The 576,716-nt window shown below is 37.7% G+C and overlaps 1 protein-coding gene and 1 pseudogene across 3 annotated transcripts; both read left to right on the forward strand.

The window, feature by feature from the left end:
• The first annotated feature begins 33,182 nt into the window (after nt 1–33,182).
• On the forward strand, nt 33,183–422,536 carry PRIM2 (DNA primase subunit 2). 3 transcript variants are annotated; one of them, XM_044004351.1, is made up of 14 exons: nt 33,183–33,270; nt 35,941–36,103; nt 38,106–38,209; nt 41,554–41,633; nt 45,051–45,171; nt 103,003–103,098; nt 113,147–113,284; nt 269,330–269,397; nt 298,698–298,770; nt 300,715–300,900; nt 377,152–377,278; nt 383,861–383,943; nt 401,608–401,676; nt 420,729–422,536. In XM_044004351.1, exons 2-14 carry the CDS (start codon nt 35,950–35,952, stop codon nt 420,957–420,959), a joined length of 1,530 nt encoding a protein of 509 aa, XP_043860286.1. In that variant the 5' UTR covers nt 33,183–33,270; nt 35,941–35,949; the 3' UTR covers nt 420,960–422,536. The 3 variants fall into 3 exon arrangements, with proteins under 3 accessions (XP_043860286.1, XP_043860283.1, XP_043860285.1); XM_044004348.1 differs by having other exon boundaries at nt 33,193–33,323; XM_044004350.1 differs by having other exon boundaries at nt 33,208–33,319.
• A 77,946-nt stretch (nt 422,537–500,482) lies between these two features.
• Nucleotides 500,483–503,389, forward strand: LOC122755024 (annotated as a pseudogene).
• Nucleotides 503,390–576,716: the final 73,327 nt, after the last annotated feature.

Consider the following 576,716-nt stretch of genomic DNA (forward strand, 5'->3'; position numbering starts at 1 on the left):
ATTTCACTCAGGCCAAACCTCAGCCCCAGGAGGTCCTGTCTTTCCTGAGGTCCTCACTAGTTGTCTCAGGAGGGCAACTGCTTTATCCCTTTATTTTTGCTGCTCAATGTTCATTTTGAGGTAATGTTCTGTCTTGTAGAGGAAATTTGGGGAACCTAGAATTTTCTGCCATCTTCCGTTTTGTACATATTGAGTTTAAGAGATCTACTGGACATGCAAATCTACAACTTTCTTGGTGTACTGACATCGCTTCAATATAAATCCTTTTTACAATTGCTCTTGGGATACAAGGAAATACAAAAAATGGACCCTGTCCTCTAGAAGCTCACACTCCAATGGGAGAGACAACATGTAAATAACTAGCAGAGTCCTGCAGAGTCCTGATACTTGTGTTTTAATTAATCAATCAATCAACATTGAATCAGTAAGTATTTATTAATTATTTACTAGATATCGGACACTGTGGTAAGTGGTGAAGGTACAAAGAGGAAGCAAAATTTGTCCCTGTCCATTGAGCTTATATGTATAAACAAGTTATTTTTGTTTTGTTCAGGAGTTCTGACTTTTCATGACTTTGGGATTTTCTTTGCAAAGATACTGGAATGGTTTGCCATTTGCTTCTCTAGCTCATCTTACAAGTGAGGAAGCTGTAGTTAAGTGACACAGTGGATAGAGTTCTAGACCTGGAATCAGCAAGACCTGACTTCAAATCTGGCCTCAGATACTCACTGTGTCACCCTGGGCAGGTCACTTAACCCTGTTTGCCTCAATTTCCTCATTTGTAAAATGAGCTGGAGAAGGAAATAGGAAACCACTTTAGGATCTTTTTGCCAAGAAAACCCCAAATGGGGTCACAGAGTCAAACATGACAATGATATTGAACTTATATTTTAATGGGGGAGGCAGCATGTATATAAATAAGCATATATAAGGTCCATATACAGTAGATGGACTATGGGGGCAAAAGGTAAGTACATTTAAACTATAACATCAAAATGGATGCAACTAGAACTGAGATAGAATGAGATGGGATTAAGAGAATCTGATATAGTAGAAATAGCTCTTGAAGTTTGGAATGACCTGGTTCAGATGCCACTTCTCTGAGTCTTCTCAAAGGGTTATTGTAAGGAGATATTGTATGTAAAGAACTTAATAAACCATTAAGTATTAATATCCATTATTATTATTGAGAGCATGGGAAAATAAATCTTCATTAGAAAAATTGAAAAGAATGGTTGAGATTGCTCCTCAAGAGGAGAGGCTAGAAAATAATGAGATAATGCTCTTGAAGTTTTGAAAACCTTGGGGGCAGCTAGGTGTCGCAGTGGATATAGCACCAGCCCTGGATTCAGGAGGACCTGAGTTCAAATCCGGCCTCAGACACTTGACACTAGCTGTGTGACCCTGGGCAAGTCACTTAACCCTCATTGCCTGCAAAAGGAAAAGAAAAAAGAAAAAAAAAGTTTTGAAAACCTTCACATCTGTTGTAATTATTATTTTAAGGAAATAGCAGGGTTTTCACTAGCCAGAATTCAGTGTAAAAGCTAGGGTGATTGTTTTTGTGATAGGTCATTGTTGCTGGCAAATTTTTATAAAAGGAACGTAGACCTGGAAGATGAAAGGCAAAAACTCCTTCCTCTGTTCCTAGCTGCTAAGGTGTAGGAGCAAGAAACTCTCCCAGACAAGAGCAGGCTGACGGTTCTTTTAGTCTTTAGCTAAAATAATGAGCTACCAGGCCTAGATAAGGGTAGCCAACAAAAACCAGTGCAAATGCCCCAGGCTGGGATTAAGACTATTCTTTTAATTGCCTCTGTCTGGTACTGTTTCAAAGTCTGTGGTCTCAGGCAATTTTTTGGCAGGATTAGAAAATTCTTTGTAACTTCCAGTTAGACAATAGGGTTCTGGTGTTCAGCGCTTTGGGGACTTTGACAAAAAACAGTAACAAAAGTAACAAACACCTCACAGGAGCTATGTGTCCTCCCCAGTTGGCAAGCAACCAAAGTTGACTAGAGACAAAAGCTAAGAGAATAATTTAAAATCATTACTCTCCACCCTCCTTATCCACATTGCTGTGAAATTATGTCTATCGGCCAAGGACAAATAACTAACTCTGGCTTTGGCCCTGTATTCTGGTCAACACAAAACCTTTTTGTCTACTTACCTTATTATTATTACTGGGGAAAATCTAAAACGTGAAAATAACAATTTGTAAAAGGTACTTTAAGGGGTGAATATGTGTTTACTAAGTACGTGAAATATGCTGGCCATGTTAGAAGACTGCTTCCTAGATAATCTAGTTAGGTCAACATTAAATGAATCATTTTTTCTTGCGTTCCCGCCTGTTGGGTGCCCAAGAGGGCAAGGAGAGTCAGAGAGAATAATTGTATCAGGAAGAGGTTTTAGGACCACATGTTTGGGCTTAAGAAACTCCTGTGATTGCAGTAATGTATTTTGGTGAAAAACTGGGAAAGTTTCCCGTTATAGGGTTGGGACATATCAAGGGATTTGGGACTATTAAAGTTTAAACTGGCCTGTTAAACTAAAGGACAGACACACCTGGAGAAGCAAGGGAGATAAGCCTATTAGGCATGACTTCTGCCTGATCAGCGCCAGGGGACAGAGATGACTCCAGAAGTCAGGATCACAACCCCTCACTCAAGCTTTCCCCATGCCCAAAGGGAACTTCCCATAGTCAGGTGGTCACCCCATTGTCCTGACACCATTCATCCTCTATAAAGGCTTTGTCTTCACTTGGAGGAGAAATACATTTCAGAGAATCATATCTCTAAACCATTTTCTCCCCTAGAGAGTCTATCTCTCTTGGTCCCCTTTCTCTAGCACCTAAATACACTACTATTTTAGTCTAATTGGATTTATGTGCAAGAGGATATAATTCTTTAAAGAGGAATTCCTAAGGACCCCCACAACCAATTTCCCCCATGACAGTTCCTTTGATTGCTTTGGTCCTTTTATAACCGAAATGCTGATGACCTCTTTACTTATAATATAGGCATACCTCATTTTATTGCATTTTGCAGATATTGTAGGTTTTGTTTTTGTTTTTTGTTTTAATTGAAGGCTTGTGGCAAGCCAGTCTGTCAGCACCATTTTTCCAGCAACATGTGCTCACATTGTCTCTGTGTCACATCCAGGTAATTCCCATAATATTGTATATGTGCTCTGGGACACCACTAACTTCACCCATATAAAAAGGTGAACTTAATTAATAAATGATATATGTTCTGACTGTTCTACTCCATGAGCCATTCCCCATCTCTCTCCTTCTCATCAGGTCTCTCCCTTCCTTGAGACATAACAATAGTGAAGAATATCACATAAACTTAGCTGACAAAATATCAGTAGGGTTTGAGAGGATTGACTCCGATTTTGAAAGAGGTTCTACTGTGGGTAGAATGCTATCAAACAGTGTTGCATGCTGCAGAGAAATGTTTTGTGAAAGGAAGAGTCCATTGAAGCAACAAACTTCATTGTTGTCTTATTTTAAGAAACAGCTGACCTTACCTTCAGCAACCATCACCCTGATCAGCCAGAATCCATAAACATTGAAGCAAGACCCTCCAAGTCACTGAAGGCTAAGATGATAGTTAGCATTTTTTTTGTAATAAAATATTTTAAAATTAAGTTACGTTCATTTTTAAGACATAACACTATTGCACACTTAATATACTACAGTATAGTGCACACATAACTTTTATATGTATTGGTACACAAAAAGAATTCATGTGATTTCCTTTATTGTGATATTCACTTTATTGTGATGTTTTAGCACCAAAACTGCACAATCTACAGTATGCCTATTGTAAAAAAAATATATTAACTAACTGGTGGGCCTAATCTGTGAACTCCTGGCTGACTGACTGCTTTTAGTTGGTAAAGCTATAGCTGGCTATTAGCTGCCTACCTGCCTCGGGGTTTAAAAATTCCCCCAGGTTCATTAAGCAAAGGCCTGCCTCTTCCCCCACTGCCTCTCAGACTGATAAGCAAACACCTTTTTTTAAAAAAAAAATAATCAAAGCAGGGTTTATTTATATGAATAAACTTAAAGATAAGGATAACAAGAGAAGTAGGATAACAAAAGTAAAATACGACCTGTCTGCTTTTTAAACTTTCTCTCCTGACTGCACATCTCTCTAGACTGAAGGTATGCTGGCCACTGCCACTGCAGCCTGCAGCCATGCCTTGCTCAGACTGGTTCGCCTTCAGTCCTCTCTAACTTTCTCAGTTCCTCTCTCTGTCTCTGTATCGTCCTTGTAGCATCCCCCCTGACTGTCTAACTACCCCAATATATAAAAGGTCTCTCTCCTTGGGAACCCTGGGGCCTAGCCCACACACACATTAAGCTAATTGGTTAGCCGCCCTAGGGCCACTGCAGAGCCCCGTCATGCCTGGCACTCCAGGAGCTGGGGGCTGGGCGAAGGAAGCTCTGGCGTCCCTCAGGCCTCCAGATCACCTCCCTGCTGTGCCGGGCTTGGGCTCCTGGGGCAGTCTCAGGAGAGCTGCTGCACTGGGGGAGGGGCAGCCCATTCAGGGCATCTGAAGCTAATTTCTAGTCCCTCACACTATACTTTAGGAAGAGAAAAAGGAAACTTTAGGAAGAAAAAAGGGAAACATCAGAAAGAAGTATACTTAGCACCTAAAATTTAAAAACTCCTTCATTAAGGTTCTAGTCTAATGCCTCATTGTTGTATAGCAATGACTCTGGATTCTTTCTCTAGCAGGTTCTACAAAGTTAGGAAGGCTTTGAGTATGAATTTGGGGAGAGACTATATGTTATTCAAGGATCAACCTGCTAAATTCAGAAAAGCCCATCATCAAAAGAGTGACCATCAGGCAATGAATTTTTTGACTGTAACAATTGGAATGATGCCACCTGCTGGAGACTTACTGTAGAAAAGTTCCGCCATGAAAGGAAGGTCTTTGAGGGCAAGAATGTGCGTCTTTTCTTTGGCATCAGGAAGTGACGTTTGCTAGTGGGAGGAAGAAGGAAGAGCCAGGCGCTCTGACTCGCTCTCTTTCCTTTGGACTCTGGTGGAGAGCGGAGCTAGAAATGTGCTCTCCCTTTAATAGATAGATGAATGTAGACTTTTCTCTCTCTCTTTACCAAATTCTTATTCTCCTTAATAAATGCTTAAAAGTCTAACTCTTGCTAAAGCTTATAATTTATTGGTGACCATTCATTAGATATTTTGGACAGACTAGCTAGAATTCTAGCCCTTAACATGACCAAAGTGACTCACACACATTTACACAAAAATCAACAAAGGTATGGTCTAGTTAACTTCTGTGTTGGTAAAACAAGTATCAACACTGAGGAAATAATGGATATTTTGAAGTGATGTCATATTGAATAGGGCCAGAGAAAGGGTGGAAATTTTCATGTTGCCCACTTTCCCTTTTTCCCCCTCTTTTTCCTGTAGAATCATAGAATCTCAGAGCTGAAAGGGATCCCAGAGATTTTTTGTTTTTGACGAGGCAATGAGGGCTAAGTGACTTGCCCAGGGTTACACAGCTAGTAAGTGTCAAGTGTCTGAGGCTAGATTTGAACTCAGGTCCTCCTGAATCCAGGGCCAATGCTTTATCCACTGTGCCACCTAGCTGCCCCTGGGATCCCAGAGATTATGTACAGATACAGTAGTCTGTACTAAAAAAGAATCCTCTCTATGAGATTCCTGACAAATAGTCATTTGGACTTTGCTTGAAGACCTCTAGGGATATGGAAGCCTTCACTATCTCTTCAGGGAGCCTATTCCACTTTTGAATAATTCTAATTATAAGTAAATTTTTATTCCTGATATAAAGGTAAAATTTGTCTTGCTGTAATTTCTACCCACTGCTTACTGTTCCGTTTTCTGGTGTTAAGCAAAACAAATACAAAAATCCTCTTCCACATGCCATACCTTCAAAATTTGATTACAGGTTTTCTACTGTTGTGTTTTCTCTAAGTCTTTTCTTTGTCAGGCTATCTTCATTACCCTTCATTATGCTTCATGGACAATTCTAAAATGGTTTCTTGGATAGTGGAGGATAGAAGGGCCTGCCTGTTATGCTGTTTACAAAAAATCAGACATGACTGAATGACTAAACAACAACAACATGTCCCCTGCAGCTATTTCTATTGTCCTATTATTTTTTTTTTTTTGGTGGGGCAATTGGGGTTAAGTGACTTGCCCAGGGTCACACAGCTAGTAAGTGTCAAGTGTCTGAGGCCAGATTTGAACTCAGGTCCTCTTGAATCCAGGGCTAGTGCTTTATCCACTGAGTCACCTAGCTGCCCTCTGTCCTATTACTTATTTTTGAGCCCTCTTTACTTTCTTCCTCTCCTCTTGAAGCTTTCTTCCTCTTCTCCTATGTTCAGTAGACAATTCCAGCAGAGCTTTTCTACCCCCATGTTTCTAAACTATGGGAAATGGCCCAGGTGAAGTTTCATAAACATTTCTGTGTCAAGGTCGTAAACAATCTCACAGGATCCAACATGAATCAGTGAACAACATACTGACTCTAGACTGTAGAGTCAGAGGACCCGGTTTTGAATCTTGGCTTTGCCCCTCAACACATGTGTACCCTTGGGCAAATCACTTCACATTTCTGGGCCTCAGTTTCCTCCTCTGTAAAATAAAGGGATTGGACTAGATGGATGCTGAAGTCCCTCTCAGCTCTAGATCTATGATCCTATGGTCTTTCATTCCAGTGGTATTTTTTTCAGACCTCATTCTACCTTATTTCTATGCAGCTTTGGATAACAGTTGACCACCATCTTTTCCTGAATATTCTCTTCTCTTTCTTCTCCTGACACTGGTTTTTCAGTTTTCTGCCTACCCTTCTGGCCACTCCTTGAGTTCTCTTGCAGGGTCATTATTCATTTCCTGGCCACTAACCTCCACAACCATGGCCTTCCCTTCAGTTTCAGGGTCATTATCCTAATTCATCCTTTCATCATTTCCTAGTTGGCCTTTTTGCTTTGAATTTCCCACTTCTCCAAGATATCCTCCACATAGCTGCCAAATTTATATTCCTAAAGTGATGATATAACTCTCCTACTTGAAAAAACTCAGGGGCTCGGCATTGGTACCAACCAAGCTTTGAAGATATGTTTGTCATTTGGGATTTTCAGAACTGTAGGTGCCATCCTTTCTTTGTGAATTTTAATAAACAGATATTGTTTGCTAGGGAATATTCACCCATATACAGCTATATTGAAAAGATAAGGACTTTTCTCCTTAATATTAAGATCCTGCTCTCCTACAATTTATGCCAGCATTCATTTGTACAATCTCAAGAGAAAGTACTTAACCCTTTCAAGTAAAGACTCTGTTCTCTTCTATGCTGGAACAGTTCATCATTCCATCTAACTAGTCACTGTTGTAGAACCCCTGGGAACTTGAAAATCAAGTCATGACTGCCATGCCTCAGATAGGAGACCCTTTTTGGGATACCTGGTGATCTCTTTGTGGTGCTACTTCCCCATGGTGGGTGTTACAATCCCTCACCAACCATTTGGGGAGCTGTCATACCTTCTGTTCTCCCCACTAGCCCAAGACTATGGATACCTTGCACTTTACAGATCATTTGGTGGAGAACTGACTGGAGGCAAATCCAAGAAATGTCGCCTCATTTCCAGTCCTCTAGAGCCCTCTACTGGCTGTAAAGGGTATCCTTCAATAAACCTTGGCAGACAAATTCAGTACCTGTGACCTATTACTTTCCTCCTTGGGCTTGGGAGGTTAGTTTATCACAAAATCACTCATTTATAGAAAGCGATTACCTTGAATTAATGAATTAACTAGTATCTATTAAATACCTGCTGTGTCAGTTGCTATCCTAGGCACTGGAGATAAATGTATAAGGAATGAAAAAAACAGAAATAATATGGACAGGAAAATTTTATCAAATTCCTTTTTTGATGATGTCTTGTGGATCCTCACAATAACTCCAATTCATTGTACTTCTTTGTTTGACATTTAAACTATCTACAATTTGGCTCCAACCTCATTTATTACTCCTTTTTAAGAAGCAAAATTATAGTAATAATTGTGCCCAGACTTGGAAACTTCATTTCTTGCATTGATCTCCATGCTTTTGTACAGATTGTCCCTCATGCTGGGAATTCAATCCCTTTTCACTTCTGCCTCTTCTATTCCTTTGAAGTTTAGCTCAATTACTCAATTACCTCTCTTGTGAAACCTTTTCTGATTCTTCCTTTTTTTTTTTTTTTTTTTTTGGTGGGCAATGGGGGTTAAGTGACTTGCCCAGGGTCACACAGCTAGTAAGTGTCAAGTGTCTGAGGTCGGATTTGAACTCAGGTACTCCTGAATCCAGGGCCGGTGCTTTATCCACTGCACTACCTAGCTGCCCCTGATTCTTCCTATTTTTAAAGCAATCTCTCCTTCACATTATCATATATTTACTTGTCTGCTTGTGTTCAAATTCTATTCTCCCAGTATCATATAAGCTCCTTGAGGGTGAGTGCTATTCATTTTTGTCCCTTTATATTCCTAGTACCTATCACAGAGCCTTGAACTAGTTGTTACAGAATTTTTGTTGTTTTGTTGTTGAGTCGTTTCAGTCATGTCTGACTCTTCATAATCCCATTTGGGGTTTTCTTCGAAAGGATACTGATGTGGTTTGTAATTTCCTTCTCTAGCTCATTTCACATATGAAGAAACTGAGGCAAACAGTTAAGTGATTGCCCAGAGTCACACAGCTAGTATCTGAGACTGGATTTGAACTCATGAGGATGTCTTCCTGATTTTAAGCCCAGTGCTCTATCCACTGCACCTCCTAGCTGCTCTTGCTACAGAATAATAGTAAATATTTATTAAATGCCTACTATGTGCCAGACACTGTGCTAAAAGCTGGAGATACAAATGTGAAAAACGAGAGATAATCACTGTCATCATTTCTTACCTAACAGTACTACTTTGTGATTTCTCTGACTGACTGAATAAGTGAAGGATCTGTGATTTCAACAGTGTGGGGAATTTTTCTGTTTGCAAACTGTCTTTTCCATATCAGATCCCAACCCAATGCAGATCACAATTTAACATGGATAAGTCCTAGGGAGTTCCCTGAAGCCACATAGATAAATAACTTGCCCATTGCTGAATGGATGAATGAAAAAGCATTTATTAAATAATCACTTTGTGCTTGGCACTGTGATGAGTGATGAGGGATACAAACACTGAAAGCAAGATGATCATTCTTGGAGCTCACTTTGTAATAGGGTGAAGACCATACATACTGGGAATGGTGGTCAGGGAAGAGCATTTTAGTCTGGGAAGTCATAGGGCATAGTGAATGAAACCACTGGGCAATTGATTGACTGGCCCTATCCAGGGATGGTAATGTTGATTTGATTACTATTCCCATAGCTAGAGATAGAAAGAAGGTGGAAAGTGGGGAAAAGGCATGCACCCTCATTCAGTATGATGATGGCTAGAGGGGTTTGGGTCTCATATATGGAGAAAGCTCAGCAGAACTGGTTGCTGAAGATCTGAACCTCAGTCTTCTTTGATCCATGCCCAACACTTTATCCACTATGCCATATTTTCTCTGTGCTTTTTCTATATTAAGTGAATAATAAATGTTCGTTAAATTAAATTGGTTTCCTGCCAAAAGAGTCTGTATTACTGGCAATTACTCTTCTAGAGCCCCTAGTCCGCTTCCTGAAAGGCTTTATAATTTCCCTCCAGTGTAGCCAGGTCTGTAATTGTCTGGCACAAGTGGACAGAAGGGGCTGGCCTGACAAGCAATAAGCAATGCAGTCTCTGGGAATTCTGGGTGTTAGGCTTGCTGGGTGAAAAGCAGTGAAACCATTATCTATGAGCAGGTTGTTTTTGTTTGGGTGTGAGACAAAAAGCCATGGAGTCCCCATCCACTAGGGAGTGATTTGTGCCATTGGTTATAGAGCAATTAACAAGGCCCAAGGGGAAGGAACCTCCTGGGGGTGGGGGAAGGGCCAGGTAGAAGTTATCTGAGAGTAAGCAGATTCTGTCCCAGGATTCACAGGGGATGAAGTGCAAGAGGTAGGAAAAAGATTGGAAGATTTAGAACTGAAGCAGACTTGAGAAGCTATCTAGGTCCAACATTCTCATTTTACATTTAAAGAATCGAGGTTCAGAGAGGTTAAGTCACTTGCCCAAGGTCACACAAGTTGGAGGTGACAGGGCTAAGATTCAAACCCAGGTCCTCTGATTCTAGACCCACAATTCTTTTTGCTGTCTAATTTGTAAACCTGAGAAATCAGAGCAGAGGTAGAGAAAACAAATTATGGGGGGAGTAGTAGGCTTCTGGGGGATAGCAACCCCTCTCAAGCAGCCTCTCCATCCAATACATCAATCTTTAGTGGAGGAGGCAGGACTAGCTGGATCTTTAACTGAGTTAGTCATGCTCCTTGATTAATGGAATCAGCCAGGTAGGCTTTATTTGCCTCCTGTTGTCAAAATATGATTAGGAGATCCCTTGTTTTCCATGGCTAAGGCCCAGCAAGCAAGCTGTGCCCTGAGCTTGGCCTAACAACAATCCTTTGCACTCACCCTCTAGATGAACTCTGCTGCAACTAACTCACAGAACTGATGGTCCCTGAGCTTGGGCAAGCACCAGCAGGCCCAGATATGAAACCCTGCTATGAGCAGACTGTCACTAGAAAACCTTGCTTCACTGTTGCTGTTGTCCCTCACCTACAGTATTCTGTTTGACTCTTTGTCTAACTACATGTATATAAATCAAGGTTTAGCCACACTAAAGTGGGTTCCCCCCACTAAGGATGGTGCCCTGGCATATGTATTCTTGCTTACAAGCCATTCCCCTCACTTTGAAATTAAACTGTTTGATTCCTGACTCCTGTCTCTAACCTGCTCTGTTTGGTTCCGGCCATCCATAGATTAGAGGCCGGTTCTGTCCAGTTGACACTGTCAAAATTGGTTTATTTGTTTTAGTTTAATATTAGAGGAGGGATAGTAGCCTTAAATAAGGGCTTTGAGCCTGCCCTGTTTTCTGAGCCAACCAGTCTAGACCTAAATGTGAGACTCTTTCTTGATTACCCACCTGGTCTGCTCATTCTTGTATTGAGCTTGGCCAATTGTCTGTCCCTATTCTTTACTTTCTGGAGCATGTCTCTATTTGCATTCAGTTAGTGTCCCAGTTAAGACTAGGTTCAGTGATGCACTCCATATTGCACAGCCCTGGGCAACTAGGTAGCTTGGTGCACAGAGTGCTAGACTTGGAGTCAGGAAGACCTGAGTTTAAATTCACCCATGGACACTTACTAACTATGTGACCCTTGTCAAGTCACTTACCCTCTCTCAGCCTCAGCTTCCTCACCCTCAATATGGATATAATTATAGGACCTACCTCCCGGGATTGTTGTGAGGATCAAATGAGATAACATTAAAAAACCCTAAAGCACTTCACAAATCCTGGCTATTATTATTATTAAAATAGAGCAATATGGTTAGAAAGGTAGCTTAAGGTTCAATTTTGAAGTGGGAATGGAAAAGAAAGAGGGAATAAGCATTTATATAGCATCTACTACATGGCAGACACTGTACAGCCTTTATAAATATTTGTAAGTACTTTACAAATATTATCTTGTTGGGTTTTTTTTTGTTTTTTGTTTTTGTTTTTGTTTTTTTTTTGTTTTTTTGCGGGGCAATGAGGGTTAAGTGACTTGCCCAGGGTCACACAGCTAGTAAGTGTCAAGTGTCTGAGGTCAGATTCGAACTCAGGTACTCCTGAATCCAGGGCCGGCGCTTTATTCACTGAGCCACCTAGCTGCCCCTACAAATATTATCTTGTTTAATGCTCACAACACACTGGGAGGAAGGTGCTGATATTCCCATTTTGCAGTTGAAGAAACTGAAGGATCTTAAATGTCATGCTGAGGAGTTTATTATTATAGAACTTTATTCTATAGATGATAGGAAAACTTTAAGCCTTTGGGGCATGGAAGAAGCAGGGGGAAAGTGGGATTTTTAAGATCGTAAAGTTTACAGTAGTGGAGCATTGTATTAAGATTAACTTGGCACACATTGATGGACCCTGAGCCCTTTGACAATGCAGTATTATGCGTTGACAAAATGAGGCAAGATGGGGGAAAAAAGCTTTCCTCAGAATCAGAATTCAACCCTAGTTATTAGTGCTACATTCTTGGTGACCCTTCTGTCTTTCTATATTGGAGACCCTTCTTGATAAGACCTATGGTGCCTCCCTGTTCCATCCTTCCTTAGATGATTTCTCTAGTCTTAAAGCCTTAAATATTTCATTTATGATATCTTCCAGATCCCTCTTGCTTAGCCTGGAAATGAACATATGATTGAAAAAATTGTGTTGGGCAATGAAAATTGTGTTTCTGGACTAGATACTAAAATGATGGACTCCTTTTCAGGGATGGAGTGCATATAACAAGGTTTTGGAAAAACACATTTCCCTCAAAGCTTGTAGATCAAGGAAGAGTTATTTATTTATTTATTCATTTTTAGTGAGGCAATTGGAGTTAAGTGACTTGCCCAGGGTCACACAGCTAGTAAGTGTTAAGTGTCTGAGGCCAGATTTGAACTCAGGTACTCCTGACTCCAGGGCCGGTGCTCTATCCACTGCACCACCTAGCTGCCCTGGAAGAGTTATTTTTTATTTAAATAATAAAAATTTTTGTTTATAGTTTTGAGTTCCAAATTTTATCCCTATTTCCCTCCCTCCCTGAAGCAGTAAGCAATCAGGTATGGCTTATACATGTGCAATTATGTAAAACATTACCATATTTGTCATTTTGTATAGGAAAACTTGAATAAAAGAAAAACATGAAGGAAAGTAAAAAATAGCATGCTTCAATCTGTGTTCAATCAATATCAGTTCTTTCTTTGGAGGTGGATAGTATGCTTCATCACTAGTCCTTCAAGATTGATTGTCTTGGATCATTGTATTGCTGAGAATAGTTAAGTCATTCACAGTTCTTCATCAAACAATATTGCTGTTTCTGTGCACAACATTCTCTTGGTTCCACTCATTTCACTATACATCAGTTCATATATGTCTTTCCAGGCCTTTCTGAAATCATCCTGCTTGTCATTTCTTGTAGCACAATAATATTCCATCACCATTATATAGCACAGCTTGTTTAGCTATTCCCTAATTGATGGGCATGCCTTTGATTTCCAATTTCTTTTCTTTTCTTTTCTTTTCTTTTCTTTCTTTCTTTTTTTTGGGGGGAGCAGGGCAATGAGGGTTTAGTGACTTGCCCAGGGTCACACAGCTAGTAGGTGTCAAGTGTCTGAGGCTAGATTTGAACTCAGGTCCTCCTGAATCGAGGGCCAGTGCTTTATCCACTGCGCCACCTAGCTGCCCCCTTGATTTCCAATTTCAAGGAAGATTTAAAACAAAATAGAGGAGGGAGAAAATTGCTTATTTACATTTATTAATTACCACAGAGGGTAGTAGGTACAATGCAGGTAGAAGAATATCAATAAAGAGGCCCTATTATTCATAGAAGACAACTTCCATAGAGTTAATAATGAGGCATAAGGACTCAGATGTCTATTTACAGAAGAAGAGAATATGAGTAATAATATAAGACAAAGATTTTAATGCAAAGTGGTAAATTCTACTTCATAAGTATCACTGAAACATGCCGAGAAATAAAACAGGGGTGGAATATGTTAAGGGAAGGATACACTCAGTAGTGTGCTGGGTAATGTTTAACAACTAACTCCCCAAAGCTAGGTATGTTATTTATCCTCTTTGGATAAACAACAATAATATATGCATGACAGTGTTAAGACTTTTTCCATCACTTTCTTAAGTCTAGATAATCAACAGAGCAACAAATCAAGCCCTGTTTTCTAATGTTTGTCAATTTCTTAGATGTAAATGCTCATTTTGAAAATTTAACAATTGGATCTCATAAACCAGTTGGAGCTGGCTCCAGCACACCCACATACATCTTATTCAAAATGAATAAGCTGGTGAAAGGCAGAATGGGGTGGAAAGGCATTGTATATGAAGAAGACATACTATTATGAAGAAATCCATAATTTTGGTGGAGTAGTTTTGGTGAAAAGTAGTAAGGATCATAGAATTTATACCTGGAAGGGGTCTTAGAGATCTTGTCAATGCCTTCATTGTACAGAAGAGGAAATTGAGAACCAAGGAACCTAAGTGACTTGCCTGAGGTTATAATGAGGGAAAAAAAGAGTTTAGAATTTAAACTCAGGTCCCCTAACTACAAATTCATTGATCTTTTTACTATACATCCACAATGATTAATGAAAGGTAAAAACATTATTATGGGAGTGCATATTATAGACCACTTAGCCAGAGGAGGAAGTGATGGCGAATTCTGAAAGTGGATCACAAAGCTGGGGCATGATAGAATAGTGGTGAGGGGCGTCAGCTAGCTAGAACTCTAACTTTCTCTGGGTTTTCTACCTAAGTACAATGCTGAAAGTAAAGAATATAGGTGTCTTTCTTGTGTCAAAGGTCCTGAAGACCAAGAAATCCAAGTGTTGAAGGCTGTCCACAGTGATGAAAAGAAGAAAATCTGAATGTCCCTCCTACTTTGGGTGGCCCAAGTTATTTCAGCTTTGTGGGCAAACAAATTACTAAGAACTCCTCTGGCTGGTGTATACCAGCAAATATACCCCTATGTGTATGTGTCTTATGGTTGTGCTTTTTCCTCCTTATCCTCTGCTTCCCTTCCCGGTGCTCAAATCTGCTCTCCTGGCTATGCCATTCAGCATGTGATTTGGATAGGCTACGTGACTTAATTAAGCTATGCAATATCCTTTTCTATAGTTGTCCAGATAACCTCTGATATTAAGAAAGTTGAATCGGAAAAAGCACTTTGTTGAGGAATGGATACCATATGAGGGATATTTGTAATACTGTTGGGTAATTTTCCTCTTACTTGTTAGGATTTTAAATAAGACAAACCAAATGGACTTCATTGTAATACTGCCAAGCATTTCCCTTCTGGCAGATTCACTTGAACTGTGTAAAATCCAAAAAAGCTTTTAATCCTATACTTAAAACTTTCCATTCTTTAAAGTTGAGTATAATTTACAAACTGAAGGTTGGGGGAGAAAAAAATGAAGATGTTTAGACTCTTTTAATTAGTCAAAATAATTTTTTAAATAGCAAAACATTAACTGGACCCTAAGAACCAAAGTCATCTAGTCAATAATGCAGATTTCAGTTTCCTACATAGTCATGTGGCTGGTGGGAAGGAAAGGTGCCAAAACACTGATGCCAATACATTGGTGTCAATAATTATCCCATTTCTACACATTAAAAACAAGACGTTAACTTTTGTCAGAAAGAACTGCATTTTGTGGAAGCTAGCTGTAAATTTACTACATGAAATTTTATTCTGTGCTACCGTCTGTTTGCAAAAGTACCACAATGCTTATTTAATGTCTGGTTTGTGTTACTCTTTCCCTAATAGATATAAGGATATGCCTGCTATTTAGGACTTTTAAAATGTCAAATTCTCTCCTAGAGAAATGAATTGACGTTGCTTGTTAGAGATGTATCAAGGGAAGCTGTAACTCCTTATCCTGTATTAAGGGAAGCTGTAATTCCATAAGGCAAAGACTTAAGACCTCTGACAGCAACCAGTATTAACCAGGCCTTTCCATGCAGACTGGGATAGCTTTTTCTAAGGTCAGGCTAGTTTTTTTCCTTAGGTGATATTAAGACTCTCCTTGAGACTTGATTGGTTCAGGTTGTTAATGTGTTTTCCTGGCTGATTGAATATAAAAAACTGAAGAGCTTCAGTTCCTTCTCTGAGACTTCTGACCACGGGCCAGCAGCATGACTAAATACCAAGAAGCTATGCTCAGCTGAATTAATCACCACCATCATCATAATAGCTAGCATTTATATAGCACTTACTATGTCTCAGGCACTGTGGTAAATACTTTATAAGTATTATATCATTTGATTTTCATAACAAACCTGGGGAGGTAGGTGCTGTCATTATCCACATTTTACAGATGAGGAAACTGAGGCAAACAGATGTTAAATGATCTGCCCAGCATCATTATCTAGTGATAGTATCTGACATTTATATAGTGCTTACTGTGTTTCAGGCACTGTGCTATGAGCTTTACAAATATGATTTTACTCATTTGATCCTTACAACAACTCTAGGAGGTAGATGCTATTATTATCCCTATTTTACATATGAGGAAACTGAGGCAAACAGAGAGTTAAGTGATTTGCCCAGGATCACACAGTGAATAAGTATCTGAGGCCAGATTTGAATTTAGGTCTTCCTGACTCCAGGCCTGGTGCTCTATCCATTGGACCATCTAGCTGCCAACACAGTGTCCTCACTGAACATCCTTCTGCTGTGGCTAAGTAAACCTCCTTTTGTTAACTGTTATATGGAAGACAAATTCTAATTTCTTTCCAATATGAGACCTAAACTTCTGGGGGACCAGGGGAAAAGAAAGGGAACAAATATTTATTATTTACAAATATTATGTTGTTTGATCCTCACAACAACCCTGGGATAAGTGCTATTATTGTTCCCAAGTAACAGATGAAAAAAAAAAAAACTGTGGCAAACAGATTAAATGATATGCCCAAAGTTACATAGCTAATAAGTGTCTGAGGCTAGATTTTAACTCAGGTCTTCCTGACTCCAGGCCCAGTGCTCTATTCATTGGTCATTTAGCTTCCTCTATTCAGTAGAATTTATTTCATTGCAAGGCCATTACTCTTGGTAGTAATTGAACTACCTGTGGACTATTTGTGCCCATCCTGTGGTAGCGACTTCTGAGCTCATATTGGTCTGATTAGCCACAGTCTGACACACTGTACTTTGATTCCAACATAGTGATGTCATTTTGGTCCTCTTCAAGAACAGAGGACAACAACCAAGTTGAAGTACCATGTTCAGTTCAAGTGAATTTTTAGTGCATCCTGCTTCCTATAGATAACAGATTGTTTCTTCCCCAACAGAGATAAAAAGGTAAATTTTCCTATGTTTCATTAGCTATTCTATCTAGTTAATCACTGCCCTAGAATTCCTGGGAACTAAAAAGCTGAAACATCTTGGATATGTATCATAGATGGGACCTTTTCTGTGTGAAAATGGAAAGCTGTGAGCATTCTTTGGTACTAGTATTCTAAAGTTCTGCCACCCCAATTTTGGTGTTACAACTCCTAATTAGCCATCAAGAGAACTAACTATACACCTTACCCTCACTGATCTGAGATTAAAAGCCTCTCTATTGCCCAAATGATTTGTGGAGATCCACACTGAGACCTAGAGGAACCACAATACTTCTGTTTTATCTGTAGGCCCCCGGGTCAAACTCCAGCCCTTTTAAGAACTCTTTAAGGAATATTTTTCAAGAAACTGTCTTACTATGATATCTATTTTTTGTGTGAACTACTTCTTTCTTCCTTGGATGTAGTGGATTCATATATCACAAAATCACTAACCAAGATGGCAACTGTAACTAAATGCAGAAATTAATGTTGATAGGAGAATATGGTCAATTCCTCCCCTTTTAATATGTGTTTATTTTATTCTGAACATAAGAAATAAAACAAGCATTTCCATAACAGTAGAATAGAAAAAAAGATGATTGTACATGAAATTGCAAATTTATTATGTACAACTTGTTATCCCTTTTAAGTATATAATAAAGTTATATAACTTCCTTACCCGCCCCCCCTTTTTTCTCTCACCCTCCCTATGGCTATCATTATACACAAATACATATATATGTATATATATATGTAAAGTCATTCTATATATACTTCTATTTTTCAGTTCTGTCTTTGGATGCAGATAGCATCTTCCTTCATATGTCCTTTGTAGTTAATTTGGGTATTTATAATAGTTAAAATGGGTCGAAGAGAAAGCGGCTGTGATTACTCACAAGCCAGGCAGGCTGAGAAGAAGCCCAATCACCCCCTGGGCCACACTGTAACACGAACAGTGTGTCCTGGAAGCAGCGCTACACTTTAAGGAGTATAATAGTTAAAATGACTTAGCTACTCAAAGTTGTTCTTAAAATAATATTGTTACTATATACAACATTCTCTTGGTATGCACATTTTGCTCTTCATTGTTTCAGGCAAGCCTGTCCATGTTTTTCTAAGATCATTGAGTTCATCATTTCTTTTTTTGTAGTATTTTATTTTCCAATTATATGTAAAGATGGTTTTAAAATTCATTTTTGTAAGATTTTGAGTTCCAAATTTTTCTCCCTCTCTCCCTTCCCTCCCCTCCCAAAACAGCAAGCAATCAGATATAGGTTATATATGCAATCATGTTATACATATTTCCATATTAGTCATGTTGTAAAAGAAGGATCAGAACAAAAGGGAAAACCACAAGAAAGAAAAAATAACAACAAATAAAGCGAAGATAGTGTATTTTGATCTACATTCAGACTCCACAGTTCTTTTTCTGGATGTGGAGAGCATTTTCCATCATAAGTCTTTTGGAATTATTTTGGATCATTGTTCTCCTGGTTCTGATTACTTCACTCAGCATCAGTTCATCTAAGTCTTTCCATGTTTTTCTGAAATCTGCTTGCCTTAAGGTAGATCAGGAGAGGCTTCTTGAAAGCAAAGATTTTAGCTTGGATTCAAAAGAATCCAGGAAATCCAGGAGGCAGAAATGAGGAGACAATTCCAGGTCATGGAGGACAACCAATGAAAATTTGTGGAGTGTGGAGATGGAATGTCTTATTCAAGGAACAGCATAGAGTGTTGCTGGATCTTAGAGTACATAGAGGGGTGTGTGTGTGTGTGTGTGTGTGTGTTATAAGAAGACTGGAAAGGTAGGAAGGGACCAGGTTATGAAGTTTTAAAAAGCCAAATAGAGGGGCGGCTAGGTGGCGCTGGGGCAGCTAGGTGGCGCAGTGGATAAAGCACCGGCCCTGGCGTCAGGAGGACCTGAGTTCAAATCTGGCCTCAGACACTTAACACATACTAGCTGTGTGACCCTGGGCAAGTCACTTAACCCCAATTGCCTCACTAAAAAAAAAAAAAAAGCCAAATAGAAGATTTTATATTATATGATCCTGGATTAAAGCATATGCAAAAATACGATATAAATATGTCAGTTTCTTGGATTTAAATGGTGGAATTGGATAATTATATATGAGGGAGAAAAGCAAAGATTAAAAACTTTGTTTTCTCTAAGGGAGCCTTAAGAAAACATAAATGGATAAAATCTATGTGTTTTGAAATATATCTGTTAAGAAATCTGTTATCTTGCTATGTGATGTAGAGGAAAGAGCCCCAAATTTGGAGTCAAGGGTGTTTTAATCCTAATCTTATTTTTGCCACTAACTGGCTATGTGATTTTGGATAAGTCATTTAATCTCTCTGGGCCTCAGTTTCCTCATCTGTAACATGGGGGTTGGATTAGATGCTCTTTAAGGCACATCATAACATTCTCATTTTATATTAATGTTTAATGTAGCAAGATGAAATCTAAACTATAGTAATAAATATTGAACTTCAGTTTGATTCAGATTAACTTCAGAAATGGGAGAGCTCTAATCAGAGTCTAGTCATTGGACAGGAGTTTGTGCGCGTGTGCGCGTGTGTGTGCGTGTGTGCGCGTGCGTGCGCGTGCGCTCACTTGTGCACCTGCAATTACCAAAAGGAAAATTAGTTTTCCTGTCCACATAAACTAAACTAATAAGTATGTGTTTATATAGAGGGATTTCTGTGCAATGTTATTTGCCTGAGTATTGAATTCAGGAATAGGTTAGGAATTTAGTATCCAAGCTGTAACGATTGGAATAACGCCACCTGCTGGATACTAACTGTAGAAGAGTTCTGCCCATGAAGCGAAGGTCTTTGAGGGCAAGACCAGGAGTCTTGTCTTTGGTATCAGGAAGTGACGCGGACTAGTGGGAGGAGGAAGGAAGAGACTGGCGCGGAGTCTCAGGGCTCTTTCCTCTGGACTCTGGCGGAGAAGGGAGCTAGAAATGCGCTCTCCCTTTAATAGATAGGAATCTAGGCCTTTCTCTCTCTCTTTACCAAATTCTTATTCTCCTTAATAAATGCTTAAAAGTCTAACTCTTGCTAAAGCTTATAATTTATTGGCGACCACTCATTAAATATTTTAGACAGACTAGCTAGAATTTTAGCCCTTAACAGATGGCTGACCACGAAGAGGAAAGCTGAACCTCACTTCTGATCTTCTGGTTGGGTAAGAAATTTCCCCTCCCTCTCCCTTTAACTGCTAAGTACTGGCGTACTGGCTGTGTTTTCCCTTTAAATTTTTTCAAATGGACCTTTTAAACTCCCTAATTACCCTATTTTTTATTTTAGTCTGTTTAACCAGACAAATGGGAGATAAGATCATGTTAATGCTTTGTTTTTGTGGATTTTCTATTTTTCTTTTTATTTTTGTTAAAAGAGCCAGCAACTTACTCACACAAGGAAATATCTCTCCCTCTCCCAACCATGCTTTTTCAGAGAAACCTGAAGAGATTCCTGCAGCTTTTCCCAATTCTAACACTAATTGTTGCTCTAATTTTGCATGCCTGGAGGCAATGACCCACCCTCTAGAAGCTTTTAATCCCCTAGCACCTGGAGGCAAAGTGGGGGAAGAGGAATCCAGGCCTGAGTTCAAAATCAAGTCTGATTCAAATTGCTCTGGTCCCTCCCCTCCTCTCCAGACCCCACCCTCTACTCCTCCCATGGCCAAGCCCATAGCTTCCCCTGCCTGGGAAGTCCAGAGATCTGATGCGCATGCTCAACTTTTTCTACCTGCATTTGCAGCTTCAGGCTCAGCCCTTCCCCAGCCTGGCTGTGCTTCTAAGACAACCTTAGAAAACTCTTTAAATTCTAGATATGCTCGTTTTGTTCATAATTTTGCTAACCTGCTTTTGTCTTTAATTAGTAATCTTATAAAGCATTTGTATGGTGAAAAGCCTGACAGACAATATAGAGGGGTTAAAGAAGAAAAACTTATGGTGAATAAGAATGACAATCATCAACATAGTTCAAGACTCCACTTCTTTTGCCATGGAAGGGTATATATTTCACAGAAATGTAGCAGTAAGCAGCAAGGTATTGATATGAGTATTGGGGATTTTAGATATCGGAATCAAAAGTGTTCTGAATTCACTCAGAGTAATAGTATCAGTTCAGAGGTTACATAGGATTTCTATGCTATTACATATGCATTTTGAAATTAATGGTATAGGTTTATTTTCATAGAGATTTTAATGCTTTTGAGATTGTGTCTTATACTTAGTTTCTAAAACAAGGAGAATATTTGTAAAAGCTTTTTATAGTCATGTGATCAAGTTTATATTTTGTAATACTCTTATTAATATTAAGTTCATATTCATTTAGATTTCCCTAGTTTGAATTTCATTGTCTTTTATTATTCCACGTGTATTTTCTTCTGTTCATTCATCTATCTAATTTTGAAACATGGTTTTGATTTCATAATACAATGTTAATTCTAGGAGTATTGTGCTCCCATATTCTGAGTTATTTGTTTTTGCTATTTTTTCTCAACTGATTATTTGATCAAACTCTTTAAAGCATTTCCCTGGCAAATTGTTTGCCATGGCAAGTGTAAATTGATTCTAGAAGTATTATTTTTGATAAGCATATTCCAAAAAAAAAAAAAAAGAGAGGAACATTTGTAAAAGTTGTCTTTGAGATTGTGTTGTGCTTTAACTTGTATTTAAATATGTTCAGATTTTTCAAAAAAGTAATTGTATACTAAGTTAAAAAAAATGGGTATTATTTGAAATTGTTGCGTAATTATATATTGTGTTCTGAGTCAAGATGTATTCACATTTTTTGCAATCATTTATTATCCTCAATTTTAAATCCATATGAGACTTGGATTATGGGAACTTATCATTTAAGACATTAATTGCCTTTATTCTGAGTTATCAGATGCCAGTTGGCCAAGATGCCATCCAATCACAAGAGGAATACATGCAAGAGCAGACACTGAACTGTCACATGAGGGGAGACATGCATGAAGTCAAGGTATGGCCGAGGGAACGGCTTTTGACAAATGTTGAGGTTGGATTCTCTTGGTTTAATATTTTATTTTATTTTTCCCCACAATATTGTACAGATGGCTGGAAGTATTGATCCCACCCATCTCACTTCTACACCTGGCTTCTATGCTCCCTCCTATATGCCTGATGCCATGGACATCTCAATCCCATGCATCTGATTAAGTCTGACTCAGTTTCCTCTAATATGTTTGGTGGCATGGACATGTATTCCATCCACCTATTTTAAGCCTGGCATACTGTATGGGCAGTACATATTGCTCAAGTGTGGGAATGTTCATATCCCATCATTTCTCTGTTCTTTTATGGTAACCCCCATAATTATCTCAGGTGTCATGATAAATACAGTGTTGAATTTGGCCTTGACACCTGTTACCAATTATATTAGATTTTTTAATTTCTCATAATGGCATGAGGATAATTAGGCAGATGATGCAAAAAGTGATGAAACAAAGATAAAAAATTATTTTTAAAAATTAATATCACAGCAATTGTCTTCTCAGTAATATTATAATTTTAAAGAATGTTTCAATTTTGTTTTATTATATGTTTCATGTGTAACAACTAAGATTCTGAATTCCCTTAGACATGTTTTTGAGAACTTTCATTGTTTGATTTGATTATTGACAAAGCTATTTTAAAGTTGTGTTAAGCTCAATTTTGTAGGAAATTTCCTGGCTGATTACCAGCATCCACACATCAACCCCTGAAAAGACTTCCATTCTACGACTACACCTAGAGGACATCTGAGAAAAGACTTTCAGAGACTTTAAATGAACAGTTTTGATTTGTTGTTTTTGTTGTTTTTTTTCTCTTTCTGTTATAATATACACCATCTGTAACATGTATTCTCTGCAGAGGCCCTCCCTTTGCAAGACTAATGTCAAAGCGTCAGTTCATGAGGACAAAAAATCGCCCCTCTGGACAAAACTTTCCTCTCTTCCTTTTCTATATTGTTGTTCACATATTATTAGTTAGCAATAGTTATTATATTCTTTTTACTGTTCCGTCAAGGAAACATTTTGTTTCTTGAGGAACAACAGGGGGGACTGTAACGATTGGAATAACGCCACCTGCTGGATACTAACTGTAGAAGAGTTCTGCCCATGAAGCGAAGGTCTTTGAGGGCAAGACCAGGAGTCTTGTCTTTGGTATCAGGAAGTGACGCGGACTAGTGGGAGGAGGAAGGAAGAGACTGGCGCGGAGTCTCGGGGCTCTTTCCTCTGGACTCTGGCGGAGAAGGGAGCTAGAAATGCGCTCTCCCTTTAATAGATAGGAATCTAGGCCTTTCTCTCTCTCTTTACCAAATTCTTATTCTCCTTAATAAATGCTTAAAAGTCTAACTCTTGCTAAAGCTTATAATTTATTGGCGACCACTCATTAAATATTTTAGACAGACTAGCTAGAATTTTAGCCCTGTAACGATTGGAATAACGCCACCTGCTGGATACTAACTGTAGAAGAGTTCTGCCCATGAAGCGAAGGTCTTTGAGGGCAAGACCAGGAGTCTTGTCTTTGGTATCAGGAAGTGACGCGGACTAGTGGGAGGAGGAAGGAAGAGACTGGCGCGGAGTCTCGGGGCTCTTTCCTCTGGACTCTGGCGGAGAAGGGAGCTAGAAATGCGCTCTCCCTTTAATAGATAGGAATCTAGGCCTTTCTCTCTCTCTTTACCAAATTCTTATTCTCCTTAATAAATGCTTAAAAGTCTAACTCTTGCTAAAGCTTATAATTTATTGGCGACCACTCATTAAATATTTTAGACAGACTAGCTAGAATTTTAGCCCTTAACAAAGCCATCCTGGTTCCTTTTTTTCTTCTGACTTCTCCCCATTCATACAGACAATCCTGTTTTTGCCAGACCAGATGCTTCAGAACACAGTTTCACTCTACCAGAGAACAGTTAGAATGTTAGAAGGGGAGGTACGAACATTCAGCCTACACCCTTCAGGATTATAGGAGAAGATACTTCCAAAGTAGCCTTAGTCTATTTTATAAATTTGAAACATCTGCTCACTCTGGCCTTTTCTACTGAGGCTAGGAAATGTTTACAGGAAAATGACACAGAAGTAGTACCATGAAGATGATGGAATGAGAGGCCTCAATAGAGCTTATTTCTCAAATATCCCCCTCAAAATTTATAATACAAATGCCAAAAAAGAAGTGGGACTACTAGTAAGACTTAAAAGAAAATTTAATACCTAAAATTTATGCAAACTGACCTCATATTCAAGAAGGCCTTGGTTCAAGTACTGCTCTTGACACATATTGGCCATCATTTAACCCCTCTGTAACTCAGGAAACTCTCTAAGTTGCAGAACAGGTGTTGATTGACATTGGTAGAAGTAGTTTTCTTCTTGGGAAGTCACTTAACTTTTTTCTGAACCAGGCAACCTTCTAAGATTATAAATTGCTGAATATCTGCTGTTCTTCATTGATTGAGGAGGGGTCCTCAATTGGAATTCTTGACACCAATGAAATCATAATTTCTTCCTGATCTTCCACAGGCCCTCACAACTGACAGTATCAAAGGCCTTGGTCAAGTCAACAAATGTTGTATAAGACCTCTGTTTGCTCCTGGCATTTTTTCTGGAGTTGTCAGGCAGCAAACACCATGTTTATCATTCTGCAGTCCTTTTTTAAAACCACATTGACTCTAGGGTATTTGACCATCTTCTAGATGATTAATTAGCTGATTAAGGAGGACACTGGTAAAGATCTTACCGGCAATGACTAGGAGAGAGATTCCCTTGTGGTTGTCACATGACAGCCTGTTTCTTTTCCTTTATAGCTTAATGGCATTCAGTAACTCTTCTTCAGTTGGAGGTTCAGCTAGAGAGGAAGTGATTACAATGTGGGGCATATGATTAATGGCTTCAGCAATGGTTGATGATGGTCTTTTAAGAACACTATGGAAGTGTTCAGTTCATTTCTCCAAGATCATGTCTTTGTGGCTCCATCCACACTGAGTCTTTGGCCCATAATAGTTTTCAGGGAATCATAGAATCTCTTAGGATTATTGCTGCCTGTAGAATTAAATCTCTTCTGCTTTCCTGCTGAGTCAAGAATCCTGCATCTCTATAAGCTTCACTTGCACTTTGTGTTTGATGGACTTAAATGCTGCCTTCTTAGAGACAAACTATCCTGCTGATAAATCCCATAGAGTTTTTCTTTCTTGTTCAGTATCTTCTGAATTTCCTCTGACTGCTTTTGGGAAAAAAAGCAAAAACAAAACTTCTGATAAAATAACAAGAAGTAGTTATCTGTAGCATAGTAATACTAACTTACTTTTTTTTTTCTTTTGGCGAGACAAAATTAGGGCTAAGTGACTTGCTTTGGGTCACACAGCTGGTAAGTGTTAAATGTCTGAGGCTAGATTTGAACTCATATCCTCTTGACTCCAGGGCCAGTGCTTTATCCACTGCACCACCTCCCTGTCCCAACTATTAATATTTAATGTGAGAAAACTTATAAAACTGAAGGATCAGAGGTCTTGCTCATAGTTATTATAGAAGGTTGCTGCATCTATCATCCCTACTTTTTCACCAATCTCCAATCTCTCCCTGTCTATTGGCTATGTCCCTGATGACTATAAACATATTCATGTCCCTCATTTTTAAAAGCAAATAAACATACAATAATAATGATCCTTTCTTCATCCATCCATCCATCCATCCATCCATCCATCCATCCATCCATCCATCCATCCCCAGTAGCTATCACCCTATGTCTATCTTCCCTTTTATGTCTAAACTCCTTCCCATTCTCCTTTGCTGGATTTTCGTTCAGATATTGCTCATTAATTATGAGCATCCTCCATGGCTCTGTCCTGGACCCTGTTTTCTTCTCTCTCTATGCTGCTGCAACAACTTTTGGCAAGTGGTTGACTTGCCACAAAAACCCTGGAATTTGTACTTCCTCCTAGTTTGGGAAGAGAGGAAACATGAGAGATCAGCCCTTGGACAGAAGAGTGAAAGTTTTTTTATATAAGGAATATTGAGGGAATTTTGGGATTATTGAGGAGAATGAGGAGAAAAGGGAGAAGTAGCATGGAAGCAGCATGACATATGTATGCAGAATAAATTGGAGGTAATTTCTAAGCATAAAGAGAGACTTGTAAAGGCATCTTGCAGAAGGTGAGATTTTAGCTGAGACCTGAAAGAAGTTATGGAAGCTTGGAGGCAGAGGTGATGAGAGAGAGCTACTGATAGTGAAAATTTAGCTCATATCTGCCACATCTGTAGTTCTTTTCTTTAATTCCATGAGAGATGACTTCTAAATGGACCAGTGGAGAACTGTGTGACTGTGTTTTTAAATTTTAGTTTAGAAACAGGAGTGCTAAAGAAAAAAAAAACCCACTACAACAAGGAACATATGGTCCCTATCCTGTCCCTACCTTATTTCTGTTTGTTTGTTGTTGTTTTTTAAAATTCTGTTGAATAACACATTTTCCAGATTTAATATTATTTCTCATAAACACCTATGGTCATCCTTGTTTATGTTGCCTAGTGTCCCTTTGATTATAGCATGAGGGTACAATGGGAGCCACAAAGGAAAATTACTTTCCTAGCATAAGGTTGACTGCTTAACCCCATTCAGTTCCTTGTTAGAAAGTTTTACTTTTTAACTGGGGACATGTACAAGCCATTTCGAAATTACACTTTATGACGCAGCTAGGTGGCACAGTGGATAAAGCTCCAGGCCTGGATTCAGGAGGACAATTCAAATCTGGCCCCAGACACTTGACACTAGCTGTGTGAACCTGGGCAAGTCACTTAACCCTCATTGCCCCCTATATATCTATATCTACATCTACATCTACATAATCTATATCTATATCTATATCTAAATCTCTATCTCTATCTATCTATCTCTATCTCTATCTCTATCCACATATACATATACATACACACATTACCCTTTCAAATGCAGAATTACTATGAATTCAGGCCATTAAAAATATAAAATCTTCCCCATATAAAAGATCCTAAGGATAACTGGATGTTATATGTTTTCTCTTGGTGATCTCATTAGCTACCATGGATTCAGTTTTCATTTCTATGCTAGTGATTCTCAAATCTACTTATATATAGCTAATCTCTCTCCTGACCTCCAGTGACATACATCCAACTGCCTATCAGACATTTCAAACTGGATGTCCCACAGACATCTTAAATTCAACAAGTCCAAACCTGAACTTGTTATCTTTCCACCTTCAAACCCTCCCTTTATTCTAACTTCCCTATTACTATCTAGGGCATCACCATCCTCCCAGTTACTCAGGCTTGAAACCTAGGTGTCATTCCTGACTCCTCATTCTCTTGCCCTCCATAGCCAATTTTTTGCCAAATCTTATCAAATCTATTTTTTTTTTTGGTGAGACAATTGGGGTTAAGTGACTTGCCCAGGGTCACACAGCTAGTAAGTGTCAAGTGTCTGAGGCTGGATTTGAACTCAGATGCTCCTGAATCCAGAACCGGTGCTTTATCCTCTGTGCCACCTAGCTGCCCCACAAAGTGCTCTTCTTAAAGCACAAGTCAGATTATATTATCCCCCTATTTGATAAATTCCAGTGGCTTCCTACTATCTCCATGATTAAATATAAAATCCTCTATTTGGCTTTAAATGACCTGCACAACCTAGCCCTTCCTACCTTCCCATTCTTATAGTCTACCCTCCTCCACATTGCATACTCTGTAATACAACTACGGTACCCTGGCCTTGCTATTCCTCTCACAAGAACACTGACTCTACTGGTTCAGTGCCAATTTGCTGGCTATCCTCTTTGCCCAATAGGTTCTTCCTCCTCACCTCAGCCTCCAAGCTTCCCTAATGTCTTTCAAATCTCTGTAAAATTCCCACCTTCTGCAAGAAGCCTTTCCTGATCTCCTTTAATGCTCATACCTTCCCTCTGAGATTGCCTCCAGTTTACTCTGTATGGTTTTTTTTGTACATAGTTATTTGCATATCTCCTCCCTTAGATTATAAGGTTTTTTTGTTTTTGTTTTATTTTTTGCCAGGCAATAAGGTTAAGTGACTTGCCCAGAGTCACACAGCTAGTGTCAAGTGTCTGGGGCTGGATATGAACTCAGGTCCTCCTGAATCCAGGGCTGGTGCTTTATCCACTAGATTATAAGTTAATTGAGAGGAAGGGCCATGGTTTGTTTGTTTGCTTGTTTTTTGGCCTATCTTTGTATACTCAGTACTTAGCTTGGTGTCTGGCACATAGTAAGGACTTAGTAAATGCTTGTTGACTGACTAGTAGGTTTGTGAGAAAGGGCAGCTATGTGGCACAGTGGATAGAGTGTTGGGCTTGGAATCAGGAAGACTCATCTTCATGAATTCAAATCCGGCCTCAGATACATACTACCTTTGTGACCTTGGGCAAACCACTTGACTCTGCTTGCCTCAGTTCCTCATCTGTAAAATGAGCTGGAGAAGGAAATGGCAAAGCACTTCAGTATCTTTGCTAAGAAAAACCCCAAAATGGGGTTACAAAGAATTGGACATGACTGAAATGACTGAACAAAAAGTTCCTTAGGAAGGATTAGAATTAGAAAGAATTCCTGACTACAAGTCCAACACACTTCCCACTAATCCATGCAGTCTTTTCTGATGAATGATATAAGTGAAATTGAATATTTGTAGTATAGGAAGGTTTGGAAGATCCATTTCTCTGTCAAACCCTGGACAGTACTCTGTGTCCTTCTCACCACAATATACAGAATAGAACACAAAACATAACTGAATACGCCAAATACATAATGTTGTAGAATTTCTTTCTCTAGCTCTTTTTCTGCCTAAATCTTTTGGAAAGGTCTTAATTGATTAGTCATCTCAGAATTAGATATTGTTTTAGTAACCAAATTGTTTTTACACCTTCTTCAGTTACAGGATAACATTCTACTAAAACAGAGTTCTTTGAAGCATTTCAAAAGAAAAAAAACTACAATGAAAATAAATCATCTATGATAAATTGCATCATGAAGCACAGGAAAGCCTGTCTTCTGGCAGGGAGAAATATAGAACAGAGGATAATTAAAAAGCCTAATTTGGAGAACAATTTCAACTGTGACAGAATAGATAACTATTATCAGAGCCAAGTGAAATTCATGTGGCCAAACCACATTAAAATTCTCTGTTTAGTGGATATTGAAATACTGTTCTCAGTTCTGGGAGCCATGATTTAGTGGAGGCATTGACAAGCTGTGCTCCATCAAGGAGAAGATCACTAGGATGAGAAAGGGACTTGAAATCATGCCATAATAATTCCATTTAAAGGAATAGGGGATGTTTTGTCTGGAGAACATAAGACTTGGGGGATATGACTCCTATCTTAAAAATTTAGAGTTGTTTTTTGGGAAACATTTTTTTGGCCAGCTATTTGTGTGACTGTTTTAATTCATTTCATGAATCATGGTTTGTATCTAATATAATTCAGTGCATTGGGGTGAATCCTGTATATAAGATTATATGTTTGTTAAGATTTTTGTACACACAGGCACTATCTTTGTGTGAATGAATCCTTGACAATGACATCAAATCCAAATGTGGTGACTCCACCATTCTTGAAGGTGGTTTCTTATAAAAAGCTTCACAGACCTTTTCCATGCATATGGAATGTTTATATCTTATCCCTTACTCTTTTTTTTTTTTAGTGAGGCAATTGGGGTTAAGTGACTTGCCCAGGGTCACACAGCTAGTAAGTGTGTGTTAAGTGTCTGAGGCCGGATTTGAACTCAGGTACTCCTGACTCCAGGGCCGGTGCTCTATCCACTGCGCCACCTAGCTGCCCCTATCCCTTACTCTTTCTCTTGGTGATCTCATCACTTCCCATGGGTTTTATTATAATTTCTATGAAGATGACTCACAGGTCAATATATCCATTCCTAGTTCCTTCTCTGAGCTTCATTGGCACATTATCAGATCATAAATTCCTTCTCTGATCTCTTTTAGGTATCTTAGAGACTGACTTCAACCTTCTTATTTTACATATGAAGAAGGCACAGAAAGGTTAAATGATTTGCCCAGTGTCACATAGTAAGTGTCTGAGGCAGGATTTGAACCCAGGTCTTCTTGAGTCTATGTCAAGTATGATATTCACTATTACCAACTTCTAATTGGACTTATCAAACTAGATGGAGGAGAGTGTCAAGATACTATTAGGAGATACCCTGTTTTCCAGAGCTAAGGCCCTGCAAGCAAGTTAGGCCCTGAGTTTGGCATAACAATCCTTTGCACTCATCCTCTGGATGATCTCAGCCACAGCAAAATCCCAGAATTGTTTCACATAATTAATGTATTGCTTTGACCAATACCAGGTGTTCTCTGAGCTAGGACAAGCACTAGACAAGCTCCGACAAGTTCTGGTCTTGAAGCCCAGCTATGAATCAAACTTGTCTCTTTATTCCTGTTTGTTACCCCTCACTGTCAGGGCTACAGCTGACTGTAAAGCCATTGGTATAAGTATTGAGATCTGCCTACACTAAAGTGGGTTTCCCCACAGCCTGGCACATGTGCCTAATTTGCCTCCTTGCTTGCAAGCTATTTCCCTCACTTTGAAATTAAACTGTTTGATTCCTAACTCTCCTGTCTCTAGCCTGTTCTGTTCAGTTCCAGCCAGCCACAGGTTAGAGGCTAGTTCTGTCCAGTTGACAAAAACATCTAAAGAGGTAGCTTGCTCTGCTGAATCAAATACTTTTTAGGGCCAACAATACCAAAAAAAAAAAAAAAATCACTGTGGAACCTTGTATTCTAGTGTTTTTTCAACTGAGTGATAGTAAAAACAAAAAGTAGTCTACTTTGGAATATCATTTGCAAAAACTAATCTCTTTCCTTCTCATGAATTCCCTTATCATTGAATTTATATAGGTTACAAAGGTAAGCACATGTCTAGGAAGTTACTGGTGTTCCTTTTTTTTTTTCTCCTGTACTAACAAAATCTGAGATTTTTTTTTCCATTTTGACATTTTCCCCTTTTCCAGATACCTTGAAAATCAATCCCTTAACACCCTCAAAACTTCCAGCACAGACTTCCTCTTTATATCCTTGGTCTAGTACAGTTACTTTTTCCATTTTTGTTTTTAGTGCTCTTTCCATTTCCTCAGATAGCACATTTATGACTGATGTTAGAACCCAAACTTCATTGTCCTTGATGTTGAAAAGAGTTTGTTATTAAAAAAAAATGCAGATCTTTTCCACAGTTGTGTGTCATTCTTCAGATCTTATCTTTTACTTCTGCCATGATTTTAATTTTAAAAATTATTTTGATTTTTATTGACATCTTTGGTTTTTATAACATCTTAAGTATTAATATATCTATTCCCTTTCTCTACCAAGTGAACCATCTTTCCTAACAAAGCATGAGGGGAAAAAATTCATCAAAACAAACCATTTAGTCAACTCTCTATATCTATATGAAACAAGTTTTAATTGAAGAAACAAAAAACAAATGTGAAGCAAACTATCAACACATTTTCAAGCTTTGTGGACTTCATAAGGGCGAGGGCCTGGAGTCTGCTTTGGTAGGGAGAAAGGGAGGACAAAAAGAACGAAGAGATACTCCACCTCCAGAGTTTATGAATCCCAGGAAAAGAGAACTAAAGGGTAGCAGCAATCCCAAATGAGTCAGAGGATCCTTGATTTAGAAGGTACCTAGAAGGTATCTTTGAAGTGGTCAAGTCCAATTCTCTCATTTTACAAAGGAAGAACTGAAGCTCTCATGGATTACCCTGACTTGCCCAGGTTAAATGAGTACAAAGTAGTCCCTACCCCAAAGAACGATTGGGATTTGAATCCTGATTTTTTAATGTAAATCCAGTTTTCCCCACTGTATCTGTCAATGAGTCCATCACAGCCAGGCCCTGAAGGATCTCTTCTTTAGCTCTCTATATTTAGGGTTCTACAGCAATCAGTGACCACCTTCCCCTTGAGGCCCAAATATAGAGTCATTCTGATGCTCCAAGAGCTGCCCAGAACTTTAGAGAATCTTAAAAAAAAAGAGACCAAATGAATGAACTTCTTTGGTGGACATTTTCAAGCTCATATACCCACATTGTGTCAATTTCTGGCTAGGTCACAAACTCTTACCCTGAAGCACTCCATCATTGCTAGGGTTGCAATCAACACTGAACTGCCCACTATCTTTTTACCTAGAGGCACATCCCAATTTCCATTATAAAGAACCCCTGAGTCCTAATCAATCAACCAATAAGCATTTGTTAAGTACTTACTTCTAGCCAGGAACTGCCCTATGCATTTTTTTTTGTGTGTGTGTGTGAGGCAATTGGGGTTAAGTGACTTGCTCAGGGTCACACAGCTAGAAAGTGTCAAGTATCTGAGGCCGTATTTGAACTCAGGTCCTCCTGACGCCAGGGCCGGTGCTCTATCCACTGCAGTGCCACCTAGCTGCCCCCCTATGCACTTTCTGTTTTTTGTTTTTGTTTTGTTTTGTTTTGTTGTTTTTGTGAGGCAATTGAGGTTAAGCGACTTGCCCAGGGTCACACAGCTAGTAAGTGTTAAGTGTCTGAGGCCGAATTTGAACTCAGGTCCTCCTAAATCCAGGGCCGGTGCTCTATCCACTGCGCCACCTAGCTGCGCCCCACCCCCCTGCACTTTCAAAGGCAAAAGCGGTCCTTGCCCTCAAAGAGCTCAGTGTACAAATACTATATACTCAGGATACATTAGAGATAATCGTAGGGGGAAGGCGCTAGCATTTAAAAAGAATCCTTTCCTCGGCCTCCTTAATGTTAGCGCCTTCCCCCTAAGAGCATCTCCAATTCATCCTATAATACATAAAGGCTTCTTGATGAAGGTGGGATTTTAGAGGCGACGTGGGGAAACCAAGAGGAAAAAAACAAAAACCAAAATGAAAACCAGGAACAATCCGTCCTTCCCTTCAAAGAGTTTACATTCTGACTGGGGAGAGACGGCGTATATAAATCAGAATACACTAGACGAATGCAGAATAAATGGGCCCGCGACTGGCGTAAGTAAGTCCCACTTCCCTGGATGGGAGACCAAGAAGAGGAAGCGCCAGAATCTGAGCCGGGGAGACCTTGACCTTCAGGGGCGGGGCTGGGCCGGCGCGGAGGCAGAGGGGGCGGGACCGGGGTCGGCGCGAGTTGTGACGACTTCCGCCTCCATCCGAAATCTCCCGCCATAGAGAAGGGCTGAGTCCTGATTTTAAGGGGAAGGGATCCTTGCGCTTTTAGGTGACTCGGAGCTGCTGCAGGTGATAACCTCGCGTGGGCATCTCACGGCTCCTTTCCTCTTTCCAGCCTGTAGGTGGGTTTTGTTTCTCCAGGGGTTGTGGAGCCTCGGGGTCTGTGCCTGGACTCAGTTACCCCTTGCGGAGAGTTGGCCTGAGAAGCAGGGCTGGTATTGGGGGGGACAAAGCGAGGGGTTTCTGGGGATGCAGTCTTGGGGGAGAGGGAGAGCTTGTGTCCGGGCGTGTAGTTCATGGGTGCGGCATGCTTAGCTTCCCCAGAGCTCTAGGTCAGGGAAGTTTGGGAAGATCGACAACTGAAATTTACACGCTTGCGTTCTTACACCCTGTTCGACTTCCCTCTTACCCTCGGGGGTGGGGGGTGGGGGTGGGGGTGGGGGGCTACTGGGAGTAGGAAGGCCTCAGTCCCGGTTGGGGAATGGCCCGAAAACCGAGGGATCTGCCCCCAGAGCCACAGCATGCAAAGTATTACTATTTTGGATCACAGGCAGGAAGTGCTTAATAAATGTTTTTGACCAGGAGTGATGGACTTGAGATCCCCTGAGATCATAGTTTGAATTCCACTTTTCTGCACTTAGTAGCCGTGTGACTCTAGGCAAGTCACTTAACCTCTCTTAAGTTACAGTTTCCTTGTGGGGCTAATAAGTTATAGTATGAACATAGTGAGAAGCGACTGTCTCTTTGTCATTGTTGTTCAGTCGTTTCAGTCATGCCTGACTTTTTCTGACCTCATTTGGGGTTTTCTTGATAAAGATAATGGAATGGTTTGCCATTTCCTTCTGGTTCTCATTTGACAGATGAGGAAACTGAGGCAAACAAAAGGTAAGCGATTTCCCCAGGGTCACACAGCTAGTAAGTGTCTGAGGCTGGATTTGAATTCAGTCCAAGTGAGAGTTGATGAGGGCCTGAACTAAGGTGGCATCTTGTGTGAGTAGTAAGGGGATGGATAAGAAGTATGCTGTGGAGGTAGAAACAAAAAGATTTGGCAGATAATGATTTGTAGAATAAGAGTAAAGAATGGCAGATGTAACCAAAGTTGTACATTTCAGTGACTGGAAGGATAGAAGAGCCTTCAATAGAAATAGGTAAATTCAGGAAGGGGTTGGTTTGGTAAGGGGAAGCTGAGTTCTGTTTTGGACATACTGTTCTTGGGATGCCTGGGTGACATCTAGTTTGAAATGTCTAGTAGGCACTTAACAAAAACAGAGCAGGTATCAAATTTAGATATGATAGGGGGCCTGTTGGACTTGAAACACAGAAGACTTTAGATTCTCAGGCCAGTTTTGTTATTTCACTAACTGTGTGGTCACAAGTAAGTAAAAGTTCCTTGACCACTTAGGGCCTCAGTTTACAGTGATAGTAATTATCGGGGACAGGTAGGTGGCACAGTGAATAAAGTTCTGGGCTTGGAGTGCCGAAGACCTGTGTTCAGATACAGCCTCATACACTTACTAGCTGTGTGACTCTGGGCGAGTCACTTCATTTCTATTTGCCTTAATCCATTGGAGAAGGAAATGGCAAACCAGTCCATTATCTTTGCTAAGAAAACCTCATGGATGGTATGGTTCACGGAGTGACAAAGAGTTGGACAAAATTGAACAATTGTATTTAAAGCCCTATATGCATCGGTGTTATTAACTTGGGATTTGTGAACTTATTTAAAAAATATTTTGATAATTGAATTTTTTTTTTTTGGTGGGGCAATGAGGGTTAAGTGACTTGCCTAAGGTCACACAGCTATAAGTGTCAAGTGTTTGAGACTGGATTTGAACTCAGGTCTTTCCTGAATCCAAGGCCAGTGCTTTATCCACTACGCCACCTAGCTGCCCCTGATAATTGAATTTCAATATAATTGGTTTCCTTTGGAATCCAATTTTATTTTATGCATTTAAAATTATTATGAGAAAGGGGTCCATAGACTTCACTAAATTGCCACAAAAGGAACAAAAAAGGTTAAGAACCTCTGATGTAAGTGATAATTCGGAGCATTCTCATTCTGTTCCTCACTGTTAAGAATCAAAATTTGTGAGTTCTGGCTGTCAGTATCATGCCATTTATCTATTTACACTATTGATTTTAGTGTTACAGCTGTGCAGAGCCTCACTTTGAATCTGGAGACTCTAAGGATTGTTGGACAGTTAGTTGTATTTAGATAAGCTATGTATTGGCAAGGAGTGTTGCATGATCATTAAAACAAAAAACAAAAAAACTGGTTCTGTATTTTTATTAGCAAAAGGAACTCCTAGTGAAGAAGTTCCCTCTACCTGTACAGGTATCATCTTAGAAAGTTGCTGGGACACTGAGATGTGAAATTACTTTTTTTGAGGTCACACAACCAGAATGTGTTAGGGGTATAATTTAAAAACCTATGTCCTCCTCACTTTGAGACCAACCCTACACTGCCTCTTTTTTTTTTTTTTTTTAGTAAGGCAATTGGGGTTAAGTGACTTGCCCAGGGTCACACAGCTAGTAAGTGTTAAGTGTCTGAGGCTGGATTTGAACTCAGGTACTCCTGAATCCAGGGCCAGTGCTCTATCCACTGCGCCATCTAGCTGCCCCCCCTACACTGCCTCTTGATATGTATGTTGGTGAGAATTAGGAACTCCCCTCAAGTGGGCAAAGTTGAAAGCTTATCTTGATAGATTTTCAACTAATCTTTTTTTTTCTTTGCTTAAGGTAACAAAGATGCAGTTTCCTGGAACAAAGAGAAAGAAATTGAGTCTGGCAGGTGACCAGAGGAGTGCTTCCTATCCTCATAGCCTTCAGTTCTACCTACAACCTCCGTCTGAAAACATATCTTTGTCAGAGTTTGAAACTCTGGCCATTGAAAGGCTTAAACGTGAGTGGTGTTTTACATTCAAACTGTTAGACTGTTTAAGGTAATTTTGGATCATTCATTTCTTTGCAATTCAGGTACATGTTAGCCCTGAATTCTAATTTAGTGTAGCTAATGACTTGAAGTGGGCTCTGAAATGGTTAGTTCTATTGGGAAAGATGGATAAGTTATTCCTTCCTTCCTTCCATTCATTTTCCCCCCAATTGCATGTAAAAACATTTTTTAACATTTGTTTTTTAAAAATGTTGAGTTCCAAATTCTATCCATCTGCTCCCCTTCCTTTAAATGATAAGCAGTTTGATATAGGTTATTCATGTGCAGTCATGCAAAACAAATTCTCATATTATTCATATTCATATTGTGAAAGAAAACACAGACCAAAAAAAAAGCCCTCTCAAAAAGTAAAGAAAGAAAAAAAAATAGCATGCTTGGATATGCATTCAGACTCTATCAATTCTTTGGAGATGAATAGCATTTTTCATCATGAGTCCTTTGGAATTGTCTTGGATTATTTTTTTGCTGAGAATAAAAAAGTCCTTCACAGTTGATCATTGTATTGCTATTACTGTATACAATATTCACTTTGCATGAACTTACAAAAACTATAAGTCTTTCCAGGATAAGTTACTTTCTTTTTTTCTTTTCTTTTTTCTTTTTGCGGGGCAATGAGGGTTAAGTGACTTGCCAAAGGTCACATAGCTAGTAAGTGTCAAATGTCTGAGGTCGGATTCGAACTCAGGTCCTCCTGAATCCAGGGCTGGTGCTTTATCTACTGTACCACGGAGCTGCCTGCCCAGGATAAGTTACTTTCAAAGAACCACTGATCTCTAAGTATAGTAATCTCCTTATGGCAATCATTTTGGTGATTTGGTATCTGTGTTTCTTCATCTCCATGGTATCTCATTTTATGTTTGCTTGCTTCTAACTTGCCTAGTTTATGCCAGGAAAATGACGTTGTCTGGTCCACCTATTGTAAAATACTATTTGGAACTGTGACCCCAAAGCTATTAAATTGTGTTTACTCTTTGACCCAGTGATAATACCACTAGGTCTATCTAAAGACATCAAAGAAAGAAGAAACAAACCTTATGTACATATGTACAGGTATAAAAACTATTTATAGTAGTTCTTTTTATGGTGGCAGATAACTGTAAATTTAGGGGATACCCATCAATTGGGGGATAGCTGAATAAATTATGGTATGTGAATATGATGAAATACTATTGTATGAAGAGGATGGTTTCAGAGAAACCTGGGAAGCTTGCATGAATTGATGAAGACTGAAGTACACAGAACCAGGAGTATAATTTATACAATAACAATAACATCATAAGGACAGGTAACTTTGAAAAACTTAACATTGATCAATGCAATGACTAATCACAATTCCAGAGGACTCATAATGAAATATGTTATCTACCTCCTGACTGAGAAATGATGGACTCAAGGTACAGATGAAGACATTTTTTGGATGTGGTTAGGCTTTTGTTTGTCTTTCTTTTTCTTTTTTCTTTTTTTTTTTTTTTTTTGCGGAGCAGTGAGGATTAAGTGACTTGCCCAAGGTCATACAGCTGGTAAGTGTCAAGTGTCTGAGGCCGGATTTGAACTCAGGTCCTCCCGAATCCAGGGCCAGTGGTTCATCTACTGCACCACCTAGCTGCCCCTTGTTTTTCTTTTTCAATGGGGAGGTGAAAGAAAGAGAAGGTGGATTTTCCTTAATTGGAGAAAATAATAATGTAGCACCATATTTGAGTTACAAATGCTGAATATAGAATACGAAATGGATAGAGAGATAAACTGAATTTACTAGAAAATTAAGGAAGGAGATAAACCCAAACCTGATCTGCCAAAAATATGCTTAATTGCTGCTTTTTCTGTTAACTATATGTTATTAGTTCTAATAGGGCTAGGTAAAACAAAAGGATTTTTACTCCTCTTACTACAGTTTTCAAAAGGCAAAATTACTTGATTATTTTCTCTCTTTTTTTTGCTGTGATTTTTATAGTGCTCAAGACAGTTGAAAATCTTGGTGTAAGCTATTTGAAAGGGTCTGAGCAATACCAGAATAAGTTGGAGAGTGAGATTCGAAAACTCAAATTTTCTTACAGAGTAAGTAAAAACAAATTTAAAAATCATTTGCATAAATTATTATATAACTCTGTGTGTGTGTGTGTGTGTGTGTGTGTGTGTGTGTGTGTGTATAAAAACAATTAAGTCTTCTCTCACCCTTAAAATTCTTCAGTAGATCCTACCATCCCCTCAAACTGTTGTCTTGGGTCTCTTTTACTTTTATCTGCCAAACTCTTAGGGGGAAAAACCTGGCCATAGTCATTACCTTCTCTTCCTTTCCTCTTACTCACTCCTCAACCCTTTGCAGACTGGCTTCCTACTCAACTTAAAAGCTGCTTTCTCCAACTGACCTGAATTACAAATTCTGATTTTTTTTTTTAGTCTATAAGCATTTTGACACTATTGATCATTTTCCCTTCTTAGATGCCTTCTCTCTGAGTTTTCCTTATACTCCTCCCTCTCAGTTCACCTCCTATCTGCCTGTCCTCTGGTTCACCATCTTATCTGCTGTTTCATCATCCCCGTCATGTCCCTCACCTGTAGGTATTCCTCAAGGGTCTGTCCTGGCCTCTCGTCTTCTTTAGCTACAACCTTTCATGGCTGTGTCCTTAGCTCCCATGGCTTTAAAAACCAGCTCTACAAAGATGACTCCTCTATCTCTTCACTGAGCTTTCAGTCCAGTATCACCAAAAATCTAGTGGACATTTCAAACTGGATGTTCCAGAAATATGTGAAACTCAGCATATCAACCAGTTGCTAAATCTTACCATTTATATTTACACACTATTTCTTGAATCTGACCCCTTCTCTCTACTCACACAGTATCTATAATTCAGGCCCTTATCGTCCCTTGCCCAGATTATTGCAACGACTTCTTAATTGTTCTTCCTGCTTCAGTTCTCTTTTTACAAACTAAGATTTTAAGTGTAGATCTGACCATGTTACTTTTCTACTCAATAAACACCAATTGCTCCCTTTTGCTTTGAGGATAAAATATAAAACACTCTGTTTAGGTCTGGAAGCCTCTCTCAGTTTGGCCTTGTCAACAGGTAGTCACAACATCCCAAGACTTGTGTGAAAACCCGGTTTATTACAAGAGAAATGGACATGGCACGTGGAACCCAAGGGGTTCCCAGTCTTTAATCCCCCATGGGGAGTGGTCTTGTCTTTTTTCCCACCTTTGCTGCATTGCTCCCCCAGCCCTATAGGTTGTAGGCACTTAATAAATATGTGTTCAGCATTGCATTTTAAACTCACTTTATTTCCAAACATTTTGTTTAATTTTGCCTTTATTAGGAGAGATGGGAGTGGGATCACATCTTGTGATTTCATTGCTGTAGATAACGTCCAGTGCAGAAATTTGCTTTTCCAAAGTCGATTGCCACCTTTCTGTAACTTTCTTTCTTTCTTTCTTTCTTTCTTTCTTTCTTTCTTTCTTTCTTTCTTTCTTTCTTTCTTTCTTTCTTTCTTTCTTTCTTCCTTCCTTCCTTCCTTCCTTCCTTCCTTCCTTCCTTCCTTCCTTCCTTCCTTCCTTCCTTCCTTCCTTCCTTCCTTCCTTCCTTCCTTCCTTCCTTCCTTCCTTCCTCTCTTCCTTCCTCTCTTCCTTCCTTCCTTTCTTTTTTTTTTTGTTTGTTTTTGGCGGGGCAATGGGGGTTAAATGACTTGCCCAGGGTCACACAGCTAGTAATTGTCAAGTGTCTGAGGCCGGATTTGAACTCAGGTACTCCTGAATCCAGGGCCGGTGCTTATTCACTGCGCCACCTAGCCGCCCCCCCCCCCTTTCTTTCTTTCTTTCTTTCTTCCTTCCTCCCTTCCTTTTTTCTTTCCTTTCTTCCTTTCTCTCTTTCTTGGCAGTGAGGGTTAAGTGACTTGCTCAGGGTCACACAGCTAGTAAGTGTTAAGTGTTTGAAGCCAGATTTGAACTCAGGCCCTCCTTAATCCAGGGCCAGTGCTTTATCCACTGCACCACCTAACTGCCCCCAACTTATACTATGTTTTCAAGAGTTCCTTGAAATCACTATGTGGTTAAGTTAATGTGTCATGCAGCCCATATATTTCAGAGGTGGTACTTGGTAGTGATAGGTGAAGAAACTGAGGCCCAGAGAGGTTTTGATTTTCTCAAGGTCATAGTAAGTATCAGAGGTGAGATTTGAACCCAAGTTCTCTTCCCTCCAGAGCCAGTGTACTTTACTTGTCCCAGGCTGGCCTTGGTTTGCTTTACTTTTCAGTAAAGGCCAAGATTCCTTGGCCCTCTAGCAAAGGGATAGGGTTTTGTGCCTTAGTTAGGTTACCCTGCAATCCTTCCATGTTCCTTTTCATGTAAGGGCAAGTTTCTTTAACTTGAATTAGGCTTTCCCAGGTCACAGAGTGATAGGAACATAGATGTAGACTTGGAAAAACTCATCTGATTCAACCCCCTCAATTTTATATATGAAGAAACTGGGGCCCAGAAAAATTGGCATCCAACTAATAATTACCTGAGGATATATTCAAACCTCAGCCCTCTGACTCCGAACTAGGGAGAGCTGCCAGTGGTTCTGTGGGATCAAGTACTAGGCTTAGAGTCAGAAAGACAAGTTTAATAACACCCTCAGATAAATGCTGGCTCTGTTACTGTGAGCAAGTCACTCAACTTCTGGGTGCTTCAGTTTCCTCAGTTGTAAAATTGGGGCTAATAATAGCTTGTATCTCTCAGGATCTCTGTGAGGATCAAATGAGATAATATTTGTAAAGCATTTAGCGTAGTGCCAGGCACGGAGTAGGTACAGAAGTAAAGAGGAACAAAAGAGGTCATATTTTGTAAAGAGCTTAGGATAGTGTGTACACAAGAAGTTTAGGGTGGCAAAGTGGTGCAGTGGATAGAGTGTTGGGCCTGGAATCAGAAAGACCTGTGTTCAGATCCAGCCGCAGATGCTTGCTAGCTGTGTGACCCTGGGCCAATCACTTAACTCTGTTTGCCTCAGTCTCCTCATCTGTAAAATGTACTGGAGAAGGAAATGGCAAAACACTGCAGAATCTTTGCCATGAAAACCTCAGTAGAGTCAGGAACACTTAGACATGATTGAACAATAAAACAAGAAATTTAATGGTGCTTGTTTCCTTTCCTTCTATGGTTATTAAACTTAGCATCTTTTCCATTTTACTACCCTGCCTCTTCAGGTGGTCTTGTGTCCTTGGGGGAGGGGGAGCGATTGAATTGTTCCATGGTTTACTGTCATGTGAAGATAAATATATCTCTTTAGCATTCACTAAATATATTTTCAGTTAGAGCATGAGTGAATTTTGTGGACTTTGAAGTTTTATTGTCTTCTGTTGCCTCAGTATATTTTTATTCCTTACATTTTTTTTTCTGGTTAACTTAAATGCATGTTATTACTTTGTAGGAAAGTTTAGATGATGAATTTGAAGCACGAAGGAGAGATCACATATCTCATTTCATCTTGCGTCTTGCTTATTGCCAGTCGTAAGTATGCACTGGTTATATTTCTGGTTCATGGATTTCTGTGTAGTTCATATTGGAATTTGAAATCTTGGCGTGTGGGTTGGTATACTGGAAACTGAAATGTTTTATTGTATGTAGAACTTCCTAGGTCAGGGTTAAATAGACTATAGGGCCATTCATGCCACAGACTGAACATGGGTCAACTTCAATAGCCCCAGCTGTCTGTCAGGGCCATTGCTGCCTATGAGAATCCATGGTCAGTTTGTGCTCTCCTCTCTACAAGGAAGAATTGGGATGCAACATGTGATCACCTCCTCTCTTCCACCTCTACTCCTTGGTTTGCACTCCTCACTCTGATGTGTTGAAAGGAAAGGGTTTGGGATGTTGCTTTTGAAAGGTGCTTTTCTTTTTTAAAAATTTCTTTCTTTCTTTCTTTTTTGCTGTTCTTTTTAAGATATAGTTTTGTATGATATCAATTTTATAAATAACATTACACAATTTAAAAATGATTCGGAATTTTGGATTCTTATCTCCACCCCTAAATCTGTGGGCCTCTTCTCTTTGAGTTTTGAAATATCAAAATAATAGAATTTGAGTAGAAAGGGACCTTCCACACCCCTCATTTGAGGTCATTAAGATGAAAAGGTTACAGAGCTAATTAGTGATAGAACTGGGTGAGACTAGATCCTAGATAATAGGATCATATGTTTAGAGTTGGAAGGGACCTCAGTGATCATCTTGGCCAAATCTTTCCTTTTACAGATAAAGAAACTGACCTGAGGTCCAGGGAAATGATATGACTTACCCAGAGTGATATAATAATACGCATCAGAGGCAGAGTTTGATACTGGGTCCTCTGATGACAAAGCTGGTGTTCTTTCCACTATAGGAACAGGAACAATGCTCTTGTCCTCTGCGTGGCCTCTCCTGGTGATCTGCTTAGCCATTTTTTGAGAAACAAATTCATGATGATGTCAGTGATTCTTTTTTTTTTTTTAAGGCAATGGGGGTTAAGTGACTTGCCCACGGTCACACAGCTAGTAAGTGTCAAGTGTCTGAGGCCGGATTTGAACTCAGGTACTCCTGAGTCCAGGGCTGGTGCTTTAACCACTGCGCCATCTAGCTGCCCCCAATGTCAGTGATTCTTAATTGTTTATTACTGATGAATTTCTGAAACAATTTTTTTTGTATCCTCCTGAAACATAAAGTATGGCATACTGGTATATTTGAGGGGTTTAGTTGAGGGGGGGGTACCAGAGTAGAGGGAAGATGAAGATGGGTCATAGCTAGTTTGAAGTAGGTGAGATAGAAATGAGAATTAGGAAGGAGGCAAGAGGAGGCATGAAACATGATGCTAAGCATAGACATTTAATAAATACTTGTTGGTTGAGAATTTAGCATCAGTGAATTTTGATGTAGTAAAAGTGGATGAGACTGATTTTTTTTTTATGAGATACTTTATTTTTTCCGTTACATGTAAAGATAGTTCTCAACTTTTGTTTATACATGCTTTACAATTTCAGATTTTTCTCCCTCTCTCCCCTCCCTCCCCCCTCCCCTAGAGACTGATTTTATTAGCACAATTAAATTAATTTATATTACTATTTTCTGTGGAATCTATTCTTGGTTTACACTGGTCATGGGTAGAACAGAATAAAAATCGGAAAGGGCTATATAAAGTGTAGGAGGGTTTCAATAACCTTTACCCCCAGAAAAAAAACCTGGCATACTTAAGAAAAATACCAAAGAAAGCCCTGTCACTCAAATGTGATATGAATATTTTCATAATTTTAAGGGAGATATGTCAGTATTTTCTAGTTAATCTTTTTCTTGTAATAATATTCGGATAGGCTGAAGTATGTTTATAAAGTGTGGTTATACTTTACACTAGAGCAAAACTCTTGCGTTTTAGTAAGTCAATAGTGCCACCTACAGGTTGAAAAGTTAGCATTGTTATCTTTCTTTTGTGCATGACTTTCAATATTATGTTATTCTGTTAAATGTTCATGCTCCCTTTGATTTTTAGATTGGCTGGAAGATGATCTAGAAATGTGAGCAAATGAATGTAAGGGAAATTACTGTGAGATTCTTCATATGTGACAATCAGTGGTCCAAGTGTATTGATCTTGTGTTCAAAAGATACCCTATGGCACTTTGCTTTAAATTGTGAATGTGTTTCTGTGAAAATCAACTTTATATAAGTTGAATCATAATTTTTCTAGAGTAGTTTAATATTTAAAGTAACTATCTGGTGAATTGTTTTTATAAATGGATCATTTTGTAGTACAAATAATTACACAATTTATCTGCTTTTGTGAATGAAGGTTTTTTTTGTACATTAGCTTTTTTTTTTTAAAGTGAGGCACATCTGTACCTACTTAATATTATGACTTTATAAAATTTAATACTATAAGCAAAACTTTTGACTCATTTAGGAATACCTAAAGAAAACATAGCATTATCATGTTATTTATGATATACTTTAGAATATTATACTATTTGGGGATGAAGTCTAATTGTTTAATCATAACATGTTTAGTTCATCAGTTTTATCTTACATTTATTTATTTATTTAATCTTATATTTAGTAGTTAGTTTTTTCTTTTTAGGAACTCATAGTCTGATGGGTGAGACAACATGCAAACAACTATATATGTATGTATGTTTTATATATATGCAACTATGTATATATGTGTGTGTGTGTATATATATATATACATATATATATATACACACCCACACCCACGAGACTATGAGCATTCATTCATATATATGTGTGTGTGTATACTGGTTTATATATACACACATATACATACATATGTATGATATCTATATCTATATATATCATATAACTCACATATATGATAGATTTGGGGGAAGGAAGTAAAGGTCAGTAGGGATCAGGTTATAAAGGGCTTTAAAAGCCAAACAGAGGATTTTATATTTTATGCTGGAGATAACAAGAGGCTAATGGAGTTTATTGAAAGGGGGAGGGATGATATGGTTAGACCTGTACTTTAGGAAGAACGGTGTGACAGCTGATTGGAGGATGTAAGGAATATGGAGGAGTACAGAGATACTTTAGGTAAGGAGATCAAGCAGCAAACTATTTCAGTAGTGCAGGTGATGAGAGTATGCTCAAAATTAGGGTTTAAAGCAGTTTCATTTTTACCAGGAAAGCTTTATTTTCTTAATTTAGAATAATCAGTTTTTTATACTTAAGAGAATTTTAGAATTTTCTTCTTTGGAAAATTTTAATTTTAATATTTGGTAAACTTATTGTCTTTATTTTTAAGAATGCATATACTTTTCACTGGCTGTCTTGCTGTAAACATCCTGCTTTGTGTTTGGCTAATCTTCTTAAATATTCTTTCATAAAAATCACCAAGAGTTGCGATCTTTGGGTTTGTAACCTATACTTCTCTTTCTCCGTCTCAGAGAGGATCTCAGGCGCTGGCTCATTCAACAAGAAATGGACCTGTTTCGATTTCGATTCAGCATTCTGCCTCCTGACAAGGTCCAGGATTTCTTAAAGGATAGCCATCTACGGTTTGAAACTGTAAGGATATTTTAATCGTTTTATTTTCTTAGTATCTACATTTGGTTGCTTTTATTATTATTTATGTGATTTAATTCTTCCTTCAGTACATCAGGGAGCTTCTCTTTCATCAGTGTGGGAATGTTTTCTATAGACTCAAATTATAACACCTCACTAGGTCTGTTATGAATTACTGGGCTGAAAAAAATCCATCACCTGGTTACTATTCTCTCAGATGTAAGACATTTACCTTATCTCCAGCCCCACCCTCAAACTCTAGCTGTGACCTAGGTGGCTTAGAGCATAGGTCCTGTAGTCAGGAAGGCTCAGTTTTGTGAGTTCAAATGTGACTTCAGACCCTTACTAGCTGTGTGACCCTGGGCAAGTCACTTAACCCTATTTGCCTCAGTTTCCTCATCTGTATAATGAGCTGGAGAAGGAAATGGCAAACCACTCCAGTTATCTTTGCCAAGAAAATCCCAAATGGGGTCATGAAGAATTGGGCAGGATTGAAACAACCAAACAACAGATGACCTAAGAGACCTTACATGGCTTTGAGAGCCCAAGGATACCAAACCTTGGAATTGAGGTTTTCGGTTAAGAGGATTTTGTAATTTAGAGAGGCATAATGGAAAAAGGATTGGATTGTATCAATGCATATGTATCAGGTTTATGATCTGTTTGGGGGTTGATTGCTATGAATATGAACTTTAGATTTAGGTTTTTGAAATCTTAGAACAGATATTAATGAAGCAAAGCAATGTTTTTTTATTCACAAAATATTTTAATTCTGTATATTTTATAGTAATTGTCACATGAAAGGAGAAATCAGCTGTTTATGATCTGTAGAATCATTAGATATGGGTTAAAGGGCATGTCCCTTTAGATCAGAAGTTCTTGGTCTACACTTATTTTAATATTTTTTTGGTAACTGCATTTTAGTGTAATTGATTTCTTCTGTAATCCAATTTTATGCATTAAAAAAAGGGAAACACTCTGAGAAGGGGTCTAGAGGCTTCACACTGCCCAAGGGGTCCAGGACACAAAAAAAATGAAGAACTCCTTCCTTAGAGATATATGTTTCTGTTGTCTTATTGGTGAACACATGCTTACAAGGATGACTGGTGTAGGCTGCTGTTGACTCTTCATTTTTTGGGAATGGTTGCCCTGATCAGGCCCATGACTCCAATTATAAGTCAGAGTATTTGCCCATAGTTACTGCTGCTTGGTGCTCATGCCCCTAGACACCTGGATTGGCCTAAAAAAAGTCCTCAGAGAGACCCCTCTACTAGTCCTGTGCTGGTCATTTTCTTATGTCTTCTTATGGACATAAGAGCAAGAGGTCCCAGACAAAGTTATTGATGACCAAATGATAAACTGCTGATATGTCCTGAAGACATTAAAATGATGGTGGATACAATTTTCCCCAAGAGGAATATGGGTATGTTAGTAATAGATAAAGCCACTGTATACTGGTGAAATTTCCAAATGTGCACATACCAGAGGTGGCTAAACAGTTGACAGCACAGGACGTTAACTCTCCCTTTTCTGACACCCTTTGTTCAGTGTTGCTTCTTATCTGTGGGATTCTTAGGCAGAAGAAGCTTGAGAATGTTTGCAGGCTTCAGGCCTCAGTCTCCCGTTTAGAGGTGTTTACCTGGGTTCACACAGTGTTAGGGAATTTAGCTGTCATGTAATCCAATTCCTTTGTCTGATAGATCAGGAAGTTAAGAAATTTGTCCAAGATCACAATGCTAATGGTTGATGTTAGACCAAAATATTTTCATACCACCATGTGTAGCTTTTTATTTCCTAGAAAGATGATCTAACTTTGTATTTGATTATTCTCTTGAAAAATAGAACTTCTAATTATGTGTGTGACTTTTAGTAGATTGATGCAAATTATGTTTTATTTACTGTCTTTGAAGAAAGTGTAAAGAAATAACAGAATTATAGGATATAGAGTGTTAGAGGCCATCTTGTCTAGCATCATTTATTTTTCATTTAAAAAATTTGTTTATATATTTTGTTTTTTAATCTTCTTTAATTGTCCAAATTGATTTCTCTTCCTTCCCTGACCCCAGAGAGCCATTTGTTATAATAAGAATATAAAATGAAGAAGAAGGGGGGAAGCAGTTTATCAGGATTAAACAGTCTGTCAGCCCATTCTGACAGTACATGTAATGTTTCACTTCCATAGTTGCCCACCTTAGCAAAAAAGGGAAGGAGTGTATTTTCTTTTTTTTTTTGGAGCCAATCTTGAAGCTCTTCACTCAGTTCTCCTGGTTCCAAATCTGTTGTTTTTCTCACTACACTGTACCTCTCATTTCTTTTACTTAGCCTTTTCTTTAATTGTTTTTTGTTTAGATTCTCAAATCAGGTAGAATTTTATTTGGTAGTGGTCCCCGTGACCCAGTTATTAGGGCTGGTATTCTTCTGAGTTTTATTCTCGACCCTGACTGCTTTAGTGTAATTATGCTGTCAAAGTTTCATCTCCTGCCATGTTTGATTGCATCCGTATACCAATGATAGTCGAATCTGAACTTGATAAATCTTAGTCTAAAACATAAAGCATCAGAAATTATATTTTTTGTAAGTTGGCACACAACCGTTTATACTTTAATTTCTTAAATTGCCAAGAAGGTCTGGAAATGGATTAGACACTATCTTATTTATATTCATGCCCAGTAAGGGCCATTTTGAATCTTTGTGTCTAGTTCATTGACTTACCTTGGTTATGTTACAGTACAGGGTGAATGACCAAGGCTATAGATGGTATTAATGCTTATTCATTTAGATGTTTAGGAAAAGGTAAGGACTTTGATGCTTGTCAGTTTGACGGACAAAGAACTTCCCTGTTGCTTTAATTCACAATCTTTGACAGTTGCCTTGAGGCCTTTTAAAAATTTCATTCCAAGGACAGTGGAAAAAATACTGTATTATTCCTTTAAAAATATTTTTTAGGGTAGTCATTGCTTTTGCACCAAATAACTTTTATTTCAGTTTAGAAATATCTGTATTGGGGCAGCTAGGTGGCGCAGTGGATAAAGCATCGGCCTTGGATTCAGGAGTGCCTGAGTTCAAATCCAGCCTCAGACACTTGACACTTACTAGCTGTGTGACCCTGGGCAAATCACTTAACCCCCATTGCCCCGCAAAAAAAAAAAAAAAGAAGAAATATCTGTATTTCAAGTCTTATTTAAAGCGAGTCATAGACTATTTCTCAAAATGTTTTCACATGTGAGCAAATAACATGATGAAGAATATGATAGTTAATGTTAATTGTGCAAAGGACTTATTTAAACAGATGCCTCCTGATTTTTTGAATCCGAACTATACTGCAACATATATATATTACTATATGTGTATACATGCATACATGCATGCATGCATGTATGTACACATACTTGTTTTTTTGTATAGATCTGTGATTTTTTTTTTTGGTGGGGCAGTGAGGGATAAGTGACTTGCCCAGGGTCACACAGCTAGTAAGTACCAAGTGGCTGAGGCCGGATTTGAACTCAGGTCCTCCTGAATCTAGGGCTAGTGTTTTATCTCCTGCACCATGAAGTTGCCCCTATGATTTTTATTAGTGTGGGAAACTTCTGGCAAGGAAATTTCTTCCACTGATAGAGAACAATTAATCTGTAACTTAGAAAGTTCCCTGGGGACCTTAAAGGTTAAATGACTTATTCATGGCCACACAGTTCCGACCATATATTAGAGGCATGTGTTCAATTCCAGGCTTCCTGATTCCAAGGCCAGCCTTCTATTCATTATGCTATACTGCCTCTCTTTTTCCATTCCTATCAGATATTAATAGAAGACCATATTGTGTTCCCTGTATTCACATTTCTTAAATAAGTAATATATATTTTGTTTAAATCTGTGTAGGATTTGTAATTGAGATTGACTCATAAGTTTGGTGTTGTCCAGTTTCATCAGTGTTAGAAAAATTGCCAATGATGATTAAAATGATGTGGGGTACATACAGAATCATTCAGCTTTCTACCTCACCTAGTAATTTATCCTTTTTAAATTTTTTAGTGAGGTAATTGGGGTTAAGTGACTTGCCCAGGGTCACACAGCTAGTAAGTGTTAAGTGTCTGAGGCCAGATTTGAACTCAGGTACTCCTGACTCCAGGGCCGGTGCTCTATCCACTGTGCCATCTAGCCACCCCTAGTAATATATCCTTGATATGTGGTTATCCAGGTCTGACCATATCACTCCCCAACTCAATAAACTCGTGTGGCTCTCTGATTTCTTCAGGATCAAATATAAAACCTTCTGGCTTTTAAAGTCCTACATAACCTGAGCCCATTCTACTTTTCCAGTCTTCTTTTTTCCTCTTCACATATTCTGCTATCTGGTAACACTGGCCTTCTCATACTGTTCCTTGCACACAACATTCAATCTCCTGACCCCACCCTGAGTCTGGAGTGCTCTCCTTCCTCACCTCTACCTTCTAATTGCCCAGAATTTCTTCAAGACTCAGCTCAGATCCTGATTTCTTGTTTTAAAAAATCCTTTCTTTTTTTTTCCCTTGTAAATTTCATATTAATTTAAAACTTAAATACAAATGAGAAAAAAAAGAACATTGCCATGTACACAGCAGAACATGAGAGAGGATTCATTATAAAACAATGACTTTCTATTTTTTTTGTAATAAAATTTTTTTTTTTGTGGGGCAATGAGGGTAAAGTGACTTGCCCAGGGTCACACAGCTAGTAAGTGTCAAGTATCTGAGGCTGGATTTGAACTCAGGTCCTCCTGAATCCAGGGCCAGTGCTTTATCCACTGCGCCACCTAGCTGCCCCCAATAAACATTTTTATTTATAGTTTTGGGTTCCAATTTTTATCCCTCTTTCCCATCCTCTCATCCCCCTCTCTGAGGTGGCAAAAAATCAGATATGAGTTATACATGTATGATTATGTAAAACATTACCATATTTGTCATTTTGTACAAGAAAACTTGATTAAAAGAAAAAAATGAAAGAAAGTGAAAAATAGCCTGCTTCAGTCTGTGTTCCATCAATATCAGTTCTTTCTCTGGAGGTGGATAGTATGCTTCATCATTAGTCCTTTGGGATTGTTTTAGATTATTGAATTGTTGAGAATAATGACTTTCCATTTCAAGAAAACCTATATAATAAATATTACATGTTGTTTTTCAAGCTACCCAGATTTGCTTCCTTGTAGGTCTTCTTTTGTGTATGTATATATATGTATGTGTGAATATTGTATATGTTATACACATGGATATGCATAAAATTACAAGTGTTATATATGTGTTCAGAAGATTGCCTTGCATTTCTTTTGTATGTACATATGTATGTATGTACAAAATTCAGGGTAAATTTAATTTTTTTTTGGTGAGAGGACTAGTAGCTAGAAGGATTGGGAAAGGTGTCATGTAGAAGGTTGTATTTGAGCTAAGTTTTGAAGGAAGCAAAAGATTCTCAGGGGTAGAGAGGTGAGGAGGGACAGCTAGTGCAAAAGGCACAGAGACAGGATGTGGAATGTGCTGTGTGAGGAACAGTAAGAAGGCCATGCTGGCTAGACTGTAGATTGTGGGGAGGGGATGAGATGTGTTAAAAACCCTTGACTGCTTGATAGAGAGCCATTGGAATTTGAGTAGGGGACTGATTTGGGGAGGGGATGAGATGTGTTAAAAACCCTTGACTGCTTGATAGAGAGCCATTGGAATTTGAGTAGGGGACTGACATGGTTGGTTTTAACTTTTGGAACACCACTGTGGCTGGTGTATTTTGGATGGTTTGAGGCATCCAACTCTGAACACGTGGTAGCTCAGATTTATATGGTGCTTTAAGACTTAAAAAGTACTTTCACAGGGCTGTAGGGAGGCTTATACCATCCATGATGAGAATGATTTCTCCTATTTTACAGATGAGAAAACTGAGACTCAGAGAGGTGAGCTAACTGATCTAGGATTTGGACCCATGTCTTTAAAAAAAAAATATTTATTTAGAATTGGCAGGAAAACCAATGAGGAGACTGTTGCACAATTGTACAGGGAAGAAGTCATAAGGGTCTGACCTAGGGTTTTGGCCATGTGAGTAGAGAGATGGGCACAGACAAGAGAGATGTGTCGGTGCAGTTGGATAATTAGGTGAGGGACAGGGAAGATTGGAGAATAACACAGAAGGTGTATCACAGGTAGCATCAATACTTAACTGACTCCCTTTTTCTTTAGTGATCTCCTAATGACTCTATTATATTGGAAGTTTCAAGGCAGGAGGTGACCATGATAACAACAAATACAGGTTTGAGAAATATTTTAGAAGTGTCAAATTTTTCAGTATACTTCAAATTATATTATTATTTTTTTTTGTGTGTGAGGCAATTGGGGTTACACAACTAGTAAGTGTAAAGTGTCTGAGGCCAGATTTGAACTCAGGTCCTCCTGAATCCAGGGTCAGTGCTCTATCCACTGCGCCACCTAGCTGCGCCTCAAATTATATTATGAAGGTGGTTATCTAAATGCCCTGTGAGTTGTGGCCTCCTCAGGGGTAGGAACTATGTCTTGTCTTTCTTTGTATCCCCTGTGGTATCTGGGGCAGCTAGGTGGTGCAGTGGATAGAGAACTGGCCCTGAAGCTGGGAGGACCTGAGTTCAAATTTCACCTCAAACACTTACTAGCTATGTGACCCTGGACAAGTCACTTAACCCCAGTTGTCTTAAAACATCAGGGACCATCTCCAGTTATCCTGATATATCTGTCTATATCTATCTCTATCTATCTCTATCTATCTATCTATCTATCTATCTATCTATCTATCTATCTATCTATCTATCTATCTATCTATCTATCTATCTATCTATATCATGCCACTGGAGGAGAGAGTGAGGTTGGTGACCTTACGCAGCCATCCCTCACTTAAATCCAATTCACTGCAGATCATGACATCACCACGGTGTTATGGTCCTCTTTGAGAACTAAGGACAAACAAGAGCAACAATCCCCTATAGTATATATTTAATTAATATTTGTTGAATCAAAGACTGAATCAGATTTCCTTGGTAAAGAAAAAAGATAAAGGACAAAAGTTAAGAAGGCTTGTTAGTAGTTGGATCAACAATATGCCTGCTTTATAAATTGAGTCTTATTTTGAGAAATAATTTTGAGGTTTATGATGGCTAGCAAATATAAATATGTAAATAGGGCATCTAGGTGCCACAGTGCATAGAGTTCTGGGCCTGGCATCAGGAAGACCTAACTTCCTACGATTGTTGAGGATCAAATGAGATAATAATTGTAAAGCACTTAGACAAAGCACTTAGAAGGTACTATCTAAATGTTAGATATTATTATCATTGTTTTAAAAATTAAATATGATAGAAATGTGGTAAAAATGAAGAAGTAATTTTTAGAGCCATCTAAAAAAGGAGCAGGCTTTCTTGGAAAGTAGTGGATTCTCTCTCACTAGAGGTCTTTTTAATTTAATTAAATTTTATTTTTACTAGAGGTCTTCAAGCGGAGCCTGGGGAGACACTTGTCAGGGGATATTATAGAAATCATTCTTGTTTGTGTGTTGTTCAGACTAGGTGGCCTCCCAGGTCCTTTCCAACTCTGTGAACACTTAGCAGCTCAGATTTATATGGTGCTTTAAGACTTAAAAAGTACTTTCACAGGGCTGTAGGGAGGCTTATACCATTCATGATGAGGATGATTTCTCCTATTTTACAGATGAGAAAACTGAGACTCAGAGAGGTGAGCTAACTGATCTAGGATTTGGACCCATGTCTTAAAAAAAAAATTATTTATTTAGAATTTTCCCTAAGTTACATGTATAAACAGATTTTCACATTGATTTTTTTTTAATGTATGAGGTATTTTATTTTTTTCCATTACATGTAAAGATAGTTCTCAACTTCTGCTTATACATGCTTTACAATTTCAGATTTTTCTCCCTCCCACCCCTCCCTCCCCCCTCCCCCTAGACAGCAGGTAATCTGATATAGGTTATATCTATATATCTCTATACATATACATATACATATATATATATTGTGAGATTTAAAATTGGATATTAGATCATAAATCTCCCCTACTTAACCCTTCCCTTAATTTATCTCCCAGACTAGTAAATGGAAGAAGCTTCTGGTTTTCTAGATAGAGCCTTTATTGTATATAAGGTGTTGTTGATTAGAAGAATAGGAAAATAGAAATACAGTACAAATCGTCTTAAATCTAGGCTTAGTCTATATTCCTTATAAAAACTCACCAAACCGATTTAGGCCACCTTTGGAGTGAGTCAGACCGTCAGTCCCGCGCCGCCAGGAGTCCCGCCAAGCCGGCAAAAAAGGCCACTCCCCTTCTCTCCACCCCGGAAGTCAAAAAAAACCCCGGCAGGCCGTCTGACATGCGCAGCAGGCGGACTGTACCCAGCAGGCAGTCTGACATGCGCAGCAGGCGGACTGTACCCGGCAGGCAGTCTGACATGCGCAGCAGGCGGACTGTACCCGGCAGGCAGTCTGACATGCGCAGCAGGCGGACTGTTCATCTCCTCCCCAAAAGGGTGGTCCTTGAAAAACTGGCGTCTTTCAGTTATCCTAACCGACTGTTAAAAACTTTCATATTTTACCACATTTCCCCCCTTTGCTTCCTCAAGAAATGGAATGTTTCCTTGATGGAACAGTAAAAAGAATATAATAACTTCTGCTGACTAATAATATGCGAACAACAATACAGAAAAGGAAGAGAGGAAAGTTTTGTCCAGAGGGGCGATTTTTTTTCTTTCCTCATGAACCAACGCTTTGACATTAGTCTTGCAAAGGGAGAGCCTCTGCAGAGAGTACATGTTACAGATAGTATATAACAGAAAGGAGATAGTAAAAGCTAATAAAGCAAAACAGTTCATATAAAGTCTCTGAGTTCTCTTGTCTTCTTGAAGTGGTAAGATGTCATCAGGAGGAAACTGGATTCTGGTCTGGAAAACTGGATTCTGGACTCTGGACTCTGGTCTGGAAAGCTGGATTTCTTCTTTAACTGTTTGAATTGCTGTATTTTTTTTTTTTTACTAAACCTTAGCATAGCATTTTGCAATCAGTAACACTTTTTACCACCATGTGTCTGGATCAAAGTCAAATTTAGTATGTGTTCATGACACCTGAAAATGTTATGGAAAGGTTATCATACCATATCTCATGGTTCCGAGACAGCCAGTGATTGTGCTAGGCCACAGGTGAATTCAACTGAGTGAGATAAAAAGATAAGTAAGTTCAGTTAAATTAGGTTAAATTAGGAGGGAGAGAGGATGAATACTGGACTGTGCCTAGTAATTGTGCTCTACATGGTCACCATCATAAGCAAACCATGGACTTATGTATACCTGTCTCTCCTTTTGTTGCACATATATTCTCTCCAGGGCCTGCATCAGAGTTCACAGCAAGTTAGTCTCTGAAATGATAAGTTTCCATATTTCTGAAATCTCATTAATTTCACCAAAGACAATATGATGGTAAAAATGTGTGCTATGCTGCATAACTGAGAATATATTAGTGATATATACAATAATTCCAAACCATACCCAGAGTATAATGACATATAAATAATAAACGAATGTAAATAGCTGATTATATTAGACATTGTTACATAATCTTCTTTTAGACATTATTACATAATCTTCTTTTAGCAAGTAGACCACATCATCTTATACATGAATTCTCTAGTATAACAGTAGCAGATACTTAAAGTGGTGATTAATTCATCAAAAAGAAATAAGACTTCAATAAGCAAGATTCAATATTCAATAGCATATACTTAAAATGCCTTTGAAAAGTCACTTAGTTCACAAAATCGGGTTTTTAAAGAAAAGCAAAAGAAACAAAAGTAAAAAAAAAAAAAAAACAAAGCAAAACCAAAAACCAAAAATAAAAGGCAAAAGATTCGCTAAGCACCCTTTTGTGCTCTTAAAGAATTTAAAGGTGTGGTGAATTCCAGGTCTTTTCAGTGCCTTTCAAAAGTCAAAACAAAACAAAAAGCAAAAAGGATTAAAAAAAAAAAAAATAGGTATAGGGTAGGGAAAAGGGTGGGAGAAATTGAGGTGGGCCAGAAAACTAGGCCATGTGCTTCAGTGCTTTTGCCTGTGGAAGGAAATGCTTGTTAAATTTTAAGGTATTTAAGCTGCTAGAGTTTGGGGTATGCCACATTGTTTTAACTGGTTCCCCAATTCTCTGCATGCCAAAGTGGCAGGGGTTTCTGAATTGTCATTGATCTTTCTAATGCTGTCATAATGTTCTTTATGGTAGAAAATGTGGAGTTCTCTAGCATCAGTTTTGTCTGTGCCACTGATTTTCAATAAAGGCTGATTTAATTGATGAACCACAACATTCAGCTGATGCTGCTTAGCAAATGCTACAATTGTATCATTTCCTCCCCACTTTCCAAATTTCTTTAATTCATCAACATATTCTTCAAAAGGGGAGTCATTTACTATAAAAGACTCAAACTCTTGTCTATGGTTAATCATATAAGAAGCAGCTTCTTGTCTGTGTCTGAGATGATTTCTACAGTGACCTTCTAGCTGGTCTGCTAAAGCCCTAAAAAGGCAATTTCCGTCTCCTGATACTTTACGAAGACTGAGTCCCAAAGCATTTAACTGATCAGTGGGATTATTAAATGGGAACTGCCTTTTTCCTCTGAACTCTCTTTGCTCTTTAACAGTTGCTATCTTTAGGGTTTTTACCTCTTTAGCGTCTACCTCAGGTCTATCTGAAATCTCTTCACCTATGAATGGTGCAGGCTTTATATGAGAGCAATGAATCCATGAGTCTTTTTCACCAATTTTAATGGCAGTAGGAGTTGTCAATAATACCTGAAAAGGTCCTTCCCAGGCAGGTTGAGTTCCACTGGTTTTCTGAAAATTCTTTACATATATTTTATCTCCTGGGTTGAACTTATGCAATGAAAAGTCTAATGGTCCTGCCTGGACCACAGCTCCTGCCTCATGGAGTTCACGTAGCCTGGTCTGTAATTCCTGTATATAGGAAGCAACAGAAGTATCACCTCCCACCAGTGATGTATAAACTGGGGAAAAAGTTTTAGCTTGGATAGGAGGGTGACCAAAAAGCATTTCATAAGGAGATATATGAAGTTCTCCTCTTGGTCTACTTCGTAGATAGAATAATGCCAATGGTAGAACATCAGGCCATTTCAAATGGGTTTCAGTACATAATTTGCCAATCATACTCTTAAGCTCTTTATTCATACGTTCGACTTGGCCTGAACTTTGTGGATGGTAGGGCGTGTGGAATTTTGGAGTCACTCCCAAGAAAGAGTAGATTTGGGATAAAATCGAATCAGTGAAATGTGTGCCTTTGTCAGAATCGATGCGGGCTGGTGGGCCAAAACGAGGTACTATCTCTTTAAGAAGAATTTTGGCAACAAAGGCAGCTGTGGCTCGGGGGCTGGGAAAGGCCTCCACCCACCGAGTGAGCTGATCAACTATAACAAGGCAAAATTTATAATGTCCTGCTTTTGGCATAGTAATATAATCAATTTGTAAGTGCTCAAAAGGTGTATATGCTAGAGGACGCCCTCCATAAGCTTTGGCCTTAAAAGCATACTGATTATAAGACTGACATGTGGAGCAGCCCGAGCAGATTCGAGATGCTGTATTAGTCACACCTGGTGCTATCCAGGTTCTCTTAATAGAGTCTACAATGCCTTGTGTACCAAAATGGCCTTTTCTGTGAACAGAGAGGCATACCTGGTGGTAGAATTTCCGGGGAAGAAATGGCTTACCTTCCGGAGACACCCAGATGCCATTGATCTGTTTCGCCTTAAATTTCTTTTTCCACTTTTCTACTTCAGAATCGTCATAGGTTAGGTTGGAAGGAATATCCTCAGAAGGTGAAAGGTTAAATACATGTTCAGGAGCTTCTAATGCAGCAAGCTTGGCTGCAGAATCGGCTCGTGCATTTCCCTTTGAAACAGGATCACTATTCCCTGTGTGTGCAGGGCAATGTACAACGGCTAGGGAAGAAGGCAGTTTTAGGGCATCTAAGAGGTCCTTGATAAGGTCCCCATTGGCAATAGCCTTGCCCGAGGATGTTAGAAAGCCTCGTTGACGCCAAATCATACCAATAAAGTGGCATATGCCAAAGCCATATTTCGAGTCAGTAAAAATGGTGGCACTCTTATCTTTAGCTATATTACAGGCCTGTGTAAGAGCCACAAGTTCAGCAGCCTGTGCACTAAAATGGGAAGGCAGAGAAGCTGCCCAGAGGGTGTCATAATCAGAAACTACAGCAGCTCCAGTAAAACGGGTTCCCTCTCTCATAAATGAGGAACCATCTGTATAGAGGACAAGATCAGGATTTTCTAAAGGTGTATCAAAAAGATCGTCACGGGGTTTTTCAGCCATATCAACTAAAGAAGCACAGTCATGCAATGGTTCCCCCGAGAATGGTAAGTTAGGGAGTAGTGTTGCTGGATTAAGAACTGTGCAGCGTTTTAAAGTGATATTCTCATTACCTAACAGGGTTATTTCATACTTAGCCAGCCTTTGATCTGAAAAGGCTTGTGTCCTGTGACGTAGTAAGAGAGCCTCCACTTCGTGAGGGCATTGCACAGTTAGAGGGTTACCTAGGACCAAATCAGAGGCTTTTTCTACCAAAAGCGCTGTGGCCGCCACTGCTCTAAGGCAAGGTGGCGCTCCAGCCGCTACAGGGTCCAGCTGAATTGAATAGTAGGCTATAGGACGTTGGTTAGGCCCCAGTGACTGAGTCAGGACTCCAGAAGCCACCCCCCTTTGTTCATGCACAAAGAGAGTGAAAGGCTTACTATAATCTGGCAGTCCTAGGGCAGGTGCTGATAACAAGGCCCGTTTTAATTCTTTTATGGCTGAGAGATGCTGGGGATCCAACTGTAAACTGTCTGGAACAGAACTTTTTGTAAGAGCTATGAGGGGTTTAGTAATTTCACCAAAAGAGGGTATCCATTGTCTACAGTACCCAGCTGCTCCCAGAATGGCTCTCAACTGCCTCTTAGTAGTGGGGGCAGAGAGTTGTTGAATGGCCTGGACTCTCTTAGAAGAGACAGAGCGAGTTCCAGCAGCCAAAATAAATCCTAAATATTCTACCTGGGGCAAACACCATTGTACCTTTGTCTTGGAAACCTTGTGTCCTCTCTTGTGCAGCTCCAGCAGTAAGTGACGGCTATCTTCCTGACAAATTTCAGCATTAGGAGAGGCCAAAAGTAAGTCATCTACATATTGTACTAGTATGGAGCCCTTAAAGGTAATAGAGGCCAGATCCTGCTGTAAAATTTGGGAAAATAATGTGGGACTGTCTACAAATCCCTGTGGGAGTCTAGTCCAGGTCCACTGTCTATTTTTCCAGGTAAAAGCAAATAAATATTGGAAGTCCTCATGTACTGGTATGGAGAAAAAGGCAGAGCAAAGGTCTACCACTGTGAAACATGTAGATTCATAGGGAATCGAGGAAATTATCGTAGCCGGGTTTGGAACTATGGAATGTCTAGGAATAACATAATTATTAATCGCTCTAAGATCTTGCACAAAACGATAAACAGGTTTACCATCTGGCCCAGGCTTGGGTTTTTTAACTGGCAAAATGGGAGTATTGCATGGAGAGTGATGACATGGAATAATAATACCCTGGCTTTTCAAAGCCTCAATTATAGGGGTGATCCCTTCTATTGCTTCCCTAGACAATGGATACTGTGGAATGGAGGGGGGTGGTCCCCCCTTAACTTTAAAGGTAACAGGCATGGCAGACTTAAGGAGCCCCACCTCATTAGGGGATGAGGCCCATAAAGACTCAGGAATGTCAGAGGGGATTTTGGATACCTCCCCTGCTGTTCCTTGAGCTTCTGTAAGTAAAATTGGTAATAAATGAACAGTATCCTCTGGCAATTGTAAGGAGACAGCCCCATCTGGAGCACAAGATATGGTTGCTCTAAGCTTGCAAAGGAGATCACGACCTAATAAATTTACAGGGGCATCAGGCATGAGTAAAAATGAATGTTCCACTGTTAAGGGCCCCATAGATACCATGCGAGGATTCAATTTTGCCACTCTCTGGCTCTTTCCTGAGACTCCCACTACATTCAAAAATCCTACAGGTCTACACCCAGCATCTGGTTTGCTTACTAATACTGATTTAGAGGCTCCTGTGTCTAGCAGACAATCATAATAAGTCTCCCCCACTTTTAAGGTGACATGTGGTTCATTACTCTGGGGAGGTGAATGGACTGGCACAAGTGCATTCAAAAAATCCGGATCTGGGAATATATGGCTTTCATTATCTATGTTCCATTCCTCCCCAAGACACCATCATTCCTGTGTCCTCTTCTGAGGGGGGTCTTGGTTACCATTATTCTGGTACTGCCTTTCTGTATTCCTCCAAAAGGATCTATTTCTATTTTGATTTCGCCTGTAATTAGAATTAGAATTTCTTCTCCAAGTCCTACATTCTCTCAATTCATGCCCCTCCTTACGACAGTAACAACACACCTTAGTGTCCTTGTTCCAGTGTCCACATGGCTGACTAGGAATCGCTGGTGCCAGAATGCTCTGTTTAGGGTGATCTGGATCTTCCTCACGTGAGTCAAAGACATAATTTGCAAGTTCCTTAATTCTATCTACTGAGAGATTTCTCCAGTCTGGACATTGTTTCAGAAAGTATCTGCGTATTTCTGGCAGTGAATTATAAACAAATGTGTTGAGAATGATACAGGAATCTCTTAAATCTACTGGATCCAATCTGGTGTACTGTCTAGCGGCCTCACAAAGTCTATCATAAAATCTGTTTGGTCTTTCATTAGCCTCCTGAGGTAGGCTTAAAATTTTCTGCCAGTTTTCCGGTTTTCTAGAGCAAGATTCCATTCCCTTCAGAAGTGTTTCTCTAGCATCTTTTAATCTTTGGAAATCCCTATCATCATTATAATTCCACTCTGGATCCTTTAGAGGCCATTCCACATCGGCCTTACCTTTCGCAACAAGGGCATTTCCTGCTGAGATAATATCTGTAATCTCAGTTGGGGACAGTAAAGTTTCCAAAAGGCAAGTAACATCAGCCCAACTGGGTTGATATGCATTAAATATAGTCCTTAACTGTGAAATTACAGTGTTTGGATTTTTCTCAAAACTAGGGATGATTGATTTCCATGCGCTCAAGTCACTTGGTCTAAAGGGGCTATATTTTCTGACTTGAATTGGCACTCCCTTCTTACTATGTTCTATAGCTTCCTGCAGAGGGAGTAGTTTCTGCTGATCTGATTCTGAACTTGGATCATCTCTAGTAGAAACAGCCATTTTGAGGTCTCTCTCCATATGTGAGAGTTTCCCCCACATCATAACAATGATAATAACAAAAACAATGATAATAACAAAAACAAAAAAAAAAACAACAAAAAAAAATAAAATCCTTAGTCGTATGAACTATGGATGTGGTATTAAAAGGTATTTCAATTGCAGGCATAAAATTTCTACTTATATTAAACGTATTTTCCCAAAGATTCTCACGTATACTATTATACAAAAAACTTTTTGCTGCCTGAATGAGGAAAAAACCAATAATGTTATGAAGGACCATTGAGTAAACTATTCCTCTAAGTCGGGATGTTATGCTGTCCCAATACATTCCGATGAGAAAAATCAAAGGGATGGTAGAATATTCAAGCATCTTGCCCTTTAAACTGGGCTGGCTTTTCTGTTTAAAGCGAGACTTTTAGAGGCTTAAAGTCTTTAAGGGAGATTAGACAAAGGGAAAGTCCGCGGGGGGGGGGGGGGGGGGATTTGGAAAATCCACCGAATTAGCCGGCTTATGGCCAAACTAGGGAGGGTGGGAGGGTCCTTAAGGTCCCTTCGGGGTCGCCAAACTGTGAGATTTAAAATTGGATATTAGATCATAAATCTCCCCTACTTAACCCTTCCCTTAATTTATCTCCCAGACTAGTAAATGGAAGAAGCTTCTGGTTTTCTAGATAGAGCCTTTATTGTATATAAGGTGTTGTTGATTAGAAGAATAGGAAAATAGAAATACAGTACAAATCGTCTTAAATCTAGGCTTAGTCTATATTCCTTATAAAAACTCACCAAACCGATTTAGGCCACCTTTGGAGTGAGTCAGACCGTCAGTCCCGCGCCGCCAGGAGTCCCGCCAAGCCGGCAAAAAAGGCCACTCCCCTTCTCTCCACCCCGGAAGTCAAAAAAAACCCCTGCAGGCCGTCTGACATGCGCAGCAGGCGGACTGTACCCAGCAGGCAGTCTGACATGCGCAGCAGGCGGACTGTACCCGGCAGGCAGTCTGACATGCGCAGCAGGCGGACTGTACCCGGCAGGCAGTCTGACATGCGCAGCAGGCGGACTGTTCATCTCCTCCCCAAAAGGGTGGTCCTTGAAAAACTGGCGTCTTTCAGTTATCCTAACCGACTGTTAAAAACTTTCATATTTTACCACAATATATATACACACACACACATATATATACACATAATAACATTAATCCTATTTCTGCATTAATCCTGTTACAAGAGAAAGAATCAGAGCAGTGATGCAAAACCTCAAAATAGAAAGAAAAAAAAAACCAACAGCACCCAAAACAAAAGAAATAATATGGTTCAATCAGCATCTATACTTCACAGTTCTTTCTTTCTTTTTTTTTTTCTTGGATTTGGAGATCCTCTTCTATCATGAGTTCCCTGGAACTCTTCTGTACCATTGCATTGGTGAGAAGAATATAGTCCATCACAGTAGGTCAACACTCAATGTTGATGATACTATGTACAATGTTCTTCTGGTTCTGCTCATCTCACTCATCATCAGCTCACGTAAGACCCTCCAGGTTTCTCTGAACTCTTCCTGCTCATCATTTCTTACAGCACAATAGTATTCCATTGTATTCATATACCACAACTTGTCCAGCCATTCCCCAATTGATGGGCACCCCCTCAACTTCCAATTCCTTGCTACCACGTAAAGAGCAGCTATAAATATTTTTGTACATGTGGGTCCCTTTCCCCCTTCCATGATTTCTTTGGGCAAAAGACCTAAAAGTGGGATTGCTGGGTCAAAGGGTATGCACAGCTTTATCGCCCTTTGGGCATAATTCCAAATTGCTCTCCAGAATGGTTGGATCAGCTCACATTTCACATTGATTTTTTTTTTTTTGCAGGCAATGGGGGTTAAGTGACTTGCCCAAGGTCATACAGCCAGTAAGTGTCAAGTGTCTGAGGCCGGACCTGAACCCAGGTCCTCCTGACTCCAGGGCCAGCGCTCCATCCACTGCGCCACCTAGCTGCCCCCCACATTGATTTTTAAAACCTTGTGTTCCAGATTCTCTTCCTCCCTCCCTTCCCCGACCCCCCCCCAAGAACTCAAGCAATTCAATATAAATTATACATGTGCAGTCATGCAAAACATTTCCACATTAGTCAGGTTGTGGAAGAAAACAGACAAAAAAACTTTAGAAGGAAGAACTAGCAAAAAAAAGTATACTTTAATCTGTATTCTGATACCATCATTTCTTTCTCTGTAGATGGATTGCATTTTTCCTAAGTCCTTCTGATAACATCCTGTTCATCATTTCTTATAGCACAATAGTGTTTTATCCTAATCTCATCCCACAATTTGTTCAGCCATTCCCCAATTGATGGGCATCACCCCAATTTCGAATTCAAAATTTATTTTTTTAAAATCTCTTTTAGGATATCAACCTAGTAGTGGTATTGCTAGACCGAAGAGTATGCATGGTTTTATAGCCCTTTGGCCATAGATCTAAACTGCTCTACAGAATGTGTGAATCAGTTTACAACTTTACCAAGAGTGTATTAATTGGACCCATATCTTTTGTCTCAAATTCTAGCACTCTTTCTACACCACCATATTGTTTCCTAGAGCATGTTATGTGTATACATGGGAAATTTCATGGTTTGGGAACACACTTTGTTATTCACTATCTAGAGGCAGCTGGTGGTACAATGGATAGGGCCCTGAGGGGAACAATATCTTTAAAAGTGAGGGGACACAGGGCAGCTAGATGGCGCAGTAGATAAAGCACCGGCCCTGGATTCAGGAGTACCTGAGTTCAAATCCGGCCTCAGACACTTGACACTTACTAGCTGTGTGATCCTGGGCAAGTCACTTAACCCCCATTGCCCCACCAAAAAAAAAAAAACCAAACCAAACAAACCCTGGAGAGGGGCCTCTTGTTAAAAAAAAATGCAGGAGGGCGGCTAGGTGGTGCAGTGGATAAAGCACCGGCCCTGGATTCAGGAGTTCCTGAGTTCAAATCCGGCCTCAGACACTTGACACTTACTAGCTGTGTGACCCTGGGCAAGTCACTTAACCCCATTGCCCCGTAAAAAAAAAATGCGGGGAGAGGTATGCATGTGCTCAAATGTAGAATTGATTGTCTACCAAAGATGGAGAGAGTGCTGGACCTGGAGTTAGGAAAACCTGAGTTCAAATGTAGCTACAGAAATTTCCTAAACTGTGTGACTCTGGGTAAGTTGCTTAACCTCTATTTGCCTCAGTTTCCTCAGCTGTAAAATGAACATCATAATAGTACCTACCTCACTAGGACTGTTGTGAGGATCACAACAAATGGGGGTAATACTTTTAAAGCACTTAGCATAGTGCCTGGCATTTAGTAGGTAGTGTGTAAATGCTTAGTTTCCTTCCTTTATTCCCTGTTAACACTGGTTACATTTAAATAGTATTCAGATGCTTTAAACTAATAGGGATTAGCCTTGATCTTCCTTCCTGGAATAAGCTCTTCATAGTAATGCCTTTCTATTGTTTGATACTAAGCAATATTTATAGGATGCAGCATTTGCACTCAATAAATAATTTATGAGTATTTGTAGAGCAGTGAAACTGCTAGGTGCTGTGCTGAACAAACATATTGCTGTGAAAGCTTGACCAATGGCTCAGTTTAAAGAAGTGGAAAGACAGATTAATTTGGGGCTAGTCATTTATGACCATAGTTGCAAAAATACAACATGACAAATGGTCTCCAGTGGCAGTATCTTAAAAGTCCTCAAGATGGGGATATTTATTCCTCAGTGAAAGGAGACTTTGTAAGGTATACAGTGAAAGCCATTTCTTTATAGGATATCGGCATATACCCTGAGGTTCTCTGATTAGTGAAGTTTTAAGCTATATGGATTTTGAGGGTTGTGATTATCATGTAAAATCTTTTTGAATGACATTTGAAGCTTATCACATCTCATCTGAGCACATTGATGTGATTATTTAAAGAATTAGATCAGGGCATCTTAAACTTTTTCTACTCTCCAACCCTTTTCGCCAGAGAAATTTTTACGGGACCTCAGGTTTATAGGTATATGAAGTAGGTATGCATAGCTTTACTGTTGCCAGATTTTTGGGACCCCCACATTCAGTTATGGGATCCCATATGGGGTCATTACCCACAGTTTAAGAAACTTTGCCATAGAGCACTGTCTCTGGAGTCCAATGATCAGAATTCAAATCCTGCTTCTGATACTTACTGCTTATGTGATCTTGAACAAATCATTTAATGCCTCTGGGTTTCATTTTCCTTTTCTAGAAATGATGATAATAATAATAACTAATATTCATAGGTCACTTTAAGGTTTGCAAAGTGCTTTATAAATCTCATTTTATCCTCAGAGCAAATCTGAGAAGTTGGTTAGCCCTATTTAACAGATGAAGAGGTGGGCACAGAGAGGTACATGATTGCCTGGTGTCACACAGCAAGTAAGTGTCTGAGGCCTGATTTGGACTTGGGTCTCATTGACTCCAGGTCCAGCCCTCTATCCACTGTGTCACCTAGCTGCCTTTGTAAAGTGAGGGGGTTGGATTAAATGAACTCTGATATAATTTTCAGCTCTAAATTGATGATGCTTTTGTCTGTGAATGGTAATGCTGTGGTCTACATCTCAAGCCTGAGAGGCTTAGCAGTGAAAAGAGGAGGTATGGGAGAAGGAAGAGAAGCTACTGAAAAGAGGAAGAAAAATAAGGCACATATGGAAATAAGGTTGCTTAGATTGCAGGCAGGAATTCGGGACATAGATGGAAATCAACTTTCAATGAGAAAGACTTATTTCTCTGTGTAACTCATTGCCCCCCTTTTGGTCTCAGTGTTTTTATTCGTAAAATCAAGGAGCTATTTATTCATGATGTCTAAAATGCCTTCCGCCTCTGAGACTCTGTGACATCTGAGGCTTTTATATGACTTCCAAGAATGGTAGTTAGCTTTTTCATGCATGGGCTGATTCTTCAGCTTGTAATAAGTAATAAGTTAGACCTTTCTTCCCCCTGGGGCAGAAAACCTTGGCCTGATGGCTTGGAATCAGAATGAAAACCAGGGACTGGGAGACATAATGACTCTGTAGGAAGTCATCAGTCTGGATACAGTCAATGAGTGAGCTGGATCCATGATTCATATAATCCAGTTGAAGGATCAATAGTTGTAGGATCAATAATAAGAGCCATAGAGAGCTAGCACTTAAATTGTACTTTATGGCTTCTAAAGTATGTCATTTTGATTAATTTGATCGTCATTGCTGCCCTGGGAGGTAGGTACTATATTATTCTTGATATGCATATGAGAAAACTGAGGAAGTCAGAGGTTAAATGACTTGCCCAGGGTCACATAGCTAGGATGTGTCTGAACTCAGGTCTAATCTGACTGTAGGTGTGTTGCACCATCTAGCTGCTAATTAGGATCGACCTGTTAGGGGTGTCCTTGAAATTGAAGTACTTCTTCATTTTTTTGCCAACTTTAGAGGATAGCATCAGGCCCTTAGGCATGTTTGAAGGTAGGGTTAGGCTGCTTATGGGTTTTTCATACTTGCTTATGAGTTTAGAAAGCAGGATGGAGAAGAATCCTGACAAAGGATAGCCTGATAAAGAAAGATTCGAAACCACCTTCTATACCAAAATTTATCGTGAGAACTATAAGCCACAGAGTATGTTACTAAATCCATGTGTAAAATTTCCCCAACATGAATATAACTAGGCCTTAAATAGCACTTAAGTAAAATGAAATAACTGCTGACATTTAAGATGACAGGGTCTATCAAAAAAGACTGTAAACACAGGTGTGTAGTATTGAATTTTACATTAATTTAGGAGATTAAAACATTAACAATAAACTTACCAAGATGATTTGCTGCAGGTGACTGAATTGCTTGACAGTTCTTGACAGGAATGGAAATTAGAATGCTTTCATAGACTTTTCCTGAAAGTACTGTTCTGGAGGTCTTTTGTAATATAGTGATTCTGTGAATGAAACTTAGAATTAGAAGGAACCTTACAGATCATTTGAGGGACTTAGACTGCATGGAGTGGTGGATGTGGAGTCAGGAAGACCTGGCTGGAAATCTTGTCTCAAACACTTATTGCTGAAGTCACTGGACCTCTCTGAGTCTCAGTTCCCTCATTGGTGAAATGAGAGGTTTGCACTAGGTGTTCTCTAAAGTGCCCTGTAGCTCGAAGCCTGATGATTGAGATGATCAAGTTTTTCATGCCCTACATGATACAAGTGGCCACATGGTAGCTGGATCACTTTTCCTGTTCATTTGTCTTCTCTGAGGCTCTTCTGCTGCAGTCTGAATACCCATTTGGTCTTTCAACTGTTTCTTGTATATGTTTTCCAAGATGCCATCATCCTCTTCTTCCAATAAGGGCATTGATTAGTCCACATGTGTCAAACTTGAGGCCCACCGGCCGAGTAGGCCCTACTCGGCCCTACTCCTGAGTAGGGTTCAAATAGATTAAAATATAATTTTAATTAAATAATTAAAATATAATTTATTTAACAAACACCTGAAAATACAAATAAAACAGAAACAATCTTAACTTGTGGTTTTCTAAGTCATTATGTGGCCTGCAGGGTTCTATTTCTATTTGTGTTTGACATCATTGGCTCACTGAGTCCAAAATGGCCCTTTCTTGTTCCACAAAGATGTCAGACACTCAAGTTTTATCAGTTGTAAAAGTATAGAGGTTGGGTCCTAGATACTGGAGATTTTTTGGGGGGGTATGTGAGGAAATTGGGTTTAAGTGACTTGCCCAGGGTCACACAGCTAGTAAGTGTCAACTGTCTGAGGCTGGATTTGAACTTGGGTCCTCCTGACTTCAGGGCCAGTGCTCTATCCACTGCACCACCTAGCTGCCCCCTGGGTTCTAAATACTAGGTACCAGTATTCCAGAAAGGCAGGCTTCTTGTTCTACTTCTCTTAGAATATTAATCACTGGCTCCTGTGGAATGGCTAGTATTGGGGATGCAACTGGTGTTACCTCCCTAGGGCTATCCTATTTCTCTAAGACCTTAGAGGAAAATGTTTGGCTTGTTCCCTTAAGATCTATGCCACTACTAGCGACTTATTCAAAGTGATATGGGTTGGGGACGCTGCCTCTGAAGAAGTGTTTGCTGGGCTATGTGGACCTAGTTCAGGTACTACCTCTTCTACGAAGATGACATTGATTCTTCTAGGTGTTGCCGTTCTATCTTTCCTGAAATCACTTTGTATTTACTTAATTGGGTAAATATAATAGAGTCTAAGCTTCTAAGTTCCATCCCTTCTTTATCAGGAGGTGGGTAGCATCTTCTTCCTTGGTCTTCCGGAATTGTAGTTGGTCATATGCAGAATGTGATATATATTTTTGGATGGGGCTAAGGAGGGAATTTATTTTGCTTGACTGTGCATATTTGTTACAAAGGTTTTGTTCTTTTTTCCCATGAAGGATAGGGAAGTGGGAGGAAAAGAAAAGATATTTGTTTTCTTTAAAAAAAAAAAAAGTAAGCTTCTTGCAGGCAAGGTCAGGTTTGTCTTTGTTTTGTCTAACCCCAAAATATGAGACTTTCCCTTTTGGTGAATATATGATGGCTTTATTACATTCTTGCAACAATGGGCACACTATAAAGAAAAGTGGCATGTTTTGCCACAGCAGATTTCTCTTTTTATTCCTGATCCTAATGCAAAGGTCTCTCTCCTCTTCACCTTATTGGTTGAGGGCTTGTGGTGTACAATCTTCCTGAAATATCTCTACATATTTCCCCTTAACATGTCCCCCTTCCAGTTACATACATTGAATATTTGAAAATGGTAGCAGTTTTAGAAATGGTGGAGATCTTTGGGGTCTTGGCAGTTAATATGCATAAGCTAATTAAGCAAGCTTAGTACAAACTAGCTTTAAACATTGGCAAACTTGGACTAGCTAGACTACTGGCCTTGGGGCCCCTTTCTATAATCTACTTCTGGCCATCTGCAGGACTCCTTTCTCAACCTTGAGGCCTCCTTTCTGTAATTCTCCTTGCTTACCCAGATTCCCTCTCTGTCTTGTTTTTTTCTGAGATAACAGCATTTTTCTGGTGTGACACTGTTCATTTATCTCAGTCTTATGCAGAATGAGATATACATTTTTGGACTGGGCTAAAGAGGGAATTTATTTTGCTTGACTATGCGTACTTGTTACAAAGGTTTTGTTTTTCTTTTTTTTTTCCCCATGGAGGATAGGGAGGTGGGAGGAAAAGAAAACAGATATTTGTTTTTTATTTATAAAAAAAGAATTTAAGCTTCTTGAGGGCTGGGACAGGTTTGTCTTTGTTTTGTCTATCTCTAGCACCTTGCATAGTACCTTGCAAACATTAAGTACTTAATGAATACTTATTTGAGTGAAATTCATGACTAATGTATCTCTTGTACCCTTCCTCTCTACCCCATATTTAGTATTTAACTAGTTAGTCACCCAGCATTTTTTAAGCACCTAAATATGTGATAAATACCATGCTAAATACTGTGGATACAAAGAAAGGCTAATGATAGTCCCTGCTTTCAAGGAGCTCACAGTCTAAAGGGACTAATTTCCTTGTATTTATTCTGTGTATGCTCATATTAGGTACATATTGTCTCCCTCCCACAGAATGAAATAATTTTTATTATTATTATTTTTTATTATTATACATTTTTTTTTAGGGCAATGAGGGTTAAGTGACTTGCCCAGGGTCACACAGCTAGTAAGTGTTAAGTGTCTGAGGCCAGATTTGAACTCAGGTACTCCTGAATCCAGGGCCGGTGCTTTATCCACTGTGCCACCTAGCTGCCCTGAAATAATTTTTTAAGAACAGGAATTGTTGTATTTATCCATGTTAAATTTATTTCTCATTACTACTGACTTAAATACTATTGGTTGTTTAATTGTTAGATTTTTTTTTTTTTAGGATAAGGCAAAACCAATTTCAAGTGAATTCATCTAATGTTGTTGGCATTAAGCAAATAAATATGCTTGTTTTTCTTTCTGAAATATTTAACATTATAATAGTAATAAATAACATCTATATAGTGGTCTAAGATTTGTAAAGCGCTTTACAAATATTATCTCATTTGATTCTTCTAATATCCCGTGGAAGGTAGGTGCTGTTATTATCTCCATTTTAACAATGAGGTGAGACAGAAGTTAAATGACTTGCCCAGGGTCACATTAAGGGTCTGAGGCTAGATTTGAACTCAGGCCCAGCTCTCTATCCACCTTCTTGGAAAACAGTAAATCTTACGTTTCAGGACATGCCTCTTCCCCTGTTTTTAAAGATTTTGTTTATATCACCAAGCTTATTGTTTTCATAATACAAATGATATGCTAATATCTTCCTTTCCTTGCCAAATAAAATCCTCTTAAATTAGGCCACATACTCCCAGAACTCACAAGAGCTTTGAGCAAAGCAGATGCAGGAAAATACTAAAGCAGCATAATAAAGATGTTATTGTGTAACTCTTTTCTTAAGGGAGTTCATAGAACTTCATCTATAATGATCCTGTAACAATTTAGAATCTGAGGCAGTGTGGTGCAGTGGAAAGAGCACTGAATCTGGAGTTAGAGAGTCTGGGTTCATATTCTGCTTCTGACACTTAACTGAGTTTGTGATGTTGGGCCTTAGTTTGCCCATCTGTAAAATGAGGGAGTTGGATTAGATAGCTTTTGAGGGCCCCTCTAGCCCTAGGGGTATCATCCCGTGATCCTTTGAAGGAGAGTATGTACATTTTCTTCCATAATTTCCCTTTGGGTTGTTAGAAAGTGCAAACTGGAGATCTGTTGACTGATATTGTATCATATAGCATAGCTACCAGATGTGAGGGCCCTTCTTTCTGGTTGGTAAGCTACTTTAGTGGGTCAGAAACCCTGGGATTCACCTCTTCCTTCTGCTGATTGCAATTATAATAATTATCCTACAGGATTGTTGCTTGTTAATGCACATGCATTTAAAAAAATAAAGTAACTTATGTTTTTTGAAATGTTAACATCCCTGCATATTTTACTCTGTTTAAAGAAAAACGATTCAGGTTTTATGTGTGTGTATACACACACACACACACTCACTCACTCACTCACTCACTCACTCACTCACTCACTCACTCACTCACTCACTCACTCACTTACTCACTCAATCACTCACTCAATCACTCACTCAATCACTTTGGACCATCTTGGGGATCAGAGTCACAGAATTGAATTGAAGAGCTGGAAGGGACCCTTAGAGACCATCTAAGTCCATTTTGTAAGAAACAACAGTTTTGCCAAGAACTTCAAAGGCCAGTGGTGAAGCAAGGAGTATTTATTAAAGCTGCAGTCTTGAGTAGGCACACAGGGAAGCACAAAAACCACAACTTTTTGTTCCCTGTCCCCGAATTGCAGGTCCCTCTCCTGATTCCCCATTGGCTGGGTACTACGGAGGTTACAGCCTATCCCAAGTGCCTGATTTTTACGCCTGAGCCCCGCCCTTGATGACATCTCCCATGCTCCACAATTTAGTGACCCCAGCCCTTATTTTCTTTTGCCCTATTTTGGGGCCGCAAGCGCTGCTTTTGCCTGCATATACAGATATGTTAATCTCTGCCTAACCTCAGAACTGGTTCTCATCAGCTGACTTGCTGGTTTACTAATGATATGTCTTTGTTCTTATCTTGCGGTTTTTCTCCTTAAGTCTTTCCTTTGCCCCCCCCCCCCCATTCCTTTAGCTCTAGGGTTACATGGGACCTTGTGGGAATGATACTTTATTCACTTCTCACAATCTCTACCTTCCAAGGAATTTCTTGTACAAGTCCAGACCCTATCTACAAACTCCTTTCTTCCTTGGGTACATTCCCAAGCACAGCCCTTCCTAGGAGCCTTTCCCCTGATCTGGCTGGTTTTTGTTTACTCCCCATCCTCCCCTCTGAAATTTCTCGGTATATATAGATTATTTTGTATGTACCAGTTATCTGTTTTTACTTATTGGGGTTTTTTTGCCTTTATCCATGTACATAGTGTGTTTCCTTAAGGGTAGGGACTATTTATTTTTTTCTTTTTTGTGTCCCCAGTCTAGTTTTGTTGTCTCGTCATTTCCAATTCTTTATGATCCCATTTGGGGTTTTCTTAGCAAAGATGCTGGAGTGGTTTGCCATTTCCTTCTCCAGCTCATTTTATAGATGAGGAGACTGAGGCAAACAGGGTTAGTGACTTAGCCCAGGGTCACAGCTAGTAAGTGTCTGAGGCCAGATCTGAATTCAGGAACATGAATCTTCCTGACTCTAGACCCAGCACTCTATCTACAGTGCCACCTCTTGTGCCTGTTCCTCCCCTAGGTGCGTCCCCCCCCTCCTCCCCATGCTAGAAAGGCTTTGTATAGCAGAATGTCTGCTTCCTTGAGTTGGGGAGGGGGAGGGAAGGGAACGGAACAAGCATTTATTAGCAACTATTATGTGCCAGGCACTGTGCTACATACACGCTTTACAAATATTATCTCATTTGATTCTTATAACAACCCAAGGAGGCAGGTGCTATTATTATCATCATTCCCATTTTACAGATGAGGAGACTGAGGTCGACAGAGATTAAATAATTTGCCTAGGGTCACACATCAAATAAGTGTCTGGGGTCATATTTGAATTCAACTCTTCCTGACTCCAGGCCTAGTGTTTTATCCATGGAGCTCACCTACCTATATCAGACTAGACAAAATAAGTGCCAGGAGGCTTATTAACTATAGACTGTCTACTTGGTGCTAAATCTTTGGTTGTAACAACTCTTGGAACAGAGAAAGAAATGAATTTGATTTTAGTATTCAGTCCATCTTATTGATGGATTTTCCAGTCCAATTATTATTCAGTCCAATCACCAGTTAATCCGTCTTATTGGATACTCCAGTTCATTTCTGTGATTCCTATGTTACTCTTACTGCTTGTCATTAGATGTCTGGCAAAATGTATCATTGGAACATAGCCTATTTATTAACAGTGATTTACTATGGTGTATTTACTTTTGGAAATGCACCTGGTACAGGGTTATTAGAAACATAGAAAGCATTTCTAACAGCACAAACTAAATGTAGTTAAAATATTTTTCTTCTAAAAAGAAATGTGTTTTTTAAATTTTTGTTTTTTATCCTTTAAAATATATTGCTAGTGATAATTTTAGATATGTTAATTTTTAAAAAAAAATGAGTCCATACCCTCTCTTTTTGCTGGTTTTCCATGCACCTACTGTTATCCCTTCACCTTTTTATGGGGAGGAGAGAAACCTGCTGTTTATTTGTAAGTTTGGATTGTCCAAGGTTACAGAATTTATAAATAGCAGAACCTGGACTAAAACTCAGTTCTCCTTCACTATGACATATGCATATTAATTTTTTTTATCTTTATAAATCAATTGAGCATTATAGCTCACATGTTAGGTTTGTTGTTAAATTGATTTGTTAAAGTTAAAAAGTGTGTGCTCTTGACATTTAGAATTTCAAACTTAGTATATTGTTTACTGTTCTGAGTTTTTATTTGGGGATACATAAAGGTCCCTGATTCTCTCCTATTCATTTTCTTTTTAAGGGAAGGAGGACTGGGGGAACAAGCATTTACTAAGTGGGCTGTATTGTGCCAAACACTGTGCTAAGTGCTTTACAAATATTTATCTCATTTGATAAGGAAAGCCTTGTGGTTTGTACTTCCCTGCTGGAATTGCTGTGAGAGGATCGTGATGTCTTGAAAGTATTCAATAGGGGGCACCAAAGATCTATAATATAACTGGTTTATGCTATATAGAAAAATGTGGAATGAATTGATGTTCATGTTTTTCAGTGTGTGTGTGTGTGTGTGTGTATTTTTTGCTTCTGCTTTAAAAGCAGAACAGGCTGGGGGGGGGGGGAGCTAGGGTTTGTTAAACCACATGACTAAGTCCAAATGTTGATCACACACTCGCTTAGAGCACCCTTTTTATGTTAGTCTTTCAGTTATCCTGCAAATGTATAATTAGAGAGGTAAGAGAAACCAAGTTCTTTTTGTGTATGTTTTCATTTATCACAGAATAAATTTAGTTGTTTTAAATAGGGCTGCAAATTCCTTATGTATTTAATAGGGACTCTGTAAAATAAAAAAAATTTGGAAAAAAAGGTTCAATTTTTGCAATCAACCAACCAGTATTTGCTGAATGCCTGTTGTGTAAGGCACTACATTTAACGCTAACACGTATGCTACTTGACTAAATATTAAGAGCACTTTGGGGTTTCTGTTCCTTGATTGCTAAGACATCAAAGAGGTTGTTTTGGTGCTTTGAACTTGCTGTTTGTCAAATCTGCATGAAAATGATAGGTAGAAACTTTGGTTTGGGGTTATTTCCTATAATAAGAGAATATTGGACTGCTTGCCAATTTCTTCATTTGCAAAAGCCACCAGAATGTCCAGTTGAGTCGAATGCATTTGGATTCTTCTAAGTAACCATTTTAAAAAGGAGGTTGTCCGTTCAGTGTCATGCAAACAACATGATATTTTGGACCACAGGATAAACTCATTCATCTGACTTTCAGTTTTCAAGAGGGTACTTGTAGTCAGTCATGAGAAAACTGTAGTCTAGAATTTTATTGCCCTTTTTCTTTATGTGACGATTGATTTTAGGAGGAAAGGGCATTATATATACCTTTCTCCTTTCTTTACAGAGGTTGGGATGGGGAGCTTTGTGTGTTATATGCTGTTAGACAAAGTTGATGAGTTGGTTGGTTTTAATGACTTCTTTTTCTGACTCTTTTAAAAATCTTTGTTGCAAGAGAGAGTTCTTTGAGTTGGGTAGAGTATTGGAAATGAAGGTGACATAAAAAACAAAGGATATTCCTAAAAATAAGATTATAAAGAAAAAGAACGGTAATAATTGTGAAATGGTTCTGAAAAGCTTAGAAACTGTGGTTATGTGTAATAGCAGTCACGTGATTCAACTCCTCAACTTCATGACACAGGTTAATTGGTCTTTTATGATCAACTCTAAAGTGTGCTCTTGTTACTTTTGTAATAGGACCTTTTAATTTTTTTTTTAAAGTAAAGGGGATTTTGAATAGGTTGTAAATTAAAAAAAAACACCAGCCAATACACCTCTTAACCTTTGTGCTTATAAATATGTGTGTGTGTGTATATATATAATATATATATATGTATATGTATGTATCTACACACTTGTGTCTCTGTATGTGAAAAGATGTAGTTTTTTGGGAAAAAATGACTTAACAGTTTGGTGTGTTCAAATGACAGCTCTGCTCCTTTATTGTCCTTGTGTTTTTTTTATCTTTATAACCAAGAAAATTGACAGGTTACCTTTTTCATGAACAAATAGTATGATGGAAAACCTTTTAAAAATAATACTGTCTTTTCTACTACTTAATAGCAAAAGGACATGAAACTTTGTTTTCACATGGAATTTGTTTTTTAAATAATAGCTCTATTCATCCATTCCTCCATTTATTTATTTATTCATCATCCACTCATTTATTAGTCTAATTGATTTATTTGTTTGTTTATTTATTTATCTATCTATCATTCATTTATTCATTTATTTCTTGTTATTCTTTTTTTGGGGGGGGGCAGGGCAATAAAGGTTAAGTGACTTGCCCAGGGTCACACAGCTAGTAAGTGTCAAGGCCGGATTTGAACTTAGGTCCTCCTGAATCCAGGGCCAGTGCTTTACCCACTGTGCCACTTAGCTGCCCCCTATTTATTGTTATTCTTAACTAATACCAGTTAACATGAGCATTTCCACATACAAAGAGAGGAAAAAAAAGGTGATTACATATGAAACCATGAATTTCTATTATACACAGCTATCCCCTTTTTTGGGGGTAAATTTTTTATTCATTTAAAATTTAAATACAAAAATAGGAAAAGAAAACCAAAAAAAAGACCATATTCATATACTTAGCAGAACATGAGAGGATTCAATATAACATAATAAGTTTCCATTTTGAGAAAACCTACATAATAAATACTACACATTATTTTCAAAGCTACCCAGCTTTTCTTTGAGCTTTCCTTTTTTAAAAGCTTGTAAGTTTAACATGTTAATTTCAAAACTATCCTGTCTTTTTGTGTTTCCCCCAACCCCTGCTGAACTTCTTTTTCTCTTTTGTATTCTTTCTAAATGCTTCTTCATTTTGTGTGTGTGTGTGTGTGCGCGCGTGCTCCCTGGCCCTCCAAATCCCTTCCTATAAATTAAAAACTAATTAAAACTTTAAGCCTTTCCTGTGTCAAATAAACCGTATTAAGCAAAACAAATCCACATGTCGTTTATGTCCAAAAATGTGTTTCTCATTCTACATCTCATGGTCAATATTTCTGTGCCAGGTGTGTAGCATTACTTCATCCTTAGTCCTTTGGAATCATTTTATAGGTCACAGTTTTTAAGTCTTTCAAAGTTTTACATGGTATTTAAAGAATACTTGGTTATAGCTAGTGTTGGGGGAGCTGAAGAAGAGATGAGAAAGAGGTCTTAGTAGTGGGCATATACCTCAAGGAAGTAAAAGAAAGAAATAAAATTCCTTGGGATGGTTCCTTGAGTTAGCCAGGTGGTTCAGTGGATAGAGCACTGGGTCTGGAGTTGGGAAGACCTGAACTCAAATCTGTCCTCAGATTCTTCCTAGCTGTGTCATCCTGGCAAGTCACTTAAACCTATTTTTGCCTCAGTTGCCTCAGCTGTAAAATGAGGATAATAATAGTACCTACTTCAGGGGTTGTTGTGAGGATCAAATGAGATAATATTGTTAAGTACTTAGCACAGTGCCTCGCATGTAGTAGGTGCTATATAAATGTTTATTCCCTTCCCTCCCTCTCTTTCTGTAGGGAAGCATTATAGTACAGTAGAAAGAATATTAGCTCTAGAGTCAAAGGACTTAAGCTTAAATCTTGCCACTGATACTTACTGCCATTGTGACTGTAGGCCAGTTACTCACCTTCCTTGAGCCTCAGTTTCCTCATTTGTAAAATGAGGGGCCTGGACTAGATAGCCTTCGAAGCCCTTCTAGCTTTAGATCTATGATCTTATGAATTATATGCCATCAAAATATGCCTAGTAGTGGTAGCAACAAAGAACTTTTTAACATAGTGGGTGCCCATTTATTGGGGAATGACTATGCAAACTATAGTGTATAAATATGATGAAATATTCTTATGTTGTAAGAAATGATGAATATGAGAAATTCAGAGAAGTATAGGAAGATTTATATGAACTGATGCTGAGTGAAATAAACAGAACCAGGATACATGACTTCAGTAATATTAAAGGATCATAGAACTATAACTGGAGGGGACCTCAGAGGTCATTAATCCAACCCCCTTATTTTTTAGAAGAGGACATTGATTCCCCAGATGAAAAGTTCACTAAAAGGAAGTTGAACTATGAAGATTCATTATTAGTACCAGAAAAATAATGAGACATTCTTCTTTGTCTCTGTCTCTATCTCTGTGTGTCTCTCTCCCCTCTCTCTCTGTATCATCACTCTTCTCTCCTAATGTCTCATCATTTGCCTCTCCCTTTCTCCCCTCCTTCCTCTTTTCCTCCTACTTTGTCTTTCCCTCTTCTCCCTTTCCCTCCATTTTTCCCTTCCATTCTCTCTCTTCCCTTTCCTTCCTTCTTACATTCACTCTCCCTCTCCTTCCCCCTCTGTTTTCTCTCCCTCCACATTTCTGTCTCTCTCTACCTGCCGCCTCTCCCCCCAATCTCTGTTGTCAGAGGTCAAAGACTACAAGAGAAAAAATATTAACTACGTTGTCAGATATAGTCACTGGATTAGTTTTTTTCCCTGAATTATTTTTCTTTGTTAGGAGGGAAAGTTCAGTTTGAGGTTGAAGCAAATGATGTTAAAAAACAAAAGATGTCAATTAAACTCTTTAAAATATAATATATTATTGATATTCACTGTATTTTCCCCTTCAAACATAAGCATAATTTGCCTAAATTATGCAGAATTTTAATTAAATGTTTTAATTTGCTAGTGATCTCAGTTTGATTAGAGGCAAATGTTGATTAGCTACAGAAGTCTAAATGGAACTTTTAAAGATGACTTTTATTTTTAAAAAGTCAACCTAGACACCTGAATGAGAAGAACCAAATTGGCCAATCTAATCGGCTTTTCTGTCTCTCTGAATCTCTCTTGCTCATTGGCTATTCTCCAGATTTTATGCTTAAAGTTATGATAAGAAGGCAGTATTAGTTCAATAAGTGCTTGAAATTTGTATGAATGACAGACTGAAGAAACTTTTATATATCTGGTATAAGGTGGAGGGCTTGGGGAAGATATCAGATACTAAAGCCAAAGTTAGGAGTCTTCGGGGCTGAGTCTGAAATTTAGGAGTCTAGATAGAAGGTTTTGAGAACATGTATTTCCCCTTTCTGCTCTTAGTGGCACAAAGTAGGTGCTTAATAAATATTTGTAGCAGCTAGGTGATGTAATAGATAGAGTGCCAGGCCTGGTGTCAGGAAGACTCATCTTCCAGAATTCAAATCTGTCCTCAGACATTTACTGAATTATATAACCCTGGACAAATAACTTAACGCTGTTTGTCTTAGTTTCCTCATCTGTAAAATGAGGTGGAGAAGGAAGTGGCAAACCACTCCAGTGTCTATGCTAAGAAGACCCCGAGTGGGGTCAGGAAGAGTTGGACATAGCTGAAAACAACTGAACAACAATGATAAATGCTTGCTTATTGGCTGACTGACTTGTAGAATCAGTCTAAAGTTTGTGGTTCCCAATTGCCCAAGTGAGGCCAATCTAGTTTTCTGCTTTCTGAATGAGATTGAGAAGGATAATAAGCTTAGAGAGAAAATCAGATACTATATTATTTGTTGATAAATTTTAAAAAACCTTAACTTTTATTAACCTAAGTCTAAGCACAGACACTAAAACTTTTTCAAGTTTATCACTGAAATGGCAAAAATCAATGCTGACTTGAAAACATCTCTTCAGGCCTTAAAATTGTCATATAATTATTATTCAATTACTTCATATAGTATAGTAACTTCACACTTGCAAAAAGTCTTAATTCTTCATTATGGATTATAGGTGATGTTGAGATCTTGAAGTTTATGCTGATGGAATGTATGCTTTAGCAGGTTCTACTATGCTAGAATGGCTTTGACTATGGTCCTGGAAACAGACTGAGTTTGCTTTCTGGGAACCACATAGCTAAGTATGGTTAAGGAAGATAGGGAGAAGTAGGGAGGAAAGAAAGTGAGCTTTTGTTAAGCACCTACTATGTGCCAGGCACTATATTAATTACAAATATCTCATCACCTGTCAGCTGGTCTCTTGGTAATGAATTCTTTGGCTATGACAGCCCATGGAACAAGAATCAGTAGATGCCTGTCATGATGAACACTGAATAGCATCATATAAATTATATGATTATATCAGACAGGAAAAAAGACTAATTACTGATGTGGGAGTCATTCCCGAATCAGATGTCTGTGTATAGTCAGACAACTAACAGAGCAAAGATCAAATTAGTATAAAGCTAGAAGAGTGATAAAGAGAAGATGTCATACATTTGAAACAAATCAATCCTGATATATTCAAACAAGTTACTCCAAATAGGTAGTAGGAAGAAGAGTAGGACGCCAACAGCAATTATAATAATTTCATATTCAAGTTTAATGATATCCATTAAAATCAGTTGCTATACAAGGAGACTAAAAGAATCTAAAAACCAACTCAAGTCAGTCATCTAACACTTGAATTGCTTGCCAGATGGAGAAAGATGGCAGCAAAAGGCAAAAAACCAGTTTGGAATATGGATTTATTGGTAAAATCTTGTCAGTAAAAATGATAGACGTTTATGAGAATCATTGCTTAATAAAATGAAGAGAAGCAGTGAAGGGTAAAACCAGTTTAAAGAAAACTCAACAAGACACCTAAATAAGTAAAGTCAACCTATGGGCATTTAAGGATGAAAATGGAAGGAGGACAACAAACAGAAGCAAGATGGAAAAGATCTGCAAAGATTGTTACAGTAAACTTCACCATGAAAGACAGTAGAATCACTGCACTTAGACTTGAATATCATAGTCTTGAATGTACCTATAGAGAAGGTGCAAATGGCTATAACAAGAACAAAGACAGTGAAAAACAGCTGGATTAGACCGAGCATACATTGGAGCATATCGTTGGCAGCATAATTGCTAGAACATTGAGGGATTGATGATTCACTGGGCATCCGAAGGAAGGGGAAGATAAAAGAGGCAGTTTGTATGAGACTAATCTACATATACATTGAAGGCATCTTTAATGAAGGTATTAGAAGTGACTAGGCTGGCTTCTGCAAGTGATATTTCACAGTGGTCTACATCTTTGCTGTCACACAAATAACTAAGAATATAAGATTTATTATTTATTTAAAAATTGATTAAATAAGGTAAAGCATCACCCTTAAGGCTCTCATTAAGAAAGTCTCTCTCCCATCCACACATTAAAATAAGTCAAGATTCCTTGAAAAATATAGCAGTAGAGAAGACCTTTTTCCATGGCCATTTGATCATAAACATTAGGTGAGGTATAAGACAGCAATATGCTTATCAAAGGTGTTCACCACAATAATAGAAGAGATCCAGCATGAAGTCCACATTGAATAGCAATTCCCCATGGATAATGACTTTTTCCTTTTTGTAGATGACATGTTGGTTATATCAACCAGGAATGTTGCAGAGCCTCTTAGAAGTGCTCTGCACTCTATAACAATAGAAAAGAGTTTTCTTTGGCCATCCATATAGAAAAAGCAAAATGGATGAAGACTGTCTATTGTCCAGGTTATGACATGCAGTTGGATGAACAACCCTACAATCCTTGTCCATCTCTGTGTATGTGTATGTGAATATATATATATATATATATATATATATATATATATATATGCATATATACGTATATAAAATTTATATAATAGTATAAATAGACAGTGAGCTTGGTCTAGGTAAATACAAGGTAGGGAAGATTGGACTGTATTGTCTTTAGGAAATGTCAAAATGCCTCTTTTTATTTGACCAGTGATGTTGTATGGTTGTGAGACATGGCACACAGCAGTCTGTAAAGACTTGAAAGATAACCTAATATAGATAGAAAGACATGTGGTAGGTGTGAATAGGCTGTTAGGGATAACAAATAAGGAACTTTGAAGAACTAGAGTAAAGGATGTCATTAAGGAAATGTATAATGATTATAGATGGGCTAGTCACCTACCCAAGGTAAGGGTGACATATAACAGATTACCCTAGAGCTCCATTGGCTTCCTTGTGATGTCAGAAGAGAGTGAAAAAGGCCTCCTGTATGGTGGATGGCCATCTTATGGGATGCAAACTTATGGGAGTAACATGAAAAAGAGGCTCACAGGATTGCAAACTACATCACTGGCGGAATCATCAAAATCAATTATGTCACAGATCTATTTGAGTATAATAACATCAGCCAGACAAGATATGCTAGCAGGATTTCAGACATTAACAAAATTCTTTTACCATTAGATTGATAAGCATAGATCTCAGTCCCCATCCTTTTTTTCACTTGGAGTAGAGATAATAGTTAATAATAACAACTGATATTTATATAGCACTTACTGTGTGCCAGGTACTGTGCTAAATAATTTATGATTTTATCCCATCTGATCCTCACAACAACTCTGGGAGGTAGGTGCTCTTATTATCTCCATTTTACAGATGTGGAAACCGAGGCAAAGAATTACTTGCTTGGGGTCACACAGCTAGTAATATTTGAGGCTGGATTTGAACTCAGCTCTTCTTGACTCTAATCCTGGTGCTCCGTGCATTGTGCCATCTAGCTGCCCACTTGGTGTAGGGGGAGGAATGTCAGTAACATGCCAGATTTTGGGAAGACAGAACAAGATGAAGATAAGGAGTGAGCCTTTAAATTCAGTGTTGCAAAATGTAATCGGATTCTAGTTCCCAGGAAAGAAGAGAAGAGAATTCTAGCAGGGTGCAAAGTATGAGTGTAATTTCTTGCTTTATTTGATACTTCATTAAGATGGAGTTAATTCTGGGGAACTCCTTAGAAAATACAATTTCTATTCAGCTAACAGTCATATAGGCATAGAGATTGTATCTGTGATTTCACTGGAATAGGCAGCTCCTGAGTGAGGAAGTTCCCTCTCTCAATGATGGCCAGTACTTTCTCTGCAACTTCCAGTCCTAGAGATTTGCTTAGAACAGTGAGAGGCTGTATGATATACCTGATATACAGCCAGTGATTGGACTTGAACCCAGGACTTCTTGGCTTCTGGGCTTGATTCACTATCTTCTATAACATCCCACCACTGTAACAGTCATATATATGCCCTCTAGAAACCACTGGTTGTCTTGGATTTGTTTCAAGGATTCCAGATAACAGCAGGTTCTAGAAATTTGTTACTGGGTTTCTGCTAAGTTAGGCCATCATCTCTGACAAGATGAATATCTCAAGCAATATTAGGAGATGTATTACTAGCAAACTGATACTAGAAACACAGGTTTTGAGTCAATATTCCTAATTGTGCATACTTTGAAGCTAACGTTACAGGTTTCTTTAGTGGAATTTTATTTGATTTTGCTACATAAAATCTACTGGATAGCCGTTGTTCATTTCTATCCCACTCCCACCCTCTCAGTGTCATTTTAGCAAATATCAGAATATGTTTAAAAACATAGAGTTCTCTACATTGGCAATTTTTAGTACACTTTTCAGGTAGCATTCCTTATAAAGCTAAAACACATTTCTAAAATCATTAAGCTTTTTAATAACTACCATTTCTGAAAGACATTATAGAATGGGAAATATATTTTTCTTCATCACCTAAGCACAGCTGTCATCTGAACCCTCTTGAATTTGCATAACGGTATTTTTTGTCAACTTTATCTAATCTTGAGGCTTTGATGTGAGGTTAACGGTTTTACAGTGATTGGTGTAGTTGTGACTGCAATTGGACATTTCTTGAAGAGAGAGGATAGAAAAATCATGTCTCATTTAGGAAGAGGGGATAATCAAAAATAATTCCATGTCTTTATTGGCAATGTAGTGAAAATCCAATTGCAATCTAGTAACCAAATAGCATGTGTAAAATGAAGATTTCAAGAACTGAGAATAGATGCTTTATAGCCAGCAAGCATTTTTTTTTCCTTTTTAAAGTTCAACTTGAAAAAGTAGGCTTGAGTTTATTTTTTCTTTTTAATTTGAAGTTGTTTTTATAAAAAAAAATTATCAGCAAGTTCTGTATTGTAGCAGAAGATTATTGTTAGTGTTACAACTTATAAATATTATAATTATATATTATTACACAATATGTACTTCTTATATTCTGCGAGGAAAGAAGACAAATAAGAAGGGATCCAGGTGACTAAGGGGAGATAGGAAAGCTATTGCTAAGTATGGTTTAGCTGTTATGAACTTGTTTGGTAAAGCTGCATCCAGTAAATTAGGCCAGAATATTTATGGCTTTCTCTTGCCCTAGAGAAAGGCTTGCCAGATTTCTAAGATTTGATCCTGACATCTAAACATAGTTCTTTTTTCTCCTAGACCCTGGGGAGTTAGTTGGATAGTCAGACAGGTGGTGCTGTGATGCTAGGGAATAGAACAGTCCGGCGATCACTCTTTTCTGAGTCTTCAGGGATTTGGACAGATCTAATTGAAGAGTCTACTTAGAAACCTTGAATTGTTGGCCTTTGGTCCTTTCCAGATGCTAAAGACAGGTGAACTTATGCTGGCTGATCATATTATTTCTTATAGAATGATCCAGAGTTTTTTGGTTTTTTATTGTTCATACACTGCTTCTCTTTCTATCCCCCCCTCCCCCCCAATAGACCTACCTTAGTCTTCAGCATTTGGATAAGGATGGAGAAAGGAAAGTTGTTTTTATTCATTTGAATGAAACTAAGGAATGAGAAAATCGTTTCTGAGTCCCAGGAAAAAGGATAGTTAAGGTTTGTTAAAAGCTTATTGTTTATCTAGGTAACTAATTTTTATGGGAGCTGCTGTTAGAACATTTTGTTTACCATATTGAAAAAGAGTAGCTATTTGCTAACATATATATTACCATTTGATTTGCCACTCAGCCTTCTGGTTGCCTGAAGCTGTGTTAGACTTGGATGCTAACAGCCTTAATGGTGACAAAATAAAAACAAAAAACCAAAACAGTAAACATAGTTTGTTGAATAAATACATGTCTGTAGAATGGTTTCTTAAAAAAAAAAAAAGGTATTTAGATACTTATCTTACTAGGGAGGCCAAAAAGGAATATTGCTGGCCTGCAAAACTCAGAAAACGTTTGTTATCTAATCCAATAGATGGACACATATTAGGAGGGAGTGAATCAGAGAGAAGGGGTGCCTAAGAGCAAGAATGAGGCTATTGGAGTTGGGATGATTAAGATTTTGAGCTAAAAATCACTGTCAAGATTTTCATGGAAAATAATGGGACCAATCTAGAATCATTGACTGAGGTGCTTCCTAATTTTTTGCATTCTGTGGTGCTCTAGTGACTGTCCAAATTTAGTCCGGTGATGGGGAGGAGGTGGTGCCAGCGTAAATGCTAGATCCACTGAAGGGCTAGAGAGAATGAAGTAGATACCCAGAACTCCTCAGCAACAATAGGTGGGTGTGGCATACTGACTCAGGCTGCCTACACCTCAGGGTTCTTTGCATCTAGGTTCTGATTTGAAAAAATGCAAGAACATTCAGTGAATAGAGCAAGGGAGTTAGAGTTGCAATTCCCAAGAAATCCTCACTTCCTGCCATACCCCAGTTGAGTGTTCCACTTTTCCATTATAATAATGGTATTATTTTTATGATCCAAATATTTCTTCAGTATGTACCAAATTATAGGCTTTACAGAGGTGCTGCTTGTGCGCACATGTGTGCATGTGTGTTTATGACCATACTTTGAGTATTTGATAGATGAGATTTCAATAACAGCCCTTCTTTGCTCCAAGTCTGATACTTTTCCCATTGATGGTATCCTAGGTAGAAATGTCAAAAATTCGGGGGGAGAGGAGGTTTAAGAGAGGCAAAAGCTGGCCTTTACAGATCATTTTGGAGAGCAGATCACATCACAAAGAGCTGAATTAAGAAGTGTAGACAATGCAAGATGTTACTGTATTGTAGAAGCCATTTTCTTCTGGGTAGTAGAGGCCAGCACTAGGCATTTGTGAAGCTTAGACAAAGGAAGGAAATGAGGGTGGGCCTGTGAAAATTGCAGCTGTTCTTCCTCTTCCCCAAAGTCTCTAATGGATTCAAAGTTTGTTCTTTGTTATCTATTACTGTATACCGGAAGCTTAGAGCCTTCATTGTAACTTATGTTAACTCTCAACTTATAATATCAATCAATCAACATTTATTAAACGCCTACTATGTGTCAGATATCACATTAAGTGCTGAGGATACCAAAAGAGTCAAAAGACAGTTTTTGCCCTCAAGGAGTTCATACTCTAACTGGGGAAATAAGATTTAACACCCACAAAACAGTGAGAAAACAGTATAGACAATGCCAAAACATGTAGTGCAGATTATAATTTCTATTGCAAGTAAAAAAATAAAGGATGACAACTAGATTTATGATTTTATTGGGACAAATAATTCCTAGGTGAGGGAACCCCCTCTTCCAATGCTGGTTGATATCTCTTTAACTTAAAGTCTTAAGAGAGTTTCCCAGAGCACCGAGGTAAAATGACTTGCCCAGGGTCATGTAGCCATTAGGGGTCACAGGTAGAAATTGAACCTAACTTTGAAGTTGGTTCTCTAGCCACTATGCTACACTGCCTGTACTGGAAAGAAGGAAACCAGCATTTATTAAATGCATCCTATGTGCCAGGTACTCTGCTAAGCACTTAACAAATATCATCTCATTTGCTCTTCACAATTGTCTGTGGGAGGTAGGTGCTATTATTACCCTCATTTTACAGATGAGGAAACTGAGGCAAACAGGTTAAGTAACTTGCCTAGGGTCACACAGCTACTAAGTGTCTGAGGCTAGATTTGGACTTGAGGCTTTGTGACTCCAGGTCCAGGGCTCCTCCATCCACTCTGCTACTTAGCTGCTTTTATTGGAAGTAAGGAAAGAAAAATTGAGATAGATCAGAATAGTTGGGAAGAGCTTTATTGAGCTGGTGGTACTCAAGATGGTCCTTGAAGGCTGGGTGAAATTTAGATGCATATAGAATAGGGCATGGGCATTCCAGTTGGGGGAAATACAACTCTTACCATAGAAGATCACTTAGTGGAATTTCCTGAGAAACCAATAAATTTTGGAACAGATGTGACAATATAATGATATCAATTAAATGATTGTTGCCTCCTGGTAAGAAGTACATTCTGTGAGGAGGTAAAAGTGTGTGTGTGTGTGTGTGTGTGTGTGTGTGTGTGTGTATGTATAAGCATCTCTCCAGATCAGTGTGTGCCATTGCTTAGTATCTTGTATGTGACTGACTTTTGGTGCCCCAAAGTGAATTCAAAGTACGTGAAGTAAAGTAGACATTGAATAGCTCTGGGCTTGATTATGGGTTCATAGAATTTACAGCTGGAAGATTCTCTAAGTAACAGCTAGACCTGATGCACTCATGCATATATGGAAGAGGAAACTGAGGATTAAAAAGGTTAGGTGACTTGCCCAAGGTCTTCCAAATCCTAAACTAGTGCTCTATGTATCTGTTTCAAAATCCCTTTAGGGTAAAACTTTACTCTATATTCATTTTACAGTCCGCAAGACAGATTTTTAGCAAATTAATTTTCTTTTTCTGGCATCTTTCTTTTCCACCCCTTGATTTCATTCTCAATGTGTTATAATGAACATGGCAACACCATTGATCCCTGTAGGCTCCTCAGCAGCCTTTGGACTTCTCTGAGAGCTAAGTCAAGACAGATTTTGATTATGTACTTTAAATGCTCTTGGTAACGGTCTTGGGCTAGAACTTGTAAAATCACCATGACATCAGAGGTTGGCTGCTTGTGTTTCAAAGGTCTGAAAATGGTCAACGTGCTATGTAGTTGAACACTCAGAAAAACACAGTAAAGCAGGACAATTTTCTGCTGTGCTATTATTGTAAAAATGGGGGAGGGAAATTGCCTGCTTTTGTTTTTTCAGAAGAACATTTGCCAGTTGGAGGCTTGCAGACGATTGTATTTTGGAGGCCTTTAATTGAGCACCAAAAGGTTATTGCAGAAGATAACATAAGGGAGAGACCATAAAGAAGAAAATTTGAAACTCAGTAATAGAAAGCCATGTGAAGACATAGGCATCATGCCAATTAACTGGGTGCTTAGAATAAATAGTTTGGAATTAAAGAAGCAGTTGCCAACTTCTTAGTCTTGCCTACCCCATTCCTTAAGGAGACTAGGGAGAAAAAAAATAATAAGCCCCAAGTTATCTTAGGTTTGGTCAAAAGGCATAGTTCCTATTTATTTCAGTTGTGCATTGAAATGTTTGTTGAGTATTTCAATTTGTTTTTTTTTTTTAACAAGGGCAGAGGAGTCATTAAACTTTATATCGTAATGTTAGTGACTAAAATGATGCAATATATTTGGAGGAAAATTGATTACCAGGGTGAAACAAAGAAAGAACAAACATTTCTTTCATTAATTCAGTACAAATTTGAGAACTTCCTGTGTGCTAGATTTGGGAGGGGGAAAGGAAGGACAAAAAAAGATAGTCGAATATGGTTCATACCTTTAAGGTTCTTTCTGTGTAGGTGGGAAGACAAGATGGATAGATGTGAAATTTAATACACTGTACAAGGAGAATATGTGATAAAATGCCAAATTAGGATACAGATGATAAGTGCTAATGAGCATTCATCTTTTTCTTAATTGCCAAAACATTCTGGAGATCATGAAATTGAAGCTCTGTTGAGTTGGTCAGGTTCAAGCTGCATAATTTTCATACCCATTGTATTTCTTCAATGACAATGACTTTATTTGGTTAATAAAGAGAGGGAAAAAACAATGAGGCCTTGCGTTTTGGGGATGGGTTCAATATAATGAATTAAGCCAGGAGGCAATCTGTGGGAGACAGTTTTCTTGGGTAACTGACAGACTAATATGACCTCCCTTTACAGTTTCTTCCCTTGGCTGAGGAGATGGGTTGGGGAAAATGCCACAAATCAATATGGAAATCGATTTTTGAAAGGCTTCCATCATTAGAAATAGATCAGGGTTGACTCACAGAGATATGAGACAGAGGAAAGAGTTTTCAGTATTGGTAGATAGTCTCTTGTTACCAAATCATAATTGCGTTTTAATGTTTTAGGTCAGTGTCCCACAATGAGGCAAATTTCAGCAGTGAAGGCGACCATCAACTCAGAGAGCCTGGAAAATTTACTCAGTTTCTAGTATAGTGCTAGACATGTGATCCTGAATTAGGAAATCTGGTATGGCTACTTCTCAGGTTATTCCTTGGCCTGGGTTGATCCAAGGCTTTTTTAGCAGTTGTGAGTTTATTATAAATAATTTGGGACTTGAGATCTGACTCAGCATAGGACTCAGCATTGTATCTCTGGCGAGATTTTGAACTCCCCTGTTGACCCTGAAGTATAAAGAATTTTCTTGGGTGGCAGGTCAGCCTGGTTATCTTTCATCTATTATGCATTTCTCTTCTATGCTCTGATTTATATATGTTGTCTCCCTTGTTTGATATAAGCTTCTTGAGGGCAGGCACTGTTTTTGCTTTTTCTTTATGTCCTCAGTGCTTAGCACGGTGCTTGGCACATAGTAATCACTTAAATGCTTGTTGATTAATAGACTGTTATAATGCCGTACTGCAAATCAGGAAGACCTGATTTTAAATAGGAATCAGGAAGACCTGCATTCAAATAATTCATGCTTAAGAAACTTACTAGCTGTGTGATCCTGGGCAAGTCACTCTGGCTTTTCAGGCCTTAGTTCCCTAATGAAGTTTGGACTTGGTGACCGCTAAGGTCTCTATTAGTTCTATATCTATGATTCTGGGATTGATGATTTTTCCTATATTTGGCCCCTGGGTTTATTGTCAGGTTGGCTCATACTGACATAAATTTTTCATAAACTCTAAATTTACTTTCTAATTCTTGAAAAAGCTGAGTAGGTTAGTTCCCAGAATGGCATACGTTATCATTTTCATATCCTTTTGACAATGAGAAGAGACATATAAGACTAAAGGAAATACTGCTTTACACAGTGTTTAAAATTTAGTAAGTATATGGAACCCATTCTTCTGCAGTGGCATAATCTATAGGGAGCTTTTGCTGATTCTATGTCCTAACAGTTGGTGCTCTCTCTCCTAAAATCATTTTGAAATTGCTTGGCTCTGTATATGTCATATTCTTGCCCATAGAACATACTAAACCTGAGGGCAGAGACCATTTCTTCTGTCTTAAAAAAAATAGCAAGCATTTATTAAGTGCCTGCCATGTGCCAGGCACTGTGTTAAGTGCTTTACAGATATCTCATTTGATCCTCAAAACGACCATGGGAGGTAGGTGCTATTATTATTTCCATTCTACAGATGAGGAAACTGAGGCAGATACAAGTTTAGCGATTTCCTCAGTTACACAGCTAGTAAGTCTCCAAGGCCAGATTTAAACCCAGATCTTTCTTTCTTTTTTTCTTTTGGTGAGGCAATGAGGGTTAAGTGAGTTGCCCAGGTCACACAGCTAGGAAATGTCAAGTGTCTGAGGCTGGATTTGAACTCAGGTCCTCCTGAATCCAGGGCCAGTGTTTTATTCACTGCGCCACCTAGCTGCCCCCTCAACCCAGATCTTTCTTAACTCAAAATCTGAGGCTCTATCCACTTCATGACCTAGCTGCTCCTAGTCTTCCCAGTGAAATTTCTGTTGAACTGAATATACTTACCCCACTTTACTCCTCTACATGAGTCACATAGCATGATGCAGGGGATAGAGAGCATTCCTGGCAGTCACGAAGTCTTGCCTCTAATACATACTGGCTTTGTGACCTTGGACAAGGCGCTTAACCTCTTATTTGCCCTAGGTGACTCTAATGCTCTAAGTTGCAGAGCAGGTAGAGAACCTACATTTGTAGTAGTTTCCTCCTTCATAGGGCCCTATGTGTACATGACATCAAAGGCCCAGCTCCCATCATCTTCTCAGCATAAACTCTCCTTCCTAGTCAGCTTTGTCTACTTTTACCTAAGAATCCCTCCTCACCTTAGCTTGATGCCAGGAATGCCCTCCTAGAATGCTATTCTATGTCTGTCAAAATGCAACTTATCTTTCACACTCCAGTTTAAGCCTCAACAAGTAGCAAATTTTTAGAGGATGTGAAACTGGCTGATACAGCTAACATGTGTCATGGCAGATTCAGGAGCCAAAAAGTTTTTGATAGGCCCGAAATATGGGCTGAATCAAGTAAGATGAAATTTAAACTTCAAATGTTGAATTCTATATTTAACTTCATATGTTCAACTGTTTAAGGACAGGATGGGAGAATCACGGCTAATCTGTAGTTCATTTTGGGGGAAAGGGATCTTGGGATTTTAGTGGACTTCAACTGAGTCAAACGTGTGATTTGGTGGCTAAAAAACCCCATAAAACAAACATGCTCTTGGGCATTCATAGAGGTATAGGAATAGCTTCTGCCTTACTGAGACTACATTTAATATCTGGGCTCCATGTCTTTAAAAGAATGTGGACAAATGAGATTGTCTCTAGAAGAATGATGAAAGCTCTCAGAGCATACCTGATGAAGCTGAGGCAGACAGAGGTTAATTGACTTGCCCAGGGTCATACAGCTAATAAGGTGTGAGGCTGGAACACTCTAGTGTTCATGATATCAGGCCTAGCACTTATCTGCTGCAACACCTAGCTGCCATAGGAGAATAGAGCTTCAGCATGTAGTGAGTGGGGGCCATCTCTAGTCATTTTGATCTGTATCTGGCCATTGGATCCAGATGACTTTGGAGGAGAGAGTGAGGGTGGTGACTTTGCACAGCCCTCCCTCACTTAAATAGAATTCTCTCCAAGTCATGACATCATCTGATGTCATGGTCCTCTTTGAGAATGAAAGACAAACAGCAACAATAGGTAGTGAGTACCCATTTCTGGAGGTCTTCAAATATTCATCAGAGATTTTGCACAGGGTGGGCTTCTGTTCAGATACTCATTTCTATTCTAACTCAGATGAGTTCAACAAATATGTATTAAGTGATTACTGTGAAATAGTTCTTTCCCCTAAGAAGCTTATGGTCTCCTGGAGGGATACGTGTACCATGTGTAGAGATAAGTAAATACAAGATAATTTGAAGAGGGAAAGGGCATTAACAACTGGGAGTGGTGGTGGTGGTGGTAATTAGGGGAGGTTTCATAGAGGAGTTAATCTGCCTGAACTGAACCTTGAAGGACAATAAGTATTCTGAGGGTAGAGGTGAGGAGGGAGTATTTCTAGCCATGGAGGATGGCTTCTGTAAATGTATGTTGGTGGGAGATGGAGTAAACAGTGAAAAGGTTGGAAAGATAGTCTGGAGCCAGACTATGAAGGACCTTTAATGTAAGGCTGAAGAGTTTAATTTTCAATTAGATTATAAGCCTTTGTACTAGGTGGTACAGTGGATAGTGTTGGCTTTAGAGTTGAGAAGACCTGAGTTTGAATCCTGCCTTTAGCCCTTATTGGCTATGTGACCTTGGGCAATCCATTTAACCCCTTTCCAGCCTCAGTTTACTCATCTGTACAGTGGGGATAAAAATAGCACCTAACTTACAGGTTGCTGTGAGGATCAATTGAGATAACATGTAAACCTTAGAGTGTTATAAAAATGTAAGCTTGTTTGCTAATATACGACTTATCACCCCAAATTTTCTAGCTTAGTGCCCTGTGCACTAGTGTTTAATAAGCTTTTGTTAGGTTGATATACTTTGCAAGGATTTATAAGTACATAGAGACTACTTCATTTTTAAAGAAGAACTTTGCTTTTCTTTGGAAAGACAGGACCTTACTCAAATATGGAGCATGTGCAAGCTTAGTGATCTGCAGAATGTCTTTGTGTTGGTCTTATAGAAAACAACAGTGGCGGTAAAATAACCAGACTCTTGCTCTTTTACATTGATTAGTTTGGTAGTGTTACTGAGGCATTAACCTACTAATGAGACTGTCAGGAAATCAGATTAGCTTTCATTTTCTACCTTTTCTTTTAAACTTTGGGTGATTATAAATAGCTAAGAATTTGTAAGTGAAATTACATACAATATTACTAGTTTCAGTTAATTAACACTCACCCACACAGCAGCAATTACATTTTCCTTTTCTGCTTTTTTTTGTTCATTTATTCCTAGGGATTTATAAATTATGGGCAATTTGAAGGTGATTTTCTTTGGTTCCTTTCCTTCTCCCCTCCTTTTCTATTGTGTGGCTATCTTCTTGTCTTGTTCATATTTAATGGAAAAAAAAAGCATGTTATAATGATGCAGAATGAAAATAGTAAAAATACTTATAGCTTATATTTTCAACCATAATGAGAATGTATTTTTAAAAAATGAATTTGTGAACTTAAAAAAAATTATGTTCATTGTGTATTCAGGGAACATCATCATTACCTTTTGTATAATACAGGTCTATTTGAAGTGATTTTCCAAATAAATGACCTCAGGCTGCAGAACATGTATTTTGTCATAGAAGATGGTACTTCCAGATGTTTTCTTCATCTTATTTGTGATTTGATACTAAACAAAGAATATCTGATTATCTCTCTCTATAGACCTCTATTCCCCTGAATTGAAAAATCAGATCAAATTTAATAATATATTTAAACTGCTGGTTTGAACACTTGTTGGTGCAAGTTATTTCACTTTTCTCTACTATTATAGCTTGATCTCACCTCAGGAAAAATTGATATCTAAATATATGCTTATTTTGTCAATCAGATAAATCAGAAGATGACTGCTTATATGAAAAAGAACTATGCCCTGGACGGAAAGATTCCTTTAAATGCTGTCTTCCTGGGGCAGCTAGGTAGCACAGTGGATAAAGCACTGGCCCTGGATTCAGGAGGACCTGAGTTCAAATCCAGCCTCAGACACTTGACACTTCCTATCTGTGTGACCCTGGGCAAGTCACTTAACCCTCATTTTGCCCCCCCCCCCCCAATGTAAATGCTATCTTCCTGATCTTTTTGTTAAGGGGAATTGAATGTAGGGGGAGGGAGGAATTCTGTGGGATGTTAAGGTGATTGAATTCAAAAGCCAGAATAATCTTAATCATAAGTGTTAAAGTGTTAGCGTGTTAGAGACCATCTTTTCTAACTCCTCCATTTTAGAGATGAGGAAACTGAGTCCCAGAGAGGTGAAGTGATTTCACCCAAAGTGTCAGGATTAAGCTTTGAAACCTCCTCTTTTGATTCTAAGTCCATTCTTAGATGGTGGATGCCGCTACCAGTTGAAAATCAGTTAGAAATGATGATAATGTATCTTTGAAACTTTACTGCTTCAGTAAGAATAATGAGATTCATTGGATAAACACTGTCTTATAGTGTAGAGGAAGGAGTGTTGCCAGGCTTAGATTTGGTTAAGACCTGAGTTTCAATTCTGCATCTGATGCAAATTCAATTCAACAAAAAATTTTTATATACTTATTATGTGTGAGGTACTGCGCAGGGCTTAGGGAATACAAAGAGCATATTCTGCTGGTTGTATGACTGTGGGAAAGTCACTTAACTTTTTTACCTCCTACTTCCTCACTTTCCTTTAAGCTTTGGTAGATTAAATCTGCACTAAGATTTTTGGGACACCCTGTGTATATGTGTATGATCTGTGTGTGTTTTATAATTATTCATGTACACATATATGTATATATATATATAAGTGAACATATACATATATTTCTGTATATACATAAAGAAGTTATGTTGCTAACTAGAATGTTGTTATTTATGCAGATGAGGGGTCTGTAGGGATCAGGAGTATTTTACCTTTCCTAGAATAAGTAAAACTCTGTACAAACCTGCAAACTAACAAAAATTGGTTTAGTTTGTGGGAGGCATTTCACATAATTGCTGGGGGAAAAAAATCTGAGTAGCAGCAGATACTTGAAAAGGATGCCAGGTGCTGTAATAATTCTACTACATCTGCCCCTGCTTACCTGAATGAAATTGACTTCTGGAAGAGCAGGAAGCATTTTTGTCTTGTTGGTGTCTTCAGTGATGAGTTTTTATCAGGTATGAGAGCAGGCAGCCTCATTTGGGGAATCTTGGAAAATGAAATGTGCTCCTCTTTTCCCCAGGCCCTTTGAGAGGAAAAGGGGCAGAATACAGTGTCTGAGAATTTCACATTTTAGAGATCTAAAAATAATTAGAAAATAATAATAGAAAATTGTAAATGTGCTTCAATTCAAAAAACACTAGGGGCCATTTGTTTGCAAAGCACTGTGCTAGGTCCTGCAAAATCCAAAGATAGATCATCGAATTTATAGTGTGAAGGGACCTCAGAGGCTATCTTGTCTCATTGGTACCTGGCCAAGACATTGCTACAACATTCCCAACAAGTGGCCTCTGCTCAGAGACTTTCAGTGAGAGAGAAGGCATTACCTTCCAACCAGCCCATTCTACTTCTAAACAGCTCTAACTGGGAAGTTTCTCTTTATATCACACCTACATCTGCAACTTGGCAACTTCCACACATTACTTCCAGTTTTGCCTTCTAAGGCAAAAGTCAGTGAGTAAGTCTATGGTGGAGAAGGGTAACTCTTATGGAAGCCCTTGAGTTTCAGGGAAACTTCTACTTATCCCACTGCCCAGTCTATTTTTTTTATCTCCATTTTCTTCTTACCCGTCTGTTATTTAATCTGGGATTTGACAGAATACAAATTTACAATTTAATAGGAGCAGTTTGGCATGGGGCCTGGTATGCAGCAGTCACTTAATAAATGTTTAATGACTGGCTGGCTGACAAGAACATGCACACAAGTAACTGGGACAAGGAAGTGTGAGACAAGTCCGAAGGGGGGTTTCTTTTTCTTTTTTTTCTTTTTTTGGCGAGGCAATGAGGGTTAAGTGACTTGTCCAAAGTCACACAGCTAGTAAGTGTCAGAGGTGAACTTAGGTCCTCCCAACTTCAGAGCCAGTGCTCTATCCACTGCGCCACCTAGCTGCTTTATTAGGAGTTTATACTTTTATAGGCAATGGGGAATTAAGAAAAGGGGATGGATTTGAGAACTATAGTAGCAGTAGAATCAATGGGACTGAGCCAGTGAGTTGAATTTTGGGGGAAAAGAAGTCAGGTATGACCCTGAGGTTATGTACAACTCATTACTGTGGGGATGGTTAGAGTTTCAACAGGAATAAAGATGTTAGAAAGGGCTTTATAATACCTTGAGTTTAAAGCGTTGGGAAAATATCCGAGTAGAAATAATTAGCAGGCAGCTGGAAAAAATAGGACTGGAACTCCAGGAAGAGGATTAAAGGTATAGATAAAGATCTTATAGTTCACTGCATTGAAGGTGATGATTGAACCCTGAGTGTGGATGAGGTTACCAAGGGAGAGAAGGTAGAGAAGACCAAGGTTTGTGGGGCAGCTAGGTGGCACAGTGGATGGAGTACTGGCCCTGGATTCAGGAGTACTTGAGTTCAAATCCGGCCTCAGACACTTAACACTTGCTAGCTGTGTGACTCTGGGCAAGTCACTTAACCCCAATTGCCTCACCAAAACCAAAACCAAAACAAACAAACAACAACAAAAAAAGAATTTTATGGGGAACTCCTGTTCAAGGAGGAGGAGAATGTGGAGCCTGCAAAAAAGATGGAGAAGGAACCTTAATAAAGGTAGGAGGGAAACAATGATAGCTTCTATTTACCTAGTACTTCATTTAAATTTTTTTAAAAATAATTTTTCAGTGATGTTTTTTGTTTTTATATCACCATAGTATCCCATCTATTCCTTCCCTTCCTCTAGAGCTGTCCCATATGACAAATAATGGGGGTTTTTAAGAGAGGAAACAACGGCATAACTGATGGATACATTGAGAAAGTCCCGAAGTATGTGTAGTGTGTAATACCTTTAGACCTCCCACCTCCACAGAGGGACGGGTTGGGGGTGTTTTCTCATATATCTTTTCATCCCAGTCCTTCCTGATCTTGATAGTTTTGTTATACTTTTGATTTTTTAATGCATCATTGTTCTTTCCGTTTACATTGTTGTCATTCCTGTGTATATTGGGTTCTAGCCTCTGTTTACTTTATTCTGCCATTGAGGTGCAGTGGCAAGACAAAAAGCAAGAGCACTGGAGATGGCCCAGGATGCGGTGGATGACCTTGGTGTCTTCTATGTCTGACCGTGATCTGAGTGCTCTATATAGCATGTTTCTACTGCCTTTGTGGTTTATTGGAACAAATTGCTCCTATCTGTCCACTCTACCAGGGAAGGTCTTCACATGGTTGGGGAAGACATCTCCCTAATTCACTGATGGGTTTGAAGCCCATTGGTTATCCTCAACCTGGTTTAGCCTGTCTGCCAAGATAGCTTTACTGGGGTGGAGCTGCTGTGCATGTTACAGCTTCTTGGAGCTACAGGTGAGAGTTGGGTGACAGATGGACACCAGAGGAGGATGAGTAGTCCTGAAAAGGGCTTGTCAGACCTTCATACCTGAGGTGCTAGTCCTCCCCGAGCGCCATGTTCCATATATGGAACCATTGGTTACAGCAGATAGAGAAATTTTAAATGCTGTGTATAAGTTCACTTACCTTGCCAGTGTCCTCAAGGGTGTCCTCATAGATTATGAGATTGACTCATGTATTGCTAGAGTTAGCTCAGCATTTGGGAAGTTTTGTAAGAAAGTGTGGGAGAGGGCAGCTAGGTGGCTCAGTGGATAGACCACCGGCCCTGGAGTCAGGAGTACCTGAGTTCAAATCCGGCCTCAGACACTAAACACTTACTAGCTGTGTGACCCTGGGCAAGTCACTTAACCCCAATTGCCTCACTAAAAAAAACAACAACAAAAGAAAAGAAAGTGTGGGAGTGAAGAGGTAGAAGGCTACATACAAAGCTGAAGGTCTGCAGAGCTGTTGTGGTGACTTCACTGTTGTATGCCTGTGAAACATGGACAGTCTACTAGCTCCATCCCAGAAAATTGAACTGCTTCCATTTGAATTGTCTTAGGAAGATTCTGAAGATCACCTGGGAAGATAAGGTATTGGACACTGAGGTCTTTTCTTGAGCTGAACTGCCAGTCATTAAAACTCTGCTGCAGAGAGCACAACGCCAAACATATGTTTACCTAAATGACTATTTTATGGAGAACTTGCACAAGACAAGCACTCACATGGAGGTCAGAAGAAGTGGTATAAAGATAGTCTTAAGATCTCTCTGAAGAACTTTAGTATCGATTGTGAGACATGGGAGACACTGGCACAGGACTACCCAGTACGGTGTGTTCACATCAAAGAAGGTTCTGTGTTCTTTGAGCAAAGAAACATTGCAGTAGCTCAAAGGAAATATGAGATGTGCATATCTAGAGACATCTCTATACCAGATGTTCAAGTGAACTATTTGTGCCTTGCTTATGATAAAGCCTTCGGAGCTCATATTAGACTCACAAGCCACACTATTCCTTAACCCTAGCATTGTGATGTCATTGGTCGTCTTCAAATATGAAGGACAAACAACAAGTTCACTCTGCATCGGTTTATATAGATCTTTCCTGGCTTCTCTCTGTTCATCATATACATAATTTTTTATAGAGCAGTAGTATTCCATTATACTTACATACCACATTTTATTTAGCCATTCCCCAGTCAATGGACATCTACTTTGTTTCTAATTCTTAGTTGTCACAAAAAATACTGGTATAAATATTTTGGAGAATGTTGGAATCCTTTTCTTATTGGTGGCTTCCTTGGGGTATAAGTCCAGTAATAGAGTCCCTGGTTCAAAAGGCATGGGTATTTTAGTCACTTTATTTGCATGATTCCAAATTGCTTTCCAAAATGGTTCTAAAATGCTTTCTAAAATTTCCAAATTGCTTTCCATTTTTACAGCTCCACCAACAAAGCATTAGTATGTTCATCTTCCCATAACTCCTTCAACATTGTTGCCATTTTGGAGTAATTTTTACCAATTTGCAGGGTGTGAAGTGAAATCTTCAGAGTTGTTTTGATTTGCATTTCTCTTATTGTTAGTGATTTGGAGCCTTTTAAAAAATGTGGTTGTGAATACTTTTGAAGACTGCTTTTCCATATCCGTTGACCATTTATCTATTGGGAATTACATAGCACTTTAAGGTTTGCAAAGTGATTTTCATGTTACTTCATCTGATCTCACAACAACCCTGTAAGATAGTTGCTCTTATGATCCCTATCATACAGATGAGGAACCTGAGGTTGAGAGAGGCTAAGTGACTTGTGTAGGCACACAAAATGCCCAGGATAGGATCTGAACTCAGCTCTTATCTATTGTGCCACCTGGTTATGACCTAGAAGCCAAGGGAGAAGAAGATCAAGAAAGGGGGCATTGGCCACACTGCTGTTGGATAAAAGTGATTATTGAAACTACGAAAATGGATGAGTTCAACAATAGAAATTGCAGCTAGAGAAAAGAAGATGATCCAATATAGACCCTTAGGGATACCCATATTTTAGATCTAGTAGAAGAATTAGGGGCCTGCAAAGCAGATAGAGAAGGTAGGAGTAGAAAGCATGAAAGTACAGTGTCAGAGAAACTAAGGGAGGGTGTTGAAAAGGACATAGTCAATGTAAAATTTTGCATGGAGGTCAAGGAGGATGCAGAGAAAAGAAAATTCATTGGATTAGTTTAATGGATATTATTAGTGACCTTAGGGAGGAGTGTTTTTCATATAGTAGAGTCAATGGAAGTGAGATTGCAAGGGGTTAGGTATTGAGTAGATGGTGAGGTTGAGACAATGTGTATTGTCTACACTTTCAGGAAGTTTGGGAAGAAGGGAGAGGGAAAGATAACTAAAGGCATGGAAGAATAAGGTGGCCTTTTTAGTGCCATTATTATTATTATTTAAAATTTTATTGATGATTTTTGTTTTTACACCAGTCATTTTTTGATATCTCACTCAGCCAGCCTCCTTCCCCTCCACCTAGTGAGCCTTCCCTTGTAGCAAAGAAAGGTAAAACCAATTAAAGGTAGTGAACATGTCTGACTATATTTGCAACATAATGCACCCATTAGTTTATTTAGTTTCCAAGGAAAGCAGGGAAGTCGGTCAGTCCTCAAGCATTTATTAAACAACTGCTGTATGCCCAGCATTGTACAGAATTCTAGAGATAGAAAGGAAGGCTAAAATCAGTCCATGCTCTCAAAGAGAGCAGTCTAATGTGGGAGACAACATGAAAACAACTACACACAAACAAGATATATCCAGGTTAAACTGAGGATAATTTAGAGAAGAGGGACTAAGATTAAGGGGGATTGGAAAGATTTCCTGTAGAAGGTGGCACTTTAAAGCTGGGACTAAAGGAAGGCAAGGAAAGCATTTCCTCATCTTTCTTTCAGTTTAGCTTTGTTTTAGTGGGTTTTAAAAAAAATTTACATAATTGTAGTCATTGTGTATATCATTTTCCTAGTTCTATATGCTTCATTCTGCATCAATTCATACAAATTCAAGGGAAGGGTTTTCATAGAATAGGTAGTGACCTGAGTACCTTTGTATACTGGGAATGTAGGTGAAGGAGCCAAAAGAGAGAGAGAGGATTATAGCTTGAGGGAGTGGATTGGGTCAGTTTTGAGAAATGGATAAACTTTTTACTCACTGAAAATCCCAGCACATTTACTGTTAGGTTCTAAGAGTAAAAATTGGTGTGGATTTTAGAAATGATATACATGACTTTGATTATACCCAATTACTTTGGGCATTTGAGCATAGAATCACCCTGCGCTCAGACTTTCATCCACCTATTTTCTCCTCTAGGCAAGACTTTGACCAAATAGATGGTTTTATATTGTCCTATTTCTCAAGATACAATTTTGAGAAAATTTCACTGTATTCCTTGTTATCCTATTCCAGTTTTATGTAAGATTTATGAGAGCTGTCTTATTGCATTCTGACATTTTGTAAAAGATGCAGACAAAAAAAAGTATTTGGGAAAATAGGGTCTCTTACAACTTAAGGTATTTGAGAGTGTACCAATTTACCTTAGGCTTCACCTCACTAAAGTTTATCTGGTAAAGCTTTTATTTCTTAGAAACAGCTATGATTTTGTTAGTGTAAATGTAAGAAGAAGTTTAATAGGTCTGAACCTGTGTGATACAGGAAAATCTGGGTTCAAATTCAGCCTCTAACTTAGCCTTGCTCTGTTATGCTGGGTATGTTACTTTACCTGTCAGTGCCCTTAGACTTTATCTCTGTACGTTGTAGGATAGTTGCTGAAATCATTGGCCCCCCCCCTTTTCTTCCCAGGTAAGAATTGACTCCCCTTTTGTAAACAAACAAGTCATGAGATAATAACACAGTTTTACCAGACGAATAAATGTGGAATATTGTAGCTATGTTCCTTCTGCTTTCCTTCTTGTCCTTCCTTAAAATACACAGCTAGTTCCAACCCAATCATGAGAATTCCTCACATCTGACCATGTCATTGTTCTGAACAAAAAACCACTTTCCCATTGACTTTAGGATAAAGGCATTTATTATGCATCTATTCTATTCCTGCCATGTTTCCAAGTGCTAAGATCACCCCCCAAAATATGAAACAATTCTTTTCCTCTAAAAACTAACATTCCTTTTTTTTTCCCCTAGGGGTGGGGGGCAACATGTACATGTATAAAAAATAGAACATATATACACAATAGATATCGAGTAATTTTTTTAAGGGAACAAAAGGCACTAGTTGGTGGAGAGAGGCTTTTCATAGAAGGTGGCACTTGAGCTGTGCTTTTCTATGAAGCAAGGTGGGAGTGTATTCTAGGCATGAGGGACAGCCTGTGAAAAGTCACTGATGGGAGGTAAAATAATAATCGTAGCTAGCATTTATATGCTTTGAATTTTGCAAAGTGCTTTATGAATATCTCATTTTATCCTCATAACAACTCTGGGAAGTAGGTGCTATTTTTTTTATCCTCATTTTACAGATGAAGAAACTGAGGTAGACAACAATTAAGTAACTTGCCCAGGGTCACAGAGCTAGTAAGTATTTGAAGTTGGATTTGAAGTAAGATCTTGCTGACTCCATGTCTATTGCCCTATTGTGTATGAGTAACACCAAGTGGGCCCCATTTGGGGATCATGACCACATGAATGAAAGGAATGTGTAATAAGCCTTGAAACTAAGTATAGTTATAGCAAACTTCATCCTTTGCTCTAAAATTCTTTGTATTAATGATCTACTTTCATATAATCTGATGAAAGAAAAAAATGAACACAACACATCTGACATGTGATTTATAACTTGGGTGAAAGGCGATAGAAAATGTTAAATGTTCAGAGGTATTCATGTCATATAAGACTTATCAACATGGAAATCAGAGGTCACTTGAAACAGTTTGCACGTTCACCTTAGGAAGCCACCTCCCCTTTTCCAGTTTTTTTTGGGGGGGGGCAGTTGGGGTTAAGTGACTTGCCCAGGGTCACACAGCTAGTAAGTGTCAAGTGTCTGAGGCTGGATTTGAACTCAGGTCCTCCTGAATACAGGGCCGGTGTTCTATCCTCTGCACCACCTAGCTGCCCCTCCCCCTTTCCATTTATCTGATCTTTTCTTCTCTTAGCTTGACCTGGAATTGCTATTTTCATACCTGCATTAGAATGTTCATGTTTTGACTTTTCCTATGGAGCCCATGTCTATTGTTCTGTCACTCTTTTTTCTCACATTTTGTACATGTCATGCACTGCGTTATCTCTAGGTAGATGGTGTTAACCTGCCTATTGGAATCTTTGTAATTGGGCAGATTCAGGGCAGAAGTATGTAGATAGAAAAGCTGCACTATTGTAGCAGTGGAATTTTTTTGTCTTTAGAGGAAAGTCGAGAGAGAGGGAGGGGGGGGGGGGAGAGAGAGAGAGAGAGAGAGAGAGAATATGAATATGAATTGCAAGCAGAATTATATTTTTAAAGCTGGAAGGGACAAGGAGAAGTCTTCAGGGAGCATGATAGCTGTCCTCAAAGCTTTGAAGGGCTGTCACATGGAAGAGAGATTAGGTTTCTTTTGTTTGGCCTCAGAGGATAAGAGTAACAGTGGGTCAGTATTGCAGAGAGGCAAATTTAGGCTTGTTGAAAGGTGAAAAATCTTAACTTAAAGTGGAATGGGTGACCATAGGAAGTTGTCAATTGCCTTCTCATTGAGGGGAAGAATTCAATCAAAGGGCAGCCGACTGCTTTTGAGAGAGGTTGTTGAGGGCATTCTTGGTCAGGATTGGCTTGAATGATGTCTGAGGGACCTCATAGCTTGGAAGTTCTATGGCCTTGGAGATCTCTTGGTTTATCCCCTACATCATTGGGTTTAGATAACAGGTAAAGAGAATTGAAGTGACTTCTTTAAGGTGCTTTAACCAGAGTTAATGGCTGATTTAGAACCTGAACTCAGTCTCCAGAGTCTCAATTTGAAAATAAGCAAGCTGGTGCAGATTTATAGTTCTGAGAAAAAAGAACTATATATTTTAAGTGTGCAGAGTTTAAAAAATAGGAATAAGAAATTTAGCATTATTTACAGTGTTTTCTATTAGAAATGAAAGATTCTCTCTTTGTCTCTGGCTCTCCTCCATTTTCCTATCTCCCTCCCTCTCCCTGTTTTCTATCTCTGTCTCTCCTTTCCTTCCCTGTTTCTCTGTTGCTGTCATCTTTTTCTCCCTCCCACCTTCTTTCTGTTTCTCTGTCTTTGTCCCTCCCTCCCTCTCTTTCCCTCCTCTGTTTCTCTATTCTGTCCGTTTCTCTTCCTCCCCTCTCTCTGTTTCTCTGCCTCTTATCTCTGTCTCTCTCTTCCCTCTCTGTCTCTCATTCTCTCCCTCCTCCCTTTCTCTTCTATTCCCTCTACCTTCTTTTTCATTTGTCCTAACAGTGTCCCTATGGAAAGCATTTTGTACTATTTACATCTTCCTAATGGGTAAACTGATGCCCAGAAAAAGTCTTGGGGTATCTGTCTGATGACATTAATGATGGTATATGTAACTAGAACTCATATTAGATATGGAACATCTTTTGAAAAATGACTTCATTAATATATAATGGAGAAGATTTGGGGAATTTTTCAATTCTACAGAAGGGTAGAATCCTGTCATCTAAAAATAATAGCTTGTGTGTGTGTGTGTCTGTGAGTGTGTGGCAATTGGGGTTAAGTGACTTGCCCAGGGTCACACAGCTAGTAAGTGTGTAAAGTGTCTGAAGCCAGATTTGAATTCAGGTCCTCCTGAATCCAGGGCTGGTGCTCTATCCACTGCGCCACCTAGCTGCCCCAATAATAGCTTTTTTTTTTTTTTTTTGGTGGGGCAATGAGGGTTAAGTGACTTGCCCAGGGTCACATAGCTAGGAAGTGCCAAGTGTCTGAGACCAGATTTCAACTCAGGTACTCCTGAATCCAGGGCCGGTGTTATATCTGCTGTGCCACCTAGCTGCCCTCCCCCCCCAAATAATAGCTTTTAAAAATTAACATTGAGGTCTTTTACATTTTAAAACATTGTACTATGTATGTTTTCTTTCAGATTAGTAAAGAAGAAAAGGAGCTCCACTTTCAGGATATTCTTGACTCATCAGTACCTTTAAGTGGAAACAAGTATGAATTAGATGCTGTTTATAAGGTATGTGACAAAATTGATTGTTTCCTAGGATTTTTGTAACTGTTACAATGACTTTTACAGATACAGCTTAGAATAGTGGTGGGGAAGTTGATGATTTTCCCTTTGGTGTTTTTGGATGGTTCACCTTTAATTGGTACAATATTTCTAATTTGATTGTGGTTCTAATATTTGCTACTATACCTCATTTTGTTTTTTAGCTTATTTGTTTCATAGTAATACCTCAGTAATTGGAGGGGAGATTATTTGTAGGGGACATTATGAATTTTAGAATCCTGGAAAATACATACATTTTTATTACTTATGCATATATAGAGGTAGCTAGGTGATGCAGTGGATAGAACACTGGCCTTGAAGTTGGGAGGACCTGAGTTTAAATATGACCTCAGCTGTGTGATCCTGGGCAAGTCACTTAATCCCAATTGCCTTAAACATCCAGGGCCATCTCCCATTGTCCTGATATGTATCTTGCCACAGGACTTATATGACTCTAGAGGAGAGAGTGAGGCTGGTGACTTTGCACAGCCCTGCCTCACTAAAATCCAATTTGCTGCAAGTCATGACATCACACCGAGGCCATAGTCCTCTTCGAGAATGAAGGACAAACAGCAACATGCATATACAACAACCAGAATCCGGTTGACCAAATGTTGTTGGGGAGAATTAACCAAGAGGACTTAAGGAGTACAAAGGAGTAATGTATAAAAATATGTCAATTGTTGGAAGTTTTTTTTTCCAAGCATACCTTCCTAGTCTTTTTTTTAATATAATATTACTTTATTTAGCTAATTCATTTTTCACAGCAACAATAAAGATATCTTTAAAAAAAAGTTGAATAAAAATGTAGGCGGACTAAGGCAGCTAGGTAGTGAATAAAGTGCTGGAGCTCAAATCAGGAATACCTGAGTTCAAATCTGGCCTCAGACTTTTACTAGAAGTGTGGCCCTGAAAAGTCACATAACCTTTGTCTGCTTTTCTTTTCTCATGTGTAAAATGGTGATAATAATAGTGCTTACCTCCCTAGATTGTTGTGAAGATCAAATGAGATAGTATTTATAAAGCACTTTGAAAATCATAAAGCACTGTATAAATATTTTCTATGGTTTCTTCTCTGTTGTCCCTTGGGCAGTCTTAGAAACACATTCTCAGATTTAAACCTTATTAACCCATTCTGGCTGCAGTTCCCAAAATAGCTATCACCCCTAGCAGTCTGACCAGCTCAGGTTAGTTCTCCAATTCTTTCCTGCTATCCACAGAGACATAGTCAAGTCAAGTCAACAAGCATTTATTAAGTGCCTCCCATTGCCAGGTATTATGTCTCATAGACTAGTGAAACTCTTACTCCAGATTCCCACTTTTCTTTTCTTTTCCTTTCTTTTTTCTTTTTTGCTAAAAGGACCTTTACTAAGATACAGAAGTTAAGGACGTGTGATACAAAATTGGATCCCAAAACAGTTGGGTCATTTCCAGTGTCTTTCTCTGTCCCCCACAGGGAAATTTATCCCAGATCCAAATAAAAATATGCCATGTAAAATAAGGGTCTTGCCAAGTCAGAGGAGCAATAATCACTCCATGCACTTCCAGATTACTTTTATTCCCCAGAGCTAAATGTTGCATCAGCTCAGAGGTTGCTCAGCAATAATCAAAACAAGGTATATATGAATTAGAAACTCATCTAGGTGGTCCAGTGGATAGAGCCTTAGGCCTGGAATCAGGAAGACTCATCTTCCTGGATTCAAATCTGACTTCAGACACTTACTAGCTCTGTGACCTTGGGCAAGTCACCTAACCCTGTTGGCCTTAGTTTCCTCATCTCTAAAATGAGCTGGAGAAGGAAATGCCAAACCATTGCAGTATCTTTGCCACAAACACCCTATATGGGGCCACAAAGAGTCAGACATGCCTGAAATGACCAAACAATATGAATCAGGAATAGTCTTTTAACTTTTTTTCTCTCCCCCATTTTATGCCCCCCCCCCAATATCACCATTCAGCCATGTTTTCCTGTTTGCACTTAGTTAAATTTTTACTATGCTTGCTGCCCTTGGGATACTTCTTACCTGACATTTATATAAAACAGTGAATTCTTTGTGTTGTTTGTAGCAGGGCCTGGCCAAAACCCACTAAATAGACCTTCATATACTTGAAGATACTTATCACACATGCTCATATCATCCCATTAATTTTTTTTGGTGGTTGTGGCAGGGGATCCTCTCTCTTAAATATCCCTAGTTATGTCATTCAACCCTGGGATGATCTTTTTAAACAATTTATATTTTTTCCCCAATGATATGTAAAAATAAATTTAAACATTCATAAACATTTTTTTTGAGTTCTGAATTCTCTTCCTCCCTTTCTACTCTCTCCCCTCATTAAGAAGGCAAGCAATTGATATAGGTTATACATGTTCAGTTATGCATGCAAAACATTTCATGTTAGTCATGTTGTGAAAGAAGATGGACAAAAAAAACCCCACAAGAAAAATAAAGAGAGTATGCTTCCATCTCAAATTAGACTCCATCAGTTCTTTCTCTGGAGATGGATAACATTTTTATCATAAATCCTTCAGAATTGTCTTAGATCATTGTATTGCTGAGAATAGCTAAGTCATTCACAGTTGATCATATTGCTGTTACTGTATACAGTGCTCTTCTGGTTGTGTTCATTTCACTTTGTTTCAGTTCATCTAAATCTTTTCAGGTTTTTCCAAGAACATACTGCTTGTCATTTTTTATAGTATGGTAGTATTCCATTACAATTATATACAACAACTTATTTAGCCATTTCCCAATTGATGGACATCCCCTTAATTTCCACTTCTTTGCCACCACTAAAGGAGTTGCTATAAATAATTTGTACATATAGATCCTTTTCATTTTTGTTTTTTATCTCTTTGGGAAACAGACCCTCATAGTGGTATTGTTGAGTCAAAGAATATGTATGATTTTTATAGCTCTTTGGACTCTTAGTTCCAAATTGCTCTCCAGAATGACTGAATCATTTTCCATCTCCATCAGTAATACATTAATGTCTTCATTTTCCCACATCCCCTCCAACATTTGTCATTTTCCTTTTTTGTTATATTAGCCAATCTAATAGGTGTGGGGTGGTATCTCAGAGTTGCTTTAAGTTGCATTACTCTAATCAATAGTGATTTAGAAAACTTTTTCATATGATTATACATAGCTTTCATCATGTAGATGATTCTTAGTTATAATCCTAGCTTTTCAGAATATCATATCCTAAGCCTTCTACCCCTTTAATGTAAATGAATAAATAAATAAAATGGATTTATTTGTTTAGAATCTTCCCCAAATTACACGTAAAAGAAATTTTCACATTGATTTTTTTAAAGCTTTGTGTTCCAAATTCTCTTCCTCCCTCCCTCCCCACCCCTTCTTAATGTAGAAACTGCTAAATCTTTTATTATCCTGACTGTGGCTCCATGATATTTGAATTGTTTCTTTCTGGCTGCTTGCAGTATTTTCTCCTTGACCTTGGAGCTTTGGGATTTGGCTATAGTATTACTTGGAGTTTTCATTTTGGCATCTCAGGAGGTAATCAGTGGATTCTTTCAAAATTTTTTTTAACCCTCTGGTTCTAGAATATCAGAGTGGTTTTCCTTGATTATTTCTTGAAAGGTGATCTCTAGCCTCTTTTTGATCATGGTTTTCAGGTCTAATAATTCTTAAATTATCTCTCCTGGATCTGTTTTCCAGGTTAGTCATTTTCCCAATGAGATATTTCAAACTTTCTTCCATTTTTTTATTCTTTTGATTTTGTTTGATTGTTGCTTGATTTCTTTAAAATCATTAGCTTCCACTTGCTCAATTCTAATTTTTAAGGAATTATTTATTTCAATGAGCTTTTGTACTTCCTTTTCCATTTGCCCAGTTCTGTTTTTTAAGTTCTTTTCTTCAGTGATTAAAATTTTTTTTTTCCCATTTGGCCAATCCTGCTTTTGAAGACATTCTTCTCTTCACTGGATTTTTGTGCCTCTTTTACTATTTGACCAATTCTTCTTTTTTAAAGAGTTCTTCTCTGGGCGATAAAGCTGTGCATACCCTTTGACCCAGCAATCCCACTTTTGGGTCTTTTCCCCAAAGAAATCATGGAAGGGGAAAACGGACCCACATGTACAAAAATATTTATAGCTGCTCTTTACGTGGTGGCAAGGAATTGGAAGTTGAGGGGGTGCCCATCAATTGGGGAATGGCTGGACAAGTTGTGGTATATGAATACAATGGAATGCTATTGTGCTGTAAGAAATGATGAGCAGGAGGAGTTCAGAGAAACCTGGAGGATCTTGCATGAGCTGATGATGAGTGAGATGAGCAGAACCAGAAGAACATTGTACACAGTATCATCAACACTGAGTGTTGATCTACTGTGATGGACTATATTCTTCTCACCAACGCAATGGTACAGAAGAGTTCCAGGGAACTCATGATGGAAGAGGATCTCCAAATCCAAGAAAAAAAAAAAAGAACTGTGGAGTATAGATGCTGAATGAACCATACTATTTCTTCTGTTTTTGGTGCTGTTGTTTTTTTCTATTTTGAGGTTTTTCATCAGTGCTCTGATTTTTTCTCTTATAACATGACTAATGCAAAAATAGGATTAATGTTATTATGTGTGTATATATGTATATATATATATGTGTGTGTGTGTGTATATATATATATATATATATATATATATATATATATATATATATATATATATATATATATATATATATAAAACCTATATCAGATTACCTGCTGTCTAGGGGAGGGGGAAGGGAGGGGAGGGAGGGAGAAAAATCTGAAATTGTAAAGCTTGTATAAACAAAAGATGAGAACTATCTTTACATGTAACGGAAAAAAAAGACTTTATTAATTTAAAAAAAATGTTACTGATTCACAAAAAAAAAAGAGTTCTTCTCTTCAGTGAAATTTTTATATAACTTTTCCCATTTGTCTAATTCTGTTTTTTAAGTTGTTATTTTCTTCAGTATTTTTTGTGCCTTCTTTACCAAGCTGTTGACTTTTTTCATGTTTTTCTTACATCACCCATTTCTCCCTTTACCTCTCTTACTTGATTTTAAAAAATGAATTTATTTATTTAGAATTTTCCCCAAGTTACATGTAAAAAGAAAATTTCAAATCAATTAAAAAAAACAACTTTGTGTTCCAAATTCTCTTCCTCCCTCCCCACTCCTCCTTAAGAACTCAAGCAATTCGACATATTACACATGTGCAGTCATGCAAAACATTTCCACATTAGAACTAACAATTATGCTTCAATCTGTATTCAAATACCATCAGTTCTTTCTCTGTAGATGGATTACATTTTTCATAAGTCCTTCTGATAGCATCCCGCTCATCATTTCTTATAGCATAATAGTATTCCATTGTAATCTCATCCCACAATTTGTTCAGCCATTCCCCAGTTGATGGGCATCACCCCAATTTCAAATTCAACTTTTTGTCATTTTCCTCTGCTGTCCTATTAGCTAATCTAATAGGTGTGAGAATTGTTTTGACCTGAATCTCTCCAATCAATAGTATTTTTTCATATGGCTATAGGTGGCTTTGATTATTTCATCTGAAAACTTCATGTCTTTTGATCATCCATCAATCCCTTTTTAACAAATTTGACTCAGTTCTCTATGTGTTTGAGAACTGAGGCCTATCAGACAAACTTGCTTCAAATCTTTCTTTTTTCTCACAGTTACTATCCTATTCCCTGCCCCTTGATATTTACTCTATTTTTTTTTTTTGGCAGGGCAGTGGGGGTTAAGTGGCTTGCCCAGGGTCACACAGCTAGTAAGTGTCAAGTGTCTGAGGCCGGATTTGAACTTACGTCCTCCTGAATCCAGGGCCGGTGCTTTATCCACTGTGCCACCTAGTTGCCCCCTGATATTTACTCTATTTTCCATCTCTTTCACCCACCCTATCCCTCCTCAAAAGTATTTTGCTTCTTACTGCCCCCTTCCCCAGTATTCCTTCTCCCCTACTTTCCCTCAGGGGAAGATATATTACTATACCCACTTGAGTGTTCTTACTTGATTTTAAAAATCATTTTTGAGCTCTTCCATGACTTGAGACCAATTCATATTTTCCTTTGAGGCTTTGGATGTCGCAGTTTTGACTTTGTTGTTTTCTTCTGAGTTTGTGTTTTGATCTTCCCTGTCACCATAGTAACTTTCTATAGTCAGGATCTTTTTCTGTTGTTTGCTCATTTTTCTAGCCTATTTCTGTACTTTTAACACTATGCTAATATGTGACTCTCTTTCTGGAGTGGAGGGGTCACTGTCTCAAGCTTCAGGTTTTTTTGTGTAGCTGTATCAGAAAGAATTCTGGGGAAGTTTTTAGTTCTTCCAAGGTGGTATGATCTAGGGAAAGGTGTATTTACCACTTTGCTAGCCTGTGCTCTAGTCTGTGAGGGACCACAAGCACTTTCTTCCACTCTGGAACTATGACCACATTCCCAGGTCCTCTACTGTTACAAGCTCTGGTGCACCAGTGCTCCTCCTTGCCCTGAGACTGAGACTCAGGACTATAATCTTTATTTGAGTAAGGGCTATGCAACAGAGTCCTACCTCTGGTGCTAACAAAGGGACCACTGAAATCTCTTTCTGAGCAGTTAATTGTTCCAGTCCTTTATTGTCTATAGGCTGAGAGGTCTGTAAAATGGCAGATGCCACTGTTGCCACTGATTCACTTGCCCCTGAGGCCTACTTGCTAGTTTGCTGGATTTGCTGGACTGCTCTCCATTCTCATCCTGGTGTAACAGACCTTTTCTACCAACCTACTAAGTTGGTGGGCTGGGAAATTGTTTCACCCTGTCCTTTTGTGGGTTCTGCTCCAAAATTTGTTTTAAGCCTTTATTTAAAAGTTTTTTTTTTTCAAAGTGATTGGGGAGAGCTCAGGCGAGTCTTTGCCTTTTCTTTGCCATCTTGGCTCTGTGCCATCCTCCACCCCCACCCCCACGTCCCCAGCCTTTTCTTGAAACACAGATAATATATTTTTCCATGGCACTAATTCTGATCAGGCTGACCCAGGCTTATATTCAGACATAGTCAATCAATCCCATGCCACAGATTGGACTGGGGAAGATTTTACAAATGACTTCACTGAGGTTCACAGAGTCACCCATCCAGCTTTTAAATATCTAAATTGGGATTTGAATTGATATCTTTATCTAGTATTTTTTCCATTCTATACTGCTAGAGGAAAAACAAGTATTTTCTTTATATAACTATAAAGTGTTCTTAAATAGTTTTTCAGTTCTGCCTGATTCTCTGTGACCCCATTTGTGTTTTTCTTGGCAGAGATGCTGTAGTGTTTTTCCATTTCCTTCTCTAACTCATTTTACAGATGAAGAACTGAAGCAAACATGGTTAAGTGACTTGTCCAGGATCACACAGGTAGTTATTGTTAGAGGCCAGATTTGAGTTCAGGAAGATGAGTCTTCCTGATTCCAAGACTAGTGCTCTATCTACTGTGCCACCTAGCTGCCCCACTATCAGGCATAAACCTAGTCAAATTATGTTAGACAGTGAATTGTCTGGTTCTGTGGTACCATTCCATTTTTGAAAGATCTAGCTAACAGTTTATCCTTTGTTCTGGACCAAAAAAATTCTTCCCTGCAGCCTTCAGAAGGCTCAAGTAACAACTGAACTCAGCTTAGACAAAACAAACCTTTATACCCTTTATAGGTTTTTTTTGGATTAAAAAAAGAGCCAGTTATTCAAACCCTTCTATTCTATATACTCCTTTTAAAGAGTATCTTTATTAAGGATAAAGACATGCAAAATCATTTATATGGTTTTGCCCTGTATTTCTTGGGAAATTTTTTTTAAAGGGTACTCCAGAAAAAAAGAAGTAAGAAATGAAGTATAGCACCAATGTGCCATTGCTTCTAAATAAGACAAACTTTTTTGGGGGATGGGAGGAGAAGAGGAGAAGGAAGTCAGATTTCCAGAGCAGAAATCAAAGTACTTTGCTGATATTATCCTTATTTGAAAGATCTAAAACCTCTAAGTTAAAAAGTAGTTTTCGGATCTGTCAAGTGAAGTTTGTCAGAGTTTGTCATTTATAAATGTTTTAACTCTTATCTTTATCTTGGAAAGTCTGATCTTTGTATTATTTTGGGGAATAGTGGAGAGAAAAGGAGGAGCCCTCTTTGCATTTCATCTTCTGAAGGAGAAAAATTCCTTCTGACTCTGGAAAATCTTACATCTTGTTTTATTCACCTGAATCCTTTTGTTATACTTTCTCTGATAATAATTCCAAAAGGGTTTAAAGTCAGATGATAATAATAATAATAATAATAATAAGTCACATAGTATCTTCCTTCCCAAAGTTCTGTTTTTGAAACCATCTCAAAAAAAGCCCCAAATGGGCTTACAAAAAGTCAGACATGATCAAACAAGAACAAAGCTTTTATGGGCAGCTAGGTAGTGCTGGGCCTGGAGTCAGGAAGACCTGAGTTCAAATGTGGCCTCAGACAAGACACTTGCTATCTGTGTAACCCTGAGCAAATACTTAATTTTGTTTCTCTCAGTTTACTCATCTGTAAAATGAGCTGAGAAGGAAATGGTAAACCACTCCAGTATTATTGCCAAGAAATCCCTATCTGGTGTCACAAAGAATTGGACAATACTGAAATGAATGAGCACCAACAATTACAGAGCAATAAACAGATGTTAAGAATTGATTTAATAGCAAAAGTGAACACTAAAATGGTTTCATTATTGACATTTTCTAGTGTTGGGATAAATTATTTAAAGTTTTACAGTGAACAGAGAAACAGAAAGATTTGGAAGCTACTTATGTACTACTATCTTGATAGTTTTTAGTAGTACGTATTTTGTATACACATTCCACTTGATGCTGTATGAAATGCAGAGTAGGGGGCAGTGCTTAGTAGGAAATCTAAAGAGTTGGTAGAGATTTCAGTTTTTACCTTGGTGTGGTAATGTAGCAGAAAAAGCTTAGATGTAGGGTCAATCCTGGCCCTGCAACTTAGTTATGTGATATTCACCAAGTTGCTTCAGCTCTCTCTGTGCTTACCTTCATCATCTATGAAATGGGAATTTGTAATACTTTTGGGAAGAGGATATGGAAAGATCAGGTGAGCTAATATCTATGAAAGTGATAAAAAGTAAAGTTCTATAAATATAAACATTATGATAATAATTGGAATTATAATTATTTTTGTTATTGAGAAGCCTAGTTGCCAGTGTGGCTTAGGTATAGAGTCAGTCTTTTAAGTAGGAAGTAAGTCATAGCTCCAATACAGAGAGGCTGTATAACTATGGTCAATTAAGGCACTTAACTTCTAAGTGTCCCAGGTAACTCTCTATGACTGTGTTTTGGAAACGAGTTGACATTTTGAATCTCTAGAGGGAGAATCCCCAGCATTAATGAGATCATCAGTCATTGATAAAATCACAGGTTGGGGACTTTCTCCCTGTCTCTTCCAATAAATAATTATCATGATTATTATGGAGCAGAAGTAAGGCCTTTACTTTAGTATCATCTTCCCATTTGCAAATATGGAGCAGCTCAATGGTACAGTGGATAGAGTGGTGCACCTGGAATGAGAAGGACCTGTGTTAAAAAATCTGGCCTCAGGCACTTACTAGTGATCTTGGGCAAGTCACTAAACTTTTGTGTGTCTTAGTTTCCTCATCTATAAGATAAGGATAATAATAGCAACTACCTTCCAAAGTTGTGAGGATTGAATGAGATAATAAGTGTAAAGATCTTAGCACAATGCCTGGAACAGAGTAAGCACTATATAAATCTTAGCCATTTTATTTAATGTTGTCAGGTGATTTCATATGACTTATTTGTATTCTTCTTCTCCCCCCCCCCCATTTCCCTATTTTATGCAGTATGAATTTTCTTTTTCTTTTTCTTTTTCTTCTGGGTTTGTTGTGATGGATGTTATTTCTTAAAGGAAGCACTGTCTAAATGTGAGCTTTATTTAGATTTAGCACATATGAAAACAGAGCTTGTTACACAATAACCTACTTTCCCTGGCTTTCTACTTCCAGGTTCCTTTTTCTGATGCTCTGGATTTGTTCCGAGGAAGGAAAGTCTATTTGGAGCGTGGCTTTGCATTTGTGCCACATCAGGATATCGTGTCAATCATCTTGAATGACTTTAGAGCCAAACTGTCCAAGGCTTTGGCAGTAAGTACATTGCTTGTTTTTTTCAGAGCTAACCTTGTCTCATCCCTTTTCTGTGATTCCAGTCCTTTTTTATTCTTGAATTTAACACAGATCATGCTGCAATTTGGTCATTTAGGAAAACTTAGCTGATGCTTACTAGCCTACGTTGATGGTGCTTTAAAAGAATGAACAAATAAATTTAATAACCTCATAGCAGTTGTGAGGATAAATGCAAAGAGCTCAGGAGCACATTTCATCCTTTGTAAGACAATTAGAGGCTTTTCATAATTTTTCTGAAGAAATAAAATGCAACTCATTGAATTTGTAGCCTTGTGGGTTCCTGTTGCTTCATTTTTTTCTTTTAAGCTATAGGCAGAGACAGAAAAGAAAATATCAAGATAGAACTTTTTTGTGCCATTTGAAATTTTGCTAATTTCAAAATCCAAACTGATTTTATTGTCCTTTATAGAAGGGGTTTAGATTAATTTGCAGATATTCTCCCCTCACAGAATTAAGAGTTATGTGCATGTCTTTTTTACTTTGGGTAGTACAGCATTTTTTAAAAAACATATTACAGATTTAAATTAAACCTGATAGTAAGCTGGGCAGACTATATGGGTGAGGAAGAAAGACAAAATGCCCTGTGTAAGGTGACAAATGAATCCACTAGGGGCTTGCAGTTCTGTCATAGGCACCTGTATAAGCTGTGCTAGGTATGTCTAGGCACACCCTAATATTAAAAAAAAAAGTTATTTTGTGTCTCATTTTAAAAGTTAAGCGTAGTTACATTTTAGTTTCTGTTGTTTGATGAATAAAAATAATGTCCTCCATTACTGAGTATTAAATAAATGTTCTTAAACTAAGGAAAATTCCCTAGATGCATAACTCAATGAAACAGTTAAGGTATGGCTGTGAGTTTTGTTTGTTCTAGTGGAGAGAGAGAGAGAGAGAGAGAGAGAGAGAGAGAGAGAGAGAGAGAGAGAGATTGAGATTGATTTTGAGGACATATCATCTCAGCTGGGTCCAGCTGGAACATGACTGTATTGTCATTCTGTTCCACACATAAAGAAACAAAACCAGAAACTTATGTGAGGTTCTGGTGACCTGGTTCTCCTGTCTGATCTTGAGTATTTCAGTTGTTAAAGCTTTCATCCCAAGTGGTGATCTCTGTGCTCCTCTGTTTTAACTACTTGACTCTGCAGAGATGTTAAAGTGAATGTAGAAGTGCCCATTGAGTACCAGAGGTACAGAGCAAATCTTAGACATGGTCCTTGATCTCAAGTAGCTTTCATTCTATAACTTGAAAAGCATATAACAAGTACAGAGGGCTAATGAGTGATGGTACTAGTAAGAGTTACTCTTGTGACTCAGTTTTGCTTTGAATCTCAACTGCTTAGCACAGTGCTTGGAACATAGTAGGTGCTTAATAGATGCTTACTTCCCTCCCTCCCTTTCTTTCTTCCTTTCTTTCCTTCCTCCTTCCTTCTCCTCCTTTCTCCCTCTCTCCCTTCCTTCCTACCTCCCTTCCTCCCTTCCTCTCTCCCTCCCTTTGTATTTCTTTGTAGTTCCTCTTCTTAACCTGAAGAAGGTCAGTATGCATTGTGATGTATCTTTTTTTTATTGGCATACAGTTGGGCAAAATAGTTACTAATTATTGCTTCAATTTCCACTTCATTGGTGGTGAGTTCATCCCTTTCATTTTTGATACTGGTAATTTGGTTTTCTTTTTCCTTTTTTTAAATCAAATTAACCAAAGGTTTATCTATTTTATTGTTTTTTTTTTCATAAAACCAGCTCAGTGTTATTGATTAATTCTATAGTTTTCTTGCTTTCAGTTTTATTAATTTCTCCTTTGATTTTCAGGATTTCTAATTTAGTATTTAATTGGGCATTTTAAATTTGTTCTTTTTCTAGCTTTTTAAATTGCATGCCCAATTCATTGATCTCTTCTTTCTGTTTTTTATTCATGTAAGCATTTAGAGATATAAAATTTCCCCTAAGCAGTGTGGCTGCATCCCATAGATTTTGGTATGTTGTCTCATTATTGTCATTCTCTTGGATGAAGTTATTGATTGTTTCTATGATTTGTTGTTTAACCCACTTATTCTTTAGGATGAGATTATTTAGTTTCCAGTAAATTTTCAGTCTACCTTTCCATGGCTCTTTATTACATGTAATTTTTATTGCATCATGATCTGAGAAGGATTCATTTACTATTTCTGCCTTTCTATATTTGACTATGAGGTCTTTGTGTCCTAATACATGGTCAATTTTTGAATATATGCCATGTACTGCTGAGAAAAAGGTATATTTCTATCCCCATTCAATTTTCTCCAGACATCTCTAATATCTAACTTTTCTAACATTCTATTCACCTTTTTAACTTCTTTCTTATTTATTTTGTGACTAGATTTATCTAATTCTGAGAGGGGAAGATTCAGATCCCCCATTAGTATAGTTTTGCTGTCTGTTTCCTCTTGTAACTCATTTAACTTCTCTAAGAATTTGGATGCTATACCACTTGGTGCATACATGTTTAGTATTAATATCACTTCATTATCTATTGTACCTTTTAGCAAGATGTAGTTTCTTTCCTTATCTCTTTTCATTAGATCTATTTTTGCCTTTGCTTTGTCTAAGATAAGGATTGCTACCCCTGCTTTTTTTGACTTTAGTTGAAGCATAATATAGTCTTCTCCCACCTTTTACCTTTACTCTGTGTGTATCTCTCTGCTTCAAAAGTGTTTCTTGTAAACAACATATTGTCTGATTCTGGTTTTTAATTCACTCTGCTATTTGCTTCCATTTTATGGCAGAGTTCATCCCATTCACATTCACAGTTATTATTACTGTCTATTTCCCTCCATCCTATTTACCCCCTTTATACTTTTTTCCCCCTCTTTCACCCTATTCTTCCTCACCAGTGTTTTGATTCTGACCCCTGCCTCCCCCAATCTGTCCTCCCTTTTATCAGCCCCCTCCCTTTTCTCCCCTGCTTCTGTCCTCCCTTCTATCAGTGCCCCCATTTCCCCTTACCCTTTTACTTCCCTAAAGAATAAGCTAAATTTCTTTATCCAAATGAGCATATATGTTAATCCCTCCCTGAACCAAATCTGATGAGAGTAAGATTGAAACAATGCTCATCCCTCCCTTCTTTCCCTTTATTGTAATAGGTTTTTTGCACCTCTTCATAAGATGTAATTAACCCCATTCCAACTCCCCTTTCCTCTTCTCCCCATGTAATTTTTTTCACCCCTTAATTTTCTTCATATCACGTTGTGATGTATCTTAAAGTTTTTGCACTGAATATTTTACCCTGATCTTTGGTAGGGCACCCCCTAGGATCTTGTTTCTCTAGTCTGGAGCTGAAGTCAGAGAGACTTCCTTCTATTTAATAGTAAAAATGAATATATGTTGATGTTATCGCAAATAACACAAGGAAATTTGGAGGTAACTAACTGCTTCCAACAAATATGATGAGTAAGATTTTGAAAGGTTCAAGTTAAAACTATTGCTGAAGGTACAATTCTTTAAGTGGGGACTATTTAAAAATATATACAGTTGTGTGATGACCTTGTCTTTTTATTCTGTAGGTTAATTGTGTGTAGTATTTCCATTTCTACTGTTATTACAGAGAACACTAGAGTGGTCCAATTTTTAAAAATCAAATTCTGATTTAGAAGAGGCATGTACTATTTTCTTTTTTCTTTTTTTTTTATCCCAAACCAAAAATTCTCAAAAAAACACAGACATTAAAAAGCATTTATTTCTTTACTGTTTAGTGTTATTTACAGATTTCTGATTGAGTTGAACCATAGTTTGTAGTACCCAGAATATTAACTGCAGATTCTTTTCTTCATTTTCATTAAAATTCTAAGTTCCTTTCTTAGCACTTATTGAGTACATTTAAACAGGCTTTATGTTGCAGTTTTCATTCAACCCAGATCCTGGCAAATTTAATCAGAATTGGCTGTGAAAAATGATTCTCTCATTGTTCTGAGCATTTTTTTAATTTAATTACTTTTTATTTTACAACTTCTCATCTAGTCTAAATCACAAATAAATTAAGAATGAACTAATTCCTTTTCTTAGAAAACTAATGGTGTACAGATTTACTTGGAAATAGTTTGTATCTGGTTCTCTCTTAAAAAACTGAAGATTTTTTTGCATATTCATATTATTTTATTTATTCTTAAATTATCTTATAGTAGTAAATTATCTTATGTTTTATTTTTTTCCATGTGAAATGAAATGCATGTATAGAAAAATGTCAGTACGTTTGATTTTCAATTGGAAGTGGTTTTAGTCCTTGAGAAAAATGTGTCTAGATTTTCAAGTTGATAGTATTGGATCACTGGAAATTTCACAGAGACCTCAAAATTCACCTTGGGGTTAAATTTCTGACTACTTTTTTCTTCCTGCGAAATTATATCTTTTTCCCTCAGTACATCACTAAAGAGCAATTTAAAGGTTTTTCAGAGATTACCTACCAGATCTTGATTTCTATGAACAGAAAGTTCTAGTGTCTTGGTATTTATAAGATAGTCAATAATGTAGGATATAGGGAGGGCAAAAAAAAAGCTGAAGATCCAGATTCAAAATTTTTTTAGATAATGTCATGAATATAGATGGCCTTGGTATACTTGAGGATTTTAGACTATTTAGGCTATATCCCTAACTTCATTAGAACAGTTGCTGTTTTTTTTCCACCATGAGTGTTTTTACCACATGTTCTTTGGAGCTATTATTAGAGGGTAGAATACTGGGCCAGGTAGAATATTAGGGTGACCGCAGTGTGGCATTTCTTCTATTCACATATTGAGTAAATTAATTTGGTAAAGCACTAGAAGATGTTAGACTTAATGAGACAATTTTGAACCATTTGGAACGACTCTTGATTAATCAACTCATGTTTATTGTTTGTAGAGGAAATTCCCATGGCATGGTTGCTGCATTATAATGCTGCACACTGTAGGATTACATAATTATGTTAAAGAAAGTACTCTTTGTAAATGAAGTACATGATGTTGGAGTAAAGGATTGAGTTATATTTGTATCTGGTACTTTTTTGTGACAAGAGGTGGGAAGAGGCAGGAGTTGGAAGGAAAGAAAAGCCTTTCCTTTATTGATGTATATTTGCATAGGACATGATGCTTGTGGTAGATAGTTTGATAGTTTATTTATTATAATACTTATTATATTTATTTATTTATTTGTTTGTTTATTTATTTTTTTTGCGGGGCAATGGGGGTTAAGTGACTTGCCCAGGGTCACACAGCTAGCAAGTGTCAAGTGTCGGAGGCTGGATCCGAACTCAGGTACTCCTGAATTCAGGGCCGGTGCTTTATCCACTGCGCCACCTAGCTGCCCCCTATTATATTTATTTTTATATCTGATAGCAAGTGTGGGGGATGAAATCTTCACAAAAACCATCCAGCTCTCATATTTTATTGTATTGGTACATGTTATGTTGTGGTCATTTTTTTTAGTTAGTAAAATTCAATGACTGTAAAATTTGTAAAAATTGTATAATTTATAAAATCTGTGAAGTATGTAGGATGACCAGATACAAAGTATAAGAAAAGGTTAGCATGGCCATCTACATGCAGTTTTATGCACACTTATCTGATAAAGTCTTTAGAAAGACAGTATGATCCTGTAAAAATGAAATACTTGAACAATCATGAGTTGGCTTTGTAAAAACTATAATTAGGAGGAAAATGGAAGGAAATGAAAGAAAGTACTTGCTTGCAGGCAAGGCAGTCTACCTATTTAAGTACTTGGATGACCTATAATTTCATATTTATTTTTGTATATTTTGTGACTAATTATTTGTGTAGATGTTTCATCTTTTGATAGAATAAAAGTTTCTGCAGGGTAGGAATGACTTTTTTTTTTTTTTGTATCTCCAGCATCTTTCTTGGCACATATTTGACAAATAATTGCTTATTTGATGACCTTAATATGGGTGTTGATTGAAACCAATCCATGTTTTTTCATACTGAGAGATTCTTGCTCAGGTTCTTTCCGTCAGTTTCTCTGGAGAGGATCTATTACTCAGCCCATATGAAGGCTTCCTCCAGGTCTTTTATTATTCTGTGGATACCAGTGCAACACTTGGTCTACTATCCATTTTTATTCATTCTTTTTTTTTTCAGTCTTAATAGTATTTTTTTTCCAGTTGCATGTAAAGATAGTTTTCAACATTTGTTTTATAAGATTTTGAGTTCCCAATTTTCTCTCTTATCCCCTTCCCAAGATGTCAAGCAATCTCATATAGGTTATATATGTACAATCACGTTAAATGTATTTCCACATTAGTCATGCTGTGAAAGAAGAATCCGTACAAAAGAGAAAAACCTCAAAAAAGAAAAACAACAAAAAAGTAGAAACAGTATGGTTCAATTTGCATTCAGATTCTACGATTCTTTTTTCTGGATTTGGAGAGTATTTTCTATCATGAGTCCTTTGGAATTGTCTTGAATCATTGTATTACTGAGAAGAGATAAATCTGTCACAGTTGATCATCACACAGTGTTGCTGTTACTGTGTGCAATGTTCTCCTGGTTCTGCTCACTTCACTCAGCATCAGTCCACTTCAGTCTTTCCAGGTTTTTCTGAAATCTGCCTGCTCATCATATAGCACAGTATTTCATTACATTCATATACCACAAAGGACATCTCCTTGATTTCCAATTCTTTGCCACCACAGAGAGCTGTATTTTGTACATATGAGTGGGTCATTTTCCCTTTTTTATGATCTTTTTGGGATACAGGCCTAGTAGTGGTATTACTGGGTCGAAGTGTATGCACAGCCCCAAAACCTTTTGAGCATGGTTCCAAATTACCCTCCAGAATGGTTGGATCAGTTCACAACTCCATCAAGCAATGCATTAGTGTTCCAAATTTTCCACAGCTTTTCCAACATTTATTATTTTCCTTTTTTGTCATATTAACCAATCTGATAGGTGTGAGGTGGTACCTCAGAGTTGTTTTAATTTGCATTTCTTGAATCAATAGTGATTTAGAGCATTGTTTTCATTTAGCAATAGATAGCTTTGATTTCTTTATCTGAAAACTGCCTGTTCATATCCTTTGACCATTTCTCAAATGGGGAATAACTTATAGTCTTATAAATTTGATTTAGTTCTCTACATATTTTAGAAATAAGGCCTTTGTTAGAAACACTAGCTGTAAAAATTGTTTCCTAGCTTTCTACTTTCCTTCTAATCTTGGCTGCATTGCTTCTGTTTATACAAAACCTTTTAAATTTAATATAATCAAAATGATCCATTTTGCATTTCATAATATTATCTATCTCTTGTTTAGTCATAAATTTTTCTCTTCATAGATTTGAGAGATAAACTATTTTCATTCACTCTTAACATATAATTGCCCCCTCCCCCCATTTTTTCAGTTAGCTTTTTTAAAATAAAATTTTTAAATAAATGTTTTAAACAAATTTTTTTTTCCCTAGTTTTTTCCCCTTCAAATCCCAGTTTTGCCATTTACTGTCTTTGTGACCAGGGGTAAGTCATCTTACTTCTCTAGCCTTTAATATGCTCACATGTAGAATGAGGAGGTTATACTAGATCATAGGAGGAAGCATAGATTTAGAGTGGGAAGGGCCCTTAGAGGCCAGCTAGTCTGACCCTCATTTTTCAAAATCATTCAGGTACTAAGTGCCAAAAGTAGGAATTGACACCAGCAGCTCTGACTCGAGATCCAGTGCTTTTTCATTGTATCATGTTGTTTCCCACTGCCAAATTTGTTTACTTCTCCCCATAGCATAGTCCCCTCTGAACTCTTAGTTGTGGTGGTGAGGTAGAGATGACTGTGCCACTCTTTCAACTGCTGCCTACGATAATCTTAAAGACAGGCCAGGACCAGAATCTGGTTGAGAGAGCTGAGCTCCCAGGACTTGCAAGGCTCACCTGGGAGTGGAGAAGGCTTTGCCTAGGGTTCTGGTGCCCATCTTCTTTCTGTCCCCTTGTGGGAGCTTCAGGAAGTAGCATCTTTCCTCACTTTATAAAAAAAAATCATAAAAGTATTTTATTATTTTCTAGATACATGTAGAGATAGTTTTCAGCATTTGTTTTTATAAGATTTCTAGTGTAAAAATATTTTTTACTGACTTACTGGGGTCTAATCTAACTGGGGGGCCTAATCTGGGGACTTTTGACAGGCTAGCTATCTGACTGCTATTAACTTAGTATGGGCCTTTTAAAAATTTCTCCACACTGCTCTGCTCCCAAATTGATAAGCAGAGGATTAAGAAGCCTCTTAATTAAATAATCAAAGCAGAGTTTATTTACAAAAATTAATGTAAAAGATAAGGGTAAAGAAATGCAAATTATACGACCTGTCTGCCTTTTTTTTTTTTTTTGGGCCAGGCAATGAGGGTTAAGTGACTTGCCCAGGGTCACACAGCTAGTAAGTGTCAAGTGTTTGAGGCCGGATTTGAACTCAGGTCCTCCTGAATCCAGGGCCTGTGCTTTATCCACTGCGCCACCTAGCTGCCCCTGACCTATATGTTTTTAATATAATAAGGGCCATTGTGGCCTCTTGCCTGAAGGTATGTGCTTGGACCTGTTCACCTCCAGTCCTCTCCAACATTCACTCTTCTCCTTCGCTCCAGCTCCCCTGCACTTTCACTGCTCCACTCCTCTCTTCTAACTCCAAGCCCCCTTCACTTTGTCAACCCCCCTGCGTCTTCTCTACTTGCTCTGTCAGTCTGCCCTCTCTCACTTTCTCCATCGTCCCTTTCTCACTAACCTTTCAGCGTCTCTAGCCTTCTCTCACCAACCTCCTTGCATTCTCTTAGTTCTCCAGCATCCTTCCAGCGTCCTCCCTCTTTATGTAGCCTCAGTCTCCTTAGCATCCTTGTAGCAGTCTCCCTGTCTATCAGCCCTCTTTTACTTTCTCCATCCTCTCAGCGACCTGCTTCTCCTTGCGTTCTCTTCCTGCATCTTCCAGTGTCCTCTTTCTGTCCATTCTCCCTTACTGTCTAACTCCCAGGTATATATCTTCCTTCTCTCCCCTCAAACCTCGGGCTCCCTGCACCCCTGCACACGCCAAGCTAATCTGCTGGTGCTAGAGCTATGGCTGGGGGGCTCGAGTGCCAGGTGTGTACCACACCCAGGACTTGAGGGGCTTGTGTCCCCTGCTGTGCACCTGGGACCTCCACACAGGCTGTGCCCAGGGCCTGGCAGGGCAAACCTGGGATCTCTGGGGCAGCTCCCCTCAGGGCGGAGGGAGCTGGGGCTTTCCCCAGCTGTCCGACCTGGCATTCAGTAAGGCCCACGGGGCTTTTCAGCTTGGCTGAAGTGGAGGGGGAGGGGCCCCAGCCCCTCTTATACAGGAAACCCCCCTGAGGATCTAGGGCTTTTTAATCACAGCCCAAAGGCAAGGTCCCCAAATCACAATAAATTCCCACACTAGTTCCAAATTTTTCTTCCTTCCCCCTCCCCAAGACAGCAAGCAATCTGATATAGGTTATACATGTACAGTCACATTAAACATATTTCTGCATTAGTCATGCTGTAAGAGAAGAATCAGAACAAAAGGGAAAAACCTCAAAAAAGAAAAACAAAAAAATTAGAAATAGTACCGTTCAATCTGCATCTAGATGTCACAGTTCTTTTTTTCTGGATTTGGAGAGCATTTTCCATCATGAGTCCTTTAGAACTATTTTGAACCATCGTATTGCTGAGAAGAGTCAAGTCTATCACAGTCTTCCTCACTTAAAGGAAAGGAGAATGCTGAAGTTTCACACTGAGGCTCAACAGGAAGAGAATATATATCTTGGAATTCATCCCTATTCATCTTGTGTTATTTCTGCCTTTGACGATGAAGTTTTTGAGAAAGAAATGTCTTTGGAATTCATACATTGTCAAAAGAGGCATCAGTGAATCCTGCCTTTCCACTGAAAGTGGGATAAGAAATTGACTTTCATTGCAGCTAAAGAGATTTAGATTAGCTAAAGGGGGATGCTTAAATGATGGAAGCAGGGTATATTAGAGCAGTGTTTCTATACAGAGACAGTACTGTGGAAAGAACATTGCATTAAAAAATATTAGTAGCTTTTGTTTTGACATTGTCTCTATTTCTTCATTTGTCCCTTCTTCCTTCCTTATCCTTGAGTCAGACAGTTAAAAGAGGGAAAAATGAGTTCAGCTAACCTAACCAACCTGTGAACTGAATCTGAACATATGCAGTGTTTTATATACTTCAAATAAGGGAAGAGGATGCATTTTCTTTTGAGAACATTGAGTTTCAATTCAGAAGACTTGGATTCACATCCTGGCATTATTTGCTACCTCTGTGACCTTGGGCAAGCTATTAAAAACCCTCTTAGGCTCTTTTTCTTCATCTGCAAAATGAACAACTCTCTGATTCTATGGAATCTATGTGAATATTCTGAGGTCAAGTTCTTTTCCTTCCACAGCCTTATTGGGCAAGAGAGGAGGGAACTGGGGATTAGAGGAATGATATGGAACCAAAAATCAGTGAAATTTCATTTAAAAAACTTATGGATTCTTAAGAAGTAAGGAACTTTTTTAGTATAAATTTTGTGGACCAATTAAAATTTGCTCTGCATCAATGCTTGGGAAAAAACAGCGTTAGAATATTTCCCAAGGTGTTATTCCAAAGTTTCTATAGCTATTATAGTAATTTATGAGAATTAGAATTTTTATATGGAATTCAGAGTAGTGATGGCTGGAGAATTTGTGTGTGTGTGTGTGTGTGTGTGTGTGTGTGTGTGTGTGTGTGTGTGTGTGTGTGTGTGTGTGTGCTACAATAAGGCATTGAAGATGTGCTGTGGATGAATAGGCGGGCTCGTTAAGTAGATAGAAGATCATTAGGAAGTAAAAAAATGTTTTCAGTTAACAAAAATCTACCCTGTTCCCATCTCACCTTCTTTTCTTCCCTCACTATTGGAAAAAGAAAGACAGTACCCTTGTAACAAATACACATAGTCAAGTAAAACTAATTTTCACATTAGCCATGTTCATCATATATGTCTCAGTCTGTATTCTGAGCCCTCTGTATCAAGAGGTATTATGTTTTATCATGGTACCTCTGGAATTGTGGTTGGATGTTGAATTGACCAGAATTCTTAAGTCTTTCTAATTTTTTTTTTTTTTTTTGCGGGGCAATGGGGGTTAAGTAACTTGCCCAGGGTCACACAGCTAGTGTCAAGTGTCTGAGGCTGGATTTGAACTCAGGTACTCCTGAATCCAGGGCCGGTGCTTTATCCACTGTACCACCTAGCCGCCCCTAGTCTTTCTATTTTTAAAAAATATCAGTATTGTATAAATTGTTCTCTTGGTTCTGCTCACTTCACTCTGCATCAGTTCATATACATCTTCCCAAGTTTCTCCAAAACTGTCCCTTTCAACATTTCTTGTGACACAATAATATTACATTACATTAATATAACATAAATTTTCATCTATTCCCCAATTGATGACTTTCAATTCCAGGACATAACAAAAAGCTGTTGTAACTATTTTTGTACATAAATAATTAGGAATTTAAATCTTAAATATTGAAAAACAAGAAAAAGCATAAGGGAAAGAAATTGCTTTTAAAAAAGTTTCATAGTTTGATTGGCTAGTTCCCAAAACACCACCTGATCTTTTCAGGGAGAATGATTTGCTTTTTAAAAGTCCTATTAAGTTAGTGTGAAGGTAATTGAAATATGAGTTATCTGGGGAAGGTGTCTTAAGTGTCTTATAATATGACTATATCCTAAGTATTTTCAGCCTTTTGAGAACACTGATTTTTCTCATCTCACAATGAGTAGATTAGTTTTGCATTCTATCTGTGAGGTTTTTCATGAAAAGAGACTGAGGTAAAAAAAAAAAAACTTCATTCAAAGAGAGCCTTTTAAGAAAATTTAGTTGATGTTTGTAGATTTCCCATTTAGATACAAAGAAGAGGATGAGAAGTTTCCAAGGAGATAATTGACAGATGAATAAGCTACTGTTTCTCAAAATCATAGCAGAAATAAAGGATTTTTCTTTTCACAAAGGATTTCCTTTTTCTCTTTTTAAGAACAGCAGTCAAGTCTGTGGTTGAACAAGTGTTTGTTGCTTTGGATAAAAATATGCCATGTAGGCACTTGATCAAGTTATCTCATTTCCAAAGAGCACAGAATCCCCTTTTAAAAAATCCCTTATCCTCTTCAGAAGCTGTGTGTAGTGTGGTTTTCTAAGCCGTGGTAAAAGAAAAATTGATGTTTTTGAATTGTTACTGTAGAATTATGTATAAATGCTTTGTCTGGTCTCAGTAGTCACTTTCTTGGGGCTGGGATGGATTTTCTCAGGAGTGCAGCTCTATAAGAGATTAATTTATTCAAGGTTATTGGAAAATGGATTGATATGGATAAGGCAGTGCTACTTAAGCCAATAGGCAAAACAATTGATAAGTTATTCTGAATTTTTCAAATTTCACATGAACTAATCAAGTAACACTTTACAGATGTTTAATAAAGCAAATTGTTAAATTGCCTACATGTGCTTGGTAACCATGTGAACAAATTGCTTTTTTTCTCATACTGTTATGTACTAGGAAAACAAAATATTATAACTGAAAGGCACCACATGAGTAAAGAGTATATCTACTTTTGGAAAACATTGTAAGATAGCATTAATTTAATCTACATTGAGTTGGAATTTGTGATGTTTCAAATGAGGGACACATCAAGATCGCTCTTTGGCATTCCTTGTTGGAGAAATTTTTAAGAAACAAATTTGTAGTATTTATATTTATATATATGTACATATATAATATTACACACTGTATAAATTACAGAAATATCATTTGTATTTATATAGTGCTTTAAGGTTTACCTGACAGTAGCTTTGGCATTACTAAATGTGTAACCCAGGTTAATGTAAACTTAATCAGATCATTTATCACCTGCTTCTTACCTCTAAATGCCCAACCATTATGGATAGTTTGGTGGTGATACTCCTTTATAACACCTTTTGAGACACATTACTTGTTAAAGGGTTTTTGCTTCATAATTAATTTTGCTGAATTTCATTTACTCAGTAAATGGCTTCCACAATTGTAAGTTTCAGGGTGATCTCAAATCACTTGCTTCTGTGTCACATGATTTTGTAATTAACCTCTTTATCTGTTATTCTTTAGCCTTTTCTTTGATTAATCAAGTTGTTGGCTATAATTTCCCAGTTGAGTGAAGATTGTGGCTACTTTTTAAAACCATTGCATTATTGGAAAGCAAAGCTAGCCAGATAAGGGGTTCTCAAAGTGGGGTCTGTGAACTTGTTTTTGTTTTTTAAAATTTAGATAACTTATTTCAGTATAATTGATTTCCTTTGTAATCTGGTGCATTTTATTTTATGCATTTAAAAGCATTATTCTGAAGGGTTTGTAGGTTTCACCAGAACAACAAAAGGGGTCCATGACACACCCGTGCATGCACACACACACACACACACACACACACACACACACACACACACACACACACACACACTTGTGTGTGTGTGTGTATGAGGCAATATAGTAGGATTCTAGTTTTTAAGGATCTCTAATTTTTATTGGTATGGGTATACGTTTCTCTATGGCAGATAGAATTATTTGCTATAGCCAAAAAAGTCAGTACCTTGCAACTAACTACCCAGGTGATTGACATTTCTGAATATAGTTAGTCTGTTTGTGGACAAAAGAAATAAAAGTCAGGGCAGCTAGGTGGCGCAGTGGATAGAGCACTGGCCCTGGATTCAGGAGGATCCGAGTTCAAATGTGGCCTCAGACACTTAACACTTACTAGCTGTGTGATCCTGGGCAAGTCATTTAACCCCAATCGCCTCACCAAAAAAAAAAAAAAAAGAAAAAAGAAAAAGAAAAAGAAATAAAAGTTCCTTACCAGAACTGCATTGAAACTTTTTCCAACTAGATAGGATGTGTCTCTTTGAGGTCTTTGAGAACCTACAGTCTAGAGAATCTAAAATTTACCTTAATGAGACATTGACAAAAGACCATATTTTCTTATATGAGAATGGCAATCAGATGAAACATGGTAGCCCCTGCATCTGTACTTGACTCCAGTCATGTTATGCTCATCTTCCTCTTCATATTTGTTTTTTCACCCTTTTAGGATATAAGCTCCATGAGGGCAGGTACTATCTTTGCTTTTAAATTTTTATTCCTGGTGCTTAGCACAGTTTTTGACATATAGTAAAGTGCTTAATGCTCATTTGTTCGTTTGTTCATTCATTCATTCATCCATATTTCCCTTTGTGCTTACCACATCACAGAAAAACTCTATGGTTTGAAGATAGAAAGAAAATAGAGGAGATGGTAGAGGAAAGGCTCTCAGAACTCACAACATAATCGCTCCAAAAAACCTTCAAAAACTCTATGGTTTTAAACAACTGGAAGAGTTTATTTTGTGCACTAACCACCAAGCACTAGTATGCCCACTTTTTGTACTTACAGATAGTTCCGACATAACTGTCAGATTGTTTGTTTTATTATTTTGGTGGCCCATTGGCCAAGTAAAACTATAAGGTGCTTCAAAGAAGGACCTTGATTTTCCTCTTCAAAGTATTTGGTACAGCTTTGTTTATAACTTGTTAAATGTTGATTGGCTGTATGCGAATGCAGTTGATTTTTCTTTTTTTGTCAGTATAAGCAGGAACTATGTGCTCATCATTTTTCACACATGACAGCAAGATTTTTTTAATGATTCATCCTTTTGAAGCTTTTCTATGATTTCTAGTTCCTCGGCAATTGTTAGCACTATGATTCAGTCATTAGATTTCAGAGCTGATGTACACAAATGACCATAGTGCCAAATAATAACATACAACAAATTCATGCAAGTAGTACCAGATATAAACAGTGTGTTGTTTAAAGTAGGACAGGTCAGTACTACCTGGAGAGATCAGTCTGGGAAAGCTGTTGGAAGAGATAGCATATGAGTTGGCTCTGAGGTGGGTGTTCATTAGGGGTGAGTGGGCATTCCAGATATGTGAGGAAGTGGGCCCCATTGCATGGTGCTGGGAAAGTGTGAGGATGTATGGGGTCAAGCATGGATGGGAATCTGTGAAGAGTTCAGGGTTTTTTGTTGTTGTTTTGCTTTGTTTTGTTTTGTTTTTTTTGGGGGGGGACAGTGAAGGTTAAGTGACTTGCCCAGGGTCACACAGCTAGTAAGTGTCAAGTGTCTGAGGCCGGATTTGAATTTAGGTCCTTCTGAATTCTGGGCTGGTGCTCGGTGCTTTGTCCACTGTGCTACCTAGCTGCCCCCAAGAGTTCAGTTTGATGAAAGTGAAGAAGAATTATTTGAGATCAGATTAGAAAGGTAGTGTAAATAGAGGAGACCTGCGAACTTAGATAAAAAATTAAAATTTGAGAGCACTGATCTTGTCCAGTCTCCTTATTTTGAAAATGGGGAAACTGAGGCACATAATCGTTAAATGACTTGTGGTAAAGGCAGGGTTCAAAATTTAGGTCTTCTTATTATTTCAGCTCTTTCCATTATACCAAAAGAGGCCTACTTGCCTTTTCTTCCCAAAAAACTGAGGAAATGAAATAAAGTTTTAAATTCTGCCTTAGTCTAGTCTGGTACTTTTAGAAGATGGGGGGAGGGCATGGAGTGTGATAATGTATTTGGGACTTCTGCCCATAAATTGATACTTTGGTAATATTCTGAAACATTGTTTGCAAATGATTGTGGCCTTGGAATATTTCAAAAGACTCTGCCTGCCAAATAGTTCGTGTTAGTGGAAAAAGCACTGTGGGGAGGGAAAGTAGATTCTAGTTTTGGCTGTGTCTCTAATGGGATGTGTGACTTTAGGAGGGGGATTTACTTTCTCTCAGTCTCAATTTCCTCAGCTATAAAAGGAGGAAGTTGAATTGGATGACATCTAAGGTTCTTTCCATCGTTGACACTTTTGATTTTCAAACCGCTCAAGATTCAGTGGAAGTTGGCTGTATTGGTCTATTTTTTCTTCTCATGACAGCTCTTTTTAAAAACAACTGTGTAAGAAGGTAGTTTTAGAACCTCCTCCCAAACTAATGAAGCAGTATTCTTGAAACTGATTCTAAACTCCACTGTTCTTGAGAATGGCAACTTCATCCTTCATCGACTGAAGTCTCCAGAGTAATATTCAGGTAACCTCTTCTATGGCCATCAGTCCTAGCTGGTGATTTCTGGGTTCACTATTCCTCCCCCCAGCCCTGAAGAAATGATCACTATATCATCTGGGCTATTTAGCAATTATAATTACTCTTTCATAATCATAAATCTAGATTGGATAAACACAACTTGTGGATCAAAGCAAAACCAAATTATTTAGCAAAGTTCTCCTCCCCTCCCCCACATTGAAGAGTACTGCTTTCATTGACACATGACTGCACTGAAACACAGATTTTTATCCATATTACTTACTTGTGATGAGAAAATATCAGTAGATTCTAGTTGCTAGGAAACAGCAGAGTACTGAAATAGCTTTTTTTGTACTTGTAAATTCAGTTCTTTGACAGTTCCACTCTCATAGAGCAAAAATTTATTCAGTCACTACAAAGAAAGATGCATCACCTTTTCAGTTTCCAATTTAAAAATTTCATGCAGGGGTCCTGGGAATACAAGAAATGTTACAGGATGATTAAGTGTTGAAAGTGTAATTTTTAACAGTGACTGGACATTTGTAAGAGATTGTATGGTTTTTGTATGTGTAGATGAGAATTTCAGGTTTCTTAAAGTCAGCTCTTTCACAGTTAGTTTAATGAGAAAGAGAAAAGCAGAGTTGAATCAAAATTAAATACAGTAAAACTTAGTCTCATTGCCGCTGGGTTGGTTGTATCTTGTATGAAATCATCCAGTTCCAGTTTGGGAATGTAATAATTATCAAGAAAAACATAAGCATTTTTTAAAAAGTCTGTCCTAATGAATTAGACTTTCTAGATGTTGGAGAATGGAATTAGGGAATGATTTATGAGGGGATATACATTTTCTAGGTGGGTTAAATTAATCCTTTTCACGTTGAGACAATTTCTCAAAAATCATATGAGAAAGGGAAAACCTTCCCCAAACAAGTTAGTTCATAGTTTAAATGGCTCATGTGCTATGACTATGAAATGAATATATTGACATTTATGTATGAGTCAGCTTCCTTCAGAGGTTCCTTGAACTCACTGGTATATTACCAACAGTCATCGAGATTGAGAAATAAGTAACCAGAATTCTCTTGACTTTCATGTCTTTATGAGAAAGTTCACTGGCCAGTGTGGCAAATGTGGTGATGTGATTTTGTAGACAAGTAACATGATGAGTACTACTATAAGAAAGTGAATTAAGGGTACAATAAATTGACAAGCTTGAGAACATTTTATTGTGATTTCATAGAGGGTGAAGGAAAAGTCATGGCTTGCAGTTCCCCAAGGTATTTTAAATTGTTGAAGGTATAAATGACTTTCTCCAAACACTGCTGTCTCATAAATGGGGAAATTGTACTTAGTACTAACTCTCCTGGAAGGTGAATCTCTTGTGAGGAAAAGCTTCTGATATACGGTACTGTATTTATTTCACCAGCCACGGATGGGGGCTCTTTTTTCATAACTCCTGGTAATGAGCCACAGGTATGATTTTTATTGTTCTGTCACAACCTTGGTATTTTATTGGTGTTTTTGTGAGAGAATGCAGTTCATGCCTCTCCAAGATAAGTGTTTGGCTTGGTATGAAGTTGTAATTCATGCATGTGTCACTGTTAAAAGAGTTACGTCTTCTCCAGGAGTGATGTCTCTTATTGGACTGGGCAACCATTTGAAGTTCTTGTCAACCCTGATTTTGGGTTCCATTATCTTATTTAGGAAGAAAATCACTATTGAATGCAAACACTGTGACTTTTTATTTTGTAATAGAATATATTTACCTTTTTTTTTTTTTTTTGGTGAGGCAATTGGGGTTAAGTGATTTACCCAGGATCACACAGCTAGTAAGTGTTAAGTGTCTGAGGCCAGATTTGAACTCAGGTACTCCTGAATCCAGGGCCAGTGCTCTATCCACTATGCCACCTAGCTGCCCCCTATATTTACATTTTAAAAGAAGTATGAATGATAAGAGTGAATTTTCTGCTGTGATACACTACTTACCTGGCTCTCTGGATCACAGCTTCCTTATCTCCAAAAAGAAGCCATTGAGCTAGGCTTGGTGGTACATGTGTCTATGATCTTGTCTGTTAGGGAGGCTGATGCTGATGAATCTCTTGAGCTCAGGACTTTTGAGCTGCAGTAGGGCTAAAGCCAATTGGATATCTAAGTCCAACATCAATATGGGGAACCTCTGGGATCTAAGAGCCAGTAGGCTGCCCAACATGGGATCAGTTATTTAAGGCTAAGGCCCCTGTACTGATTAATAGTGTGATCAGGCTTATGAGCAGCCATGCATGGCCAAGATAGGGGCACTGGGCTTCAGAATAACAAATGAGTGAACTAACTAAAATGAAGGTACAAGAATATGTTATTTCTGATGTTCCTTCTAGGGGGACATCTAAAATTATGTGATCCCTGAAAAATGCTTTGGGTTCATTGTTTATTATATACCTTGGATCCCTCAATGGTTTTTAGATGTGTAATTAATGGCTCATTATTATATATTCTCTGACTTCTCATTTATTATTATTATTATTGTTGTTGTTAATTATTAATTGTTATTGCAGGGCAATGAGGGTTAAGTGATTTGCCCAGGGTCACACAACTAGTGTCAAGTGTCTGAGGCCGGATTTGAACTCAGGTCCTCCTGAATCTAGGGCCAGTGCTTTATCCACTGTATCACCTAGCTTTCCCCCTCATTTATTACTATTTTTTCCTGTCAGTGATGTTTCTGACCCTACAATAGTGCAAAGGGTAGAAAAGAAGTCCTGTGCATGAAGATTAACTATACCTGTACCTTGAGTCCCAGTCACTAAATGAGTTAACAATCTTCCTTTCATTTGAGGTCTTTGCATGTTACATACTTTCCATATTTTGGTGCTCATGGAAACTGATCTGACTTCAGATACATCCCTGCATCTGTAGGCATCCACTTTAGTGTTTTTTTGTGCCTTTTCTCATTCCCTACAACACAGGGTCAAGGGGAGAACTAGATTTAGCCTCTTACTTCATCAGTCTCCCCCATTTTTACTTCACCTCAGCCACCTGCAGGGATGATCATGGATTTTGCAATCATTTAAAAATCTGCCATTCCATGGCTTAAACTCTGAGATTCCACTCTTTGTTTATCTTTTGTCCCTCTACCTATCACACTGCTTCACTCCTTATTCCTCCTATTCTTTGCCCTTAACCATGACATGTGAGCATTCTTTCCCTCTGCTCTCCTAATCCATTAACCCAGATTAGTTCAACTTAATGCAGCCTTTGAATTCTCTTCCTCCTTCTCTGCCATTCATACCCTGCAGGTCATCAACCTATGGTCCCTCTTCCTGTTTACCTACTTTGCTCTTACTCCGGTGCTGTGGAGTGCCCTTGTAGGCAGTCATATACCAGGTCTTTCTAAAATTCATTTTATCTAATTTAACTTTATTTTCAGTGTTATATGTCATTTCTGTTATTTGTCGCTGATTATCTTTTTTTTTGGAAACTAGATATCCCTGGGGACAGTGAGGTGGCACAGTGTATAGAATTCCAGGCCTGGAGTTAGGAAGACTCATCTTTCTTTGTTTGAATCTGTCACATGAGCTGGAGAAGGAAATGGCAAAACACTCCAAGTATCTTTGCCACCCAAATGGGATCGTGAAGAGTTGGACATGACAAAAAAAGGTTTTCTTATCTTGCCTAGGCTGGAAGTACAATGGCAATTTATAGCCTAATCCCACTGGTGATTGGCTTGGGAGTTTTAGCCTTCTGTTTTTCCTTAACCTTCTTTAGTTTGATCCCCCTTAGGGAAGATGGTGCCCCCTGCTCCCACAGGCTCACTATATAGGTGCCTGGCTTGGTGCGAATGCCTGATTTACTTTAGTTCTACTGTGGTTCAGAACTCATTTTTTTAGCTTGAGATTCACTAGCCTCAAGGGACCCACCAACCCGGTAGCATCACTAAGTACCCAGATAACTGAAGAAGGACATTGGGGAAGAGAACAAATTGAGGGGAGAAAGTTAAATAGAATTGTGTTTTAGCAGATGAAATTAGAAGAGAACTTTGATTAAAAAATGACAGCCAATATATATTTGTGGCAGATAAGTAAAAATATCTTATCAGTAAAGCAGAATTTTCTACTGATGGAGAAAATTGAAATAAAATAACTTAAAATAATTCCTACTCTGATAACTTATAGTACAAGAGTGATTTTCTTTATGTCCCTTCCTTCCTTCCTTCCTTCCTTCCTTCCTTCCTTCCTTCCTTCCTTCCTTCCTTCCTTCCTTCCTTCCTTCCTTCCTTCCTTCCTTCCTTCCTTCCTTCCTTCCTTCCTTCCTTCCTTCCCTCCCTCCCTCTCTCCCTTTCTCCCATGCTGGCAGGTGTGCATATAGACCTAGTGACTAAATGTCCACTGTCCAAGAATCGACCTGCTTTAGTTCAGAGAGGATCATCATTAGGGTGAGTGCAGAATGATAAAGTCCTGTGAGGGCCTCCCCCAACTCTCTTCTAATTTGAAGAGGGAGAGCAATCCCCATCGGTGGAGGAAAAACTACACTGATGAAATTACATATATCTATGATAGCAAAATAAAAAGTGCTACATGGCTGTGGACTCTGTGACTATAGTCCATGGGTTAACCAGTTAATCCGTCAACAAGCTTTCTTTAAGCACTTCTGGCATTGTATCAGATGCGCAATTTAAGAATTGACATCTTTTTTTTTTTCAAGGAAGAAGAGAAAGTGGGAGGGAGAGAATAATCATTTTATATAACACCTACTATATGCCATGTACTGTGCTAAATGCCTTAGAAATATTATCTCATTTCATCCTCAGGACAACCCTGTGAGGTAGGTGATGTTCTTATCTCCATTTTATGTTTGGGGAAACTGTGACAAACAGAGGTTAACTGGTTTTCCCAAGGTCACACAGGTTTTCCTGACTCTAGACCCAGCACTACTCACAATGCCACCATTATGTGATTATATTTATGAAGAATGAGAAACATGATTTTACAGGAATGTGCCACTAAGAAACAGTCCACAGACTAGGACAGCCTTTGTTAGAACAAGTTCCGTGTTAAGAGAAATAAAATATTTAAAATAGTCCCTTTTACAACAAAATTTAGCTACAATGATTGGTGAGAACAAGAGCTGCTGATTCTTCTTTAAAGGTTCTCAGAAAGACTCTATGACAATTTGACAACATTGGTTCTATTTCTGTTAAGTGGGATCAAGTTGTTTTGGTTTACTATATCACTTGGTTTGTAAATGAAGAGACAACAGCATAGTAAGTATTTTATTAACCAAAGTAGTACACACAGTATACACTTTGTTCCCACATCTACCCTGATTTTGATAGCCAAATGACATTTTTTTTTATAGTACTGGGCTTTTTATTTGACAACATCTTAAGACCCAGAAAAGAATTATAATATTTGTCTGTAACACTTGATTGGATTGTCATTGATGAGGGTATTCCTTTTAGTGATGCAGATCATAACCCATCCACAACCTATCCATGTGTTTTCTTGTCTGTGTTTTCCCATAAATCTTCCAAGGAGAAATAATGGGCTGCAGATCTTCTCTAGTTTTTTTTTTTTTTTAACATTGCATGGTGCCATTGTAACGCTCAGGTCATTGGGCCTCCTACATTTCCTGGATCATTGATGATGTTTCTTTTTTTAAAAAAATTATTTCTTTTTTTTTTAATCATAAAAATATCTTATTATTTTCCAGTTACATATAAAAATAGTTTTCAACATATGTTTTTATAACATTTTGAGTTCCAAATTTTTCTCCCTTCCTCCCTTCCCTCCCCCCTCCCCAAAACAGAAAGCAATGTGATATAGGTTATACATGTACATTGAACATATTTCTGCATTAATCATGTAGTGAAAGAAGAGTCAGAACAAAAGAGAAGAACCTCAAAAAAGAAAAACAACAACAACAAAAAGTAGAAACAATATGGTTCACTCTGCATTCAGATTCCTCATTTCTTTTTTCTGGATGTAGAGACCATTTCCCATCATGAGTGCTTTGGAATTGTCTTAGATCATTGTATTGCTGAGAAGAACTAAGTCTATCACAGTTGATCATCACACAATGTTGCTGTTACTGTGTACAACATTCTCCTGGTTCTGCTTACTTCACTCAGCATCAGTCCACTTAAGTCTTTCCAGGTTTTTCTAAAATCTGCCTGTTTTGATGACATTTCTTACGTGTATTTCATCATTGGGGAAATGCTACACATTCTGTTTACACCCATTGCCTTTTGGGTCCCTTGCAATTTTGGAAGTTATGATATACTATGATATACAGCCAGATGGCATCATTAGAAAAATAGGGGGACAAAAAAGTTGTAGTTCTGTGTAAGGGAGCTGCTTGGGATCATTTAAAATGCTGTAAAAATTTCAATGCATTTCAGCACTTTGTGTTTATTTCTTTTCAATTCTATTCAAGTCTTTTGCCCATCTAAAGTATCTGTCCAAAACAAATATTAATGGACTCATACAGTGGGCTGTATACGTTTAACTTGGTTTCAGTAGACAAGGTGCTTTGCAAACGTGGAAAGCAATATATGAATGTAATTTTTAAGTTATTAGGGAGATGAAAGACAATAGTGTTTCCCAAATGAAGGCAGCCACTTTCTTGACAAAATAAAATTAGTTTTAAAACATTTGCTATTATTGTCTGTCAAATTATTTGAATTTAATGTAAATTATTCATTTTATAATAGAGGAAAGGATGTCTTTTTCCTCCTTTTACCCCTTATCCAGTCCTTAAATTTCCCCTTTGTAGTTTTTTCTAAATGTACTGTAATATTACTTTTGGTAAAGTTTTAAAAAAATTTTTAGTTGCTAAAAAACTCTTCCTTTTCCTTTTTCAGTTTTTTCCTTACACGATTCACCCCCCACATCTTTTCTCACATGCATCTACACAGATCTTTCTCTCTGCTAAATTTTACTGTCATCGTATTTGGAACTTATGTTTTACTTTTCTTGGAAACTCTGCCAGTGCCTCATATTTCCCCACTTCTTGTGAAGCACTTTTTAACATTTATTGCATATAGTAATTTTCTTCAGAGCTGCCAAGTAGCAACCTTCTGGCTATAAATATTTACATATTTGTGATGAGGTTAAATCCCTGTTAGAAGAATGATTTAAATGCATTCTGTTCTAATAGATCTACATGGCTGCACACATCCTGGATAGGTGAATGAAAATTTTGTTGTCTTTCTCTTCCCCCTTTTAAGCCCAGTGTGCTATCAGGGTGAAAGGAAAGAGTTTACTGATATGGAATGGCTATTGTTTCTATATTAGTGGATTTATCAGTGTTATTCATTAGTGTTTAGTTGATTAATCTGTGGGAATTAGCATTCCTTCTGAATTCCTCATTATCCCTACCACTTGTTTGCTAATACTATCCCCTTGTTTTATTATTTATCTTTTTTTTTTACCTAGATGTTTTTCTTCCCCAACCTAGAGGACAAGCCTTTTTGAGTTCCTGACCTTATCTTAGGCATTTTCCATATTCCCTACAGTTTCATGCATGGTACCTTAGGTACTCAGTGGTACATTAGATAGAGAGCTGGGTCAGGAGTTGGGAAGACCTGAGTTCAAATGTGGTCTAAGCTACTTACTTTGTGACCCTGGACAAATGACTTAACCCTGTTTACCGGTTTCCTCATCTGCAAAAATAATCTGGAAAAGGAAATGGCAAACGACTCCATTATCTTTGCCAGGAAAACCCCAAATGAGGTCACAAAGAGTTGGACATGACTGAAGTGATGGAACATCACATGTGCCATTTCTTCTTTGTAGCCTTCCCTGAGCCTTTGCCTCCTGCTCTATATTTTCCCCTCTCATGCCTCACTCCCCTCCCTGAGCACCTCCCCCAGTTTCCCAATACTAGCTTAAGTGATCTCTTCTTCCTCAGATTTTCTTAGAGTACTTTGAGTGGATCCCTCTTTTGTTATTTTCTCATTCTACCTCTCATCATACTTACTTTGATTGTGTTTAGTTTGTAAATTTCTGGTGGATAAGACCTAGACCATTTTTCATTTTTGTATCCCCAGATGTGCTTTGCACATGAGAGGCAACATGGTATTAGTAGATAGAGTGCTGGACTAGGAGTCACAAAAACTTGGGTCAGAATCCTGTCTCTGGTATCTTAAAAGCTGTGAGATCTTGGACAAATCATTTAACTTCTCTCTGTTTCCCTGTAATAACAGTGACAAAAATAATAATGGACATTTATATGAAACAAAATTTGCCAAGTGCTTTACATTGTTTCCTTCGAGCCTTCCAGTAACCTTGACCATACCTTTGAGTTGGCCTGTGTTAAGTGGCAGTAATAATAGTACCTACATAAAAGTTTATTGCCAGGAATGCTCTTCCTCCTCCTCTCTACCACCTGGTTTCCCTGGCATCTTTTAAGACTTAGCTTTCAAATCCCACCTTTTGCAGGAGGCCTGTCCCCTGTTCTTCTATGCCTTTCTTCTTCTTCTTCTTCTTCTTCTTCTTCTTCTTCTTCTTCTTCTTCTTCTTCTTCTTCTTCTTCTTCTTCTTCTAATGGATGTAGTTTTTTTTTATCATAAAAGTATTTTATTATTTTCTAGTTACATGTAGAGATAGTTTTCAACATTTGGTTTTATAAGATTTCTAGTTTCAAATTTTTCTCCCTCCCTCCCCTATCCCCAAGACAGCAAGTAATCTGATATAGGTTATATATGTACTGTCATATTAAACATATTTCTGCATTAGTTATCCTGTGAAAGAAGAATCAGAGCAAAAGGGAAAAACCTCAAAAAAGAAAAACAAAAAAAATAGAAATAGTATGGTTCAATCTGCATCTAGATGTCACACTTCCTTTTTTTCTGGATTTGGAGAGCACTTTCCATCATGAGGCCTTTGGAACTATCTTGGTCCATTGTATTGCTGAGACGAGTCAAGTCTTCTCACAGTTGATCAACACACAATGTTGTTGATATTGTGTACAATGTTCTCCTGGTTCTGCTTATCTCACTCAGCATCAGTTCACACAAGTCATTCTAGGTTTCTCTGAAATCTGCCTGTTCATTGTTTCTTATAGCACAATAGTATTCCATTACATTCATAAACCACAACTTGTTCAGCCATTCCCCAATTGATGGGCATCCTCTCAATTTCCAATTCCTTGCCACCATAAAAAGAGCAGCTACAAATATTTTTGTATATATGGATCCTTTCCCCCTTTTTATGATCTCTTTGGGAAAAAGACCTAATAGTGGTATTGCTAGGTCAAAGGGTATGCAGTTTTATAGCCCTTTGGGCATAGTTCCAAATTGCTCTCTAGAATGGTTGGATCAGTTCACAGTTCCACCAACAATGCATTCGTGTTCCAATTTTTCCACAGCTTTTCCAACATTTATTATTTTCCTTTTTTGTCATATTAGCCAATCTGATAGGTGTCAGGTGGTACCTCAGAGTTGTTTTAGTTTGCATCTCTCTAATCAATAGTGATTTAGAGCATTTTTCCATATGGCAATAGATAGTTTTGATTTCTTCATCAGAAAACTGCCTCTTCATATCCTTTGACAATTTCTCAATTGTGAATGACTTTAAATTTGATTTAGTTCCTGATATATTTTAGAAATACTGGCTATAAAAATTGTTTCCCATATGCCTTTCTTCTGACATTATGTTCCATTCACACTGTCTTGCATGTGCATAGTTATTAGTATCTTTCCCATTAGAATGTAAAGTTCTTGAGGGCTGGGGACATTCCCCCCCCCACCACTTTTTTTGTATCCTCACCACACAGCACAGTGCCTGTCATATAGTAAGCATTTAATAAATGCTTGCTGACTAGCTGACTGACTGAATATGTCTAATCCATAAGTATTTGCTGATTAATTTGTTACAAAATTAAGTTATATTCTGAGTTTGATAGTTGCATTTTTGAGAGCAGTTTCTAGTATTTTTGTGTGATAGTTGTGGCAGACTTTATCATATTGGACATTAGTATAATTGAAAAACTTGAAAGATGTTGGGATATAATTCTCATGGGCTTACTCATACTGTGCTCAGTGGATATAGATGTGCAAATTTTTTTTTAACCTGCTATGAAATACAATTTAAACTTGATATTTCTATTTAGATAACCTCTGGCATTAGTAGTTTGTTCCTTCTTCCTTGCCTTTTCTCCCTTTCTCTCCCTCTCCCTCTTCCTCCCTTCTTTCTCCTTCTCCTTCTCCTTCTCCTTCTCCTTCTCCTTCTCCTTCTCCTTCTCCTTCTCCTTCTCCTTCTCCTTCTCCTTCTCCTTCTCCTCCTTCTCCTTCTCCTTCTCCTTCTCCTTCTCCTTCTCCTTCTCCTTCTCCTTCTCCTTCTCCTTCTCCTTCTCCTTCTCCTTCTCCTTCTCCTTCTCCTTCTCCTTCTCCTTCTCCTTCTCCTTCTCCTTCTCCTTCTCCTTCTCCTTCTCCTTCTCCTTCTCCTTCTCCTTCTCCTCCTTCTCTCTCTCTCTCTCTCTCTCTCTCTCTCTCTCTCTCTCTCTCTCTCTCTCTCTCTCTCTCTCTCTCTCTCTCTCTCCCACCTCATTCCCTCTTTCCCTCCCTCTCCCTGTCCCTCTCCTTCTCCACCCCCCCCATCCCTTTCTCCAACTTTCCTTTCTCAATGTCCTTTTCTTTTATTCCCTTCTCCATTTAAAGACTCACGGTTGGTGGGTATTAACTCCAGACTTCGTGAAAATTGTGAATGCTGCTAATGAAGGCTATTAAGTTTAGTATGCAGGCTCACTGCCATGAGTTGCTCAAGCATTGTTTTTCCAGATTCCCTTGTTCATTACAGAGTCCAAATTGCTGCCATGTGTCATAGTTTTATATTTGACATGGTTGTGCATTAAAGCCTTAAATTTGTCATTTCCATAGTATGTGAGCCTCCTGAGAGCAGAGACTATGTTCTGTATGGTGTCCAGCAAACAAGCCTGATAAATGCTAAAGACACAGAGCTAGTCTTCCCTGACTATCTTGGCAAATAGGTTGTAAACTGTTTCCTGTTACTGCTCTTTGTAATTTGTAGCAATTCACTAATGCTTCATGATATTAAATGAACAACTTTACACATTTTATTAAGCATTTCCTTAAGGTTTTCTTGTTGATAAGTTTGTTGTTAGTTGTTTAGTAAATAAAGGAGCTAACAATCTTTTTGGAAGGAATTTTTTTTTTGTGGTTCTCTGAGGTCAAATGGATTTGTTTGTGGGTTGAACTGTTTTGGATTCTTGTAGAAGTCAGCAACTTCAACAACAATAATAATGGACATTTATATAATGATATAAAATTTGCGAAGTGTTTTGTATACATTATTTCTTTTGAGCTTTCCAACATCATTTGTTCCTTTGAGTTGTCCTAAAGATGTCACTGCCAGACCAAAATCAGAGGAAAGAGAAAAGAATAAATAGAAGAAAGGAAGATCAGAGAATAAGGTTGTGGGAGGTAGAAGAGTAGTGGGAAGAATGAAGAGAAGAAAGAGAAAATAAACAGGGACCTATTGTTGGAATTTTTAGAGCAGGTACCCTGATTCACTGATACTATTATGGTAGAATGTCTACTTTTTGTCCTCCCTCCCCCACCCCAGGGCAATGAGGGTTAAATGACTTGCCCAGGGTCACACAGCTAGTAAGTGTCAAGTGTCTGAGGTCACATTTGAACTCATGTCCTCCTGAATCCAGGGGCAGTGCTTTATCCACTGTTAGCTGTCCCATGGTAATGTTTTTAAGCTGGTAATATCCATGAGGGAGAGGGGTCAGTGGTGTGGGGTTGGAGAGGGAAGAAGCATTGTGTTTTTTACTTAATATATCATTTAATCCACTGTGGGGCCTGACTCATTCACAAGTTTAAGGCTTAAGGGATAGGATTTAGCTCAGTATCAAGAGAAAAGGAAATAAAGAGATGATCAGCCTTCTCTGTCTCTTCACATTCAATATTCCCTCTCCCCCCACATCAGCAAAATCAGTACAAACTAGAACAAAGAATGAAGGTAAAATCTGGAGCAGGAGAGATGAATTGGGAGTTCCGCTCCCATTTTCCAAACCCCATTTAATAGCTAAATAATAATAATAAAAAAACCCCTGAATCTTAGAACCAACCCACATCCATTTCCCTCAGATGGTTTTTCTCAGACAAGTAAGTTTGTTTGTTTGAATAACTGCACTGGCTGTCAAATTCTTTTGTTTTAATGAGACAGCACATCTCCTCTATAGAAAACTTAGGAAAATATTTTGCCTTACAATCTTAGTGCTCATTAAGCATTATTGTGTAAGGCATAAGCAAGTGTTAGGAAATTTAAATATGTTTGCAACATCTGTGCTTTTATTGTGTATTTAAAGGAATTTTCTTTTTGCCAATCTTACAATGATCATTGTTGACAGTTTGACCCTGTTTTACATTTTTGCCAAGTTCCTAGTGATAACTGTTTGGGTTATACATTTCCTTTCCTATGTTCTAGCATTTCTTTCCATCCCCTTAGAAACAATAATTTACTCTTTTAGCATCTGAGAACTGGCCCATTCAGGGAGTTAGAATTTCTGGTATCCAAGATTTTCATTTTCTTCAGGTTGAAGTCTGTCTCTTCACATTTTATGTTCTGATGGAATTTACCTGCTCCAAATGGAATCAGATTTTTTTTTCCCCAAATGTTAGGCTTGAATGGTACTATAGATCCAAGGTGCTCAAATCAATTGAAAGACACTAGTCTTAATTTATGACATCTGGTGTTTGTAAGAAAGGACCCTGGCTTGTGGTGATACTGAGAATAGATCTTGCATTGCATTGTGAGATCAGGTACTTAGTGTCATTTAAACATGCAAAGGTCTTTCCCAGTTTTATTTCCTATTATTCTAACTATAAATACATCATAGAATTTTGGCATGGGGGAATTTTCTAAGTCAGCCCATTAAAAACCTAAAGGTTTTCTTTTCTTCTTTGAAACACTTTCTCTCTCTCTCTCTCCCTCCCTCCTTTCCTCCCTCTCTCCCTCCCTCTCTCTCCCTCCCCTCCTGTTTTCTCTCCCACTCTTAGAAAAGGAATTTCCTTGATGTAATGTTAACTCTCACTGTGGGTAATTGTTAGCTGATATTATGGTGTTTGAAATCATTGCTGCCATACCAGCACTTTTGTTTTCCCTACAATAATTTTATTGTTTTTCTATCAGGCATAACATGCCTCAAAAGAACCTATTGATTCTATTAATTTCTTCATTTGGCTTACTAATGTTTCTTTGCTAATGCTTGTTTAATATTTTTTATCAAAAATGTATTTTATTATTTTCTAGTTACCTGTAGAGAGAGTTTTCAACATTTGTATTTTTAAGATTTCTAGTTCCAAATTTTTCTACCTCCCTTTCTTCCCTCCCCTATCCGCAAGACAACAAGCAATCTAATATAGGTTATATATGTACAGTCACATTAAACATATTTCTGCATTAGTCATGTTGTGAAAGAAGAATCAGAAGAAAAGGGAAAAACCTCAAAAAAGAAAAACAAAAAAAGTAGAAACAGTATGGTTAAATCTGCATCTAGATTCCACAATTCTTTTTTTCTGAATGGAGAGCATTTTCCATCATGAGTCTTTTGGAATTATCTTTGATCATGGTATTATTGAGAAGAGTTAAGTCTATCACAGTTGATCATCACACAATGTTGTTGATACTGTGTACAGTGTTCTCCTGGTTCTGCTCATCTCACTCAGCATCAGTTCATGTAAGTCTTTATAGGTTTTTCTGAAATCTGCTTGCTCATCATTTCTTACAGCACAATAGTATTCCATTCCATTCATTCATATACCACAACTTTTTTAGCAATTCCCTAATTGATGGGCATCCCCTCAATTTCCAATTCTTTACCACCACAAAAAGCAGCTATAAATATTTTTGTACATGTGGGTCCTTTTCTCTTTTTTATGATCTCTTTGGGAAAAAGACCTAATAGTGGTATTACTGGGTCAGAGGTTATGCAGTTTTATAGCCCTTTGGGCATAGTTCCAAATTGCTCTCCAGAATCATACCTGTACTACTTTTTTTTTTTTTTTTGCAGGGCAATGGGGTCAAGTGACTTGCCCAGGGTCACACAGCTGGTAAGTGTCAAGTGTCTGAGGCCAGATTTGAACTCAGGTACTCCTGAATCCAGGACTGGTGCTTTATCCACTGTGCCACCTAGCCGCCCCATACCTGTACTTCTTAATAGAAATTCCAGGAAGCCTCTGGACAACACATGAATTGAAAAGGAAAAGGGTACTTCACGTTCTGGGAAAATCACCATTGTCAAGAAGTGACCCTGCATTATTAATTGACATAGCAAGCTATAATGAAAGCCTTTGCCTGCAAGTTAGAATGACCTAGGCTCTGGTACTGACACATGTTCATAACTGTTAAAGGTATCAGAATATAGGGGCAGCTAGGTGGTGCAGTGGATAGAACACTGGCCTTGGAGTCAGGAGGACCTGAGTTCAAATCCGGTCTCAGACACTTAACACTTACTAGCTGTGTGACCCTGGGCAAGTCACTTAACCCCAATTGCCTTGCTTAAAAAAAAAAGGTATCAGAATATAGAGAGGTAGGTCACTACTCTGGGCTGGTCACCAGAACATGATTTTTGCCCTACACTGTACTACCTCTAAGTGAAAGGTATTCATCCTGGGAGCATGTAGATCAGGAATTCTTAACCTTATTTATGTGATGGCCCACTTTGGCAGTCTGTTAAAGCCTATAGACATCTTTGCTGAATAATTAAAAAAATAATTGGAGTTAGCAAAAATAAAAATATGAGATTGTTTCCCCAATTGTTCCTATTCATTTTTGTTGTTGTTGTTGTTGTTGTTGTTGTTGTTGTTGTTTTTTAGTGAGGCAGTTGGGGTTAAGTGACTTGCCCAGGGTCACACAGCTAGTAAGTGTCTGAGGCCGGATTTGAACTCAAGTACTCCTGACTCCAGGGCCGGTGCCCTATCCACTGCGCCACCTAGCTGCCCCTGTTTTGTTTTTTTTGTTTTTGTTTTTGTTTTTTTTTTCCTATTCATTTTTATGGATCCTCTAAAATCTCCATGGACTTCTAGGGTCTGTGGACTTCAGATTAGAGGACTCCAAGAGTAGATGTCATCCCTTGAAACTTACATTTTATGTAGCAAAGTATTCCTTTCACTTTATGTAATCAGGAGTCAAATATATGACTTGTTTAATTAAGATAAGACCTCATTATAATTTTAGCTCTTGTTTTTGATGTTTAGTTTTAATATTTGTTCTATATCTCCAGGTTTTAAAAAATGCATTCCACTTCAAATTCTGTTTGTTTACTGAAAAATACATTTATGCTATTATTGACCCATCATGCATAGATTAATTTGGTGGCTCTTAGCTCTTCCTTTCACTTTTCTCTATTTGATGAATTTCTTAGTCTCATCCCCGTGTGAGACCTTTGGATAAGCCTAGTATAGTTTCATAGGGCCCAGAAAGTGACATAACATAATTTAGTCCAATCCCTTCATTTTAAGGCCGGATGGTACATTAGATAGAGCACTGTACTTGAGGTTAGGAAGACTTGGGTTCAAATTTGACTTCAGACACTTATTGGCAATTATGACCCTGGGCAAATCGCTTAATCTCTGTACTTCTGTAGACATCTAAAGAATGGGAATAATAATTGCCTCTATGTCCCAGGATTGTTGTAAGGATCAAATGAAATAATATTTGTAAAGACCTTTGCAAACCTTAAAGCATATTTTACCAGTGAGGAAATTGAGGTTCATAAAGATGAAGTGAATTGCTCAATGTCACAGAGCTGAGCTGTAGCATAGCTGGGACTAATAAGCTCCAGGCCTCCTAATTCTTAGCTCTTTCCTCTTTCCACTGTGGCACACTTTTAGGCTGCTATTCAGGGATCTCCAATCTTGATTTGGTTACATTTCAGAAAGGGAGATTTAGCTTGCAATGCTGAAATCCTGATCCCCAGACCTCTATAACTCCTAAATAACATGGCGAATTTCTACTTCCTAGCATCTAGCCCAGATTTGGAGTCTTTAAACTTTAAAATTATAATGCCTTAAGTTTTCATCAGTTTCTCTCTCTCTAATATATACACATGTGTGTATACACATATCACATACATGTTTATCTACACATATTTACATGTGTATATATGTGTATGTATACCTATATATGGAGGCAGCTAGGTAGCCCTATGATTAGAATGCTGAGCTTTGAGTTAGGAATACCTGAATTAAAAATCCAACCTCAAACATTTACTAGCTGTGTGACCCTGGGAAAGTCACTTAACTTCTGTTTGTTTTAATCCACTGGAGAAGGAGATGGTAAACTGAGTCTAGTCTCTTTGCCAAGAAGACTCCATGGACAACATGATCCATAGTGTCATAAAGAGTCAGACTCCAAAACAGCAGCAATAGCAAATGAGAAACTGGGACCCAAAGAAGTCAAGTGATTTGCCCAAGGAGGAAGCTCTCTAGCATGTTTAGTGGATAGATTCTTTATGGAGGATTATGGAAGGACTTGGACAGCAATTACATGAGATGTGAATGAATGGCTGAATTAATACTTACATAGATAGAGTCCAGACACTTATTTGAATATGGGTCTGTTGAAGTCAAAGTGGTAGATAAAATAGAAACCATTTGTAAAATATAAAAGCATTTATAAAAGCATTCTTGAGGGGGAAATGTCCTCATTATTGATTTGTATTTGAAAATTCCTAGCCATAGCAAAGTCATTTTTGTGTTTGTTCCAGCCTCTGAAATAAGAATAAATTCCTTGCTTGCTGTGAATAGTAATTGTTAAGCTTTAATTATTTTCCTTTAACTGTTAACATACATATAAGATATATATTAGGTATATGTGTATGTGTGTATCCGTTTGTGTATCCATGTGTGTGTGTGTGTGTGTGTGTGTGTGTGTGTGTGTGTGTGTGTGTGTGTGTGTGAGGGAGAGGGAGAGGGAGAGAGAGAGAGAGAGAGAGAGAGAGAGAGAGAGAGAGAGAGAGAAGGAGGGGAGGAGAGACACAGAGAGATAGACAGAGATTCTTTCATACCTGTAGCCCACATGTTAAGTCTAAAAGAATTTTATCAAAATTTGTATAAGCCTATTTTAACTTTTCTCTTCTGTGGAAAAAAGAGGGTACCAGATCACTTTTTAGATATTACTCTTTTATGTACTTGTTGTTTTTGGTCAAAATTTTTGCATATGAAATAGTTTTAACTCTTTTAGATTTTTTTTTTCTTTCATAGATTCTGTTTTCAGATTCCTCCTTGCAGGTTACCTACTCATACCAGAATTATTTCCAAGGTTTCCATACCCTACTCGATAAGTTGTGAGACCCAAATATGGACATAGCACTTTGATCAAAGCTTGATTAGTACAAAGTATAATGGAAGAATAAACTCACAATTCTCATGTCCTGCTATCTGAATTATATATACCATTGTATGACTAGAATTTTAGTTCATATACATCCAGTGTATTTGGAAAAAATAAATTGTTTGGTCACTTCATAGTTTGTCAATCTCCTCAACTCTAGTGAATTATCTCCATCACAATTCAGTTACACATGGTCATGGTCACACTTTAAACCTCACCATCACCACAGAAGCTGTAGTCTAAGATCCTACACTCTATTTTCCAACCCTAATTTTCTATTGCTTCATACTTCCCACTCTCTTGCTGATATTCAGTGTGCTTTTGATTTTCATTGTGATGGAATTCTTGGACTACTTTCATTCCCATTTATCTTCTCTGTTAGATTTTAACTGGCCATCACTACCCTAGAAAACTGAATTCTCTTTACCTTCATCTATTCCCTATCTGCTCATCCTCAACTATAGTTAATATACTTCTTTGTTTTTCCATTTAGGCTTATCCACTGCTGCTCCTGGTTAACAATTGTGTGAAAATAATTTCTTCCCTGAAGTATGGAGCAATTTTTGTGCCTTTCCTTGTGGATCTATAGCATTTAGCACAGTGCTTGCCAAATAATAAGTGTTTAATAAATGCTTGTTGACTTGACTTAAAAATTATAGTCTATTACCCCAACTTGGACCAACATACTTCTCACTGATTCCCAAGTGATATTTCAAACACTTTCTTCTCTCTTGAAGTCCCCAATCCAAGCCCCCTACACTCAAAATAGATGACCTAGGTCTCTTGAACAGAGATAAAAACTATATATCTTGTTTTGCCTCATATTCCCTAGTCCACACTTTGGAATTTATCAACATTCTTACTTGCCCTCTTCTCTTTCCCTTCTTTCTCACTTTGCTTTCATCTTTGTTGATCTCTCTCTCCCCCCCCCCCCCCCCCCAGCAAAGGGCAATGAGGGTTAAGTGACTTGCCCAAGGCTTATTCTTTAAGGATCAAGACAAATGCTGACATAATTATTGTCAGTGATAATTCTTTCCTATGTTGGACTTCAAAAGGCACTTAATTTTGACCTTTCTTATGTCATTCATTTGTGAACTTATGTCTTATTTTTTATTATCTTTTATTTTTTTGGGGGGGCATGCTATCTGCCTTTTGGTTCGTGTTCATCATGAGAGAAGATACTGTGTCTCATTTAACCTCTGCATCTCCTCTAGTGCCTACACAGTGCTCTGCACATAATAGCTGTTTAAAGTACTTTTGCCGAGGTTGATTTATCTGTGGGAGGATTTTTGTGAAGGTCTTAGGAAATCTGGCAGAAAGTCCTATTCAGAGAGAGCCAGTGTGAAGGAGTAGACATGGGATTTGTGATTTGTCTCGTTTCCAAGAGCATGGTATGGAGAAGGAGAAAATTCAGGGACTTTTTTTGTTATCCTGTATCTTTAAGATTCTCCCAAAGGGAATTCTTAGGGCTAGGACCAGGAAGGAGGTCAGTGAAAGTAAAATTTTGGTCTTTTTCTGACTTTGAGACAGGATTCCCATATAAAGAACCAAAAAAAAAAAAAATACTGGTTTAATAGTTTGTCCCCCCTGCCAAAGTTGATTCTTACTTATATTGACACTGGCTGTCAGTTGTGATGTCTGATGACATTAATCATGTTGGAGCACTAATTGCTTAGTTATCAGCCGTTGAGAGGTGAGAAGAAACAGGCCCCAGAAATAGAGTTTGGTACTTAATAATTGGCATCCTGATCCCTGGTTATACTGTATTAAGCTGTGGAAGATTCTGTTTACAGCATTTCTTTGGTGTGCTATATTTTGAAGGATGTGTGGAATGATAATCATAATAATATCATACATTTATATAGTATTTTACAGTTAACAAACCTCTTTTACATCCGTTCTTTTATTCATTTCCTTCATTTAATATATATTGATGTAATGCCTTCTCTGTGCAAGCATTATGAAAAGTCACATATAATCTTGTGTTATTATATTTATATTAAGCTAATAGTATAATTATATATTGTGTATAATTAGTTATTATTAGGGGAAGAAAAGGAGAGAGAAAGGAGCAAGCATTTATTAGGTGCTTACTATGTGCCCTGGCACTCTACCAAGTACTTTATCAATATCTCATTTGATCCTCACAAAACTCTATGAGGGGGGCAGCTAGGTGGCACAGTGGATAAAGCACTGGTCCTGGAGTCAGGAGTACCTGAGTTCAAATCCAGTCTCAGACATGTAACACTTACTAGCTGTGTGACCCTGGGCAAGTCACTTAACCCCAATTGCCTCACTAATTAAAAAAAAACCTCTATGAGGTAGGTGCTATTTTTATCCCCATTTTACAGATAGGGAAAATTGAGGCACATAGCATTTAAGTCACACAGAATCACATAATTAATAAGTGTCTGAGGCTGGATTTGAACTCAGGTCTTTTTTACTTCAGGCCCAGTGACCACCTACAGATGAGAACGTCAAGGCTCAGGGAAACTAGGTGATTTGCCTAAGGTCATATGACTAGTAACTATTTGGGTCAGGACTGGAACTTAGAAACTGAATCCTAATCTGGTGCTCTTTGTATTATATTACACAGATAAACATTCTACTGGCCATTTAAAAAAATACGGTTTATTTGATATGGAATAATTTAGAATAAGTTTTCCCAGCTATCTTCCAGAAGCCAAGGTCAATGTGTTGACTACCAAAATGGATAACTTTGTTTAAAATGAAGAATAAATAGTGAGGCAGAGGAATAAAACAGTGTTTTAAAAGAAGCGACTAAATTAATTTTATGGGTTCTCCTATTTCATCGAGAGACAGTGTGGTACAATGGAAAGGAAACTGGGTTTAGAATCAGAGAGCCTGAATTCAAATCTTGCTTTTCTCACTTCCTACCTTTGTGACCTTTGGCAAGTCATTTAACTGATCTAGGCCTGAATATTCTCATCTGTGAAATGAAGGGCTTGGGTTCAGTGGCTTCTGAGGTCTCTTACCTCTAGATCTATGTACTGTAAGCCTTTAAATATTTCAGTAGCTGTGATTCCACTTCTTTTAATTTTCTCTAGGGAATTTTTGTTTTTGGAATTCATTTGCTTATAAACAAATGAAGCTGCTCAGTGCTGGCTGCAGGGAATACTGATGCTGAGCCAGCTCCTATCTCCTAGATGTAGGAGAGCTCTATTTATATTGTGACCTCTTACAGTAAATCTGCACTGCAGGTGCTGATAGCCAATAAAGGATGGAAAAAGTATTATACTTTGCAGGTGGTTCTTCAGGATGCCCCCATTTGCTTTCGATTTCAGGCAGTGAGGCAAAAGACTTTATGCTGTGGCATTAATGTCCCCAAATGATGATTAATGAAGGACTTGTCACTTGGAATTCATTTCAGGTTTTACATTCTCTCTGTTATCCCAGAATAATTCAGTGTAACATAAATGGATGATTTTTATAATATGCATATACAAGGTTAGTAAGGCAATAACTTGGCGGTACAGTCTACAGTGTGTTAAAAATTACTTTGTCCTTTGCTCATTTCATGTTGAAATTTCTTGTAAATGTATCAGTAAACTTATTCTCATTCTTTTCCTTAATCTAAGCATTTTTCTTTATAATTTGTTATATTTATTTTATGTGGGGAAATTATGGATCTAGTGACATATTTTGCTGTACTTTTATTCATAGATTTTGAAGAATTATTTTTCTGTCACTTTTCAACTAAGTATGTATGTAAATTTCATTTTAATGCAGTGAGCTGGAAGAAGATGTGGTAAATACCATTCCCTATGACATTGTCTATGGAAGGCTAAACTGAAAAATGACTAATGTAATGTTTAATGACCTAAGCTGAGACACTGATTGTCAACAGTTTAGGATTTCCATAATGGACAACAGAACTAGCCATGCCAATAGAGATGCTCCTGGGCTTGAGGGGGAAGTTCTTTTTTTTGTTTTTTTTGTTTGTTTTTGTAGTGAGGCATTTGGGGTTAAGTGACTTGCCCAGGGTCACACAGCTAGTAAGTGTTATGTGTCTGAGGCTGGATTTGAACTCAGGTCCTCCTGACTCCAGAGCCGGTGCTCTATCCACTACGCCACCTAGCTGCCCCGAGGGGGAAGTTCTTAAACAAGATGTAAAATGAATGACATGTCTTCAGAGGAAGCCACATCCATCAATAAGCAACTATCTACAAAATCCTGCTATCACTGCTCTGAGGGCCCAGGTCTTAGGTTGAGAGGAGATAGGATTCTCTTAAATTAATGGTTGTCCCTGCAGGGAACAGTTAGCACAAAAGGCGGTATTCCCATATCAGAGATTTCCCTGATGCTAGTGATCTGATTGTTACTTCTAATACCACTCTAGCCACTTTTTCAGTTTTTGTTGTTCAGTTGTTTTTCAGTGGTTTTTGATTCTTAGTGAGCTCGTTTGGGTGTTTTTTTGTTTGTTTGTTTGTTTTTGGCAAGGATACTGGAGTGTTTTGCTATTTCCTTCTCCAGCTCATTTTATATTTGAGGAACTGAGGCAAACTCCTGAGTCCAGGCCAGATACTTTATCCTAGTGCCAGCTTTATTGCTGGAAAGGGACCTGAGAGGATATCTAGTCTAATATTCTAATTTTAGAAATAAAGAAACTGAAGCCTAATGGGTTACATTTATTTCCCCTAGGTTACTTAGGTGGTAAATATCAGAGGTAGGATTGGAACCCAGGTCCTCTGACTTTGGTGCCCAGTACTCTTTGTACTATACCACAAGGATTTATAGAGATCCTCTATGATTTTATAGCTAGAGTACTTATAAAAGGAACTTGGGTCTTGTGGAGTGTTCCTGGGATCATTTTTTCAAGTGATTCCTTGTTTAAGTTTGTGTTTCCCCCTGTGTCATGTCCTTTTGTTGCTAGGAGATCTGGGTGCTGCTAATTTGCTTGTATCATTGGATGATCTGATGTAATTGTGAGACCTCCTCAAGTTGCTTAGGTTGTGAGGCTGGTTACTAGTGATGAGAAGATACACAGTAGTTTTGTTACTGATACTCTCTACCTATCTTATATCAAGAAAAAACACTGGGGCAAGAAGACAATTCCCAACACCTGCTTACTATGGAACAGGACTCAGTAAAATCGAGTAGGATAGAGTCATTGGATTATATTGTAGTAAGGACAGACCGTTTTTGGGGAGTAGAGCCAAAAAGCAAGAACAAGGGACCTGGTAAGAATCATAGTCAGGGAATCTGAGGTTAGCTTTGTTAAAATCTTCAAGATGAATTTAAGGTGATTTTTTAAGAGAGAGAAGAGCTTTCTATGAATTTTTCTATAATCGAAATTCTATGGATGTCTGGTTGGCTTTACAGAGGGTAGCACTCTTCTGTACTTCAGAGATGTGTGATTTCAATAAGTATTCTTCCCTCTCTGCTAGCCTCATCAGATTTAGCTAGACTAGGCCTCAGGTAATAGAAATATAGACCAGTGCTTGAGGCTTGAGATTATACTAAAAATCTTTTCAACTTGTCAGGACCTTCTACAATTTGTGCTCTCCTGGGATTCTCCCCTTCCTCACTTCCCTGCCCCCTTTCTCTTCACCATCTTTTCCTCCTTTCCCTCTTCCTCTTCCTTCTCCTTCTGAAAAATTATCATTGCTATCTTGTTTTTACATTGCCTAAATTTTTGTTCCTCTTTCACCCATCCCTTGTGACAAATAATTTGTTTTTGTTTTTGTTTTGTTTTGTTTTTTGCAGGGCAATGGGGGTTAAGTGACTTGCCCAGGGTCACACAGCCAGTAAATGTCAAGTGTCTGAGGCCAGTTTTGAACTCAGGTCCTCCTGAATCCAGGGCTGGTGCTTTATCCACTGCTCCACCTAACTGCCCCCCAAATAATTTGTTTTTGAAAAGAAAAAGAGGAAGAAAAAAATAGTTAAACCAATCAGTATATTGAAAAAATATGATATTGTTTCCAGTGTTCCATACCTGTGGATCCTAGCCTTTAACAAAGGAGGATGGGGTGGGTGGTCTTCTTAACTATCTCTTGTTTGGGAAAGTTTGTTCTTTTTAAGTTTATGACATGATTTTGTGGTAGTGGTTTATATACATTGTTGTTGTTATTTTGCATATTGCTTTCCTTGCTATGCTAACTTGATTTGGCATCAGTTTAGTAAGTCTTTTCATGCTTCTCTGTATTCATCATATTTGTCATTTCTGCTTTTCTGAATTCATATTTGTCATTTCTGATAGCACAGTTGATGTACCATAGCCCAGTCAATGGACATCTCATTTATTTTTAGGTCTTTGCTAATGCAAAAAAGTGGTTATAAGTATTTTGGTGTACATGAGGCATTTCTTTTTGTTATTGTAATGATTGGAATGACGCCACCTACTGGAGACTTGCTGTGGAGAGCTCCACCATGAGGAAAATGCCTCAGAGGCATTGTGGCTTTTCCTTGGCGTCAGGAAATGACGCTTGCTCATGGGTGCTGTCTATCAAGTCTACCAGCCAATCAACTGGAGGAGCCTCCTATGGTCTGGGAGGAGACAGGAAGGAGGAAAGGGAGCCTGCGCAGAGAGCGCGGGCCCCTTTTTGGCTTCCGGACTTGATGGTGGTGGCGGCAGAGGACTTCACAGGAGATTTGAGGAAAGATAGGAATGCCAGACTGTTAGAATTCTGTTCTCAATCTTTTTCTTTCTATTTTCCAATAAACCCTTAAAAACCTAAACTCGTTTTATCAGTGATTTTTAGTCAGTTTCCCCCAAACTGGGGGAACACATTAGAATCCACATTTAGAATCTTAAATTACACATTATTGAGCTTTTTGGAGAATATGCCTCACAGTGAAATCTCTGAGTTAAAGGGTATGGACATTTTAGTGACTTTTTTTGCATAATTCCCAATTTAATTCCACAATAGGAAAATCAAGTTAAGTCAACAAGCATTTACTAAGCACCTACCATGTGCTAGGCACTTTGCTAAGTGCTGGGAATTCAGAGAAATGGTTGGACCAAACCATAGTTCCATTAATAGTGCATTAGTCTTTCAGAACTCCTCCAACACTCAAGGTCATTTTGATAGGCATTTTTCTTATTAATGATTTGGATGATTCTTTCATGTGGTTATTAGTATTTTTTGCTCGTGTCTCTTGACAACTTATCTATTAGGCAATGGCTCTGGGTCTTAATTTATTTCTACTAGTTGTCTATATATCTTGAATATCAAACTCTTATCAGAGCTATTTGATGCAAAGGTTTTTTTTCCTAGGCAACCTCCTAACTTCTTATTCTAGATTTGTTAATTTTGTTTGTGCAAAAGCTTTTCATTTTTATGTAACCAAAATTATCGTTTTTCTCTTGTAATTGTTTCTTGTTTGGTTAAGAATTGCAGCCCCTGCCCTAAGCTATGTTTTTCTTCTATTTTTTTTTAATGGTATGGTCTTTAATGTTAAGGTCGTATATCCATTTTGAATTTGTTGTGGGATATGGTATAAGATGTTGGTTTAAGCTTATTTTTACCAGAGTATTTTTCAGTTTTCTTCATTGTCTTGTTCCCAATTGCATTTCCAGACTTACTTCACATTAATCCCCTTCATGAACTGTATATTTCAGTCAAACTAGCATATTTGGTACATCCTGACCTTGGTATTCCATCTCATTATAACTTTATGCTTTTGAGATTGTCCCCTATTTCTGGAATGCTTAATAAATACTTGTTCATTGATTAACTTAAATGGAGGTTGATATTGATTCAATTTAATCCAACAATTATTTTTGGGTGCCTAGTGCACGCTGAGCACTTTGATGAGCAATGACATTGTCCTGAACAATAGAGGAAGATACAAAGTTTTAATAAAACAAAAATACCTACCCTCATGCAATTGTTTCTTTCTTTGAGCAATATCATTGAATTATAGATTTGTGTCCAGGAGAGATCTTAGAGTTTATCTCTTTTACCACTCCCCCATTCCCCCTTTCCCACCTCATTTTACAGTTGAGGACACTGCCAACCAGAGAAGGTAAGTGATTGGTCCCAGTCACATGGGTTGTAAGTATTATCAGAGCTAAGATTTACACCCAGTTCAGTCCTTTATCTTCTGGCCTAGTATTATTTTCACTGTAATGTGCCTTTTAATACTGTTACATCAATCCAGGAGGTTCAATGACTGTCTATAGGAAGTACCATATTCTGTTATTAACTTGGGGCTGTTGAAAGGAAAGGGTTTGAGGCAATACTCTTTTAAGCAGTGGGGAATCTCCTTTCTATTTTATAACTTTGTATATCTCATGATGTGGTTTTAATTCATTTCAATATTATTTATTAAATACCTACAATGTGCAAGGCACTTATCCAGAAGTTGGGGATGCAAAGACAAAATGAAAAACAGCCTGCCCTCAAGGAGCTTACATCCTATTTTTAATGTTTTTTTTTTTTTTAAAGTGAGGCAATTGGGGTTAAGTGCCTTGCCCAGGGTCACACAGCTAGTAAGTGTCAAGTGTCTGAGGCCGGATTTGAACTCAGGTACTCCTGACTCCAGGGCTGGTGCTCTATCCACTGCGCCACCTAGCTGCCCCACATCCTATTTTTAGAAGTAAGTCTTATTGATTTCTTTTGCTTTTATGCCATAGCTAGTCCTCCTTTTCCCTCCTTTAATTCTCCTTTATAACAAAGAAGAATATTTAAGCAAAACCAACATGAACAGGAAATAGTAATCACCTCTGACAGTGTTATACCACATTCCACACATCTATTTTCTTACTTAGAGAGAAGGAAGGAGAGCTCTATTATAATTTCTCTGAGAATGAGGTTGGTTATTATATTTAATCATAATTTGACTACCTTTTCCCTTTTTTGTTTACAATATTAAAGTTACTATGTATATTGTTCTCACTTCACATTATATCTGTTTATAAAATGTTTCCAAATTTCTCTGAATCTGTCCTTTCATTATTTATTATGACACAGTAGTGTTCCATTGCATTCATATGTCTTAATTTGTTCCACTATTCACCAAATCATAGGCACCCCTTAGTTTCCTTTTTTTGGCTATAACTAAAAGTGTTGTTATGAAGATTTGGTATATATAGGTTCTGTCTCTGTCCCTCTGTCTCTATCTCTTTCTCTTTTCTTCCCTTTCATCTTCTTGCGATATACGCTGGGTTATAAGATTGATGAGTCAAAGGAGGAAATGCAACATGTATACAGAAACATGTATGACTAAATATAAGATAATTTGAGAAATGAAGTCATTAACAACTACAGAGATTAGGTAGTCTCTTGTGCAAGGAACAGTAAATAGGCCTGAATAGCTGGATCTAGAGTGTATGGAAAGGAATCAAGTATAAGGATTCCAAGAGGCAGAGATGAATGGGAGAGAGTGTGTGAAAAAGGCACAGAAATGTGATATGGAATGCTATTCAGGGAGTACTAAGTGAGGCAGTTTGGCTGGAATGTAAAGGAAATAATATGGACATAGTCAAATTGGAGGAAACAGGAAAAATTACTGCAAGTAATATGAGCTCAAGCAGAGTTGAAAGTCTAGTCAAGGAAAACTAATCAGATTTTAAATATCCTAGTGATATTGTAAAATGGACTCTAAAGATGTACAAGTGCTTATATCCAAATGATAGATTAACACATTCATCAGACATTTATTGTCTGTTTTACATAACTGAAATACATGAAATTTAAATAATTGCAGAATTATTGGGAAATAAAAACCCAAGAAAATAATTTTGTGGCACGTCTTCATTATAAGAGTAGTCTAAAATTTTGCAAAACTCTCATGTGGAGGAGTTTAAATTACCAATAAATGGAAGGAATGCTATTTTTATCCCAGTCTGCAATTTAAGAGAAATTTTAGGTTTGCAGAATAAATACATTAAAGGAAAATTGAGTTGATTAAGTCTAATACCATAAATAGAATATAAAAGTAGGCAAGGGTTGCACTCTAGACTAAAATTTGAGCAGCTATAGATAGAAACACTTATCATTATCACCTACGTTTGTGGCTTAGCACTTTTTACTGCTATGTCTTGGTTAAAGTTAGTCTGGTAACCTAAATTTGATACAATTCAAGTATTGAACATAAAATGAATACTTGAAAGGAGCTTTGAGACTTTGTCTAAAGCATGTTAATTGTGAATTTTTTTTTTTTTTTAGTGAGGCAATTGGGGTTAAGTGACTTGCCCATGGTCACACAGCTAGTAAGTTAAGTGTCTGAGGCCGGATTTGAACTCAGGTACTCCTGACTTCAGGGCCGGTGCTCTATCCACTGTGCCACCTAGCTGCCCCTAATTGTGAATTTTTTAAAGTAGGTGTGCCCATTAAAGTAAAATAAAATTTAAAAAATAATATATTGGAAAACATAGATTTAGATCATAAAAGACAATACATGCAGCACATGCGCAACTATCCTCTTATTTTGAATGCAGCCATGCTTAGCAATAATCTTGAACTTCTGTTTTCTTTAATAAGAAAGGCTTATGGTACATATCTTTAAATATATTTTATAATTAGGGGGCTGGTGTATAATCCTTTACTTGAATTTTAATTTCCTTTTCCCAAAAAGACTGAAGTTTTCTCTATTTCCTGTCAATAGTATAATCTATATGTAGTTTTTCCTTTTTTTTAAAGCTCATATTAAATCAATCACTTAACTATGTAGGGGCCAAATTTAATACGGGGAGAGTGAATTGGGTGGCTTGCCATAATATTGGGGTTCAGAAAATAATGAGGGACCTCTACGTCTCAAGTTTCCTCCCTTCCAAACTGCCTTTTTTAGTTATTTCTCCCAGGCTAATAAGAAAGGAGATTAACAGCATCTTTTCTAAAAACAAATCAGGTTTTATTAATGGGAATAAAATATATAACAAAGGTGAAATTAATAAAGTCCAGGACAAGGGAATAGGGGAAGAGAAAAATAGATAAGCTCCCTGGCTCTAGCAAAGACTGACTCAATCCCCAAACTTGCTTCCAAGCTCAGCTAATTCGAAGAGCTGGCCTCGTTTCTATTAACTCACCACCTGGGGTCTGTAGTTTCAATAGGAGACAGCTGTGCAGCCCCTCTCCAGTCCACTCTGGGAAGCTCATCAACAGGAAAGAGAGCTCCCCTCAGTGAGCATTCGCTTTTCTACTTTTTCTCTCCCTCCCCCAAAAGTCAGGTCCCTCAAGCTGGATGTTGGTGAGTGGTTCCTCTGCTGACATCAGCAGTATGTCACTCAGGGCAGGCCAGGTGTAGCCCATATCTAATCATCCCCTGTAGGTACTTGGCCATTTGTCAAATAATACGAGATCAACCAGGTGAGATCCCTGGGTGCCTGCCAAATTCCATTATTTTATCACAACTATAAATAGGATATTTGCTATATTAGTCAAAGATTGGAAACTTTCTTGGAAGATGAGAAACATTTGGTCAACAGAAGCTTAACGGCCCCTTTAAACACCAGATAAATCATTTTCAGAAGCCATCAAATGTTATTAATCTGAGTAATGACGAGTATCATATCAAGAAGACATTTTGAGGTACTTGAGCAAGCCAGGGTTCTCAGAGACAAGTAGTGGTAGAGATGATGCCAATCAAATCACACTAGTCAGAAATCTTTTTTTTAGGAAAGGTCATTGGAAGTTTTGCAAAATGGAATGGAAATTCACAATAGCATTGCCTTTTTAAAAAGGGTTTTAAAATACATTATATACATTATTATTTGATTCTCATAGAAAAGGGGGTAGTTATTAGTATTCCTCCCATCCTTTTAAAAAATTTTCTTTTTTTTTTCTTTTTGATGTAAAATCTCCCCTTTATTTGTGAAAATAGTTTACCAAAAAAACCCTAATTCAATGTAGATATGTGTAAAGAGATTAATTTTTCAGGTTCTTTTTCTTCTTTTTTTAAAAATAATAAACATTTTTATTTATAGTTTTGTGTTCCAAATTTTATCCCTCTTTCCTTCCCTCCCCTTCCCCCATCCCTGAGGCGGTAAGCTATCCAATATGGATTATACATATGCAATTATGTAAAACATTACCATATTAGTCATTTTGTACATGAAAACTTGAATAAAAGAAAAAAATGAAAGAAAGTGAAAAATAGCATACTTCAGTCTGTGTTCAATCAATATTAGTTCTTTCTTTGGAGGTGGATAGTATGTTTCATCATAAGCATTGCCTTTTGAGTAAAATTTAAATCTAGTTTTGCCAGGAAAGTAACTCCAAGTTGTCTTCACCATTATAAAGTGTGCTCTAAAGCTTTGCAGCATGGCTATTTAGAGGGTAGAATTTCATTTTCATATAAGAAATGTTGTAATTTAAAGGTAAGGTATTCACATATTTGTAAAATAAAATTCATCTTAAAATCTAAGGTTAAACCTGACATTGAGGATCCTCATTGGAAAGGTACATTTCCCCCAGATTTTGAAATGATGAGAGTTTTTTTTTAAAGCTTTTTTCTATATTGCTGGAAATAACAAATTTGGAAAATTGTATCTCCATGTTCCCGTAATTTTTTTGGGGAGGTGGAGTGGAACAATTTGGGTTAAGTGACTTGCCCAGGGTCATACAGCTAGTAAGGGTCAAATGTCTGAGGCTGGATTTGAATTCAGGTCTTCCTGACTGCAGGGCCAGTGTTCTATCTACTGTGCCACCTAGCTGCAAGCCCCTCTCCCTCCCCCAATCTATTTCAAATGTTACTTTGTTGATTTAATAACTTTAAGATGTATTTTCTTTTCTTTTTTCTTTTTTTTCGGTGAGGCAGTTGGGGTTAAGTGACTTGCCCAGGGTCACACAGCCAGTAAGTGTTAAGTGTCTGAGGTCTGATTTGAATTCAGGTCCTCCTGACTCCAGGACCGGTGCTCTATCCACTGTGCCACCTAACTGCCCCTTAAGATGTATTTTCAATCAGTTCTTTGGTTAATGTGATTTTGTTTGGTTTATTCTAAAAGTGAATCCATTCTGAAAATATATTAGAAATAATTAGCTGAACTTTTAAAAATATCCCTCCTTTCCTCCCTCCCTTTCTTCCTCTCCCTCCTTCCTTTCCTTGGTTTCTTTCTTTCTCCCTCCATCTTTCCTTCTGACATGAATGTAGCTTTTCTTTATTTTCCCCAATCTGAGAATTAGACAAAATCTTAAGACTGCAAAGAGCTGTCAGAATTATTGTAAAGCAAATAGCATTGTTTTCCATACTTAATATGCTTTCCAAAGTCAGATTGATAAAGAAAATTTTTCATTTTAATTAAAAGGACCTAAAAAGAAAAATGGAAGTATGAAGTAGTAGATTTAGGACCTGAGGAAACCTTAGAGGACATCTTGATGAATAATAATTACTAACATTTGTATCACTCTAAAGTTACAAAGTCCTTGCCATACTTGATTCTATCCAGTCTGTCTCATTTTTCTGAACTATTACTGTCACTGTTATCATTTTTGTGGATTTTTGAAAATGGGAGGTTTGTATGGATTGAGACTTGCTAACTTTTCAGTTGCTACTTTATTCCTTGATTGCCTATATTTCTATTTAGATCAGATTCTAACCTGTGCTTCAGAAAATGTGAGACTCTGAAGCAGATGAGAAACAAGAGGATAGAACTATATTGTATTGTGTCTCTTCCTGCTCTCCTTCCCATGTTGTCAAAATTATGTATGTGGCAGAATCTCCAGGTTTGTCCATGTGTCACACTCTTTAAGATCCTAATTTTCCAACTGTTGAAAATATCTTTTTGTCTTAAGTGTACTGCTTATTTTCTAGTTCATCCATATGCATTAGTAGTTCTTGAATGGCTTGTGTTTCTGTCTTTGTAAGAAGGTTCCATCTTTTTTTGACTTCCATTACTTTTTGACTTGCTCTCTTCTCTACCTCACTGGCTTTCTTGAGGCCCTATCTAGGTAGGAGCTGTGGTTACAACCCCAGGCCTAAAGTTTGAACACCTGAGTTCAGATCCTACTGTCAGACACTTAATACCTGTGTGATGCTGGAAAATCATTTAATTTCTATCTGTCTTAGCTTCTTCATCTGTAATAATAAATGTTGGCTATTGTTATTTGTATAATTAATATAATTTTTTTTGAATGATAACTTTCTTTTGAAGATGGGGGATAGCCCCAACTCCCCTCTCTTGTGTACCTTTTGGGCAAGCAGAGTGATAAGTTCTGTCTGTCATATCTTAATTGGAATAAATGGATGCTATTGCTGGGGTCAACTCCCCTCCCAGTCTGCTTATTAGCTATTTTTGATAGCTTAGAAGTATCCTCTCTCAAAAAGCCCTTCCTTGTTTCCCTCCCCACTCATCTCTCATCTATTCCTAACTCATCCAAGTTGTTATCCTTTTAGTTTTCAGTTGTGTACCCATTTGAGGTTTTCTTGGTAAAGATGCTGGAGTGGTTTGCCATTCATTCTCCAGCTCATTTTACTGATGAGGAAACTGAGGCAAACAGGGTAAAGTGATTTTTCCTGAGTCACACAGGAAGTGTCTGAGGCTGGATTTGAATTCAATTAAGGTGAGTCTTCTCGACTCCAAGCCTGTTGTTCTATCCACTGTGCCACCTGGCTGCTTGTACTCACCCAGGTACCTGTCTTTAATTTCCACAGCCACAGGAAAGATGGGTCCCTCTTACTTCATTCTCTAAGTGCCCTGAAAAGTTGGATATATTTCTATATGATCATAGGATTAAATTTGAAAGGGAACATAGAGATAATCTAGTCTGACTTCCTCATTTTGCAGATCAGGAAAGTGAAACTTGTAATGTCTAGGAACTTGTGCTGAATTGTTGAAGGGTGCTAAGGAGGCCAAGAGGTTATGGTAAGGAAGAAACAACCTCCTGGTGTGAAAGTAAAGCCACCAAGGCAGGAGATGACATGCCAAGTCCAGACAATAGCAAATAGGCTGGTTGGCTGGAATCTACAGTAATATGAAGGGGAATAAAGTGAAATAATTCTGAATAGGTAAGCTAGAGCCAAATTATAAAGGATTTTAAATAAAATTTGTTCCCCATAAAACTCATTAATACCTTTAAAAAATTCATTTCCCATTGTATTCCCTCCCTCTCCTTCCTTTTCTTCGGCACTGTCCTGTGTCTGTCCCCACCCCCCAATCCCTTGTAGCAAAGCCTAAAAAAGAGAGAATTCAAGAGAAACCAACCAACAGTTTGGAAAAATCTAGTCCTCCACATTTTGCAGATAATCAAGGGGAGCTGCAGCCTTGTGTCTCTAGGACCATTTTTAGTTATTATAAACTGTGAAGGATTTTAAATGTCAAGTTGAAGAGTTTGCATTTTCTCCTAGAGGCAGTTTCTTGAGGAGAGTGACATTTCTCAGATGAGATCCTTTATATGTCTTCTCCTGAATCGTTCCTCTTTTGTGATGTGTTGGAGCCTGCTTTGAGTAGTTTGCAACTTCACTTTTTCAGAGATGAATATTACATGATTTTGCAGCTATATTGAATGAATTCCTGGATGAATATTGTTGTGAAAAAGTTGGGCCTTTGTTTCAGCAGAAGTCATGGGGACATTAAAAGAATTCTGCAATTTTGTGAAATCAGGTTTGCTTTCTTCTTTATGGACTTAGTGTATTGTCTCTTTCCCCCAGGTGCTTACCTTCTCATTTTGAGTAAGAACTTAGAACCCCCCCCCCCCCCCCCCCCCCCCGCCAACTTTTAGTCAATAGCTTTACTATCTCAGCACATTTGTACACCATGTGTCTAAATGTTCAGGATTGGTTTTTTTTTTTTTTTTTGGCAGGGCAGTGGGGGTTAAGTGACTTGCCCAGGGTCACATAGCTAGCAAGTGTCAAGTGTCTGATGTCGGATTTGAACTCAGGTCCTCCTGAATCCACTGCGCCACCTAGCCGACCCCTTAAATGTTCAGTTTTTAAAATAAAAATAACCAACTAGTGAAACACTATAAAAAGAAGAATGAGGTGTCTATTATATATCTATACATAAATATATAATATATAATTTAATCAATATAATATAACCTAATATAGTAATACATATATTTATGCAATATGCAAATAATGTATTATATTATGTTATGTTACATTGTATTACATTGCTATATCACATATCACATTGTAATGTTGTGTTGCATTATAGACATATAGCATGTAACATTATATATTAGCTAGATAACATATAGTATGTCATATATGACATTGAAAATTAGGTTGCTTCCAGGATGAATCTCTTCTGTATAGGTTTGGCTAAATCTAGTTGCTTTCCTGTTTTTATTTTCTTTAGTGCCATTTCTATCCCTTCATAAGCACTTTTGGGATTGCTATGAATCCAGAGGGTTCATACTGGGTTTTTTAAAAAAAATAACAAACATCTTTATTTAAAGTTTTGAATTCCAGATTCTATTATTCTTTTCCTCCTTTCCCTCCTCCTTCCCTGAGATGGTAAATAATCAGATATAGGTTATACGTGTACAATTATGTAAAATATTACTGCTGTTTTTGATGGTGAAAAGTTTCTTATAAAAATCTGCAGATATTTTCCATTTTTGTTTCTTATTCTGATAATTGCAATCTTATAATTTCTTTATCTTCTACCTCCTTTGTCAAAACTCATAAATGAATTTGCATTCTAAGTCAGGTCGACCCTCGACTCCCCCATCTTCTACATGACATATAGATCAAATATTTTCTGACTGAGGTAATTTCTAGGTTCTTTTTGGTTTCCTTCTTAGGGAAATTGATTTATGGTTTAGGAAATGTTTAAAATATGTCTTGATTTCTGTTCCTCCATCTATTTCCTTTTGGCGTCAGCTGTTTAAATATATAAGATTGGAATTTTAAAAATTACACACCATCTGACAATGTGTAAGTAATACAAAAGTGTATGAGGTGCCACCTAAGCTCACATGTGGGAGAAACTTCTTTCAGGTGCTTGGACTCTTAGGGGGCAGTGGTCTAACCTTTAAAGCCATTTAAGGGTTCATCTTATAGGTAGATGCATAGGTAAAAATGGAAAATTGACCTTTTTGTCATGGCTCTTGACCCGAAATGGTTAATTAAGGTGAAATCAGTTCTACTTCCTTATTTTGAGGGGGAAACATCCAAAGTAAAGAAGCAAAACATTAATTAAAAAAACCCCAAAACACCCAAACTTAGATGGGGCAAATTTTCCAAAGATCACCATAAGAGAAGTATTGAATTATAGTCAATTTAGGTTTTTTTTGTTTTGTTTTGTTTTGTTTTTTGGTGGGGCAATGAAGGTTAAAGTGACTTTCCCAGGGTCACACAGCTAGTAAGTGTCAAGTATCAGAGGTCAGATTTGAATTCAGGTCCTCCTGACCAGGGCTGGTGCTTTATCCACTGCACCACCTAGTTGCCCCCTCAATTTAGTTTTTTTTTAAATTATAAAAGTATTTTATTATTTTCCAGTTACATGTTGAGATAGTTTTTAACATTTGGTTTTATAAGATTTCTAGTTTCTAATTTTTCTCCTCCCCCCCCCTCCCGACAACAAGTAATCTGATATAGGTTATATATGTACAATAACATTAAACATATTTCTGCATTAGTCATGTTATAAGAGAAGAATCAGAACAAAAAGAAAAAAACTCAAAAAAGAAAAACAACAGCACAAAAAACTCCAAAAGAAATCGTATGGTTCAATCTACATCTAGATGCCACAATTCTTTTTTTTTCTGGATTTGGAGAGCATTTTCCATCATGAGTCCTTTGGAACTATCTTGGACCACTGTATTTCTGAAAAGAATCAAGTCTATCACAGTTGATCAACACATAATGTTGATGATACTATGTACAGTGTTTTCCTGGTTCTGCTCATCTCACTCATCATCAGTTCATGCAAGTCCTTCCAGGTTTCTCTGAAATCTGCCTGCTCATTGTTTCTTACAGCACAATAGAATTCCATTACATTCATATACCACATCTTGTTCAGCCATTCTCTAATTGATGGGCAGCCCCTCAATTTCCAATTCCTTGCCACCACAAAAAGAGCAGCTATATTTTTTTGTGTGTGGGTCCTTTTCCATTTCCCTCAATTTAATTTTAATACTTATTGCATCCTCTTTCTTTGATGACTACCAATGAATAATATATACTATAAACCTTTATCAGAATCATATTTCATCAACTATATTACCCCATTTACCATTACATTGGATAATGGTGAATTTATGTATGTGCTATCTGTGCTGCGATTCTTAAATATTTTCATTCATGCTGTATAGTATCTGTGTATTAAAAGGGTGATACCCTTAGGGGCTTAACCAAGATCACATACCGAGTTAATGGAATAATGAGGATCAGGAGGTAAAATTCCTGAGTTCTTGGTAATTTGTATACAAAATCATGCTGCTTTTCTTGAAACAAGTACAATTTAAGTTTGAGCCTTATTCTTAGGAATGAAACTTCTAAGATTAACTCTAAGATTCAAGCTGTTCCAAATTAATTTAAATTTGTTTGGGAAAACTCAGATAGTTATTACTTCCTAAGGAATCTTTTAAAATCCTGTGGCTATATCTAGACAGGAGAGAAAATAGATTTAAGCCCAATTAAAAAAAAGTATTGTGGATATGGTTTAATTTAAGACTTTAACAATTGATATATATTTTAGTCCCAAGGGAATTCATTTATGTGCTTATTTTTTAAAATTGAGCTTTTTACATCCCCTAAGAGAATGTTAAGCATCACTATTATCTATTTAGTTCAATCCAGCAGCTTTTTTTTTTAAAGGGTATAGATACAAATGAAATAATTGCTGCCCTCAAGGATCTTGCATTCTTTTGGTTTGGGGGTAGGGGGAAGATACAACATGTACACAGATGAATAAGTACAAAGTAGATTGAAATAAAGTAATTTCACAAGTGAAGGAATTGCCAGTAACTGGGAAGATCAGGAAAAGCCTCACATACTAGCTGGCATGAAAGCAGTGCTTTGAAGGAAGTTAGTAATTTCTAAGAGACAGAAGAAGCGAGGAGAGAGGACATTTCAGAGATTGGGAAGCCACTCGTGCAAAACCATGGTGACTGAAGATAGAATGTGACCAATTTAGCTGGAATGCAGAGTGTGAGAAAGGGGAACAATATAAAATAAGATCGAAAATGGAATTGGGAATCCGGATTGTGCAGGACTTTAAATGACAGGATGAGGATTTTGTATTTTGTTTTAAATACAATAGGAAACCTTTGAAAATTTATGGGGACAGGCTAGGGGTGTGTGAGAGATGTGGCTGGATCTGTGTCTAGAAAGTTAAATTTAGTAGCTTTATGGATGAATGATTGGAGAAAGGAGAGACTTGAAGTAGGGAAACCAATTAGGAAACAATTGAAATAGTCCAGGTCAGATGCAACAAGGGGATGTCTATGTGGCATCCATCCCTTCATTTAGGAAATGGATACCTGATGTGTATACAGCACTGTAAAGTTGAAAATTATTTTATACATTATCTCATAAAAGAGATATTATGGAGTAGAGTAAGAGGAAGTGACAAGCGTTACAAACTGGATATGGAGGATTAGGAAGAGTCAAGGATGTGAACCTAGGTGGCTAGAAGGATGATGAAACCTTCAACAGAAAAAGGAATATATGGAAGAGGGCTAGGTTTGAGGGGTAATGTAATGATTTTTAATTGGGACATTATAAGTTTCAGATACATGTGATAATCCAGATGGAGGTTTAAGAGAGAGATTAGGACTTGATCTATGCATAGATGTTTTCACACATATATTGTTTACATAGAGATGGCCATTGAAGCCATATGACTTGACAAGATCACTCAAGGAAAATATAAGAGAGAGGAGAAGAGGGCCCAGGACAGATCTCTGGAGTGAATTTCCACATTTAGTGGGTGAGAGGAAGATGATTGAGCCATAAAGTGGATTGACAATGACTACTCAGATGGGTAGGAGAACCAAAAGAGAGAGCAGTGTCGTGGAAGCTAAGACAGTATCCAAGAGGAAGATTTGGTTGATTATATCAAAACCTGCAAAGAGATCTAGTACAATAAATACTAATAAAAGGCCACCGAACTCAGTGGTTAAGAGTTGTGTGATGTGTGAAATTTAATGTGGTCGCCCTATTCCTAGAACAAGGCACTGCCACCACCTCCGAGTCTTAGGCCCAAAAGAGGAAGATCCTGTGCCTGTGAGAGTAGAGGCTACCTGTGAGTCGGAAGAGAGGTGGTTGCTACACACTGCTCCAAGCTAATTGACTGGTAGCATTCAAGTCCATTGATTGACATGACTTGGAGCTGGTCTTAAGTCAGTTAATTTCCTTTAGTTAGTTAGGAAGGTTGATCTACATTTCCTTTGAAATTCTCTTGACTCTGGGCTGGCCCTGCAAAACCAGCCAGAGTTCCTGTCTGTGTGCGTGTGTGTGTGTGTGTGTGTGTGGGGGGGGGGGGGGGGGGGGGGGTCTGAGTTCCCCAAACCCCATTATTTTCTCACAGTTCGTAAACATGAAGAGAGAAATTTCAGTCAAGTAGTGGCATTAGAATTCAGATTTCAAAGGATGGAGAAGTGACTGGGAAGTAAGGAAATGGAGGTAATGAGTATGGATGCCTTTTCAGGGAGCTTGGCTATGAAAGAAGAGAGCAATAGCATGATCACTTGAGGGATGACAAATGCAAATAAAGTTTTCTTTAGGAATTATTGAGGGAATAATGGCAAAGTAGTGAAATTGGTTTTAGGTGAATCAGTTAAGTTATAATAGTGACATTCAAATGGTGAAAGTAAATACCACAAAATGGTGGCTGGGAGGACTACTTAATAAATGTAATTAAAACATTGTACTATATGTTTAAGAGCTTGGTGAGGTGATGAGCAAATTTCTCCTCTTGATCTAATCTCAACAGCTTACTGATGTAAATGGTAGATTGTGTTAGATTGGACTGATTTCAGAACTATAAAGAAATACTATGTGATGTTTCAGTTCAGCTCAATAATAGTTCATTCATTAATGGCTTATCAGGAGGCAGACTATTCTAGGTTCTGGGGATATGAATACAAAAAATGAAACTGTCCTTACTCTCAAGGAAATGACATTCTGTTGGGCAATTTAAAAGTACAGATTTAACTCTGTGTGTGTATAATAAGTAGAAAATAAATTCAAGGTAGTTAATAATAATTATTATAAGGATAACTAGCATTTATATAGTGCTTTAAGATTTGAAAAGTCCTTTATACATATCACTTTTTCCCCCCTGCAAACAACCTCAGGAGGTAGGTGCTATTTTTATTCCCATTTTACAGATCAGGAAATTGAAGCAGACTGAGGTTAAGAGACTTGATTGGGGTGACCCAACTGATAAGTGTCTAAGGCTAGAGTTGAACTCAGGTCTTCCTGATTCTAAATTTAGTTCTCTAAGTACTTAGCTATGCAAAGTAGTTAGGGAGGGCTAGGTAAATCACATCATCTCTCAGGGCCTGAGTTTCCCAGTAGGGGAGATTGGAAAGGCTTTGCGTAGAGATGCAGCCTGAACTGAGTCTTGAAGAGAGTCAGAGTTTCAGTGAGGTAGGAGTGAGAAGGGATTGGCTTCCAGGCATGGGGGATGTTTAGTGCAAAGGCACTGAAAAGGTAACTGAAGTGTGAGGTTCAGCAAATAGGCTACTATGATTAAATTGTACAATGTGGGAAGGAGAGTAATAATAAATAATAAGTAATAATAAGGTTGGAAAGAAAGGTTAAGGGCTACTTTGAGCTTTACAAGTCCAATAGGAGTTTATGTTTTATAATAGAGGCAATAGGGAGCCATTGGATTTTGAGTAAGTGGGTGATGTGGTCAAACTATACTTAAGGAATATCATTTTGGCTGAAGTGGAGAAAATGAACTCCAGTGGGAAGAGACTGGAAGCCAGGGGGATCAGCTAGGAGGCTGTTCTAATAGTCTAGGTTGGAGATGATAAGGGACAGAACTAAGGTCTTAAACTGTGGTCCATGTACTTAAAAATTATTTCTATTTCTATTGTTTTTCAATAGAATTGGTTTCCTTTGTAATCCTATGTATTTTATTTCATTCACTTAAAAAAACCCCAACAACATTTTGAGAAGAGGTCCAGTGTCTTCAGCAGATGGCCAAAGACAACAAACAAAAAGTTAAAAACCCTTGGAGTAGAGAATGAGGCTTGGAGGTAGGAGAAGTAGAGGTATAACAGGATGATTTGGTAACTGATTGGCTTTGTGGGGTGAGAGAGTTGAGGAGTCAAGGAGCTGCTTGAGGAATGTTTGCTCTCTGAGGGAAGGGACTTTTTCTTTTGTACCTCTAGAATCCCTAGCTTCTAGCACAGTGCCTTGCCCTATGGGTGAGATAACATGTAAATTATTAGGAATATACAAGACACAGACAAAGTGGGATTTGAGCTGTCTTGAAGTAACCCAAAGAAACTGAGAGGTGGAGGTGAGGCCCAGAGCGGCTAAGGCATGGGGGACATCGAGGAGTAAGGACAAGGAATATCTTGTTTGAGGAGTGGCATGTAGGCCAATGTAGCTGGATAGCAGGGTGTGTGGAGGGGAGTAAAGTGTAGGAACGTAGGAAGGGGCTGGGTTATGAAGAGCTTTAAATGCTAAGTAGATGACTTTATATTTGATCCTGGAGGTAATAAAGAGTCATTGGAGCTTAATGAATAGGGGAGAGGGGTGATATGGTCAGACCTACACTTTAGAAAAGTTACCTTAGCAGCTGAGTGGAAGAGGTAGATCAAAGAGTAGGAAGACACATGATGTAGGAAAACCCATTAGAACCATGTTTCAGCAGTTCAGGAAGCAGGTGATAAGACCAGGGTGGCAGATCTCTTTACCCAAACACAGTAGGGAAATGCAACAAGGATATAGTGGCACTAAAGCTTCTCTGAACCTGACTGGTCCCATCTCATCTCCATATGGAGGTGGGTCAGGTCAACAGGGCAGGAGGTGATTCACTTGGTCTTCAGAAAGTCAGAGGGGCCCTAACTCCTGTGGGTGGGATTTTTTTGTGCTTAGATGATAAGTAAGCTATGTTATGAGGGGAGATAGGGGCCAATCAAGTCCCAGGGACAGCTATATTGTCTTTTAGGGAAAACTAATGGCTCAGTGGATAGAGTGTCAGGCCTGGTGTCAGAAAGACCAGAGTTAAAATTCGGCCTCAGACACTTACTAGCAGTGTGACCCTTGGCCAGCCACTTAACCCTGTTTGCCTCAGTTTCTTCTTCTGTAAAATGAGCTAAAGAAGGAAATTGACAAACCACTCTGGTATCTTTGCTAAGAAAACCCCAAATGGGGTCATGAAGAGTTGGACACGACTGAACAAAATTTCTGTTGGTAGGAAATGGAGAAGGAACCCTGATCCTATTACATACCTCTTGCTTCTTTGTAACAGGTGTCTCAGTTCCATGAAGTATATCTTCTGAGGAATGAATGACATTCTTTTGTTTTAATTACTACTGAACTTTAGTAACTACTGAATTAATTTAGTAAATTACTGAACCAAATGCCTTAGCATGGTGATAAAGAAAAAGTGTGTGTGTGTTTATAATAAAACCTTGGTTTTGACTAGTCATTTTCAATAATTATACTCCCATATAAAAGTTGTAGTTTGTCAGAATTGTAGCCCAATTCTAGCCTTTCCTTATAATTATTTATTTAAATTCCTTCCTTTTCCCCCTCTATTCCCCCCAACACATGCATTACATGTTACAGAATTTTAGTTTTTAGAACTGAAAGGGCCCTTCACTCATCTGATTCAATCTCATTTTACAGATGAAGAAACTGAGGCCCTGAAAGATGGTATGATTTACCTAGGATCACAATAGTTGGCTAATATAAATGGCAGAATCAAGATTTGAACACAGAATATTTAACTCCAAATCTAGTATTCTTTCCACTCTACCCATAGTTTGAATTTAGTAAGTTAAACTTTAGTAAGCTAAACAGTGTAAGCAAAACTTGCACTTTGTTATATTGCTTCTTCTTGACCTTCTGGCTAAGATCAAGTAGATATCTATGCTTGCTATAAGTTTTAAAGTAACTCTATTACTTGTGTAGAAAATCAGAGTCTGCTTAAGAGATGGCTTTATTTTAGCATAAGTGAAATAATTATTTTAGTTGTCTCCCGTATTCTATGTGTCTGTAAGAATTGCAAGGTATCAAAGCATTTTTTTTTTCCCTTAATGCAGCCTGTTTCTACAGTTGTGTCTATCATTATCTTAGTTTTATAAAAGTCAATACTACTATAATGGAGACATTTTGGACCCCGCCTTCCCCCAAATGACAGAAAATAAAATTAGTAATTTTTAGAGTTCAGGATAATATAACAGAAGTAAAGGGGGAAAACACTTTATATTGTCATGAGTATTTTCCATTTTAGTATTTTTTTTTCTTTGCTTAGAGCCTGATAAACATGCTAAAGAAAGTAGGCAAAATTGTTTTAGGAATGACCTTAAAAAAACCCCAACACACAACCAGAAACTCAATCCCTTCCCTTGCTGCAACACCCCCCTTCCCGCCCTCCCCCCCCCCCCAGCCAATTTCTAGTGAACAGGGAGAAATGCTATTTATATAAATGTGAGTACAGGAAGTCTGAGGTCCATTCCCTTTGTTCTAAATTTGCATTAAAATTAAGGCTAAAAATAATAGGTATTTAATAACTGCTTATTTAATGAATAATTAGAAAGCCTTTTGTCTTTGATTACAATTGGAAAGTGAAAGTATAATGGTATTTTTATGATTGTTTGAATTTTAAAATGCTATACTTCTATAGCATTTTATGTCAGAGAATAAGGCTTAGTCAAATCCTTACGTTTTCAAGGAATATAGCTTTTGTTAAATATGTTATTCCCTTTGCTAAGAGGACTAAGCATTGGTTATTTCTTATTAATATGTTTTAGAGTCAAATCCTGGCATTTGCAGTGAAAAGTAGTAATGAAAAGCAACATAGACTGAGACAAGAAAAGAATAGTAATGTACCAGTATGACAGTTGAAAGATCTGGTTGTCAGAATGGACCACAAGCTGAATCAGTCAGCTATAAAAATGCTATTAAAACACCATTTTATGTGAAGCATGACCTATGTGTGATGCTAGGAGGAAAACAGTATAAAAGAGCTATAAAGCTGATTAAACACTAGAACAGATTCCTAAGACAGGTTGTAGACTCAGTTCCTGGAGATCTTTAAGAACAGAAGAGATAACCATTTGTCTTAAAAGGCTTAGGAAATGACCTGCCAGCAAGCTGGGGCCAGGCCATCTTAATAGTTCTTTCTGGTATTATGACTTAATAGTTCCTTCTAGTATCTGAAGTTACATTTACCCTACAGTAATTTTCCTTTCCAATTTTTGAAGTGCTACTTAGTGACTCTTAATTGTCTTTAACAAAGAGTATAGAAATTCCATAGGGAATTTAGGTAATAATTGTTTACATTTCTATTGCAGTTAATATACACAGTATTTTCTTCACAACAAATAGGGGTAGTAGGTTGTATAGATGTTATCATCTACAATACAGGTATTCCTAAACCTATATTAGACAAATTTAATTTTCTCTTGAACTTCCTGGCCCTCCCACCCCCACCCCCTAGCCCTTCTTCAAATACTGACAAGTAGCATAATTGACTGACTTAAGTTTCATTTGCTTTTGTGCCCCCTGCCCAATGTACAGTCTAAATCAGCAATTATTTATTAAGCATTTGCCAGGTAATGGCAGATCCAAATCCTAAAACAGTCCAAATCCCCAAACAAAAACAATCCCCAATCTAAAAACAGCAACAAAAAAACTACAGCCCCTACTTTCTTATTTATTCATTTATTAAAAAAAATTTATTTAGATTTACCCCCAGGTTACGTGTTAAAACAAAACAAAACAAATTTTTCACATTAATTTTTAAAAAACTTTGTGTTCTAAATTTTCTTCTTCCTTCCCCCCTCAACCCTCCCTATGAAATCAAGCAATTCAATATAAGTCATACATGTGCAGTTATGCAAAACATCTTCACATTAGTCAGTTTGTGAAAGAAAGTAGACAAAATAACTTTAGAAAGAGGAACTAACAAATAAAATTATACTTCAATCTGTATTCAGATACCATCAGTTCTTCCTCTGTTGATGGTTTGCATTTTTCATATGTCCTGATATCATCCTGCTCATCAATTCTTTCACAGTTACTATTGCTAACTGTATTATCCTCCATCCCGTTCCTTCCCCTTGATATTTACTCTATTTTCTATCTTCTTTCACCTTATCCCTCCTCAAAAGTGTTTTGCTTTTTATTGCCCCCTCCCCCAATATTCCCTCCCTTCCTTTGCCTCTCCCTGCCCATATCCCCTTCCCCTCCCATTTTCCCTCAGGGCAAAATATATTACTATACCTACTTGAATGTGTATGTTATTCTCTCTTTGAGCCAATTCTGATGAGAGTAAGGTTCACTCACTCCCCCGCTCCTTCCCCATCTTCCCCTCCACTTCATAAGCATTTTCCTGTTTCTTTTATATGAGCTACTTTACCCCAGTCTCCCTCTCCCTTTCCCTTTCTTCCAGTGCATTCCTCTTACCCTTTAACTTTATTTTAAAGATGTCATCATAGGTCAGCTAGGTGACACAGTGGACAAAGCTCCAGCCCTGGACCCAGCAGTCCCCGAGGCCAAATCTAGCCCCAGACATAAGCTACCCCACCCTGCCTGCCCTACAAAAAACAAGGATAAATGCTTTACAGATATCATCCCTTCATATTCAATTCATACCTGTGCCTTCTATCTAAGTATATTCCTTTCAGCTGCCCTAATACTGACAAAGTTCTTATGAGTTAGAAGTATTATCTTCCCATGTAGGAATGTAAACAGTTTAACCTTTTAATATTCTCATGATTTCTTTTTCCTGTTTATCTTTTTATGCTTCTCTAGGGTCTTGTATTTGAAAGTCAAATTTTCTATTCAGTTCAGGTCTTTTCATCATGAATGCCTGAAAGTCCTCTTTTTCATTGAAGTCCCATTTTTCCCCCTGAAAGATTATAGGCAGTTTTGCTAGGTAGGTGATTTTTGGCTGTAGTTCCAGTTTCTTTGCCCTCCGGAATATCATATTCCATGCTCTCCAGTCCTTAAATGTAGATGCTGCTAGATCTTGTGTTATCCTTACTGTAGCTCTACAGTATTTGAATTCCTTTTTTCTAGCTGCTTGCAATATTTTCTCCTTGACCTGGGAACTCTGGAATTTGGCTATAATATTTCTGGAAATTTTCCTTTTGGGATCTCTTTCAAGGAGTTTACAGTCCACTATGGGATTAGTAGGTTTATGATGTAGGTCCCTTTCTGGCCACTAGTCCATTGAAGATCCACCAACTACAACCCAAGTGACTCCTTTATTTCCTACCTGTTAGCCTCAACTCAAGGGCCCAGGCACTCTTCTTAGGGATTCCCTGGAGACATCTCCCACATGTTTTATGGCTTATAACCCAAGTTCTTTCTGAGAAATTCAGCAAGATTGAGGGCTCTCTTCTAGGAGGATCTCAAAGTGGGAAAGAAAAGACAGATACTAGACAGAGAGGGTCATAGACTTTAGTGGTCAAAAGATGACTGGATTGGTAGCATGAGCCAGATTTTGGGTTAATTAATGTAAGGAAGAACTTTATGTAATGATAGCTTCCCCCAAATGGAATGTTCTATCTTTACATGGGGGCTCAATTTCTCTTCACTAGAAAGTTTCAAGCACAAGTGGGACTATTCCTTGGGAATATTGTAGGGTGAAATTGTTCTTTGCTTGACAATCTGACAATATGACTATGACAATATTCCATTATCTTCCCCCCTCCCCTCTCGGTCTCTCTCCCTCCCTCCTCTGTTTTTACTTCTCTTCCATTGTATCCAAATAAACCCACTAATATCTGATGCTGGTGGTTCTTCTGATTTTGCCAAAAAGTGGTATGGTTTGGATCCCAAGTTTTAAGAGTTTCAGAGACAGCTTTATTTAAAATGGAATCAAATCTGAATGAGCTTTCTAAATGTGTGAACAGAATTCATGTTTACCAGTCCATATTGTACTAATTCACCCGGGGAGCCCGCCTCGATTGGCAAGTTGTCATCCATTAAGAGCAGTAGATGGTCATTAATCACAGAAAGCAAGAAGATTCAATTTCACATGTTTGTCTTTGAAAAATGTGAATTTTGTCAGTTCTGGATTCACAGAATTTATAAGTAGTGATGGCTTAGGTCCCAATTGGCAGCATTGACCACTGGGGACTGTTCCTGAGTGAAATATAGACTGACTTGATTTAGATTGGATGCTGTGTACACAGCCTTTAGGGTCTTTGAGTTGTGAGGGGGAAAACTGATTGCATTAGGCTTGAATGTTGATGTGCAGAGGACCTATAATGAAATATGCTGCTGCTTTGTGCTGTTAACTTTTAGGTTTACTACCTTTTTGTTGTTTTGGGGGTAAACAGATTAACTTTACCTTTGCCTGCCTGCATCTGAACGATAGCCAGAACAGGAAAATAGATGAGCATTTTGAGAAGTACATTTCTCCAGTAGATTGTTTTTATTTTTTAATTGCACAAGGTCATATGTCTTTTGTTGCAATGTATGTGACTTTCAGAATTAGGAAGCTCCTTCTTGGACAACCTTTATTACCATGTGAATGAGTTTGGAAGGTGGAGGAAAAGCTTGATTATTTTCAGATTCTTTGTATCTGTGTTGTTATTGTTATGGAAAGCTATTTTATACCTTTATGAACGCTTTCTTTGTCAAAATTCTGTTTGTTTTCCCATGCTTTAAAGTTTGCCGCGGGTTTGTTTTCATTGCTCTCTTTGCTTTGCTTGAGCTTTCTCTCTCTTGCTTTGTCTGATTCTGTTGATTGCTCTTTCCCTGACTGGTTCTAATCTTGAGGCTTCAGCAGCCACCGCAGCATCACCAACAAGCCTCTATTATGTCTGTGGGAGTGAGAATATGCCAGGGTGGTTTTTTTTTTGTTGTTTTTTTTTAAAGCTCAGTATTGGGCAGATTAATTTTTAAAATAAGTAGAATTTCTATTTAAATGAAAATGATTGAGAAAAAGATTGTCTGAGCATTCTTAACTATGAAACCCTCAGAAATGATTTGTAACCATCTTCCTATGGACCAGATCACTGTTTGCGTGGATGGAGGAAGTTTCCACAGGAGAAGTCCCCTATACTGATGAAATTAGGGATCTGGGAGAAAAAGCTGAGGAAAAAAAGCCTCACCCTAAAAATAACCCTTCATATTATTTTCTTTTGAATGATTAATTTGTAGTGATTTTACCATAACTAGAAGAGGAAGCTTATTTTCTTTGTATAGCATTTAAAAAGCAAACCTCAAACATTCTTCCATCTGCTTGCAACTTTGCAAGATTTTAAATGCTTTATCCACTTAAAGTAATCTATTTAAAATCTATTACTTTTTTTAAACAGATGGTATGCTTTTAAAAAATAGAAAAGACAGCAATCTTCTTTTGGGACTGTATAGTGGTTGCATTTTTGTGGCCAAAGTTTTTTCCCTGTGGAAATGAACAGCTTAGGCTGTTCTTCTTCCTTAGAGTGAAAATGCTTCAAACGAGGCTGTTTACTTGTGGCCCTGTTCAAATAGCCTTGACTTAAGGAAAGAACAAAGAAAAGTAAAGAGAAAGATGGTGCATTACTAAAAATAACAGGGAAAATGTTCTTTACTGTTGCCTACTCCATTAAGATGGTGAAATTACTTATATAACCTGGCCAGTGGTTCTCCATTATCTTCCCCTAGTGATGTGAATACACACACACACACACACACACACACACACACACACACACACACACACACACACACACACGGCGTTTTACACTGGGTACATATATTCAGTCTACAGAGCATAGTCCCCTGAACCTTTCTAGTTATCACTTAAATGCTTCTTTGCATTAGTACCTTGTTATTCTTATACAGTATCTGTGGCATATTCTAGGTGTTTAGCAGAGGATTCCTATCAAGTTCAGCAGACTCATCCCTCTGAGAATAATCTTAATTGTTCCTGGTGCTTTTGACACCTTTTCCCACTTGGTTGTGCTGCTTGAGTACTGGCCTACACTCAGAGCCTGTGCCTTTTGTTAACAATGAATGGGAGGGAGTTTCACCTTTCAGCAATTCTCCCACATTATCCAATCTTTTCTTCCTTCTGTACAGTGTCTTTTGGCATAATGCACTAGCTACATCAAGGAAAAAGAATAATGGAAATAGGAAACACATTTAGATAAAATTATAGCATATATTTAGTCTAATAATGAAGTTTGGTCAGATTCTGATCTTTGAAAACTGCCATAGAGTCTGCTGATTGTGTTCTTATGGTCCTTATAATTATACTATATCCAAGGAAATGTAGCCACTGTCTTTAATATGTTTTTCCAAATTCAAGAAAATCACTGTAAATCTCCATGAATTTCTCAAGGAGATTTGATCTCCCTTAATCAAATCATTCTTTGTTTTCTAATGGAGTTCAGGGAAGTTCTGCTTTATATACCATTAGTTTGTTTCTAGTAAGAAAGTTTCTCTGGAACACAAATTCCCAACAATCTGGGTATTGGTAGGGAGAATGTAGATAGGACTGTGCATTACTGGATGCAGAGTTGGTGTGAAAGCTTTGGAAAGGAGAGATAATCTTCATTCCTATTTTGAGAGAAGACATGTGGTTCCAGATTCTTTGGGAGGCTGACTAGAGACACATAAAAAGAGAAACAGACTTCAGAAGGTAGACATGTAGGTCAGGTTGGCTTCTCATCTCTGTCTTCCAAAGTCTGTCTGTCTATGTGTCTGCACCAGATCTACCCCTCATGCATTCAAGCTGGGTTGTAGCTGTATTTCTTCCCACCAGTTCAGAATCACACAGCCTCTAGCACAGGTCTGTCCTTCTGCCAAACATGTTTGTGAGTTGGGGTACATCTCTTTCTGGAGAATGTAATTCTATGTTTTTGAATGTAATCCTTTCCTTTAGATGTTATGATATATCCTAATACAATTTAACTTGGTTATTTTTGGTTTTTTTTTTGACCAAATAAACTTTTCATCTTCCTTACTTGACCCATTTCTAGTTTATCGAACTCAGGCCAATAAATTATTTTACTCTTATTGTGACTTTTTGGAAAATAATAATAGTAATAATAATATAAATAGGGAATATTTACATAGAGTTTGATGATTTGAACAGTGTTTCACATACATTATTTCATTCAATTCCCAATACAGTAACCCTAATTATCTATATACTATATGCACTTTTACTATTTCCATTTTATAGATAAGAAAAATGAAGCTCAAAGAGATTAATTGACTTACTCTCTGTCACATAGCTTATAAGTGTCAGAGTTGGGATTCAAGCTCAGGTGTTCCCTTTCTCCAAGTTCAGCAAATTTTGCATCATATTGTACTAATACTAATAATAAATGAGAGGAAATGAGGGGGTGAACCAATACACATTTTTATATTTAAAATTTATTTATGAGGTTATATAATTCTGTTATCATTTTATGTATTTGAGAACTTTCAAACTATTTTAAGCCAGCATTTTATTTTTTATGTATTGGAATATGATAGTTATTGCCCAGATTTTAATCAGATTATTTTTTACAGTTTTGTTAGAATCTGATTCAAAACACTAGTGATATTCTTCCAGTTGCCTTTTAACCATAGAACTTCAAGTGATCAGATCTTATTTTGGGTTTTGGAGAGTATTGTTTTTGTTCTGTTGTTTGTCATGTCTAGCTCTTCGTGATGCCGTTTGGGGTTATCTTGGCAAAGATACTGAAGTGGTTTGCCATTTCCTTCTCTAGCTCATTTTACATATCAGAAAATGGAGGCAAACAGGGTTAAGTGACTTACCCAGGGTCACACAGCTAGGAAGTGTCTGAAATCAAATTTGAATTCAGGAAGATGAGTCTTCCTGGCTTCAGGCTGGGCACTCTCTCCACTCTGCTTCTCAGCCTACCTCTTTCAAATTTTACAGCCAGGAATTCTTCTTTTCTTTGCACAAAACATTCCATTTACCATCTCAGCACATTTTCACTGGCTGGCTCCTATGGCTAGAATTCTTTTCTTTTCTCATCTCTGCCTCTTTGCTTTGCTTAAGTCTCAGCTAAAATCTCACCTGTCTTATACCCTCTTAATGCTATCATTTTCCCTCTGAGATTATCTTCTCCAGTTTATCTGCATATAGCTTTTTTGTACACAGTTGTTTGTGTGTTGTCTCTCCCATTAGATCGTATGTTTCTTGAGGGTAGTGTCAGTTTTTGCCTTTCTTTGTATCCCAGGTGCTTATTTCAGTGCCTGGCATACAGCAAGTACTTAATAAATGCTTGTTGCCTTGTCTTGTTCTGCATCCAGCTGTGAACAACCTTATAGAGTCAGTCAGCCAATAAACTTTTATTAAGTACCTACTCTGTGCCCAGGCATTGTGCTAAGACCTGGGGACCCAAAGAAAGTAAAAAGACAACCTCTGCCCTCAAGGAGCTCACAGTCTAATAGGAGAAGACAACACATTAAAAGAAATTGAAAAGGGTGGAGGGGGGCAGCTGGGTGGCACAGTGGATAGAGCACTGGCCCTGGATTCAGGAGGACCCAAGTTCAAATGTTGCCTCAGACACTTGACACTTACTAGTGGTGTGACCCTGGGCAAGTCACTTAACCCTCATTTCCCCACGCCCCCGCCCCCCCCCCCCGGAAAAAAAAAGGGGTGGAGGGAGGGGAAAGCCTCTAGCTAGGTAGGAAATGATGAAATAGCATCTCTGGGTGCCCTCCTTAAATGGAAGATCTGGTAGGAGCTCTCACCTCATTAAACGAGGGATCTAGGAGATCTTCTTTCTTTAAATGGGGTTCTAGGAGATCTCCAGGATGTCTGCCTTCTAACCTCACCAATCAGAGGGAAAGAGGGGCCCCAGAGCAAGAAGCTACACTTGTAAGTTTTAGAGTTAGTGTTATCTTACAGAAAGAGGAATTTCTAGAGATTGTGATGAAGGACAGGAGAGCAGCTAGGTGGGAAACCTAAAAGGAACATAAGAATCACAGATTGTTTGATTGAGGACATTTCTCTTTTCTTTTACTGACAAGTGGTTTAGAATGTTCAGAGATCACTGATTTACTCTGAAGTCGCTAAATGCACGAATATACATGAGTTCTTGACTCAGGAGATACTATGAATATCAGTATTGACAGTGTTTTGAATAGCCATAAAACTATGAAACCATATTTCATTATCCAAGAAATTCTTTGACTTCTGACTGGTTGCCTTTGGAATGCCATTCCACTAATGTAATTTTTACTCTAACTTTATTTACTGTCTAAACTAAATTGCTTCCTAGGAGCATTTTTTATTTTTCTCTGTGAAGTTCACTAGGCCTCATTTTTTTCCCCATAGACATTCCTACAGTGAAACCTTAAAATAAGCTCCACTACCGTTTAAATTGCAAAATTCCATTAATACCTTTGGTATATGATAAATAGGATAGAATGAAATCAGGCTATTTTCATTCACAGCAACAGATTCCTTGCTTAGTTTAGTATATCAAGATGTCTCTGTCTCAGACTCAGAGAATTTCTGTGAGGAATGGTAGGAATAGAGTATTTTACATATAATTTCAAATTCAATCCTTACAACAAATCCATGATCTAGGAACTATTACTATCCCCATTTAAAAGATTTGAAAATTTAGATTTTCTTATATAAAAGCTGAAGGGAAGGATGGCACTGAAGAAGAGAATTTCTAATGTCCTTTCCCATTCTAAGATTCTAACCATCTTGTACAAGTGGGTGAAAAGATCATTTAAAATTCAAAGAAATTTTAAAAAGAGGCCAAATATGTACGTGTTTGTGAAATTAAACAATATTTGTAAAATGCTTAGCATGATGCCTGGCACATAGTAGACACTTAATAAATGCTTGTTTCCTTATTCCCTGTTTTTTTTTTAAACATTAGAAAATTGAAAAAAAAGAGGTTAAGTGACTAATATTCTAATTAAGTGATCCACAAGTGGTAAATATCTGAGGCAGGATTTCAGCTCTGGTTTTCCTGATTCCAAACCCAGTACTGGAGGTGGGGGGGAAGAGGAAGGGAATAGCATATATAGTACCTACTCTGCCCAGGTATTGTGCTAAGTGCTTTACAAATATCATCCCATTTGATCCTCACAAAAACCCTGTGAGGTGGGTACTATTATTATCCCCATTCTGTAGGTGAGAAAACTGAAGCAAATAGAGTGACTTGCTAAGGGTTACACACTTAATAAATGTCTAAGGCTGTATTTGAACTCAGGTCTTCCTGACTGCAGACCCAGGGCTCTATCCACCACTTCACCTAGCAGCCTGTGATGATAAATGACTGGAGCCTGTGGCTTCCTTCCAAAGCTGCCTCCCAAGAGAAAATAATTGCTGTGCATCAGTTTCCTGGCAGCACTTAACAGGTGATGCCCGACAAATGCTGATGGTTTGTATTCAGTAAGAGTCAGTGTTCCTATGCTAATGATAGTATGGCAGCTTCCATATTTTTGTATCGTGTGTGTGTGTGTGTGTGTGTGTGTGTGTGTGTGTGTGTGGCGGGGGGGGTATATGTATGTTTCACATTTTCATGCTCCTTTCTATATGCAGGCAGGATATGAGAAGTGATGCACCTAACAGCTGCCAATACTAAATTGCTTGCACCCTTCTTTTAGGACTTAACCTCCAGCACCTTTTCTTTTTAACTTGGCTAATATAGAGGTTGGAGGGGGCTGTGTGCCCAAATCTGCTGCTCTCAAATATAATAAATGGAAGTAAATTAAAATATTTATGTACATACATAATTTCGTAAATTTCCATTCCCCAAATGAAAAAAAAAGTTTTCCCTTATTTGAATCATTGTTTTCAACCTTTCCTTCACATTTGTACTGAATTAAGTAATTGATGATAATAACCAATGACAGCATAAAATAGACCTCTGAGCAAGGAGGCAGACAGATTTTCCCCTTAAAAAAACAAAAACAAAAACAAGCTATGCAATATTTTTATCTATGGAAAAAATAGTTGGGGATGGCAGTTCTTGTCAAAACGAGGAAAAAAAGGCAAGAGATAAAAAGATAAGAAGAGTTGAGTTGGGCAGAGGAATTTAAACTTTGACAATACCAGAGTAACTGAGGACCTTTGATAGTAATAATAGTTCCAAAAAAAATCTAACATAATTTTCATAGCATGGCAAAAACACAACAGTCTTCATTTTTCTTCAGGTTTGTGACGTGGAGGTTTTCCTCAAAGGAACAGCAGCAGTAGAGGTTGAAGCTTAAAAAGCTTAGTTGTTGTTGAATTATTCATGCTTTGATACTTGTGTTTGTTCCAATCTTCTATGGAATGGACTCTACCTAGCACCTCCTTCCTTCCAAATCTTGATGCAGACGTGCATTGGGTTCTGCTTCAATTTGACAGGATATGAAACGCGGGCATTTAGCATTGACTTTTAAATTGAATAGGTAAAAACACTTTGGTACTTAGCTCATAATGTAATTGTAAAACATATTGTCTGGCAATTCATTTGGGAATCAGGAAAGAGAGCCCTTCCATCAAACAAAGACCATTTAGAATACCATCCACACTACACTCTGTGCTTCTGGCATCCATAGCATTTTGCTGAGAGAATGTATGGCACAAGGGAAAGAACACTCACTGTGGAGTTGAGGACACGAGTTCAAATCCCATTTCTGGTGCTTATTGCCTGTGTGACTTTGGGCAAGTCATTTTACCTCATTCAGCCACACCTTTCCAATCTGTAAAATGAGTGAGTTGTATTAAATGACTTCTTAGGTAGGCCCCTTTCTATTCTAAGCCTATACTGTCATCCTGGTAAAAGACTTAGTCTCTTCCATCCAGAAGATAATAATATAGATGTAAAGAGAGAATAGACAGTTAATAGGGAAACACAGCACATGCTAGCCTTTATTGTTACTCATTTGCTATAGGACAGTATTTACCAGACTTTTCCAGTACCTTTTTTTTTTAATGGAAAAAAAAAATCAGGCTTCACACGTAGTAACATTTATATCCATTGATCGATGGGGAAAACATATCATGACAAAAAGCTATTTTGAGTTCAATAATCCTTTTAAATAAATTTGTATTTTTAATAATTACAACAGCATGGATGTAACATTTGAAATATATTTATGTATGGGGTATCTTATTTATTAGCTCTACAGAAGGTATATTGACTTATTTATTATATTGAGAGCTGTGGATATTTTGTTGGAGATAAATATAGATCAAAATGACAATGCTTTTTGGTGTGGATCCATGGCCATAACTCCCATGTTCTTGGGTACAGGCTGGCAACCATTGACAAAGACTATAAATGCTTTCAGAAAAATGATAGACAAGCAATTTCTTTTTCATCTTTGGAGGCAGATTTGGAAGGGAGTCATTGGCTCCAGTCATTGTAGACATAAAGCTGATAGGTACCTAGTGTGGTGGTGTCAAGTTCAATTAGAATCTGTACATAAAGATCCCTGTGGGTCACATATTGACTTAGTTTTTTGTTAATTAATTTTTTTTTCATTTAGCAAACATTTCCTTCCTTCCTACTTCCCTCCTCCAACTGAACAACATCAGAAAAGAAAAATAAAGCCCTCATAACAAATAAGTAAAGTTATTTCCTTCATTATCCATGTCCACAAATGTATGTCTCATTCTGCCCTTTGAATCCATCATTTCCTTGTGAGGACATGAGTAGTATGCTTCATCCTTAGTTCTCTGGAATTGTCGATTGATATTGACTTAGTTTAAAAGTGTAATGTTTTCTATATTTTATTATGTTTTTATTTATTTTGTTAAATATTTTACAATTATATTTTAATCTAGTTAGGCTACATTCAGGAGCATGTTTGACACCTCTCTTCTGGTGGATGCTATGTGGGACTTAGAGTTAGAAAGTCCTGTCTCAGATATTTACTAGCTATGAGGTCTGGGTAAGCCACTAAACCTCTTTCACCTTCAGTTACTTCATCTATTAAATGTGGGTAATAACAGCACTTATTTCACAAATTCATTATGAGGCTTGAAAGAGAAAATATTCTTTGTAAAGAACTTTGCAAATATTAAAGCACTATATAAGTATTAGATATTATTATTATTAATCATGCTTTTCTATGAGAATATTCCTAAAAATTAAGTAGAATTTATTTTTGGAGTGAACTTTATAAATCATGTACCATTACAAGGACAGTTGATAAATATTAACACAGTTACTCAAATGGAATTTTTCTCAGGGTCAAAATGAATGATTAACAGTAAGATTTACCTCAATTTGTGTTTGGGTATCAGTTATATACCTGCCCTCTGGGGATGTCAGAATTATAAAAATTTTTGGATTCCTAGCAGTATGTTTTTCCCCCCACAAATATACTTTAATTTTGCCCTTTTTTTTGGGGGGGGGGAATGGGGCAATGAGTGTTAAGTGACTTGCCCAAGGTCACACATTAAGTGTCAAGTGTCTGAGGCCAGATTTGAACTCAGGTCCTCCTGAATCCAGAGCAGGTGCTTTAGCCACTGTGCCACCTAGCTGCTCCCTACATATTTTAATTTTGGTACATGAGTTCACATTTTGATTGACACATTTGTCAAGGTTATGTGAAACAAATCAAAAATTAATATTTTAGAATTTTAATTGCATTAGAGGGTTTCTCTCTGCATGTTATGCATTCAATCAATTAATTATTTAGAATTTCTTCTCCCTTGATGCAGAGTAGAAATGAAACATACCTCAGGGTGTAGTACCCTTTTATCTGTGCTAGGCCTAGTTTGGTTTTGTTGTTTTTCTTGTTGTTCTGTAGAAAAGTTGCTGTGTTGTATCTTCATAGCATTAAAACAGGTTACTGTGTTTAGTGAAAATATGATTTCTCCAAGTGCTAACTATATTGAGTGGACTACCATTTATAATGCTTTCATGTCACAGAACAGTGGCCTGTTGGGGTTGGTAGAGGGACTTCTCCATTCTGATGAAATTATAGGTCCAGACCAGTAAATATAGTTGTAATTCTTACATAAGCTTCTTACTGATAAATAAATGCCTTTAGTAAGTCTAGGGCAGGACTTACACTTTCTCCACTTGTGACCCCTTTTTACTTGAGAAATTTTTACAGGACCCTAGGTATATAAAATAGGTGTACATAACCTTTTACTATTGCCAAATTTTTTGTGACCCCTACATTCAGTTACATGACTCCATAAGGGGTCATAGTTTAAGAAGCTAGGGTCTAGGGTACTGTGGTAGCTACAGGGACTCTATTTTCATGGAAGATACCATCTGGTTTGTCTGCTGATATTATTCTTGGCCTGAATGGGATTTGAAGGCACAATAGTGTAACAGCCAGAGATCTGGCCTTGAAGCCAGTAAGTCCCCCCTTTGATACATATTTCCTACGTGACCCCGGACAAGTCATTGGACCCTCACAGTGCTTTAGACAACTCTCAGTTGTAAAGATCATGCTAATCTGCATGAGGAGAGAGAACTTTCTCACCTAGTGAAATCACCATCCTAGTTTCTGTCACTGCCCCTATGGGTGAGGCAAACCATAGGAAGGCACTATTGAATTTCACTGGTACTGTTAAAAGAATCATAACAGGAATTTATAAAACCATTCCCCATTTTACAGATAGGGAAGTCAGCTCAGAGAAATTAAGTGCCTTGACTAAATCATATAGCTACTTAGTGAAAGTGGGGCCTAGGTTTCCTAATTCTTAGTCACCCAGGATCTCAGATTTAAAGCTTGAATGGATTTTGGGAGTCATGTGGTCTATCCCCTTCTTTTTGAGGCAAGGAAACTGAGACTCAGAGAGATTAAGTGATTTGCCCAATTTTATATTGGTAGAAAACATTAGAGAAAGGATTTGAAACCAGGACCTCTGATTCTAGAACCAATGTTAATTCCACCAGATTATTTATTTCATTGAGGTTAGTGACTATTTTGTTACTGTTCCAGGTATATCCAGCACAGTACTTGGCTGTACATAAGTACAGTTAGGTGGTGCAGTGGATAGAAAGCAGGCTTGGAATCAGGAAGACTCATCTTCCTGAGTTCAAATCTGACTTCAGACATTTGCTAGCTATGTGACCTTGGTCAAGTCACTTAACCCTGTTTGCCTTAGTTTTCCCCTCTGTAAAATAAACTGGAGTGGATAAAGCCCTGAATTCAAGAGGACCTGAATTCAAATCTGGCCTCAGAAACTTGACACTTACTAGCTGTGTGACCCTAGGCAAGTCACTTAACCCTCATTGTCCCACCAAAAAGAAAGAAAGAAAGAAAGAATGAATGAACTGGAGAAGGAAATGGCAAACTACTCCAAAAGATCCCCAAATGGGGTCTTAAAGAACAATGACTGAACAAATAAAATGCTTGTTGAATCAAAACAAGTAGTTTGAATTCTTTTTTTCTACATCTTTTATATTAGAATGTAAGTGCCCTGAGTGCATGGCGCGCCCCCCCCCCCCCCATGCCTCTATTTGTATTTTCAGCACTAACAGATTAGCATTAAAGTTGCCTGGCACATAGTAAATTGCATAATATATGTTTGTTGACTGACTGCACCATAACAGTCTTAGCTATAGAGTTATTTATGAGAAGCATTTTAAAATGTAGAGTTGTAAACATGTGCCATTTATATTTGAAATGCTCATTTGAGTTGTAAAATGCTTTGATTTTTGGGAGGAAGATGCAATCTAAAGACAAAGTGACCCAGCAGTCTTAAGCATAGGACATATTTAATTAATTTAATGTTAGCATTGACAAAGCACAAACACAGAGAAACTTTTTTGAAAAGAGCATCTCTTCCAAATGGGGTGGATTTATATTATAACTAATAAAACAGGAATTTTTAGTTAAAGTTCAAAATTAATTATGGGATATAAAGTAGTTGAAATCTGTATCAGTCAGTCGGCAAGCATTTATTAAATGTATGTTCCAGGCTTTGGGATAGAGTCCAAAAAGTGAAACGGTCCTTTCTTGAGGAGCTATATTGAATGCACAACTCTTGGTGACATGCCTTCTGCCTTGGATCTGTCTGTCCAGCTCTTGCTCTGGGGTGCTGGCTCTTGATTATTGAAAGTTCTCCGCAATTAGCTTGGACTCTGGGAACAGTGCTCTTTCTTCACCTCTGCCTCCTTTGAAGACTAAATGCAATACTCTCTCCTACAAGAGACTTTTCACGATTGCCCCCAGTTGTTAGAGTTTACCTGGGCCCTCTTTCCTTACATAACTTTTTATTTACTTATCTATGTATATATCATTCTCTCCCTCACTCTTCCTCTTCCCTCCATGACATATAAACTTCTTGATGGTAGGGAAAATTATTGTTTTTTAAAAATTTGTATTCTCATGCCTAATTCATATTATATACTTAATAAATGCTTTTTGAATAAAAATCTGAGTTGAAAAAAATAGAGAAAAGAGGAAAAAACTTGCCATTTCTACATATTACTCATAACTGAAATAATTCAAGTTTTAAAAATACCTATGTGTTCTTGGTCAAAATAGTGACACACATGCTTTGTTAAAAAATGTTTTGAATATACTCTGAAGGAAGGTTTGCTCTTTTGGGAATTAGTTGTGCTATGGAATATAGTGAAGCTCTTCCTCAAATTTCCCCATTCACCTTTTGAAGAAGTGCTAAATTCAGCTCCCAGTGACTTTAGAAGAATATGCTTCACTTAGCTTTGGAAAATAAAACAGCCAAATTGCCATTTGGTCTCCTGATGTAACCTCAAAAAATTAATCACACTTACTGCTTTAAGGTATAGAATGTATACTTGGAAATTTTATCTCTTGGTGATGAACAATAGGGTTTAAATTGCATCAAACAAGAATGTAGGTTTTTCAGAAAAATCGGATTAAATTTCTCTGACTAGTGATTTAAATTGAAGCAGATTAGGTTTTAATCAAAACCCCTCTATTATACTGTGATGTCCATGGAGGGCACGGTAGTATAATTTAATATTTGTTTCTCCCTTAGCACCTGTAGCACAGTCCTCTCTATATAATGGGAACTTAATAACTGTTTATACAATGAGTGACTAAAAATAGATTAAATCAAATCAACCCTCCTGGATCATCTTTTTTGGGCGGGGGGGGGGGGGCTGGAAAATGAGGGTTAAGTGACTTGCCCAGGTTCACACAGCTAGTGTCAAGTGTCTGAGGCTGGATTTGAACTCAGGTCCTCCAGGGCCAGTGCTTTATCCACTGTGCCACCTAGCTGCCCCCTGGATCATCATTTAAAAAAAACAAAACAAAAACTACTTTTACCATTTCATGAAACCAGGTTTGAAAATTGCATGGGGTAAGGAGATAGAATGTTAGATGTGGAGACCTGGGTTCAAATCCCTTCCTTGACACTGCCTCTGTGACCATGAGCAACTCATAATCTTGCTGAGATTCATTCAGTTTTGTACTCAGTACAAAGAAGGGACCAGAGTAGATGATATCTATGGTCCCTTCTAGCTGGCTTGCAGTTGAAACCATCCACGTGTCTTCTCCTCTATTAATATATGAGCTCATTGAGAGCAAGGACTCTTAATTTTCTATTTCTTTCCCCAGACCGTACCACAGTGCTGTGTACATAGTAAATGTACTTAATACTTCATTCATTCATTTTTTTGTTATTTATTCCTTCATTCTTCCAAGTCCAGTGATCTTTTTCATGTATATTTTGGGTCATGATTGAATTTCAGATAGTTATGACCAGAATAGTGGTGGAAAGTATGAAAAGATGTACCTTTCGTTTAACAAAGGAGAAGATAACTCTTGTTGATGAGCTATCAAGTTAGGATTTTCTTATAGGTTGTTTTCTAAGCCACCTTTAAATCAAACTGAAGTTTATGTTTTAATTTTGATCAAAAGGGATTGACTTGGCAATTCCAATAAACACTAATGGGTGCTCTATATGTAAATTTCCATGCAACAGGATGACAATTTACCCTTAGGTATTGAATTTCTTGTGTTCCATAATTATGATCAAATAATTCCTTGTGAAATTAGAAACCAGTTGCCAGAATCCAAGGAAGGCCTTGAAGCTGCTCACTTTGAGCAATTAAAATGACTTTTATTTGTTATCCTTATGTTTGACTCAACTTGGAAAAACTAAATCTTCTCATTGCAAAGAGAATAAAATGACAAGATGTGTCAGTCTTGGTTGATAAGTTATTTTATCTAAATGAAGACCTTTTTTTGGGGGGAGGTGCTGAGGTGGTTTAATGAGAACATGCTTTAAACCTAAATCAGTCTAAGCCATCCCAAGCTTTGAATTCATTGTGTTAAAGAAAGAATAGGTATTTTAAATTCTGAAATATTGTACCTTTCCTTGTGCTATTAATAGACATCCTTGTTTATGAGTAAATAAATCACTAGGGCTGCTATTATTTCTAAGTGCTTTTCAAAAAAGCATTTAAGAGCCTGTAATCACTAAGCAAAGGAATACTATAGATTAAATGTGTTGTGAACCACACATGGAGGCAATGTCTTTTTATTATCTGAAACTTTAATGGAAAGAAAATGTTAATTTAGGATAATGAAATAGACCTCCAAGTATGATGGGTGAATAGACCATTAGGTTAATTAAAATGAGGATATGTATCACTGCTGTAGTGGAACTATCTTTGTGGAGGAGACAGATTCATTTAGGTATTGAATGGGATAATTCAGAATGTGTCACTCACTCCCAAACCTGATTTACTCTGGGGAGGGACAAGATAAATAGCAGAGACAACTCAAGTTTCTTTTCTTTTACTTTGATCTGCCAGGTGACTTGCCATGTAAAGGGGAACATTTATTCAGGTATATTTGAATGCCAGTTTTGCTACTGTATTACTCTCTAGCATGAAATGAAATTAGAACACTGTACCTTGTGAAATTAAAACACAGTAAATAGCTCTCCCCGCCCCAAAGTATCTTTAAACTTACATTTCAACACTCCAAAAAACATCAAGTGGAAATGCTAAAGCTGATACCCTCATTTGATTTTAAATTTCCTGACTTTTGAAAAAATTAATGGAATATACCATTGCAGGATTTGATTCATAGATGGGGACTGTGCAGGTGTTTAGCAACTTGTTCAGAACCACTTTGTTGCAGTTTGTTGTGCACCTTGCAAAATAATTTTTGGAATAATGAAGGACTTGAAGTTTGATTAATCAATGAGTTAATCAGCAAGCCTTTGCTAAGTGACCAACACATGTCAAGAACTGTATAATGAGTGTACAATGTGTCACTTTTTGTGTTTGCCTCTGGGAATACAAAGAAAAAGGAATGAAAAGAATTCCTTTTCTCAAGGAGACTGTAAGACTATAGCTTTTTTTTTTTTTTTGTGAGGCAATTGGAGTTGTGACTTGCCCAGAGTCACACAGCTAGTAAGTGTCAAGTGTCTGAGGCCAAATTTGGACTCAGATCCTCCTGAATCCAGGGCCGGTGCTCTGTCCACTGCGTCACCTAGCTGCTCCAATACCAATAGCTATTAATTGTATTTAAAAACCCTTTGGGGGTTTGGGCCTATATTTTGTGTCCTTTTACATCCATTGCAGTGCTGGTCACGGAATACTCTTCAAATAACTTGATTTGAGAGAGAGAGAGAGAGAGAGTGTGTGTGTGTGTGTGTGTGTGTGTGTGTGTGTGTGTGTGTGTGTGTTTGCTTGCTTTAAGAATGAAATGCTCTGGCTATGAAAATCTTCTATCATATCCTCTCCATCCAAATGTTGGTCAATTGAGTAAATTAGTGGTTTCTTTCAGGTTTTCTTGGGAACGACTCTCTAGGTTCAAAATACCAGCAAACCAAACCAATGACCACTAAGTTAATTTTATTTGATTCCTGAAGTGTGAATGCACATACTAGGTGATTTATAATGCCACTTCTCTTCTTAATGCCTCCTTACATCATCCAACAATTAATCAGGTGCTTGTTGAACACCTGTTAGGAACTCAGCACTCCACTCAGATACTATTCTGTGCCTGTAGCTTTCTCTAAGGGGTTATCTGTGATGAGTAGATCCTTTTGGAGGTTCAGACTGTTTCACGAAACAAGAAACAACATTTAGAATGGAGGACCTGGTGTTTCTCCTGTTTCCTTCTCTGCGTTTCCTGTGTTTGATCCAATTCCACAAGTATTCTAATCAGTCAGTCAACAAGTATTTATTAAGCACTTTCCCACTGTGCTAACCTTGATACAGAGGAAAGCGTACACACATTTGCTGCCCTCAGAAGGAGCTCACATCCTAATGGTAGAAAGGGGACAGGTTATGGAGAGCTTTAAAAACCACAGAAGAATTTATATTTGATCCTGGAGACAGGCACAAGTTGATGAGGGCTTGCTTCAGAGTGATGGCAATGTCAGAGGATAGAAGGGGGTATATGCTAGAGATGTTAGAAGGTGGAAATGACAGGACTTAGCAATGGATTGAATATAGGGGAAGGGTGAGAAAGGGAGGAGTTGAGGATGGGGCCTAGGTTTCGAGCCTGGATTGCTAGGAGGATGGTGATACTTTCAGCAGTAATAGGAAAGTTCAGAAGAGGGGAAGGTTTTAGAGGAAAGATAATGAATTTATGTAATAGAGGTTACGTGACTTTCCAAGGCCACACAGCTAGTAATTAAGACAGTAAGAAATCAAACCAGGGTCTTATGTATCCACATCTAGTGCTCCTTTCATTTATATATCAATCATCATTTATTAAGCTCCTGCTATGTATTAGGCACTGAGCCGTCCCTGCCGCCCAGGGAGCTTTATATGGAGGAAACTTTTATACACACTTGGGACAACAACAGAATTAAGTAAAGACATGAGACGTGCCTTTACTTGAATTTCCAGGAAAGTTCCTTGTATGCAGGATTGTTTGTATTTCTTCCTCTTTTTCCTCAGTTGTCCTCATTGTTTCTCAAACTGCCCTCTTTGGATTCCTGGGCTTCTGTAAAGGGGCGGTGGCAGTCTCAGGGGTTCTACAAAGGAAAAAAAAAGATTAAAAAATATGGAGATATAAAATGTGTGTTGTTTGTTCCCCCAATTTTTTTTTTAAAAGCTTCATGTTTCTGACAAAATCGCAAAAGCTTCTCTAATAAAGTGTAGTCAACTTAAAAACAGAAGTCTGGAATTTTTAAATCAAGAGAGCCAAAACAAAAACTGTGAATTAAAATTGTCTCCTCAAATACTGCTGGTTTATAAATAAAGGAGAAAATGAAAATTCTTGTGAAGCATTTTAGGAATTGAGCCATTGTGTTCAGCATAGTTGCCAATTATTCAGTGATTATTCATTGTAAATAAGGAGACTTTCCAGGTCTATTGGAAAGAATATTGGATTTAGTGTCAGAAGACTTGTTTTGAGTTTCACTATTGCCACTCTACCTTGGGTGAGTCGCTTCATCTTTGAGCCAGTGAGCCTCGTTTGTACAATAGGTTATTGGATAGATGACTTAGTTATTTTCTGGCTTTTACAGACTCTAGACACAGTAAGCAAATCACTAGTGTTAGGTTTAGAATGCAGTTGATTAAAAAAGTAAGATGTGAAGAATTAAGCTTATAGAATTTGATAACATTAGTAGTATTTTAAAATAATTTAAAAAATGTTTTCTAAATGGTGTCCTTTTTTTGACAGTCTGAACTTAGCTGACCATTTGTTATTTGATCTTGTTTCAGTTGTGTGTGACTTTTCATGATCCCATTAGAGGTTTTCTTGGCAAAGACACTAGAGTGTTTTTCCATTTCCTTCTCTAGGTCATTTTACAGAGGAGAAAACTGAGGCCAAGAGGGTTAAATGACTTGCCCAGGGTCACAAAGCTAGTAAGTGTCTGAGGCTGGATTTGAACTCAGGTCTTCCTGACTCCAGGCCTATCACTCTATTACCTTTTTATTATTATTATTATTATTATTTTTTTTTTATGGTAAGGCAGTTGGGGTTAAGTGACTTGCCCAGGGTCACACAGCTAATAAGTATCAAGTGTCTGAGACCGGATTTGAACTCAGGTCCTCCTGAATCCAGGGCTGGTGCTCTATTCACTGTGCCACCTAGCTGCTCCTCACTCTGTTACCTTTTTTTTTTTTTTTAAGTGAGGCAATTGGGGTTAAGTGACTTGCCCAGGGTCACACAGCTAGTAAGTATTAAGTGTCTGAGGCCGGATTTGAACTCGGGTACACCTGACTCCAGGGCCGGTGCTCTATCCACTAAGCCATCTAGTTGCCCTGTTACCTTTTAAAAAAATTAGAGTTATCCCTATTTGTTTTTAAAGTGTTTGGCCAGGACAACTTCACTGCTGACATACTGGCTCTTTGACTCTGAGCAAGTCACTGAACCTCTCAGTTCTTTAGGTATTTCTCCAAGACTAGAAGTTGCAGAAAAGATACTGACCTGCATTGGTAGAAGAAGTGTCCTCACCCAAAGGTTCCCCATAGCAAGGGCCTCGTCAGTAAAACCAATCAACACACCCACCATTTGAGCAACGTATGCAGCAGTCCACAGTTTTCCCCATTTGTGATTTACCCGAATAGTGTGGAGTTCAAAGTAGTTCTCTGTTGTCAAGAGAGAACTCAGTTGCATATAGATAATGATGATAGACATGTTCCCATGGTTTGGAGCGACTGGAGTAGGTTTGGTCAGATTGGTAGAAGTTGTCATTCCTGCTGTGGTTCATTATGGGCTTTGAATGACAGGAAAAGTGGAGTGTTTAGGGATATGAAAGCACATTTTTAGTGGGCTGCCTGACCTGTCCTATGGAAATAAAAAGGAACTTGGAAAAGTTTTTTCCATGCTGTTGTCTAGTCGTCTTCCCAACCTTTTGCAAAAATAGGAAGCCCTCCCAAACATCCCCTCTGAAAGGTAGGAACCCAGCTTAGCATCTGTTACTTTGCCCATGCTAAGTAATGATTGGGTTGTTTTTGATGGTAGAAGTTAGTGAGATCAAATGAGATCGTAGTTGTAAAGTGCTTTGCAAACCTTAAAGTGCTACAAATGTATATCAATATTGTCCTTGTTCTGGGTTCAAATTCTGCTTCCGCCACAAATTGGCTATTTGGCCAAGGCAAGTCATTTAATCTTAGTTGCCTGTATATAATCTATAAATTGCATCGTGGGTTCTTCCCTGCCCTCCCCCCCCCCCCCAATGCATCATTATTGATGGAATCTGGACTATCCATTCTTATGCTCTCTTTGGAGTAGAAAGTGATCTTTTTAAACTCTTATTTGATTTTTTTTCCCCTACTCATAGTCTCACAGAAAGTACTTAAATCCCATAGTCCATTAGGAGGTTATTATTGTACGATGCTATTTAAGTTTTGAATCTTCTCCAGGAGATTAAATATGCCATCTGTTAAAATTGCCATCTGTTGGAATTCCAGTCTCTGCCATCCTAAAAAAGAACATGTATCTTTCATGTGTTCACAGAGTTAGGTATTTTGTTGAGCATCCATGGGTCTAACGAATGTATTTGCCCTCATGTTTAAATTGTTCCTTATTTAATTTTGAGGTTCCTTTCCTAATTTAGTTCCCAAAATCTCTCAAAATTTCTTTAATTTCCTTTTTTCTTTTTGATTACAACCTTCCTCTCTGCCTTACTTAGTCCTTGGAATTTCCTAAAGAATAAATAATCATGGAAACCTTCATAATTCAGCACCATAAGCATTTATAAAAAGCATGTTAAATTTTTTTTTTTAGGACAGTGGGAGTTAAATGATTTGCCCAGGGTCACACAGCTAGTGTCAAGTGTCTGAGGCCAGATTTCAACTCAGGTCTTCCTGAATCCAGGGCCAGTGCTTTATCCACTGTGCCATCTAACTGCCCCACCATAAATATTTATAAAGTGCCTACTGTGTGCCATTGCTCTGCGTGGTTGGGGGATACAAAAGCAAAAACAAACAAGCCTCTCCCCTCAAGGACTTTACATTTTAGGCAAGTTTTTCTGGACAAAGAACAGTTTATGAAGCTTGGCAACTTCCTTTGAATATTTTTCAAGTGATGCTTCAGCTTAACTCAGTGGCTCATAATATCGAATGCTGGATTCTCTAGTCAGCTACTTTATTGATTGACATAGATAAGAAAAACGTGTGACTTTGAAGTTAGATAAGAGTCCAGGAAACGAAGTTCCTCTTCTCATCTGCTGCTTTTGGAAAACCTGTATTAAGAGATTCTGTCATCTATTAAAGAGAGAGAAAAGTAGTCTGGGTTTACTTGAATGATGGAGGGTGAGAAGATGAGGAGAACGAGAAGAGCTAGGTGCTGTGGCAATTCAAATGGATGCATGAAGGAGTCATGTGAATCGTGAGCTGAGCAGTATAGGAAAATCTTTGTAAGTAAGTGGTTTTGCTGACATGAGAGAAAGATGAGGAGTGCGACTGATTGTCTTGTTGTTTAGCTGTCAGAAAAGATTGTGCGGCTTCCTACATCTGCCCTTGCATGCGACTTCACCTGTTCCATCTTCCTGAGATGGATAAACTTGGTAGTTCAGGACTGTCAAGGGCACTGCAATTAGTACTAAATCATTCTCGCTCTGACAAGTTCTGGCAATAGGAGCTCCTGGCAGATGTGGAAGTGAATTTTCCTTTGTCTGTGCTCCCGAATGCCTGAGCTGGGGCAGCAAGTGCGCCAGGTAGATTGCACAAGCATGGAATGTTGTGCTTAAGCATTTAGAACCTTGGAAATATGGGAAATTTTCCTGTGCCACCAGAGCCCTGATTTGCTTTTCCAATTCCGGATTTGTTTAGGTGGGCTTGCCTAATGTTGCTTTTGAATGAAGGCAAATACAGCAATGGAGCAAGAGATGATTGCTTTCACACAAAACCCAGAGAAAAAACGATGTGCAAAATAGAAATAGGAATAGAATAGGTGTCAGACCTATACTTTCACTGGTACAGGGAAGGAAATTGTGATGCGGAAATTCTCTTTTCCAGTGTAGTTTAGCACCTTCTTTGCAACTTATAATCTTAGAGAGAAATGCCTAGTGTGCTGAGAAGTTGTTAAGTAAACGAACACTTATTAAGCTTTTACTCTGTTCCAGGTATTCTGGAGTGCTGGGTATACAAAAAAGGGGCAAGAACAGCTCTAACTCCCAAGGAACATTCAATTTAATTACCTTACACAAAGTCACATAGCCAGCGAAGGTGGGACTTGAATCCAAGTCTTCCAAGGTCAATTATTTCTCCAACACACCTGTTCAACGATGCTACCTTACACAAATTTTGATGTGTTTCTGATCTCTTTAAGGTGGTATTCCCTCTGGTGGTACAGATCATAAGCCAGCCATACTTTCTTATCCAGTCGGATTTTGTCCAAACCCTCCTATAAGTCCTCTGTTGGGATGGGGGAGGAGGGTATCCACTGAATGTATTGGGGCCTGCACTTAATAAGTATTTATTATTTTGAACTTCCTGCCAGGACTTACCTCTCCTAAAATTCTCCCTTGCCCTTCTTGGGACTTCTAGTCTTACTCCCTTAGTACTTAGTACTTGCTCAGGCTGTTATCATTGCTCTGACTTTACTTTTCTTTTTTACCTATTCCAGTCTTATTAACCATTTCTGTGTGTGTGTGTGTGTGTGTGTGTGTGTGTGTGTGTGCATGTGCTCACGCGGCAATGAGGGTTAAGTGACTTGCCTAGGGTCACACAGCTAGTATCAAGTGTCTGAGGTCAGATTTGAACTCGGGTCCTCCTGAGTCCAGGGCTGGTGCTCTATCCACTGCCCCCTGTTATTAACCATTTCAGTGTTACAGGATCATCTTCTCTTGAATCCCATGGCCCCTTCTAGCTATTCTCTCCTTGTTCTCCTATTTGTCTGTCTACTTTGTCTCAGTCTCTTTTGCTAGCTTATACCTAAAATGCCCTCTGTGGGTGCTCCCCAGATTTCTGACTAGGGCCCTTTTCTCTATTATCTCTCCCCTCTTTCTTGGTGATTTCATCTACTTTCTTGGGTTTAATTGTTAGCTTTGTGAAATGACTTTCAGATCTATATGTCTAGTTCCGCTCTCTCTTCTGAGATTCAGTCCTATATTATGTACTGGAAATTTCAAAATAGGTCTCCCAGAGGTATCTTCAACTTAACTTGTCCAGTAAAGGAACTCTGTCATTTCCTTCAAACTCACCTTCTTTCTGAATTTCCTATTTATGTTGAAGATACTACCATTCTTCTATTTCTTCAGGTTCATAGCTTCAGAATCATCACAGACTCCTGAATCTCCCTCCCCTCATGTACTCAATCTGTTATTAGATTTTTCTGTTTCGAACTTCACAATCTCTCTCATAATTGGCTCCTCTCTATTCATAGAGACAGCCACCACTTTAATGAATTCAGGCCCTCATCACTTCTTGCCTAGACTATTGCAGCTGTTTCATAATTGGTCTCTGCCATAAGGCTCTTCCCATTCCAATTCATATAGCTACCAATGTTATTTTCCTAAGCCACAAATCTGACACTGTCACTTCCCCACTCATTGAACTCTAGTGGCTCCCTATTGCCTCTAGGAACAAATATAAATTCCTCTGTTTAACTTTTAAGACCCTTTGCAACCTTGCCCCAATCTCTGAGTTTTTGCCCTAATCTAGAACCCCTACTACATGGAATCCCTCTCTTTTTTCAAGATACAACTCAAGCCTTACCTTTTACATGATACCTTTCCTGTTCCCCCTATTGCTAATGCTTTTCTTCCTTACTTTGTCTTTAACACTATGTCTTTATTTTTCACTTGTTACCTATGTTTATATGTATGTGTGCATAAAGACACAAACGCATGTTTCTCCAGATAAAATGTAAGCTCTTTGAATAGGGATGATTTCAGTCTTTGTGTTTATATTTCTAGCACCTAGCATAGTGCCTGACACATGGTAAGTACTTAATAAAAGCTTTTGATTGATTGAATTTAATATTACCCACTGACCTTGATAGAAATGTGTTGAAAAATTCTAGATTAGTACATACCTAGAATGGCAGCAATCCTAATGAGTTTATACTGGAAAATACTTGGAAAAATAGCTCCAGATAGAATGGAAAATACATTTTTCCAGAGGTCACTATTAAGGCACAATAGAGTAAGTGGTATAGATGCATTACTAGAAGGTTTAAAAAGGAAAAAAAAAAAAGGAAGTACAAGAAGCTGATCTAGAAGATTAAAGACCTAAGAGAATGGCCTAAATTGACAACCAGTTTGAAACATAGAAGTGTAGGAAATTTTGGAAAACAGTACTCAGGGATAAGGGGAATTCAAATGATGAATTGAAATAAATACCCATCACTCTAAACAAAGAGAGGGAATCAAGAAGGAAGAGTTCAACAGGGAATGAATAACCCATTTGGTGGTTAGTTTAGTTATGTTCTTTAAAATGACTATATTGGGGCAGCTAGGTGGCGCAGTGGATAAAGCACCGGCTCTGGAGTCAGGAGTACCTGAGTTCAAGTCCGGCCTTGGACATTTGACATTTACTAGCTGTGTGACACTGGGCAAGTCACTTGGCCCTCATTACCCTGCCAAAAAAAAAAGAGGCTATATTATTATCCCAAAAGGTGATGCTCATTCACTTAATATGTTATAATTTTATGTTAATAATATTCTCAATATTGTGTATAGCAAAATACAAGGACATTCAAAGGAAAGTATGTTGTACTGTCAAGGAGTAAGATGGGGTTTTGGGGTACCTTAACAACAGTGTTCCTTGTTAACTATTGGAGTCAAAGTTTTTGTCTGCTTGTTTCTGGTACAAGTTATCTAAGTTAAGCTGTAAAGAAAGCCTTACTTGTGTGCCACGTAGCTCTCAAATGATGTGATGAGACATGAATGCCATTAATGTTTCTTTTTTCCCTTTCTGCATAGGGTCATAAGAACCTAGATCACAGTTGGAACGGATGTTACATGTGTCTTAGTTATTAAGCAGCAAAGCTACATGGTTTGAATAAACGTAGGTCCTCTGACTCCAAATCCAGTGTTCTTTCCAGTAGTATATGTGATTGTCTCATCAGTTTCTGGATCATAAGTTCCTCCCTGTGTTTCAACTTTTCTCTGTCCTTAGGGACAGAAGACCTATCTTGGAGAAAAGGCTGAGGGCAGACCCAACCACATGTAATGAAGGAATAGAGACTTGTTCCCAAACCCGAAAAACAGATACTGAAGTTACAGCCCTGGGTAGTTAGCTTCCTCCCTCCAGTCTCTGCCTCTTTCTCTCTTTCTTCCTCACCTGTCCTGTCCTGTCACGTCTACCTCCTTCCTTCCCTTCCCCTCCCCTCCCTTCCCTTTCCTTCTCCTTTTCCTTTCCTTCTGCTCCCCTCTGCTACCCTCCCCTCTTTTTTCCATCTGTCAATCTGTATGACCTTGGGCAAATTCCTTAATCTCTCTGGGCCTGTTTCTTCATTTGCAAAATGAAAGGATTGGATGACTTGAAAGTCTCATCCAACTTTAAATATATGATCCAATGATTCCAAGTACAGCAAGAAGTATCTGAGGCAGAGTCCTGTTCTGGTCTTCTGGACCCTAAGTCCAGTGCTTTAATCACCCTACCAGGCTGCCTCCACTTCTAAAAATAGAGTATGGAAAGTAACTCCCACCTAACCAAGGGTTCTGTTGAATTGTATTGTGGAAGAGTTAACTGCTTTTTATTTTTTTTTTTAAGACATTTTGAGATTCTCCCTTTTTTCCCTACTCTCCTTTTTCTGCAGTATCTGGTTTATCATGCCCAGTCTTTGTGGGCTATTTTAGAGCACAGTTGCATTCAGCAATGGGAATTCCTTACCTTGTGGCTGTTGGGAGGATTAATGCAACGGGATTTGTTAAGTGTTTTGTGCTCCTTGGGAAATAGTGCTACATAAATAAAATGTGTTTTAAACCAGCCTTACTTATGGGCTGGCAAGATTTGTAGCCTTCCAAGGTCATCATTCAGCCCTTTCCTCACATCACTGTGATGAGAAACCTGATCGTACTGGTTATCACTCTCCAGAATAAATATAAGAAAGGTGCCCTACTTTCAGATTTTGTTGAGCTGTTTTGAATATTTGGCATTTATCACTATTCTTACTATGGGTCAATATTTTCTGAAAGGGGAGGACAGATTGAGAGGCCGTTGATACTATATATGAAGTCCTTGCTGTCACTGTCAGAATACATGCACTGCATTGGGTCTTTGTTGGAGGTGGTTATTGCAGAAGATGAGCATTTTTGGGGGGGGGGGGCGGGACAATGGGGGTTAAGTGACTTGCCCAGGGTCACACAGCTAGTAAGTATCAAGTGTCTGAGGCCAGATTTGAACTCAGGTCCTCCTGAATCCAGGGCCAGTGCTTTATCCACTGCACTACCTAGCTGCCCTGAAGATGAGCATTTTAATAGAAGCTACAAGAAAAGAAGTTAGGACTCGGTATTCTTTCTTTGATGCAGTTAGAATTGGGGGAAAATATTAAAAAGGGGGAGCTTTGGAGACAGATAGTGGTTGCTGTCAGAAGCACTTGGTATCAGGAGCAAGAAGCATTTTCAGAACCTTAACTAGCAAAGGACAAATAGCATTTTGCTCCATCCAGATTGCTGATAAGGTGGGCATGTTTCCTTCATGAACCTCACTTGGAATTGCTCATGTGGTGCCTCTAGGCTGCCCCCTCCATCCCAATAGTGCTCATTTTCTTAGGGGCTGCCTTCTACCCAACCCCTTGGGAGAAAGGAGTGGACTCTTAGGGAGGGTGGCTGCTTTCTCTTGGAAAAACTGGTCCTTTCTTTGGGCTGTTCTCTGCCCTTCTCCCAGACTTTCTGCTGAGTTTGCCTTAGATGTGATTTTGGCTAATTACAATTCTGCCTCCTTTACACAGTTATTTTTATTTATCAGCATAGTTCTCATCAGGAGCAGAAATTCATTTACTTTTTACCCTATTATTGACCATTAGAGGGTGGCATTCTTTTCCCATGTCTTCTCCTTGTCCCTTCTCTGATGAGGATCATTATCACTTCGAGGAGTTGGGAGCCACCAACTGCAGACCTTCCAGTAAGATGGAGGACCCACAGAAGTTACCATCTGCCCTGCCACTGCATCTCAGAATAATACCTTGTTGTTATACTCACTAGATGTCTGGATACTTTCTTCTGACCTTCTGGTCAGGATTTCTGGATATTTCCATCTGTTCTGCCGCTGAAGTCTTCTTATATGTATTGTCTCTTTCAGTTAGAATGAGTTCCTTTAGAGCAGGAACTGTCTTTTTTTCTTTTTCCTTCTATTTTTATCTCTAGCACTTGGTACAGTACTTGACACATAATATATGCTTATTGAATCTCCTTCCTTCCTTCCTTCCTTCCTTCCTTCCTTCCTTCCTTCCTTCCTTCCTTCCTTCCTTCCTTCCTTCCTTCCTTCCTTCCTTCCTTCCTTCCTTCCTTCCTTCCTTCCTTCCTTCCTTCCTTCCTTCCTTCCTTCCTTCCTTCCTCCTCTCCCCTTTCTTATCTCTTCCCACTTCCTCCCATACTTTTCCCTTCCTTTCATCCATTCATCATAGAATTAGGGCTGGAAGGGGACGTAGAAACCATCCAAACCAACCCCAGCTTTTTACACATGTGGAAACAAGGCCAGGAAGGTTGTAACTTTGTTCAAGGTCACCCTGGTCGTAAGTGTCAGAAGAAGGATATGGACCCAGGTCTTCTGACTCCAGAGCCAGTGTACTTTTGCCTTCTGTAGGCCCTAGTTTTCTTATCTGTAAGATGAAGGGACTGGATTAGATGACCTCTAAAATGCCTTCTACCTCCAAGTCCTATGATCTTATTCATAAGCCCTGGGGTATGTGGTTGTTGGTGAAACATTGCTGCTCACTGGTTGTAGAAATGATAATCACCACAAGTGAGGCTACACTGCTTGTAGTTAAACAGTGGCCTCATTATCGTTACCATCTCACTTATCTTGCCATAAGTTTGTTGCTGATAATAGGTACTTTGTGTTAATGTTATTTTTCCCTTTTATGAAGAGCCAATTTAACTCACTTCTCATCCAGAATGAAGGGCCATCCAGAGCCCGAGCTTCCCTCTGGAACCCTATTTATGTTGCTGAGGAGGAATGCCTTCTGGCACATTAGCTGTTCAGTCTGCGAACAGTCTGTGAAAGCAAATACTTTCCAATGGGAAAATGTCATGCAAGGTGAACTATTGGTATTTTCACAGCAGGCAAATTCTTTCCACCCTCAGTATAAAAACACTATTGAATCACATTTATGGATTTGTCACCATTACAGTGAGAACAGATAGTGACATTTAAAGCTTGGAAAAGCCAACCCCTGGTATTGACTGTTAATGTGGAAAACTCAAGGAGGTGCAGGTAGAACAGTGTGACCTTAGTGATGGGAATTTCTCTAATCAGAGTGTTTGGGTTAGTCAGATATTTGACTTATTGATTTCTTGAAAATCAGGTCATTTAGTATTCGATATTTGATTAATGGGAGGACTTGATTCTCGATTTCAAGGAAAAAAAAAACCCTGAAAGCAAATGTTCTAAAGCAGGCTTGTATTTATTAGATGATGTATATTTTTAACTTAAACATTTTCCATACAGATAGACCCAGGCATATGCATATTACATATTTGTAGGCATATATCCTTTTCCTTGTGTACATAAATTTTAAACAGAGGCAAGTTGGCAATAACTTTTGTTTTTCCGTCTGTCTTGAAAGCTTCATAATTCAGTTTAATAGCATTCATGAGTCCTGCATATCCATCATTTTAAAATGTTGTTGATATCTTTTGTTGTTACATCATTTTCATTTCTTGATATATTCCTTCTCCTCACAATAAGATATCTTTTGTTTTTAAATAAAAAGTATAGAAAAAGGAATGGGGAAAAATGTTCAGAAGAACAGATCAACACATAATTTGTGTTGTGCATATTTTGACTATGTTGGTAGAACTTGATTATGTGTGTAATATTCCTCATCCATAGTCCCCACTTCTGCAAAGAAGTTGTCACCAAGCATTTTTTAAGCATCTGCTATAGACCAGGCACTGTGATAAATGCTGGAGATACAAAGAAAGGCAAAAACAGCCCCTACTCTTAAGAAGCTTACAATTATAAAATCCATTTGATAGATGAAGAAACTGAGGCTCATCCTAAATTGAGTGCCTGTTAGTGGCTCTCCTGGTACTATGGAAGTACACTTTCTCAGCTCTTCCTCAGGACCAAACTTCTTGATTATTCATAGTGTGTAGTATCATTTTTGTTGTTTTTCTTTCCATTTATATTGTTATAGTTGTGCATATTATCTTCTAGGTTCCACTTAATTTTCTCTGCATCAGTTCATATAAATGTTCCTGTTTATCTCTGAATTCTTCATATTGTCTCTCATGGGTTAGTATTCCAGGATATTCATGTGCCACAATTTGTTTAACTACTCCTCAATGGGTGGGTGTCTATTTCTAGTTCTTTGTTACCACAAAAAGTGCTGCTAAGAATATTTTGGTTTATATGGGACTTTCTTTTATCTCCTTGGGGTATATGCCTACGAGTGATGTCTTTGGGTCAGAAAGTGCCAACATTTTATTCACTTTTTCTAAAACAAAGCTCCAAATTACCTTCTAGAATTCTTGTACCCATTCATAGCTTCACCAATAGTGTGTCAGTCTTTTCAGAGTCTTTCTAGCATTGACTATTTCTATCTTTTGTCACCTTTGCCTTTTTGTTGCAGGGTATGAGGTAAAACCTTGGAATTGTTTTGATTTACATCCCACTCATTAAGTTTAAAATAATATTACATATGGTCATTAAATATTATTTGTTTATATCCTTTTACCAGTCTGCATACTATTAAATACTGCCCCCCCCAAACACACACTCCCCCTAAAGAATTGGCATTTTCTTTCTCAAACATTCATTTTGCATTTCCATCCCTCGAAAATTTTCATTTGAAATTGTTCATGTGGAAGTTTATATACATGGGATGTTAGACCTACCCATTTTCAGTGCTTTAAAGGTCTGGAAACAGAGCAGGTAGAGTTAACAGTGACCTGTTAAAAGTGCCCTTCAATTTTAACTTGGCAGCTTGACCTTAAGAAACAGATAATCTTTTGGACAAATAGTTTTCAAAATCTCCTGCTTTCTAAAACAATATTGTTGGTAGGTTTGTGTGTATTTGAGTACTGTGGCATTTTATCAGACCTGTTTTCCATTTTCTCTTAATCTCTTCAATCGCCATCTATAAATATTTGAAAACAATTTTATCTTCTTATTCTGGATAACCTTCTTGTCCTTGCTGCACTCTTCATCTTCTCCTCCCTGTTATCTGTTGTACAGCCAGGCCTTCACTTGAATTTGGTCTCCCATTAGTTTCCAGAGACTGATAGTGTGTTCTTTACTTGGTATGTAAAGCCAAGGGCTGATTTTTTTTTTCCAATCTCTTAGAATTTTCAGTCACTGGGAACTTTCATGTAATTCCTTGTATATTAGAAAGGCAGTTTGAAGTAACCAGCATGGGGGGGAGGGGGGGAGAGTGTTGGTGGTGCTTATCTTTATGCTTTGGAATTGTATATTGCTCAGGAAAGAGGTTATCTAGAGAGCTCAAAGAAGAATGGATGCATTTCAGGATGACTGTCAGAGATTCAGATTCATAAGAAATTCTAAAATTTAAATATTCAGAATTTGTCATAAATAGACTATATTTGCTTCTGTTATTAAAATTATACATACCTTTACTATTAGCTAATACTTAGGGTAGAATCTTAGGTTACTGACGCACAGCTTGGTTTCAGTTATAGGTGGTTTCTGTCATAAGATGCTTTCATTTTATGTTTCTTAAAGTGAGTTTGTGGGATTTTACTGGGTGCCAAATGAATCACTTACCTTATGAATTTTGTACCCAAGTTCTCTTACCCATTCCATAACATTGTGTCGGCTACTAAGATAAAATAAAGGGTGACTTTAATTCATTTTAAAATTGATCATCTGACTATTGAAACGGAAATTACAGTTCTAGTAGTTGGAATTTCCCATTTGGGTAGAATGATGATAATTAAAAGCCATCCATTTGCTCTGTTTATGTTAAAAATATGGTATTGATATGGTCGGATCACTGAAACATTGATGAAAATGATGATAGTGGGCAATTATCATTACATTGATAGTTAAGTGATTTAATCCATAGTATAAAGATAGGGGAGCTGGCATAATGGATAATGAGCTGGCATGCAAACCAGAAAGATCTAGGTTCAAGTCCCATTTCTGTTGGCTTTGTGACTCTGGGCAAGTCACTTAACTTCCCAGGGCTCTGAGGTAATTCTTAAGGCTGGAAATTGAAGGGCTTCTGTGAATCAGTGCCTACCATGTTAATTAGGACTTATTCTTAGTTCTTCACAGAAGCAAGTTTTAGAGAGCTCCACTAGATACTGCAGTCTGGTTTACCAAAAGGAAGACTGAACTTGAAATCATGTAAGCTGAATTTAATTTAATAATGAGAGCTAGCATTTAAGCTTTGTAAAGCATTTTTACATGTTATCTCATTTAATTCTCACAACAACCTGTGAGGTAGGTACTATCATTATCCCCATTTTATAGATAAGGAAATTGACCCTAAGAGAGAATGTGACTTACCAAGGGTAGCACAGCTAATAATTATCTGATGCAGGATTGGTACTCAGGTCTTCTTGACCATCATCTATCACCATTTCTGCTGTGCCACTTTTGCTGCCTGTGGCAAGGTTCTGGATTAACCATGTGACCAGGGACAAGTTACTACCTCTCAAGCCTCATTTTTTCCCAAAGGCTTAAAAAATATTTACACTATGGGTTAGTGCCATTGCCTTTGGATTCAGGAGGACCTGTAAATACTATATATATATATATATGTATATGTATATGTATATGTATATGTATATGTATATGTATATGTATATGTATATGTATATGTATATGTATATGTATATGTATGTATGTGCATGTATTAGGGCAGCAAGGTAGCACAGTGAATGGAGTGCTGAGGCCCAGAGTCGAGAAGACCTGAATTTGGTCTCAAACACTTACTAGCTGTATGACCCAGGAAAAGTCACTTAACCGTGTTTGCCTCAGTTTCCTCATTTAGAAAATGAGCTGAAGAAGGAAATGGCAAACCACTCTAATATCTTTGCCAAGAAAACCTCAAATGGGATCAGAAAGTCAGCCACAACTAAGAGAGAGGGAGAGAGAGAGAGACACTCTGTGTGTGTGTGTGTGTGTGTGTGTGTGTGTGTGTAGGGGGGTGGTGAGGGAGACGAGACAGAGAGTGAGAATATACAAAGTAATTTCGGGGGAACACTAACAACCAGGGGGTTTAAGGAAAGGCCTTGTGTTCTAACATTAAATAGAGTAATTATGGAATTTAATGAAGATATTGATTTCATGTACATTGAAGCAATCATGTTAATTTGCCAAATGAATTTAAATTTACTGTAGAACCGTAGCAGTACAGAGTACTTAAGGGGATGTCACCTTTCTGAATTACATTTAAAATACAGAATATAGTTAAAGAAATGATTTTTCTTGTTAGTGCAATGTATACCTCATTTAGAATTGTCCACACTACTTACTTACACATAATCCTAATACCCCATACATTTAATTACAGGACCAGACACACTCTCTGTCTAGCATACTTTACATTATTCAAACTGCTTTTCTCACAGCAATCTTAGGAGGCTACAGGCTCATAGATTTAAAGCTGGAAGAGAACTGAGAAGCCATCAAGTCCACCCTCATTTTGCACATGGTCAAACTGAGGCACAGAAGTTAAGTGACTTGTCCAGGGTCCTACAGCTGGTAAGTGCCTGAGGCCAAACTCAGGTCTTCTTGAATCTGGGCCTGTCACTTTAATCTATTGCACCACCTAGATGCCCTAAATACATATACACACACACACACACACACACACACACACAACAACAACAACAACAACAACAACAACACTGCAACAAACAGTATTTACTTCTCTCTATTCATATTATATTTCCTCAGCAGGAAATATCAGCTCCTTCCAGGCATCTTGTTTCATCTTTGCCTTTGTATCCCCAGCCCCCATGGCTGGCACATAGCAGGAGTTTAATAAATGCTTATCGAATTAGAAACACGAAGGGCATTCTTCTTTAGTTTGACCTTCCAATTTGTATGTAATAATGTCACCTCTACTACATTGTGTTTCTGGAAACTCCATCAGAAAACATAAAAGTAAAAATTCAGTTTCAATCCAGAAAGGACCTTAGAGATCTTTTTTTTTTTTTTTGCACAGGGCATTAGTATTAGTATCCCTCCTTTCTTCCCCCCAGTCCTTTTATTTTATTTTTGTGTGTGTGAGGCAGTTGGGGTTAAGTGACTTGTCCAGGGTCACACAGCTAGTGGCAAGTGTCTGAGGCCAAATTTGAACTCAGGCCTTCCTGCATCCAGGGCCAGTGCTCTATCCACTGCACCACCTAGCTGCCCCTTGTCCTTTAAAATTTTTTTTTCTCCCCCCCCCCCCCCCCCCGCCTTTTTTGAGCGGCAATGAGGGTTAAGTGACTTGCCCAGGGTCACACAGTTAGTGTCAAGGGTCTGAGGCCAAATTTGAACTCAGGTCCTCCTGAATCCAGGGCCGGTGCTTTATCCCCTGCACCACCTAGCTGCCCTCGGGATCTTAGAGATTTAGCAGGAGCTGGTGTACACAGGAAGCAAAGTCTGGAAGACTTGTGCTCGAGACACTTTTAGCTTTTGTCATCTTGGATAAGTCACTTCATTTCTCTGGTCCTTAATTTCCTTATCTATAGAATGAGCCTCTGAAGCCCTCTTCCAGCTCTAAACCCATGATTCAACTTCTTCAGGAGGAAACCAAGGCTTAGTAGTTAAAACTTCTCTGATAATAAATAATAAGAACTGGAGTTTGATATCTGGTCTTCTGCCTCTAACTCCCTTACTTCTTTTCTAACATATAGCAGTAGTGTATATCACTATCCCCTCCCTACTACCCAAATTTGTTAGAAAAACTTTTAGCTCAATTAACATATCCTCTGGGAAGAATGCTTATTTTTAAACAAAGTGGACGTGGCCTTGAGCTTCATTTTAGGAACTGGGATTGGACTTGGCTCAGTGCACGCATGGTTTGCATTCCTGAGGCTCCAGTCATCTGGCCACCTGTGAATGGGGGAAGAGGCCAAATCTCTGTTTGGCTGCTGTGTCCTTGGGCTGGGGGCTATTCCAAGACAGATGGGAATATCCTGCTTAGTGGATGAGAGGGTCAGAGAGTTATAGTCCATTTCACCTGATAGAGAATGAGGAAGTTTTCTCCTGAGGCATGGTGGAGAGATAACTAACTAATTTAAAGAGTCCCTTTTCAGTGATTAGTCAGTCAGTCAATAAATATTTATTGTTTACTATTTTCCAGGTACCGTGTTAAGTTCTGGGGATACAAAGAAAAGTATAAACCCAGTAAAATGCAAAAACATATTCCTGTTCTCAAGGATCTCACCTTCTTATAGGGGAGACAAGGTCATAGCTAAAAAAAATTATGTACATGCAAAATATATATTATGTAAGTGTGAGGTAATCTCAGAGGGAAAACACTAGCAGGGGGTGGTCCTAGAAAAGCTTCCTACAGAAGGTAGTTTGATTTGAGTTTTATTTTGAGTTGAATTTTGACGGAAACTTGGGAAGGCAGTCGACAGAGAGTAAGTAGTTGGGAGATCATTTAATGTATGAGGGACAGCTAGAGAAAAGGCATGGTTATCCTGATCAGACAACACAGGAAGTGGGTATGAATTACAGGGTGTTTAAAATGACTATATGAGAGATAATCAGTCAGTGAGCTAGCATTTTGTAAACACCATGTGCCACTGTGCTAAGTGCTGGGAATACAAATGCAAGTAGAAACACAGTCTGCCTATAAGGAGCTTACTTTTGAATCATACACACACACACACACACACAGAGCTGAAAAAAGGTGGGGTAAACTGTGTGTGGGCATGGTGGAGGAAGCCCAAAGTGTCACCTGCAGAGGACTGATATGTAGCTTGAGATTTCCTCCTTAAATGGAAGTTCTGGGAGGCACCATCCAGTCAGAGAGAGAGAGAGAGAGAGAGGTTGCAGAGGCCTTACAAGACTAAGGATGTTTATTGAAAGATTTACAGGATCTGATGGAAGTCCCTGGCTAGCCCTAAAGTGGCAGAACCATTATTTAGCACATCCCCAGTTTCCATACTCTCAGGTGTGGGCCCTACTTAGCAAAAGGTACATGTTCATAAGTAGGGCATTACCCCTGTGTTGAGCTAGCCCAAAAGCTCTCTGGGGGAAAGGGTGGATTTTATACCTATCAGGAGGTAGATGAAAAGAGTAGACTTGGCTATTTTTTCCCTTATGTTGATTATTTCCAGTTTATCATGTACATGCACATAGCTTGTCTGTATATAGTTGTTTGCATCAAGCTCCTTGAGACTGAACTCCCTGAGAGCAGGAACTATCTTTTGTCTTTCTTTGTATCTATCCCAAGTACTTAGCACAGTGCCTGCTACATATTAGTCACTTAATAAATGTTTATTACCTGATTAACTTTACTTCCAGATACTTGTTTCCACAAGGTGAAGTAGCATACCTATGCTTGTAATTCTAGGCTCTGGGCTTTATTACTATTTTAGGGGTATATTTCCTTATCTGACTTTGTAAAAGGTATCTGGGAAAAAATGGAGTAGGGAAGAGAGTGGTGCAGGATTGGGTTCAGGGAAGACGGTTGGGAAGTCTGAGTCCATAGAAACCAAAATCATAGCAGAAAAGCAAAATTCAAGATATGAGCATGGGACTGTCATGCAGTCATTAAATCAGTGTAAGACTTTGCCCTTTCAAGACAGTGAAGTTTTCAATTTTTCTTGTTTGTAGATATTATTACAGCGCATTACACTTCCAGTGCAGTCTCTAATTTGTAGAAGACAATGGGTTTAGTTATCCATATTGGAAAGATAGACTGGATTAAAAACCACACATTTCCCAGATTGACATGTAGCATGCAGCAGGAATAGAGGCTACTGAATTAGTCTTGCACAGGTGTGTCAGATGGACAGTGATTTCTGTCCAGAGTTTCAAAGTAGCAGGCTGAGCTCCAGTTGGGAAATAGGCCAGGGTTTTCAGTTATACTAAGCTACTTGCTCCATTGCAAGGCCTATCTTTAACACCATGTTGTACCGGTGTCTATGATTGTGAAAAATGGAACGCTATGTTTTTGGAAGAAGCAAAAAGATAGTTTATTATGTGTGTAATGGGTTTTGTTTTTCTTGTTTTCTCCTGTGGGGAAGGAATAAGTGGCAAGGAGAGAATTCAGAGCTTAAAAGAAAATTGAATTTTAAAAAGCTTTGTTACAAACAGTGACTTGTGTACTAGAAGTGGCATAAAATGAATCATTATCAGATAAATGTATCACTGGAAAATAAAGTATTTCTACTACAGAATGGAAGACAATAAATAAGTGGATGGTCCAAGTGGGTGAATTTATAAGTAGACACAGATGAGAACCATACTTGATGGAAAGATATGGAGAGATTTCCAGCTTCTTGGGTGAAGGGTGTACCCAACTGATGACATCACAGACTAGGCCAGCTCAGGAGCAAGTTTAAAGCCCTGCAGTTTTTTTCTTTGGCCACTAGATAGCACTCCTGCACTGCCCATTAGGTGACATGTGAGGGACATTCCATTCTTTTTAAAGGCTTGCCAGAAATTGACAACTGAGCAAGTTAAGCGTTGTGAAAAACAAAATATGGCCTTTTTTAAAGGCAACATTGGCTAAGCATGCCAGTGACATTGGAAACAGCAAAAGAAGGGCCTGCCTTTATAGTCTTATTTTATCACCCCACCCCTCACCAGCCCCCCTTTAGTGGGGTACAGACATTGTGAAACTAAGCAGCAGATTTACAATATACTTGGAAATGGAAATGTACCTTTAGCACCATGGTCATTGTACACACTTTGTATTTTCAGCCTTCTTAAATTGTCTCTATCTGCTAGATTCAAGTTTTCAACAGCTGAGATTATAGGAGTTTAACTTTAGAGCTGGAAAGGACCCCAGAAGTCATCCAGTCTTACCCTTTCATTTTACAGATGAAGAAACTGAGGCATAGCGTGGTCCCATGGCTTAACCAGTGTCACAGTGGTGGTAACTGGAAGAGTTGGAATCCAACTCAAACTCAGGCTTTCTTTGCTTCCCTCCATACCTTGATTTCTGTTTCCTGGCCAAGTTATGGTCTCATGGAACTGTGAAAGAGCTTGTTTTGGAAAGTGGTCTGGAATTATGTATGAAAAGTAATAAACCTGTTTATGTTCTTTGACCTAATGCTCCTACTAATGGGTTTATGCCCCTAAGGTAGTTAGTGACTATAAGAAATGACCTGTCTATGTAAAAATATTCATAGCATTATTATTTGCAATAGCAGAAAATTGGAAACAAATGATGTGCCCAGTAATTAAGGAATGGCTGAATAAGTTGTTATATGTGAATGTAATAGAATATTACTGTGCCACGAGGAATAATGATTATGAACAATTCAAAGAAATATGAGAATACTTGTTTGAAGTAATGCAGAATTATACAGAGCAGAATCAAAAGTATACACAGTTATTACAACTGCAGGTGAAGATATCTTTAAATGGGAGAAAAACTCAGATAAAAATATTGCATAAAATTAATACCAACTTATAAAGCATTCAGTCATCTTTAAGAAATGAGAAATTGCTAGACAGTAAGATTACATGAATAGTCAGTTGTACTCTTTTGTGCTATTTTATTTATCTGTTTTAGGAATTATACATCATGGGGGATTCATTAGGTGTATACCCTATGGGTTTGTATGATCTGAAACAAAATTTATTAATAACAGTTAAAAATGTTTTGGCCTCAGGTCTGTAGCATTTCCCCTTATCTACTTTCCATCTTCTTCATTCTTGTACATATTCATTCAAATATTCAGTGTTCATTAATTTTCTAATAGTCAGGGGAAAACTGTAAGCATACAGCTACATATAGGAAATGATCTTAACATGAGTCAAGTCGTATCATTTTTGTTTTAAGTTGACAATGTGGATCAGTCTTCCTTTCAGAACTCTAATTTTAACATAGAATCAGAAGTGTAAGGGATATTATATATCATGTAGTCCAACTCCCTTATTTTATAGGTCACAAAATTGAGGCCAGGAGAAATTAAATAACTTGAGGCCTGTCTGCACATGGTCAAACTGCCATCCTGACTGAACTTTTTGCACTTCAAAATTATTTCCCACCTTTCACCTTGGTTAGTCCTTTGTGCTTTCTTCCTGCACTTATCAGATTCCATTTAGTGGAATAAGCCTATGTCTTATGTATGTCAAGGGGAAAAGTTGAGTGTCCTTAGGTATTCCTGAGTAAAGAATTACATTCTCCCACATAGTCCGATTAGAATTAAAATGGTCTTTTATTTGGTGCTAGAAAAAATGACCAGTGGGAAGTCAAAACCTTTACCCCCATGGAGAAAGTGGATTAGAAACGTCTTCCACCCAGAACAGAAAGAAGGCAAAAGCTTTTATAGAGGATAGATGGGGTGTCCATATGAAAATGGAAAGTTCCTTTTGGGAGTGGGGTGGAGAAAGACTGGATGCTTGTACTATTCCTGAGAGTTGAGGGACATTTTTTTGAAATGATGGTCCTGGCCTTTGGGGTTATCTCTCTCTCCTAGCTCAGGTCACATAGTAGCCATGCCTAACTGACTTTCCTGCTATAGAATTTTTAATAGTTCCTTGATTCCTCAATATGTTTGTACTGTTATCTGGTCATCTTTGATTTTGCTTCTCACAGGAGAAGCCCCATGTCATATTTATGGTATTTGGCCTTGGGCCTTTCTGTGATCTAATTCTGGTTCTGAAGGGGCTGCCAAGCTCAGTCTTTACCTGTTTATACCTTTACATTTTTATCCTTATTTTCACTAGTTTGAATTCCATCTGCTCTAGCTCCATACATAAATACTCAACAGTATACATTTACAAGTCTTCTGCCGATGGCATCAGTGAATAATGACAGCAACAACAATAATAATGAAGAAAACACATTTGTTTACTGTTTTAAGGTTTACCAAACCCTTTCAGTTCTTTGGACCCTTATATAATACCTGAGCTGGTTGCAGAGTGTATGCCTCAGGTCAGGGTCCAAAGTTCCTGTAGCATTTTTCTTCAGTGACAAAAGGGTTCCAGGTAAGAGGGGACAGAAATCTTTTTAACTGGCTCCTTCCCTGAACTAGTTTTCAGCATTCTCAAATGTGATTACTTAATGCTAGAGCCTTCCCTCTGAGATTACCTCCAATTTATCTTGTATGTGTATTTTTCTCCTACATAGTTGTTTGTGTGTTGTCTATCCCATTAGACCGTGAGCTCTTTGGGGGTGGGGCCATTTTCTCTTTTCTTTGTATCCCCGGTAATTAGCACAAGGTCTGACACACAATAGGAGTTTGATAAATGATTATTGACTTCTTGACTCTAGGGGACAGATCACCCTCTACTGCCATGCCCAGTCAAGACTTTTAGAGCCAGAAGGGAATTTTACAGATCAAATTCTAGTCCAACTCTTTAATTACACATATAATCTCACTCTTGAGGTGGTGAAGTATCATTCTTCAAGTCACAGAGGTACTGGGTCCAGTGGAGCGAGCGCCACTATCAGGAGTGAGTTCTCTTGACTCACCATACTATACTCTTGTCACTGCGCTCTTATACACAGAGTGGCTTGCACATAATAGATGCTTAAATCAAAGTTTTGTTGAATGAAAGTTAATGAGTGCAGTGGGAAGGAAAAGGATGGCTCTATAGTCAGAGTGGGTGGCAATGTCAGGAAAGGATTTTTGAGGGTAGGGAAGCCCCAAGTATGTTTGTAGGCCATGGGGAAGTTTGGCACAGAATTAAAATGAAAACCCACACACTATCAGTAGTATTTTTATATTTGGAAACAAATACTAGGAATAAAGGAGCATTAAATCATATGACAAAGTGAGGAAAATGGAGCTTTTACTAAATTTATATCTTTCAAATTTAAGAATGAGACTAATACAAACTAATAGTTGCTAAGCCCCAGGTACCTGGCTGTAAGTGAATTTGACTTCATAGATATTGGAAATTTTTGTGGACTTTGAATGTTGTTTCTCTTTTGTTCTTGAAGAGGACCATGACATTCAGAGGTGATGATGACCTGATTTTCAATGAATTGGATTTAAATGAGGGAGGGTAGTACAAAGTCACCAGCCTCACTCTTTCCTCAAGAGCCATACATCAGGATGACTAGAGATGACCGCTAGAGATGGCTCCATGTAGTGGGAGACTTTGGCCTTTTTAAGCTAAGGTCTTTACCAGGTCTCAGTTTGCCACTTCACTGATTAAGGGTAGGTAAGAAGTGATGAAAAGAATGGCCTCCTTTGCCTAGTCAAAACAAATGATTGAATGAATGAAGGAAGGAAGGAAGGAAAGAAAGAAAGAAAAAAGAAAGTCTGGGAGGGGAAGACTGTTAGGGTTGCTGGCCAAAAACAGAAGCAATTGCTGTTTTTCCTCACTATGTACCATTTGAAATGAGTGGCCAAACAATGGCCAGTGTGTGTTGGGCTGGGATCTATTGTTGGCTACTTTTTGAGAGTCAGAGTAATTTGGGGTTAGGGAGTAGTTCTTAAAAAAAATCTAGGCCCCAAACCCTAAGACATCTTGTGAGATTTAAGCAATTAAAAATTATATTCCTTTGGCCAGAGAAATGCAGTTAATAAGGCAAAGTAACATTAAATAATATTAAGCAAATGACTATGAAATGCAAAGTCTACATCAGCTTCACAAATAATCTTAATTTACTAAGATTTTCATGGGTCTAAGAATTTATATGCTCTCAGTGTTAGCAGATTTGGGATTATGATTATCCTCACTTTTCTTCTTCTTTGTTTAAAAAAGTACTTATCTAAGCTTGCTGTTAGGTGGGAAAAGAAATTAGAATGAATATTTCTTAGAGAGCATTTAAATTCATAATGCCACCGACCTTGAGTCTGATGTACTTATATAACTGAACTTACACTTTATTATATATTTCTGTCTCCTAACATTTCTCTTGCCTATTAGAAAAATAATGAGCACAAGATATTTGTATGTATTATATACTAGCACAGTGCCTTGCATATGTAGTAGGTGCTTAGGAAATTTTTTTGGAATAGAATTGAAACCCTGAAAGCCCTGTATCTTGATAGGAGGTGTTTAGAAGTTAGCTAGTGTGGCAAAAGCATTAGGTGATAGAAAAGAAGTATGGAGAGTTAACTGAAATAGAAACAGATGGAGAGTGGAAGCAAGAATAGGACTCCAAATAAAAATCAGAGATAAATAGGGAAGGTGAAGATGAGAAGAGACCTTTTTTGAATTGCCCAGCTGATAGTGCCTCCTGCTCCTTGAAATTATCTTGTATTTACTATGTGTGTATATTATGTGTATATGTGCATGTATATTAGTATATAAATACACACACATTTCCTACTATAGAATATAATAAGCTCATGGAGGACAATAATTGTTATTTTTTACTGTGTGTCCCTGGTGCCTGACACATGGTAGGTATTTAACAAATGTTTGGTAAGGTGGAAAAATAAAATAAGAACTTGGATAGATGAAAGAAATGGGTGGAGCCAGGGGTTAGAGAAACTGGTGCAGACATGAGAGAGTAGTAGGAAAGTTGTGGGGGGGGAGGGGGGGGAGGAACATATATTGGGAAAGAGGGAGAGAGATGCAGCATGGGAAGGGAAAAGCAAAACTATGAGGGTAAGGAACAATGGGGTAAAAAAGAAAGGAAGGATTAGTTCTTTTTTTCCCCCAGTGTTTTAAAAAGAAAGGTATTGTTTACTATGTTTACCAAGGCAGAATGGAAGAAAGAAGAGTATTTTTCTTGAGTTGCTCTTCTTTGAAGAGTCATGGGGTGAAAAAGAAATAGGTCATCATACCAACTTGTCTTCTTTTGAGGAGAACATAAATCAAATATGCATTTTTAATGCGGGAAGATTTTTTTTTTTTTTGGTGAGCAGCGTGTTTATAAAATTGGAAAATTGAGTGCTTAAGAGCTTCATATAAAAATTAAGGGAAGAGGAATAAGATTCCAGAAGTAGCCCGTAGCCAAACAAGTGTATACCAGACCATTTTCCTGGGGTCTTGTCTTAATGACTACTAGTATCTTGCTTGTGTGTTTGTATATACACACATCTCTTTCTCTTTGTACACACATAAGTAAATGAATGAATATCTTTTGTCTTACAACATCTTTATTTTCTTCCCTGACCATATATCATTTTACTGGAAGTCTTGAAAGAATGTCATAAGGAGCAGTCTTACTCAGTTGGAGGCAATGTGGACTTTGCTGTCTGGTGGGAAGGTCCAGCAGAGTCCTCCAGACTATGGGCACCTGAATGGAGTAGAGTAGGGTCCCACCAATAAACAAAATGGATTCTGAAAAGAGAGCCTGGGGAGCAGTGTGGGGTTGGGACAAAAACTTCATACTTTTGTCTTGGATTCTTCCTCCATTGTTTAAGTAATTAGCTCCCTGTACTGTAGGTGCAGAAGGAACTGAAGAACAGTAGGGTGGAAATGGTCAGTCCTCAATCTGGTAGCTGTTAAATCCCTATGAAGTTCTTACCTGTGCGTGTATTCTAGGTGTTTAAAATGGATCTAATTCTGCAAATGGCTATTCCAAATTTTGGTTGAGGTAATAATAAGAGGTCGAATTTATATAGTACTCACTATGTTCTAGGCCCTGTGCTAAGCACTTTACAGGTATTCTTTCATTTGATCTTCACAACAATCCTGGAAGGCAGTTGCTATAATTTCCTCCATTTTACAGTTTAGGAAACTGAGGCACAGAGGTCACACAGTTAGTGTTTTGAGGGTTTGATTGAATCCAGGTCATCCTTACTCCAGGCCTGGTACTCTATCACTGTGCTGCCTAGATGCCTCATTTTTTATACCAGAGAAGTTTACCTTATGTGTTCTTCTTGTCCAGGAAACCAAAGAAATCAAATAAGTAGCAAAATTTTGTAAAACTCTGAACAATTAATAAAATAACTATATAATTACTATGAAGATGAATGCAGAACACTACTAGGCTTATAGTCTTATTGGAAATTAAAATTAAAAGGTGTAGCATTTAACCCCCCCCCCCCCAAAAAAAGCATAATTTTTAGTTTTTGCTTTGGAGAACAGGAGGCAGAGTGTAAGTATGTGTAATTATCTACATTCTTTCTCACCTCTTCAGGATCAAATTGGTTTTCTCTAAGAAAGGCAATTATAGGCAGGAGGCCACTTTTTGTTGAATTACTGTGTGTTCCATGCAGTGCACCCCACAAACCAAAAATCAGAGATGTACCACTATGATTTATAATACCCATTAATTACAGTTTTGTGTTAAAGGCTTTTAGTTTTCTGCTTCAGTGAGCCTGAATTTTCCCTTGGAAAAAAAGAATTGCTCACATTAGGTCTTATGCTAAATGTGAATGTTGTTTTGTTGAGACTCCTCTGAGGTATTTGGTGCAGGAAGCACTTCTATGTCTCCTCAGTATGTATGGTACTGAAAGCTGGTTAACATTTCAGTGCCTTGGGGGAGATGGTAGGACTGGAAATGGTCTTCCTTCTTGAGTCTGTTAAAATATCTCTGGGGATCGATTCCATTTTGGAGGCAGCTTTAAGTGCTTTTGTACTGATGCAAGGCCCTGGGCTAGGTGTTAGAAATAGAGATGAAAAACAATAGTTATTTGTGATCTAATAAGCAGATGGGTAGGAGACAATGAGGTATATACTTAAGAAAGTTTGTTGATACCAGGTAGAATGTGAATAGGGCAAAAGAGAAGTCTAGAATATGTTCTAAAAGAACTCTCAGGATAAGGGATGACTTTGAGTTGGGGTTGCGGTAGAGATCAAGGAAGGCTTTATGAAGATCAGGGAAGGCGTTATGAAAGAGATGGCACCTGAATTGGGCCTTGAAAGATTTCAATACATCTGGACAGAGTACATTTCAGACATGGGAGACATGTTTGTGAATGCGCAGAATGAGATTGGAGAAGAGCTTTTAGGCCAATTTGGTTGCAATATAGTGTACGCAAAAGGGAATAATTTTAAAAAAGACTGGAAAGGTAGGCTAGAGCCAGACTTTGGAAGTCCTAAGTACCAGGCTGAGGAGCTTGTATTTGATTCAGTCAGTATTAGGAAGCACTGAATGTTTTTGAGTAGAGGAGTGACTAATCAGATTTGTGCATTAAGATGATTGTCTTTTGAAAGTGTAGAGATTAAAAGTGGTTAAGAGGCTATTTATTACCATAATCCAAGCAGAGGTGATTGAAAGCCTGAATTTGGGTAGTGCAATGGGAGGGAAAAGGAGAGAATAGATTTGGGAGAAATTGCCAGGATACAATTGACAGGACTTGACAGTTGGATGTAGAGGGTAAGGAAAAGGAGACAAAAATGGCCCCCACGTTTCAATCCTGGGTGATCGGGAGAGTGGTAGTACAATTAGAAATAAGAAAGTTGAAAAGAAGAACAGATTTAGGGGAAAGATAATAAGCTTGATTTTAGACATACTGATATAGAGTTACCAATAGGACATCCATGTGGAAATCCACTCTCCTTTAGGGTGGAAACTGGGTAATTAAATGTATAACCATAGCTTATCTTTTATGTCCATGTAATGTTCTTTCAGTCAACTATATTTTACATGTAGGAGTTATCATCTGCAATGTGGATTCTATGACCTTGCTCTCACTTTGTGGGTTTGGGTTTCAGGATTATTGAATATTAAATATAGTTTTTGTACCTATCCTCCTGCAAGATAATAAACAGGTCAGAGACATCAATAATATCTCCTACAATTTGTTCACCCAGATCAGAGAAGGCTATTTCTGCCTCTTTTACCAGAAGTAGTTACCTCACAGAAAACAGATCAGAGAATGGATAGGAAAAACATAATAACAATTTAATATTTTGTCCCAAGAAGAAATATATAACACATGATCATGTGGAGACTCCCCTCCTAAAAGAAAAGCTTGGGGGACTCCCCATTTCTGAGGGCATATATGGTTTTTGTCCACTGATTACAGGGCGTTGTCAGTTTCAGTAGCATGATATAGAAGCAAGGGTAGTTGAACAATTTCAGTTATAACAAGTATGGAGGAAATACTGAAGCATCATGATAAGATTACAGGATTCCAAAAAAAGGGTTTGGCAAGGCTGAGGATGCTGAGATGTCGCCATAAGATAAAAGAAGTCACTAGGTAGGGTCTTTTATCTGCCAGCTATCTGGGTTCAGTTTGGAGTTCATTTGAAGGACATTTTGCTCCTATTAACCCAGGGTTTCATAAAAAATAGTTTTAGATAATAAGGTACCTCCATCAAATCTAGGTGATCCGTATAGTCATATTAACAAGGGCAACCCCTATCAAAGTCATTACAGTTACTCTTTCCATATAACGACTTTCCTCATTGTGGTTTTGATATATCCCAGGTTGGTATAAGAAATTAAATGGGAATTTTGGGGGAGTTTTGCAGAAGCTCCAGATGACATACAAAGGCCAGCAGATAACACGAAGTTTAGAGACTCAGAAATACATACAGTATGTGTATAGTATTGTATAACATCAACCTATTTTATCTTTTACTGCCATCATAATTCAGACTTCTCTGGTACAAAAAGAGAGCCAAAAAATTTTACATGGATTTTCCAGATTGTGAAGTGCTGTGCCCCAGCCCCTGCAATGTGGAAGGGATGGCATATTTATTTATTTTTTGACACTATCCCTACAGTTCTAATAGCAAGGTATATTGTGGTTCTGGTTCTGGTTCTGGTTCTGGTTCTGGTTCAGTGGGCAGTCAAGAAAGCATTTTAGCATGGGATGTAGAGATGGGATGTCTTTTCCATTAATACTATTTCTTTATTTCAAGATATTCCTGATTTCTTTGATATGCATATTTCTTCTATGGATGCAAATTCCAGTCTCTTTGTGAGTGTAGCCAAAATAATTAATTACTAATTCATGGCCAGTTATCTGGTGATTTCTCTTTTTCTGCTTAGCTAACCTTGCCCTGAGGTGATAGCTACACACCGGACCTTAAAACCTTTTTATGCTTCCTTAGGACCTACCATGACTAGACCTCTGTAGATCTTGTCTTTGAGAACTGTGGGTTACTTACTGCCTTTGACTGGTGGTTCTAGAATATTGTCATTCTTTAGTAAGATCACAACTTATGTTTATATGATAACTGTGTATAAACATATTTGTTGCAGTGGAGGAAAGATTTGTCAAAGCACAGTCACTAAGGCTGTTGAATTCATCGACCTACTTTTTGATCTTTTTCAGCATGTCTTCCTTGGGTTGACTCGGATTTCACATCTGGAAAGGAATTTACTTTAAGCTCTTCTCTGAGCTATCTGATTTTGAGAAAGTCACCTAAACTCTAAGGATCTCTGTTTCTTCATCTGCAAAACGAGTACTGCATGACCTCTGAGGTCTGCTCCAACTCTTAAGTGTATGACAATTGGACTCTCTGTTGTCTTAAAAAACAGGAAGCTAAGAAGCACAGTGGTTAGAGTTGGACCTAGAAGACAGGCAAGGCAGGGGGGAGAGAGAGACAGAGATCGTTTTTGGCAGCGATAAGATTAGACTGTTGGCCTGGGATTGAAAGAATCTTCTAATTCATAGTCCATTATTCTTTCTACTGTAACGATTGGAATGACGCCACCTGCTGGAGACTTACTGTAGAAGAGCTCCGCCCACGAGGTGAAGGTCTTTGAGGGCAAGGCTATGCGTCTTTTCTTTGGCGTCAGGAAGAAGGGGGAGCCTGGCACTCTGACTTGTTCTCTTTCATGTGGACTCTGGTGGAGAGTGGAGAGCGGGGATAGAAATGCGCTTTCCCTTTAATAGATAGATGAATGTAGGCCTTTCTCTCTCTCTTTACCAAATTCTTATTCTCCTTAATAAATGCTTAAAAGTCTAACTCTTGCTAAAGCTTATAATTTATTGGCAACCACTCGTTAGATATTTTAGACAGACTAGCTAGAATTTTAGTTTTAACACTACTATTTTATGCATGTTGCCTCTCAATGATAAGGCGTTGCATTTCCTTAACATTGGCAACATTTACCAAGTTAATTTTTTTCCACAATAAAAATTTAATGCATTAAAATATAAATAAAAGCATGGTTATGCATGTTTTTTTAAAAAACCCTTTTCTAAATTGAATGTAAAAAATCATCAATCCCATTAGAGCTTCAAATGCAATAATTTATATTGTATGAACAAATTGGGTAGAGTTTTTTCTATATAATACCACTTATAGTGATATGTGAGGGTGTCCTGTTACATTTTGGCCACAAAATTATGTCCTTTACACTGTTATTCTATTTAATCTAATTGGAATCTAAGTTAGAAATCGTTTTGGTGTATAAGAGACTTTGTTGCATCTGAAGATCTTGATAAACTTTGTATTAATACCATTTTTAGCCATTTGTGTGAACCACAGATTCATGAGAAAATTCTTTTAGGATATTTTTGGAATACCAATCAGCCATTCCAAATTGATTTCTTTCCATAGTTAATTTTATTTCCATATTGTTCCATATAGAAGTATTCAAAGTGTCATCATGTCTGTTGTATTTGCAGTATGAATACTGCAAATGTCTATGGGGGGAGTATGTATGAATGCTTGGAAGTAAGAGAACTGGTAGCTACTATCTTCAGAGTCTTTGACCCCATAGTAGTTTAGTTCCTTGTGGGAAGTATGAGGATCACCCTGATTTGGCCAAAATTTTTTGAAGCATAAGTGTATAATAGCATCCTTTGTTATTTGGAATAAGCTGTAAAAGGCTTGGCAAAGATTTCATTTATTAATTTTGCATACTAGTTGGGATTTGAAACATTGTAAAAGGTTAAACCAAAGTTTTTGAAGATGAAATTGATCAGCACTAAAATGTCAACTGTCTAAAGAGCATATCCTTCCCAGCATGCAAACAGTATCTCTTGTTTTGGATTCCCCTGCTGTATAACATTTGCATTGTGACATTTTCTTTCACTATTAAATGGGTAGTTGGTGTTCCTAGATCAGTCAGCATTTGCCAAGTACTATAGAGTGCAGGATAATTTTTTTTTTCAGTCAAAGGTGGGTCCTAATAGTTCTTCTCACCAGAAATATATTTAGTCTAAGAGCATTCTTTATGTCAGTGTAGATGTTGCTGCTAGAAATATTACTAAATAGTAGCTACTATTTGCAAGTTATATGAAAATTGTAAATGAATGTGAAAATGCCCCATATCTAAATTAGTTATCAAATCCCCATCATGAAATCATTTGTATAAAAGTTCAGAACTATGTTTTGAATATTTTGGCATCTGTTACCTATGGCAGTAATGTTTTTTGAATCTGTTTGGGGGGCATGGTAAGCTTTCACCATGGACAGCTCAGAAAAGGAATTATTTTACAACTTGATGGTGTTTAGGAAGAACAGGGTGATAATACAAAGGGTAGGTTCCTTAGAGATTGCTGCCCTATCAAGAATCCTGTTATTCTAGAGTTTTGATCAGGGCTGTTACTTCTGGGGAAGAGGGCTGGGTTAATGATTTTTACAATGTATTGGGGGTGGGGGACGCATCCTGCACAAATCCCTGTACTCTCAAAAATGCCACTTAATTAAGCATTATTTAGTGGAGAGGAAAAGGGGTTGAAAATGTGGGTCTTATTCAAAAGTAGTTTTTTCTATAACACTGAGCATATTTTTGGTGCCATCATCGGGATGGTATTCAATAAATATTTGAATGGAAAGCTAAATAAAGGGTTGGTAACATATTTCATTTTTTGCAGTTATGCAAGAATGTTTGTTTACACAATTGTTTTTTTCTCCTAAGCCTAGCTTATGGTGCTTGGTTTGAAATGAAAAATTTATAATGACTTAAGATTATATTTTTTTACATCATTCCGTTGCTTTAAGCTTCAGGGGTCAAGCACAATAAAATCTTTGAGTAAAATCTTTAAACAGATATCCATAGCCAAAAGAAATGCTAGCTAGCCACATAGACAGTTTCTCATATAACTAAAGTCTCCCTACAGTGCCTCAACTGGTTCTCAAAGATTATGCCAAATACCCTCCCAAGGCTTCAAATGTGAAACGAAGTGATTGGATTAGATAACCTTTGACACCCTTTCTTGCTCTAAATCTATAATTCTGTGATCCTTTTATCTTTTTGGCATGAAGGATTTAAAACCTTGGTGAAGGGAGTATTGACACCAAAAAAGAAGAATCTTTGAATAAGTATGGGCTATCTTATTTCAAAGGGTACATATGCATACACAGATATAGTCTCACTTGTATATTTTGTTTTCAAAGCAATTTTCAAAGTATGTGTTTTTAAAAAAATTCATTATGGTCTACATTGAAAATGTATCATTCAGGCATGTAAGTCCATTTACGTTATTTATTCTGCCAACTTTTTTGTTTGGTTTAGGTCTCATAGTGGAAACTCATATGTAGAGTTGGGCTAACCCAGTGAGTGTCTAAGATATTGAGAGAGAGAGTTAGAAATTTAGAAGGGCAGGGAAAACAATCATTTAGAGGACAAACAACTGTTGAAATGTAGGAGACGGGGCAGCTAGGTGGTGCAGTGGATAGATCACCAGCCCTGGATTTAGGAGGACCTGAGTTCAAATCCAGCCTCAGACACTTTACACACTTACTAGCTGTGTGACCCTGGGCAAGTCACTTAACCCCAGTTGCCTCACCAAAAACAAACCAAAAAAAAAGAAATGTAAGAGACATTACTGATGACCAGATCTTATGATGATAACTAACAAAAGTCCTTGTTTTCCTTCCAGTCACCCTTTGAGGTGGGTAGCACAAGTATTATTCCCATTTTATAGATGAGGAAATTGAATTTCAGAGATATTAAGCAATTTGCCCACCCACTGGCATACAGATAGTGACAGAACCTTCAGGATCCCATTTATATTATAATACTAATTTTCACATAACACTTTAAACATTGTAAAACGCTTTGTATACATTATCCTACTTGATCCTTGCAGTGGTTTTGTGAGGTAGATAGTAAGAGTATTATTATCCCCCTTACTCAGACTAGGAGATTGAGACTTGGAAAGGTTGAACCCTTCAGCTTAAGTGGTAGTGCTGGGATCCAAATTGGAATTTTCTGATTCTAAGATTGAGATACTCTTCCCTATACCATAGCACCTCTGATAATGCAGTTAATCTTCATTAATAAGTATTTTTATTAGGTGATATGATATTGATCTTTTTTTTAAAGTGAGGCAATTGGGGTTAAGTGACTTGCCCAGGGTCACACAGCTAGTAAGTGTTAAGTGTCTGAGGCTGGATTTGAACTCAGGTACTCCTGAATCCAGGGCCGGTGCTCTATCCACTGCGCCACCTAGCTGCCCCAGATATTGATCTTTAATGTTGGCTTCATATAACATTTCTGCATATGTATTGGTAATTTAAGGAAACTTTGAAAATTGTTTTAAATTTGAGTCTTTTCTATTTACAGTAATATTGGTCAGGTCTATTTGAATAAAGTCTGAGACAAACTAAATTTATTCTGGATGTAGTCATAAAGGGGTATGTTCTGGTTGGGTACTAAGATGATTAAAAAATTAATTTATTTTTTGAAATTAAAGGAGATTTGTCAGCTGATAGTACTTGTTGATTTAAAAGTACACCGTGGTATTCTAAATACATTTATGTCTTACTAATAGTCAATATTTATTTTCTTTATATTGCTTGTATCACTAATATTATTTTGACCTTGCCTGAGCTTTATAGATTTAAAAGCCTGGGTACATTAGAAAATTAGAATCAAGTTCTTAACTTGGATGACTGCACAAAATGGTTATACAACAGAAGTTCACAGACCTAATATATGAGAGCTGTTTACAAAGAAATTGAAAAGGGAAATACAGAAGTGGGAGGGAATATGCATATATCCATGCTTGGTTTGCCCATCATTCAGTTCAGTTCAGCAAACATACATTAATTAGCTATTATGAACAAAGTTAGGGCAGCCAGGTGGCACAGTGGATAGAGCACTGGACTTGGACTCAGGAAGAATCATCTTCATGAGTTCAAATCTGGCCTCAGACACTTAACTAGCTGTTTGACCCTTGGGAAGTCACTTTACCCTTTTTGCTTCAGTTTCTCATCTGCAAAATGAGCTGGAGAAGGAAATGGCAAACCACCCCAGGATCTTTGCCAAGAAAACCCCAATATGGGGTCATGAAGAATCAGACAACTGAAATGCCTGAACAACAGATGCGCAAATACAAAAGCACAGTGGGAAACAGGCTCTGCCCTCAAGGAGCTTAGGTTCTATTTCTTTATTTCAATTGTTATTCACTCATATTATGTTATAATCTGCTCTGGGGAGGAAACATCTATGTAGTTCCATCAAAGAAAGATGTCAATCCATTTTCCCCTTTCTCTTTTGATGCTAAAATAATATTTTATCTTTCTTTTGGCAATGAGAATCATCCTTAATAGTTTCCTCAGTCCCCATATATCCCACTATCTGATTGTTCTTCCCTTTATTTTTTGTGTTCTAAAATAAATGATTTTCTTTCTTCACGTGGGCTCTGTAAACTATGGACATTATTCAGACGAAAAGCAGTAAAACAATTAAAGGTTAAAGAGACTTCTTTAGTAAGGACTAGAGGAACTCTTGTTATTTGACTTTGGGAAGGAATTATTAGGAGATGACCCCTCACTGGACTTCAGCAATATGTCAAAGTATTACATAGATCGGTGGTTCTTAGACATTTTTTTGTGTTATGGACCCCGTTTGGCAGCCTGGTAAAGCTTGTGAACCCCTTCTCTGAATAATGGAAATGTTATCAAAAGGGGTTTGGGAGCAGCTAGGTGGTGCAGTGGATAAAGCATCGGCCCTGGATTTAGGAGGATCAGAGTTCATATCTGGCCTCAGACACTTGACAGTAGCTGTGTGACCCTGGGCAAGTCACTTAACCCTCGTTTCCCTGCCAAAATTAAAAAAAAAAAAAGAGGTTTGAGAGGTGAATGAAGGAAGAAATGGAGATTGAATGAGTGAATACCGCTTTTAAAAAGAATTTTGTAGGAAAGGGAGGAGGGATATAGGATAATAACTTCAAGGTGTGGTAAAATCTGGGTTTTTTTTTTTATAAGTATGGAGACCTGTGTAGATCAGTGGATAGAGCTCTGGGCCTGAAGACAGGAAGACCTGAGTTCAAATACGACCTCAGACTCTTACTAACTGGGTGATACTGGGTAAGTCACTTAATCTGTTTGCCTCAGTTTCTTCATCTGTAAAGTGAGGATGATAATACTAACACCTCACAGGATTGTTGTGAGGATCAAATAAAATAATAACTGCAAAGTACTTAGCACAGTACCTGGCATATAACAGAGTAATCACTATATAAATGATAACTGCTGTCATCATCATCTTGTTGTTGTAGTAGGTGGTGGCAGCAGCAGTGGATGAGGGAGATTGACATTCTAAAGGTGGGAATAATCTACTGGAGATGATAGGAGAAGATGAAATCAAGAACATATCCAGAGTATATGTAGTGGTTGACCTTGGTGATGATAAGAGAAACTTCATCAGAGACTGTAGTAAAGAAGAGAGAATGGGAAATTATATTGAAAGGTTGTGAGATGAAGAAAAATAGAAAAAGATAGGGCTAATGGTGAAGTCTCTCTCTCTTTTTTTTTTTTTTGTAGGGCAATGGGGGTTACGTGACTTGCCCAGGGTCACACAGCTAGTAAGTGTTAAATGTCTGAGGTTGGATTTGAACTCAGGTACTCCTGAATCCAGGGCCAGCGCTTTAACCACCGCGCCATCTAGCTGCCCCGTGAAGTCTCAGTTTTGAGGCTGAAGTTGTCAGCTGAGGGGGGTGGTGGCATGGGAGACTTGAAGAGAAGGTTTGGAACTGTTGCTATTGGGAATGGGATAGAGTATCAATTAGTATTAAAAGGACTGCCTTGCTATAGTGAGAGCCACTGTGAGATTGGATAACAAAATTTGGATTAGATTCTTTTAGCATGGTTTTTGGACTTACTTGTTCAGGCTTCTTTCATCAGTACATGGGTAGAGACAGAGGATGAGGCTGGTGAGAGTAATCTAGTACTACTATTACCACTACTAAAGCTACTACTACTTGTATTACTACTACTACTACTGCCGCCGCTGTCGCCACCACCACCAGCGGCAGCAACAGCAGTACCACCACCACCACTGCTACAATGAGATGATAATCATGATGATAGCAGCTAACATTTACATAGTGCTTACTCTGTTATGTGCTAGGTCTTGTTTGGGCGTGGGCAACCTGTCAGTGGTGACAGAACAGGGAAGGAAGGGATTTGAGAGAAGAGGATGGTGTAGAGTTGATTAGTTAGTTAAAGATTCAGGATTGGTTAGGAAGGAAGTAAAATCAAAGCAGGAGAGATGAACTTGGAAAGTATTTTGAATAGTGGAGGGATTGGGCATCATAGTAAGGATAAAGAATACAGTTAGGAATGTTGCATATGGTGAGATTGAATGAGGGATTTTTGTCGGATAAAGAATATTCAGAGTTCTTAATCTTAGAAATGGAATATATGTGGATAATGTGATGGGAAGATCAATAGTCTGACCATCCACGTGTCTAGCTGATTTAGAGTGGAAGAGCAGGACATGGGAACTTAGCTAATTGGAGAACTGGGAGGTTAGGATGTTTGAGGGAAGGTGAACATTTAAAAATTATAATATTTTTACTTTGTAAATCCTGAATAAAGTGCAAATTTCTATATACAATGTAGAAAAGAAAAAGAGAATTGTACATGAAACCATGAATCTTTATTATGTGTAGCTTGCTTTTCCTTTTAAGTATAATAGAGATTCAGCATATAACTTTCAAAGTCTACTTTTTTTCCTTCTGTTCTCTTTTGGGCATTTATGAAAACACTTTAGTGACCTTCTTTTTCTTTTGACAACTCTATTTCTAGTCCCTCTTCCCCCTCTATTCTCCACCCCTTTCAAAATTGGGCAGGGGAGAAGCAACCGTTTAAGAAGTGTATGTAGTTAAGCAAAATTCCTGTACTGATAATGTCCAAAAAATGTCTCATTCTGCATCCTGAATCCCTCACCTATCTGTCAGGAGATAAGCCTGTTTCATCTTATTGCACTGTGATGGATCATTGCATTGATCAGTCCTTTAGTCTTTCAAAGTTGTTTTTATTTATAATTCTGTTACTATTTAACTTGTTTTCCTGGTTCTTTTCACTTCACTTTGCATTAGTTTATGTATTTTGTTTCTCTGAAACCTTCCTTTTGATAATTGCTTTATAGTACAATGATATTCCATTACATTCATATGACACAAGCTTTTCAGTTATCTCCCAATTGATAGGCAGTCTGTTACTTTCCAGTTTTTTTTGGTTTAACAAAAGAACTGCTATATACATTCTTGTACATATGGGTCCCTTTCCTCTTTCCTGGATTTCTTTGAGTTTTAGGGCTAGTAGTGCTATCATTGGGCCAAAGAGTATATACACTATTTAGTGAATTTTGGGGCATAGTTCCAAACTGCTTTCCAAAATAGAGTTTTAGAAAATTTGCTTGTTAAATCCATTGGATTCAGGGTGTTTTTTGAGGGGGTGGGTGTGCATTTTTGACTTGTTCTTTTTTTTTTTTGAAATTGGTTTACATAAATTCTCTATTTCTTATTCTATTAGAGTATTTTATAATTTTGTAAATATTCATATTTTATATAAGTTGTTAATTGTATTCATTTGTTGTAAATCCTTATTTAAAAATTTTTTTTACTTACATTTTCCTCCTCTTTCTGAATCTCTCTCTCTCTCTCTCCCCCTCTCTCTCTCCCCCCCCCTCTCTCTCTCTCCCTCTCTCCCTCTCCTTCTCTCCCTTACCCCCCTCCTCCCTCTTTTTCCCCCTCCCTCTCTAAATCAGACTACCTAATACTTTGTCTCATTTTTTCTGGGGTAAAACCAGTTCAGTTTTATCATCACTAGTGAGCTTTTACTGTCAAATTTGTTAGTCTCTGCATTTCATAATTTTTGTTTTGGTATTTAGTTGGCGGGGGTTAAATTTTGTTCTTTAGCTTTCTAATTCAAAAATATATGCCAAATTTGTTGCCTTCCCCCTGTCCATTTTTTTTAAATGAAAGTGTTTAGAGGTGTACATTTTCCACTAAAGACTGCTTCAGCTGTATCTCAAAAGTTTTGGATATTTTCTTATTGTCATTCTCTTTGATTATTTTTTTTTTGTTTCTGTGATTTGTTCTTTGATCTACCAGTTTTTTAGAATGAAGTTAAATGTTCTCCAATTAATTTTTAATTATTTCTTCTAAGGCCCTCTTTATTAAATATAACTTTTATTGCATTGTGTTCAGTAATGGATATGTTTACTATTTCTGCCTTTATGCCATTTTGTCAATTTTTGTAAAGCTGTCATGCAACAGATACAACAACAACAACAACAATAATGAAAATAACCAGGATTTATATAGTGCCAGAGACTGTGCTTAGTGGTTTACAAATATTATCCATTTGATCCTCACACAACCCTGATATATAGATGCTATTATTATCATCTCCATTTTACATCAGAAGAAGCAGAAGCTGAGAAGTTAAATGACTTAACCAAAGTCACAAGGCCAATACACATTTGATGCTAGATTTCAATTTAGGTCTTTCTGACTCCAGGCCTGGGACTCTATCCACTATACCACCTATTTTCTATTAATTTAGTAATTGTGAGAGGTATCATATCTAACTTTTCTAAAATTATTTTCATGTTCTTAGTTTCTTTCTTGTTTATCTTTTTGTTAAATTTGTCTAGTCCTGATAAGGGGGTATAGTGATTTCCCTTAGTATTATATTTTTAGTGAATTTCTTCTTTTAATTCATTTAGCTTTTCTTTAAGTATTTAGATGCAGTGCCATTTTATGCATTTATATATACACACAAGACTGGTATCAATACATAATCTATGTTTTTTTCCAGCCTAATTTTCTTTTTATATATTTTGCTCAAGTGTCTTTTTAATGTTATCCTCTCTGAGATTACTATTGCTACTCCTGATTTTCTGAAGCACAATATACTTTTCTCCATCCTCATATTTTAACTTTGTATGAAATTTTCTGCTTCCAGATTTTTTAAAAAAAGACACATGTTGTTGGGCTTTGCTTCCTAATCCATTCTGGTATGCATTTTTATTTTATGAGTTAGCTCATCCCATTCATATTCATAGTTATGAATCTTATCGTGTATTTCTCTCCATCCTATCTTACACTTTTACCTCTCTTTGTCTCCGGTTCCCTCATTATAAAGAAAAGTATAGTGAAAGCATAGTATGCTCATTGCTAGAGATTTATATTTGATGTAATCAGCTTTTGTTCTACTGTCCCTTTTCTCTTCTCCTCTAGTCCCTGATCACATGTTCTTATTTTTTCTTTCTTTCCTTTTAGTTCCCCCTTCTTGAGTCACACTCTGAAATTGGATGTTTTTCTTTTTTTGCTTATGACTGATCTCTAAATTCTTGCCATCTCCCTCCTACTCTTTCCCTTTCTCTCTTCTTAGTTCTTATCTTTTTCCCTATGGAATTTAATGTATTCCTACACCAAACTATTTGTGTTTGTATGTGCACATTTCTAACTATCCTTTTTGCATTTCGGATGAAAGTAAAGTTCATGTGTAGCTTATTCTCTTGAAATTTTTCTTCCATGTTTTTATAGTCTTTTTCTCAACATACATTTCTGTGAGATAGTAAGCCCTATCTCCTTCCTCCCTTTTTATCCCCTAGTATGTTTCTTTTTCATTCCTCTTTTTTATGATCATAAAAAAAAATCAAAACCATTTCTGAGCCCCAACTCTGATTGATGGGACATCTGTGCAAAATAGATTATGGTAAAATATTGTAATTCATGAACTCGAACTCTACCAATAGTGGCTGAAGACCAGATGACTGTTTCAATATTTGCAGTGTGATGGTATTTATGTGTGAATTATTTGGAATAAGTGATACTTATTAAGTGGTTTTAATTTTGTGACAGCAATGTTTGCCTGTGCTTTCTTACTCAGAAAACTGACCTTCACCAAATGATTGAGGTGATTTCCTTACCTTTAGTTAATTTTCTGTCAGTTAAATGCTCATTTTTGTGCCATATGTGTGTATTTCATTGTTCTTTCTGTTGTATTTTTAAATCTGCTTTTTTAAAAAGTTGATATGATTCTAAGGAAATTTGTAAAAAAATTGTAGCTCTTAGAAATAAACTATACTTCAATAACAATTAGAAGCATTGTAGTGGCTGTTGGTTTGGGGAAATCAGAAGTTTCAAGGTTCATAAAACAGGATTAGTAACAATGAAGTACAGAGGAAAGTGTGGTCAATAATGAAAAATGACACAGAGAACTGAAAAAAAAATATTACCTCAAAACAGCATAATTAATCTTCAGAAAACCAGCAAAGATTTCAGAAGCAAGCTGGACAGATTTTATAGTTTAGTTTTTAGTGCAGTAGATAGGCTTCCTGAATTTGGACAGTCTGTAAAAAATAGCTGCCAGCTGTTGCTATGTAGAAAATTCACTTATCATGGGCAGGACAATATAAAGACTATAGTACTGAAGATTGGACAAAAGTAATTTTTGTTGATGAAACTGTTTTTCATTCAATACTATTCCAAAACCTCTCTCAAAAAGAAGCCCAGGTGGACTCTAAGCTCTGGGCATCTTCATTAAACTATAAAAGTAATTCAAAAAGATTTTTTATACTTCTAATAGATTTAGAAATATTCTCATTGAAGTAATAGTGAACTCTAATAAATCTGTTGACATACTGAGAAGGAGAATTTTTCTGGAATTGTGGAAATTCCAGTATAGAGAGAGATTACTGCAAAATGGCTTTGTACCATTCCACACATTACTGAAGGTTAAGAAGTGCTGATAAAACATGCTTTATTGGCCTGGGACTTTGTCTGATTTAAGCCTCATTGAAAATCTATACACTAGACTTAGAAAAATAACTTCATCAAAAGTTAATATTATTTAATTATCCAGTGTGAGTATGGCTTCATGATAAGGTATTAAAAAATACATGTTGAACTCTTTTACCTCAATGTTCAATTGTCCCAAATAAATGATTACAACAAAAGGAAGTCATATTATATCTTAAAAGTATTAAGATGTAAAAAGTCTCACAGATTATTGTATGTCAATGAAGGTAATTACATACTATCTATATTATATTACTATATTATATACTATCAATCATTCATTCAGTCAGCAGATTGAGTAGGTGTTCAATAAATATTTGAGTACAAAAGAGTGTTTTTTTTTTAAAGCTGTGTTCTTCCTCCCTGCCCCTATTCCTGTTAGACACATTTAAAAAATAGTGATCCCTCTTGGCATCATTTTTAACTTAGCTTAATATTGTTGTGCTATATTGATTTTTATATCCCCTTTCTTTTCCCAAAACTTAAAAGGCTTGCTGGTATGTTATCCCATTTTTTTTTCATTATAGCATTTCAGGTAACAGCTGATATTATCCCTGTTTTCCAGATAAAATAACCAAGACAAAGAAAGTTAAGTGTATTGGCTAGGGTCAGAGTAATGAAGCTGAGACTGTAATCCAGTTTCTACTGTTTTCCAGTGTTATTTCTATATTTTGCAGAAGAATGGCTGGGTAATCAGATTTGTCAGAAGATCCCAGATTCCAGAATGAAGTAGAGTAGCAAAGTATAGGCCTATATATAACTTGCTTATAAATTCCCCATCCTTAGAAATAGCTTTTCTAAGGCTTGTTGCCTTTTGGAAAAAATCTTGGAACTTTTAGATTACCTATCAGATCAGAAGTAGAATTAACTTACTTTGAACAAGCATTTTAAAGCACCTCCTAGGTACAAGGCACTGTGATAGACACTAAGGATAGAGACAAAAAAATGAAACATTTGGACAAATCACATAATTTCTTAGCCTAAGTTTTCTCATCTGTAAAATGGCAATACCTTCTGTAAAATAGCATGTACCTTCTGGGATGGTTGTGAGGATTAAACAAGATAACTTATGAAAAACATTTGCAAACCTTAAAACGCTATATAAATGGTAGCTATTATTATTATTGCTTATGTTGTTATTGTTACTAATAATAAATAGAACATATTAAAGTTGTATATCCTTAAAGAAAATACTAAAAATAATTGGAGACTAAATAACCTAATTGTAAAGAACTGGTGGGTCAAAGAACAAATTATAGAAACTAGAAAGTTTCATCAAAGAAAATGATGAAAAAGAAAGCATAAGAAGACTTATGGGACACAGTTAAAGCAGTATTAAAGGGAAGTTTTATCTTTCTAAGCACTTTACTTAATAAAAGATAGAACAAATCAATGAATTGTGTATTAAAAAAATCTTGAACAATAATTCAAATTCTCCACTAAATAATAAAGTAAAATTCTGAAAAGTAAATTAGATGAATAAAATTAAAAAGAAAAAGGCTGTTGAATTGATAAATATAACTAGGAGCTATTTTATTTAAAAACCTAATAAAATAGATAACTAATCTGATTATAAAAAGAGAGAGAAACCAAATTATTTATAAAAAGTGAAAAATCTCACAAGTTTGAGAAATAAAGAAAATTATCAGAAACCAAATTATCAGAAAACAATAAAAAGCTAACAGAATTGATTACTTGGATTACTACTTAACAAAAAAACTAAAATATGCAGGTTAACAAAAGAAATAGGCCAGTTAAATAACCTCATATCAAAAAAAGAAAATGAACATGCCATAAATTAATTCCCAATAGAAAAAAAATGCCAGGACCAAATAGTTTTGTTTTGTTTTGATTTTAGTGAGGCATTTGGGGTTAAGTGACTTGCCCAGGGCCACACAGCTAGTAAGTGTTAAGTGTCTGAGGTCGGATTTGAACTCAGGTCCTCCTGACTCCAGGGCCGGTGCTCTATCCACTGCGCCACCTAGCTGCCCCAGGACAAAATAGTTTTGTGAGTGAATTCTATCAAATATTCATAGAACAATTAATTACAATGCTACTTAAACATTTTTTCTATAGTAAGATAAGAAGGCCCTCTTTCCATCTCTTTCTACAATACAGATATGGTCTTGACATCTAAATCAGCAAAGAAAGACAACTATAGATCAATATCATTAATGAACATTGACCCAAACATTGTAATGAAATGCTATAAAGTCAGCTATAGCAACATATAACAAAGTTTATATAGGTTGGGGTTTATGTGAAGAAGCAGGGTTGGTTCAACATAAGGAAAAGAGTAAATATAATCAGCCATGTTAACAATGAAAGTAAAAACAATTATATCAATAGATATTGAAAAGGCTTTTGACAAAACCTAATACTCATTTTTATTACAAACTCTGAAAATAATAAGGGGAGTTAGATGTTGCAGTAGGTAAAGTGCCATGCCTGAAGTCAGGAGGACCTGATTTCAAATCTGGCCTCAGACATTTACTATCTGTGTGACCTTGGACAAGTCACTTAACCCTGTTTGCCTGAGTTTCCTTATTTGTAAAATGAGTTGGTGAAGGAAATGGCAAACCACTCTTTCCCAAGAAAACCCAAATGTAGTCACAAAGAATTGGACATGACTGAACCATCATCTCTACAAAAATAAGAATAAATGGACCTTTCTTTTCTTAACATATGAGTTCTATTTTAGATACATGAAGATAACTAATAGACAGTTAATTATGAGAGGCTGAAGTTCAGAAGAGTGATTACACCTGGTTTTATAGGTGTAGGAGTCATCTGCATAGAGATGACAATTGAACCCTGAGAACTAATGAAGTCATCAAGAGGCCATAGAAAGGAGCCTGGGGGACACCCATATTTAGTGGGCAGGAGATAAATGATCATGAGATGTAAGGTCTAGAAGTGGAAGTGTACCCTCAGAGGCTATCTAGACCAACCCTTCATTTTATAGGTGAGACTGAGGCCTAGAGAGGTTAAGTCATTTGTCTGAGCTCTCTAGGTGCTTAGTACCAGAGGACCAATTTGGACCTAGGTCCTCTGACTTCATAGCTAGTGCTCTTCCTACTGTATCTACAATACTGGCAGAAGACACTGAACAGTGTACAACAGAATCACTAGCCATAGATGCCTAGGAAGATAGCGTTTGCAGGAGGATGGGATGGCCAACAGTGTGGAGAGGTTATGGAGAGTTGAGAAAAGGCTGTTTTTAGCATTTAGAATATTGGTAGCCTTGAAGAGAGTAGTTCTTTGGAGAAAAAGACCCAGCATGAGGGTAATAGGCTTGAGAGCTAGAAATATAAGGAGATAGGAAGATGCCAAAATCAAAACCAGTTAGCTCTGAGCCTAGAAAAAGGAAGGAAAGTCTTCTTTCTCTTTCTTCCCCTTGCCACTCCCCTCCTTTCCTGAATCACCTGGCTCCTCTGTTCCTAGGAAAGAGGCAAAGTAGCATAGTGGATAGAGAGGTGGCCTTGGAGTCAGGAGGATGTAGCCTGGAATCCCACCTCAAACACAAAGAATCATACATTTAGAGTTGAAAGGGCCTTGAGAGGTCATCTCGTCCAACTCTCTTGTTTTATAGATGGGGAAACTGAGGCCCAGGAATGTTAAGTGGCTTGCCCAAAGTGACCCAGCTTCTCTGATTCCAAATCTAGTTCTTGACTAAGATGTGTGATGCTGGAGGAGTCACCTAATCTCTTCAACTCTCAGTTTACTCATCTTTAAAATTGGGATAATAATATGACTTGCCTCACAGAATTGTGAGGATCAAATGAGATAATGTATATAAAGTACTTCATCAGCCTTAAAAAGCACTCTCTAAATATGAGTTGTTATAGTTTTTGCTGTTATTGGTATTTCTCATTCTTTCTAGTCAGTGGAATTTAGGCAGATATGGTCCTGGGACATGTCACTGCTGTTGTTCTTTTATGTTAAACATTTGGCAGGATATTGTATAGATGGATAAAATAAGGCCCTAATGGGAATAATAAAAGAAACTCCTCTTTATATAACACTTTAAGGTTTACAAAGCACTTTCCCCACAAGTGATAGTCACAGATAGCCAGAGGTTATAGAACGCTAGAAAAAACTTTAGATTCAGAATAGAGCATGTAAGTTTGAATTCCAGTTCTACTTCTTACCACTGTTGTGACCTGGAAACACATTTTAGCTATCAGAGTCTCAGTTTCTTCATTATTTGCACAAATGCTGGGAAATTCCTATAATTACCTAGATTGCCATATTTGACTGGAACAACTTTCACGTGTACTGAACTAGGGTTTATTTTTAGTCACCCAAACCTGTAATTCCCTTATCCAAGGTTTTTTGTTGTCGTTGCTCTTGCTGTTTTGCTTTTTGATAGGTCAGTTTGTGAAATGAAGAGATGAAAAGCTAATATGACTTTCATAATACCATAATGAGAATATATGGATTGTCAGGGAATATTTAAATACTGAATTCATTAGGTCATTTAAATATAAATTTTGTATTTAACGACTTCCAGCCTGATTCTTAAGGCTTTTGAATAGTTAAATGTTATCTGTGGATCTTATGTGCCAAGGGTAGATGTTAAATCATATTTGGTTTTGATGGCTTTTTAGTTGATAGAGAGGCAGTGTTGCTTAATGGTTAGTGAACTGGCCTCAAAGCCTTTGGGAAAGTCTTGAACATGTGGCTTGGCCATGTGACCCTGGGCAAACTGCTTAACATCTCAGTGTTCTAGGCAGCTCTCTAAGCCTATAAATTGCAGAGAAGTTTCCAGCCTACATTGATTGAAGGAGTTTCCTCACCTGGGAGTTCCCTACGTCATCAAAATCACAGGCCTAGTCCTGATTCCTTTAACTTGATATTCTGATTTTTGCAGGTACTGTCACATCTGAAAAGCAATTTTAAAGATCACCAGTCAAGTTCTAACTATTCCCCTAGACACTACTACAAAGAAATGTCTTCTAATAAGCTTGTTTAGTATTAAATTTTAATTGGAACAAGCACTTGGCTGATGGTAGTTCTTGGTATGCCTGATGGTTTTGAATCAATGTCTTCAAGTATGCTGTCTTTTTATAAAATAAATTATGTATGTGCGATTAATAAAACTGGACAAGAAAGGTCTGGAAACTAGTGAAACATGGACACCTGTATACCATAACTGCCTATTTTTAACTTCCTCTTTTACCGTTTTATTAGATGTTCTATGCTCTTAATTGATTCATTTTCTGCAGTGCTTGATGTCACGTTTTTAGTCTGTTTATTTAACTGGTGTGAGAGACAGCCTAATGGACAAAAAGCTGGACCTGAAACCAAGATCTATCTTCAGGTGCTACCACTGACAACCACTGGCCATATGACCTTGGATATTTAACTCACTTAGCCTTTCAATGCTCTAGGCAGCTCTCAAGACTATCAGTTATAGAAAAGTTTCCAAAGTGCATTGGCAAAGGGGTTTCTTCACCCTGGAGTTCTCTATACCAATTAAATCACAGATCTAGCCCGTATTCCTATTCCACAATTGCTGATTTGAAGTTGAATGTCACAATTGTATATAGGGCAAGTGACATCTTTAGAAATGTTCCAAAATCAACTCTTCCAGTAGTTTTGAGTAGTTTTCTTTTATGACCAAACCTCCCCCCCCAAAAAAAAATTCCCACAAAACAGTCTTTTCTTTATAGTTGTAAAAAATATGTCAGTTTTAAAAAAGATTCAATAAAAATTTGAATAATTTCATAGTTTGTGAAAACTGAGCTCAGTGCCTTTTTGGATGCTATCATTTACAGCATTATTTCACAAATCAATTTGGAAATTTCATTTAAAATGTCTATAGTAAACTCAGGATTTCTAATATCCTTTCCAATGATTCTAGTCCCCTGCCATACCCCTGTTTTTGTGTTCTATAAGGGAATAGCCTCTATTTGGATTGGGAGTAACAGTAAATTGGGAGACAAGGGAAAATAAGCATTTATTAAGCTCCTATTATATGCCAGGCACTGTGCCAAACACTTTACAGATATCGTCTCATTTAAGGACCATAGGAGTTTATTGTTGCTGGTGGTGAGGGTTTCTGTATCCCTTAAGGAGTCTTTTGAACTGAGTATTTCAGCAAATGCACTTTGCTGACTAGAAAGGCTCAGTCCTTTTTTATTTATTTTTTAATTTTTTAAGGTCATGCCTTTTGTTTTTAAGCATCATTGTTATTTCTGGATATACTTGAGCCTTCCCTTGTAACAAAGGGGAAAAAAAAAGTTAAGTAAAACCAAATACCAAATCTTTCTGATAACCTATGTGATGTTCTGTACTCATAGATAGCGGTATCATTCTTGTGGTCTTAGAGAGGCCTCCAGAGTTCATACTTAGGGCTTTAAGATCTTTGCTGCCCTATAGAGAATGAAATCTCTCCTCCCCCAAACCCCCACTTTTGAACCTTCTTGACTGGAGATCAGCGATTCAAGGGCCAAGTTTGTACTCACAGACATACACACACACAGTAGTGGGCTTCTACTCTAAAATTTATCTTAAATACCATATTTGATCATTAGGTGATATGCTTAGTTAGATGCTAGATAGAGAAAGGATCACGAGTGGGAAGATGAGCTTAATCTTTCTTTGCTACTTACTAGCATTGTGAAGTTGGGTGAGCTATTTAACCTCTCCAAACCTCAGTTTTCCTAACTTGTAAAAATGGGGATAATACCTGGGCTATCTACTTCAAAGGGCTGTTTTGACAGTCAGGTGAGATGATATGTGTGAAAATATTTTTAAAATGATAAAAATACTTTGGAAATATCATGGCATTATTTAAAATGAATGAACGAGTACAAAAGCATTTAATAATAATGATAGCTAAGATTTATATAGCACTTACTGTGTACTAGGCACTATTCTAAACACTGTATAATTATTGTCTTATTTAAATCTTGCAACAACTCTTTCCGGTAGGGCTGTTATAACCACATTTTACCCTTAGAGGTTAAACACACAGCTAGTCAGTGTCTGATGCTGGATTTGAACTGTGATCTTCTTGATTCCAGAACTACTGCTCTATCTTCTGAACCATCTAGCTGTCCCTATTATGCAATTATGATGTTTTAAGCACTTATGCTAAATTCTGGAGATTCAAATACAAAAACCAAGACATCTCCTGCCTCCTGTGAGCTCACATTCTAATAGGAATACAGTCATTAGGATGGTGAGAGGTTTATAGGGTAAGTGATTGACTTGTCCATTCCAGGAATGATAACATTGATTTGATTTGTATTCTTAGAACAAGAGGTGGATTGAGTGGGAGGGTTTGGAGTGTGTGGGGGGGGTGTATGTAGGTGGTATATCAGGAATTTGGCCCTGGCAGCATGGTGAGTCCAGCTGGATTGGGATAGATACAGTGAATCTTCAATCAGAAGCCCAGGGCCTTGGGGAAGGGTAGTCCCATTCCCTATGTATGTTCATATGGTAAAATTTTAGCACAGAAAGGTTATTCCTAGACTACATAGTTCCTGAGGTCATGTTTATTTTGCTTATTGAAAGTGAAGACAGGTAGCTAGGTGGCTCAGTGGATAAAGCACTGGCCCTGGATTCAGGAGGACCTGAGTTCAAATCTGGCCTCAGACACTTGATACTTACTGTGTGACCCTGGGCAAGTCACTTAACCCTCATTGCCCCGCAAAAACAAAACAACCCAACAAAAAACAAAACCAGGAAAGTGAAGAAAAAAATTGTGTATGTGTTTATATGTGAATCAGTCAAACTTTAATTTATAACTAAAGGCAGTTTATCTCCTTTTTTGGGTGGGAGTAGGAGGAACTGGTGGTTTCCTTGGTTCAGGGAACTTCTGGTGAGATAAGTCCCTCTACCAGTATAGGTCACCAACTATTCTGAAATTTATAATCTTAGAAATTTGCCTGACGGTGCATAGAGATTACATTGTCCAGGGTCACACAGCTGGTATTTAAAGTGAGATTGGAATCCAGGTTTTATATTGTCCTCCAAGCTAGGCTATATTTACACTATTCACTATATCACACTGCCTCTTCAGTCAATATTGGCCAATATAATTCAATGGACTAAAATCTTCTCATGATGAAAAAATAGAATTTAAATTTTATCACCAAAAATTAGGACTAGATAGTATGATCATCCAACTATTACTCTTTTCATTTAAAATGTACTCTTTGGGGGCAGCTGGGTGGCGCAGTGGATAAAGCACTGGCCCTGAATTCAGGAGGACCTGAGTTCAAATTCAGCCTCAGACACTTGACACTTACTAGCTGTGTGACCCTGGGCAAGTCACTTAACCCTCATTGCCCCACCAAAAAAACTCAAACAAAGAAACAAATAAAATGTGCTCTTCATGATTCACATTGTACAGTTTTCTACTCTTGTTCTTGGATTCTGGATAGGCAAGTTTGAACTTAGCTGTGTGGCATACGTTTTATAGACAAGTCTTCTCATCAGCTAAAGTTATAAGATAAATGGTTTTCTATTTCTAGTAGTAGGCATATGACACAAATGATTATCAACAGCACTTCTTCATGCTCTCAGCTTTTAATTTGTGGAAACAGCATGCTTGTGAACCAGAGAGAAGTATAACTTCTCTGGTTCAGACATACCCTAAAGCAAGCAATTGTTCAATACTCTGAGAATCATTGGGAGTCTCAGGTGCAGTACTTAGATTTTCCAGTTTATGGCAGAAAAGGGAGATGAGAATTATATGGTGCTGTGTTGAGTGATACTCATAGCCACTAAATGTAGCAAATGGAAGGAAGTAATGAGAGTGTGCAAGACATATTTCAGTATTTGCATGATGTAGAGGTGATGTTTTGTTTTTTAATTGTCAAAGTTTTGTTAAAATGCATAAAACTACAGAAGGCTTTTAGAGTAAAATTGTTGCCTTCTTTTTCAGATGAAATTCGAAAATGTCCAGGTCTTTACCCTCCATTCCCTTTCAGAACTCATATTTCTTAAGACCCCCCCAAAATAAACTGGTGTGTGTCATGAGAACATAGTAGGTTAAATGTGTCTTTGAATCAGGAGCCAAGTGAAGAAAACTTTATACTGTGTGGTACAAACTTTTTGGTAAGACCAAGCTATGCATATGTACTGTGAGGGCACGATACTCTACTTTGGGCATTGGGATTCTTTGTTTAGGTTCTATGGAGAAACTTTGCTTTATTATGTAATGGAAGAATGAGCATCAAATATGTGTCTTGAAAGCAAAGAAAATTGGTGTTCAAATACCATGCATGCATTTAGGCTGTGATGTGGCATTAGCAAATTACTCTAAAATTCTTGCTTTAAAAAAAAAAAGGCAGTTATTACCTTAAGGCAGCTTTATTACTTCCTTTTAATGATTTAGTATGGATTTATAATTATTGCAGTAATAGGTTTTACAATTATGACAGCAATGTTTTAATTGCTATTGTACCATTATTGAAATATTTTGGTGGTGTTGCCTTTTAGTTTATGCTGATATAATTTACATGTTATTAAAAATGAACAAATTGCATGTGGTGTCAATTATGTTGGAGTAGTGGAATGGAAATAGAACTTAATCATTTTACTCACTGTTCAGTGCTCTTTTTGGTAGGCTGAACAGCTAATATAATGTAATATGCCTGTGTATGTGTTGGTTGCACATATATACATAAATGATTTTTAGTCAGAGAAAGCAAACCTTAACAAAGGCTACTTTAAAACTATTTACAATTCCTGGAATGCAATGAAATTAACAGTTTGACCTTTCTGAGATCAACTGTCCCAGATAATATTGATCATGTATTTTCAGAGCTTAGTAAGATCTTTTGGAAATTTGATTACCTGTGTTATTTTCCCCCCTCTTCTCTTCCTCAAGCTATGTAATAAAACATGAAGATGTCAGTTATAACGGATAGCCATTGCTCAAGCTTGTCCTTTGCTTGTCTGGTTATCCATCAAACAAGATCTTTCTGATTGTACCAGAAAGTATGAAATAGTGTCATTGAAAAGCAATCAGTCAGATGCATGTCAAGGTCTGTTAAAAGTTTCAACTACCTCTGCTGATACCGAAGGAAGTATGGCTATATATAGGCTAACTTGAATACTCCAGGGGAATGTTAGAACTGAGGCTCCTGTGTCTGATTATCTTTCTTTGTCTCTTTATCTCATGGCTTGCTATTGTCTTGCTTTGAGCTTAGCCGTGAGGCATAGGTCCATGTTGTGGTGTATGTATTGTTAAGGGCTAAAATTCTAGCTAGTCTGTCTAAAATATTTAATGAGTGGTCGCCAATAAATTATAAGCTTTAGCAAGAGTTAGACTTTTAAGCATTTATTAAGGAGAATAAGAATTTGGTAAAGAGAGAGAAAGGCCTAGATTCCTATCTATTAAAGGGAGAGCACATTTCTAGCTCCGCTCTCCACCCGAGTCCAGAGGAAAGAGTCCCAGAGTCAGCCCCAGTCTCTTCCTTCCTCCTCCCACTAGTCCGCGTCACTTCCTCCCGCCAAAGAAAAGACTCCTGGTCTTGCCCTCAAAGACCTTCGCTTCATGGGCAGAACTCTTCTACAGTAAGTATCCAGCAGGTGGCGTCATTCCAATCGTTACAGTATGTAGTTATTGGTATCCAAGTGATAGAAGGATTTCAGGAAGGACCTAGTCATCTCCCAGGCTATCCATAAAAAGGGAGCTCATAATTCAAACAATCAACATAATGATGGTGGGGTAGGGGGAGAGGAGTGAGAGTGTGTGTGTATTGAATTAGTTTATTCTTAAATTCTTAACAGATCTACGAAATAAGTCAATATCCTAGCTTCTTATAGTCTTTGTCATCTTTTAAAACATTTTTAATAGAATTTATTTTGTCTCTGAAGCTTAAAGAAAAGAAAAAGATGAAAACTGAAGGATAGATCAAGAAAGAATTATGAAATGAAACATAAAAATGGATTAAAACAGTGCAAGGAAAGTCAAATGATGTGGGTTCAAGTCCCAGCTGTGCCAGCAACTAGCTCAGATGCTTGGCTTATCATTGCACCTCCATGAGACTCAGTTCCTAACCTCCACAATGAGGGAATTAGACTTTATTTTAAGGCCCCTTCTAGTTCTGCTAACTTATGACATCTGTTGGTGTTTGGGGGGGTTGATGTGGGAAGAAACAATTTTATAAGTAGAATCATTTATATCCTGATAATTTATGTATATTTAAGGTTGTCCATTGATAACAGGAACTGAAAACTTTATTAGTTGTAAATAGGTAGAAGCTGTTAACATTGCTTTCTGTTTTTCTCAAGTGAGTAGTATTGGACAAAGATGTATGTGCTTCTATTTTTAGCTGATTAAGACTTTTATTAATATATGACATTTTATGTAATGTATAAGTACAAACAATTACCCTAATCACAGATTTTTTTATTGTTTGTTTGTTTCTTTATTTGTTTATTTATTCATTCATGTATGTATGTATGTATGTATGTATGTGTTAGATTTGTCCAGAAGAACCTCATTCAAGGGAGAAGTTCTAGATTTTGGGATATGACTTATAAAATATACATATAATTACACACATTCATCATTAATAAATATTTTATTTGTTTGTGGAGTCATTTTTCAGTCATGTTGGACTCTTTGTGACCCCATTTGGGGTTTTCTTGGCAAAAGGTACTGGAGTGGTTTTCCATTGCCTTTTCTTGTTCATTTTTACAAATGAGAACCTGAAGCAAACAGAATTAAGTGGCTTACCTAGGGTCACACAGCTAGTGTCTGAGGTGGAATTTTAACTTGTGAAGATGAATCTTCCTGATTCTAAGCCTAGTGCTCTATCTATCCACTGTACCATCTAGTTGCCCACATTAATACAAGTAGGAAAATATTAAGGATAAGAAATAAGGGAAGATAAAAAGGAAGAAAAATTTGATATGCAGACAAAAGAGTAAGACATAATAATGTAAGACAAAAATAGGGTTGGTGAATGAGTTGGAATGGAAAGGTAAATAAGCAAAGTTATCGTTGGATGATAGTGAATAGAATTATAATAACTAGGTTAGGAAAGGAGCGTGTGGATATCCTGGTACCTGAAAAGATGCTAGTATTGGTCTAAAATTCTAATTTAAAGTATATATGTACTATGCTTATGAAATCAGTCCCTTTATTTGAAGATATATTATAGAGTCAGAAAGAAAGACATATGCTTTTATTAAACAAATTGAATTTAATCCTCAGCTAGTGGCAGCTAGGTTAGTAAGCTAGGCACATTGTACCTGAAGTCAGAAAGACCTAAGTTCAAATTTGGCCCCAGTAAGTACTGTCTGTTTTACCCTGGACAAATAACTTAACCAATGTTGACCTCAGTTTTCTTATTTATAAAATAGGGATAAGAAAAGCACCTACCTTCCAGAACAGTAGAATAAATTTGTTGTGAGGATGTAGTTAGATAATATTAGCTGCTGCACAGCACAGTAGAAAGAGTGCTAGCCCTGGAGTCAGGAGCACCTGAGTTCAAATCTGGCCTCAGACACTTCCTAAGGGTGTAACCCTGGCAAATCATTTAACCCTGTTTGCCTCAGTTCTTCATCTGTAAAATGAGCTAGAGACAGAAATAGCAGACTACTCCAGTATCTTTACCACAAAAACCCAAATGGGAACACGGAGTCAGATACAACTAATTGACTCAACAACAAAAAAAATGACTTTGTAAACCTCACAAGAGGTATTTAAATGCTTAGCTATTATCATTATTGGAAGCTTTTATGGATTTGGAAACAAAGAAAGTCAGTGAGTGACCTAAGTTTTTGCTTGTTTTGCTGAAACCCAACTTTGTGAAATTGGTAGGTAAAACTCTTAAGTTCTCAAATATTGAAGTGGATTATCATTGGAAATATTTCAAAAGAAGTTTCACTTCAGTTTTCTTCAGACATTAGTAAGGTTAGATTAGGGAAAATAAATTTTGCTTTTTGGTTTAGGAATAATTAGAACCATGCACTGGTGTCAAAATCGGAAAGATCTGCATTCAGATCTTGTCTCTGACATTCACTGTATGACAACAGGCAACCCACTTAACTGCTCTTGGCCTCAGTCAACTCATTCTCTAATACTGTGCCTTATGCATAGATTTTAATCTATGTAGGTGGAGAGATGGAAGAATGGATTCTTGAAGTATTCATTTAAAATATCTATTAAAATAGCTCCATCTTCCAATATAATTTTATAGATAATATTGATGTCAAATCAGTCATTGTTTATCAAGGGAAAAAAATCGTCCCTGTTCTGAAGAACTCACAGTCTAATAGGAGAAACAAAATGCAGTTACATAGAGATAGAATATATAGAGGATAAATAAGGGTTAATTTCAGAGGGAAGACACAAGGAAAGACTTGTAGAAAGTAGGACTTAAGTTGATATTTGAAGGAGGCCAAGGGAGGCCGGAGGTGGAGGAGAAAACTTTCCAGGTACGGGGGACAGCCAGTGAAAATGCCTGGAATGGGGGCAGCTAGGTGGCACAGTGGATAAAGCACTAGCCTTGGATTCAGGAGGACCTGCATTCAAATCCGGCCTCAGACACTTGACACTTAACTAGCTGTGTGACCCTGGGCAAGTCACTTAACCCTCATGCGCCCCCACCCCCACCCCCCAAAAAAGATGCCTAGAATTAGCAGTTGAAGGTACATCAAGGCCCAAGGTCAGTTGAAGAGTATATATTGGATTGCAAAGTTTACGGAGGCAAGTAAGGTGCAAGAAGACTGGAAAGGTAGGAAGGGGACCAGATTATCAAGGGTTTTAATGACAAACTGAACATTTTATTTTTGATCCTGCAGGTGACAGGGAACCAATAAGGTTATTTAATGTAAGGGAGGGCTGTGACACAGTCAGACCCATGTTTTAGGAAGATCACTTTGACAGCTGAGTGGAGGATGGACCAGAGTGAGGAGAGACTGGAGGCAGGGGACCAAGCTGCAGGCTACTGGAGTAGTTGAGGAATGAGATGATGAGGGCCTGTACCAGCATGGCAGCAGTGTCAGAGGAGAGAAAGAGACATCAATTAGAGATGCTTGGAAGGTAGAAAAAACAGGTCTTGCCAACAGATTGGAGATGATGGTTCAGAGAGAATGAGTAGTAGAGGATGACACCTAGATTTCAAGCCTAGGTGATTGGGAAGATGGTAGTGCTTTGAACAATAATAAGTAAGTCAGAGAGAGAGAGAGAAAATTTTTTTTTTGTGGAAAGATAATGAGTTCAGTTTTGGACATGTTGAGTTTAATTAAGAATTCTATGGGACATCTAGTTTGAGATGTTAGAGAGAAGGGAACAAGCATTTATTAAGTGCCTACTATATGCTGGGCACCATGCTAAGTGCCTTACAAACATCTCATTTGATCATCACAGCAATCCTGTGAAGTAGATGCTATTATCCCCTTTTTACAGTTGAGGAAACTGAGGCAGGCAGATTGAGTGATTTGCTCGGGGTCATGTAGGTAGTCAGATGTTAAAAGAGAATACTTGGGTCCACATTGAGATTGGTTAAGTATGTGAATTTTGGGAGAGAGGACAGTGTGCTTCTTTAATGATTCCTGGATGTGTTGTATTAATGCCAATTATTTTCCTTTCTTGTTCAAGACTTAAATGTGAACAGAAAAGGCATATAAATACTCTTCGGGATGTAGTTAAAAACCAATCAAACATCGATTTAAAAAGCTCATTTTGGAGGAACTGAAAAAGAAATTAAATAGAAGAAAATGATAAAATAGGCTAACTTTTCTAAGGGGAAAAAGGGGCAGATGCTATTTGTGAATAGATAGGGTATCATAAGCTTCGGCTAAACAGAGTGAATGCAAAAATAGTACTGTATAATGATCATCTCAGGATGGAGAAATAAACTGTGAGTCAGATGTGGAGACATAATGTGCTGCTTCACACTTAACTAAAAACCATTTCCTGTATCCACAAAAGCAGTCTTCCATTGAGGAAAGAATCATAGTACTGTGAGGCAACAGGGAGAATTAAGTCTCAGAGGACAGGAAAATAGCAGAACTACGTGAATGAATGCCTCCTAAAAGCATGTGTGGGCATACACATTAGAAGTGTGTTATGCACCAACTAGATGGAGTAATATATAGAGTGTTGTCTTTGAAGACAGACAGGAAGATGTGAGTTCAAATCCTGTCTTTAATAATAAGCTTTGTGACTGAGCAAGTCACTTATGCCCTTTAAGCCTCAGTTTTTTCATTTATAAAATAGGAATAATAATAATAATAATAACACATATCACATGGAATTGTGAGGATCAAATGAAATGGCAGGTGTAAAGTGATTTGCAAACTTAAAAAAATGCTATTTGTAACTGTTAGCACCATCCTGGTATTATAGATGTGAATCCGTGGCTTGAGAGTTCAGTTGTGAATGGAAATCCTTATACATCCCGACTAATTGATTAGTCATTTTCTCTTAATGTCTTCAAGTATTGCACTCTTTCCTCCCCTAAAGAATTGTTTTCTGTTCTGAAAAATAATGGCTGTGGGTTTTGGGAGGAGAATGTCCCCACCCCCAATTCAATTTAATTCAACGCAACAAAGATTTTTTGAGCATCTGCTACATACAACATATCACATGTGCTAGGTGCTGGGGATACCTATTTCAAAGGAAAAGAGTCTATGCCTTCGAGGAGTTTAAATTCTAAGGCTGGGGGAAACAACACATATACAGATAAGCAACTGTAAGTATGAAGTTGGGCAGTTCGGTGGCATGTGGATAGAGTGCTGGCCTGAAATCAGTAGACTCATCTTCCTAAGCTAAAATCTAGTTGTGTGACCCTGAGCAAGTCACTTAACCCTATTTACCTCAGTTTCCTCATCTCTAAAAAGAGTATCTCTGCCAAGAAAACCCCCAAAGGGGTCATGAAGAGTTGGACATGACTGAAAACAGCTAAACAACAACAAAACAAATATTTCAAGTGCTTCAGTACTACAGGTGGGGGATACTAATAACTAGGGGAAGTCAGTAAAGTCCTTATGGGGCAGGTAGGAGTCGAATAGAGCCAGTAAAAGAAATGAAGGATTCCAAGAGGAGAGAACAACTGATAATGATGGCAATAGCAATCTTTTTTTTAAGTGAGGCAATTGGGGTTAAGTGACTTGCCCAGGGTCACACAGCTAGTAAGTGTATGTTAAGTGTCTGATGCCAGATTTGAACTTAGGTACTCCTGATTCTAGGGCTGGTGCTCTATCCATTGTGCCACCTAGCTGCCCCTATAGCAATCTAAAGACAAAGGTTTTTGAAAGGTGTGAGAACTGTGATCAGTACAATGATCATTCATGATTCCAGAGGATTAATGTTGCAGAGAGGAGATGAATTCTGGGTATAGAATGAGACATACATACATACATAAACAACTACTGGGGGAATTTGTTTTGGTTGACTATGCATTTTTTAAAAACAAGAAATTTGTTTCTTTTTTTCTTTCTTTTTCTTCCTTTTCTTTTTTCTTCTTTTTTTGAGGGGCAGTGAGGGTTAAGTGACTTGCCCAGGGTCACACAGCTTGTAAATGTCAAGTGTCTGAGGCTGGATTTGAACTCAGGTTCTCCTGAATCCATGGCTGGTACTTTATCCACTGTGACACCTAGCTGCCCCGCCTTTCATCCATTTGTTTTTTTTTAAATGGTTTCTTTTTTCAATGAGTTAGGAGGACAAGAGAAAAATCAATTTCTGTTCATTTTTTAAAAATAGAGAAGTGAAGGATGATATAGAGGTGAAATTTTGCATGTTGATGGGATCACTGTATTATTAGTTTTACTTAACTGTTTGACCTTGTTATAAGAGATATCTCATGAAGGAGTAATCTGTAGATATATGTAATGTAAAAATAAAGCACATGAGTAAAACTGAAAGTGACTAAAAATTGAGGATGTCAAATATTCTAGGTGACATCTAGGTGGCACAGTGGCTAGAATGCTGGAAGTGGAATCAGAAAGACCTGAGTTCAAATTTGACTTCAGATACTGGCTAGGTGATGCCAAGTAAATCACAACCTCTGCCTACCTTAGTTTTCTCATCTGTAAAATAGGATAATAACAGTACCCACCTCCTAGGGTTGCTGTGAGGATAAAATGAGATAATATTTGTAAAGCATTTTGTGAACCTTAAAACACTATATAGATGCTGTCAATAACAATGATGGGTGGTGGTGGCGATGCATCGCGCATGAGGAACAGCTTGTGAAAAGGCACAAAGATGGGAGTCAAAACAAAAGTCTTAGTGAGTTCAATGTACTAATTTCCAGTTTTATAAGAACTGCTCACAGGACAAAGAAAATATATTTTTCCTACATGTGAATTTTTCATATGCTTTCAAATGTACTGCTTTCACTTTGGCAATTTAAATTGAATTGCAGAATCTTCAGCAATTTATTTCACAATATTTGGTGAAGACCTTATTTTGTTACAGATTAATAGTCAGCAGCATTATGTAGGAGTGATGATCCTCTTGGAGAATGAATTAGGTTTATTTTGGATTTTTCCAAGATTGCAAGTTAGGGTCTATGGGAGGTTTTTTTTTTTTTTTAAAAGAAAAAAAAGCAGATAATATGGTTGTCCATATGCCTATTTGTTATGTGAAATAGATGCAGCAAGAAGTTAGAGGGAATCATGGACAATGCTAATTTTAGAAGAGATAAGCAGCAGGAATATAGAAGGCCAAGATTCTGTCTGGACAGCCTTTTAAACATTTACTAGAAGGCTACATATACAGTTGGCAGCTCCAGTGAACATAGAAGAATTTATGTGCATATTTAGAAAGCTTTATGAGAAATTTCCACATGATGACATTCTGTTTAAGCATCATACTACAGCTGTAAAGAGCATCAGAGTACTGGGAAACCTAGATAAGTATGTTTGATTCAGGGAATTTATAAATCAACAAATATAAATTAAGGGATATGGGATTAAAAAAAATTCTTTGGGAACAACTTTGGATAAGATATTTTTAAACTTGTGTGTATACTTTAAAAAGTTATATTTAGAAAATTCAAAATGATTTTTCAGTAATAACCAAAGCCCTCTGCCTCTTCCTTGTGGTGAGGTGACCCTGGATTTTCAGACTGTGCCAATGGAACTCTTGAGGAACAAAAGGGGGGAATGTGGTAAAAAGTTTTAACAGTTGGTTAGATAATGGAGAGACGCCAGTTTTTGGGTTTTTTTAGGAGCACCCTTTTGGGGAGGAGACCAACAGCATTGCCTGCTGAGCACTCGACTTCTGACTTCCGGGGTGCGAGCTTAAAAGGCAAGGAGAGAACGGAAGTGGGAGCTTTTTCCTGCTCCGCTGGTCTCCTGGCTGCGCTGCACAGACAGACGCGGACTGGAGTTTGACTCGACCCGGCTCTCGGTTAACAGCACGCGCTTGACTCGGTCTCTCTCCCCAAAAGTGGCCTTGGGTTTTGGTGAGTTTTATACAGAATATAGACTAAGCCTAGACTTAAGACGATTTATATTGTATTTCTACTTTCCTATCCTTCTAATCAACATCACCTTGTGACTACCATACAATAAAGGCTCTATCTAGAAAACCAGAAGCTTTCTTCCATTTACTAGTCTGGGAGATAAATTAAGGGAAAGGTTAAGTAGGGGAGATTTATGATCTAATATCCAATTTTAATCTCACAGAACACAATCTCTGACCACTTCTGAGTTGCAGAATTGGTGATAGAGTGTATGTCTATTGTCCTAGGACTAGCCTATCTCTCAGTTCCCCCTTGGAATGATGATCATTTTGGGGACTGTAATTATTACAGAACATTTGTTGAGTTATATTGCAATTGCAGTCTGAATAGATGGGTGATGGTTAGCACATAGTTGGAATTGTAGATCTTTGACATGTGTAGAGTTTTTTGGAGAGGAGCATGCTCAGTCTTCGATTTGGCATAGGTTCGAACATATTTTAAGTGAGACGGAAACTTAAAGGCTATTGATTCCAATGCCTTTTATTCAAATGAGGAAACTGAGGCACAAAAAGGCTATGTGACTTGTCTACAGTCATATTGATATTAAGTTTCTGAAACAGGATTTTAAACCAGATTCTCCTGAATTTAAGTCATTTAATTGGTTTAGGGAACTTATGATAAGGAAATGGGGTTATCATGAAAAATTGACAGTTGTGCAACTTGTCTTTATTTGGTACTAAGAAATCTCAACTGAAATTCAGATTGCGATAAACTATTCCATAAACTGTCTTAATTAGTTGTGATTCTTGTTTTAGATGACATACTATGTGAGAAAAATGATACAGCCAATCTAACAGAAGAGGAAAACCTGAACATAATATATTATGGTAACATATCTTTAGGGGCAGTTAGGTGGCACAGTGGATAGAGTGCTGGGTGTGGACGTAAATCTGGAAGGAATCTTCCAGAGTTCAAATCTGACCTCAGACACTTCCTAGCTGTGTGACCCTGGGTAAGTCACTTAAATCCTGTTTGCCTCTTTCTTCCTCTGTAAAATGAGCTGGAGAAGGAAATGGCAAACCATTTTAATATCCTAAATGGAGTCACTAAAAGTTGGACACAACTAAAAAATGACTGAACAACAATAACAACTTGTTTGTAGAGAACTTATAAAGTTGTATGTATTTATAGTTTTTAAAAATTGCTCTGTTCTTTTCCTGAGAAGTGGAAGACAGGATGATACTTGGGCAAGGAGAGAAAATGAATTGAGGGTAGTCTGAATTTGTGGCATTGATGGAATTAATTAAGTATTAATAAATTAATAGCATCCTGGGGGACAGTTCTTTTGACTAGAAAAGGCTGATCCCACCGACTCTGACCTCCTTAGGGATTGCCCTCCTTTGCCCTGAGTTTATGAATAGGCCTAAATGGATGGCACCGTTGGTGATTCAGTCAGTCACTTAGGGTGTAAGAAGCCCAAGAAATGGGAGTGAGAGTTTTGGCAGTCAAATAGTCAAGCACCTGGTGTTCCACTTGCTAGGCCTTTCTTTTGTGAAGCCTAATTAAAGCACTCTACTATAGTACCCATGAATTCAGAACTGAAATCTGAGAAATTGGGTAGTAAGGATAAAAGTAAGGCTGTGGTTTGTTTTATTTTGTTTTGTTCATATTGGAAGAAAAGCCAGTGGTTCATGTCCATTCATCATGACATCAATCTTATTTCCTGCTTTTTTTGCAAGCAGCTGGTTTGCATTTTTAAGTCTTTTAGAACATTGGTAGAATTAGCCCTTGTATCCCAAGCTGCTCCACACACCATAGACTTGTTTTGTGATCAAAAGTTGGCACTGGGATGGATGTCAGTCAGCCTGCGGCTGTTTTCAGATTTGCTCTGTCAGTCCTTCACATCATCCAGACCCCCGAACTGGAAATATCTTGTTAACTGTGCACTGTTTAATATTCTGTGTAAATTAAACTACCTGAGCATGTTTAGAGCTCAAATGGAAGCGATGCTTTTTGCTTGACAAGGTCAAGGTGGGTTTTTATATCTAACATATCTTCTATCTTGTTCACTCTCAGCTGATAGGGCAGCCTCCATGCAGTTGGCATTGTGCAGGTGAAGCCACTGGTGTAACAAATATCAAATGAGAGAGGTCTTTGGCAATGGTAAAGTGTACATACGGAAGGTATTAATATTACTGATAACATATCTGACCAAGCCCGTGGAAGTGAGAAGCATGGACTAGAGGAGTAAATTTGTTTTCAGAAGCCAGAGGGATATAATGCAGAGTCTCACAGTTCAGATTTGTAATTGGGATCAGTTGCTGATAGAATAAAATGGAGTTCGGAAAGACACGGTTTTCAGTTGTTCAAATCAATGAAATTAAAACAGCAGCTGCTTGTAAAAGTTAATTTTATTTGACATCTGCCTTGGGTCTAGTGATAGAAGCTCTGGTTCTGGCAAGCAGACTTTGTTCATTAAAAACTGTATCCTTCACGACTGCAAGATCTGTTGATATGAAGTAATTTGTAGATGGAGCAGAAGTGGATGCCATTAAGTCATTTGGTTTACATAAACATAAACTGTCCATTGAAACAAATAGATTTGAAAATTTGTGATTGAGATTACGAAGAAACACTTTTGGGGGTTTTAGGTGATTTGCTTCATTTGTTTTAGGCAGTAGTGATGAATTGCTAAGTACTCTTGAAGGTTTTCATAATAATTGATTGCAATTAGAACATCATTATCATCTGTAAAATGTTATTAGACCCATGATTTCATTGGCATTGGGAGTGCCCAGTATGGAAATTCCCTCTACCAATACAGATTGACATCTGTTAGGTAGTTTATAATCTCAGAGAACTTTTTGGGGCACTGATAGACAGAATGACTTTCCCTGGGTCACTTAGTATGTATCAGAGGCAGAACCTGAATCCTATTCTTTTTGGTTTGAAGCAGCTAGTGACATCAAGGATAGAGGCCTGTGCTTGCAGTCAGTAAGACCTGAATTCACATCTGGCCTCAGACATTTACTAGCTTTGTGACTGATGGCAAGTCATTTAACCTCTGTTTGTGCCAGTTTCCTGTAAAATGAGGGCAATAATAGTGCCTACATTTTAGGATTGTTGTGAGAATGAAATGAGATAATAGTTATAGAAATTGCTGAGCACAGTGTCTGGTACATAGTTGGTGCTATATAAATGCCTATTCTGTGCCCTCAAGGAGCTCCTCTTTATCTACTCACTATACCAGAAATGCCAAACTTGTGCTGCCAGGCCCAGTTGGTCCACAAGATTCCTAAGTATAGCTGAACCAGATTAAAATATAATTGGGAAATGTTTAACAAAACAAATAAAAATACTGTACAACATAGATAATGTTGATTTGTGGTTTTCTAAGTCAGTATGTCATCCACAGGGATCCCTTTCTATTTGAGTTTGATATGCTGATCTTCTGTAATCATCTCATAACTATAAATATACACTTTCCTCACAGAAATAGGAGAATGAACAGTTAATAGGATTACATGGGGATTAGTAGATCTGGGGAATCCTAGATTTGGAGCCGGAAGGGACTTGGAGGCCATCTGTTCCAGCCCCTCTCATTTTAGTGATGGCTATACTGAGGCTCAGAGAGGTTAAGTGATCTGCTTCAGGTCACCCAGGTGGTAAGTGCCAGGGGTAAGGTTTGAATCCAGGTCCTCTGATCTCCAAACCAGGGTTCTTTACATTTTATTGGAGGGTCCTTAGTTGTCTTTGTTCAAGTAGTAAAATGTTGATGCATATGGAAAAAGGGGTCAGCTTTTCACTGACTGCCCATCTTGGATGTTTTTAAGGTACAATTTCAATATTAGTGTAGATTGTCATTTATTCAGTTCCTCCTGAATTTTGTAGAGAGGCTGAAGTGAGCAGGAGAAGGTAAAAGCACAAAGAATAAAATTGAGCAATATTTTCCAAGTAAGCATTGTTTTCCTGTCATTTTTATGTGTTTTAATTTAGCCAGCATTGGGTGAGCAGTTCCGAGTGAAGGGATTTATTATTTGAAAGTGAAGCTAGGCTTCCTGTTCTTCATTTTCAACTGATTGAGGCCCGTTTGTTTTCAGAATTTCTATCGACTGCAAAGAACCATTTACCGTATTTTCTCATGTATTTCCCCCACTTCTTGTACATGTGTGTCTCCCTCTGCCTTCCCATTAAAAATGTTTTCCCTCCCCTTTGATGCTTTTTTTTTGGGGGGGGTGGTCCTTTTGCTATAAAATAGCAGCAGGCTAGCAACACCTTTTCCCTCTGGTTTTGAAAAACACTATTCAGCCCCTCTGCTGGTGGCAGAGAGGTTTTTTCCTAATGATTTTCACTTCAAGAGAAATTCATTTAACTTGAGAAAAGGAGAAAAGGGTTAAATTAAAGCCTCATCTGATTGCTTCATTACCTTAAAGATCTAACACCTTACAACCTGACTTGATAATGTTGGGGCCTTGTCAGGCATTTCCAGGTCATACAACCATAGGATCTTAGAATTGGGAAGGAGCATAGAGAACCTCTGGTTCAACCTATAACTGAGCAGGGATCCCTTTTTCAGCTATTTCTAAAGATTTGTTCTCTACCATCTGTTTGAAGATTTCCAGTAACAGGAAAACCTATCACCTACTAATTGGATCAACAACATTTATTAAGGGCAGAGCACTGTGATCAAGAATATGGAATAAAAATATCATGGAGAAAATGAGGAATTAATAGAAGCATGGATGCAGGCCCTTTACTTGTACACTTGCCTATGGGTGCTGTGTCCAGTAGCCTCATAGAGCAATTTCATTTCATGAACAGTTTAGATGAGAGACTTTTGGAGAGTTCTAATTGTTAGGGAATTTTTTCTTACATGAATCCTAAATCTTTGTCACTATAAGTTTTACCCACTGTTGTTTTGCTTCCAAAGGCCAGCTAAAACAAGTTATCCTTCTTCCATAAGTTTTTTCAGGTATTTGAAGATAGGTACATGACACTTTGACTTGTTTCTAGGTTAAATATTCCCAGTTTCCTCAACCACTTTTATGTGTCATGGTTTCTGTACCCCTGACATCTTTTTCCATCCTTTTCTAAATGAGTTCCAAGTTGTCAGTGTTCTTTCTAAAAGTCTGTCTGGAGTGGATCATAGAATTCCAGTTGTCTTCAAATTAGGGAAACAGGATTATGTAAGTTAATTTGGTCAGTAAATAAGCATTTATTAAGTACCTACTGTGTGGAAGGAAGGAAGGAAACAAGCATTTATTAATTGCTTATTATGTGCCAGGAACTACTGAGCTCCCTCTTCCTCTCCCTCTCAGTAGTTCCTGTGATCTTATTTGATCTTCACAGGAGGTAGATGCTATTTTTAAAAATCAATTTTATATATATATATATATATATATATATATATATATATATATATATATATATATATATATAATTTTATTTTCCAAAATATATGTAAAAACAAATTTTAACATCAGTTTTGTTTTGTTTTAGTGAGGCAATTGGGGTTAAGTGACTTGCCCAGGGTCACACAGCTAGTAAGTGTTAAGTGTCTGAGGCCGGATTTGAACTCAGGTACTCCTAACTCCAGGGCCAGTGCTCTATCCACTGCACCACCTAGCTGCTGCGACATCAATTTTTTAAAAATTTGTGTTCCAACTTCTCTTCTTCCTCCATTCCCACCTCCCACCCACTAGAACTCAAGCATTTCAGAATAAGTTATACATGAGTCGTCATGGAAAACATTCCCACATCAGCTAGGTTGTGAGAGTAAACAGTCAAAAAAAACCCAAAACTTCAGATTGAGGAATTGTCAAAGAGAAAAAAAATTTTTAAAAAAATGTGTTTCCATCTGTTTTCAGATACTATCAGTTCTTTCTCTGTAAATGGGTTGCCATTTTCATAAGTCCTTCAGGGTTATACTGAATCATTACTGAAAATAACCACATACTTCCCAGCAGATCATCTTACACTATTGCTGTTTTTTTGTATACAGTACATTTCACTCTGCTTCAGGTCATGTAAGTCTTTCCAGGTTTTTCTGATAGTATCCTGTTCATCATAACCTGTATAAAGTACCTTAAACTTGACAAAGAATTTTCTTCATATTAGCCCAGGTACCATACGTTTTGCCATTATAATCAATCATCATAACTATTTCCCTCCATCCTATTCCCTTCCCATGATATTTACTCTATTTTTCATCTTCTTTTAACCTATTCCTCCTCAAAAGTGTTTTACTTCTGATTGTCCCCTCCCCTACTCTGCACTCCTTTTTTTTTTTTCCACCCTTCCTTCCTTATCCTCTTCTCCTCATACTTTCCTGTAGAGTTAAATAGATTACTCCTCCCAACTGGGTGTGAATGTTATTCCTTCCATGAGCCTACTCTGATGAGTTTAAGGTCTTTGAGCTAATTCTATGTTCTAAATTTTCTTCCTCCCTCCCTCCTCAACCCTCCCTATAAAATCAAGCAATTCAATATGTCATACTTGTGCAGCTATGCAGAACATCTTCACCTTACTCGAAAGCGTTTTGCTTTTTACTGCTCTTTCCCCCATTCTGCCCTTCCCTCCTTCCCCTCCCCCCCATTATGTCCTGCCCCTCCCTTAGGGCAAAAATATATTACTATACCTACTTGAGTATGTATGTTAGTCCTTCTTTGAGCCAATTCTGATGATATTAAGGTTCACTCACTCCCCAATTCCTTCCTCCTCTTCCCCTCCCCTCCATAAGCTTTTTTCTTGTTTCCCTCATGTGAACAACCTCTCCCCAGACCATCTCACCCCTTCTAGGCGCCCCCCCCCCCCCCCCCCGCCCCGCCAACGTTCTATTTCTCCTATACCTCAACCCCATTTTAAAGATGTCATCATGGGTTAGTTAGGTGGCACAGTGGACAGTGCATCAGCACTGGACCCAGGAGGCCCCATGCCCAAATCTGGCCCCACCGTGTCTGCCCCACAAAGAACAAAACATAAATGCTTTACAGATATCATCCCTTCGTATTCAGTTCAGACCTGTGTCCTCTGTGAATTCCTTACTGAGATAGTTCTTATGAGTTCAAAGGATTATCTTCCCATGTAGGAATATAAACAGTTTGATCTTTTAATATCCCTCATGGAGTCTTTTTCCTGTTTACCTTTTTATACTTCTCCAGGGTCTTGTATTTGAAAGTCAAATTTTCTATTCAGTTCAGGTCTTTTCATAACAAATGCCTGAAAGTCCTCTTTCTCATTGAAAATCCATTTTTTCCTCTGAAAGATGATGCTTAGTTTTGCTGGGTATTTGATTTTTGGCTGTAGTTCCAGTTTGCCCTCTGGAATATCATATTCCATGCCCTCCAGTCCTTTAATGTAGAAGCTGCTAGATCTTGCTTTATCCTTATTGGAGCTCCACAGTATTTGAATTCCTTTTTTCTAGCTCCTTGCAATATTTTCTCCTTGACCTGTGAGTTCTGGAATTTGGCTATAATATTCCTGGAGGTTTTTCTTTTGGGATCTCTTTCAGGAGGTGATTGGTGGATTCTTTCAATTTCTATTTTAGCTTCTGCTTCTAGAATATCAGGGCAATTTTCCCTCACAATCTCTTGGATGATGGTGTCTAAGCTCTTGTTTTGGTCATGGTTTTCAGATAGTCCAATGATTTTCAAATTATCTCTTCTAGATTTATTTTCCAGGACATCACTTCTCTTCTTCTCCCCCCCCCCCCCCCCCCCCCACAATTTTACAGTTGAAGCTCAGAAGACAGAGGTTAAGTGACTTCCCAGGATCACACAGCTAGGAAGTGTCTGAGGCTTTGTTGGAACTGTGCATTGGGACACAAAGAAAGGTTAAAAAAACAACATAAAACAAAACTAAACAGTCCCAACTCTCACAGTCTAATGGGAGAGAGAACATGCAAAACAACTCTGTACATTTCCCTTCTTATGAACATTTTATTTCTATGAATGTAGCCTAACCCACTTTAGTTCTTTTGGCTACCGTGTCACTTTTTTCTTTCTCTTTTTAAACATAAAATGTTAGCTTTCAATGACAAGTTTAAGTTTTCAAAGAAATGTATAAGAAAAGTTAACATGGAAAATGGACATGTAAAATTCAATAAGAAAATGTAAGAGATTGTGAAGGATTGTATGTTCCTGTTAGTTTCTGATATTTATCATGTATTAACATTTACCTTAGAGATGTGTGTTGACTTTAACATAGTAGTTACCTTATTGTTCCTATTTTGTTCATTTTTTGTTACTCTTCTTCCCCGCCCCCCCCCCCCCCCCCCGCCTCCCATGTATATGACTTGGATCTTTTTCTGTTATTATTTTTTAGCAAAATAGTTGTGTTCACTTTTTTTACATTGTTCTTATGGTCTTCCTTTCTTCATACTACATGCACGCATACATGCCTTCCCATATTTTGTTTGGGACATCTTTTGTACTAGAAGCTGGGAGAGACCACTGGTTCAGGCAACTGACTTAATAGTTGTCTGGTCCTGGGCAAGTCCTGTTGTCTCTCTTAGCCTCAGTTTCCACATCTGAAAAATGAATATTTTACATTATAATATTATTATACATTATAACATTAGAAATAAATAATTATACATTATTTAAGATACTAGTGAAGAAGGTGCTATACAATCCTTAAGGTGCTACATAAATCTGAGCTATTATTATTATATTTCAGGACTTAATTACTGAACATATAATTGAATGTCTATTGTATGTAAGGGAAAATGTTGTTTTATGTGCTATGGAAGACACAAAAAAGAATAAGATTGTTCCTTCTTTCCAGGAATTCACAATATATAAGGAGAGGTGATATCCACACAAACATCTATTTTATATATGAGGTTATATAATAAAGAAATTTCTCTTTTTGGCAGAAATAACTATTCAAAGATAGGATGGTTCCTTTTCAAAATTGTAATAAGCACTTTCATTCCTTATTCATAATTAATGTAAATTTTTAGAACTGTTAGCTTTGTCATTTTATATTTAAATGGTAGCATGCAAGCATAGCACTTATTTTGATTCTACTGTTCAATTTTAACTTTGTAATTAAAAAGAGATCACTGAAAGCATTGTAAAATAACTTTATAAAGCAAAATATTGCCTAATATAGGCAGTCTTATATTTATTAATGATTTCATAACATTTTAGACACCTCAGTATTGCCCCAAATAGCCAAATTGATATTTACAGTTCTATATAGTTTTAAACTATATTTATTTTCTGTAAGTTTTATACTTTTACATAGTATATATTATAACTTTACGAAGGCAGCCAGGTGGTGAGAGCGAGCTGGAGTTGGAGTTGGAGTTAGGAAGACTCCAGTTGAAATATGGTCTTAGACATGTATTAGCTATGTGTCCAAGATAGCCTCAGTTTCCTCATCAGTAAAAGGGTAATAATAATAATAATACCTACCTAATATGGTTTTTGCAAGGATCAAATGAGATAGCATATAAAATGTTCTGCAGACCTTAAAGTGCTATGTAAATGGTACCTTTTATTATTTTTTTATTATATATGAAACCAGATTCTGTCTTCTACTGTCTTCCTTTTTGATGGATTCAGCTAGATGATTAGATCTTTGCAATTATCCTAGGAATCTAGGGTTTTGTTTTGTTTTTCATGTCCCTAGATTAGTTGTTTAATTTGTATTGGTCTTTCAAGGTTTCCTGAAGCTTCCCCTTTGCTTTCCCCCATAATTGTTTAGTCTTGTTTTACATTTCAGCTACCAGAAATCATAGCATGCCTATTTTTGTCTTTATCTTCTTAAAAAAATTATGAACTGGATCATTAGTAAACATGAACATTTTAGTATACAAAAAACCCCACATAAAAGAAGATTCTAGTTGAAATTGTGAAGTTTTTAAAAAAAAACTTATATTAAATTCAATATGGTACTGTCAAAGTTATGCAGTTTAAGTCCCCTTCTGAACTTCTTCTTGGTTTCCTACTGTGTATTTTAAAATGTTTTATCATTGCTCCTTTTTATATATCCCTATCACTGCACACTCTTTTAAAGACCTGTCTTGGAGAATATTATATAAAAATACCACACTAATATTTGAAGTTTCTTGTAAATGACAAAAGAAAACTGAATTTGTGTTATGTGAAATCCTCATTTAGAGAGAGAGAGAGAGAGAGAGAGAGAGAATGAATATAAAAATGTTCTGTGGCTAGGTCCTTGCAGACAGAGTTTCATCCTTATCTGTAATCTATGCAGCTAAGTTGCATAGTGTTTAGAGAGCTGAACTTTGAAAAAAAATTTTTAGTTCATTTTTTTCTATATAAATATTTTATTATTTCCAGTTATATTTACAAATAGTTTTCAACATTTGTTTTTATAAGATTTCTAGTTTCAAATTTTTCTCTCTCCCTCCCCTCCCTCCCTCCCCGCTCCCCAAGACAGCAAGTAATCTGATATAGGTTATATATGTACAATCACATTAAACATATTTCTGCATTAGTCATGTTATGAGAGAAGAATCAGAGCAAAAAAAGAAAAAACCTCAAAAAAGAAAAACAACAGGGGGCGGCTAGGTGGCGCAGTGGATAAAGCACCGGCCCTGGATTCAGGAGTTCCTGAGTTCAAATCCGGCGTCAGACACTTGACACTTACTAGCTGTGTGACCTTGGGCAAGTCACTTAACCCCCACTGCCCCGCAAAAAACCCCCCCAAAACCCCAACAAAACAAAAAAGAAAAACAACAACAAAAAACAATAGAAATAGGGGCAGCTAGGTGGCACAGTGGATAGAGCACTGGCCCTGGAGTCAGGAGTACCTGAGTTCAAATCCGGCCTCAGACACTTAATACTTACTAGCTGTGTGACCCTGAGCAAGTCACTTAACCCCAATTGCCTCACAAAACAAACCAAACAACCAACCAAACAAAAACCAATAGAAATAGTATGGATCGATCTGCATCTAGATTCCACAGTTCTTTTTTTTTCCTAGATTTGGAGAGCATTTTCCATTATGAGTCCTTTGGAACTATCTTGGACCATTGTATTGTTGAGAAGAATCAAGTTTATCACAGTTGATCCACACATAATGTTGTTGATACTGTGTACAATGTTTTCCTGGTTCTAGAGAGCTGAACTTGTAGTCAGAAAGACCTGAGTCAGAATTGTGCCTCTGATAATTTCTAGCTGTGTGACTGAGTAAATCACTGAACCTCTTTATATTCAGTTTCCTCATTAGTAAAATAGAGATAATAGGATTTAGCATATAGACTTGTCATGAGAATCAAATGAGATAACATATGTAAAGTCCTCAGTAAATCTGCTACAATATAAATGTTACTGATGATGGTAGTAAAGAAGATGAAGATAATGATCTTTTAAAACTCCCCTGGAGGGCAGCTAGGTGGCACAATGGCTAAAGCACTGGCCCTGGATTCAGGAGGACCTGAGTTCAAACCCAGGCTCAGACACTTGACTTGCTGTGTGACCCTGGGCAAATCACTTAACCCTCAGTGACCTGAGAAAAACCAACCAAACAAAAAAGAAAACTCCCCTGGAAAAGTAGTTAGGATGGTAACACTTTTTATTCCCTGATCGTAATTATGGCAGTTAACTTTCTATGTAGTATCTATGACTGGTTTCCGTGTGAGAAGGGAAAGTTGCATTATAAAGTTTGAACTAAACATGATATATGATCAATGAAAAAAGCATCTTATATTTCTGTGAGGTTTTTTTGTGGACCTGTGAATTTTTTATTAGGCTTACTGCCTTAACAGTATTACATTCAACTTGGGTCATGGATATGGCCTGTTGTTGTGCCTTGCTCAACATAGATGTTGTACAATTATATAAATCAACCAATCTGGTATCACCAAAAACAACTTTCATTTAAATTTTAGTCTATTGGACTGCCCTTTGCCTTTCTTTGTATCCTTAGCACTTAGTATAGTGCATGGCCTGTCATGAAAATAGATGTTAGACAAAACAAAACAAAACCCAAAGTCTCCAAGACAAAGAAAATAGGTTTATTGAGAGAGGGATCCTTTCTCATATTAAAGGCAGTCTCAGGTCTAGGACCCAAAGACCCCAAGCTTCATGATCCATGAATATTTATGCCCTATATCAAGAAGTACAATGTTTGCTATAATGGCATTTGTCTATCTATATATATATATATATATATATATATATATATTCTTACAGCATCATAATCTTTTTTTTTTAAGGCATAAGGGGTAAATGTTTGCATTATATGTGCATCAGATATACCTCAAATATGAAGAAATAGCATGTATTTCCTTCCTTAATAGCATACATTTCATCCCTTAACAACATATATAGCATCATCATTTGTAATAACCACTTTTCATATACTTTTGTGTTACCTTTAATAATTCTTTACGTTTAAAAATTTTTAATAGTTAATTCCATCTATTTTTAGTAAGTTGACCTTAATTTGATTACATATTTTTAACCAATATTATGTAACCTATGTTTCTAACATTATTAGCTCTTATACACCTTGTCCCTAGTTAAAGCAAACTAGACCTACATTTAATTCCTCATTATCTAGTGAACCTTCTAAAGCATACTATATAATATAATGAAGCTATAAAAATGGCTTTGTAAATTACATATATGGAACAGAAGTAGACCAAAGTCTATCTTTACATATTTTCCATTAGTCTTATCACTCAAAGCATTATCTGTTACTAAAGTAAAATCCAAAATCACTAAGAAACTTAGGACTGGGGGAAATTTTCACTCAGAGGCCTATGATGGATACTTTTTTTTTTTTAAAGTGAGGCAATTGGGGTTAAGTGACTTGCCCAGGGTCACACAGCTAGTAAGTGTTAAGTGTCTGAGGCCGGATTTGAACTCAGGTACTCCTGACTCCAGGGCTGGTGCTCTATCCACTGCGCCACCTAGCTGCCCCAGTGATGGATACTTAATAAACATTTATTGACTGATTCAAACCGACATATTTACTAGTTGTCTATTGTATGTTAGGAGATATCAAACTAGCTGCCAGAGATCTAGAGGCAAAAATACCATGGTTCCTTGTCCTCAAGGAACTAATAATTTAATAAGGAGAATAAAACTCGAATGGAAAAATTTGGAACTATTATCTGTAGTCAGACAGGGAAATGAAGGATGAATTATTAGAATAGTGTACTTCTTCTTCTTCTTCTTCTTCTTCTTCTTCTTCTTCTTTTTTTTTTTTTTTGGTGAGGCAATTGCGGTTAAGTGACTTGCCCAGGGCCACACAGCTATAGTAAGTGTTAAGTATTTGAGGCTGGATTTGAACTCGAGTCCTCCGGAATCCAGGGCTGGGCTTTATCCACTGTACCATCTAGCTGCCCCCAATAGTGTACTTCTTAAGAGAGAGTTCAATTCAGTTTAACTCAGAAGACACTGTTTACTGTGTATGAGGACACAAAGTACTGGGCACCAAATAAAAAAACCCTAATAGATCAATCCCTGCTCTTAAGGAGTTTACATACTACTAGTTAAAGGGATATAGTTATTTATGTTTTAAGAATCGTAGAATTAGAGCTAGAATCTTAGATTTGAGACTCTTGGGATCTTAAATATTATTGAGTACTAATCCTCATTTTATTGAGGAAGAAACTGATGTTAAGATTTCAAAGATCACCTATCTACTAAGTGTCTGATGGGATTTGAACCAAGATCTTCCTCACTCTAAGGCCATCTTTCCATTCACTTTGCTATTAAGGTCAATAAAAGAACCCATCTTTCAAGAAAGCCATTCCTTTTTTCTTTTAGTATAGCAATAGATTTGGGATAGTACTAACCAAGAAAAGGTATCAGAGGTGTATGCGATCATAAACTCACATCATTAGGGTGAGAGGAACTAGGAGTAATTCATTTATTCAGCACATCTTTATGCAGAACTGTACTCTTTACTGAAAGCTTTGAGACATTTATAGCTATTACAGTTATTTTATTTAGAAGGGGGCTAACATATTATTAATAATATTATTAATTTGCACTAGAGAAGAACCAAATGCAGGACAAATCTAGGAAATTTAATTTCTAAAATGAGATTATTTTTAGCTTTCAGTAGGTCAGCATGTCTCTATAAAAACCCAAACACACACAGACAGACATGCACACAGACACACACACACTCACACACACACAATACTCACTCATGCTTTCAGAGTTTATTGATAACGATTCCAGCATGTGTTCAGTGTGTTGGGAGGACATCTTAACAACCCATCTGACCTTTTGGCAATAATAAGAAATAAACAGTAAGTCATGTCGAGTTTTATTCCCATTAAAAAACAACAACACCATATACACACAACATTGCTCAAACCTCTTTCAGCTTCAGAGATGTAACTTGTGACAGGTCTTTTCTGTTCTCTCCATTCTTGACTGATTAATTTTTCAAGGGCATTTCCTTGCTTCTCAAATGTAGTATTAAATTTTAAAAAATTAAACAAAAGAGATATGTGGTTGTATTGTAGAGTTTTTTAGGTTGAAAATATCATCATAGAGAAGGATGAATAAATGAATGGAAAGCTAATGATTTTTGCTGTACTTTAATCTAGATTTAATTTTTAGAATAGACAGGTTGGAATTCTTCATACTAAATATAGATTTGACTGGTTTCATTTGTTCTTGGGAGTGTACAATTGAAAATCCATGTCTCTAAGGCCAATTCACTTCTACATTGGTACAAAAATACATGTAAATAATCTTAAAGTGCTATGCTATCACTATCATTGCCACTTTATGAAAAAACCTCTGGATTTAAAGTGAGTGTCTGGGGTTCAAATCCAGACTCTGTCATTGCACCTTCCACTTAACCTTTGTAACTTAGGATAAGTCATTTAACCTCTCTAGGCCTTGGTTTTCCCATTTGTACTATGAGAAGGTTGACTTCTAAGGTCTCTTCCGGTTCTAAATCTGTGATCTTGTGATTTTTAACTCTTTGTCCTTCAGGAATTAAGTCAGGTATGAAATTATGTTGACAAGTTCTGAAATAAAGTTTATTATCTACCCATTTCCTCCATGTAGGCAGGTGATAGATACTCCCATTTTAAATAACTTTGAACAAGTTTGCTTTTGCAGAATGGTATGGTAGAAAGAGCTCTGCATTAGGATTTAGATACTGTCTTGGCCACACACTGTCTCTTACTTTGCGTAAGTCACTTACCCTCTGTCTTCCTCAATTTCTTTTTCTGTTACATGCAAATAAAAATGTTTGTACTGCTTGCTACTATAAGGTTTTGTGAGGCTCAAATGAGGAGATGGATGCAAAGCACTTTGCCAAGCTTAGAGCACTGTGCAAGCCTGTTGTTGCTATTGCTGTTATCATCATCATTGTTATTTATAGTTATTGTCCTACAGTCACCAGGCCTCTACTCTGGGGATGACTTCATTCCCTGAGCCTTCTATGGCATTCCTGCTGAGCTCATGCAGTGTTTACAATAGAGGGGTACAACAAGGCTCTCCAGAAAAAAAAATGCATAGCCACCTTTAATCTGCATTATTAATACTTTCTTAAGTCTAGACAGTCAACAAAACAGTAAATCGAGGTTAGATTTCTAACAGTTGCTGATTTCTGAAGTATAAATGCTCACATTGAAAGTTTAACAATAGCTCCTACAAGCTGGTTAGAACAGGCTCTAGCACATCCCTCTTTATAAGGAAAGAGCTTTACAAATTTTAAAGATCTAAGCAAATCCAAGTTGTTATAATAATAGCGAGGACCCATCAACAAGCCTTTTTAAGTGCCTATTATATGCCAGTCACTGTGGCAAGTGCTGGGGATATTCTTGTTTTTGTTTGTTCTTTGTTCTTGAAGAGGACCATGATATCAGAGTGATATTGTGACTTGCAGTAAATTGGATTTAAGTGAAGGAGGGCTGTGCAAGGTTACCAAGGTATATCTCAGGATGACTGGAGATGGCCCTGGATATTAGAGGCAGTCAATGTTAAGTGGCTTGCCCAGCATCACACAGCTAGTAAGTGTCCAAGGTGAGATTTGAACTCAGGTCCTCTTGACTCCACGGCTAGTGCTCTCTCCACTGCATCACCTAGCCACCCCAATGGAGATGGAAAGACAATGAATGAAACACTACCTACTCACAAAGACTTTAATTTCTTTCTTTCTTTCTTTCCTTCTCTCTCTTTCCTTCCTTCCTTCCTTCCTTCCTTCCTTCCTTCCTTCCTTCCTTCCTTCCTTCCTTCCTTCCTTCCTTCCTTCCTTCCTTCCTTCCTTCCTTCCTTCCTTCCTTCCTTCCTTCCTTCCTTCCTTCCTTCCTTCCTTCCTTCCTTCCTTCCTTCCTTCTTTCTTTCTTTCTTTCTTTCTTTCTTTCTTTCTTTCTTTCTTTCTTTCTTTCTTTCTTTCTTTCTTTCTTTCTTTCTTTCTTTCTTTCTTTCTTTCTTTCTTTCTTTCTTTCTTTCTTTCTTTCTTTCTTGGCAATTGGGATTAAGTGACTTGCCCAGGGTCACACAGCTAGTAAGTGTTAAGTGTCTGAAGCCAGATTTGAACTCAGGTACTCCTGACTCCAGGGCCGGTGCTCTATCCACTGCACCAACTAGCTGCCCCAAGACTTTAATTTCTAAAAGGAAAGACAGGGACAGAAATAAGTATGTAAAGAATAGATATAAAGAGAACAAATACTTTTATTTAATTTCCCCCATCCCAAAGTGATTTGTTTAGGAATCTTGTTATATAGCTTGGCATTACTATCTCAGGCACTCAGTGTTCTCATTTGTAAAATGATAAAGTTGGACTAGAACAGAGGTTTTTAACCCTTTTTGTGTCATGGACCTCTGGCAATCTGGTGAAGATTATGTATCCCTTTTCAGAACAGTGTTTCCAAAGACATAAAATAAAATAAAATACATAGAATTCTTGTTATAAATTTTTTTTTAAAGTTTATAGAACTCAGAACCCCTGGACTATATGATCTTTAAGGCCTCTACTAAATCTAAATCCTAAAATCTATGAATCCAAGTCCCAAAGAGTTTTCACAATGTGCTTCTCAGTATTGTTTTCATTCTAAACTTTAAAATCTTATCATGCTGAGCCCTTAAAAAGGATTCAGCCACTTTTAGGAGGATTGGTGTCGTCTTGCTCTCAAGGTGTGTCTATTCTTTGCTAGCATCAATTCAGGTCTATTTTTTGTTGTTCTTTTTGTTATTTTATACTCTTCCTGGCTAGCATCTTCTCCTAGTTGATGTACTCCATCAGCTTTTGAGGATAGACCTACAGCTGGCCCTGGCAATGAGAGTCTTCTGTATTCTGGCCATTATCACTCCTCTTTACTTCTAGTCATGAGGCTAGTGCTTACAGATGTTGCTTTCAGTTTCCACTTTGCCTACACTAGTTCTCTCTGGGTTTGCCCTCAGCCAGTGTCACCATCACTGAGCCTTGTTTGTTCCCTGCTTCTGGAATTTTCTCTGGATGGATACAGGCTTCTTTAGAAGTAGTCTTTTGTTTTGCCTTTACAGATTAACATCCTATTGCTAGAGCATCTTTCCTCTAGAGCTGCTTTCCAACTTATCATGGATTGGATTGGCAGGGTGGTAAGAATCCTGACTTCTGAACTTACACTTGACAATCCTGTGCTTTCGCCAACACTGTTTGGCTTTTACCATCTTTTGGAGAAGATGCATTGCCAAAGAACCCATACCTTGGTTCTCCAGAAGCTGCCAGATTGCGCTAGGTGATCTGATCTTTAGTTCTTGCTATGAGCAAACAGGTACATTTTACACAGCAAGGCTATGCATGGAAAACAAAAAGCCTGGAACAGCTAATTTCTAGAGTATTGTTTATGGGCGGTCACAGGACTATTTATAGATTTAGAGCTGGAAGAAATCACAGAGGTCATCCAGTCCAAATCCATCAATTTACAGGCCCAGAGAAGATAAGTGACTTCCACAGTCACCCAGGGAATAAGTGGAAGTACCAGGATTTCAACCCACTCCCTCGAACTCCAAATTCAGCATTTTTTTCCACCACACTACACTGTCTCTTACAGTGAATCTCTTTATTTTTCAAGTGGGCAAAAAAAAGGGCAGGTATTTCTCTCCCTTTTGGTAGCATGGGAAACAAAGCTCCACATTTCATTGGGGGAATTTTGGGTCAAAAGGAAGGTCTGAGAGACTTTTTGGGAATCAGAGGATAAAGAGGTTTGGGAATGAGCTAGGTAGTTTAAATGTGATTTGTAGTTCAGTATTTTGAATAAATTTAACCATGCTACTTTAAATACTTTTAATAAGTTTAGTAGATTCCTTTGAATACGTAGTTGTCAAAATCCAAGGCTATTTTGTTTGTTTTGTTTTCCTTTTGTGGAAACAATTTTGTATTGATTTAACTCTTAAGTTAAACAAAAAAAAGACAAAAATTCATAACATTGGTCTAGGTTTCATGCTGTGTATTTGGTCATCATAAATCTTACTAAAAATTAATCTTAGAAAATCTTACATAAAATTCATTCTGGCATTTAAAGCCTTTATACCATTTCAGACGTGTTTCACATGATCACATTACTTCCCTTCACATACTGTATTCCTGCCAAACGGGCCTACTTACTGCTTCTTGAACTCTGCATTCTGTCACATTCCTCTCCCAAGTACAGGCAGGCTGTTCTCTAGAAGTGCTTTCTCTTCTCACCTTTGCCTCTAAGTCTCCTTAGCTACTTTCAAATCATTTTGTTTGTTTGTTTTTGTTGGTGCTTTCTCTGTCCTCATACAATTTAGATAGTGAGGGAATGAACCTGTGATAATTAACATTGTTAGGTCTTGAACCCAAGGCTTTTTGACTTCAGTCTAGCTATCCATCATACAGTGTTGAATCTCATTTTGAATTCATGTCATGCTGTCAACTTCAGATATCATATTTACTTGCCTTTATGTGTTTCCTTCTCTGTAGTAGAATGTCATATAAGCTCCTTGAGGGTAAAAACTGGTTTTGGATTTATCTTTATGTCTAATACCTAGTTCCAACGTATTGTATATAATAGGTATTTAATAAGTCTTTTTTTAAAAAATTGAACTGAATTGAACTAACCAGCCAGAAATCTGCCTACCTCTTACCAAATTAGAAGCCAAATTCTTGCTATTTCTGAATTTCTAAAAAACTGGGATTGATGCTTATATATTTAGTTCTTCAACTTTGCTTGTTTACTTATTTTTGGAGTTAATGAGAAACCTCAGCAGCTGCAGATATAGTCAGTTATTTTCCATCCTGTTATTGAAACATTATTCTCCATTCCTGACAAAGAGAAATATGTTTATATTTGCTTTTGCATTTATATATTGAAATAAGTTCGTTGATTTCACTTATATTTGCTAATATTCTGATACAAAATTTTATTTTTTTATAGTTAACAGCAAGGTCACTGCCGTCTGTGCAGTCTGATGAACGACTACAGCCTCTTCTTGATCACCTCAGGTAATAAAAAAAATACTGCCTCATTGTGCTGATAAAAGAGATTTATTTCAAGTGGGTTAAAACCTTTTGACTTCATAAGTGATGGGGAGTCTCAAAAATGTAAAGCTAAACAACAAGCATTTTTTTTTTCATAACAAGCATTTATTAAATGCTACATGGCAGGCACTGTCCTAAGTGCTAGAGATACAAATACATGCAAAAAGACAAACCATGACCTCAAGGAACTTATATTCTTGTTTTTTAAAAAAAAAACGGGGCAGTGAGGGTTAAGTGACTTGCCCAGGGTCACACACCTAGTAAGTGTCAGGTGTCTGAGGTTGGATTTGAACTCAGGTCCTCCTGAATACAGGGCTGGTGCTTTATCCACTGCGCCACCTAGCTGCCCCCAAGCAACTTATATTATTAATGGGGGAAAGACATCATGCAAAAGGGAGCTGAAGTAGGGAGGGGGACCGCCCAAGAAAACCAGGAGGGGACCGAAGCTTGGCCAACCTAGACCTGTCCCCAGAATAGAGGGTAGGATAGGTTAGACTCAGTAGGAGAAGAAACCAGGGAGGCAGAGGGATGTTTCAGGGTGAGAAGACTCCAAGGGCTTAGGGAAGATCCAGAGTGATAGGGCAGCTGCATCATGATAGAATCGATTTTTTCCCCCCACCATTCAGTTTTAAGTAATCTTTATGCTTTTAAGTCTTTATTTTTTAACGTTATTCCTGACTTTCTAGCACTGTAGAATATTTCTTAAATTTATCAAAAACTACAAAATTAGAACTGAAATAGGTAGATAGAACTAGACAAGGCTTGAGTAAGATTTGGAAGAGGTACTAATTTTCTCTTAATCTCAAGACCCTGATACACTTTTAAACAGATACATTAGGGCTTGACAGATACACTGTCATTTTTTTTTTAAATAATGGTAGTGTTTGGGGGGACAGGACTAAAGGCCATCTTCATAGACTAAACACTTTAACCACATAGAGCTGTTATGTTTTGGGAGGATATGATTTGACTTGGAGTATGTCTCAATCTTTCTTAATAAGGGGCCATAGCATAAAATGTATCTACTATATTTTTGTGAAGGTTGCGTGATTTGCAAATCATGCTGTCACATTTTTTTCTTGCAAAACTAGTGGCTTCGTAACAATATAGTGGTTGTCAAATTTAGGTTGTTAATCCCACAGCACCACAATCTCATCCAATTTTATGGTCCTAGTATACTGTTAGTGCTTAGTTATTGTTAAATCTTGATGGATTTCCCCTTCCCCCACTTGGGTATGGTAATTGTCAACTGGAATTTAGATTAACTACTGACACTTCCCTTCAGGTCCTTGAAACTTGCACATACTGTACATTCATTTTGGGTTTCCATCCTCTGTAGAGTTCATTCACCACTGGTTGCTAAGCAACCATGGCAAGATGCTACATGTAATATTCACCAACTGAAGTTGCTTTTATTATTATTATTAAACTAAACATTTTTCCATTTTATTACTATGTCAGAAACTTCTGTGGGCAGGATGGCAGGTGATGTGTACAGTTTCACATTTACTGTACTACAAAGTAACCTTGTGATATGACTTTCAAACCCAGTTTGTCTTTTGGCTGGCCCATATTTAAAAAATAAAAATGTCACTTTTTTATTATTACTAGCATTCAGGTCAACTAGACAAAAAACATTGCATTTGACTTCATAGAATCTATTGATAATCACATTAGGGATGTAATTTAAATAAATTATCTTCAAGGGATAGACTTTATAGTAGGGTACTGCTGAGATCAGTATTTTGTCCAGGGTTATTTCACAACTCTAATGATCAGAGAGAGAGATGATGAATAGCATATTAATTAAACTTGCCAGTGAAACTAATTTGGGCAACATAAATACCAGCGAAAACTGAAGTAATAAAATATAAAGAATTTCTCCATTGTCCAAGCCACTTTTCAGCAGTAAGTTAGACACTTATGTAAGCCTACAGTACCCTTATTATCTATGATATTTTCATCAGGTATATTATTTTGCAAACACTGAAATATGTGAATATTTTTCACATAAGTCTAACCTTCTGGTTCAAATTTAGCTTTGTAAATTAAGTCCTCATCATACTACTAGGGAGTGACAGGATCCAGGGAGAAACTGACTTGATTTCTGTGGCCTATAGAATGGAATAATTCAAGTGGGTGTGATTTAGTTTTATTCACAAATGAGGAGTCATGAAATGGTTACTTTGTGTGCATGAATAGTTTCCATATATTAACTTGGGAAGTTAAATAAGAAAATTTTGCTTTTTCTGTTTTGTGAGTAATTTTCCCCTTTTCTCTGGCCACAAAGCTAGTATAAAAAAGATGAGATAGGAGACAGTCATATGGTGTTGTATACATGTATATGTGTAGACCTATATAAAATGATCATAAAAATGTGATTAATGACTTAACAATAATAAAACTTCAAAATTTACCCTTTTTGACTTAGTTATAAAACAGTTAAGCATTCTTGTTTAAAATTCAGCTGCACAGATCTATGAATCAGAGTATAGGGACTTTTATGTGTTGTCAGTGGTGTGATTATGGGATCCAAAGAACAAGAATCAGAACTGGAAGGAACACTGGAAGCCCTCTAGTTGAACCCCTTCATTTTATGAATGAAACTGGGGACCAAGGTCAGTCAGGTGGTAAAGTTGGCAAAATCAGGGTTTGAATCTGAGTCTGCTAGCTCCAAATCCAGAACTCTCCATTGCTCTCTGGATTTCTCATATACATTTCTCTAGTCATTTTGTGGATTGCTTATTCTCTATGGAAATGAGCTATTTACTTTTTTTTTTTTCCATTTCTTAATTGGTTGTTTCACTTAGATGCAAGACTGATATAGCAAATAGAAATCAGATATCATTTCCACTGTTTTGGAACCAAAAGGAAACAGAATTTAGCAGAAAAAAGAATATAGCATGTAAATACAGTGCATACAGACGTACCTTGCCAATGTCATTAATTAGACCCACAAAACATGATGTTAGGCAAAACAACCACAAATAACAACAATAAAAATAAAGCAGGAAGCAGTTCTACTGGAATGGAACTGAATGGAGCCAGAGCTATTAGGGGATCTCCTCAATTCCACTAAGAGAGGGCCATTTCTTTCCACTATAATGCTGTAGGTGGTGGTGGTTGTGGAACCTATCCGACTCTAGCTCAATTATAGGATGCTGAAAGGTCGAGCCAGCCTTGTGAATTCCCAGATATATAATTTAGGAACCACCACCGAGAGAGAACTTATCAGGAAAGAATGCAATACTCTGCTTCATTTGTTGGATCTACATGGCATGATGTGCATAAAACCATGCATGGGCTCCTAGGAAATTTAGGGTAGCTAATTCTGTAGAACCAGATTATTCTTATTCTCTTTGTTGTTCCTGTTTTGAAGTCTTCACCAGGATCCCCTGACTTTCTCTTCACGTGTCCCTTTAACTCTGGATCTTGGCCTTGATGCTCGTTTTTTATCTTGACACCACCTCTGCTTCTGTTCTTAGATCCATATGCTTGACCGTTGATTCTGGTATGTCATTACCAGTCCAAGACTGCGGTTCCTTTGTTAGCACTAACTTTGATCTTTTCTTAATTCTTCACATAGGTGGCTTTAGGCTGTGCTATTTCTGTCTCTGGGCCTTTGTACAAGTCTTGTGTGTGGGCTCTTCCTGCCTGGGCCCCCCCCATTCCTGGAAAGAGCTCTTTTCCCACTTCTGTCTCTACCAGAATATAACTTCCTTCTGTGCTAGGTACAAGTGCTTCTTCTTACAACAGTAGATCCCAACCTTTTTGTGCCCTTCATACCCTTTGGCATTTAGTAAACATTTTTGTTCCTCCTTTTACTATGAAAGGAGGAAAAACAAATATGAAAGGAAGGAAATTCTAGAGTGTACCATGCATTGACTTCTTGTTGTTGTTGTTTGTCCTTTGTTCTTGAAGAGGACCATGACATCATCAGGAGGTGATGTCATGAGTTACAGTGAGAGGACAGTGCAAGGTCACCAAACTCGCTCTCTCCTCCAGAGCCATCTGGGTGTAGTAGCAATATATACATCAGGATGACTGGAGATAGTCCTGGATATTTGAGGCAATCTGGGTTAAGTGGCTCACTCGGAGTCACACAGCTAGTAACTGTCAAGTGTTTGAGGTTGGATTTGAACTTGGGTCCTCCTAACTACAGAGCCAGTGCTCTATCCACTGTGCCACCTAGCAGCCCCACCATGCATGAGCACACAAGGAACAAAATACATGAGTTAATTTCAATAGGATAATATCATTATTTGCCAAATATTCTGTTCTGCCTAGACAAGTTTCTTTTACTTTTGGTGATGTATATACTTCAAACTGGAAATGCTACAAGAAGCCTAACCTAATGCCATTTGTTAGCTTCTTCTTTCTTCCCATTATTTTGTATGTGCCTTGTGTTTATTTGAACATGTTATTTCTTCCAATGGAATGTAAGAACCTTGAAGCAGCTAGGACCCAGCACAGTGCCTGGCACATAACAGATGTTTAATAAATGCTTGTGGAATTGAATTGAAGTGCATTTTTTCTAACCTCAGCATAGGGCAGTTACTCCCATAGGGAGTCCAAGAGAAACAGAAGAGCTGTTGAGTAAATGTAACAAAGAATGGTTAGTCTGAATTCACTTCAATGTATATATTTGGGATGTTACCATAGGGTTTGATTGTAATGCTTAACCCTATTACTCAGGTTATCATTTCATGGGGTATAGCTTTACTTAAAGGTTACATCACACTCATTAGATTTTAATGCATGGTCAGTTTGATAGTAGATATTCCTTTTGACTTGATTTTAAATTATTTTTAAAAAGTGAGAGCTTCTCATTGTGATTGCTTTTGTGAGCTTATTTTCTCTAATTAAATGGGTCACTTGATTAATATGTAGGTACTAGATTTGTGTTTTAATTGGTATAGGGAACTTTTGGGAGAGGAAACTCCTTCTACTGGATATATAGATCCATCTGGTACTTCCTCTGCAATTTGTAATCCTAGAAAGCGGCTTTAAGTCCTGAAAAATTAAATGATTTGCCCAGGGTGGTACATCCCAATATGTATCACAGACTGTCTATCCATTATACCACATCTCCATAGTAAATATGTATACATGTTTGGGTTTTTTTTCCCCTAGAGAAAACATAGCATACAAATTTCATATAAAAATGTTTAACAAAAAATATTTCAGTTGTGTGGATATATTTCCAGATTATCTACAATAGTGATATTTATAATATTTTCATTGTTAAAATTAACTCTCATTAAGTTTAAATCAGAAAAATACTTGGATATTCATTTGCTTGTTGAAATAAGCATGAAGGAATGCTGTAACATAGAGCAGTTTGGAGGAGGTGAGAACTCCACTTGGTGGAACCTAAAACCTCATTAATGTGATCTTCATGTTTCTGGTATCTCTTAGGGCCTTTCTTCCCACTTATTTCCAGTTATTGTTAGTGCTTTGAACTATTTACTTTTCTCCTCACAGTGAGAGAAGCTTTTATTTCAGTGCTTATTATGAAAGCTTTTCAGATCCCAATAACATATTACTAAATTAGGAAGAATGCGGTCTTTTCCATTAGCAGTTGTATTCATACACATATACATACATATGTACATATATACATATACACACATACGTACATACACACATATATACATATACATATACCTGTGTATGATGAATTATACCTACCTATTTAGGATAGCATATGACAGTCACTAGAATTCCTTTTAAGAATTGCTTGGTTACCCTGAACACGTCATTTAACCCTTTCAGTGCTTCCAGCAGCTCTCTAAGATGACAAGTTATAGAAGAGTTGTTGCTGATCTCCTTTTGTAGAGGGAGCTTCCTCATCAGGGAATACCTAAAGCCAATAAAAGAAATCACAGGTCCATAAGCCCATCTGACTCTTCTTCCCAAATACCTCTTCGCCCTGCTCCCCAAAAGCACCCTACAAAAACTTACAGAGCACTGTACTCAATGCTCTAACAACTTATAATTTAAAAGTATCATGCTGTCAAGTTAAGAGCATTGCACTTGCAGTCAGATCTTTGTTTGAAGTACTTTTTTTTGAAAACCTCAGTTTCCTCATTTGTAAAATGGGAATATTACTTGCATTAGCTACCTTATAGTAATATAATGAGGAAAGTGCTATAAATCATTATATCAATAAGAAATATTTTTTTACTATTTTTAAGTGCCATTTAAAAGGAAGGAGACAGATTAAATACGGACATTTACAAATACACACAGATAACAGAAACAACACCAATCAGCTACTGATGCCTAATAAGTTATGAGTTGTTGGGAAGATAGGAAGATTGTCTTGGTGGGAGAAGAGTCAAGGAGGCTGAGGTTGGAAAAAAGGACTTTGGATTTATTAATTAAAAGGTATTACTAACCTTTGGAAATGCAATTCAGTAAACTGATAGGGCCAGAAGCTAGATCACAAGGAAATAAGAAATGAATGGGCATTGAAGAGGTTGAGTTCAGGGGTCAGAAGACTTGTATTTAAAAACTGGCTCTCCTATTTACTCTGTCTTTAGGCAGAATCACTTAACCTCTGCTGCCATTTGTACAACGAAGGCCTTAGACTAGGTGGTTTCTGAGGTCTCTTTCACCTCAAAATTTGTGAATCCTTATTAGTGGAAGCATGAAGCTTAGTCAATTTTTTTTTTTTTAAAGAAGTTTAGCACTAAATGGGAGGAAAGATAGGAGGCCATAGCTTGAGGGGATGGTAGGGCCAGTATTTTCAACTGTTTTGTATAGCAAAGGTTGGACAAAAACCAGATTTTTGGGGTGTGTGTGTGTGTGTGTGTGTGTGTGTGTGTGTGTGTTCTTGTTTGTTGGTTTTTGGTCTTCTGTTTTGTTAGTATAATCAGTCCTTATAGAGTACCTAATGCAACTAAAAGCTTAAATGGAAAAAGCCATCAGGAGTTATTTTGGTTATTCTAGACATATTAAGAATCTACTTAATGGCCATTTAATGTGAACAGGGAGACTTTCAGAAATTATTTTCTACAGGAGACAACATCATTACACACTTGATTGAAAGATGCAGAGGATCCAAGATCTATGTTTACTATTTTTGATGATAAAAAAGCATTTAAATTTAGAACAGTGCCTCAAAAGTCACTACACTGTGAATACCCTTTGACCCAGTTATACCACTATGAGGTATGTACCCCAAAGGATCAAAGAAAAAGGAAAGACACCTATTTGTAGAACAATGTTTAGAGCAATTCTTTTTTTGGGGGGGGGGGTGTCATTGAGGGTTAAGTGACTTGTCCAGGGTCACACAGCTAGTAAGTGTCAAGTGTCTGAGGCCGGATTTGAACTCAGGTACTCCTGAATCCAGGGCTGGTGCTTTATCCACTGTATTACCTACCTGCCCCCATAGCAATTCTTTTTGTTGTAGCAAAGAACTAAAAACAAAGGGAATGTCCCTCAGTTGGGGAATGATTGAACAAATTATAGTATATGAGTGTAATGAAATATTACTACTCTGTAAGAAATGATGAAAAGGGCAATTTCAAAGGTACTTGGAAAGATGTATATGAATTGGTTCAGGGTGAAGTGAGAAGAACCAGTAGGAAAATTTACACAGTAAAAACATCAGTGTAATGAAAAATGCCTTGGAAAGACTTAGGAACTCTGATCTATGCAATGAGCATTCATGACTCCTGAGGACTAATGAAGAAGTATACTTCTCACTAAGGCAAATGCGTGGATTTATTTTGCTTGATCTGATAGGCTTCATTGTTAGAAAGATTGCATTTTCCTTTTAATAGAAACAAAAAAAGGAAGCTCTGGGCTTATGAGGAAGAGGAGAGCTAGAGAAAACATTCCACCCACCCCTGCAAGAAAGAAAAGTATGTCATGGAAGTATTGTTTTAAATTCACAAAAGAACAGAAGGATGTTCAGAAAGAAACACAAGAGTGGCTTTGAAAGGACTTTGGTGAATATATACTTTTTTGAAAAAGTCAGTTGTATGTAATAGAGATTTAAGTTTTCACATATAATCCTTTTTCTGTTCACTTTTGTATTTGGAGATATTCTCTTTTTGAAGTTTTATAAAGAATTTTATTAAATGATAAAGGGGGGGAACATTTGACTTGATAGTCAACTGGTCAGTTACCTATACTTATTTAGCACTTTCCAGTACTTTGTGATAGATGCTGTTTTAAGTGATGGGGATACAAATCAAGGCAAAAATGATCTCTGCTCTCAAGGAGCTTATATTCCAACAGGGGAGACAACATGAAATAAATAGGTACCTATGAAGTATATCCATGGTAGATCAAGGTGAGCTGAGAAACCATTGCATTAGTAGCTTAAGAGGTCTGGGAAAATTTTCCTTCAAAAGGTGAGATTTGAACTAAGTCCTGAAGGAAGCCAGGGAAACTCAGCTTTCTTAAAGAGTTTAGCCACAAAGGGGAGGAGAGATAAAGGACATAGCTAGTGGGGATGGTGGGATCAAGTGAGGGTTAGACATGGGCATTTTTGGAGGAAGTAAGGGAGGAGCCAGTTGATAGGGTGAAATTGAAGATAGCCTGGGGATGATAGTAGGGGAAATCTGCCAGAAACAATGGGCAGGTATGGGATCAAGGGTGTATATAGAGGGATTTTCTTGGCAAAGAGAAGGGCTACCTCTTCATCTGAGATCAGAGTGAAGGAGGAGATAATGGGGGAATATGTCTCATTGGTTTGAAATGAGGAGGATGAGAGAAAGGCCTTCAGTGTATGTATGACCTCACTGTCAGTGATGTCTGAGGTGAGGACCTCAGCTAAGAGGGGGTAGTATAAATCTAAGAGGGTCTTATGTTCATACTACATAATCTGTTCAGCCATTGTTTGCCTTACTTCAGTGATTTGAGATTAGATAACAGATATTTGTAGTATCAGCAGAGTTTTGTGGTTTTCCTCCAAGTCTGTTCAGCATAATGTGAATAGGAGCAAATGAAGTAAATAGTGGAAGTAATCCAGGACTGGTGTTTGGCAAGGCATGATAGATAATAAGACAGAGGGGCAAGGAATTCAAGAGCAGGGGATGATATAGAGTTGAGAGGTCAAGATAGGGAAGGGAGGAGAGTCTATCTAGTGTATGCCTGGGAGAAAACAGAGGAAGAGAATGAAGGTTGTGGTGAGGAAGTAGGATAAGGTTAAGGACTATAAGGCATAGGGAAAGAGGGAATGATTTTTAACAATTATGATCAGATAAAGGAATTTCAGAACTCTTGAATTAGGAAATGGGTGAATGTAATTCTGAGTACTGACAGAATCAGATAAGTGTGTGACCATCTCTAAGAATGAGGTGGAATGGAGGAACAGGTTATGTGATTTGAGTAGATTGCAGAACTGGGAAGTTAGAGTTTAAGGGAACATCACTATATATATCAAAGTACTCTAGTATGAGGACAGAAATGAGGAGGGGAAAAATTGTGAATCAGGTACTGAACTCATTGAGGGAAAGAGGAGAATATCCTGATGGGCAAAAGGGATCTATAAATAACAATCACTGTGATCTGTATTGGGTGATAGCATAGACCCCAAAGGAGGAGAGATTGCTTAGTGAAAGTGGTAGATGGAGTTTGGAAGTGGCCAAGGGGATCTAGGAGTGTTTCAGCTCCCCCATTGCAACATTGAGACAAAGATCTTGAGAGAGAGTGTAGCACGTATTGAAAATTATGGCAAGGGAAATGGTGTTACCAGGTGACCTCAGTGAAGACTGGAAAATGGAAGGAGTGAGAAAGGAAGAGTTTTAAGATGAAAGGAAGTTTTAAATTTATGTAGTAGGCAGTCCAGCGGACACAATGGAAGGGACAGGCAGATCTGGAGTGGGACATTAGGGTCATGGGGAGGGTTGATGGGAATGAAGGAGCAATGAGCTGGGAGTGGGGAACAGAGTTTCTACATTGGTAGCTTAAGGTTTAGAGTCACCAGGATGGTGCAGATTTAAGAGGATAGAAGCATGCTTACCACTGAGGAGTCAATCCAGGCAGAGTATCATTGTTTGGAGAGAGTTCTGTTGAGGGAGTGCTGGTATATGAGTGTGATAAAATACTATTGTGCTGGGGGCAGCTAGGTGGCACAATGGAATAAAGCACTGGCCCTGGATTCAGGAGGACCTAAGTTCAAAACTGGCCTCAGACACTTAACACTTGCTAGCTGTGTGACCCTGGGCAAGTCACTTAAACCCAATTGCCCCGCCAAAAAAAAAAGTTATACAAATGCTAGTGATGATGACGACAACTACAATGATGACAACACAGACTTCATTGCATCAAGTCCAAGAATACTATAGAAACATTCCAAAATGAGAGCCTCAGCTACTCAAATCAACAAATATTTATTAAAAATACCTACTATATACAAGGCACTAAGCTGGGCCTGGACAAAGTTGGTACAAAGACAAAAATGAAATATTGCTTGCCTTTAAGCTTATTCAGGAAAAACCAGGTAGGTGAAAAAGGCATATTGTTCATTGTAAAGCATGCAGTTGGACTTTGTCCATAAGATTTTTTTGAAGGGATTTTAGAAATTATCTAGTCTAATGTCTTTATTTTTTTTATAGATCAGGAAACTGAGCCCCAGAGAAGTGATATGATTTTCCCAGTGTCACATAATTAGTAAGTGGCAGAGTTGGGATTTGAACCCCATTCCTGACTCCAAGTCTAGTACTCATTCCACTGCATCATGCTTCCATCTTAGAATGGCTCTCCATGTAGACAGTAGGCTGTTTCCGGAGTTGTTAGAAGGGAAAGAATATCCTGGATTTTAATTATTGTATAGCAGGTTAGATAAAAGTAGGGTGAGACAAAGTAGGTGAGATAAGAACTAGTTTGCCTCCACAAGTAATTCCTTCATATTCTCTGTGTACTGCCCCTTCTTCTCCCAATCTGCCTCCCCATACATCCCATCCCAACAGTGTCTCTTCACATCTGATTGGAGATTGTTATCATTATGAGAGAGTCACTTGGAGGTCAGGGGAATGAGGGAAAATAGTGAGAGGTTCACTATAGCAGTTTGATGCTGCTGCTTGCTCAAGGCCAAGTACTTTGCTCTTTGTCAATCATTTTGGAGCTTGCTGGATCTTTTCCTGTATTAATCTGCTGAATGCTAGGTGATTTTCTTCCTGTCCTAAATCTATCAGGCTTTCTTCCTTTTATAGAGGCCTGTCTGCTTTCCTTTTAGAGAGAACTATCTGCTACTCATAGTAATAATAGGTACCGTATAAATTTGTTTTTCTCAAATATCAAATACACAAAGACCTTATATCAAGGAATGTCTTAAGTCCACTATGATAATAAGCATATTTATTAGAGGCTGTACATAACCATGAAAATTATACTTGAAAAGAATGGTTCAGTGTAGACATTTTAGAGGAAAAGATGGAGATATTTCCAACTTTTAAAAAATCCATTGTATTTTTGGAATTCTTAACCTGGGTTCCATGAACTTGTTTTTTGGGGGGTGGGGGGTGGGGAGGGGGCAGGGCAGTGAGGGTTAAGTGATTTGCACTGGGTCACACAGCTAGTAAGTATCAAGTGTCTGAGGCTATATTTGAACTCAGGTTCTCCTGAATCCAGGGCTGGTGTTTTATCCACTTCACCACCTAGCTGCCCCCCCATGAACTTCTTTAAAAAAAAATTAATAACTGCATTTTGATGTAATTGGTTTCCTTTGTAATCCTTACTATTTTGATTTATGTATTTTAAAACATTATTTTGAGAAAACAACAGACTGCCAATGGGCTCCATGCCACCAAAAAAAAAAGGTTAAGAACCCCTGGATTAATAGAACTTTTAAAGAATCAATAAAAAGAGAAATATCAATTGCTTAGGTATAAAAGAGTGACCACCCCTAAAATAATTAGAAGGAGCCAACATAAAAAATGCATTTTGTTGTTGTTTTTCAACCATTCAGTCATGTCCTACTCTTTGTGATCCCTTTTTTGAGTTTTCTTGGCAAAGATACTGGAATGGTTTGTTATTTCCTTCTCTAGACAGAATACATCACTTGAAGTGAAAATCCATGAAACTTGTAGATGACCCCAAATCTCCCAATTTTATTAGTTATATGCATCTTGGGGGTTATACAACTCTTGCCCAATCATGTGCCTAATTTAGGTTGTTATACTGCGCTATGTCTGATGGTAGTCTGCTGTGGTGTTGTATTTTTCTAAATTAATACACTTTACAATTGCTGAAAAAAGAACTTCCATTTGATTGAAAACAGAGAACCATTGATTGAGTTCTCATTGGAATCACAGCAGGGAAAATCACTAGGGCTAACACAGGTTGGGTGCCATTTACTAGGGATTTTACAGCAAAAAGAAACTTATTTCAATTACAGTAGTGACAGCTATAAAGTGCATTTTTGTGTGATATCTTTCACAGCAGTAAATGATATATTGTAATGCCAGCTTTCTTGATTTCCAGCACACCTAACAAATCCTAACTGCAGGAATGGGGCTTTCAGAGGGTCTGCATGGCATCATTGTGAAAAAATTTATACACACATACATAGTGAGACCAAGAAAATACATTTGATCAAATGGGATACTCTGTGTGTGTGTGTGTGTGTGTGTGTGTGTGTGTAAGAAAAGAACGGCATGCTTTGGTATATTTTTTACTCCTAAAGTGAGTAGAATTGTGATTGCAGCCAGGGATGTGTGGTTAATGTACGGAGACATTTGTTTCCTTCTCCTGGCAATTGTTTTTTCCATTAGTGCTACTCTTTCACCCAGTTGTATATGACAAAGTTATGGAGGAGCATACTATGTATTTTATAGTATGGTATAGGAGATTGTAGTTCATTTGGAGAGCTGTATCAGTCTACTTTTTTAAGTGGTGTAGAATAAAATGTATTTTCTTGATGCAATTTCTCATCTCCTCTCATCCCCTCTTCCCCCCCAATTTGTTGGTGACACTTCTGTCTCTTCTTCTCCTGTCTCTGTGTTTAAGCCAATTCTTAAAATATGATTGGAGGGGCAGCTAGATGGCGCAGTGGATAAAGCACCGGCCCAGGATTCAGGAGGACCTGAGTTCAAATCCGGCCTCAGACACTTGACACTTACTAGCTGTGTGACCCTGGGCAAGTCACTTAACCCCCACTCCCCCACAAAAAAACCAAAACAAACAAAAATATGATTGGGCCTGAGGTTTCCAGGGGAAAAAAAATTGAGTAAATTGTGTAGTTTCTCAGGCATAAAGGGCCTGGGAAAAGGCTTCTGGGGGAAAAAGGTAATCTTATATGCATTCCTTCTAGTAACGTGTGCCCCATTACATTTGTTCTTCCATTCAGATATGCAAGAACTAAAGACTAATGAGAGCAGCTTGGTGGCTTGGTGGATAGAGTGCCAGGCCTGCAGTAATTAAGACTTCCAGAGTTCAAATCTGGCCTCAGATACTTTACTAGCTGTGTGACCATGCCCAAGTCACTTAACCCTGTTTGCCTCAGTTTCCTCATCTGTAAGATGAGCTGGAGAAGAAATGGTGATCCCTTTGCCAGTAAAACCTCAGATAGAGTCATGAAGAGTCAGACATGACTGAAAAAAAGACTGACCAACAACTACTAAGGTTTGCAAAACACTTCACGTACATTCTCCTATTTAATCTAATACATTTTCTCAGTCCCTCAACTTTTAGGGCTTATTTAGAGGGAAAAGCAATCTTCATAGTAGAATTGAGAGTAATTCTGAGGGGGCTGTCAACATTGTCCTCCTTGCTCTTTAGTGGAGGGCAGCTTTCCAGTTTTCCTCAAGTTTCTGCTGTAATCATTGTGTAATCACCATGCCTCCCTTCTCCTGAGACTGGGCCCTGAAAGAATCTAAGCGAGAAAGGATAGTTTTGTAGTTTGGTATGACCAGAAAACTCTCCCAGAAAAGGCAACTAACTCTCTGATGGAAATTTTTTCAGAGCTACATGCACCCAATTTCACCTGGATCCTTTAACTTTCCCCACCGAGACACTTATGGAATACTTGATTGCATCTGAGCCAATCATAGCTCCATGGAGCTTTATTCATAGTATAGCAGCAGCAGTTTTAAGTTCTTCACTCCAGGGCAAAAATTTTTAACAAGGGCCCCTGATTCGACTTTGTTAATAGAAGTAGGAACACTTTTGTATCAAATGTAGAGGACCTCACTGCAGTATGTTCTGTTTGATATGGGTCTGACCTAACTCAGAGGTTTTCTCCTTGAGAAGCTGAAGGACACATACACCTAAAAAGTAAGGGAAGAGGGGCAGCTAGGTGGCATAGTGGCTAAAGCACCAGCCCTGGATTCAGGAGGACCTGATTTCAAATCCGGACTCAGACACTTGACACTTACTAGCTGTGTGACCCTGGGCAAGTCACTTTACCCCCATTGCCCCACCAATAAAGAAAGAAAGGAAGAAAGAAATAAAGAGTAAGGGAAGATAAGCTGTGCTAGGGGAAAAAGCTCCAAAAGTCAGCACCTCTCCCACCCCACCAGGAGATAAGCCCATTGGGTATGGCTGCTACCTGAGCTGCACCAGGGGACAGAGATACCACCACCCCTCATTCAAGTCTTTCCCATCCCACCCCTCATTCAAGCTTTCCCCACCCCCAAAGGGAACTTTCTATTTTCAGGTGGTCACCCCATCTACCCTTTATTATAAAAGCTTTGGCCTTTTGTCCATTGGACAAGAAAGATGTCTCTAAGCCATCTCTTCCCCTCAAGGTGAAGTCTTTGACTTCGCTCTTGGTCACCTCCAGCATCCAAATAAAAGACTATTTTATTCTAATTGGATTGTGTGCAAGAGTGGTAATTCTATAAAGAGGAATACCTAAGGACCCTCACCACCTATTTCCCCCTGTCATGCTTAATCAATATCATTAAGCCTGGCAAAGAAATCAGCTTTATCTGTTATCTGGTCATCTTTACATAATGCTACCTCCATTTACCCTCAGCCTTGTATTCATCACTCTAGCTTCTACCCTGAGGCACTGTGCACCTAATTGGTGTATTATTTCCTAATATCTGGCCTGACACAGCCCCACCATGGTGTTCTCTCTCTATCTTCATGACATACTGACATGTGAATTCTCCCTTAGTCCCTTTTTACTACCTCTAGCTCAGGGATCATTAATGAAATCAATGCTATCATTCCTGGAATGGTGTCTATCAATCTTGCCCAGTGATTCCTCTCAACATACATATGACTTTCCAAATGATTTCACCCCTCGTTGACCCTTACTATCCTATTTGTGTTGTTTATTAGGATGTAAGCTCCTTGGGGGCAATGAGTATTTTCCTTTTTGTATTTGTATACACCCTGCTTAGCACAATGTCTGACAAATAGCAAACACTTTCATTCATTCATTCATTCATTCATTCATTCATTCATTCATTCATTCATTCTTGAAAGTGGAAAGAATGACAGGTCACTGGGTTGTCTCTTATCCTTAGGTCCATATGAACATTTAAAAGAATGAATAATTCATTCTTCCCTTCTCATATCCCATAAGAAAATCCCTATGTCAAGGAGACATCTATATGGTATAGTGGGTTGAATGCTGGGCCAGGAGTCAGGAACATCTGAGTTTAAATTCAGCCTTAGACATTTACCAGTTGTGTGAACTTGGATGAAACACTTAAACTCTGTCTCAGTTTATTAAACAGTGAAATGGGGATAACGAAAGTATCCATCACCCAAGGTTGTTGTGGATATCATCTTTGTAAAGCACTTAGCACAGTTTCTGGGAAATAGCAGGTGGTATATAAGTGCTAGCTATTATTTTATTATTATTATTATCATCATCACTAATAATATTAATAGTCCTCCTTCCATACCCCTTAAAAACCAAAGTAAAAAAAGGTATAATCCCAACAGAAACAGCAAACCCTCTTCAATTATTAGATTATTTATCACATGAAGTTACCATTCTAAATTCTGCCGCTTTGTGATGAAATAATATATATTCAGAAGTATCTACATAGTATCACCACTTCTGTATGCTTTGCTTCTCCCTAGTAGAATGTAAGCTCTTTGAACAAATACACTATGACCATTTTGCCTTTGTAGCCCCCAGCACTCAGTCCAATGCCTTGCAATCAATCAATTAATAAGTATTTATTAACATTTTATATAAACATTTGCACATGGTAGGTGTTTAGTAAATGCCTGTAGAATCAACATAAACTGAATCTTCTGTTTCCTGTCTAACAAACTGCCTATTCATTAATGAATGAGATACACTACTTCAATTTGATAGTCAAAGATTTTTGTGAGTTTTATCCTTCCCAACAGGTAGATTTCAGTGCCAGCAATTATCTTAGTTCAGTTTCTTGCCATATTGCTTGGAACTTTCAGGAAATGGTGGCCTAGGATGTAAATAAATTAGGGCTAAATCTTTATGTCATATTTTGGGGAAGAATTTATTTCACTTCTATTAAAGACATTTAAACACCTACTGTGTGCTATGCACTGGGCATACCTAAATGAAACAATAGAAACCAGGGGAAAGAACACAGAAAAAATGAAATTTGAAGGATACCACATTTAAGCTGAAATAAAGAATGAGATTACTATCTGTGTTATGCAAAGATATGGAAATAGTTATGCAAATAGATTGGAAAGGGAACTGCTGTTGTCTCCCTAGCTGTCTGGAAGTCACTGTTTGTGATCATTTACTGGGAGGAGGGAAGGGGCTGGAAATCCCTGTCCTTGTCAGTAGTTGGAAAAGTGGAAAATGATTGGAGAAGTAATCAAGCTTGCCAAGTCAAGTTTCGCTCTCTTGGTTTACAAGTTATTTTTAATGACACTTGAGTGTGATGGTAGTGAGAGTTGTTAGTAGAATGACTAAGTCTGTCCTCTGCTAAATATCAATAGCTCAGCATGAATGGATTTTTTAAAAAAACAGCTTATTTTGCTGTGAGCCCCACAAATATACTTCCATATAATTTCTACTTTTATTTTCAGCTCTTGGTTTCTGTCTTCCTGTTGAGTACTTAAGTGCTTGTATTGATGTTCTTGGTGTATTGAATGAGACTCAAATTCCTGTCATTACTAAAGCCAAATCTAGGTACTCCTTTGGGGCATGGGGGAAGGAATAAGCATTTATATAGCACTGATTATAGTGCCAGGCACTGTGCTGAGTGCTTTACAAAGATGATCTCATTTGATCTTCACAACCTTGGGAGGTAGGTGTTATTATTATCCCCATTGTACATTTGAGGAAACTGAGGTAGACAAAATTCAAGCAACTTGCTCAAAGTCACATAGCTAGTAAGTGTCTGAGGTAAAATTTGAATTCAGGTTTTCCTGACTCCAGGCCCAGTGTTTTATCCACTGTGCTATCAGCTCCGTTTCAGTTGCTATTTTCAGATTAGAAAGATGGAGCTCTTTGTTTTGTTTCTTGTGTTTCAAGTCATGTACCTCCAGTTTATCTTTTTTTTTTTTTTGGTGAGGCAATTGGGGTTAAGTGACTTGCCCAGGGTCACACAGCTAGTAAGTTTCAAGTGTCTGAGGCCAGATATGAACTCAGGTACTCCTGAATCCAGGGCTGATGCTCTATCCACTGTACCACCTAGCTGCCCCCCAGTTTATCTTTCTTATATCCACTTGAGGGTCAAAATCAGAAGTCTGTTATAGTGTTTTCAGAAAATTCTGGTACAGCACATAAACCAAAATTAATTATGACCTCTTTGTCTCAGCTTGTTTTTTCTCAAAACCCAATTTGATTTAATTGGATTTTAAACTAGGATGACCTTGAAATTTGGTATGGGTGTGCTTCTTTGATTTTTTTTTTTAACTTTTCTTTTTCATCTGTTCCACTTTTTAAATAATTGAAATTCTCTTAGCATTGCAATTTTGCATTAACTGGGTTTTTATTTATTTTTTTAGGAAAAAAGCTCCCCCTTTAAATGAACCATCTTTTACTCCTTGCTGTATCATAAAGAGCATAAAAATGAGAAAATAAGCCTCTAAAATAGGCCCTATACCTCAGATGGGCATTGTCCGGAAGTAGTGAATTCTCATTGGCAGTCACAGGGATATGGTACTTAGAACTGGAAGGAAACTCAGAGATTACCTGATTTAAATCCCTCATTTTACAGACAAGGGAACTGTGCCTCAGAGAAGTAAAATGACTTGTCAACAGGTACTAGGGCAGTAAGTAGGAGAGTTAAGATTGGAACTCATGCCTACTGATTGATTCTCTATCCAGTGGTGTTTCCTGTAGCCCCTTGAGCTGGTTACCTACTTGTCAGGAGTGTTACAGAATGGATTTATGATTCCTTCTGACTTTAAGATTTTGTTACTGAATTTATTTGACTGAATTAAAAAAAAACCAACACCTTTATTAGTGTATAACAAATGGTACAATGATAATGATTTATAGTTCTTTTTAAGGGTCATTTAGATTGCTACTCCACTTGAATTTCTGCTTGGATACTACATCTTGCTATGGAGGTAACCTGGGGTTGAGGAAAGTTATGCCAATCTCTTTAAGATTCTATCAGACTAGAAAGTCCTCTAACTGTACCTTTGACAGATACCATGCCTAGCTTCTGCGGACTAACTTAACTAAGTTCTGAGGGAATGTAGTGTCCAGAGAGTTAGTCACCAGGTGTTGGTTATGATTTGTATTACTGAAGGAATTAACCACATGTAAGGAAAGTACTGTATTTTATTATTGAAGTTCTATAGTATAGATCCCCTTTTTAAAAAACAAAATTTAGGGCAGTGAGGGTCAAGTGACTTGCCCAGGGTCACTCAGCTAGTAAGTGTCAAGTGTCTGAGGCTGGATTTGAACTCAGGTCCTCCTGAATCTAGGGCCAGTGCTTTATCCACTGCGCCACCTAGCTGCCCCCTTTGTTTTTTTAAAAGACTAATTTAGCCAAAATAGCAACTTTCATCATAGCTGCAAAGAGTTTGATAGTGAATTGCCAAATTCAGTTTTCTCATTAAATAATGTTATATGTAAAATCCTATTTTAAGAAATGTGGCAGAGTAGCCTCCCTCTCCCTGCTTTCTCTTCTCCCCTTCTACCTCCCCCAATAGAGAAATCAAGAAAAGCATAACCTCTGTTATAAGCATATTTCATCATGCAAAACAAATTCCCACATTGGGCTTGTCCAAAAATAGACCATATTTCAATCTATACTTTGAGTCTTGTCTTTTTCAGGAAGTAGGTAGCTTGAGTCTTTTGGAGTTGTGGTTGGTCATTGTATTGACCATAATCCTAAATCTTTTAGAGGTGTCTTTAAAATACTGTTATTGTATAAATTGTTTTCCTGGTTCTGCTCAATTTACTTTGAATCAGTCATACAAATCTTCTAGGTTTCTCTGAAACCATTCTACCATCATTTCTTATAGGATAAAAGTATTCTATCAGATTCATATGCCAAAACTTATTCAGCCAGTGTCAGTTGATGGTCTACCATAAAAAGAGCTATTATAAATATTTTTGCATAAAATAGGTTCTTTTCCCCTTTCCTTCATCTTTTTTGGGGCATACACCTAGTAATAGTATTGGTGGGTCAGTGAATATGCACATGCTTTTTGATTAATTCCAAATTGCTTTCCAAAATGGCTGTGCCAGTTCACAGCTCCACCAACAGTGCATTAATATTACTTTTTCCATACCTCTTCCAGTATTTGTCATGTTTCTTTTTTGTTGACTTTGACAGTGATAGGTGAGATGTGATTCTCAGTGTTGCTTTAATTTGCATTTCTCAGCTTCTAGACATTTTAGCTATTTATGTTATCTATTATTCTTTCTCCCCCTATAAAATATAACCAACATTTTTTTTTTAAAAGCCATTCCATCTTCTGTAAACCCTGACATTTTAAACATATGGCACAGACTCTGGAACTGCTTTCCCAACCCTCACTTGAACTGGCAGGTTGGGTCCCCACAAAGTGCCCTGCTATAGATCTCTTTGTAATTCTAGGGAACTAAGGGGTTGTGGGATATGTTCCCAATATTGTAACTCATGATTGTCAGTGTCCTTTCCCTAATGATAATCCATTGATGTCAATTGGTCAGACAGACTTAATTAGCTTTTTTTGTTGTTGTTGTTTTTTGTTTTTTGTTTTTGCAGGGCAATTGGGGTTAAGTGACTTGCCCAGGGTCACACAGCTAGTAAGTGTCAAGTGTCTGAGTCCGGATTTGAACTCAGGTACTCCTGAATCCAAGGCCAGTGCTCTATCCACTGCGCCACCTAGCTACCCCTTAATTAGCTTTTAAAAAGGGTTATTTACTAAGGTGATTATAGTAAGAACAATTGGTATAAAAATCCTTCCCCCCAAAAGTCTGTGGTATACTCCCTCTCTAGGACATATGGCTTCCAGGAGAAAGTGGATATAAGTTTAGAGAGCACATATCACAAAGGGATAGTACAAAACTCCTTGAAATCCTTTTCTTCCTTTCATAGGGGATCTCATGAAGTTCTCCTCAGGAATTGTATCTATAGCTTCTTTCTTGGATCTTTGTGGAGTCTTGAAACCACTTTTTCATGAGTATTTGTCCTCAGCTCCTATTCCAGATGCTTTTGTTAGCTACTGCTATCCTGGGGATGTTGCTAAAATGCCAAAGAGAAATCAAAATCCTCCAATCTTGTAAAGTTCACTAGGTTGTGAGGTGAAGAGAAGATTGAAACTAATCTACCCACTTACTCACAAGCAATTCCTTCTCAGGGGCTTGAATGGAATAAACACTTGTCTCTGCTGCCAGATACTCTAATGCTTCCTCTATTTAGTTCTTCCAGTCTGCCCTATACATCAGAGGTATCAAACTTATGGCCAGAATAACTTCCAAGTACAGAACCAGATTAAAAACTTATTGGGAAATGTTCAACAAAATAAAGAAAATACAATACAACATAGATAATGCTAATTTGTGTTTTTTAAAGTCATTATGCAGCCTGTAGGGATCTGCTTCTAAATACCGTCCTCCCCATTTTCTGTGGCACACTCTTTGACATGTCCATACAGATTACAAGGGAAAGTGGGCTCAAGCTTAGAGAGCTTTACTGCCTTTATCTTTGATCATGCTATTTTCTTAGCTTAAAATGTCTTCTTTCACCCCATTGTCTACCTTTTAAAAATCACACCTCTTTGTTCTATTTCCCCAGAAGTGAATATTCCCCACCATCCACCCTTAAGTCAAACTCCCATAATCTTTTCTCTCTTTCTAGTGACATTCATTCACAGTCTAACTTTTACTATTCCTTAAACAAACATCTATTAAATACTTATCATGTGTTATGCTATGGGGAGATAGAGCTATAAATAAGACAATGTCCTTTCCCTCGAGGAACATAGGGTATAATGTTATTTGTATACATGTGCAATCAGCTCTTCTATTTAGTTTGTAGGTTTCTTGAAGAAACAGGTCATGACTTCTTGTTCTCTTTTTTTTTTTTTTTTTTGAGAGGCAATGGGGGTTAAGTGACTTGCCCAGGGTCACACAGCTAGTAAGTGTTAAGTGTCTGAGGCAGACTTTGAACTCAGGTCCTCCTGAATCCAGAGCCGGTGCTTTATCCACTGTGCCGCCTAGCTGCCCTTGACTTCTTGTTCTCTTAGAGTGTTTTGCACTTAGTAGGGGCTTGCTAGAAGTTTGTTCTGACTGACAAAGGCATCTTTCTTCTTGTTGTTTACTAGACTTTTATATAACCTAGATGAGCAAAACCCCCTTACTATGGGTCATCTACTGGGACATGGAAATATTCTTGTTGTAATGCTATTCCTCAGAGTAGGATTCTTCCTGTATTTTATGTACTTATGTAGCCCTGTCTGGGTAGTGAACATGTTTATTTGTCTGTATAGCACAGTAATTGTTTCATTTCTGCAAGAAATACGCTGTATCATTTTACAGCTCAGTATCTTTTGCTGGTACTGTAATGTAATTGAATGTTCACTGAACCACAGCTCTATTATTTTCAGTATTTTTCTGATTTTTTGGTGGCTTCTGCAAATGATCCAACTTTTCACTTTCTTACTGCTGTTCATCTGAGAGTCCCTGAAGGGGGAAAAAAGATTAGTTAAGGTTGGAGATATTTCAGATTAGTGACTATCAATACCCATTTTTATGGATATAGAAACTGAGGCATTGTAAGATGACTTTCACAGCTGTGGTAAAGTGTTTGATAAGATAAAAGTTGACTACAAAATTTTGGTTTTCAAATTCCTCTTGTCAGAAAACTGAATGTGTTTTCCCAGTCCTGGTTTACTTAATGCTATTTGTAGCACTTCAGGTCTCTAGTTATTCTTTCTGTTAAAAATTGTCCGCTTGCTATATTTTAAATAATGGCAATAGCGGCAAATCCGACTTTCCCTTTTGGTAGTGAATGGGATATGAAGGGCCCCATGCATTCACATTGAGTCATATCTTCCACTTTAAAAAAATGGGAGTTCTCTATTCATCCGGCATTGAATAGTCTCTCATCCCCCTCCCCTCTAAGTCAGTTATAATTGATAGGTGTTTTTTCATTGGACTTGTTTGAGTTGATAGATACGTTATGAAGTAATTAAGAATTGTATTTTCTGCAGAAAAGGATCCTTGATAGTATGCTTCTATAAAACTGACATGAGCAGGTTTCTCAATGACAACTAAACATTTGCATACTTTCATTCATAGAGTAGATCTATAATTTTATGGTGAAGATATTTTAATAAGAATGTATTTTGACAGCTTATTAGCCTGGTAGCTGCATTCATTTGGAGACAGCATGATATAAAGCAGACACCAAGGTTTGCTAGAGAAGTGTCTCTTTTTTTCTAGATAATGGTTATGAATCTCTTTTAGCAACTTCCCTTGGCACTGCCAGGTAAAAGCCAAATGTCCAATTTCATTGGCTAATGTGAACTTATTTTAAATCTTGCTGTTCTTTTCTGATGGACCCATTTGTTCCTTTTCCTCTGCATTTCTCCATGTCCTGCTCTTTGAACATCACAGAGTTGGAAGAAGAGGCACTTTATTTTTACTGGTAGATATGGGTTAATCATAGGCTATTAGAGCTAGGATGGAGCTTTGGTATTAGTTAGTCCAGGCCTTTTCCTATTTTATAGATAAAGATACTTTTGCTCTTGGGGATTAAATGATTTGACCAGCATCAGCAGGTAAGTGACTGGAGCTAGGATTTTTACTCAGTTCTCTTGCCTCCCAGCCTTGTGCCATATGTATATTAAATATTTCAGAGAATTGATAAACTTAAGTTCAGTTGTCCTGATTGATTTGTAGATTTTGTTTGTGAATTCAAGCCTTTACCTTACTTGTTTTACTAGTTAAATTTCCTCTTATAAAAATATATATTCAGGGGCAGCTAGGAGGAAACCTAAAATGAGAGAGTGAATTGTTTCAAGATCATACACTTAGGAGCAGAGACGGGGTTTAGACACATCTTCTAGTAAGACATTCTCAGATTACAATGTTGGACAGAGTCTAAGAAGATTTACATATATCTATATATATCTATATATCTATATAGATAGATAGATAGATAGATAGATAGATAGATAGATAGATAGATAGTAAATTCTTATTCTTGGGATCAAAAAAGTCAGTTTCATTAGTACAAGTAGGAAGAAGTGTAGTTAGACAGCACTTTGTATGAAAAAGATGAAGGGTGGGGATGTTGAAGGCCATTATGTATCAACAATATCACACTGAAGCCAGAGAAGCTAATGTGATCTTTTTTTCTTTTTTTTTTTTTTGGTGAGGCAGTTGGGGTTAAGTGACTTGCCCAGGGTCACACAGCTAGTAAGTGTTAAGTGTCTGAGGCCGGATTTGAACTCAGGTACTCCTGATTGCAGGGCCGGTGCTCTATCCACTGCGCCATCTAGCTGCCCATGTGATCTTAATTGTATAAAGAGAAGCATTGAGTTGAGGACTAGGGTGGTGATAGTCCCACATCCTTTACTGGGAACCTCTGACCTTACTAAAAAATGAAAACCCACAAGAACACTCACCCATCACTTCTGTGCCAAGGAATTGTTTTTTGACATATCAGTTAACTGTCTAAATTCTGTTTTCTGTTTTTGAGTTAAAATATAAAAAGTAGCTAACATTTCTTCACATTTTTCTTAATAAAAGAAATGAAGAAATTCAAACCTTTTTTGTCACCTGTTTGTAATTTTGAAATTTAAATGGTACTCATTCCTATAATTTTTCTTAATAGATGTTCATGGATCTCTTTATCATTTTCATTGTTTTTCTCTATAGTTCTATTCTACTAATTTTTTTAAAAGGATGTGAATTCCTAAGGAGAAACTTAAAAGAGCATGAAATCTATCCTAAGGGTAGTGGGAATATTACTTCTTGGTTTCTTATATAATTTACTTTTTGTCCAGTTACAGTTGTACCTTTTTAAGATTGGCACACTACTGACTTGGGGGTCATGTAGTTTTTTCTCTTACCATATACCTATGCTTCACATGTCAATTTCCTGTCATGTAGCACATTTAGAAAATGTGTTGTTTCTCACCATCTTCCTAAAGCTAAGTACCATTATTTCCTGAAAGTTTTTTTTTTCCTTGCAGGTTATTTATTAGATTTGGCAGCCATGGGTAAGATGTGAAGCATTAAATGTTCTAGGAGAAAGTATTGCATTGTAACCTTGGGCAAGTCATTTTCCTTTTCAAATCAATTTATTTATTTGTAAAATGAAGAAAGTACTTGATTCTCCTTTAAGTTAACCATAAAATGAAAAGGACAGTTAAGATAATATAATACTAATTTCTAGTTGTTTGTTTTCTTTTTTGTCTTTGGAAGTCATTTGTGGATAGTCTAGGATTATTCCCTGTTGCTTAAGAAAAGCACCACCTGTTAGGGTTATTGATTTGATTCTTCTGTGCCCCAGGCACAGATCAAGGACCTTGATTTAGTCATGGTGATTATCTGCCATTTTTGATGGCCCTTGCTGGTAAATGGAACTGTAATTGAGACACTAAGGTAAATGATACTTTAAAATCTTAGACAAAAGGTGCTGTATATATTCTAAAGAACATGTGATTCTACTTATTCAGAAAATGTAACTTTTTTGTATGTTTAATCACATGCTTATTGTTTTATATTTAACAAAAATTTTTGAAATATGGTCTTTGATTATTGTATAATTGCCTCGCAAAAACAAACAGGACCTGAGTTCAAATCTGGCCAACGGGATGGGGCAGTGAGGGTTAAGTGACTTGCCCAGGGTCACACAGCTAGTAAGTGTCAAGTGTCTAAGGCCAGATTTGAACTCAGGTCCTCCTGAATCCAGTGCTGGTGCTTTATCCACTGCACCACCTAACTGCCCCCTACTCCCACACTTATATTCCCATATAAATCAGTCCCTTTGACTTTGTAGTGTTTTGGCCTTAGAAATCTGCAAACCCTAACATCTGATTTCTCTGTTCCTGATATATGCTTCTACATACTTTATGATCCAGTGACGTTAGTGTTGGTGTTCCTAGCACTGTGAACTCTTTGAGAGCAGGGACTATTTTTTGTCTTTCTTTCTGTCCCCAGCACTTAGCACAGTGCCTGGCACGCAGTAGACAATTTAATAAATGCTTGTGGACTTGCTTGACTGGGCTGCTGAGTTTTACTGAAGAAAATCCAAGAACTGAATTTACTCAGTCCACTAGAAATTCATATTATCTAACCTTGGCTAGTCCTCTGCTTATAGAATTTCACAGTTGGTGGGACCTTGAAGTTATTTTATCTAATCCATCTACTTGAGGCATGGATCTCCTCTACAGAATCTGTGACAAATGACTTATTAGCTTTTGCTTGAATACTTTCAATAATAAGGAGCTCATTACCTCTGGAGGCAGATTGTTCCATTTTCAGGAAACTCTTATTTTTTAATAAGTACTTCCTTACATTAAGTCATAGTTTTCTTTTTTGTAATATTCACTCATTGGTCCTGATTCTCTACTCTGGACCCAATCAGAATACAAATTAAACTTCTTGACTATAAAAGCCTTTGAAATATTTAAAGACCATTAAATACCTCCCAAAGTTGTCTTTCCCCAGATTGAACATTTCCTTCAGTAATGACATGGTTTGGAGTTATCATGGTGCCAGTGGTGAACACGTTTAAATATGTCAGTGTTATTTTGTAGTGTAGTGGAAAGAGAGCTTGTGTATGACCAGATCTGGGAATACCTGGGTCTGGAATAGCAGAGCCAGGGAATACCTGACTCTTACACATGCTGGTTGTGTGACCTCGGGCAAGTTACTTAACTTCACAGGGAATGAATTAGTGAGTCTGGGATGGGAAGGGGAACATGTATCTAGCATTTCCTATGTGCTAGGAATTGTGTTGAAAGCTAGAAATACAGATGATAAAAGAAAACAGTCCCTATTTTCAAGGAGTTTATATTTTAATAAGAGAAAACAACATATATAAGAGAATAGAGAGGGGTGTTTTGGACTGGGAAGTCACAGGAGTAGGGAGTGGAGGTTATAGGGCAATTGATTGACATGTTCTTTTGAAGAATAGTAATATTAACTTGATTACTGTTTCCAGAGCTAGAGGTAGAAGGGGAGAAAAAGGGGGGAAATGATATGAAAAAATGGTTGGAGAGCACCAACTGGTGGGTATAAGTTGAAATATTTATGGAGAACTCTCACTAATCTGATAGTGCCCAACTGGGTCTCCAGACAGGAGCTACATTGGTAACTATAAGACCATATGTAGAAAAGAAGCCCTGGTGGATGTAATTTCCTTATCCAGGAGTCCCCTGTACTAATGATCTAGTCCCTATTCTATCCAACTCCTAAAAATATATCATCCTGAAAGGAACACTGCTTCAATATTATTATTATTATTATTATTATTATTATTATTATTATTATTTTGGTGAGGCAATTGGGGTTAAGTGACTTGCCCAGGGTCACACAGCTCGTAAGTGTTAAGTGTCTGAGGTCGGATTTGAACTCAGGTCTACCTGAATCCAGGACCGGTGCTTTATTCAGCTGTGCCACCAGCTGCCCCTGCTTCAATCTTTATTGTTTAGTGTACTTCTGTTAATGTAGTCAGAGTTTACAATAGCTTTTTTGGACAGTCATTGCATGCTAGTTGACTCCAAATCCTCTAGGTCTATCTCATATCAATTAGGTTAGGGTTAGGGTTAGGGTTAGGGTTAGATCCCCTCCTGCCTGTTGATTCTTTTGAACTCAAGTACAAGACTTAATATTCCTCCCTGTTAAATGTGATCTTTTTAACTACAGTCCATCATTCCAATCTGTTATAACTTTTTTGAATTCTGATTCTGTTATTCATCACATTAGTTATCATGCCCGTCGTCTTGTCCTCTAGAATTTTGAGGGTGTACTATTTTTGCCTTCATCTAAGTATTTGCCAAAAATATTAAATGAAGCAAGGCAGAGGAAAAAGCAGTACACATACTACTTAAGGTCTCCTTCTAGATTAATGTTTTTCCATGAATCAAAACGATTCTAGTTGAACTGTTCAACCTATTTTTTGAATCTAACTAACTGTTCTATATTATAGTCAAAGCAAATGTATTTGTTTACATAATTGGTTTGTGAATTACTGCTCCCTGCTTTTGGATATTATAACCCTTGTGTGTGTTATTGCTCCCTACAGGTTTCAAATCTTCATAGTAACACACATGACTTGATTGATGACAAAATAAATTCTAACTTGTGATAAGGTGCTGTCAGAATTTGCTAACATTACAAATAATTGTATTTATACAAAGTGATATTTTGATGGGTCCATTATTACAAGAAACCACATAGACAGGTTTATAGACAAAATCCGTGAAAACATATAGGATGCATAAACATATCTTGGTCAAGCATAGTGTGTGTGTGGGACACACACACACACACACACACATACATATACATATAAGCTTATTTTCAACATTTCAACATTGTGGAAAGGGTTCTGTCAAAAGCCTTTCTATAAAAACTATGAGTGAGTCCCAGTACCACTACTCATTTGAATGAACAACCTTAGACAAACTACTTATTCTCTCTGTGCCTGTTTTCTCATTAGTTAAATGAGGATAGTCAATTACCAAGTACTGTGTCATCTTTAATGTAGTAGTACCTTGGACTGTGTCCCTTTCTGATCTTCTCTCTCCTGGTAATTTTTTTGGGGGGAGGGGGGTGGTGAGGCAATTGGGGTTAAATGACTTCCCCGGGGTCACACAGCTAGTAAGTGTCTGAGGCCGGATTTGAACTCAGGTCATCCTGAATCCAGGGCCGGTGCTCTATCCACTGTGCCACCTAACTGCCCCTCCTGATTAATTTTTAATGTTTCATCCATTTATGCACTTTTCTTAATTTTTGAATAATTATCACCACCTCCCCATCTCTTCTTCCTCTAGAACATTCTCCCCTCCACCAATAAAAACCATGTCATAAATAAATGTGTTGTTGTTCATTTGTTTTCAGTTGTGTCTGACTCTTCATGCCCCTGTTTGGGGTTTCCTTGGCAGAGATACTGGAGTGGTTTGTCATTTCCTTCTCTAGCTCATTTTACAGATGAGGAAACTGAGGCAAACAGGGTGAAGCAATTTGTAGTAGATGTCTGAAATCAGATTTGTACTCAGTAAGGTGGATCTTCCTGACTTCAGGCCTGGCACTTATCCGCTGTCCCAACTAGCTGCCCTTAAATAAACAAATGAGTATAGTGAGGCAAAACAAATTCACACATAGAATATCTCCAAAAATATATGACTTGTTCTGTGCCTATTATCTTTTATGTCTCAACCAGAAAGTGGGAAACACTTTTCATCATTAGTCTTCTAGAGTCAAGATTCTTTCTTGTGTTCATTGGAGTTCTTAAGATTTTCCAAAGTTGTTGTCCTTTATTGTGTTGTAATCTGTGTATGAATTGTTCATATACTTTATTATCAGTCACTTTATTCTGCATCAGTTCATATAAATTTTCCCATTTTTCTCTCAGTTCAAGCATTTTGGCATTTCTAATTATTCCATTAGTTCAGCCATTTTCTAATTCATGGGTATCTACTTTGTTTTTGGTGATTTTCTGTAAGAAAAAGTGCTATTATGAGTATTTTTGTACATCTGGATCCTTTTACCTCTTTCTTTTATCACTTTGGGGTATAAGCTAAGAAATGATAACATTAAGTGAAAGGGTATATACTATTTAATAAATTTGTGGATTAATTGCCATTAATGCTGAGGTTTCTATGTGAAATACCATATAATTTTGAACTTAACCTTTAAGGAATTTTAAATTTTCACTTGATGCAACTTGTATATTGTAGATAAAAACCCCATTTTTAAATGTGTGTTTTTCTCCTAGTCATTCCTATGTTGGTCAAGATTATAATGCACAAGGAAATGTGGGGAAAATTTCATTGGATCAGCTTGATTCTGTGAGTATCATGTCCTTTAGAATCTAAGTCATTTTTCATTTAAATCAGTCAAAAAATAAACATTTTCTAAGTGACTACTGTGTTCCAAGCACTGTGCTAAGTTTTGGAAATACAGAAAATATACAATAGAATTTGTTTTTGTGAGAATATATTTAGAACAATTCATCAGAAAGAAAAGCTTTTCCAGAAGTGTTCAAGATGATTATATTTGTCATACCTCGTAACTTTTTTTTATCATAAAAGTATTTTATTATTTTCTAGTTACATGTAGAGATAATTTTCTACATTTATTTTTATAAGATTTCTAGTTTCAAATTTTTCTCCCTCCCCAAGATAGTAAGCAATCCGATATAGGTCATATATGTACAATCACATTAAATGTATTTCTGCATTAGTCATGCTGTGAAAGAAGAATCAGAGTAAAAGGAAAAAACCTCAAAAAAGAAAAATTAAAAAAAAATAGAAATAGTAGGTTCAATCTGCGTCTAGATGCCACAGTTCTTTTTTTTTTTTTTTTTTTGGATTTGGAGAGCATTTTCCGTCATGAGTCCTTTGGAAGTATCTTGCACCTTTGTATTGCTGAGAAGAGTCAAGCAGATAGACTATTTTTTAAAGTTACAGAGCTGGTAGGGACTTCATACCCAGTCTTCCTCATATCTGAGGAAGCAAGGTTTCCTAGTAGAACTTAATGAGTTCATGAAGAATCTTCTAGGATATGTAATATTTCTGTGCAGCAGTCTATTTATCTACCTTGAATTACCCCCTTACTCCCGCCATTACCGCCGCACCCCCCCAAAAAAAGAAAGAAAAAAAAGCTAGAAAGAAATCTCAGGAATAATTAAATAATTAAACAGATATACTGGGACTTATCCTGTTGCATATACTAATTTAAAATACACCAAGTTTTAATTGATAGGGAAGTTAAATTGGATCATAATGAGGTGAACCACATAAAAGAAAATTATGAATGCTTATAGAAATGAACCCCATGGGGGCAGCTAGGTGGTACAGTGGATAAAGCACCGACCCTGGATTCAGGAGGACCTGAGTTCAAATCCAGCCTCGGACACTTGGCACTTACTTACTAGCTGTATGATCCTGGGCAAGTCACTTAACCCTCATTGCCCCACAAGGAAAAAAAAAATTAAATTAGAAATGAACCAGAGTTCAAAGGCAACCTGTTGCCTTCAGATACTGCAATAAAGTGCTTACTTTTAAGATTCCCAGAAATAGGAATAGAATTGATTATCAACTTCACACAAGTTAGTTAGAACTTGTTCTAACTTGTCCATCCCTTAATCTTCTGAAACAACTATTTTTATCAGTCTCACACCTTTCTGAGGTCTGTGCCTTTTGAGTATTACCGGGTAAATGACCCGAGCCTTCATCTCTAGTTGCTTTTTGAAAGAAAAAGATAACCCTTTAAAGTAAAAGAATAGAGCCACATCCATATTAATTTATTGATGGCTGCTCTGTTTATATGCTTTATGTTCAAATAAGGAGGCACTTTTTTTTTTTTTGATTGTAGACAAAATGCCACTCTAGTCTTGCTGTTTTGTTCAATTCTGTATTCTCCATTAAAAATGAATAGATTTGAGTGTTGAAACTAGGGTAGTATAACTTAAGAGTGACAGTGCTTCAGAAAATTCAATAGTCTTTTTGGCTCCAGATATGAGACTAGTCTACATTATTATATTCTTTGTCTTTGTATTGTCATTGTTTTTTACTCTAGTACAATATATATTTTTTAGCTTTAATTGTATGGCTGTGATTAGAAACCATTAAAAATAATGTGTGTTAATCTGTAATACATCATAGCAATTCTTTAATCCATCTCTTTAGTTCTTAGTTTTTTCCAGTAGAATGAATTTATAATTCCTGTAGATAAATATTATGAATCAAATAGTTGATCTTTCTCATAGCTACAAATTGTTTTCCTTACAGCTTGCAATGAAATCATTCCCGCTTTGTATGCGTCAGTTGCATAAAGCTTTGCGAGAACATCATCATCTTCGTCATGGTGGCCGAATGCAATACGGTCTTTTCCTGAAGGGCATTGGCTTAACTCTTGAGCAGGCTTTGCAGTTTTGGAAGCTAGAATTTATCAAAGGAAAAGTGGATACAGACAAGGTAATTAAAAAAAAAATCAGAAACTTACTTATCCTGTTAAATTTTAACTAATGTGGTTCATATTTTTTCATTTATTCTGAAAACTGAGAGTGACATAGTTTGCATTTCTGATATTGAATCTCCTTTCTCTAGGAAACTGCTTTATATTTTGTGCTTGCTTACATGAGTAAATGTTGTTTCTCCTAATAGAATGCAAGCACCTGAAGGGCAGAGACTGTTTCATTCTTGTCTTTGTGTTCCCAGCACCTGGCATAGTGTCTGATGCATAGTAGATGCTTAATAAATGCTTGTTGATTGATTGATAGATTGATAGTCCAGGTTCAAAGAACCTCATTAATAAGTGACATTCATATAGCCCCTTACAATTTGAAAAGAATTTTATTTATATTATCTTATTTGGATCTTACAGAAACCCTATAAAGTAGATATTATAGGTATTGTTAGATATTATAGGTTTTATTATGCTCATCTATAAAATGGAGCTGAGAAAAATTCTGTGACTTACCTATGATCACACTGCTAGTGTGAGAGGCCAGTTTTGAACTCTAGTCTTCTTGACTCCCAAGTCTAGCAGTGTAGTTGTTATGCCATGTAGGAGAGGCAACACGGGTAGTAGATAGGAGTTAGGAAACCTGGGGTTTGAATTTGGCTTTTAGCACTTACTAGCTTTGTGACCCAGGGCAAGTAACTTAATGGAATTAGCCTTAGTTTTCTCATCTGTAAAATGGGGCAAATAATGCCTATGTTACCTACCTCCTAGAGTTACTGTATTAATGTATCAGCTACATCATGAAATATGAAATAATTCAGATGAGACAGTGTATTAGAAACACTTCAGACCTTAAAGTAATAGGTAAATATTGACAATAATGATAATGATAATAATTATTGTTATTATGTAGCCCTACATACCTCTGCTACCTCTCAGTATGTCCAAATGCAATATATCTGAAAAAATTGTGGAGGCTTCTATATACTTGTTGAAGTAACAGTTAATGAAACAAAAACATGGTAATCAAAAAAATGAAAAGTATGGTGCAAAACAGTTCTCTCTCCCTTCCCACAACCTATTTGATGTGAGTAACAGGAATAACAGTTCTCTAGTTGGCTTTTGGGAGTTATGTTTTGCTCCTGAACATTCTGTATGATGTATATTCTGTATGAAACTAGATGAAACATCCAGAAACTAAGAAGGGTGGGGGAGGGAGTAAGAGCTCAATGCTCTTCTCCCGATGCCCCCAATAGATGAATGAAAACATTTTTCACTTAGAGCCAAGGATGTTCAATTCAGACCGATTACCCTAAATTTTACAAACTTGAGTAACTTATATACCTATCTAGTGATCATGGAGTCCATTTTCCCTTATGCCAGATATTAGGTTTTAATTAGGAAATATATTCATCCTCCTTTTTCTCTATGCACTGCAGCATGGAGTAATTTCATTTTTTTTTCCCCACTAAGGAAAGATAATTTCTAGAACGTGGGACATTTACCAAGTAAATCCTACATCCAAGGCTTTATTATGTCTCCAACTGCATACCCAATTGAAAAAGGCCAGATCTTTTTATAGTGTAAAAAACCGTGGACATTCTTCCAGGTGTATATTGAAGGCAGAATACATTGAAAATTGTCTGTAGAATCATTGCAAATTAGACTTGTTCACATAATAGGGATTTATTTTCTTTAAAACAATTTGGGGCACTGATTCTTAGATTCCTGGGGGTAAATATTTTTTTTTTAATCTGAAACATTTATGTGAACAGGGTCTGAAGCAAGAGAAAGTACCTATTTCTTAAAAATAGTCACAGCTTGTCAAACTGTGGCTACTGTCTGAAACAGATATTTTCTGGCAAGACTGAGAATGCTGCCATGCATTCAGTTTTGAAATTTTCCTTTTAAAATATGCAAATGGAAGAAACTTTTTCACTGGTGAACAAAAATGTCACATTTGATTGGTTTTTGTCTTGTGATGTGAAAGTAATTTTCTTTTGAAATTATTTTAAAATGGAAATCAATGAATGTTTTGAGTTTCTAAGTAAATATGTAGGAGGCCCATTTTTTCATTAGTCTGTTATTGATTACCATAAATATATTATTTTGGTTACAGGCATTATGATTTACCTGCTACAGGGGAAGCTTAAAGCTAGTTAGTTATTTTTGTTGTGTGTGTGTGTGTGTGTGTGTGTGTGTGTGTGTGTTGTTTTTTCCTGCTCCAGATCTGTGAATTAGTTCATCAGTGTAAGCAACTCCTGCCCAGTGATGCATATCAGGATAGTATCCATCACTTCACTCATTTATCCAAAAAAAGAGTTTATTGAATGCTTACCATGTGTCTAGTACTCTTGTAGGTTCTGGAGACATGAAGAGAATAATGGCATAATCTTTATTGTCAAGGAATGTCTATTCTTTCACATTCTTATCCTTTGAGAGAATTGTCAGGAACGCTGAGAGGTTAAGTGCTTTTCCCATGGTCAGTCAGCTAGTTGTGTGAGGCAGTGGGGCATGGAGCATTGACTTTCTTGTCAGAAAGACTCATTTTCAGATCCTACCTCAGACATTTTAGTCAAAGACCCTTAACTCTTGACCCTTAACCTCCTTCAGCCTCCGTTTCCTCATCTGTAACATGGAGATAATAATAACCTGTCTGATGAATTTGAGAATCAAGTGAAATAATGTAGGTAAAGTATTTGGCTAACCTTAATGTTCCATATGCAAATGAGTTGTCATAATATTGGCAAAGATGGTGATGATTAGGATTTATCAGGACAGGGTCTTGACTCTAAGCCTGACTCTGTCTCTGACCTCATGCTACTTCTCCATCTTCTCAGTTTTCTGTTGCTTTGTTCAACTTTAGGGTGGGGAGGTATAAATATTTATGTGAATGGACATATATCCTGCTTCCTTAGCTACATCTTTTTTTTTTGACATGCCTTTGCAGTGAAATGGATTTAAGGGCAGCTTGGTTTGTAAAAATTCTGTTCATTTAAACAGAGCTGTGCTAGTCATTTGCTAAATGATGCGCGCTATATAAAAATAATCCTCTTAAGCAGTGTAGAGGATTGACAGGCTAAGAAGTGCCATTTAGAAAGATTTATTGCTCATTATAGCAGATTCAGTATATTAGAACTTTTGTAGCTCTCAGTATTGCGTGGCAATTTTTTAATAGGTGATATTTAAGGTAGCAATCTTCCATTAGAAACTGGCCATGGGATACTGCAAACTCCTCTGAAGATGGTGATTGTGTGTGATGTCATACACATCTGCACAACCCATAGAGCATTTCAGTCAGCCAGCCAAAAGACATTAAGTGCTTACTATGTCCCAGGAGGAGCAGCTAGGTGGTGCAGTGGATAGAGTGCCAGGCCTCAAGTCAGGAAGACTCATCTTCCTGAGTTCAAAATCTGGCCATAGACACTTAGTAGCTGTGTCACCCTGTTTGTCTAACTTCCTCATCTGTAAAATGAGCTGATAAAAGAAATGGCAAACCGCTCCAGTATCTTTGCCAAGGAAAAGCTAAATGGGGTTACAAAGAGTTGAACATGACTGAAAAATGACAGAACAACAAATAGACTAGGAAACAATAGGCATACAAAGATGTGTAAGAGGTATACAAAGGGGGGAAAACAACCTTTGCCCTTTGGCTTGCATTCTAATGGGAGAGATAGCATATTAATAATTAGGTACATAAAAGATAATATACAGAGTAGATGGGAGGTAATCTCAAAGGAAAAGGCTGACTAGCATTGGGGGTTATGAGGATGCCTACTGCAGAAGGTAGGATTTAAGCTGAATTGGGAAGGAAGCTAAGAGGTGGAGGTGAGGAGAAAGATTATTCCAAGCATGGGGGACTATGTATAGAAAGGCATGGAGGTGGGAGATAAGAGTATAGAATAAGGCAGGGATTCTTAAACTTTTTCCACTCAGACTCCCTTTTTTCTGAGCAATTTTAATGTGACTCCAGGTATATACGTGTATAAAATAGATATACATAATACTGTTGCCAAATTTTTTGCAACCCCCACATTCAGAAGCTAGGGAATAAGGGAATTGGATGTATTCTAGAATTGTTGGGTCATAGAATCTATGGAAGGGAGTTACTTATAAGAAGACTGGAAAGATAGGAAGGGGCCAGGTTATGTGCTTTATGTACCACACAAAGGACTTGATATTTAATTCTGAAGGTAGTTGGGAGCCATTGAAATTTATTGGACAGGGGTTGACATGGTTAGTCCTGAACTTTAAGAAAATCACATTGGCAGCTCAGTGAAGGATAGATTGATATGGAAAGCTTGAGCCAGATAGGCAAATTAGGGGGATATTGCAATGGCTCAACCAAGAAATGATGAGAGCTTGAACTAGGGTTATGACTAGAAAGAGACTAATTAAGAGATATCATGTAGGTGGTAATGACTAGATTGAACCAAGCTCTTCTACACAGTAAAACTCAATGTTTTCATTATTTTTAAACTGTAAAAATGAGAAAATCTTAATAGAAACAATAATAATAGCTTTTTCAGTCATTTTTCAGTTGTGTCTGACTCTTGATGACCCCATTTGGGGTTTTCTTGACCACAGTACTGGAGTGGTTTGCCATTTCCTTCTCTAGCTCATTTTACAGATGAGGAAACTCGGGCAAACAGGGTTAAGTGACTTGCCCAGGGTCACACATCTAGTAAGTGTATGAGGTCAGATTTGAACTCAGAAAGATGAGGCTTTCTGACTCCAGATCTGGCACTCTATGGACTTTGCCACCTAGCTCCCCTTTACTTTTCTTTTCTTTTTTTTTTTTTTTTTTGGTGAGGCAAGTAGGGTTAAGTGACTTGCCCAGGGTCACACAGTTAGTGTTAAGTGTCTGAGGGCAAATTTGAACTCAGGTCCTCCTGACTCTAGGGCTGATGCTCTATCCACTGTGCTACCTAGCTGCCCCTGCCCTTTACTTTTATATAAATTTAAAAAGTATCTTCTGAAAGGAAATAGTAATGAACTCAGGGCTTATTTTAGTTAAATACTATATATTCCTTTAGTAGGTGAAGACTTTGCTACTGATATCCCTGCCAGGTTTTGAGACATGGCTGATTTTTAAATAAATTTAACTGTTATTGTTTTATATAGATTTTTCTGCTTAATTTTATACTGATAATTGCATTATGCTGCCATTTATAGGGGACTAGACATATTTATTTCTTTTATTAAGCTTCCATCAATGACTACAGGGAGTCAATAGAATCTCCAAAAGATTTGGATTTTTCTTTCCCCCTCTCATTTTACACAAGCCTGCCTCTCCTTTCCTTTCCTTTCCTTCCCTTCCTCCAACTCCTCTGCTTGAAAATTTATGCTACATTTACAAAATTAAACTACAAGACAAAGTACTGTTGTAATTATAATCATATACCTCTCTCCATCTATCATTTAGGTGCTTACAGAATTTGTGTGGCATCAGCAGATTGATGCACATTTTAAGTTAAAGTGGTTTAGAGGAAAGAGCACTGGACTTGCAGATGGTACATATGGTTTTTAATATCAGCTTTAACATTTAGTAGTTAAAAGTGACTTGATCTCATTTGGCCTCAATGTCCTCATCTATAAAATGAGTATTATCTCCCTGCCTAAAACCTCTTCCCTTCTCACTTTCCCTATTACTATAGAGGTCAACACCATTCTCTCAGTCTTTCAGACTCATAACTAAGGAGTCATCCTGAATTGCTTACTGTCTCTGTTTCCATATTCAATCTTTTGACAAGGCCTGTTAATTTCTCATTTGAAACACCTATTGAAGAAGCCCACTTCTCTCCTCTGACACTACCAATATTCTAGTGTAAGCCCTCAGCACCTCATGCCTGGACTGTTGCAATAGCCAAAACATCCTCCATTCAGCCACTGAAGAGATTTTCCTGAAGCGTAGGTCTGACCATATCACCTCTCTGCCCAATAAACTCCAGTGGCCTACAGGATCAAATACAAAATGTTGTTTGGTATTCAAAGCACTTCATAACCTAGCACCACCCTACATTTCCAGTCTTCTTATACCTGACCTCTCCAATGTAGTTTTCAGTCAAATGACACTGCATACCTTGTTGTTCCACAAAAAATACGCCACATTCCATTTCTTGACTAAATGAAATCCTTCTAAAAGAACAATGAGATCTCCACAGGATAGTTTGTCCCTTCTCTAAGACGGCAGCATTTAGCTCCATGAAAGCAAAACTTAGAGACGTACAGGATTCTTGGCTCAGAAAGAAGGCAGGTGAAATTGATTTTTAACAAGTCAGGGCTTTTACGATGTCCTGAAGGCCTGTAAGCCAAAGACCAATGGTGCATCTCAACTACTCAGTGCTGATGGAGCCATGTTGATTAGTGATAAAGACATGATTGTGGAGAGATGTGCTGAACATTTCCATAGTGTTCTCAACAAACCATCACTAACCAGTGTGAAGCCACTGACTGTATATTTCAGGTTGAAGTCATTCCTTTTCTAGGCAAACTCCCAACTGAAGAAGAGGTTTTGAATTCCATTATCTCCTCTCATGTGGCAAAACATTGGGTGCTGATTCTGTTTCAGCAGAGATTTACAAGGCAGAGGATCCACTGCTCATAAAAAGCTGACTGAAGTCTTCTGGGTTATGGGGCAAGAGGAGGCTGTCCCCCAGGAGTTTAAGGATCTCTCCATTGTTCATCTCTATAAAGGCAAAGGAAACAGATAAGCCTGTGAAAATCACAAAGGTGCACTCTCTCTCTTAGTCATTGCTGGCAAGATTCTTGCCAGTCTTTCTATAATATGCTGATCCTTCACCTGGAAGAAAGCCATCTACTCAAGAGCCACTGTGGCTTAGTTCTTACTTAGTGTTCCTCAGACCTTCTTCCCCCCTTTCTCCCCTTGTGGGACCCTGTTCCCTTAATTTACTGCTTGAGCTTTCTACTACTCTGTACTCATTCTAAAAAGTTTTTTTAGAGATGTTTCTGGCTCTGTAGTAACTTGGTATTCTGGTATAGCTACTAGTATTTATACATTTATTGTAGGTATGTAGCTATTTTCTCTTAAATTAACAGGAACTGCATTGAGTTAAAATATCACTCTACGGCTTTAATCATTTGGTCACCACCACCTTCCCTAGACTACCCCAACCAGGATAAACTATTTATTTTCTCAGAGTCTTCACATAATACATTCCCCTTCCCCATCTTGAATAAACTGCTTTATTGTTGTTGTCGAGTCATCTTCATGACTCCATTTGGGGTTTTCTTGGCAAAGATACTGGAGTAATTTGCCATTGTAATGATTGGAATGATGCCACCTGCTGGAGACTTACTCTAGAAGAGTTCTGCCCATGAAGTGAAGGTCTTTGAGGGCAAGACCAGGAGTCTTTTCTTTGGCGTCAGGAAGTGACGCGGGCTAGTGGGAGGAGGAAGGAAGAGACTGGCGCTCGCTCTGAAGCTTTTTCCTCTGGACTCTGGTGGAGAGCGGAGCTAGAAATGCGCTCTCCCTTTAATAGATAGGAATCTAGCCTTTCCCTCTCTCTTTACCAAATTCTTATTCTCCTTAATAAACGCTTAAAAGTCTAACTCTTGCTAAAGCTTATAATTTATTGGCGACCACTCATTAGATATTTTAGACAGTTTAGCTAGAATTAACACCATTTCCTTCTAAAGATCATTTTACAGATGAGAAAACTGAGGGAACAGGTTTAAGTGACTTGCCCAGGGTCACAGAGCTAGTAAATGACTGAAGTTGGATTTGAACTCAGGTATTCCTGACTCCAGGTCCAGCACTCTAGCCACTGCACCAGCCTGAAAGAGTACCTTAATCATCTTTTTTTTTTCTCCTTTCTATGAACTTTGGCCTGCGTTTATTGAATTCAGGCATCCTTATTTTGTTTTCCTTTCTGGTTATACTATTTCCCTCATTTTCTTAGATTATGCTGATTTTTTTTTTTTTTTTTTGGTGACGAAGGTATATTTTTGGGGCCTTAAAATAATACAAAAATCCTATGTTAGTGTGATTATTATGCAAAGTATAAGTATCACAGGAGCCTGTCATCAGACATCAATTACTGTGATTACTGTCAAGTTAAGCAAAATTATTATTATAGTCTAAGAAATTACCATTTTCTCTTATAGCAGCTTCTAAATAGTAATAAAATGTTTTTGGCAACTACTTGTTAAGTATTTGACATTAATGATTTTTATCAGCCATTTGATTCATCAGACTAGTACCAAGTAATCACAACAGGCTGTGTAATGGAGTAAAAAGTGGCCATTGCCACAGTTCTTCAGAATGATAGTTGCAGTTTGAGGATTGGAATATTATTAACTTAGAAAGTCACCACATCTTCAGTAACTGAGTCATTTTGGAAATAACACACTCTTATCAGGCATCATTAGTTGCACAAAGATTGATTCTCCCCAAAATAAGCAAATGGATAGCAAGAGAAGCAAGTGCATTTTTAAAAATCTGAGTTCTACAGAACCTCAGAATGAAACTAGAAAATCACTTAGCTGTTTACTATAATTTTCAAGATATGTATTTGTTGATAGTATTTGGTAAATATTTAGAGAGGCAGCCTAACCGTGTTTAGAGAGTTGTCTCTTGGAGGTTAGAAGACCTGAATTCAAATTCCTGCCAATCTCTTAACCTTTCATTCCCCTTAAGACTGGAAGTTGGGGGCAACTAGGTGGCACCAGCCCTGGATTCAGGAGGATCTGAGTTCAAATCCGGCCTCAGGCATTTGATATTTACTAGCTGTGTGACCCTGGGCAAGTCACTTAACCCTCATTGCCCTTAAAAAAAACCCAAAAAACTGGAAGTGTTAAGTGTCTGAGGCCGAATTTGAACTCAGGTACTCCTGATTCCAGGGCCGGTGCTCTATCCACTGCACCATCTAGCCGCCCCTAAATTGCATCTTAAGATAATTTCCTTACCCATTCCTGATACTAGTGAAATCATAGGTATCATAAAATAACAAAATATATTTTATTTTTATATATGTTCACAATAAACTTCATGCTGAATTAAACATAGAAAAAGAAAGACCCATTAGAGTCTGCAATAGGGAAGGGAAATGATTCATTTGATAGATGTAATGAGAGCTTGGCCAAGCATCATTGAAAGCTATGTGGTTAAAAATGTAATCAAATGAGCTAAACTGTCATGAAGTTTGGAACTGAGAAGTTCTGATAGGGATATTAATGGGAACAGAATGATGAAGAATGATTCATGTGTGCCAATTTAAAGAAAAATGTCATCCTTAGGAAAAAAAAGAGGAAGGAAATCACAGAGTGTTACAGCTTGGAAGGACCTAAATGATCATCTAGGTCAATACTCTCATTTTATAGATTAGGAAACTGAGGTACAGAGAAGTCTTGTGTAATTAAAACAAAACAAAACTAAAGGTAGTTCTCTTTACAGATGGATGCAATATAGAAGAAGAAATTTCTGAATGACTTTGGTTAATAACAACAATTTTTGGACTTAAAGCCAAGAACATTTTGAAAATGTGGATAAAGTGTAATGATAGCCAATGTGGTGCTTGTAACAGGAGCTTGATGACACATGGAAATGAAAAACATAAAAAACAAACAAACAAACTGAGTCTAGAGTAAGATTCCAAAATTATCTGGAATATTGTGAAATCTTAAAACTGTTACTGAGCCAATGAAAAGAAAGTAACTTTGACATCTGACCAAGCCAAAATAGGGTACATTCTGTTGGACGTAGGCAATGGCAATGTCTCTCTGTATCATCAAACTTTGGGGCAAATCCGTCAGAATTTACTCCCAAAATGCAGAGCTCTAATATTTATATAACCATGTTTCCAAAGTCAGATATAGGTTAAAATAATATTCAAATATGTTATGCAAGAGGTAGATAATTAGTTGCTCTCATCATCATCATTAATTAATGCCTGGCACTTGTAAGTTGATTCAGAATGCCAAATATTTAAATAGTTGGGGCTCTGATTAGGAAATTTAAATTAATCAAATATTTATTGAGTACATACTATGTACAAGACTGTACTTGGTGCTATGTGGGGATATTAAAAAAGTATAAATATTGCCCTTACCTTGAGGGCAATTTAATTGGGGAGATGAGGGAGAGACAAGCACATGAAAAGTTCAGTGACAACATGAGACAATAATAAATACGTGATGCCATGGTAGTCCCGTGTGCCAGTATAATATGTGATCAGGTTGGTAAATGAGTAGTGTATATGAGTGCTATGATTTCATGGCAGGAAGACATCATTATGAACTATAAAGACATTAAAAGTCTCCTAAAGGTCTTTGTCACATGCCCCAGAGTTAGAATAAAATATTTTAATAATTTATTCCAGTTGAAAACTAAATGTATACTTTTGAACCTGGCCTGTAGCACCTTCTTTGGGTGATGATTAAATGAGGTGATATTTCCCCAGGAAAAATGATAAAATAGTCTTGAGTTTGTCTTTGTCCTTCCCTTTTCTTCTTTCCCCTCTCAGGTACTCAGTGCTTTACTGCTGCTCAGGATTCTTCCTAGATTCTGTTAAGTTATCTTACCTGTGAATTCCCTGTAAGACTTTACTGGCTTTTAGTAAATTAGTTATGTCTTCCATATCCTCTAGAAGAGCATAGAACTCAAAGGAGCGAGCCTCTAATGATGAAATTTTAGGCTCCATATTTGATCCTGTTGGATCAAATATGGACTTCTCTGTATGATTTAAAACCCTTTACTTGACTTCAACCTCTCTTATCAGGCTTATTATATATCACTCCCTGCTTCATGCACTGAGCTACATTGACCTTCTTGCTAGTCCTCACATGTGACATTCCATCTCCAGTCTTTGCAGCTTTGCACAGGCTGTCCCCTCATGCCTAGAATGTATTCCCTTTTCACCCCTGCCTTTTAAAAACCCAGTTTCCTTTAAAGCAGGTCAAATGCTATTTCCTACATCAGGCCTTTCCATATTCCCTCCAGCTGCTAACACCTTTTCCATGAAAGATCCTCCTTGTATTGTATTGTTTTTTGTTTTGTTTTGTTTTGCAATATTTTGTGTAAACTCATATCCTTTTGCACCTAGGATAGTAGCTGGCATGTACCTGTTCATGCTTCTTGACTGATTGACCATGATCCCTGGAGTAGTGTGAAATTTCAGAGCAGAAAGACCTTCTCAGTCTTCTTCAGATCATAACATATAGGCATTTGCCTTCCTGGAAATTGTCTTTGCTTTTAGGGCAACTATTAGTTATATAACCAGAAAATGTGTAAGCTAAGAGTAGGTTTGCATGGCCTGTACTGTGTAGGACAATTAGGATGGTGAAGAGATTCTAGTTCATGTCATAGGAATAGGAATACCTGCTGAAGGAATTGGGAAGATATTTAGTCAATTAGTGTGTGAGGTAGCATTTATTGAACATTAAGTATGTGCTAGGCAATATGGTAAGTATTCTTTTGGGGGGGCGGGGCGGCAATGAGGGTTAAGTGACTTGCCCAGGGTCACATAGTTAGTAAGTGCCAAGTGAGGTCGGATTTGAATATCGAGTCCTACTTCAATCCAGGGCTGGTGCTTTATCCACTGCACCACCTAGCTGCCCCAATATGGTAAGTATAGAGACTATGAAGAAAGTAAAAAACAGCAAAAGAAACCTCAATAACATTAAAAAGCAAAGCAACAACACAATACCTACTCACAAATGACATACATTCTAATGTAGGTGTGAATATCTAGGTACATATAAGATATAGATAGATGGATGAATGGATAAATAGGTAGATGAAGGTAATCTAAAAAGGGATGGCTGGGTAAAAGGACCAAGGAGGGCTTCCTGGAGAAGGGTCTTTCTCTCCTTTGTTTTTCTGTTTCTGTTTGAGTAGAGTTATGAAGGAAGTTAAGGAAACTAAGAGATGGAAACGAGGAGGCAGAGTATTTCAGGCAAGGATGACCAGAGAGAGCCACAGAGTCAGGTAATGGAATGTTTTGTCTCATGAACTTCAAAAAGTAGGCCTGTGGCAATGGATTGTAGAATTCATGGAGTGGAGAAGGCTAGAAATGTTTAGTCTGGAAAAGAAAAGACTTGAGGAGGAAGAGGAGAAGGACATGATATCCAAATTCATTTTCTGAGAGGTGGATGAAGAATTTGACTGGTGTGCTTTGCCCACAAGTCATAACTAAGAACAAGAAGTAGAAGTTGTAGTGAGGTGAACGTCTGCCTCCTGACCTCCATAAATACCTAACTCCCTTCAAGACTGAATTCAGGTGCCATCTCCTTGAAGGATTCTTTCATTAATCCCCAGTTTATTACTGCCTAGTTTCCCATCCTTGTGTACTTATTTTGTGAAGACCCTGTACTTTGTTTTTAGTCAACATATTGTAACTCCCTGTTAGCTCTTGGAATACAGAGACTTTTACTTTACCAGGAATATCATAGGAGTTAAATAAACGTTTGTTGTATTGATGTAAAGAAAAACCTCCTTAAAATTAAAGCTATCCCAAAGTGGAATGGGCTGTCCTAGGAACTCATGGGTTTGCTTCACTTGAGGTCTCCAAGCAAAGCTTCAGTGGCCACTGGACCAATATTTTAAGAGAGAATTCTTTAGATGTGGCTTGGGCTACATGCCCTCTGATGTCTCATCTAACTTGGAGATTCTATGATTTAAAAAAAAATTTTCTTTGTCTATACATATTTTCTTTTTTTAACATCAATATTTATAGTGATAATGTTTGTGTAGCACTTTTGCTTTGCTTTGTGTATTTACCACTTAAATATTGACCTTTAAAATACCCATATGCTAAGGGTAATAGAAAAGGAAGATTAGAAGAAAAAATGGTAACCTTATTTATCATTTGTGCGCGCGCACGCACACACACACACACACACACACACACACACACACACACCCCACATCCTCCTTAAAGTTTAAAAATACAGTTAAAAAAGAAATCATGGCCTTGTGAGAGGTGACAAGTGTCATATAAGGATGTTATCGCTAATAAAATGAACTGTTTTTCTAAGGAGTAGTTCTCATTCACTTCACTATAGTTTAGACCTTGTTTTGCTCTCATTGATCTTTCCCAGTTTAAATCTTGTACTGCTTTCTTTTCCAATTTTTGTCTCTTATCTTATAACATTCTGGCCTACCCCTTCTGAAAGGCTTCACAGCTCATTGTAAATTTAAGACTATTCATTCTGTGGTGTTTTTTGGTTTTTTTTTATATTTCAGTTTTTTTCAGTGCCATCTTTCTTTCTGCAGCTTGTTTTCATTCTGAAAACTAATTACTACTTAGAACTTCTAAGAGAGACAATTTGCTGTTAGAAAGGAAGCTTTTTTTTTTATAGTTTTTCCTGTAAAAATCAAATTTCCTTCTGGATTTTTCTTTTCCCTTATTTTCCTTCTCACATTCTCAGTTTAATTTCAAAATTAAAACTTGTTTTCCTTGTTACAACAGTGCCAGCATGGGCATGAGGGAGAGCCATGTAAAAAGTGTAGGAGAGGGGGTGCAGCTAGGTGATGCAGTGGATAAAGCACTGGCCCTGGATTCAGGAGGGCCTGAGTTCAAACCTGGCCTCAGACATTTGACACTTCCTAGCTGTGTGACCCTAGGCAAGTCACTTAACCCTCACCGCCTTGCAAAAAAAAAAAAGTGTAGGAGAGGGGCAGCTAGGTGGCACAGTGGATAGAGCACTGGCCCTGGAGTCAGGAGAACCTGAGTTCAAATCTGGCCTCAGACACTTGACACTAGCTGTGTGATCCTGGGCAAGTCACTTAACCCCAATTGCCTTCCCCTCCCCCCCCCCAAAAAAAAAAGTGTAGGAGAGTAGAGAGATCACTGGGTTTAGAGTCAGAGGACCTGGATTCAAATTTTGCCTTACACATATCACCTGTGTGAAGTTGAGCAAATCATCAAACATTCCTAGACCTCAGTTTCATCATTTGCAAAATTAAGGTGTTTGATATTAGGCTTCCGAGGTCCCTTTTAACTCTAAAATCTTTGACCTATAAAATATATATCCCACACTTCTGGTTACAGCTTATTACTGCACTTTCTTCTGTGAAAAACTTTTTTAAAAAATTGTTTCAGTATTTGTGCCCTTTTGTGAGAAGAATGAACTCTAGTTTATAGAATCAGAGACTTAGAGTTGGAAGAGACCTCAGAGAGCATTTAGTCCAACCCTCTCATTTTTCTTTTTACTTTTAGCAACAAACATTTATTTTATTTTTTCCAGTTACATGTAAGGGTAGTTTTCAACATTTATTTTCATAAGATTTAGAGTTCCAAAATGTTCTCCCTCCCTCCCTCCCTTTCCTCCCCGCTCTACAAGATAGCAAACCAGGTTATATATGTACAATCCACAAGTGCTCTTTTTATCAGTTCTTTCTATGGGGGTGCATAGTAAGCTTCCTCATTAGTCCCTTGGGATTGTCTTGGATCATTGCACTGCTGAGAGTAGTTAAGTCATTCACAATTGCTCACTGAACAATACTGCTGTCACTATCTCCCAGCTCTGCTCACTTCACTATACTTCAATGTTCATTAGTCTTTCCAGGTTTTTCTGGGATCATCCTGTTTGTCATTTCCTGTAGCACAAGACCATTCCACTATAATCATAAAGCACAGCCTTTTCCATCATTCCTCAATTGATGGACATTCCCTTGATTCTCAATTCTTAGCCTCCACCAAGGGTTGCTATAAATATTTTTTCTACAATTTCCCCCCTTTTCTCTTTTTCATGATTACTATTGTTAACTGTTTCCCTTCCATCCCATTCCCTTCCCCATGATATTTATTCTATTATCCATCTTCTTTCATCCTATCACTCTGTCTGTCCTCTCCCCCACTCTGCCCTTCCTTCTTTTGCCCCTCTCTCTTTATCCCTCTCCCCTCCTATTTTACTGCAGGGTTAGAGAGATTACTCCACCCAATTGAGTGTGTACATTATTCCCTCCTTGAGCCAATGAGATTAAGGTCTTTGAGCCAATTCTGATGAGTGTTAGGCTCATTTACTGCCCAGATTAAATAGGTTACTCCACCCAATTGGGTGTGTGTGTTAGTCCCTCCTTGAGGCAGCTCTGATGAGTTTAAGGTCTTTGAGCCTTTTCTGATGAGTGTAAAATTCATTTACTGCCCTGCTCCTCTCCCATTTCTTCCCCCACTCCATAAGCCTTTTCCTGTTTCTTTCTTGTAGGATTTCACCTCTGGCCTTCCCCCTTCCCCAGTACATTCCCTTCACCCCTCAGTTTAAACCTAAAGATGTCATCACCTAGCTAGGTGACACAGTGGACAAAACATCACCCCTGGACCCAGGGGGATCCCAGCCAAAACCTGGCCTCAGACACAAGATACTGTATGACCCCAGGCATGTCCCCCAACTCCAATTTTGTATAGTTCTCTAGGATCTTGTATTTGAAAGTCAAATTTGCCATTCTTTTTCCTCTGAAAGATTATGCTGAGTTTTGCTGGGTAGGTGATTCTTGGTTGTAATCCCAATTCTTTTGCCCTCTGGAATATCATATTCCATGCCCTCTGGTCCTTTAATGTAGAAACTGTTAGATCTTGTGTTATCCTGACTGGGGCTCCAAGGTACTTGAATTCTTTCTTTTTGGTAGCTTGCAATATTTTCTCCTTGACCTGCGAGCTCTGGAATTTGACTATAATATTCCTAGGAGTTTTTCTTTTGGGATCTCTTTCTGGAGGTGATCGGTGGATTCTTTCAATTTCTATTTTAGCTTCTTCTTCTAGAATTTCAGGGCAATTTTCCCTGAGAATATCTTGGAAGATGATGTCTAAGCTCTTTCCTTGATCATGGTTTTCAGGTAGACCAATAATTTTCAAATTATCTCTCCTGGACCTATTTTCCAGGTCAGCAGTTTTTCCCAGAAGATATTTCACATTGCCCTCAATTTTTTTATTCATTTGGATTTGCTTTATTGTGTCTTGGTTTCTCATAAAGTCACTGGCTTCCATTTGTTCGATCTCCTAATTCTTGGGCAATTATTTTCATCAGAGCTTTTCCATTTGGCTTTTCAAGCTGTTGACTTTTTTCTCATGTCTTTCCTGCATCACCCTCATTTCTCTTTCCATTTTTTCTTCTACCTGTCTGTCTTTATCTTCAGAGTCCTTTTTGAGTGCCTCTGTGGCCTGAGACCAATTCATATTTTTCTTGGAAGCTTTGGATACAGGGGCCCTGATGTTGACATCTTCCTCTGAGGGTGCACCTCGATCTTCCTTGTTACTGAAGAAACTTTCTATGGTCCTCACCCTTCTCTGTCTGCTCATCTTGCCTTTCTTTTACTTGACTTTTAGCTCCTTAAAGTGGGGCACTGTTTCCAGGCTGCAGTATCCCAAGCTTAAGAAGTGCCAGGTGGTATGATTTAAAGAGAATCAGGTTCTTCCCTCCCCAGCCTGTTTCCTGGTCCTAGATGACCCCAGACCAGATTGCTAATCAACCAGCTTTGTATGTATGTTGTGGTTGTTAGCTCCAGCCATCCTGTGCCCCTCCCCCACCTGGACCACTGCTACTCAAGCCTACCTCATGGTTCTCAGCAGGGGTGAAAAACCCAAGTTCTGCCTCAGCACCAGCACAGACCCCTGTGGTCTCCCCCTTGCCCAGGGCTCAGCCCCCTCACCAGACTGTGAGCTTAGTTCCAGACAACACTGGTGCTGCAGCTGATTCAGAGGCTCTGGGGGTCTCCCTCTCTGGTGAGGCCTTCCTTGGACTGGATTTGTGTCAGGGTGACTGTGGGGTTGGGCTTGACTCCTGTAACAGCACAGCAGCTCCCTCCTTCTGACCTTCCAAGCCATTCTTAGTTAGAAGATGATTTTATCACATTCTTCTGTGAGTTTTGCTGCTCCGGGCATTTCCCTATGGCATTATTTGGATGTTTTTTGGAGTGATCGTGTCATGAGTTCGAGAGCTCACTGCCTTTCCTCTGCCATCTTGGCTCTCATTTTACAAATGAGAAAATCAAGGCCCAGAGAGATTGTATAACTTTTTTTTTTTTGGATGAGGCAGTTGGGGTTAAGTGACTTGCCCAGGGTCACACAGCTAGTGTCAAGTGTCTGAGGCTGGATTTGAACTCAGGTACTCCTGACTCCAAGGTCGGTGCTCTATCCACTGTGCCACCTAGCTGCCCCCGTTTGTGTAATATATTAAGGGTCATATGCAAATGTCATTGGAAAAAAATTGACCTCAGGTGTTCCTGACTCCTGACTCTCTCATTTGACCATGAAATTTACATGCCTTTTGGAACAATTGATTAAACATATGTAATTGTTTACTTATTTTAATGATTTTTGAAAAACATTAGCATAATTTCTCTCAATTGACTAAAATTTATTGGTTTTATTTAGCACCTTCCTTTGTGCCTAACACCACTTGACACTGTGGGGTGATAGTGAAATTCAGTAAATTACAGTCAACTTGGGGAGACAGAAGGTGCATGAACAAAGTCAGAAATAATTACAAATCATGTATGATGAGGTAACTAAGCATTGTTGTACATACTAGTGCTGAGAGTGTATGCAGTAGAGGAATAATAAATGAGGTGGGATTAGTCAGAGAAAGTTTTAAGGAAATGAAACTTGATCTGGATTTCAAAGGAACTAAAGGACACTAGGATTATCAAGGAAGAGGTGAGAGCTACCCATCATGAACTAAAGCACTGAGGGGAGAAAAAGCAATCGTGTCTTTGATAATGTCTATTTTCTTCTTCCTCATTCAGACTTTCATATCAGTTGAGAAATTTTATTTCTCTGTCCATAGACCTCTCCTTAGATTTTTACCTTGCCCCATCTCACTGAATAATGTATTTGTTTGTTTAGTCAAAAATAATAAATAATACTAGCTCACATATTTAAAAGGCTCTTCAGTTTTCATGGTACTTTTTTATGGTACTTTTCATACCCATAATATTCAAATCTCATGACCTTATGAAGCAGGTATCCCTCCACCAATTTTACAAATAGCAGCCGAATCTCAGAGAAGTTCCCATTTGTCTCCAAAACCCTACAGCCAATAGTGGAGGAGCCAGGATGAGAACTAAGTATGACTGTAAACTCCTCTACCCCATGACAAAAATAGCAGGTGGTTTTTTTTTTTTTTTTAGTGAGGCAGTTGGGGTTAAGTGACTTGCCCAGGGTCACACAGCTGTCTGAGGTCGGATTTGAACTCAGGTACACCTGAATCCAGGGCCGGTGCTTTATCCACTGTGCCACCTAGCCGCCCCATAGCAGTTGTTTTAAAGAAAACATTGCATTGCTCTGAGCATTAAGAAACATAGCTCTTGTGGGGTTGAACTTGCCCCAAATTCCAGATTTCTCAGACATATGTTTCTTTGGGAAAGAATATTTGAAATGAGCCAAATTTTAAAGGTCTACATAGTTCAATAATCTCTGGGATTCATTTGACTATTGATGATGTTTCCCAAAAGAATTACTTGGATTAGTGAATGATTCTTTAAAATATATGGAACTTTTGTTCCTTTGCCATTATTTATTGGGCTCCTGAAGTACACCTATGCTTTATGCAAATAAAATGTATTTAATTAATCACAGTTATGTTGTATGCAGTTTTTTTTTCCTCCATTATAATTGTAATTTACATGCCTGCCTAACTGGAAAAACTTCACCCTGTGTGGAAGAGATAAAATTAATCAAACCTCTATTTAAGGAATGGAAAAACACTCCACCAAAATATTCTTGAGCCTGGAACTCAGACATTAAATCACTTCAGCCTCTAGCTTCTTTAAGAATTAAATTGAACCGGATAATTCTTCTAATAAATTCAAAGCAATGTGTCCTCTCAGTCAGATTGCTTGCAGCTTTGTTGTTCAGGATGGCTTTGACCTGGCCTTATTGGAAATTAAACACAAAATAGATCATGTCCCCTTTACACAACTGAAATGCCTGTCCCCAATGATAGTGCACTTAAGGTCGACTACATGATGTTATAATTGGGCCAACGCACATTTAGCAATGTTAAAAAGCTTATCTTTTGTCCTGCAGAATCCAGTTTATTACCATGACTCAGGATGGGCTTATGCTGCTAAAAAAAATTGTCTGCCAAGGAAATACAAATTTGACAGTGGTGATATATACTCACATATATTTGGCACCAGGAAATTTGTTAGACACTGACTTTATATAAATCTGTACTGGTTATTGGCTTGTCCAAAGAACAGGAATTGTCAATATGATCTAGCTCTTATTTTCTCTTCTTTTCTGCTCCCATTTCATTATAATGTGCTATGCTTCATCAGTCAACAAACCAGCAAGGATTGAACTTCTATCAGGATCAAGACACCGTGCTAGGTATTTTCAGGGATGTAAAGGAATATGACACCATCTGATCTCAGGGACCTCCCAGTGTAGTTAGGGAGATTATATACACATTAGGGAATACAACATAAGGCATTAGATAATAAATGGCAAATAAGTGCCTCATGAGACTTTTTTTTAGTGACTAAAAGCTATGAATCTGATCAAATGAGGTAACATGTAAAGTGTTTCACAAACCTTTAAAGCATTATATAAATGCCAGCTACTATTATTATTGTCTATAGCTCATCTTTATTGATGGAGGGAATTTTCACATTGGTAATATCCTACACCTGTCTATACACAAATATAGCAGCCCCTAAGAACCACAACAGCAATGCCTCTAGCAGTGGAATACAGAGGAATACATGAATATTATAGCTTGTGGTGAACAAGGGAATTTCCTAGAGGAGATAGAACAAAGGTCCTTAACATTTTTTGTGTGTCATGGATCCCATTGGCAGTCCAGTGACATTTATAGATCCCTTCTCAGAATGTTTAAAAATGCATTAAATGGAATACATAGGATTAAAAAGGAAAACAATTGCATTGAAAGCCAGTTGTCAAAATATTTTTAAGAACTCAAGTTCATGGGGCCCAATTTAAGAAGCCCTGTGATAGAATCTGAATTGGACCTTAAAGGAGAAGTAGAATTGAAACAGGTAAGAAGTAGGGGCAGAGAACCTTGTAAGTATGAGTATGCTAGTAAGTATGTAATGAGCAGCTCTCAGGGGAAACAGAAGAATGTACTCACAATAAACTTTTAAGTTTAAAATGCATTATTAACATCATAGGTCTAGAAGATTAGCAAAAATAAATCAAGGCCTGATTTGTAGCTTTTGCCTATTTCAGAGGTGCAAGTTTTCACCCTGAAAATTTAACAATGCAGTTAGAGCTGGTTTAACCACAGCCCTGGTTAGAGGAGGAAAATGACTTAAAGAAAGGCCAGAGTTGGGAATATACAAGATGAGTGAATCTATCAGGCTAGAGTTGAGGGTCCTTGAGGGAAGAAGCAGAAGATTCTGGAGAGGTATTTTGGAGCTGGGTAGTGGATGACACATGATGGCTGACTAGGGAAATTGAATTTTATTTTGTGGGCAGCTATCGAACATTTTCATGCAGAAGAATGATCTGAAAAAAAAAAGGAATTTTAGGAGGATTGAAGCAAAGAATTGGTTGGAATGGAAGGGGAGGAGCTGGAAATATCTATGACATTTAAACTATTACTTAAATATATTGTATATGAATACTTAAGGACACATATTTTAAGTATGTGGTGTTAAGAAATTAGATTTTGGTGGTATGAGGAATGGAAAGAAGAACTAAAAGTAGAGTTTATGGGGGTTGATACCTGATTAAATGTGGGAGGTAGGGCCAAGGAGAAGGAGAGGTAAAAAAAAATAGCTCTTAGTTCGTCAGTGTCACTAGGAGGATGATGATGCTAGGTAGAGATGGGAAAGTTATGAGTGATTAAGAAGACAAGTTATGAATGGGAGCCAGTTTTCAAGGATTTTCATGGGTTTGCTTTGAGGAAACAGGATAGTTGAGAGCAAAAGGCCAGCCGACAGGCAGAAATGTAGATTGGAGTCTGGAAGAGATGATACTCCTAGAGCTAGAGATATGAGGGCCATTGATACAGAGATGACTGGAGAGAACAATAGAGGTTGAGAACTGAAAACTTTGGAAAATCCCCATAGTTGAAATAGAGAGATGAAGAGGAACCATGGAAACTCTTAGAGAAGTAGGAAGAAAACCAGTATTATATAGTTGAGGAGACCTAGTTGAAGATATCAAGGATGAAGGGTCAGCAGTAATGCCAGATGCTTAGATTAACTGAGGAAAAGTATGGAGATATGGCTGTAGATTTTGATGATTAGAAGCTGCCATGAGGAATGCAGTTTTAGTAAAGTTGTATAAGAAGCAGCCTAATTTCAGGGAAGCAGCAGTGTAAAAAGATCACCAGGTTTGAAATTAAGTCATCTGTATTTGAAAGTTAAATCTGTTACTACTACTTGTATGACTTTAGATAAGTCATTTAACTTCTTTCAACCTCAATTTCTTAATTTGCAAAACCAGAGGTGTATATTAGATGCCTTCACTCCTGTTAAGTCATTTAACTTCTTTCAACCTCAATTTCTTAATTTGCAAAACCAGAGGTGTATATTAGATGCCTTCACTCCTGTATACATATACCTTAATAAAAGTGGAGAAAAATCATACCATTTTGACTGGGCCATCGCTGCTACTAGGTAGTCCTACTATGCTTCTCATCAACTCAATACCCTACTCTCCACAATAGTTCTTCTGAATCTTTTCATCCTTCCTTAAACTTCTTATAATTTCCCCTCTACCTACTCTCTCAGCTGAGAATCTTGCCTCACATTTTACAGAAAAAAAATGAGGCCATTTGCTGTGAGCTCTCTTTCTCTCCTCTTTCTCATTTCCTAGGATTCTGGGACCTTCTGCCACTTTTTTCTGCTCCTTCCCTCCTATTTCACATGATGACATGGCCATACTCCTTACCAAGGCTAATCACTGTGTTTGTTCAAGTGATCCCATTCTGTTTCATCTCCTCCAACAGATTGCTCCCTCTGTCATCCCCACTCTTTCATTTACTTTCTCTCCTTTCCTGCCCCAGTCCCCTCCTCCCCCACCCGTCTCTCTGTCTCTGTCTTTCTCTCCCCTCCCCCTACTGGATTATTTCTTACTGACTAAAAACATTCCCATGTCTCCCCTTTCTTTTTTTTCTTTTTGGTGAGGCAATTGGGGTTAAGTGACTTGCCCAGGATCACACAATTAGTAAGTGTCAAGTGTCAGGGTGGATTTGAACTCGGGTCCTTCTGAATCCAGGGCTGGTGCTCTATCCACTGTGCCACCTAGCTGCCCCTATGTCTCCCCTTTCTTGAAAAACCTCCCACTTGATCCTTCCATCCCTGCTAACTATTGCTCTATATATCTCTTCTGCCCTTTGTAACAAAACTCCTCGAAAAGACCAGCCACAAGAAGTGCCTCTATTTTCTCTTCTCTTATCCCTTACCATCCTAACTTCTGACCTTATCATTCCACCAAAATTACTAATGATCTCTTAATGGCCAAATCCAGTGGTCTTTTCTCAGTCTTCATTCTCCTTGACCTCTTTGCAGACTTGGACACTTTTGATTACTCTCTTCTTCTTAGTATCCTCTTCCCTCTAGGATTTTGAGACACCACCTTCTCCTGGTTTTCTTCTACCTATCTGACCTTCTACCTGTCTCCTTTGCTGGATCCTTCAGTCATGACCTCTAACCATAGGTGTCTTCTTTATATTACTTCACTTGATAATCTCATCAGTTCCCATGGATTTAATTACTATCTCTGGTGAAGAGCAGTTCCACAGGTGTGAGGAACATAATCAATAAGTTAAGATATTGTGAGAAAGAGAGCACAAAATATGAGATTTTGTGAGTAGGAGCGTGTTGAAGGATGCTGAGGTTGACTATAGGTGCCTGAGTGAAATAGCTGGAGGGTAAGGTGAAATCAAGAAGTATCCGAGCAGTCACATAGGTAACATATTCCTTAAAGATGATAGGAGACTGGCTTTGTAGAATTGTAGGATTGAGAACTGGAAGAGAGTCACAGACACCATCTACTCCAACTTCCTTTCTAGCTAGATAAGGAAACTGTTGCCCAGAGAAGGGAAGTGATTTATTGCCAAGGTCTATAAGGAGAAAGTATTAAATTTGGGATTCAGACCTGCGTCATCTTGACTCCAAATCTTGAATTCTTTCCACTATATCAGACGCTCTACTTGCTTCCTTTTCCCACAGTCTAAGTCAAGTTCCTATGTTCTTTCCCCATTACCTAATCTCTTGGGGCATGTTTGGAAGTAGAGGAGAGCAGATCCCATATGACAACTCTATCTCATCTTAGTTTTATGTTGCCTGCAAAATCTTTTTTGGTGTCTCAGGTTTATTTATCTTAAAGGACATCTTCAAATAAAATTTTCTCTTTTGAGTTTCTACTAAGCCTAAAACTCAAATCGAAAAGGGAAATTGAGCCTGTACAATGAATGATATGTTAGGTGCTCCATATTTGCCCACCATTCTGTGATTCCTGAAGCCCAACCCATTCTCATGTTACTTTTTTGGTATTATGTATATCCTTCACTTCCCTCCAACTCTCTTCTCTTTCCTCTCTCCCCCCTTCCCCCCACCACACATCCTTTCTGTTTTGGCACAGGTCTTTCATTACCTTGTACCACCTCTTTCCTGCGTTTTAGGGAACAGCGAAGTGTTAGTTTCTATGGAATCCTGAAATACATTGTTGAAGAAGTATCAGGTAACTGAAACAAAATGAAGAATCCCCTTGGCTTTGGTCCAGGTTGTTAAAATGGTGTAATTTCTGTAAATTACTCCACATTTCAGGTAGGGTTGAACATAACTGGGCTATGCTTTAATAGTATATTTAACAATCTTACCATCAGTTACAATGGCTAACACTGCAGTAGAAACAGGAAGGGACCATCTTTTTAATTTTGGCAGGTTGAAGAGATGGTGTGATTCATTTTACTGCTTGTAGACTGAGATGGTGCAATAATTTAAAAAGACAGTGGTTGTTTGATTTTATAAAAAGTTTACCTAAAAGACATGAGTTATTTTTTTAAAAGCATAGTGCTTACAAAAGAGAGTTTTTGTTTCTAAGCCATAATATTTAACTTTTGGGGGATGATATAATAACAAAGCTAGAAGAGACCTTAGAGGTTCTCTAGTCCAGCTTTCTTAGACGAGGAGGAACATGCAATGCAGCCCAGAGAATTGTCTAGCATAGTTCATTGATTCATTCAAGCAAGGACTTGAAATTAGACCTCCTTCCTCTAAAACCAGTGATTTCTCCACTGTACCCAAATAACACTTAGCATACATTTTGTATAATGAAAGAAGTCAGTGTGACATAATAGAAAAAGAACTGAATTTGGAGTCTGAATCTCTGAGTTCAAACCCCAGTTCTGTCCCTAGTTGTCTGGGTTAATATCAGATAAGTCTTCTATTCCTTTTTTTTTTGGGGGGGGGGTTAGGCAGTTGGGGTTAAATGACTTATCCAGGGTCACACAGCTAATAAGTATCAAGTGTCTGAGACCGGATTTGAACTCAGGTCCTCCTGAATCCAGGGCCAGTGCTCTATCCACTGTGCCACCTAGCTGCCCCAAGTCTTCTATTATTTCTGGAGCTGAGCTTCTTCATCTGAAAAATGATAGGTTTGGACTAAATCCTATGACCTTATTATTCTATGAAAACTGTCTTAACTGCTTCCTATTTGAATGATCTAATGCCACTAGTTCTAGCTAATATTTACTGTCAGTTTTAATGTAAGTTGGCCATTATCAATCTGAAAAGGAAATATAGGAAATATGGAAATAATACTCATTAAAACCACTTATGCCTTTCTAGTTCCTGCCATTGAGTAATTTTTTTTTTTTTTGGTTTTGTTTCTGAATGGTATAATTTTTAAAACGTGCTTTGGGACTAGTGGAAAGCTTTGATAAGTTATTTTTCTGATCATTCAGGATTTTAAAAATAGACATCTAAGTGTGGTTTCATTCATGCTTCAAACAGGCACGACACTTCACTCAGTAGGTTAGGGAGAGAAAAAGGAGTCTTCTAAAATAGGTAGCCTAATCCTTGTATTTTAGTTATATATTTTTTGTGCCTGGATATTAAAAGGACCATCAGCTCTTACAAAGTAAGTTTGGGGTATTTTTTAAAGTTATTTGTGATAAAAATTCAGTTGCACTTTCTCTTTTCTATATTTTCAAGTATGTAATAAAAGATGTGCATATGTTAAGGGCTTAATTCTCATCTCCATGCAAACCATGAAAACTGGAAGAACAATCCTTGGTAGCACAGAACAAACATTAATATTTAAACATTTGACTGGAGCTGGTTGCCCTTGCTTTCATGAATTGTCAAGGGACCAGCCAGTCAAGTTTTCGATTAAATTATGTATCGGGTTAAGCCTATCATTAGAATAAAGCAGGTGTTATTACTTATTCTCTCTCTCTTCCCCCCCCCCCCACTATTCACTTTAAAAATTAACTTCAGTAGAACTAATTACTTTTGGTGTTCTACTCCAATTGCTTTTCGATCCTTAAATTATGGAAATGAGATAGTGTGTAAGAGTTTAATGGTAATCATTCAGTATAAAACTTCATTTTGTTATGACACTATTTGGTTTATTTATAGTGAAATACTAAAGAACTTTTTCAAATAGGAAAAAATATAGGTATTTTTCTTAAAGTAGAGGTTTTTAAAAGCAAAGACAATCCTAAAAGGGTATATATGGCATATTTTTTATAAGCATTTTATTATTTTCCAGTCACATGTAAAGATAGTTTTCAACATTTGTTTTCTTTTTCTTTTTTTTTTTCTTGGCAGGGCAATGGGGGTTAAGTGACTTGCCCAGGGTCACATAGCTAGTGTCAAGTGTCTGAGGCCGGATTTGAATCCAGGGCCGGTGCTTTATCCTCTGCGCCATCTAGCCGCCCCAACATTTGTTTTCATAAGATTTTTAGTTCCAAATTCTTCTCCCCCCCCATATGAAAAGCAATCTGATATAGGTTATATATATACAATCACATTAAACATATTTCTGCATTAGTCATATTGTGAAAGAAGAATCATAACACAAGGGAAAAACCTTCAAAAAAGAAAAAAAAAAGCCAAAAAGTAGGAACCATATGGTTCAATCTGCATTCAGGATCCACAGTTCTTTTTTCTGCATGTGGAGAACATTTTGTATCATGAGTACTTTGAAATTGTTTTGGATTATTGTACTGCTGAGAAGAACCAAGTCTACCACAGCTGATCATCATACAGTGTTGCTCATACTGTGTACCATGTTCTCCAGGTTCTGCTCATCTCACTCGGTATCAGTTCTTGTAAGTCCTTCCAGGTTTCTCTGAAATCGTCCTGCTCTTTGTTTCTTACAGCACAATAGTATTCCATTCTATTCCTTTTTTTTTTTTTTTTTGGTGGGGCAGTGACTTGCCCAGAGTCACATAGCTAATATGTGTCAAGTGTCTGAGCCCAGATTTGAACTCAGTTCCTCCTGAATCCAGGGCTGGTGCTTTTTCCACTTAGCCACCTAGCTGCACCCCACCCCCATTGCATTCTTATACCACAACTTGTTTAGCCATTCCTCAATTGATGGGCATTCCCTCAATTTCCAATTCTTTGCCACCACAAAGAGCTGCTATAAATATTTTTGTTCATGTGGGTCTTTTTCCCTCTTCTATGATCTCTTTGGGTTACATGGCATTTTCTTGATCATTTGATGTAATTCTCTTACCATACTGTCACTGAATTGACTAGGTTTTAGTAGTGAACTACTGTTTTAGAACACAGAAGTTCTATAATGTAAATTGTTCTATATATAGAAATGTTCTTTAGAAGTTTTATAAGGCAGTAAATTAGTGTCTTGGAATATACCAGTTCTATAATGGATCATCTTGGTAGTTTCACTCTGTGTGTGTGTGTATGTGTGTATGAAAACTACCAAATAAAAAAGATAATGATAGGAAAAACACTAGACTAGGCTAAGTATAGACAGAACAAATCTATGTGAAGAAAAAAAATACAATTTTGAAGTATTAAAGTACATATGAAAACATGAACCTTGCATGGTTGGTAATTATCCAAAGAAAATCCCAAGGTCCTGCTATAAGTACATAATAAATACACATACATATCTATATAGATGTACATATAAATATATATATATAAAATATGATAATATAACATATGGATGTGTACTTGTATACATGTAAATAATCTTGGTATTTTTAGTTTATATGTATGCATATGTAATATGTATAAATGACAATTCGTACCCAATACCAAGATGATTTATGCACATATACATATATAATATGGTATGTCCTATAATATATACATTATTCATATTTATATGTCTGTTATGGTCTTATGATAGTACCTATGGATTTTCTTTGGAAAGTTGTCAACCATACAAGGTTCATATGTTCATTTGTATTTCAAAATGAATTTCCAGTATGAGCATCTCTTCTTGGCTTGGTCTAAGGTATTTTTTCTCTCATTATCTTGTTTTAGTGACATATTTTCCATTTCTTCATATAGCACTTTGGGGCTTAGTAACATTCATGGCACTTAAATATTAGGGTCTAGTTGTAGTGGTTTCAATGTCATCAATTTTAAAAATAAAAATATTTAAAGATGTCTTTCATTTTTTGCCTTTTTAAGGGAGCTTTTTCTGTCATTCTTGGAGTTGTCTGGCTTAATTGAGTTTTGTTGAGCTTTCTGGAGATGTTCTTCTCTTCTTCACTTCTTGCTGTTTTTATGTTGATATGATTTCTAATCTTCTACCATCCTTCTCCACAAGGAGAAGATGAATTTATATTCTAAATAGTTATAGTTATTGGTGGTCATGACTCTATCAGGAAAGTGAAGTATTTACTAGATGATATGGTTTCTTCGCTCTTCAGGCCTCCTTGTGGTGGTGGTTACATTGATTGAACTTTCATAGCAAAGTGGTAATATCCATTCCCCATTTTTCAGCTTTAGTAGTTTATTTGAATAGGTCAGCTTGGTGCTGGTTTTTTGTTTGTTTTTGGTGAGGCAATGGGGGTTAAGTGACTTGCCCAGGTTCACACAGCTAGTAAGTGTCAAGTGTCTGAGGCCAGATTTGAACTCAGGTCCTCCTGACTCCAGGGTCAGTGCTCTATCCACTGTGCCACCTAGCTGCCCCATGGTGCTTTTTAAATTGCATTTGTTGTCATTGTCTCTGCCTGATTCTTAAAGTTTGGTGTTGATTTTGATCTTTCATAATTTGATGGTTTTCCTGCTCACAAATCACTGAATCAAATGACTCCCACATCAGTTTCTTTAGATATACTCAATCTCTCTGTCTTTGTCTCTGTCTCTGTCTCTTTCTCTCTTATTATTCAGTACTCACCATGTCTAGTTCAAATCTCTTCTTATTAAATCATTCATGATTTATAGGATTGAATTTTCTATATAATCTATAAGTCTTTGACCTCTTTAGTTTCTTAATTTTGCCTCATATTTTACAGATTTTCTACCATCTTCCCCATTTTTGTTGACTCATGCCCATTTTTGTTGACTTAGTTTGAAGGGTTTTGTCAGATTCTTCATAGAATTTCTCTATTTCATTTTTCTTTGTGACAGATTTTAACACATAATGGCAGCTAATTTAAGACTCCAAATTTAGAACCTTAAGTGACCTTAAAATGCCTTATTTTATAGATAAGGAATTGAGACCCAAAGGGATTAAATACTTTGCCCACGATCAAGGGCAGGGCATATATCCAAAACTAAGCCTTCTGAGTAAATGTTTCTATTCCATTAGTCTGCCACTGTCCTTCCTTTCATGATACTCTTTTTCCTAATAATCATCAGGTATGCCAAAAGGTGAAGTTCCTTTTCTCTTTATTCTTTTTTTTTTTTTTTTTTTTTTTTTTGGTGAGGCAGTTGGGGGTAAGTGACTTGCCGAGGGTCACACAGCTATTAAGTGTCAAGTGTCTGAGGCCGGATTTGAACTCAGGTCCTCCTGAATCCAAGGCTGGTGTTCTATCCACTGTACCACCTAGCTGCCCCTTTCCCTTTATTCTTTTTTTTTTTCCTTTTTAGGGCAATGAGGGTTAAGTGACTTGCCCAGGGTCACACAGCTAGTAAGTGTTAAATGTCTGAGGCCGGATTTGAACTCAGGTACTCCTGACTCCAGGGCCGGTGCTTTATCCACTGCGCCACCTAGCTGCCCCCTTTCCCTTTATTCTTAACCCACATAATTTTATATGTTAATAAAATTGTGATGTCGTCATTGTGGGTATTCCTTTAGTCATGATCTAGAGAGGATCATTTGAATGAAATGGAGATTTTGGAGAAGATAAGATTTTTTTCGAGGGGGCAGGGGCGTGTAATGATAGCTATGTTTAGCTGTTCATCTATCACATAAAAGAAGGATGGGAATTATTTTGCTCCACTTCAGAAGGTAGAACAAAGAAAAATGAATGCGCATAGAAGAGAGAGCTTTTAGTTCAATGTAAAGGAAAATGTCTTAATAATTGGAGCTGTCCAAAGTTTCAGTAGGCTGTCTTGAGTAGGATTCTTACACCCAATGCCCACCCCTTAATTGAAGGTCTTTAATGAATGATTTTGTCATGGGAGTTGTACCTGTTCCTATATAGGTTGGACTAGCTAACCTTTGGCACATAGATGTTACAATGGATAGCATGCAGGACCTGGTGTTAGGAAGACTCCTTTTCTTTAGTTCAAATCTGGCCTCAGATACTTACAAGCTATGTGACCCTGAGAAAGTCATTTAACCTTGTTTGCCTCAGTTTTCTCCTCTGTAAAATGAGTTGAGAAGGAAAAAACAAACCACTTTATTATCTTTGTCAAGAAAACACTGTAAACTCCTAGTGGCCTCGCCAATCTGTAAGGGCCTGCCCCCTCCCCAACTACTTCTCCCTGACTAACAAGAAATAAGATTAAAAAACCTCCTTTCCAAAGAACAACCCCCCCCCCCCCAGGGTTTATTGATAAGAACAAATTTAGAAATAAGGACAAAGAAAAGCAGGATATGACCTGTAAACTCACCCACTGGACTCAGTCGCTTCTCTATCCCCCTGCACGTCTCTGACCTGTGTCTCTGAACTCTTCCCTTCTTCTCGTTTCCTCCTCCTTATTTCCTTCTCGTCTCCTCTCTTCTTCTCCACCTGTCTCTCCTATACTACCCCTGCTCCAGAATAAAAAAATCCTTCTCTCACAGGAAACTCAGGCTGACCACCCACATACCCCAAGCTAATTCATTGGCACTCCCAGGGGCCATACCCAAGGCCGGCTGGGGCTTGGATTTTCATACAGGGCGCACCCAGGGCTTGGAGTTTTCATGCATACCTCCGCTGGGCAGAGGGAGCCGGGTGGGGCATCCTGAAGGCTTGTGGGACGTGCCCGAGGCTTTCTAATTTTAGCCAAAGATGGGGTCCTGAATCGCAATCGATTCTTACAACACCAAATGGGGTAAAAAAGATCATACGTGACTGAAATGATTGAACAACAACAAAAGCTAACCTTTAAGATCTCTTCCAATTCTGCGGTTCCATGATTCTATGACATTGATAAGAAGGGAAAGTATGATTAATATGTGTACCTGGAAGTAATGTTGTTAGGTAGGATTCTCTGTACAGAGAGCAACATTTCCTATTGGGGAGAGGTATTGGTCAATAGAGATCTTTGGATGTTGAAAATGTTATCCAATGGAGTACTGTAAGAGCAGGATTCCTATTAATTATAACTTTGGCTGTGTACATTTGTAACTAAGTACTAACTATAAGTAGTTTATTGCTTGGAAGTTGTGCAAAGGAAATATCTATCCTGTAAAATTCAATTGATTTGAATTGAATTACCTGCCTACCCTGCCTGAAGTGACCTTTTTCTCTTCTGAACTTTAAAGTCCAGTGGGAATTATTTTCTGTACCATTCATTCAGGAGTGATCATGCAGTGCCTTGTGATATTTCTTCAGTTCTTGCCTTGAATGGTTATTTAAACTTTTTATCATAGCTCTTTGTGTGTTTGTTTTGATTCACCAACTAGGCTGTAGGTTTTTAGAAAATCAGCATTTTTTATGTTTCTTTGTATTCCCTATAGCACTTATGATGACAATGCATTGTATTTAGCAAGTGCTCAATAAATATTCAGGATCATGGATTTAGAACTAGAAGGGACCTTAGACTCATCTAATCCATTTCCTATTTCTCCCTTTCCTCTCTTTTTACAAAAGAGAAAACTGAGGCCCAGAGAGATGAATCTCTCAAGGTCAAATAGCTCACAATAAAATGACTCAGACACAACTATTCTAATTTCAAATTCACTTCTCTTTCCCATACTTCTTGCTACTTCCCCCCAACTGAAGAATTTTTTAATGATAATATTTAATCAATGCTGATGTTTTATATATTAAAAAATATAGCAGCACCAGAAGATACTGCATGCTTGTCTAAAATTGCACTTTTTTGCTTTATTTCTGGAAAACAAATCAAAGGAAATACTGTTTTACTTGTCTTTTGGAGTCAATTCCAAAGTACAGCTTGAAAAACAAAATAATGCAGATAGCCCATTTCAGCTTTAGTTAAAGGCGTATCTATAACATTATTAGTTGTTGCCTACTCACCTCTATCATGGGCCTCTCCATTACTTGAGTGATACAGATTTTTAGTTCTTCAGAAACAGTAGCATTCTATGACTTATAACCATAAAAATACCAGCAGTAAAATATTGGAATTAAAAAGATAGGCTTTTGTTTCTACATGTTTCAAGTCTTTGCTGTTTCCCAGAGACAATCCAAAACACTCTCCTCCCTGTTTAATTCTGGGCCCAGCTCATTTCTCCATTTGCATTGTTTATTCATGATATTTATGCTGGTGGATAAGCACTATAGATAGGTTGTCCATCAAACTGCCTCTTATAATTTAGACAACTGGCATTCTTCTTTACAAAGAAGATTCTCAAGAATTTGGTTGTACTTAATTTTTTTTTTATGAATGGAGATACAAATAGTGAGTTGAATTTTTACTACTATAGACGCAAATGGTTTTAGCCCTCAAGTAGTTGAAATAACCTCTTTCCAGAGTATGCATGTGAAAAGGCTCACTGCCAGAAAGGTGGTCATCAGATGGTAACTTTTTTTGGCTAGGACTATTCAGGAAAATAGATTTATTCCTAGGAGCCATAAGGGTCTTTACAGGTCATCTAGTTTAACTCTTTCATTGTACATATAAAGAAACTAAGGTCCAACGAGGTTAAGCGACTCAATTGATATCTCAGATTTCGTGACAAGATATAGAATTTGAACCCAGTTTCTCTGACTCCAAAGCCATTTCTTGTTTCAATATACCACACGTTGTTTCTGTGGAACTGCCCACACTAATGAAATCATAGTTCTCTGAAATTTTGAAGTATAAGTACCCAGTGCTGCAGCAAGCAAAAGTTATCACAGTTAATAGATATCTATAAGACAATTTTAAGGGGACATACATGGGGGCAGCTAGGTGACTCAGTGGATAAAGTACCAGCCCTGCATTTAGGGGGACCTCAGTTCAAATGCGACCTCAGATACTTGACACTTACTAGCTGTGTGACCCTGGGCAAGTCACTTAACCCTCATTTCCCTGCCCCCCCCCAAAGTGGGAATACATAATTGTTGTTAGCCTAAGTCATAATTAAATGAATTTGTATAGTTAGTGTATATTTAATAGAAAAGTTAGGAGGGTAGAAAATGTGTTGTTTAACCAGAATCATATATAGCTTTAAAAGGTGTTTATTTTGCTATTTAAATTTATTTCATTATTTAAAGGTCTTCCATCTTTATATTTATACGCAGATTTTACTGTACAGTATGAAGAGGTTAATCCATTCTAGTATAGCTAGATATTGCTTAGGAAAGTGATACTGTTAAAATATTATCAGAAAACTAACATTTTCCCTTCCTGACACCTCTGATTAATTCTGGCAGATAAAAAACTTTGTCACAGTTACATGTGTATTACTTTCCACTTGAATCATTAAAGTGTCCTTTTGTAAGAGATATTTGGAAAATATCACTATCAGTATCAACTTATTTTACATGTTAACAAAACATAATAAAGGGGTAAAATCAAAATCTTCCTCATAATAATTAGGAAGACACTCCTCATTGGTTGATTGGTTTGTGGGGAGTTTTTTGCCTGTTTTAAATTTCCTGTTCAAATTTTTGAAGATCTCTTTGTTCTGTAGCCTGTAGAGTCTGTCCATTCTTTTACTCTTTATACTTTCTCTATTGTTTCTTGGTTGATATTCAACTCACCATGAAATGGTACATCCTACTACCTACTCTGTAGATTTTTTATATGCCCTACTGCATCAGTGTGGCTGTATTCCTTGGTACAGTTTGAATGGTCCTTTGTTTTGAGTCTTGGGTTCCAATTGATATCAGTTAATATACTCTTGCAAGCATCTATGCTTTTGTAACATGGATACACCCTTCTCTAATACAGATTTAAATTCCTCTTGAAAAATGTATAGTCCTTGTAGATATTTGCCATGGCTGACAAGTTTATTACCCTTTGACCAACCTGATGATGAGAAGCACTTCCTTTAGCTAGCTAGCTTTGTCCTTAGGTTTGGAACCCTACTTTGATGAACAGTTTCCAAAATTTTTCCATTAAGTAATTAGAGAAAGGATAATTTCTGTAGAAATGACTTACTTGGTTTACCTATCTTTTCAAATGAGTCTTATGATAAGGTAATAGTATTCAATTTATTATAATATAATTTTACAGGGAGATGCCATTGTTATGCTTCTTAATTTATCTTTACTTTATTTCTTATACTTTTGGACCATTTAAAAATTTAAAAACTAACGATGGTGGCAGCATCTGCTTTCTTTTTATAATCATGTTTTATTTAAATTGTTTCCAAAGTTCGTTTTGATAAACATGGTTTGCCACTTTCAGCTCTTTCAGAAGGCTGTTTATAATATTCATCTCTCCTCAAATCATTGCAGTGGCTGCTATGGCGGCTATTATGTTTAAATGATGTCATTTCATTCAATTCATATAGCATTTATTAAGCTCCTGGTATGTTCTGGGCACTTTGCTTAGAGTTGTTGTTTTTGCATTCTTTATAGTACCCAGTATGCCAACTGTTCAGATATTTGTTAGTTTGGTTTATTGATTAATTAGAAAAATATTTAATTACACCTATATATTTGTTGCCTTTAAAGACGCATTAATGTTTTGTTCTTCAATTTTTATATGCAGTTATTTTAATAAAGACTTTTTTTGTTTTAAAAAAAGCATAATTGAGTGATCTAACATCTTAGTTAACCACCTCTCTAAGAAACTTGACTTTTAAGTCTAATAGGTCATAAATAAGGTACTACTGTGAATCTTTTGATAGCTTACCTGAATAGCAGGCAATGAACCTATGAATAAATGAACAGCCTCTTGAGTACTGTTCTTAGACCCAAACCTATAAAATAATTTGAAATGTGACAAATGCAAAAAACGAACATACATGCTCAACATACTTGTACAATACCCAAAGGAAAGGATAGTTACATTTTAATGAATCATTGACTTAGGTGAAGTCCTGATTTTTTTGCCCCTAGTGATAGAGGGTTTGGAGATTGCCATCAGAAGGAAGTATGTAACAGCAATGAACTGTTAAGTGGAATCAGGAAGTAGTAATAGCTTATTATTTTTTCTTATAATCTTAGACCCACAGTAAATAGCTTTGACTCTTTTAGCCAAAAATGCATGTATTCAACTAAACTATCTTTATCTGGTGCAATTAAAGTGTAGGTGTTTATAATTAATCAGATATACTGGTAAATAAAAGACTTCTTTTGCTGAAGGTCTCTTGCATTGCCTAATTCCAACCTAGTGGAAAAATGAGGGGTGGGGAGAGTAGGAGAATCTCAAAAGCTATGGCAACTGAGTAGGAACTTTGGGTTCTATCAAACCTTATACCATCATAGTGACAGATTGTATACCTGTAATTTGAAGACCATAGGATCATGCATTTGGAAATGGGAGGGATCTTAGAAGTCATGTAATCCAACTGTGTCATTTTTCAAATGATGTCTAGAGAGAGATTAAGTGGCTTGCCCAAAGTCATACAGGCAATAACAGGTGACAGAGGTGGGAATTCAACCCAGACCCTCTGACTCTTCCAAATTCAGACCACTTCTCAAATTCAAAGCCATTTCATATAAAAAGGTTAGCTACCTAGTGAATACTTTTGGGGGGAGGGGGTCAAAGGCATTAAAGAGAGGAAAGGCTTTCCTAACTTCCCCACCATTTTGCAATATCAAGTCTAAGATTCAGAGAGATCGTGATCTCTAGTACAACCTTGAAGAGAATGTCCTCATACCCTTAGAGTATTTTGGTATTTGATGAAAGAATTTCCTTATTCACCTTATATGGGTTACTAGATTTTTTGGATTAGAATATAACAAAAAAGAAATACTTTATTAGAAACAGCTCTAAATATGTCATTTTCTTTAACAATTCTCAATGCATCCTGCGTATATTGGAGTTAGTTCTTCAGGGTCACTATTATAAACATGAGCAGGTATTACAGTTAAGAAAATGATGGTTAATGGAGATTTCCATTTGATACAATGCCATGTAACCTAGATTCTCCTGCCTTGGGCTCATTTTCCTCTGTTCTATCCTATTAGGATGCAAAAATAAGTTACTCTTACAAGTTCCTTACATTGCTGACAAAATTTCGAGTGTAAAGTCTTCTGACATGTTAATATCTGGTGATTGGTGAGGATGATTTATGTTTTTAAAAAATATTGCTTCTCAAAAAGAAATTCATTTATTGAATTTCATATCCATTTCATTTGACAAATGTATGCTCTTTTATATTTTAAATATATTTCCCAACCTTGTAGACCAGGACCCTTTTTTGGTTTGGTGGCAAAGTAAAAGATACTAATGAGAATGTCTTTGGGACATAATTATGTAGATTTAAAGGAGTGATGTAGTTTTAATTATGCCCTTTAGCTAGTGTACTTGCATATTAAGCTCAATCATGCCTCTGTGTATTTCCCTCTGAAACTTTTCTTTTCTCAGGCCTTAAATTACTAATCAGCTGTTTGGTGTACCCCAAGGTTGTGTGAGCTAAGTTGAATGGTGCCAAAGAATGTGTTTAAACTATTAATTTAAAATATATACAATTTAATGGTATGGCAAAATAGCTGAGGGGTTTAGATTGTTCTTTGAAGGAAATATGTGGAAAATATATACATTAAAAATAATAAAACATACCCTTTGGTTGTAATGTGTTGAAATATGTATTTTTTCCCTTAAGCTATTGCATTAAACCCAGTGAACTTGAAGTAAAATAATGATAATATAAAATTATAATTTTCTTCTTTTTTCCTCTGATGCTTCTCTTTACTTTTCATTTATAGGCCTAAGGGAGATATATTGGACTTGATATAGCAATTAGAGATATCCATAATTGGATTGGAGTGAATGACTTTGGGAAGTACTGTTTTTCCCTTCACTGGGGGGCTTCAGGTAAAGAATGAATGACCACTTTTTTGATACTTAATCAGATTTGGAATGTCCTCCATGGTTCTTCAGGTCTCTTCTCACTCTAGATTCGGTTTAGAATCTCACTCTTTGAATGAGGGAGGAAAGAATCCTTTTATTTTTATTTTTCTTTAAAGGAGAAGGAAATGTAGGGTAAAATTCCTATGTGTACCCGCCCAAAAAAAACCTTCTGAAAAACTTTGAGGTTAAGTCAAAAACTTAGTACAGTCAGTCTTCAACATTTGTGTGTATAACTCTTATGACTTAAAGCATTGACATGATTTTATTAGTTACTTCATGTTTACTTTTGGTTGACACCTGCACATTCATGGGTACGTAGCAGTAGAGAAAAAAACAATAAGAGGCACAATGAGCTCAAGTTTATATTAGCAAAAAAGAAGAAAGTATTCATAAAAGTGTTTGTGAATCCACTGCAGAAAGTGTTAAAGTATACTCTTAAGTGTAGGTGGGAGACTTGAAAAAATGGAAAAGCTGCTAAATTTGTGGGTAAATAAGATGGTGGTCACCCCCCTCCTCTCACAGCTGAATGGGCATCTTTCTCCCCTGCTGTTCATGTTGCTTCTGGCCTTTTGAGAGCCCTGTTGGGCTTCCAAGCTTGGAGGGAGCCAAGGACTCACCCTGAGGCATATGCTTTTTACAGAGTCCAAAGGGAGATTAGAGATGACAGGTAGCCCTTTTCCCTTTTTTACCTCCACTTCTTCTGACATCGATGCCCTTGCCCCTCCTTGTCTCATCCCTTGCCTCTCCTCTCCTCTATATTTATTGGTTATTTCATGGTTACTGAGTTAGGAAAAGTGCACATTATCAGAATTGTAACAATTGGAATGACACCACCTGCTGGAGACTTACTGTAGAAGAGCTCCGCCCATGAGGTGAAGGTCTTTGAGGGCAAGACCATGCGTCTTTTCTTTGGCATCAGGAAGTGAAGTTTTCTTGTGGGAGGAAGAAGGGGGAGCCTGGCTCTCTGACTCGTGCTTTTTCCTGTGGACTCTGGCAGAGAAGGGAGCTAGAAATGCACTTTCCCTTTAATAGAGAGATGAATGTAGGGCTTTCTCTCTCTCTTTACCAAATTCTTATTCTCCTTAATAAATGCTTAAAAGTCCAACTCTTGCTAAAGCTTATAATTTATTGGCGACCACCCATTAGATATTTTAGACAGACTAGCTAGAATTTTAGCCCTTAACAGAATTAATATTTTGTTATAAAGAATCATATGCAGAAAAGTGTATTTTCAGCAATCTCTAGAGAAAGATTATAGTTTTTAGTGGTCAAAGGAACCTAATCCCCTATATGCCATAAGTTCAGTGTATCAACATTCACATCTTTAACTTTTGAACCATTTTCTAGCAACATTACCCCCTGCAAAAGTTAAGAATTGACTGTACTTTATATCATTTGAAGAAACTGGGTTCTTAGAAGTTGGATATTCTTTACAAATGACAATTATTATTGGAATTTATCATATGTATGCATAATTCAGATCAATTCTTTTTCTCTCTCCCCTTTTGCTTTATTTATTCCTGGCAAGTCAGATTGTTTTGTCTGAAAATACCATTTAATTATGTATGTTTCATATTGGCTAGTTATCTTTGAAGCAAGAAAGACTTCTTGTTACCCTTAATCTTACCCTCCCTTATCTTTACCTACGATTATTTATGAAAGAGAGTGAGCAAATTAATGCTTAAGGTGTTCCTACTATCTGAATAACTCCTGGTGCTTGTCCAGCTGCTTGATGGGTCTCTGGCTGTGTGGCCACAGTAGTGGGATCAGGTAGGACCTTAGAATAAAAAAGGTCTTTTGTTCTCATTTGACCCTCAAAACAACCCTGAGAGGGGCAGCTAGATGGCGCTGTGGATAGAGCACCGGCCCTGGTTTCAGGAGTACCTGAGTTCAAATCCGGCCTCAGACACTTAACACTTACTAGCTGTGTGACCCTGGGCAAGTCACTTAACCCCAATTGCCTCACTAAAAAACAAAAAAACAAACAAAAAAAACAACCCTGAGAGAGAAGTATTCTTATTAGCCCCATTTTACAGTTAAGGAAACTAAAGCAAACAGAGGTTAAAGTGATTTGCCCAGGGTCACAGAACTAGTTTGAATTTGAATTTGAATTTGAATTCAGGTCTTCCTAACTCCAGGCAAAGCATCGTATACACTGTGCTACCTAACAGCCAAGAGTTGCCTATGTGTTTGAACATATAGGAAAAATATGTAGAAATGGTAGCTAATGATTCAAAATACATATGTAGGCTGAGTTACTGCTTTTTGATGAGCTTTAGTGTTTTGTTTTTTTAATGTAAGAGTTACTTGGAGAGAATTGTTTACTTCAATTCTAAAGGCTTTTAGTACATATAACATAGAAAGCTGTTAAACTGCTATTTTCTGGTACTTGGTGGCCAAATTTTCAGCAAGACTTGAAATATTTTGTTATGTAATATGTGGGAGTATAAAAATGCCCTCTGCTTCTCTCCTCTGGTATTCTCTTGCCTTTCTAACTAGAATTGCAGATAACACTTCATTTAGATTCTGATATTTAATCATATCTCAGGCATGTTAATGGGGACATTTGAGGACTACTTAAAAACCCTCCTTTCTTGTACTTCTTTCCGTGCTTGTTTCTTTAAGAGGTTTCAGTCTTATTTTTCCAATGGAAACACAATGAAATCTGTGTATGGCCTTATTTTTTTTTCTAATGAAGATCTACCTTCTCTCTCTTCCATCTCCCCCTCACCCCAAATGAAAAAGCAAGAAAAACAAAACCCATGTTATAAACATATGGAGTTGAGCAAAACAAATTCCCACATTAATTGTATCTCCCAAAATTATGTATGTTTGTATTATCAATCTTTTACCTTTCTATTAGGAAGTGAGTAGCATGTTTCATCATAAATCTTTTTTTGGGGGTGGGATGGGGCAGGACAAAGGGAGTTAAATGACTTGCCCAGGGTCACAGAGTTAGTAAATACCAAGTGCCAGAGGCCAGATTTGAACTCGGGGCCTCCTGAATCCAGGGCCAGTTCTTTATCCATTGCAGCCACCTAGCTGCCCCCAGCACAATAGTATTTTATCACACTCATATACCAGCACTTGTTCAGCCATTCCACAATGATGGGCAGCCCCTTGACTTCCAATTTTTTGCCAATAGGAAAGAGAGGCTATAAATATTTTTGTACTTGCAGGTCCTTTTTCTCTTTCTTGATTCCTTGTAGTTATAAACCTGATAGTGGTGTTATTTGGTTAAAAGGTATGTACAGTTTAATAGCTTTGTGGACATAGTTTTAAAGGATATGCATATTTAATAGCTTTCTGGATGTAATTCTGAATTGCTTTCCAGAATGTTAGAACCAGTTCATAGTTCCAACAGTGGTGCATTAGTGTACCTGTTTTCCCACAGCACTTCCAACATTTGTCATTTTACTTTCTTGTCAACTTTGCCAACCTGAAAGTTATGAGGTAGTAGCTCAAAGTTTTAAAAAATTTTGCAGGCTTATTTTTAAAGACTTGGTCTAAGATATGCATTCAATTAGCATTTTATTAGTAGAGATGTCTTTTTTATAGCAATTTCTCCTCTGGCCTTTTGTACAATTTTTTTTGGGGGGGAGGGGGCAATGAGGGTTAAGTGACTTGCCCAGGGTCACACAGCTAGTAAGTGTCAAGTATCTGAGGCTGGATTTGAACTCAGTTCCTCCTGAATCCAAAGCTGGTGCTTTGTCCACTGCACTACCTGGCTGCCCCCTTGTACAGTATTTTAAGATAATTGTTTTAAACTTTATTTTCTCTAAGTTGTTAAGTACATATTTATTCATTTCTAAAAAAGGACAGTTGTGTTATAACTATGTGGTTTTTTTTAAATAAATCATTCCCAACACTAATTATTTGAAAAGTTTATTGTATTTGACCCGGGGGGGCGGGCAATGAAGGTTAAGTGACTTGCCCAGGGTCACAGGATTCAGATCCTCCTGAATTCAGGGCCGGTGCTTTATCCACTGTGCCACCTAGCTGCCCCTTGATTTCATATGTTAAAGTATATCTGAAGTATGTTCTTTTAGTCCCATTCTACAGTTATGATTTTATGAATAATAACATGTAAATATCGAGGCAGCATGAGAGGTAACACTGATATTTATACTGTATTTATAATCTACAATCATTGATGTGTCTTGCTTCCAAAAGGATACAGTTAATTTTTTTCCATTTCCCTTTTCCCTTATTCTGGACAGATCCCTCTTCCTATGATACATTATTGCATAATATAGACCCAAATCCTATTATAATCATGATAATATTATTTATAAGACATTCTTTGAGTATATATGTATATATATGTGCCATCTCAGTATTATTTTTATGCATCAGAGTTGCAAAAATATATTTAGGAATAAATTATATAATGAAAGGTACCATTATTATGTAGTGGTATAGAGTACAATTAAATGTTATGAGATTTAGGATTTGTTTTGTCCTCTGATTATAAAATTATTTTAAAAATTAGAGATAATTTTTCTTTCTCACAAAACACAGTACAATAATTCTTCATAGCCAAGCACAGAACACTGTATGTTTGAATATAACACACATTTCTCCCAAAATGTTGCTGAACACAAACTATAATATTTTTAATATATAATTATATTTTTTCTCACTCATTTTTAGCTCATTTTAGAAGGATCTCCTGCATTAGGACCATTAAGTACTTAGAAGCTGAAGTCTGGTAATTCCCTATGATTACAAAGCACTTTTATTACTCATTTGATTTTTACAACAACTCTAAGAAGTAGGTGATTTAAGTATTATTTACCTTGTCAAACATATAAGGAAACTGACTCTGAGAGAGGCAAACAACTGGCCCACCTTTTTATAGCTGGTTGTTGTTCTTCATGGTCTAAGAGGATCAAAATTGACATCAAGCCAGGCACTAATAGTCCATATGAACATTTGGAGTGGAGATGTCTCTAAATTTGCACATCTCGTATTTCTTTTGAGCTACTGTGATTCTGCTTTGCTCATAGAGCATGGTGCCTTTTTGGATGCAGGCACTCCATGCTGAACAGTCATGGCATTCTCTCCCATGTCTCACGATCAGTACCAAAGTTCTTCAGAGAGACTCTGAGTATGTCCTTGTATCTGTTCTGACCTTTGTGTGAATTTTTACAGCAAGTTAATGATAGAGGCAGGGCCTCCAGCCATATCTTTTCTCATTGCTTAACACAATGCCTCACTCCTAGTAGGCATTTAATTAAATAGACTTTTGACTGAATTCTTGGTACCTTCTCCTGCATCCCACAACAACAACAATTCTAATAACATTTATCTAGTACCTGCTATATGCAAGGCACTATGCTAGGCCCTGGGACTATAACAATAGAAGAGAACAGTCACTGTCCTCTTATGTGTTGTTTGATTCCTTTCAATGTGGGGCTTTTATCATCTCCTTTCTGTGTTTGGCGATGTGAAAATATGGAAGGTGGGCAGAATAAGGGATTTCTAAGTGTAAACAGTGTCTGAGGTTTTTAAAAAATGTGGCAGTAATTTCTTATAAATTTTGTTGGGTTGACAGGATTACTTTTAAAAGAGTACAGCTAGTTTAAGTCAATAGTATTCTTAGCAGGACTGTGAAGATAAGAATTGGAAGAAATCCCTTTAGAAATTTTGAATTTACACAATCCATTTATAATTTGACACTAACCGCCTCCAGTATGATACCCTCTCTTATATTTTTCCTTTCTGTTGACTCTGAAAATAGGCCCCCTAAATAATGGTTGAAGGTAGAACTAGGACAAATGCCTTTCTTGATCTACAATATTCATAGTTTTCATCTGCATTCCATGAGATGGACCTCTAAGCTATGTGCTTTCTTTTCTCCTTTTGGTTAACCCTTCTAGCTGTGCTAGCCTAATGTAATGAAGTTCACATGCGTGAGAAACAATTTTTGCAGTTCATTAGCCCATCATAGCAGCCACTCAGCCTTGGTGACATCTTTAAGAAAGGTAATAGAAACACTTGCCAGGGAAAATGTTAAGAATCTAAGTTAACTGAATGTGAAGGAGTTGACTGACACTGACTCTTAGGTTTTTCCTCTGTTGTTTTGCATAGCTTCATAGAAAATACCTACTTACAGTGGCTATAAATTTCTCTAATTTCTTCTTAAGAAGTATTTTGGCATGGAAAGACTAATTTGCCACATTAATCATATTCTGTCATATTTCCCAATTTAATCGACAAGATATGACATTTCACTTTATTTTTAAACTAGAAAATTACTGTAGGTTTTTCCCAAGTTAAGATAATTACAGGGAAAATATAGAAATGCAATGCATCAAGTCTAAACATGCAATTAATTTTATATTAAAATATTCTCTTTAAGAAGAATACAAATAAAAAAATCTGAATTTTCACCTTGCACCATTCAATTCTGCAAATAATGCAAAAATAGAATGCAGTCGATGTTGGAAGAGCTGTGGGGAGACAGGCAAGAGAATATGCCTGGTGGAGTTATTCATTGGTAGAACAGATTCAATTATTCTGGATATCAATTTGGAAATATGGTAAAAAGATGACAGTTAAATTCCCAGAATGCCCTGACCATATTTCATATTCAATAATTCACAGTAGCAAATTATTACTCCATCAAAATATGGAGCTTTATGACACATAGGACAGAATTCTATAGAAAAATTGTTTCTTCCAACAAAATTGAGTTGACTTCATACATACTTATAATATATCTAAACTTATGACTAGACAACCATTGGCATAGTTCTGTGTTATGCACCATTTACATTTCAGAAGAATAAATTCTATTATTTAGAAAAGATAAATTGCCAGGATGAAAAATCTGGAAGCATAAGCTCCCCCCCCCCCAAAAAAAAAAGGCTATTGTAGAGAAAATGTTATTCCCTGGTTCAATTTTGCTTTGCAAATTTTTGTAAAGAAATGTTTTGTTAGAGCAATTATATACAATTTGTAAACAACAAAGTAAACTTTTATCCCTCAAGCAGATATTATTTGAAAGAAAAAAAATAAAGATTGAATTATAAATTCCACATTGTTACTTTTGAATGAGTTTTTGAATCATTGTATTATGAATAAATGAAGAGAAAATAGGGGTCTCAGCGTTGATAAAATTTTCAGTGTCAAACTATATTACTGTGTATAAAGTTTCATGATCCTGAGATTGTGGAACCAATGTATATTGTCACTGAAAAGACCAACATAGTGATTTCATTTATGCATAAATTATTTTCCCCATAAAACTTAATAGTTTATCTAAAAGGTTTTTTAAAAAAATTATTTGGTTTGAATGATGAGAGATAAAAGAGACTTCTGGGTCACATGATCAACAAGATGAACAATTAGACATTTTTTCCAATCTTCACAACCTCTCAGACATCTCTAAAATAGAAATGATGCACAAGAGATAAATCACTTCTGTGATCTAGGAAAAATTAAAATGAGGTAACAAGCCAATGGATTAACAGTAGAGAACATTATTCCCTAATATGCTCTCTCAGGATCCTTTCTCCCATTGTATACTATTGTTATGTAGTAGAAACACACAAGCCAACTCACAATCGCAAAAAAAAACCCACCCCAAAACAAAAAATGCAACTCTGTTCACCTTCTCACATTCCATGCCTCATCCCCAGGGTCTCAGAAATCCTAAAGACCAAAACTTGCTCAAACTAGGATAGCAACATGGTAGTACTTTATGCTGCATTAAAGCTAAGCCAGAGAACTGAGGAACAGAAGGAACTAGAGCAGTACTCCAGTATTGCTCTAAGCCTGAAGGAAAGAACTCAGAATTGAACTTGAGGCAGTTCTTTGCTCCCAGAAATCACTTGTGAAATGCCAGGTGTGGGAGGAAGCTGAAATGACTGAGGTTCAGCATCTAGCGGGAAAGAGTCAGAAAGTGAGCAATAGAGGGAAATAATAGGAAGACTGAAATTACCCAAGATCTCAGAAATAAGGAAACTTGGTTGAGCATGGGGCAACTAGGTGGCACAGTGGATAGAACACTGGCCCTGGATTCAGGAGGACCTGAATTCAAATCTGGCCTCAGACACTTGACAATTACCAGCTGTGTGAACTCTGGGCAAGTCAATTAACCCCAATTGCCTCACCAAAAAAACAAAACAAACAAACAAACCCCATTGAGCACAAGCAGATAAACCCGCAGGAAAGATATCAATAGCAGGGAATATAGCCTGCAGATTTGAAAGAAAAATACAAGTCAAAAAAACCTAAACACTACAAAACAGGAAAATATATAAGAAAACTGCCCAGAAGTTCTGAACACTGAAAACAAAATTACAGTCAAAAGAATCCACAGATTGGCTTCAGGAGGAAAAAACACACACGCACACAGAGCAAATAAAAGAAAAAAAGCCTATAATACAAACTCCAAGATGCATTGTGGTTAAATTTAATCATTCTATTGACAAAGGAGAAATGTTGCAAGCAACCAGGATAAAGACGTTTAAATATAAAGTTAAGGAAATTTTAAATAAGATTACTATTCTGCACTCACCAAAAACTGCAGGAGGGAGAACAGTGGAGCTGACCTGACTAAATCTGAACTTAACCATTAATGAAAAAAAGATGAACATTTAATTAAAACAAAAAAGCGTTCAAAACATTTCTAGAAAGAAAACCAGACCTGAATTATTTGCTTTTCAAACACCTCATATAGTAGTAAACAAATATAGCAACCATAATTAACAACAACAACAAAATAACAATAAAGAAACCATTTTGCAGATTTCTGTCTAAATCCATACAAAGAGACAGAGGTAAAAAGCAGAAGTCAAGTAGAAGTGATGGTAAATAAATAGGCCTGAAACATCATCTACTAAACTTCACAACACTCTGTCTACAGGTAAATCTGTGTGTGTGTGTGTGTGTGTGTGTGTGTGTGTGTGTGTGTGTGTGTGTGTGTGTGTCTATGTTGCAGGACTAAATTATAGAATGGGAAGACACATAAAAAAGGAAGAAGTGAGGAAAAAGAGAGGGGAATATGTAGTGTTCCCTAATTGATTCAGAGGCAAACAGTGATGGAAAAATAACTTCTGTGGTCTTCCAGGAAGAAGAGAGCCTTTTGCAGAATGAACAAGGAGAAAAAGGGAAGGGATTAAAAAGGGGGGAAAGAGAAAAACCCTGTTTCAGTGTTGGGAAGAAGTACCACTGATGAATGCTCCTGTGAGAGAAGGGAGATATTCTATAAAGGGAGATTGGGACCGTACAATTTTATAGTCTGAAGGGATTGGTTACTTCCAGAGTAGGTAACACTCATCTTGCTTCAGGAGAAGGGGAATCAGAGCTCTTGAGAACAATCAATACCCCTCAAAGTGGGAAAGCATGGTTTGGGGGAGGAGATTTTAAGGCAGAGATAGGGTTAATAAATGACTATGGGGAAGGCAGAAGTTAATAATGAATCACACAGGGACATAACAGAAACTCTTACCATGGGGCAAAATCCTCTCTATCACTTGCAGGAATGAGTATTTAGAAGAGTGAGACATAGTAGAAAATGGTACTGGGGGTGGGGATGAGGGACAGAACCTAAAATAGCATAGAAAATGTTTATTAGCGGGAACCAGATAGGTATCTTAGAAGCCTTAATTCCATGAGGAATACAGAGACTAAAGAAGGACTAAGTAAGTATAAGGGCCATGAATCAAAGAATAAAATCTAGCACAGACAGAAAGGGAAGATAAATAATGAAGAGACTGAGGGAAGGAAATCATGCCATTGTTCCTCCATTTCTTCTATCAAGTGAATTAAAATCTCCAGAAACTAAATTAAAAATACATAAAACACACCATCCTTATCTTTGTTGTAATTATTCATTTTCCTTTAGTAAATGGGCATTTCTGTTAAAGTAGCATTATGTGAGCCCAGGATTTTTACTTTATTGCTATTCTCAGTTCTTCAATGGCCAGATTACTAATGATGTATCCATTTTGAATAGATAACTATAATGGAAGGGTGCCCATTTTTCTTCTTGCATTTTAGAAAGTGCCTCAAATAATCCTCTTTCCTTTTAGTCTTACTACCCCATTAACGAGCATGAAGCAAATGTAATACTGAAAGCTTTCTTTTCTCATGTCAGAAATTAAAAACAAATTCATAAAACCAAATGATAGTCTGTGGGTGATGACAGTGGGTTTGACAGATGACATCCATTAGAGAGGCAGCGTGGCATGGTGAATAGAGATCTGGCGTCTGTCCAGGTTCAAGTCCTAACTGACATATATTGGCTTTGTGACCCTGGGCAAGCTATCTAATCTGTCAATGCCTCTAGGCAACTCTAAGATTATAAAGTGCAGAGTAGTAGCTCACCTGGGAACTCCCTTCCTCTATGAACTCTCAAGACTGGACAACAAAAGGGAAAGCCTTTCTTGTTTGGGCCTGAATCAGGCTTGGTTTTTGAAGATGCCACTGTTTCCTCCCTTCTATTTTGATGATGTTGTCTGGATTATGGATTTGATTTTAAAATTTAAAAAAATTACTAAGAACATGGACCCTTGGCCTTGGATTCAGAATTGCATATCCATATCCATGGATTAATGAAAATGGAGAACTTTGGTGGAAGCTTATACACAGTAGAAGCAGCAGGGTGTAGCAGATAGAGTCCTTGACTTGGAGGCAGGAAGACACTTACTGTCTGTGTGACTTTGGGCAAGCTACTACCCTTTCTGGACATCGGTTTTATCTTCTATAGACACAATGGCTTATAAGGTCCCTTCTAGCTCTCAATCTATGATCCTGTGATCTATTTCTTTCTTCATCCTATGAGGTGACTGTTTCCTTGATTGACTCCAGTACGATCATGTCATATGTTGCCGAGATGATGGGGTTTAGTATTTCTTAAATTTTTCTTATGAGTTTTAAGATGAGTTTTGTGGATTTTATCACCTTGATTAAGTAGTAAACAGCTGGTGGCTGTTTATATTTGCCAATTTGATGAAACAACTTTGTTTTGTGGTCCTAGAGAATGGTTTTCATGGTAGGAGAATGGATAAGCATCCTTTGAATCATAAGAGTTCAAATCCAGCTTCAGACACTTGATACTAACTAGCTGTGTGACCCTGGGCAAGTCACTTAACCCTCACTGCCCTGGGCAGGAGGGGCAGGGAAAGAATGTCTGAGATTATCAGTGATCTAGCCACAGGGACTGGAGTTCAGTGCGAGGACCCTAGCCCCTCTGAGAGTTGGCATGACTAAGAAAGAGTCTTATTTTGAGCACTTAGCTGGGAGTCCACACAGTAGAAATTAGTCACATGGGAAAACAAGACAGAGACCCAGCTATTGGAACTGGATGAGATTATTGGATCATCATTTGAGAGGTGGAAGGGACCTTAGAGCATACTTGTTCCAAATTCCTCACTTTTCAGATGATAAAACTGAAACCCAAAGAGGTTAAGTGACTTGTCTAAAGTGACACAAATAGCAACTGATAAAGCCAGGATTTGAATGTAGGTCCTTCATATCTATAACTCTGTTCACTATACCACTTCTGTATTGTTTTTGGGTCCAGGAGATGGAGACTGGTCACAAGATCCAGGCCAGGTTCAGTTACTATAAGATGGAGTATCAAGTCAGAGTATCACCAGCAGCCACGAATAATTTGTGACTCAACTGGACCCAAGATAGAGATCTACAAGTCTTTATGTTTTACTTGTGTAAAAGTTGGATTTATGTCTGTACCCAGGCTGGGACCCATTGTAGGTTTTGATGGAATGTCAGGTCAGGGAGCTAGACTGACCTTTTTAATATCCACTCCTAGAGTTTATAGACTGAATTGGGTCAAACAAATAAAATAGATAAAGTTATGTTATAGAATACAACATTTATTCATTTATAAGCAACACCATGAAGGGGAAATTAATTGGTCAAAATGAATCATTCATTATGAAACCCTGAAGGCTAATTAGTCAACCTGATTCTTTATGTATTCTGTAATTCTGTATTTCTGTATTCAACTTTGTATATAGAAACATTCCCTGTCTCATATACTTTAATTTTTTTTTTTAAAGTGAGGCAATTGGGGTTAAGTGACTTGCCCAGGGTCACACAGCTATTAAGTGTTAAGTGTCTGAGTCCCAATTTGAACTCAGGTCCTCCTGACTCCAGGGCCGGTGCTCTGTCCACTGAGCCACCTAGCTGCCCCTGTCTCATATACTTTAGACCCTGGGTAGTAGATTTTCTAATAGTCAATTTGCTGGTTCACCTTCAGTGATCATTGGAACATGATGAAGAATGGAAAAGGTCAATCGGTAAATAAATATTTAAGTGACTACTATGTGCCAGTCACTGTACTAAGTTCTGGAAACATAAAAAGAAGCAAAAAGCAGTCAAGGAACTCACATTCTAATAGTGGAAAGCAAACAAATATGTGCACATAAGCTATATACAAGAAAAATAGGAAATAATTAAAAGAGAGAAGGACCTATAATTGAGATGAATTAGGAAAAGCTTCCTGTAAAAGATGGCATTTTAGTTGGGACTTAAAGGAAGCCAGGGAAACCAGTAGGCAGAAATATGGAAGGAGAGTATTCCAGGCATGAAGACCAGCTCAGAAAGTGCCCAGAGCTGAGAGATGGAGTGTCTTGTTCATGGAATAGCCCAGGACAGAGCCCAGAGTTGCTGTATTGAAGAGTTTACGGCAAGGAGGGAGTAAGGTTTAAGAAGACTGGAGAAGGAGGAAGGGCTTTGAATTCCAAACAGTATTTTTGTATTTGATCCCAGAGGCAGCAGGAAGCCACTGGGGTTTGAGTATGAGGGGGTGACATAATCAGACCTGCACTTTTGAAAAAGATTGATTGGAATAGGGAGAGACTGGAGGCAGGCAGATCCGCCAGCGGGCTACTGCAGTAGTCCAGACGCGAAGTGATACAGGCTTGTACTAGAATGGTGGCAGTGTCAGAGAAAAGAAGGGGGTGTGTGTAAGAGATGCTGCAAAGGTGAAATTGACAGATTGGATATGGGGAAAGGGATGAGATATAGTGAGGAATCTAGGGTGACTCCTTGGTTGTGAGCCTGAGGAATTGGAAGGATGGTATTGCCCTCTGTGATGATAAGGGGAAGGAGGAGGGAGGGTTTAAGGGAAAAATTATGAGTTCAGTTTTGGGCATGTTGAGTTTAAGATGTACAGTGGATATCCAGTTCAAGATGTAAGAGAGGCAGTTGGAGGTATGAGATGGAAGCCAGCAGAGAGATTGGTGCGGGAAGGGTAGATTTGAGAGTCATCAGCATAAGTAATTAAAATTCCACAGTAGGGGGGGGCGGGGCGGGGCGACATCTCATCTTGAATGGCTCCCTGCTGTTTATGGTACAAAGGTCAAACTCCTCACCTTGACCTTCCTTGATCTCTGCAGCGTTTGGCATTGTCAGTCACCCTCTTCTTGATACTCTCTTCTTTCCAGGTTTTCATGACAGGACTCTCTATGGGTTCTCCTCCTACCTGTTGGACTGCTTCTTATCAGTGTCCTTTGCTGGATATTTGCACAGGTCATGCCTGCCAACCTTCTCTCTATATACTATACTTCAGCTTTTATAGAACTCACATTTAGTGTTGTGGATATTTTGTGAAAAGTTTCTCATTACTTGAGTTCTACTTAAGTTTCCAAATGGATGATATGCTTTCATGTATTTAAAAGCAAGTGAGGTAATGTATTGGCTTGGGTCTGAAATCATTAACATTCAACAAATTGGTTTTTAAAACTGCACATCAAAATATTATTATTCCTGTAATTTTACATAGTGATGTTGTGCTTCAAATTACCCGGCTGCTCATTTATATGCTATATGGGGCACTTAGAGGCAGCTTTCAGATTTTAAGGAAAATTAATCTACATATTAAGTGACTGGTAGACTTGTGATCCCATAAGCTAAGTTGTCACCAATGGAGTGCCACGTTTAACTTTTACACAGTGATCCACATCTTCTTTTTGTCATTGCCTTGCATTTCAATTTTTTCAGGAGTCTAAACTAATTTATAAGAGTCCTTATTTCAGCTAGGAACAACAGTGCTCTGTTAAAAGAGAGAGAGGGAGGGAAGGAGGGAGGAGGGGGAGACAGAGAGAGGGGGGGGGAATTTAAGAATTTCCCACAAATACTAAATGTAAGACATGAACTGTGAAAGAAAGTGACCACTAATATTAAGTCTTGGTAGATACATGGTAAATTAAAGCATAAGGTAGAAAAAGAAAAGGATTTCATTTGCATTTTCATTAGGAAGAAGCAAGGAGGTTTTCTGTTTGTGAGTTATTTTAAAATAGCTGAAGCTTTGGAATTTTTAAAGGCTGCACTGGTTAAGTCAAAGTTAAATTGGGAGGAAATCTTTAATTTCTTGTGTGTATACATGTATATATGTATATATATATATGTATGTATATACATGGACATCTAGGTCTAAATATCTATACATGTCTATATAAGTGTGTGTGTTTGTGTGAGTATATATATATATTATATATGTATACACACAGTATTATGTTCATATCTCTATATCAGGTATTCTTAACCTGGGGTCTAGAAACTTTTTTTTTTCAACTTGATAACTCATCTTTAATATAGTTTTTTCCTTTATAATTCCATGCATTTTATTTTACATATTTAAAAACATTCCAAGAAGGGCTCTACAGACTTCACCAGACTCTCAAAGGGAATTGTGACATGCAAAAATGTTAAGAATCCTTGCTCTCTATGTAGAACAAATGAAAGTTATATCCATTTTTGAGGTTGATTATACATATACTAAATTACTTAATGAATATCTATTTGTATATAGAATAAGAATAATTCACGTTTATATAGCATTTTGAAGTTTGTAGAATACTTTTCTTCAAAACAATGCTGAGTTATATAAGCTATAAGTAGTTTATGATAATAAATAGTGTATCATTCCAAAATAATCAATGTTTTGACAAAGAGAAAATTGGGGCTTACCATGGTGACATGATTTGCTGAAGATCACACAAATAGTTAGTGATAGAGTCTGGACTAGGGCTTTTCACTAATTCCGAGCAATTCCAGTGCATTTTCCACTGTCCTGGGCTCACACCCCTTAAATAAGTCACAAGTGCCTTCTTAAGAGTTGTGGACAAGAAAAGTGGCAGAAGCACATATTTAATTCTTTATTTAATTAAATTGTAAATAATAGAAAAGATAATGAAATCAGAGGGAAGGTATGAAACAATAGATCTAATTCAGTGGTGTCAGAGTCAGATTGCATCTGTACTTCTAAGTTTGCATCACTTAGGTTGACTTACTGGGGAGGGTATCAGGAAGGAAGGATATGAAATAAAAAATGAATGAGATATAAAAACAAAGGGCAATAATAAAAATCTAGGCTCATATCACTGGTCTTGATACATTACTGCTATTTAAGTATTTAATTTTATTTATAAAGACTTTTCAATTGGAAGGATTAGATATTTGTCCAAAAGGACAAAAAGCTCTATTATATCAGGGGTGGCAAGAATAGAGTTTTAAATACCCGGTTTAATGAAGAGAGCACTAAATTAAAGGTGTGACCTGTTGCTGTTCTGTTGATCTTGTTTAATTCTGAAAGTCATCTTCTTTTTACTCAGTTTTGTCCATTCAACTAATATTTAAGTATCATGTGCAATGTTCTATGCTATTTGCTAGTTTAGCTATAAGGTGATGATCCTGAGAAGTTTTGCTGAGAAACATGCAATGGTTATAAGAATAAAAGAGGGGTTAAGGTATTACAGGGGCTAAATTCAATTCAGAATTGAATACTGCAGAATTCAAGGATCTCGGGCATTCCAGGAAATTTTTATGGAATCATTTTTAACCTGTCAGTATCTGGTTAGTAAAAGAAATACTAAACTCTCTACATTCAGAGACATGTTTTCCAGTTTGTAGATTATTTAAGTCCCTACTAAGTTTTCTATCCTTTTTTCCATACATTTTTGCTTATTTAACTCCCCACAAGTATCTTTAGCAGAAGACTGAAGGGGGGGCAGCTAGATGGCGCAGTGGATAGAGCACCAGTCCTGGATTCAGGAGTACCTGAGTTCAAATCGGGCTTCAGACACTGAACACTTACTAGCTGTGTGACCCTGGGCAAGTCACTTAACCCCAATTGCCTCACCAAAAAAAAAAAAAAAAGACTGAAGGGATGGCATGATATCCTGACAAGAAAGCTGGACTTGGAGTGAGGGAAGATCAGGTTCAAATATTTCCTCTGCAGTGGCTGTGAGGTCTTGGGCAAGGTACTTAACCTCTGAATCTCAGTTTCATCATCTGTAAAATGAAGGGGCTGGATTAGGTGGCCTTTAGGATCCCTTACAGCTCTGAGTCTTTTGTTGTTTGTTTAACTTTCATTCTCGAAAAGGACCATGACATCTGGTGATGTCATGACTTGCAGTGAACTGGATTTAAGGGATTTGGTGTGCAAAGTCATAAATCTTACTCTCTCCTCCAAAACCATCTTGTCCAGTGACAAGATATACAATAGGATGACTGGAGATGAGATTTGAACTCAGGTCCTCCCAACTTCAGGTCTACTACTCTATCCACTGTGCTACCTAGCTGCTCAGCTCTGAATCTATGAACTTAGGAAGTGCTTACTATGTAAATATACCAAGGGCTGTGAATATAAGATAGACTGTTATTACAACATCTATAATTTCAGAAAAGAGTAGAATATGAGGACCTGGGGCATTCCAGGAAGACTTTATAAGAATTATTTTCATCCTATCAGCATTTGGTTAATAATATAAATCTTAGATTACTTATTTTCAGAGATATGTTTTCCATTTTGTAGGTGATCTAAGTTTCTTCTAGGTATCCTTCCCTCCTGCCCCATACATTGTTGGTTATTGAATTACCTCAAAGCATCTCTATCAAAACTGAAGCAACTTTAACAATGACAAAACATGTCATTTAAAATAGGAATTTAGTTGAGAAAATGGAAAATACTGCCTTAAAGAGATCATTGATTAATTATCTTGCATTTTCTCCTTTTTTAACACTTGTTAACATGGGCGCATTGGCACTAAAGATAGTGCTCTGAAGTGTTATTTGTTTTGAAATGTATGTATCAGCTTATCCTCTGGTCACTAATATTACTAACTATAACTTACTTGTCATTTTCAGTAGGAAAGACCTTTCCAGGATAAAGTCTAACTGTTCCCTTTCTTTGTAAGCTGTTCATCAATGTCAGGTTTCACTCATTTTTGCAGCCTTGGCTCCAGCTCATGTGCAGCTGGATTCATTCTTCATTCTGAAAGGATGCTGTTTTCATATTTCATGGCATCTAGTCTTCTGATATGGTGGCTACTTTATAAATTGGAACCTTGTCATAGCATGACCATCCAAATTGCATTTTGAACAGGAAAGAGTGTTATTTGCTTATAGTATATTAATAAGGTTATTGTGAAACAACTGGGATCACTCTCTGTGCCTGTACTTTAATCAAATGTTGTTGGCATGTCAGTTAGCAAGGATTCATCAAGCACCTACTGTGCACTAGGCACTGTGCTAAGTGCTAGGGATACAAGGAAGGGCAAAAATAATAAGCCCTGCCCTCAAGAAGCTCACAGTCTACTGAGAGAGATAACGTGCAAGTAGCTTTGTAGAAATATTTGCAGGATAAATTGAGCATAATCAGCAGAGGGAAGGTGCTAGCATTGAGGAAGTCCGGAAAGGCTTCTTATAGAAGATAGAATTTTAGCTGGGACTTGAAGGAAGCCAGGGAATGAGGAGACGAGAAGAGGAAAAGGTTCCAGGGGTGGGATAGTGCCAATGAAAAATGCCTGAGGTAGATAGAGGGAGTGTCTTGTGCAAGGAACAATGGAGAGTTAACTAATACACTTAGTGACTGAATCAGGATCAAAAAAAGTCTTGAAAAGCTAGATTACTTTGAATCTAATAAGATGAAATTTAATAGGAAATCTAAGTAAAGATTTATACTTAGATTTTAAAAAATCAGCTTTATAAGTACAAAGTAGGCGTGAGATGGTTAAGTAATAGTTCAATTAAAAAAAAAAAGATCCAAGGGGTTTAGTGGAAGTTCAATGGTGTCAGCAGTGTATCATGGTGCTTAGAAAATCTAATGTGATCTTGGGCTGCATTAAGAAAGGCAGAACTTCCCAGAAGAGAGGAGGTGAAAGTCCTGTGATACTCTGCCCTGTCTGGATCACACCTTGAGTATATTCAGTTCTGGGCACCACAGTCAAGGAAAAAAGTTGATAAGATAAAAGTTGTTCAGAGGAAGGTGACCATATTAATAAAGAACCTTTATAAGAATCAGATGAAGAAGCATGAAAAAGGAATGATTTGGGGAACACGATAGCCAAATTCAATCATTTGAAAAGTTGTCTTGTGGAAGTAGTAGTATTAAGCTTGCCCTTCTTTGTTCTAGATGGCAAAATAAGGAACAAAAGGGGCAAAAGGGGGCATAAAATAAGGGAATACAACATTTAAAGTTAGCCAAAAGTGAGATGAACTGGCTTATAAGGTAGTGAGTTTCCTTTCGCTGGTTGTTTTCATAGTGGGGATTCTTTTGGGTGTATTAATTGTATCTGATGGCCACTGAAGCCTTTTCCACCTCTCAAGCTCTATGATTCCAGGTGTTTAAGGAACCATTCCCAGAATGCAGGTCATCTCAGTGTACTGTCTCTACACAGGGCCCTCTAGTTTCCTAGACATGTCACTGCAGCCATTTTTCCATAGAAAATAAAGGTTAGTAAACAATAAAACCAATACAGAATCCAGCTTCCAGACCAGAATGGCTATTAGCAATGACTGAGGAATGTTATCAAATCCTTTCTCTACCTAAATGTACTTTTATCTGTTAAAACTAAAATGGAACCAAATGTAAATATAGCCAACCACATGCAATCTCAGGTTTGCCATTTCTAATATATTAGCACATGCTCTTTTGCTTTTTTCATTATGGTCAACAGTTGAGAACTTACTATGACCTAGTGACAGGAGAAAGGTAGGTGGTTAGGAGCCCTAAATCCTAATTTCAGCTTGGTACTGGATATCTGTGGGACATTGGAGAATTTACTTCTTTATTGTTTGTGCTCTCTATCACTAAATATTAAAATGATATGATAAAAGGCATATTATATGTTATATGATGAAATATAATGTGATAATTTTATCATGATATAAAATATGTTGTCATATAATATATGACAATATTATAAATAATAAAATAATAAGATATCCCTGAGGAATATAGTGACAAATGAGATAACAGTTATAGAGTGATTTGAGTTCTTTATCAAAAGGCTTCTGTGCAAATGTAAAGAATAATTTTCTAATTTTCAGTTTTATTTATCCTGCAGTGTTATTTTATTCTGTATAGTTAAATATAACTATCTGTGGATTCAAAGAATTTGTTTCTTTGCCATAGTTAAATAATCCAAAGTATTTCTGTTCAGTGAGTAGATTATTCTCTAAGACTGTTGTTCTGACCTGACTTTTACAGCAATATATTCTTTTTTAGATTAGATACCAAAAATATCACAAGTGAAATTTCTCTAAATTGGAGTGCTCAGTAGTGATGCACTGTTATCATATAATTATATTTTTTAAAAAACAAAAAAGACCATAGTAACATGAATTTACATTAGCAACAAAGATATCTTCAGCACAGGATAAAAGATCATATGTGTGTGTGTGTATATATATATATATATATATATATACATACATATATACATATATATGCCATTTAGAATAGATTCTGGCATTTGATAATGAATGTCAGGGATGCTGCAGGATGATAATGATGGCTTTGGAAAAACTGGGCCATTTTTAATGGGTTACCTTGTGATATTTTCTCTATTAGCATGTTCCCAATGTATATTTGACTTGGCAGTTCAAAGTGGCATAATAAACCCATGCCTATTTTGAGTGTTCATGAATCAGTCTCTACTTTAAAAGAATGAATTAACCTGAAGCTATGAAATTAGCTGTCCCTTTATTGAAAGACCCTACCTCCTGTTTTACTGGAAACATGATCAATGATCTGATTCATTTAGAGTTGGTTACAAAAGTCTAGACGTGCCAACTATTTTTCTTTTGAAGCCTTAGTTCTGACCCTGTATCAGAATTCACAAGGTGAAACAACCTATTAGTAGTGTGAAACAGTTATCTAAGATGTCGGTGAGTATTATCAATAGCACTAGAAAGGAAAAAAATAGGTAGTTGGATGTTTCTAGGCTGTCAAGTCTATTTAATTACCATACTGATATTTTTATGGTTCTTTATCTGCTGGCACTTTTGTATCAAATAATGCATTTGCAGTGATTATATAAGTAAGTGCTATCATATTAGAGGAAGAGAAAGCAAGGCAGATAGCAAAAATTTCCCTTATATTACTAGCGAAGTAGTAAGGGTGCTTTGAGATTTTATATGAACCACCTGTATGTATTGAAGGTGACCCTAAATTAACTTTTGATTTTCTACATTATATTCTTGATAGAAAGTATTTTATTCGTAAAAGAGAGAAGAGAAAAAAAGAAACACATTGTGGGGGTTCCATCATACTAGAGCCATTTGTTTACTTAGCGATTATTGAAGCTTGATAATATCCAGCTTTCCTCTACTGAACTTATTTCATCATGACCTAGGTACATGCATTCTTGCAACAACCATTTATTTGGGTTTTTTCTTTTGTTTGTTTTTTTGTGTTTTTTGTGTTTTGTTTTGTTTTGGTGAGGCAGTGAGGGTTAAGTGACTTGCCCAGGGTCACACAGCTAATAAGTGTTAAGTATCTGAGGTAGGATTTGAACTCAGGTCCTCCTGAATCCAGGGCTGGTGCTCAACAAACATTTATTAAGATCCTACTGTATGCCAAATACTGTGCAGGGCATTGATATGTACACAGCCAAATCAGTCTCTGCTCTCAAGTAGCTTTATATTCTACAGATTTGGGAGTGGGAAGGAAAGTGATGTGATGTGCATATTTTATATAAACTGGATAGATAGATAAATAGATAGATAGATAGATAGATAGATAGATAGATAGATAGATAGATAGATAGATAGATAGATAGATAGATAGATAGATAGATAGGGATTTCCAATGGGAAGACATTAGGAACTAGAGGAATCAGAATATATTTCCTGTAGAGGTAGCATTTGAGTTGAGATTTGAAGTAAGCTAGGGATTCAACAAGGCTGGGGTTAAGAGGAAAAACATTCCAGGTATGGAATATAGCCTCTGAAAAGTCAAGAGATGGAATGCCATGTATAGGGAACAGCAAGCCAGCCAAACAGTTTGGCTGGAATGTGAAGTGTGTGTAAAAGAGAATAATTTGCTATAGACCAAGAAAGTAGACTGGAGCCAGATTGTGAAGGTCTTTAAAAACCAAACAAAAGAGTTCACATTTGATTAAGTTGTAAGAGGTAGTCACTATAGCTTCTTGAGTAGAAGAGTGACATTCAGCTTGACATTTGTGTGGAAGATTAACTGGATATAGGACAGATGAGACGTGAGTAGTATGTTTTGGTTTGTTTTTTTTAAAGCAATTCTGTCACAAAATCTCAAGATGACTCATCATTTTATACTTCATATAGGCTGCTTCATTAGGAGCTAATACAGTATGGCAGTACGATGCTGCAAAACTTTCATTGTGTAACAGTAAGTCAGGTGCATTTATTCTAAAATAGAAAACAAGTCAGTTACAGATATAAGACACACAAAGGCATGCACACATGAATGCAACTCACACATATAACCTTTTGTTCCTAAGCAAACTGAGAATAGTTTCTAGGTCATAAAGTAGATTCTATCAATGTTCTGTGGACCAATGTTTCTGTCTCCTTAAATACTTAACATAAGGTCAGAAGTGACCGACTCCTTCTTTAGATGAATAGATACACATGCACATTTGTACTTTCTTGTTCTTCCTTGTTTAAAAGAGAAAAGAATTGATCCATTGATGAATTTTTTAATAATTAGCCCCTGACAGAATACTGTGTATAGTACTCTTTTATTTATTTGTGAATACTATGAATTCTTACTCCAGAAAGGTGTTGATGATAACCTTTGGAAAAGAAATAACAGTCCTTAACTATAATATCAGAATTATTCTTATCTTATGTTTTTTTTTATTGTTTTGTTACAGAAATGGTCTAATTCAATATTGTCAAACTCAAATAGAAACACATCCCTATGGCCTGAATATTGACTTAGAAAACCACAATTGAATATTATTTATGTTGTATTTTCATTTATTTTATTAAACATTGCCTAATTATATTTTAATCTGAATGAGTATGATACCTATGGGCTAGGTTATTATCATAATGAATCAAACTTAATTCCTTTGCCAATGTGGAGGACAATTTTTTTTTTCATCTAGGTAAGTTTCTCTGGATTATGTTAGTTAAATTGAATTTTCCCACTGGATCAATGACTGGGAATTCATGAGGGAGCTTTAACAAAACCATACAGTTAGGAGTACAATGACATCATGTAGTCTCAACACAACTGTGCCAGAGAATATAAAACTTACCTAGTATCACAGTCAGTAAGTAGCAGAACTGGGATTTGAACCCAGGTCTCCTGACTCCAAATCCAGGATTTCTTTCCCTAGGGAGACATGGTATCTCCCTAGTAAATAAAACACCAGAAAAGAAATCAGAAAATTTAATTTATGGTTCCTATACATCCACTAATTAGTTGAGATTCAAAAAAGTCAGATAACCCTATAGACTATGATCAGATTTATCATTTAGTTAATGAGACCACCTCCTAAGGCACTTTGACCTTTTCTAGCATTTATTTCAGAGAAAAAGCCAAAATTCTCACTGAATATTTGAAATCTCTGTCCTGGAGCTGGTTTATGGACTTGTTAATTGGGCCAGATTAGAGATATAATATATTTAGTATGAGTAACATTTGGATTTGATTATAGTTTTCCCAAGCCATCTTTTTAGTTAAGTACCCAAATATTCATAAGTACTTTGGGAAAAAAATCCAAAATTTTGTCCATGTGGGTACTCTCACTGGAAGAGATCACAGCCTGACCATACGTTGCTATATAGTTCCAAAGATATTCATCACCCTATATTGTAACCAGCCTTCTGTTAGTGAGCCTCTGTCTACTTCACAAAGCTAGACAGACACATAGACATCCTGTCTTTCTTTTTCATTAAAATGTTTATTTTTACATTTACTGTATAATTCCCAGGAAAGAACACTGAATTCTAGCATCTATAACTTTGTTTTTTAAATAGTATTTTATTTTATTTTTTCCAATATATGTAAAGATAGTTTTCAACATTCATTTTTGTAAGATTTTGAGTTCCAATTTTTTTCTTCCTTCTTTCTTTCCAAGACAGCAAGTAATCTGATATTATAATACAATCATGATAAACATATTTCCACATTAGTCACGTTATGAAAGAAGAATCAGAACAAAAGGGAAAAACCACAAGAAAGAAGAAACAAAAAAACAACAACTAGAAAAGTGAAAATAGTATGCATCTATCTGCATTTGAACTCCATAATTCTTTTTCTACATATGGAGCTTTGGAATTTTCTTCAATCTTTGTATTGCTGAGAAGAGCTAAGTCTTATCACAGTTGATCATCACACAATGTTGCTATTACTATGTACAATGTTTTTCTGTTTCTGCTCTCTTCCCTCAGCATCAGTTCATATAAGGCAGACATCCTATCTTTCAGCCAGTATTGTAATCCTGTACTTGAAACATCCTATTTATATGGCTTAGAGAAGGTTGTGTTACCTATATCATGATGAGGGATTTGAATAGGACCTTAGTTTATGCAATTTAACTAGATCATTTTATTATACTGAAAGTAGACTTTCTCCAATTAGTCAGAAGTCTTTAGTCCATTTACAGTGTCAAATGGCTGTTTCCTCAAGATGAATGCAAACATATACTGTGTGCATATATGCAATCTAAACAGTTAGAGTAGTGCTTATAGGAATGAAGACTCATTGTTTTAAAAGGATGCCTTAAGATGCATGAAATTAATTCTTTTAATTTCCATAGCATGATCCTTCCAGACAGATTTTGAGAAAACAATAGAAAGAATGGTTTTTCTTTTCCCATTTGCTGTTTGTTTTAAATTATCTGGAATGATACTGTTTGTACACTTGGACAAATTTATACATGATTTTCATTCTTGATCTCATCTTCAATGTTCTCCCCATTCCCTGCCCTTTTCCTTACATGGATAGTAAATGAAATCACCTGGCTCACTCATTACAATGCAAATTTTGAAGTCTTAAATTAAAGAGAGTTAAAGCAAAATTAGATTAAATTAAAAACTAGCTTAAAGAAAAATGACAAAATTACTAACTGCTTATCACAGGTTCCACGATTTAGAGCTGGTAGGGACCTCAGAGGCCATCTAATTGAATTTATTCATTTTCCAAATGAGAAAACCAAGGCCTTAAGAGACTTCTCCAAAGTCACATTGGTAGTAAGCCTCAGAGGCAGGATTTGAATCCAGCCCCTCTGACTCTAGAGCCAGCGATCTTTCCATTGTGCCCTGCTGTTTCTTAAAACCTGAATCATTTGTAAGGATTTTGTTTTTCTTTTTCTTGTAGAATTGCAGTGGGGTTGCTTTAAATTAAGTTAATGTTATTATTTTATTCATTTATAAATTGCCCAAAGTATCTAAATTAGCTATTACCATGTCCAAAACTCAGTCAACACCAAATTTACCCAGAAGAGGAAACCCTAAGGGAGCTTTTATTGCTACTATCAAATAGTTGTTGTGGGGTAAAAAGGTCAGATAAGGAAACAAAACAAAAAAAAAACATGTTCACAAACATGCCACACGAATTTCGGCCTATCCAACTTAATACATGAGATGAAATATCTAACAGAAGTCAGCCGTAGTAAATATCTATTGTTCTTATATTGAAATGCTGTTTTTTTAATATGCTTTTCTAATATGCTCTGTGAATAAGCTGAAAAAAAAACCACCATGAGGTTGGCAGTCCCTGCAACAATGATAATTATGTGGGTGGATGGTCTTTTATCGCATGTCTGCAGTCACCATTTTCCATGGTAGTTGATGTTTGCAGTTTGCCTCCTTTGTTCATGGAAAGTCAAAAGACCTGTTTGTTCAGAGTGAGCCAACTCATCTTAAATTAGAGCATCCCCCACCAGTCCATCTGCTCCTGTTGTCTCTTAGTGATCTTTGTGTTAGGTTGGATCCTTTCCTAACAGTGAGGAGGGATTTAAACGGCCTACTTTGTAAAGTTTGCATTTAGTCTTTCAAGCTAGTAAGACATAATTCAGCAAATTGCTTCCACTGTGATGAATGGAGGACTGCTGATTTCCCACTTCAGAAATTGGCAAATTCTTTTTGGAATTTCAGGAAATTTTGCTTCATTATCATGTCAATGAATATAGCATTCATGTCTGTGAATAAAGCAGAATTTGCTAAAAGACTAGCCTGCTGCTGATAGTATCTGAAATTTCCATTAGTCCCTCCTTCAGGGTAAGGCATTGAAGGCCCCTGTTAAAATGCAAATATGTTGCCTACTGGCAAATTAGTGGCATGGTGTTGGATACACACTGACTCAATTCAGTATAATTGAGCAAACATTTAGTAAGTTCTTAATATGTGCATTGCACAGTGCTAGGTGTTGGAGATACAAAGATGAAACAAGAAAATGATTCTTGTCTTCAAAGGTCTACATTATAGTAAATTGAAAAAAAAACCCAAATAGATGAATAGCTGTAATTCAGGTTTTAATATAATTAAAGCATAAGAGAGGTACAGATAGATTAGTGTAAGAAATTAAAGGAAAAAAGGACACTTCTAGTTTGGGGGGCTGCTAGGTGGCTTAGTAGATAGAGCTCCAGGCCTGGAGTCAAAAAGACCTGAGTTCAAAACCAGCCTCAGACATTTACTAGTTGTGTGCCCCATGGCAAGTCACTTACCCTTATTTGTCTTTAGTTTCCTCTTCTGTAAAATAAGCTGGAGAAGGAAATGGCAAACCTCTCCAGTATCTTTGCCAAGAAAACCCCAAATGGGATTGCAAAGAGCCAGATACCACAAAAACAACTAAATAACAACAAATCTAGTTTGGGAGATTGGGGAAGGCTTTATAAAATCAGTGATACCTGAGCCAGGTCTTGGAGAAAGGAAATGAGTTCAAAAAGCAGAGCTGTGAGATGGATACCATGACAAAAATGAGGCATGGTAAGCAGATGGGACAAGAGGTCCTCTTCACACAGGGAGAAATGAGTAGGACAGAGTGAACAGAAGAATGTTAGCATATTTGTATCACTGAAATAAAAAAGCAATTTACATGATGATCTCATACCAACCCTAGGAAGAATGATTATCTCCATTTTATAGAGAAAGAAAGCGAGAACTCAGAGAGGCTACATGACCTACCCTTGGTCAGGGAGTGAGAAAGTGGTGGAGTTAGCATTTGAACCCAGGCTTCTCAATTCGGGATCAAGGACATTTTTTATTACATATTACAAGTTGAATGGCCTTTAATGCCATGATCAGTTTATGCTTTATTCATTAAGCAATAGTTGGCTGCTGATGGTTTTTGAACAGGGAGAGTGACTTAGTCAGATTTGTGTATTAGGAATATCAGGATGGGTCGAATGGATTGGGTTAAGACTGAAGGCAGGAAGACCCTCTAGAAGTAGGTAATGAAGCAATGAGGGCCTGAACTAGAGTGGTGGCAATTGCATTGTAAAGGAGGACAGAGAGCTGAAAAATATAACTTAATTGAAAGGATTTGATCAGCTGGGGGTGGGGGCAGATAGGTCACAAGGTGGGAAAAAAGCATTAAATATAATTCTGAGACATGGGTTAGAAGAAGGAACAGCTTTTGGAGAAAGTTGGTTAGTTCAGTCTTGAACATGCTGAAGGTGGGCTGCCTGCCAGTGGCATATCTAGGTGGCTACATCTAGCAGGCAGTTGGGCATTTGGCTATTGTGGTCAGAAGATCAAAGCTGCATGTCTGGTTTGGGAATCATCTGTATAGAGGTGATAATTGAAGTTGTGGGACTGGATGAGATTGCCAAGAGACAGACAAGAAGAAAAGGCATGTTGGATTTTTTTGTTTGTTTTTTTTTTGTTTTTGTTTTTGTTTTTTGGCAAGAGGTGGCCCATTAATCTGTTAGTTCTCATTAACACTTTGTGTTGTTATTCAGTTGTTTTCAGTTCTGTCTGACTCTTCATGACCCCGGGATTTTCTTGGCAAAAATACTGGAGTGGTTTGCCATTTTTTTTTCCAACTCATTTTAAGATGAGGAAACTGAGGCAAACAAGGTTGACTTGTCCAGGGTCCCAGATTTAAACTGAGGAAGATGAATCTTCCTGACTCCAGGCCCTGCACCACCTAGCTGCCCTTATTGTTAGCTATCTTGTTGGATAAGTTTTCTTGTCACTGGTGAGACCTGAAATCATTAGATCATTGTCTATAGGTTTTAGAGTTGGAAATGTCTTTTTTTTTTTCCCGGGGCAATGGGGGTTAAGTGACTTGCCCAGGGTCACACAGCTAGTAAGTATTAAGTGTCTGAGGCTGGATTTGAACTCAGGTACTCCTGAATCCAGGGCCAGCACTTTAACCACTGTGCCATCTAGCTGCCCCCTGGAAATGTCTTTAAAAGTCTTTAAGCCTCACTTTTATTTTATAGGAATTGGAGGTTTAAAATAGAAGATGGTGGATAGAGCACAGGGCCTGGAGTCAGGAAGCAGTCGATTTGAACAAGAACATGTGACCTCAAATATGACCCAGAGATTGTCCTATTACATATCCATGACTCTCATTTATATGGCATCATCATCTAAAGAATATTATTTGAAATGTGAACCTTTGTTACATAAAGATGATTGTTATTAGCCTTAGAGTAATGTGATATCATTTGGATGATATTCTTTTTAAATACAACCTATAGTGTTATTCAGTTAATGTACTTTGTTAACTGTTAGCAGTTAAAATTATTAAAAACATATTACAAAAAAAAAAAAAAAGAAAAAGAAAAAACCCAACACATTACACAAATACTATGACCAAATTTTTCCACTTTATTGAGATTTTAAATTTTTGGATAGCTTTTAGAAAGGAAGCAAACATTTACGAAGCACTATGTGTTAGACATTCCAAGTCTGAAGACAGATTTAAACTCAAGTCTTCCTCACTCAAGGCCCAGTACTCTATTCACTGTGCTCCTACCTAACTGTCTCCTTGGGATTTCAGCCCAAGAAATTGATGCAGGCAAATATCAAAATGATATTTGCCAGAAACTCAACTTAATTGTAGTTGTTGTGGATTATCCAATTGTATTGCATATACAGAGCTTGTTTTCAGTTTTCTCAACGCCTACAGAAATCTTGGTCCTAAGAAAGAAGCCTTGTATCTGCTTTGTATGTATCCTGTATTTATCTGTACATGTTCTTGTCTCTCACATTTGGTGGATATGTTTCTTGTAGGCAGAGAATGTTCAGCTTTTGTGTTTGTATCTCCAATACCTGGAACATAGCTTATTGATTGATTGATTGATTAAGTAGTTTTTTTGGAGTAGAGAGATAGTTTAGTCCTTCTGTTCTAATTAATTACTTATTTTGCTGACCTTGCATGCTCTGCTTACTTCTACTTTGCATGTAACAAAGTATTTCTTGGAAGTGAAAAGGCATAATCATGGCCCAGGGAAATTTTAAGAAAAGGAAATTCTGTTTAGACTGGTGCTTAGAACTCTGGAGAGAGCTGTTAATTCCTGGCCCTAGAGGTGTTCAGGATAGATTAGAATAAGTAAATGGAACAGGTTGCTGGGTGGAATCTTTATAATATGGCTTCATTAGTTTCCTTTCAGTGAACTCCCAGAACAGCATATTCAAATGTAAATTAAAGAAATATACTCTAAAAAATAAATTGTCAAATTTTCAGCATTCCATAGTACTCATTTCTTGACTTTTTTCCATTAGTGTATATGGCAGTGTGGTGACGACAGTTGTGCCTTAAGCTTTATCTCTTTTGAAAACTTTCAATTGCTTTCACATACATAATTTCATTTGGTCTTCATGGCAAACCTATGCCGTGAGACAAGGTAGGCAAGAATTATTATAACCATTTTATGGACTTAAAAAACGAGACTAAGAAAAATGACCTAAAATAGTAGTTTCAGACTAGAACCTAGGTTTCCAGCGCTCTTTCAAGTACATACCTTTGCATATAATCAAAAGGTAACAGTATTCCTATTCTTTAGTTATATAGTTCTGATTACTCTATTGGTAGAAGCAACTTTACAGATAATTTTAATAAGTAATACAACTACTATTACCTCAACACATAGCATTGTGCTGTGGAGGCAGTGGGTGTTTAGTCAAGTTAACAGTTTTTTATTAAGCCTTACTGTATTCCAAGCACTCTGCCAAGTGCTGGGAATACAAAGATAAGCCAAAAAGACAATCCCGGCCCTCAAAGAGATTACATGGAAAAAGATAACACATAAAAGGGAATTGAAAAGGAGCCAGGAGAAAAGTGAACAGACTTAGGGGTGGGGGCTAGGATTTGTTGAGAAAGTCCTGGAGAATCTGAAGTGCAGCCTAGAGAGTAATGAAGACATGCCTGACCTTGGCCTCTTTCTTAAAATGGAGTTTCTGGGAGGAACCAGCCAGTCAGAAAGGGAAGCTGCCACCTGGGTACAGGGTACTTCCTATGTGTGAAGACCAGGGATGGAATGAGTTTCCAGGTTGAAGAAGTTTCTGGGACATTGTTGAGAAAGACCTTAAGAGTCAGTCTGAAGAGTATAGTCTGAAGAGGAATGAAGAAAGGAATGCTTGGTTTAATTTGGTTTAATGCTTTGTTCATTTCAGTTGATTTAAAAAACTAAAGAAGTTGTTTCATATCAGGATGGATTTTTTGGTTAAAAATCTTTGAAGAGATGGAATATTTTCTGTAGCAGTATATTTAGTACTCCAAAGGAGATAATTTCTGATGGAGTTGAATAATGGAGAGAGGGCTGGTTTTTGTTTGAAATGCCCTATCTCTGATACATACTTATGAAATGATCATAGGTAAATCATTTATACTTTTCAGAACTCCGGGAACCTTTTTATGACTATTAGCTATGGTCAGGCTTGATTAATAGAGGGCATTTTTACTCTGAGAGTTACCCCCACACTGATGAAACCATAGATCAGATCAAAAGGTATGATGACAACAATGATTTCCATATGTAGGATATACATCAGGTTACTATTTTTTTTTTTTTAGTGAGGCAATTGGGGTTAAGTGACTTGCCCAGGGTCACACAGCTAGTAAGTGTTAAATGTCTGAGGCCAGATTTGAACTCAGGTACTCCTGACTCCAGGGCCGGTGCTCTATTCACTGTGCCACCTAGCTGCCCCCAGGTTACTTTTGATGGCCTTAAAAATCTATAATATTCCTGTGAGTAAATTATAACTATAAACTAATTTATGAATGAAGAATCTGGGAAATGAGAGGATCAGGGCCTTAATCTATAACCCACTGTGACCTTTCTCATGCTCTTAGGTTAATAGTTCCTATATTTCAGGCTTCTTTATCCTTATCCAGGGCATATAGTTTTTAGCACCAGAGTTGAAGTCAGAGGACCTGGTTTCAAATCCAGGCTCTTTTAATTATTGCCTGAGTGACCTTAGCAAGTCATATAACTTCTCTGGGCCCAACTACCTCATCTGTAAAATGAACTGGTTGGACTAGATTAGGACTTCTTAAACTCTTTCCCCTTGCAAACCGTTTTTGCCTGAGAAATTTTTACACAACCCCAAATATATATGTATATAAAATAGGTATGCATAACCTTTTACTGTTGCCAAATTTTTCTTGACCCTCATGTTCAGTTACGGGACCCCATATGCAACCACAGTTTAAGAAGCTAGGGACTAGATGACCCGTGAGGTCATAGGCCCTCATGCAGGCAGGATGAGGGCACATTGCAGGAGAATATACCAACTGCTCCTCTCTCCTCCCCTTCAGACAATGGCTGAAGCTGGATTTAAGCTCAGATTTTCTTGACTCCATGCCTAGTGCTCTGCCCATTGGCCACCTACCTGCCTACCCTTTTGTGCTTTCTTATTCTGGTTAACTCTTGTAAATTTTCTCCCATAAACCTCCATGGGAGGTTAGAGTCAATGCTTAGACATTCTGGAGATAGCCTCCAAGGAGTTGGAAATACAGGAGTGAAGCTCAACAGAGAACTACGGGCTGATAAAGTTATATATTTGGCAGTCATCTGGCATAGCAGAAAGATTGCTGGACTTTGAATTATGGAAATCTGGGTATGAACCCCACCTTTGATATTAATAACAGAAAGCCTTTGATTCATTCATTTAACCTCCCCAAACTTCCAGTTCTTAACTATAAAATGAGAACTGTATCTTTTGAATCTGTCCACAGGTTTGGAATAAGATCCAAGTGAAATAATAATGCATGTGAAGTGCTTCCTATTCTTAAAAATGCTGTTATTAACTATTAAAGATATTATTATAATACCTAGAAATAGCCATTGAAGCCATAAGAGCAAATGTTATCTGTAACAGATTCAGCCACACACAGCAGGTCAGTTAAAATTCTTCTTAGAAGGAAGCAGTCTTGATATATGAGTGGATGGTGCTCTTTTCTGTTTTTTCACACTTGTATTAAGAGGATACGCTGGAGACGTCCCCCAAAAGAGAAAAAGACCTATTTGTACAAAAAATATTTATAGCAGATCTTTTTGTGGTGGCTAAGAATTGGAAATCAGAGGAATGCTCATCAATTTGGGGAATGGCTAAACAAGCTGTGGCATATGATGGTGATGGAATAATATTGTGCTATAAGAAATGACAAGCAGGATGATTTCAGAAAGGCCTAGAAAGACTTGTATGAACTGATGTATAGTGAAGAGAGCTAAACCAAGAGAACATTGTTCACAGAGACAGCAATATTGTTTGATGAAGAACTGTGAATGACTTAACTATTCTCAACAATACAATGATCCAAAACAATCCCAGAAGGCTATTGATGAAGCATACTATCTACCTCCAAAGAAAGAACTGATATTGATGGAACACAGACTGAAGCATGCTATTTCTTACTTACTTTATTACTTTCTTTCATTTTTTTCTTTTATTCAAATTTTCTTATACAAAATGACTAATGGTAATGTTTGACGTAATCATACATGTATAACTTATATCTGATTGCTTACCACCTTGGAGGGGGAGGGGAGGGAGTGAAGGAAGGTAGGGTAAAAATTAGAACCCAAAACTATTAAAAAAATGTTTATTACTTTAAAAAAAAAAAAGAGAGGGGGCGGCTAGGTGGCGCAGTGGATAGAGCACTGGCCCTGGAGTCAGGAGTACCTGAGTTCAAATCCAGCCTTGGACACTTAACACTTACTAGCTGTGTGACCCTGGGCAAGTCACTTAACCCCAATTGCCTCACTAAAAAAACGAAAAGAAAAAGAAAATGTAAGGCTAAGGGGGGAAAAAGAGAATATTCTGGGATAAGAGTAGGGGGGTCAAACTCATTTACACCCAAATTTTGCACAAAGAACTATATTAGGATTCTTTCATGTTTATTGCTATATAAAGTTGTTTATGAAAGGTTTTTGCAGAAGAATTAAAATGCCGGTTTAAGAGCAGTGAAGAAGCGGTGTCAGCTAAGGAGAAAGAGTAGGAAATTTTTGACTAAGAGAAAAAGAATCATATTCTAAGAATGAAAGTATTCGAGAAGAAGATGGTTAGCAATGTCAAATACTTACAAGACATAGTGAGATACCCATTTAACCACTTAATCAGTAAACATTTATTAAGCTCCTGCTATGTGACAGGCACCTTGGTAAGTGCTGGAGATACAAAAAGAGGCAAAAGACAATCCCTACCCTCAAGGAGCTCAAAATCAAATGGGAGGAGACAACATGCAAACAAATACATACAAAGTAAGCTAGATACAGGACAAATACGAAATAATTAACAGAGTGAAGACACTTGTAGTAAGAGGGGTTCAGAAAAGTTTCAAATCTTAGGAACTAAAGGAATAATATTATCAAGTGTACTGTCTTTTACCTCTTGTTGTGTTCCCACTGCTTAGCACAGTGCCTGATACATAGTAGGAGCTTATTAAATGTTTACAGAATTGAATTAAATTGTATAATGTATATATACTATGGTTTATCTTGGCATGGAGGACACCTTGGCTTTTCATATACTGTTGCAATGTCACACAGGGCTTACTAAAGAAGTTTTTTAACAAGATTTTTTAAAAAAGAATTTTTATAAGTATTGCTCTCTGCTGCGATAGCTTTCTTTATCAATGAGATCTTGTGTTTGCTGTCTGAGTCAATTTCTAGGTGTTTTTGATCCCAATGTAGTTGTCTCTTTATACCAGTTAAACTCCTATAATAAGTAGTGACAATTAAAATCAGTCTTTATTTTTGTCTGTTTTCCATTTTACACAGTCACCAGCACATAAATTCAGTCACATAAATTTTGCACAAACAAATGGATTTTAGTTCTTTAACATTTAGTGCTAAATAAACAAAGGTGAGTTGTTTGTGTGAGATATTTGCTGAAGAGTAAAAATGTCTATGTTCAATAATGAAATTTGATGACCCTCTTTCCACTGTCAATTTGAATTCTTTTTCCCAGGTTATTAAAATGACATCTTGACTTACCACTTTCTTGAACTTTGAATATTTCTAAGTTACATGGGTCGCCTCGTGCCTATAGGATACTAATACAATTTTTTGTTGTTATTGATTTTATTTAATATGTATTAGAGTCCCCCCCCCACCATTTTTCCATGAAGATGCTACTTTTCCTGTTCCCTAAAGATTCCTTGACTATTTAGCCTCAGCGAACTCAATGGATTTTATGAAAGTGACATTTATTAAGTTCATCTTCTTTAAGACACAAGTGCAGCACACTTCAGAAGGGAGTGCTGGATTGAACATCATTTCTTATCAGCAGATTGAGAAGTGCAAAAATAATGCAGGTTGAACTTGGATATAAAGCTACCTAAGTAACCTGAACTGCTAAACATGTTGGACTCTGAAAACCAGGAAAGCACCAAAGGAATTCAAATCAGTGGAAATTGTGATGAGTTGAATAGTTCTCTGGCTCTTTTACCACCATCAGAATAGTTCTGTCATTAATACATGCTGAATGTGCAAACCTTACTGATGGCTTACTCAGTGTCTGCCATACAAAGGGAAGACTAGGGCAAAGATTCAGCATGGTTCAGGCATAAACCTATTCCTTTTCCCCTCTCAACTTTTCTTCTATCCCTTTAGAAATCCTTGTACTCCTCCTGATTTTGATATAGAGGGTAGGGCAAAAGAGAGGGTAACACTGTCATCACGGTATATTTTGGTATAATTTAAAAGTGGAAGGATAAATGTAGTTGCTTCCAAAAATGTAGGTTGGCACTTTGCTTCATTAATTTAACAAAGTCCTAACTACTTGAGTTCATTAGAGGCTGGATTTGAACCCAGGTCTTTGACTTCAGAGCCAGTGTTCTTTTCCTTCTGGTTTCTATAATTATGCCAAATACCAAAGTGCTTCATTGTTTTATAAATCCAAAATAATCTGTTCATTAATTCATTTTCCTTAAAGTATAATACTACTCTTGAGGAGATGGTAATAATATCTGACATTTCATAAGATTTATCTACTTTTGTATATTTGATCGCAAAAATGTTATAAGGTAATAATAATAACTAGGACATATTACTTTAAAATTTACAAAGCCCTTTACACATATCTCATTTGATGCTCACAATAACTTTGACATAGGTACCAGAGATGCTAGTCCCATCTTCCTGATGATAAATCAAAGAGCCAGAGATATAATTGTCCCAGGATTCCATGGCTTCTGAAACAAGACTTAAGCCAAAGTCTTCCTTTTTAAAAAGATTAAGTTTTATTTATTTGTAGTGAAAATCTACCTTCTCTCCCTTTTACCTCGAGAAAGAAAGGAAAACTTAAACTCTTATTACAAACATATATAGTCAAGGAAAATGAAATTCCCACATTGGTCATGTACAGGGGGGAAAATATCTTTCAATCTACTCTCTGAGACTATTACTACCCTTTATCAATATTGGGGTAGCTTGTTTCATCCTGAGTACTCTAGAATTGTGGTTTGTCACTTTGTTGATGAGAGTTATATAAATTGTTTTCCTGCTCCACTCACTTCATTACTTCATACAAGTCTTCCCATGTTTCTCTGAAACTTACCCCTTTATCCTTTTTTATAGCACGATGATATTCATTACATACATATATCCTACCTTGTTCAGCTATTTTCCAATTGATGGACACTACCCATAATTTCAAATTTCTTTGCCAGCACAAAAATAGCTCCTATAAATCTATAATTTTTTGTATATCCTTATTTAGAGGTTGTTTTGTTTGTTTGTTTGTTTTTTGCTTAGGAATATTTCTTCCCTTGATGTGTTCTATCTTTTGTCCCCTTCCTTCACTGTTTCCCCTTCCTGTTCTGTTTTTCTGTTGAGTGACATTCATTTCTATACCTGGCTCTGTGTATGTATGTGTATTCTTCTGCTTGTTTCTAAATTTATTCCTTTCTTGGTACACAGTCTAAGTTCTGTAGCCCTCTTCATCCTAGAACACTTCCCCTAGGCATAGGTCCCCTCCTCAGACAGCCTTGGATCTCTGACCCAGAACTACATAGTAAACAACAATAAGCTGTCAGTTGGTAGTTATTCCTGTATTTGACAGAAGTATATGCCCCAGTGTGTTCAATTTAGGTTCTTTTTTTTGCCCTAGTGAAAAACCTCTCTGTGCTGGAATGTTCTGCTTGGCCATTCCTGGCCAGATCCTGTCCTCAGTATCCACAGACCTCTCTACCTCTCTCTCCTTTTGCTGACCTGGACTTGAAAAGTGACTCATTCTGATTGTTTGATCTGGTGCATTTTCTTGATCTATAGGAGGGGTTATGGATTAGAGCTTGGCTGTGCTTCTTCCTGCTATCCTGTCATCTTGACTCCACCATTGCTTTTCACCAGTCTCTCTTAGTCCAAACCTAGCTCTTTTCATTATTCAAATTTTGCATGTCAAAATTAGGGCCAGCCTCACTGGTGTATACACTTATTATTCATCATGATAATATTATTTACAAACATTTAGTTGGATGCAATACATAACAAAAACTGGCTTCTTATCTCTCCAGAGCTTTCATTATCAAAGTTAAACAAAAGCAATAGTGGAAGAATTGCATAATTGTAACTCCTTATCTCCTTTTCACTTGCATTGTTATAGTCAAAAGCTTGAGGCTTTTGCCCTTTGGAAATTTTTATTTACTTTGGTCTTTGGACTCATAGGCATCTAGGAAAATCTCATATGTGGATTAGGATCTTTTAAGATCCTTCTTAGCTCATATTAAGGTCTCAAGTTTCTAATGATTCTGCAGTTGAAAGGATTTGAAATCCCAGTGTATTCATGAAAAGAAAAAGGAATCCATGATGGATGTGATTCCAGTCTGCCTCCTTTAACAAAAAAAAAGTGCTTCAGAAAAGTAGTTTATAAACAGTTTTGAAATCATAAACATATCTTTTTGTTCAGTCATTTTTCAGTCATGTCCAACTCTTCATGACCCCTTTGGAGTTTTCTTGGCAAAAATACTGGAGTGGTTTGACATTTCCTTCTCTAGCTCATTTCATAGATGAGGAAACTGAGGCAAACAGGGCTTAAGTAATATGCCACAAAGTTAGTAAGCATCAGAGACCAGTTTTGAAGCTAGGAAGATGAATCTTCCTGACTCCAGTCCTGACACTCTATGCAGTGAGTCACTTAGCCACCTAAAGTACCTTTATTTTCTGATTTATTTCTACTATGCTGTTAATGTTGTGGCTGATAGGATCATAGATTTAGAATTGGAAAGGACCTTAGAGATCATCTTGTTCAACCTCCACTCCCCTCATTTTGTAAATGAGAAAAATGAGATCCAGAGAGGTTGTGTAGCCTGCTCCAAGTCACACAGGCACTAAATTTCAGAGGCAGGATATGAGCCCATCCTTGATAGAAAGTTTCCTTCCCTCAGTTTAAACTTCTGGTTGCTTCTGAAATTGCTATCAAAACATGGACTTTGGGTATAGGACATCCTTCCCCCCAAACTCCGGTGCCTTCCTAGAGAAGGATGTTATATAACCTAGGTTTCAGCCCCCACTGAGAAAGTGTTTCCTTCAGTATTTTACCAGCATTGAATGTATAGCATTGGGAGAAACTTCTATAGAAGAATACATGAGGTAATAACTGTTCTAACCAAATGGAATGGTACCAGCAGTTAGAAGGTATACTTAGCTATATCTTCTTGGGTATTTCTGACACTAGCACTGCCTTTCAGACTTGAGGAACTGTGAGATGAACTTCTTTTTTCAGGATCCAAATGATTTATAAGCCAAACACTTTTGATATTAAACAAATCACTTTTGGGGGGCGGGGTGAGGCAATTGGGGTTAAGTGACTTGCCTAGGGTCACACAGCTAGTAAGTGTTAAGTGTCTGAGGCTGGATTTGAACTCAGGTCCTCCTGACTCCAGGGCCAGTGCTCTATCCACTGTGCCTCCTAGCTGCCCCAACAAATCACTTTTTAAAAGAGTACAAAACTTCCTTTAGTGATAGGCTTAAATGAGAGAGATACACACATTTTAAACAGTTGCTTTCTCAAATTTAAAAACCCAAGGAGTTTAATTTTTTGAGCGAAGATAACCTCCTATACCTCAATCAATAAACATTTATCAAGTGCTTGTTATGTTCTAGGCACTGTGCTAAGTGATGGGGATACAAAAAGAAGCAAACAAACAAACAAACAAAAAAACCCAGTCCCTGCCCTCAAGGGGCTTACATGGGGGAGACCACATTCAAACAAATATATACAAAGCAAGTTATCTACAAGATAAATAGGAAATAATTGACAGAGGGAAGGCACCAGAATTCAGAGAGATTTGGGAAGGCTTGGAATAAAAAATGGAATTTTCGTTGGGACTTAGAAACTGAGAGGTCAGGAGTTGGAGTGGAGGAGGGAAGCATTCTAGGGAAGGGAGACAGCTAAAAGAAAATGCCTAGAACTGAGAGATGGAGTATTCTGTTCATGGAAAAGCATGAAGGTCAATATCACTAGATCCAAGAATATGTATCAGGGAGTAAGATGTAAGAAGACTAGAAAGGTAGAAGGGGGCTGGGTTATGAAGGACTTTGATTACCAAACAGAGGATTTTATATTTTATACTGGAAGCAATATGGAGCCACTGGAGTTTATTAAGTCGTGGGATGACATGATTGAATTTACACTTTAGGAAAACCATATGAGTAGCTTAGTGAAGGGTGGATTAGAGTGGGGAGAGACTGGAGGCAGGCAGACACACCAGCAGGTTATTGCAGTCATCCAAGCTTGGGGTGATGAGGGCCTGCACTAGAGTGGTGACAGTGTCAGAGGAGAAAAAGGGACTTATTCAAGAGATGTAGCCAAGGTTGTCAAAAGATTGGATATGGGCGTGGGGGGTGGGGTAGGAAGTGAGATAGTGAGGAATCCAGGATGACTCCTTGGTTGTGAACCTAAAGGAAAGAGGGGATAGCATTGCCCTATATAGGAATAGTGATGGTAAGGAAGAGAGGAGGGGTTTAGGAGCAAAGATGATGAGTTCAGTTTTAGATTTGTTGAGTTTAAGATGTCTACTGGACATGCAGTTTGAGATGTGAGAAGTGAAATTGGAGGTCAACTAAGAATTTGGGGCAGGATAGGAAGATTTGAAAATGATCAAAATAAAGAGGGTAATTAAATCCATGGGAGCTGATGGAATACCCAAGTGAAGTAGTATAGAGAGAGAAGAGAGCCCAGGCTATACTTACTATAATTACATTGATGTAATCAATTGTGTCATATTTCTTGACCTCAGGGATTGGCCACATACCCTGCTGGTTGTTATTACTGTCACTATTATTGTTACTACTAATAATAACCTACATTTGCATAATACTTTGATGTCTGCAAAGTTCTTTACATGCATTATCTCATTTGCAACTCCCAACAACTCTGTGATTTAGGTGCTGTTATTATTTCCATTTCACAGTTATAGAAACTGAGGTTTAGAGAAGTTAGGCAGCCTTTTCAGGGTTGCACAGCTTAAAAATTAGATTTTCCTGATTCCAGATCCTTTATATCATGATTCCTCTCTAACAAACAGCCAGTAATATTCAAATGAGTTTTCTGAAATGTAGAGAGGCGCAATGGCAAAGAGCATTGGTGTCAAACTCAAATAGTGTGCTCTAAGCTGCATGCTAGGCTCCCTGTGGGCCTCTTATTTACTTAGAACAATACATAACAATCTTATCTTAGTTATTTTAAAAAATATGTCATAATTACATTTTAAGGCAGCACTGGGGAAGGTCCACTGCCTGCTGCATATTTGATACCGTCAATGTGGAAGATAGACAGCTAGCCTCAGAATCTCAGTGAGTCCTGGGTTCCAATCTCACCCCTGACGCATACTACTTTATGACCCTGGGAAAGTTGCTTAACATCTCAGTGGCCCTGGCAGCTCTAATGCTGCAAGTAGCTGAGCAGGTGTGTATCTACAGGGTTAGATAGAGCTCTTTAGCAGGTGCTCCCTACACCAATGAAATCATGGGTTCGCTTGAGAAAAATGGATACATACCTAATATTCTTTGATATTGTTTGTTTGCTCTGGATGATGTCATTTTGCTCATTAGCTCATCATTCTAACTGACATTTACTTCCCTCTTGCTTCAGTGGCCTATCCAGCCTAAGGCTGATATCCCTAGTTCAGTATCTATTTACATTCCACTGTCTTCTTTTCATTTTCTCCACTCAGTTTGACAAAGGCTATGCTTACAACATCCGCCATAGCTATGGTAAGGAAGGCAAGAGGACAGACTATACGCCATTCAGCTGCATGAAGATTATACTAACCAATCCACCAAGCCAAGGGGATTATCACGGTGAGTGCTTATACCTGATATGTTTGTAATAGACAGGAACTCAAGGGCTCCCCAGGAAACTGAAGACATGTAATGGCTTCCTGCATTATTGGCACGAACTAGTTTGTAGCCTATGTTACTCATCAGTGTCAAGCAAGGGCTCTGTTACCCTTCTGCTGATTTGTTCTATTACCGAACTAGGTCAGGCAAGAAGAAATCATTCAGCTGTACTTCTGTCTGTCAAGGACTAGACTTTTCAGCGCTCTCTTTTTCCATTCACTAGCTATTTTGTCTCTTCCTCACAGTCTGCTAGGATGTCTCAAAAGACAGACACCAAAGTTTTTCATAGCTCTGCCTTGAAATTATCAGAGAAAGCTTTGCTGTTTAATTTTCAAAAGATTCATCCCTCAGGAATAATGTGTATCTTATCCTCATGACTGTGATCTAATTAACAGGCCATGAATAATTAAGAAATTTAACTGGCTCCTATTTATAAATGTTAAGATAAATCACCCAATTTTATTTTTTTTAAAGAGAAACTCTCATCTATAGATTTTGTGATCTATGGTTTTTTTTCCTAACTTAAGTTTCAAATATTTCTCATAGAGATGAATAAAATCCTTCTCGGATAATGAAGTATTTTATATTGATTTATATATTATATTACATTCATTATATTAATTCATATATATGCATATATGAATTTTCCTCTGAAAAGCAAATGCTTACCCATTTATGGGCCCAAAGTGAATTTATTCTGACCATTTTTTGATGGAAATCTTTGTAGTATGTTACAAATGTACTCACCATCTGATTAATCAGATTATAATCTCAACTTTTCTTATAGTCTATATGGTCTTATATGTCTAAGCTATAGTCTTACATATCTAAACTTTTCTTAGACAGTCATCCTTAAGAGTATTAATTGCATACTCAATAGTAATGCTCACAGGTGTGATCGCTGACAGCTATTTTGCTACCATCAATATTTTTGCTATTTGCAGCCTTTTAATTTCTTGCTTTTGCTCAATAGTGGGATGCAGAACCAAATAATAAAGCCAAAATTAGAATAAAAGGTCCCAAAGTGAGATCCTGATGGACTTTCAGAGTAATGCCCATGAGATAGTGTAGGGTCTTGGCAACATATATTTTGACTTCCCAAGAGGACTTTTTGATTTACTCTCAGTTCTCCCTCCCATACTTGTCATTCCCTGATAATTGATGTTGACACAGTTGTCTTAATTCTACTTTTTAGGCCTCCAGTGTTTTCATCAAATAATAAGGTGACAGTATTAGAAATGGAAGGTCCCTTACAGGTCATCTGCCCCCTCCCTTTCTTCATCATAGTTTGAATGGAACCTAGGGGTCATCTAGCCAAACCTCCTCCTCAAAGCAGGATTCTTCTTAGGAATATTTGGGCTATACTTGAATCCTTCTTGTGAGATAGGAAGCTTGATACTTTATAGGATGTCCCATTCTACTTATGGACAACTACAGTTGTTACAAAGTCCTTACCTAACTTGAGCAGAAATCCATCTCTCTTTATTTCCAAAAATTAAACCTGCTATTGCTCTTTTAAACTACATAGGAGAAGCCTAATTCTCCTACATGACAACCCTTTAGATGTTTGAACATAGTTATTAAGTTTCCCGTAAATCTTTTTCTTTTCTGGACTAAATGTTGACAATTTCTGCAGTTGTTCCTTATATGACATGATTTTCAAACCCTTTACCATCCTGGCCTGAAAGTACTTCATTTAGGTAAAGTCTCTCTTAAAATGTAGTACTCTGAATTAAACCCAACACATTAGTTGTGGTCTGACTAGTGTAGAGTATAGTGCACTATTATCTCTGCTACCCTAGACAGTATATTTCTATTAACGCAGCTAATTGCTTTAACTTTATTAGCTACATTGCCACAGTTAGTTAACTCTTATTGAGCTTATGGTCAAATAACAACCCCCCCCCCCCCCGCCTCCAATTTCTTTTCTTTCACATAAACTTCTTTGTTTTCCCATCCTGTAATTGTGTAGTTGCTTTAAACACACAGGGCTCTATTTTTTTTATCCCTGTTAAATTTCATCTTGCTTTTTTTGTTTCATAAATCTAGCCTATAAAGATGTTTTTTAATATCGATTCTTTCATCCAGAATGTAAGCTATCTCTTTCATCTTTGTATCATGTGCAAATTTTGACAAGCAGCATTCTGTATGTTTAAGTCATTTATAAAAAATGAGGAATGTAACAAGACCAAGGGCTATGTATTTATGCCACATGAGAGAACTTTCTCTATGCTGTTGTAATTTTTAGCAATTTTGGATACAGTTGCTCAACTGGCATTTAATCTATCCAACTGTATTTTCATCCTGCCCACATCTTGCCATTTTGTTGACCACAAGATATTCTTCTCAGATATGTTGATGAAGTGCTTATCATAGTACCTAGCACATAGTAGGTGCTTTATTGATTGATTGATTTTTTTTTTTAAAGAGAGAATATAGCTAAATTTCCCAGTGTATCAGTCAGTATTCTTACCAAACAACAAAATGAGGTTGGTCTGGCACTGCCTGTGAGCATCTCATGATGCTCTTTAATAATTGTGAAAATAAACCACATTGCAAGACCCGGAGAGCACATTTATAGAAAAAATGGTGGATTTTGCAGCAAATCAGCATGGGATCATTGAAAAAGGACTTTATAATTTCTCATCCAGTCTAGCACACACTCTTCCTCTTCAGTTCAAAGAAAGATATCCTATGTAGAGTTCAGATGGAAGACTGATCTCATATAGATGGTGAGATTCTCCAGATGCTCCCATTTTTTAAAACTTGCACTGCTTCATATTATTTGTCTTTATACGTAAATGTCCCATCTTTCTACAAAATCTATAAGCCCCTTGAGGACAAGGATAAATGTCATGGCTGATTGTATATATTTCCACTGCCCATCATACTCAACAAATGATGCTTGATGATCAGTTTTTTTCAACTTAAAAGGAGGGAGTTCAAACAAAAGGCCTCCAAGGTCCTTTCCAGCTCTGAATCTATGATCCTTATAATCATTGTTTTCTTTTCTAAGAGTTCTCAGAAAATTTCCCCATTTCTTTGAAAATCCATTGTAGAATGTTTCCAGACTAATTGAGCTATAGTTTCTAGCATGTTCCACTGCCCCCCCCCGAAAAACCAGTAATGTAGCCTCTCTGTAGCATATTCTTTTTTTTTTTTTTTTTTTTTTTTTTTTTTTAGTGAGGCAGTTGGGATTAAGTGACTTGCCCAGGGTCACACAGCTAGTAAGTGTTAAGTGTCTGAGGCCGGATTTGAACTCAGGTCCTCCTGACTCCATGGCTGGTGCTCTATCCACTGCGCCACCTTGCTGCCCCTCTGTAGCATATTCTAATACTTCCCTGCTTTAAATAGAGTCTAAAGTTTAAAATTAAATGAGTTAATATTTGTAAAGTGCTTAGCAGAACATCCGGCACATAGTAGGCACTGTATAAATTGCTGTTTTCTCCCCCCTCCTCTTTCTAAAGGATTCCTATGATTGAGGTGCGGGAAGAGATAGGTGTCAGCAATATGATCATATCTGTAAAATTTTTCAGTGCCCTTGGATATAACTTACCTGTGCTTCAATATTTGAACTCATTGAAAGTGAGTACAACCCTCCTACTCTCTCAAAAACCATAGTCTTCAGTCCTCTCACATCAGTGTTTAACCCTTTCCAATTTAATCACCACTGTCCATGATGAAGGGAAAAGCAGAAATTAAGTAGATCTGCCATTGCTCTATCATCTGATATCATACCATTTGTACCAAGCAGTGGGTCGTCATTTTCTTTTTTATTTTCTGAACATAACTAAAAAAAAAAACTTTCCTTTTGACATGTGAAGCATTTTTTAAAAAGTATCCTGCTATTTCTAGGCATTAGTTGTCCAGACAACATAGAGAGACAGCTTAGTGTAATGGAAAGAAGGTTGGGTTTGGACCCAGAGGATATCAATTTAAATCCTAGATCTGCCTAGGGCAGCTAGGTGGCATAGTAGATGGAGTGCCGGGCCTAGAGTTAGGAAGACTCATCTTCCTGAGTTCAAATCTGGCCTCAGATACTTACTAGCAGTGTAACTCAGGACAGGGCATTTAACCTTATTTGCCTCACTTTCCTCATCTCTAAAATAAGCTGGAGAAGGAAATGACAAACTACTTCAATAACTCTGCCAAGAAAACCTTAAATGGGGTCACGAAGATTCAGACACAACTGAAAAATGACTGAACTGTTGTTCATCAACAATCTGCCACTTACCATCTGTTTGAGCTTGTGAAAATCATCTAACCTTTCTAGGCTTCAGTTTTCTTTGTAAAATGAAGGGGTCAGAGGAGTTGACTTCTAATATCTCTTCCAATTCTCTATCTATGATCATATCCTATGAGCATTGCTCTAGTTCATGCCACTTATTTAAATTATTTTTAAAAATCTGGACTTATCAATGAGTTGCCTGATTTTAGATATCTCTGTTCTTTATTGGATCCATTTGTGATTGTGCAATCTGATTATTTCAGAGCATTTCTAACTAAAAATTCTGACAATCCCAGCCTGAATAATAAAAGAATGATGATAAATATAAGAATGAAGGCTATAAACTTTTATATGCCTCACAGGTGGTTTCGGCCCATGGTGCTATTCTGAACTTGCTTATTTATAATTAAGATTATTTGGAAAAGCAAGTGTTTTCTTGGGCTATTTGTTATTTCAGCAATAACCTTCTTCCTCCTCATGAAAATAAAAATATGGAACTAGATACCCAGTTTAATAATTTGTATTACAACTAATGAATTCAGTTCGGTTACTACAGTGGAAGAAGTTTTTTTGTTTGTTTGTTTTGTTTTGTTTTGGTGAGGCAATTGGGGTTAAGTGACTTGCCCAGGGTCACACAGCTAGTAAGTGTTAAGTGTCTGAGGCTGGATTTGAACTCAGGTCCTCCTAATTCCAGGGCCAGTGCTCTATCCACTGCGCCTCCTAGCTGCCCCCAGGTTACTACATTTCAAGAAGGATTTTACCTAACTTGTAGTAGACCAGGATGGCAAAGGATCTAAAAATCATGTCATATAAGGAGTAGCTGCAAGAATTCACAGTATTTACTCCAGAAAAGAAAAAAAAATTATGGGGAACTTACTTGTATTGTTCAGTTATTTTAGTTGTATCCAACTCTTGATGAACCCATTTAGGTTTTTCTTGCCAAAGATACTGGAGTTGTTTGCCATTTCTTTTTTTAGCTCATTTTACAGATGAGGAAACAGAGACAACTAGGGTTAAATGACTTGTCTGGGGTCACACAGGCAGGAAGTGTCTGAGGCCAGACTTGAACTCAGGTCTTCCTGACGTTAGGCCTGGAATTCTATCCACCGTACCAGGGCTTCTTACATTTTTTTCATTTGTAATTCCTTTTTGCTTGAGAAATGTTTATGCGACCCCAGGTATGTAGGTATATGAAATAGGAATACATAACCTTTTACTCTTACCAAATTTTTCATGACTCCCACACACAGTTACAGAAGCCCATGTTGGGTTGCAACCCACAGTTTAAGAAGCTAGGCCCTACACCACCTAGTAGGAACTTAATATCTGCTTTCATTTATCTAAGGGTTGTCATAAGAAAGAGAAATTAGACTTGTCCTGTGTAGCTCAAAAAAGCAAAAGTAGACATAACATATTTAATCTAATGTATTTTTATATTAGTTTTTATATTTATGTTGTATTTCAAGCATTGTTTTCCTTTCATTTTTCAGAGTATAGAATAATTTTTAAACTATTTTACTCACCATTTTAGGTATTAAAAGTTTCTAAACTTCTACCATTGCTTCTATATTGCTTTAATTTTATTTTTTATGCATTATATCTAGGAGTTCACATTTACTTATTTTTTCCTATGAAGTAATGTAGATCCCTATGATTCTATGTGTATGAACATTAAAAGTTTTCTTAATTTGTAACTACTAAATTTAATAGCTGTTATTGTTACTAATGCCAGTAATAGTAGTCCTTGATTACCTCCCAATTAGTAATTTCCTGTCAACTCTGAATTTTGTTATAGCTTTGGATATATAGGAAATAAGAGTAATCTTTGCAGAAAATGTTTTTGTATAAATCCCCTCATATTTGCTTCCTCCAATTAGATAGATAGATAGTATATTGGGGTGGGGGGGCAGAGTATATGTTTGTGTGTAGATTTCTAAAAAATAATTGGTAAAATTTAGGAATTTCGGATATGATTATAGTTTTTTGTAATCATCTTTCTGCTTATTAGCTAAGAACCTAATTAAAACTGTTTTCCTCTCCTGAAATGGGAATCTCAGCCTACTTGTGTTGTAATGCTTTATGTAACTCTTGAGCCTGCAGTGCCCTGATAACTATACAGTTGGAGTCTTTACTTAAAAAATAAAATAAAATAAAAGAGGAAAGCAGTCACACACACACACACGGGTAATTAACTTTTTTATTAATAAGCTGTTAGACAATTAAGAAGAGCTTAGTCAGTCTCTCGAGTGTATTATTGTGCTAACTCCTGGGTAAATAGCCTCATTTGTGTGCTTGCTGGTGTTTTTGGCTGTCAGGGTGCCCATTCCGCCACAGTGATCCTGAGCTATTGAAGCAGAGGCTCCAGTCATCCAAGATCTCTCAAACCGGGATAAACCAGGTAGGTCGGATTCAGTTCCAAGGCCTCAGTAATGAGGAGTCAGATTCTTCCTTTCAGTTTCATTTAATATTCTCACAGTAGTACTCCATGCAACTTGTCAGGCAGACTGCCAGATTGCCTATCTTTTAGATGAATTAAGCCAAAGTTCTATCTTTTCTGGTTTTAATCCCTTGTTGGAAATTCTTGTTCTTTTGTCTGCTGGGCGGCATTTATCCCCCCATTTGGCTTGGTGATGGAGCAAGCTTGGAAAAGTGTGTGCGCGCACATGCATGTGTGCATACAAGCCCACATTTGTGCTTGTATTTGTTTCTTCATTTTTTCATATTGAGAATTGGTGCCACTTAAAAAATTTTTTTTGAATAGTCTATTAAAACTCACTAATGAAGCTGAAAATTAATGACAACATTTTTCATCTTGGGGAATTTTTTTTTTTAATGTCGGTGTTGTAGAACCCAGGATAATGTTGAGTGTGCTGATTGACTCTTTCAATAAACATCACTTGTCACACCGTTTAATCTGAAATTCTGTTAATAGTTCATTAGCTTTAATACTTTGTTTTAGCAACAGTTGCAGGGAAAAGAATGCCTAGAAATGTAAAAGTCATTGTTGTGAATGTCTTCCAATACTTAAAAAATAAATAAATCTGCTTTGTCAAAAAAAAATAACATTATATATACTAATGTGGTAGACTGCCTTCTATGCTGTGGTGTTGACTGGGGTGTCAAGGGAGTTAGATAACATTCTAAGCTGGAGTAAAACAAGGCAAATGTCAGAACTGGAGTCCAAAAACCATCATGCATCTTTATAGAATTGGATATATTTTAGAATTCTTATCACCAAAAACCCTTTGCCTTTTACAGTGAAAACTCAGATTCATCTTTCCCTGTCCAGCCTCTTGTTTGGATATTGCTTACATTCCTACTGAGCTGATTAGTGTAGATACTTAATATCTGGACCAATCGCCCCTGCCTAAGTGCTTAATAAATACTTGTTAATTAATAGACACACAAATAGTAGTGAAGTTGATTTACTTCCATTCTTCACTCTGTTCTTCCAACACATTTCTTTAGCTATAGAATTTAAGTTCCTTGAGGGCAGGGACCATTTAATTTTTGACTTTATATCCCCAGAACATATACAGTACCTGGAACATGTGTAGTACATTCTTGACGGTTGATTTATTGATTGATTGAAATTTCTTACATGTTTGAGGTGGGTTAGCAACTCATTCGCCATACCCCTTTCGTTGTTGTTGAGTCATTTTAGTTGTGTCTGACTCTTCATGACCCCATTTTGGCTTTTTTTGGAGTAGTTTGCCAATTCCTTCTCAAACTCATTTTACAGATAAGGAAACTGAGGCAAACAGGGTGAAGTGACTTGCTCAAGGTCACACAGCTAGGAAGAGTCTTCCAGATTCCAAGCCCAGTTCTCTATCCACTGTGCCACCTAGCTGCTCTGACTATATATCTCTATGCCTAGGTTTTAATTGTGTTTCTAAAATGAATATGGGCCTGTAGTTCTTGGGTAATCAGCAGTTAATAATACTTTTGCTTTTGTTGAGTACCTTTAGTAAATGGCTTCCTTCAGGGTGAAATATGGTAGCTGCTATAGTCTGTTCTAAAGGGGAGTATATTGGTGAATGAAGGGTCCATGAAGAAGCATTTTGACAAGTGTGCATTTAGATCTTTCCATTATGAGTGCTTTTAAATATTTTATTGTCTAAAAGTCATAAAAAATTCACTACTGAAATGCTTCCAAGGTAAAACTCTGTAACCGTTTATTGATGTTTTATGGTCAGAACCTCTTGGTGAAAATTTTTTTATCTATTTGAAATAGCTGGAAATATGTCAAATAATCAGAATCTTGATATTAGAATGTATATCGAGACAGGCAAGGCCACAGTGGAAGTTGGATTTGATCCATATTGTATCATGCTGCCGATGACCACATTTGCCCCTTTTATTTTCCCCTTTGGCTCTCTTGATGGTGATGTCAAATAATAACTTTTACCTCTCTTTTAATAATTTATAGAGTGTTACCTTTTGGTGAGAGCCCAAGGGTAATACCACCAGAAAGAGCTAGGGTTTCCTTTCCATTTGTCCACTCAAGAGTCACTCTGATTATTTACTGGAGCCAAATTGTAGGTAGAGGACTGGGCTGAAGATTGTGGTATTTATATTGTGTCTCATATTCCAGTAGAAAATTTTATGGTGAATGTGAAGAGGTTGCAACCCTTTACAAACAGGGAAGTATAAAGGAAAAGCGTAGTAAAGGATGACATCAAAGAAAGTATAAACAATAAAAGAAAATGGATTGATTATGTGTAGAGAACATTAGATGGACTGCCTGGGTAATATTTTCATAATCTCTCATTATCAAGAATTGTGGAAGACCCCAACTGCATTGATGAACTTATGGAAAGACATGGTCAAGAGTTGCACAGAATGGACATGAATGGGTAAATTATGATCTACGTTATTAGAAGGATTACCCCAGTCCTTTAAATCACAGGCCCATTTGAGTATCTGAAGATACAATTAGATTGTAAGTTCCATGAAATCAGAATCCGTTAAAAAATTTTTTTTATGTTTTTCTGTTCCATCCAGTGGCTAACCAAGCTTACATGTGTGATAAATGTGTAATAAATATTAATTGAACAAATGAATTAGCAATAGGTACAGAGGCAGATAGGGTTGTATACCACATATAAGTTTTAGAGACTACATTTATAACTTGGGAAAATTTCTTGTTTGGGAAAATGAGGGCTGGAGTAGATGAGTATATGACCTCTGAGATTCCTTTCAATTCTGTTGCCTACCTTCTGAGGTTCAGAGTTGTAGGGGTGGGGAATAAAGGAATCAATGTCCAGGCATGATTCCAAGAAGCAATCTAGAATTTCCTTCTCATTCTTTCTGGGTAGCCCTGGCTGGTGAAACTTCTAGGGAGGGCAGTCAACAGCTCATAAGATGGGTTCTATGATCAGCTCAGTGCTATTCCAGAGCCAGGACATAGAGTTTGCCAAAGAAGAGATCTGGAAGACAAAGCCATGTCCTGTATATTCTTGCAAGCCCCTGCACTCAACCCTACATCATCAAGGTTGTCTTGTAGGCAATCAATGGCTATTTTGTGCCATCTACTGTGCTAGGTCCTGAGGGACATTAAGGCACAGATCAAGCATTCCCTGACTTCCCTGTGTGAAGAAAAATGCTTTAGACTTGGAAAGAAAAAGTTTGGACATCAGATGGCATCAGATGAATATGACTAATAAATAAATAGCTCACATCAATACAGGAATACTTGTATAATGCATTACAGTATTATTTTACACTGTAATGCCATGCCTTACAACGTGCTTTTTTCACAACTCTTAGAAAGTCAGTACTTTAAGTTTTATTTATCTTCATTTTACAAATGTGGAAATTGAACCTCTGTAAAGGCTAAGGAGCTGGCCCAACTTCACAGAGCTAAAAAAGTGACTGCCAGAATTTGAACCTATCTGGATTTGAACCATATCGATGGCAGTGCTCTTTCCGTGATAACGCTGCTTTTCTTTACATAGACAATATGAAAGTTTCAATGCCTTTTGTTGTTGATGTGCACATTGTCTCAGAATCTTGAAGACAGACCATCAGTGACCATCCAGTACAACCCATACTTGAACTGAAATTTCTTCAATACAAACTGTCACTCAGCTTTGTCTTGATGATATCCAATAACAGGGAGCTCATTACCTTATGCAGTAGCTCATTCTACTTGTTTTTCCTTATACTAAACCTGAATTTATCTTTTCTCCATTGGTCCTGTTTTGCTTTTTTAGAAAAGGAGATTTTTTTTTTCTTCCAGGGAGGAGTGAAGGGATAGAGATAGATATATAGATAGATAGAGATATATTCAGAAGTGAAGATGATTTAGAAACCAAAATCTCAATAAAAATAAGATTACTTTAAAAAAAAAAGAAAAGAAAAAGACATATCTTTTTTTCACTTGGTAGCCTCTCATGGATTGTAAAACATTTATAATATCTTTCTTGTATATGCTCCTTTGCAGGCTAAATACCTCCCTTCATGTTCTCCAATCCCCTCACTATTCTGGCCCCCTCATCATATTATTAAGAAGTATCTGGGTTGGTTTTTTCCTCATACCTTACTAATAGCACCTTCAGCACCTTTCCTGGTGAATATTTTTTCTTTTAGCTCTATCTTTTCTGTTCCCAGTTTCCTACCAGCACATGTGTTCTTCCTTTGATGTATTTCTCCATGTCTACTCTCTCACCTATTTTCCCAATTTCTATTGCTTATTTTCTTTAGGACCATGCTACTCAATGCCTTATAAACCTAATAAAGTTGATTCTTTATTTTTTATCGTCTTTAAAATTTCAAATTCAAATATACATTTATTTAATATGTGCTTATATGTGTTCTATGAAATTAAATTCTAATCAAAGCCAGTGAGGTACAAAGTAAGACAACTTGCCTATTAAAATGTCAGAGATGACTGTGCTAGGTGCTGATGATAAAAAGAAAAAAAAAAAGGAAACGACGTCTTTCCTAAGAAAGCTCACATTCTCCTGGTAAATAAATGAATAAAATTGTTTTAGACCTAGGGAGAGAATGTTTGAATGCACCCAACACCCACACATCAAAAAATAGTGTGCTTTTCAATGTCATCTTATTATAGTTTTATTTTTATTTCTGTGGGATTTTTCTATTGAAATAACAATCATTTTGGTATTCTTATAAAAATTTGATCGGCTAACCATATCTCTCAGGATATGGTTATCAACCATATCTATCTGCCTTTTGAAGCTTAGAACCCTTCAGAGGACTCCTTCCTCTGTATTTTAACCATTTCTCCTTCCCATTGCCTTTAAATGTATGTCTGTTTTTAGGGTAGAAATGTTGGTAATTAGAGATAGGTTAGCAGTAAAAGAATCTCTACAATAATAATTATCCAAAACTTGGTTTTACACTTTAGCTCAATGAGATTTTTCTTACAGGTTTTTTTATTTATCTACATTGTATTTTATCCTCACACTTGTCAAAAGAGCTTATACATGAAATTTTCACATTGAAATTCTTCAGCTGACAGTCCTAACAGCTTCGCTGTGTGCCCTGCCATTTTAATAGCTAAGTTGTCTCACTCTGTACCTCCCTGGGTTTGATTAGAATTTAATCACATATAACACATCTAAACCCTGACTGAGTTTGATCAATAAACAACAATAATTGCCATCCACAGACAAGTGCAAGGGGCTGGTTGTGCATTGTAATATATGCTGTAATGAAATTAGCATCTCTTGTTGTGAGCTGTGCCCTGATTCTGGGCCTTTGGAGTAGCTCAGCATACTTATTTCCTAAAGTAATAGCAAGAACGCCTGAACTACCTTTATAGTCCTAACAAGTTGAAGCCTTAGTAAATGGTGTTATACCTGTAGGACATTTTTAGGCTATTCATTTTGTTATTGTTCATTGAGGAAGAATTTTTCATTGACCCTTCAGATAAAAGCCATTTAATAGAGGGTATTTTTCATACATTTAGCTTTAGTCACATGCATAATTTAATGTGGTGTTAAAGCCCGATAGGCCACCATGGCCAATGATAGATCATCATAATATCCAGTACCACCTCCATATTCACAGTGTGAATATGTATGGTTAACTGAGATTCAGCTCTCCTAGTTTCTTATTTAAACTCTGCCTTCCATTTGGACAAACCACTTACACTCTATACCTCAGTATTACTCACTCTAAATTAGGATAAAGATACTCCTTACCACTTTTCTCAGCAGATTAGAAAGATCATAGATAGGGAAGGAGTAAGGGAAGGGGATAAGCATGTATTAATTGCCTACTATGTGTCAGGTACTGTGCTAAGCATTTTTTACAAACAGGATCTCATTTGATCTTTACCGCAACCCTATTATTATTCCTATGTTAGAGTTGAGGAAACTGAGGCAATCAGAAGTTAAGTAACTTGCTCATTCATGCATTCAGGAAACATTTAAGGGCCTCCTATGTGCCAGGGAGTAATAGTAAGTAAATAGTAATGGTAATAGTAAGCATCTGAGCTTGGATTCAAACTCAGGTCTTCCTGACTCCGTGCCCAATGTTTTATCCACTCCACCACAGCCTAGTGCCATGACACTAGTATTCTCTCAATAGATTGTTAGAATAAATGAATAAATAAGTAAATCGAATTTGTATATAATTTTATCATTCATGTTTATATAGTGATTTATAGTAACAAATATTGAATTGCTATAGTGTAAAGCCTTTCACTGTAAAAAATTCCTTATTTGGGAAACTTTAGTTTTTAGTTATTTTCCAGTAACCCTTTATTTTCTTGTTCTTCCTTTATTATATGTGATTTCTTGAAGAAATAGTACTTTAAGCTTAGTAAAGCTATTTCCATTACATTATCTCAGGTGAACCTCATAAAAATCACACAAAATAGGTACTGCTGATAACTTTTTTCCATTTTTAGAGATGAAGACGCTGAAATGCAGAGAGATTAAGTGACTTGCTTCTGGTCACATTCCTAGGAAGTGTCAGAGTTTATATTTGAACTCCAGCCTTGCATTGTGATTCAGCCCTCTGCCCATTGTACCATACTGCCTTTCTGATAAGAGCCCTGGGACATGAACCATGCCCATAAAATCTTGACAGTATCCAAGGTTATATAAAAGAACCTGTGAATCTACACTTAGTTATTCCCATGTCTTTTAGTCCATATAGTCAATTTTGAAAATATTCTTCACTGTTATTTACAACTGACCATTTTCCTTTTGTGGTGAAATAGTCTCTTGCAGTGAACCAGTTAAAAAGCTTTTAAATTTTGTTTTTCAGATTTTTCTTGATATTGTTGTGTTTTGTTGCAAAGGATACAGCCTCTTTAAAGTAGTTTCTGAAAGAACTGATGAGACAGGGTGTATGTCAAAGCTCCCTGTAGTCTGGTAGGTCTTTCTTTTGTATTTATAGCCGTGGTGCCTTGCACCTAATAGGTCTTCAACAAATAAATTTATTGCAGCACCATTTTCTCTCCCCTTAGGTTTTCCATAAGAAGAAGGTTAATAGCATATTTTTAAAAAGAACCTTGACTTTCTGGCCCTCAATGGTTTTTTTAAAAAGTGAAACCAGATCTCAAGAAATTATAACAGTGACATCATATCCAGAAACTGAAAAATTACCCACCCTTTCCGCTTCTTGGGAGGTTGGTTAAAACACTATTGTTCACTGTCGTAAAATCCTCAGGCAGTTATTGTCTGCATTAAATCCGAAACTGGTAAATGCTTTTTAATGATGAAATCTTTCAAAATGGACAGTTTAAAAGACTTAAAAGTAACACTATGTCAAGGAGACTTTATGGCAAAGATAAATCTAAGTGACACCTTACCGAATGTTCATATAAATCCCATATACCCCACATTGCTATGATTTTCTTTGCTAGGTCATTCTTATCAATGGGAGATAGTATTCACCCTTCCATTACCTCATGACCAGCACCAGCTTTTAAGAAAAGCTCCTATCTGTTTCATCCCAGAGAGCTTTTTCTCTATTTCCTACGAGTAGGGATAATCAATTTGATTGCTACATTCAGTTGCCCTTTCTTTACTGCTGTAGTTGAAAATGTGTACATTGTTCTTGATGAATGTCAAGAAGGTATTAAAGAAGAACTAGGAAGGTAAGTACTGGAACTGGTCTCAGGAGGCCTGCTAGGGGTTTTTTTTTGGTTTTGTCACAAAGTCTTTGCCTGTCATTGAACAACTGATAGAGTTTCTCTGGGAGCTCTCTTCCCTTCTTGGTAAAATGAAGATAAATAATGATTTAAAGATTAATGAGGCAATGTTGATAAAGCAGGTTGGAAGAAAAATAGCTGCATAAATCAAATGGTATATTCCATAGCTAGCCTCAACTATAAATGAAATTTTATTTGAGATTAAAACAAACAAAAAAAACCTTTAAAATAATCTATTTTCCAGTGGAAAGATCATTAATAGTAGTACTCATTGTGTACATTTATATGATTTTTGAAAAATTAAATTATTTATCCCACATGACAGCAGGATGAGTGTGAAAGGAAAAGTTTGTTATCCTTGGGGATATTGCAGTGGAAGTATGAACCTAATAATTATAAAGGGAGGACATCTGTTATTATGGAATGAGCAATACTTATAGAAGCAGCCGACCTGGGTTCAAATACCAACTCTGCCTACTGACTACCTGGGAATCCTTGGGGAATTCAGCCATCCTTTCTGGACTTAAATTTACTCATCTGTAAAATTAGAGGTTTAAACCACTTGATCTCCATGGTGCTATCCAGCTTTAAATATCTGATTTCTAAAACCTTAGTCTTATTTCAAACAAGGTCTTAAAGTGAAGTTTCTCTGAGTTGATTTTGAGTACTGCTCCAAGATTGTACCACCTTTTAGTATCAATTATATAGATAAGAAACTGAGATATGAAGAAAATTCAGTGGTTAGTCTTTTTTTTTTTTAATGCAAGAATAGAATAATAAGTGTTTATGTGGGGGCAGCTAGGTGGCACAGTGGATAGAGCACTGGCCCTGGGGTCAGGAGGACCTGAGTTCAAATCCGGCCTCAGACACTTGGCACTAGCTGTATGACCCTGGGCGAGTCACTTAAGCCTCATTGCCTCACCAAAACAAAAACAAACAAAAACAAAAAAACAAAACAAACAAACAAAAATAAGTGTTTATGTGTCATATAATGATGACTACATTCCAAAGGTGGAAATAGATGAGGACAGTGAAAAATATGTTTGAAAATATGGCTTGGCTATAAGAAATAAAAGAGGCCAGAAACTTATAGACTATATAGAAACCTGATGCTGATATGTCATGAAGCTTTTTTTCAAAAAAAGAATAGAAATACACTAGTAATGATTATATTTTAACAGAAAATATATGACTTGTAGAAGTAATTTATGAATCAGCAGTCCATGAACAGCCAGACTTGTTAGAACAAAGTTCAAAATTCATACCAAGCTCGAAGAAAGAATAAAAATGGATATATTTTGATGTGCAATTAAAACAACTACAGCCTGATCTTTTTAAAATAAGCCACCAATCTTGAAAAAATGGGATATGGACAAGAGAAAAGATATTGATGCTGACTTGAATGATTTTATATAATTGTTTAACCAATGTATATAAGTTGCTTTTATAAGGAGACCAAAAGGGCGCCTTATCAGCAAATATTAACCTAGTGGAGAGTTACGATAGCCAAGAACCATACTGATTTAGATTGTAAACTTATTTGTAGAATACAAATACAGTGGATGTTGAAAGATTATGAGTAGTATTTTCTATTAAAAGAGAAAAAAGTAGTGAAAGATAAAACCAGCTTTAAAAATGCTTGACTAGAAATCCAGCTTTAGCAAAGACATTCTGAGAACATTTTAGGATGATATTGGAAGAAGAAATACAGACAAAATGTAGAAAAAAAATTACAAGGATTTAAGTTTTTAAAACTCTAATTATAACTTGTTTTTATATCATCTTTCTTTCTCATTATATTCCTCCATCTCCCATACAGAAAGTCATCCATTATAATAAGTTTGGGGGGGTTTTGTTGTTGTTGTTGTTGTTTTTTGGTCAGGCAATTGGAGTTAAGTGGGGTTAAGCCGAGGGTCTCACAGCTAGTAAGTGTCAAGTGTCTGAGGCCGGATTTGAACTCAGATCCTCCTGACTCCAGGGCCGGTGCTCTATCCACTGAGCCACCTAGCTGCCCCTATAATAAGTTAAAAAAAAAAAAAAGATGGCGTGGAGTGGGGAGAAAGAAATTTAGCAAAACTAAGCAACACATCAACTAAGTTCAACATTATATCCAGTGTTTTACACTGGTCCCTCACCTCTGCAAACAAGGAAGGTAAATACATTCTTATATCTATTTGGGGGTCCCAAGCTTGGTCATTTTAATTACACAGTATTCAGTTTTTATTATTTCCATTTACTTTGTTCTAATCATTGTTTATTTTACTCTTTTATCTACTTACTTCACTGTATGAGTTCATAAAAATATTCCCATGCTTCTTTATTAGTTATGCCTTCCACATTGTAGGGGTTAGGAGCACAGCACCCCCACTATCTGGAAAATCTGCATACAATTTTTTGGGCATGTACCAGAGAAGAAGTCTGAATTATTATGGTATTAAAAGATAAAATATGTTGATATTATACAATACCATACATATATTTTATGCATTTCTGAATTTCTAAACTTTTTCTGTGTTGTCTGCTGGCTTCCACGTATCATATATGGCTTCTGTAAAACTCGCCCCAAATTCCCATTTAATTCCTTATGCTGATCCATAATATATTGAAACTGTGATGGAGAAAGTTGTGATATGGAAAGGATAACTATATTTATATTCATTATTTCTTACAATACAGTAATAACATATTAAATTTGTATATAATAGTTTATTTAGCCATTCCCCAGTAAATGGTCGACTTTTTTTTTCCTTTTCTCTACAATGATTTTTTCCCCTGTCTGTTCATCTTCACGGATAGTGGCATTACTGCACTTGTACATTCTTTGAAGTCAGGGACTCTTAGTCCTTCTTTGTATCCCTGATGCACAGGGTCTGGCATATACTAAGTGCTTAATAAATAGGAGTGGCACTAAGAGGACATGCAAGGGAGAATCTGTAGGATTAACTCAGATACTTATACACAGAAGAGGTCTGTATCAGAGTCCATACAAATGTGAAGGAATTAAGGCATCCATTTTCAAAGAACCTGAAGAATGTGAAGATGGCAAAGGTAAGGGGGGAATATCTTTATACCAGAACCAAAAATAACTAAGAGAATGATGACTACTGGCCTATATGCCTACTTTTTCATTTATTTACAATTTTCACATTAACCTGTACATATATCAAGTGAGTGCTCAATTTTCCATAGTATACCACATGCCCTCACACAATTGCCAGAAAAATGTAGATCATATAAGATTCTACTCCATTCATTGTTAGTTGATTTATTTTTTTTAAGCATTTGGTAAAAATAAAACAAAACATAAAACAACAAGCATTTGGTTCAGTAGAACAAAACACCACCTTAATTTTTCTTTCAACAAGGCTTCTAGGAGTAGTAGTACATTTATGAAGTGCTTACTATGTGCTAGGCACTATGCTAAGACCTTTACAATTATTATCTTATTTGATCCTTGAAACAACCCTGGGAGATAGGTGCTATTATTATCTCTATTTTTACAGATGAGGAAAGTAAGGCAAATAGAGGTTAAGTCATTTGCCCTGGGACACACAGGTAATAAATGTGCAAGGCCAGATTGGAGCTCAGGTCTTCCTAATTCTAGGCCCAGTGATACATCTATCATGCCACTTAGTTGTCCCCAATATGTATGTCATTTCAGAATTATACAAAATTTCTTGAAACATAAAGATAACTGTATCCAGTGACCCTCTGATTATAGCTGTGCGACCCAAGTCAAGTCACTTAACCTCTCTTTGACTCAGTTTCCTCATCTGTAAAAATAAGGATAATAGTAGCATCTGCTTCTCCCAGGATTGCTGAGAGGATCAAAGGTATTTGCCAGTGACACAGAGGAGATCCAACACAAAGTCCAAGTTGAAGAGGGATTTCCTATGAATGATAAAGTTCTCCAGTTGTTCCTGTATACAGATCACATACCACTTGTTTGCATTAAGCCTTAGAACATTGGCGATTTTCTTGAATAAGATCTACAAATACCCAAAAGAGTGGTTTAAGTACCCCGTCCCCACGGAAAACCAAATGGATGAAGATATCTATTGTTCAAGCTGTTATACGCATTTAGATGGACAGCCTGTTGAACTCCTCTATCATATGTATGTGTTATTGTGTGTTTATGAAGACATAAAGATAGAGACTGAAAATGGAAAATGGTTTGGGCCCAATAAATACAATACTATAAATAGAAAGAATATTACACACCAAAAAATTCAAAAGTGAATATAACAGAATTAGAAAGATCAAGCAGGACTTGAATGAAGAGATGTGATAGGATACCCTCAACTTACTCCTTCATGGAGGTTGGAGGTCCACAGGTATTCTATATTGCACATGTTTTGAATTTTTTCAGTGTTATATGGGTTGGCTCTCCAGGAAGGGTTGTTGTTGTTGTTCAGTCAGTTTCAATCTTGTCTGAGTCTTCATGACCCCATTTGGAGTTTTCATGGCAAAGATAGTAGAGTGGTTTGCCATTTTCATCTCTAGCTCATTTTACAGGTGAGGAACTAAGGCAGAGTTAAATGACTTGACCAGGGTCACACAAAAAGTTTTTGAGGCTATATTTGAATTGAAGAAGATGAATCTTCTTGACTCCATGCCCAGCAATCTATTCACTGTACCACCTAACTGCCCTCTAGGAAGGTTAGGGGGTAGGTAGCATGCTTGGGATGACCATGATGATGGAAGAAACAGAAGGCATTAATAAAAACTTATTTTTTGGGGGGGAGTTTTTTTTGTTTTTTGTTTTTTGCAGGGCAATGGGGGGGGGGGCTAAGTGACTTGCCCAGGGTCACACAGCTAGTAAGTGTCAAATGTCTGAGGCCACATTTGAACTCAGGTACTCCTGAATCCAGGGCCGGTGCTTTATCCACTGCGCCACCTAGCTGCCCCAAAAACTTATTTTTAAAAGATTATGTAGTATATGAAAACCTAAGATAACTGACCCATCTAATATATTTTTCAAATTTGGTTGCTGAAAATTTGAAATCAAAGTTTATCATTAATTAATAAGCATTTATTAAACATTCATCATATGTGGGGCATTGAAGATTCAAGATTCTTGCATTATTTTTGTTTTATTCTTACATTCTGATTGGGAATGACATCATTACACAAATAGGTGTTTACAAGATGCATACAGAAAAAAGTCAAGGTAACCTTAGAGAGGAAGGCTCTAGTAGCTGAGGGGAGTGGAGATTGAAGGGAAAGCCTCGTATAGCAGGTGTCATTTGAACAGTCTTGAAGAAAACCAATGTTTCTAAGAGGTCAAAGTGAGAAGTGAGAGTATTCCAGGCAGGGGGGATAGCCATTACAAAGGGATGGAGACAGAGGATGGAGCATCCTGTGTGAGGAGCAACAAGTTGGCCAGTATGGCTGAACCATAAAGTACATGTAGAGTAAGTGATGTGACTGGAAAGATAGGAAGGAACCAGACTGTTAAAAGCTTTAAATGCCAAACAAATGAGTTTATTATATTTTATCATAGAGGTAATAGGGAACTACTGGAGTTTATTGAGAGGAGAGTAATATAATCAGACCTGTCCTTCGGGAAAAATCACTTTGGCACCTAAGTACAGAATAGATTAGAGTGGAGAGATACTTGAGGCCAAGACCAATTAGGGAGCTACTTTAGTCACCCAGGTGAGAGATGATAAGGCTGAACCAGGGTGATAATTATGTGACTGGAGGGAAAGAGCTTAGTCAAGAGGTATCTTGGAAACAAACAACAAAATTTAGCAGTTGACTGAATATGTACAGTGAGTGAGGGTGACGAGTCCCCCAAAGTCCTCTGCCTCCTGACCCTAGTGGAGGAGCTGGATTAAACTGACCATTCCTCTGAACTATAAATATCCAGATTTTGTGCGAGGCTGAAAAAGACCAGAAAGGGGGCAGGGGCAGTTTCCAAATCTGAAGACAACTAAAGACAGAATTCAGACAAACACAAATAGAAATGAGTTTAATTCATTGAAGGATATGATCAAAATCATTCAAAGAACTGCTAAAATGTGTTCCTACCCAGTAAAAAAAAAATAATAACAAATCAGAAAAGTTCTTTGCATGCAGATTTTGTTTTTGTTTTAAATAAAATGCCCAACAACCTTAGAAGGCTCTTTCCTCTAAATGAAGGTCACTGCCAAGTTGTACAGGCTGTTTTGCTGAGTGGGTTAGAAACAAGAACAAGCCATAATATACAAAGTTGTTCCAGACCCTGCATCTCTACCACATTTTCTATCACCTTTGAAATAAAGGAAGGTTAGAAATGAAGTTTTTTTAAAAAAAAAGCTAGGTTTATATTAGGAAAATTGAGCTTTAAAAAAAAAAATCTATGCTGGCAGCCACTTTAAAACAAGACCGAATATGACCTTGAATTAGAGAAAGATTAGCAACATGTCTCATTATCGGGTGCAACATCTCTAGCTGTAAAACATCTTGGCCATTGAAGCCAAAGACCTAATGGGCAGGTGGTTGGGTTCTGTTGCCAAACAATCATCTTAACCTCATTAGTAGTCACTAGAGCAAAAGGGGGAGAGGAAGTTGCAGATGGCTAGGAATGAAAAGGAACATTAGGATTTAAGAGGAAGATGCCACTCCAAGTTTAAATCGGTCATCAAGATTATAAATCTGTCTGAAGAAACTATCATTTGCCAAAAATGTCTGTGGATGTTTTATAGGTGACTAATGACCACTAATGACCAAATTAGTAGGTCGTGCTTATGTTGATACTTTTGTTAACTTGGTAAAAGTATTCTTCTCCCCCTCATTAGAGACAATTTTAAAACAATCGCAATTTCCAGAAAAAAAGAGGAAATAGATTTATAATTTGTCCATTTTCTACTCTTGCTAATACTATTTGGGTGGACCTATAGCTCCTGACAAAGACTGGCCTTTAGTTAGAAATACAAAAAAGAACTTAAGCTTTGTCATCTCTTATTCCTTCTTTAATAATAATCCATTCTATAAAGTCCTCTCTTTGACATTTAAATGCCTCCATTTCTGGTCCATTCCTTCCTTTCCTGCCTTCTTATACTTCCCCGCCTCTTCACTCACTCTGCAGTCCAGTTACACTAGCTTATTTGCAGCACTGTGACCAAAACAGTCCACCTCCCATCTCCTGGAATGATCACGTGGAAGACCTTGGAATTTCTTTGGCTTGCCTCAAAACTCAGCTTAAATTCTGACTTTTATAGAAGTCTTTTCCCTGATTCTTTCAGGTTTCAGTTTTGTTATCCCCAAAGTTAACTTGCCTTTATTTTGTATATGTTTATAAATATACATGTTGTCTCCCCTGCCTAGATTGCAAACTCTTTGAGGACAGGGACTATTTTGCTTTATCTTTGTACCACTAGCATATACCACATGGTAGGTGCTTTATAAATGGTTAGAGTAGCAGACCATGTTTTTATCATCTGAAGACTAGCCTAGCTAAGTTTGTAGAAGCTTAACATCAGAAAGAGATAAGGGTTTGAGCGTAGAGGTAAACTACTTCGAAAAAGTATGGCAAGTGATCCTTCTATAGTCTATCAATTAGCAAAATTAATATAGAATTTACTATTTATGTTTGCAGTCTGTATACTGTATATGTTTATAATGGGTATACTGTATATCTAAATAGAATATAATGCACGGTATATGTTTGTAATGGGATTTGTTTTTATTTCTCAGTGGGAAAGAAGGCAGATTTTTTTGTTAATTAAAAATGAAATTTAATTGAATAAACAAGTATTTATTAAATATCCATTATATGCCAGACACTATGCTAAGCACTTGGGAATAAAAAGACAACATTTTAATGAATCATTATTCCTGTTTATAATAATTTACTTTCACTTTTTGGTTATAATAATTAATGAGGGTAGGCAGGCCAAATATGCACACAAGAGTATCTACACAGATGAAGTCATGAATCTTTTGAAATACTGTGTGTGTGTGTGTGTGTGTGTGTGTGTGTGTGTGTGTGTGTGTGTGTGTGTGTAGCACTTTAAGCCTTGCAAACCCTTTTATATAAGATAACTTATTTGAGTCTCACAAAAATTATTTTGAGTAGGTACGATGGATATTATTATCATCCTCATTTTTGAGAAAAGAAAACTGAGAGTTTTAGTGACTTGGCTATGGTCATATAGCTAATAAATGGCCGAGACTGGATTCAAACCCAGGTCTTACTGAGTCCAAGGCCAACACTATGTCAGTTACACCATTCTATGTTTTTATTCCTTTGTGGTTATTAACATCCACCCTTGGCAAGGAAAAGCTTGTGACCTGCATTGCTTCCATTGTGTTTACCATTAATGCCAGATTTGCTTTCAAATGTTAACACTTTAAGGAATGAATTCCACATTTACATTTAAGGTCTTACATCTGTTTCTTTGCAATTTTAATTTTTACCTCAGCCAATTTATATTTGACCTTTTTTTTTTGCTTGTCCAGATTTCCAATTTGGAAGTACAGATAAGGATTGTCACATTTTGATTTCTACTTGCTAATATATGGTTACCATTGACACTTGTCAGGAGATACTGACAGGTTCATCTCCATGGTACCATTTCATTTGCAAGAGGATCAGCACTGATGAGACTATGAGCTCAGAAGTGTCTGTACTGCTTGGCAAAAATTTGGCAAGTGTGCTTTTCTTCATTGTTGTTTATATATCTCTTTGTTTCTTCTTCATTGATTTTCTGCTATAAGAATTCAAGAGAATAAACAGGTCACATGTGGAGACAGTGCTCATATTTGGGTTCAGGAGCTTGCTGGCATGGGCCTCCATCTTTTTTTATTTGGGATTTAACTGTGAATAGCATAAAGCATGGAAATGTAATCTGTGGGACTGTAACAGAAAAAACAATATATTTAAGCACATTCTTGGCTGGGTCCTGTGATTTGATCCATTCTACAAATGTAATTTATTTGTACATCTGTCAATACCTGTAAGACTACATCCAGTAATGAGTGTGGCAGGATTTAAGAGTGTATTCATTCCACTGTTGGAGACCAAAAGGTCAGCCTTTTGAATAGCAGAAATTAACATTTCCCAAGTATTTATTTTCCCCCTTCCTGAGGTTATCTCTTAATTCCAGCAATTTACCATGTTTGATAAGCAGTCAGAGTATATATTTTGATTATTTGGTGGGGAAAAGGGTGATGTAACTTAAAAAATTTCAACTAGCATTGCACTCTGCTGATAAGAATGGGAGTTTGTGCAGTACTGAAGAGATTACATGAAGCACAATTGGAGAGCAAATTGTATTTACAAAAGATAGGCTGATGTTCCTAATAGGTGTTCAGAATAGACCATTCATGCTCATATTCTGCTGAGCTTTACTAGAAATAACTTCATTTCTAAAAAAGACAAATCTGATTGAAGGTAAAAGCATTCCTCCTCTACAGATACTTGTCTAAAGGGTTTACATTAAATTTTTCTGATGGGTGCACAGCAGTATTTTATGCTGTATCTATATAAACTGGTAATGTGAAAAATAGAAATCTAAATACTATATTTGATTGCTTCATGCTCAAACCACTCATATTACTAGATTTATGTCTATAATTATGGAAGAGATGTTACAATGTGATGTTCTGACAATAACTGTCAAAAATATAATACCAGGGTGCACTTTCATTTTGTTATTTAAGTAAAGTTATTGAAATTCACATTTGATAGGTCAAAAGATCTCTTTCTATCCCTTGTCGTCTGGGGGTGGGGGGTAATGCTGTACTAAATAGCCCCTCTGTAGTGTTACCATGTTGTTAGAATTGTCACTGTATATAAATTGGGAAAAGTTGTCAATGCTACCTGGTTTATTGCATTTTATGCCTGGAGTAAAGAACTGAGAAAAGACCATTGATGCTTAGTCACTGTGTTTTGAAGTACACTTTTAATTCTTATGTCTCTCTCCTTCCTCTGTCTTTCTCAAGATTTTGGATTATGTAAAAGGCACTCACTACCAGTTGGCCTGCCAGAAGTTCTTTGATCTAACACATAATGTAAGTATTTTGTTTTATCCCTTGACAATCAGGGTGTCTTTACATATTGTTATAAAGGAGTTCTAAATGATCATATGTCATATTATATTATAACATTTATTATAATATAAATTGTTACATATTGTTATAAGAAATCCTAGAAACTCAATGGACTTGAGTTAGCTGCATCCATCAACAATGGTAGTACTTTTTGATTTTTATGAGTTAATTAAGCTTTGAGAGGCAGTGTGACATAGTGGATAAAGAACCTGATTCACAGTGAGGAAGACTTAGGTTTAAGTCTTGCTTTTGACATCATGACTGTGACTGAAGTAAGTCACTCAGTGTCTCAAGGACCTTTCTAAGACTATAAATTGTGAGCAAGTATTAATTTGCATTAGTAAAAGGAGTTTGTTCATGGAGAATTTCATACACTAGAGAAATCACAGGTCTAATTTAACTATAACAATAGCTACAAATTCTTTTTACTTGTTTGGTATTCACTTTTCTGTGAAGTAATATTTTTGCTTTGGTCATATAACTATTAAATATCTTATTAATATTTCATGTGACAACCATGCTAAAATTTTTTTGTTTAGTGTTTAGAATGGTTTTGTGATCCTTTTTTGTCTTTTAAAATACTTTTGATAAATTCTCTACAAATATATTTTTAAAGCTTATTACAATTAATGATGAATATTATTAAAGTAGTAATCAACCACAAAATTTCGTTATCTTTATTAGAACAGAAATCAGTCAATTTATAAACATTTATTAAGCACCTTCTATATGCCAGTCACTATGCTAAATCATACCAGGTTCAGACAACAAATGGGTATTATCAGTATCAATTTAGTGTGGCCTTACTCTTCCAAATACTCTTATTCTCTAATTTGTTTATTCGGCTTGAGAGGCATAATTTCATCTACATTTTAAATCCTTTTTTTGGACTTCATATATCTGCAAACTAAGGCATTTTCCATCTTTCCATGCTTATTTCAACAAGGAAACATTTTGATCTCAAAGTTGAGTTTGTAGTAGGTTAACTTAACAGATAAGGAATGATGATGAAGATGAAGACCAAAGTCTAATAATGTATTTCACAATTTCCCAGAAAGGTCTCTCTAGTTGTCCAAGGCAATAACTTAAGATTCATATGGAAATAGCCCTTCCTTGAGAGGGGCTAGGTGGCTTAGGTCCCATATATCTATAGTGAGTGTCAAGTGAAACTTTGACTTCCAAAAAGCTAGAATATTTTCAGTTAGTCCCAAATAACAAGTACTAATAACAGAAATTAGGAGGTCCAGAGGGGTAGAGATGAAAGTAGAGGTGTCCTTCTTTGTTGTTTTTTTTTTCCTTTTTTTTTCTTTTTCTTTTCTTTCTTTCTTTCTTTCTTTCTTTCTTTCTTTCTTTCTTTCTTTCTTTCTTTCTTTCTTTCTTTCTTTCTTTCTTTTTTTTTTTTGTGAGGCAATTGGGGTTAAGTGACTTGCCCAGGGTCACACAACTAGTAAGTGTGTAAAGTGTCTGAGGTTGGATTTGAACTCAGGTCCTCCTGAATCCAGGGCTGGTGCTCTATCCACTGTACCACCTAGCTGCCCCTGTCCTTCTTTGTTGTAAAGTCAACTGCCTGAAGATAGATCATACCATTACATATGAAGACAGAACATGTTTGGCGATACCATTACATATGAAGACAGAACATGTTTGGCGTATATGTGAATTTAATAGGTCTTTTGTGATATCCTTGGGGATAAGAAATTCTGAGTGTCTTCCCCTTCCAGAGTGATTCTTTCAGAAAGTCAAACTAGTCCATCTTTTGCCTCAATTCTTACCTAGCCTTTAATCACTGGATGAGTGTTACCTCAGACAAACTGAGACCTGGGAAAGACCTTAGCTTAAAAGGGTCAGGATCTCCCACTACTTCCAAGGCCATCTCCAGTTATTCTGACTTGTGTTTTGCCACTGGACTCCAATGACTCTGGAGGAGAGAGTGAGGCTGATGACTTTGTACAGCTCTGCCTCTTTTAAATCCAATTCACTTGCAAGTCAAGACATCGCCCTTCTGACTTCATTGGTCCTTTTAGAGAGTGAAGGATGAACACAACAACAATCTGTGGATAAGATAGAAAAATGTGATAGAGCCTTACACCTGAAGTAAGGAAGACCTGAGTTCAAATCTGGTTTCAGTTACAAGCTGTGTGACCCTGGGCAAGTCACCTAATCTCGGTCTGCCTCAGTTTTCTCAACTGTAAAATTGGCATCATAATATCACCCATCTTCCAGGATTGTTGTGAGGATCAAATGAGATAATATTTGTAAAGCACCTACACAGTACCTGGTACATAGTAAGTGCTTAATAGATGCTTGTTTTCTTCCTTCATAGATAATACTGACTAGTTGTACTCTAAGGATGTTGAAATCAGTCAGTGTCATGCTAGAAAGAGACCTCTAGTGTCATACCACTGTAGTTTGAGAAGTATCTGCCTTAAATTTGACTTTCAAATACAAGACCCTAGAGAACCATAAAAAATTGGAGTTGGGGTACATACCTGGGATCATGCAGTGGGTGACTATCTTGTGTCTGAGGCTGGGTTTTGGTTGGGATACCCTTGAGTCCAGGGGGGATGCTTTGTCCACTGTGTCACCTAGCTGCCCCATGATGTCATCTTTAGGGTTAAAAATCCCTCAGGGTGAGAGAAATGCACTGGGGGAGGGGGAAGGGCAGAGGTAAAATCCTACATGAAAGAAACAGGAAAAGGCTTATGGAGTCGGGGAAGAGATGGGGGAGGAGCAGGGCAGTAAATGAATTTTACACTCATCAGAAAAGGCTCAAAGACCTCAGAGTTGCCTCAAGGAGGGACTAACACACACACCCAACTGGGTGGAGTAATCTATTTAATCTGGGCAGTAAATGAGCCTAACACTCAAAAACCTCAAACTCTTCAGAATTGGCTCAGGGAAGGAATAACATACACACTCAATTGGGTAGAGTAATCTCTCTAACCCTGCAGGAAAATAGGAGGGAAAGGGGATAAAGAGAGAGGGGCAAAAGAAGGGAGGGCAGATTGGGGGAGGGGACAGACAGAAGCAAATCTCTTTTGAAGAGGGATAGGATGAAAGAAGATGGATAATAGAATAAATATCATGGGAAAGGGAATAGAATAGAAGGGAAACAGTTAACAATAGTAATCATGAAAAAGAGAAAAGGGGGGAAAATTGCACAAAAAATATTTATAGCAACTCTTTGTGGTGGTTAAGAATTGAGAATCAAGGGAATGTCCATCAATTGAGGAATGACAGAAGAAGCTGTGGTATATGATTGTGGTGGAATGGTCTTGTGCTATAGGAAATGACAAACAGGATGATCCCAGAAAGACTCTTGAACTGATGTATAGTGAAGGGAGCAGAGCTGGGAGAACATTGTGCATAGTGATAGCAGTATTGTTCAATGAGCAATGTGAATGACTTAACTACTCTCAGCAATGCAATGATCCAAGACAATCCCAAGGGACTAATGAGGAAGCTTACTATGCACCCCCGTAGAAAGAACTGATAAAAAGGACACTTGTGGATTGTACATATATAACCTAGTTGTGTTCTTGTGGAGGGGTGGAGGAAAGGGAGGGAGGGAGGGAGAAAAATTTGGAACTCTAAATCTTATGGAAATTAATGTTGAAAACTACCCCTATATGTAACTGGAAAAATAAAATAAATGTTTGTTGCATAAAAAACAAAACAAAACAAAAAAAGTATCTGCCTTGTGCAAAAATGTTATTAACCGAGATGAAAGCACAGAAGATATACTTGTCAGGTTCATGGATGGCACAGAGTTAGGAAGGATAATTCATGGTTTGTTGAATTAGGAGCAGCTAGGGGGCGCAGTAGATAAAACACCCTTCCTGGATTCAGAAGGACCTGAGTTCAAATCCAGCCTCAAACACCTGACACTTACTAGCTGTGTGACCCTGGGCAAGTCACTTAACCCTCATTGCCCTGCCCCCCCCCAAAAAATTTAAAAATTAAAAACAAATATTTTGTAGAATCAGAAGTCAAGTAAGTTACATCAGGCTGCAGTGGTAGACTTAGTGAATAAGAAGCTTAATTAGTAATAAACAAATAATCCTGCATTTAGGTTTAAAACAAAACAAAACATCTTTGGAAAGGAAAACAGTTTATGACCAAACAAGAGATAGAGAATATTATGAAATGCAAAATGGATGATTTTGATTACATTAAATTAAAAAGGTTTTGTACAAACAGAAGCAATGCATCCAAAATTAGAAGGGAGGCAGAAAGCTGGGAAACAATTTTTATGGCCAGTACTTCTGATAAAGGCCTCATTTCTAAAATATATAGGGAACTAAATCAAATTTATAAGAATCCAAGTCATTCCCCAACTGAGAAATGGTCAAAGGGTATGAACAGGCAGTTTTCTGATGAAGAAATCACAGCTATCTATTCCCATATGAAAAAGTGCTCTAAATCACTAATGATTAGAGAGATGCAAATTAAAACAACTCTGAGGTACCACCTGACACCTATTAGATTGACTAAAATGGTGGAAAAGGAAAATAATAAATGTTGCAGAAGCTGTGGAAAAATTGGAACACTTATGCATTGTTGGTGGAGCTGTGAACTGATCCAACCATTCTGGAGAGCAATTTGGAATTATGCCCAAAAGGCTGTGAAGCTGTGCATACCCTTTGGCCCAGCAATACCACTTTTGGGTCTTTTTCCCAAAGAAGGGCGATAAAACTGTCCATACCCTTTGACCCAGCAATACCACTTTTGGGTCTTTTTCCCAAAGAAATCATGGAAAGGGGAAAGGGACCCACATATACAAAAATATTTATAGCTGCTCTTTATGTGGTGGCAAGGAATTGGAAGTTGAGGGGATGCCCATCCATTGGGGAATGGCTGGACAAGTGGTAGTATATGAATACAATGGAATACAATTGTGCTGTAAGAAACGATGAGCAGGAGTTCAGGAAACCTGGAGGGTCTTGCTTGGGCTGATGATGAGCAGAACCAGAAGAACATTGTACACGGTATCATCAGCATTGTGTGTTGACCTACTGTGATGGACTATATTCTTCTCACCAGTGCAATGGTACAGAAGGGTTCCAGGGAACTCATGATGGAGAAGGATCTCCAAATCCATGGGGGGAAAAAAAACACAAAAAACTGTGGTGTATAGATGCTGAATGAACCATACTATTTCTTTTGTTTTTGGTGCTGTTGTATTTCTGTTTTGAGGTTTTTCCTCATTGCTCTGATTTTTCTTTTATAAGATGACTAATGCAGAAATATGTTTAATGTTATTATATATATACTATATAAATATACTATACATACATACACATACACACACACACACACACACACACACACATATATAAACCTATATCAGATTACCTGCTGTCTAGGGGAGGGGGGAGGGAGGGAGGGAGAAAAATCTGAAATTGGAAAGCTTGCATAAACAAAAGTTGAGAACTATCTTTACATGTAATGGGAAAAATAAATAAAATACTTTATTAAATTAAAAACAAAACAAAGCTCAAGTTGCTTAAGTATAGGTTACAAGAGATCCTCAATACTCTCCCAACAGAATCCAAATTCTCGTCCCTGGATTCCTGGGCTCTGATAGATAAGCTTTTTCCCTAACTTGCCTAGAACCAGGCTTCTATATTATTTCCCAGCCATTTCCAGTCTATGCTGTAGTGTGCTTCTCTCCCTCCTCATACAGCTCCCCTTTATTTGTGTCACCCTTCATTGGAATGTAATCTTCAGGGCAGAGACTATCTTGCTTACTTGTATTTGTATTTCCAAGATATTGCTCTGTGCTTGGCACATAGTGTAGGTGCTAGAATTGGCCTTGGGTGTCCTAGGCGGGGCGCCCCTCCCCCAGCCTAGCTGCTCTACCCAAGACCTCCCTGGCACCTAAGTTTCGAAAGCACAGGCCCCACACAGCGGGGAGGCACACGAGAGGCCTGAAGGATGCCAGAGCTTCCTTCACCCAGCTCCCAGAGCTTGGCCCTGGGGTGGTCAGCGAATTACCTTGGCATGTGCGTGGACATGGCACAGCCTGAGGGTCTGGTGAGAAAGAAGGGTTTATATTCAGGAGCCGAGGTAGCGAAGGGGGCTTGCAGTTAGGGAATGCTACAGGATGCTACAGAGACAGAGAGAGGAGTGGTGCAGTGAAAGCAAGAGCGGGACTGATAGTGGAAGTGGAGAAGACATAGTGAGAGATGCTAGAGATGCTAGGGGATCGCTACAGAGAGAAGTTAAAGAGTGAAAGGGAGAGGACTGAAGGTGAACCAGTCCAAGTGAGGCATGACTGCAGGCCGCGGCAGTAGCATACCCTCAGACAAGATGCAGCAACTGCAGGAAAGAAAGTTTAAAACACAGTCAGGTTGTATTTTACTTTTGTTGCCTTTATCCCTAAGTTTATTCATCTAAATAAACCCTTTGCTGTTAAATTGGAAGAGGCTGTTTGCTTATCAATTTGGGAAAAGCAGTGGGGGAATTTTTAAAGGGCCTGTACTAAATTAAAAGCAGTCAGATAGCCGGCCCTGTTAAGATAAATAATGTTTGCAGTAGTAAGTATCTAACAAGTGCTTTATTATTCATTCAATTCAGTAAAAATTTATTAAGCACCTACTGTGCTTAATATGCTAAATGTTAGAGATACAAAAAGAGGCCAGATAGTCCCCTGTCCTCTAGGAACTTGCTTGTCATACAAACTCAACATGAGTCAGTGATGTGATATAGCAGCCCTCCCCCATGCAATATTAAGGTGTATTAATAGAAGTAGAATAGCTTCCTTGAAGGAAGTAATAATTCTACTCTACTCTGTGCTATGCAGACTATACCTAGAGTTTATGTATAGTTCTTGGTACCATGTTTTATATGGGATGCTGACAAATTGGAGTATTTTCAGAAGAGGATGAATGACCAGAGTACTGATGGGATTGAAAGCCATGTCATATAAAGAATAGGGTATATAATGTAAAGAATTCTGCATCTGGAAAGAGAAAACTTAATTGGGTACAAGATATCTGTCTTTAAATATCTGAAGTGTTATCATCTGCATGAGAAAATAAGCTATATACTACAGAATCAAGAGTAAAATTTATGAGAAAAGATTTTGGTTTAACATACAAAAGGACTTCTTAACAATTAATGCTGTCTAGAAATATCCTACCTCAAAAAATAGTTCCTATTTGCTATTCCAAAAGAGATAAGAGAGCAGTCTAACAGGAATAATATAGAGGGTAGTGGAGAGTTGTACTTAATGTTCTTAACGTCCTTTCTAACTAGCATTCCTTATGAACTTTGTTTCATGAGACAGATGGACCCTAGATAGTGTAGCCACCCAGCAAAATATAGATGTATATAATTTAGGAGCTGGAAAAAACCTTACTGAATTCAATATCCTCATGTTACAGATGAAGAAACAGATCTAAAGAGATTTAAGTGACTTAGCCAAGATTATTCAACCAGTGTAGCGATAGTTTTAGACATAGATTCAAAAAAGGAACTTTTACAGTTTAATCTTAGCTGCCATTCTAAGGTATAGAACTGCATTATAGGCATATATATTACGGGGGCAGCTAGGTGGTACAGTGGATAGAGCACTTGTCCTGGATTCAAGAGGACCTGAGTTCAAATCCGGACTCAGACACATGGCACGTACTAGCTGCGTGACCCTGGGCAAGTCACTTAACCCTCATTGCCCCACCCCAAAACAAAACAACTGTTTCATATATTACAACATTGCAATTTTGTTGGGAAACTGAGAATATGGACCCAAAACACAGCTACTTAGATATAAATTAGTTTGATAAGCTCTCCAGCCTGTGAATCACAATAAGTCTGTGTAGGAAGGCCATTAATGAATTTTTTTAGTGGTGGGAGACTTTAATTTCGCTTTGTTAAAATTGGATGGTTTCCTCTTTCTACCAGAATAGCTGAACAAGAATATGTTCATAGATTTATGCTCCTCATACTAGGGGACTTCAATATAGATATTGATTCTCCTTCCAGGATCCCAACCATGCAGTTCCTCAACTCACTCACCTCCCATGAGTTCCTCCTCTACCCTGCCTCAGCTACACACAAAGGTGTTTATACTCTTGATCTTGTTATAATCTATAGATATACCACCTCAGTGTTGAATAATTCTGAAATCCCCTTATCTGACCATAATTTTTTGGCTTTTCACCATTCCTTCTGCCTTCTCTTACTTTCCATCTACACTGTGACCTTCAATGCCTTGAACTGACCTCTCAGTTCTCTCCTAGGCCATCTCCCTTGCACTAGCCACTGTCTCCTCCCCATCTTGACTTCTTGGTGAAACAATCCAACTCCACACTGTACTCCTTTCTCCATCCTTAGCCCTCTTATCATCTGTCCCATTATGCCCAGACAAACCTCAATCACTGCCATCATTCTTTACTTTTGTGCCTAAACATAGGCTGACTAAAAGTAAAAATTGACTGAAGGAATAATCAAAATGAAATTTACTAACAACATAAATTATTTGAAATTATTGGTAAATTTCATTTTGATTATTCCGTCAGTCAATTTTTACTTCTAGTCAGCCTATTGAAATGAAAATTAAACTGATGTTTAGAGCACTGGGAGAAAAAATATAGAACTTAATTAAAATTGAGATTTTCAGAATTAAGCTTTTAGTTTATATAGTCAAACATTTATTAAGTGCCTGCTATGTGCCAGACACCATTCTAAGTGCTGAGAAATGATTGTTTGGTTGTCATCTTTCCTTCTCGAAGAAGATCCAAATAACATCACCATATTAGAGTAAAGTTACAGCATGTCTGACTGTTGTTGATTAGACCAATATGAGCTTGGAATGCTCTCGAATAAGGCACTGTGCTCTATGAGCAAAGCAGAATATAAGTAGATCAAAAGAAGCACAAGATGTGCAAAGTTAGAGAATTCACCCCAAACATTCACATGAACTGTTTGTGCCTGACCTGTGGTAGAGCTGAGGATACAAAGAGAGACAAAAGACAGTTTCTGTTCTTAAGGATTTCATTGTCTAATGAGGTAGGCAACATGCAAATAACTACGTACAGACCATATATAGGATAAATTGGAAATAGAGGGAAGGCACTAGAAATTAAGGAAGATCAGGAAGGACTTTCTGTAGAAGATGGCTTTATTATCTAAAAGTCTAGTGAGGTAATTGGCATTTTAATATAGATGAATCAAGATTTTCACATAAGTGTGTTAGAATGTCCTGTAGGAATAGGGTTAAGCCTACCACCTCAAGTTCATTACTTACTAAGATTTAAAATTAATATAAAAAGAACAGCAGATGGCAATTAACCACAGCTGGAATAAGGCTGATTCCAAACATATCCATTTTTTTTGAAATGGTCAATTTTAACTGGAGACTGTAATATGTAGTATTTATGCATCTAAATATCTGAAATTCAGCTGACCTCTTAGGCCTGCCCTCTTATCCCACACATTTCAATCATTTGCTTTTTTTTCTTTTTGTCTTAGTTTTTTTTTTTAGTGACTTCTTATTTGACTGTTATGTGTTAAGTTGGCATGTATTATACATACCCACTTACACATAGACACACATCTCTCCCCCTCTCTTTTTCCCTTTCATATGACTTCAACAATATTAAGAAATAAATATGAGTATTGTTGTTGTTGTTTTAATTTAGCAATTAACTTCCTGAAAGTATGCAACCCAGGCCAGTTATTTTTTTCATTGATTGGACAATTCTATTTTGTAAAATTAGTGGTTTCTCTTCCATGATGTTGTCAGAAGACTAACAGTGTCCAATGAAATGACCATCCAAAAATTTGCTTCTGCTTAAACACCTTTTCTTTATAGTCTATGAAACCATGAAACTACCTGATTAATAAACTTCCAGGCCCCACTATCCACTATTTAGAAATGTTATTATGGCAACTACCAAACCAGCTAGAGTAAACACTTTGTCAGTAGCCTTTGCATGCTCCATAACGTGAAGTAATTTCTGTTTGTGGCCTTTCTCTTATCGGATCATGAATTCAAAGCCCTCTTTCCACTGTTGTGAAAACCATATTTTTAAAAAATCCCTTATATACACACACAAAATACATCATCTTAAAGACTACCTTTACCTGTCAAACTCCCTTTGTGTTGTGTTTGATACAATATGGTTCTATTCTGCCTGGAGTCACTACTTGAGTTCTCCAGAAACGCATTTTTAGGTTACAACATCATAGGCAACACCTAGTTATTATAGGTTCCAAAAGCACAATGTTGCAAATGGTCAACAGAGAATAATGTTACATGGAGTTTATGACATTCCAGTGGCTATAAGATATTAACAATATGATGACAGAATAGCACTGGTTAGGGCTGCCTCCTAGGGTATGAATATACTATGTTTTCTTCATGTCAGTTATCACTAGGGATGGGTAACATTAACTGTATAAATCAAGATAGAGAAAGGGGGTAGGTATTGAACCTGAGATTTTATTGGTAGAGGGATTTCCAAGATAAGGAAATTCCCTCTACCCGTGCATATGTCTTGCACTGGAATTTTCACTGCAATTTGTAGAATTAGAGGTGTGCTAGGGGCTTTGGGAGCTCTTGCCTAAGGCCACACATCCTGTGTGTGCCAGTGGCAGGCTTCAAATCCAGATCTTCCTAGCTTCAAGGCCAGCTCTCTATCTGCTACACCATGCTGCCTCTCTCTGGGTCACCTTTTTTTTTTTTTTTTTTTTTGCGGGGCAATGGGGGTTAAGTGACTTGCCCAGGGTCACACAGCTAGTAAGTGTCAAGTGTCTGAGGCCGGATTTGAATTCAGGTACTCCTGAATCCAGGGCCGGTGCTTTATCCACTGCGCCACCTAGCTGCCCCCTTCTGGGTCACCTTTTAATAGCATTCACATGCATTCATTTATGTGTCCATGCATACACTTTACAAATATTATTAAAACCCTTGGGGGGCAGCTAGGTGGCGCAGTGGATAGAGAACCGGCCCTGGATTCAGGAGGACCTGAGTTCAAATGCGGCCTCAGACACTTAATACTTACTAGCTGTGTGACCCTGGGCAAGTCACTTAACCTCAATTGCCTCATTAAAAAAAAAAACCCTTGGGACAGCTAAGTGGAGCAGTGGATAAAGCACTGGCTCTGGATTCAGGAGGACCTGAGTTCAAATGCAGCCTCAGACACTTAATACTTACTAGCTGTGTGACCCTGGGCAAGTCACTTAACCTCAATTGCCTCATTAAAAAAAAACAAACCCTTGGGACAGCTAAGTGGAGCAGTGGATAAAGCACTGGCTCTGGATTCAGGAGGACCTGAGTTCAAATCCAGCTTTAGACACGTAACACTTACTAGCTGTGTGACCCTGGGCATGTCATTTAACCATGATTGCCCTGCAAGAAGGAAAGAAAGAAAGAAAGAAGGAAAGAGAGGAAGAAAGTCCCTTGCAAGGCACAAACATACATTTATACATATATATATTTATATATGTGTATGTGATATGATCCCCAGAAAGCTTACTTCAGTTTTTCATTATAGCTAAATTTAGACCATCTAGTTTTAGAAAAAAAAATTATATTTTAGAAATGGAAATCTAAATTATTTTTACCCTGAGGCTATGTCCTTCATAGGACTTTATAGATCTCAGTCTAGAAAAGGTCCTTAGAAATCATGTGATCCTACCCTCTGAATCTAAAGAAACTAAGGCCCAGAGAGGTTCTTTGACTTGCTAGAGATGACACAGGTAGTAATTGACCAACTTAGGATTTGATTTAAGTCCATTACTTTTCTAAACCAATATCACTACATGTGATATAGAAAAATATTGTTAGTTTCCAGGGTTTAAAAAAATAATATTAATTTAATAAAAATATCAAAAAAGTATATGTTTAACCCCTCCCTCAAAGATGGATATGAATATTTAAATTAACATTTTTCTACATGTAACTTCATCTATCTGCCCACTACAGATTTTTAGATGTATTCCTCTTACTGTTTTTCTTAGATTATTGTGTGTCTTTTTAAAGATTGTCTTTACCCTCTTAATTATTTGTGATCCCTCTCCCTCACCAACAACCTCAAGTTTATTTTTCAGAATGCTCTGTGATCAAATCTCCCTTCAATAGAAGTTTCAAAAATGAACCACAGTTAATTGATAGCATTTGCTGCAGCCCTATGATAGTTCCATATGGCTTTTTTTGTAATACCAGCTGCCTCATTATCAGCTGTCATTGCAAAATCTCTTGATTAAAACCCAAAGATCCCATAGGTACAACAGAATTGCTTCCATTCCTTCAAAAACCACATTTGCCATGGCAGAAATATGAGACCTGTGTTTGTGTGAAGGTCATCTTGTGCAAAATATGTTGATCCCAAGCAAACGTTGGCAAGATAATCACTTGGTAGATGAAATAAACTGGCCTGTCAGAAGCCTATTTGCTTGTGTACTGAGGGAGCAGTATTTTAAACTTTTTTTTCATTTTAGAGTATTTATTACTTGTTTGCTTGCTACAAATGGAAATGAAAGCTGAGAGCTGGTGCAGATTGTTATTTTAATTCTAGTCCAATATAATTATCGTATAGTACCTTGCCTTACCAGAACATTCAGGGAATACGTTATTCTGGATAGCTGAATTTTTCTAGACAGCCAGGGATTTGTCTCTTTTAAGTATCAACCTTTAAAAAATTATTTTACCTATTTTGGATGGAAATCTTCCTAGAAGGTATTATATACTTTCCCACCCTTTCAAAATGATTTAACCTTTTCTTGTTGATTCAGCATCATCTTTCAGTTAAAAAAAACTTTTATTAAGCTTCTATTATGTGCTAGGCTTTGGAAAGTACAAAGACAAAAATGAAATAGTCTCTTCCTTGGAGAAGCAACAGGGCATTATTCAGCAGGTCCCCAACTTTCTAAGTCCATGGCTGTTTTAGTATCTCAGTAATTTGTTCATGGTACCCCTAGGCCAAAAGAAATGCCTAATGGTTCAGTTTATTAAGTGGGTAGGTCCAAAAAAAACGCTAAGTGTTTATGTCTTAACAACTTAGTAACCATTTGAAAAACTAACACATAAATTGAAAGAAAAAATAATATTTTATTTCATTCTTAATTAACCACAATTGTTTACTACTGGGATATGTATGTTTATTGGGCACTGCACAACAAACCATGGAATCAGATTGGACACTGCCACTCTCATTTCCACATTGGTTTCACATGGTTCTTGCTTTTTATCATGGCAGCTGTTGAAAACCTGCCATCTCATTGCAAATATGAAAGTTCAATAGGTTATTGGCACAGTTGAAAATAAAACTAAATAAAACATATCTCAAACATTCAATGCTATGACATCATCAAAAGGAATATAGCATGATTTAATGTTGAAACTAGGAATTCCCTGGAGATGGTAGCTTGCATGGTATCCAAGAGATGTCAAGAGTTGGTAGGCTGTCCTTGACAATTTCAAATATTTAAACTATCTCCAAGAACCTCTGTGTGATCCTTGTGGCACCCTAGGGCTTTACTGCTCTGCAGTGCACAGTTTGAGAACAATAGGCACAGTAGACAGAGAGTTGCAGGGTTTGGGGTGCCTTCTCTTGTGCACTTTGGCTATAGAACTTTCAGTGGACTAGGGAACTCTCCAAGACTCTACATTGCAGAAAATGTGCCAACTTGCATTGGTAAAAGGATCTTCCTCATCTGGGAGATCTCTTTACTGATGCAATAGTCACAGGTCAAGTTCCTGTCAACATTCTTGCCCTCAGAGAACTTATAGTCTACTGCGCTGGTATCAAACCACCTAGAAATGAGGACCAGTAATCCACACATAAAAATCCCTGTGGACTGTCCATTGACTTAGTTTTAAAATGTTAAATTATCTGGTTTTTTGTATGTTTATTTATTTTATTAAATATTTCCCAATTACATTTTCATCTGCTTTAGCCACACTCCAGAGTGTCATGGACCACATGTGGCCAGCAGGCTACATGTCCAACATTTCTGATCTATTTGATGATTCTGAGCATCCTTTTTGTGCTTGCTATTCTCTCTAAGGAGTCATTAACATGTAGGGATGCTGCTAAATGTATGTATGTATACAGACTGCTATGTATGTATTTAGTTCTAGCTTCCTTTCTCCCATAGTTTTTATAACTTTTTAAACTTTCTAATTGTTTTCTGTGACATCTCACTACTGTTAACTTACCTTACTGTTGCATCCTCAATCCCTCTTCTGTTTTATTGTTTCTAAGTAGTTGTTGGTCTCTTAAGCTATATCACTAAGTTTGTAGAAATGGTGTGTGACATGAGAATAAACAAGCTCTGATTGAGGGCCTGGAAGGTAAAGTGCATGAGCTTTAATACAAGGGATTTTATGTCACCCATTTTGTATTGTTTTGAGGCCCTTTTTTAAAAAAAAAAAAGTTTCATTTCCTGGCTCTTAGCTATGATAAATTCTTATGTGAATTATTTCTGAATTTATCTATTTGATAAATTTAGTCTTTGTGTATTGATTTTCTTCATTGGAGTCACACAGGTGAAAATGCTCTCTTCCTTGTCAAATTTATTGTTGTGCTGTTCTTGGCTCTCTTTTTCTCCATCTAGCCAGCTTGTACATTCTGTTCCCCCATGTCTCTCTAACTCCCTGCCCCAATCCCACCTCCATTAGATTCCACAGAATCATCATCATTTTTGTATTGGTTGATTTACTGAGTAAGTATTTAATAGCTTAAAAGGTATTGAGAATCTCCCCAAAGTGATTTCTTCTACCAGGAAAATGAAGTTTTTTATAATAATTTTAACCAGACTCATATAATTTCAACAAATATTTATTGAAGTGCTTAGTATGGATAAGACATTCTACTAGCTACTAGGAATCCATAATGATAAATGACAGTCCTTGCCCTCAGGAGGCTTATATGCTGAGTCAGGGAGAGGAAGGATACACAAATGTATATAATATAAGATAGGCCAACAATGCTCTAGAAAAAATTCAGGAGAAGAAAAATAGACTTGTACTTTCTCGTGATCAAGGAAGGCTTCATGGAGGAGGACATCTGCTGAGGTTCCAGTCTCTCCTGATAAGTTCCTTGGAAGGAGAGATTGTTTATTAGTTTATCTTTGTATCTCTAGGATCCAGTACAATGGCTCCCACATAGTAAGCCCTTGAGAGATTCTTGTGGATTGATCATTTTCTAATGAAATATAAAACAAAGATATCCCAAAACTTTTAATTTACTTGGATTTGGGTAAAACTTTTAAACTGAAACTATTGATACCAGAATAGTGACAAAACATCTATTATTTTTGTGATGCTCCATAATTCTCAGAGTACTTACACTTATGTTGGGTTTACTTGATCCTCACAACAATCCTGTAAGGTAAAGAACCGGGCCCAAAACCCAGGTCTTCTGATTTCTAATTCAGTATTCTTGCAGTGCCAGGAATTCTTCCTTTCAAAATGGAAGAAGTTAGGGTACCTTCCAGTTATTTCTATTGGAGCACCACCTGTCAAGAAATTGGAAGTCATATCTATCAGTTATCCAGCACTTATTATATTCCTACCATGTGTCAGGTACTATATGAAGTGCTCTGGATACAAAGAAAAACAAAAACCAGTCCTGACATCAAGGAACTTATATTCTGATGAGAAAATTAACTTGTAAATGACTAGGTACATGCAAAATATGTACAAAATAGAAGAAAGGTAAGGAAGGCGCTAGCAGTATCTGCAGGGGTTGCAGGGGGAGGGAAGGGAAAGAAGGGAAGGGAAGGTGTCCTGCAGTAGGTGAGAGAAACTGAGTTTTGAAAGAGGAGGACATTGAAGGAACAGAATATTCCTGACTTGAAGAAATCAGGTCAGTCTGGACACAAATATTTTTAGGCAGTTACTGTATGCCAAGCAATCTGCTGATGATCTGGGGGTGAGCTTCCCCCACCCCCAAACAGATATGAAGCTGTAGTCTCTGCTCTCAAGGAATCTACATTCTAATATGGAAGACAACATGTACATATTTAGCTACAGCCAAGCTATTTATGCAAGTAATCTGAAATGAGAAAGCATTAGCAGACCTGGCGGGTTGGGGAGAGGAAGGAAAGGAGGAAGAATCAGAAAAAGCCTCCCGCAGAAAGAGCTGAGCCTTGAAAGAAACCAGGGAGACAAAAGGCAGAGGTTTGGGGGCAGAGCATATGAGAGACAGCCAGTAAAAAAATAGGACAAGATCGATCTTGTTCTGAGAAACCGAAAGTAAGATGGTATAGCTGGATTGTAAAGTGTGTGGAGGGGTCTACAGTGTAAGTAAGTAACATGGACCAGGTTATGAAGAACTTTAAATGTCAAACAGAAGACTTTATATTTGGTCCCAGAGGTAATAGGGAGTCTCTGAAACCCAGTGAGCTTGTGGATGATATGATCAAACCTAAAAAATCACCTTGACAGCAGAATAGTGATGCTTTGGAGTGGGGAGATAATTGAGGCCGGTATACCAGTTAGAAGGCTATTGCAGTAGTTGTAATGAGAAAATGATGTAGGCCTACATCAGAGTCGTGACTGTATGAGTGGAAAGAAGGAGACATATAGGACAAGGGTTTTCAAGGTAGAAAAGACAAGGTTTAGGAGTGGATCAGATACATGGGGTAAGTGAGGAATCAAGAATGATACTGACTGGGGCAGCTAGGTGGCGCAGTGGATAGAGCATCGGCCCTGGATTCAGGAGGACCTGAGTTCAAATCTAGCCTCAGACCCTTGACATTAGCTGTGTGACCCTGGGCAAGTCACTTAACCCCAATTGCCTCTCTTTGCCCCCCCCCCCACACACAATGATACTGACATTGTAAACCTGAGTAACTAAGGATGGCATTGTCTTCAACAGTAATATGGAAGTTGGTTTGGGAAAAGATAACAAGTTCTATTTTGGACATGTTGCTTGAGATGTTCATATGCCATCTAATTCAAAGTGTCCAGTAGTCAGTTGGTAAAGTGTAAGTTAGATGAAAAAAGTTGCTGATGCCTTCAGTGTTTATAATTCTTGTTACAGACAGGTTATAGGAATTTCAGGGACACATTTGAAAATTTTACAGCAAAACAGCAAATGAAATTCTACCCGAATAAGTCTAAGTAACAACTGTTAAGAAGACCCATTCTTTACCAGATTAATCTGTTGTACTGTGCTATACTTACTCAGAAATAACCCCACATGTCTCAGCAGAAGAATGATTGAATCACTGGGTGCTTAAGTAAGTGGTGTCATAAAAGCAGATTTATCTTTAATGATCCGTCATAGAACTGATGAAGCTCTTATGAATAAATTCTAGTATAGAACTAGTTAATTTCAAGAAGAATAATATCCTGAAAAGAGCACAAAGTAGTGATTAAAAAATTAGCCTTGTTGGACTTATTTAGTTAGAGGAAGGAAGGAATATTAATAATAATGTTCAAGTACCTGACAGGTTCTTTGGGATTTTCTCTGGCTGCTCCAAGGTTTGAATTAGAGAAAGTGCATTCACTACAACAATAGTCTTAAGTAAGGATTATTTCTCACATACACAACTAATGTTACAATAGAATTCACTTGCAATTAATACAGCTCTCTAGGACTGCATGTAGTTTATTCTTTAATGACTACATATAGTTTATTATAATTGGCATCACTAATAGAAATTTTTGTTTAGAATGGCATGGATAACATTTAAGAATTATTTCTATTAATAGCAATAATAGCTAGTGTTTACATAGCACTTTAAGATCTGGAAAGCACTGTAACTATGGGAGGTAGGTGCTCTTATTATTCCATTTTACAGATGAAAAAACTGAGACTGGTTAAGTGACATGCCCAGCTAGTCATACAGCTAGTACGTGTCTGATTTGAATTCATATCTTCCTGACTGTAGGTCCATTGCTCCACCCACTGTGCCACTAAGCTGCCCTTACATGTTTGTATGTTTATAGCTATTTGATTGAATTAAAATGGGGAGAAGAAATAATAATTATAATTATAGCAAATCTTTTTATAATGGCTACTATGCCAGGCACTGTGCTAAGTGCTTTACAATTATTATTATTGTAACCCCAGCTAATTTTCCCCAAACTTGGGACAGAAATAAGGTGACCACACATTAAATTTTACTCGCCACATGATCCCTTGGAGGTAGGTGCTATTATTATACCCATTTCACAGTTGAGGAAACAGACAACAGAGGTTAAGTGACTTTTCCTGGGTCATGCAGCTAGTAAGTATTTGGGGCAGGTTTTGAACTTATGTCTTCCTGACCCTGGGTCCAGCGCTCTACCTATGAAGAAAATGATTTCAAAAAGACAAGGAAAGACTTCTGTGAACTGATGTAGGGTGAAGAGTATAGAAGCAACAATTTATACCATAGCATCAGTATTATAAAAGTGAACAATTTGGAGGACTTATATAAATTGATGAAGAATGTACTGAGCAGAACTTTTATGCAGTAACAACAACAGTTTAAAAACAGATGATTTTGAAAAATTTGAAAAGTGTGATCAATACAGTGACTGTCCATGATTTCAGAAGGCTGCTGATGAAACAGTCAGTTACAGAGAAATGATAGATTTTATATATATTTGTGGATACCCATTGGGCAAACTTGTTTTGCTTGACTATTCATATGTGTTAAAATAAACTTTCCTTTTTTCAATGGTGTGTGGAGGGGAAGTAGTCAGGAGAGATAAGAGATTTTCGTTTTAAATAGGGGGTAGGAGAGTGTTAGAGATGAAAAATAGTTTATGAACTTTCTGATGAGGTTACTATATTTTTAGTTTTATTGAATTGTTTTACTTTGTTACAAGAGACTTGTCATGAAGCAGGTGTAAAAATTTGTGATGTAAAAAACATAACAACATAATGAAAAATAGGTAAATAAGATGGGTGCTATAGTCTCTCTTGCTGAATGTGTCCTGGCAAATTTTGGTGCAGTGTGGTTCAAATACTAAACTGCCTTTAGTGAAAACCAGGATGGTTTTGGAGGCTACTGTGTTTGCTCTGTTTGTGCTCATGAATACTATGGCTCTTTGTTTGCCTTTACAGGTTGAAGATGGCATGTTTTCTTTGAATCATCCTAATCAGTATTTTTTGGAGAGCCAGAAGCTTCTCAGTGGTGGCCGAGAAGTCAGAAAGGAGCCTAGCCAGCCAGAAGTTCCTCAGGCCAGGCAGAGTGCCCAGAAAACTGCTAATTCAGCATCATCTTCTCTCCCAGCATCTTTAGATTCTACACTGGAAATGGATATGGAAGGGTTGGAGGGTTACTTCAGTGAATAATACTTGATTGTCTCCCTTCTTCCTCAGCCTTCAGTTCTTCTTTCTAGGTTTTAACAGGTTCTCTCTTCCCCCTTCCTAACCTAATTAGTAACAGGAGAGAGTCATTTTCCTGGATGGATATAGTTATTTCATTCATATTATAACCTGAAACAGTATCTTTTAATTCCTCTTAGTTTAACCTGTTGCTTTCCCACTCCTTTTTCTCTCTACCATCACAATGGAAAATAAATAATAAAATGGAAATGGAAACGTGTATGTTTATGAGGGAAAAATGATACTGAGGGAAGGAGATGTCATAACAGCAGATTGGATGTTGCCACATTTTTTAAAAAATGATATATCTCAGGGACTTCCCAACATACAACTGGTTGCCATATGCCAAGAAAAGAGGGAGTGCAAATAATCAGAGAAGAGCAGACCAGTCTGCAAAACTGTTTTTCATCTGGGCAGTCCCCACTCCTTTTAATTTTTTTGCATAGAAAGAGAAATCCCTTGCTGAATGGATTGTCATCTTTTTTTTTTTTAGTGACTGATTGGCAGCAAAATCTCTCAAGTGTCCCATAAATCTCTGACTTATAAATTAGTAGATAAAGGGAAACAAAGAAAGACCTTGTATATAATGTGGTTTAGCTTTCATTTTCATTCTGAGGCCTCATTACTGAAAGTAATTAAGCATTCCAACTTTAATTTTCAGTTTATTCTTTGATAGATTCAGTATGAATCGAGTTAGTAAAGGGGGAGATATAAGGAGGTTTGTTTGAGTTAATTTCCTCCTTTGTCCTTTAAAATCCAGTACTCCAGTGCTTCCTGCTTCTGTTGACAGTTGAGTAAAGTCAACTAAGTTTGGTGGCTTACATGATTTTAATGGAATCATAAGCTTCTTGGAAAGTAGCATAGCATCATAAAAAGAGTATGAGACTTCAGATGCCTATATTTAGAACTGGAAGAAACCTTTGAGGTTCACTCCTATCCACCCAACCCTCCATTGTGTGGATACAGATCCTGGGCCCCAGAGAAATGAAATGATTTATGGGATCTTAGATCTAGAGATGGAAGAAACCCCCGAGACACCTAGTCTAGTGATTTTTCCTAAAGGGCAGGTCACGTCACTCCCCTACTCAGTAAACTCCAGTGGCTCCTTATCATTATTATTTTTTTTTTAGTGAGGCAATTGGGGTTAAGTGACTTGCCCAAGGTCACACAGCTAGTAAGTGTTAAGTGTCTGAGGCCGGATATGAACTCAGGTACTCCTGACTCCAGGGCCGGTGCTCTATCCACTGTGCCACCTAGCTGCCCCACAGTTCCTTATCATTTTTAAGACTCAAAGGCCTTCATAACCCAGCCTCTTCCTATCTTTCCAGTTTTCCTACACCTTACTACTAACCACATACCTTTCAGTTCAGTGACACAGGCATCCTTGATAACCCATGACCCGAGAGACCCCAAATCTTGGCCCTGGACATTTTCTCTGTCACCCACTTTCTTCTCAGTTCATTTATTGATTGATTTCCTTGGCTTCCTTTAAATTTCAGCTAAAATCCTGTCTTTTACAGGAAACCTTTCCTAATCCCTCTTAATTCTAGTGCTTTCCCTTTGTTAATTATTTCCTATTTAGCTTGCATATAATATATAATTTTCTTTATATATTTGTCTATATATTGTCTCTCCCCTTAGATTGTAAACTCCTGAAGGCCGTGGACTGTCTTTTGCCTTTTTTTTTTTTTTTGGTATTCCCTAGACCAGGCCCTGCCACTTAGTTATCATTTACTAATATGCAAAGGAATTAATCATGTTTTAGTTTCCTTACTTCCTTGAGTCAGAAAGACCTGAGTCCTGATACTGCCTAAGACATGTACTAGCTATATGACCCTGGTCAAGCCACTTACCCTTTCTTTGCCTCACTTTCCTCATCTGTAAAATGATACTCATAATATCACTTAAATCACAGGGTTGTTGTGAGGATCAAATAACATAGCATGTTAAGGCCCTATATGAATGATGATGACAAATGTTGTTGTTCAGTAGTTTTCAGTTGTATCCGACTCTTTGTAACCCCATTTGGAGTTTTCTTGGCAAAGATACTAGAGTAGTTTGCCATTTCCTTTTCCAGCTCTTCTTAACACACTGAAGCAGCTAGTAAGTGTCTGAGACCACATTTGAACTCAGGTCTTCCTTAGCCCACGCCCAGTGCTCTATCCACTGCATCACCTATCTGCCCCAGTAATAAATAAATTATATCATTATACAAATAATTAGACTCTTGGAACTGTTTTGTTTTGTTTTGTTTTTGGTTTTTTGTATACTTTATGGGGCTATCACATTCCAGGATTACATTTTAGACATTGAGGAGAAATTTAGATCGGGCAACAAGTATTCATTAAGAACCTAAAGTAGGTGTTAGACATTGGTGATACCAATACAAAAATGAGACAGTCTCTGCCCTCAAGGAGCTTACATTCTACTAGGGGAATACACTATATTCACAGATAAGTTTCTGTGATGATAGAAGAAAGGAAATAATAAGAATACCCTTCTTGTCCTGGTTCAGTATGGCATCTCTTTCTCTCTCTCTCTCTCTTTTTTTTTTTAATGAGGCAGTTGGAGTTAAGTGACTTGCCCAGGGTCACACAGCTAGTAAGTGTCAAGGTTCTGAGGCCAGATTTGAACTCAGGTCCTCCTGAATCCAGGGTCAGTGCTCTATCCACTGCGCCACCTAGCTGCCCCCAGTATGGCATCTTTGTTGTGAATTGTTTCATAGCTGGCAGTATTTAACAAAACTCCCTTTTTCTACTCTTCCACATATTAACCTTACATTTTTTTCCTCCTTTCACAATCACACAGTTCCTAATGGTCTTACCTGTTTTGAAGGTTCTATAGTCATCAAAGAAGGGAGAAATTGCAGCCTGATGTACATTCAACCCTCCTCTTAGTATATTTCATGTGTTGATAGAGTTTTGATTTTAAATTGTGAGTCCCTACAGTTGGGATTGTGTCTCTCACACATCTTGGGCCTTCTGTTGGCATTCACAAACAATACAAGTTAAAATACATCATCATTAGCAGCATTACACAACTCACTTGTTTTCTAATAAAGCCTGTGATCTCCTGTTACTTATGTACATACAGGAGATCACCAAAAAAGTTTTTAAGAAACATTGATTAGTGGATATGGGAATGGGGAGGGAGGTGCTATCAGAAGGTAGAAACGAATGCTCTTGTATTGCTTTATTTGAGCTGGCAAAGGCAATTTATTTTTCATGCTTGGAGGATCTGGACAATTTTGATTTGTTTTCCTAGTGAGCCTACCTATTTGAATTGGCTAGTGTAAGAAGAACCCCAAAGAAAAAGAAAAAGAAAAAAAAAACCCAGCAGCTTTCTTTCAAACAGTAACCAAAGAAAAAGAATATAAGACTTCCACATATTTTAACTTCTGTGCTTTTGTAACCCCTTCAAGGGGAAGAGGCTGGGTGATGATTGAGAAAAACGAGGCTGGACATTTGAAGCCTGTGGAAGCATTGACACTGTTGGTGCAGAACGTCTCATATTGTCTTTCATGTTGTTGCCTAGCCATTTTTCTCCCTCTGCCTTAACAGTTTAAAAAAAAAAAAAAAAGCTCGGGGCAGCTAGGTGGCACAGTGGATAGAGCACCGGCCCTGGAGTCAGGAGGACCTGAGTTCAAATCCGGCCTCAGACACTTAACACTTACTAGCTGTGTGACCCTGGGCAAGTCACTTAACCCCAATTGCCTCACTAAAAAAAAAAACAAAACCCCCCAAAAAAACAAAATTTAAAAAAAGCTCAATTGCAATCTACATAAAAGAACACTGACAAGCTTTTAAGTAAAATTTTAAGACCGCTTACAATATTGTAGAGTCATAAAAAGAAATGGTTAAAAATTTTAAATGAGATAGGGATATGTACCAAGCAAAGGAAAGATCTTTAATTCATATAGAATTTCTAAAAAGGCTAGGGATTTCTTCTCTGTCTAAAAGCACGCGGGGTGTTTTGCTTGTTACAGTCTGCTGTCTTACTGATACTCAATGACTTTGCAAGCAAACTTCTGTTATTTTTTGCAAAGAAGAAAAGCAAACTTCTGGGATTTCAACTTGAAAGGCGAGATGAGACAACTCTAAAGTTCCAGATTTGGTGAGAGTGTACTGTTTGCAAATTTAATCAAGGTCTTCCACAGGCATCAGCTTGACATTAAATTTAAGTGCCCATTAAAGGGAGAGTTTGACAGCAGCTCAGAATGCAAGGCTTAATCTGAGGACATCTTTACAGCTAGGAGGGGGAAAAAAAAGTTGAGCAGCCTCAAACCACTGTAGTAATTAGTGCCATTTGCCAGCCTTCCCTTCTAAGGCTGGGAAGGGGAGATGAGGAGAGAGGGAGAGAGGGTCTAGAATCTAAATGTGGTAGAATGAGGTAGTGAAGTATAGTGGATAGAGCAATGAAATTTATATCCTACCTCAGACTCTAGCTGTGTGACCCTAAGCAAAAATCACTTAACCTCTTTAAACCCTCAATTTCCTTATCTGTGAAATGGGGATGATAATAATAGTACCTCCCTTACCAAGTGGTTGTGAAACTCCATTGAGATGATGTACATAAAGGATTTTGCAAAACTTAAAACAATTTATAAATGTTAGCTATCATTATTATTAGAATGTTATCTAGTGAACCCTGTGTGGATGGAGTATTTGTCCAGTTGTCATGTGGGAAGGATAATAGGTAGGTCTCAAATGAAGAGAATAACTGATTTTGAGTACTTTTAGCATGGTGTAGCAGATAGGACACTGGCCTTGGAGTCAGTAAGATCTGGATTCAAATCCCACTCTAGATACTTACTAGTTGTGTGGCTTTAGGCAATTCATTCAGCCCTTCTGGCTCTCATTTTCCTCATCTGTAAAATGAGGGAGTTGGACTCTTATGGTCTCTGAGGTCGTTTCTGTGTTCTGTGGCCCTTTCATTTCTCTCAGCATGGCATAAGTAATGAACCAATGAGTTTGAAGAAACTAGATGTTGATGTGGCTTTGAGCTATGGGCACATTGCCCTTTCAAGGTAGATGACATTTGATCTTGGGGGTGGGAACAGGAAGAACCTCCTGGCAGGACTTTGTACTTAAATGTTTTGCTATTCAAATCAATGCAATGACCAACTGACTTCAGAGAGCCAATTAGGAAACCTACCTTTCCCCCACCACCACCTGCCTCTCCCCACCCCCCACCCCTTCCCCCAAAAAAGAGGTGGTGGGCTACAGGTGCTGATTAAAGCATTTGAAGTCAGAAGTGGTCAGTGTCTTGTTTTACTTAATTGTACTTTGTTACAAGGACAAGTTCTATGTGAGGGGGTAATGGGAAATGAAAACAGTGTTGTTGTTTTTTTCTTAAAGCTTCAATGAAACATAAATTTTCAAAATGAGGGTACCTATTGTGCACTTGGGATGTTAGTTTATTTGCCCATAAAATCAGGCCTCTTCTTTGTGATCCAGTTCACTTTTGACAAGCAATCCATGGCTGCAGTCTAAGGTTTCCCATTGTAATTGGCTTTGTAGGCAATTAGCCTTGTGACTCTATGGAAATCTTGTGTCCCACAGGAAATTATCTCCCCACTCCATCGGAACCAGCCCAAAATGATACTATTTCCTCTTATTAGATTGGCTCTCCCTCTCGCAGGCTGTTTTTCTTCATTCCTACATGGTGTTTTATTTTTCCTGAGAATGATCACTGCAGAACCTTAGCAAAGGCTAAAGAATATGTAGGGATATAAAGCCCCAGTATTTCCCATGAGTCTACAATTGCAGGACTGTTTTTGAACATTGATGACAAGGTAGTGAAACAAGACCTCTAATAAATGCATGACAGATTTTCCAATTCAGCTCAACATTTCTAGGTGTTTGTTTGCCAATAATAGGACCATGAAGCTTCTTTAGGAAGCTGTTTGTTTTCTGCTTTTGCCCTGTAAACATAGAAACAAAATAAATTTAACAGATGCTACATTTAAGACAGAGAACAAGTATTGGCTTTCTCTTTGAGTGTTGTAGGAAAACTAATAGTGTCACAAAAATGTTCTGGGCCTTACCACTTGTCTTAGCTTTTAGCAATGAAAATTAAATTTCTGCCATGGCTATGAAGATCAAGTATTGGAATTGTCATTGAACTTTTCTTAAGACTTATTAGAGCTAGGGGCAGTTGGATAAAGTACCGGCTCTGGATCCAGGGCCTGAGTTCAAATTCAGCTTCAGACACTTGACACTGACTAGCTGTGTGACCCTGGGCAAGTCATTTAACCCTCATTGCCCCGCAAAAAAGAAAGAAAAAAGAAAGACTTATTAGAGCTAGGAGAGACTTTAGAAATCATCTAGTATGACCCCATCATTATATACAGATGAAGAAACTGAGGCCCAGAAAATTCACATGATTTTCTCCAGGTCATCCAGGTTAATAGCAGAAGGTTTGTTTCCAAACCTTCTGACCCAAAATCGTTTTTCAACTGCATTTGGTGTCATATTTCTCTGTTCCTTATTCACTTTTCCTGCAGAGAACTAGAAGTGTGATTAGTTTCCTGAGTAATCTTAATGTTCCTTGTTTATTACCTCAGCCTTTTCATATGTATGGAGATGATAAAACTAAATTGCCTTAGCGAGATGTTAAGTCTGTTAATACTGCCAGCCCAGAAAGCCTGATGAATGCTCCACTAGTAGCCCTCTTAATGAGCAGGACCTTACTTATAGAGATTAGGGCAGCTGGATGTCACAATGTATAGAATGCCTGACCTGAAGTCAGGAAGACCTGAATTCAAATACAGTCTCAGACACCTACTAGCTGTGTGACCCTGGGCAACTCACTTAATCTTGCTTGCCTGAGTTTCTTCATCTGTAAACTGAGCTAGAGAAGGAAATGGCAAATCACTCCAGTGTCTTTGCCAAGAAAACCCCAAATAGGGTCAGAAAAAATCAGACACTACTGAAAATGACTGAACATCATAAGTTAGAGATCACTGTCCAAAGAGAAATCAGCAACACTGCACGATGATGGGCAGAGAAAAGTCCCTGGTTACTGACCAATCCATAAAATAAATGAAGGAGCTGGACAGGATGATCTTTTCGGTCTCTTTCAAATCAAAATCCTGTGATCCTAAGAACTATGAGGCTGGAATCCAGCCAATTGCATTTAACATGTTTGAGGAAACACTGGGCTGGGCGGTGGAAATACAAAGAAGCAAAATAGTCCCTGCCTTCAAGGAGTTTACTCTCTGATAGAGACTCTCCAGGTCATTCCCTTGCTCCCTGCCCTGGTCGTGAGGACTGGGGTGGCACCGCCTAACAAGACCCAGGGGCTTGGGGGTGACGAGGGGGCCTGTGAGCCCCCATTCCCCACAAGGCATTTTCTCTTGGCCGAAGCGGCCAGGTGACCCCATGCGGTGCCTTTCCAGGCTTTGGGGCCCCTTCTGCTGGCCTGGAGTTTGGTCTGTCTCCACAATTACAGCAATAACCTGGTGATTTCACATCCTCAGAGGGAGGCCTGGGCCCATCGGGCCCACTAGTGTCCCCTAAACTTCTATCCCTGTTGGTGATTAAGCCAAGCCCTCTTCCCCTTCACAGCCTCTGAGCCCTCCTGGCTTTGAGGGGGAGAAGTAGCTGGGAGCCCTCAGCTTCCCCAGCCCCTCCGGGTCCCCTAGGGTATCCCAAGGGGTGAGGCCGAGTCCAGCCCTCACCTCATTTTCCTCCTGCTTTTAAGGGGTGATGGCAGCAGTGCTTGTTACCAGAGACCTTTGGGTGGAATGAATCTAGGAAGTGTTTTGATTTTTCTATGTGACCAAAACCAGCCTGGTTATCATGGTTTGGAGGCAGTTTGGGGTTTGGTTTTGTTTTAATCTGATGCTCTCTCCATTCCATTGTTTCCTTGGCCCCGGTGTGTGGGCCAGGGAGAACCTGGCTTACACCAGTGGAGGACATGAATCAAATGTGTAAAGGCACCACAGATCCAGACCTGCTCACTGTTGATGAGGCAGGGCTGCTACCAAGTATCTTCCAAGTGGATAGGTTTTAGGCTTGGTTGGAGAACATAACTTGGCCAGGCCCTTCTCCTGGCTAGCAAAGGCAAAGTGGAACAAACTCTCTAGATAAACCACCCTCCTGTCTCTTTACTAGACTTATGAACAAGACACACACCCTCCTACCTCACATAGGCTGAGGGGCCACACAGCACTGCCAAGCTGTCCCCCAGCTGTGCCTGGGACTCAGCAGCTTCCTAGGTGAAACCCAACACTGCTCATGCAGTTCAGGCGGGATCCTAGATGTGTCTAAGGACAAAGCAAGGAGGTAAGTTGGACCATGGTGAAGGCTAGAGGGTTGACCATGAACCTTCTAATCACCTGCCTTCATCAGAGAACCTCACTGTGTTACTGTGCCTAGACTCCTTCCCCAATTATTTACATTTTCCCACCCCCTCCTAGTTTTTTGTATCCTCGTGATGTTGAAATCGCAAATGCCGGAAAAAAGAAACCCTCACCTTAGCTGTCTGTTCCCCTAATGTCCCACTTCAGATCTACCTCACTCTCTGGATCTTCTTTGCCCTATTCCATAATGAACAAAATTCCTCTCCTCCTACACCACTATCTTGCTTCTTCCTTCTTCTGGCCCTCACTTTGACCCAGCTTCAATTTCCAGATGACATTGCATCCCTAGCTAGAACTTTCTAGTACATGGCATTTTCAGCCCTACTTTGCTCCATTCTCCTTTTATCCCTGCTCCCAAATGGAAGTGGTAGGGGAGTCAAATCAGCAAGCATTTATTAAGTGCTTACTATATGCCAGGCACCATGCCAAGTGCTGGGATACAAATACAAGCAGAAAAAAAAATCCCTGCCTTCAAGAAGCTTGTATTCTTATGGAGGACAACACATAAAAGGGATCTGAAAAGTGGGGAGATACAGTGATCATCTTAAGAGTCAAAAGCAGGGTTAGTAGAGGAATGAAGGATTACTGGCAAAGGCCCTTCCTCAAAATAGAGGTTTCAGGAAGAACCGACCAATGGGGAAAGAGCAATGCAGGGCCTGAGGGAAGTTCTGCAGTACAAAGGCAAACTTTGCATGACAGAGTCTAGAGTCAGAATCAGAGCCAGGAGATGAAATACTGCCTGCTCCTCATCGCCTCTTCCAGACTCCCTCTACTGTCATCACTCAGCAAACTTGCTTCCTTTGAAGTTTATTCCATCCAAATTAATCACCCAATCTAAATTCGGTTAGCTCTTGCCTTCTGACCCAGGATGGGCTTCCTCCTTTGTCAATAGTTGTAGTGCTGGACTCCCATTTTCCTCTCCACTGCAACTCCTGCCCTCATTATAGGGGACCAACACAGATACTTTAATTTCACAAATATTCCAGTTCCTTAGTCTATCCCACTCCCATGACCACCTCCCATATACATTGGGGTCATCGCACCCTTGACCTTGCCATCACCCATCACCCACTTCCATTTTAAAAAAGTCTGAACTTCTGATCATCATAGTTTCATTTCTCCTTATGCCCAGCTCCTCCTAAACCTATTCTTTGTCTTCACAGTGACTTCCAATTCCTTCATCTCTTAGTAATATCCTAGGCTTACACCATGGATCTGGCTACTTCTCTCTTCCCAATCTCAAACCCAGTTCAATTCTACATTATGCTCTACTCTTGAATCCCCTGGCCCCATGTCCTATTGCCATTCACAACTAGTCAAACCCCAAACCTGGATTATTCTCACAATTCACATCTCTAATATCTTCATCTTGTGCGCATTTCTCAAAGGCCTTCTGATGCACCTTTCTGGAAGATTTGTAAATCACATTCTTTCTGTTCTCTGTCAATTTCCTTCATATCTTTGTTACCAACCTCCTGGCACAAGAGGCACTTCCAAACTGAGTCGCTACTCTCTTGATGGGTAACTGCCTCCTGAAGGGAACACTATTTCAGGAAACCTCAGTCATATTTCATTTCATTCCTCCTCTCTGGCTGCCTCTTTTATAGCATCTCCGCCAACTGCCTCCACCACTGCCTTTGAACTTTCCTTCCCCAACTCCCTCCACTCCCAGTTCTTAAACCAAAAATCAACTCAGCCATTGTTCACGGATAGAGTGTGTCAATCTGTTCCCCTATGACCTTGTTATTCCTGTAACTTTGCAGACCAAAGTTGACTACCTCTCATACATGTGTCATTTTCCTCATTCTAATGAGGAATATGTTATTGAGAACAAGGATTGTCACTGCTTTTTATATTTGTATCTCCAATGCTTAGCAAAGTATTTGACACATAGCACCCACTGAATAAGTGCTTTACAGACAGCTAATTGGGTTAGAGTCAAGAGGACCTAATTACAAATCTGGCCTCAGACACTTCCTGGCTGTGTCATCCTGGGCAAGTCACTTCTCTTAACCCTGTTTGCCTCACTTTCCTCATCTGTAAAATGAGATGGAGACCATTTGAGATACCTTTGAAGTGGCAAACCACTCTAGCATCTTTGCCAAGAAAACCCCAAATGGGGTCACAAAGAGTTGGACACAACTGAAACAGCTGAACTGCAACAATGAGCAAGTGCTTTATTTTTCAGTTATGCATCTATAACTTCTGTGGTTGAAATTTCTGTGTATGTGTGTGTGACTGTGTGTTTTGTATATGGTTCTATCTGTTTTGGTTTCCAATGTGTCAACTTGTAGATTTATTAGTAGTTAATTATAATGATGGGCAGGTAGGTGGCTCTCTAGATAAGAGTAGGAGGCCTGGAGTGAGGAAGACCTGATTTCAAATCCAGCCTCAGACACTAGCTATCTTCCCTTGGGCAAGTCATTTGACCCTGTTTGCTTCAGTTTCCTCTTAAGTAAAATGAGCTAGAGAAAGAAATGGCTAACTACTCCAGTATCTTTGCAACTAAGATGACTAAAATTATAATGATGCTTCGAACTCTTACATACTTGGAACATATCCTAGATCATAGGATTTTAGAGTTGGGCAGTACTTTAGATGTCAACTAGGTCGCTGAAAGTCACAGAGATCAAATGACTCAACCCAGTGAAATGCATTCCTGTGTGTGTAATATAATAGAACTAATAGGCTGGGGATCAGAAGACCTGGCCCAAGCCCGGATTTTGCCACTAACCAACTGTGTGACCTTGGACAAGTCACTCAACTTCTCTAGAATTTCATTTTCTAATTTATAAAATACAGAAGTTAGATTAGATAAATCTTCCAAGTAGATAGATAAATTAGATAAATCTTCCAAGTCTAATGAGCTAGGAAAAGCATTTTATATAAATACGAACTGTTATTTTAGGATATTACTTAATTTATCCGTATGGCACTTTTGAGAGGGGTTAGAAATAGTGATCATTCCATTCCCATGAAGCATCAAGAAATCAAATCACCTGCCCAAGGTCATACGTGCTGGTGATTCATCTAAACTTCTGACCTCTCACCCTATGCACATTTAATTAGCTCAGACTTCTTATTTAAGAAAGTAGGATTAACTTTACATTTTTGCACCATGGCATACATATTCCAAGCTAATATTTGAGCTCTTAAGAGAAAAATTGCAATATCAATCTGACTTCTCATTAACCTAAAATGAAGTATTTTACATTTATGAATATATCACATTATTATGATGACCTGATATCTATAGCCCAGTATGGCTTACTGAGAATTGGAAGTCTCATATGTCATCTAGTCCTACCCCCTCATTTTACAGAGGAGAAAAATGAGGCTTAGAGGTTACATAGGTAGGAAATGCCCAAGGAAGCATCTGAACCCAGGTCCTTTGGCTCTATAGTCAGTGTTCTTTCCCACTGTCTTTTGCTCATTCTTTTCCTCAGGGGGCTCTATTCTCCCCATTTGGTTTGTTCTTTGAGTCCCAGACTATCTACTTCTTCCTGGATAATTATTTTTGTAAACACTGTCATTGGTCAGCAGGAGCATAGAGAGCAAGGTGTTTCATTACTTATGGGAGTGGGCTGGGAATGTGGGGTGAAACCTCAACAAAACACTTGAAGCCCAGCCTCTACCAACAATTTAGTGACTAACAAGAACTAGAAAGAAAGGGTAGGTTCAGACCACCTTGTAGCAGGGTGGCTAGTGCTCTGGACTTGGAATAAAGAAGCCTGAGTTCGAATCCTGTCTTCAACACTTGGACCCTAGGCAAGAGATTTTGTAAGTCTCTCAGCCTCAGTTTCCTCATTTGTGAAATGGAGCTAATAATAGTGTTGTTATGAAGATCAAATGAGACAACTTATGTAAAATGGTTTGCAAACATTAAAGCACTATATAAATGCTAGTCATCATTATTACTATTATTAATTTCATCTCTAAATCTAAAATCCCATGGTAGCATTCAGGTGGTGCAATGACAAGTGTTGGATATGAAATCAGGAAGACTTGAATTCAAATTCTGCCACAAGCACTTAGATATATGTTTGGTTAAGTCACTTAATCTCTCAGCCATAGTTTCCTCATCTATAAGATTAAGACAATAATAGGTTCCTATCTCACATGATTATTTAGAAGATTGAATGAAATAACAGGTATAGCATTTTGCAACCTTTCAACTTCTATATAAATTCTAGTTATTGTTGTAATCATCTTTTTTTTTTTTAAGTGAGGCAATTGGGGTTAAGTGACTTGCCCAGGGTCACACAGCTAGTAAGTGTTAAGTGTCTGAGGCGGGATTTGAACTCAGGTATTCCTGACTCCAGGGCCGGTGCTCTATCCACTCCGCCACCTTGCTGCCCCTATTGTCATCATCTTAATACATGAATGACAACATTTGGATGCATGTTTGATAAGTTTCTTTGGGATGTTTTCCATATGTAGTATTTACCTCTGCAAAATAACTGAACAATATTTTAAAAATTTAAAGCCCATCAATTGGGGAATGGCTAAACAAGTTGTAGTAAATGATTGTGATGGAATACTACTGTGCTATAAGAAATGATGAACTCAGTGATTTTAGAAAAACAAGGAAAGATTTGCACAAAAAAATGAACAGTGAAATGAGTGGAACCAAGAGAACATTGTATACAGTAACAACAGTATTGTTTTAAGAACAACTTTGGGGGGCAGCTAGGTGGCGCAGTGGATAAAGCACCAGCCCTGGATTCAGGAGTACCTAAGTTCAAATCTGGCCTCAGACACTTGACACTTACTAGTCCTGGGCAAATCACTTAACCCTCATTGCCCTGTCAAAAAACAAACAACAACAACAACAACAAAAAAAAACAAAACCCAACTTTGAGCGAATAAGTTATTTTGACTTATAAATACCCAAATTAGCTATAAAGGACATATAAAGAAAGATAATATCTGAATCAAGAGAAAAATGAAAAATAGAAGTATGTATAGAACAAATATATGTGTGAGTATATATTGTGTGTGTATGTTTCTGATGTTAGCCATCTCTAGGGTGGCAAGGGGAGAAAAAAGGGAAAAATAATTTTGCATATTTTTGTTATATATTTGAAAGGAATAGCAAGTTGTACTTAGTAGCTTTATAGCTTCATGTATAGTCATATTTTTATTGCACTATCTTAAGGAAATGCTTGTTTTATTCCATAAATTAAAAATAAAAATAAAAAATTAATCTGACTCTGTGTTGTCACCGAGTTTCCCTTTTCTACTCTCTTTGCTTTTTTGAACCAGGAGGAGGGGCTGATGTACTTTCTGTGAGCGTTCAGGAAGCTAAGAGTGGCACAATTGCTTCTTGTCTACTTATGAGTATTGCCTGCATTACCTATTAGGGCCCTTCCGTCTCTTCCTTATGTGATTTTGCAAGAAATAGAATGAGTTACAGGGACAAAAAGCCAACATGTCATTGCTTACCCCTGAAGCCTCCCATTTAAAAAAGATGAATGTGGTACAAACATTGAGAACACCCTAGGACACAAAGTATGAGAAAACACAGAATACTCCAGGTTTATTTCAGTAACTTGCAGGGGAATTGTTTGGCGAAGATGGAAAAAACAAAAAATATTTCCTTCCTCATGCCTGTCCCAGAGCATTGACCCTTTTCAGGAACTATTTGGGTGGTATCTGCCTTTGAATAACAAAATAAAACCCTGAGGTCACCGAGGTTTAAAACAACGGGAATAAATCAACACAGAGTTTCCAGTTATGTGAACCCTGATATTAAATTTTGTGAGGGACTGCTGCACATCCACATTTCCACCCTCATTTTTCTTCCTTTGCTTTGTATGCAGAATTGACATAAATATTGGACCCTTCAAGCATATTTCAGCACCATAGGCTGCTCCAGGGAACTTGCTCAAGTTATCTACTTATATGATATTTGGAAACCCCAAGTCTCACTTGCCTTTCACGCAAGTTCATATAAGAAGTTGGATCAGATGGTCATTACCATAGTATTATTTCAATATGGTATTCAAATAACAAATTAATTCATTTACTCACTCAATAATATTCATGAGTGTGGTGGGGAAAGTCTGGACCTGTGATTTCACTGATACAGAGAATTCTAAGTAAAAAACTCTCCACCTGGGCAGATAGGCACCTTCTTTGTAAGTTATAGTCTTAGTTGTTTGGGACACTGAGATAGTAAGTGGTTTGTCCAGGGTCACACAGCTGGTAATAATATCTAGCACTTAAAGTTTGTAAAGCACTTTACAATGATTATCTTACTTAATCTTTACAAATGTTGTCCTTGGAGGTCAATGCTGTCATTATTCTCATTTTACAGATGAGATGAAAGAGACTTACAGACTGCTGAGTCCAACCCTCCAATTATAATGGTGAAGAAATTGACATGGAGGTTAAGTGACTTGCCCAGGGTCACGCAGCTAGTGTTTGAAGCTGGATTCAAACTTAGGTCTTCCTAATTCCAGGTTTAGTGTTTTATTGACTATACCACCTAATCATCCTGACTCCAAGGCCAGAACTCTATAAAATATGCCAAATTGTACCCCCACACACACACACTTTTTCTATTTAATAGAAATGTTTTACCCGTAGACCTTCCAAATAAGAATTCTAAATTCACCAGAATGTTTTGCTGTGTTTAAATAACAAATTCTTATCTCATAGAATGTAATATTTCCTCTAATTCAGTTTTGAAGGGTTTTTTTAACTAATTTTTTTAACTAAATAAAAGTCTTCTTTCCCCTAAAATCCCACCCTCTATAAGAAGCCTTTCACAGTCTGTTTTATTTTTTTGGTGAGGCAATTGGGGTTAAGTGACTTGTCCAGGGTCTCACAGCTAGTAAGTGTCAAGTGTCTGAGGCCAGATTTGAACTCAGGTCCTCCTGACTCCAGGGCCAGTGCCCTATCCACTGTGCCACCTAGATGCCCCCACAGTCTATTTTAATGCTAAAACCTTTCCTCTCAAATTACTTCCTATTTATCCTGTGTATATCTCGATTGTATATAGTTATTTGTATATTGTCTCCTCCATTAGGCCTTGAGTTCCTAGAGAACAGGGAGAGTTTGTGTTCTTTATATCTCTAGTGCCTGGTACATCATAAGCACTTAATAAATGCCTATTAACTTGTTGACTAGTACACCTAGTTTTCAGGTACTTTGGTCAATATGTTCAAAGGACCATAGATTTGGGACTGGACATGACCATAGAATGCATCTAGTCCAACCCCCTAATTTTAGAGATGAAGAAAATGTGACCCAGAGAAGTGAAATGTCTTGTCCAAGACCAGACAGATTGTAAGGATCAGGGCCAAGATGTAAAACTCAGTTTCTCTGGTTCTAAATGTTGCCCTCTTTCTTTGTACCATCCTGCTAGGTGTAAATTCTAAAACAATTTTACTATAGTATCAGAGAATCTTAAATGTTGTCTAGTCCAACACTTCACGAAATACAAGAATATATTCTATATCATCTTAGAAAAAATAGTCTCTGCTTAAATTCCTCCAACTATGGGGAACTCATTACCTATATAGGCAGCCTATTCCATGATGAATGAATAAAAAAGCATTTATAAACCCTTGTTGGGTATAATTTTTAAAAAGCCAAGGCAATATTTCCTCTTAAGGAACTTGCATTCTAATAGAGAAAGGGTTATTTTGGTTTGGGAAATTATAGGGGTGTTATTATATAGGAATAGATTGACACACCCTTTTGATTATGATTGCAGTACTTGAAAGCAGTATGTGTGGGGGTGGATTAGGAGATGACCATAACAAGGCAACTGGAGATATTACTTGGAATCAGTGAATAAAGTGAAACATGACCACCTGAAATAGGGGGTTAAGGTCTCCAGGATATGATCTTTGTTCCCCTTGAGAAGGTGGCTAGGGAGTAAGATGTGATTCTACAGCTCTAGTTGTGGCATTCTACTATTGAAATGAAATTTTCCCTGCAATATCCACCCTTTAGCCTCAATTCTACCCTTTGGAAGAATACAAAACAGATCTGTCCCTCTTTTACATTAGGATCTTCAAATCTTGAAAGAAAGTTCAAATATTCAAAATACAAGTAAACAATTTCTTCTCTGTTTTATTTAGGTGGTATAAGTTCATCTGAACTTTCTCACCTTCCAAGTTATAATTGGAAAAGTTCACCAAGGTCATCTGTCTACTCCATGATAGAATAGCAGGTTTCCTATTCTACCTATTTCTCATTTGTGAAACGGATGAAACAGTAGCAAATCTGTTTTACACCATGCTTCAAAACCAAGGACCTAGAAACTTAAGTTAGAATATTCAAGGCCTGTGGAGACACATCAGATTCACAGACTGGGAAACGTTTGATAAGTCCTTGAGAAAGTCACAATGGAGTTGCTTTATGCTAATGGCCAGCCTGTCAGAGCACACATGTAAATGATTATGAGGCACTTTGCAGAGTAAGTATAATACTGGAGGACCGATGATGAAGCTGACAGAAGAGGTTATGTACCCAAGAATGTTACATGCTGACAGAACCAAGGAAGCTTACAAACTGAAAAAGATTTTCATAAAGCTCCCACTATTCAATGATGGGCAAACACAATTTAATTCAGTAGATGCTTATGGTGAATGAAGAATAGCAGGATATCCAGGTGGCCACTGGGGAAAAGAGTAGGAGGAGTAGAGAAATGTGGGAGAGACTGATTCTGGGCAATGCTGAATTTTCTTCACTCAGCAAGTATTCTGTGTCTGTTTTATACCAAGCACTGTGCTATGTACTATAGCAGCTTAAAAGAAGTAGACAATTTGACCTCTCTCCTTAATGAACTTATGATTTAGTTGGGCAAACTGGACACACACATGTAAGAAGACAATTATAAACATTTACTAAGTATTTACTAGGTACTATGTAACCCAGCTAGGTGTTGGAGATATAAAAATTTAAAAAAACAAAGTCTGCCCTCAGCAGGTAGAGTCCTGGTCTAATTGCTATTAGACAGGTGCCGCTGAATAAAGGTGGACAAAATCACGCAATTATTCTGACTGAATCCACTTCAAATTTATGTTTTACAATCTCATCTGGGCACTTGCTGCTCTTAGGCAATCTTTCTATACTTGCCTTAGCATATAAGCTCACTCTCCCACTCTCCAAAGTGGCTCTTCCAAACCATTTCCTCTCTCTTCGAACTTCCAATCTTTCCCCTCTCCTCTCAGCTGAGAACCTTGTCTTATATTTTACAGAAAAAAATATTAGGCCATTCGCCCTAAATTCCCTCTTCTACCCTCTTCCTCATCTCATCTCATTCATATGCCTTTTGCCACTATCTCTTCCTTCACCCCGTCTCACATAATGAGGTGGATTTATTCCTTACTAAAATGAACCCTTCTACCTTCGGTTTACTGGCTCATTCCCTACTGCCTACAAACATGCTGCTGTCTTCCTCATCCTGACAAAAACAAACTCCTCACTTGATCCTTCCGTCTCTACTAATTATTGTCCTATATTCCTTCTGCCCTTTTTGGTTTAACTCCTTGAAAAGGCTATCTACAATAGGTGCTTCCATTTCTTTTCCTATCACTCTCTTCTTAGCCCCTTACAATTCAGTTTCTCATTGTATCATTCCACCAAAGTAATTTTCTCCAAAGTTACTAAAATCTCTTGGTTGCCAAATCCAGTGGCCTTTTTTCTCCATCTTCATTCTCCTTGACCTCTTTGTAGCCTTTTATACTGTTGATCACCCTCTCCTTGATACTCTATTCTCTCTAAATTTTTAGGACAGCATTTACTCTTTCCTGATTCTCCTACCCATCCGACTATTCTTCCCTGTCTCCACTGCTGGATTCTCACTTAGATCATGTCCTCTAAACATAGATATCTTAAAGAGTTTTGATATTGATTGACTTGCCCAAGATTGGCAATTTGATGATGATGAAAATTAGGAGGATAATGGTGACAAATGGTATTGATGATCAAGGATAATAATTGATGATGGATATTTCACATTTAGATAGCACTTGATGGTTTAAAAAGCTACAATACTGGGGGCAGCTAGGTGGCACAGTGGATAAAGCACCAGACCTGGATTCAGGAGGACCTGAATTCAAATTTGGCTTCAGACACTTGACACTTACTAGCTGTGTGACCCTGGGCAAGTCACTTAACCCCAATTGCCCTGAAAAAAAAAAAGCTACAATACCTTGTTTGTCAGGTGCTTACAAAAAAGCATAGCTTAACCTTTGAGTGGATACCTAATTTTTTCTTGATCCAATTTCCAGCTTTGTGGTCAAACGCAGAAACTCAATAAACATATATTAAGTGCCTACTCTGTGCTGGAGATCCTAATAATCTGCATATACCACTGGTAGCCTCAACTCTGACTGAACTTAATTTGGCAAATCATCATTAATATTTGTAAAGCTCAATAGCATTATTCATCATTTTGCTTAATTTTACTTTAATTTTTGGCAAAAATTATAGCTTAGGCATTAAAATTTGTAGCCATTTTTCTTTCTTGACCATGGCTTATATGGTTCAGTGAAATCAAATGATACCTACCCTAGTGTATATATAAAATTTATAGACTATTGCTTCTTAAACATATTTCTCTACATTCTTGGACTCTCAAATCTAAGTATATGTCTTACTATCAGAAATGAATTGTCCCCTAAGAACTGATTTGAATCCTCCTCCCCCAACAGCCATTTCTCAATACAATATTCTGTGTTTTTTAAAGTAGCAGTGTCTTTCAACCTAAAAATACATTTTAGATCTATTTATTATATTTATAATATTAAATAATTCAGCATCTTATAAACATCCACACATTTACCTACCTTGTAAACATTTCCCCATACTAAATATCACTGGAGGACATTATTAATTCCAGAGGACAGATGTTAAAATTCATCTTCTTCTTCCTCTCTGTAGTGCATATGCAACATCATCATTATGTTTGTTGGTTTTATTTAGATGTTTTTCTTTATTGCACTTTAGAATGTATGGGTAATATAGGGAATTGAGTGTTAAGGGGAAAATAAAGGCATGGACAAAACTAATGGGAATTTTTGTAGCATTTATGTGTTCTGAAATACTTTGATATCAATAATCTCCATATTGTATTCACAGTACATCACTGAATATCCAGTCACTTTATTTTGCCTGTTGAATTTTACTCTGGGCTATATATGGCTCAGATGCTTGTCTTTTTTATTCACTTTCTCCTTTTTCATTTTTAGCTCCTTCATTTTCTCTCCCTGATTATCATCCTTCAAAGGTTATCCTCTTCCTCCTCCCCTCTCCCGTGTATTAAAGGGTAGATCAGATTTATTTATGAGGCTGACTGTTTCAGGTAGTGCTGGTAAAGCTAACATGGTTTGGAATGTGCTATATTAATCTATTGAGTTAAGTAATCAGGCAAACAGTATCCTACCAGGGAAGGTCAGAAAGAGCTGAGAGAGAGAGAGAGAGAGAGAGAGAGAGAGAGAGAGAGAGAGAGAGAGAGAGAGAGAGAGAGAGAGAGAGAGAGATCCTGATCTTCATTCTGATTCTTTTTCAGAAAATGGAATTTCTCTGGTTCTAGGTAAGAAACCCGAGCTTTATTGTTTAAAGTACAGAGCTATCGAATAATAGTTAAAAGCACAGAGCTGAGTTCTGTTTCTGGCTTTGCCTCTGTTATTGACCTTGGGCAGGGAATGGAAAACCTTTCTCTACCTTGTTTTGTCAGTGTGAGAAATGAGAATAATAATGCTGCCTACTTTACAAGGATAGCCTTAATTAATTTTACTTTTGGAGAGCATTGTGAAATCCCAAGGCATGGGGAGGGGGGCGTGGTTTGGAGAGGAGGGTGGTTTCAGAAGCCAAGGTGTTATTACTTACTCTGAGTATTTCAAAGCTGTCTCTCTCAGGATTACACTATCCTTGTCCCCCCCCCTCCCCTCACCACTAGGCTTTTGAATTATTATCACATGTAAGAGGTGGAATTGAGTGGGTACAGTCCTTGAGACAAGTTTTAATCGTAGCCTTAGTGCTGGATCTCCAAAATTGCTCCATGACCTTGAGAAATCACTGAGGCCTTTTTTTTTTGCTGTGGGTTCCCATTCTGTAAAATGAAAACAATGGATGATAACAAGAGGTGTCCCCAAACAGAGAAATGCTGCATTTGGCTCTGAATCAAGTGAGGCCCTTGTTTGGGCTGGCACCAGACACCCATAGACATACTTTAGAAACTATGCAGCAATCATAACTGGAAATGTGATCACAGATCCTAAGCCATGTATTTTGCAGAGGTACATACAGATATGCTCAGGGATGTTGTCTGGTACCAGAAGATAATAGTAGGACAGTGTTGTTTAGTTATATAGGGGGAAAAGCCACCTAGTGAATAGAGAATCATTTTAATAGCTAATCTACAAGTTTATGCCTAATTAACTAACTATCTCGCTGTGACTATTCAAGCATAGATTATTCATTAAAGGAATAAGAGGAGTATCTCAGAGTGGGAGGAAGCAGCAAACTTGAAAATCAGACCAAGCTATGGAACTTACTGGCTGTGTGACCTTGGGTAAGTCACTTCTGTGCTCTGTGTCTGTTTCCTACATCTGGAAAATGGAGATAATATTAGAAACATAAATTTAGAACTGGAAGGGACCTCAGAGACCATATAGTCTAAATTATTTCTTTTACAGTGGAGAAAACTAGAAGTTAAGTGACTAGCCCCACACAAAGGTGGGATTTGAACCTAAATCTTCCTGACTCCCAACTTCAGCAAACTATCTACTATGTAAAGATGCCTTTCCTGTTTGTATTAGATATCATGTAGGGTTCCTGGGAGGTGAATGTTTTATAAACTCAAACTGTTAAGAATATACCAGCAAATGTTTTATAAAATTGCACATGTATAACCTATATCAGATTGCTAACTGCCTTAGGGAGAGGGCAGGGGAGGGAGGGAAGGAAGGATACAATTTACAATTCAAACCTTTAAATAAAAATGTTTATTCTTTTTAAAAAAGGAATATACCAGCAAACTAGTATGTGACATGTGAGGCAGGTTATTGTTGTTCTTTGTGGTTGGCCATTTTCTTCTCCAGCTCATTTTACACATATGGAAACTGAGGCAAACTCGGTTAAGTGACTTGCTCAGGGTCACACAGCTAGTAAGTATCTGAAACCAGATTTGAACTCAGGCCTTCCTAGCTCCAGGTGCAATGTTCTATCCACCGCATCACCAGATCTAGAACTAAAAGGAACCACAGAGGCCATCTAGTCTAATTGCCTCATTTTATAGTTAAGGAATCTAAGGCCCAAGGATGTTAAATAACTTGACCAAGTACACATAAGTAGTAGGCATCAGCAACAGGCAGAATTTAAAGCCAGATCCCATGACTCTCTAGCTTGAATTAGTGTTCTTTCCCTTGTACCATTTGTCTTTGAGGGGAGGCTTGGAACACTCCATTTCAACCAGAAAATCTTGATGTGTGGTAAAAAGGGAATCAAACAAGCTTCTGGCCTTAAAATTTAACTTAAAAAATGAACTGACTGTGTGACCCTGGGCAAGTCACTTAATCCACATTGCTCTGCCGAAAAAAAAAATGAATTGAAAACAACCCAGGAGAAGTATATATTCAATGTATTAATTTTATTTCTTCCTCCTGTAGGCATAATGAGAAGATGGGACTCATTAGAAAGACCCTGATATTGGGAAAGATTGAAGGCAAAAGGAAAAGGGGATGAGATGGATAGATAGATGGAGTCATGGAAGCAATGAACATGAGCTTGGACAGACTTCAAGAGATAGTGGAGGACAGAAGGGCCTGATGCACTATTGTTCATAGGGTCATGAGGTGTTGAACATGACCAAATGACTGAACAATAGGCAAGGGGGAAGACTCTGTGATCTCCAAAGATTCTTCCCAGTTTTGAAATTATAGGATTATGTGACTGGCTCTAACTTGGGTTTTTATTTGTCCAAGGATTACCACCAGCAGTCTCTATCAATAACTACAAAATAGAGGCTCAGATGTCCCTTAATTAAATCATTGCTTTTCTAGGGGCTGCTGAGTGTTCACTTGCTTTCTTTGTATGCTTAAGGAGAACTGAAAACATATTCTTATTTTGTATTGCTCCCCTGCTATAAAGGTTCTGAAAATCCAATTCAATTCAACATTTAGTAAATTCCTACTATGATATGAAAGGCAGAGGTTGGGAGTATAATTCAGAAATAGATCAGTCCCTGCCCTCAAGGAATTTATACTATAAGGAGGGAGGGCAGGGAGTGGATAGAGCTTACAAGTTTAGAAGTAAACATATAAGGTAATCTTGAGTGGGTGGAGAGAGATAGACAGGGAGAGGAGACAGGGAGAGTCAGAGAGAGACAGGGATAGGGAGACAGAGATAGAGAGACAAAAACAAGGAAGACAAACAGAAAGAGACAGGGATAGACAGACAGACAGAAACAGGGAAGACAGAAAAAGAGACAGGGATAGAGAGACAGAGTGAAGTCATGCAAATAATAGAACTAGGGGAAAATACACATGATAACCACAGTGATGTAAATTGAAAGAACAACAATAAAACAATCAAAATTGAATACTGTGAGAATCTCATGACCAAGGCTGACCCAAAGTCAAGAAATGAAAAAGCACCTCTTCCTACTTCCTTGCTTCCTTTTAGAACATTGTATATACAATGTTGGAATTTTAATATGTTGGTTAGTTTTGATAAACTGTTCCCTCCCCCCCTTAAATTTTGCTGTAAGGGATGGTTTTCTGGGAGGAGAAGGGGAGAGGGAAACACTCAGAAATGTGGTTATTGCAAAATACAAAATATATGAATAAAAGTTAATTTAAAAAATAATATGCCCCATTAAACTTTTCTTTTCCCAGGTAACCATACCTAGTTCCTTCAACTGATCCTCCTATGAAATGAACTGAAGTCCTTTTACCATCCTGGTTGCCCCTCCTCTGAACTATCTCTGTCTTATCAACATCTTATTAGCAATGATGCCTAGAACTGAGTACAAAACTCCAGATGAGGTCTAACAAAGGTGGAATTGAGTGAAACTATGACCTCTATTTTTGGAAGCTTTGCCACTTACTGACACCCATGATACTATGAATTTTCCTGACTGCCCTGTTACACTGCTCCTTCATATTGAGCCTATTGTCCACTAAAAGCTGGTATATGTCTGAGGCAGGATTTGAACCTGAGTCTTCCTGATGCCAAGTCAATTGCCCATTTGTAAAATGAAAGGGCTGGGTAAGATGACCTCTAGGGTCCTTTCTACCTCTAGATTGATTTAATTTTCAATGTCGTATGGATATATATATACATATATGTATATGTATATATGAGAGAAAGAGTGTGTGCATATATCTGCCTAGAGAGAATATGACTGTGAGTTGTAGCTCAGTAATTTTTCATCAATGCCATATTCATATTTATATGCCTCCCATTAATTAGCCAGGCCAGTTTTTGCTAGTATCAATAAGATTCAGAACAAATGTCCCAACCCAGGTACTGTACAAAGTCAGATAGATTCCAAGTTGAAGCTAGAGACCAATTTTATTCTGATAAACACCATTAAAAGGCAATGATAAATCAACTTCTACAGCCTTAGTCAGCAGGTTTTACACTCCAGACGGGGAATCTGAGCTGAACCCCAGCTGTAATTTGGAGCAGTGCCTCAAAATGACTGCTTTGTATTTTTCTCAAGGGTTAGGAAATCAAATTTGTATTCTGTTAGTCAGGTATACTATAAAGAGTGCTAGAGTCAACTGGGTTGTGGGGAAGGCCCATAAGTCTTGGTAACCTGCTGGATTTCAATGCACAGTCATGAGTTACATTGGGCATTAATTCTGATCCACTGCTTGGCCATTTTGAAATAAAATTTGTCAGTGAATACATTATTCCTGGGGACCTCCAAGTCCTTCTTTTAGTTTGTTGCTAGCCTTGAGGATACCAGCCTTCTTTATTAGTGTTCTTTCACTTTCTGCATCACAAACACATTGAAAAATTTGCAACTGTTCGACATTCTTTTTGCAGCCAATGTCAGCTTTTGCTCTTGAGGGGATAGATGTTGCCTCTGTTCACAAAATAAAAATTATTTTGAAAGGTCAATGTATGCAGCCCATGTCTCTGGTATATTAATACAGAGAAGCATGTCTGCCATGTCTCCACAAGGTCCTGGGTTGATGATCTAGCATATTCACAATGAATGACAATTCTCAATTTGTCTGTTCAAGGAAAAATAGTTTATTTGTATTTAGAAGGTTGGAGTCAGAGGAGAATCTTCTAGAAATGTTCAGGACCTTGCAAATAGTTGCCTGTATGACCATTAAAGAAACGAACTTCCAGCTTCCAGAAGTCAAAGAGGATCCCCTATTAGACAATTAGGATCCCCAATTAGATAATTACTATTCATGGCCCTTCTTAGTAAGCAGTTTGTTTCCCCTTTTCATCTTAGCATTTTGGGTGGGTAGGAGTAGTGTAAGCTACTCTGATTTTCTCATTCCTTTTAAATATAATAACTCTTCTTCCAAGGAGCACCAAAGGTTGATTTAGAGCTGAGTGAATAGGCCTCTCCCTCTCATATTATGTATGAGGATAGTTCTTTCCATCAGTAGTCTTGTGGAAGTCTCTGGAATCATTGTATTACTTCAAAGAGCTAAGTCTATCACAGTTAATCATGATACAATGTTTCTTTTACTGTGTATAATGTTCTCCTTGCTATGTTCACTTCATAAATCTTAAAACTTTTAACATAAATTATATGAATAGCAAAAGCAACAAGAATCATTATTATGTCAATAGATGCATTAAAAGGTTTTGATAAAATACAACACTTATTCCTAAAAAAAAAAATTACATATGAGGAAACTGAGGTCCTAAGAGTGACATTCCCAAGATCACTGTGTTAGCAAATAGGAAATGTAGGATTCAAGTCTCAATCCTCTAATTCTAAATCCATCAGCAGGAAGACCCAGGATTTAGTAGAAAGAGTACTGATTTGAGAATCAGGAGACGAGTACAAGTTCTTTGTCTGGCAATCACTTAAATCTCTCTGGGTTTCAAATAAACTTTGTAAACACAATAATTATCCAGGGTGCCTCACCCCAAAGTCTTAGTTCAGTTTTAAGCTTAAAACTTCACTGAGACTTTTGGGAGTACCCTGCACTTTCTTGTCCCAAGGTCAATGGAGAGACTTGGCAGGTCTAAGTAGGATATAATACTTTACAAACAATTGAATAAGGGAAACTGAGTAAAGCATGCCATCAGAGGAGTTTGACTAGAAAAGGAAGGAAAGTCAGGTAGCAAGTATGAAGAAGAGTCCATGGGCAGTCATTATGCTCCATTAGTATTCACAAAAGTTAAGAGGACTAGAAGATGACTCCCAGCATGTTGGGTGATCTTATCCTCCCTAACAGTGTGGATTACAACCTATCCATGCCTTCTCTCTCTCTCTCTCTCTCTCTTTTTTTTTTTTGCTTCTTGTCCATGTCCTCTCATAAATCCTCCAATTGGCATCAACCATCAGCAACCACAGCACACGAAATTTTGCTGTCTGTTTAATTAGCAAGTTGGCTAATGGACCAGGGAACAGGCCAGGTGAGTGAAAAACCTGCCCCTCCTTAAATCATACCACCTGGGACCCCCTGAATCTTGGGATAGTACAGCCTGGAAACAGTGCCCCACTTTTAAGGAGTTAACAGTCAAGTAAAAGACAGGCGAGATGAACAGACAGAGAAAGTTGAGGACCATAGAAAGTTTCTTTGGTGACAAGGAAGATTGAGTTGAACCCTCAGAAGAGGATAGCAACATCAGGGCTCCTACATCAAAAGCTTCCAAGAAAAATATGAATTAATCTCAGGCCGTAGAGGCACTCAAAAAAAGACTTTGAAGAGAAAGTAACATAGGTAGAAGAAAAAATGGAAAGAGAAATGAGAGTGATAAAGGAGGGTCATGAAAAAAAAGTCAGCAGCTTGAAAAGCCAAATTGGACAAATGGAAAAGGAGGTACAAAAGCTCTCTGAAGGAAATCGTTGCTTAAAAATTACGATTGAGCAAATAGAAGCTAATGACTTTATGAGAAATCAAGATACAATAAAACAAATCCAAATGAATAAAAAAAAATAGAGGGCAATGTGAAATATCTCTTTAGAAAAACAGCTGACCTGGACAATAGATCCAGGAGAAATAATTTGAAAATTATTGGAATACCTGAAAATCATGATCAAGGAAAGAGCTTAGACAGCATCTTCCAGGAAATTTCAGGGGAAATAACCCTGATATTCTAGAAGCAGAAGGTAAAATAGAAATTGAAAGAATCTACTGGTCACTTCCTAAAAGAGATACCAAAAGGAAAACTCCCAGGAATATTGTAGCCAAATTCCAGAGCTCACAGGTCAAGGAGAAAATATTTCAAGCTGCCAAAAAGAAACAATTCAAATACTGTGGAGCTATAATAAGGATAAAACAAGATCTAAAAGCATCTACATTAAAGGACTGGAGGGCATGCATGGAATGTGATATTTCAGATGGCAAAGGAATTGGGATTACAACCAAGGATCACCTATCCAGCAAAACTGAGTATGATCTTTTAGCGGGGGGAGGGGGGGGGAATGGGACTTCAATGAAAAAGAGGACTTTCAGGTATTTGTGATGAAAAGACCTGAAATGAATAGAAAATTGGACTTTCAAATATAAGACCCTAGAGAAGCATAAAAAAGGTAAACAGGAAAAATAAATCATGAGGGATGTTAAAAGGGTAAACTGTTTACATTCCTACATGGGAAGATGATACATCTAACTCATAAGAACTTTCTCATTATTAGGGAAGATGATAGAAATAAATTTAGACAGAGGGCATAGGTGTGAATTGATTATGAAGGGATGATATCTGTAAAGTATTTTTTTTTTGTTTATCTTTTTTTGTGGGGTGGTTGGAGTTGGGTGACATGCCTGGGGTCATGCAGTGGATGAGTCTCTTGTGTCTGAGGACAGATTTGGGCTCAGGTCCTCCTGGGTCCAGGGTGGATGCTTTGTCCACTGTGTCACCTAGCTGCCCCATGATAACACCTTTAGGGTAAAATTGAGGGGTGAGAGGAATGCATAGGGTGAGGGTGAAGGGGAGAGGTTGAATGGGGTAAAATCCCACATGAAAGAAACAGGAAAAGACTTATGGAATAAGGGGAGAGATGGGGGAAGAACAGGGCAGTAAATGAACTTTACATTCATCAGAATAGGCTCAAAGACCTTAATCTCATCAGAGTTGGCTCAAGACAGGATTAATATACACACCCAATTGGGTAGAGTAATCTATTTAAGATGGGCAGTAAATGAACTTTACACTCAATTGGGTGAAGTAATCTATCTAACCCTGTAGGAAAGTAGGAGGGGAAGGAGATAAAGAGGGAAGGGCAGAAGAAGGGAGGGCAGATTTGGGGAGGGGGCAGTCAGAAGAAAATCCCTTTTGAGGAGGGATAGGCTAAAAGAAGATAGAAAATAGAGTAAATATTGTGGGAAAGGGAATAAGATGGAAGGAAACAGTTTACAATAATAACTGTGAAAAAGGAAAAGAAAAAATGTACAAAAATATTTATGGCAATTCTTTGTGGTGGCTAAGAACTGGAAATTGAAGGAATGTCCATCTATTGGGGAATGACTGAACAAGCTGTGGTATATGATTGTAATGGAATATTATTGTGGTATAAGAAATGACAAGCAGGATGATTTTAGAAAAACCTGGAAAGACTCATATGAACTGATGTATAGTGAAATGAGCAGAATCAGGAGAACACTGTGCACAGTGAAAGCATTAGAGCTCTATGAGCAATTGTGGATGACTTAACTACTCTTAGCCATTCAATGATCCAAGACAATCCCAAAGGGCTAATGAAGAAGCATACTATCCACCTCTAGAGAAAGAACTGATATTGATTGAACACAGATTGAAACATGCTATTTTGTGTTTTCTCTTTTTTTATTGAATCTTTTTATGTAAAATGACTAATATGGTAATGTTTTACATAATTGCACATGTATCACCTATACTTATTGCTTGCAATCTTAGGAAGGGGGGAAGTTAGGGAAGGAGGGAATGAGAGAAGGATAGAATTTGGAACTCAAAACTTTAAATAAATAAACAAATAGATTTGTGAAAATATTAATAATAATAATATAATTGTGAGTTATTATTAGTCCTATTTCTGTCCCTAATTTGTCCCTTGGAGAAATAACTTCTCTCTAGTCCTCAGTTTCCTTATATTGGAAAAAGAGTTTAGAGAGGAGAATCATTCAGTAGAGTGAGGACTGCTTAGATTCAGAGGATCTGGATTCAAGTTTGACTTCTAATGACCTGTCTGGTAAGTCACTTAATCTTTTGCCTCAGTCTCCTAAGGAGGTTGGATCAAATAGTCTCTAAGATCACTTCCATCTTTAGGTCTATAATCCTGTGACCAGATGATTTTTAATGTCTCTCCAAGCTCTAATAGTATATGAGTCTTGGGCTGTTAGTATTTCAAAGTATTTGTAGGAAGACATTAAACATTAGGCTATTTGCAACCAGAAAAGATGGAAGAGGACAGCTTTGGAGGTGAGATTGGAGTCAGAGGTAAACAGAAATGTAGAGCATATAGCAAATGGTATTTTGGGCTTTGACAGTATTAGAAAAGGATTATCTCATTTTCCTTCCTCTGTCTAAATTCTACCCACTGTTAAAGACTTGCTCAGTTCATAAATGCAGGTCTTAGATTTATGAAATATGAGTTTGAATACTGGCTCCAATACTTACTAGCTGTGTAACTGTGGGCAAGTAACTTCTCTGACCTTTCTTTTTCCTCATCTGTAAATGATGAATAATAATATTTTCACTAACAACCTCAGACTATTATTGGGAATAGTTTTGTAAAACACTGTATAAATTATGAATGTTACTCTCCTGACCATTGCAACCCATAAGGATTTCTCCATACCTTATAGTGTTAGAATTCTTATTGTTTCTACCATTTATGTGGCACTTAATGTATACTGCCTTGTATTCTTGGACCTCTTTCCATGTATTTAATTAATTTCCTTCAACTTGCTGAAAACCCCATCGTGGTTGAATTATGTCTTATCTTTCACAGAGTCTGGTGCATTGAATTGCACAATAAATATTGATCAGTTGGTTGGTTTCCACACATTTGGAGGTCAATTCAATGGAGCAAGAGTACTTTTGGTTATCTTGCTCTACCCTCCATTACCAGCCTGGTTCCTTCAGCAGAGATGATTCAAACTCTGACATTGTCAATAGAAACTAATGTAACTGATCCTCTAAAATTTAAAGGGTCTCTTCCACTCCAAATCTGTGATCTTATGAGCTGATCTTCTGAATGCTACATTATTCTACAGCATAATCTAGGGGCCATGTGTGATAGTAACATTAATTAATAATAATAACTAAAATGTATATTCTACTTACTGTATGTCAGGTACTGTGCTAAATTCTTGGTTTCATCTAATCCTTATTAGGATTAGGAGATAAATGCTATTATAATCCCCATTTTACAGATGAGGAAAGTGAGACAAATAGGGATAAGTGGCTCACCTGGGTGTACACAGCGATTAAGTGCCTGAGAACAGACTTGAAACTCAGGTCTTCTTGAGTTCATGCCCACAACTCTATCCATTGAGCTACCTGGTGACCACGAAGGGAAAAAAGGATGGGTTTTGAGTCAGGGACTGAGTGTGAATGCCAGTTCTGTTGCTAATGACTTCTATGTCCTTTTCCAGCCTTGATTTCCTCAACTGGAAAATGGAGAAAATGCTTATACTGATGATCTTGCAGGTTTTTGGTGGGAAAGGCATTCTGCAAATTGAATAAGTGACATATAAATGTTAATTATTATTATTATTTCAAAAACCCCACAAAGTTCCATGCTTTTCAAAAGAGAGGAGAGGTGGTGAGAAAACTGTAGTACTAAACTTGGTAGGCAAATGGTTCTCTGGTGGATGTATTATTACTTTTTTCTGCAACAAATATGGATATAAAATAGGGAAAACCATAAAAGAAAATTACATAGTACTGGTCTGGGCTTTCAGGCTGTTTTGCTGTGTTCAGCTTCTTTCCCTGGGCTTCACCTCCTTCTCTCAGCTGTGCTTCTAACAATGATTAGGCTTTTGATTGAATTTCAGCCTTGATTTTTCTGACCCTGGGATTAAAAACAAAACAAAACTCCAACAAAGGATAAAGATGATGTGGAAAGGAAGAAATAAAGAGGACAGCAATTGTTGGCCTGTCTGAAAGCTAAGCAGTTTTTAGAATGAAAAACTTTTTAAAAAATCATCCGCTTATTAATATAGATGCTGTTGTTCATGACACATCATAAAAATTGAAGAAATATCTCTTTGAAAGCAGTATACTTAAAAAATATGCCCTCTTCTAGCCCAGCGTGGTGGTGAATATCTATAGTCTTTACTACTGGGGAAGCTGAGGCTGGTGGATCTCCTGAGTTTAAGAGTTCTGAGCTGTAGTATACTGAACTGGTCAGCTGTCTTCACTAAGTCCTGTTATTCTGATGAGCCTCTAGGGGGACTTGAAGTTATCTAAGAAGGGACAAATCAGTCCAGTTTGGGAATGAACCAGGTCAAAACTTCTGTGCTCATCAGAAGTGAGAACGACTCGGAGTTGCCGCTTCATTTCCAATCTGCATGAGATAGAGATCCAGGCTCAAATAATGATGATGAATGAGGATAATGATAATGTAGAGGATGATGACCCTAGTACAAATATCAGCAAAGGACTGTTGTTTTGCCCTTCATTTTGAAGAGGGCCAATGACATCATGGGGTGATGTATTGCCTTTCTGTGAAGTGGATTTAAGTGAGGCAGAGTTGCATAAAGTCATTAGCCTCACTCTTACAGTCATCAAAGTCCAGTAGCAAGTCAAGATGACTGGCAATGACTCATAATGCAGTGAATGACCTTGGTGTCTTTGATGTCTGACCAAGCTCTAAGCTCTCCACAGTGTCTGTTTCAGCCACCTTCATGACTACTGGAACAAATTGTTCTCATCCACCCATTCCACAGGGGGAAGTTTTTACATTTTTGGAGTAGACATTCCCTTAGCTCACTGATGTGTTTGTGGCCTGTCAGTTACCCTCAACCTGGTTAAACCCTTCTGCCAAGATGGTTTTACCAGGGAATGGCCACTGCACATGCTATAGTTTCTTGGAGCCACAGGTGAGAACTGGGTGAAAGGTGGACACCAGATTTGGATGAGCCACCCTGAAAGGGTTTGGCAAGCCTTCACACCAGAAGTGTTTGTTGTTGTTGTTGCTTGTCCTTCATTCTCAAAGAGAACCTTGGCATCAAAGTGATGTCATGACTTGCAGCAAATTGGATTTTTTAGAGAGGGAGGGCTGTGCAAGGTTACCAACGTCACTATGTCCTCTAGAGCCAAATGGGTCCAGTGGTGAGATATATATTGGGACAACTGAAGATGGTTCCGGAACTGGGGTTAAGTGACTTGCCCAGGGTCACACAGCTAGTAAGTATCTGAGATCAGATTTGAATTCAGATCCTCCCAACTTCAGGACCAGTGCTTTATCCACTTTGCCACTTATCTGCCCCACCAGATGCTAGTCATCCCTAAATACTTCATACTGCCCCCAGCAATGGATAATGTAATAGTAGACTTACCTGGGATATTGTGACTAGTAGGGGAAAATGCTTCTTAGAATACAATAAGGTTGGTTTTTTTTTGTTTTTGTTTTTGTTTTTGTTTTTTTTAGTGAGGCAATTGGGGTTAAGTGACTTGCCCAGGGTCACACAGCTAGTAAGTGTTAAGTGTCTGAGGCCGGATTTGAACTCAGGTCCTCCTGACTCCAGGGCCAGTGCTTTATCCACTACGCCACCTAGCTGCCCCAACAATAACCCTATACATGACCAAAATCTTCATAGCAATATTTTTATTTTCATGTCAGTAAAACAAACAAAACGAAGTGGTGTCCATTGACCTCCCTCACTCAGCTCTCTACCCACTTTAAATAACCTTTCATTCAACTGTCAAGGTGCTTTTTCTATTGTGTGTATCTGTTCATGTAACACTTCTCTCTACCCCTAAACCCCAACCTAACTGTCACTGAACTCTAGTGGTTTCTGGTTACCTTCAGGATGAAATATAAATTCCTCTGGCATTCAAAGTTCTTCATTAGATAGAGCTCTCCCACCATCTAAGATTTCTTGCTGTAATGTGGGGCTTGTGAGCATGTGCAACTTTCTCAGTTGGTTCAGTTCCTCAATGAAAGAGCCCTGCTTGTAGAAAGGCATGATGATGTGTAATAGAAGGGCCTTGCTGCTTTGGGTTATGCCCTCTCCACTGGTTTAAAAAATTACTTTTCTTGGCAAATTATCTAGGTTATGTTTTGAACACAATGTCCTGTCCCAATCTGGTTTTCTGGGGTCTTGAGAGAGGCATAAGCATTGTTCATTCATTTGCTTCCCTAGTACCAAAAGTGAAGAGGATTAAAATAATCTAGATGACATGGTCTAATACAGTCCCACAGGTGCAAATGAGAATTATAATCATCCCTATATTTAGTCATGCAGATTCAACAAAGAACATTTTACAAAGCTTATAAAAATTATTGCTTGCTTAATACTTAACAAGTGCTGTTTTGGTTCTCAAAATGGCCCAAATGCAATAAAGAAAAGAAAAAAATACAAGAAAAAACAGTTTGCTGTCTCAAAAAGTAAAGTCCCTACAGAGTCCTAGAACATGGAAAACTCTCCTCAAAGGGATTTAGAACTTTCAGTCCACTGGAAGTCTTCCTTCACTCTGGGGTAACAAACCAAATTGATCTGGCTAGTGAGTGTAAATAGGGTATGGATGAAGATGAGGGGTGGGCTGCATAACTGAGGCATTTTACTCTCTCTTCTGCTGAGGAGTCCTTCTGCTCTTGGACCCACACTCACAGAGCAGATTCAATTAATGAGTAACTTGAAAAGGAAAAGAAAATCAGGCATCCTGTCTCAGAAAGAGAGGTGAGTCGCTACAGGTGATTCCAGAGCCTGGTGGGACTCTCCTACATGGCATGAGAAAACTTTTGGTCAGCTGGAAGTCACCCCCCTCACCTTCCCAGTGAGAAATCAAAAGGTCCTCAATGAAAACACTTCCTTGATTCCCTCAGATCATATGGCCATCCTACCCGTATCTGGACAAAATTTTCTAGGGATTCTTTTTTACCCAAGGTACATCAAAATTTCTATAGGGATACCTGTACAATACTTAAAACCAATTGAAATCCTACTGGAATTCCAAATTCACTCAATAAGACTACAAGTAGACTCAAGTGGAGACAAAAGAAAACAAGATCCAATAAGCCTGGAACAAGGTTAAGGTTCCCTAAGTAAAGGAAGGATTAAGCATATAAGGTTGATAACTCAGAGTTTCTAGGCCAACAGGCCCTTTATCCTATGGACCTACAGTTCTTAAGGATTTCATGATAAAAACAAACAATTTAGGATTATGTAGATTAAATGCAAAATAAAAAATATGAACATTTGTCAGCTAGGTAGCAGCATTTCAGCAATACAAAGTTGAAACTTCTCATATTAGGTCTTAATATCATTATTTATACGGGATTCAGAAATTTAGCAAATCTCAATATCTAAATGCTTAACAAATCTACAAATGTAAAAGTCTGCAAAATCACCCCAAATAATTTGGTCTGATTTGTAAGGGAGATACACACTAGAAAAATGACTGTACAATTATAGCCTAAAACAAAAAAAGCAAAAAGTTTCCCCATTTTTGTCCAGTGACTCCCCAAAACTGGAGTATTCAATAATGACAGTTTTGGAAGGAGACTTTTTCCAGGGGTTCTTTGCAAATACAAAGGACTCAATTTTATCCTCGTGAGGCCTTGCAATACTCACCAGCTGCACATATTTATATTTAGCCATATATCTTTGTATTTAGCATTTATATAGTATTTTAAGGTTTTCAGAGTGCTTTACAAATATCTCATTTTATCCTCACAACAACCCTGGGAGGTAGGTACTCCTATTGTCTACATTTTTTTCTTATTGCTATAGCTAAAATTTTAGTACAATATTGAATAACAGTGTTGATAATGGACATCTTTGATTCACCCTTGATCTTATTGGGAATGCCTCTAACATCCCCATTACAGATAATGCTTGCTGATGGTTTTAGATAGATACTGCTTATCATTTTAAGGAACACTCCCTTTATTTCTATGGTCTCTATTATTTTTAATAGGAATGGATACTATATTTTGTCAAAAGCTTTTTCAGCATCTACTGAGACAATCACATGAATTCTGTTGGGTTTTGCTATTGATATGGCCAATTATGTTGATAGTTTTCCCTAATATTGAACTAACCCTGCATTCCTGGTATAAATCCACCTGGTCATAGTATATAATCCTTGTGATATATTGTTTTAATTGCCTTGCTGGTGTTTTGTTCAAAATTTTTGCATCAATACTTGTTAGGGAAACTGGTCTATAATTTTCTTTCTCTGTTTTAGCTCTTTATTGTATAGTTTTCAGCACCATGTTTGTGTCATAAAAGGGAGTTTTACCCTTTTCATTTTTGATACTGGTAATTTGGTCTTTCTTTCTTTTTAAAAATCAAATTAACCAAGGGCTTAACTATTTTATTGTTTTTTTTCCCATAAAACCAGCTCCTTGACTTATTTATTAGCTCAGTGGTTTTTTTTAAAACTTTCAATCCTATTAATCTCGCCTTTGATTTTCAGGATTTCCAATTTGGTCCTCAGTTGGAGATTTTTAATTTGTTCTTTTTCTTTTTTTAATCATAAAAATATTTTATTATTTTCTAGTTACATGTAGAGATAGTTTTCAACATTTGTTTTTATAAGATTTCTAGTTCAATTTTTTATCCCCTTCCTTCCTTCCCTCCCCTGTCCCCAAAGATATAGGTTATATATGTAATTTTTTCTTTTTCTAGTTTTTTTAGTTGCATGGTCAATTCATTCTTTGTTCTTTTTCTATTTTGTTTGTGTAAGAATTCAGAGAAATAACTTTTCTGTTAGGTACCGTTTTGGCTGTATCTCATAAATTTTGGGATGTTGTCTCATCTGTTGTCATTCTCTTTAATGAAATTATTGACTGTTTTCTATGATTTGTTCTTTGACCCACTTATTCTTTAGGATTAGATTATTTAGTTTCTAATTAATTTTTTTTTTGTGGGACAATGGGGGTTAAGTGACTTACCCAGGGTCACACAGCTAGTAAGTGTCAAGTGTCTGAGGCTGGATTTGAACTCAGGTACTCCTGAATCCAGGGCCGGTGCTTTATCCACTGTACCACCTAGCCACCCCTCTAATTAATTTTTAATCTATCTTTCAACTGCCCTTTACTGAGTGTAATTTTTATTGCATTATGATCTGAAAAGGATACATTTAATGTTTCTGGCTTTCAACATTTGATTTTGATGTTTTTATACCCCAATACATGGTCGATTTTTGTGTAGGTGCCATGTGCTACTGAGAAAAAAGTATATTACTTTCTGTTCTCATTCAGTTTTCTCCAAAGGTCTGTCATATCTAACTTTTCTAATATTCTATTTACCTCCTTAGTTTTTTTGTCGTGTGTGTGTGGGGGGGTTGGATTTATTGAGTTTTGAGTTGAGGCCCCCAACTATTATAGTTTTGCTCTCTCTTTCTATAACTCACTTGACTTGTCCTTTAAGAATTGGATGCTATACCTCTTGGTGCACGTATGTTCAGTATTAATATTGCTTCATTGTTTATGGTACATTTTAGCAAGATGTAGTTTTGTTCCTTATCCTAATAGGTCTATTTTTGCTTTTATTTTGTCCAAGATCAGGATTGCTATCCCTGCATTTTTTTTTTTACTTCAGTTGAAACATAATGGATTCTGCTCCAGCCACTTACCTTTCCTCTGTGTGTCTCTTTCTCTCCTTCAAGTGTGTTTCTGTAAACAAAATATTGTCAGATTTTGGTTTTTCTATCCACTCTGCTATCTCTTGTTTTATGAGAGAGTTCAACCCATTCATATTCACAGTTATGATTACTGTGTATTTCTCTCCATCCTATTTTTCCTCCTGTTTTTCTTCCCTCCTCACCAGTGTTTTACTTCTGTCTACCACCTCCCCTGATCTGCCCTCCCTTCTGTCAGTATCCTGCCTACCCCCCTTTACTTAACCTCCTCCCCTCCTACTTCCCTGTCGGGTAAGATAGATTTCTATATTAAACTGATTGTGTATATTATTCCCTCTTTGAGCCAATACTGATGAGAGTAAGGTTCAATTGATGCCCATTGCCCACCCTCCTATCTCTCCCTTCATTGTAATAGATCTTTTGAGCCTCTTCAAGTGAAAGAATTTACCACATTCTACTCTTCCTTCCTTTTGCATTCAATGTATTTCTCTTTTTCATCCCTTAATTATTTAATGTTATTCCCTCACATTCACCTTATACCTATACCCTGTCTATGTATATTCCTTTTTAGCTATACTATTAGTGATACCATTTTTAAGAACTGTAAGTATCAGCTTCCCAGGTAAGCATATAAACAGTTTGGTTCTATGAATCCCTTATGTTTTCTTTTCCCCCTTTACCTGTTTATGCTACTCTTGGGTCTTGATATTAGAGATCAAATTTTCAGTTTAATTCTGGTCTTCTCATGAAAGCTTGCAATCCTTCTAGTTTATTGAATGACTATTTTTTCACCTTGAAGTATTTTGATTTAATTTCACCAAGTAAGTGATTCTTGGTTATAGTCCCTGGGTCCTTTGCCTTCTGGAATATCATGTTCCATAACCTCCAATCTTTTAATGTTGCAGCTGCTAAGTCATTTGTAATCTGATTGCAGCTCCTTAATATTTGAATTGTTTTCTTTCTGGCCACTTACTTTATTTTTTCCTTGACTCAATAGTTCTGAATTTTGGCTATAATGTTCCTTAGAGTTTCTTTTTTGGGACTTCTTTCCTTAAGTGATAAGTGGATTTTTTCAATGACTATTTTCCCCCTCTGGTTCCAGGATATCAGGGCAGTATTCCTTGATAATTGCTGGCCAGGTCCATCTTTTGATTATGTCTTTCAGGTAGTCCAATGATTCTGACATTGTCTCTCTTGGATCTAGTTTCCAGGTCAGTTGGTTTTCCCATGAAGTATTTAACAGTTTCTTCTATTTTTTTTCCATTCTTTTGACTTTGTTTGATTAAATCTTGGTGTCTCATAGAGTCATTAACTTCCACTTGCCCAAATCTAATTTTTAAGGAGTTGTTTTAGCTTTTGTATTTTCTTTTCTATTTGGCCAATCATACTTTTTAAGAAGTTGTTTACTTCAATGGATTTTTGTAACTCCTTTTCCATTTGGCCAATTCTTCTTTTTAAGCAGCTGTTTTCTTTTTTCCAAGCTATTTACTCTTTTTTCATAATTCTGTATCACTCTCATTTCTTTTCCCAATTTTTCTTCTGCCTCTCTTATATGATTTTTAAGTTCCTTTTGACTTTTCTGTGAATTCTTTCTGGGCTTAAAACCACTTCCTACTTTGTTTGGGATTTTGCCCATAGGTATTTGATATTGTTGTCCTCTTCTTAGTCTGTGTCTTGATCTCCCTATCATCATATTAACTTTCTGTTAGATTTTTTTTTGTTTTTTTGCTCATCTTTTTTCTTTTGCCCTTTTCTTCCTTCTTTTAAATTTTGAGCTCTGCTCCTGGGGTGGAAAAAGCTCTGTTTCAGGCTTCTTGTGCCAGGGTCTATAAGCTCTGGCTGTTTACCTATTGTTGCACTGATATTTCCCTGAGACCCACAGGGGACCCTCCTGTCTGGTACTTAGCTGAGGGGGATGGGGTGGGGAAAGTGACCGGGGCTGCTGGAGGCCACAGGGGTCCTGGCAGCTTACCTGATGCCTGGAGTTGGGGGTCCTAGTGCTGGGTCTGGATTATATCGAGGCTGGGTAGTGTGTTTCTATATTTTTCAGGAGCTAAACTAAGCACTTGGAGGTCTGGCCTCTGGAGGCTATTATTTTGCCTGGGGCTTTACCAGGGCCATGTGGTATTGGTGGGGTCCTGGTGTTTGTTTTTACCTGCCTCAACCACCCGGGGTTTCAGGATTTAACCCACTGGCTTGCTGAGTGAGGCTTGCTGATGGCTGCTGGGATGCTCCGTGTCCTGGACTATGCTCCCCTTTTACAATGCGAGGCAGATCTTTCTTGCTGATCTTTCAAGTTTCTTGGGCTCACATATTGCTTTCTCCTGTCTTTTTTGCTGGTTCCGATGTTCCAGGATTTTGTTTTTGTGGTGCTATTTTTATGGTTGTTTGGAGGTGAATATGGAAGAGTTACAGGAGATTTATAGCTTACTCTTCCATCTTGGCTCATGGAAATTCATTCCACACTTGTAAACTCTAGTCTTGGGTAAATATGGGCCCATAAAATAACCTTGAATGTGGGGAGTAGCTTTTGGGAAGGGCCAACCTATGTATGAGGATGCCCCCAGGGTGCCATAAATGTAAATGAAAACAACACTAAAAAGGCAGCCAAATTTTGATTAATTGTGATGTATGTATCTCCATCTGGATAAGAACAGATGTTGAAACATATTTCTCTCATCTCAGTAGAGTATTTGGGGGTTTATGGAGGTAGAATGTGGTCTATGTCATCAGATGTGTCTCTATATCAATTGGGTTTTTGTTTATTTGGTTTCATAGGTTATCAGGGAGGGTTCAGTGTGTGGTGTGGCAATGGCTTCTTATAAAAATGACAGGCATCAATAAAAAAGTAAAAAAATAAGCTGGTTTTATTTCTGATGCTGTAGTATTATTGGTAATAGATTTATGTTAAGGTCATTTATAAATACTTAGGACACTTGAAAAGAACAGGATGTTGAATCCTTTGCATTGAAAGTTGGTTTTGTGATGTGGCTATTGACATAAGAGTCACATCTTTTAAAATAGTTCTGTATTTTTTTTGTTTCTGTCATGGTTGATTTAACACATTCTCAGAAATGTGATTGAAATCAAGACTTCTTTAATATCATCCCTATTCTTTTGGCTACTTCTTGAATAGTTTGAAGGAAAAGTTATATTTAATATGAAACTGATGCAAATTCCCTAGTAGTATAGAAACTAAAGTTGATGTTCCTTCTATACCCTGCGAGTATTGGGACTGAAAAAAGAAATGCTGTTTTAACATCTAACTTTGTGTAACCCTGCCAAAAATGTGGTAACTTAACAAGGAGAAATGTACCCCTCTCTTCTACATTATTGTACCAGAGAGTCTGTAGGTGGGTTTGCTTGGGTAGTTAGAGAATGGTACTAAGGAGACCAAAGTCTCAGGTTTGATACACTAAAGAATAATTCGTTTCTGAGTGTTCCACAGATATTCCTGGTCCCACATAAGTGCATGCTGCTCTTTCTTTGAAGCAATGGCTGAAAGGAATTCATATCCTATTACTATGAGTTAGGAACTGCATATTTATTTCCCTAAGACCAGTACAAAATGATATATTGGCATCTTTATGGTAGTATTTTCATTCAGTTAAATCTCTTTAAAGATTTCTGCATGAGGCCTTCCTGGTAAGCCAGCTGTTAGTGTACTCTGTCCCCAAACTACCATGTATTCATTGAGTTTATATTATGAGCTGTAGTGTGGTACAGTGGATAGAGAGCTAGCCTTAAAGCCAGGAAAGACCTGGGTCAAGTTTTGCATCTGATACATAGTTACTTACTCACTCACCTTAACCTTTCAGTTTTAGGCAGGTTCTTTATGACTATGAATTAGACCTGCATTAGTTGAGGAAATTTACTCATTAGGGAAGTTTTCTATACTAAAAAAAATTATTATGTACATGAATGGCATAAAACAAAGCATTTACATAATACAAAAATTAGCAGGCAATATAGTCCCTGCTCTTAATAGATTTTTCCCCTTCTAAACCCATCCCCACTTAGAATGTAAGCTCCTTGAGCACAGGAGGACCATATCTATTTGGTCTTTGTATCCTCTGCACTTAGTAAGGTATTTAACAAAGGCTTGTTGCATAATCACATTGCATCAATTAATTAAAGTTTTTGAAACCCACATTCATAATTATTGTATTATAGCTGTATTGCTCTCCCTTATTTCTTTACATAAAACAATGTGTTAAGACCCTATTTATAGAAAAGCTAAGACTGTGAGCCTTTATCATCATGGTTAAGGCACTCACCACAGCATCAACCTTGTTTCCAAGCCAAACCCTCACAGCCATTATCCAGGAAAGAGTTCCTATGGAGAGAGGAGTTGGTCATTCCCACCAACAGTCAAACCCAACCTAGTGGAAGCATCAAGGTGCCCTGAGGGAGAGACGAGGAAGGCGGCATTTGTCAGAAAGGTCAAACCATCTCTTTGACCACCATCTCCCCCTTAGATTGTGATAGTGATAGTTTAGGACAGTAAACACAAAAGGCCTTGGAAATAGCAATGCTTCTAGCCAACTGCCTGCAATCATAATTGGGAAGCTCCCACAGTGGAGATGTAGCTTTGCAACCTAACTGTTCCTGGAGGTATCTCAGCCTCAATCTATGGAAGACCCAGAAAAGAAAGGTTCTTGCCTCCAATGACCTTGGCATTGTCAAAATAATTCATCAGAAACTGATAGTATTGATTGTATCAGAGAAAATATCATTTTTAAAAGAGGCATTACTATCTATTTTTCTTTGCACCCTAAGCACCATGGGATCTTTCCCTTTTTACTTGTAGTTGAAACTTTTCATATGTGTTCTCTCCCTTATATGAATGTGAGCTACTCGAGGGCAGAAGCTTTTCAAAACCGTATCCCTAGCTCTTAGCACAGTGCTTTGGGCATAATGAACACTTAACAAATTTTCTTTCTTTCAGCAGCAAACAACATTATTCATCTATTCAGTGGTATTTGGAAGGAAATATTATTATTATATTATTATTGTCTGTTTCAATGGAGTTCAAATAGAATCCATCCTGTGACAATTTACTGTCTTGGTATTTATTTTTTGTCTTTTCTTCTGTAGTCTGTTGAATGGAGCGGGGAGGGGGAGAAGGTAATGACTGGTTTGTTAAACATGAATAAGAAGTATTGGAATGTAAACTCATCTTTTGAAGGCATTACCGAAAGTATCTTTCAGACAACTTGAATGGCAGATGGGATGGTGGGTATGCTATATCTGTTCATCTTTGTGAGAAATAATTTATCTTACCTATTGAATCTCCCTCTTCTTTCTCAGTTCTTTCCTCTCTATCCCCCCCCTCCCCCACTTCCGAAGTCCAGTTCTCCTTAAAAAGTAAGATTCATATGGATCAAAGAATCATTGGGTGGAGATATAGCTAAAGGACTTACTGAATGAGATTTAGCCAGTACTAGACCACACTGGGGTGGAAACTACTGTGACCCCATTAGTTGGGTGAGGCCCCGCACTTTCTCTGATGTCCTTCTTTCACCAAGATTTTGAGAGACCTGTCACATATCCCCACATTTCAATTTTAAGATAATACACCTCCAATCATATCAAACAATTAGATTTGATTGCTATATGATTGGCCTCCTACAGTTGGAAGGTTATATAAACTATACCCCCCTACTACCATTTCTTTGGTCTGAGCAGAGATGGCCCAATGATCATCCTTTTATTAATTAACCTCCAACCTATTTGATAAATGATATAAATATCCGGAAGCCACATCTCTCATATTTTCAATCATCACAATCCTTTTTCTATGGTATATACTTCTTCCATGAAGTCTCTATATTTTGAATGCTTTTCATTCCATGTAGTTTAAATATGATGAGGATTTGGTTATGGTGACATTTATTTAAAATAGGGGATAGAGGATAGGGGCATAGGGACGGGACTTATGATTTCATTGTTATAGGAGAAATTTTCCCCATATAATTCCCAGATGAGGAGAATTCCCTCTACAATGCAGGTCAGCACTTTCTCTGCAACTTAAAGTCTTAGACAGCTTCTTAGAGCATGTTCCAATTTAAGTGACTTGTCCAGGTTCAAATATCAGTAGCATCAGGTGTGGGATTGGAACCCAGGTCCTTTTCTGGCTTCAAGGATGATTCTCTATCCACTGATTTCCCATACTTAAAAATTTTTTTTTGTTGTGGAGCAATGTTATATCTAGACAATTATAGGCAACAGTATAAATCTGGCCATTGACACTTACCTGTGGGGACACTAGGCAAGTCACTTAATCTCTGTTTGCCTCAGTTTCCTCAATGATTAAAAGGAGAATAATAATAATGGCAGCTATTGTTGTTACTATTATTATATCAGTATGGCCCCCCATACTGTCCATTTGTGATCTTTTTCTCTCATAACATGGACTAGCCTAGTTCCTTATAGGTCATAAGGTCATCAATGGCCTTGATTATACTTTATTACCATTTTTCATGTACAAACCATAAATGAAAATATGCTGTGGCCCACTTAAGCGCAGAGATAAAATAGTGTCACCCAATGTATTGTAGTGCCTTCCAATTACCTCCAGGATCAAACAGGTTTAAAACCTGTTTTGGCTTTTAAAGCCCTTTCCAACCTGTCCCCTTTTCTACCTTTCTAACTGTCTTACACTTTACTCTGCTTCCTCCACTCCTACAATACAGTGACAATTGTCTCCTTGCTGTCCTTCATACAAGCCATTCCATTTTCTGATTATGTGCTTTTATACTATACATGGAATATTCTCTTTCTTTATGTCGGCCTCCTGGCTTCACTTGCTTCCTTCAAGACTTAGCTCAAATCCTACCTTTTACAAGAAGACTTTCCTCTTCCCCTCTCAGTTCCAGGCTGCTAATGCCTTTCCCCTGAGATTATCTCCCATTTACATTGTATCTACTTAGTATGTACATAGTTGTGTGTGGTCTCCCATTTTAGAATCTAAGTTCTTTGAGGCATGTTTTTGCCTCTCTTTGTTTCCCCAGTTAATTAGCACAATACCAGTATAAAGGAGTGGTGAATATAAATTTTATTGTGATTGTTCATGATGATGAAGTAGCAGTTCCAGGCATAAAAACCCACATCCTCTGATCCAAGTTTATTTCTTTTTCAAATGAGCTACTCTAGTATCTGTTTAAACTTGACACAATAGGCAATAGTTATTTATTACAAAGTATCTACAATGAAGTAGCTGTTTGAGAGAAATATTCAGTCTGATGAAATTAGCAAAGTGAAGAGGGTAGGAGGCAGGAAGCATATATGAGGCTGTTAAAATAATCCAAGTTTGAAAAATTAAGGGTCTGGACTAGAGTGGTAGAAATGAGATAAAGAGTAAGGTGAGAGACCATTTCAAAAGAAAAAACGACAGGTTATTTTAGAAGAGATGAAGAATTTTCAGTGCGACTATCACTGATAAAACTGTGCTACCATGAGGAAAGAAACAAAACTAAGTTAAGGAGATGATTCCAATGCGTTTTGGACAAGCTGAGCCTGAGGCGAAATCAGCATCCATAGAGAAGTACCATGTGGGAAACTGAAAATATAGTTTTACATTGCTTACTTTCTCAGGGAGGGAAAAAGGGAGGGATGCAGGGAGGTAGGGATTGTATTTGGAACTCAAAACTTAAAAAAAACACACAATACCTTGGGGGCAGCTAGGTGGTGCAATGGATAAGCACTGACCCTGGATTCAGAAGGACCTGAATTCAAATTTAGCCTCAGACACTTGACCATTAGCTGTGTGACCCTGGGCAAGTCACTTAACCCTCATTGGCCCCGCAAAAAAACCCCAAAAAAACAAATTAAAAAAACACAAATGTTTAAAATATTGTTTTAACATGTTGGGGAAAACTCTCTCTCTCTCTCTCTCCTCTCTCTCTCTCTCTCTCTTATATATATATTTTAAACACACACACACAGAGTCTTGCTTTCTCTCCTTTAATTGCAGAGGGGAGTGCCTAGAACAGGGCTTCTTAAATTTTTCCTACTCATGACCCCCTTTTCACCCCAAGATATTTTTACATGGTCCGGGGTATATAGGTATATAAAATAGGTATGCAAATCAAACATTTACTGCCAAATTTTTTTGTGATCCCCACTTTCAGTGACAACCCACAGTTTAAGAAGTTTTGTCCTAGAGGCATGGAATATTTCATATGCTCTCAGATATGGCCAATGAGATTAGTTAGTTTGCTTAATTGCCTTTTTCTTTAAAAAAAAACCTCATCTTTTTTAGCAGGGTTATTTGCTAGGTAGGGGCAAGGAATTTGTTTGAAAGTGAATGTCGGGGCAGCTAGGTGGCACAGTGGATAGAGCACCGGCCCCTGGAGTCAGGAGGAGTACTTGGGTTCAAATCTGGCCTCAGACACTTAACACTTACTAGCTATGTGACCCTGGGCAAGTCACTTAACCCCAATTGCCTCACTAAAAAAAAAAAAAAAAGAAAAAAAAAGAAAAGAAAGTGAATGTGGGGGCAGCTAGGTGGTTCAGTGCACCAGCCCCTGGATTCAGGAGGACCTGAGTTCAAATCTGGCCCTCAGACACTTGACACATAATAGTTGTGTGACCCTGGGCAGGTCACTTAACCCTCATTGCCCCCCCCCACAAAGAAAGTGAATGTGAGGTGAAAACAAAAGATACCCCTTCCCCACCCAAGGAAAAATAGATACAACTTTAGGAGAGGAAATGTGATATGTAGATAGAGAGTTTGCAGGAGGAACTGAGTTCAAGTCTCACAGATTGAATGTGTGATCTTGGGCAAATCACTTTAGCTTTCATTGCTCCAGGTAAATTCTTTTAAAACTAGAATTTGTAGAACAGATACTGATCTGTCTTGGTAGAAGGAGTGCCTTACCATGGGCTCCATACATGGATGAAATCACAGCTCTGGTAAGAAAAAAATATTTTTTTTAAAAGAAAGTACAGGACTGGTACAAGTGAGATGTCAAAAATAGAGTTATAACTTTAGGAGACACCAGCATAGAAGTGAGAGCTAGAGCATGGTGTTGTAGGAGTTCCTCAATGGAATGAATACTGAGAGGGAAAAATCTAAGGACTGAATAATGAAACAAAATGATTGTAAATGGACCTTATAAGTGTAAAGTGTTGTATGCTTGCTAAATATAGAGTTCTGCAAACTGATTTGACATGGTTTACTTTAAAGGGGAAAGAAAAGCAATAATTTGGTGGTCAAAAAAAAAAAGATGATAATAATAGCTCTTGTTTGCCAACACGACTTTAAGGTTTGCAAAATGCCTTCCATACATTGTCTCATTTGATCCTCACCAACAGTCTCTGTGATTGGATGATAATGGATGCTATAATTATCCCTGTTTTATAGATCAGAGTAGCTAGATGAAAAGAGGATCCTGGTTTACTTACTATGCAGGGGTTTGCTAGTGCTAGATAAAAATTTCTTTCATGATGATTTTTAATGCCTATGAATATCTATCTCTATTAGTGCTGTTAGAAATCAGATCTTCTACAAGTCAAAATGACACTGTGAAAATTACAACAGTACATTTGTCTCTTAAAAATCATGGTTACTGACTGCACCATGTATAAACTTATATTGAATTGCTTGATTTCTTAGAGAGGGGTGGGGAGAGAGGGAGGAAGAGAATTTGGAACGCAAAGTTTAAAAAAAAATCAATGTGAAAATTGGTTTTACACGTAACGGGAAAAATTATAAATAAATTTATTATTATTTTTAAAATCATGGTTACTTTGGTATTTAAAAAAACGAACTAGGATTTCTGAGGCTCTGATGATTATGAAATGCATGTAAAGTTAAACTAAGAGCTTATATCGCAGTCCTTTTTCCCTCTCCCTTCACCTTCCCAAATTCATATAGTCAATGTCTTCTGCCCCACCCATTCCCACACATTGTAATGTGGTTATTCTGAAGTTCTCTGAAAATTCTATAAATCAGTCCCATGTTGACAGTCTGTGAGGGCTGATGTCGTTAGACCATTTGGTGATGCTTTTCAGTATGCATTCTCTATCTCCTTTTGGACATCTTGCAGTTGCTTGCCCAAGTTCTTTATTGTAACCAGTAAATACGGCTGTCATTCATGTTGCATCCTGTTCTCCTCACAGTAGACAATGGGGTTAATGGCTCTGGAAATGGAAAACAGAGCAATCTTCAAAATGACTTTTATTACAAGGGGAATTTACAAAAGAAAGATTTGAGTAATTTTTTTTTTGGTGGGGCATTGAGGGTTAAGTGACTTGCCCAGGGTCACACAGCTAGTAAGTGTCAAGTGTCTGAGGCCAGATTTGAACTCAGGTCCTCCTGAATCTAGGGCTGGTGCTTTATCCACTGCACCATCTAGCTGCCCCCTTGAGTAATTTTTTTAAACAGGTTAGAAATAGAATTGTTATACACTGTCGGTTGGAATCTGCCTTTACCTAGGAATATTGTTTTTTTTAAATCAAATAAAAAATCATTGAATATGGTTTGTAGCACTATCAGCAGATAGGCTTGGTGTTCTTTCTGAAAGATTAGCCCTATGAAACTGTATGTGTGTAGGATAACCTGATTTGTGATTGGCTGAGAGGCTTCTATGCTAGAAAAAGAGAGTAAGAAAGAGGGATGGGGAAAGAAAAGGGAAGGCATGGATTTGAAATGAAAACCAAGAAGCTGCTGTAGCTGCAGGGACATGGGGTGGAGCTAGTGCTACAATATGTCCCTTTGTTCTCAGCAACCCTAGAGACTGCTAATAGTAGAATCATAGGGCAAGATTGCACTCTCCCACATTGAGCTGTTTTCGTATGGCTCCCTTAGTTGTAGGACTCTTTAACTCATGTATTCTATTGCCTAAAAGAGTCTGAATGGTTTCCTCATTACTGTCTTGTTTGCTTTGGTAAATATATTTGCTTGCTATATGTGATTATCTTTTGGGTATTCAATGTACAATGAGGAGAGGAGCCAAAATGACCAAGATTCAGCTAATTGTTATCCTCTAAAGTCTCAAGGCAGAACTATTTCCTCCTGAGACAATCAGGGAAAGTGACTTTTATCTTGATTGCCCAGTTCCCAATCATGCACTGAGATCAATATATCTCATGTATAATAGATAGATATAATTCTAATTCAATACATTCCTTGAATAAAGGAGTGATCACTCAATCCATGGATGTCTTCCTGATCTCCAGAAAGGATCATTTATCTAGGGTATTCCAGAAAAATCCCTGTTACATGCAGACTTCCTGGTCCTATGTTACATAGTTTCTGTTACTTTGGTTAAGAAATTATTTCAAATTTTTCAACAGTATTCCCTTGTGACCACTGCAACCCATGCATGTGTGCATAGGCATGCTTATTTCACATAATTATTATTTCTTTGTTTCTAATTCAACTTTACAAATAGGTTTCCTGTAATTCTTTTTATTTATGGTATCTTTGACTCCACAGTCCTGGAAAGAAGTGACCCTGGTTTCCAAAAGGTCATATTGGTTGAGTACAAGCTCTAGCAGACTCTGATAGTTTCAAAACTTTTTTGAGTATTGGCCCACTGCAAAGCTATGTTATATTGAAGAATGAAATGAGCTAAGTTCAGAGAGGTTCAATATTAGTTGAAACACCCGGTGATGAATTTTTTGTCCATATCAACTCTTGAAAATCAACCATGTGGCAAGTTGTAGAGTGGACTTTATTTGTGTTGTTAGAAGGACTGCCTACACTTATGAATTACTGATTTTTAAAATATGTTTTGAAGTCTTTGACTCACTATTGAGTTCAAGTGATTAAGAAGCAAGACATGAATTTATCATTGCTTTTGTATCTATAGAAAAGTAGACACTTTGGAGCTTCAGGGAGGTAAGGTCTCCCTTAAATAGACTGCAAGATCCTTGAGGACATTTGTTTACTTTGTATCCTTATTGCCTCATGTTGTGTCTGGAAATCAATCAATAAGCATTTATTAAGTACTCACTGCTAAATGTTGAATAAAAAAAGAGACAATAACATAGATCTTGCCCTCAAAGAACTTATATTCTAATGGGGGGAGGGCAGAGAGAAAAGTTGTATATAATACATACAAAGTAGGTATAATGCAACCTTACAGGGGAAGGCTCTAGCAGCATACCAAGAAAGGTCACTTTAAGAAAGTGACAATTGATAAGCTAAAAAAAAAAAAAAGAGGAAACAAACCCATATGTGCAAAAATATTTATAGCAGTTGTTTTTGTAATGACAAAGAATGGAACCTAAAGGGTTCCCATCAACTGGGAAAAGCTGAACTAATTCTGGTACATAAATGTAATGAAATACTATTGTGTCATAAGGAAAAAGGAATGGTTTCAGTGAAACCTGGGAAGATGTATGCAGAATGAAATGAGCAGAACTAGGAGAAAAATTTACATAATAACAACCACACTGTAAAAAAACAAATCACTTTGAAAGACTTAAGAACTGAGACCAACACAATGACTAACCATGATTCCCAAGAGCTTATGATGAAGCATGCTATCACCCTCTGCCAGAAAGATGATGAAAAACACGATGAAGAATGGGACATATTTTTGGACATGGCTAATAGAGGAATTTGGTTTGGTTGACTATGCATATTTTTATAAGTTTTTCCCCCAAAGGGTAGAAGGATGTAGGAGGTGGAGAAAATTGATTTTTCTTAATTAGGAAAAAACTGAAAAGGGAATAAAGGGACTATTTATCTGAGCCTTGAAGGATACTCAGATTCTAAGAAGTAGAAGAGAAGAGGGAAAACATTTCAGGCATGGGAGACAGTCAGTGAAAATGCACAAAGGTGGGAGTGTCATTTGTGAAGAACACCAGGTAGGTTAGTGTGGCTGATTCTAGAGGGAAGGAAGGAAAGAAAACTATAAAAAAAAAGGGAAGGGGACAGCTAGGTGGCACAGTGGATAGAGCACCGGCCCTGGAGTCAGGAGGACCTGAGTTCAAATCCGGCCTCAGATACTTACACTTACTAGCTGTGTGACCTTAGGCAAGTCACTTAACCCCAGTTGTCTCACTGAAAAAAAGAAAAAAAGGAAAGACAGGAAGGTTCCTATTTATGAAGACTTCTAAATGCCTAAGGGCTTTGTATTTCATCTTGGAGATAATTGAGAGAGAGACTAGAGATTATTAAATTATAATAATAACCCATAACTAATGTTTATATGGTACTTACTATGTACTAGCACTGTAATAAGCACTTTACAATATTATCTCATTTGATCCTTACCAAAACCCCAGTGTTGTAGGTGCTATTACACCTGTTTTACAGATGAGGAAACTGAGGCAAAGTGAGGTTAAGTAAGTGCCTAGGTAGGTGCCTGAAGCTGGATTCTAATTCAGGACTTCCTGACTCCCCTTGCTTCTTTCCCTCATGTCCCCTTCTCTACTCTTATTGTATTTGTTTTTGGGTTTGGGTTTTTTTTTTTTGCAGGGCAATGGGGGTTAAAGTGACTTTGCCCAGGGTCACACAGCTAGGAAGTGTCAAGTGTCTGAGGCCGGATTTGAACTCAGGTACTCCTGACTCCAGGGCTGGTGCCCTATCCACTGTGCCATCTAGCTGCCCCTCCCTTTATCTTTTAAGATCATTAAGACATAACATTACCAACCCTTCTTAGGCCTTCTGTCTAGTTAGATTCTTTTTTATGACCTCTGATGATGATAGGGTTCATAAGCAACACACATCATCTCCCTATATTAGAATGTAAGCAATTTTCCCTTGTTTAATCCCTCATGATTATTCATTTATGCTTCTCTTAATTTCCTGTATTTGCATTTCAAAGTTTCTACACAGCTCTGGTCTTTTCATCAGGAATACTTGGAATGCCTCTGTTTCATTAAAGGTCTATTTTTTCTTTTGTAGAATTATGTTATAAGTTATTTATGGTTGTCACCTTATATTATTTGCCTTCTGGAATATGTATTCCAAGCTCTTCACTCTTTTATAATGGTGGCTATTAAACTGAGTATGATACTGACTGTGACTCTAGCAGCTCTTTTTTGTGATGGCTAAGACTTGGAAATCAAAGGAATGCCTATCTATTGGGGAATAGCTAATCAAACTGCAGTATATGATGGTGATGGAATATTATTGTGCTATAAGAACTGACAAGCAGGATGATTTCAGAAATTCCTGGAAAGACTTGTATGAACTGATGTGTAGTGAAGTGAGCAGAACCAAAAGAACATTATTCACAGAGACAATATTGTTTGATGAAGAACTGTGAATGACTTGACTATTCTCAACAATACAATGATCTAAGACAATCCCAAAGGACTATTGATGAAACATACTATCCACCTTCAAAGAACTGATATTGATGGAACACAGACTGAAGCCTGCTATTTTTCACTTACTTTTTTTCCCCTTTTATTCAAGTTTTCTTGTACAGAATGACTAATGGGGGTAATGTTTTACATAAAAAAGAGATCTGGGTAGTTTCCCTTTATTAGTTTTTGAAATAAAATGTCTAGGGTCTTTTATTTTGGTCACAGCTTTCAGGTACTACAGTGATTCTTAAATGTTTTCTCCTTGATATGTTTTTTCCAGTTCAGTTGTTTTTGATATGAGAGACATACCTTACATTTTCTTATTTTTTCCAGTCTATGGACTTTGTTTTAATATTTCTTCTTGTTTTGTGGCATCATTAGCTTCTAGTTTAACCCATTCTAATGTTCAAGAATTTGAGGGTTAGGGAAAAATTTTTTTCCTCTTGTGCCAAGATGTTAATTCCTTTTCTAATTCTTTCTTTTATAGCTTTCATTTTCATCCCAGATTTTACTTTCTAGTGCTCTCATTTCAATGACAAAAATATTTTAACTCTTTAAGAAAACTTCTTGTTTCATTTCTTCCAGGAATTATTGTTAAATTTATGCCAAGGGTGTATTTTTCTTTGAGGCTTTGCTTGTCCGTATTTTGGCTTATTTCTCATATTCTAGGATTATATCTTGAGTGTCCTTGTCAAGAGAATAACTTTTTATTCTGGCATTTTTTTTTACTCATTCCAGTCTATTTTATTCCTGATTTCAGACTTTGTTAGGGCCAGGCTCTGTATCCTTCTGGAGAAATGGACTGAGCTAGTTCTGTTCCTGCTTTGTTGGGCTATAGAGTATTGTATTATTCCAGGATCTCAGAAATAATGCAGCCTGGTGACCTGCAAGCTTTCATTTCTCCCAGAGTGATCTGACCCAGGGAAAAAATTACTTGCTACCTCCCTAGTTTGAACCCTGCAAGTTTCTGTTCTGTTTTAGGTCTTATTACCAGGCCTGTGGGCTCACCTCCTTTGGACTTGCAGCAGACTGCTGGATTTAGACACTCTCTGGAATGCTTTGGTAGTTCAAAATGACAGAGCTGTAGACTCCCTTTTGGTTGGAATTTCCTGCAGTTGTTATTCCACTGAAAGGTTCAGAGTAGGCTAGATACTGGAACCTCAGTTCTATTCTGTCTTAATCATCTGGTCCAGCTTCCTCTTTGCACCAATGGGGAAACTGAAGCCTAGAAAGTAGAGAGTGATAGAATTGACACTTGTAGTCTGTTACAACTGAGGAGGAATGTTGGCTATCATGTAGCCTAGCCCCATCATTCTATGTATGGGGAAAGAGTGCAGTGACTTGCACAAGGTCTCATAGGCAGTAATAATAGATTTTCACATTGGATCTATATTTCTTGACTCCTCTCAAGTGTTCCCAGGACTGCTGTGGAATGGGAGAAAGGTCTTTTTATCCTAGACCTTGCTCTTCCCCTGATATGTGAGCCCACATCACTGCTGCTTGCTTATAAATGTGTACCTTGCTGCATATGCAACCTACAGCCTGGACACACTCTTCAACCTAGAACCTCATACACAGGTCGCCTTCTCAGGATGCCTGGGATGTGTGACCTAGAGCTAGGTAGTTCCAGTGAATGACAAAGCATCCAGCTGGCACCTGTTTCTGCATTCTACAAAAATGTATGCCCCTCTGTATTGGATCTGGGATTTGCTCTTGCGCTAGTACATAGATTACCCCAGGGCTGGGATGCTCCCCATGGTGTGCTCCTGGAAATACACACTTTCCAGTGTCTGCCTCCCTATGCTGATGTGGACTAGAAAAATGACTCACTGTGATTATTTCTTGGTTTTTTACATCAGGATTTGATCTGGTGCATTTTCAAGATCTATTTGGAAGATATTTTGGGGGGTAGGGGGGCTTGCTGTTCCCCTGCCAACTTGGCTTCACTGCATTACTTTTATATATTATAGCTTGTTCTGACTTTCCCTCCATTGTTAGAAAGATATTCCATTTTCAATTTTTTTATAATTACAAAAGGTCATCTTTGTACTTATAGGTCTTTTGTTTCTCATTCTAAGTGGAAGCCATGAAAGCTTTTCCAGACTGGGCCAACCTTCACTCATCAAAAAAGGAATGGGTTTCAGGAGATAAAAGGAACAGGAGCTGGGCATTGTAGAGAGGGAAGTTAGCATTACAGTAGATTAATATTAAGTGATGAATAAGCAATGCAACTCAAAAAATTAAAATTATCATTGCAAGATTTTTATAAGATGACAGTAGGTTTCTAAATACTTCTGTTAAAAAGCTGCAATACCATGAAGCTCTTCTTAATCCATTTTCTCAAAAACATTAGGACTTTTTTGATCAACATACTTACTTATGCAGGTTTTCTCCTATGGATTTCTTATAACTCCACAATTTAAAGAAGAAAACATGCCAATTTCACTTTTATTTTATTTATTATTTCCCTTTTCCCAAAGCAGACTGATTTGATGGTCAACAACACTAATAAGAACCATTTTTGCATGTTCAAAGCAGCTAACTGCTTGGGTGCATCTATTTTTATAAAATAAAAAACAAAGAGCACTTAGTGATGTTAACAATAATCAATTACTCTGACCAAGACTTCAAAAGTTCTACCAGAGGAAATTATGATTCTTGATTTACTCTGTCAGTAGCAGCAGCCAAGAACAATTTAACTTGCATAATTATTTCTTTCCCTTTCCTTTCCCAATGGTGAGTGATAAAATATTTGCTAAAAGGAAGGAAAATTACATGAACATTATGACATTTGAATACTTTGATGTGGAATTCTGGAATTCAGATTGTGATATATATCTCATCAAGCAAGTCACTTATGAGTAGGAGTTTTTATAACCTCTGCCTTTCAAGAAAATGCAATGAATTTACTGATTTTCAGATAGGAGGATAGCACAAAACAATAGAGTATTGAATTACGAATCAGGTAATTTATTTATTAAACATGGTCCTGTTACTAACTAGCTATATGACCTTGGACAAGTTATTTTACTTCTCTGAGCTTTGGTTTCTTTATCTAGAAAATAAGGATGTTGAACTGAATGTTCTTTATGATACATTTTGACTCTAAAATTCCTTTATTTGAACAATTTTTAGCAGGCTGCCCTCCTCCCAGTACAATAATGAAGTCAGAATTCTTTTCTACCATACTACATATCAGCACCATGGATAGGGTTAGCAGCAAAGATGAGAGCAATGAGGATCAGCATTAAAGCATGGCAAAGTACTGATGCTAAAAGCTAAACTGCATTTCAGGGTCATGGAGCTGGGGCGGCTTTATAGTGGGGTAAATTTAGGAAGGAGGATAAGCAGAGCATATTGCTGGAAGTTCATATACTTAGTTCTGTTGTAGAATCTTTGGGGCAAATTTTGTTGTTTATGAAGAGTCCCAGACCCTCATAAGCCTCTGTAGTTTGGGAAGAAGATCCCTGCATTGTTTGGGATGCCAAGGATCTCTCCTTGATGTACCATCTCTTTTTTCTTCCTCTAATGCTTCCTCCTTCATTTGTCAGTCAGGGCAGTCATGCTTTATATCTGTGTTTACCCCCTCCTTGGACATTTAGGATTTTGTGGCTAGCCTTGTGTCATAGAACAGGCTAAGCTGAGGCTGAAATAGATTTGAAGTTTAATATTAGGATGAAATGAGACACTCATAGGCCATCTAACAGTTCACAAGAAGGAGGTTTCCTTAGCAGGAGCAGGGGAAGGATATACAACAGAAACAGCACTGATTCTTCCTTGTGTCACTGTTAATCATGATGCTGGCCTGCCAGTTAGAAGCCTCAGGGAGAAACCCAAGCTCTTCACACTCTGGTTCTTTTGTACTCAAGAGACTAAGAAGCTATACCAATGGCCAGAGCCTTTTGTCCCCTGAGCCAATTAAATCCTAAGGACAGTTTCAATGCATGTTAAGGAAAAAGAACTATTCTAGCCTACCTAGCAGGGGATGCTGTTAGATATTTGAATGACCACAACTTGTTAGCTTTCTGTTGTCTGGGAGATCAGTCTTCAGTTCCAACTAACTCTGCAATGATGCGGAATTCCCAAGACGGGGTAGGCTCTATCTTTGACATAGCTGCTATTTAAGGGTCTGTTCTATCCATCTCTAGCCATCATTCTGAAATCCTTTCCAATTCTAAAATATGCTGTGCTTTGTTTTTGTTGTGTAATGCTAGTATAGAGGAGGCCCTACATGTAGTGAGGGCCCATGTGTTGTGAGGGACTGTCCCCCCGACATGTAGCATGGGGGTGTCTTTGTGTGGCTCGAAGGGAGGCAGAAAAAACATCCCTAATCTCTTCTCTCCTCATCCTTCTCCAAAGAATACTTTAATTCCTGCCAAGAGAGGAAGCAGGAAATTAGGGCTAGGGGCCACTCTGCTCTGCCTAGAGAAAGGGGGGGGGCACCAGGCTGAATTTATATTTATTTTATTTGTGTAAAGAATTAATTGTTATTTTAGGTTTTTATGCCTCAGCGAGCACTGGCCTGGGGCTCCGCAAACCGCACGGTGCTCCACCCACAGGTTGTAGCCATTGCCATGGCGCTGGCACCTCATGTCATTACCACTCCCTGGCTAGAATGCTCAATTCTCCTCCCCCAATCCAGCGTCCAGCTAGAATGCCCCAACTCCTCCCCCAATCCCAGAAAAACCCCACACAGCCCCAGCCAATGGGATGGCCCCTCTGACAGTCACATGACTGCCCTCACTAGTCTTCCAATCATTATAATTTTGCCAGGCCCATGTAGGCTTCGGCGAGTGGTGATGACATGAGGTGCCAGCGCCATCGCAACAGCTACAACCAGTGGGTGGAGCACCGTGTGGTTTGCGGAGCCCCAGGCCAGTGCGCGCTGACGCATAAAAACCTCAAATAACAATTAATTCTTTACATCCCTTAAATATTGTTAGTGTAGGGGATGTGATCCAGTTCAAGCTAACTTCTCATCCCTGTTTATTACTGGGTAGAAGGAAGACCCCAAGCTCTCCATCCAAGGTTTGACCCCCTTTCCACCAAATGCCATTTCCACAATGAACACACAGAAAGAATGGCAAAGAAATCCATTTATCCAAATCAGTAGTAAAACCTAAATCAGAGAAGGCATACATAGAAGAACATAGACCAGACAATACAGAATAAAGAAGCTCTTTAACCGGAAGTGAGGTAGCTCAGCTCAACCGAGATTGTCCTAGACCTTACCCTATGAGAAATTCCCCAAAGTCTTTGGTGTAGCAAGTTAGGGACATGATGGAGACTGCCAGTTCCTCTCATATCTTCCCACAGTTTTTTCCCTTTAGCAGCCTGAAGTGAGGTTGGCTTCTATCTTCCCTCTTGAAGCTGAAAGCCACAAGAGTCGGAAGTGACCAAAGGACCCAAAGTGACTTTATTCTTGAAGACAACTCCAAGAAGACTCAAAGACAACTTGAAGTAGGCTAAAGAGAGTGACACGCACCCTCTCTCTTGCTCTTGCCAACTCTGCCCTGTTCATCTTTCACTAATGAAGAGAGAGTTCAAAACCAATGGACTTTGGGACTGTGGATACATAAGGATTATCTCCAATGACAACTTTCCTTCAGGAAGTGATCTGGGATTTTAGGCTATAGTAAGCCATTGCTTCCAATAGAAATCATCATAAAATAACATCTTTGAGAAAGTTGCCTTTTTTCCAGGAATTTTCTAGTTTTATACCCCACGATTCCAGGGAAATTTGCTATTAGTTACTCCAGAAACCATACAAACTTTAGGGAATAGTCCTCTAAGGAATTCATTGCAGCTGCTGGTATTGGGAATCCCACAACAGGCAGTCAAAGCAAGTTTGTTAGCTGCAGTGTAGGTGGTAGATATTGGTGATCAGGTGAGAGTGGCAGGTGGGTGGTAACAATTATATATTTCCTATCTGCCCTGTATTAGCAGGGAAATATAGTCAGTCAACCAAAATTTATTAAGCATTTAATATATTTGCAGTCACTGTGCTAAGCAGTAGGCATACAAAGAAAAGCTACAACATAGTCCTTTTCCACAAGTAGCTCAGATCTTAATGGGTGAAACTACATGCAATAAATTGCACATATTGTAAATAGAAGGTGATAATGAGAGAGTGAAGAAATTACAGGTCAGCAGACCTAGAAAGACCCTCTACAGAAGGTGGGATTGGAACTGAGATGTGAAGGAAGTGTAGGAAGCCAAGAATTAGAGGTAAGGTGGGGAGAACATTGCAGGAATGGGGGGACAGCCAGCTCAAAAACATAGGGCCAGGCTATGGAATGTCATATGTGAGGAAGTCTTTTAAGTAGGCCAGTGTAGCTTGATTGTAGAATATATGGGAGTGAGTAAAAAGTAAGAAGATTGGGAAGGTGGGAAGGGGCCCAGTTATTTAAAAAAATTTTATTCATTTAAACTTAAATACAAAATGAGAAAAGAAAAAAAAACATTTCCATGTACAAAGCAGAACATAAGAGAGGATTCCTATGTAAAGCAATACATTTCCATTTCATGAAAACCTATGTAATAAATCTTAGACATTGTTTTCAAAACAACCCAGTATTGTGATGGACTATATTCTTCTCACCAATGCAATGGTACAGAAGAGTTCCAGGGAACTCATGATAGAAGAGGATCTCCAAATCCAAGAAAAAAAAAAAGAAAGAAAGAACTGTGGAGTATAGATGCTGATTGAACCATATTATTTCTTTTGTTTTGGGTGCTGTTGGTTTTTTTTTTTCTTTCTATTTTGAGGTTTTGCATCACTGCTCTGATTCTTTCTCTTGTAACAGGATTAATGCAGAAATAGGATTAATGTTATTATGTGTATATATATGTGTGTGTGTATATATATCTATATCTATATGTATATGTATAGAGATATATAGATATAACATATATCAGATTACCTGCTGTCTAGGGGAGGGGGGAGGGAGGGGTGGGAGGGAGAAAAATCTGAAATTGTAAAGCATGTATAAACAAAAGTTGAGAACTATCTTTACATGTAATGGAAAAAATAAAATACCTCATACATAAAAAAAAAATAAAAACATTGTCCACAAAAAAAAAAAAAACAACCCAGTATTTCTGTGCTTCCTTCTAGGTTTTCTTTTGTTCTCTGCCGCGTACTTTTAATTTTTTTATTCTCCTTCCTCCCACCTTAGAGAAGGCTACAATTAAACACACACATATGTATATATGCAAACATATATTTCTAGAAACACACACACACACATACATATAGATAAGACCAGACTATGCATATTTCTATTTGTCAGCTCTCTTTCTGGAGGTGGATAGCATCTTTCTTCGGAGGTCCAAGTCTTTCCATGTTGTTTTAAATCAACCAGCTCATCATTTCTTATATCACAGCAGTATTCCATCACAATCATATCCTATCTGAGAGATTGTCTATGAAAGTTCCCCTCCCCCCAATTATCTGCTCTTCTTCTAATCTTGGCTACATTGGGTTTTTTTGGACACTTTTAAAGTTCAAAATAGCTGAAATTATTCATTTTACACTTCAACAATTCTCTCACCTTATAGTTTAAGGTTTATTACTGCTTAATCTTCTTCATTAGTGTCAGGTTATGAAAGACTTTTTTTTTTGATAGTTTACCATTAGACTTTAATTTAACCACATAGTCCCTGAGATTAAATGAAATGCTAACCTCAAAAGGGAATATGTTTTTCCCTCTAATTTTTATTTTCCATTATTCTGTTCACCATCTTTTTTTTTTTTTTTTGCGGGGCAATGGGGGTTAAGTGACTTGCCCAGGGTCACACAGCTAGTAAGTGTTAAGTGTCTGAGGCTGGATTTGAACTCAGGTACTCCTGAATCCAAGGCCGGTGCTTTAACCACTGCGCCATCTAGCTGCCCCCTCACCATCTTTTTTTAAAATCATAAAAATATTTTATTATTTTTCAGTTACATGTAAAGATAGTTTTCAACATTCGTTTTTATAAGATTTCGAGTTTCAAATTTTTCTCCTTTCCTCCCTTCCCTCCTATAGGTTATATATGTACTGTAAGGGCTAAAATTCTAGCTATACTATTTAAAATCTAATGAGTGGTCGCCAATAAATTATAAGCTTTAGCAAGAGTCAAACTTTTAAGCATTTATTAAGGAGAATAAGAATTTGGTGAAGAGAGAGAGAGAAAGAGGCCTAGATTCAGTTATCTATCTCTGGGAGCTACAGTTCTCCTGCTCCACTCTCCACGAGAGTCCTGGTGAAAGAGAGTGAGAGAGCCAGCCTTGCCCCTTCTTCCTCCCACAAGCAAACATCACGTCCTGATGCCAAGGAAAACCACATGACTTGCCCTCAGACGTCTTCTCCTCATGGCGGAGCTTTCCTACAGTAGCTCTTCAGCAGGTGGCGTCATTCCAATGGTTACAGTACAATCACATTAAACATATTTCTGCATTAGTCATGTTGTGAAAGAAGAATCAGAACAAAAGGGAAAAACCTCAAAAAAGAAAAAAAAAAAGTAGAAACAGTGTGGTTCAATCTGCATCCAGATTCCAAAGTTCTTTTTTCTAGATGTGGAGAGCATTTTCCATCATGAGTCCTTTGAAATTGTCTTGTATCATTGTACTGCTAAGAGTTAAGTCTGTCACAGTTGATCATGACACAGTGTTGCTGTTATTGTATACAACTCCTGGTTCTGCTCACTCCACTTAGCATCCATCCATTTAAGTTTTTCTAGGTTTTTCTGAAATCTGCCTGCTCATCATTTCTTATAGCACAATTGTAAATGAGAGATTTTAAAAGCCAAAAAGAGGATTTATATCTTATCTTGGATGTAATAGGGAGCCATTGGAGTTTATTAAGTAGCACAGTGGCATGATCAGATCTGCACTTTAGGAAAGTCATTTTGGCAGCTGAATGGAAGATTGATCAGAGCAGGAGAGACTAGAGGTGGAAGAATAATCAGTAGGGTATTTGCAATAGTTCAGGTGTGAGGTGATGAGGACCTGTCCCAGAGTGTTGCTTCTGTGAAGGGAAAACCAGCAAGATTTAGCAACAGATTGGACATGTGGTTTGAGGGAGAATACATAGTCAAGAATAACATGGAGATTGTGAGCCTGGGTGATTAGGAGGATGACACTACTTTTGACAGTAATAAGGAGGTTGGAAAGAGTAGAAAGTTTGAAATGAATTTAGTTTTAAAAATGTTGAGTTTGAGATGTCAAAGGTTTTCCTTTGGATTTATAAAATATCAGTGTGTCTTTGCCAATAGTATAAAGCTAGGAATCAGGGGGAACATTGACTTTAGGAAAAGTTAGACATTTTTGAGAGCATGAACCAAGAAAAAAGAAATTGATGAAAGTAATGTGAAATGGTTTCTCTCAAAGTCATTAAGTTTGATAGGTTTTTCTAAGGCATTAACCTCTGATGGATCTTCAAGAGATGGTTTCAGAATGCATAGCTCTTTTAAGAGGAAGGAACATGGATCAGTGGACTAAAAAATCAACTAGGATTTAGAGGCCTTCCAGTTGTAATTCCATTTCTTCACTAACTCTCTGAGTCATCCTGGTAAAATCACTTAGACATTTATTACTTCAGCATTGCAATCTGTAAAATGGGAATAACAACCTCTTTATTGATTTACCTTGAGAAGTATTACAAAACAGTGATTGATTCATAATTTGTAATCTCTACTGGCATGAAAATTAGTACATTGCCCTCATGCTTCCCCAAGTAGTATAGCCTGAATCACAGTATTCCATAATGCAGAGAATATATGAATAACTGAAAGCCTATGGGAAAAAAAATCCTACCTTTCCAGCACAAATTTTCATTTTGTAAGATTTTTATCACCTAGAATTTAAATAATTTATTTTCTATGGAAATTGTGAATGCTATATACACACACATATGATATACTAGATACATATGATCTCTCCCTTTCCCTCTCCCTTCCCCAGTGTAAGAGTGTGATAAAGCAATTTAGAGTCATATATATGTAGTGATATAGCTTGGTTATTTTTTTCCATATAAATATTTTATTATTTTCCAGTTACATTTAGAGATAGATTTCAACATTTTTTTTTTTTTTTGGTGAGGCAATTGGGGTTAAGTGACTTGCCCAGGGTCACACAGCTAGTAAGTGTCAAGTGTCTGAGGCCGGGTTTGAACTCAGGTCCTCCTGAATCCAGGGCCAGTGCTCTATCCACTGCACCACCTAGTTGCCCCCCGACGTTTGTTTTTATAAGATTTCTACTTTCAAATTTTTCTCCCTCCCTCCCCTTCCTCCCACCTACCCAAGACAGCAAGTAACCTGATATAGGTTTGTGGAAATTTATTTTGATTTGGGGACCCTACCTTTAGGCTGAGATTAGAAAGCCTTAGGCCCTCAGGGTCTCTCCCCCTCCTCCTCAGCTTCAGCTGAGCGGAAAAAGCCCCGTGGGCTATACAAGACACCAGGTCAGACAGCTGGGGGGAAAAAAGCCCCCAGCTCCCTCCGACCTGAGCGGAGCTATCTGAAAGATAGCCTGTGCTGAGGCACGTGAAGTGGGAGTGCACCCCCCCCCCCAAACCAGCCACAGCCCTGGCTGGCAGATTAGCTTGGTCTGTGGGGGCAAAGGAAGCCCCGAGATTTGAGTGGAGAGAAGAAAAGGTATATATAGACCGGGGAATTAGACAGGAAAAAAAAAAGGATTGAGGACAGACTAGATAGAGAGGAAGATTAAGGAGAGGGGCTGACTAGAGGAGGACAGACTAGAGGGGCTGACTCGAGGGGAGCGTGGACAAGGACAGAGCAGAGTTCGGTTCTGAAAAGGAGACAGGGGGCTGACAAGGTTATAGGCCTTAATACAAACCAGGGAAAGTGTAATGTGCCCTGAGGCCGGAGGCCGCTAAGGCCCTTGTTGTATTCAAGAAGTTCAAAGCGCAGCAGGTGCGAAAGAGACACAGTGGAAAGACACCGCAGGAAAGCAGTCAGGTTGTACATTTTATTTCCCTGTATTCTTAATTTTCAACAGTATCTCATAAATAAATTCTACTCTGATTATTTGGTTAAGAGGCTTCTTAATCTTTAGTCTATCAGTTTGGGAGCAGTGTGGTGGAATTTTATAAATGGCCCATATTAAATTAAATGCAGTCAGAAAGCCAAATAGTCAAAAGTCCCCAGATTAGTCCTCCAGTCAGATTAGCCCCCCAAATTAGGCTAACCACCAAAAATATTTTTACATTTGAATGGCGACCACGAAGGGACTTATGGCCCAATTATAATTTTTCTAAACTTATCATTTTTCCACAGTTCTTTTTCTTCTGGATTTGGAGAGCATTTTCCATCGTGATTCCTTTGGAACTATCTTGGACCATTTTATTGCTGAGAAGAATCAAGTCTATCACAGCTGATAAACACATAATGTTGTTGATACTGTGTACAATGTTCTCCTGGTTCTGCTCATTTCACTCATCATCAGTTCATGCAAGTCCTTCCAGGTTTCTCTGAAATCCTTCAGCTCATCATTTCTTATAGCACAATAGTATTCAATTATATTCATATACCACAACTTGTTCAGCCATTCCCCAATTTATGGGAAACCCCTCAATTTCCAATTCCTTGCCACCACAAAAAGAGCAGCTATAAATATTTTTGTATATGTGGGTCCTTTTCCCTTTTTAATGATCTCTTTAGGAAAAAGACCTAATAGTGGTATTGCTGGGTCAAAGGCTCTTTGGGCATAATTCCAAACTGCTCTCCAGAATGGTTGGATCAGTTCACAGCTCCACCAACAATGCATTAGTGTTCCAATTTTTCCACAACTTCTCCATTTATTATTTTCCTTTTTTTCATATTAGCCAATCTGATAGGTGTCAGGTGGTACCTCAGAGTTGTTTTAATTTGCATTTCTCTAATCAATAGTGATTTAGAGCATTTTTTTCATATGGCAATATATAGCTTTGATTTGTTCATCAGAAAACTGCCTGTTCATATCCTTTGATAATTTCTCAACTGGGGAATGACTTGGATTCTTATAAATTTGATTTAGTTCCTGATATATTTTAGAAATGATTGACCATATTTTCTTGAGCCAGGCTGCTATATCTCCCCTCAACATTCTAGGGTACTCTTTTTTTTGGGGGGGGGCAAGGCAATGAGGGTTAAGTAACTTGCCCAGGGTCACACAGCTAGTAAGTGTCAAGTGTCTGAGGACAGATTTGAACTCAGGTCCTCCTGAATCCAGAGCTGGTGCTTTATCCACTGCGCCACCTAGCTGCCCTCTAGGGTACTCTTCCTGAAGACTTTTCCCTGCTTCTTGGGGCATTGATGCTATGTTAGTTGCAAAACTTGGCCTGGATTTCAACTTTCTAATTCCTGAGGCGCTTACTCTCTTGCTCTCATTCTCTCTCTCTCTCTCTCTCTCTCCCCTTCTCTCTCTCCCCCTCTCTCTCTCCCCCTCCCTCTGAAATCTCCTCAAGGTCAGAGACTATTCTCCCTTCATGTGGAATGGAATGAAAACAAATGAAAAGTCCAAGAACCCAGCTTATTTTCTGTGGAGGGGATACACATGGCCTCAGAGTTGGTAGAAAACCCTAAGGCTTTTTTTCCCTTATAGCATAGTCTCTTACTGAATACTGTAAGTGAAAGAGTCACCAAATGAAAAATAAAGATGTTAAGAGGATAGTATAGGCTGACTAAGACCTTTTATATGTTTCTCAAAGAGCCTTTCTCTCACCAGGTATTTAGCCACTGTTAAGGGTTAAAAATTCTAGCTAAACTGTCTAAAATAGCCAATGAGTGGTCGCCAATAAATTATAAGCTTTAGCAAGAGTTAGACTTTTAAGCATTTATTAAGGAGAATAAGAATTTGGTAAAGAGAGAGAGAAAGGCCTAGATTCCTATCTATTAAAGGGAGAGCACATTTCTAGCTCCGCTCTCCACCAGAGTCCAGAGGAAAAAGAGCGAGACTGAGCGCCAGTCTCTTCCTTCCTCCTCCCACTAGCCCGCGTCACTTCCTGACTCCTGGTCTTGCCCTCAAAGACCTTCCCTTCATGGGCAGAACTCCTCTACAGTAAGTATCCAGCAGGTGGCGTTATTCTAATCGTTACAGTCCCCCCTGTTGTTCCTCAAGAAACAAAATGTTTCCTTGACGGAACAGTAAAAACAATATGATAACTATTGCTAACTAATAATATGTGAACAACAATATAGAAAAGGAAGAGAGGAAAGTTTTGTCCAGAGGAGCGATTTTTTTTTGTCCTCATGAACCGACGCTTTGACATTAGTCTTGCAAAGGGAGGGCCTCTGCAGAGAATACATGTTACAGATGGTGTATATTATAACAGAAAGAGAAAAAAAACAACAAAAACAACAAATCAAAACTGTTCATTTAAAGTCTCTGAAAGTCTTTTCTCAGATGTCCTCTAGGTGTAGTCGTGGAATGGAAGTCTTTTCAGGGGTTGATGTGTGGATACTGGTAATCAGCCAGGAAATTTCCTACAAAATTGAGCTTAACACAACTTCAAAATAGCTTTGTCAATAATCAAACCAAACAATGAAAGTTCTCAAAAACATGTCTAAGGGAATTCAGAATCTTAGTTGTTACACATGAAACATATAATAAAACAAAAATTAAAACATTCTTTAAAATTATAATATTACTATAGTCCCCCCTCATGGAGGGTAATTGAGAAGACAATTGCTGCAATATTAATTAATAAAATAATTTTTATCTTTGTTTTATCACTTTTTGCATCATCTGCCTAATTATCCTCATGCCATTATGAGAAATTAAAAAATCTAATATAATTGGTAACAGGTGTCAAGGCCAAATTCAACACTGTATTTATCATGACACCTGAGATAATTATGGGGGTTACCATAAAAGAACAGAGAAATGATGGGATATGAGCATTCCCACACTTGAGCAATATATACTGCCCATGCAGTATGCCAGGTCTAAAATAGGTGGATGGAATATATGTCCATGCCACCGAACATATTGAAGGAAACTGAGTCAGACTTAATCAGATGCATGGGATTGAGATGTCCATGGCATCAGGCATATAGGAGGGAGCATAGAAGCCAGGTGTAGGAGCGAGATGGGTGGGATGAATACTTCCAGCCATCTGTACAATATTGTGGGGAAAAATAAAATAAAATATTAAACCAAGAGAATCCAACCTCAACATTAGTCAAAAGCCGTTCCCTCGGGCATACCTTGACTTCATGCATGTCTCCCCTCATGTGACAGTTCAGTGTCTGTTCTTGCATGTATTCCTCTTGTGATTGGATGGCATCTTGGCCAACTGGCATCTGATAACTCAGAATAAAGGCAATTAGTATCTTAAATGATAAGTTCCCATAATCCAAGTCTCATATGGATTTAAAAATTGAGGATAATAAATGATTGCAAAAAATGTGAATACATCTTGACTCAGAATATAATATATAATTATGCAACAATTTCAAATAATACCTTTTTTTTACTTAGCATACAATTACTTTTGTGAAAAATCTGAACATATTTAAATATAAGTTAAAGCACAACAGAATCTCAAAGAAAACTTTTTTTTTTGAAAAAAGAAAACTTTTACAAATGTTCCCCTCTTTTTTTTTTTTTTTTGGGAATATGCTTATCAAAAATAATACTTCTAGAATCAATTTACACTTGCCATGGCAACCAATTTGCCAGGGAAATGCTTTAAAGAGTTTGATCAAATAATCAGTTGAGGAAAAAAAAATAACAAAAACAAACAACTCAGAATATGGGAGCACAATACTCCTAGAATTAACATTGTATTATGAAATCAAAACCATGTTTCAAAATTAGATAGATGAATGAATAGAAGAAAATACACGTGGAATAATAAAAGACAATGAAATTCAAACTAGGGAAATCTAAATGAATATGAATTTAATATTAATAAGAGTACTATAAAATATAAACTTGATCACATGACTATAAAAAGCTTTTACAAATATTCTCCTTGTTTTAAAAACTAAGTATAAGACACAATCTCAAAAGCATGAAAATCTCTATGAAAATAAACCCATACCATTAATTTCAAAATGTATATATAATAGCACAGAAATCCTATGTAACCTCTGAACTGATACTATTACTCTGAGTGAATTCAGAACACTTTTGATTCCGATATCTAAAATCCCCAATACTCATATCAATACCTTGCTGCTTACGTCTACATTTCTGTAAAATATGTACCCTTCCATGGCAAAAGAAGCGGAGTCTTGAACTATGTTGATTGTCATTCTTATTCAGCTTAAGTTTTTCTTCTTTAACCCCTCTATATTGTCTGTCAGTCTTTTCACCATACAAATGCTTTATAAGAATACTAATTAAAGACAAAAGCAGGTTAGCAAAATTATGAACAAAACAGGCATATGTGGAATTTAAAGGGCTTTCTAAGGTTGTCTCAAAAGCACAGCCAGGCCGGGGAAGGGCTGAGCCTGAAGCTGCAAATGCAGGTAGAAAAAGTTGAGCATGCGCATCAGATCTCTGGACTTCCCAGGCAGGGGAAGCAATGGGCTTGGCCATAGGAGGAGTAGAGGGTGGGGTCTGGAGAGGAGGGGAGGGACCAGAGCAATTTGAATCAGACTTGATTTTGAACTCAGGCCTGGATTCCTCTTCCCCCACTTTGCCTCCAGGTGCTAGGGGATTAAAAGCTTCTAGAGGGTGGGTCATTGCCTCCAGGCATGCAAAATTAGAGCAACAATTAGTGTTAGAACTGGGAAAAGCTGTGGGAATCTCTTCAGGTTTCTCTGAAAAAGCATGGTTGGGAGAGGGAGAGATATTTCCTTGTGTGAGTAAGTTGCTGGCTCTTTTAACAAAAATAAAAAGAAAAATAGAAAATCCACAAAAACAAAGCATTAACATGATCTTATCTCCCATTTGTCCGGTTAAACAGACTAAAATCAAAAATAGGATAATTAGGGAGTTTAAAAGGTCCATTCGAAAAAATTTAAAGGAAAACACAGCCAGTACACCAGTACTTAGCAGTTAAAAGGGTAGGGGAAATTTCTTACCCAACCGGAAGATCAGAAGTGAGGTTCAGCTTTCCTCTTCGTGGTCAGCCATCTGTTAAGGGTTAAAAATTCTAGCTAAACTGTCTAAAATAGCCAATGAGTGGTCGCCAATAAATTATAAGCTTTAGCAAGAGTTAGACTTTTAAGCATTTATTAAGGAGAATAAGAATTTGGTAAAGAGAGGGAGAAAGGCCTAGATTCCTATCTATTAAAGGGAGAGCACATTTCTAGCTCCGCTCTCCACCAGAGTCCAGAGGAAAAAGAGCGAGACTGAGCGCCAGTCTCTTCCTTCCTCCTCCCACTAGCCCGCGTCACTTCCTGACTCCTGGTCTTGCCCTCAAAGACCTTCCCTTCATGGGCAGAACTCCTCTACAGTAAGTATCCAGCAGGTGGCGTTATTCTAATCGTTACACCACCTGGAACCAGTTATAAAATGTCTTAATGTACTCAATAGTCTCTTCAAGGCATTTCCCTTCCACATCATCACAATTCTCTTGGAAGAAAGATCCATAGTGTGCTCCACTTGGTGAACATTCATCAGCAAAGCAAGCTGATAGGGTTTATCTATATGCTATAACTCCATTAAATACATTAATATATGTGTGTATGTATGTATGTATGTATGTATGTATGTATTTGTTGTTGTTCAACCATTTCAGTCTAGTCTGACTCTCCATGAGCCCATTAGGGGTTTCTTAGCAAAGATACTGGAGTGATTTGCCATTTCCTTCTCCAACTCATTTTACAGATGAGGAAACTGAGGCAAACAGGGTTAAATGACTTGCCTAGAATCATACAGCTATCAAGTGTCTGAGGCCAGATTTGAACGTATGAAGATGAGTCTTCCTGATTCCAGGCCCAGTGCTCTACCCATTGTGCCACCTAGTTGCCCTGTATGTATCTATACATAAATGTAAAATAAAAACGTATTTGGGTACTGTCAAATATATCTCCAGTTTTGAACTACACCTACAATTTCAATGCTATAGAGAAAACTTCCTTTACTAATTCAGATTGGCACTGACTCAGCAATTTATAGTTTTAGGAAGTTGTCTAGGACTAAAAGAGAGATAAAATACTTTTTCAGTGTCACATAGCCAGTATATGTCAGACTCATATCACAGATGTTTAATTATTGATTGCCACAATGGTATGAGAGAGGACCAGGTCCCTTGTTAGAAAAATATGCTCTTGGTCAGTGTTTACTAGTACTATATTAAAGAGTTATGGGCAAAAGGGCATAAAAAAGAGGGGCTTGTTTTCAGTGGCATATCATAAGCTTAATAGATGAATATAGATCTGTTATCTTCCCAGAAGAACATTGAGGCTGCTCAGCACACCTGGGCTTGAAATTGACTTCAAGTTTTATAAACATTTAGGCATCTAACCACCCCAGTGATGTACTCTTCATTTATCCATCTATTCATTCCAAAACGATTTGTTGAACTCTTATACTCATAGCTCTTTGCTAAATGCTACAGGGAATTCAAAGATGTTCAATGCCCTCACAGAGCTTAAAGTTCATATAGCAGGGAAGAGAAGGAATGTACACACTTTATGGTTCTAATATAAAGTAGAATGTGAAAAGTGCCATGAGAGAGGTACAAAGGAAATACTAAACCAATCTGTAACCTATCCTTGGTGTGCTTTTCTGAATCTGTGTTATCCCTAAATGTCCTTTTGGAGCTATGGATTAGTTCTATATAATTGTGGGGCAGGGATGGGAGAGATCTTCCTGGTTTAATTCTGATCCTCTACCTCTGAAAAAAAGACTGGCTTCCAAGAAATAAATCCTAGTACCAACAGCCCCACCTCTCTCTTCCAATCTAGAAATTTTTCTAACCTGAAAGCAGTCTAGGAGCATTGAAGGTGTCGGCTGGGGTGTCCACAGTTAAGTTAGAATGGTGTACTTTTTAAAACTTTATTTGTCTTGGGGTTTTTTGTATGTTTTCTTTTGAAAGAGCTAATATGAAAATATATTTTGTGTGATTTCACATGTATAATTAATATCCTATTACTTGCCTTTTCAAAGGGTGGGGGAGAGGTGGGAAGAAGGGAGAAAATTTGGAACTCCAAATTTTAAAAAATGAATGTTAAAAATTTCTTAATGTAATTGGGAAATATTTAATGAAATGAAACATACTTTTAAAGTTAGGAAGGTACACCAATATTAGCAAAAATGGTAAGGGACTTACTTTAACTTCTTCTTGAAGGGGGCCTTCCTTGGCCCTTAAAGTGTTTACCATGGAATTTTTAGGATTTATCTGCTCTCAATGTTAAAGAAAAAAAATCAGGGTAATGATGTGAACTTCTTAGAAGCCAACATATGAAGAAAGGAAATGAGAAGGAAAAGGGAAAAAAGGAGGAGGAACTTTGGGAAGGGACTGAGCATGAGAAACTGTTCACTGTTGGTGAATAGCTAATTTCAAAGTATAGCTGAAGTGGCTGGCAGGAATTTCTGGTGCCTTGTTAAGAAGCCGCAAGTTCAGCTTTTTCTTTTCCTGGACTTGTAGGCAAATTGGTTTGCACTGATAGAAAACTGGAATGCTTTGAAAAGGTGGTCAGTCAAGTCAGCAGGGTTCTGAACAACACAAAGGAGGGTCCTGACAATGGCAGGAATCCAAGGGCAAGACAACACATTTAACACATTTGAATATGAAGGTTAATGAATGACAAGTAAAGAGCTGGCACTTCAAGTAGAAGTTATTTTAAACATTTTGTATGCTTGGAACTCTACTAAAAGCCATTCAGTAATCTGTCAAAATGTTTGTACATGGAAAAATGTCACTTGATAGAATGCATAGGATTGATGCAAAAGGTCCCTTTTTTACACAATTATGTCATAGAGTATGTCCGGTGGCCACATGATTTCAATGACCCAGAAGTGGAAAAAGCACTTGCTTAAACACAGGCAAAAAAGGGAATTCACTAGGCTGTATTTTTTCTGTTAAGTGTAGGAATATGGGGTGTTCCATGATCTTTTATTCACAATATGGAATGTTTGCTAATATAAACCAAGTTCTCTATACACATGTAAAGGCAGCTAGGTTATGGCATAGATAGAGTGCTGGGCCTGGCGTTAGGAGGACCTGTGTTCAACTCTGACCTTAGACACTTACTTGCTTTGTGACTCTAGGCAAATCACTTAACCTTGTTTGCCTCAGTTTCCTCATCTGTAAAATGATCTGGAGAAGGAAATGACAAAGCACTGCCAAGAAAAACCCAAATGGGGTCATGGAGAGTTGGACATGATTGAAATGACTCAATGACAAAAATACATATGTAAAATTTTATGTTTTTCCTCCCTTATTTATGTTATATATTTTAGTATATAATATTTATATCTTATTTACATAATATGTTTATGTATTTATGTTATACATATGTGCACATATATTAACTTAAAGAGTTTTCCTCCTTAAATCCTTGTCTGTGTTTTTAAAATAGTAGCTACATTGATTGAGAGACAATTTTGCAATCATTTAGAATATTTTCCTTTTGCAGTGTCATCATGCTATATACAGTAGCATCTGGAATGTAATTTGTTATGAAAAAGGGTAAATTATTTAATCAATTGATATGCATTGAAAATCACAATATTTTAATCTAATGCTGTCAGATTGAGATTGTGTTATTTTCATATGCATGAATAGATTTAATTGGTCAAGCTATAAGCATTTAATTTGAGAATGTAGCAATCCACTCTTCTTTGGTGTGCTTCTGTATTCCTCACATGGGTGAAAGTACATTTCTTGCTACCTGGTATTTTGTTTTTACTAGGTGTGAAGAATTGGTTCACCTGGCAGAACATGTGTTTACCATAGTAAGAAAGGGTTACCCTAGTCTGATTACTGCCTTGTGTTCAGGAATTCCCTTTATGACTTCAGGCAAGTTAATTATACTTTTTTCCTCTATTTCTCTATCTACTTATCTCATGGAAATGTCACAGGGATTATTAATGTGTTAATAAGTAGAAGTGCACAGGAAATGAAAACTGCCACAGGTTATTTATAACCTAAACACAATACTTTTACTCATTATCAATTCATGCATACCCTTATTGGCTCTCTCATAAACAACAATGCCCTGGTCTCCATGTCCAGCTAAAACCTTATTTCCTGATTACTTTCTGCAATGCTGGAATCATAGAATTTAAGAGATAGACAGATCCTCAAAGTCCATTTAGTCCAACCTATACTTGACCAAGAATTCCCTTTACAATATCTCAAAAAAGTGTATATCCAACCTCTGTGTAGAACCTAGGAGCCCTTACTTCTCTAACCCCTTTCCTTGATTCTCTATTGAGGGATAATCCATTACCTCTCAAGGTAACCTGTTTCACTTTTGGATAATGCTAGAGCTAACTGGCTATTAATTTCTATCATATGTACATTTGCTAGATATCAAAATTCCTTAAATACCTTTTAAAATTAGAAATTCGTCTCTCGAGACCAGCATATTGTCTAACAACTTACAACCCTTCTTATCTTTTTTATTCTCTTAGTTTCCTTATTAATTAATTCACTCATTAATTTTGCCAGCATTTGTTGAATAACACATACTATGATATTTGTGGGAGTATAGCAAGAATAAAGGTGGTTCAGTGGATAGAGCTGGGCCTAAAGTAAGGAAGACTCATCTTCCTGAGTTCAAATCTGGCCTCAGACACTTACTGTGTGACCCTGTTTGCATCAGTTTCATCTGTAAAATGAGCTGGAGAAGGAAATGGAAAACCATTCCAGTATCTTCACCAAGAAAACACAAAATGGGGTCATGAAGAGTCAGACAAGATTGAAAACGACTGAACAACAGCAAAAAGAATAATAAGATACAATTCCTGACATAAATAAGTTTAAGGTACATAGGCCAAATAGAGAGTCACCTTCAGTGATACATCTGAATTGTGCTGACTTATTTTCTTTTCTAATTTTCTTTTTATTTTATTGATACTTTTCTTTTATATCACTTTCATTTAAAACATATTCCTTAAGTACCCCCTACCCAGAAAGACATTTCTTGTGTCAAAGAATAAAAAAGAAAGAAAATAAACAGCTCAGCAAAACCAACCAATCTGTCAACCATGTTTGATAACATATATGCAATATTCCATACTTGTAGTCTTGCCCCTCTTCAAAGAGATGAATTTTCTCAACTCCTCTCTAGGACCCCTTCAGTCTTATTAATTTTTAAAATTTTCATTTCCATTTTTTGCAGTCATTGCATATACTGTTTTCCTGCCCTACTTGCTTCACTTTATATTAGTTTACATAAGATTTGCCATGCACATCTGAACCTTCATATTCAACATTTCTTGAAACAGTAATCTTCCATTGCATTCTTGTACCACAATTCGTTTAGTCATTCTTCAATTAACTGACTTTGTTTCCAGTTCTTTGCTACTAAAAGGGTTTCTATGAATATGTTGGTGCATTTAGAACCTTTCTTTCTTATTTAGCATTGTTGAAATAAATGCCTGTTCCTTGAAGGATCTCAAAGAATGTTCCTATTTTAGTTACTTTTTGTTTTGGTTTGGTTTTTTTTGTTTGTTTGTTTTTGGTTCTTTTGGTGAGGCAATTGGGGTTAAGTGACGTGCCCAGGGTCACACAGCTAGTAAGTGTTAAGTGTCTGAGGCCAGATTTGAACTCAGGTCCTCCTGAATCCAGGGCCAGTGGTCTATCCACTGCCCCACCTAGCTGCCCCATAGTTACTTCTTAAAAGCATAATTCCAAATTGCCTTTTAGAATGGTTGGAGCAATTCACAACTCTAGCCATAGTATATTAGCGTATCTGTCTTTTTTAATCCTCTCCCTTTGCCATTTTGTTGGATGTAAAGTGAAAACTTCAGAGTTATTTTAATTTGCATTTTTCGAAATATTGGTGACTTGGAGCAATCTTTCACAGGGTTGCTAATGTTATGTAATTTTTCTTTTGCATACTGGTTGTTCATATCCTTTGACCACTTATTTACTTTTGGGGGGGGGGTGACTTTTAGTGTTATTTTTGTGTGTGTAAATTATGCATATCTTCAATATCATACCCTTATCTATGGTAATTGATGCAAGATTTTTTTCCCATTCAGTGATTTCTATTTTCATAATACTTGTATTGATTTTGTTTTTTCAATTCTTTTCAATTTCAACAATCAAAATTATTTATAATCACCTGTTACTTTAAAAAAAATTTTTTTTACTTTATTCATAGCTCTAAAAGGTACCTGATGGTTCCCTTCTAATTTTAAAAAATGGTTTGATCTTTAATATTCAATGTACATATCTATTTTGACATTATTGTGACATGTGGTATAAGATGTTGGTATGCACATAATTCTATTTTATTCCAAAGTGCTTTTCAGTTTTCCCAACAGTTATTGTCAAATAAGGACCACCTTCCCCCAGGTTATTTATGTTTTTTGGTTTATCCAACATTAGGTTATTGAGTTCAGTTTATTTATCTTTCTGCATGTAGTTTATTACACTGATCTACTTTTCCATTTTTTAAATCAGCATGTAATATTAGTTTGTAAGTCATCTGTAGGTACTATTTCCCTTTAATTCTCTTTAAAAATATTTCCCTTGAGGTTCTAAACTTTTTGTTCCTCTGAATGATTTTTTCTCTAACTCTACAAAGTATCCTTTGGTAACTTGCTATAATTTAAAAAATAGAAATTGTTTTAGGTAGCATTGTCACTTTTGCTATATTGCTATAGACCAACCTTGAGCAATGAATATTTCTCTGATTATTTGTCTTTATTTTAAAAGTATTTTGTATCTCAAGTATGCCTTGGTAAGTTGACTCACAGATATTTTAATCATTTCATAATTATGTTGAATGGGATATCCATTTTTATTATTTCTTCTTGGATATTATTATTGCCATATTCAAATGTGGTTGATTTTTCTGGCTTTATTTTATGTTTCTACATCACTAAAGCTACGAATTCTTTAACTCATTTGGTTCAATTTTTCTAAGTAAATCATTATGATGTGAGTTAGGTTGGAACAATTTTGTCTCCTCTTTGTCAATGTAACCTTTTTTGATTGTTCCATGGTCACTTCTTTGTTTGAAACTTCCAGAAATATAGTCATTAATATATCAGTGAAGGCGAAAGGTGAGAGTAGGGATAGGTATTGTTGAATGCTACCTAGAAGTATCTTCCTTTTGCACATGGGCTTTGATTAATTTGCTGTCTTTGTTAGTTGACATCTTGTGGTAGTAAGTTTCCTGTCTTTGGAAGTGGTAAAGTAGAGGCAAGTTGACTATACATTAAAAATATTGAACACTATATCAATGTTCATAATTAGGGGGCAGCTAGGTGGTGCAGTGCAGGGCACTGGCCCTGGATTCAGGAGGACCTGAATTCAAATCCTACCTCAAACACTTGACACTTACTAGTTGTGTGACCCTGGGCAAGTCACTTAATCCTTGTTGCCCTGACAAAAACAAACAACCCCCCCCCACAAAAATTATAATTATTTTTATTTTATAAGATCATAGAACCTTCCAGTTTAGAAGTGTTCTTAGAGAGCAACACCCTCATTTAACAGATAAGAAAAATGAAACTCAGGAAGATTAAGTGATTTGTCCAAGGTCACACAAACAGTAATAATTGAGTTGGGATTTGAATCCAGGTCCTCTGCCTCCAAAGATCTTAGTTTTACATATTCTACATCCATAAAAAAAAAAAAAAGATGTTTTTCCACTTGAAGCCTTTATCTGATTTTTAATCCCTTTCCCTAAGCCATTTTAAATCCTGAACACCAGTGTTTAGTCTGGCTAGTCATTTCCTTTTAGTCACAATCAATGTATGTCCACGGTGTTCTGAACAGATTCCCTGCCATATCTCCTTTCTAGTCTCTTCCATTTTTTCCCATTTTGTCTTCATTGCTCTTTCTCTATTTTTATTTGTTTCTTGCCTTATGTTATTCCCTTTCTGCTCTCAATCAACCAAGTTCGTTGGACACGTTGCTCTTTGGTGGCAGGTGCTAGTAATCAAACAGCTGCAGCTCCAGGTTACCCTTGCCCTGGGCCACCTGGCTGGGTGGCCCTGCCATAGGGGCTGTCCTAATTTATAGTAGAGAGTCAGCTTTGAGGGAATATAAGGGCAGCTTATTAGCTGTGCCAGAAGCAACAGACTTGTTAGTCTATGGAGGGACTATTGTGGGAAGGATTAGATAGCTCCTGTATTGAGGATCAAGGCTGTGTGGGCATCAAGCAATGATGAAGTTATAGTCCAAGTCAGTAAAATTTAATAAGTCAGGGAAGAGGGTTGAAAAGCCAAGATGCCATAGGGGGTATGAAATTTACAAGAAGGTCCAGACTGGCAATTGTTATTTTGATATGTGACTGTCTGTGTAGCCTTTTATCTCAGAAAGACTCATCTTCTTGAATTGGAATCCAGCCTCTAACACTCTGTAATCCTGGACACGTCATTTAACCCTGTTTGTCTCAGGTCCTCATCTGTAAAATGAGCTGGAGAAGGAAATGGGAAACTACTCTACTATCTTTGCCAAGAAGATTTCCAAATGAGGTCATGGAGAGTCAGAAATTACTGAAATAACTGAAAAACATCTCAGTCCTACCTAATTGACATCTTCAGTTCCCTCTAATGTCCTCATTTTTAAGCAGTGAGAAACTCTCATTGTGTGGTTGGACAAAAATTTTTTATATTTTAAGGTGGAATTAGGGTATTAGGAGGTTCTAGACCTTCAAGGGACCTGGCTGAGTCATATCAAAAGAGTAGCCTGCACTTGATGGGTAGAGTCTTGGCCTCCATATTGCTGTACCTGTCTTCCTTTAGAGTGTGGATCAGGGACCCTGGCTATAGGCACCCTACACTCTCTTCATTACCATGGCTAGGAAGGAGAAAGGATATATAGCAAATGCTTTCTCTCTTCTCTTGGCCTGATATTCCTATCCCTCTTCCCATAATCTACTATAGATTAATCTTGATGCTATTAAAAGAAGGCATGAATTGTAATTTTAATGAATACATTATCATATTTAAGGATGAATATACTTATAATTAAGTTAATTTCAACTCTTGAAGCACTAGAAACCTTAATGTTAGGTGAAACTTGAGATTTGTAAGGGACCTTGAGCTCTCCTGAGGAATCTCTATTTATTCTCATTGTTTCAGTAATTCACAGATTCTTGGAAACTATTAAAACACTTTCAATTAAGTTCTCCAGGCAGGGGATCCTTGGCTAGGGTGGGGTGACAGAGACCTGGCCCCAGGGAGCTGAAATTTTAAGAGCTCTGACTGTACTTATAGTCAGAAATAGGTAAAAGCAACTTAGTTTAGTACTGTGGTGGGTAAAAGAGGTGAAAAATACTGGATCTTGGATTTCCTCTATTAAAGAATTAAAACTCCCACATGTCATGATTAAAGATAAAAACAAGGTTTTTATTCATCACAAGGGGATGTGGCTGGGAGGAAAGTCTAGAACTTTAACCTCCTCCAACCAGAAGAAGGACAACACTTTTATAGAGGGTAGATGGCATGACCGCCTGAAAATAGAAAGTTCCTTTTTGGGGTGGGGTGAGGAAAACCTGGATGCTTGTCACATTCCTGAGAGTCGAGGGGGACTTTTTTGAAATGATGGTCCTCAAAAAGAGGAGAATTGCGATGACCTACTGGCCAGGCTGAACAGCTTAGCATGCAGTCCTGACCCAGCCAGGAATAGACAGTGCTTCCAGCACCTGTCAGAGTCTTCAGCACCAGCAGCTTCTGAGGCTCTGATCACGGACTGGTGAGGGGGTTCAGCAATAGGCTGGGGTGAAGTTGAGGCAGTCTCTACTGGAGTTGGGCTGAAGCGCCCTGGTTCTGAACCAGTGGGCTGAATCGAGTGGTGATGGCCAAGTGGGGGAGGGGCAAAAACACGCCAAACTTCCGACCATAGAGAATCAGAGTTCAATCAGACTTCTGTTTCTGGGTCAAAGAGAAAGCAGCCATGGTTACTCACAGGCCAGGTAGGCTGAGAAGAAGCCCAATCACCTGCCTGGGAAACGCTGTAGCTCAAACAGTATGTCCTGAAAGCAGTGCTACCCTTTAAGAAGGAATTAAAAGCCAAGAAATAGCTGGCCAAGATGAGTAAGCAGAGAAAGCCGAAGAACATCAAAACCTTCTTTGGGGGAAAGGTAGACCACAATATACCCTCAGAAGAATAAGATAATAACAGGGTCAAAGCTCCAACATTCAAAGTTTCCAAGAAAAATATGAATTGGTCTCATGCCACGGAAGCTCTCAAAAGAGATTTTGAAGAGAAAGTAGGAGAGATAGAAGGAAGATTTAGAGAAATGGAAGAAAGAATAGAAAGAGAAATGAGAGCAGTGAAGAAAAGTCATGAGAAAAAAGTAAACAGTTTGAAAAGCCAAATGGGAAAGAAATAGAAAAACTCTCTCAAGAAAATAATTGCCCAAGAATTAGGATTGAACAAATGGAAGCTAGTGACCTTATGAGAAATCAAGACACAGTGAAGCAAATCCAACTGAATAAAAAAATAGAGGTCGATATGAAATATCTCCTTGGAAAAACAGCTGACCTGGAAAACAGATCCAGGAGAGATAATTTGAAAATCATTGGACTACCTGAAAACCATGACCAAAATAAGAGCTTAGAAACCATCCTCCAAGAGATTGTTAGGGAAAATTGCCCTGATATTCTGGAAGTAGAAGGCAAAATAGAAATCAGAAGAATCCACCTATTGCCTCCTGAAAGAGATCCCAAAAGGAAAACCTCCAGGAATATCATAGCAAAATTCCAGAGCTCCCAGGTCAAGGAAAAAATATTGCAAGCAGCTAGAAAAAAAGAATTCAAATACTGTGGAGCTCCAATAAGGCTAAAACAGGATCTAGTAGCATCTATATTAAAGGATCAGAGGTCATGGAATATGATATTCCAGAGGGCAAAGGAACTGGGACTACAGCCAAGAATCATGTACCCAGCAAAATTTGTATACTCTTTCAGAGGAAAAAGTGGGACTTCAATGAAAAAGAGGACTTTCAGGTATTTGTGATGAAAAGACCTGAACTGAATGGAAAATTTGACTTTCAAATACTAGACCCTAGAAAAGCATAAAAAGGTAAACAGGAAAAAGAAATAATGAGGGATATTAGAAGATCAAACTTTTTACATTCCTACATGGGAAGATAATACTTCGAACCCATAAGAACTTTCTCAGTAAGGAATTCACAGAAGACACAGGTCTGAACTGAATATGAAGGGGTGATATCTGTAAAGCATTTATGTTTTGTTCTTTGTGGGGCAAACAGGGTGGGGTACCTTGTGTCTGGGACCAGATTTGGGCTTGGGGCCTCCTAGGTCAAGTGCTGGTGCTCTGTCCACTGTGCCACCTCGCTAATCCATGATGACATCTTTAAAATAGGGTTAAGGTGTAGGAGGAATAGACTGGGGGAATAGGAAGGGGAAAGATAGCCTAGGTAGAGGTAGTCCACATGAAGGAAACAAGAAAAAAGCTTATAGAGGGGAGGGGAAGAGGGGGAAGGAGTTGGGGAGTGGGTGAAACTTAATATCATCAGAATTGGCTCAAAGAGGGACTAACGTACATACTCAAGTAGGTATAGTAATATATTTTTGCCCTGGGGGAGGGGAGGGACATACGGGGGGGGGGAGGGGGAGAAGAAGGGAAGGATTGAAGGGCAGATTGGGGGAGAGAGCAATAAAAAGCAAAACACTTTCAAGTAAGGTGAAGATGTTCTGCATTACTGGGCAAGTATGACATATTGAATTGCTTGATTTCATAGGGAGGGTTGAGGAGGGAGGGAAGAAGAAAAATTTAGAAAACAGAATTAGCTCAAAGACCTTAATCTCATCAGAGTGGGCTCAAGGAGGGAATAACATTCATGCCCAATTGGGAGGAGTAATCTATTTAACCCTACAGGAAAGTAGGAGGGGAAGAAGATAAAGAGGGAAGGGTGAAAAAAGGGAGTGCAGATCGGGAAAGGGGACAGTCAGAAGTAAAACACTTTTGAGGAGGAATAGGTTAAAAGAAGATAGAAAATAGAGTAAATATCATTGGAAGGGAATAGGATGGAGGGAAATAGTTATAATTATTGATTATAATGGCAAAACATATGGTACCTACTTTGCTGGGCTAATATGAAGAAAATTCTTTGTCAATTTTAAGGAACTATATACAGATTATGATGAACAGGATACTATCAGAAAAACCTGGAAAGACCTACACGAACTGAAGCAGAGTGAAATGTACTGTATACAAAATACCAGCAATAGTGTAAGATGATCTGCTGGGAAGCATGTGGTTACTTTCATCAAGGCAACAATCCAATATAACCCTGAAGGACTTATGAAAATTGCAATCCATCTACAGAGGAAGAACTGATAGTAATCTGAAAACAGATGGAAACAATTAAAATTTTTTGTTTTTGTTTTTGACAATTCCTTAATCTGAAGTTTTGTTTTTTGTTTGTTTTCTTTCACAACCTAGCTAATGTGGGAATGTTTTCCATGACTACTCATGACTACTTATTTTGAATTGCTTGAGTTCTTGTGGGTGGGGGTGGGAAGAGAGGGAGGAAAAGAAGTTGGAACACAAAGTTTTAAAAAATTGATGTCAAAATTTGTTTTTACATATATTTTGGAAAATAAAATTCTATTCAGATGAAATGACGGTCCTGACCTTTGTGGTTATCTCTGTCTCTTGGCTCCAGCTAGGACATACCCAGCCAACATTCCTGCTATAAATCTTTATCTCCCCTAATTTCCTTGACATGTCTGTCCTGGTATCTGGTCATTACAGAAGTCCCTTTTGATTGATTCTAAGCCCATGTCAGTACCTAGTTAGAAAGAATAATTAGTTAAAATAGTAAGTTATCACATGGCTTCTTCTTCCCACAGTGATTTCACTCTACATAAAATTTTTCCTGGCTTGGCTTTTGCCTACCCATTGACCTTGAGATGCAGCCTGGTAAATTGGATAGAAGGCTGAACTTGAAGTCAAGACAACCTCTGTTTGAATCTTGCCTCAGGCCATTTTTTCCTTATAACCTTAAGAAAATTACTTAATCTTTCTGGGTCTCAGTTTCCACATCTGCAAAATGTGGAAAATGGACTTGACTTCTAAGGTCTCTACCATCTTGAAATCCGTGACTCTGTGATCATGGTATCTTAGAATCTTGTTCTTCCCCTCAGTGTCATCCCCAGACTCCCAGTATTTCTGGCCTTTCAAAAACTTTTAATTTGTATTTAAAAGTTAAATTGGGGGACATGATTGCTCCAAAAAACCCTCCAAATTATGCCATAGGACAATTCCTGAAGCAGCAAACCCTATAAAAGAACGTGCTGATATCATTTTCCAACCAAAGATGGCTTGGAAGGTCAGAAGGAGAGGGCTGCTGTTCTGGGGAGGGAGTGGAGCTCAATCCCACAGTCACACTGACACAGACCCAGTAATAGGCAGGCTTAGCCAGGGAAAAAGATGCCCAGAGCCTCTGAATCCGTTTCAGTGACAGTGTTGTCTAGAACTAAGCTCACAGTCTGGTGAGAGGGCTGAGTGGTTGGCAGGGAGAAGATTACAGGGGTCTCTCCTGGTACAGAGGCTGAACTTGGATTTTTCATTCCTGCTGGGAACCAGGAAGTAGGCTTGAGTAGCAGTGGCCCAGGTGGGGGAGGGGCACAGGCTTGTCAGAGCTAACAACCACAGCACACAGTTTTTCTGTCTGGTTAATTAGCAAGTTGGCCTGGGGTTATCTATGGACCAGGGAACAGGCCAGGTGAGTGAAGAACCTGCCCCTCCTTAAACCATACCACCTGGGACCCCTTGAAGCTTGGGACAGTGCAACCTGGAAACAGTTCCCCACTTTAAGGAGCTAAAAGTCAAGTAAAAGACAGGCAAGATGAGCAGACAGAGAAAGGTGAGGACCATAGAAAATTTCTTTAGTGACAAGGAAGATCGAGGTGCACCCTCAGAAGAGGATAGTGATGTCAGGGCTCCTACATCAAAAGCTTCCAAGAAAAATGTGAGTTGCTCTCAGGCACCTAGAGGCACTCAAAAAGGACTTTGCAGATAAAGTAAGAGAGGTAGGGGAAAAAATGGAAAGAGAAATGTGAGTGATGCAGGAGGGTCATGAAAAAAAGTTAACAGCTTGAAAAGCCAAATTGGCTGAATGGAAAAGGAGGTACAAAAGCTCTCTGAAGAAAATCATTGCTTAAAAATTAGGATTGAGGTCACTAAAGGAGATCAGGATAGTGTTGGGGGAACTCTGTCTCAGATCTAGAGGAGAGTGATTCAACTGGTGATGGAACAAAAGAGAAACCTTTAAAAACAGGCCTAAAGGCTCTGATGACAGCAGGAAAGGAGCCAGTTCCTACTATTTATGTGGATTCACAGAAAGAAAATGAGAGATGGGATGTTATTTCTAAATCTCAGCTGAAGACCATTAAAGAAATTTGGCACAGGGAATGAATGAGGAATGAATCCCAAGAGCAAAGAGAGGCAGATGACAATTTAACACAAGAAAGAAATCTAGAGCAAGCAAAGAAAACTACCATTAAATAGGATCCAAGTCTTCCAGGGGCAAAATGTATAAAGATTTGTGCTTTAGAAACACATCGAGGTCAATGAATGAAGGTGTTTGCCTGGGTCCATAAGTTACATAGGCAAGGAAAGAATTTAATGTTTCTTATATTAAGATATGGTAAAGGATATGTTCAATGTGTCTTGTCAGATGAACTGTGTCAGTGTTACAATGGAGTGGTCTTGTCTACAGAGAGTAGTGTGGCAGTGTATGGAATGCTCAGTCTTACACTGGAAGGCAAGCAGGCACCAGGAAGCCATGAGCTGAGCTGTGACTTTTGGGAATTGATTGGCCTAGCCCCTGTTGGAGGATCTGATAACCTGATCAATAAAGAGTCTGATATAGATGTCCAGCTTAATAATAGATACATGATGATCTGAGGAGAGCACGTTCAGTGATCACCAGATGCTTTAGAGACCACTTTTTTGATAGGGGATATTATGAAGTCACTCCTCCAACATTAGTACAAATGAAGATGGAAGGTGGTGCCATACTTTTCAAACTTGACTGTTTTGGAGAAGAGGCATTTTTGACTCAGTCATCACAGTTATATTTGGAGACTTGCATCCCATCTTTAGGAGACATCTTTTGTATTGCTCAGTCATATAGAGCAGAACAGTCCAAGACACGAAGTCATCTAGCAGAGTACACTCACAATCAAGCCAAGTGTCCCTTCCTGATGTTTGATGATCTCCTAAACTGTTTGGAAGACTTGGTTTGTGATGTATTTCACAGGGTCTTGAAATCACCTGCAGCAAGCTTATTATATGACCTTAACTCATCTTTCACACCCCCAAAAGACCTTTCAAATGGATGAACTACTCAGATGTCATTGTGTGGCTAAAGGAACATGATGTAAAGAAAGAGGATGGCACCTTATGAATTTGGAGAGGATATCCCAGAAGGCCCTGAGAGACTGATGACAGACACCATTAATGAACTGATATTGCTGTGTCAATTTCCTGTAGAGATCAAGTACTTCTATATGCAGTGATGTCCTGAGGATTCCTGGGTTACTGAATCTGTAGATGTGTTGATGCCAAATGTTGGTGAAATTGTGGGAGGCTCCATGTGTATCTGGGATAGTGAAGACCTACTAAAGGGATATAAAAGAGAAGGCATTTATCCCACTCCCTACTACTGGTACACTGATCAGAGAAAATATGGTACATGCCCTCATGGAGGGTATGGCTTTGGCTTGGAATGGTTCTTAACTTAGATATTGAACAGATACCATATCTGAGATGCATGCCTGTACCCACGTTTCATCCAGCACTGTAAACCCTAACTGTCCAGTGAAGGATAGCAATAGGAATGGGTACACACAGCTTAATGGAAAGATACAACTTCCCACAGTGAAATGAGCCATCATTTATTTTGTCTCATCAGTGTTTCTGCTTGTGTTATTTGTTGTCATTGCCATAAAATAGTCACAATTATTTGGGATGTCCCAGAAATAAAATGACCTCATGTGATATTTATGTTGTCATTCTTTTTTTTTTATGTTGTCATTCTTAGAAAAATAATTGCTATCACCAACATTGGGGGAGGGATATTGTGGCATAATTAGTGTGCAATTAGTAATATATTTCAGCTCTTGATTATAGATTAGACAGGGCTATGTGTCTCATACCATTTACCACTGATGCCAGGTATTTCTACTTTATCCTAGTAACTTGAATTTTTTATGTTCTATTCTGTGCTCCTGTAATTCTATGTTTTGTGATTTGTAGCATCTTATTCTTTTGGTGAATTAAGAACCAAAATCTTGGAATAAAATTGACACCTAATTAGTACAATGTTAAAGATTTGATTGCTTCCATATAAATGCCATTCAGCTGTAAATACTGGAATAAAAATGAATAATTTTCTTGAGTTGTGTATCCACTTTGTTATTATCTGTTAAGAATTCCAGAGTTTAAATGTATTTAAACTATTTTGTTTACTACAGAAATGGAAGAATTTGCAGGATTCTTCAAAGTGTTTATTAAAGGTCAAAAAGTAGACAACAATATAAATACTATTTTGGGGGTAATTAAATAATAAGCAGGGTTTCTGTTCCATTGTTCTGAAGTCAGGAAGATTTTCTTCTCTGGCATTTACATAAATAATCAAGAATAAATTAGCTCCAAAAGAATTTTAAGGCAGAATATTAATATATTGTTTAATAATTTAATAGTAGTTTAAACAACTATTTGCATCAATCTCCTTATGTCTTTGAATCTAATCTGGGCTATTTTATTCATTCTCACTGTACTTATTGAATTACTCCAGTTCAGATTCAGCCAATTAAAATGCATGTCATATATACTCAGTTAACTGTAATCTTGAAAATTAATAAATGACATGTAGAAAAAAATTAGGATTGAGCAAATAGAAGCTAATGACTTTATGAGAAATCAAGACACATTAAAACATATCCAAATGAATAAAAAATAGAAGGCAATGTGAAATATCTCCTTGGAAAAACTGCTGACCTGGAAAATAGATCCAGGAGAGACAATTTGAAAATTATTGGAATACCTGAAAACCATGATGAAGGAAAAAGCTTAGACATCATCTTCCAGGAAATTGTCAGGTAAAATTGCCCTGATATTCTAGAAGCAGAAGGTAAAATAGAAATTGAAAGAATCCATTGATCACCTCCTGAAAGAGATTCCAAAAGGAAAACTCCCAGGAATATTATAGCCAAATTCCAGAACTCCCAGGTCAAGAAGAAAATATTGCAAGCAGCCAAAAATAAAGAATTCAAGTACTGTGGAGCCACAGTCAGGATAGCACAAGATCTAGCAGCTTTTACATTAAAGGATATGAGGGCATGGAATATGATTTTCCAGAGAGAAAACAAATTGGGATTACAACCAAGAATCACCTATCTAGAAAAACTTGTATAATCTTTCAGAAGAAAAAATGGGACTTCAATGAAAAAGAGGACTTTCAGATATTTGTGATGAAAAGACCTGAACTGATTGGAAAATTTGACTTTCAAATACTAGACCCTAGAGAAGCATAAAAAGGTAAACAGGAAAAAGAAATCATGAGGGATATTAAAAGGTTAAACTGTTTACATTCCTACATAGGAAGATGATACATCTACCTCATAAGAACTTTCTCTGTATTAGGGTGAATGATAGAAATAAATTTAGACAGAAGGCATAGGTGGGAATTGATTATGAAGGGATGATATCTGCAAAGTATTTATTTTTTTATCTTTTTTTTTTGTGGGGTGGTTGGAGTTGGGTGACATGCCTAGGGTCATGCAGTGGGTAAGTGTCTTGTGTCTGAGGCCAGATTTAAGCTTGGGTCCTCCTGGGTCCAGGGTGGGTGCTTTGTCCACTATGTCATCTAGCTGCCCCATGATGACATCTTTAGGGTTAAATTGAGGGGTGAGGGAAATGCACTGGGGGAGGGGGAAGGGGAGAGGTATAATGGGGTGAAATCCCACATGAAAGAAAAAGGAAAGTGGAGTAGGGGTAGAGATGGGAGGAGCAGGGCAATAAATGAACTTTGCACTCATCAGAATAGGCTCAAAGACCTTAATCTCATCAGAGTTGGCTCAAGATGGGATTAATATACCACCCAATTGGGTGGAGTAATCTATTTAAGATGGGCAGTAAATGAACTTTACACTCCTCAGAATAGGCTCAAAGACCTTAATCTCATCAGAATTGGCTCATGGAGGGAATAACATACACACTCAACTGGGTAGAGTAATCTATCTAACCCTGCAGGAAAATAGGAAGGAAAGGGGATAAGGAGGGAGGGGCAAAAGAAGGGAGGGCAGATTGGGGGAGGGGGCAGTCAGAAGCAAATCCCTTTTGAGGAGGGATAGGGTGAAAGAAGATAGATAATAGAGTAAATATCATGGGGGAGGATGGAGGGAAACAGTTAACAATAGTAATTGTGAAAAAGAGAAAAGGGGAAAATTGTACAAAAAATATTTATAGCAACTTCTTGTGGTGGCTAAGAATTGAAAATCAAAGGAATGTCCTTCAATTGGGGAATGACTAAAACAGCTCTGGTATATGATTGTAATGGAATATAAGAAATGACAAGCAGGATGATTTCAGAAAAACCTGGAAAGACATATTAACTGATGTATAGTAAAGTGAGCAGAACCAGGAGGACATTGTGCACAGTGACAGTAGTATTGTTCTATGAGCAATTGTGAATGACCTAACTACTCTCAGCAATACAATGATCCAAGACAATCCCAAAGGGCTAATGATGAAGGATACTATTCACCTCCAGAAAAAGAACTGATATTGATTGAACACAGAATAAAAAAAAAAAGAGTACTTGTGTATTATATTTATATAACCTATATCATATTGGTTGCTGTCTTGTGGAGGGTGGAGGAAAGGGAGGGAAGGAGAAAAGTTTAGAACCCTAAATCTTATAAAAATGAATGTTGAAAACTACCTTTACATGTAATTGGAAAAAATGAAAAAAATTAAAGAAAAAAAGTAAAAAGTTAAATTGGTTGCATCTTTTGTGTATCTTATATTGTTTCCCTCATGGTGATAATGAATATCTATTGAAAATAGAATGATCAGGGACCGCTAGGTGGCTCAGTGGATAAAGCACTGGCCCTGGAGTCAGGAGGACCCGAGTTCAAATCCAGCTTCAGACACTTAACACTTACTAGCTGTGTGACCCTGGGCAAGTCACTTAACCCCAACTGCCTTACCCCCCCCCAAAAAAAAAAAAGAAAAGAAAATTGAATGATTTGAGGTTTTCATGTCTCCTAATTGAGGAAAGCCTTAGTACTCACAGTACTCCTTGAGTCTGAAGAAACAGATTAATAAAATGAGTTTAAACATTTTGCACTATCTCCCTTCCTCCCCTCCCTGTTCTCTGTAGGGCTATAAGTAGCATACTATTGGAAAGACTATTTCTGGCATGGGATGCAGACCTTCTTCCTTTTGGTTCTCATGTGTATTTACTATTGCACTGCTTCTGAATGTAGGGCTACTGGTACTCATTATACATTTTTTAATCGCAAAAAACAGTTAAGTAGAGAGATTTTCCCTAATAAGATCGATAACAAGAAGATGTAGGTTTCTATTAACCTAAATTTCTTTGGGATGCTTCTTTTAAAAAATGTTTTTACTCCAAGACATGAACTTGACATATGGTATCTTTGCCAATCTCCAAATCCATCTGGACAAATCCAGAACTAAGCCATGAAATTTTATGTTTTTGCTTTTTATTTATAATGGCAGAGGTAAGCCATTTTTTTTATTCTCTGTCCATATATATTTTTTCTCCTCTTGACCCCATTCTGAGATAATATCTCTATCTGAGTATCTCAATAAAAAGAGCGATAGGTACCTTAGTAATGCACAACTTGCTGTAGACATGCTCCCTGAGGTTGTTTCCCAGAAAAACTCCCATTATGTGGCTTAATCATACCCATGCCTTTGGCCTCAGCCCTGTCTCTTGAGGCACATGTGAGGAGAGAACATCTGGGAAGTTTGCCACATTGCTGTTTTTTAAATTGCAGAGCCAGCAATTCTACCCAAGTCTTGGTTTTTCATTGTGTCACAGTCTTTTAGCCGGCTAAAAGGGGAGCAGTGATGGTCAGGTGGAGGGACAGGCAAAAACCAAATTTGCTATCTGCATACCTGGGCCTGCTTTTCTTATCATGCAGACCCCAGAGCTCATCTGACCTTGCTTATTTGTCCTATTATTTTGGAGGCAGCTTTGTGGTCACATTAATTCTGTTTGGGGCAGAAACAGATGTAGTTGGTGCTGGCATCTTTTCCCTCCCCTATTTCCCAAGAATCACAGGATCATGATTAGAGCTGGAAGAAACTAACTAGTTCCAACCTCTTATTTTACATATGAGGTAATTAAGACCCAGAGAAATTAAGCCACTTATACAAGGTCCCACTGGTAGTAAGTGACAGCCTGAGTTGGAACCCAGGTCTCCAAACACAAATTCAACACATTTTCTGTTGCATTTGAGAAAGTATTGGAAAAGTTTCCTTTCCTTAGCATGGGCTTGTTATTAACAGAAGTGGTTGACAAGTTTGGGAAATTTGAATAGCCTTGTTCAAATGGGAAGGAAGATGGAGGTAAGAGGATATTTTGTCAATTCTTTAACTAGTGGAGAGTATTCCCTTGGGTAGATGACTCCCCTTTCCAAATTTCGGGAGGGGAGAGAGAGAACATCAAGATTTGTTGTCCCTGGAGCTGATCTGGAAATTTGTAATAAGGATTCTGCAGAAGCTAGACAATGAGGAGACCCTTTGACACTGTAGAAAGAACACTCTAGAGTCCCAGGACTTGAGTTCAAATCCTGTTTCTGATGCATACTACTTTTGTAACAATCCATAATCACAACCTTCCTAGGACTCAATTTCCACATCTGTGAAGTGTGGGGTTGGACTAGATGACTGAGGTCACTTCTAGTTCTGGATCTAGGACCCTATAGCCCTATGACTCTATTGGGTGGACAGAAGCTAAAGGAGCAGTAGAAAAGGGAATTGCTTCTGTGAGAGAATATCCTCAGTCTGGCTCCATATCACTGGAGCTGTGACACATTGCTATAGGATTTTGTCTCCCATCAGACAAAAGAATACTTAAGCATGTCTTTTCTTTGACAAAAGAGTGGCGCCAAAAAAAAACATGTGCGCAATGCTTTGCACACAGTAGATGCTTAATAAATGCTTATTGAGTTGATTTAATTTCAGCAAGATGGAAACATAACCAGGACCCAGAGAGGGAGGAACCAAACTGTTCAAGGCACTAAGAGAGAATAGGAGGTAGCTAGCAGAAAACAAGTTAGCAAGCAACACCCCAAACCATATGTTGGGAGCTACTTTAGAAGAAGAAGCTTCATATTTGGTATTTATATAGAACTTTGGGTTATTTATGATTTTGGTTTTGTTTTCCTCAGTTAAAAATATCCTTATAAGGACTGAAGACTTCCTTGTGGGGAGTCAGGCACAATTGCATGCTCATCTTGGGAAGTGCTTTATAAGGAATTTTCCAAATTTTCTGGATGAGAGCAAATGAGCCAAAGTGAAGTGAAAATAATCTCCATTACATACTCAGGCCCTTTGAGCATGAGAAGTTTAGGTGCAAGGGTATAAGAGTCTAAGTTTCCCATTTATTCATTTCCCTTCAAGTACCTTAGAGAGGCAGCACTTTCCTCCACCCAATTGTACTTTTCCCCCTACAGTGACTTAACTCTGGGTGAGCTACTCCCTGACTAGGCCTGTATCTAATCATGGATCTTGAGAGGCATCATGGCCTAGAGCCACAGTGTGAAAGTCAAATAGAAATGGGAGGGGGGATCACTAAACCATGCAGAATGATCCCTATGGGCTGTATAATGACTTAGAAAACCACTTAGAAGGGAGTGTTCCAGGCATGCTGCTTGTGTGACACCTCTAATAGTGATAGAGTGCTGCTCTTAGGGTCAGGAAGCTGGTATGGGTTTAAGTTTTGCCCATACTGACTGGGTGACCCTGGGCAAGTCAACTTAACTAACTCTTAGCATTTAAAGCAAGGTCTCCTAGACTATAAATTGCAGAGAAGGTGCCAACCTGCATTGGTAAATGGTATCTTCTCACCTGGGAGTTCTCTGCATCATAAATATATATATATATATACATATACATATACATATTTATTTATTTATTTATTTATTTTACATCATAAATCTTATGCCTATTCTTTTTTTGGGGGGGTGGTGATACAATTGGGGTTAAGTGACTTGCCCAGGGTCACACAGCTAGTAAGTGTCAAATGTCTGATTCTGGATTTAAACTCAGGTCCTCCTGAATCCAGGACCAGTGCTCTATCCACTGCACCACCTAGTTGCCCTTCTTGGGCCTATTCTTAACCCTATCCCATAACTATCCTATGGTCCAGGCAAAACGGACTCTACTGGCTTTCTTTAAGACAGTTTCTGTTTTCCCCACTTCTTGGTCTTGCCTGAAATGCTTCCTTATATCTCTGCATGGAGAAACTCTACTCATTTGACAAGGACCTGCGTCATATGTCATTGTTTCTGTGAGGCCTTCTTCATGCTCTATCCAAACAGCATTTCTGCATATTGTTTGGATGTTTGTATGATTTTTATTTATCAATTTTACCTTATAGTATTTCAATTTAATAAATACCTAAAAAGTATGAAAGTGCTTCCTGCAGTGGCCATATCCAAAAATATGTGTTTCATTCTGCATCTCAAGTCTATCATTATAAAGGAGATTCTCAAAACCATAGTGACAATCTTAGGGTAGGAACATATGATAGTTTAGATGTACTTGCCCACAGCTACTAAGCAGAGGATAGAGACTAGAATCACTTAGGGTGGACTTTCTTTTTTTAAGTAAACATTTTGATTTAAACTTTTGATTTCCAAATTCTATCCCTCCCATCCACTGTCCCCTCCCTGAAGCAGACATAGGTTATACATGTGCAATTATGTAAAACATTTCCATATAAGAAGACAAAAAAAGAAAAAATGAAAGTGAAAAATAGCTTGCTTCAGTCTGTGTTCCATCAATATCAGTTCTTTCTCTGGAGGTGGATAGTATGCTTCATCACTAGTCCTTTGGGATTGTGTTGGATCATCGTATTGCTGAGAATAACTAAGTCATTCACAGTTCTTCATTGAACAATATTGTTGTTACTGTGTACAACGTTCTCCTGATTTTGTTCATTTCACTACCCATCAGTTCATACAAGTCTTTCCAGGTTTTTCTGAAATCATCCTGGTTGTCATTTCTTATAGCACAATAATATTCCATTACAATCATATACCACAGCTTGTTTAGCTATACCCTAATTGATTAGGGCATCCCTTTGATTTTCAATTCTTAGCCACCACAAAGAGAGCTGCTATAAATATTTTTGTACAAATAGGCCCTTTTCTCTTTAAGGGTAGACTTTCTCAGCCCAAGAGATGGTAGCCACAAGGCCACTGATAGAGTTCCTGTGGCAGCATTTATGGCATAGTTGTTTGTGTTTTTACCTGCCCTAAGGAGAAGGATCCTGAACATAGACTTTCCTAGCTCAAGAGATGGCAGCCACCAGGCACTGAAATATCTCCTGTAGATGGTAGAAGCTAGCATGTATATATGTCTACTCAGTGTGTGTATAGGGAAGTTGCCTCATGGATAATCTTAAATTCAAGAGTTCCTGAGTTCAGGGGTCAGAGCTAAAGAGAGAAGGGGATTTTCTTACTCAGTGTGTGTTCTTCAGAGAAACAAGAGTATCATCCACATGGTTCCTAAGCATTGTTGCCATTAAACACCAGACAGTAGATGTCTGATAGGAACAGGAAGGGGGTTTCTTGTTGATCAGTCATATATTTGCCTTCATAAAAGACAGCTTACTCTGCTCAAGAATCACCAGGAGGTATTCAAGACCTTCTGAAAGGTGATATCACTTTGCCTTTTCAGCCTTGTCTCCTCTACACACTCTACATTCTAGGCAAATTAACTGATTTTACCCTTTGACTATTACCTATATGCTTTTCTATTTCTGGGGATTTGCTTATGATGTTTTCAGTACCTGGAACTTCTTCCCTCTCTTTTCCTGTTCATTTCTCGTCCATCTTTTAGGATCAAATGATACCACTTCTCTATTGAAAAAATTCAGTTTAGAGACTGATAGACCTGGAAGCACCTTTAAGATCATGTAGTCCAAACCTTTCATTTGATAAATAAGGAAAATGAGGCCTAGTAAAATTTGGTGACTTTCTGATCAAGTGATGATTTGATCACAGTTACTTTAAATCCAAATCTTGTCCATTTTCTACCATTTCATGCTTCTGATATTGTTATTCAGTTGTTTCAGTTGTGTCCAACTCTTCTGGGTTTTTCTTGGCAAAGATCCTGGAATGTTTTGTCATTTCCTTCTCAAGCTCATTTTACAGATAAGAAAACTGAAATAAACAGAGTTGTGACTTGCCCAGGGTCACACAGTTGGTAAGCGTCTGAAGCCAGATTTGAACTCTGGAAGATGAATCTTCCTGGCTCCAAGCCTGGCACTCTATCCACTGCACCAACTAGCTGCCTCTTTTGCTTTCCTGCCATCAATCAGCCTTCCCTCCTTTATTCCCCTGATTAGTAATGACCTAATGTAGCACATATTTATGTATTATTATTTATGAGTCTTATATAATGCTTCTTGTTATCTTATTAATCAGTAAAGCAGGGACAAGGTCTTAACAAAATTTTATATCCTCTAGTATCTAGCCCCAACTGCTGCACAAAATGGCTCTTTAAGAAATTAAAACAAACACACAAACACCTAATTGCTGAATGCTATGGTCACTTACCTAACAATGTCCATGGAAGTTCTCTTTTAATTATTCATCCCAGTGAACACATTACTCTGGACTCTCAAAGGGTATGCCAATGGGTCACAAACTTTGATGGGTCCTGTGAAATTGGAACATCCTTGAATATGAACCTGGGATAGCCTGTGCTTTATCATAAGGGGACCAGTTTAGCAAAGTGCTGAGAATGCTGTTGTTAGAAGGCAGGGAACCTAGTTAGGAGGCTATTGTAGTATTTCAAGTGACAGGTGATGAAAGCCTGAACTGGATTGGTGGTTATGTAAATGGGGAGAAAGGGATGAATGCTAAAAATGTTATGGAGATAAAAATAACATTAATTGGCAACTGATGGATATTGAGAGTAAAGAATAAGGAAGAGTCAAGACTGATGCTTAAATTGTAAACCTGGGTGACTAGAAAGATGGTGGTGCTCTTGACAAAAATAGGACAGTTAGGAAGACTGATGGGTTTCAGGGGAAGAATAATGGATTCTTAGACATGTTGAGTCTGAGATGGGTATAGAACATTCATTTGGGAATGTGGAATGGAGATGTTGATGTAGCCTAGGAGCCCAGGAAAGAGCATATATTATCTCTGATTCATCTGCATAGAAATTATTAAGAGCATGGGAGCTGATGAGGTCACTAGAGTCTATATATATAGAAAAAAGAGAACTCAAGATAGAACCTTGGGTTGAGACATGGAAGGTGATCCAGCAAAGAAGACTGAGAAGGAGCAGTGAGGAGAGAGAGAGAGAGAGAGAGAGAGAGAGAGAGAGAGAGAGAGAGAGAGAGAGAGAGAGAGAGAGAGAGAGAATTAGTATCACCACAAGAACCTAAGGGGGAAAGAGCATTCTGCAGGAGAGGGTAGAGGATACTGCACAGTGTCAAATGCTTCAGAGAGGTAACAAAAGATGAAGACTGAGGAAAAAATAATCAGATTTAATAATTAAAAGATCTTTCGGTACCTTGGAGAGAGCTGTTTCAGTTCAGTAATAAAGAAGCTATATTGAAGGGGCTTAAGAAAGGAGAGGAAAGAAAGTAGAGGCAATAAGTATAGAAAGCTATTTTCAAGGAGTTTTGACTGTGAAAAGGAGAAAAATATAAGTATAATAGCTTAAGGGGTATATGGAATAACAAGGTCTAGAGTGGAATGTTAAAAGAATGAGGCTGGGGGCAGCTAGGTGGCACAGTGGATAGAGCACCAGCCCTGGATTCAGGAGTACCTGAATTCAAATCCGGCCTCAGACGCTTGACACTTACTAGCTGTGTGACCCTGGGCAAGTCACTTAACCCCAATTGCCTCACCAAAAAAAAAAAAAAGAATGAGGCTGCTCTATGGCATAGTGGATGGAGTACTGAGCCTGCAATCAGGAAGATCTGAGTTCAATTCTGGTGTCAGACTTTTTAGCTAGGCATTTTCTTTGCCTTTCTGCTATTCCTGGAACATTCTCTATCATCACCTACTAGCTTCCTTAAAGTCCCAACTAAAATCCCATCTTTTATAGGAAAACTTTTCCACCCCCTTTTAATTTTAGTACTTTCATTCTGTTAATTATTTCCTATTTTTCCTCTATATAGCTTTGTACATATTTGTTTGCTTATTGCCTCCCCTATTACATTGTAAGCTCCTTGAGGGCAGGGACTGCTTTTTGCTTCTTTTTGTATCCCTAGTGCTTACCACAGTGCTGGGTGCATAGTAGGTGCTAAATAAATATTGGCTGATTGACTGATTATTCCCTAGCTTTGGATACTTATGCCAGTATTGAATTGGACTGTGAGACAAAAGTTTTAGATGACATAAACTTCTCATGATATTGATATTCTTCTAACAGCAATGACAGACAGTAGGTATACTGTCTCCACAGGTGATGAGAAAATTCTCCTTTTCTCTGTCCCATTCCTACTCCAGAGAGTTGTATGTGAATTCATTAGCTGGCTTCTCACAGGGATGATGCCACTGTGGTAAGCCCCAGTGACATTGATGCTAGTCTCTGCCTAATGTATAAGCAATAACTTCACTGAATTATTTCTCAGCTTCTTTTCCCTGTGGTTACAGATGCAAACAGGATCTATAGAATTACTCTGTTGTGGTATAGATGACATAATGATGAATAATACCCCAATGTCTCTCCCTTCCCCCCTCCCCCTATAAAAGCAGGAAAAAATGCCTGCAGCAAGGTGGTATAATGTCTTTAATTTAAAAAGAATAAAACTTTTTATATCTCCAAAATTTTTTTTCCCTTTCTTCCTTGAATTGCCATTCCTTAGGTAGCAGGTGACTATCACTGATGTTTGGGGAATAGACTTGCCAATTGCCTCATTTAGTCAAAAATTTCAGCTGCTTTTACATGAAAGTTTCTTTAAATTTGCTAAATATTGTATGATCTAATTTCTTCATCCAAATATGTACTGTTGGAAATGGATGAAGCAGGGGGTGGGGTGATGGTGGTCCAAATCCAACAAGCTTTAATGAAGTGCTAATTATTGCTAGGCACTAAGTATACTGAGATAGAAACAAAATTATTGCTCTTGAGGAGCTAATATTTGTGAGGAGGTGGGGGAAAGGGGCACATAAAACACATACAGATATAGTAAAAACATCAGTGGGGAGACCAGCAAAGATGATGGGAAAAAAAGGAAGCAGTACAGACTCACTCTCTCTCACAACTACTCCAACAAAGATTGAAGAGCATAAGGTTGAGTGGTTATCAGGAAACCCAAGAATGAAACACAGTAGACCATTTTTCAAAATCAGACCAGCAGAGGATGAGAGCCAGGGGCTTTGGGCATTGGGGGCGGGAGGTCCATTTAGGAAGGAGCATTCAGAACCGTCCTTCTAGCATGGGCATGAAGGTTAGGGCCTGCAGTTGTTTATGGAGGCAGAAAGCATGAACCAGAGGTCGTAGCTATATTCCTCTATTTCCAGAGTGGAGTTCCAAATGCAACACAGAGTGGGGCTATGTATGGGGAAGGAAGTATGAATATGATGAGCTTCTAGCTTCTTTGTTCCTCTTATATTTTCCCAGAGTCTTTTCAATTAAAAAAATTTTTTTTTCTTTTTTATGGGGCAATTGGGGTTAAGTGACTTGCCCAGGGTCACACAGTTAGTAAGTGTTAAGTGTCTGAGCCGGATTTGAACACAGGTCCTCCTGAATCCAGGGCTGGTACTCTATCCATGGTGCCACCTAGCTGCCCCTCCAGAGTCTTTTCTTTCAGCAACTTGAAGTAGGGTTCCTCTCATTCATCTTCCCTCTTGAAGCTGGAAGCCAGAAGTGCCTGTAGCAACTTGAAGCTCAAAGAGGACCTGAAGCTTAAGGAGTCCCAAACAGGACTGAAGTAGGTTGCAGTTCTGCTCCTGCCCACTCCTTTTTCCTCCTGTCCTCAGTGTAGGGTAGGGTATTCATCTCCACTGATGAAGAGAGAGACCCATGCCAATGGGCTTTGGTATTGGGATTATACTGTTTAGTATCGTCTTTGATTTACTCACTTCTTTGGTTCTAATTTCTGTAGTGAGTCTTTGTTCCAGGGCCAGGTTTTTGCTCCTGCTACACTTTTGGGTGCATCGGTTAGCCATGATTTGCTTTTGCTGTGAGTCTCCTGGGTTCCTGGGCTAACCTATTCCTCACAGGGGTAGCCCTCACCCTTTCTCTCCCCCCTTCTTTGTGGTCCAAAGTGCTGGATCTTCAAGGTTTTCTATGGCCCCTCAGAACAGCTTGCTAGGAACTTCAGAGACATTTGTATTGGTCATTGATACCCCCCTTCCTCATTCTTCCCTATACTGGTTGCTGGCTGCTCTTTGGGGCTTTAGTTTTCAACCACCCACTGGCTTTCTCAGTTTTCACTAGGGACCTTTAGTCTTGCTGCCTTTTGACAATGAAACCTGCAAGCTTCCTGAACACCAGAGAGTGGGAATTTAACTCCACTTTCTATCAGCCTCTCTGCTTGGTTTAGACTCTGTGCAACATGAGGCTTCTATAAACTCTTTCCAAAACCTTCCTTTATAGAAGACTCTAAACTTTCAGAATTTTCCAGGTAACTCTCCACTTTCTAATAGTTCTCCTTAATTTGGACTCCATAGAACATCATGCCCCCCAACTTGGGTATGCCCTTGTGGCTCCTCCCCATGTTTCCAGTTTCATTTTGTATATTCTTCTTCCCCCATTAGATTGTAATCTCTTTGAGGACAGGGACTATCTTTTTGTATCCCCATACTATTTGTATCCCCCTTAATTTATGACAGTTCCTGGAACATAAAAGATGCTTAATAAATATTAAATGAATTTAATTTAATTTCCTGGCCATTTTCTGGTTATACTTGGAAGTTAAACTTATTTGTCTGAGCTGGCACCTTCTTAGATGGTGGCCCCTTTTCCTATTGCCAGTGGGCTACTGGCTGACTTTTATGCACTCATAGAGTAGAAGAAGTCACCTCCTATGGTTTCCCATTGCAGTTCTTCTTCTTTTTTTTTTTTAGTGAGGCAGTTGTGGCTAAGTGACTTGCCCAGGGACACACAGCTAGTAAGTGTTAAGTGTCTGAGGCCGGATTTGAACTCAGGTACTCCTGACTCCAGGGCCGGTGCTCTATCCACTGCACCACCTAGTTTCCCTCATTGTAGTTCTTGATAATAATTTGATCTGGTGTGAATTTTAGGTTTTTCTTTGAGTGGGTATGGGGAAGATGAGCAGCCAGTCTCCATTCAGGTAGTAATTTTGTCCAGAAGTCTGAAAGTAATATTTTGAGAGAAGAGTACTTCTTTATGGATTTGGTGTTTATTAACTTGAGTTAATAATAAACTTAATAAACTTGGTGTTTATTAAGTTCAGAATAAAAATAAAGTAAAAATTTAAAAATACCCCCTCCATGAATGTTTTTAAATGTGAGAGACTGAAATTAACTTCAGACGCCCTGAATAGGCTGCCCCTCCCCCAGCGTGACTGGCTCTCCAGAAACTACTCCACATGGAGACCTTGGGAGTCCAAGTCCTGCTCATTGGGGATATGCATGTAAGCCTCACACAAACGCCAGCTTCCTCTGCCCAGCCCCAGCTCCAGGCACGCACAGCAGGAAGGCTTAGTGCCCTTGCCAGCCTTGGACACCTGCCCTGGGAGTGGCCAGCAAATTAGCTTGGCGTTTGTGCAGCCCGAAAGAAGGGTTTATATTTGGGAGCGGAGGTATTGAAGAGGGCTGACAGTGAAAGTGGAGGAGGACACTACAGAGATGCTAGGAGGAGTAAAGGGAGGATGCTAGAAGAAGGTCAGTCGGTGATAGAAGCGCAGGGGAGCTGGAGTGAAGGAGAAAAAGAGTGAAAGCTACAGGAACAGTACGAAGTGAAGACATTAGGGGGTCACAACAGAGAGAGAAGGGTTATATAGCCTGGGAAGTAGAGACTCTGAGAGGTTGGTCAGGGGTTGTAATCGCAGACAGCAGCAGCCAGCAGCCAGGAGAGAGGTGGCAGGGCAGGAAAGAAAGTTTAAAACGCAGTCAGGTCGTATTTTACTTCTGTTGCTTTTATCCTTAAGTTTATTCATCTAAATAAACCCTTTGCTGTTAAATTGGAAGAGGCTGTTTGCTTATCAATTTGGGGAAAGCAGTGGGGGAAATTTTAAGCAGCCCAGACTAAATTAAAAGCAGTCAGATAGACAGCCAGGAGTTCACAGATTAGGCCCACCAGTTAGTTAAATAATTTTTACATTGAATGGCAACTGTGAAGGGACTTATAGCCATATATAATTTTTCTTATAGCTATAGATATAATTTTTCATATAAGTCAGTTATAAAATTTACAGATTAGGGTTAAGTTAAATTTTTTTTTTTTTACATAAAGTACCAATTAAAGTGTTAGATTCTGGGAATTCAAAGAAAAATGAATTTTCCTAAGGAGATATACAATGCAAATCGATAAGCATATGTACAAAATTGTGAGGAAATAAAGAACACTAACAAGTAGATGGAGCTGACAAAGTGGCATACATCTCCAAGGACATAATTTTCATCTTTTATCTGCCCTAATTTGTTTTTTGAAGTTGGGAAGAATCTAAGTGATAACTTCTTTTTTCCTAGGCTAAACCAGAACATTTTGAGGTTATTTTGAAATGTATTCAGACTGAATTATGTGATTCAGACTTTAAGGTAGGGGCCAACTTTCCTCCTGTGCTTAGAATAATACTTTGCTCTGCACACAATAAGAGTTTAATAACAAGGATTGAATAACCTTCATCCATGGCAGATAGGGAAGTTTTTTATATTATCATAAATTTAGAGAAGAAAGGAAACTTAGAAACCATTTTATTCAACTCCCTTTTTTAAAGGATGAGGAATATGAGCCCAAGAGGTGAAGTAACTTGCCTAAGGACATAGTAAGTGGTATAGCCAGGATCTGGACCTAGGGTCTCTTGACTTCAAATTCAGCACTCTATTCAATGTGCCACTCAACAATGTAAGTCGAGAGGAGCTCTAATGTCTCTTCAAGTTCTAACACTCTATGAGTTTAAATTTACACCCTTCCTAACTCTGAACTTTCTTATCCTCCCTGTTCCCATAACGCTTATACACAGCTCTCAATTTTTACTATTATTTCCTATCTGTTGATAGATATGTTGCTTGGAAGGTAACTGTTTTTAAAAATCTCCATATAAAATATGTAATATGACCAAGTAAAACACTGTTATACCTCTCAAACATTTACTGAGGGGGCAGCTAGATGGCGCAGTGGTAAAGCACCGGCCCTGGATTCAGGAGTACCTGGGTTCAAATCCGGCTTCAGACACTTGACACTTACTAGCTGTGTGACCCTGGGCAAGTCACTTGCAAAAAAAAATTTTTTTACTGAGGTTTTCTCCACTAGCAGTGAGATAAAAATGATTAAAAGTTTAGTTGAGTCAAATTACTTTACTACAGCCTGAAGAGCTTTCTAGCTCTGGAATTTAAGTCAAAGTCTTCTGGTCCCTTCCAGGGCCTCTGAGAATTCACTTTTATGTTATTATGAAGCAGGAGGAGACTTTGTTAGCTATTTGAGGATACTTGATACAGCTTTCCCAGTTGACTCTCCCTCTTATGTCATCCTAGACCAAGAAAGTAGCATGCTGGTATTGCTTACAGGGCTTCAGGAACCATGGACAGCCCAAAGAGAAAATGGGGTGGAGATGTTAACAACAAATGAAGCTAAAGGAAGTGGGTTTTTTTTTTTCAGCCTCCACAGTTGTGTTATCCCCCGGGGAGCATTCTTACTGTTTGTAATTTTACACAGCTTCTCTGCTAAATTTAATCTGCATGCACCTAGGGATACCTATCCAACTTTATAACATTTTTTCAGTTCTAGTGAGAGACTGAAAAATAAACTTTCCTAAATCAACAACCGTCTTAGGTTCAGATTTCCTTGGGTGGGAAGCAAACTGTCCATTTTCCTTGAAACATCATTGTGAAAGGCTTAAAGAAGGTAAAATACTGTTAAGAAACCTTCATAAACCTTGGTTTGGAGATAACTGGGATAAAAAAAAAATAAGTGAAATTTGTGTTTTTCCTCCCTGTCAAATGCAACTTCTTGGGGCAGCTAGGTGGCGCAGTGGATAGAGCACTGGCCCTCGATTCAGGAGAACCTGAGTTCAAATCCAGCCTCAGACAATTGACACTTACTTTTAATTTTTTTGTTTGTTTTTTGCAGGACAATGAGGGTTAAGTGACTTGCCCAGGGTCACACAGCTAGTAAGTGTCAAGTGTCTGAGGCTGGCTTTAAACTCAGGTCCTCCTGCTTCCAGAGCTAGTGCTTTATCCACTGTGCCACCTAGCTGCCCCTACTTGACACTTACTAGCTGTGTGACCCTGGGCAAGCCACTTAACCCCAATTACCTCACCAAAAAAAAAAAAAAGGTAACTTCTTTTGTAACAAGTCATGTGGAATTATTCCTGTTTAGCTTAAATGTCATTAATTAGTAACCCTAATTGATGGGCCTCCATGGTCAACTGTATAAGTAAGAAAAAATCTTTTTTGATTTCCAGGGGATGCTCTGACAGCTAGTTTCAGCAAACATTACAGGGTCATAGCTTACTAACTTTTCCCCTGAAAAAATATATCTTGTCTCATTGACACACAATTCGTATGCCAATAAACATAGAAATTTTTCTGCAGGCTTGTGATATAGACACATTGGGGCTGAGGACAAATGAATTAACTGTCTACTTTGTACACATACACGTGCTCTCTCTCTCTCTCTCTGTATCACTTACATACCCATTACCAACCTAGAATATGTGCTGAAAAGAGGCATTCTCCGCTTCATGCTTGCTACAGCCACTTGGAATTTCTTTCTTCCTTCATTTACCCTGATCTTTCCTCTCTGTCATCTGCTGTCTACATCGTTTTTTTTTTCTCTGACATTCCCCTCTCTCATTATTTAGTTCTTATTTTTTTCCAGTTTACCTCAAGACAAGGGTACGTGTGGTGGCAGAACTGGTAGTAGCCAGAAGAAAAAAGGAGGGAGGAAAAGAAGGGCATTCTTCCTGAAATTTTTTTTCTCATCCTTAGTTCCCTCAGCTCTAGCACTGTCCAATTCTACTCATCCCATAGTACTCAGTCTGGATTCCAGTTCTGCTTCAGGTACCTAGTAGATGTGTGACCTCTGGGTCTCCATTTCCTCATCTCTAAAATGGGAATAATAATGCTTATAGGAATTACCTCACAGGTTGCTGAGAGAATCACATGGGACAACATCTGTTTTAATGTAAACTTTGCAAACCTTAAAATAATACATAATTGTCATTATTTTTGTTAATTGTCAATAATGGCTATTATTATTATTTCATTCTCATCTGCTCTAATGAAGTTCAAATAGTAATGGTCCTAAGATGCTACTATCCCACTATTATTTTTTATAGTTAGTGTTTTGTGGACTATTACATAGGTGAGTTAAAAATAATTGATTTTTATAGTTGAATAAAAGTCTTAGATTGTAAATTCATCTTCTGTAGGCTTACTGAAAGCATCATTAGCAAGCAAGTAAAATAACTGATGATATGTGACCTCATCATTTTCCCATATGATTTTGACCTCTGCAAGGTCTATATTTTGAGAGATTTTCATTCCATGTAGCTTGGAGATTATGAATAATTGAGAAAGCTACAGCTTTAAAAATGTTATTCTTAAATTTTTATAGATCAATGTAACTGCCAGGTAATTGTGGGCAATTGTGTTGTGCATGATTATATTCAGAATAGTTTGATTGAATTCTTAAGGATAGTTTGTATTTGTGTATTAAGCTGAAGGAAGAGAAATATCCCGTGAAGTGGATGTGAGTAGTCCAGGCATGGAGGACAGTCAGTACAAAGGCAAAGATGGGAGATGGAGTACTTATGTGAGAAAAAGAGAGAAGACTAGTTTGGCCAAATCATAGCATTCAGGAGGAAGAATAACATCCGGTGAGTCTGGGAAAATAGGATGGAGACAGATTGTGTTGTGGAGTACTTAAAAAGCTGAAAAGGACTCTTAATGTGTTCCTAGAGGCAACAAGGAGCCACTGGAGATGATTGAGTAGGGTACTGACATGGTTAGATCTGTGTTTAAATAAAACCACTTTGGTAGCAGTGTTTATAGTGTACTGGAGTGGGAAGGGACTTATGACAAGGAGCCCAATTAGGTGGCTGTTAAAAAGAGGGAGTTAGATGTGAGAGATATTGTGGATGAAGAAATGGCAATGCTAGTAAGTATCTTGACATATGTAGTCCCAGCTTTCTCCTTGATATCTTCATGCTTGATGCAGACCAAGGTATTTGTAAGCATTGTCTTCACCTCCAGATTTAGGCTCAAATTCTTTCTTCTCTATTATCTTTAGTGTAAACATTCATTGAATTCAAATGAGATTTTTATAACATAGGAGAAGAATTCCCCTTGCCTTTCATGTGATGGAGGTCATGTTGAATGTGTTTTTCAGTTAAGCTATCTAACTTGATGTCATCTATGTACATCAAGTGATTAACAAAATGCTTTGGTAGGTTCCCATTTTTAAAGTGAAAATCATACTCAGTTCTTTCTAGGAAAGATCATAATGATTATAAGGCTAGGGAAAATCATTGATGGGCTTAAAATTTCCCCAAAGAAAATGCCACTTAAAAAATATTCTTCACATAATTTTATTGGTGATGACCTGGAGAATAGTTTTTCATGTGGACTCAAACACTCTAGTGTTCTTTTTATACTTGGATCTATTTTAGATATTTAAAGTTAAATTAAATAAGTCATGAGCATAGAATTAAATCAGTGGCTTTCATGATAATAAGTAAAGGCAGTTTAAATAATATGATACTTTTGGGCAGTAAAATAACCATCTCATCAATAATAAGGTGTTCTTTACCCCCTTGAGATTCTTTGGTCCAACTTTTTTTTTTATCTTAGCTGATATATTCATTCCTTGTGGTTATAAATTCTTTTGTGATTCAAGCCATAAATTCTTTGTATAGAATACAAAAACATGTAGTTGATTTGTGTTTGGAGGATTTACTAGTTTTCTCATCTTTTAGTGTGTAATATGTGATAACTTCTATTAAGAAAGGAAGGTTCAAGCTTGCATCTGAGAGGAAATTGGTAAAGTGCTTTGCTAGTAATTCATCTACCTTTGTGAAGTATTTGAATCAGTAATTGTGAATCTTATTTGGTCCCACTGCCTTTCAGTTTTGCAGAAAAGCTAGAATTTGATTCACTTACCTTATATAAGTTTTCTGTTCATTATATTTAAAATATGCAAACTTTCTGTCTCTCATTTGGCCCAAGTTGAATTTTTGTTATGTTGGATTTCTTACAATCACAGAAATACTCACAGCATCATCGATTTAGAGCTTCATTTTTGCAGATGAAGGAACTAAGCCTGGGTGGTGAAATGACTTGCCTAGAGGTAGACAGCTAGCAAGTGTTTGAGACAACATTCAAACTCAGATCTTCCTGGTCTCGAGTCCAGTCCTCTATCCCCTGCATTGCCTGGATGCCTGCTGATACTTGGTTTACAAAAGGAGTCACAATAGAATGGATCTCCAACGTTATTTGAGATGCATTAGGAATCAGTCAAGGTTATTAAATATTCCTTAAAATAAAAGTGTAAATAAATAAGTTGTTATTCCTATTTTGTAGATGGGCAGATCTCTGTGTCCCTTCCATGGTGTAACGTCTACTTTGGAGGCAGCTGTGGAAAGTTAAGTTGTGCCTATTTGTCTCTCTCCCAGTTATCCTGCCTTGTGGAAATACATTATACCTTTGCTGGTTTGATGGAGGAAAAGGGGAATATTTTAGACAATAGGAGCTGAATCTGTGATGATATGGTCTTTCGGATCCCAACCCAGCTTTATAGTAGGTGCTTCATAAATGCTGTCGATTGATATCTGATACGGCAATTGTGTAAGAATTTTAATTGTTTGGTTGTTGGGAATCCCTGGAAGCTATCCTTTCTAGTTATGTCAGTGTATTCTGCTGGTGTGCCACCTATCCTTACAGGGTAATGAGAAGGGTACTTCTCATATGTACATCCCTGGGGCATTTTGTGTGCCTGTGGCATCAGTCTGGGCACATATTCTACCAACAAGGGGTTGGTCTTTGATTTTTTTTTTTTTGCCTCAGGATCAGGAAAAGCTGCCGAGTAAAACAGTGCCTTCTGAGATTATGATCTTTCCTGAAAAGCATACTTAATAGGATTTAGGCCTATGTCTTAGGATGCTGGAAAGTGATATTGGTAAAATAATTATTCTTGTCCATATACAAAGAGCATGAGATAATGACCAGGAGTCCTTACAATGGCCACATTTTAGAATGGCTAATATAGGCTATACTGTGACCAAGGGTGATAGAAGAGAGGATATGGAATGGGTAGGCATAAAAATCTCCAAAATATCAGTTGTGGAAAGTCTCTGATTGAGAGACTGCAATGACAGCAGCAACAACAATAACAACAACAACAACAACAAACAACAATGGAGCTTGACAAGACTGAAAGTGTTATATGAAGGACATGTGGTTACCATGACTGGGAATCATACTTGCTTTTGAGTATCATTCTTGGCTCCACCTCTGACTTGCTGTGTTGACTGGGGCCAGGTATTGTACCTTAGCACACATCTGCTCAGCCATCTGTACTGTTCAGTGCTGTCAATCATTCCTATCTCAGAGGGAATCTGTGAGATTTTTAGATTTAGAAAATGCACATCTTGTAAAAGATACTCCAAGAATGTCAGTAGTAAAGATATTTTAACAACTCTAGTTTATGATGAATTTCTGTACACATGGAATGGTGGCTATATTTTTAAAGAGGAGTAATCTTCTCGGTTATAATAGCTCAGTTTATGCTTATTGGATTATTTGGCTTCAAGTCTCCTAAGATATATGCACACTACCTATTAAAATGTTCTGAGATTTTTAGATTAAATGAAATGAGAACTTTCCCTAGGTTAGGATCTATTGCCTTGGCCCATGCTGAAAAGCTCTTAGGGGGCTGCCCCTTGACGCTGGTCAGTGACTCAAGGAAGCAGATGGTATGAGAGAAGGTAGAGGGTTCTGAAGGCTAACATTGAAGTCATTAATATGTTCAATCCCCTCCCCTCCTCCCCACCCCCCATTTTTATAATGTGAACTGGTGATTTTATTGGTATGGAAAACTCCCATTATGTAAAATCCATGCACTAATTCAGATAGGCCCCTCATCTGTAACTTATAGTCTTAGGGTTCCTTGGAAGCACTGAAAGATTAATTGGCTTGTGTACCCTGTGGTTACACAGCTAGTATGTGACAGAGGCAAAATTTGAATCTAAATCTTTCCAACTCCAAGGTGTGCCCTCTATCTGCTATTCTATATTGCCTCTCCACCCCATAATATGTTGTTAATCATTACTTTTAAATACATCCACAAATGATCTTTTTCTCTGTAGGGAGCTCTTTAATACCCTTTCCTTATCAAATCTCACTTGCTATTCAGACATCACTCAGGACCAGAGGGCTCAACAAATCCCTAACCTTCCTGAAAATACTTTTTCCCTTTTTCCTTTCTGAGATAGATAATAACCACTTTCAGCTCTTACTCCCATGTTCACCCCTTCAAGAGAAAACCCACTCTGATACTTGGGATTACTCCCCTCTTACCAACAGTTATGTGCTGGGCCCCTGCTATTTATACCACATTGATGAGCAGGGAGTCATCAATTTCAATACTTCTGGTAAGATAGAAGGCCTCCAGGCCTTAGTATCATTACAGTATAATTATATATAATATATAAATTATATATTTTATTATATATAATTTATATATAATGCACATAATATTACATATATAATTTAGTATAATTATAATTGTTCTGATTATAATTATACTCTGCAGTTCACCAGACATTATCATATGCTTGGCTACTAGTCCCTGTAGACCCCTAGGCATTAGCATTTGACTGGCCATTGTGTCCTTAAGAACCCTTGTGCCCTGCTGATGAATCTTAAGGATGCCAAAACTTTCTTCCCTGTAGCTTAAATTTCCTTTAATATGTTGTTTTTACCCATAGATTAAGAACTCCTTGAGAGCAGAGATTATTTAACTTGTCTATTTGCATTCCTATATTAAGCACAGTGCTTGGCACATTGTAAGCACTTACTTTTTTTATGGATTTATTTTAAAACTGAGTTTCAATTTGGCTTGATTTCACCTGTATAAAAACGTAGAGAGGTATTAGGGAATCATATCTGTCATTTGTTCTGCTCACTGAAGACTGTCTTGGACCTCATAGTGTGGTTCATCGAAAAGAACACTGACTTTGAAGTCAAAGGACTTGGGTTTGAATCCTACCTTTGTTACTATTTATGTGAAAAATCTTTGGCCAAGGAATGTCATCTCTCTGGGCCTCAGTTTCCCCCTCTGTAAAATGAATGGGTTAGATAGTCCTTTTAGCTCTTAATTTATGATCCTGTTCTCTTTCCTAGGGAAGGCTCTAAATATTGCTCTCTAGAAGGAATTTAATCTAAGAAGCAGGGAGCTACATTGAATCAGTAGCATTGGGGTCTGGTTTTAGGACTGAGTTAAAGGTATAGACATATATGGTTATTACTGAATACCACCATGAGGTTTTATTCTATTTTTGTTGTGATTTTTCAGTCATGTTTCACTTTTTGTGACCATTTTGGGGGTTTTCTTAGCAAAGATACTGGAGTAGTTTGCCATTTCCTTTTCCAGATTATTTTACAGATGAGAAAATTCAGGCAAACAGGGTTAAGTAACTTGTCCAGAAAGTTAGAAAGTATCTGAGGCAAGATTTGAACTCAGGAAGATGTCTTCCTGACTTCAAGTCTGGCACTCTGTCCACTATGCCACCTAGATGCCCATAGTAGCAGAGCAAATACAATGTATGTCAACATTCTAGGAAACAGTGTATATAATGGGAAGAACACTAAATCTGGATGTAGAAAGCCTAAATTTTATCCCAGCCTCTTACTTGCTATATAACCATCGGCAGTTCACTATACCTTTCCTCATTGGTAGAATGACATTGATGATAGTTGTAGTAGCTGTCTACAGAGTTCTGAAGATTATGTGAGATAATATACACAAAACACTTTGTAAACTAGAAAGTGCTATGTTTGTAAGCTACTATTATTAGAGAGGAGATAAACATTTAACTGATTCCTTATCAGGAAGTCCAACTAATTCTCCAATAAGCAAGACCATTCCCAAGAGCTGTTTCACATTGTGAAAAGTTCCCCAGTCTCTCCACAGTTTGTCAGGGGGTATTTTTCTATTGGTTCTGCTATCTTGTATGTTCCCTGCATATCGAGATCTGTTATTAGAATTCTGTCTCCTGAATGGAAATCTGAACAATGGACTTCGAAGTTTCTATCAGAACTTTTATGAGCTGAGTCCATGCCTTGACATATACTTGTTATGAATCTCTCCAACTTTATTTTATTTAACTCCAAAGCAGAAGTCAATAGGTAAACATGGCTCTCCCTTGAACACTGCAAATATTGCAGTAAACCAATGGTACCATTCATTTTGTGTGCATGTACTAGAAATGCCACATGTTGAATCCATTGAGATTTTTACCCTGGTCTCAAGGTCCCTACCATATTCTATAGGTCAAAGTTGAAACACTCAGGCTATGAGTCTTCTTGAGAGCAGAACTCATCATCTAGTGGTGTATCTAGACTTCTTGATTCCTGCCAAGGCCAACATTTCCTTAAGTAAGTTTATTTTCAAAGCCTCTACTTTGATCTTAGTGAATTCTCACTTGGAAAGTCATGTACTGAGAAATATTTTTTCCCCATAACAACTTAGTAGCTTTCTTGTGTTTGCTTGGATATCCTAGGATATACTGGGTAAAATGACTAGTCACCACTATTATATGGCTCATTCTTACTGTATCCTTCTTCTTCTTCTTGTTTGTCCTTCATATTTGAAGAGGACCAATGACATTACCGGTTAATGTCTTATATGTGAATTGGATTTAAATGAGGCAAAAGTGCACAAAATCGTCAGCCTTACTCTTTTTTCTAGGGTCATCAAAGTCCAAAGGCAAGACAAAAGATGACTGGTCATGGCTCAGGATGCAGTGAATGACCTTGGCGTCTGACCAAGCTCTAAGAGCTTCATTGAACCTGCTTCAGCCACCTTCTTGTTTGTTGGAGCAAATTGTTCTCATTTGCCCATTCTACCAGGAGAACTCTTTACATGCTTGGGGAAGACAATTCCCCCCACCAACTCACCAATGGGTTTGTGACCTGTTGTTTACCCTCAGCATGGTTTAGCCTGTCTGCCAAGATAGTTTTACCAGGGTATGGCTTCTGCACAAGCTATAGCTTCTTAGAGCCACAGGTGAGAGTTAGGGGGCAGATGGATGACAAAAGTAGATGAGCAGCTCTGAAATGAGCTTGGTAAGCCCTCACACTAAAGGTGCTAGTCCTCCTTGAACACCCATGCTTCCTATAGGAGGACTTTCCCAGTCCTCACCAATATTCAACTCCCTCTCCTTTTTCCCCAAAGTACTTTGTATATATTTTGTCTACAATTGGTATTTTCTTATCTGTATACATGCTATATCCCTCCTTCCTTCTCCCAACAATTTATTACATGAAGATGTAGTGGGTAGGTCATTATGCATCAACCAACTGAACTATAGATTGGATCCATAGGGCAACAAATGGCTGACTGGGGGCCCAACACAAAATAGAAAAGTCAGTGGTTTGCTTGTCAGAGTAGAAGTGGAGATGATAAATACAAGATTGTCAATCCTGACATTCAGTGGATCTGCACTGCCAATGATGGATACAAAATAATGATGATTATAATCAATCAATTCATAAACATTTATTAAGCACCTACTATATACTAGCCACTATGCTAGGCACTGGGGATACCAAAAGAAGCAAAAAGCAGTCCCTGCCCCCAAGAAAGCTCACAATTTAATAGGGTAAACAAGAAGCAAACATATATATATATATATATATATATATATATATATATATATATATATATATATATATATATATATATATATATATATATATATACAAAGAAAGCAATACGGGGGGGTGAAATAATCAAGAGAGGGACACTATGAGAATTAAGAAGAAGTAAGAAAACATTTCTATAAAAAAGTGGGGTTTAGGTAGGACTTAAAGGAATCTAGGGAAGTCAGCAGGCAGAAGTGAGTAAGGAGAGAATTCCAAGCATGGGGACAACCAGAGAAAAATGTCGAGAGTCATGATGACTATTTAACCACAAAGTCAGTGTGAGAGAGAGAGTACTGGCCTCTGTATCAGGAAGATTTGGATTCAACTTTTGCCTTTGATACTGAATGTATGGCTGTGGGCAAGTCCTTTAACCTTCTAGTGCCTTTCAGGCTCTAGTTTAAGGCCATGAATTCAGAGCAAGTGCCACTCTGCTCTAGTATGAGTTTCTCAATAGGAATTCTCTTCATGCATGAAATCACAGAACTGTTAACAACAAAAAACAAAAAACCAGGGCAGCTAGGTGGTTCAGTGGGTAAAGCACCAGCCCTGGATTCAGGAGGACCTGAGTTCAAATCTGGCCTCAAACGCTTGACACTAGCTGTGTGACCCTGGGCAAGTCATTTAACCCTCATTGCCCACAAAAGAAAAGAAAACAAAACAAAACAAATAAACAAACCAAAAAACCCCAAACCAAAACACCCTTAAGCAGTCTGGGAAAGTTCAGTTCATGGTCTTTTAGAGGGAAGCAGATTCTGGTGAAATGATCACTAGATTGGGTACTGAAAAAATTTTCACTTGCTAACTTCAGGCTAGTCACCTGTTATGCTATTTAGCATTTGTGTCTGCAATAGAGGAGCTAAGAATAATTGTTTGTATTTATTTTGCAAATGTATCCTGTGTGAAAACATCCCTATGGGAAAAGATGGTATGGAAATAATAATTGTTATTACTATGATTTTGATGCCGGAATCTCCATTTCATTTGTGGCAGGCTGAGGACGTGAAGGAGAAAGGTCAGGGCTGAGGGGATGTCAACCTTGCATTCTTTCAGGTATGAAAGGAAAAGAAATCTTCCCCATGACTGATACCTGAATTCTGTCTGGTAAAAGTCTTACTTCCACTTTCCCTTGAGAATCGTTTGCTCCCTGCAGTAGTCACGCTTCTGGTTCTTATAGCAACCAGCAAGAATCTTTTTCTTTGCTCAGCTGTGTCCTTGATGCAGGCCACAGTCCTTCCAGAGCTAAATGGTCCAGGAAAACACTACCTGCTGCTGTTCAAGGAAGCCTGCTTTCTCTCTCCTGTGCTGGGGAGCTAGGCAGATCCACATTTTATTTATTTTAGCTTTTCAAAATGCTCATCCTGTTGGCTATAGAAGGAATTCTATAGGTAGTGAAGAGAAATAGAGGCCTCCCTACCCCTTACTTTTGTTTTTCTCATTTTAGTGTATGCGCTTTGAGGTCAGGGGCTATTTCATTTTGGTCTTTATATTCCCAGTAACTACCCCAGTCCTTGACACACATTTGGTGCTTGATGATGTTTATTGATTTGTCCAGTTGTTTTTCAGTCTTTTCGTCCTCTTCATCACCCAATTTGGGGTTGTCTTGGCAAAGATCTTGGAGTGGATTGCCATTCCCTTCTGTAGCTCATTTTGAAGAAACAAACTAAAGCAAACAGAGTTAAGTGACTTGCTCAGGGTCACACAGGGAGTAAATGTTTTTTTTTTTTTTTGTGGGGCAATGAGGGTTAAGTGACTTGCCCAGGGTCACACAGCTAATAAGTGTCAAGTATCTGAGGTCAGATTTGAACTCAGGTCCTCTTGAATCCAGGGCCAGTGCTTTATCCACTGTGCCACCTAGCTGCCCCAGGGAGTAAATGTCTAAGACAAGATTTGAACTCAAGAAGATGAGTCTTCCTGATTCCAGGTCCAGCACTCTATCCACCAAGCCAGCTAGCTGCCCCACTTCTTGATTTGTTGTTATTGTTGAGTTATTTCCATTGTAATTGACTCTCTGTGACCCCATTTGGGGTTTTCTTGGCAGAGATACTGGTGGGATTTGCCATTTCCTTCTCTAGCTCATTTTAGGGATGAGGATCTGAAGAAAACAAGGTTAAGTGACTTGCCCAGGGTCACATAGCTAGTAAGTATCGGAGGCCAGGTTTGAGTCCTCTTGATTCCAGGCCCAGTGTTCTTTCCACAGCACCACCTGCCTGCCCTCTGCTTGTTGATTAGTTGAAGGCAAATTGCATATGACTATTAAGTAATACTTCTATTAGTGAAGAAGATATTTTCTAATCACATACACGATTGTCAGAAATGTGTTGTTAGACATGGAAATAATATAGGAAGCTATGGCGATCCAGTGGATAAACTGCTGGACCAGGAATCAGGAAGATCTGGATTCAAATCTGACCTCAGACACTTATTAGATATGTGATCCTGAGCAAGTCATTTAACCTCTATCTACTTAATTTTCCTTGTCTGTAAAATGGGGATAATAATAGGATTTACCTTCCATGGTTGTTATGAGGTAATATTTATAAAGCACTTTGAAATCATTAAAGCACTATATAAATGCTAGTTATTATTCTTGGATATGTATTCCCTCAAGGACAGAGCATCCTTTTCCTCTCCTCTAGAGTAGGCTGAATGCTGCTTCCTGGACCACTTGGACCATGTAGAGTGGAATCCTACCTTTATTATTAGCTTGGCTGTCTATGTGATGACACAACCCCAGAATACCAGTAGTGGTGACTAGATTATTTGAGCTCAGGGAGTACTGGCTTCTCATAAACTGGATTCACACTCTGGCTTACCCTTAAGAATTCTGACACATAGCTGTCTATGCCTCCTTGGCCACTGTTGTCTTGTGCCCAGTGCAGAAAGCCTAAAACTTGAGCCAATCCCTCTCATGACTAGGCCAACTTTGATAATGTCATCATTATTATTATTAGTAATAAGAATGGTTAATAGAATTAAAGGATATGTATATAAGAAACTGTTAGTTTCTAGTACATAGGAGGTACTTAATAAATGCTTTTAGATTATCTTAATTTGACCTCATATAATTCTTTGAGGTTGGCATGGTCAAGAAACTTCATCAAGAATCATAGCAAAGGGGCAGATAGGTGGCACAGTGGATAAAGCACTGGTCCTGGATTCAGGAGGACCTGAGTTCAAATCTGACCCCAGACACTTGACACTTACTAGCTGTGTGACCCTGGGCATGTCACTTAACCCTCATTGCCCCACAAAAAAAGGATCATAGTGAATCAACTAAAAACTCATTGAAACAATTAGTTCTAAGCCACAGGATATAAAATAAACCCACATAAATCATCAACATTTCTATATATTACCTACAAAATGTAGCAGGAAGAGATAGAAAGAAAACTCCATTTGAAATAACTACATATATTATAAAATATTTGGGAGTCTACCTGCCAAGACAAACCCAAGGACTATATGAACACAAACAAAATACTTCACACGAGTAAAGACAAATCTAAACAATTAGAGAAATAATTGCTCATGGGCAGGTTGAACCAATGTAATAAAATGATAATTCTACCTAAATTAATTTACTTATTCAATGCCATACCAATCAAACTACCAAAATTTATTTTATAGAGCTAGAAAAATAATTTTAAAATTCATCTGGAAGAACAAAAAGTTAAAATATCAAGAGAATCAATGTTAAAAAAACAACCATGAAGGAAGGCAACCTAGCAGTACCTGATTTCAAACTGTATTACAAAGTGGTAATCATGAAAACAATTTTGTACTGGCTAAGAAATAGAGTGGTGTATTAATGGAATAGATTAAGTACTCATTATACAGTGGTAAATGATGATAGTATTCTAGTGTTTGATAAACCCAAAGATTCAAGCTTTGGGAGGAGGAATTCACCATTTGACAAAAAGTGCTGAGAAAACTGGAAAGGGGTTTTTGGCAGAAACTAGGCATTGACCAACATCTAACACTGCATATCAAATTAAGATAAAAATGGGTAAATGATTTAGACATAAAGAGTGATATCATAGGTAAATTAGGGGTGCATGGGAAAATGTACCTGTTATATCTATGCATAAGGGAAGAATTTGTGACCAAACAAGACATATAGCTCATCACAGGAAATAAAATGGATAATTTTGATCACATGAAATGAAAATGTTTTTGCACAAACAAAACTAATGCAGCCAAAATTAGAAGGAAGGCAGGAAAATGAGAAAACTATTTTACAGAATTTTTCTCTGATAAAGGACTCATTTCTCAAATATAGAGGAAATAGAGTCAAATTTATAAATATAAGAGCTATTTCCCAATTGATAAATGGTCAATGGATATGAATAGGCAGTTTTCAGAAGAAGAAATCAAAGCTCTCAATAGTCACATAAAAATGTTCTAAATGCAAATTGAAATAATTCTAAGGTATTACCTCTCATCTATCAGATTGGCTAACATGACAAAATAGGAAAACGATAAATGATAGAAAAGATATAAAAAATAGGGACATGAATGCGTTGTTGATGGAGTGGTGAACTGGTTCAACCATTTAAAAGCAGTTTGGAACTATGTCCAAAGGGCTATCAAACTGTGCATACTCTTTGACCCACCAATATCACTACTAGGTCTGTATCCCATTTGTACAAAAATATTTATAGCAACTCTTTTGGGGGGCAAAGAATTAGGAATTGTAAGGATGTCCATCATTTGGGGAATGGTTCAATAAGTTTGAGTATATAAATGTGATGGAATATTATTGTGCTGTAAGAAATGATGAACAAAGTTTCAGAAAAACAAAATTTGGGAAAATATGAACTGATGCAAAGTGAAGTAAGCAGAGCAAGTAGAACATTAGATACAGTAACAGCGACATTGTTCAGTGATCAACTGTAAATTACTTAGCTTTTCTGATCAATGCAATTTTCCCAGAAAATTATGATGAAAAATGCTCTCCACATGCAGAGAAAAATCTGATGGAGTCTGAATGCAGATAGAAGCATAGTTTTTTCTGGTTTTCTAGATAGAGCCTTTATTGTATGGTAGTAACAAGGTGATGTTGATTAGAAGGATAGGAAAGTAGAAATACAATACAAATCGTCTTAAGTCTAGGCTTAGTCTATATTCTGTATAAAAGTCACCAAAAGTGGAAGGCCACCTTTGGGGCAAGAGACCGAGTCTAGCACGTGCTGTTAACCGAGAGCCGGGCCGAGTCAAACTCCAGTCCGTGTCTGTCTGTGCAGCGCAGCCAGGAGACCAGCGGAGCAGGAAAAAAAAGGCCCCACTTCCGTTCTCTCCTTGCCTTTTAAGCTCGCACCCCGGAAGTGGAGTGCTCAGCAGGCAATCTGGCATGCGTTGCAGGCGGACTGGTGTGCGTAGCTCATGCTGTTGGTCTCCTCCCCAAAAGGGTGGTCCTAAAAAAACCTGGCGTCTCTCCATTATCTAACCGACTGTTAAAACTTTTTACCACACCACTCTGACTACACTGGCTCAGAACCTTCCTTATTATACTCATGAGTCCCCAAATATTTCAGGTAATGATAGAGCTAGTTAGGTGGTGCAGTGGATAGAGTTCTGGGCTTGCAGTCAGGAAGACTTTAGTTTCAGTTGAGCCTTAGACATTTACTGTGTGACTTTGGGCAAGTCAATTAACTTCTGTTTGCCTCAATTTTCTCAACTGTAAAGTGACGATAATAAGAGCATCTACCTCACAGGCTAGTTGTGAGGCTCAAAAGAGGCACTATTTGTAAAGTTAAGCACTTAGCACAGTGCCTGGCACATAGGCTCTACATAAATACTTATTCCTTTCCCCTGCATTCTCCTGCTAATTGAATAGAACCTTATGTCTGTGCTTGGACAAAACATAGAAGCATGAATGAATGAATGAATGAATGAAAAAACATTTATCAAACATTGATTATGTATATGAATGCTTGTTAGTTGGATAATTATGCCTATATAATCAAGCCCAGAAAAAAAATGCAATGGCACATAAATGGTCTACATTGTGTATCATGTTACCTCCTCTGAAACATTTACTTTTTCATATTTAACCTCTGAGCCCAATTGTCTAAATGATGATCAAAGAAATGTCATGACTGCAGTATTGTTGTGAGTCACTGGGACAGGTTACCAAGGGAACGGGAACAGGTTACCAAGGGAACTTGTTGAATCTCTCTTCCTTGGAGAGTTTCAACACTGGATAGACTACAATCTGCCTGGGATTGTTTTTAGATGCAGTTGTGCCTGGAGGAAAAGATGACTAAATGACCTCTGGCAGTCCGTGCCAGTTCTGGGATTCTATAATTAGATTATGGAATATTTTATCATATGATATTTAATTCAGCAAGCATTTGAGCATCCATAGGGTGCACAGCTGCCTATGAGGCTTCTTAATTCATTTTCAAATCAATAATATTGCCAATTGTCTAATGTTTTCCATGCTGGATTTGGTTTGATAAAATACCAAGCCTCTGTAATAAACTGGGAGAAAAATGGGTTTTAACTGGTTGGGATGGAAGTAACAGCTGTGTGATTTTGTTTTTATTTACTATCTTGTGTGGCATTGTTTAGAATTAGAAAGTAGAGCATGATTTTTAGATGAAAGTATCCACAGCACACAAAGATGCTTACACAAGATCATTTGTTAATTTTGTAGTTAGCACAAAAGGAACATGTACTAGAGCAGACAAATAAAGCCCAGGAAGGGCAGATTATATTCACATGAAACCAGCAGGTTATTCACCTATGTTTTGTAACAACCAAGACATACAAACTACAGAAAATAAATACTAAACACAGATACAACATAAATAATAAAGGAACAATACTAAGGGTGCTCATTTATAATACCGTTGTCCTAATGGGGACCTCAGGTATCTCTACCTTACACTGCCCCTCCTAACTTCCCTCAACCCCTAAATCTGGAGCATCATGGGAATTCATTTACTTTATTTAGGTACTTTATTTACATTTACATACTTTATTACATCGTTCATGTGCTTGATTCTGTGAATGCATAAAAGAAGACACTATATGGTATCTGTCTTGAAATACTTGAAGGGTTATGTGGAAGGATTTGATGCCAGAGGGCAGAACCAGGAGCAATGGGTAGAAGGAAGCTGCATACAGGTCAATTTAGGCTTAATGTCAGGAAAAGCCTTCTTACAATTGACACTGTCTGGGAGCTGAATAAAAAGGTGATGTGTTCCCCTTTCTAGGAGGTCTCCAAGCAGATGGTCATTTAGTTGGGTATGTTGTGGCAATGATTCCTTTTGTGAATGAGTTGGACTAGATAGCCACTGAGGTCTCTTCTAATTCTCAATTGCTGTGATTCTATAGCCATCCTTGGTCTGGAATTTATAATATTGAAACTAGGCTTGCCTGGGTATTTTCCCTAGCCCTTTTTCTTTTGCCTGTTGAATTCTTATCCATATTATAAAGTTCAACTCAAACGCTATTTCCTTTAAGAAGCCTGCCTTAAAAAACAAAAACAAAAACAAAACAAAAAAAAGGGGCCTCTAGGTGTTACAGTGAATAAAGCACTGGCCCTGGATTCAGGAGTACCTGAGTTCAAATCCGGCCTCAGACACTTGACACTTACTAGCTGTGTGACCCTGGGCAAGTCACTTAACCCCCATTGCCCTTAAAAAAACAAACAAAAAAAACCCCAAATCAAAGAAGCCTTCCTTAATTCCTCCAGTCAGTAAATGAGCATCTATTTATTCAGTGCCTACTATGTTCTAAGCACTGTGGAATGCACTGGGAATATAAAAGAAGGAAGAACATAATCCCTGCTTTCAGAAAGCTCACCGTGTGAAGGGAGGAAACAATATACAAACAACTGGGTACAAATGCACTATATACAGGATCAGTCGAAGATAATCAACAGAGAAAGGCACTAGTTATCATAGCTAGCATTTGTATGTGGCTCTTTAAGATTTATAAAGCAATTGAGCATAGTGCCTGACACATAGTAGGTGCTACTAATATAAACGTTATTGTTACTATCACTATTATTAGTAATACTAGAATTAAGGGAGAATGGGAAATGTTATAGAAGTTAAGATTTTAGCTGGGACTTGAAAGAAGCCAGAAAAACCAGGAATCAAATATAAGGAGAGAGGGAATTCCATTTGGTAATGATCTCTCCAACCCTTGAACCTTCATAACATTTTGTCTTGAACTCTGTAATGTACTTAATATACAATGTTATGTTTCCTGTGTTTTTGTTTTGTCCCCTTTTTAGTCTGGAAGCTTTTAGATGAGGACATGGATCATCTCTTACAGAGATTCCATATGTTCCCCTGGGTCTGGCCAAGTGTTTTAGCATTTGATAAATATGTGTTGAATTCATGAATACATTGTTTAGAGCACAAAATAATTAATGCAAAATAGGAATGGAGTGAAGTTGGGATATTCTCAAGTGACCTGATCAAGGTTGTACGTGTAGTAAATCTTGGTCCTACCATTTACTACTTATGTGGACTCTGGGCAAATCATTTTATTTCTCTTGCCCTGTTTCCTCATCTATAAAATGAGAATATTGGTTTAAATGACCTCTAAGGTCCCTCCCAGCTGCGATCCTATGATTGTTAGTGCTAAATTGGAAGGCGGTTTGGTGTACTAGAAAGAGTGTTTGTGGGAATTGAGTGAACTACGTTGATTCTATCTTGTGATTCAGTTCTGGAGCTAGTTCAGTCCCCTCTCTATTCAATTATGGGTCTAACCAAACTTTATTTAATTATGGGAATTATGAGAAAATGTTATTGCATTGTTTGAACTCAGCCCTGTGTGGCTGGGAAGCTAGGCCAGCTTACTTGTTGCTTAGAGACCCTTAACTAAGGACCTAGGTTATGCTGACCAGAAACCCAATCAGATCCAAAAATTGATGCAAGGAATTTTCTCAAAATTATACATCTCAAGCAACCCCTATATCTTATCTGAAAATTAGACATGTACTGGTCAATCAGTTACTGTTCCCTTGTTTCTTTGATTGAATACAGACACTTGAATGTGTGTGTGTGTGTGTGTGTGTGTGTGTGTGTGTGCACACCTTTTTTTTCCTGACTTCAGGGAATTGCACCTTTTTGCTCTCTCCTCCTACCTTGGAAAGTACATAATCTTTCCTACAGTTAGAAATCAGATTATGTAATCTTGTATCCTGTTCATTGCCTTCTTTTAATGAATAAAAATCTGTCTCCCCTGTATTTGGGGGCCAGTGCCAAGCTAAGGACACCTGGTCCTGATTTTTTATGCAATTGGCATACATTGCTTCATTAAGTCAATATGTTCAGAAACTCAAACCTTTGTTTCCTCAGTTACTACAAATTTCAGCCACCACATGTTGACCTTGGAATTAGGAAGATATGAGTTCAAATCCTGATTCATACATTTATTTATCCATTGTTTGTATTCTTATGTGGCCCTGGGCAAGTGAGTTATCCTCTTTTAGCCTCATTTCCCACATATATAAAGTAAGATCATTTGCTCCACACAAGGATTTTATAATCTAGTGGGAGAAATAAAATATGCATACACAAAATAGTATGTGAACAATTATACAGTATACTATTGATTAGTGCAAATGGATCTGGGTACAAATTCAGGATACGAATGCCAGTGTAAGAGGGGATAGTTGGGTAAGTCTTCCTAGAGCAGGTAATTTTTGTAGTTGGTCTTGATAGAGATGAATGGACAGGAATTGTTGTTGTTCAGTCATTTCAGTCATGTCTGACTCTTCATGACCCCATTTGGGGTTTTCTTGGCAGAGAATGGTTTACCATTTCCTTCTCCAGTTAATTTGACAGATGAAGAAACTGAGACAAATAGGGTTAAGTGATTTGCCCAGGGTCACACAGGTAGATCTGAACTGAGGCCAGATTTGAACTCAGGAAGATGAGTCTTGGCTTCATGCCTGTTACTCTATTCACTAAGTGACCTAAATGCACAGATAGAAATTGGGAAATTTAAAGTTTCAAGTGGGAAATTTGCTACTTAGAAGGCACAGGAGAAGGAATTAATAAAAGATACAAAGAGATGATGATGACTAAAATATTGGTTCATCTGGGAGAGAATAATCATAGAACAATTAAAGATGATTTGCAGAGGCTGAGGATGGTTTAGGATTGATACCAACTTAAAATACTTGAATTCCTGGCTGAGGAGCAGAAAATTGAAGTAACACCAGAGGCAACACTGTAGGATGTCTTGCTTGGGAATGACATTAATCCATCATTGGTAGACTGGGATAGATTGGATTAAGGAGGGACTGGAAACAAAAATACCTACAAGTGTTTTCTGCAAGGTTGCCAATGATCTAATCACCAAGAATAGTGAGCGATCTTCAGGTCTCATGTTCCTTCCCTTTCTGCAGCTTCTGACACTTTTGTCAACTATTTTTTTCTTCAGATTTTTTCACCTCTGGCTTCTATGACACCCCACTCTCCTCATTGTCCCTTCCTCTGTGTCCTTCAGCGCCTCTGCTGATGGAGCTATCTCTTGCCCTGGTATATTCTCCCTCTTATACAGAGTATCTATAGCTCTCTTGGACACTCTAGACATCAGCAGAGGAAACCTGAGATTTCTATTCCTGCTCTAGTTGCTCATTGTGGATCTATCATCAAGGTCCAAGCCCTGGACCAATTAGGTGCTTGATTTCTCCTGTATATAGCTCAGCTGTTTCCTGTGTACATAGAAGTTCACTAAGAAGCAGGTTCATTATGTCTTCTCCCAAAGAGACACAGACTACTATATAATTTGGAGTTCCATTTCTGCCCTGCACTGGAGGAGAACAAGATATAGTGACCATCTGAAGATACAATGGCAGTATAGTGTAATGGAAAGGGTTCCATGAAATTAGGATACACGGGTTTGATTTTTATGAAATCAGGATTGTGACGAGTAAAACTAAATGTGTGGTGGTCTATTTTCTGTCCCCAAGTGTAGGGAAAGCTAGCTAGGGTTTACTTATAAATTAGAAGCTTTAGCACCAGTTTTTTGGGCATTAAGCATTTATTAAAGAGAGAACACGTGGAGTTCAGAAGATTATTAAAGAGTAAAGAGAGAGCACATGGAGTTCAGAAAGATAGGAAAGCCTAGCTAGGATCTATGGGAGAGAGAGGAGAAAAAAGCTGCCTTCACCCACGGGTCCCAGGCCACAAAGAAGTTCCTGTGCCTGTTAGAGTGGAAGCTCCCTATGGGTCCAGAAGACAGGCAGTCCCTACACACAGCTCCAAGCAAATTGGCTGGTAGCATTCAAGTCCATTGATTGACATGGTGAAGGCAGTCCATGATTAGAACATGCTGAAGTCAGAGTTTGGATCCTCTGGTGGGAAAAAGGCTTTGTGAGGTAACTTCCTGATGCCTCTTTCAGCTGGGGGTGGGGTGGGGCTGTGGTAATAATTTTCTCACAGGATACACTTGGGTTTGATTTTCACTTTTATATTTACTAACTTTGTGATCATAGGCAAGTAATCCATTTAACTTCTCTGTGCCTCAGTTTCCTCATCTGTAGAATAGGACTAATAATACCTGTAGCACTTATTTAATAGGGTTGCTATTTCTGGTCAAAGGAGATGTGTGCAAAATACTTTTCAAACCTTGAAGTGCTAACTAAACATCAACTATTATTAGAGAGTTACTAGCAACTCACCTTAAGCCTCATGTCCTCCTTCCTTCTTAGCAATAGGTATATCTTCTCCATTTTCCCAACAGGCTACTCTCTAATTGTCCAGGGATTGACAAAACACTTCAGTTGTTCCCAAATCTACTTTCATTAAACACTAGTAGTCAAATCAGTAGGGTGCTCAGCAACAAGTAACTAGTAAAGCTACTAGGCCTGGGCAAACTATACCTAAGGGTGCTGAAATAACTGTCAGGTGTGATTGCCAAGTTCCTATGGGAAAGCTATATAAAATCATGGAGAAGAAGAAAGATGCCCCAGGACTGGAAATTAGCAAATGTTGACCTGGTTTCGAAAAAAGAGAAATGAGTGCCATTTTTAAACTGTAGATATATGAGCTTGACATTCATTCCCTGTAAAATTCAAGGACATATTATGAAAGGAATGATTTTTGAGCATGATAATAAGGAAATAGCAACTACTAAGAACCAACATGGGTTCAGCAGGAACAGATCATACCGAACTACCTCCCTTTTTTTTTTTGCCAGGGTGACTAGGCTCTCTCAATAAGTCTTTTTTTCCCCCTTTTTCTTTCTTTCTTTTTTTCCCCTGATACCTTATTATAATTTCATAACCCTAGAACCCTGAAGGCTATGTTGGTGAAACAAAAACACTATTAGGTCCTACCATGCTAGAAAGACTTCAAGTACTATTCTGAAAGTAGACCTGTAGACACTTATGAGGACCAACACAGGTACAATAACAAGACTATCATGTTACAAATGATGAAGATTAATAACATACATGAAATGGCATGAAAATATCAGAGATGTATAACTAGAAGAAAAGATTATATGGTCATATGATGAAGAATAAAAGATGGGTAGTTGAAGTGCTACTTCACTACCTCCCTCTTCCCTGGTAACATTTGGAGATTTGGAGAAACATGCTCAGTACATTGTATGGATCTCCAGGGGATGATTAACATTGGCATATGGACAAGAATCAAACAAGAGGAGGAGGAATAGTGGATTGTGAGCTTTACCATTCCAGAGTGCTTCTTCATTCATGAGATCAATGAAATGTTTGATCCATAGATGAAGGAAATTCCATGAATATAGTATAAATGGACTTCCTTAAGACTTTTTTTGTTTTGTTTTGTTTTTTAGTAAGGCAATTGGGGTTAAGTGACTTGCCCAGGGTCACATAGCTAGTAAGTGTTAAGTGTCTGAGGCCAGATTTGAACTCAGGTCCTCCTGAATCCAGGGCCAGTGCTCTATCCACTGCGCCATCTAGCTGCCCCTCCATAAGACTTTTAAGAGAGTCATTCATGTTTTCTTTGTGAATGAACTGGAGATAGATGGGCTACAGAATGGAATTCATTGAATGACCAGATTCAAAAGGTAATGGTTCTCACATCTGTGTCAAAGTCTTTAGCTGAATGCCTGAAGGATATGGCCTTGCTTATGTTTCATTTAACATTTTTATTAATTATTTGGGTAAAGACACAGATGGCATACTTGACCAATTTGCTTATCAAGTTGACACAAAGTTTGGAGACATTGTTAACATGTCTGAAGACAGTCTAAACCCCAAAAGATCTCAACAGGCTAGAATTATGAGACAAATGTAATAATATTTTGAAAGTATAAGATTTTCCACAAGTCTTAGTCTTAAGCTATTAAAGCTTTAAAGTAAACCAAGACTTTTAGAGTACTCTATAAAACTTTGTAATTTAAAAAGTTGTTTAGTTTTAATTTCTTTTGTTTGATTTTTTAAAAAGTCCCTTATGAATGAGTATTCATTAAATATTCACTTTTTAAAAAATAAAATTTCCTAGGTGCACATCCCAAAGAAACATGGTGCACCTTTGGGAATGTTGAATTTGTAACTGCTCTTCCAAAGTCTATTGGTATGGGACTCTCTCCTCATTGGTGGAGATGCCTGCAGGGTGGGATGGAGTTGGTGAAAGCAAGAAAGTGTCAGTTCTCAGGCAGTCTTCTGTAAGTTTTGAGAGCTCATGGCAGCTCCATCATGTCCCTATCCTCAGCTACATGAGGAGATTCCCCTTGGGAGATCTAGAACTCTTATGGTTGAGCTGTCATCTCTCTCCCACTATGAGAGCTCTTTTGCTTTGTATTATCTGGCATATGTATGTGTGTGTGTGTGTGTGTATATATATATATGCATATGTATGTGTATGTGTATATGTATGCACATGTATATATGTGCATGTATGTGTATACCCCCCCTCCCCCGCACACACAGAGCACACATATATTCTAGATAATACAACTTCAGGGCCAGTGTTCTATCCACTGCACCATTTAAATCTCACTTCAGATACTTACTAACTGTATGACTCTGGGCAAGTCTCTTAACCCCAATTGTCTTTTAAAAAAACATCCGGGGGGCAGCTAGATGGCGCAGTGGTTAGAGCACCGGCCCTGGATTCAGGAGTACCTGAGTTCAGATCCGGCCTCAGACACTTGACACTTACTGGCTGTGTGACCCTGGGCAAGTCACTTAACCCCAATTGCCTCACTAAAAAAAAAAAAACAAAAACAAAAAAAAACATCCGGGACCATCTCCAGTCATTTTGATATATGTCTTGCCACTGCACCCAGATGACTCTGGAGATAGTGAAGTTGGTGACTTTGTACAGTCCTCCCCCACTTAAATCCAATTAACTGCAAGTCATACCATCACCTCCTGATGTCATGGTCCTCTTTTAGAATGAAGGACAACAAACAACAGCAATATATATCCTCACATATATATCCTCATATATATATATATGTCATCATATATGTCTATAAATATCCATATCTATCTCTATCTCTATCTACATCTACATTATGATAAAATAATGGAATTTGGCAGATGCCCAGGGGTCCCACCTGAATGATCTAGTATGTTTCAGAAACTAAGTACCTACTTGGGATGATTAGATACAGGCCACATCTGGCCTGCCCTGAGTGACGTATACTGCTAACGTCAGCAGGGGGACCACTCTCTCAGCTATCCAGATTGAAGGACCTTCCTTTTGGGGGAGGGAGAAAAAAAGGTAGAAAAGAGAATGCTGAGGCTGGGAGTTCACCTTTTCCTGTTTGTGAGCTTCCCATAGTGGACTGGAGAAAGGCTACACAGCTGACTCCTGTAGAGACTCCAGATCCCAGGTGGTGAGTTAATAGAAACGAGGCCAGCTCTTCGGAATTAGGTGAGCTGGAAGCAAGTTTGGTGATTGAGTCAGTCTTTGCTAGGCCTCTCTGGGCCTTATTTTTTTCATCTGTAAAATGGGGTGATTGGACTAGACAAGTTCTAAAATCCTTTTCAATTCAAATCTATGATTCAAAGTTTAACTTGAATGCCATTTCCTTCTAGAAACCTTACTTTATCCTTACTAGTTGATTATGAACAATTGATCAAGAGGCCTAGTGGATGGTGCTGGCCATAGAATTGGGAAGAACTGAGTTCTAAACCTATCTCATATAATTTGTCAAGTGCTTTGCAAACCTTACAGCGTTCTATAAGTGCCGATTATTATTATTTTTTCCGCTATTATGATTATTATTACCTTTTCCTCCATATTCTACATAGCATTCTGTTTTGTCATTTTCTTTATATTATATTGTGAATCATAACCAGGATATGCTGGAGACAGCTGGACCAGCTCAGAGGTGCTGCTTGTTAAATTTTCAGCATGAGCATTTATATCTTTTTTTTTTTTTTTTTTTTTTTTTTTTTTTGAGATATTTTATTTTTTCCGTTACATGTAAAGATAGTTCTCAACTTTTGTTTATACATGCTTTACAATTTCAGATTTTTCTCCCTCCCTCCCTCCCCTCCCTCCCCCCTCCCCTAGACAGCAGGTAATCTGATATAGGTTATATCTATATATATCTATACATATACATATAGATATATATATACACACACATATATATACACATAATAACATTAATCCTATTTCTGCATTAATCCTGTTACAAGAGAAAGAATCAGAGCAGTGATGCAAAACCTCAAAATAGAAAAAAAAAAAACAACAGCACCCAAAACAAAAGAAATAATATGGTTCAATCAGCATCTATACTCCACAGTTCTTTCTTTCTTTTTTTTTCTTGGATTTGGAGATCCTCTTCTATCATGAGTTCCCTGGAACTCTTCTGTACCATTGCATTGGTGAGAAGAATATAGTCCATCACAGTAGGTCAACACTCAATGTTGATGATACTGTGTACAATGTTCTTCTGGTTCTGCTCATCTCACTCATCATCAGCTCACGTAAGACCCTCCAGGTTTCTCTGAACTCTTCCTGCTCATCATTTCTTACAGCACAATAGTATTCCATTGTATTCATATACCACAACTTGTCCAGCCATTCCCCAATTGATGGGCACCCCCTCAACTTCCAATTCCTTGCTACCACGTAAAGAGCAGCTATAAATATTTTTGTACATGTGGGTCCCTTTCCCCCTTCCATGATTTCTTTGGGCAAAAGACCTAAAAGTGGGATTGCTGGGTCAAAGGGTATGCACAGCTTTATCGCCCTTTGGTGAGCATTTATATCTAAGAAAGCACTAAAAATAAGAGCTTGTGGGGCGGCTAGATAGCACAGTGGATAAAGCACCGGCCCTGGATTCAGGAGGACCTGAGTTCAAATCTGGCCTCAGACACTTGACACTTACTAACTTAACCCCCATTGCCCCACAAAAAAAAAATAAGAGCTTGATTTGCTTTATGATTGTTAGGACTTAAGAAAAAGATGGAGAAAATGTTAATAATGTAGATTAAATTTAAAAGTGTGTTGTGAGGGCCAGCTAGGTGGCGCAGTGGATAAAGCACCGGCCCTGGATTCAGGAGTACCTGAGTTCAAATCTGGCCTCAGACACTTAACACTTACTAGCTGTGTGACCCTGGGCAAGTTACTTAACCCCAATTGCCTTACCGAAAAAACAAACAAACAAACAAAAAAGTGTGTTGTGAGCATAGTTTCCTTTTTCCTTTAATAACTGGAGAACCAGTAATTAAACATTTACCAGCACAGCCCTGGTCACAATGATCTATGCAGCTGTCTTATCCCAACTAGGCTATTAGGCCCATTCAATGTAGGAATTGTGTCTCAGCTCAATTTTCTGTATCTCCATGGCTCTCCCCAACTGCCTAGCATGGTGCTCTGCACACAGTAGACCCTCAATAAATGTTTTTCATACTGTGTTTTCTGATGAATAAATCACAACAGGTTTGTAGAACCATATTTTCATTCCAGAAGATTCTGCCATAAGGTCACATGACTAATTAATGACAGAACTTGGACTAGGATCGAGCTTTCCTTACTGTATTACACCATTCAGTCTGTTGTCCTACAGAAACAGAATCTAAATGCCACCTGGTCCAGTAGATTAATCTAAGTGGCAAGATTTATAAGGACATAGAGTACTAAGAAGTAGATTATTTCCAGAAATGGGGTTTAGATGAATAATTTATTTGAAATCTTTACAATAAAGACTCATACTAGATATTCAAAGACTATGAAAATAATTCCTTTCCTCTCCATCCAGTTTCTCTAAATAATAACAATAACAACAATAATAACAAAATAAAATGTGTTTAAAGTATTTCTCCAAGGTTAAATGCCTGTTACATTTTTAAAAAGCATTTTTGGCTTTCCATTTACAGAAATTGCAGGAGAGAACAAATGGATTGGAAACAATGAAATGAATTGCTGTGGCTTCAATGGATTAAAGGCTGGAAGAAATTCATTAACATTTCCTTTACCCAGTAAAAAAGCTTGTGTCTGTATTCATTTGAAAACTTAAGGGGAGAGAACAAAGTTTAGGTTAAGGCAGATTGATTTTTACTTAATAATGCAAAGAGAACTATGGGCAGTTTGAGGTGTACAAAGTTCTCCAGTGATGATGAAAGGAAAAATGACAAAAGCATAATGTTGCAACACATTCATGATTCATGAATGCAAATCCAAATCAAAAGTAATAGAACATGAAAATATCCACTATATTTTTTTTCCAACATAAAATGTCAGTTTGGGAATCTAGCATTTAATGTAGCATCTGGTCTTGTTAAGGCAGGTTCTAGTTATTTATCTAATTTTCCAGCCAATATTGTTAGGTAAGAAGAATGCAAAAAGATTTATGTATTCTTAAATTTTGTGCAAGAACAATTAGCAGATTTTTACTGTCATATTTATATTGTGAATTCTAAGAGACAATCTTAGAGTGCTCAGTAATTTTTATTCTCTGATAGTGGTTATTTTTAGGTATTGGTATGTTATGGGTAGTGGCTCTAATTTTGGATGAGTTCCTTAAACTTTGGAGTTTTAGTTTTCTCATTAGTAAAAGGAAGGGGATTGATTAGATGCCAAAGGATTATAGATTTATAGTTTATAAATATATAAATATAGTTTATTTATAGTTTATTTATAGATTTATAGTGGATGTTAGAGGTGATTTAGTACAAATCATTTTTTAAAATCAGGAAATCAAGTGACTTGACCAGACATAACTGGGATTAAAACTCAGGTCCCAAATCCAGTGTTCTTTCCATTCCACTATGCTGCCTCCCTGTTGAAGGTCACTTCCAGCTCTGAAATCCAACATATAGATTTAAAAAAATTTTATTTTTATTGATACATTTTGTTTTGATTAAGCAGACACTATTCAATAGAGATTCAAAGAAACACTCTCCCAAATATCTAACCCTGCTCTCCTGCATAGTAGAGTAATTATGACTCTTAATTATATACATTTTAAAATTTTCATTATCAAAAAAGGGAGATATTACATTAAATAGACTCAAGGGTAGATACTTAGGAGATTTTAAAATTAATTACTGAACATAGGTCATACATATTATAGATACATATTAAATATAAAAGATAAAAGAGAAGATTCTATAGGATGATATTACTACTGGTCAGTTTGATCAATTTAAGGTTTTTTTTTTAAATGTTTTGATCTTTTTTTTATACCACTGTCACTTTCTGTTATCTTCACTCTACATTCACTCTACATAAACCTTTCCAAGCCTTTTAAATTTTCTTCTACAATGCAATTATTAACACTTCATAACATGGATCTGCTATATTTTATTCAGCTGTTCCCTAATCAATAGATGACAATTTTTCTTCTAGTTCTTTACTACCTAAAAATGCTGCTATGAATAATTTGCACATGTTATGGGACATTTTCTTCTGAATTCAACCTCCTTTGATGTATGCTTAGTAGTAGTAAAATTGGGTCAAAGGGTATGTAGAGTTTGTGACTTTTTAAAAAAAGTATAATTCCAATATGTTCTCTAAAATAGTTGAACTAATTGTACCCACAACATATCAGTGTCCCTATCTTCCTACAACGTTGCCAACATTTATTATTTTCTTTTTGTCATGTTTGTTATTCTGAAAGTTATAAGGTAAAACAGTTTTTAATTTTCGTTTATCTTATTATTAGTGACTTGAAGCATTTTCAAATGGCTATTGATAGCTTGCATTTTTTTTTCCTTTGAAACTTTCCTGATTGTCTCTGTCGAACTACTTGTCTATCAGGAAATGGCTCATATATTTGCATCATTTCCCTATGTACATTGGATCTCAGACCTTAAACAAAGGTATTTCCTGTAAATTGGTTTCCTCTCCCCCAATCAATAGCTTTTCTTCTTATTCTAGCTACATGTTTATTCAAAAGTTTTAAATATGAAATAAATTTGCCTATTTTATCTTTCATGATCACACCTACTCCTTGTTCATTTAAAAATTCCTATCCCCTCAAGTTGTCTCTTTTCTTTCTTCTCTAATCTTTTGAAATATTTCATTTTATCTTTAAGTTGTAGAATCATTTTTTGTGTGGAATATATTATAAGATTTTGGTACTTTAGTGCTGTAAGAAGTGATGAATATGAACAATTCAGGGAATCATGGCAAAACATGTGAAGTAAACAGAACCAGGAAAACAAAATACACAATGACTATAAAAATGTAAATGGAAGGAACAGAGAACAAAACAAAGGCTGTATGGCAGGTCTTTTTCTCTTCTCTACACTATTTCACTTTGTAATCTCATCAGATCCCATGGATTCAATTATCATCTGAGGATTTTCTTACTATTTATTTCTTACTATTTATCCAGTCCTAACCTCTCTCCTGATTCCAGTCTCTCATCCCACACTGGTTATTGGGCATCTAGAACTGGATATCCTGTAAACATCTTAAACTTGACATGTCCAAAATGGAACTAATTATCTTCCCCATCAAACACTCCCCTTTGCCTAACTTTTCTATTACTGTCAAGGGTACCACCAACCTCCCAGCCATGCAACTAAGTGTCTTCTTCTATATATTGCTCTCTTTCATCCATCGTATCCAAGCTGTTGCTGAACCCTGTCAATTATACCTTTGTAACATTTCTCACGCATTCCCTCTTCTCTCCTCTGATACTGCTACCATCTTGGTGTAGTCTTTCATAACATCATACCTAGACTCTTGCAGTAACTTTCTGCTTTGTAATAGTGCCTCACTCTTCATCCATAGCTTTCATATGATTGCTAATAACCAGGAAATGCTGCTGAGTATGCTCTGTTGGGAAGGATAAAGGAGAGGGAGAGTCCCTGCCATACATGAGTTCCCTTTTTGACTGATATTTAAAATAGGTAACCTTAGTGCCCTCCCTCAGAGATTGTTTCCAATTTATCCTTTGTATACCTTGTTTGCACATAGTATTTGCATATTGTCTCTCCCATTAGACTGTGAGTTCCTTGAGGGCACTTTGAAGTGCTGGAGCAATACAGTCATTTGAGAAGCAGAGTCAGTGTGTAAAACATTCAGGATACTGAAATACTGAAGTAATTCTCTGAAATAATAATTGACTTAGTGTGACCGGAAAGACAACACAACTTCTAAAATTGCATGACTACTTTTAATGAATATTACATATCAATATGCCATAGGATATGGAATTGTCAAGCAAGATATCTTTATGCTAAACAACCTTTTAGAGGAGCTTGCCTTAAGAAAAATTTCCAGGGAAGTAAAGTTTGTCTTTGGCATGCTCCCATCTCATCTTCATTGCTTGTCTAATTTTCCCAGGGCCTCAGCTCACCATAGGCTCTCACATGTCCCAGGTCTATAGGCCTTTGCTCTCAGCTACTTGTCCTAGTTGGAAACTAATAAAGTCATCACTAAGGCATTAGCCAATTAGGACGCCTTATTTGCATTTTAATAGGGGACTCAAGAACTAGAAATCCATCTTAACCCAAAGAAATGCATCTTTAATGAAGGAACTTTAGGCACTATGATAGCTGATTGAGATATGATTTGGGGATACAGTAGCCTTCTAGAGGATCCTCAAATTATAACATCTAAGTAGTCTTCTAAGACCTTGTCTGCCCTTCAGGTTGATGTCAATAGTCTGGTCCGCCATCAAACAGTAATAAAGTACTTAAAAAATTAAAGAATGTTTTGCTTCTGTCTTTTTAAATTTTGCATCAGTCACCTTGCAAAGACTTCTCCTACTGTTCCCCACAACAGAACTGTACCTTCTAACAGAAGTAGAGCTCATCAACAAACCCCAAACAATGGTCCTATATGACAATGCATACCTCATTTTGCACCTATAATCTGTTATCTTTTGTGGTTTTTTTGCATTTTAATTTATTTTTATTCTATATTTAACAAAACCCAAATAAAACAGATATTTCCATATACATTATAGAACAGAAGGAAATGATTTTAAATGAAATTATTATTATAAAAAGTATGTTTTTTTTAAAAAGAGTAAATGATCAAGTCAACATGTAACTTTCAAAGATATTTTGTTTTGTCTGGGATTTTTTTCTGTCCTTTCTGTTCTCTTTTTTTTTTGGGGGGGGGAGAAACATCCTTAACCCCTTCATCTTCCTCCCTTTTAGAGAGGAAAAAAGGCCAAAAAACCCCCTTTTTAAAAAATCAAATATACATAGCTAAGCAAAACAAATTCCCATTTCAGCAATGTCCAAAAATGTATGTCTTCTGCATCTTGGGTCCATTATCTCTTGGTTAGGAGGTAGGTAACATGTTTTCTCATAATCCCCTGAATTCATCTACTACCTTTTTGCCAAGAAACAATATTCATTATTAGCTCTTTGCAATCCAGACCCTTCTTTCCTTTATCTGAGTTCTGATATCCTTTTTTTCTTTTTCTTTCTTTTTTTTTTTTTGTGGGGCAATGGGGGTTAAGTGACTTGCCCAGGGTCACACAGCTAGTAAGTGTCAAGTGTCTGAGGCCGGATTTGAACTCAGGTACTCCTGAATCCAGGGCCAGTGCTTTATGCACTACCACCTAACTACCCCTAATTCAGATGTCTTTTAGCATTGTTTCATTTATCTTATTAAGGTCATTATTTTGATTGCTTTCCTGTTTATCTTGGATTGCATTGTTTCATATGTCTTCTCATAATCAGAGTAGTAAGTGGTAGAATTAACATTCTTTCCATTGCACTATTTTACCTCTCATAACAATCTTTAATTCCCTTTTGGGGTATATTTGAAGTTTTAGTGAATTTTTCATAAGTTCTTTTGTATATTTCCTATTTATCTTCTACACAGTTTGCTTTGTACATATACTTGCTTACATGCCTGCTCTGCCATTAGTTTGTTAGGTCCTTGAGGACAGGGATTATCTCTTATATCTTTTAGTATCCCTAGTACTTAGCAGAGTGCCTGACATGTAGCAAGTTCTTTTTTTGAAAACAGTATTTTTTTCCAGTTACATGTACAGATAGTTTTCAACATTCTTTTTTTTTTTTTTTGTGGGGCAATGGGGGTTAAGTGACTTGCCCAGGGTCACACAGCTAGTAAGTGTCAAGTATCTGAGGTCAGATTTTAATTCAGGTCCTTCTGATTCCAGGGCTGGTGCTTTATCCACTGGGCCACCTAGCTGCCCCCTCAACATTCATTTTTTATAGGACTTTGAATTTCAAATTTTTTTCTCCCTTTCTCCCTCCTGTCCCTCCTTCCCAAGATGGAAAACAATCTTACATAGGTTTACATGTACAGTCATGTAAAAATATTTCCACATCAGTCAAGTTGTGAAAGAAGAAATAGAACAAAAGGGAAAAGCCACAAACAAAACAAAAAATAAAAATATAATGCTTCAATCTGCACTTAGACTCCATCAGTTCTTTGTCTGGATGTGGTTAGCATTTTCCATTATGAGTCTTTTGTAATTGTCTTGGATCATTGTATTGCTGAGAAGAGCTAAGTCTATCACAGTTGATCATGACACAGTGTTGCTGTTGCTATGTACAATGTTCTCCTGGTTCTGCTCACTTCACTTAGCATCAGTTCATGTAAGCCCAGGTTTTTCTAAAATTAGCCTGCTCATCATTTCTTATAGAACAATAGTATTCCATCACAATCATATACCACAACTTGTTCAGCCATTCCCCAATTCAGTTTCTAATTCTTTGCAACTGCAAAAAGAACTGCTATAAATATTTTTGTACGTGTGAATCCTTTCCCCTTTTTAATGATATCTTTAGGATACAGACTTAGTAGTGGTATTGATGGATCAAAGGGTATGCACAGTTTGATTGCCCTTTGGGTAGCATGCTCTTTAATAAATATTTATTGAATTGAATTGAAATAAAATGTATGGAGTCAGATCTTCCTGACCATGTATGTATGTATGTATGTATGTTTTTATTTTTGTGGGGCAATGGGGGTTAAGTGACTTGCCCAGGGTCACACAGCTAGTAAGTCTGACCATGTATTTATGTAGCATTTTACAGTTTGCCAAATACTTTCATCTGCATTATCATATGAAGTAGCATGGTTCCATGGAAAGAGGGCTTGATTTAACATCACATTTGACTCCTGGATTTGTCACTTATTTACTGTTGTGACTTTTGAAGGTCACTAACCCTTTTTGGGGCCTCTGTCTCATCATTTGTAAATGAATGGATTGACCTAGGTGGCCTCTAAGGTCCCTTCCAGCTTTAGATCTCTGATGCTTTGATCTCATAAGGCAGATAGTCCCTTGAAAAAGGATCCAATGATAATTTTTCAATTCCCTTTTGGAATTTTTTTTGAACTTTCAGTAAATGTTTTATAAGTTCTTTTGGATAAAAAATAGGCTATACAATTGAAATGTAGCCTTTTTTTCTTTCTAGGCTTAGCTCAGGCTTTTTCACATATTAAATGTAACAGGATCTTGACTGATACTTCCCATTTCAAAAAATCAGGTCAAGGTTTTCTGACATTGCTCCGAGAAGAAGAGGAATCAGGCTGTCTTGGAAAAAAAATCGAGGTGTCAGTCTTCTTTTTTACGTGGAAAAAATACAGTAATGTTCCTCTTATTATCTGAAGATCTGAAGAAACACAGAGAGTCCAGGAGAGAACCCTGTTTTAGATGCTTCTGGTGTCACCTGCCCTTTTGGGAGAAACACAGACTTCTGAACTCAGATCTTGACTGGTGTGTGAGGAGGGTGACATGCCACCTACATTTTTCACAAGGTTGCTTTTATAGTTCAGCAGCTTATGGAACAGACTACAAAGTAAGGACAGAATCTCCTAGAACAATTGTCCTTAAAACATCATTGCAATGAAAAAGAAAGGAATGTCTGTTTACAGTGTTTACAGTTAGAGAGGATCCCGGGAAGCACAGACCAATCTTAATAATACCAGTAACAGCATCAGTTAATATTACCATGGGTTAATGGCAAACATTGACACACAGGAGGATTTTAGAATTATTCCTAGTAAAGAAGAATATAAGAGATCCTTTAATAACATAGATTTGAAGAAATAGGAATTTTACTAGATTGTAAACTCTTTGAAGTCAGAGTCTTATCTTTTTATCTCTCGTAGCACACAAGACAATGCCTTGTGCATTTAGGGTACTGTGGGATCATATCTATGATTTAATTGGTATAGGGAATTTATATTAAAGAAACTTCCTCTGCCTGCACAGATTAGCATCTATTTTGCAATTTAGAGTCTTAGAGAATAGCCTGAGAGTTAAATAATTTGCCCACGGTCTCATAGCTGGTATAAGTCAGAAGTGGGGCTTGAATTCATCTCAGCTTTGGATTCCAAGACTCTCTCACTCTTCACTAAGCTTCTTACCTTATGCATGAGTGCCAAATAAATGCATGATCCCAGGAATGATTTTCAACAAGAAGGGATAGATGCACCTATCTGTTCACAAAGAGGAAAACAACAATAACAACAATAATAATAAATAAACCTTTGGAAACAGCTAATTTCATACTGACTTGCAGGAAGAGAGCTAATAGAAAAAAGCATCTGTGATGCCATTGAACTATTTCTTAAATGCTAAGGTTTGAGTGTTTCCCACAAGGTCTTCTGCTCTTAATTTTCCATTAAGGATGAGATAATAGCATTGCTCGAGTCCCTAAATATCACATCTGTTATGTTGTCTTTTTTTTTTGTGGGACAATGAGGGTTAAGTGACTTGCCCAGGGTCACACAGCTAGTAAGTGTCAAGTGTCTGAGGTCAGATTTGAATTCAGGTCCTCCTGAATCCAGGGCAGGTGCTTTATCCACTTAGCTGCCCCTGTCATTTTTTTTTTTTTTGGAATGTAAACTCCTTGAGGTAACTGACCACATCTTTGTGTCTACAGTATACAACACACACTACTGTTGTTTTCTTATACCCAAATTTTATTTTATTATTCATTATAAAAGAGGACTTAGAACAGGAAAATAATTCTTGGACTTTGTCTACAGGTGGTTATCTAAAAAGATTGAGTCACTAAACTAACAAAAACATCTCCTTTAAGGTTGTTTAACATGTGGATCCATCTCCAGTCATCCTCATCCGTATCTTACCATGGGACTCAGATGGCTCTGGAGGAGAGTTTGAGGCTGGTGATTTTGCACAGCCCTCCATCACTCAAATCCAAACATAACATCACCTACTGATGCCAGGGTCCTCTTCAAAAGAAAGACGAACAACAACAACGATAATGTTATTTAACATGAGGCCAAAGGTATAACAAGGATGTGACCATGGGGCTTTGTCCTAGTTAGGGCACCAATAGCCATCCAGTGACACACTTTCTCTCTTTTATATTCCTGTCATTGATAATGACCTTTTCCTGATGCAGGATACCTCCCCTTTTAGTAGTTTAGAAACCTTATGTTATAGCAGGGTAGGTATCCTTCACCCCCTTACATCATCCTAGTGGCTATTCTATTCCTCTTCCAAAGTAGTAGCCAGTCCTTCAGTAGTGAAGCAACTTTGCAGGGTATTGGGGTGGGGCCTTCCTCCCCTTATGATGCTGAATTCAGTGACTCTTTTCATACTTTACTCTTTACAACCCGATTGCCCTAGGTGCAAATATTTCTTGTTACAGCTCTGTATAAAATAGTCTCTCTATATGTACCGTACATTTTTATTTTATTTATTTATTTATTTTTTGTGGGGCAATGGAGGTTAAGTGAATTGCCTCAGGTCACATAGCTAGTAAGTGTCAAGTGTCTGAGGCTGGATTTGAACTCAGCTACTCCCAAATCCAGGGCTGGTGTTTTATCCACTGCACCACCTAGCTGCCCCACAATTTTATTTTAAAAGAATTTCATATAAAGACTTGGTCTCTCTTGTTTAGGCTGGAAGTACAGGGGTTACTCACATGCTCAGTTACACTCTGATGGGTAAAAGAGCTTGACATGTTCTTTTTCTTACCTGGACCAGTTAATTCACTGATTTGTAAGTAACCTGGTGGGCCCCTGCACCCAAAGGCTCAGATTTAGTGCAGACACTTGATCAGTTCAGCCTTCTGCAACTCAAAACTCCAAGAGTATCAGTCTCCCTAATATTTGGTATTATAGGTGCTTGCTGTCATATCCAATACAATCTTGTAATTTTATAATGGGGACCCAGAGTACTGATTAAGTAATCAACAAAACAATAGTTATGTAATGGTATATCCTAATACATAGTTTATCATAAATTTAACCTCTGTTTTCAATATTTTCATAATATTCTTATTAGAAACATAGGCTATTAGGGCTGAAAGGGGTCTTAGGGAATATCATATAACCCAACCCCTTCATTTTAGAGGTGAGAAAACTGAGGCCCAGTGAGAGGAAGTGACTTGAAATTTCAAGTCACACAAGTGATTAATGGTAGAGTCAACACTATAGCAGAAGTTTCCTAATTCCCAGTTGAATTCTCAATAAGTATGGAAAGGAGAAATTGCTAAGTGACAGGCATTCAGTGAGTGAGGTTTGTTTCTCTGCCACACTGGAGTGACTGTTATCTGTGTTTCAAGTCTAGGCTGATCTCCCTCCTAGAAGAGAAAGCAAAAGGTTTGGAAAATGTGTCTTCAGACTCCAGATTGTTAGAGACAGTAAAGTATTCCTTAAGGAAACAGAAATGAATAGAAAAACAAACAAAACCACAGGATCTGAGGTAGAGGAGGACAATACTCTTGTCAGGATGGTGGAGAGTAGGAGTGTTGCATTGAAGAGAAGAAAGGGTAAGAACAGGATAGTTGAACACTTAGGCCGGGGGTTGGTTCTTTTTTTTTTTTTTTTGGTGAGGCAATTGGGGTTAAGTGACTTGCCCAGGGTCACACAGCTAGTAAATATCAAGTGTCTGAGGCCGGATTTGAACTCAGGTCCTCCTGAATCCAGGGCCGGTGCTTTATCCACTGCGTCATCTAGCTGCCCCCAGGGGTTGGTTCTTGATTGGAGGAATCTGCAAATTTGTTCTAAAAACATTTTCATAACTGTGTTCAATATAGCTGGTTTCTTTTGTAAAGCTATATATTTTATTTCAAGCATTTAAAAAATTTTATGAAAGGATCCATAGATTTCACCAGACTTATTTGAGGCTTTTCTTGAAGATGAGGGGACCGGAGGCTTTGAGTAGAAACAAGAAAAACACGCTGCTTATCCTCCAATTAATGATACAGTAGAGCCACAGAAGCTATCAGATGAGAGACTATTCATTAAGGGTCAAAAGATGATTTAGGGAGTAGTGGCTGGTGATTCTAGGTTCAGGGGACTGAGGCAGCTATTTGCTGACCTGATGACAATAGTAGAGATCTGTTGTCTTCCTGGAGCATTCATCCAATACATGACAGACAGCCTCTCAAGATTTATCAGAATAACTACGCACTTCTGGTGTCTCATATGGGAATAAATGGTACTGAGAGATGAAAAACGACAACAAAAAAGATTGGTGAGGGCAGCTAGGTGGCACAGTGGATAGAGCACCTGAATTCAAATCCGGCCTCAGACACTTGACACTTACTAGCTGTGTGATCCTGGGCAAGTCACTTAACCCCCATAGCCCCGCAAAAAAAAAAAAAAAAAAGGATTGGCAAGGATTATGAAGTTTTGGGCAAGAGACTGAAGTCTTTGCGACCTCATAAAGTGAATGGAAAAGAAATTCCTGATTAGTAGGGAAGCCGGAGCAACTATATCCTAATATTCATATTTCTCTTTGCTGCAGATAAGAGTGGGGTTCAGCAGTTAGGGCCAACATGAAATGACAGGAGTGGCCAGTTGCTAAAGTATGATCAAAAAGGAAACTCAGCAAAGAGTAGGTGTAACGTGGAGCCAACAATTGCACCACTATTTTCATGCAGATGGAGCATTTCCCTGGAATATTTAAGGAGAAGAAATAATAGCAATTTTCATAGATGTGAGATTAACCACAGCCCTGTTTTTTACTGTTTCTGGGTAGAATTGGCTTATTTATTTGAGAGAGGGATTGACTGAACTAAGTCTTTGGGGTTTAAAGAAGGTCAGACCTGTACTATGAGGATGTCCTGGAAAGTCTTCCTTTCTAACAGAATTTTTTGTGTGCTCAATTTGCATGCTGACCTCTGGGAAGATAAATAGGACAAAAAGAAGAGAATTGGGTTTTATTCACAGCTGCAAAGGGGATTATTTCAAGCCTTGTCAAGTTGATTTGACTTGAAGTACATAAACTAAGCCTGGGCAAGTAGCACAAAATATACCCTCAGTTGGGGAGAGGGAAGGATATGTTGAGATAGAGAACCTGAATGCAGGGAACTCACCAGAAAATTCACCCCAGTCAGTTATCCGGTAGCTTCCTATTTTTTTTCTTCTTTCCTTTCCTTTCCTCTCCTCTCCTCTCCTCTCCTCTCCTCTCCTCTCCTCTCCCCTCCCCTCCCCTCCCCCTTCCCCTTCCTCTCTTTCTCTTTCTTTCTTTCTTTCTTTCTTTCTTTCTTTCTTTCTTTCTTTCTTTCTTTCTTTCTTTCTTTCTTTCTTTCTTTCTGCAGGGCAATGAAGGTTAAGTGACTTGCCCAGGGTCACACAGCTAGTAAGTATCAAGTGTCAGGTCCTCCTGAATCCAGGGCCGGTGCTTTATCCACTGTACCACCTAGCTGCCTCCAGCTTCCTATTTTAACTAATGATTCTTATCCCATTCTATTCTGCCAAAGGATTGCAAGTGCTACCAGTGTTCTTTGACTATGGTGGCCTCCAAACTTGTTCCTCTGGGACAGAGTTCCAGTTGCCCTGCTCTGTCTGTCTTTCTCATTGGAATCTTGGGTAGTTTGGCTATAGTGGTACCTTCCTAAAAACAGGGGACCAATTTGCAAGGGAGGGAGGATTCTGTGATAAGGACAATTCAGATACAGCCCAATCTGAATATCCAATGAAGTATTTGTGCTGAGACTGTTCACCATTACTGTACGGCAGTAGTTCTTAAAGTATGGTCTTTGGACCCTTGGTCATTTTCCAAGACCCTTTCAGGAGGTCTCCAAAGTCAAAACTATTTCCATAAAATGCTAAGATGACATTTTAGCTTCTAATGTGGTAAACATTAATAAATATATCCCATATAGATGAAAGCTCTTTTGGGAAGGCCCTCAACAATTTAAAATTCTCTTCCTGTCTCCCTCCCATCCACCCTTAAGAACTCAAGCAATTCAATGTTATACATGTGCAGTCATGCAAAACATTTCCACATTAGTCAAGTTGTGAAAGAAAACAGACAAAAAAACTTTAGAGAGTAACTAACAGAAATATACTTCAATCTGTACTCAGCTACTATCAATTCTTTCTCTGTAGATGGGTTGCATTTTTCATAAGTCCTGATAGCATCCTGCTCATCATTTCTTAAAGCATAATAGTGTTCCATCCTAATCTAATCCCACAATTTGTTCAACCTTTCCCCAAGTGATAGGCATCACCCCAATTTTGAATTCAACTTAAAAAATAATCACTTTTAGGATACCAACCTAGTAGTGGTATTGCTGGGTCAAAGAGTATGCATGGTTTTATAGCCCCTTGGCCATAGTTCCAAATTGCTCTACGAAATGTTCGATTCAGTTTACAACTTTACCAAGAGTGTATTAATGTCTCATTTCCCCCATATCCCCCAACATTTGTCATTTTCCTGTGCTGTCCTATTATCTAATCCAATAGGTATGAGGTAGTACCCAGAACTGTTTTGACCTGAATCTCTCTGATCAATAGTGAGTCAGAGCATTTTTATTTTTATTTTAGGTGACTTTGATTATTTCATCTGAAAACTTCATGTCTTTTGATCATCTATCAATTGGGGAATGGCTCTCATTTGAACAAATTTGACTCAGTTCTCTATGTGTTTGAGAACCGAGGCCTATCAGACAAACTTGATTTAATTTTTTTTTCACGGTTACTATTGCTATTTGTATTACCCTCCCTCCTATTCCCTCCCTTTGATATTGACTCTATTTCCTATCTTCTTTCACCCTATCCCTCTTCAAAAATGTTTTGCTTCTGACTGCTCCCATCCCCAATCTGCCCTCCTTTCCTTCACCCCTCCCTTCTTGTCCCCTTCTTCTCCCACTTTCCCACAGGGCAAGATATATTACTATACCCAATTGAGTGTGTATGTCATTCCCTCTTTGAGCCAATTCTGATGAGAGTAGCCCTTAATAATTTTAAGAGTGTAAAGGAGTCCTGAAATCACAAAGTTTAAAAACTGCTGCCAGAGGGTATATTTGATAGTTCCATTATGTAAAGAGAAGGCAGTCAGCCATAGGGAATGCTTTTTTCTTTAGATCATTGATTCCTCTACTATATAAAGGGCTAATGATTTTCCCCTTACTTTAGTCATTTTGCAGAGCTCTGGGCTCTTAAATGTTGTTAATAGTGGCCAAGCTAACTTAGGCTTGCTTGTTCTTTTTCCTTCTTTACATTTGGACTTCTAGGTGTAGTGAGCCCCCACATGTGGTAAAGCCTAAGGAGTGCTATCCTCCCACATGTTGCATGAGGATGTGTTTGTGTGGCTCAAAGGGGAGCAGACTAGACATTTCTAGCCTTTTCTTCTCTCATCCTTCTCTATGGGAGACTTTAATTCCTTCCAGGAGGGGGAACAGTAATTTGGGATTAGAGGCTACTCTGCTCTCCTCAGAGAGACAGAGGGTACTGGGTTGGAATTATATCTATCTGCTCCCTTAGATATTATTAGTTTAAGGAATGAGGTTTAATTTCAAACTAACTTCTGTCCATTGTTTCATTATTGTTAGGAAAAAGGGTTCCAAGCTTTCTATCTAAAGCTTGATTCCTTTCCCAACAAATAGCAGTTCTACAATGAACTCATATAATGAATAGCAAAGAAAGCCACTTATCCAAATCATAGCAAAATAGAAGTCAGAAAAAGTATACATAGGAGAATATATACCAGACAATAGAGTGTGAAAGAGCTCTCCCCCTCAGGAGTGAGATAATTAAACTCAACCAAAAGAGAGAACCCTAGATCTCTCCCTAGGGGAAATTTCCCAAAGTCTCGAGTGTAGCAAATTGGGGCTAGGGACATGATGGAGACAGCCAACTCCTTTAATGTCTTCCCACCATCTTTTCCTTCAGCAACCTGAATTGGGATTGCCTCCTCCATTTTCCTCTCAAAACTGAAAATCAGAAGCTCCCTAAGAGATTGCTAGGCTCAAGGCAACTCAATGCCTGAAGAGGAATAAAGAAGACTGAAGAGCTTTCCTCTCTCCCTAACTCCATCTCACTCTTCACAAAGGCATCTCCACCAGTGAGGAGAGAGTCCCATACCAATAGGCTTTCTGACTGGGGCTGTTCTAAGTCAAGAAACAAGAGGAGTCTACCAGGGCAACCAGAGACTATAAAAAGAAGCATGGATGGTAAGACTAGTGTTGTCCAGAAGCAGGGAAAAGGATTTAGTCAATGGTAATCATCTCCATACAGGAAAGTGTGGTCAAGTTTCCTTTTTATGTATGTATTTCCTTCTTTCTATAAAAGGTTATGTGGTTGCAACATAGCAAATACCTGAATCTATGAGTATTGTGAGAAGTGACCTGGAAAGGAGAATTCCTTAAGGGAATGGGGTGGGAGTGATGTTCTTTATCAGCTATAGATGATAAGTTGAGTATTTTAATATTTTGACTAATATTCCACTTCATCTCAGACTAGATTGAACCAATCAATCAAGGGATTAAAATAAAAGACACTATTGAGTCCCACAGACTTTGAACACTGTCTGGGGACTAACTTAGATGTTGCACCCCAAATTAATTTAGAGCCTTTTGGATAGATAATTAACCCTGTGATTATCCTCTCTCTGAATGGATATGAGAGGTAGTACAGAACCAAAGAATTACATTTACACAGAATTGGCAATGCCTGAACAAACAGCAATGTTTTCTCTAACTTACATGAAGAAGACCCTTCACTTCACCATGGTTCCAAGAACCTGTAGCATGCAGTGTGGCCACACCCCTGTAAAACCTTCTTGGCAGACATGTTAAACCAGGTTGAAGGTAACAGATGGGCCTCAAACTGGTTGATGAATTATAGGGATAGCTACCACAAACATGTGAAGGCTTCCTCTGGTAGAATGGGCAGATGGGAATAATTTTTTCCAATGTCCATGAATATGGCTGAAGCAGGTGTGGTAGAGTGCTTACAACTTGGTCAGACATCAAAGATGCCAAGGTCTTCCACTGCAAGACATTGCCAGTTGTCTTGACTTTTGTCTTACGACTGGACTTTGGTGGCTTTGGAAGTGAGTGAAGCTGATGACTTTACACAACTCTGATTCACTTAAATCCAATTCATACACAAGTCAAGATATCACCCTGTGATGTCATTGATCCTCTTTGAAAATGAAGAATGAACAACAACAACAACTTTGCTAAGGCAAAAACAAGCCAAGTTCCATACCTTTTTGACTTTTCCCTTAGGAAATGCTCATTTGACTGAGATGGATTTCTTTGTCTTGAGGAGAGCATGTTATACTTAATACATATTTATTCCCTGGATTTATAGAGAATCTTTCCATCAGATAGCTCAAAGTGCTGCTTTAGGTCTCCATTGGTCTTTATATGGATTTTAAAATGGAATAGTCACTTGCCAGTCAAAGCATGATGCAGGAATACCTAGGGGGGATCTAGGGATAATTATTTTTCTGTTCTCTGCTTATTTTACTGTTCTTTTCCAATCTGATGTTATTTCTCCAAAAGAGCTAGAGAAAATTCGACACACTTTTCACTCCCTTGAGTAATAGCAGAGAGGCAGAACCAGAGAATGTGTTTCTTTTTATCTTTCTTGCAATTCCGTCAAACTTGTCCATGTTTTCACCCAATATTACAGCAATAAATCCATGGAGGAGTAAAGAGGGAGATTGATTTGTAAAGCCATTACTTAATCTCCTTTTTTGTGCAACTTAATACAATGTGGTCCGTAGGGAGTTTTAACATTTGGAGTTCATTTATGTGATTATGGAGAAAATGGCCACTTTTTAGTGTATTCTATTCCGTTGGGGATTGGTCAAATTAGCTATATTAGCTCTTAGATGTGAGTCTATCCTAAACCAAAGAGAAAACAGATGAATGCAAGGCAAAAAATGGAACAAGATGAGGATGTTCCCCAAAACCAAGCTGAGGATGTTTCCTTGTTCTATTCACCTGTATGTTAAGAGGTCAATATTGTTCTATGAGAGCCTCATTTTCCCTTAATAGCCAAGTTTGCCAACCCATTCTTCTCTAACTGCCTACCTTTCAGCCTTATTTTTCTAAACTTGTTAGGCAAGGCATGTTGTTGCTTCTAAGCTGACAGTCTGTGGGTCCTTGGAACTTCTCAGCTCCAACAGAGACGAGAGAGTAAATAGAGGTGTGAAATAAAGATCACCCAGAGGAATACCATGTAACATCTTGAATATCTTTGAGTGCTTTATTCATTTCCCAGGTAAACTTATTTTATCTCCTTATCTATATTGAACTCTTCTTTTTACTTTGGCCAGAAAAATAAAAAATTTACAGTTCATTAAAAAAAAAATGACAACAGCTTAAACAAAATAATGATAGTTTAAAAATTCCAGTAGAGATGAATTAAATTTCTCAAAGCACAAAATAGCTTAAATGAATAGAAAAATGACCAGAAAAAATAAAACCAAACATAGCACAAAAAGGCTTTTAAAGTTTGAAAGGGTTTTTCTCCAAATCTTCCAAAAACTTAAACAGCATTTATATTTGGGAAAATAAAGTACTCATAACTTTTCCCCTGAGACTGGGTCTTCTATCTCTTACTTAAGCTGGAAGTACACTAGTGGCTCTACAGCCCCATCCCACTGCTGATTGACATCGAAAATTTGTCTTGCTTTCTTTCTGACCTAGGCTAGTTTGTCCTTGGAGTAGTCATCCATTGCTCAAAGGTCACCACATTGGAATAGGACATGGTAGAGAGAACTTATTGACTGTGGCCCTACCAAACTCAAGCTATCTACCAGCCTTAGCCTTTTCAGTAGCAGGAACTGTAGCTGTGAATTACCACATTGGGCTGCACTTATAAAGCCAATTTTTGTTAAGCAAAATACATTAAAATACTCAGTCAATATCCTATCTGTGGTAATTGATCATTTCCCCCCATAAATACATGGGATTGTACAAATGAGGAAAGGACAATAGAGTGGTCATGGTGGTCAGGAGCAGCCTTCAACACATACAAACAAAAAACTGCAGGAGAAGAGACATAAAAGAGGTCATCAGAGAGATGTCTACCTAGGGGAAAAATGGGCCAATTGTGCTGCATTGACATTTCTAGGTCTAGAGGAATGTCTTTAGCCCATTTGGTTGACCACTTATAGAGGATTTATAGGATGATACAAACAATAGTAACACAGGATGGGTAGCCATGGATGGGTTGTGTTCTGTATCATTGGAAGAAATAACCACATTGAGGATTCACTGAAGTATAGAAATTCACATAGACTCAATATTTGTTCATTGAATTAGAAGGAAAAATAGATAAGAAAGTCTTTTATGGCTGAATATACTTACACACACACACACTCATATTTTTTCTGTATTTCTAGATAATGAATACTCCTTCCCCCTACCCACAATAGCTGTGAAAATGATTTGAAAGAAAGTGAGAACCTAGGGGAAACACACATTTTATACTCTGGAAATACAACTCTAAAGATGCTGGGTTTTTCTGAAGTAGCTTACAGTTTATAGTTATGTGCAGTGACTAAATCCATTCTGGCAGATATCTTTCTAAGTTCATCACATTGACATAAACCCAAGCTGTGGCTGTACAATCTGGGGGCTATTAAGAGTGTCACTCTGAGCTATGAATGTCATATGATGACTCAATGTATCAGCTGGATTCAGAATGACTTGTAGAGATTATCCACTGAATCTGAGGGAGACAAAAATTCCTATTTCAGTCAACAAATGTGTTTATCACAGGAACTCAGAATTTTTCATTATTACTTTCCTACCCATCCCAGGCAAGTTGATTGCAAACCTTTTTTTTTTCCTCAGAAAAAGTTAAAACAAAGAAGATTTTGAAATTAAAAGAACAGTTTAGTTTGAACACGGTCACCATTTTGCTCATTGGGGAAGGGATCATGGTGGAAAGAGAATTTAACTTGCAATTAAAGGGCCTGAGTTTGAATCCTGGTTCTGCTGTTTACTATGAGTGTGACCTTGGGCAAATAATTTAATCTCTCTGCACCTCAGTTTTCTCATTTGTAAAATGAGAGAGTTGAACTCTTTCAGCTTTAAATCTATGATTACTAATTCTTAGGTGCTTATGGCATTTTTTTCTGTTGTAATCTTTTATTGAAGGGAATGTTTAAGGAATAATAATTGACACTACAGGGGGCAGCTAGGTGGTGCAGTGGATAGAGCACGGGCCCTGGAGACAGGAGGGCCTGAGTTCAAATCCAGCCTCAGACACTTGACACTAGCTATGTGACCCTGGGCAAGTCACTTAACCCCAACTGCCTCACACACACACAAAAAAATTATTGACACTACAGCACATAAAAGTTTGCAAAATACTTTATGCATATTATCTTATGGAATTCTCACAATATGATAGTGAGGTTGGGACTATAGGTATAATCTCCATTTTATAAATGAGAAAACCAATGCTCAGAGAGTTTTACTGGTTTGCCCATTGTCATAGCAACTGTCAGAGGCAGGATTTGCACTGAGGTCTTCTTAATTCCAGGTCTAGCACTCTTAGCCATTGTTCCACAATATCACATTCTTCTGAGGAGGGATTCATTCCTAATGACTTACAGAGTTAGAGCCAGAAAGTGGTAAGCCAGTATTTTCTATATCAAAATCAGATGCTGAACTCTCACACACTTTCCTTATGCCAGTGCCTAAGGCTCCAACCCAGAAGGAGAAATACAAAGGAACAGATGAAGATTCTCTGGCACTGCAGGGACAGAAATCCCCAAGTGCACAGTCCTGTGTGCACTATGGAATCAGAGTTATCATTGCACAATAGCAGGCTGGGAAAATTGGGAGTGGACAAAAAGGATAATTGGAACACTAGCATTGGATAAGTAGTATCCAACACTCAAAATTGCAGACTGGATGTAGAATGTTGAGAATAAAAATTCACAAATAGGCCAGTATTGCTGGGTTATAGAGTTTTTTAGGAGGAAAATAATATATAAGAAGTCTGGAACAGAAATGTAACATTGCTACAATAATTAGCTCATTAAGCCAAGTGAGTAAAAAAGTTGCCCTAAGGTCCATGTAGTTCTTTCTCTTTGGCATTATAGAGTTTTTAAAGGCAATTATAAGTTGAGACATTTCTAGCTTCAAGCCCCCAGTTAGGAAAATCCCATCAAATTAAGGTCAATGGGCTCTCTGCCTAACTTTTAGTTAATTCCTGTTGTTTGTGGTTGAAGGAAAAAAATAATTTTCATTGGGAATGTTTGGGTAATAAAACTGCAGAATATATTATAGGGTTTGAGGAAATGGGGAATGGTCTCCTTTCAATAAGGATATAACAGTGACCATTCAAATTATACTCCTCCGGACCTGTTTAAGGACAAAGGTCTCAGTCCCCCTCCTTCTCCTCCAGCAAACAAGATCACATGAATCAAGGAGCCCTGATCTAGTCTCAATAAGGTCCTCTTCTGGGCTGTGTCCATATAAGGGAAGATTGAAGAAATGTCCCTGTGTCACCTCCCCCATTGGCTAAGAACCCAAAGAATAATTATGGAAATTAGGGTTAGGGATACTGCATTCCAGTTAGCTAGTTTTTGGATGTAGATTGTAACCCTTGAGTAATTGACCAGTGATGAAAAAGGGGAGGGTTCATTCACGTTAGGGACTAGGGGTTAAAATGGAGCCTGTGAGCCCCCAATTTTGCACCCACCAGCTGCACAGTGGGCTGCCCATTCTCACGAGAATGACAATAAATGAGCCTTTGACACATCACTGCTGCTGAGTTCCAGATAATTATTGAGCAGGAGTCGTTTTCCTCTCATACAGTCTGTTGGAGAAAGAGCTGCTCTTTTCTTGGGATTTCCATTAGCCTGGGTCTTCTGTGCTGACATACCTGTTGAGCTGATGACTCTGTATCTTACTTCTCTGCCACAGCTCTGTCCTCCCTTTGCTATTTAAATGTATGCTGAAAATGGCCATGTTTCCTTTAATTCTTGAATCCAGACCCTCAGGATCTTTCTCTCTGGCTAAGTAGAGGTGGTGCTGGGGTTTGGCTACTATTCAGGAAGGCCTAAGTTCAAACATGATTTCAGACAGCTGTGTGAACCTGGACAAGGCACTTAATCTCTGTTTGCCTCAGTTTCCTCAATTGTAAAATGAGGATAACAAGAACTCTTACCTCCTAGGGTTGTGGGGATAAAATGAGAGAATATTTGTCAAGCCTTAGCACAGTGCCTGGCGCGTGGTAGGTGTTTAATAAATGCTTGTTTCCTTCCTTCTGAATCTGAGATGGTTTCTTCCTTTTATATAAATTCCTTAGGGCTACTTCAGTCTCTTATGCAATGGATCTGATTGCTTTAAGGAGCAAAGCAGGCCCAGTCCCCTCCCAGTTCTAATTGTTTGATTCAATCAAAAAGTGTTCTTATCTAATGTTGGGTCAAATCTAGACACCAAAGCTGGAGGGAAATTAGAACAGCTTTATTATGAGATTCAACAAATAGTGATCACCCAGAGTATGCAGGTACTTAGACAGTCCCCACGGGACTAAGGTTATGGAGGTGGGGAGATGGGTTTTTATGTAGTAAAGAAGCAGGGGTTTTCCAGGTGGCTCCAGGCTGTCTCATGGTTGGTTATCAGAAATGCATAAAATTAAAAAGTTCCAGTTTAGGGTATAGTTGTGACTTCTGTTAGTAAGAGCTTTAGCTGTTGTGACATTTGTGGGACCATAAAAAAGGACAGGACCCTGAGGTAAATAAGGACCAGGGACAAGATGGATGGATTTTCCAAAATGGAATCACTGATTACTTTGGAACTTATAGTTATGGAAAATTTATTGAGTTCCCCAGCAAGGGAGTCCTACCAGCAGAGACTCCCCAAAGGAAAAAAGGACAAAGTTTATATAGGGTTCAATTTAGGCAGAATGTGAATTAGGTATAGGGTACCTCTGGATTGGACAGGGCATATTACTGGGCATAGTAACAGGAAAGTGACATGGGGATTGGGACTATTAAAGTTTAAACTGGCCAACTAGCTATCAGGACAGACACATCTAAGAAGTAAGGGAGATAAGCCTATTAGGTGTGGCTGCTGCCTGATTGGGGCCAGAGAACAGAGATAACTCTAGAAATCAGGACCACTGCCTCTCATTCAAACCTTTCCCCACACACAAAGGGAATTTTCTATAGTCAGGTGGTCACCCCATCCATCCACCCCATCTACTATCTATAAAAGCTTTTGCCTTTCTTCTGTTGGACGAGAAAGGTATCTCAGAGAATTGAGTCTGAACCATATCCCCTTGAGGTAGTCTTTTACTTCCCTCTTGGTCACTTTCTCTAAGCACCCAAGTAAAAGACTATTTTATTCTAATTGAATTGTGTGTGAGAGGTATAATTCTGTTTTTTTGTTTTGTTTCATTTTTTTTGTGAGGCAATTGGGGTTAAGTGACTTGCCCAGGGTTACACAGCTAGTTAGTGTCAAGTGTCTGAGGCCAGATTTGAACTCAGGTACTCCTGAATCCAGGGCCGCTGCTCTATCCACTTCGCCACCTAGCTGCTGAGAGGTATAATTCTTTAAAGAGGAATACATAAGGACCCCCCACCACCTATTTACCCAGGACAAAAGGCTCTTCTTCAGGTTAGCTATGTCTTGTAACCCTGCCCTAATAGATAGGAGTGTCCTAACTGTTTCAGTAGGAAGGAAAGTAGAAGATAGGGGCAGGTGGTACTATACTACAAACAAGGGTCAGAGATAAGACAGGAGAATTATAAACAAGCTGGAGTCCCTTTAGTTTTCTTGACTATCCACCCTAACAAAGATAATTACTTCTAAATGGGTGAGACAATCAGGCAGGCCCTCCTTTATAATAGGAAGGCTGTATAGAGATTTAGGTGGTGTAGGGGATAGCATGCTGGGCCTGGTGTCAGGAAGACTCATCTTTCTAAATTCAAATTTGGCCTTAGACATTAGCTGTTTGACCCTGGATAAGTCACTTAACCCTGTTTGTCTCAGTTACCTAATCTGTAAAATAAGCTGGAGAAGGAAATAGCAAACTACTATCTTTGCCAAGAAAATCTCAAATGGAGTCATGAAGAGTTGAACACAACTGAACAACAACATATCTATAGCTATCTATATCTGCATGATTTATGTTATAGTGCCTAGTACCCCAGAAATTCTCTGGGGTATATCGAAGAACCTTCTCCTTGAGAAAGTAAACCAAAGAACAGACACACCTAAAGAGATAATTGGAACCTGATCAGGACTGAGGTAGCTCCGGGACCACCACCCTTCATTCCAATCTCCCTCACCCCTGGGGAGATAATATTAAGCGTGGCTGCTGACTTTGTGGCATGAGGAGGAGAGAGATGGCTTGAGAGATCTGCAGCCACCCCTCACCCAACTCCTCCAGCCACCACCAGTGGGGGATGGTCCTCCTTAAATAGGGGAACTTTCCACAGTCAGATGATCACCTCATCAGACCACCATTGGACCTCAATAAAAGTATCTGCCTGTCTCCTACTTGAGGAGATAGGTATCTCAGAGCCACACTCTGTGACATGCCTTCTCCCCATGAGAAAAAGTCCAAGGATTTCTTTATTGGTTTCCCTTCCCCAGCCCCTAAATAAACTATTATCTTATTCTATTGGATTTGTGTGAAAGAGGGTGTAATTCTTTAAAGAGGAATTCCTAAGGACCCCAAGCCCCAAACCCCTTTTCCTAACCCCCTGCCCTATTTTCCCCACAACAATTTATATGTAAGAGTGGGGTAGTTAATGTTTAACTATAGACTCTCCAAAAAAAGAAATGTCTGCATGGTACACTTTTAAGTTAAATCTTCATTATTAGCATTTCCGTCAACATTTTCTTAAAAACAATAAATCAAGCCCGGATTTGTAGCACTTGCCAATTTCTGAGGTAAAAATGCTCAAGACTGCAAATTTAACAATTGGCTTTCATGAGCTATTTCGAGCTGGTTCCATTATATATAACCCTACAAGTTACATGTTCATATTATTTGTCAAGAAAATGTAAACTCTGAGAGGGCAGCAATTGTTTCATTTTTGTCATTGTTTCCCCAGCACCTAGCACAATATTTGGTGCCTAATAGGAGATTAATCATTTCTTCATTGATTGATTGTTGTTTCATACCGTTAAGAACACAGAAAACCATATTTTTTGGCTCTAACTCATCTTTCTCCCCTCTTGACATTTTTTGGAAACAAATCTAGATTAAAAAAAAAAAAGACAATAAGCTTCTTAATAAAGAAGTTCATGAGGCTGGGAGGAATTTCTCAGCTCTCAGTTATAGCTGTTACTTTGGTTATTTTTTTCCCAGGCTTTTGCACATTTCATGTTTTCCTTTGGGCTGCAAAACCATTTTGCAATTGTAAAAAGAGCTGAGGAGCTCTGGTCTTGCATCAGAATGATTTCTGATGCATTCCATTTGCATGTTGCACGTCCTTTCTCCAGAAAAAAAAAAAAAGCCATTAGTTGGAAAAAAAAGTCACCACATCAATTCTGTATCTGTAAAGACTTTTCTGCTGGAGGAAAGCAAAGACCAGCTTGGAAGATCCATCTGATAAGAAGCTAAAAAAAGATCAGCTTTTATAATGGAATTCCGAGTTTGTCCGCACCTCAGGAGCAGCTTCCTTTTCTTCTTTTTAACTTTTCTTCTGTGTTCTGTGGTCCTTCATTAAGATGTCTCCTCTCTCCCGAAAAATCAAAGCAGGGACATAGACTCTCAGGGCCCACCAATAAACCACCTGTTCTACAAATACTTCAAGGTGTTTCTGTGTTAAGAGGGGAAAAAAGGACCTGCCTGAAAGATGTTAGGCACTACTAATTCTGTGAAATATTTACTTCTAAAAGGCCCTTTTTATTTAAAATTACTTCAGATGCAAATGAACTCTTGGAGAAATGAGATGGATTGTTTGTTAAAAAATAATAAATAGGGCATAGGTAATGTAAGAGCATGTGAAAAAGAAGCAGTTTACTCTTTCCTTCTTTTCTCCTAAAAAAGAAAAAAGAAAAAGAAAAGAAAAAGGGGTGGGGAAGAAAAAGAAAAAAGAAAATTTCCTTAGAGAAAACTGATAGAATGAAAGTTAGAAACCACTAGGTGGTTTAGTGGATAGTTGTATGGCTAATGGTAGGCATGCAAGTCTGGGCAAGTCATTTTCCTCATTTGTAAAATGTGGATAATAATAGCACCTTTCCCCCAAGATTATTTGTAGATAAAAGGAGTTAATATTTGTAAAGCACTTTGCCAGACTTTAAGCTACATATATGCTTATATTATTATTATTGAATCCCTCCTCCACAACTTAATAATTGTGATCTTACTATAGTGACTTTGGGTAGGTCACTTTACCGCTTTGGACCTCAATTTTCACATCTGTAATATGTGGTGGTTGGGTTCTGAGGTCTTGAATCTAGGAAAACCTGCAAGTCTTTAGGACAATTATCTTAAAAATAGGGACCACAGCCCATGACCAGTTCCAATCATGATCCCAATGGTTATGCAATCAGAAGGGTAGCAAGGGGCATTTTTTTTTTTTTTTTTGGTTAGTAGAATGCATGATCAAAAGAGTCTGGAGACCCTGCTTTAGACTGTCTATTATGACTGCGACTTTTAAGAGCCTGTAACAGAATTATTTGAAGTCTTAATGGAAACTAAGAACTCTGGCAACGGATTTTGAAACTAGTGAATGAAAAGTAGGAAGGGAAAGTACATTTTTTAGGCTACTACAGGACTTCATTTTTTTAATTTTTTAATTTTTTAATTTTTTTAGTGAGGCAATTGGGGTTAAGTGACTTGCCCAGGGTCACACAGCTAGTAAGGGTTAAGTGTCTCAGGCCGGATTTGAACTCAGGTACTCCTGACTCCAGGGCCGGTGCTCTATCCACTGTGCCACCTAGCTGCCCCCATAAAGCTAAAGTTTCTTTTCTTTTCTTATTTTGGTGGGGCAGTGGGGGTTAAGTGACTTGCCCAGGGTCACACAGCTAGTAAGCATCAAGTGTCTGAGGTGGGATTTGAACTCAGGTCCTCCTGAATCCAGGGCTGGTGCTTTATCCACTGCGCCACCTAGCTGCCCTACTACAGGACTTCAAATTATTCATTCATTGAGTAAAACAGTCTGTTCTGTCACCTTGGGTCTGACCTGGTATAACTTATATCCACAGATTCCATACCCAAGAATGTCAGAAACAGCATGCAAGTGGGTGGGATTCCTGCTATGTTTTCATAAGGTTTGTGAACTTGAAAGTCAAGTATGAGAAGAGAGAACTTTTGTTCTTGTATAGTAGTTTCAGTTGTGTCTGACTCTTCATGACCCCATTTGGAGTTTTCTTGGCAAAGATACTGGAGTGGTTTGCCATTTCCTTCTCCAGCTCATTTTAGAGATGAGGAAAGTGAAGCTAACAGGGTTAAGTGACTTTCCCAAGTAAGTATCTGAGACCATATTTGAGCTTAGGAAGATGTGTCTTCCTGATTCCAGGCCCAGCATGCTATCCACAGTACCATCTAGCTGCTCTAGAGAGAACTCTACCTAGTCTCTTTTTAATCCTACATTTATTAAAAACATTTTATTGAAACTTAAAAAAAAATATCACAGGGGGTGGCTAGGTGGCACAGTAGATAAAGCACCAGCCTTGGATTCAGGAGTACCTGAGTTCAAATCCGGCCTCAGAGACACGACACTTACTAGCTGTATGACCTTGGGCAAGTCACTTAACCCCCATGGCCCCACAAAAAAACCAAAAACTATCACAGTCACTTCTAGCTATCCCCTCCTTCTCCATGTCTCCAAGAAAAGTAAGCCTTTCCCTTGTTACAAGGAAAAGAAATTAAGCAAAAGTAATTGAAATAGTGATCTCATATGAGTATGTGTAGAGTCTTCTCAACCCATGGTTTCCTCCCCTTCCAAGGAAAGTGGGGAGAGCCATTGCCTCAGATATGTCTTTCTTTTGTAATCTACTTTTTATATCTACATTTTCTCCTATATTCTCAGTCCATATCCATTCTCCTCCATTCTTGAAGCCAGATTCCTGAATTACTGCAATAATTTCTATGCTATCTTCCCTACCCTACCTTCCTCCAATTTAACCTTTTTCTAACAATACAAGTGATCCACGAGAGTAATTTGACCACATTATGTCTTCAAACCCTCCTCTGGCTCACCATTGCTTCTCACATCCTGCAGTGGCTCCCTATTGCCTCACACATCAAATTATAATTCCTGATGATTAATTTTAAGCCAGCAGTCCTTCACCTCTTTTTTAAATGTTCTGTATTTCAGACAAGCCAAGTGTTTACTTCCCTTTCTCCACTCTCCTTTGGGTCCCTGCCAATGATTAGGCAGTCTGAACATCCTGAAAGGCTTGAGATTTGTGAGTTAAGAAGTGTAGGTCAAATCAAATTGATTACTTTATAATTATCTCCTAGGGTTGTCCTCTTTTATCTCTTCTTATAATGTAGCTTAACAAGAAAGAATGAAATCCTTATAAGAAATGAGATGCAAGGACAAGAGAAAGGTCAAAAGGAGGAAGTTCTTTATCAGAGTGTTCCTGAGACTTTACTGGTCATACTCAGAGATGTTTCCTTAAATACCAGGTCATGATAAATGATCATTTCCTTGAATACTCATCCTTCCTTCAAACTTTCCCATTTCTTTTGAGGACATTTCTATCCTTCCTATCACCCAGATTTGCATACTTGGAGTCATCCTTTCTTCTCTCTACCTCAACCTCAGTGTTCAATAAGTTACCAAATTCTGTTAATCCTGCATCCAGGTACTTACTATGTACCAGTCACTGTGCCTAGTGCTGGGGATACAAGGAAGAAAAAGAAGATGGTTCCTGCCCTCCAGGAACTTACAATCTAACCAGAACAGTCTGAGGAAAATTAAGGGCTGGCTGAAAAATACTGAGCCCTTTATAAAGGGAGGCTTTGGGAGGAATTTATTGTTTCATCATCTGGCCCTTTAATATGAGGGTGCTGAGGAGTTGTTGAGTCAAAACTCAATCAATCTCCATGAGGATGAGATTTCAGGTGATGACCTTATCTTGGGGGAAAGGCAGGATGTTCCTTGAGTTGAAACCAATCAGAGCAGCATACCTCCCTCCATTAACATAGCCTTTATCCTAGGTTACATCATTACTTTCCTGGAATACTGTAAAAGTCTTCTAATTTCTCTTCCTGTTTTTAGTCTCTCTCTCCTACAACCAATCCTCCAGGTAGTTATGTAGTATAGAACAGGGCTTCTTAAACTTATTCCATTCACAACCCCTTTTTGCCTGAGAAATTTTTATGAGATTCCAGATATATAGGTGTAGAAAATATGAATACATAACTCTTTAACAAATTGTCACCAAATGTTACCAAAAATTTGCCAACCTTTTTGTGACCCCTACATTCAGTTATGCAACCCTATATGGGGTCACAACCCACAGTTTAAGAAGATTTGGTGTAGAGGGTAGAGTATTGGCCCTGACATCAAGACCTGTCTTAAAATCCAGTTTTAGACATTTACTTAGCCTCTGTTTGCCTCAGTTTTCTCAACTATAAAATGGGGATAATAATAGCACTGTCCTCCCAGAATTATTGTGAAGATCAAATGAGATAATATTTATAAAGCTTCTGGTACAGAGTAGATACAATATAAATGCTATTTGTAAAAAATCAGTATTATTATTACTACACAGGTATCAAATTGATATTCCTGGGAAGATCTGAGTATGTTATTCCTTTAATTCAAAAATCTTCAATGGCTTCTTATTGATTCTAAGATAAACCAGGCTTTAAATGTCAGGCTGATTCCCACTTACTTTTTTAGTCTTAGTTCACATTATTGCCCTTTGGGGTGGAAAGTACATTCCTCCCAATATCTCCATTCATGTCAGAGAGATTCCAACTCTGATCCACTCAGACCCTCAACCCCACAGATCACCTCCTACTCCTCTCTCTCTCTCTCTTTCTCTCTCTCTCTCTCTCTCTCTCTCTCTCTCTCTCTCTCTCTCTCTCTCACACACACACACACCAATAGTGGTAGATGGACATTTTGTTGCTCATACCACTTATATGAGTTAGGTGAGAGTCACTAACTACAATCCTTCCAGTTAAGAGGGAGGACCACAAGGTCTTACCATCTGTTCTGCCACTGCATCCTAAGGTCTTCTGGGTCTTATCATCTATTCTTCCTCTATGCCCTACAGAGCCTTTTCATTTAGCACAACTCCTATCATTACCATAAGTGGAACAGTATAGAATTCCCACCAGAATCATGAATTTATGACAAATAGAGGTTTCATTTTATGTGAACTGTGAGGCTTTGATGCCCCACTTCATTTGAAAAGATGGTCTCAATTTATCAATGCTGTGAGAAGGAATTCCTGCTGAATTCAGCTAATTACTCATAAGCAAGTGAATGGGCTGAGAGGAAAATGTTGAATTATTTTTCTTTTTTTGGATTAGCCTGAGTTTGGTGGAAATAGTCTTGGGACTTTCCCTTTAATTACATACTGACTCAGCCTCAAACGAAGGAAAAGTTATGCTGATATCAAGAAAAACTCTGTGGATTTGTTTCTTCCCTTTATTTGTTTTAGCCTGCAGTGTTATATCTGTGTGAGTGTTTAGAAAAATAAAAGTGATCTAAAAGGGAAAAGAGCCCTGCAACCTTTGTGAGAAAATTATTTTTCTTAACACTGTTCTGAATTAGGAATTATTCTGGTTTAATACGTTTATCTGAGAAAATAAGCATAGTTCCGGCTTGTATACTGAATCGATTAATACATATTTATTAAGCTCTTGCTATATTCAAGGAACTGTGCTAAGCATTGAAGACACAGAGAAGTAAAAATTCAGTCCCTGCCCTCAAGGATCTCACAGTCTAAGGGGGGAGACAGCATGCAAACAACTATGTACAATCAAGATATATAGAATATAAATTGGAACTAATTAACAGAGGGAAGGCATTAGAATTATGGGGGAATGAGAAAGGCTTACTTCAGAAGGTAGGATTTTAGCTGGACATTGAAAAAAGGCAAGGAAGTCCACTAACGTTCAAATTTATTTTCTGAAAATTCTTCTGACCCTACCTTCTGCTTTTTTCATTGGTTTGAGTGTTCTTGGATATGGAGATCTATCCACTTATGCAGATCAGCTACTTTAATGTTAGTTATACATTTAGAGAATTGCCTAAGACACTGAGAGACTAAGTAAGTTGCCCATTGTCTTACAGGTAGCAGCTGGGTGCAAATTTTGGTGCTTATACTATGATACATAGCAGCTAGGTGGTGCAATAGAGTGCTGGGCTTGGAATAAAGAAGACTCATCTTCATGAGTTCAAATCTGGCCTAAGACACTTACTGCCTGGGTGACTCTGAGCAAGTCACTTAACCTTGTTTGCCTCAGTTCTTTATCTGTAAAATGAGCTAGAAAAGGAAATAGTAAACCACTCTGGTGGTTTTGCTAAGAAAACCCCAAATGGGGTCACAGAGGGTGTGTAACCCTCTGTAGACTGAAACGACTCAACAACAACAACAACAAACTATGGCACATTAAATGATTGGTCAAAACAAATGAGCTTTTAGCATGATAATGAACAAATTTACTTCTATTGCCACTTTGGAAATCCCACAGAGCATCCCACTAGTAGGGTGCTTTCAGTAGATGTCTGTACTTCTGTTTTTTAAAAAAATACCATGTAGTATATCATCTGGGAAGAAGTTAGGATGTATTCATAGATAAGAGTACCAATTATCCTCGCAGAATTTCTGTTTCTCTGTAAACTTAGGGGCTTGAACTCAATAATCTCTAAATTTCCTCCCATCTCTGAGCTCCATAATACCATGCTCTTCAGGTTGGGATGGAGAAATTGAAGCACAGAGAAGGAAATAGGGGCAAGAATCGGACTCAGATCTCCTCTAGATTCTTCTCTTATCCATATTTCCAGGGATATTCGCTTAAACGCTCTTCTTTCCTACATTTAGTCAATTTTTAGTTATCTGGTAACATGTGACAAGAGCATGGATAGATAAAAATTAATTTCTTCAGTAAGCAGGTGTTAAGCACCTGTCGTGACCCAAATCTGTGAACTTCTTGGGGACTTACAAAAGAAGAAACACCCAATCTCAATCCTGAAGTTGCTTATAATTGGCAATTTAGACAGTGGCTTCAGACCCATTAAATCTTTCATAGCAGCTGCCAACAAGTAGGAAATTTAGTAGTTTGAATTTCATCTTCTTTCATTTTCTTCTGCTTTTGAAATGGGCAAATACTTAGGAGGCAGTATGGTGTAGAGCAAAGCTTCTTAAGCTGT

Source organism: Dromiciops gliroides, chromosome 4 (genome assembly GCF_019393635.1).
Source record: "Dromiciops gliroides isolate mDroGli1 chromosome 4, mDroGli1.pri, whole genome shotgun sequence".
Classification (NCBI taxonomy): domain Eukaryota; kingdom Metazoa; phylum Chordata; class Mammalia; order Microbiotheria; family Microbiotheriidae; genus Dromiciops; species Dromiciops gliroides.

Excerpts from the sequence above, each read along its gene's own strand:
- PRIM2 (XM_044004351.1), top strand. The coding sequence starts at position 35,950 with ATGCAGTTTCCTGGAACAAAGAGAAAGAAATTGAGTCTGGCAGGTGAC. Across the intron at positions 113,285-269,329 it reads AACTGTCCAAGGCTTTGGCA|TTAACAGCAAGGTCACTGCC; the intron begins GTAAGTACATTG and ends ATTTTTTTATAG. Across the intron at positions 269,398-298,697 it reads CCTCTTCTTGATCACCTCAG|TCATTCCTATGTTGGTCAAG; the intron begins GTAATAAAAAAA and ends TTTTTCTCCTAG.